Raw genomic sequence first — 528,088 nt, 5'->3', positions numbered from 1 at the left:
ATAGCGACAAAGAACTTTTCAATTATTTGTAATCTTTATGTTTTTTTATCCAATTGACCACTTAGGGGAGAGGATGTGGTGTCAGTTCCAGAGCTGCAGACTTTGCAACTGGGGAACCAGGTTGGAGTTTTTGCTTCAGCTCAACATTCTGTGATTCTGGTCAAATCACTTAATCTCCCCATGTCTACAACCAAAATGAATTTGATCTTGTGTGATGTAACCAATGCTCATGTAAAGCACTTCAATACCTGACAAGTCTGCACTATATAAAACTGCAAATACACAAAAAAATAAGTGTTTTGCACACGTCTGTCATTGGGCTACATGTGGGTGATATTTGTGCTGCATTTGGGCTCTTTTGTCTCAGGTGGCCATCTTGGGAGATTTATTTGTTATGAAGTTTCCTAATTTCCTCATTTACTGCAGTCTCCTCAGTAGGAAATACTTTCAGTTTTTTACTTTGGTTCCATCAAGAAGGCATTCAGATGTGTCACACATTTGCCATAAATTCTGAATGTTAGCACTCTAGTTGCTCATTAGATCACTGTAGTAAAGCTACTGCTCACCACGGAAGTCTGCTGCTGGTATTAAAAGTGCATGTTTCAGTCTGCATATCAGAATTTTTTAATGAAATAGAAGAGGATTTGAGAAGTCACTGAAAATGTGCCCTAATTTTTCTTTCTTCAGCACTAATTATAATTTCTATGTCAAAATGAACCCCCTCATTGTGTTCCTTTTTAAATTAAATGTTTTAAGTGTTACCAGTTTATTCCAATCAAGATGGCTTCAGGTGTGCCATACTTTTGTCATAAGTAAGACAGTAAGCACTCTAGTTGTTCGTTAGAACACTCTGGGAAATTCTGTCATTGGGTTATACTTGGGCTACATCTGGGTGATATTTGGGCTACATTTGGGCTCTTTTGTTTCTGGTGGCCATCTTGGGAGATTTATTTGTTATGAGGTTTCCTAATTTCCTCATTTACTACAGTCTCCTCAGTAGGAAATACTTTCAGTGTTTTACTTTGATTCCATCCAGAAGGCATTCAGATGTGTCACACATTTGCCATAAATTCAGAATGTTAGCACTCTAGTTGCTTATTAGATCACTGTAGTAAAGCTACTGCTCACCAGGGAAGTCTGCTGCTGGTATTGAAAGTGCATGTGCAGTGCATTGCGGGCGCGCGAGTTATAGTTAGCTGAACTAACTATAACGGAGGAATTTCAATGGTTTTGTATGAGTGAAAAGTCCAGCTAACTATAATGCCCCTGAAACCTATGTTTTTTTCAGTGAATTACTAAGGAATTAGGCTAATTCCTAACTATAACGTGCCTGAAACCTATGTTTTTTTCTGTTTTTTCCATGCATATATTATATATATATATATATGCATGGTACATATATTTGGTACTATGTGGTCCATGATATTTGGTAGCATCAAGATCCCTTACTGGATATTCCGGGAGCACATCAACTTTAGTTGGTACCCAGAAGAGTGCTTAATTTATTTTGGTATTTTTGAGATTGTTGATAAATCCTGGGCATCTACTGTTACTTTGTACGCATCCATTGTATCTTTGATGATAGTACAATCTATTCAAGAAGGTATATGTAAATTATGCACGAGGCATTAACTGAGAAATAGCTCCACATAGAGCGCGTAAAGTAAGGGTTGTAGTGCACTCCTATGCTTAATTCCACATTGGTGCTGCTCTAGTCAGAGTCGGGCCCATTCATATGGATCATAGCTTTAGGGTGTCACTCACTTAGATGTACAAATGGGATCAATGGTAATAGATAGTAGTTTAAGTCTAGCATACACCTTTAAGAGTATCTGACTCAAGGAAGTCCCTGGGGGCAATCCAAAGATTGAAGGTAGCAGTGATGAGGAAAGAGGAAAACGGTGGGTGTGAGACCGCCTGCGAGCAGTCCTATGCACCCAATTGAATCCAGATGAAGGAAATCCCTTCTAAGTCCATCTGCCCTGGACTCCCTCAGGGGGACAGCATGGTCACTGGTGCTGAAGGATGTCCCCATGTACTCCAACCAGGGGTCATCTAGGAATGCCACCTGGATGGACCCAATGCTCCTGTTATGGATAAAGACGGTTTAAGGGTGGGCAAAGGAGCTGCACTACTTAACAGAGTCCCTAAGTTCATTAGTAAAAAAAACAGGTTTGAAGGTGACTGGCAAATGAGTGATTAATCTATTAATATCCGAATCCTCATGCTCCCGGTTAGGTTTAGTACTGCACCGTTGATGCTTCTAAGCGTTGTTAGTAAAAGATATGCTTACTGCTCAGTTTAAATGTACTCAATGCATCTTTTTCAGGAGAATAAAAGGCTGATAGGCTTTGCTGGGTTTCAGGCTCATGACCACCAGCAGATATAAACGGTGAGCACATACCTTTATTATATAAATGGTGAGTCATTAATGTTCCATCTTTTTAGTTGGCTAGGATGCTTTCGTGATGAGAGTCAAAAATGCACTCCCTCCAGCAACAAAATAGAGAGAGTAGATACTGGAACCACTACACAGACATGGATTAAGAGGGACTAATTGAATGTAGGTTGTCTCCCAGCTGGTCAAGTATAATTTGAATAAGTGAGTCTCGGTTAGCGCTGTTACACTGACTAAGAATAAGTGGCAGGAAGTCTTTTGATTTTTATTTTGGATGAAGCCCAACTTGTGTTCAGATATGTTGGATAGCTTTTCACCCAAATCAGAAGAGAAGATCTCTTCAGACCAACCGGAGACCAAAGTTCCTGAACCAAGAGAAAGATTTGCTTATGTCTTAACCTTCGGTAATTATGTCTGAATGATTGCGTTAGTAGGGACCTTCTAGTATATGTTGGATTATTTATTTGTTTTTTTATTTATGTGTTTTGTATAGAAGGAACTTGACTCCGTAGGGTATCAGAGCGCTTCACAGTTCATGACATGGTAATTTTTCCGGTACAAAGTTCTTTATAGCATTTAATAAATATTCCAGTCCAGTACAAAGTTGACATCTCTATTTCTTTTGATAACTGTTATAGTACGATCGCAGGCTGTAAGACCAGAGGGACCATGTCCCCAAGGGAAGCAAGAGCCCTGTAATGGACAAACAACATTAGCTCTAAAACTCTTGTGTCCTTGAGCGAGAGTATGTGGGTGAGCAATGTGTGGATGCTCTGTAATGTTTACGGTAGGAATGTACTCATTAAGAAGATCTTGGTTTCTTTCTTTAATCTTGCGTGGTTGGGTAGCCTTCTGATGTCTGGGGGTAGCGAATTCCATATTCTCGGTGTGCCACCTGAGAAAGCTCTGTTGTACGTTTTTTTGGGCGGAAAATTGGTGGTTTCAGCACTAGGTCTCTGGCGCTTCTTGATTGTCTGTTTCCCCCAGAAATCACCAGTTTCTGTGCTAGGTATCTTAGTAACTATTGTGTAGAGCTATGTGTGTTATGCACACCAGTTTGAGCTGAATTCTGGCTTCATAAGGTACCCAATTCAGTGCTTTCAGGTGAGGAGAGATGTGGTCGAATTTTTTAGAACCTGTTATGAGACTTGTTGCTGCGTTGAGGCAGGCTTTAAGGGGTGCTGTTGCAATTTTGGGGAGCCCAGAAAGTGTTGTGCATCCGTATTCAATCCTCGAGATTACTAATGCTTGAACTGCCATTTTGAGGTCCGCCATTTCGATGAAAGGTTTCAATTTCTTAATGTAGCTCAGGTGAAATCTTGCACTTTTAGCCAGTGTGTTAATGTGTGACTGCATGTTTAGGCTTTGGTCTAGCGTTATTCCTAGAGATTTGGTTGAATCTACAGTGATCGGGGTGCAATTGAGTGCGGTGATCAAATTGGTCCATTCCTTTATAATGGGCGGACTTTTTGTGGGTGAGATTAGGAGGAATTCTGGTTTTTTTGTATTTAGTTTAAGCTGATTGCTTGTAAAGCCATTGCATCGTTGCTCGTAGAGCCTTGTTCATTGTTCTGATCTCCTCTAAGGAGGTGATCTTAATGCAAATCTGAGTGTCATTGGTGTACATGTGGAAAAGGATGTTGGCACAGTGGAGTATGTCCATTAGTGGTTCCACGTATAGGTTGAATAGTGACGTGGAGAGGGTTGATCCTTGTGGAACCCCTATCTGGATGGGGGATGATGTTGACAGTTTCTTATTCACCAGAAATCTTTACATTTCATAAGTAACTTTCAGTAGGTGGTCAGTCAGTCAACACTTTTATTCAGCAACTGCTATCAAAATATTGTTATATCATTAATAAAACACAACAAAAAAAAAGATATAACACAGCAAATGTAAAACATTCGGTGTAATGAAATATATTCAGTTCATCCTAAGATTTCTAAAATGCCAATAAGTATCCATAAATTAAAAAAAAACCTCATGTACGCTAGCAGTACCACCACAGTTTAGATTTTGAATGTCCTAACTGCCATATTGGGTGCTGATCCTTAACACCCAACAAATATAGCTAATAAGTAAGGGGCCATATCTTTTTGTCATTGTCTTTACACTTAACTTTTAGTCAGTTTATTGCACAAAAAGTGGAGTTTTTGCCCTTGATATACAGTTAAGATCTGCCTATGGAGGGTCTCAGATTTAAACTATGGAAGTGTTATCATTATCTATAACCCCGTTGCTTCTTAGGTACACTGTGACGTGCGTGATCCACAGGGTGCCATGTACCAGTGATGACAAGTGTGGTTACACTACGTATATATATCAGTGTGGGATGGCACGATGTTAGTAGCATCATTAAAGGTCATCCACAGGGCCTCTATGGAGGCCCCTGTCACTCTTGTATTTCTGATGAGCTATTTTCTAAGAAGGAGGAGAGGAATTAAGCACCCTTGTCTTACTGGGACCAGCATGGGAGTGATCTGAGGCACAGTAAGTGCTAGGAGGCTGGTCATTTAGAGAGCAATGTATTCTGCAACTTCTTTAAGTCCTACCACTGGTTCCCTACTCAGGCAAGTTAAGGTTGTAATGGAGCTGGTGCATGGAACAATGATTCCTGCTCGATGTGAAAATTACTGCTCACGCTAAGTAGTAATTCTGGCTTACTAGGCAGTCCATAAGATAATAAACTGAGCAACTGGTTCACTGATTAGCATTATTGGCTCATTATTATCTGCTAGATACCAAGGAGCTGTGCGGCCACAACATTCTCCATCTAAACATATTGAGCAACGCCTTGCCACACGCACAAGAACCCCAAGCAGATTGAACAGTGCCGCTGCCATTCCAGGAGCACCCCTTTGCAACCGTTCCTTGGAAGACTGAAGAGCACCATCATACCAGTGCCTTGGCAGACTGAGTAGAGCTGTAGTGCTACTGAGAGCTATTAAGTAACGCTCTGTGGATTAGTGCCCTATCAACCTTAGACACTCTCTATTGTTACTGGGTGCACCCTAGTACATTGATCAGGGACTTTAATTTGTTGGTAGAAACTTCTAATAAGTAAACAACATCCTAAAGGTTTGGTAGACCATGCAACTCAAACAGGGACCCGTTTCCAAGGTCCATCTAAGGGTCCTGGGCCTCCTCTGACCTGGCGCCTCAGTCACCACCCTGAACGTAACCAGCTGCTCTAGGCTAGTAGTGACATTCTGAGGTTCTCCCAAACCCACTCTGATACAGAACTCACTGTTTAGGAGCAGAGGGTGGTGGTTTCTGACTCCTGTACTGGGAAATTATTATGATAGGCTAGGTCCTCACCAGAGGCCACATCACTGGGAGATGGAACAGCACTGACCCCCGAGGGCCGGTTGCTTGCTCTGACCTGACACACACATACATGCCAACATTTCAACTTTAATAAGCGTGAGAAATATGCGTGGGAATGCAGCATGGCGAGCGAGCGTAGCGAGCGAGCCCGAACATCTTTAGAGGGGTTCGGGAGGGTTCCCCCGCAAAAAAATTGGAAAAAGAGTGGGTAAATGGTGCATTTTCAAGCAAATTTGAGAAGCAAGAAGGTTAATAAAGCAATTGTGAAAGTGCAGTTATTACATTAATAAAGGGATATCCCTTCCTAACAGCGATTGGCACGTCTTTGTACGATTGTTTTGCAACCGCAATTGCGATAGCAAAACACTCGCAGTTTACCACCTACTTCAAGGAGGTGGTAAGCCACTCGCAAACAGGAAGGGGTCCCCAGGAGTTTTCAACAGCTGACTTATTGAATTGTTTTATGTACTGTAATTTTTACTTACAAACCAAAAAACGTTAAAAACTTTATATTTACGTGTGCTGGGGATTTGAAATTATATGGGGTCCCCAGGAGAGCCTTCCCCTTTGTGACTGGCGTGAATATTTTTTTACAAGCAGGCAGTGGTCCTACAGAACACTGTCTACTCTTAAAAAATGAAAAAAAACGGTCATTTTTCTTTTTTAAATGCTTCCAGGTTTCCTTTATGGAAAACGGGCTGCATTTAAAACAAGCATTGAAAATGCAATAGGTCTTGCCTTTGATTAAGTTAAAGCCATTTGCTTTGCTAATGGTATTGTATAGCAAAGCAAATGGCTTTAACTTAATGAAAGGCGAGACCTATTGCATTTTTAATGATTGCACTTTCCACATTACCCTTGTAAAATAGACATGATCATGCTAGGTACCACATTTCCCCATCCCCCATTAGAGCAGTAAGTCACAATGCCAGTTTTCACATTGCCAAAAGCACATTAAATATTGACAAATTACTGTGCTAAACTACACATTTGCCATAAAGCAAAACTATCCATTCCAATCTTCACATTGCCTCACTAAAGCACATATTACTGCCCTAGTTTCCTCATTTCCCCCAATGCCTCTAATTTCACACAAACTAATGCAACTGATTCCATACAGCACCAGTAAACAATAATATACCTACCAAGTAGAATTATCACCTGACCCCCTACCCCAACTGTACCAACAATATTGAGTCCAGGCATTAATAATGACATCATGGCATACAAATCCAGGGTCATATACACACACACAGTTACATCAACACACAAAGGCACATACTTAATGCAGGATATCAGACAGGCATATGCTAAGCACACAGCTGCACAGTGAATGAATGAATGAATGAAGGAAAATTTCTAAAGCACATGGTAACCCGGGGGCATCCCAGCGCTGTGGCGCCAATTATGCCCCCGGGTAACAGTGGCACACACCCATGCAGATGCACAGATGCCCATCAATGAGTATCCCTTGTCCCCACTCTTTGGCGATATCTGCTCTACCGCGTCTTCATGCTATAGAGAACAGATGATAAACGGAATGCTGAGCCAATCAAACATTCACCCCCAGTCACAAATCTGGGTTTTGTAGGATCGTTTTTGACCTAAATTTGCTGTAAACCAAATGAGGTCATTACACATAATTTACACCAGACTTGCCATTTTGCTATGCTTTTTCTCTCTCTAGTAATTTTGCATCTGCATGTGGTGACATACTCCAGCTGACTTTGCATAAAGGGTTTTTTGCACCTAAATGTGATTTATTTAAAAGTGAGGCTGCTCCCACATTTGCTACAACAACACTGCTTACTTTCGATTAATGTATGTTCGCATGTATACATGGTTTGGGCTCTTAACATTTTTCAGCAATCATAGTGATTTTTGCACCTTGATTTGATATTCTGCCAATCAAATTGGGGGGGGGGGAGACTTACTGATGCAGCCTTTTATAGTAATGCAACATCTTCCCCTCTTCTCTCTGTCCCGAGTGATACTCCATGGCTGCTTATTGTGGCTGCACCCTATAGAATCTGCTCTTAAGACAAACAGTAATCACATTTTGTGTATGATCTCAGTTTGGACAACAGGTTTTAAAACAAAAAGAGCTTCAGATGAGACTCTGACTCCGGTATGCATGTTCAAACACAGAGTCCTGCTTGTAACCTAGAAACATCGGCATCGGGTTTCTAGATGCATGAATCGGGAGGCGGGAGACTAGCCTTCAAATCGGTAGTCTCCCGCCTGAATCGGGAGGGTTGGCATGTCTGCACACAGAAGGTCAGATTATATGAGCCTTTGATATCGCAACTGCCTACGGTGCTGTTTGGTTCCTAGAGGTGTGGTGTGCAGATTTTCTACTAGACTGTATTGTGTGGTAATGATGGCACAGACAGTAAAAGAGACACTGATATCAGGCACTGGAGCACTTCTGCACTTTGGACCTTCTTTCATGGTGCACATCTTCGAATCCATGAGTACCTGCGGCGGCCCTTGAGTTCCCTGTAACTGCCACTGGGGCCCACGAATGCCAGCAAGGGGGCTTACCGACCCCTCTGTGGGCAACCAGGGACAATGCCAATTACCTCTGAGATGCAGAGTGCAGCACACATGCAGTGAGGAAACAGTTAAAACATTTCTCTTCGTCGTATCTACCTCAGGGAGGGGCAGGATTTTGGAGCGAATCCCCGTCTACTATTCATTGTAGATTGAGATTCGCGTCAATACCCATGGGGGGTTGTAAGGGAACACCCACTCACAACCCATGGAACACCCGCTTGACGCAAAGTAATGCAAGGCTGTGCATTGAACTGCACTGTGTTCCTTTGGGTTACAAACTAAAGCATATTGTGATTTGTGTTGGTTTGTGAATGCCAGCTGAAGGCTTTGCGTTGGGTTGCATTAAAAAGGTCACGCAAACCTGACGCAAACTCTTTGTAAATCTGGGCCTTCGTTTTCTAATGGACCTGTAAATGGTTTTGCTGCTGCTGCAGAAGACTAATACTCCGAATTAAAGTAGAGACTTTGAAGAAGTTTATTTACTTCTCCTACTAAACTATGCATACGTAAACATGAGACATGGAGGTGTTGGTGTGGGGTCTTCGCCGTTATATCTTTTATTGTCATGTTTTTTCGGTGCAGTACTTACTTCAAGCTTGTTCCCACGATGCCATTAATTTCTTTGACAGTTGGTATTCTAAACAGAGTATATGTCTTTTCTACACCGCCAAGACGAGCTTGAAGAGAACACATGCCGCCGCCTCTTGACAGGTTTATTTGAAAGGAGGGAAAACAACTCCGGGCTCGTCTGCCCCTTCCCCAGCTCGGTAGTAGCTGGGGGAGAGCTGTGTGCTCTCATGGGCGAGCTGTCCTGCGTGCACCATTCAACGTATTCGGTTCTTTTTGTATAAAACGTGTTTGTCAGCAGCACTGCTACCGTAAAGAGATAAAACTTAGCGCGCCCAAAACTCTGTAGCCCCCAAAATCTGTGTCTCTCCTTCGTTCAAGCCTCATCGCCGTTTTTACCGAATGCAGTTTTATTTCCTGAATATATGCAGCGTGGAACACTAAAAGGTGCCCGCCTTTCTTTGTACTATGCCTAAACGCTGTAGCGCCGCGAGTCTCTGGTGGCTAATATGGCACTTTACTGATGTTATAATTAGTGAAATATTAATGCAGAGTGTATTATACAAGATGGCTGCGGAAAATATAGGCATTGCCGATTATCGAATGACCAGGGGCATAGCTTTGTCCATGGGAATCATGAGGTGTGAGCAGGGACGTCTTGTGGATTTTGGGGGCGGTGGGCCAAATATATTTTGGGGTCCCTTTTCGGGACAGCTTTGAATTCATGATCCAATATTAGCTCTTTCATGCCCTCTTTGGCCAGGTCACTGGCCGTGCACAGGCACACTTGTCCAAATTCTAAATGTGGGTGTGAATCTAAGATTTACCAAAAAGCACTAAAGTGTACCCAACAAAAAAGATGTCACAAACATGTTCTTGAATCACCATTACATCTAGTCAACCCCTGAAAAGCATTTGGAAAGCAGCACAGCTCAAGAAGTTGTTCTATTACATGTATGAAGTGGAGACACACATCACCATCATAATGTCATCTCCAATATGTGTATACTAAGCTGAAAACAACATACGAACACTAAAACTTTTTTGATCATAGTATATATATAATCTTTATTGCTTGATTAATTCAAATCATTGCAATCACAACATCTTCACAGCTCAAAAAAATACACAGTTACATTGCAAGCAAAACATCTCATCACATAATATAAAAAAAACTGTCCCATATATACAATTTAAAAACTTATCAATAAACTCAGATCTAACCACCTTACATCCTTAATTACAGGATAATATTGCACAATTTACATTTTAGTGACGGGATGCTCAGCATACTATTTCCTTTTACATAACGGATAAATATTCTAACAAATAACCATTCATTTCTACTATGAAACATTACACGTTATATTTCAAAGTGCTAATGATAAAGTGCAGAAGTGACTACAGCGGAGAAGTTTCTATTGTACATTTCTTGCACAAAATTACCTTTCAAAGTGCTAATGTGCAGTAATTGCAACGACCATCATACCAAAACAATAAAAGTGCATCAATTTACTGTGATGGTAACCCAGCTATTGTTACTTTTCAGATTAGCACCCTCGCAACAAAAGTTATTAGGTGATAACATTTATAAGCCGATTAAAACTATTAGTCACCAAAGCCATAAAAATAATGGAGATCTGCCTTATTGTATCAGACATTTTTCAACTGCCAATAACATGTTTACCAATTGACATAATAATGGAACCGATTCACCAGACAGTGACATGATTAAGGCTTGTCGAGCAGATCTCCCCCACTCATCAAAAAGTATGGTCTCAAAGCTGAAAGTTTTTTGATCACAGAAGTCAAGATAGTTTTTCATAAAGCTATAGGTCAAAAATAGTTGTTTTCCATCATCGTTTTATCGACGTCTTCCAGTATCTAGTTTTGTGCCTCCACAGCTTGTGTCAGTAGTATTGTTTAAGACAGCCACATTTCCAATGCATTTCAGGATCTACTCCGCAGCATTCCAGACTGCTTTAACATTCACATGGACATAGCTCATTTTATGAGAGTTCTGAAACCTGTCACTTTTATGAACATTTGTGATCAGTTCCTGCACCAGCTCCTGTAACTTCTTGAGCTCTCTTCCCAAAGCATCAATCAGGCACCTGCTTTGCAGAATACTTCGGCATGTTCTTTTTGATTTCAATAATTTAATAAATCTATTTGTGTGGCATAAGTCTGTGGATGCTGGGAAAACATGTCAGATTTCAGAAAATAGCTGTTGTACCCTAGTTACCAACAAGATTCCATATCAAAGTAGCAAAGTTGTATCCACATAACCAGCGACTCTCTCTCTGTTTCTTTTTACTAAATGTCTTACCCTTATGCCTTCCCTTGTGGCTGGATACTTTGCTTTCACCCTGGTAGAATCTAGAGACCACGTGTAGTAAGGACTCCCTTAATACGTACATACATTGTTAAGTTAGCATAACCACGTTAGAGGTTAGAAAGCCATCTTGCTGCTTTTGCACACGACACTGCGTTCACATGTTATTGCTTAAACAAACTGCTGACTCGAGTTTTGCCTCACACGAGAGCAATCTGTTGTTACCATCCCGAGCTCTGCGCAGCGACCTTGGTCTGCACACGATGTGACAAACAGTCTGAGTTGTTAGACAATGCATGTTTTCCACTCTAGGTTGATCGACCCACTATTTAGTCATAACACACGAGCAGCTGCAAATACCTGAAAGTTGGTGCTTTTAATATCACAGACATCATGTTTATTATTCAGACCGAAGACGAGCCTTCCTGCGAGAAGACTCCTGATGCTCCTGTGATGTGATTTCACTAAGCTGATCTTTGAGGTATGGGGTCCCCTATTCAAGCCTAAGAGACCTTCTGTTAGTCTAATAATAATATTAGCTTCTTAGTAAAGGGAAGGTGGTAGTATCCACTGTCATTATAACATGATCACCCCTTTTATATTCTATGGAATTGTAACGATGTTGATGGTTTTGATTTTAATCATTTGTCTGCTTGTATTAGCCAAAGTACTGCATCTTAGGACACGTGGTCTATAAAAATAAACTCTTTTTATTTTCACCGTGTCTCTGTTGATTATTGTTGTGGACTGATGTGAGAATAATATACGAACAGGTATTTCCGATTCCCACCATTACTGAGAGTATACTGAGTCGCTTGTTCTGGGTTGTCTTTTCATTGGGACCGCCGAGCTAAATCTCGGATAACGAATGGGACACTTATGCTAGCCGGATACTGGGTTCTGGGTTCTGAGGTGAGTTTCTGGTACACCACAATTCGCTGAGGTCCTGGGGTTCTACGCATAGTTCTGTGTATAAGCAGAATCCCTGCAACATGGCGCACCTAACGTTTGGTCTATGAGTTGAAACGCCTTAGTAGTGCTCGTATTTGTCCACAACACCCTCATTCTTGTTTCCGGATAACAAGTCTGACGGATTTAAACCTACCTAGGTCTATTGATATAGGTTCCTTCAAGCTTGATCATTAAAAAGGTTATTGAGGGGGGGGGCGTGGCCTGCAGCCAAGCAAGATGGCCGCAGCCTAGTTGGGCTCCGGGGGAACGATCGACTCCCCCTCTCATCCGTAACTTATCCGGGCAGCGATCCGATCCCTAAGGTCCAGAACCGTGCAGCGGACACACAGCGTTGCACCCCGGTCCAACTCCGGGGTCCCTCGGACGCCTACGACGGAATCGGCGGGACCCGCACCTCTGCGGCCTGCCTCAGCGTGTGCGACCGGGGCCTCGAGTGACGGGGCGGCCCTGGGCGAGGGGTGCCCGAACAGATCTGCACTGCGGCGGTAGCGGAGGCTGGACGCCTACGGCAAATACTGGCGACGGCGACACCTGAGGTGGCCGAGGCAGGAGTGAGGCGAGCGCTGGACGACCCCCATCGGCCCGTGACGAGGGGACTGCGGGAGGCGCCGGGATCCACTGTCCATCCGGTGGGCCTGACCCGCGCTAAAGCGAGCTGCTGCCGGCCCCCGGGCCTGCGCTGCACCGGAGACTACGATCCGGACCTGTACCGGGCCCCGCCGAGACGTGAGGCCGCCCCTGCTGATCCGTGCCGACCCCCCCCCTCTCGGGGACGACCTGAGACGGGGACCGCTCCCTAGGCTGCCTGGAGGATTCGGGCCAGGCCTGGGGGGCCCCTGGTGCATCGCTCCCCCGTTGATCTGCGGGAGTGACATTTGGGAGGTATCATTAACGCCATGAGCGGGAAAGGAACCAAGGGGCACCACCAAGGCAAGCTTGCTAAGTTCGCCTACACCAAGGACTCCGAGGTGTCGGACCGCGGCGGCCCCACCGGGAAGATGGCGACGACCACCGACACGTTGAAGGTGACGCTGGAGGACATTATGATGGCCTTAACGCAGGTACAATCCACAGTGGGGTCAATCTCTACGGACGTATCCCTGCTCCGCGCAGACTTCCAGAAGATGTCCGCCAGGGTAGCGGAGGTGGAGCAGGCAACGGAGACTTTGGCGAAGGACTCCAAAGGCCTCTTACAGAGAGTGTCGCAAATGGAGTCAGAGAACAAACGCATGGCGGCCCGGCTGGACGACCAAGAAGGGCGCTCTCGCCGCAACAACGTGCGCATTATTGGGATTCCCGAAAGTGAGGGGCACCCGGCCATGGACCTTTATGTGGAAGAACTAATTAAATCCAAGTTGCAACCCCGGGGCCTCTCGACATTCTTCTCAGTGGAGCGCGCACATAGGGTACCGGGAGGGCGTCCGAAGGTTGGGGCGCCTCCGAGGCCTGTCCTGGCCCGCCTGTTTAATTTTAGAGACAGGGATGCCATTCTACAGGCGGCACGGGTGGCACCGCCGATTCGGCTTCAAAACTCCACAGTGTCCTTCTTTCCGGACTATACGGCTGCGGTGGCGGCGCAGCGGCGGAGCTTTGTGGAGGTCAAGAAGAAACTACGGGCTCGAGAACTTCCATATGCAATGCTCTTCCCGGCGCGTCTCCGGGTGGCGGCGGAGGGCAAGACTTTCTTCTTCGACACACCGGAGGAGGCTCATGACTGGTTGGAGGGGTGGCGCCGAGCTGGTGGCGCAGGGCGCTCGAGCCGAGGGACAAGGCGTCCCGGGAGTGAGGTCGATCCTACTGGACATGAACAGCGCCTTGAAGAGGTTGAGGGGGGACCCACGGGTTGATGCGGCGGCTCGCATCCTGCCCGAACTGTAGTTCAAGACTACCCGCTGGGAACTGATGTTGATGTGGTGTCCGCATACTGGCTGGTTTGGGACATGAACGATGAGACCTGGGGACGGGGGAGGTCCTGGTCCCCCTCGGACTCCACGTTCCCTAAAAAGCGCAAGTACTGTTTGGGGTTGGGGTGGCGGGCAGTTCTGAGTCCGTGTGGCAGGGAGGCAGGGAGGGGGGTGGGGGGACGGGGTATGTTCTTTGGTTTTGTTTCTTTGTTTTGGTTAGGTAGGACACGGCCTTTTGACTTACATCATACACATGTTCTGCACACAACCTGGGTCACACTATGCTCTATCCGACTATTGCTTTATCTCCTCTCCCACCCGCCGTGAAGTCGGATTTGATTACTCCAATAGCCTCTGACACTGATTTGACCCCGGTGCAGCCCCTCTCTTTACTGACCTGGAATGTACGGGGTTTAGGAGACAAATTCAAACGAGGCCTGGTCCTGCATAGTATTAAACGGTGCGCCCCGGCGCTGGTCTTGCTTCAGGAGACCCATCTCACCGGCACGGCTACTAAAGCGCTGGACAGATGGGGATATAAGATGGTGGTCCACTCTGAGTTTACCTCTGGGTCCCGGGGGGTTGGCATCTGGCTGCGCAAACAGTCCCAACTAATCGTGCTTGCTGTACAAACGGACGGAGCCGGGCGGTTTGCCGCGGCTCACATACAATGGGAAGGGCATCTTTATAATGTAGTGTCGGTCTATATCCCTCCTGGGTTGCATGCCACGGCGTTCCCGGCACTTAGTGAATTTCTCCTTACCCTACCGGAGGGAGAGGTGCTGCTTGGGGGTGACTTTAATGCGGTGATGAATGATCACATTGACCGGTCTCCGCCTCGGGCGCAGGGCAGCGGCGCAACGCGACTTGCAGGCTTCGTGGTGGCGCTAGGGTTCACAGATCTTTGGCGCTGGCACCACCCAGAGACACGCTCCTATACATTCCACTCCGGGGTGCACAACAGTCTAACCCGCATTGATCACTTTCTGGGCTCCCCCGGATGCCTCCATAACGTTGAAAGTATTGACATTAGACCCAGAGGCATCTCCGACCATTCCCCGATCCTTCTGCACTACCACAGTTCCCACCTGATGCGCCGCCGCGTTTATCCGATACGCCCCAGCTATCTGCGCCTCCCGAAGATTAGTAAATCCATCACACAGGGGTCGAAACTCTACTTCCACGAGAACGCCGCTTCGGTCGACTCTCCCACAATTCTTTGGGAGGCGTACAAAACGGTGCTGCGGGGCCAGGCGATGGCTGCCATCACAGGATATAAGCGCATGCAGACGTCTGAGTTGCAGACGCTGGAGCTTGAGCTCCGGTCTGCGGAGGCTCGTCAGGCCGAAACCCCCTCCCGTGAAACCTCCCATGACCTGCGAGTGGCTCAGGTAAAACACAGGGAGCACCTGGCAGACCGTGTCAAACAGCGACTTGAGGCCTCGCGGCATACGGTCTACGATGTCGGCGATAAAACCGGCAGGATACTGGCGTGGTTGGACAGGCGCGACAGCGGAGCCCGATGGATCGCGCAGCTGGCCACGGCCGAGGGGTCGACAACGTCAGACCCACGAGAAATAGTGCGCACCCTGGCGGGGCATTTTCGTGGTGTGTATTCCTCCAACTCCTCCATGTCGGTGGAGGTGGCGCTGACATACATTAGTGACCTACAGATGCCTAAGCTCTCCCCTGAAGCTAGGGAGTCCCTGGAGGCCGATCTTACGGTCGAGGAGCTACAGGTGGCTATTGCGGCATTACAACCTGGCAAGGCACTGGGTCCTAATGGCATCCCGATTGAGCTGTATCAACGGCTGCCCGAGATGCTGACCCCACACTTGCTGAATATGTACAAACACGGCCTGGAGATGGGGGAGCTTCCCGCGGACCAGCGAACGGCCACCATCGTGGTACTGCCAAAGCCGGGTAAGCCGGCGGACCAATGCGCCTCCTATCGCCCCATCTCACTGCTTAATGCAGAGGCCAAGATCCTTGCGAAACTGCTGGCCCTCCGACTCACGCCACACTTGACTGACATAGTGCACCCGGACCAGTTGGGCTTTATGCCCGGGAGGAGTACCTCCCACAATCTGAGGCGCTTACATAGCGTGCTGGCCCGAGTGGACCGAATTCAGGAACCCGCTGTTATTCTCTCCCTTGATGCCCGTATGGCATTCGATATGGTGGAGTGGCCCTTTCTCTTCGCAGTATTGTCTCATCTGGGGTTTGGGCCGAAATTCTGTGCCTGGATCCGACTCCTATACACCAAGCCGCTGGCCCATGTCGCGGCCAACGGGCACATGTCGGAGGATTTCCCCCTGGGGCGAGGTACGCGACAGGGCTGCCCGCTCTCGCCGCTGCTTTTCGCCCTAGTACTCGAGCCCCTCGCGACATGGATACGGTGGGAGCCTATGATGAGAGGCCTTCGATGGTCGGTGAACTGGGAAGACCGCGTCTCCCTATACGTGGATGACATACTGCTTTACTTGTCATCTCCGAGGCGATCCATCCTTACATTACTTAATATTTGCGAGGTGTTTGGCCGGGCATCCGGCTATACGATCAACTGGTCGAAGTCGGTCCTCATGGTGCTGAGGGGCCCCCCCCCTCGACTGTCGGAGGGCTGTCAGATACAGGTGGCGAAGGGGTCATTCAAATACCTGGGGATACACGTTGCCTTGGATCAGCTGGAATTTTTCAGGCACAACTTAAGCCCTCAACTGGACCGCCTCAGGCAGGATGTGCGGCACTGGGGAACGTTGCCCTTGACCCTGGTGGGGAGGGCGGCGCTCTTTAAAATGATGGCCCTGCCGAGGTTTCTCTATGTGTTGGAAAATACTCCTTATCCGGTGCCGCCGGCCTATTTCCGAGCGGTTGCAGCGCAAGTCTCTAATTTACTCTGGGGCAACAAACCAGCACGCATTGCACAAGCGAAACTGGTCTGTGGGTGGTACGATGGGGGAATTGCTCTCCCAGATATCCAGCTGTATTATTGGGCGGCGCAGCTTAAGGTGATTAACCAGTGGCTCCATGCGCCGCAGTCGGATCCAGCGTTTAAGGCAGATAGGGATATACTGGGCGAAAGGGGTATGCTAACCCCATTGTACGATGCCCGGCTGGCCCCGCAGCTGATTGGCCCTCTGCGTCAGACTGTGTCTATCTGGCATGTGGCACAGGCCAGGCTGGGGTGGCGCGGAGTCCTAACGCAGCTTACGCCTCTCTGGGACACGAAGCGACTGGGACGGCTCAGGGACAGCAAGGGTTTTGCCGCTTGGGACGCTATCGGGATCTCGGTGATAGGCGACGTGTGGCACAAAGGGGAGGTTGTTCAATTCGCTCGCTTGCAACAACAGTATGAGCTGGCTCCCTCAGAATGGTTCCGATACCTACAGATGAAACACGCCTTGACGGCACAGTTAACCCCAGGTGTGCAGGTTCCAGAGGCATCTCCGCTGGAAGACAGGCTGCTGACCGAATACATGCCTAAGCGGGCCACATCTTTCACATACCGCAAACTGATCAACAATTTGCCGGACCCTATGGGGGTCTTGCGGGAGAAATGGGCCGACGAGGTCGGCGATTTTGATGACCCAGATTGGCGGGAGGCGCTGGCGTCACCGCGCGAGGCGGGTATACCCTCACGGCTGCGTCTTGTGCAACTTCGTATTCTACATCGCTCATATTTCACCAGAAGCCTATTGCACAGACTGGGCAGAGCACCACATCCCTTCTGCCTGCGGGGTTGCGGGGAGGAGGGAACCTTCTATCACCTGCTCTGGGACTGTCCGGTTCTCCAACTCTTCTGGAGGAGAGTGCTGCGAACGATGTCGCAGGTGTGCGGGGTGTCACTGCTGCCAGAACCCAGACGCTGTCTGTTGAATGTGTGGGAGCCCACGGATCTTAATCGCCAGGCGCAGGGCTGGGTGACGCTAGGGAACATGATGGCTAAACGGATCATAGCCCAAAAATGGGGAGCGGTGGAGACACCGCTGCTGTCGATGTGGAAAAAGGACATGGATGGGGCTATGTTTGCTGAGCGTTTCGTATTTATCAGGCGGGGTTGTCCTCGAAAGTGGGTCAGAGTGTGGGGAGCATGGAACAAATATAGGGGCAACATATGTGATCCGCCACCTCTTTCTGATGAGGAGTCTTCTGACTCAGATGACTAGAGAAACTGAAGGGGAGAAGGGGAGGGTGGATGATAATGATGGCCTCAGGATGCCCGATCTAGGTCTACTTGGAGAAATGATGATTATGTATGGTGTTTTGTCTATTGCAATGTGTATACGATCTGATTTCGTGTCCTTTTGTTGTAGTTTTTGTGAAAACAATAAAACTTCTTTAAAAAAAAAAAAAAAAAAAAAGGTTATTGAACCCTTGTGCTACTGATAGCTTCGAGTGTGTGTTGTCCTAATGTCGGTGGATATTGCGGCGCATAGCCGTGCAGCTCTGAAACGTCATTTGACGCAGTATGGGGTGCCGGACACTGGTATGAACGTCATCTTTGTGGTGGGAGCCGATGCGGCTCATCCCTATGAGTTGTTCTACTCTTGGGTGACGATTCCGGCGGTAAGTGAGGATGATAATACCTTTCATTCTTACACTGCCGCTGCCGTGCCAGCGAACTATACGCCGTATAGGACACAAGAAATACCAATATCTGCTTGGCAGCATCTTATTTGGTTTAATGGCGCCCTTCCCCATGTGGTTATACCGCCAAGAATGGGCCCTTTATCGATTGCAGAGGCCACTTGGCCGGTACTAGCCGGATTTACGCCTCATCCCCGTTACCTCACGGTGACGGTGGCTGAGTTGCGTGTACTGCACACTGCCCTAATTACGGTATATAGGGCGTTAGTGCAGTACGTGTCGCGCAATGTGCAGGCGGGGGCACCTGCTGTTGCGGGGCAGACTACTGATCACCACGCGGTGGTCATTAGTCCTGTTATGGTTAATTCTGTTATGGGCAAGCGCCCCCAAACTAGGTATGATTTCCCCTTTTGGCTTGCTGAAAAATTTGACCAAATAGAAGCGGTATACCCGAATACATCTCCTGTGGAGAAACACAGGATCCTCACCATTAGTTTGCCTAAAGACTTGGTCCCCCACATAGATGATTGTGTAAATTGGGGCAAGGTCTTTGCAGCGACGTACGCGCAGTGCTTTGGCACTCCGTCTATGTTGCAGCTGCCCTCCGTTATCAAACGAGTTCAAGAGAACCATGGTGCGGAGTCTGCGATAGAATTAGGGATGCGGCTCCTCGGTCAATTTGACCTGGTGGCTACCATGATAATGGGAAACCTTAAGGGTGATGCTTTGCATTTCCAGGTTCGTAATGAACTGAAGCGAGTTGCTGAAGAGGACAAACCGCAGGAATTTGCGAAAATAATCGCAGAAGCATACCGGGATTTGGGTCGTAGCTCTTTAGGACCTCAATATCCCATGCGTCGTGAAGCGAGACCCCACGTCGCGGCAATCCTTGAACAATTGGAATGTCAGGGTGTTATTGAAACATGTGTGTCCCCTATGAATAACCCTTTATTCACTGTAACGAAGCCTGACGGCTCGTACCGTTTAGTTTTGGATTACCGGCACCTAAACTCCCATTGCCGGACCTGCGCGGTACAAAATACACATAGCTCGGCTTTGGTCGACAGTCTCGTGCGTAAAAGGTTTAAAACGACACTTGACATTTCCAATGGCTTTTTTAGCCACAACCTGTCCACACTGAGTAGCCAGTGGACGGCGTTTACTTCGGGCGGCAAACAAAAACAGTTTACAAGATTAGCCATGGGTTACAAAAATAGCCCTGGCGTCTTTTCTGCTTGCGTGGTTTCTCTCTTAGAAAGAATAGACCCCGACGCATACTCTTATGTTGACGATATCTATCTTACGGATGATGAGCTGATGCCACATCTGTCTCGAGTCGACAATATTATCGTGAGTTTTGCTGACTATGGCTACAAATTCAATTTTGCGAAGTCTCACATCGCAGAATATACGGTGTTGTTTTTGGGCTACGAGCTCAACAATGAAGGTAAGGGGTTAGCCCCCCACTTTCTGGAGAAGTGTGCACGCTTAAGTGCTCCTACGACACTGAAGAAATTACAATCTCTGCTGGGCTTTCTGAATTTCTGCCGTACATACATTCCTGATTATGCCCAGCGTATCAAGCCGCTTTACGCCTTGGTACAACCTTCGTTTTCGAAGTCTAGCTGGCAGCTAGAACACTCTGCAATTTTACAGTCTTTACAGGCTGACCTTCTTGCTTCACAATACTTGCTGACACGTGATAACCGCACTAACCTGGTAATACGAATAGTGCCAGGCGCCGTGGGGTTCACGTATTTGACGTTTAATGAGGGCGATACAGTCCCCATTGCGTACAAATCCCACTTGTACACCTCTGCTGAATTACGTTTTTCCACGGTCGAAAAGGTTCTGACTGCTGTGCAGATGGCGATCCTCAAGGAACGCGCACTGTCGCATGGGAAACAGATTCTGGTTGTAACACCATATCCTGCCTTAGAGGCAGTGACTAAGGCAAGTGTACCAAATTTTAAAGCTTTGCATCCACGGTGGATACAATGGGCCACAACACTGACGTCGCCAGATGTCACTTACATCTTTGATGCATCATTACAGACTCAAGAGTACTTGCAGTATGAATTCGTTCATCCGGCACCTCTGTCTTTGCGCCCGCTCGAAGAATACCATTGTGTCATATACACCGACGGGTCTGCGCAGCCCGCGATTGGATCAAAGCACGCTTATTCAGCGGCTTGCGCAATTGTCGAAGGTACATTCGTAAATGGTGAATTCCAATCTGATGCAGTGCATACGCAGTCATTGGGTGATTGTACTGCGCAATTAGCGGAGCTTCGGGCTCTAGTGCTTGCACTGGAGTTTGCTGATCCCCGAGTCACTACTCTTATAGTGAGTGACTCCTTCTACTGTGTCCAGTCCTACAATGACAATTTACACTTCTGGTCTCAGAATGATTATCGAGACACGAAAGGTAGCACAATTAAGCATAAAACGCTTTGGGTTCGAGTGGCAGACTTTAAAGAACGTCTCCCTCTCGTGAGTGTTATTCACACTCTTGGTCACCAACGACTTGGTGTCCATGCTGTCGGCAACAGCTTAGCTGACGAGGCAGCGAAAACAGCAGTGGCTACATACTTAGTGGCAGCAGTTACAAGATCCAAAAGTAAGATTGATGATGACATCTTGGCAGCTATTGCTGCTACAGAGAAGGGAGGTGATTACCCGAAGGGTTTTCCCTCTCGTTATATTTATCATTTAAGTCCTGATAACGTCCCATTAGTGAGGATTAACGACGTTGGTGACAGAATTATTCCCAACGCGGACTGCAGACCAGCACTGATCCTAGCTGCGCACGAGGGGTTGGCGTCAGCCCACGCCGGTGTGTCAGCTACAATATCTCTGCTACAACAACGTTACTGGTGGTTTGGTTTATATAAACAAGCGCGCGCATATGTTCTTGATTGTGACATTTGCCAACACATTAAACCTTCTACTGTTGCGCGCCCACCACAGACACAGCTGTACATCTCTAATAAGCCATTTGGTTGTGTTTATTTAGATCACTGCGGTCCTTTTTCTTCTGATACCGCGTACAAGTATATCTTGGTTGCAGTGGATTCGTGCACACGTTTTCTTTGGGTATGGCCACAAAGGAGTGCTGACTCGCGGACTGTCATCAGGGATTTGCGTGTCTTTGTGGGAACTTTTGCGTGTGGTACCTTCCATTCTGATCAGGGCCCTGCGTTCGCCTCAAAGGCTTACAAGGAGGCTATGAGAAATTTGGGGGTCCTAGTCAAATTTTCGTCCCCCTACCAACCTGAGGGTAATAGTGTGGTGGAGCGAATGAACCGTGACTTAAAGCAATCATTGACAGCACGTGTTTTAGGCACAGGCCGGAACTGGCTAACCCATTTGTATAACGTCCAACGTGCACTTAATAATCTCCCTAGAAGGTCTCTGGGTGGGCGGACCCCGTACATGATGCTCTTCGGAATCAGAATGTTTGTTCCAGACCTTGATGGTCTAGACATGGCGGCGTCGACCGCACCCTTTGACGTAGATGATCACTGTGCTGTTTTGCAGACTCTACAAGAAGCCAGAGACTCTCTTTCGAAAGAACATTTGCCCTCCACATCTGAAGCTGAGGTTCAGATTCCGGTAGTCGGCTGGCTACCCCGAGTTGGAGATCTGGTCCGTGAGAAGGTGGAGAACAAGAAGGAGTTCGGCCCCTCTTATCGTGCACCAGTTCCAGTGCTTGGAGTGCAGGGTACAAGAACAGTCATTTTACCTCCACTTCCTGGTCGCAAAGAAAACAGGTACATCTCTATTGACAATGTCAAACTTCAGCGAGTGGCCGATACTTCTTAGTATGACTCCGGCAGTTTCATGCCAGACAATGCAAAGAAATTCAATGTTGGTTCCTGCTTCTAACACCTTGTCTGATGTTGCCATCGAGATGCATTCAGTTACTGATCCCTTGCTGATACCACCGGCTGGTGGTTTGCCCGAAGAAACTGAGTATGCTTATCCTACACGTGGACCCTCGCCTGTTTTACAATCTACAGCACTTGGCCAGTCCCGTTTCTCCTTTGACACTAACTCTTTGCCCTCACCACCCCCATCGAACATTGCTGTTTTTGTAAGCTGGTTTAAGAGACATTTTTTGATAGCCCCTTGGACATACGTCTGGTTGCTGCTTTTCAGTATTTTTTTGTTTATGTCCATTGGATTTGTTATAGTTTTTTTCCGTTTGGTGGATGGCCACTATCTCAAAGAGAGATCGACAATTAGACTTATCGATGGAACTTTGGCCCCCCACTCCTCGTCCCACATCATGAAAAGGGACCAGACTTTTGTGAATATTACTGCCTGGCCCGTCATGGATGGAATCGCATGGGATGCAGTTAAATTTCAAATTCATGGGCCTACAGAGGTCATTAATGTGCCTAATGTATTTCGTGTTTCTATGGGTGATGTAGTTAAACAGAACATACGTTCTGATGATTGGGATGTACACGCCATTGAGGCACTGTTTTCAGATTTGAAATATTATGCCGCTTTTGATGCTGAGGATTTGTATGAAAATGCGGCTAATTATGCAGAACAGTATTGTTTTCAACATTATGGCAATCACTTCCTGCATAAAGCGAATACATTTAGAAATTTTGTAAATTTTACCCAATGGGAACACTGTCCCACCCCCTCGTTTGGCAGTTCACATACATTAGTTGATAAGTTTACTTATTTTACTGATTTCAGTGTTTCAGCCCCGGCATCCTTTTATTTTAAAGTTAAGCCTGAGTCTGCCTCCAAGGTTAGACTGACACACACCAAATTGCTTTATTCTAAGTCCTTTATGGATGAGTTGTCAATCAAAGGTTATGATCTATGGAAGGCTACTATTGATCTTAAGTCGGTTTGGGGTTCCAAACCGTGGCAGGTTCAGGGAACTGAAGCTTTACACCGTGCCTGTCTAGTACCAAATCATATGTTGTTTTTAAATTCAACCATCTTCCAAACCACCTGTTTCGGATTGGCCACTTCTAAAAAACTAAATTCGCCTTCTGTGCCGGATCTGGGCGCTTACCCAAATTGGAATAACCACACAGATCTGTCCCTTCCTGCTTTGCAGTTATTAGTTTCTAATTCATCTTTCAATATTTCGAAATTTAGTAATGAGGGATGGCTAATTTGGCAAAGCAGTTCTGATACCTGTCAACGTCGTTTTCTAGGACTGAAACCGGGGTATACTCAGGAACGCGTAGACCCACGGTTTGAGTCGTCACATACAGTAACTACATACTCTGTAGGGAAATTATGTCAGTCCTGGCTGCGACATTCCACCTTGGCATCTGTCAAAGTTCATTTATCAAAATTACATGACAAAATAGATTTGAATGATTTTGTTAAAGGTCCTGTGGGTGGCAGATCCAAGAGATGGGCGTATGCTATTTACAACGAAGTATGGAAACTGTCGCAAATTGAGGCAGCTTCAAGATTGAGAGCTATTGATCAGGCTAATATGGAAAAAGTATTAGCAGTTATTGATAACAGCATTAGCACTCTTTCTTCTCGCATTTATACATTAGATAATATTGTTTCTTCAATTGTGGATATTGTGCAGGATGATATGTCTGTATTGTATCATGGTCAAAACCAGTTGCGTTCTGTTATGCAGTTTGCATGGACATTACAAACATTGAAGGCAGGGACGGTCCCTTGGGACTATCTGAATACAACATCGTTATTTCTTCCCTTTAACCTTACTGACAAACAGCAGTTCATGTCCATGAAGGATGCTTCATATTCCTTGCTACATATTGAAAAATGGAGCCGTTACCTTTCTCTGTAGCGGAAGTAGATTCAGCAGTGTGGCTCTTACACGGATTGATAACTCTCCCGTTCGCACTTTTTAAGTTTACCTCTTGTATGAAACACTATGCTCTGGGTAGATATGAACAGCTGGGTACCGCTTTCATACACGAAGTCTGGTCCCTCCCCTTTACGTATAGATGTACAAGGGACGGTACTGAGGTTTATCTGAAGGGTGAAGAATGTACAACGTCACCTGATCATTCTGTATGTAGGCACATTCAGTTGCACGGAACTTGCAATGTACACGCCCCGAATTTGGCCTGCGTCCTCAAAGGTATCCCGGTACCAGTGATTACGCCATCTTTCACGCTGCTTGCAAACGGTAGTTATTTAATTTTAAACAATGAAGCTTGCTGCGGGATGTTAGTGGGGATCCCATATATAGTAACTGTATCGCAGAGGGTTGTCTGCTGCAATAACGTTCTGTTTCCTCCCCCGCATGGGAGGCTGGATGCTTCCATCTGGCCTTCGATTCCAACCTTGAAAGCAGAGTTCAACAAGATGAGCAGAATAAGAGCGCTATTGTCCCAAAAGGAGGTGCCATTGACTTCCTCCCGGGAAACATTTGTCCTTCACGTAGCAAATACGCGCACTGAGGTACAGGCGCTTTTGAATACTGACCTTCCCCTGCATTTTGGAGCTTTGATCCAAACAATTTTCAATGCCTCGTCCAGGACTGGCCTGGCTCATTTTTTTAAACTTGTGGGCTCGGGCCTCGTGACCTCTTTCCAAACTATTTTTGGTGTGATTCCGGCATTTTTTCATTCTATTTTCTCGAGCGTCTTTGGAGGTGTCCCTTTAATTCTGGCGCTAGTGGCAGGTGTGCTACTTTTACTTTTCATCTTGCGGAATGGCTGCTCTTTCTGTGCCACACGACAGCCTGTCCCGTCTGCAGCTTCTTCGTGACAGGATGCTTGACTACTATGGTGTCCTGCCGTTGGCGACTTTGAGCCTGGCATATGGATTATCCTTCCGGTATTCCTACTTCACCTGCGTGCAACCTATCTTCCACTGCCTAGATTGTCCCTTTGAATGGCCTATGGATTTGTGCTTAACCAACATGGTGTCTCCGGACCCGGATTATGATCGACTGATGAGGCCCTTAGTGTCTCACGAGTCCGCCTGTTCTGGTGTTCGGATTATGGCCTGCGGTGCGGCTCATGGTATCCTGGGTAATTGGGACATCGCGAGAGCGGCATATGACTTCTTGGATATGAGTTATTTGGAAGTACACTCTGGTTGCCCTCTGATGGTGCTAGAGGCTCCGCTAATGGAAGAACATGTATGTTCCTTTTCTTTCATTAACTGGTTGGCTGAAACCTTCAGTGGCCGTGCCAATCATTTTCTGCTGGAAGCAGTGGCCACATATGCTGCATATACTTTCATGGATTGAGTGAACTATCATCCACTGTGTTTTCCTCACGTGTCTTGAACTGTCCCTGTGCGTCTGCACTTCTGCCCGGTGAGGCATTTTTTCACCCCCCACGGCACGTTTGAGGTTTTTTGTTTTTTCTTTCCACTTTTGGTTTTTTCCTACTCGGACTTTGCCTGAACTGACCAGTGTTTTTTAAATTGGATACGCCTTGTTCTGCTCTGTCGCGCTTGAACTCTGCGTTCTCTCTTTTCTTGCATACTAAGTAGTGCTTCGATCAAGGGGGCATGTAGTAAGGACTCCCTTAATACGTACATACATTGTTAAGTTAGCATAACCACGTTAGAGGTTAGAAAGCCATCTTGCTGCTTTTGCACACGACACTGCGTTCACATGTTATTGCTTAAACAAACTGCTGACTCGAGTTTTGCCTCACACGAGAGCAATCTGTTGTTACCATCCCGAGCTCTGCGCAGCGACCTTGGTCTGCACACGATGTGACAAACAGTCTGAGTTGTTAGACAATGCATGTTTTCCACTCTAGGTTGATCGACCCACTATTTAGTCATAACACACGAGCAGCTGCAAATACCTGAAAGTTGGTGCTTTTAATATCACAGACATCATGTTTATTATTCAGACCGAAGACGAGCCTTCCTGCGAGAAGACTCCTGATGCTCCTGTGATGTGATTTCACTAAGCTGATCTTTGAGGTATGGGGTCCCCTATTCAAGCCTAAGAGACCTTCTGTTAGTCTAATAATAATATTAGCTTCTTAGTAAAGGGAAGGTGGTAGTATCCACTGTCATTATAACATGATCACCCCTTTTATATTCTATGGAATTGTAACGATGTTGATGGTTTTGATTTTAATCATTTGTCTGCTTGTATTAGCCAAAGTACTGCATCTTAGGACACGTGGTCTATAAAAATAAACTCTTTTTATTTTCACTGTGTCTCTGTTGATTATTGTTGTGGACTGATGTGAGAATAATATACGAACAGGTATTTCCGATTCCCACCATTACTGAGAGTATACTGAGTCGCTTGTTCTGGGTTGTCTTTTCATTGGGACCGCCGAGCTAAATCTCGGATAACGAATGGGACACTTATGCTAGCCGGATACTGGGTTCTGGGTTCTGAGGTGAGTTTCTGGTACACCACAATTCACTGAGGTCCTGGGGTTCTACGCATAGTTCTGTGTATAAGCAGAATCCCTGCAACACACGCAGCATGTCCGGCTTCTTCTCCTCTGTCTGCAGGGCCTTGTAGCGGCTCTCAACCTCAGCACTGGCCCTCCTGCAGGACTGTCTCTGAGTTACACAGTATGTGTGCGCATGCACACAACTAAGCACGCTCAGCAGCACTGCAAACCCAAGTGGGGTATTGTGTGCTCTTTTTTAATGTCCTGAAGAGGTTTGACCCACATCCTGCACCCCAAACCGAGATAAGATAGAGTCTATCCCTACTGCAGCAATGGAGTGCTCCCTACTGCTGCAATGCTGTTCCTGCCCGTTTTTAAGGAGGTGAGAGCGGGGCCTGGGGTCTATTGAGGAAATATTTGCAAGACGTCCCTGACTCTGTATGGTTACATAGAGGGTTGCCCATTTTATTTGTATCTATCTGCACTGCTGATCATAGGACCCATTTTGTCCCCTGATCACTGGAGCAGCTAGTGGGATGCCCCTCCCCTGGCCTCTTTGCTTGGATGGACATAGAAATTAAAAGGGACTGATTTCCACCCTCTGCTCTCTTTGGTGGCCATCTTGGAGTGGACATGCTAATTTTTCCCACACTCCTGGACTGATCAGTGAAAGTGATAAGGGCTGGTTCTACCCTCTACTAATGGTGGACATATTGGAGAGGCAGAGGCATGTTAGCATGATCCCACACACCTGGGCTGGACATAGATTGATATAAGGGATTACAAAGAGATAAGGGCTGGCTCCTCCCTCGTCTTCTTTGAGTGGCCATCTTGGAGTGGGCACCTTGGCTTAAGGAATTATCCGCGTAACACTATGCTTACCCCACGGTTTAAGAAATTACCATCGGACAATAGTCACATTCTCAAAATGGAGTTAAGCCCCGATCCCTCAGGATCCAACGTATTCACTATCAACTACCCACCAAACCTATCGAAAAACGCCGCCAAAAAACACAAGCATCACATACTCAGGGCTAGGCCCGAAACCTTAATCTCGGATGTCTACTTTTGTACAAATAAAGGTAGTAAAGTGAATGACCTTATTTTCTACACTAGGAAAAGAGCATGTTGGTGAAAAGTCCTCTACTCTATGCTCCGAATATCAGGTTCCAGGAAAACACCTCTTGGTCTCAAACTTACTACAGCGCCCTCATCCACGCTCAACACCAGTGCCACCATCACCCTCTATAATAAAGGGATCATCCTAATCCAAGTGTCCAATGTCAATCTAATTAAGATAGCCACTATATTTCCGTTACTCAAAAACGCTGTCTCAGCGAAAGCCATTGACACCCTCTCTCACCCTGCCATCACTCAGGTCATTATCAGTCCTCCCCCCACAACTCTGGGGAAGTCCTCACTCTCACTAAATCACTCATCACCTTTAGATGATCACAGAGCGGCTCTGCCCCCTGTTGATGTGCCCCAACTCCCTAAGCCCCCGACTCAGATGCTGAGAGACTGTTCGAGCTCACTCGACGCTCAGCCAGCCAGTCTGACCCTATCCATTCCTCACTCAGAGAGTTCCCCGTGTGACCTACTATCTTTGCCTTTAAAGATTGATACCTCTTCCCTCATCCCTCTGCCCACGCCCCATACTATGCAGGTGAATGGGCAAATGACCCCCACCGACCTTGATTACTCAAACTCACTATTTCCTATCTTGACTGTACCCGACCCTCAGCTCAAGGGTCATATCTTCCCCGCCAATGCCACAACCTTGATATCAAACGGCCAAAGATCTCCGCTAGTCCCAAATAATCAACTCCCACCCCAGGAACCACCCTCCGTCACCCTAGACCTCAAGGACCTACACTGAGGCCCCCCTTCTCCGCTAACCTTCCCAACACAATCTTTACCCCTCTCAAACTTGGTTGTACGCCTTGATGATTTATCTCTCCAGCTGCACCTTCTCACTACTGAACTACATGACCTGAAAGCCCTCTCAAAATAATTTTTCCCCACAATTAGCTCCCTCCTCACTGCAGCGAACCTGCCCAAAGCCTCCCCTAGTGCCTCTCCTAGCGCGAGTGAACGCATGGGCCAGTCTTTAGCCCCCTCCGTCTCGCAAACCATTCCCTTAGCTAAAGCACCCTTCCGCCCCAGAAGATTTGAGACCTACCTGGCGTCCCATGAAATCAATGACCTTCACAACTCTTACTCTACAAGGTCCCTCCTCAACTTGATCCCACCGAGACAAATTCAGACCATCCATTCCAAACCGTTTAGAGACACTCTTCACAACCTTAGAGTCATCAATAAAGACAACCTCATGAGAGTGAATGTCTCAAAACTCCCTCCCACACTAATCCATCAAGACTTAAATGTGTACTAGTCAATTGCAGGTCAGCCAGTAAACACGCCTCTGACATCTCAGACCTTATCCAACACTTGGACCTAGACATTATTATCCTCACTGCTGCTTGGCTAAACTCCGCCTACTGTCCTATCGTAGACCTCCTAGTACCTCCTACTCACGACATAATTAGGCTAGACAGAACTCTGAAGCTGAGGGGTGGCCTAGGCCTGTATTCATAGGAACACACTCTCGATTTCTCACTTGGAGTCCCCCTTGCCCTCCTCCTGTGAATACCTCTGTCTCAGTATCTCAAGCAATAACCTTCCGATTTGCAAACTGCACACCTTCTATCACCCCCCGGGAGACAACCTTCCCTTCACCGAGCAACTAATGGAAGCCATCTCTGGCTATACTGACTCAGCCATGCCCCAAATTTTCCTTGGTGACTTCACACTTCACTGGGCTAGCCCCAATGACCAGGCGGTATCCTGCCTTAAAGCATTTCTGAATGATCATGAGCTGATCCAGCACTGTGACAAACCAACTCACAATAAAGGAGAAACACTAGACCTAATTATCTCGAAAGGGCAGACCATCACTTTGGATACCATTACCCCTTGCAATTGTTCTGACCACCATTGCATCCTTTTCTATATTAACAGGGAGGTGTCGGTGAGGAAGGCTCAGCCAACGAAATCAAAGATCTGGAAAAGGGACCTCAGATCAGTAAACGCAATTGACCTAGCAGCCCACTGTAAATCTGCCCTCTCCTCCCAAGCTGACTTGGTCGAAGTTCAGTTACTCACTGACTCCTACAATTCGACCATCTCCAACATCATAGATGACATTGCACCATTCCAACAAAAAAACGCTTCAACAAAAATTTCCAAACCATGGTACAATGAAAATTTAAACACGGAACGCCGCAACCTTAGGGCAGCTGAACGCTCCTGGAAATCCAAACCCTCCTTGGAACAACAAAAACTCCTTAGAGATGTTTGGAATTTCTATAACAAAGAAATCAAGAGTGCCAAGGCAGACTATTTCAGACACCAACTTGAGCAAGCTGCAAACCGCCCTCAGAAACTTTTCGAACTGGTCAAACAGCAATCAGTGACAGGCCCAAACCACTCGGATTTCGGAGTCATCCCATCTTCTTGCGATGATCTTGCTGCTTTCTTCAATGAGAAGTCAAGACTCATCTCCATTGAACTCGCCTCTAAGAAGGCTCTACTGCCATCCCTTGACCTCTTAGATAAGTGCAAACCAATCAGTCTGATCTCTAAGAACAATGCTTTTTGGGGCACCTTTACCCCATTCAGTGAAAAAGACATCAATAAGATTCTTTAGAACAAAAATCCTTCTAACCACTTCAGTGACCCGTTGCCCCCTGCCATCTTCAAAGAAATTAAGAATGTACTCATCCCCACCTGGACAAGGATTGTAAACGCTTCTCTATCACAAGGCAAGATCCCAGACTGCCTAAAAGCAGCTCAGGTGTCACCTATTCTAAAAAAGCCGAATGCAGATAAAACTGACCTCAAAATTTCCGCCCTATCTCTAATATCCCTACACTAGCCAAACTACTGGAAAAATGTGTACAATCCCAAATTTGTGCTCACATAGAGAATTTCCAACTACTAGAGCAGCATCAATCCGGCTTTCTGAAGGGGCATAGTACCGAATCGGCTCTCACGCATGTTATGGATGACATTTTAAAAATGCTTGACCCAAATGACTCGTGCCTCCTAATCCTCCTTGACCTCTGCTCCGCATTCGACACGGTTAATCACGACAACCTCCTGTCCATTCTGAAGAACAGGATGGGTTTCTCAGGTATGGTGTCACAATGGTTCTCCTCTTTCCAACACCACAGATCACAAAGAATCAAGGCAAACCACTCCCTCTCCCAGCCTTCTCCACTACTCATGGGTGTCCCCCAAGGGTCCGCCCTATCTCCTATCCTCTTCAACCTTTTCTTGGAACCTCTGGCAAAATCACTAAATTCCTCGAACATTCTCTACCATATGTACGCGGACGACACACAACTTTATTTGAAAATCTCATTCCCAGATAACATCATCTCACTCAACACCACCCTTCAGGCCACACAAAATTGGTTAACTGAGAACCATTTACTGCTCAACACTCCCAAAACTGAATTCCTACTCATCTCTCCCCCAAACCACATCCCCATGCTAGAACTTTGGTTGAATCACCTCACTGCCTTCAGCTGCACCCCTCTTATCATTGACTCAGCCAAATCTCTCGGAATCACCCTGGACAAGCACCTGAATATGAAACATCTTATCAGCAATGTGTGTAAGGGAGCTAACCACTTAATGAGGATCTTGAGGAACATCAAACCATTCCTCCCTCAAAAGGATTTCAAGCAGGTGGTCCAAGCACTGGTCTTGCCGAGGCTAGACTACAGCAGTGCTACGCTCTGTGGCCTTCCCAAATACACACTGGCTTCAATAAGGGCATCACTGAATGCCGCGGCCAGGCTGGTCACAGGTACTAAACGAAATGAGCACATATCCCCAGTCCTAAAATCTCTCAAATGTTTACCCTACAAAGCTCAAATTCAGCTAAAGATTGTCGTTATGACGCACAAAGCCCTGCATTTCAAAACTCCCAGTTGCCTAGCACAAAAGATTGAATTATCCTGTGGTGGGAGAGCCTCAAGAAGTGCTAACACTTTCCTCCTGAAACCACTCATCTTTAGCAAAAAGAGAACTTGTCACCGAGCCTTCTCTGGTGCGGCCCCAAAGATATAGAACTCTCTTCCACCGGAAGTACGCAGAATCTCCTCAACGACCGCTTTCAAACTAGAAGCCAAAAGATTCCTAATGGACAAATTCCCTCCTTAATCTGGGCCAGGTCCACTGGCTCAAAATCATTGATCCTACAACCACTGTTCCATCATGTGATTCTGCTCCTCTTTACCGCATTGTGTTCTCCCCTCGTAACCCGCTATCATCTGTTTATTGTGTTACTCTCCTTTGTGTCATTAGTTTGTGATTTTTGCGATTATTCATGTTGTGTATTCTTACTTGATGTCGTTCTTGGGTTTTGATCTTCCTTCCACCCTTTTTGTAAAGCGCTCTGATATCCCTCAGGATCTTGTTCGCGCTATATAAAACTTTATAAATGGGGAGACAATCAAAGGCTGACTCACACTGTCAGACCCGACATGGCCTCCCAGAACCCAGCCTTCAGCATGCATGACAAGGGCCCTGGTGCAAGCCCAGCTGAATTAATGAACCACTCTGTGGCTTATTTATAAGCCCATTGCGCCGCTGGTGCCTCACTTTTTTTTGGCGCACTGTCGGCGGAGTGTGCCTGCTCCTATTTACAAGGCCACCCTGCGTGACTTTTCATGGCCTTGTAAATATGGGCCCCTTTCACGCATTACTCTGTGTAAAAGGGGCGTTCCGTGGGTGTTGCTGTGGGTGTTCCCAGCAACATCCTTGGAACCTGACACATTCCCAGATTTACAAAGTGTTGTAAACCCTGTGATGCAGCAGAACCCTACGGAGACATAGAAGTGGCGCAACCAGGAGAAATACTTTTATTTCTCCTCGTTTGTTGCTCTTTCTATGTGTGTTGCATTCTGTAGCACACATAGAAGGAGCAAAACGCCATTAATGATTGTTTTTTAACAGGAAGGTGTCCCTTTCTGTACAAACATAATCTTCCCTACAACACAGGCACCTTTGCACCACAGGTGTCTGCCTTGGCGCTCATGCTGCTGTTTGTACGTGGCCCAGGAGAGAAGTACAGGAATTCACCGTATCTTTTAGATACACCCATTCCTGCCCTTTTATTTTGACGCATGGCAGCGCAGCAAGAAAGGCTTGCTGTGCGTCAAAATATTGTAGATGAGGCCCCCAGTCTGGCAGCCTTCAAGTGAGACCTGGAGATGTGCGCTTTCATGGAAGCTATGAACCTGTGTCTAAATAGCACAAGATGCCCCCCCCCCTCTTTCCTCCTTAAGAAGGAACTGGACTCCACCGCCCCCAGGATCTCACTTAATCCACCTCTTAGTCTGTACTCGGGCAACTAAAACATGCGCAGCGCCGTGAAGGACATCAAGTCAATACAGCACGGCCAATTTCACATATAAATAGCAGACATTATAAGTACCCAGTGCTCCTCGTTAGAGCATGACTGGGTGAACCTCGAACATTAACCCACTCTGCTAGCACACGGCTGTAGGCGCGCGCTTTTGTCCTGGAAGCAGCGACACTGACACGATCCGGAAACAGGAGCGCTCTCTGCACTTGGCCTCGCTCCCGTCGTCACAAAGCTCCTCTCCTGGCACCACCCTCGCTTTGATCACGCACCCCCTTTGGGAGGGAGGGGGGCAAGCCAAACCAAGGCCAATTTTTTGTGTGTGTAAAAGGCCGCTTTATTGAAACAGGTGCATATCACAATTTATTAATACTGACAACTGCCTTACAAAACTAAAACCTCACTATACATGAGTTACCTGACCCATTGTTCCCCCCCCCCCTTACGATCCCCACATTAAATCCCCCACCCTGCCGAATACAAAAATAACATTACATAACAACCATTTTACACATTCTCACACAATACTGCATTTACAAATCCTGTCCTCTAATGACCCAAACCCCTACCTGCCTTTGTGCAACTGTAACTAACAAACATCTAGTCTAAACTTAGCCTACCTGCTTACCCTTTCCCTGCTCACAAACAACCAACACTTAACTAAAAACTTCAGCCAATCTTGGCCAACTTTCAACAACCCCGCTAGCACCTGTTCCAAGCGATGAATATACAATTTTAGCCAAAACCCCTATGTACCTGTTCCAATAACCGCCTATTGGGAAAAAACCCTAACCCAAAATAAAACATTTTAAAAACAACTAAAACGAGGGTGGGTGGGAGGGAAAATGCTAAAACCCTACAGCGCTCCCAGCCACCAGGTCACCAAACCTAAAATGGTGACTGGGAGAGCGCGAAATCAGCCCTTAAACCCTTGGGCTATCTTTCAAATTGGGCTACAATTGGGCTATACCCAATGTAGCCCAAAGACCCCACCAAATGGCCGCTATTCGGCTCGCCCCACCCCCTCCCAATCTGCCCTAGGGGCAGACCTCACCGGGTTCGGCTGCCCCCCAATCTCCCCCTCTCTAGTAGCTACGATGCTCTCGTTTGAGTAACGAAGACAGAGGCACGGGACATTTCGGTTCAAATTCTGCTACTGGAGATTTAGAAACCTGGTGTTAACCTGGAGAGACGTGCATACAACTGAGAACAAGTACTTTGAATTAGAATGGGCATGCCCACATTCATAGACGCCATGTTGGGTCCCATCAATAATCTATGGCACGAACTCAAGGGTTGGGCCAGGATCTTTCCTGCTGTTTTCTGCTGTACACGAGTGAGGCTCAGGTACTGAGGGGTTCCGTCTTCCAGGAAGACAAGTTATGAAGCGTGAGCAGTATTTTTAAAGGGGACCGAGGTAGGAAGTGAGAGGCACAGGTAAAGATTCAATTCGAAGTCAGCTATCCTTTCTGAGACCGTTTGCACCCAAGCATTATAACCTTCAAGACAGAATATTTAGGCTACTTGTTGGAAAAATGCATTTTTAAATCCACCAAGCAATTGCAACCCTTGTTTTCGATTTTAATTTTGACTCATTCATGATGTCAACTCCTCAGTTCTCGAAAATGTGCATTTAATTTACTTTAGTAAAAGGTTATTTTCCTATTTCCGTTTGGGATCATGTCTAGTTTATTTTTGATAGTACTCAACTAGTCAGGAGGTCTTCTCAGAGCATCTACAAGACAAAACATGACAACAAACCTCTTACACCCCTTATATATGAAAAGATGCTCTATATATTGTAAATTTGCATACACATATAATACACAGGGCTATGTTTTTACCTCACCTATGACTGTAAAGGAGGGCGTGATTAGTTTGTGACCGCCCTTGTTATGATGAAGTGACATTGATGGGCGTTGCCTCTGCAAATGTTTTACTCCATCTGTTTTTATTAGGATTCGGTCCCTTCTTGCATGGTTCTAGGGATAGCAAGCTTGTTTGTCCAGCACTAATGCCAAAATAAATAAATAACTTGTTTATTTATTGTTCTTGAGTTAGAGTGAGTTTTGTCGTTCCATTGTCTTTTCCATGGACCTTCATGCACGTGAGGAAGGGTATCCGGGAGGAGCATTATCAGTTCCTGGATGCCATGCAGTCCTGATACAGGCCCAACCACAGTACAAAAACAACACTCATCGCCTCCACAGATGACAACGGCATGGTCCTTGACAGAGGAGACACAGTAGCACCCATTCTCCTGAACCTCTCTGCAGCATTTGGGACGGTTTCACAACCCAGCATCATTAGGCACCTGAACGAGATAGGCATCCAAGAACCCGCTCTCCGCTGGAACAGCTCTTTCCTGACGGATAGAACACAAGCTGTCAGCCTGGCACCTTACTAATCGGAAGCCTGCAAACTTATCTGCAGAATGCCTCAAGGTTCATTGCTTAGCCCCACCCTCTTCAAGAAATAAATGATCTCTCTTTCCAATGTCTCCTGTGCACACAACATAACATCCTCTCCTATGCAGACAACACGCAACTCATACTTTCCGTCTCGGATAAGACCCCCAACACAAGAAGCAAATTCACCGCCTGCTTGACCGAAGTCGATAACTGGATGAAAGCCAACTGTCTCAAACTCAACACTGACAAGACAAAAGTAGTGCTCTTTGCCTGGGACTCCAAGTGGTGTTCGGCTGAACTTAGACTCACACCCAAAACCCACACCAGAAACCTTGGAAAAATTATTAGCAGCAAACAGGACATGACTGCACAAGTCAACACCACCACTGCATCCTGCTTCAACACCCTGAAAATGCTAAGGGAGATCTCCAAATGGCTCCCAAGCAACAAAAGCAAAACTGTCAATCACGTCCAAGTCACTGGCAAGTTGGACCATGGGGACGCACTCTATGCCAGGTTCAGCAAGCTACTCACTAGAAGACTACAACCCATCCAGAATTCGGCAGCCAGGCTCATCCTCAACCTTCCACACAGAACTCACATCACATCACTCCACACCACAGGAAACTTCATTGGCTCCCGATCACAAACTTGTTCAATTCAATTTCCTTGCAAGCACATTCAAGGCACTACACAACTCAGCCCCACTTAACCTGAACAGTCGCATCTTCTTCCTCCAACCAGTCAGAGACCTCCGCTCTGCAGGACTCCTACTCGCACACATCCCACGCACACACACAACTAGATCAGGAGGAAGAGCATCCTCTTACATCGCTCCTAAAGCTTGAAACGGCTTCCTACTCCACACAAGGCCCCTCCTCTCTTCTGGAATTCTGTGACAAGCTGAAGTCCCAACTTTTGAATTAACCAACTCACTATACACAGTGCTAAGCACACACACCTGGAAAGTGCCAGGATAGTGGGCTTTACAAATACACATGACTTCTCACCTCCCCGTGGAACTGCTTATATGACCTGGCCCCACCAATACCTTTGGTGAACCTGGCTCCTATGCCCACACTAGAATGGCCCATGACACTTTAATTGGGTGCACGTGTATAACAATTGTGTGGAAATGAAATCTGACAAAGGGGGACCTCACAGCGCTCAGCTGATTACTAGCTGGCGCGCTTTCTCCTGTATTCAAAAGCTGCCGCCATCAAAGCCGGCGTGCGCGCTGACCACGCCCCCTAGAGGCCACGCCCCCTCCTCTGACTACTTAACCCTCGATCCTAGCAGCTGTCAGTCAAACCCTTTCCCAGTCCTGAGGCGGAAGCCGGGAGCTGGCGGTACTTGTTCACATCAGCAAAGCATTTTTAAAACTGAATTTCACTGCGTGGTGTCACTTACTGTGTTTTTAAACGCAGAGGGCATCTCGCCTGATACTCTGCTCACAGCGCTCAGCTGATTACTAGCTGGCGCGCTTTCTCCTGTATTCAAAAGCTGCCGCCATCAAAGCCGGCGTGCGCGCTGACCACGCCCCCTAGAGGCCACACCCCCCTTTCTTCCGGGTTAAATGTGCATCTGGAGGAAGCGCAGCGGACGAGCGCAGCGGGAGCGCCGTTTGCGCGCCGAAGGCGCGCCTAAGGCAAGCCCGTCTGCGCCCGTCATCGCCAGGACATCGCCTCTCGCCAGACCCCCTGCACCAAATTCCCAGCTTAGAGTCTGCTATGACAGAGAACATCTTCTCGCACTAAATACCAACGCCAGATGCGACAAGCCGGGAGGATGTCTCGGCCAAACAGCACTTCTCTGTGAGTCCTGTAATTTTACCACTCCTAAGCCGTGCCTAGCTAGCTGCATAGCAACTACACCTAAGCTGTCTCCCCTTCGGATTCTTCAACTGAATGTTAGGTCTCTCGCAAAGCATCATGCGGAAGTCCATACTCTCATTACGGATGAAAACCCCGACATTCTGTTCATATGCGAAACCTGGCTTCATGACGACCAGACTAGCATTTTGAACCTTACGCTGCCCAATGGGTTCTCCGTAAAACTTTTTAACAGAGACTCTAGGGGTGGGGGAATAGCCGTTATATACCGAACCACGTATAACTGCTCCTTCACGAAAGAAGACATCTGGGGTTGCGAATGTGCTCGCTTCAAGATCTCCATTTGCCCTCAATTCACCCTCTCTGGTCTTCACATCTATCGGCCACCTGGCCCCTCTGCCAGATTTATTGATGAACTCCTCGAACTATCCCACACTCTGGCAGTCTCCTCTCCCAACTTCACCATACTGGGTGATCTTAATCTCCACTTGGACTCCGTCAATGAACCCACCATTAAAAACTTGCTGGCTGACCTTACGGCCCTGCAGCTAAACTCCCTGGTCCACTCCCCCACTCATATTGCCGGGCACATATTAGACCCTATCTTTACCAACATCTTGGAAGCCAGTGCTGAGCCCCCTGAACCCATGGGTTGGACCGACCACTCCCTCATCAAACTTACTATCACGGCAAAAAAAACGCACGCTAAAGCTGCGGCTAACCCCTGCCACAAACGACCATGGCACAAACTGTCCTCAGAAAATCTCATTCAAAACCTAGGAGAATTCCATCTCCCCGACAACAACAGAGATATTAACACAGCCTATGCTGCTTTTCATGACTGGATTGTGACAGGGCTTGACGCCGTTATTCCTGCAAAATGGACTAAAACCCGCAGCTCCCCCACCAACCCATGGTACAACGATACGCTTAAAACCTTACGGAAGGACTGCAAGAAAACCGAACGAGAATGGAGGAAAAACTACCTAGATAGCGACAAAGCCCTCTACCTGTCAAAATTGCGTATATATCACAAGACGATACGTACCACCCGAGCCTCCTTTTACGCAAAGGAAATTAAACAAAGCACCAACCCTACCAAAATGATCTTTAAATTGGTGCAAAGCCTCCAAAAAGTCTCCAACACTGGCTCATATATAACTTCCTCGAAACAGTGCGAAGACCTTGCCACTTTCTTCATTGAGAAAGTGAGGAAAATTTATACTTCTTTTCCTCAAGATGAGCCAGTGCCCATTAACACTTCCAACTCTGCAGTGGACACGTCGAAACTGTCAAGAATACCTGACATATCTCCCGACGACCTTGCAAAACTGTGCAGACAGGTTAAATCTGGCTCCCCCACAGACCCCATGAGACCATCCAAATTCCTGGACTCATTGGAATTTTTTCTTCCCTCGCTTTCTAGCTTACTCAATCTCTCTTTTTCCTCAGCTGTGGTTCCCACCCGCTGGAAATCCGCTTGGGTCTCTCCTATTATTAAAAAGCCCACATTAGACCCCACAAAACCTGAAAACTACAGACCCATCTCGCTGCTCCCCTGGACGTCTAAACTGGCCGAAGCTCATGTCAATAAAGTTCTATCCCATCATATGCTGTCCAACCACGTCCTTGATCCTTCCCAAAATGGCTTCAGGCCTGGACATAGCACCGAGTCGGCCCTGCTGACCACCACGGAACACATTCGGGATGCCCTGGACGCTGGTCAAAGTGCCGCGCTGATCCTGTTGGATCTCAGCGCGGCCTTTGACACGGTCTCACACAGCATATTGCTGACTCGACTTGAGGCCATAGGGATCAACGAACTCGCCCTTGAGTGGTTCCGGTCCTTCCTCAAAGACAGGTCCTTTCAAGTTTCAGCCCCACCTTACATCTCCCAACCCCATTCCATCGAACAGGGAGTCCCCCAAGGATCGGCGCTCAGCCCATCTCTTTTCAACCTATACGTTCAGCCTCTTGCAGCAGTGGCAAAAGAGTGGGACCTTACGCTTGTATCGTATGCTGACGACACACAGCTGGTCATCACACTCTCTGAAGGCCCTTCCACCTCGGCCACTAAATTCAAGGATGGGCTAGCGGCAGTTGCACAGTGGATGACAAACAACTGTTTGCAGCTGAACGCCGGGAAAACGGAGGTGCTTCTCCTTGGCAAAAACCCTAGCCATTGGAGTGACCATTGGTGGCCCTCTTTGCTTGGTCCCACCCCCGTGCCGAAAGACGTGGTGAAGAACCTAGGTGTTTGGCTCGACTCCTCTCTTAACTTCCAGTCCCACACAAAGAAAGTGGCAGCTACGTGTGTGGGCCTAATGAGAAGTCTTAGTCCGATACTCGGTTTCTTCGACTCTAGAACCCGCCAACTCATCATCCAGTCCATGATTCTCGCCCGGCTGGACTATGCCAATGTGCTATTCTTAGGGGCAAATAAAGCAGAATTAGCACGGATGCAGCGTATTCAGAACTCGGCCGCCAGAGCAGTGGTTGGCCTCCCACGCAGGTGCTCGGCCAGAGCTACCATCCGCAATCTGCACTGGCTGCCAATTGAATCCCGCATCCATTTTAAAACCCTCACCACGGCATTCAAAATTCTTAACTCGGACTGCCCTGAACTCCTACGCCCGCTCCTTGTTCCCTACACCCCTCAGCGTACTCTACGCTCTTTAGGACAACACCTTGTGATAGTCCCCCGCTCCAAGCTGTGTAGAATGGGTGGACGTTCCTTCAAGGTCTTGGGGGCAAGAGTGTGGAACTCCCTGCCTCTACACATCCGTACCCTAACCAACTTAACTGCCTTTCGGAAAGAATTAAAAACGCATCTCTTTTCCCTTATCTAGTCCTCTGTTGGTTATCTTCCTTCTCCCCTCAGGTATTGGTTGGGTTAGCGCCGGGACGCCCCGTTGCTGGGGCAGCTGTTTGCGCTTTAAAAAACTGGATAACATAACATAACATATAGGACCTGGAATACCATGGTGTGCTGACAGCAAGTGTATGTAGTTTGCTCTGCGTGACCATTATTTCTGTGTATGATGAGCAACAAGGACAGTGTGAACGGTTGTTACAGGACATGCGCGCCGGGTGCACATAACAAACAGCAGGACAGTACCGTGTAATTGTAAATTGCATTGATATAGCGCTTACTGCCCCTGACGAGGCGTCGAAGCGCTTAAGCAGCGTGTCTCCTGTAGAGGCGGTGGGGGGGCTCTGGTTCTGTGGCTGCCAGCCCCTTTCTGAAGATAGGTGAACCCCGCTGTGTCCGGTACACGGGGTGTGCTCGTTTCATCACTGTCTACTGAAGTTTTGAGGGAAGGAAAGTTGGTGATAGTTGTGTTTTCGTGCTGAGAGTTGTCCCCACCACCCTTCACCCCGCCAGGCAGACAGTAGACATCGGAGGGGCGGGAGCGCACGCCCCCGCCCCTCCTCAGAGTCGCCGAGCTCAGCTAGTAAGGGTCAGTCAGACCCTCCCCCGGCGCCCCCATGCGGTGATGTCAGGCAGGGAGGCGGAGAGTGTACCCCGAGGAGGGGCGGGGAACGCTGGGATGTAGCGCAGCGCACAGTGCTGAGCGGTGCCCGGGGGAGCAGGGCGCCCTGCAGCAGAGGTGCCAGGCATGGCTTTCTAGCAGCATCAGGACGGTCTGAGGCAGGCAGGCAACGCGCACAGGGTGCGATGCTGAAGTGGCTCTCAGTCGAGGGCACTCTCCCTTGCCCGTGACCCCGCTGCCTACTCAAGCTCTGACTCGTGGTGTCCTGCACTATTCCCAGCTCAGCCATGTTCCCGGCGCTGCTGCTGCTGCTGCTCTTCGGCATGCCCTCCTGCCGTGGATGCCAGCTACCCTCGGACTGGCGACCACTAAGCGAGGGCTGTAGGGCGGAGCTGGCCGAGATCATCGTGTACGCACGGGTGCTGGCGCTGCACCCCGAGCAGTATAGCGCCCACAACCAACTGCCATGGCAGCTGCCACCCTCCCGCGGGGGGCTGCTCTACTCCGCCGAGGTAGAGTTACTGTGCGACCAGGCCTGGGGCAGCATGCTGGAGGTACCCGCCGGCTCCCGGCTCAACCTCACCGGCCTCGGCTACTTCTCGTGCCACTCACACACCGTGCTGCAGGACGACGCCTACTTCTTCTTCCTCAGGTGAGCCGAGCGCGCGTCAGTCCAACACATGAGCTTTTCAGAGTGTGGGCTTCTGTTTGCAGGGCAGGGGGCAGTATAACGAGTATAGATGGCACTCTGCGTGCAGAAAGCTGCTTACCTTGCAACGTATGGGCAATGTGCGTGCAGGAGACTGCTTACCTTGCACAGTGTGGCACTGTGCGTGCAGAGCACTGTTTACCTTCCCCCGTGTAGCGCTGTGCGTGCAGGGGTTTGCTTACCCAATTACTCTGCACAGTGTGGCACCGTGTGTGCAGGCGACTGTGTACCTTACCTTAGAGAGTGTGGCACTGCACGTGCAGACGACTGCTTACCTTACAGAGTGTGGCACTGCACGTGCAGAGGCCTGCTTATCTTGCACAGTGTGGCACTGTGCGGGCAGGGGACTACTTACCTTACAGAGTGTGCAACTGCACCTGCGGAGAACTGCCTACCTTGCACGGCATGTCACTAGGGCTTAAAGGGCTTCAGCACCCCAACCCCTACTCCCAGTGTCCCACCACCCCTGTCTGGGACATCAAATTAATGAGGTGGCAACCCTAATCATAAAACTGGAAGTTTGTTGCAGGATCAGCACATTATTTATTTCCTCCACCCTTGATGCTGAGTTACTTCAGGTTTCTGGGAATGCACCCTGCATTCAGACAACTCACTCCTCATTCTTGCCCTTCATTTTCACGCTCATCCTGCACTCACAGCGATCACAATACACTCACACTTATCACCATGCACTCACCCCATTCACCCGCTCACTCTGCACTCACAGTGATCACTCTGCACTCACAGTGCACTTGTGCTCCTCACCCTGTACCTCAGCCTCCAGTCACACGATCACACTACTCAGCCTGCATTCATGTGACACTTCACCCACCTGTCCTCCTCACTGCTCAATCTGCAATCTCACTCAAACAAGTCCATCACTAACCATGCATTCATTCGCCCACTCTGCTCTTACATCCGCACCCAAAATCATATGGTCACCTCACTCACCCTGCAGTCACTCATCTTACCCTACTCTCACACTGTCGCATCGCTCACTGTGCACTCACATGGGCGCCCCTACCACCCACACAGCGCAGAGGGTTAATGTGTCTGCTACAAAGAACGTGTACAATGCAGATCACAGAACTGAGTTAGAGTAAATTATGAGTAGCGCTATAAAAAAAATGAAATGTTTGGCCAGAAAGGTTCTATAGAGAGATGATGTACATTGTTGGTGAGTGGTAGTGAGGGAATTCATGGAGAAGGAGGAAATGGGGGAGGGGGCGCCAAAAAAGACTGTTGCACCGTGTCCGACCAGTGCTAGGGCCTGCCCTGGCTGGGAGTGTTAGCACCCCCCACCCCGAAGTTCAGGCCTAGTTGCGTCCCTGGTGCAGAGGACTGCTTATCTTGCACAGTGTGGCACTGTGTGTGCAGAGGACTGCTTACATTGTAGAGTGTCGCGCTGTGCGTGCAGGGGACTGCTTACCTTGCAGAGGGTGGCACTGCACGTGTAGAGGACTGCTAACCTTGCAGGGTGGCACTGCACGTGTAGAGGATAGCTAACCTTGCAGAAGGTGGCACTGCACATGTAGAGGACTGCTAACCTTGCAGAGAGTGGCACTGCACGTGTAGAGGACTGCTAACCTTGCAGAGGGTGGCACCTCTGTGAGGCGGACTGTTGACTGTGCAGAATGTGGCAATGTGTCTGCGGGGAAGAGGGAGTATGGCACTGTTTTTGAGCTAGGCAGGGCGCTGCAAAGGTAGCATGGTGCGCGCGTGTAGAGGGACTTCATAGCTAACAGTGTGTGCAGAAACCTGCTTATGCAGAGTGGCGCTGTGGAAGGGGACAAGAGAGCCGGCAGGGTGTGGCACTGTGTGTGCTTAAATACGGGACTTCGCTACTAATGCTTTGAGGGGGAAGGTGACCAAAGTAGAGACAGGAGATCCCATTAGCAGGGGTTCTCTTGTGAAGAAAGGTGATTTCTGTGAAGCGTAGAGGTGATTAAGGGAGAGACGTACTTCCGGGGTGGGGGTGCGGGGCTGTCATGAGGTAGACGTAGGAGTGACCCATTGTAAAGCGCGCGTCCTCGCAGATAGCCACCCTGCGTCCATCAGGCAGACTCCAGAGGGATTGAGGAAAGCGAGGAGCCCTCCTACGTCCATGCCAAGTGTTGAGTCATTGTGACCACGATTATAACAGTGAAAACACACGCACAAACACGAGACTCAGACTTGTGGGCAAACACTGTGGGTGTAAATGTTGGACCTTCCTGTTTTTTATCCTCTCAAAGCTTGTCGGAGGTGGCCGTCAGGTTGGTGTATTGTAAAACAAATGTCCCTTAGTGAATTGAACGCAGAGACAGACGTTACCATCGTTTGGACCATTGGTGCACGTGGTGTGCAGGGCCACCCACCGGAGTAGCGTCTCCACTTCTTACTTCGTACATCTTTTACAAACAGGCAGTATCCAGCGACATGTTGCATACATGTTACCTGTGCTGCGCAGAAGCATTTCATGGTTACTGCCTTTCTACACTGACGCCGCAGATGTTTGCTTAGTCTGTCCCTCCATACATCTCAGTATTGCATGCTGGGGAGGCCTGGGTATAGTAGCGAAACTCGGCGAAGTGACCAAAAAACTCTGCAGAGTGCGTTAAGTCACGCCGATTGCGCAGATTTTTAGCGCCAGGTGTTTTCCCCGCACTGGAAAATCAACACGTCTGGCACCATGCGTCTGCGCTGCTTCTTTTCTGCCGCTCGAATAGAACATCTTCCTAAGTGTGAATGGAAGGTTTCTCAACGCGAGTGGTAGCAGCCATTTACGACCGCCTACATTGAGAAATCTCGCCAAGAGGTGGTCTGGAGTAAGATTTTCCATGCTCACGCTTGCCAACTTAGCATTGGCGAGCGTGAGTAAGGTGGAGTGGAGTTGTTCGGAACTCCACGCGCTACGTGGAGTGGGAAAAACTCTGAAAACTCTGCGAGCAGAGCGGAATTCCACACCTAGGACTAATGCTGGGTTGAAAGTAAGCGGAGTCTCTGCAGACTCTAATGTAGAGACAGTGTAGCTGATTTGGTTCCTTGGTGATCTGAGGTTGCGCCTGGGTTACAGAGATCGTTGGATCGGATATGTTGGTCCACACACCAGTCTCCGATGCACTCTAGTTCCACTTTGCTGCCGATTAGATTTGCCACCTGCGCTCTCAGACAGCAGTCAACAGCCCCAGGCAGCTGCCTTGCAGGCATGTTTTGGTTTTGAGTGAGCCTGTCATTTCTTGCAGACTGCAGTTTTCTTTGCAGATAGAGTTGCCTTATGGGTGCAGGGGGCTGCCAGACGCATGGGGCGGGTGGAAGAGGGAGGAGGGATTGGGTGTGGATAACTGTCACAGAGTGTGGCGTTGTGCGAAGAAGGGCATTGCTTATTTCGCTGTACCTATAGTGAGGTTGAAAGCATAGGAATGAGAAAATGCACATCGGGGGCACAATGGACCAAAAGGAGGTTGTTTGGATAAGGAAAGTAGGGCACCAGGTCAGAGGTCATAGTATGTATGTGTTGGGATTTATGGAGTGCAAACCTAGCAGTGAAATAATTGAGCTGTGTGCATAGGAGGGTGTGTCATGGCTCATGCTGGTGTGCAGGCGAGCCCTGCTTCGCCCATTATTCTGGATGAGCCGGCTGGGTCCCCTTCGATGGAAGACACGCTGCCCCTTGTCAGCTCCTCGCTCCAGTGCTCTTGGGTCAGCAGCCGGAAATGGTTCTTCTCCCACTTTGTTGGCAGGTTTTGATTCCACCTTTGACTATGTCAAGGTATTGTGTATTGCACCGGGCTGGCCAACTCAAAGTGCCTTCTCTAGCCAGGCAGGGTGCCATATACAACGTCACTGATTTGTGGATGAGCTATCTAAGCTTATGGCTATAGCTGCTGACTTTGGAGCTGGGGAACCGGGTTCAAGCCTCAGTGTCGGCTCAACATCCTGTGATTCTGGGCAAATCACTTAATCTCCCAGCGCCTACCAAAAAATGAATGTGTCCTTGTGTAACGTAACTGGTGCTCACGTAAAGTGCTCCAATACCTTTGGGTCGAGTTTGCGCTATATAAATCTGCAACAACAAAAAACACATCCTGAATGTGACACTGACTGTTAGACTTTTTTCTTTTTAAGTATTTTCCATGAGTTGTTCCTCTCTGACCTCCCGGTTTTGACTCCGTTGGTGCTGGCTTACTGTTTCTGCGCACTTTTCTCACTGCTGATCAGTGGTAAAGTGCAAGTGCTCCTGTGGTGAAATGTGCTATGGATTGGTGTTTACATGATTGGCCTGTTTGATTTATGTGTCAGTCCCTAGTAAAGTGCACTGAGTGTGCCAGGGCCTGTAAATCAAATGCCATTGGTGGGCTGCAGCACAGGATTGTGCCACCCACACGAACGGCCCATAAAATGTAACTCAGACCCGCCATTGTGGAGTCTGTGCGCAGTTTGTAACTGCCATGTCGACTTCGCCAGTGCACACACGTGCCAGTCCCTCACCTTCCCTTTTCTTACATGTCAGCCACCTCTAAGGTAGGCCCAATGTACCCCTGTGGGCCGGGTGCAGTGTATGTGAAAGGTAGGACATGCCCTGGTGTGTGTGGCATGTCCTGATAGTGAACTACGGCCAATTTAGTTTTTTTGCTATTGCAAGGCTACCTATTCCCCATAGGACAGAATGGGGAGTTTGTTTATAACATCTTATAAACATATCTGGCCCGGGGAATTAGGTAGGAAAATAACTCAGAATCTAAAGATGCATCTTTTAGTGAAGATGATCTTTACATTCTGTGTTTGAAAGTACCACTTTTAGAAAGTAGGTATTTTCTTGCTCAGTCATCCCTTGTGCCTCGGCTGGAATGTGGATTGCCTGTATGGGTTTTAGATGACAGAACTCTGGGGAGCAGGAGTGACTCCAGATAGTCTAGGTGGGTCAGGAAAGGGCTAAATAGACCTGGGCTGCAATTGGGGAAGCGGGAGGAGATTTCCTTGCACCTCAAAGGGCCTGGTCTACTTCGGACCATGCCGTCTCCACCTCCTGCCAGGAAGTCACACCAGAGAAGGCAGAACTGGTTCTGGCTGGGCACAGACACTCTCTGTCTAAGAGATCAAAGGATTTTGGGATACAAATATTAGGGCCCAGACCCCTGACTTTTAGAACTCTTTTGGACCAAGAAGACTACCAAGAAGAAGAGCTGGAGAAGCTGTGAGGAGGAACTACCGCTTTGCTGTGTTGTCCAGCAGTGGCTGCTTCTGTCTTGGGTAGTGGAAGGACTGGACTGAACTTTCTGCAATCTTCTTTTGTGGGCTTGAGGCAGAGCTTGCCCCCTGTTCAAGAAGTCTCAGGAACAGCAAAGACTTCAAGCTCTTCTGCCCTCAGCACGGGGAACTGCGTGTTTTGTGCTGCAAAAGAAGAAAAAGCAACCCAAAGCCGTCTAAGGTGCTGCTGCAGACTCTGTGTCCCGAAGGCACCGCCGCAATGCCGCACAGCAACCCTGGTCTCACCGCCGCCGCCTGCTGACTCCGCCACTGAGCTGCTGCTCGCACCACGACCTGTGGGCACCACACTCCGTTCCACCTCTCTTCACAACGACGCCTTATTATCCCCGACGATGCCGCTCCACGCCGAAATCTATGCCACTGCTTGCACCATGGTTTGAGGGCATCGCTTGTAAAGTGACACTTCAGCAACGATGACGCTGCTGCTTGCACCCTGACCTGCCAGCACCACGATGAGCACCACATTCACTTCGCACTGCGACCCTGGTCTCACTGACGACACCATCTGATGCTGCCACCAAGCCGCTGCTCGCACCGCGACCTGAGGGCACCGCATGCCGCACCGCTGCACTTCGCACTGCAGCACCTGATACTTGCCGACGCCAGCGCTACTGACTTTAACAGAGAGGAGTTCGATCTGCAACACGTGTGACTTCAAGGGCACCGACGACTCCTGCGCCGACATCCGGAAATGACGCCTGCAGACGCCGTGCTTTCGGAAGCTCAACAAGAGGTCGCCGATGCCCTGCATTTCTAAATGGTACTGTTTCCGGTTCTTCCCGATGATCCAGCGCAAAAGCCGGGGAAAGAAAGAAAAAGCAAATTTTTACAACGTATCCTCTCTGCGTCGCAGACCCGTTGTCACACTAACTCATTCACACACGCATTCATTGTTGGGGCCCATAACACCAACACTCGCATGTTTTCTTTCACAGATCTGCACACAGGAGGGGGGACGATGCGCTGGACATGTGGGTTGGGGTACCTTTTCACCTATAGGGAAAGAAAAGTTATCTTACATAATATACATTAACATTCGCCACCTATAGATTCCTAATCCCAAACATCAAGGCACTCCACCTACTTGGTCTATTGACCAATAAGTTGAATTTGTTGATGGTGATTTAGAACCAGCTAAAACACATTTAAGACTCAGAATCCTTATTCTCTTTAACGAAAAACCACAAACTCATAATTTCTGTTAATCAATATTTATTTATCTAAAATTTCTTTGTAATTAATATTAGCATTTGTCTCATCAAAAGTTTAGAATTTCTGGATCAATTTATTTAAATCACAGAACATCATATTTACCTATTCTGGCTATCTGGGTTTTCTCTAATTCATGGCTCTGCATAACCAAATTTAGCCGGATTAGTCGGATATACCTTCTGAATCTTTTCTACATTAGTTTTATTCTCACTATGTCCTTCTATTGTTTCTAGTGTAACCTTAAATGAAACCATTAAAGCCAACGCACTCCACAGAAGCATTAGTAATCCTGTACAACAACACATTTTGAACCATCTTCTAAGGAACACACATTTAGATTTTCTACTTTCTGTGTTTGCCATTTCGAAAAATGATCAGTGTCTTTTGACTTAGCCTCTTCTACTTCACAACTAGTTTTGTCTAACCCAAGGCTCTAAGCACCTAATTGGTTCTTTTCAGTTTATGTCTTTTCCGGTAATTTATTGTTTCTCCATTTTGAACACCTTTTATCTTTTCAGTTTGGCATTTGATCGTCTTTCACTTTTCTTTCGTAATCTTGTTGCAGAATTTCCTGAACATCCGTCTCTTCTCCGATGTCGGACAAGATAACTCTCAGGATTTCCGATTCTTCATCTTCCTCAATCACTCCTGGTACAGTCACCTTTAGATCCCCCTTGGCTGTCTGCCTCTTCTTTTATTTCAGGAAGTGCCACATATGACCATTCCGGCGACTTATACTTCTGGTTAGGTTTTCTTGTTCTCTTATTTTCTTCTGCTGTTTTTTGTTCCACGTCTTTCAATTTCTCTTGGCTAGACACTCCATTCACCTGTTCAGCCCTAGATGAATTTACTCGTGTCAATCTTAATCTCTTTATCTTGTTTGGCCAAATTTCATCTCTTGCTGGCCTTTTCAAATTACTTCCTTTTTCATTTTTCTCAGTTCTCCATGCTCTCTTTCTCAAGACTCGACCTTCTGGTACTTCTTCATCACTGTCCTCTGATTCAGTTCCAGCTTGACTTTTACTTTCAGTAGTTCTTCTTTCCACCACTTCTTTTTTATTACCTACTTCTGTCCCTCCTCGTGGTTCTTCCACACAATCTTCCTGCTGACTAACCGTCCCTTCCTCTACCTGGATGTGTGAGTTCCCAACAACTCCTCGGGGGTCTTCCGCAAAAATGTTTCCCTCACTCTCTGTATCTGGTACCTTACCATGTAATTTTATTACTTCAGGTGGAATTTCTCTTGAACTTTCATTCGGGACTGTCTTAGCAAGAATTTCTTTTACAGTCTCTTCACTGCTTTTACTCTCACTCTTTTGTGCTTGAACAGGTTCGGTGTCTGATTCTGAGCTGGTGTCAGAAATCTGTAACTTTCTTCTTAAAGGAAGATTCTCTGGTGCAATAAGCTGGACTTGGTTCTAATTTCCCCCTTTCAGGAGTTTGTCTTGTTCTTATTTCTTCAGTATCTGATTCAGAACTTGTATCTGATTCTTCAAAGTATTCTCCTTCCTTGTTATCAAGTGGGTTTGGAATTCGCAAGGTGTGACTAGCATGAATCCAGTTTTTCACTCCTGCACATTTTACCGCTGTTGTCGTGGTCAAGATCACCTGACGTGGTTTTCCCCAACGTGGGACCAAACAGTTTCGTCTTCTGTGCACTTTTATTCTCACCCGGTCCCCTGGGCTTAAATCATGAGCTGGCTTCTTTTCAAGAGTGGTGGCATCCGATCCAACCTGATGGAACACAGAATGAACGGAATCAGTCAACCCCTTGCAATAATCCAACACCAAGTCATCAGTAATAGGCAATAGCTTGTTGACTGGTATGAAAACATGTCGCATTGCTCTTCCCATGACAATTTCATGGGGATGCAGACCTGTATTCCTATCTGGAATAGATCTAATAGTCATGAGTACCAGAGGCAAGACATCAGGCCATTTCAAACCTGTGGCTAAACACATCTTTCCCAGTCTGTTTTTAATGGTGCCATTTACTTGTTCCACCACACCAGAAGCCTCTGGGCGATAGGCACAATGTAGTTTCTGTTGTACATTTAATGCTTCACAAATTAACTTCATGATTTCATTATGAAAATGTTTTCCTCTATCTGACTCAATCGTGACTGGAAAACCAAACCTAGGATTAAACTCTCTCAATAATAGGTTGGCTACTGTAATTACATCACTTCTTCTCGTTGGGTATGCTTCCACCCATCGAGAGAACAGATAAACCATCACTAAACATACCTCAATCTGTTACAGGGGGGCATTTCAATGAAGTCAATCTGCATTCTGGTGAAAGGCCCTCCTTCTCGACCTATCGTTCCCAGACTTACCACTGATTTTCTTCCAGGATTGAACTGCTGACATATAAGACATCTTTGACAAAGACCTTCAGCTACAAGTCTAAATTTTGCGTTATACCATGTCTGTTTAAAAAGTCTGATCATTGCATCCCTTCCTACATGTGCTTGTCCATGATACATCCGTGCCATGGCAGAAACCATGCTATCAGGCATAACTGGTCTTCCATCCCGATAAACCCACACATGATCTGTTTCCCGTGGTGCACATCCTGCTTTTACCCACTGTCTCATTTCCTCATCTCCTGCTTCTTCCTGCAACTGCCTTACTTCTTCCCATGTATTCACAGTGTTAGTAAACACGGAGCCTCTGCCCGGACAACTGGTTCATTGATGGTCCAGCGACATCGCGCAAGTGCACATGGTCCTGGCCCCCGGCTGAGCTCCATGCTGAGTTGTTCGCTACAATCAGGTGTGCAACCCGAGAGGAAACACCACTTGCACATATAAGCACCGTAGCATGTGCTTTGCACAGAGGGTACTGACAAACTCATAACTACCCCTGTAACACCCCACACATATAAGGTCCTGACGAAAGCCAGTAGAAGAAAAGGCCTGGCTGAAACTAGTTGACCGCACAGGACGTCAGAGGCCATAAGCCTACCGTGCACGTCCCACAGCCTTTGTTTTTATCGACTGCCTGGGGCCCACCATTAAAACAGTCTTTGGGACACCCAGGACAGTATTTTAAACCTCACTCAGAGCACACTCACAGCACCCTCACGAACCAAAAAACCCGCTCCGCAGTAATCTGGCGTCGAAGCACACCTGAGGTACACTCGGTACCTCGGGTGGGGCCCAATGATGAAGCATGCCACCAACTAGGTTGGTGGGTGAGGGCCTTCATAAAAAACTGAATGTTTTTTTTTCCACCCACAGACATACAAACAATTTAAACCAGAGCTAGTTCTCATTGATTACAAACAAGTAAACAACAAGGCACATTAATTCATTTCTCTTTCTCTTCCCCGATTAATTGAATTCTGATTTTGTGCGCAATATTGAGCCATATCGTTGGCAAACTGATTGCCAGCTGAAACATAGTCATTGGACTTTGTGTGAGCTGCACACTTCACAGCAGCTAACTGCTTAGGCAGCTGTATCGCCTCAAGCAATTTTCCAACCACTTCAGCATTCCTTATAGGAGTTCCACTCGATGTCAAAAACCCTCTTTGGGACCAAATTTGCCCAAAGTCATGCACTACACCGAAGCCATATTGACTATCGGTTATCACAGTCACTCTCACATTCTTTCCCAACTTACATGCTCTTGTTAAGGCAAATAGTTCAGCAACTTGGGCTGATTTTACTCCTTGTAGGCAAGATGCTTCTAATACAGCTGCTACTGTGCATACTTCATATGCTGCACTCAAAATTCCCTTATCCGTTCTCAAACATGATCCATCCACAAACATCACATAGTCACTTTCTGTCAAAGGTACATCTTTTATATCAGGTCGTGGTTTGGTACAGAAGTCAAGCACTTCCAAACAGTCATGATCCACATCATCTCTGACTTCCACATTCTCAGCATCAGGCAATAACGTTGAAGGATTCACATTCAGACATCTCACAAGGCTCAAATTTGTTGCACCTAGGATGACTTTCTCATATTTAGTCAGGCGACTGTGCGTCATGAACTGGGTGCGGCTCCTCGTTAAAAGGATTGCCACACCATGAGGTACAAACACTCTCACAGGATATCCCATCACAATTCCTTCACTCTGTTCCAAACTCTTGCAAGTGGCTGCTACAGCTTTCAAACAACCTGGCAATGCTACAGCTACAGGGTCTAATATAGCTGAGAAATATGCAATTGGTCTCCTCAGTTTTCCATGTTTCTGTATTAATACAGAATGTGCACATCCATTTCTTTCGCTGCAATAGAGTTCAAATTCTTTCTCATAATCAGGCATACCAAATGCTAGTGCTTCACACAGACTGTCTCTCGTTTGTTTAAAAGCTGTTAATTCTTCTTTATTTAATTCAATGGGGTCTTTTACATCACTTCTCGTCAAGCGTACCAAAGGTTTTGCAATCAGGGAAAAGTTACTTATCCACTGACGACAATATCCAACCATTCCAAGAAACATTCTCACTTCTCTTTGCGTCATTGGGGCTCTCATTCCTTTTATTATCTTGATTCTATCTGCAGTTACTTTTCTCAGTCCCTTTTCAATTTTGTGGCCTAAATATTGTACTTCTTTCTGACAGAATTGCAATTTCGATGGGGATACTTTAAGTCCTCCATCTGCCAAATGATTCAGCAATGCAATGGTATCCACTACACAAGCTTCTCGAGTTCATGATGCCACAAGCAGGTCGTCTATGTATTGGACCAGAACTGAACTTTCAGGCATTTCTAAATCTTCTAGAGACTTTTTCAATATCTGATTGAATATTGAGGGACTCTCTGTGTACCCCTGTGGGATTCGCCACCATGCCAAAATACGTTCGCCAATCCGGAACGCAAAAATCTGTTGACTGTCAGGATGCAATGGGATGGAAAAGAAAGCATGACACACATCAATTACTGTGTACCATTCTGAATCGTGAGGAATCTGATACAAAATCACAGATGGATTTGGTACAATGGGACAACATGACACAACAATTTTATTTATTTTTCTCAGGTCTTGCACTATTCTAAATGTTCCATTAGGCTTTTTCAGGCCCATAATTGGTGAATTACATGGACTGCCCATTATTTCTCTCAGAATACCTTGCTTAATCATTTTGTCTATTATAGGAGTAACTCCTGCAATTATCTCAGGTGTCAATTTGTACTGTAGAATATTTGGGTAACTTACTCCTTCTTTTACAGCAACTTTTACGGGATCTACATTTTTCATTAATCCCACATCTTCTCCTGTGAAATCCCATACCTCCGCTTTTACTGTCTTTTTCAACTCCTGAGGCAGCTCTTCAGGGTTAAATACAGCAAATGCCTTAGTAATCTCAGGTTCCATATTAGCCACAGTCATTTTATACAGTACATCTTCATCTGGAGTCTCAAATGCTATACCATCGGGAGTACAAAATATGGTGCAATTAATTTTGCACAGAAAATCTCTCCCTAGCAAATTTACAGGGCTTGAATCGCACACAACAAACCGGTGAATTTCAGAAAATTTCCCTATGTTAACTTTAACTGGATCAGTGAGATACGTTTTTATCTGTCTGTTGGATACTCCAACTACTTGGATTGTTTCGTCCGAGAGAGGAAGATTTTTAACGTCAGCTGACCTAACAATTGAACGAGTAGCACCAGTGTCTACTAGGAAAGTAATGTTTTCGTCATTTACCTTTCCATCCACAAATGGGCCTGTCTGGTCTACTTCTAGAGTTACGCCAAGTACGCACTCCTCTTCCTCCCCTCGGCACCGTCAATAGCCTTCTTCTGACTCACTCGCGTTGTAGCCAATACTGCGAAACAGCACTAGCGCGCAGTAGCTTAGTTACCTGTTCTTCGTTGTAGAATCCTGTCTCATTGCTGTATTTCTGATGATTTACGCTCTGTGGAAAAGGCGGTTTTGGCGCCTGATTCTGTTGGGGAACAACCTGCTGCTGTTGCTGTGGTTGACAACTCACCTCTTTCTGCACCTGTGAATTCAATGATGCATTATCACCATTAGCACTCGGGCAAAATTTACACTCGGATTTCCAATGCCCTATTCGTCCGCAATTATGACATTGCCATTTCTTTTTAGCTTCATCTATATTAAATTGTCCTTTCCCTTTTCCAATATTAAATTTTGGTTTCATACCCGTACCATTTCCATGTTCAATCAATTGAGCTTCCTGTCTTTCTGCCACTTTTATTTGAGCCCACATGGCTTTTTCTTTTAATTTACGCTGCTTTGCTTCAATTTCATCACTAAAATATTTTGCATGTCTTAGTACTTCATCTATCTTTTTATTTTGCCAATCTACTGTATGCTGTTTAATCATTTCACTTACTGCAGGTCGCAACCCGTACACAAATCGATATATAAAATGACTCAAATCCTTTTCACTCAAGTTTTCATCACCACTATACTGTTTAAAGGCAAGGATCAACCTTTCATTGTAAGCGTGTACTGATTCTTTCGCTTCTTGATGAGTTCTATCAATTTTTACCCAATCTGTTTCTTTAGGAGGTACTTTATTTTTCAGAGAGGTAATTACTTGTTCATATTTTCTCATTACTTCCGGATCAGGGGCACCTGTTTTTGGATCTCTAGGGTATTCTTGTGTAGGCCAGCTAATCATTACCTTACATTCTGTCCATAAATCTGCTGGTACTATTATGTCAAAAAGGCTATTCAAATCAATCCATAGAACTTTTGATAATTTTACGAACCGGTCTACCTGCCTATACCACTCGGCTGGCTTTTCGCGTAGTCGGGGAAAATCATTGGTAAATGACAAAATATCTTGTCTAGTCCAGGGGACATGTACCATAGCCTCCACCTGGAATCTCTCTCATGGGACATTCAGTTACTACTTTTTCTTCTTCTCTTACTGGGTAAGCTGCAAACGTTTTATCCGTTGCATCGTCTCGTTTTCGAAACCATCTACTTTTCCATTTGTCTACATCGTCCCATTTTCTCAGTAATATGATTAAATCTTTAATCTGAATCATTCGTCCTGTCGTGTTTAAATTTTCAATGTCTTTTTCAGAAAAATCTACCCTATATGGTTTTTGTAATGACTTTACCTTTTCAAAGTCAATACCCATTTCATTTGCCACTTCTTCTAGTCTTTCATGTAGATTTCTGGCTCTCCATGTTAAGCTTTTGCATAGAAACATTAATTCTTCATCCTGATAGTTCTTTAATTTTTCTGTAGGAATAGTCCCTACTATGAATTCCTCCAATACTATTTTTAATTTGGACACATCAAAAGGTCTAGGCTCAGCATCTTTTTGTTGTAAACTTCTTAGCCATTCACTTAATTCTTCAGAAATAGGACCTACAGGAATCATTTCATTTCATGACTGTTCTAATCCTTTTGGTGATCCTGCTACTGACTCTGTCGTCATTATTGCTTTACTAAACTCCGATTTACTGTCAAATTTTTAGGAGTACTTCGTTCGGAAATTCCTACCGTTTGTCCCCACAAATTTTCTCTTGTATCTCTTCTTTGTATTTCATTTTCTCTGTTTCCATTATAAGGAATCGTCAGACAATGCTCACTATCCTTTTGTTTATCAAAAATCGGCATTACAGGTCCTATTGTTACAGGAACAGTTACAGCTTCCATATTTTTAGTTAATTCTCTAATTTTTTCAGTTAATTCTAAAGTAGTTCTGGCTATTTCAGCTGAATTTTCATTAGCCATTTTACTAGTTTGAGTATTTTCTGTTTCTCTGAAAAGATTATTTCTTCCTACCTCATGTGGGACTGTTTAAAATGTTATATTCTGTGGCGATTCTTTTACTGGGGCACTCGGTGTCAATGTGGAATTTGGTTGATACGGGGTGGATTTTTATAAAACATGTCCTCAAGCACATCATCCTCCGATTCATGCACACCATACTTATAACTTTCTGATCCTGTATTATTTCTCTTTTCTGTACATTTTCTACTAGTGGTTTCTTCAACATTTCTCATAGGAAACAACCCATCAGTCATATTTGCACTTCGCCATCTCTTCATTCTATCATCATGATTCTCTTGTCCATATGATCTACCAAACATAAATCTATACCTTCCGCCACTTTGTTGCCGTTCTCTCTCATACATCTCATCTTCCCATTCTGTCAATGCTTCAAACTGTGTAGGTCTAGGTCTCGGTTCTAATTTCATCATTCTTTCTCTCAAGTTTCTCAAAACTGCTAAATTAAATGAACCATGTTCTGGAAATGCCAAAACTCCATCATCTTCTGTATACTTTGCCCAATTGTCTAACCAAATACATGTATGATAACCATATTTCGTAATCATAAAAGATGCAGGTGATTTCGCTGGAGGAAGCAACTGTCCCTCTCTAGTCACAATCGGTTTGTCCCTTATAAATAAGTTCTTGATTTTACCGAACCAGGACTTTTTCTCCTTCTCTGGTGGATCGTAATACATCATTTTCTCTTTTCTGTATCGCTAGTTTTCGTCTACGACTATTTTGTTTGTTCTATCCAATCGTAGCGCGACTCACACTAACGCACCAATCCTGAGCGTCTATGTCACTTTTGCAATTCTCCAATCACAGCGCGACTCTCACTAACGCACGAATCCGGAGAGTCTACGTCACCCTGTAATTCTCCACTCCTAGCGCAGCGCACACTAACGCACCAATCCGGAGTGTCTACGTCTCTTACTGACTGTCCAATCCCAGTGCGGTCTTTCTGACGTCAGCTTTTCTCACTACTCCTGCTGACCCCTCCTTTACAAAATTTATCGGCAAACTTTTTGCATTCACTTTTTACTAAAATTCTGTTAGTAACGACATAAAAATACCACCATTGTCTGTTTCGCTAACAAAAGGATAGTCCTGACCTTTTTCACAAGAATTCCGTCTTTCCCAGCGCTTACCTCTGCCCTACTACGGAATCGTTACATCTGTTGATAAAGTAGCACTTCCCTCTACTTCACCCTTCTAGCAAGCATTAGCTAACCGTTTCTCTAGAAATAAAACACCTGTTGGAGACCCAATGCTCCTGAGAATTAAAACCAGAGTTTCAGAATTAACCTGAATGCTATTTCATTTACACACATTCATACGGAAAATGTAGTTCATTTACACAGAATCCTGTTTTTCCCAAGAGCAGCTCTTACCTCTGACCTACTACAGAATTATTTCATTTGTTAATAAAGTAGCACATCCCTCTACTTTACCCTTCTTTCAAGCTTAGAGTACACCTATTACCTTTCCAGTGATAAGCGTAATCAGAGTGCCTTTTGGACTCCTGGTACTTAAGACCAAAATTTCACAGATGACCTTCGCTATCATACACTGCTCTCATACAGAAAATGTCCCTAATGGCAACACACGACGATGTTACCAAATCGAACCCAGGCAATGCATCCTGCAACTTCAATCGTCACACATTTTCCCCGTGTGCCTACAGGGCAACAACAACTCCGTCTTTCCCGAGAGCAGCGCTTACCTCTGCCCTACTACGGAATCGTTACAAACTTCCGACTTCCTACATCCCAGAAGTCGTCAAACAACATGGAACGCAAAGCGACTCAACATAGAGTGTTAATATATAAACGAATACTTATCCAACATCCACAATCAATAATCAATAATTGATAAGCAATCTATAAGCAATAATCACCAAACCAATGCAATAAAACCATCATTCTGCTACCAGGAAAACTGATCCAGCGCAAAAGCCGGGGAAAGAAAGAAAAAGCAAATTTTTACAACTTATCCTCCTTGCGTCGCAGACCCGTCGTCACACTAACTCATTCACACACGCATTCATTGGTGGGGCCCATAACACCAACACTCGCATGTTCTCTTTCACAGGTCTGCACACAGGAGGGGGGACGATGCGCTGGACATGTGGGTTGGGGTACCTTATAACCTATAGGAAAAGAAAGCTATCTTACATAATATACATTATCATTCACGACCTGTAGATTCCTAATCCCAAACATCAAGGCACTCCACCCACTTGGTCGACGGACCAATTAGTTGGATTGGTTGATGGTGATTTAGAACCAGCTAAAACACATTTAAGACTCAGAATCCTTATTCTCTTTAACGAAAAACCACAAACTCATAATTTCTGTTAATCAATATTTGTTCATTTAAAATTTCATTGTAATTAATATTAGCATTTGTCTCATCAAAAGTTTAGAATTTCTGGATGAATTTATTTAAATCACAGAACATCATATTTACCTATTCTGGCTATCTGGGTTTTCTCTAATTCATTGGCTCTGCATAACCGAATGTAGTCGTTAAATTGTCCAAATAAGCAAGCCAAAGCTCAAAGTCCGAAAGTCCTTTGCGCAGCACGTTACAGTCCCAAAGATCGCCAAAGGAACAGAAGTCATGCCAGCATCCGTCATCGCCTGTGGGGTCAAAGAAGGTGTGCAGTCATAATAACCGCCGAATGTCATCGAAAAGGTCTCTGGGATCCCCCCTCCCTATTCTACTACTCTTTTTATAATAAATTTTGGGATCACATGAAACATTTTTGGGCGGAGAATGATTTTGATTGGCTAGTGGCAAACGTCCGATTTCTAGTCAGTCCGGGTTCACATGGATTTTGCCTTTTTCGTTTTCCGGAGATGATATAATCCTGATGTTGCAAAGTTTCGATTTTTACTTGTATGACTCTATTGTTCCTTTATACCAGTTTCTAGTGTCCGGGGTCTTGGCAGTTCACCAATGTCCTATCCTTGACAGGGTGTGTAAAGGTTGTTAGGAAGTTCATGGAGCCATCCGAGACAGTGGCCACTTCTGATCTCGGTTTCTGCCGCCATTTTGCGATAGGCCCAAATGTTACCCTTCAGCAAAACAAACACAAAAGAATAATTAATACAAAGAAATTATGCTTCTAATGTTATACCCTTACTAATCCCTTTATGTATTAGTATTTTCCTAGCATATAGCGACATTTGAAGCAATATATTCACCTTTACGGTCCTCCACGAAGATGCAAACGTCACAAAAGCAACATATATCATGCAATATCTAATTACCACATATACTACTATTAATACGCGTACGTATTTTAGTTATTAGAGTTATTTTGCCATGCAAATAGCAAGTTCCCACGTGTAATTTGTGTATGCAAATGGTTAGACTAATATATCACAGCACACAATTAGTAAATTATAATAAGTCGGTTTGTGTATGCAAATGGTTAGACTAATATATCACACCACACAATTAGTAAATTATAATAAGTATGAGTATAAGTATAAAAAGTAGGTTATTCCTACCTCCTCCATCACCGACACCGTAGCTGGCCCGCGACCCCGCGGTCAGCCAGATCTGTTTGGATTTGTTTGCTTACGACACCGTGATAGCCCCGGATGGAGCTATCGACATCAAGGAACTGTTTTTCAAGCATATTTTGATAACTGAAGATTTTTAAGTACTGTATTGTGGATTTTATCGTTTTTGGTCTTGTCATAAGTATATAAAAATATTGGATATTTTTCTAAACTGATGTGGTGTCCTTTTGTAATGCTTACACTGTATTACTGTTGGTTATGTGCAAATGCTTTACACACTGCCTCTAACATAAGTCTGACTGCTCGTGCCAAGCTACCAAGGGGGTGAGCAGGGGTTATTTTAGGAGTGTAACTCCCTTATCCTGACTAGAGTGGTGGTTTCTGCCCGACTTTGGCACATGCCCTATCCGACCAGAAATCCAATTTCTAACACTGACCCACGCAGATGCAAAGAGGAAGTGAGTATCCCAGCTGAAGGTAAAGCGAGTCATGGGGGCAAAGATAGGATGGAAAGGAAGAGAACATCTGAAGAGCAAACTTTAGATTTGTTGTCATGGCTCAAAGAGAGAGTTATTATAGCATCTGAGGCAGAAAATATTCAGGGATTGAGTACAGGAAAGTGACATATATGACTATTCCACCTTTTGAGTACCAGTCGAGGGATAGACATAGACTCCATGGAATACAACCCCTAGATTCACAGTAAAGAGGGGAAGTGGTCATTGGGGATTATTTTATTTTATTTTATGTTAATTATTTATTCATTTCATTGAGCAGAGCTCTTAAAAAACAATATCTACCTTTTAGTACTTATTAACTGTTTTTGAGAGCTCATATAAAAGTCTCCAAGATAAACATCACAACACAATATTTAATTTGGCCCATTAGGTCCATTGCAGACGATCGTGTAAGTAAATTACAAGAACAAGCATTGGCAAAGTCAATAGGGCTTGCCTTTTGGCACCTATTGTCTTTGCCAATGCTTTAGTCATGCTCTTTAGCATCCCTGATGCTGTGCAGCATAGCTTTTAAAAAATAAATAAAAAACCTACTGGACCAGCTGCGTTGTTTTTACTTTGTTTTTGTAGGCGCACACCAGGCATATGCGTACCTACAAAATGATGTAAGCGCTTTTTTTACTTTTTGTTTGCAGATCTGGTAAGCAAAAAGAGGAAAAAATAGCACGGGTAGGGACATGCAGAATCACTGGGGAAGCAACAGGAGGATGGCAGGGGCTTTTTAGGCATTAGCAAAGTGGGCTCTGGCCCAGGGGCTCCACCTATCAAGGGCCCCTGTCGTTAACCCTTCGGGACAGTCCCACACTGTCTAGAGTAATAAAATAATCAGTTTGTTTACTTTCATATTTTTGACCCAGCTCAAGCCCTCTGGCTTTCCTGGCCCCTGCCTGACAGAGAAAGTTAAGGAAAATACCAATTTGATGCTGACTTGATTCAATAAGTATTCAAACCTTTAAAAAGTGCAGTGGGCCCAGCCCAGCTGCACAGGCCTTTGCCTTTATTCAGCATGTGCCACTTACTTTGCAGTAAAGACTGGCATGGATTGGTCCCTCTGTGACTGCATCAGCCTTGTGGAGCTGCTGCAGTGAGATCAGAGCCTGCTGCCTTCCGAGTCCAAAAACCTGTCGCTCACAGCACAGGCAGTGCAGCAACCAAAAGCACCAATCTGCACTATATACCAGAATGGGTCTGACAGACTAGCTACAGTGTAACAACACGGATTGTAGGTAGAAGGATTGGTCTAACCACTAGTCTTTCTGCTTTTCTGCTGAAGGCCACATGTTTGCTCCATGAGTAGGCCCAGATGTAGGCTGACCAAGGAAAAGCATTCTCATTATTCCAAATAAAGTCACTGAGAGCGTGAAGGAGCTGAAAATGGATAAACATTCAGAGTTGTTCTGAGCAAGGGGTCCTAAATTATGTTGAGCACAGAGTCCTCAAAATCTTCAAGATGTCCCTGGACTGCAGAAGGCTGAAGGGACACAGGGACGTGGGGGGGAGGAGGGGGTAGTAACACAGAAGATGTTGGTAGGGGGAAGAAAACGAGGCGAGAGGAATGTGGAGTGGGGAGTAACTGAATAAGAGAGAGCACAGCGTGGAATTGGGGCAGAGAAGCACGCAGACGAAAAAAACATGAGGAATAAGCACACATGGGCATGACAGAGGAGGGCAAGGAAAAAGCACACAGGCTGCGAAACAGCATTATGAGCGGGCGAGGCAGAGGCAAAGAAGTGCAAGAGGGAGACAGCTGGAAAACACACACACTCTTGTACCGTACTTTAAAAAAAAAAGAAACAAGCATTGGCATAGCCAATAGGTCTCGCCTTTGGGACCTTATAAGTGTTTAGCCATGCAACAGTTAAAGTTGTTGCACCAAGGATATTGTGCTGGATAACTAAACACTTATAAGGTCCCAAAGGCGAGACCTATTGGCTATGCCAATGCTTGTTTTTTCTTTCTCTGAGTAAAAGTGGGCCCTTTATATCGCCCGGGGAAAAAAAGGCTATGGCACCTCTGGCCACCTATTGTGTTGTTTTTTTTGTAGTTCTGTTGCAACAGAACACATTTCTTCTGTTGTACTTGGCCATTTCAAACCCCTGACACCCCCAAATAAATGCATTCTTGACTTCAAAGTTGGGTCTGGAGTCCATGTGTTGTGTTTCCTATGTCTTTATTGGCTTTTCTTGTCTTCCTCGTTTGACTAAAAGTTTTTAGGGGCATATTATCAAGCACGGCGTTAAAATTATCGCCGCTTTAGCGGCAGGAAACTGCCGCTAAAGTGGCGATAATGGGCTTGATAATATGCCGCAGAGAATTCCAATAGAAGCCCATGTTGACACCAGAACATGGGCTTCTATGGGAATTCTCAAGGGCATATTATCAAGCCCATTATCGCCGCTTTAGCTGCAGTTTTCTACCGCTATAGCGGCAATAATTATAACGCCGTTTCTTGATAATATGCCCCCAAGTCTGTTATGTGTTTTTTGAAAGAAACATAGAAAGAGTCTAAAGCAAGAAAGTATAGAAGCTGTTCCTCATGGGAATAGTCTAACTCAAACTTTGGTCATCCCTCCACCCTTACGCATACTGTTTTTTAGTTGGGAAATTTGTGATTCACACTCCCCGAATCTCACTGACTAAGCTGCGCCCCTGCTTGCATCCACTATGAAAGACCTTGGAGGCTAGTTAACAACGACCAGTTTTGTTTCTTCCTGACGTATCCTGTTCAGTGGATGAAATGCTTTCTGGGACAATTATCAACAGGCTTTTTTGAAATGCCAAAACATTATCGAAGATGAGTGGCGGCTAGTTTGGAGTTAACTAGGCAATTATGAAGAATGATGTTGCTGAATGTCTGCTTCCGAGTGTTTACGTTAGGCTGTAGTGAACGGTGGAGCTCAGTTAAAAGTCCTAACTTGCACATTTGTAGATTGGTAGCTTACTGTGAACGAGGTTATGATTACCCATAAAACCCACCAGAGTACACAGCCCAGATTATTGCGCATAATTTCAATTACTCCGTAAAATACTGACGTGATGCTAACTGGCTGTTGCAGATGGAGGATTTCAAACTTCCAAGAGCTTTACATTGACTGCCATTGAGTTGATAATCCCCTCTATTCACACACCTGGAGACGATTGAGTTTGATTTCCTCTAAATAAGTATTGATTATTGTTTACTTTATTATACATTTCTACATTTCAGTATTGCAAAAAGAACTATTGATGGACAGAATGCAGAACAATGTCATACATTCACCTCAGTACACAGATCTGGGCCTAAATTCATCGTTATTTTGCTCACCATGCCAATCCAGTTTGGACCCAGCCATATGAAAATCAGTCTTGACCCTGCGCCCAATGGGAGCAATCCAGCCCGAACTGCCAGGCCAGGTCCTCCCTGGACTGGAAACAAGCATCCTAGGACCGGTTTCGGGGTTTCACCCCTCTTCAGCCAGGATAGCTTGATTCCAGTGGCATGGAGAGCACGGGACTGATGTCTGACAACATTCCGTCCATCATCTTGTGTTTTTTGCTGTTCGCCCTATGTGGGAAGGGTATGCCCAGACGTGGGTCCCTTGCTCACTACACCACTGGAGTCAAGCTATCCTGGCTGAAGAGGGGTGAAACCCCAAAACCGGTCCTAGGATGCTTGATTCCGGTCCAGAGAAGACATGGCTTGGCAGTTAGGGCTGGACTGTTCCCATGAGGCACAGGATCCAGACTGATTTGCATATGGCCATGTCTGAACTGGGGTGGCGTGGTGAGCAAAATAACGATGGATTAAACCCATATCTGTGACTGGGGGTGAATGTTTTGCCAATGTGCAACATTCCGTCAATCATCTTGTGTGTTTTGCTGTTTGCCCTATGTGGGAAGGGTATGCCCAGACGTGGGTCCCTTGCTCACTACGTCACTGGAGTCAAGCTATCCTGGCTGAAGAGGGGTGAAACCCCGTAACCGGTCCTAGGATGCTTGATTCCGGTCCAGGGAAGACATGGCTTGGCAGTTCAGGCTGGACTGTTCCCATGAGGCACAGGGTCAAGACTGATTTGCATATGGCCATGTCTGAACTGGGGTGGCGTGGTGAGCAAAATAACGATGGATTAACCCCAGATCTGTGACTGGGGGTGAATGTTTTGCCAATGTGCAACATTCCGTCCATCATCTTGTGTGTTTTGCTGTTTGCCCTATGTGGGAAGGGTATGCCCAGGCGTGGGTCCCTTGCTCACTGCGCCACTGGAGTCAAGCTATCCTGGATGAAGAGGGGTGAAACCCCGAAACCGGTCCTAGGATGCTTGATTCCGGTCCAGGGAAGACATGGCTTGGCAGTTCGGGCTGGACTGTTCCCATGAGGCACAGGGTCAAGACTGGTTTCCATATGGCCATGACTGAACTGGGGTGGCGTGGTGAGCAAAATAACGATGGATTAAACCCAGATCTGTGACTGGGGGTGAATGTTTTGCCAATGTGCAACATTTCGTCCATCATCTTGTGTGTTTTACATTTCAGTATTACCACAAATGGCTTCTTCACACTACTCAGACTTGTTTGCTACTGCTTTTCTCAAGTTGAAATTATGAGTACACTAAGCAGGTTTTTAGGTTTTCTCAGAAGTGGATTCTTTGTGTCCCGTGGAAGGGGCTTCACAACAGTGGAGCATTAGCCAAAAAGGTTTTTCTCCGCTACTGACTGCTCCGCGCATCTTAATATTGGAAATGGACTCTCATAGGAAACAGGTAACATAAACCTCTAGATTTTGCAAGCACAATCTCTACCTTCTAAGATTGGGCAGAGGGTTTTGATACTTTCACCTTGCTGATCAAGCTTGGATATGAAGGAACAGTATGAGGAGCAGACACTGACCTAAGCTCCTAAGACTGTAGTAACCCCGGTTTGAGGGCTTGCACACTGCAAAATCCCAAGCAGATACAGGAAATTCAGCTCATACACTCTAGGTTTAAACTCAGCTGTAATTATTTGCATCTGTACCCTTTTGTTTTACAGATCACTAGATGGTAATAGCCCACTGTAAAAAGTAGAAAAGAAAGTGCGCTGTGCCCTTAGAGATTAGGGAGTTCTTTAAGCATGTTGTAGTCACCTTTTAAGTGGCCAGTATGGTAATGCTCTTGCAAAAGTGACGTTGAAAATAGAGTAGATTTAAAGGACAATAAATGGAAAACAAGATGAGACGAAATGATTCAGTTAAAATGTTTTCGTATAGGGAGAGTAACTTTTATTTCCAGTTAAAGTAAATGTATGCTTAGGCGTCAAATACTGGAATGGGATTACTTGTAATTGCCCTCTAAGTACTGCTTAACTCTCCATCCAGGCCCTGAGTCCTTGGCATGATACTTCCGAGAAAAACGCAGCTTGTGTCGGCATTTGTCAAATGCCATTCAGCAGATTTCCTTTTTAGTACGTTGCAATTAATATTTATTTTATAGATGGAAAGAAAAATTCTTCTTAACTATAAAAGGCCCGATATCATTATTCCTGCTTATGCTTACGCAGCTCTCCTGGGGATGGAGAAGGAGTACATGCACCTTCCAGTGCTCCCCGTGCTGAAGAACCTAGACCGTAGGGGCCTGGCGGCGCAGGGTACGCCTTAATCTCCTGAGTTCACCTGCTTTGTCGAACAGAGACACGGGACACTCCGTTAGGCGTAGAAGATAGGGTTTATTAGCTGCAGCTAAGTACAGTTGTCCCAGAAGTGCACTCGGTATGTTCTTAGGAGAGTACCAATTTACTTCGTGGCGCACAATCTTTTATGGTTATTGACAAGTGTGAACTTGTGTAAACTGCGCACTGTTCACCTAGTGTTGAAACTAACACCACACTTTGATCCAAATCATACTACTCAAACATTGTTTCCAAGTAAATTGTATAACATTTACTTTACAATAATGCTTGTGTTGTCATTTTTTAACAACCAAATAAAGTTTACCAAATTGAATAATACAAGAAAACATATACATCAATTTTACATATATTCCATTTTAGTATACAAGTATGTTGGTCAATCACATAATTGCATTTATAATTCACATGCCCAATGCATTTCGGAACACTAAGGTTCCTTCTTCAGGGGCCAATCTGCAAAGAGATAAATGTATGCATGAATATTCCTTTTAGTGGTAACTGCATGGGTGGCTCTAAAGATGTTTAATGTATGTGGCAATGCATACCTGAATAGTCAGAAATTAAAGTGCCTTTGTATGACGTTCTGAAATAAACGAAAATAAGAAATTTGATGTGCTGAATTACTATCAACAGAATGAATGTTGAGAAACAGCGTGGAGGGTTTAAAAGTAATAAGTTTACCTGTGTGAGTAAGCTGGACCATGATCTCAAAGGTATCTAACATTTTGTGTGATACTGGTGCCAAAAAAGTACTTTTAAGTTTAAATTGCTTGGTGGTGTCCATAAGCTGAGTTGATTCCTGCCTAACCACATTGGTGAAAAAATGTCGTAACCGTAATGTGCGCATAAATTTTAAGATGGTTATGTTAATTTCAATTCTATTGGTAGTACTGACCAATACTACCAATAGACTCAGCTTATGGACACCACCAAGCAATTTAAACCTAAAAGTACTTTTTTGGCACCAGTATCACACAAAATGTTAGATACCTTTGAGATCATGGTCCAGAAGGATATACAGACCTTAAATCTCACTCCAGACAAACACCAAAATTTAACTAAACAAGAACGGCATACCATCAGAACAATAGCACAGAATCCAGATATCATCATTCAACCAGCAGATAAGGGAGGAGCAATAGTCATCATGGATACTACATTTTACAATCAGCAAGTTAACCGTCATGTACTGGACCCTGAAACATACTTACCTTTGACCATTGATCCAATCATGGAACTACAAACTTTACTCAATGATATGTTACAAAAGGCCACTGATTATGGTTGGATTGAAGAACCTACCAAACAATTCCTCATAACATCTAATCCATGTCGGCCTCATTTGTACATGATTCCTAAGATCCACAAAGATCTGCATAACCCACCGTTCAGACCAATAGTATCTGGTTGCGGTTCATTGTTTGACCCCATTGGCAGGTCTTTAGACCATTACCTCCAAAAATTTGTACAGAAGTGGCAATCATACGTGAAAGACACTACTGACTTTCTCCACAAGCTTGAAAACATCCAATCAGAAGTACAATCGTCATGGTTTCTATGTACCATTGATGTGGTGGCATTATACACATCCATACCTCACATGGCAGGCATTGAAGCAGTTGAGTGGGCCATACTACAGTGCAATGACATTGATGTTGATAAAGTTTTCGTCTTACAACTACTGCATTTCTGCTTACACCACAGTTATTTCAAGGGGCATGACACATATTACGCCCAACTTTCCGGAACCTCCATGGGTTTTTCAGGAGCACCATCGTACGCCAATATCTTTATGGCACACTTTGAACAACAGCACATTTTCAACAATTCAACATGGTGATCAAACATTAAACTATACTGTCGTTTTATAGACGACATATTCCTAATTTGGATGGATTCAAAAGATAACTTTGAACGCATGATTAAAACCATCAACACGTATGATCCCAGAATTCAAGTAACCTACAAGATTCATGCACATACTATTGAATATCTTGACGTCACTATTCACAAGTCACCAGAAGGCAACACACTTGAAACATCTATTTTTTCAAAACCAACTGACCGCAACAATGCATTGGAACACTCCAGTTTCCAACCAAGGAGTCTCATAAGAAACCTTCCATACTCGCAATTCATCAGGATAAAACGTATTTGTTTTAATCCACAAACAGCTCAGGACAAAATAGACGAATATAAACACAAGTATCAACAAAGAGGTTAACCGGATAGCACATTACAAGAATGTGTACAAAGAGCATCCATGAAAAACCGCAGGGAACTTCTTCAAGTTACTCCAATGCCCAAGAAGAACAACATAGTGTTTGTATCTAAATATACCACGAGTTCACCTGCAATCAAGAGAATAATCAATAATCGGTGGGAACTTTTGTCCAACGAACCAGATTTCAACCACATCTTTCAGGAACCTCCACTACATGCATATACCAGAGGTAGAAACTTACGAGAATTATTATCTTCTCCTCGAATACAAGTCACCCCTACAGTCCCGAAAGGAACCTTGAAATGTTTAAATTGCTCTCACTGCAATAATGTTATACTGGGACATGAATTGACACACCCAACCACCGGGAAAAAGATATTACTACGACACACCAGTGACTGCAAGACAAGTAATGTGGTATACAGCATTAAATGTCCATGTGGCAGGATGTACATTGGTAAAGCAGAGCGTAAAATCAGAATTCGTCTTACAGAACATAAAAGTCGAATTAGGACCAGAAATTTAAACTCCTCCCTTGCGGTCCACTGGTCAGAAGCTAACCATTCAATTTCTCAACTGAGATTTCAGATTATAGAACATGTACACACAACACCGGGAGTTAATAATCACCTCAAACTCCTTCAAAGAGAAACGTACTGGATAAAATACCTGGAAACAATGCTTCCCAGAGGGTTGAATGACAGATTGGACATGGCATGCTATTTATAACACCCATTAGGTACTTCCACAATTTGAATACAGTGCACTTTCAATATTAATTGATAACACAACAGTAGTTTGTGATTAACTGTCTCCGCCCAATGGTTTCCGTGGCTCATTCACACATGTATTATGCCTTATTAGTAGCATCGACGAGGTATCTCATTTTGATTATTTTACACAGAACATCACCTTTTTCTCTTTATACATACACATTATTAATTATTTTCTCTCATCTTTTCTGATGTGTCTACCCGTTCACTTATATCATCAATCATAACCTATTGTGCATTTGGTACACTTCTGATATAAGATTTATGTCTTTTGGCACCCCGAGCGGAATAGCACACAGGCTTGAACTTCTTTGTTCATCACCTAACAACGTATCATGCTTTCTCTTTACTTTTTACTCTTTATGTGTTACCTGGCTTATCTCATCCATTTGTCACAGTGATCTATACATTAGGCAACACTTTAGCATAGATCTCTTGTTTTTAAGTTCATCGAGTGGTTCAAACTTCAGAGGCTCCTCCACTTCCGTTTATTATTCGAGAGCATATCCAGCCAGGTTCCATCCTCGCATTGACATTATATGATTGGACATTTCACGCGGACCTTCGTATCTTTAGCCATATTTTAGCATGGGTTCTTTACACACTTTGGAATTATCAGGTTAGTGTTTTCATGTTGATTCACCATTATTATATCACTTACATAATCCCTTATTCACTTTGCCCCCACTTCAATATGGCGCACCATATCATGGGCTTTCCTACCGTTTGGTTATAGTCCGCTTTCTATACCTACTCACAGCTGAGTTTGGCTTTAAACTTCCATTTCGCGGTTGGCTGTTACACACGTATTTGGCAGAAACTTGATTCCGTGGAATTGACCCAGATTATCGGTAAGCTTTTTATCAGTACCTCCCCATTGATTTACACTATTTTCAGCCAGTTCGCGCTTTGTGTGCTTACGGTGCGATGTTTTTCGATTTTCAGGACATATCGGATCCTCACCTCGTTGAGGTAAGATCGTCCTTTATTCATTTCTTTCACCATTATTCATCTCTATAACTCATGTGAACGCTATATCAAGGTCTTACCCACCCCATTTCCATTTGTATCGTTCAGGTGACTTTTAGTGCCATTTCAGCTTACTCACACGGGTAAGCTTATTACTTTTAAACCCTCCACGCTGTTTCTCAACATTCATTCTGTTGATAGTAATTCAGCAAATCAAATTTCTTATTTTCGTTTATTTCAGAACGTCATACAAAGGCACTTTAATTTCTGACTATTCAGGTATGCATTGCCACATACATTAAACATCTTTAGAGCCACCCATGCAGTTACCACTAAAAGGAATATTTATGCATACATTTATCTCTTTGCAGATTGGCCCCTGAAGAAGGAACCTTAGTGTTCCGAAATGCATTGGGCATGTGAATTATAAATGCAATTATGTGATTGACCAACATACTTGTATACTAAAATGGAATATATGTAAAATTGATGTATATGTTTTCTTGTATTATTCAATTTGGTAAACTTTATTTGGTTGTTAAAAAATGACAACACAAGCATTATTGTAAAGTAAATGTTATACAATTTACTTGGAAACAATGTTTGAGTAGTATGATTTGGATCAAAGTGTGGTGTTAGTTTCAACACTAGGTGAACAGTGCGCAGTTTACACAAGTTCACACTTGTCAATAACCATACACATTCATAGCGTAAGAGGACAACTTATGCTCAACTGCAGCACCATTGGAAAAATTTTGCAACAATCTCTCAAAAACCACTAACCAGGAGTGCTTCCCTGATCTTATAACAGTGCACAATCTTTCTATAACATACATATTCACAAAGAACACTCCCAATGCATACAGGGTGAAAACAAGATATTAAGTAACTCAAATAAGCCTCTCTCCCAACTGTGTTTGTCACCCTTCCCCACAAGTTAATCAGTGGTAGTGTTTATAAGTCGACTTGCAGGTGGCAGGACACATTTGTATGGCCCAGAGGACAGTTGTGAAATGAGAGAATACGAGTAAAGAATAGCGAAGGCCAGAGGATAAGATAAAGTCAGGAAAGAATGGTGCGAACCAACAGATAGTTGAAACAGGGATCAGTCAGACCAGACGAGGATTAGTGAAGTCGGCCGGACCCTGACACCAGCTATAAACAGAGGCAGGAGGTTATTTGACACGTTGCAGTAGGATGAGGGAAAACAACACTTCGTTCACCGTGCCGCCTGAGTGAGGGCAACACAAAATGGCAGAAAGACACAAAATGGTGGCTAAATATGAACGAGATCGGAAACTGAATTACCTCAGACCCTCCTTTTGCCATTACTCAGGCAAGACACACAGACTCATTTTAATCTGAGTCGACGTCAATGGCCATGAGGTCATCAAGCTGTTGCTGCAACATCATTTTAATGCTCTCCGTCTTCCGTGGCACAGGCCTTGGGACACACATAGTGGCAGAAAGACTACAGATGGCGGGGCCACACTGAATACAGAGACAACAGGAAAAAATGATGGCCAAAACCACTCCAAGGAATGTTAATACCTTCTATCCCCATTTGGACAGTAATCCCCAAAACCATTCCAACAAAGAACAATCTCCTTCGTCCTGATGAATCGACTCGGAGATCACATGTAATTTGGAGATGGCTTGGTATACCGTAGGGGCGTCGTCAGGTATATAAATGCAACAGCTAGATCCGATCAATTTACAAACTCCACCACGATCTGCAAGAATAACATCCAAAGCAATCCGGTTCTGCAATGTCATGAGACGATCCGCCTGAAGTTCAGCTGTGAGATTACTCAAAGCTCCCACAGTGACATCTATGGTAGTCTCAACAACACGAACCAATTGTCTCATGTTTCTACTGTTGGCCATTGGGCCCCAAAAAGGAAGACATCCTTTAAGGAAATCACCTCCCTCTTGTCCTGCCGTGTCTTTAGAATCAATAATCCCTCTGCCATATCTGTTTCTGTGATGTCCCGAAGGAGCAGTGTATGTAGGGGAAGAAGAAAGGCTATATAGCATGTTCCTGAAAAATCCATCGGTAGCCACGTGTAGGCTCTATCGTGGCAGACAAAATACGTGCCCTGGGATGGCAGTAACGGTGGTGAATTCTGAGATGTGTGAATGTATGTATGGGAACAAACACTCTTTCCTTGTCCAGTGTCAGTAGTCTGGCCATTTATTTGTAAACAAAAGTTACCTCGATGAGGCCCAGTCCAAACTGGTGGAGATTTTCCCTGTTTAATCCTATCTGTAAGGCTAGTGGCGTAACGAGTCACGTTCCAAGCATCATATGCCCGTTTCTCATCAACAGGAATCTTACTATTCTCCACAATTCTAGCCATAGCCACTATTCCTTTTATCAGAGAACTATGACTAAAATCTTGTCCACTACCATATGAACCAGCTGGACGTCTAAGTCGTTTCTGATATGCATTTGAAAACATTACAAAATAGGCCCATGCGGAACCTTCATAAGAAAATGGAAGGGCTAAATATGGCATCCCTTTTTCGGTGGTATGAGGCATAAGTCCACACACCCAACAGTCGGTTGTGTTGACTACCAATTGGTGTTGGTGCAATAACTGGACAAATGAATTGTTAAAATATTCTGTTCTCCTGATTAGTTCATGTTGGGGAAGCGTATATAATTGGTGTGGGGAGATAGTAGAATGAAAAGGCAAAGAAATAGAAGTAGGAACAGATTTGTGCTGCATAACATGGACAATCCAACCTATACAAGCCAATATGATACTAGAAAACATAAGAACACACAATGTTATGCCACATTGACTGTACACTAATTTACAATATTTCTTTTTCATCTCTTCCTTCTTATTATTCTTTCCCAATTTGACATCCATCCTCTACAATTGTTGCTCACGGCAATCTTCCTTACTCACTTGGCTGTGATTATTAGCCGTCCTATGACACTGCAAGTCCTGGGGGCCTAGCCACTATACAGGTCACGAACCAAGACTCCTACCGTGACCCTGCAACCTGGACAGATGATACATGTCACGAAAGAGATGAAAATTTCAGGTGTCTTTGACCAGTCTAGGCCTTAAATTATATCGAGTTCTGTTCAGTACAGTTTGGTCCTGAAATAGTGTCTGTGGATCTGTAGTGTTCAATCGGAGATGTGGCGGTACTGCTTCTTGTAAAACGTCGTCATCTTCTTTTTCAGACCGAGCTCCATCTAGGTGTGCACTACTGAAAGGCACAAACCGAGGGACCCTTTCGCCTTCAAAATCACCGACACCCTTACGGACCCACTGGTCAAAAGGCAAGGGCAAGGGCACCTTTTTGCAGTGCACGCCATGGATCCAGCTCTTTTTCCCTTCGACCTTCACTGCTGTACGTGTTACTAGAAGAACCTGTCGAGGCGCCCTCCAACGAGGTTCCAAATTCCTTGTCCTCTGAAAATGTTTCACACAGACCCAGTCTCCCGGTTGGATAGAATGACCAGGGTCTGTGGAGGCCTCTGGTAAAGCGTCTCGAACCTGTTGGTGGAGAACACGTAATTTAGTGGTGAGGTCATGCAAGTAATCAATCAACATTGGATACTGTATGTCAGAATACGTTTTAGGGTGAGGGACTCCCCAAACATTAGCCGGGCGCCCAAAAACAACCTTGTATGGGCTGAGTCCCAAACGAGAATGTACAGCTGTTCTAGTGGATAAAAGAGCCAAAGGTAAAGCATCGGGCCAGGCAAGTCCCGTGCTAGCCTGTACCTTTGCAAGCTTAAGTTTGAGAGTGCCGTTATAGCACTCTACCAAACCCGCTGATTGGGGATGGTTCGCCGCATGGAATTTTTGGACGATACCAAGACCGGCACACACCTTCTTCATAATTTGGCCCACAAATTCACTTCCATTGTCACTCCTGACAATGTGCGGCAAACCAAACCTAGGGAAGAACTCTTTCAGAAGAACTTTGACAGTGGACAAAGCAGTGTTGTCTTTCAGGGGGTAGGCCTCTATCCATCTGGAGAAGGCACACACCACCACCAAAACATATTTGAGATTGTTGCATCGTTCCATGTGAATATAATCAATTTGCAACACCTCAAAAGGATATGTTGTGGGAGCAAAATGACCTGCTGGAGTTGGGGTTCCCTTTCCTGGATTATGCATCAAGCAAACGATACAATGCTTCACTAAATTATCTGCACATTTTGGAATCCCTTCGTTCAGCCACACTGGAGCCAGAAGCTTACATATTTCTTTCGCACTGATGTGGGCTGGGCCATGTGCCATAGCAACTACAGGCAGTACATAGGCATCTGGTAACAGCCAACGCTGATGTTCTGACAATTCTATCCAACATCCCATTGCGTCTAACATTCCTGTACTCTCTTTCCACTTACTCAACTCTTTCTCTGTAGCCTCTCCTTAAATCGATCTCACACTTTCTATTGTATCCTCACACATTCCTTTTTCCTTGACCCAATTTGCAGGGCCCGCAACATACATGCGACTCATAGCATCTCTGGCTGTTTCTTTCGCTACCTAATCCGCAAAAGCATTCCCACGACCAACATCATCAGTAATCCTCTTGTGCGCACTACACTTTATGATTGCTATCTGGGTAGGCAAAGCAAGTGACTCAAGAAGATCAGTTACCAACTGACCATGCTGTATTTTAGTACCGTGGGAGGTAAAGAATCCTCTTTCCTTCCACAAACGACCAAAGCTATGTGCCACACCAAACGCATACTGGCTGTCCGTATATACATTCACTCTCTTCCCCTTAGATAACACACATGCTCTGGTCAAAGCTATCAGTTCAGCCGCCTCAGCTGAATTATGTCTGATGCGTGCTGTCCCCACAATTGTAGGCAAGGTGGTAAGAGCGTAAGCTGAAGTTGTTTCACCATTAGGGAGTTTAAAACAAGAACCATCCACCCATAGGATCCCATCCGGGTCCATTAGTGGTGTATCTTTCAAATCAATCCTACCTTTTGTCTCCTTCTCAGTACGGAGAAAACAATCATGTTGTTCCTGAATACCTTTCTCTTCTGGAAGAGGTAACAATGTGGCTGGATTTAAAGTGTTACATCGTTTGATGTGCACGTGACTAGCCAAGAGTGTCAGTTCATACCCAGACAAGCGAGCGCTTGTAAGATGCTGCGTTTTTGTCCTATTTAGCAAGGTATCCACTGCATGTGGTACAATGACAATAAGAGTGTTATCAATCACCACTTCAGCAGATTGACGAATAGAAATTGCTGCTGCTGCTGTAGCTTTAAGACAACTAGGCAATGCCTTGGCTACTGGATCTAATGTAGCCGAAAAGTAGGCACATGGCCGCTGCTTGTCTCCAAATCGTTGTGTTAAGACTGACAACGCACAACCCTCTCTTTCATGGACATAGAGCGTGAAGGGCTTACTGTAATCCGGAGTACCCAACACAGGAGCAGAGCACAGAGCAGCACCTAAATCAGAAAAACTCTTCTGACATTCATCAGTCCAAGGAAGGGGTTGGGGTGTGTCTTTCAAAGTGAGTGCCAACAAAGGTTTAGCCAACAAAGAAAAATTTGGAATCCACTGTCTACAATAAGAGGTAATGCCCAGAAAGGCACGCACTTCTCTTTGTGTGGATGGCACAGACATTTGTGCAATTGCTTGAATACGTTCTGGGGTCAGTCGCCTTCTCTCCTTCGACAAGAGATGACCTAGATAGGTAACCTCTTGGCGGGCATATTGTAATTTAGAAGGTGAAACCTTATGGTGAAGGTCAGACAAGTGACGCAATAGTGCAATAGTCACGTTTTTGCAAATATCCTCTGAATCAGCAGCAATCAATAAATCATCCACATACTGAATAAGGGTAGCACCTGGCGGCAAAGGAAAAGCATCAAGCTGACATTTCAGAGCTTGGCTATAGATGGAGGGACTTTCACAATAGCCTTGGGGTGCGCGCTTGAACCGGAAACTTCGGCCTCCTAAAGAGAAGCCAAAATTATATCCCTACTCTCTTCAGCAATGGGGATGCTGAAGAAAGCATTTTTCAGATTGATAACAGAAAACCAAGCTGCCGAGGCAGGTATCATAATTAACAGGGCAGTGATATCTGGATCAACAGGAAACTGTGGTACAACAATTTTATTAACCTCCCGGAGATCAATAACAAAGCGATAAACAGGAGGCTGAGAAGGATCAGTGCGTTTAAGAACCGGAAGAACAGGACTATTGCATACATTTCCCCTCGTCTCCTCGACCACATCCTTCTGAACCAAATCATAAATAATAGCAAAAAGTGCTCTTTCACCATCATTGGGAATTTTGTATTGAGGGATGCGTGGCAATTTAGCATTGGGCTTGAGGGTAACAACATAGGGTGGGATCTCAAGACAACCAACATCATTTGGACCCGTAGCCCAAAGTGTTGCAGGGAGAGAGAGCAATTCAGGTGGAAATTGATCTTCAGACAAATACATTGGAGAAGTCAGTTTCTGACCCAAAACGAGATGTACACCAGAAGGAGAACAATATATCGTTGCATGCAGTCTTTTCAATAAATCCAAACCCGACAGATTTTCGCTGCAACCAGTCGTCAAAAGAAGCGGAGCTTCCAAATCATAAGAACCAATTGAAATAGGCTGAGGACAAGAGACCGGGCTATAAACTGGGGCGCCAGAAAATCCTACGGATACGTTTGTTAAGCCAGACAAAGGTGCCCCAGGGAGTTTGGAGTGAATAATAGAACTTCTCATCGCACCAGTATCTAAAAGAAATGGCTCTGAAACACCCATTGTAGTGACATTAACATAAGGCCCATTCTGATCTACTGGAATCGATACAACTCCCTCACTTTGTCTATGGCTGTCCTAGTTAGCGTGAAGACCGTCATTTTCACCTTCAACATAGTAATCATCATTGTAATACTGTGTAGACTGAGTATTTTGTTGATCAAGTAGTTCATAGAATGTGGAGGTGAAGGGGTACGCTGTGTCTGGGGCGACATACCTCGACCTCTACCCCTGGGCGCTAACTGGGAACCACCACGACCTCGTGGAGTAGATAGTCCTCCATTAAGCTGTAATAAAACCGGGCAGCTATTCTTAAAATGACCTTCTTCCCTACAATAGGCGCATTGGTTGGGACCTAACAAAGGCCGCGGAATATAGGGCTCAGGCTTTTGAAACACCACCTGAAACTGGGGAGGCTGTTGAAACTGGCGCTGAGCAGAGCGAGGAGGATAAGCTTGTTGCAGAAGAACCATCGTTTTTAATTCCTTAGTCTTTTTCTCTTGCTTGTCTTTTTCCTCTTTGTCCCTTTTTTGTAATATTGAGCAGTAGTCAATATCTGAGCCGAAGAAGAAACAGCCCATGAACTTTCAGAGTCTTTTAACTTATGTGACAACTCGGGGAGAAAATTGAATACGAATTTATCTACAAATAATCGCTGTCCACCCTCCGTAGTCATATCCTGACCACTGTGATCAATAAACGTCTCCTCAAAACGAGTGAAGAAATTGGAGACACTCTCATCTTTCTTCTGTTTACACGCGGCTAATTTATCCCAATTAACTCGTAAGGCGGACATCATTGTTTTCATTAAAGTAACAATCCTACCAGGGAGTTCTGTGATCAAAACATCAGGCTTAGCACCACCCACTTGTGCTCTATCCGAGGCAGTTATAGCATCCCATGTACCACCCAATTCTTGAACGTGATCCTCTCTACGAATCCGAGCCCATAACGCTTGTGGGACTACATTTCCCATCAGCATGTCAATATCCGCTAAGTTCATAATACAGGCATCAACAGTCTGAGACAATTCTTTATAGTAAGCAGCAGGGTTTTTACGGGATCCGGTAAAGATTGTTTGAGGGCCAAAACATCAGATCTCTTCCAGGGCACATGTACCCATATACGCTGGAAGTGAGCGGGAATAGCTGGATTATTACCTGCTTGTGCAACCTCTTCCCTCCATATCGGAGGAACCTCTCTCATTGGGTAATGTTTCAATGTCTGCCGAACAGCAGGATCAGAATCAAGAAAAGTTTGTGAAGAAAATAATGACCTAAAAGTAACAAGTGTCCTTACGGCGTCCTCAACCTTAGAACCCACAATGAGTCCTTTATCGAAATTAGCCTGAACATCCAACAAACCCTGGGGAAGTAAACCCAAATCCATATCCTCCCATTCTTTAGCGAGAGTGTCACACATAACATTAAATACATATCTCTGCATGGGCGCCTCCCACTGATGAAAGGTGGTCATGATATCTTTCACACTATACTGGGGACCCTTCTCGATCCATTTACGAGCGAGAGAGTCCAATACCACCCGTTCGTCGGAACCTGGAAGTTGACTACGAGACTGTCTTCGAGAAAAAGCCGGAGACATGATCAGAGTCTCAAAGAAAGGGGACAAGAAACCAGATATTCGTTTGCGCACAGTAGGAGAATTAGACATGAGGACAGGGGACAAGGTATTAGGCGATACAGGAGAGGAACTGGCAGTTCTAAGGGGAGCCGAAGGCAAAGAAGATTGAGGTTCAGGAGATGGAGACAAAGGAATCGGTGGCACGAGAGGTGGGAGTGGCAATACCGGAAGAGGCAAATGTGGAAGAACCGGAACAGGTGGGGGGACAACAGGTAGCTGAACAGGTTGTAACAACGGGGGTGCATTAGAACCTTGTACATAGGGTGGAGGCAATCTCAATAGGTGAGACATCAAAGGGTCTTCCTCCAGATCCTTACTTTTATCAGAAGGGGAATTAGGCAACACCGGATAGCATCTATCTATTGCCATACGATGCAGTCTCTCTGAAATTTCCGTTGCATTATCAATCCCATTATCTTTAAACTGCTGGGCAGCCTGTATAATCGTCATATTTTGTGCTTTCTTATCTCATTTTGCCTGCTTAATTTCTTTCTGTTTGGCTTCCTTACGCCAGAGGCGAAAAGAGTCAAACATTGCCGGCCGGGCTTGTCTTTTGAACAATATCGCTTCCAAATTGTCTAATATGTCAGGCTCAAAACTACCATTTTGTGGCCACTGTAGAACGCCATCGTTCTTCGTGTATCGGATCCATGCCTTATTAAAGGCGATGGGGCCGACACCATGTTTTGAATAGAGCTCATAGGTGGGAGTTCCAACCGGAGGAATCGGAAAAGAGTCCTCCAGCCGGGAATCCCTATTACAACCAAAGCAACAGAACTTCCTAAACGTATTCAGACCAGGCATCGTTATTTCACTGGACTGTTCACAAACATCAAGGGGTTAAATCAAATACTATAGCACAAACGTACTCACCCCTCGGCTTCGGCTTTTGCAATAGCCGAATCAAAGACCCAAATCAAAACAAAATAGTGGGAGCTACCCACCAATACTTAACTAAGTGTCTTCTTACGCCAACAGAGGCCCGTTTAATGTCTCGCGATACCAAACATCATCAAAGGGACCAAAGCAGGGCGGCAGTCAGGGCAGCAGTCATCAGCAGCCGTCAGAAAGGAGAAACCGCGCTGCAAAAGACCTTCGGACCACTTCGACATACAGGGGTCACTTGACGTGGTTCGCGATTCCTCCAGAATTTTCCTGCGGGGCTCCTCACGATCCTCGGGCAAGAACTGCTACCTCTGAAGCTGCCCTACGTTGGGCGCCAATTGAAGAACCTAGACCTTAGGGGCCTGGCGGCGCAGGGTACGCCTTAATCTCCTGAGTTCACCTGCTTTGTCGAATAGAGACACGGGACACTCCGTTAGGCGTAGAAGATAGGGTTTATTAGCTGCAGCTAAGTACAGTTGTCCCAGAAGTACACTCGGTATGTTCTTAGGAGACTGCCACTTTACTTCATGGCGCACAATCTTTTATAACATACATATTCACAAAGAACACTCCCAATGCATACAGGGTCAACCAATGAGAAGAATGTGAAAACAAGATATTAAGTAACTCAAATAAGCCTCTCTCCCAACTGTGTTTGTCACCCTTCCCCACAAGTTAATCAGTGGAAGTGTTTATAAGTCGACTTGCAGGTGGCAGGACACATTTGTATGGCCCAGAGGACAGTTGTGAAATGAGAGAATACGAGTAAAGAATAGCGAAGGCCAGAGGATAAGATAAAGTCAGGAAAGAATGGTGCGAACCAACAGATAGTTGAAACAGGGATCAGTCAGATCAGTCAGACCAGACGAGGATTAGTGAAGTCGGCCGGACCCTGACACCAGCTATAAACAGAGGCAGGAGGTTATTTGACACGTTGCAGTAGGATGAGGGAAAACAACACTTCGTTCACCGTGCCGCCTGTTGGAGGGAGGACCACCGAGGAGTCGGGGGGACCACTCCGGGGCACCTTCCTACCGCAAGGTTATAGCCGAGCGCCGCTGAGAAGCCTCCTGGGAGAGGTCCTTCTCTTGGGGTCGTACTAGGCCCAGTAACACCACCACACAGGACGCCGTATCAGATGCTTATCTCGGTACTTTATCAATGGTAGCACATTCAATATATTTACAGTGGGATCGAGGGATCCAGAAAGAGTCTCAATGTCTTTGTAGGGGCAGGGTAGCGGGACAGTCTTAGTACCAGCCTGGTACGGGGAGGCTCTGCGCCAGACCTTGCGTGCTTGTCTCCAAGCAGCTCGGACGTGGAGAGCCGAGACGGTGTCTGCAGGGCTCGGGTGGTAGTTCCGCTTGGTTCGAGCCGCGACACGGTCAGCAGGGCTCCGGTGGTAGGTCCGCTTTGGTCGAGCCGCGACGAGGTCAGCTGGGCTCTGATGGTAAGTTCAACAAGGTCGGGCCGCGACAGCATCCGCAGGGCCCCAAGGGTTCGTGAAGGTCTTTAAGCACGGTGGAGCCGCGACGTAGTCAGCAGGGCTCAGAGCGTGGTTCCAGGATGAGTCTTTCTCCGTAGGGTCAGCCGCGATCCGATCAGCAGGGCTCTTGACTCCGGGATACAACTGCTGTCTTGTTGCCCCAGATGTAGGTATGGAGCCCTTTGATGTCCGGACCCTTGCATCCGGGGGGGCGGAGAGGCCGTGTTGGGAGCGGCCAGACGCCCAGCAGGAGAGGCGCCAGGCCCCAGAGAGCTGTGGGGCGAGCGCACCTAGGTGTGGGAGGACGGTTGGGGGTCCCATCGATACTGCCCTCCGCCGGGAGTGGGGAAGTGTTCACGTGGTATCCCCCTGGCCAGGGTGGGCGCCTCGATGTCGGGCCTTGCTGGGACCGAGGCCGGGTGGAGCGGGGTCACGTAGGCGGTTGCGTAGAGTCACGTACAATCCAAAATGGAGGAGCCCCGAGGTGCAGGGGACCTCGTGCGGCTTAGCGAGGGGGAACAGGACCACACCACGAGGCTGGCTCCAACACGCGTCCCCCCCAGCTGAAGGCAGGGAGAGTCACCCATCTCCTTGGGGGTTCTCCTCGCCGAGGCGGAAGAATCTGGACAGGCCGTCGGCATTGGCGTGGTCGTTGCCGGGCCGGTGCTCCACGGTGAAGTCCATCCCTTGCAGCGAGATGGACCATCGCAACAACTTGGGGTTCTCGCCCCGCATTTGCATTAGCCACCGCAGGGGCCGGTGGTCAGTTTGGACTCTGAAGTGGGTGCCGAAAAGGTAGGGCCGGAGCTTCTTGAGAGCCCATACCACAGCGAAGGCCTCCCGCTCAATGGTGCTCCACCTCTGTTCTCGTGGCAGCAGTCGGCGGCTGATGAAGGCCACAGGTCGGTCGAGGCCCTCGGCGTCCATCTGGGAGAGGACCGCCCCAACCCCGTACTCCGAGGCATCGGTCTGAACCACAAATTCCTTGCTGTAGTCAGGGGCCTGTAGCACAGGGGCAGCGCACATGGCCGCCTTGAGGGCTTCAAAAGCGGTCTGACAGCGGGGCGTCCAGTGCACCGCCTTGGGCTGCTTCTTGGAAGTGAGCTCCGTGAGGGGCCCCACAATACTGCCATAATCCTTGATAAATCGCCGGTAGTAGCCCGTGAGGCCTAAGAAGGCCTGGACAGCTGTTTGGGTTGCGGGGGGGCTCCCACGCCCGGATGGCATCGACCTTCAACTGGAGGGGTGCCACCTGGCCACTCCCCACCTGATGGCCCAGATAGGTCACCGATCCTTGACCGATCTGGCACTTGCTGGCCTTAATCGTGAGCCCGGCCCTTTGGAGAGCGGCCAGGACTTCTCCGAGGTGTCCTAGGTGCGTGGCCCAGTGGTTGCTGAAGACTGCAATGTCGTCTAGGTAAGCCGCGCTGAAAGCTTCTAGCCCGGCCAGGACCTTGTTCACCAGCCTCTGGAAGGTCGCTGGGGCGTTCTTCATACCGAAGGGCATCACCCGAAAGTGGTAGTGCCCATCGGGGGTGGAAAAAGCGGATCGTTCCTGGGCGCCGGGGGTGAGCTTGATCTGCCAGTACCCAGCGGTGAGATCAAAGGTGCTTAGGTAGCGGGCGGCCCCTAAGCGATCGATCAGCTCGTCTGCCCGTGGCAGGGGGTGGGCATCGGTCTTGGTGACTGCGTTCAGGCCCCTGTAGTCTACACAAAATCTGAGTTCCGCGGTGGTGCCGGGGGCGGCGGCCTTCGGCACCAAGACCACAGGGCTGGCCCACGGGCTGTCGGATGGCTCGATGACTCCGAGGGCGAGCATCTTGGAGACCTCGGTCTGTATGCAGGCTCGGACTCGGTCGGGCACTCTGTAGGCGTGGTGTCGCACAGGGGGGCTGTCCCCGGTGTCCACGTCGTGGACGCACCAGGGGGTCACCCCGGGCGTGAGAGAAAAGAGGGCAGCGAACGGTCGCAGCAGCTTCCGGCAGTCATGGCGCTGTTCTGGGGTCAGGGTGGCGGAGAGGTGGACGCCCTCCAAGGAGCCGTCTTGGCTTGATGACCCCAGGAGGTCGGGTAGGGGCTCGGAGTCGCTTTCGCCCCCATTGTCGGTAGCCAGCAGCAGGCTTAGTTCGGTTCGTGCAAAGTGGGGCTTGAGCCGGTTGGCGTGTAGGACCCGGAGGGGGTTCCTTGGGGACTCCATGTCGACCAGGTAGGTGACGGGGCTCTTCCTCTCAACCACCTTGAAGGGCCCAGTCCACTTGTCCTGCAAGGCGCAGGGGTCCACGGGCGACATGACCCAGACTTGCTAGCCCGGCTCGAACTCGATGGTCGAGGCGTTTTCGTCATACCAGCGTTTCATGTCTTCTTGGCTGGCTTCGAGGTTGGCTTCTGCCAGGGCCCGGAACTTCCGAGTCTGGTTCCGCAGGGCCAGGAGGTACCGGTAGACGTCGGGGGGGGCATCTTGGACGTTCGCCTCCCAGCCCTCCTTGACCAGGCTGAGGGGCCCTCGGACGGGGTGCCCATACAACAGTTCGAAGGGGCTGAAGCCCAGCGATTTCTGTGGTACCTCTCGATATGCGAACAGGAGGCAGGGCAGCAGGACGTCCCATCTCCTCCTCAGGGGCTCTTCCAGGCCCTTGATCATCCCCTTCAAGGTTCTGTTGAACCGCTCGACCAGTCCGTTCCCCTGGGGGTGGTAAGGGGTGGTGAATTTGTAGGTGACCCCACATTGTTGCCAGAGGGACCTCATGTACTTCGAAATAAAGTTCGTACTCCTGTCGCTCACCACCTCTCGGGGGAACCCCACCCTGGAGAAGATGCCCATCAGGGCCCGGCCCACCACTGGAGCTGTCACAGTGCGGAGTGGGATGGCCTCGGGGTATCGGGTGGCGTGGTCGACCAGTACCAGGATGTAGCGGTGTCACAGGGCGGTTCGGGGGTCGAGGGGCCCCACAATGTCGATCCCTACTCGTTCGAACGGGGTGTGGATGGCTGGAAATGGTTGGAGGGGGGCCTTGATTCGACCCCCAGTCTTCCCGCTAGCCTGGCAGGTCTGGCAAGACCGGCAGTGGTGGTCCACGTCTCTCCGCATTCGGGGCCAATAGAAATGGGTCACTAGGCGGCTGTAGGTTTTGTCTCGCCCGAGGTGTCCGGCGAGGGGCACGTCATGCGCCAGGTTCAGGAGGAACTCTCGGAATCGGAGGGGGACCACCAACACCCGGCCGGCTCCCAGCTCGGCGACTTTCTGCTCGCTATATAATAAGTCATTGCCCCAATAGATCCAGTGGGTCCCCGTGGGGTCCCCCGAGGCCTGGGCGGCCGCCTGCTGTCGGGCCCCCTCAAGGGACGGGCAGGCCTTCTGCTCTTGCTGGAATTGTTCACGGGTGGGGCCCCCGTCGTGGCGCCACTGGGCCATCTCGGGGATCTCGCTGAGGGAGGCGGCCTCGTCGGGGGAAAGTTCGGATGGCCCGGCCTCATCGTCAGGCTCCTCCGTGCCGGAGGAGGTTGGCGGTTCTTGACCCGTTGGTTCGTCGGGGGCCGCTGCAGCGGCGGGTTGGGCGGTTATGGACCGGGTGGTGGCGCAGGCCCACTCGGGCAGTCCTAGCATCCCCAGATGCTCTCGGCGCTCCACCTGGGCCCAGGGGGAGCTCTCTAGGTCGTTCCCCAGGAGGCAGTCCACTGGGGCGTCGTCGCGGACAGTTACTTTTAGGGTGCCGGACACTCCTCCCCACTCGAAGGGGATCCTGGCCATCCGGCACATGCTTTTGGTGTTGTCCGCGGTCCGGACAGGGCATAGGATCTGTTCGGGGGTCACCAGGTGGCAGCGGACAGCGGTCACACTGGCCCCAGTGTCCCGGAGGGCTTCGGCCCGTTGTCCATTGATGGTGACCCACTGCTGGTACTTCTGGGTGTTGCTCGGGATGGCAGCTCGGGGCACCATTTCTCGGGAGCCCAGGCATACGAGTGACATGGCAGCCGGTTCCCACTCGGGGGACCCGTCGTCGCGGTTTTCCTCCTCTTCCTCTCCTTCCCCCAGGGCTGCGGCGGCTATTTGTCGGGGAGGGGGCCCAGTGGTTCCATTTCGTCGGTTCACGGGGCAGGCCGGGTGGCTCGCATAGTGGCCTGTCTGTTGGCAGCCGAAGCAGGTCACTGTTGGTCGGGGTCCAGGCCTGGCGCTGGGGGTCCCCCTACGGACCAGGGTCGGGGACTTGTGGTTGGCGGCTTGGCCTCGTGGTGGGCTTCTGGGTGGCCCGGCTGGGAATTCTCGACTGCGGTGGGACCCCCCTCCTCCGCCCTGCTGGCGAGGAGGTCCCGTGGTACTCCGTTGGTAGTCCCCCACGGGGTTCTGGGGGACCCGGGTGTTGACCCATCGGTCGGCTTCGGCGGCGAGCTTCCGGGGCTCGGTCAGCTTACTGTCCAGGAGGTGTTGCCTTAGTTCGACAAAGCAGTTGTTGGCGAGGTGCTCCCAGACAATGAGGTCGAACAGTTCGTTGTACGAGGTGACCTTGCTCCCTTTTATCCACCCTTCAAAGGCCCTGCTGAAGAAGTCCACGTATTCGACCCATGTGGTACCGGGGAGCTTCTTGCAGTGCCGGTACATCTCGGCTGATAGTCCGTAGCGGGTGAGCAGGGCTTCTTTCATGTGGTCGTATGATGTCATCACCGCGTCGGGGAGTTGCAGCAGGGTATCCCGGCCCTCGCTGAGGAACCTCCCCCATAGGCCGGCACCCCAATCCTTCCGGGGTACCCGATGGGAGGTCATGGCTACCTCGTAGGCTCGGAACCATTGCTGGATGTCGTCATTTTTGTAGTATTCCTTGACGACATCCTTGGGGATATGAACCTTTGGCTCGGTCAGTGGCAGAGCGTCCCGGGCTCCGGGGGTGCTGGTCTCCCCCGTTTTGGATTTCAGTTCGAGTTCCTTGAGGCCCCTCTCGTGCTCGAGGGTTAGCCGTTTCTCTTCTAGTTCTCGATGCCGTTTCTTTTCTTCGATTTCCTCCTGCAGCCGTAGTTGCTCCAAAGCTAATTTTTTCTCCGGTCAGCAGGGCTCCGGTGGTAGGTCCGCTTTGGTCGAGCCGCGACGAGGTCAGCTGGGCTCTGATGGTAAGTTCAACAAGGTCGGGCCGCAACAGCGTCAGCAGGGCCCCAAGGGTTCGTGAAGGTCTTTAAGCACGGTGGAGCCGCGACGTAGTCAGCAGGGCTCAGAGCGTGGTTCCAGGATGAGTCTTTCTCCGTAGGGTCAGCCGCGATCCGATCAGCAGGGCTCTTGACTCCGGGATACAACTGCTGTCTTGTTGCCGGGTCGCCCCAGATATAGGTCTGGAGCCCTTTGATGTCCGGACCCTTGCGTCCGGGGGGGCGGAGAGGCCGGGTTGGGAGCGGCCAGACGCCCAGCAGGAGAGGCGCCAGGCCCCAGAGAGCTGTGGGGCGAGCGCACCTAGGTGTGGGAGGACGGTTGGGGGTCCCATCGATACTGCCCTCTGCCGGGAGTGGGGAAGTGTTCACGTGGTATCCCCCTGGCCAGGGTTGGCGCCTCTATGTCGGGCCTTGCTGGGACCGAGGCCGGGTGGAGCAGGGTCACGTAGGCGGTTGCGTAGAGTCACGTACAATCCAAAATGGAGGAGCCCCGAGGTGCAGGGGACCTCGTGCGGCTTAGCGAGGGGGAACAGGAGGCCGGCTCCAACACCGCCTGAGTGAGGGCAACACAAAATGGCAGAAAGACACAAAATGGTTCCTAAATATGAACGAGATCGGAAACTGAATTACCTCAGAGCGACTTCTGCAATAACAATAAATAAGTAGATCGTAACAGCAACATTGATAAAATGTACTATCACTAAATGTAAGCAAGAGCTTCGAATTCAAAAGTCATACCGTGAATACAACAGCGCATTGTTCAGCCCCGTGCTTGTTTTAGTAAAACAAAATATGTTAAAAAGACTGCAAAGCATAACACTACACAATTGAATGGGCCTCGGGTATGGGGTTCTTATCACTAGGAAATCATTTGCACTATGTGGCACCCTCTCCCTGTTTTAGGAACTCCTCTAGGGGACTTCTTCTCAAGCGTAGGTGTAGATTAGGCACAGAAGCAATTTGTTTATTAGGTCTCTACTCATGTGGAATAAGTCATAGTTCAGTACAACAGCTCGCGCCCAAAATGGAATTGTGTAATTTAAAGTCCGTGTTCCTGCTGCCAATTTTCCGTAACACTGTCAAACAAACAATTAAACAGCTTTTTAAAATGAATGGTATTATTTTAAGTCTGCGCCTTGTATGTTTACTTTCAAACAAATTTCGAGTCTACGGGGACCGAAGTGTAATACCAAGCCTACTGCATAAACACATGCTTAGCAGGAGAAATCCGTTTTTCTTTTACAACTGCCAAAAGCGAGAACACTGGATCTCCTCTCAGATTCTGCGATAAGGGTCAAAGTCGTTGGACTTAGTTCTTCGACAGCATTCGACCTGAGGAGACGTGGCAGTTGAGGAACCTGGAGGGGAGTGAAAGAAAAGACGCGCTTCTGGCTTTTTCAGCGCGCGCCTCGTGCTAAAAGTAACAAGCCCGGCAGACAGTGGTGCGCGCGTGTGCGCCCGTGTGGCTGGTCTGAGTGGTGCGCTCCGGGAAAAGTGAAAGCAGGCTGGCGAGTGGTGTGCGATGTGCGCGCACCATGACGAGAGAGGCAAGCCAGATGGCGCCGCTGCTCGTCATTGTGCGCGTAACCGCACGCTCTATCCCGGTTGCACTTTTGAAATCTCACTCACTAAATGTCTCGCCAGAGCAGCACATGCGTTTGGCTCAGGCGAGACCTAAAAAGTAGTGTGTGGAAAGGAAGCAGTGGAAAGACACGCTATTGTATAAGCAGCAAGCAAATAAGAGACAATGGAGCCATCCAATGGTAAGCAATGGCCAGGTTCTAGGCCCACTGAAAGCTAACAATATGCCTTGCAAAAGACATTGCATGCACTCTCTAGTAGACCAGACGTAATAAAGGGAGCAAATAAATAGAATTTTTTTTAAATAACCCACAATCAAACATCAAATGGGTCCAGGAGAAAGTAAAGTCTAAAAAGCATACATTTTGCTTCATTTACTTTCTAGTAGACATTAAGCTCCGCCCTGTCAACCTATATTGATGCCCACTCTCAAATGAAACATTGCATCTCTCATGACTAAATCCGGAAATGTGTTACATAGAGAAAAGCAGCAGAGAGTCCAAAAAATCTCTTCTCATAGACTGACAATTTTGAATTGCAGCAGGTTGATCCAGACTAAGTCCGAGGAAGAGGTCCCCAAAGGATGTGTTCTCCATTCAGGGAGGGTCTTCTTCATACTTATCCATTCCTTACAGTTACTATCTATAGAATGCAGGAAACCTATTGCCTAAAGTTTTCATGGTCTAATTCATTCAAATTTACATTTGGGGGTTATGATCTTCAATGAGGATAAGGCTAGGGTCAGACAGGTGCACTTTTACCACCCTGTAGTTTATTGCTGACAAACACTCGACCTACATCACCTTCCAGGATTCTGCTTAATGCTGTACTCCCCAGCAAGCTAGCCTACTGCAGCAGACTTCACTAGGAGTGGCTGGCACAGATTGGGGGTTGCGGGGGGGGGGGGGGCACGGAGCAGGGGTGGGGTGGTAAGGGGGTGTAAAAAAAGACAACAAACCTTACCCCTTGGCCGCACCTCTCCTCTGTCGTCCCGCCGTCGTCTCTCCTGGCCAGTGTTCCAGGAACAGGAATCACCCAGGCTGAGGCTCCCCTGAGCCAATATCAATGCTGCAATGCAGCGTTGTGATTGGTCTGAGCACCGTGTATCGGCACTCAGCCAGGGAATGGGAGTCTGGGCATGTTCTCCACCCAGGCTGTAATGCTGCCTGTGTGGAGAGCATGCAAAGTGCGAATTACTGTTTGGCCAGCCTAAGACGGCCGGCCAAATATTAATGCGCACTTAAGGAGTGGAAACCACTCCTCCCCTGCTCTGTCAGCAGGGCAGCCCCGCCCCGCCGGCAAAGCTGCCGCAGCACGTAAACAATAAAATGATAATAACCTTGAGTTATTATCATTTTATTTTTCCTTTATTTCAGTGCTGCAAAGCAGTCGGGCGCCATTGGGCTTCTCCATGGCATCTCCCTTTACACTTTTGGCTTCAGTCCAATCCCAAACCCAATGTTCCCACACCCCTCCTAAATGCTCCCGAGCCTCCTCAAGATTCAGGGTTTTCCTCTCTTGTTATCAACTTCTAGAACACCCCTGCTTTTTGCTAAGAGCCTTAATCACCTGAGTACCTTTAATCCAGCCTGGATTTTCGGTAAATTAACTGGAGTAGAAGTCTAGCACCATGAAATGTCCAGATTTGAGGATGTGCCTACAATGGAAGTGCTGTAAACGGCTGTTACCAATCCTGAACTACACATGCTGTAACACACTTCCCTTCCATGCAGTTTATTCAAGCCCAAAGTAAAATATTGCTCTGCGCTTCTTCGCTCTCTGTCCTTCGCCGCTGTACTCCGCCTCAAACCTCCTATGGTCTGGTCTCTGGTCTCCAGGGGCTGTTATTCTGTTTCACTGATGTTAGATTTATGCACATATTTGACCTGGCCCCAGCGTTTTCTCACACCTGGAACTAAAGCCATTTGTCATTTCAGTCAAGTGTGAACTGTGCCTCAGGAGAGAGGATTGTTCAAGACTAGTAGGGAACCTTATCTTATTCTGATTGCATAGATAGCAACATGAGACATACAGAGATGCAACCGATCATCCAAGATAGAAATCTAGTGACGCGGGAGGTGTACAGTATATCGCTGGCGCTAATACTGACCCTGTGCCTTCTTATTTCAGGCTGGATGAGAATTACAACATTCTCCCTCATGGCGTAAACTTCCAGGATGCGATATTTGCGGACACTCAAGAGAACAGGCGCATGTTTTCCAGCCTCTTCCAGTTTTCCAATTGCTCGCAGGATCAGCAAGCCGCCATCTTCTCCAGTGACTGGGAGGTTCAGGAGGACCACCGGGTAAGAACGTTGTCTCTTGGCTGCGAGTGTGCAGCGGGATCTTCCTGGTTTCACTGATTTGTATAATCCTCACTGACCTTCAGCTCTGCATCCAGGAGTGGGTGCCAAATGGCTTTGTGTTGGGTCAGAAGAGCACCATCAGAGCTTTTTCGGTATTGACTATATTCTCAGGGCCCTATTTACAAGCCCCTTGCGCCGTGGTGCGTCCCTCTTTATATGGGATACAGTGACGTACAGACGGCTCAAGGGGCTTGTAAATAAGCCCCTTAGATTGCAAGAAAAGAACACGTTAACTACATTGTTTCAGCACAACGTCGCACTTTAAACATCCAGGTCCCTATTCCCAAAGTCTCTTCCGTGTGTTTGCATGGCTTATTCCTGACGTAGGTGTAACTCGCTCCCGAATTTCCAAGATAATCACAGACTCACTCGTGGACATAGGTAAGCTTTGTCTATAAACATCCTCAGGTTGTACAAAGGAACCTTAATGTGGAGGACACTCGAGGATTCCAAATGTAACCATAAAAGCTAGAGTGCATTACGACACTAGAACTCTGTGATTACAGACATGGCAGTCACAGCTGCTGACCTTGGGAGCTCGGCTTCCATTGATTACAATTCTTTTTGGCGCTCTGGCGAGCATTTCAACTACAGCCTATAGGAAGAATATGCAAGGAGGCTTACATCTTTTGATGCACCCTATAAGGCACATGTGTTTTGTATTTCGCTTCTTAAGCCCCATTGGCGTATCCTGGACACCGACCCACCTTCAGGGACCAGCCTCATACTAGGATAGTAAATGTGAATAATGTTGAGTTTGAAAATGAATTGTTGTATGTGATAAACAGTGGTGACCCAGCCTCTGTACTGAGCCCAGCAGAGCATCTGGCCTCCCCAGGCAGCTGTGCTGGCGAGCTCCTCTATTTAAACGCACTGCCACCAAATCTGCAGCAGAGGAGCACAAGGAGACAGGAAGAGGAATGGGCGGGCAGCAGGGAACTATGGGAAATGAAGGCAGATGACGTCCACCTAGCTGATCATATCTCCTAGAGTGAGGTATGTGCAATGTGATTGTCCAGGCCCATCTTTGTTGATTCCGATGTATGTTTGCTTCTGTTATGCCCTGAATGTGAGCCCTGGTAGCACAAAAGGAATACACTCCCATCTTCTTCATTTGGCACTAGATTCATTCAGTGCTAGATCGTTTTTTTGTTGTTGGAAGATTTGCTTCCATTTAAACAAATGTATTAAAGTTGTCTGAAAAATTCTACATCAATTTGTTCGTGGTGACTTTCAAGTGACAGTGTATGGGCACTTACATATTACCACATGGTTCCTATCTCGAATCTGCTTCTTCTTTATGCAACCTTTACAACGCTTTATGTCTGGCCAGTACAGCAGAAAAAACGAAACAAGAAGTAATTGAAAGAAACTTTTTTGGGAGTGTTTTTCTGCCTCTTTGCGCGGATATGCAGCATCTTTCACGTTCACATAGGATGAGAAAACAGCTGCCGTACTTCGCCATTTTGTTGTGCTAGCATTTTAGTAGGTGTGTTGAACTTTATGCAGAGTAAGCTACTCCTCCCACCAGACCTGCATCGAAGCAGGCATGTTTAATTTCAGTTTACAAAAATGGGCACGTGGTATCAGGTATAGGTGTCTAGGCGCCACTAAAAGATTCACACACTCAGTTTTCTGTCATCTACTTATTATGACGGTGCTGAAAGGTGTGGAGCACCACAAACTCCACAAAAGAAGGCATCAGCTAGCATATATTCATTTTGTTCCCCAGCACACGTAAAATTCAAGTCTTTAAGGTTTTTGCATTTGTTAAACAAATCACCACAAGCAACATATATCAATGAATCGTAAATCACGTCTTCTTCTTTCTTTTTATTCAAAAGGCCTTCATAATAGCTCCCAACAGCCAACACGTGTTTCGTCGCGTAAGGAGTGTAGTCCCACGACTTTCTCAAGGCTGTACAAGTGAAAAACACATATAAAAGGCCAATGTATGGAAACAAGATTCCAAATAAAATGAATTACCATCGTATATATTTAAACACCAAAGTCGAAAAGCTGTGTATTCAAGATAAAAAGGTGGAGAGAAATCTCCATATATAGAATATAGAAAGCATTTCATTTCAATAGACTCACGATGTTATGAGTAAAGTGAAAATACCATTGTTAACACTGATTTATCACGACTATAACCCAAATATAGATGGAGAGAGAAGGAGATTAAGCCCATATAGACCAGAGTCTCAGACATTAGTGTACAGCATATCGGTGAATGTTCTAAATTTCGTGCCACACCTGAGTGTCCTTCTAGTTTTAACATGCAAACCCGTGACATCTACAGTGTTGTGTTTAAAAACCATATCTAATAAACACTAACCAAGCGCACCTATTCAAGTAAAAAGCAATTTATCTAAATTATCCGTATTGTCAAAACCTGGAAATAAAGGAAAAACGCGGAAAAGGGTATAGACAAAAAACGCGTGTCAGAATGATTTACATGGAATCTGATTACGTCAGTAGCTATAATTGTAGCTAAAAGGAGACACCTACTTGAAATGTGGTGCTAATTCCAGACCACACAGGGTATCTATTTCGATGGTGTCCGTACAAAAATCCTAATTCTTGTAATCTTGACCCATGTCCCTCTCACAGTGTGCTGTAAAAATCATACATAAACCTCCGTGAATATCCGTGATACGTGCAAAGATGACGTAAATGCGAGTAATTACCCCGAAAGTTTGTATAGATATACAGAGCTAATATCAACTTTTCTATGAGCGTGTTGAATACCAAAAATTAAACCGAAAAAAGCAGAGTACTACTAACAATTCACAATGGCGGCTAACAAGCTACTCACACGTATATATCACACCATAAGTTAGTCAGCCATGACTTCGATCCTTAAATGTTATCACTACAGTTTAAATCCCAATAACGTTAACTCAAACGTCGTTCCCACTATCTTACCTATGAAAATATTCGTTACGGTATGGACATCGCCACATAAACGTGCAGGAAAGCCGAGTGCAGCAGCCTGTATCCTGTTCAAAAACCCCGGCTATCTATCAAACGGAAGAACCAATCATAGCGACGTCGGGCGTCTCGCGTCATCCAGTAATAGTGACATGGAAATAAGACTTGGTGTTCACTCTTATCCTTGCTACTTTCGTATTAGAGAAACGCATCGTCTACTTCTGCACGTCTCTGTTTAATGCATACGTATTTTGTCGATTAGCAATATTTCGGGGTGCCACAAAATACCTGTTTCTCATCAATTCAAATTCTATTGGTGATAGTGAACCTTTTTTTTTGGTGTCACATTCCAATGTGAGTTATGATTTTTCGCGTCCTGCTGATAAACCGCCTCAGTGGCTAAAAAGTGTTTCTAAGCTAGTCACTTCGCAAGTGTTACGTCTATTTAAAATAGTGCCTTCTAATCTCTCCATCAATTGAGGTCATTACATTAATTTATTTTAAATCATCATTTGGTCATTTATTTTAAATGCCAAAATCCTATGGTTTATACCAGTGTATAAAAGGAAGGTCATGCATTCAATACATAAAGATCTATGGCATCTTATTTATACTTTTCATGTTCTTGTTTCTTTCCATTAAATACTATAGGCAAATATAGTTTATACATTTGAGTATGGTGAGCTATGTGACATCAAGACATGCTTGTGATCAGATGATATACAGCTCATTAAAATGTACATGCATAATGGCGTAGTTTCTGCGTCATTCATTCAAGTATTAACACAAACATTCTATCTACCTAAGAAATAGTGTAATTCCTGGACGAAATTTAAGCCACACTCTGTGCTCCTCAATTTCAAAATCCAAAGAGCTTCTTTTCTACGTAATGTCAGTTCCCTATTGCCACCCCTAGGGTGTCTGGGTATATGTTCTATTCCATAAAATTCAAAACGTTTGTTAGTTATCTGTTCTGAACATGTAGATATATGAGCCGCTAGAGGGTATCTCATATCTCATGTCCCCATGTCTCACTGCCCGTATGTGTTTAATTTCAGTGCAGAATAATAATTACTCCTCCCACCAGACCTGCATTGCAGCAGGCATGCTGAATTTTAGCGCAGAGTAAGTTACTCCTCCCACCAAACCTGCATTGCAGCAGGCGTGTTAAACTTTAGCGCAGAGTAAGTTACTCCTCCCAACAGACCTGCATTGCAGCAGGGGTGTTGAACTTTAGCGCAGCGTAAGATACTCCTCCCACCAGACCTGCATTGCAGCAGGCGTGTTGAACTTTAGCGCAGAGTAAGCTGCTCCTCCCACCAGACCTGCATTGCAGCAGGCATGTTGAACTTTAGCGCAGAGTAAGTTGCTCCTCCGACCAGACCTGCATTGCAGCAGGCATGTTGAACTTTAGCACAGCGTAAGTTACTTCTCCCACCAAACCTGCATTGCAGCAGGCGTATTGAACTTTAGCGCAGTGTAAGTTGCTCCTCCCACCAGACCTGCATTGCAGCAGGCATGTTGAACTTTAGCGCACAGTAAGTTACTCCTCCCAACAGACCTGCATCGCAGCAGGCATGTTGAACTTTAGCGCAGAGTAAGTTACTCCTCCCAACAGACCTGCATCGCAGCAGGCATGTTGAACTTTAGCGCACAGTAAGTTACTCCTCCCACCAGACCTGCATTGCAGCAGGCATGTTGAACTTTAGCGCAGAGTAAGTTACTCCTCCCAACAGACCTGCATTGCAGCAGGCATGTTGAACTTTAGCGCAGAGTATGTTACTCCTCTCAACAGACCTGCATTGTAGAAGGCATGTTGAACTTTAGCACAGAGTAAGTTACTCCTCCCACCAGACCTGCATCGCAGCAGGCATGTTGAACTTTAGCGCAGAGTAAGTTACTCTTCCCAACAGACCTGCATTGCAGCAGGCATGTTGAACTTTAGCGCAGAATAAGTTACTCCTCCCAACAGACCTGCATCGCAGCAGGCATGTTGAACTTTAGCGCATAGGATCGAGACTGCCCATGTCTTCATAAGACTTCGTCCGAACAAAATTAAAACATACACGTGACAGAATTCCAAGTTCAACATTATAGTTTTATTCAAATTTAAGATCATTACTGAAGGCAAAAAGTATTTAGTCAATATTTAATTAACTCAGATATAATGTCAAAGTCATAATCTGTGGGAGGACTAACATAAGGTCAGCCTCTGCACTAAGTCATAGCCAGAATAAAATATATAGCAAATAAATAGACTGACATAGAGCCTGCTCCCAAAGAGGTAAGCCAGAACACTGAATATAAATCAAATAACAGACTAGCGTAGACATTACACAGTTAGGAAGCCAAAATAAATGACACAAGTCTCGAAAACAGAATCTTTTATAGGGTTTTAGATAGAGATGCCACACACATTTAGTTACTTCAAATGGTCTGACTTGGTTGTGCTAGCAATTTATCAAGACATTGACCTATGAACATTCAAATGCGTAAGATACATTCAATCAGATACATGTAGAACAGTGTTTCCCATACAGTGGTGTGTCGCAAGTCAATTATTGGTGAGTCGGGAAAGTCCAAGCAATTAATGCTCTATTACTTACCGATAATCTTCATCACTCCGGGTCCCGTTGTCCTCGTCCCATTCATTTACATATTGGAGATGACCATCTCCGCAACAGAAAAAATACAGAAGAATGCTGTTACACTAACCCCTCCCCTCCCACAGGGAGTATATATACACCGGCCTAACCCAGCATTCTCCCTGAACCACCAAGCCCCCAACAGGAAGGCTGGCCGTCCGGGAGGGAGGACGGGGCATATGAATGGGACAAGGACAACGGGACCCAGAGTAATGAAGATTACTGGTAAGTAATAGAGCATTACCCCCAGGTCCCTTATGTCCTCATCCCATTCATTTACATATTGGAGAATACCAAAGCAGAAAAGCCGGCCTTCCCAAAAAAAAAAAGAAGCTAACCCAGGAAACCACACCAAGGCAGCCACCGAAGGAAAGCCAAAAAGAAAGAATCGCCGAAAACCCCCAGGCAGAGCACCCAGACAAGAGGGAGCCCTATCAAAGCAGGAGCGCACCCAACAAAACAACTGGAGGCCAGCCAGACGAGGAGGCTGACAACCATAGAGGCCAAACCAGCCCACAGCATGCCCCACAGCAAACATGGGAAGTGGAGAGAACGGACACCACAACCCACTGAAGCAGCCAAGAACAAAAACAGCGAGGAGGCCACCCAAAGAAGAAGACCAAAGGACAATATGCCACCAAGCCAAAACCGGGCAACTGGAACCAGACCAAGGCACAAACAACCCACCCCAGCCAAAAACAGGCAGCGGAAAGGGAACCCCAAGAAAAAGGCCACAGAAGCCCACCAAGGGCAGGACCAAACCAGAAGAGGAGGGAAGCAAATGGCCAGGCCCAAGCAACACCTCCCTCCTCCCCCCCGAAGCAACCATCACGACCCGGCACCAGAGAGCCCAGAGGACAACCCCCCGAAACCCCACAGAAGAGCACCAGGCCCTAGGAAAAAAAGAGACCAGCACCAACCACGACAGCCGACCAGCACCCAGCCGGAAGGCGAAAGAGCCCACGGACACGCCAAGACGGAAAGCCAAGGCACCGGGGAAAGAAGGAAGAAAGGGGAACAGGAGGGAGCGTCGACCCAAAGAACATAACCCCAGCAGAACACCCCAACAGCAAAGCCTGGGAGACAGGAGCATGAAGCCACAGCCCGGACAAGCACACACCGACCACCCGAGAAGAGGCGCAACAGGCCCCAAACTGAACAGGTAGCCGATCAAACGATCCAGAGAACCCAAGACCAGAACAAGGGAACCACAAGGGAGCTAACTGCAGCAGCAGCGGACAAACCCAACCAAAGACCACCGAAAGAACAAGCCAGGCAGAGAGGAACCCAAACAGACGAGGTAGAAGACAGGACCAACAACACACAGGCCAGCAAAGACCTGAGCCCAACAACCGGACTCCCCAGGGGCCCGGAAGGAACCGGAGAGGTCCACACACCACAGCCGGGAAACACCAACTCCGAGGGGAAGGACTCCCAAAACCAGCCCGGCCACAGAGGCAACAGAAGCCAGGATGGAAAAAGAACAGGCAAACCAAACCCCAAGGCCCAGCACGCATCAGGGGAAGGCAGTATCAGGGGAGAAACCCTATGGCAGAAACCGCAACAAAACACAAGCAGGCGAGAAGCCAGAGCCAAAGCCAAGCAAACAGCTCGACCAGAAGGACCCGAAGGTCCAAAACACACCTGTGGAAAGCCAAAGAGGGGAGGACCCCAACAGAGCACAGGCAAGCAAAGGCCGGGTGGGCGCCGAGAGCCCCTGCAAGGAAAACAGCAGAGCGAGCAGGACCACAACCAACAAGTCAACCGCACAAAGACCCGGAACAGCAAGGGCCGAGAACACGGAAAACACCAGGCCCCAGCACCCCACAGGGGAGCCAAAACCCGAAGAATTCACAGAAGAGAAGAACCGCCAGCAGCCACAAGGACAACACTAGAAGGCAGAGAGCAAGCAGCCCCGGAGAGTGCACCACAGGTGAAGCCGGAAAGGACAGCCACCCAAAGGAAGCCCCCAGCACCTGCAACACCCAGGCGGACACCACAACCAGGCATGAACCAGGGCCAACCTGGCCGAACCACAGGGAACAGAGGAGAGGAGGCTCAGGCAAGGAAGCAATGCAAAATGCCACCAGACCCCCTCAAAACAAGCCACAGACCGCCAGCGGACCAGGGGACCAGCAACCAGGCACACCACCCGACCGACACAACCAGAGGCAGCAGGCAATCAGGAAAAACAGAAGTGGGAGACAGCCCAAAACAGGCCCAGCTGGAACACCCCACACATGCAAGGACCAGAACCCGACCCTAGAGGAACCAACACAAGCGAGCAGCCGGGCAACCCCGAGCAGACAGCACCAGCAGATCCAGGAGGACCCGACACCAGGACGCAACCAGGCACCCAATTGCCAACAGGGAGGAAAGGCCAGAGACCAAGCAGAGGCAGCCGCAAGCCCGCAACCAGGAGCAACCGGAAAACGGCCCCCGGAACAACAGGCCCACGGGGAAAAAATGAGCCCAACCCCAGCTAAAGAAACAGGATCAGGCAGGGACAAGAACACGCCCCCCACGCCAGAGAACCAAAGCGGAGAAGAACACCACAGGCCACCGCAGGCCAGCGGAAGCACAGCCGAGGCCAACAGCACCTGGGAAACCAGCCAGGCACCAAGCATGGCCCACTCAGCCTCAAAGACACAACCACCACAGGAAGTGCACAGAGCGGGAAGGCCACCCAAAGGGAGCAGGGGCTGAACACCAGAACCAGCCGCGAAACAGGAGGACACAGGCAACAGACAGAGTATCCAGCAGACAGGGAGCCGCAGCAGGAGCTGCTACAGACTGAGTAGCACCACTGACAGAACCAGGAGCCAGGAAAAGCCAGACCAGAGGCGAAGGGCGCGAGCAGGACCCACCGAAGGAAACCAAAGGCAAAAGGCATGCACAGGAGACAGAACCGCAAGCGCAACTCCCGAGAATCCAGCGGAGAGCAGCAGCCGGGGAACACAAGGACCAAGCCAAGGAAACCACAGAAGCTAGGAACAGTGCAAGGAAAGTGCCAGAGCCCAGAGCAAAAAAGACAGCTGAACCCAGCACGGAAGCGGCAAGCCGCTGAACATAGCACCACCCAGCCAGGCCACACGAAGCAGCCCAAAGGCAGGGACAAGCCTCCCACGCCACACCAAGCCAGAACCAACACAAGGAAGGAAGAGAAAGGCTCTGTGCACCCAGGAGGCCCCATGGTAAAACCCAGCCACCCAGGCTGTACAGGACCCAAACCAGGAGCACACACAGGGGGCAGCAGGGGAAGCACGCAGCAACAGAAGCCGCGGAGTGAAACCACACAGGACACAGGACCAGGCGCCAGGGCTCGAGCGAAGCACAAGAAAACAGCCCATCGCAGGAACAGCGAGGCAAAGAAGGAACAGCCAGGAACCCCAAGAACCAGACCGGCCAAGCCAAGGCACGCCCAGCAAGCACAGTGGAACAACCCGACAGGGAGCGCTAGCCGGCAACAAACCAGCACCAAAACAACAGGGCAGCGGTACCCGAAGACCAGGACAGGTACCAAGGCGCGACACCAAAACGCAGCGCAGGACACATACTGGAAAAACGAGACCATAAGGCAGAATGGACACCACCATTCCCAACAGACCCACACAGAGAGGGTTGCTGCAAAGAGACACAGAAGCAAAGGGGACAAAGGCGGAAGAAACACACAGCAGCGTACCAGAGCAGAAAGCACACAACCCAGGGAACACCAGAAGCCCAGGAAGCGGCAGCGACCCGGAGGGGCGAACAACGCCCCCCCGCACCAAGACCATCCAAAGTGCAACAGCAGACTACATGCTGCACAGATGGACACATACACATAGAAACATATATGACAGCAGCAGTTGGCACGAGGGGAAACGAGGCAATCCGGATCCACATTCCACCCCCGGCAGACAGCCAACACAGCAGGGAAACACAAGAGAGTGGAACCCAGACCAATGAAAAAAATAGTATATGACCACAACCACCAGGCCACAGTGACTCTGCAAGGCAGGAAGAGGACACCAAAAGTAGAAGGACCCCTGCAATCTGAAAAAAAACATCAGGCAAGAAATGGCCACGAATTCAAGCATGGCACACACAGTATTGGTAGACCCCCATGTGTATAACAAAGGAATCGGTAAAGCGCAAGCTTGGCACTGAACAACAGATGGATTTCCGTCACCCAACGCAAGGGCACACATGTGAACAACCTCAGAAGGATGAAAGGCTGAGAGGACCCACCAGGAGTCAAACCTCCGATCATGAGGAACAAACACAGGACCATGACACAAAACCAGCAGTCCACTCCGCCATCAGCCCCAGTGTCTGAGGGAGAAATGAAAGACAAAATGGGAACATGACCCAGGCTCCCCGTGGGCCGCCGTAAGTAAGTGGTAAAATAAACCGCTATGCGGTACTCACCACGGGAGTCGTCAACCACCAACACTCAAGACTGACCCCCAACCACCAGCCCAGACGCCATCCAACAGCGAGCACCGAGGCATCAGAGGAAAAACCAGGAGCAGCTGGCACCCCCAGGCGTCCATGCAGCGTCCAGGGAGGAAAGCCGTATCCAACAGCAGCAACCGGCACCCAGGAACACCAGGAGCCTCACCAAGACCGTCCCGAGGTGCCCCAAACAGCAACAGCAGTGCGTCTTTCCGACCGGCCCTGCCACAGGAAGACGCGGCCTTCAACCCGGAACAGCCCGGGAGGAGCGGCGCCCCAGCCACAAAGGACCGGCCGTCCACAAAGCAGCTCCCGGCCAGCCCGGCAGGCCAGGAGTCCGCGGAACAGGACGTCGAGAAGCCCAGCAGCTCTACGAGACAATGAGGAAGACTTCAGGGGCGCAGAGGACAGCCCAGCTGCCCGACGAGACGTCCCAGAAGCCAACAGCAGGTAAGAGCAAACTTCACATCCCTTTCTGTCCGAAGACAGAAAAAAAGAACAGGGAGAATGCTGGGTTAGGCCGGTATATATACTCCCTGTGGGAGGGGAGGGGTTAGTGTAACAGCATTCTTCTGTCTTTTTTCTGTTGCGGAGATGGTCATCTCCAATATGTAAATGAATAGGACGAGGACATAAGGGACCTGGGGGTAATAAAGATGCCTTAAAATTTTCTATTTTTCTTGTCAATTTGCTACGCTTCAAAGACAGAGGTAAAATGTCAGGCTGTCTTCTAACAAATTGTTGCTTATTTCTTTTTATAAGGAAGTTGGTGTCTAAAAACTTCTCTCACTTTGCAGTCATAGAAAGCCAAGTAAAGTGAATTAATTGATAGTCTTGCTAGGGTATAGGGCGTTTAGAACTAAAGGCTGTATATTGTCATTTTTTGTAACACACAACAACATGTAAATACCTGTAAAATAACTGTACAGATTCTGGAGCTGAGAAAGCAAAAATTAAGCACATTTTTTCTAATTCTATGATAAATATTCACTGAAACCTGATTTCCACGCATTATCATTTGTGTGTCATATAGTTTCTTCAATAAAATGGTATGTCAGTGCAAATTTAGTGGCATTTCAATGGAAAATGTGCTATCTGTAAATGACAGTGCGTTACCATACCATGCTTTGGATACATAAAAGAATTGCCTCCCTCGTATCCTTTAAAGCTTTAGGTGGGTTACAAAATGTTGTTGTTTTAAAAAGTGGGCTGTGGTCCTAAAAGGTTTGGGAAGAATTGATCTAGAAACATCTACTTTAATGCATATTAAAGTTTGAGGTGTCCATAGAATATGAAGGAAATTATATGACATTTATATAATATAGAAATGCAATAGACAGTTCAACAGATAAATGAACTCTGGGAAAGATTTGAGCAAAGGGTCTTGAAAGTTACAAAGACAGGAACACCTTGAGCATGGTTTCATCAAGAGGTACACACATTAAAACAGTTTATTAATACAGAGACCATGCAATAAGCTTTTATTTCACCGATTTTCTGATGTGGAAAATCACACAGAATACATCCACATGGACAAGGCTCTCTCACATAAAAATAAAAGAACACATTCCTTTCTGCGAACAAGAAAATGTGCAAATGTAAGCTGGCTTTGGCCTAGCTGTACTTATTTTAGCCTAATTGAATTAGAGAATACTTTTCTAATTAATAAAAACACTTCAACAGCTGCCTACCAATAGAGCAGCAGGTGGTGGCAATGTTAGGAGGTGAGGTCAGGTGCGAGATGGAGGCTCATAGTCTATACCGAGAGCGGGGATCCCAAAGCATGGCGGAGGAGCAAGAATAGGCCTAGAGAGGAAGAGAACATAGACTGCTGACTTGGGAGATGGAAAACCAGGGTTCGAAACTCGGGGTCGACTCCACATCCTGTGATTCTGGGCAATTCACTTAATCTCCCTGTGCCTACCAAAAAAAAAAAATTTGAATGTGTCCTTGTGTAACGTAACTGGTGCTCATGTAAAGCGCTCCAATACCTTCGGGTCGAGTTCACACTATATAAATCTGCAAAAAAAACTAATCAACTATAATGCTAGCTTATGACAGCTATGGAAGAATAGAACCCACCCAGTCAAAGCACAGTGAGACAGAAATGCTTCATTGGAAGGACAAACACAAGATTAGGGTGGAAAGCTTTCAAATGAGGAAGCAAGACAGACAAGAAGGCCATGGAATGATGAGCACGGGGTTGCACAAAGCCCACTCTTAAGTCTTTAGTGGATACAATAGGTCTGTTTGCCAACAGAGCTGTCTGTAGGCGAGCCCTGACATGTACTAGTTGTTCCTATAATCAATCGGACAATGGACGTCGACCTCACATTTGTCAATGTTCTACTAATGATTCTTAAGATACAACACTCTCAATTGTTAGCTGGAGTTTAAACTGGACAGAAACTCTGACTCTTGTGTAGAGGGACCAGGCGCGCAACACCCATTGGACTCAAAGGGCTTCAGCCCCCTCCCCCCCCCCCATCGCGTGTGGCAGCCCGGGATGAGACAGCTTCCCGGGCACCCACACAGCCGCACCCGAGCACTTCACAGGTCTTTAAAAGACCATTTGCATGTTAATGAGGCCTCGCTGTTGTTTCACACCTTCTAAGAGCCCCTGCAGCTCCACTCTGCCTATTGCTTAAAGATTCAGCCCCCCCCCCCCGAAATTTTTTCTTAGCCCCCCTCAGAAATCTGGCTCTAGTTGCACCTCTGACAGGGACTAACCCTGATAGGAAGAGAGCTGGGAGCAGTGAGAGTTCAGGAGCAGGGTCTTGGTCTGCCCTTGGGATTTGGGATTAGAGAGGAATAAGTAGTACCTGGTTAAGGCGTCTGGTGGAGAAAGGTGCGGAAGGATGCTCCGGCAGTCTTCAGTAGCTGGGAATAGTGTTTGAATGGAGGTTGGTACTCAGTTCAATGATGGGCCACGAGGAGGCGAACACGTTTTCCCAAAAATCATTTTAATAGCACCTTTTATTATTTGCTAAAGTGCTGAATATCTTATTTCTTTTATTTAAAGACTTTTATATAGCGCAAACTTGACCCGAAGGTATCAGAGCACATTACAGTGTTAATATAGCAGCAGTTATATGAGCTACATATGGAGTAAATCAAAATACATAGTAACAGTATATAAGATAAGTATATCATAGACAGTAGTATATGGGGACATTAGCGCAAACCAGACCCAGAGGTTTCAGAGTGCTTTACAAAGTTACCATAGCAGCAATTACGTGAGATACATATGGAGTAATTAAAACTACATAGCAGTATATAGGAGCGGTATATGCTAGTCAGTAGGATGTGTGAACTATATGGTTCTGAGCTGGTTATGGTAGGGTGTTGTGAAGGTGGAGAGAGTAGAGACAGTTTTTCCGCGTGACAGTGATGCTCAGATGTAATTGGAGGGTGTGGGGTAAGGGCAACAGGTCAGTCAGATGTTTTAGGTGGGAGGGTACAGGCATTGATTGAGAAGAAGTTGTTTACATTTCTTCTTGACGTGAAGGAGTGATTGGCTGCCTCGCAGATCCAGTCTTTGTGCTTCTGAGCCAGGTAACACTTCTCTGCAACATTTTGACGTTTGATGTGCATGAGAGTGCTCGAAAATGTACCAGCCGTTTTTGCTCCTTCGAGAGATGCTTGTCACCCGGATTCGTCATGGACAGTACTTGTCTAGCGCTTCCCGCGGGGGTAGGGGAGGGGGTTGAGCTAATAATCTGCCTGTGGCTATCCTCACTATGCCTTCTCTCCTCAGTGACAACAGCAGCGTGTGGTAAAGTCAGCAAGTGGGACGACCTCTCACAGTCGTTAAGTAGCACTCTGTTTCCTCGCACCGTGTCTCTGTCTTTGATCTCACATAAGTACGGCTAATTGTTCCTGCAGACGGGCCTGCGTCTCACCCCTAAGCCTCCTTTAAAGCAGCTGCCACGTCACTGAGAGTACACTTGAATGCTTCCCGCCGAGACCTGGGAATCTCTGGTCTTCGCATTTAAACACCAGTAAATAGTTCCCCCTGCTTTTCTTGCTGAGAATCTCTTTGTACATTTCGGGCCTGTGTTTTGTTACTCGAGATTCAAAGTATTTGAGGTCAATGTGAGAAACAGATGCATGATGCGATGTGAGATCTTTTTTCTGCACTGCAGAATTTATTCAAAGAGGTTCAAATTTCAATTCATAACGTTATCCCATTCCTAGATTTGAATATTAAAGGCACCTAGATCCTTGACATCGGGGAGCATTGTTTTTACTACACATTTAGTAATGAGTTTAAAAAACGTCATTTTTTTCTCGCTGGCTATGTACACACATGCCAACTTAGTGTCTTGTTTAAAGTTCTATCTATGTGGTAAGTGAATGCTTTGGAAGCATTGCATTGTACTGAATGTGAATTCATCTCTGTCTTCGTACCCCGGGGAATGTTTTGCTGGCGGGCACCAAGGCTTTACAGGGCGCAGGTGTGTGACAGGACAGAATGACTATGTCACAAGTGGGAGGGAGGGACTGGGCAGCAGGACTTTACTTTGTGATGGGGTCAGGTGGCAGGCAGTGGGACTTCAGTTTACTTTGAGGACTTTTATTTGTGAGGGACTCTAAGCATCAGGACTTTGTCAGGTGTAAGGGGTAGATATTGTGACTTTGCTGGGACAGGAATGGAGCGGATTACCAGGCACGAGACGTTGCTGTTTGGGGTAGTGACAACTGTTGTATCAAACGCCAAAATATCGTGAAGTTAAGTGTCTATAGCCAAGTATAGATTTACCATTTTTAACTCCACATTACACACCTTGAAGACATATATCTTCAAAGGTACATATTCTGGCTATGATATTTGTGTATCCCAATATTTAACATTCGATATTTGAACTGTATACCATGCTGTGTTCAGTGTGCCGCTGCATGTGGGTTCATGACTGCTACAGGTCCCTGACCTGAGGTCCTGCTGGCATAGCAGTTTGCACGTTTCGGCCAGTGCTTTAAATGGGGAAAAATAAGTGCAGGTACTCATTAAAATGAACTAGAGGTGTTGTGAGGGGGCGGGGCTAAAGGCCAGACATGATGATACTTAACGACTTCTATATTAGTTGCAGCACATACCAAAACACATGAGAAATGTGTTTATATGAACAAAGCAAGTCAACTTATTACTCAAAATGAAAGAGAAATGCGATAATGTGTTAACATTTCCTTTTTTTTTTGCAATAGTTGCACCTTTTTAATGTCATACTGTTAATTGCTGTTTGGCACAATACTATATATTTTTGAGCCTGGAAGAAACTGAAAATACCCCCACTTCGAACAAAAGATCTTATTGCGCCAAGCAAATTAAGCAATCATGACCCTCCCCAGAAAAAATCTCTTGTCTCTTCCATCGATCTATCCATTCATCCTTTCATCCTACCATTTACCTGCTGATGTCCACCATTTAACCTTTACATTCTATCCTCTATTCAGTCTTTCATCAATCATTCAGTTTTTCACCATTCCGTCTATCCACCCTTCATATCCAAACCTATCCATCCATCTCCAAACCTATCCATCCATTACCAAACCTATCCATTCATCACCAAACCTATCCATTCATCCTTTAACTCATCCATCTCTTTATCACCTTTTCCCTCATCCATCAATTTATTCGCTCATCCATCCATCAACCCTTTCACTCTTTTATTCCATCCACCTTTTCATTCCATCCACCCTTTCACTCAATCCCTCCTTTCACTCATCCATCATCCGCCCTTTTAGCCAATCATCCACCCTCTTTCACCCATGCATGCTTTCACTCATCCATCCATCTATTCATCCATCCATCCATCCAGACATCCACCCTTGCTCACTCATCATCCACTCACCCACCCACCAACCCTTTTATTCGTTATTTATGAATCTTTGTCGCCGAGCAGACATGTACACACAAAGTGCCACCCATTTTCTTTAAAATACCTCCTGAGAGTGTCTTGATTCTCTCTCTTTCTCTCACTTTTTTCTTACAAAAACAGGAATACAAATGCAAGCAAACACACAAACATAGCAGACACACAAGGGCAGAGATGACATGAGCACCAGTTACATTACAGAAAGTCACGTTATTTTTTGTTTTAGGCCTAGGACAATTAAGTCATTTGCTCAGAATCACAGGATGTTGAGCTGAAGCTGGGACTCAAACCTATTTTCATAGTTCCTTGTTAGGCAGCTCTGACCGGCCCTAACATTACATCCTCTCCATTTTCCTATCTTGGAAAGATGCCTCACAGCCTATGCAAACATAAACCCCCCACCAAGGCCTGAAAGACACTGGAGCGAAGGTGCTAACAACAGGCACACAGCAAGGCCAATTCACTAACTCTCCTCCTTTCCCAGCAAACTATAGCTTCAGGGCGCTAGCCTGGACCGGGAGCAGGGAAGAAAAGCAGAGAGACCCTTAGGCACCATCCCATCGCCCAAATGTCCGCCTTCCAAATCTGATGCTGGGTAGCGTGTAATACCCTCCCCCCCCCCCTCCGCAGACTCGTACTGAGAGCTGCATTCATCTCGGTGTCATGCTGTAATTAGATTTGTGGGGTAGGGGATAGGCTCACAGTCCCACACCTACAGTGTAATTGACTGGGCAGGGTCTGATTGGACCCTTAACTTTTATTCACAGAGGGCCGCAGGGCATTCGCAACCCTAAACAGCCCTTAAGTGATGCAAATGAGCAGCTGCTGGATTGCTCAGCAGCGGCTCAATTCAGAGGCATACACTGCCCCTCCCTCCATTCTGCCTTCTCTTTTTCGGCAGCAGCCGAGCAGAGCACTTTCTGCAGTGCCATCGAGCCTGCACTGCCTGACTTTCCCCTGAGTACTGGTACTGTCCTTAGCGAAGGAAAAGTTCCGGTACTCAAAGGGAGAAAAATAAAAAGTGGCGGTACTCCGTACCGGTGAGTACCGGCCCATTTAAAGCACTGGTTTCGGCCGTAGACACCGCATGCTCTGTCTCAAAGAGACATGCTGTATCTAGTTTGTGGGCTTCAGCCCTCCCCTAGCATTCCTATTTGCTGTCTCAGTCATCGCTCCATACTTCGTTCTCCCCATGTGTCCAAGGCATGCATGCATCATACCTCTTCCAGAGTTTAGCCCTCCCCGAGAACAGTAATCAACTACTTCTAAACATATGCAGTGGCCATTTTAGGGCATTGTTTCTGCACTACTTTTTAAAAATTCTTTTAAGAGTGCTTTTCACAAGCGCCAATTGCGGCTGATCTGGGGACAGCCTGGTTCACTAGCGTTGCGCCAAGTTGTGCACATAAGGTATCAAGTTATTACGGTTACCCTTATTGCAGGTTGCTAAGTTGTTATCAGTTAACTCTTTGATTATCTCCATAACCAGTTGCCACTCTGGGACACATGTAATGTGAGCTTTAGTGGCTCGCAACACAAAATATTTTCATTCACATTCAAAACAGACATTGGCCCCTTCACAGCGCTTGGTTTCCACAAAAGAACTGCACACCCAGTAGACCTTTCTCCCACCCACACATAGATATTTCAGCTTTGCTCTATCTGCCCCAGACTCTCTCAAATTCAAGAGTGTATTTGTATGGTCCATTTGTAGCAGTATATTCTTTTCCAAATGGAAATGATTACTCCTGAAGCAAACAAGCATTGGCATAGTCAATCAGCAATGGGAGTGCCTAATTGCAGAGACGTTCCGAGAGATGTTCGAAAAAAGTCCCTGCCCTGACAGCGACAGAGCTACACCAAAACTGGGTTTGGGCTTAGATCAGTAAGGACAAGCCACCAATCAGATAAGAAACAACAGGAATGCCAATACTGATATTTATCTTTATATGCACTACTAATTGCAAGGTAGCATATTGAATGAAAACAACATGAACCTATTGACCACTTTTTCCGTCAATTTAATCAATCAATTCGTGATTCTTTTTTTATATATACACCATAAAGTTTTTGATTTTTGGTTTTTTTCAAGACTCCAAACATATATACAAAAAAATGTATGACTGCAAAACATGTAAAAATTACATCCGTACCATAATACAATCATTCTTATCATTCCTTTCATACCTACACTCGTTCACTAACCACACCAAACTGTACAGTCTCAGACACACATACTCTCATCAATCAAAAACAACATTTAGACCATTCTAAAAAATTCTTTTTTCATAAAGACCATAGAATGTATACTAAACAAAGTCGTCACTGTGTATAATATTATAAAAACAATTTCAAATTCTTATGGCCAAAGACAAGGTCTACGCATTTCGAACCCCTTTCAGTATCGGGGCTCTCATCAGGACCTGTAGACTGAAAAACAAACAAAAACTATTTTTAGTATACCTAGATACCTCTACTCTCTCTTTGCCACATACAGTCAGTAGTCTTTATTTATTTACCTCAGTCGCATGGAAGGTAGATCAGCCGATCTAGAACCCTGTAGTTATTTGAGTCTGTAAAGACACAACCAAAAAGCACGGGGAGCAAATCAGCCTCATCAAATGCTAAATCCTACTAAGGTCTCTCATTCACTCATATGTCCTTCATTGCTTACTTTATGGATGTCTTCTGAGGGATGGAACATGTCTTTTATATATTTCAGTCGCTATTCTGAAAAAGATTCCGTTTCTGAGATGGAAAATGCAGTCTTGCTTCCAACTTGTGTCTTAAGTATGAAAAGAGAATGCAAAAAGGAAAGTTTGGACTCGTTTCTATGTTCTAATCGGTTATACAGTATTGTATGAGCCAACTGGAAGGGACAAGTACCTTAATGCTGTGGATTTTGCTCCTCTTACTTTAGGCTGTTATCAAACTCGCATATGCTGTTTCAACACTTCGTTGTCAACTGAAAAAAATGCAGATACGTGCCTCGTTTTAATTCAAATGCTCTCCGGTCGAAAGTGGGACTGAACATATTTTGGAATGCAGGTTTTAACATACCTCAATTTTCTCGACATTTCATGTTCTTCCCGGAAGTCTCAAACGTCGCGGTGAATGCGTCACATTACGTACGTTTTTAAACGGTGCGTAATTGCCTCATATTTGGTCTCATGGGAATTGTAGTTCTTTGTGTGCCGTAACGACGAGTGCAACAAAAACCGCAAAATTTGAGTTTTTCAAAATCGTATCTAAAACTGAATTCTCACGTTCTTGTGGGGGGTTTAATTGTGAACGGTTAAGTGTAAATTCACCTCATGTGCCATTTATTGAAAAGATCCAAAAAACTTTATTGTTCCGTTTAGATTGTGAACAATGTCGTTTTCCATATCAAAGGTGGCAATCTAATAGCGAAAGGAGAGTGCAGATTCTATTCACATGGGATGTAGAATTCATCTCAGATTGTACAGTTCTGAGAGCTCATTCAATCCATTAGTGGCTGTGTTAAATTTAACTATTAACATAGCCTCTCTCCTTGATAGCTTGGTCTCAAGATCTCCTCCTCTTGGATCCTGTTCAACTTTTGATGTTACAGTCCACTTTAGATCTTTTATTAGATGATTGTGAATTCGCCAATGATTAACCAATGGTGCAGTTTGGACATTTTTATTAATACGCGATTTATGTTGTGAAATCCTTATTCTTGCTTCTTGGCTCGTTTTACCAATGTACAATTGGTCGCAGGGGCAGCGAATCCCATAAATAACATTTTTACTTTTGCAGTTAGAAAAGGATTCATGTTTCCAAAAGATGGAATTATGGACGAACAATGATCCTTCTTCGGTGGACTCGCAGCAAATGCAAGTTCCGCATTTATGGTGACCTTGTATCGGTGGAAGACCTACATAGTCTCGTACGGTATTTTGTTTGATTGCTGGCATCGCTGCTCTTACAACTTGGTTTGCAATGCTGCAGTCTTTCTTAAAAGCAAAAAGTGGATTCGGTTTTAATGAATAGTCCAGGTTTTTTATCAAGTGCCAATTTTGAAGGATTACTTTCTTCAAGGAGTTTGAATTCGGGCAGAATGTCGAGACACAAACTATCCTTTCCAGGGGAGATTTTTCTTTCTTTTCAAGTAGAGCGTCTCGTGGAGTCCACCAGGCTCTTTTCATGGCTCTTTTTAGCAATTTTTTGGGGTACCCTCTTTTCTTCAAGTTGTCAAGCAGTTTCGTTGCATGTAACAGATATTCGTCTTTATAGAAGCAGTTACGTCTCACTCTTAGAAACTGCCCATAGGGCAAGTTCTCCTTTAGATTTCTATGATGGTTACTTGTGAAATGTAACGCTTTATTGCGATCCGTTGGTTTTTTGAAGAGAGTGGTGACCAGTCTATTGTCAGTTGGATATATCTCTACATCCAAGAAAGATATCTTTATCTTGGAGTGGTTCAGACTGAATTTTATGTCTTCTGTCCGGTTGTTTAGCCAGTGATGGAAATTATTTAGATTTTCTTCAGTGCTGGTCCAAATCACAAATATGTCATCTATATAACGAGTCCATTTTCCAACATATTGGTAGAATGGATTCTCGTTATAGATGAATTTCTCCTCGTATTTTGCCATAAAGAGTAGTGCTAACTCAGGAGCGAAGGGACAACCCATTGCAACTCCTTTGATTTGGTAGTAGAAGTCTCCATTAAAATTGAAGTAGTTTTTCTTTAGGGCAAAGCTCGCCAATTCCATGATGAACTCAGTGGGAACTCTTACAGGTCTGAGTCTACTTTCCAAATATGAATTGATAACTGCCAAGCCTTCATCCTGAGGAATTTGTGTATATAATGATACTACATCTAATGTGACTAGATGTTGTATGTCTTGTTCAAAACTTAGTGAATCCAATTTATTGATAAAGTCAGTCGTATCTCGAAGAAACGATGGAACCTCCTCGACGAATGGTTTTAGAAAATGGTTGACAAACTTTGAGATTGGTTCCAACAATGACTCGCATCCAGAGACAATGGGTCTCCCGGGTGGCGCTGTTTCATTTTTATGTGTCTTTGGAAGAACATAAAATAGGGCTGTCCTCGGGTTTTTATTCTGTAAGAACTCATATTCTTTTTCATTCAAAAATCCTTGTTGGAATCCGTTTTCAAGTATAGGAAATAGTATGTTTTGTAGCTCTTAAGTTGGGTCTTTGTTAATCTTTCTATAACAATTGCTGTCATCCAACTGTCTCGTAACTTCGCAAGTGTATTCTTTTGTATCCCAAACAACTATCGCACCGCCTTTGTCGGCTTGTTTGATTATAATGGAATTATCTTTTTTGAAGATTTGTTAGTGCTTCCATTTGAGATCTCGAGGTGTTAAATTTGACCCATCTTTTTTTCTTTTCCATTTCTGTTATTGCTGATAGAATTGTTTTTTCAAAGATTGCAACTTCTTTCGGGATTTTGTAGGTTGGAGGGCAAAATGAAGATTTGTTCTTTAGACCTGTATTTCCAGTCGTTTCTGTATAGGGATTTTCTGCAAAGAAAGTTTTTAACCTAATTTTTCTGCAGAATTCAATAGCTTGCATTTTGAGTCTCACAAAGTCTGTATTTTTAGTGGGGACAAATGATAGCCCTTTTTCCAATATACTTAGCTCATCTTTAGTCAAGGTTTTTTTTTAAAGATTATAAACTAACGATGTCTCTAGTTTTTGTAGTTCTATCGACGAGTGGACATCTCCCATGGTTGGGTGTTGAATCTGACCCTCCCTCGTTGTTTCTGTTTGCCTCTCCCTAAAAAAGGGGTTTGTTGTTGTTGTTGTTGGAAATTCCCTCTTCTATTAGTATTTCTATAGCCTTCGTTTGTTTCTCCCTCACTGCCACTTGAGGATGATGATGTTTCTGAGAAGGTGATGACATTTTTTGAAGATCTCCCTTGATATTCAGGGAGGTATCTGCGTGAATCAACTCGTAGGTAAAAATCTGGCTGTAAATATGGACACACTTTTTCCAAGGCAAAATTTCTTTTATCCTTTTCAAATTTGTTCCCTTTTTGGTTTACCGTGTAGTCTTTGAACTCTGCTATTTCTTTTTCGACTTTATCTAATAGTGCTTTGGAATCTGTAATGATCTGGTTTGTTTTTATTTCCGATTCTAATATTTCGATTTCCTCAAGTTGTTGTTTTGAAATTCGTTGTGCTGTTTCTACTGTTAGAACCATTAGATCTCTACTGCACTTTGTCTCAATTAGACTATATCCTTTCTTATATAACGGGTCCTCTGTGAAGATTACTGGGATGTTTTTGACTTGTAATCCTCCTGGGATGGTGCCTGCCTTTAAATGTTGGATCAAAAAATGACCATGAAGATCCGTTCTTATTTGTTTTTTCTTTAGTCTTACAAGTTTGTCAGACTCATTTTGGTTTTTTGCTGACGCACTTAATGTTGCTGATGCAAAAAGAGGGGGGGCATCTAGTAGTTTTTTTTATATGTTCTTCGCTATATGCAAAAGTGTCTCTTTCTGTCATACTTCCAGTCACACCTAAAAATAATAAATCGCTCTACAAATACAACTTAAAAGTAAACTAGATTCAACTATTTTATTTCACCTGTGACCTAAACACAATAGCAACCAACAACCTCGCAGAGAATTCTCTGCTAAATAGAGCTACACCAAAACTGGGTTTGGGCTTAGATCAGTAAGGACAAGCCACCAATCAGATAACAAACAACAGGAATGCCAATACTGATATTTATCTTTATATGCACTACTAATTGCAAGGTAGCATATTGAATGAAAACAACATGAACCTATTGACCACTTTTTCCGTCAATTTAATCAATCAATTCGTGATTCTTTTTTTATATATACACCATACATTTTTTGATTTTTGGTTTTTTTCAAGACTCCAAACATATATACAAAAAAATGTATGACTGCAAAACATGTAAAAATTACATTCTCATCCGTACCATAATACAATCATTCTTATCATTCCTTTCATACCTACACTCGTTCACTAATCACACCAAACTGTACAGTCTCAGACACACATACTCTCATCAATCAAAAACAACATTTAGACCATTCTAAAAAATTCTTTTTTCATAAAGACCATAGAATGTATACTAAACAAAGTCATCACTGTGTATAATATTATAAAAACAATTTCAAATTCTTATGGCCAAAGACAAGGTCTACGCGTTTCGAACCCCTTCCAGTATCGGGGCTCTCATCAGGACCTGTAGACTGAAAAACAAACAAAAACTATTTTTAGTATACCTAGATACCTCTACTCTCTCTTTGCCACATACAGTCAGTAGTCTCCATTTATTTACCTCAGTCGCATGGAAGGTAGATCAGCCGATCTAGAACCCAGTAGTTATCTGAGTCTGTAAAGACACAACCAAAAAGCAAGGGGAGAAAATCAGCCTCATCAAATGCTAAATCCTACTAAGGTCTCTCATTCACTCAGATGTCCTTCACTGCTTACTTTATGGATGTCTTCTGAGGGATGGAACATGTCTTTTATATATTTCAGTCGCTATTCTGAAAAAGATTCCGTTTCTGAGATGGAAAATGCAGTCTTGCTTCCAACTTGTGTCTTAAGTATGAAAAGAGAATGCAAAAAGGAAAGTTTGGACTCGTTTCTATGTTCTAATCGGTTATACAGTATTGTATGAGCCAACTGGAAAGGACAAGTACCTTAATGCTGTGGATTTCGCTCCTCTTACTTTAGGCTGTTATCAAACTCGCATATGCTGTTTCAACACTTCGTTCTCAACTGAAAAAAATGCAGATACGTGCCTCGTTTTAATTCAAATGCTCTCCGGTCGAAAGTGGGACTGAACATATTTTGGAATGCAGGTTTTAACATACCTCAATTTTCTCGACATTTCATGTTCTTCCCGGAAGTCTCAAACGTCGCAGTGAATGCGTCACATTACGTACGGTTTTTAAACGGTGCGTCATTGCCTCATATTTGGCCTCATGGGAATTGTAGTTCTTTGTGTCCCGTAACGACGAGTGCAAAAAAAACCGCAAAATTGGAGTTCGTATCTAAAACTGAATTCTCACGTTCTTGTGGGGGGTTTAATCGTGAACGGTTAAGTGTAAATTCACCTCATGTGCCATTTATTGAAAAGATCTAAAAAACTTTATTGTTCCGTTTAGATTGTGAACAATCTGGGTTCTAGATCGGCTGATCTACCTTCCATGCGACTGAGGTAAATAAATGGAGACTACTGACTGTATGTGGCAAAGAGAGAGTAGAGGTATCTAGGTATACTAAAAATAGTTTTTGATTGTTTTTCAGTATACAGGTCCTGATGAGAGCCCCGATACTGGAAGGGGTTCGAAACGCGTAGACCTTGTCTTTGGCCATAAGAATTTGAAATTGTTTTTTATAATATTATACACAGTGACGACTTTGTTTAGTATACATTCTATGGTCTTTACGAAAAAAGAATTTTTTAGAATGGTCTAAATGTTGTTTTTGATTGATGAGAGTATGTGTGTCTGAGACTGTACAGTTTGGTGTGATTAGTGAACGAGTGTAGGTATGAAAGGAATGATAAGAATGATTGTATTATGGTACGGATGAGAATGTAATTTTTACATGTTTTGCAGTCATACATTTTTTTGTATATATGTTTGGAGTCTTGAAAAAAACCAAAAATCAAAAAATGTATGGTGTATATAAAAAAAGAATCACGAATTGATTGATTAAATTGACGGAAAAAGTAGTCAATAGGTTCATGTTGTTTTCATTCAATATGCTACCTTGCAATTAGTAGTGCATATAAAGATAAATATCAGTATTGGCATTCCTGTTGTTTCTGACAGCGACAGAAGCATATTGTGGTGAAAATGACCAAGCACTAGTTATATTGCATAAACTGCCAAAATACACTATATGAATGCACAGCGCTTATTAAGCATGAAGTAGGTTTACACAAATCAATCATGATTTCAGATATTCAGGCGGAGGGGCAGCAACATATTTGCCTTTTGCGCTCGCTGCCTGGAATCACGCTGTATATTTTGGCAGTTTATGCAATATCACTCATGCCTGAAAATTTTCACCAAAATATGCTTCTGTCACTCTCAGGGCAGGGGTTTTCACCTAACATCTCTAAGAACGTCTCTACAATTAGGTAATCCCATTGCCAAGACCGATTGGTTGTGCCAATGCTTGTTAACTTGGGTGATGGATTCCTGGACGTTCAAACCTTCCTGGAGGCACTTTATCACAGGCATACTCCTTCAGCAACAACGTGTCTCTTTCTCTAGCACATCCAAACCCAAGGAGGGCTGGTTTTAGGGGGCAACTGTTTTCAACATAGTTATCTGATAGCAACAAACACCTGTACCCAGTGATAATGCCCCATGCCTGCGTAGGCTATAGTTTCTCAAGCTTGTACATGTTTAGATTCTTGTGGATCTTCTCATATTACTTGTTATACAAGCCATCCTCTACTTTATTTTTAAACTAATCAGATTTGGAGGGCTGGTTGTAATCTATTGCATTTCCTGAGGGTATGTAACAGAAATCAACAATACATGTGCTGGGAATATAAAGAAATCAGGAAAATCAGGTACACTGATTCTAAAGTTGTGTGCTCTGCACAACTGGACAGAAAATTTCAGATAAATTCACCAGTAATGTATACATTGATAACTGACCTTCTACTTTTCTATGATTAAACACACTCCTTTGCACGATTATCCGTGTTCTTTGCAAATCCTTGTCACGCTATTTAGCCACTATGCCTAGATGGACTAATCAGGGATGTGCTAAACCTATGCCATAATTCTGAGTGCTGCCTCTTTCAATATGACTATTTTAGGTCATCATATAAAATAAGCTCACGTTCCCGCTCTAGTTGGTCGATCTTTAAAAAATGCACTTTGCCACCATCCCGGGCTGTGTGTGTGAACTACATTCATGCAGTGGGTGTTCGTGTATATGAAATCTCCCAGATCACCCTTTCATCACTTTCCAGTCACTCTCAACTCTTTCCGGGACCTCATTGAAATCTGCTCTATTGCAGCGTGTTGTGGCATGCACACTTAAGTTTGTGTTGCCTTTCAGCTCCCATCGGGTGCTGCTTGTGCATTAAAACCTCCAGCGTGTGCCACCTTTCCCCACATTGCACACCCGCATATACTACTTAGGAAATACTGAACGGATTTCAAAAGGCCGCTCAGCATTTCTCTGAGTCTTTTATATGTAACAGTATGGCTCACTTTACTCAACTCCTGATGTGTCCTGTTCATCACTCATGCTTATTCATTATTACGGCTGGTTTTCTTATAAAGCTCTTTTGTGTCATTGGTTTGACACTTATCATGTGAAACGATGCTGCTCTGAGTCCAAAGTATCAGTGGCTTCATGATAGTTGACTTGTTTGCTTGTCTTCTCTGGATCTTACAGTCTCTTCCTGCCTACACCGTCATTGGTAGGGCATCAAATTAAAGTCCTGTCAAAAGCATGTTTACAGATTTTAGAGGTTGCTTCCAATGGCATTTGTTAATAAAATGGATTAGAGTACAGTGGTTGTGAATGCACTGCTGTCGTTTGAGGGATGTTTACCTCTTCATATGAATTACCTTGAAGGTGGTACATATTTCATAGCGAAGACACTTTGGCTTTGCATTGATTCATTTTATTGCAGTGGCTTCATTGTTCCCTTTGTATTTGAGATGCATGTCTAATGTATACATTGTCTGGAACATTGCCTGTGAGACCCACGTTATTATTTGTCATACGGGTGTTTGGACAAAATATAGAGTCCAAAATATTGTGTGGATATTGTGAATGTACGTTTCTATGGGCATACAGAGTTTCTATGGGTAAACACATACATGTACCTTGACTATATATATATATATATGTATGTATATATATATATATATCTTCAAGGTATATAGATGCGGAGTTAAGAACAGTTAATCTATACTTACCTATTTGCGCTTACCCTCTCAATATTTTGATCACTGATATGTTTGACACGATATTCTGTATTACACTCCTCAGGTGTTAAGCACATTGAAGTCACTTCGGGAAGAATGCAATCATGAATAATTAAACCATGAGTTTATTTTTGTGCAGTTTATTCTATTAACCTTGCTTTGGTATTGAGCCTTTACGGGTGCCCTGGCATATTTGAGTCACCTCCTGGGATTATTTGAATTGTTTTTGCAGTATGCTGTAAGCTCATGTTCTTCTTGTTTAATCATGAATGGGGGCAGCTATACTGAAAATGCCACATAGTACAGATGGTTTATGTGAACATTTCATTTATTACTGGCAGACTAAAAGTAACAAAATAGCTGAGCACATGGAAACATAAAAACTACGAGTGTTGATCGTATTCGTGACTGCATATGGTACATGCCATGGCTTATGCTGTTCTTATTTGCTAATGGCCTAAGACGCACAATGCAGGTTAGTGCATCACACTGTTGAACCACTGAAGGGACTCATTGTTAATGTAAAGTTCAAATGGTGATTGGCTGCCTTGTGGATTTGCCAAGGATTTCTCCGAAGGATTTGTTGACACAAAGATACGTATAAGTGTATACATATATATATACAAAAGGTTGCCCTCAGAAGGAAATGCACTCACAGGTGGGTCTTGATTCTTTAATGGAGAAGCAGCGAGCACAAAATACGTACAACAGGAAATCTTAAATTGCGGCCTAACATATTTTGGGTTTCCATGCCCTTGATCACAGGCCCAGCAGAAATGCATTCACATGTTCAGATTTAAAAGGATGTCACGCCCCCAATGGGCCTTCTGAGCATCATGGTATTTGTAGTGCTGCATATGTATTTTTAGGTCTCGCCTGACCCAGCGCATGCGCTGGTCTGACGAGACTTATTGAGAGGGCTCCAAAAAGTGCTACCAGGCCAGCCTAGAGCTACAGTGCAAGTGTGCGGGAGCGCACGTCGCGCTTTACCGCGATTACTTTCACTTTCGCGGCCGCTTTTATGTGTGACCGTGATCGCAATCACTTTCGCGGCCACATGCCTGTTTTGCCTAGCCAATAGGTCTCGCTTTTGGGACCTTATAAGTATTTAGTTATGCAACTGTTGCATGGCTAAACACTTATAAGGTCCCAAAGGCGAGACCTATTAGCTATGCCAATGCTTGTTAACAGTGGGTCTCGATGTTGCTCCCAAATTAACGCCTAATTCTACCACAGTGGGTCCGCATCCATATCGCCAGTCTGCTCCCTGCCATTCCTGCAGCCTTCATAAAGAAACCACCAGTCCAAAGTGACACCCATTCGGTGTTATCACAGATCCGCACTTCCATGGTGGGCATGTCCACGGCCCGACCAGCCGTAACAAATCCAAACAAAAGGTTGCCCTCAGAAGGAAATGAACTCACAGGTGAGTCCTGATTCTTTAATGAAGGAGCAGCGATTGATTCTTTAATGAAGGAGCAGCGAGCATAACATATGAGAGGAAATTTTAAATTGCATTCAGTTCGCACTGTTACAGAGATATTGGAGAAAATAACTTTATAGTTTTGACTCTGATCTGTGGTGTGTGGGCTAGTTTGTGGTGCATACCACAATTTATTTCGTTTTAACACGTCTCATGACACAAAAGGGAGATATCAGAGCTGGAATTTAGGATACTGAGTAGTATCTCCCTGTGAGGAAACAGGGATTACAAGTTTCCCCCAGAATGGGATATAACACATGGACCAAGGAATACCGGGTTTAATTCTGCGTGTTTTTCCCCCTTCCAGGTGAAACAATTGGCCTAAATCTGGACAAATTTACTAGCTCCTTGGAGCATGTGATAAATGTTGTGGGGTCTTTTTCCAGGCCTTGCAGCGATGAGGGGGGCGCGTGGTCGAAGGTCCAAGTTTATTTTACTTCAGATGGTGGAAGCCCTGCTGAAGTATAATGGGGGCGTAGGCTTGGCATAGCAGCTGCCAGCAGCCCCCACCTGTCCTCATAAAGCTTTAGGACCAGGGTTTCTGAGCCTGGAATTATCATGCCTGGAGTTAGGGACTTTTTTTTTTTGTTTCTCAAAAGCAAACTCACCCAAAACGAGTATGTTCTTTAAAAACAAAAATCTTTGCTGTGCAGGAGGAGCCTTGAACATGACGGACGCCTGCCCAGCAAAGGCTGCTTCACTGCCTCAGCAGAGCTGCACTGGTGGCGGCTCTTCTGAAGGCAGAGAGATGTCCACCAGAGTGGCAGAGATCTCTAAGCACCAGATCAGCGGAGTATCTCTATCCCCGCCCGGAGGAGATGGGCACTCCCTGTCGGTCTCTAAACAGGCTCTCTGGCCGCAGGTCTTTATGTTCTTCAGGATCTAGTGTGTGGTATGGAGGCAACTAAGAGGAGAGATCTTGTGAGACTGGTGAGATTCCGCTTAAAGCGCTGGTTTGGGAATCAACATGGCAGGCCAGTGGTCACGGACGGGTGCAGAAGGGCTAATTTAGGCACCCATATAAGCAGCTAGCCGTGTGCCAGTGCCGGAGCGCCTTTGCTGCGATCACCATTAAGTAAGTCAGTGGGGTGAGGCAGTGTTTGGAAATGCTACTGTCACTGATTAAGACCAGGCGGAAGTCAGGCCAAAGTGGCAAAGAACCCAAACTGCCAATGGCAGTAATTAAAAAACACAATACAAAAAAAAATAAGCGAGTCCATGCACACTCGAATGAGTAAATATAAAGACAGAAAGTCTCATTAGACCTGAGAAATAATTCAAATAAGAACGGGATGAATGAGGTCCAAGCACCTGTCACTTTAGCAAAGCATAAGAGGGAATAAAGAAAGTTCAAAGTATGGGCTAGGAAAAACATAATACTTGTATATAATCTGGGGTATTTCAATCATCTGTGAGCTAGGAACAAACCAGCCCCAATTTAATAAGGGAGCGGTGTAAGGCTTTCCTTGGAAGTGCTACTTTCTCTGCCTACAACCAGGCGGAAGTCAGGCCTAAGTGGCAAAGGAAATCCAGCTGCCAAATAAAATAATTAAAATAATAACACAACCATACAACAAGGGAGGTCGGACACTCTCGAATGAGAGGACACAATGAAAAAGAAAGTAAAATCAGAATTGAGAAATATTTAAAATAAGAATGTGAGGCTTGAGGTCCAAACACCCCTCATTCTAGCAAATCAAATGAGGAAATAGAAAAGACCCAGCAATGGGATGCCAAAAGGATATCGCGTGTATACAATATGCTGTAATATGGTGCAGGCCAGGAAGGCGAAGCCTGACACTGAAGAGGCCGGCGAGGAACATCTCCCGAGGGGGGCCTCACAGAGCCAAAGAAATGCCTGAGAAAAGAGCTTGGCACCAGGAAGGAGGGAACAGGCAAATGTCTGGTGGTGTACGAACTTTCCAATCAGCTTGGGGTCTTGGCGAGGGCCAAAGGGGATAAGAAAGAGACAAGGTCAAGGAAGCAATATTCTTGACCACCTGACGCTGGCCCACCCACCCACACCAAAGAGCGGGCGCCGCAGCCGTAAAGTTGGGGAAAGGGCAAATGGAAACAGCTCAAAAAATAGACAAGACGGCACACTAGCCTCAGCGGATGAGCAGAACAGTATCCTTGGGATGCCTTTCTGCAGGGGCACTGAGGGAGCAGGCGAGGGGCCAGCATGGGGTCAGCAGCAGGCGGTCACGGCACTGGTGGCCCGGATCAGGCCTGCTGGCCACCCACACATATTGGCGGTAGCAAGGGTAGCCTGGAGGCCACAAGCGCTGGGCACCGAAGGAGGGAGGCCGTCGCACAGGGGGCTGGAAGGAGTGTAAAGAGCAATGCATCAGAGAGTGATAAGTTTATAGATGTGATGCAGTGCGGAAATCATGGAACATACGGATGGGATGACCATGGACATGTGATGTTTATGTTTCATGCTCTTAAAATAAACTGCGGCCGTTATGCACCAGCTGACCTAATATGGGGGGTACAGCTAAGGTGCACGAAGGAGGCCCCGGGCAGAGGGGGGTCACTCGCACGTCTGGGACAGGTTATCTCATTTCCACTCACACCACCATGAAAGCTCCATGTATATCTCTGTACGTCCGTGCCTATACATGACTGCCGGACGCTTGAATCGCTGTGTGTTGTTGTCATGTGTAGTTATCAAATGTTCACTTTTTCCCCTTACAATGCTTGTATTGTATGTTGAACTTCTAAAACTGTTTAATAAAGAAATGAATGAGAAAAACAGAGACCGATTGGCTTTGCTTGTGCTCATTTTCAATGGAAGACGTTCATGTTCTTTCAGAGCCCATTGCTGCGTGAGCTTTCCTCTATACTTTCACCAACTCTTTATGAATCCGACCCCTCGCTGCCGATGCCTATGACCCGTTTCTCCATAGCACAACGCTTGTGCCGTGGTTTCATCTACATCTCTCTGTTCTTTCAGCGTGTCTCGAGCCGTGATGGACGGAGCTGTCCCGCTGCTTGAATAATGCCCTTGTAGTGCAGCTCCCGAGTAGGAGGCGAATACAGCGGAAGCCCCCGTCCATGCTGATTAATCTTCAGATGTAGATAGTGCTAGTTCGGGCAATGCACAAAAGGTCATTTCATCCATCTTTTGTGAAAGCTTTTCCATGGTTGTTTACAGTATGCGCTGCCTGCATAAACGCCCATCTCAATACTGTACACGTTTTGCCAGTCATCACTTAGGAACCAGGCAGGCATCCCTTCGTTGTAGATGGAAGATGCATGCAGATCTCTGGGTGCCCAGATGACAACAACTTGTGGATGTGGTGGTGAGGGCGTTCTTTGGTGGCTGGTCCAGAAAACTGATGCTTTGTGGACTTGGTTATGACAGTGCCTGTGAGAAGCCTGTCAGTCTTTATTGCTGGTTGGTGGAGGTGTACATGTAGCTGTGCCCAGCAGTGAATGAAGTCGAGATTCTCCATCAAGGGGCAGTCAGTGACCTCCTCTAAGAAAACAGCAAAGGTGCATGACGCGCATATGATTTAATTAGCATTTACTCCAAAGGGATCACACTTGATCCTTTCTATCAGCACGCGGTGTCTTAGATCACACAGTGCAGCTGCTGCCACTAGCTCTCAGTGTAATCAGCCATTGAACAATGCATCACACACAACGCATATGCATTTTGTCTAAAGGTGACAGAAGATATTGAGGATAAAGGACTCCTCATTATTGCAAAGAGTGAAAGTTGCCGTGGGAGGTTTAGATGGAGCATCAGTACCCTACATCGCGCAGTTATAGTACAGTTATCTACGATATTTTGTACACCTTTGTAAATATTTGTCTGTATTAATAGTCCACTATCTCATACCTGAATGAGTTAAACTAAAGCACATTTGAAGCATTTTGAGTTTATTTTTTTCTTGTGCTGAACTTGCCCAGCTTTTTCTCAGAAGTATGTATTGCTCAGTCTGCTGTCTCAAAACACCCTTTCAAAACTAATACATGCTTTATGAGTTTTTAAAAAGTTCTGAAAACATTTGTCTTTGATTAAGGAGCAACGGAAATCTCTTCAATTTCTGAGGGCTGTCATCTTTTATGGCTATCGCTTACTCTTTATTTGCTGAGGGCACATCTGCTTGTGTAGCCAACACTGTGACTTATTATCCACAACCATTTTCATAATGGTAGCCTGATACGAAGATGAAAGGAGTGTCAGGTGGAGATTAAGCGCTACTTAAAGATATGTGCTATCTGGAGCACTCCAAGAAAAACACCGCACTCCCTTCCAAGTGTCTGGGAGATCGCATCGGGCCTACCTTTATATTACTTTAGCCGTTGAAAAATTTAAGACAATTTTAATAACCGTGGTGTACAAACTCTATTTTAGAGGTCTGGCAGCAGCGCTGTTTAGACTGTCACTGTTACTGCGAATTGTCGTAGATGGAAACATACCTGACTCTACCTCAACATAGATTACAATACCTCTTCATCCCTCCTTCATGTCCCGATCCTTACATAGTGAGGGTTGTCTCCTTTATTTGCAAAGTATTATATAGCGCTGCCTAGACCCGGCGGTATCAGAACATGAGGATCAGCGAATGACAAGTTCCAAACTTACATCAGTTACAGGAGCCAAGTATAACATAGGAGAAAAACAGTGAATACACAATAACATGGGTTATTAGCGCATAGCATAGTCAAGACACACGTCAACTGGGGCATTGAAGGTAGGGGGGATGGTAAAAAGGGGTAAGGAATACATAATCGGGTCAGGCAGACTGGCAAGAGGGAAAGTACTTAGAAAACAGTCACAGTAAAAGACACACATACCGGTTGGCGACCAACAATCATAAACATCCTGTGAATCGGTGATAGTATAAGATGGGAGGGGCGTAGGAGACCAAAGGGGAAGGGGAACGACTTGAGGAAAAAAACAGACAGGCGAACAAGGAGCAGTCCAGCAACAATAAGGATAGGTCGAAACCGCCAAGATGGAGGACCCAGAACATGGGAACCGACAGCATCAACCCAAAATGATATTGAGTGATACTTAATTTCCAGTTGAGCTCCTTTTCAGTCATGGAGTTGAGGCTCATATGTATGGAGAGGAGGAGGCCGCTGCCTTAAAATGTGTCTCCTTTCTTGTGATAAGCAGTTTATAAAATTCTATCATTGCTTTCTGATGAATCGAAAACTAATTGAACCGCGCTGCCTTCAGCTGCTGTTTGATGTCCATCTCCAGGTGGAACAAGGGAGGGTCAAAAGACCATGTGATCAGCAGACTCACTCCTTAATTCAAGCAGCTTATCTGATATTGCAGTCATCACTTCTAAAAGACACTGTAGATGCTGATGTGGAAACTACCAGTAGCCTCGAGTTGGCGCTCCTCCACACATTATCCAGGGCACTAAGACCTGGCATCCATGGCGTGGTTTCTCCTGGCTTTTTGCCTCAACCTCCTGTATTTTTGACACTGTGCTGAATTTCGTTGTCGTGCGGACACGTCCCGCTACTTCGAGTGTCTATATGTCCAATTTATATCGCAATGTCACTATACTGCAGCACCAAAATTCCCATCAAAATTAGAGAAGGTTAGGAAAAAATGTGAGCAAGAATATAGAAGAAAATATTTTCAAAAAAAATGTGAGAATGGAAAGAAAGCACCTCACGGTCGCACCACCAAGAAGGGCTGGCTAGTTGGTACTCGCTAGCACGCCCACTTATCATCATCGGTTGCTTTCTCACCATAAAACGGAAATGTGTTACAAAGTAATTTTTCTCAAAAGTGAAGAAGAAAACAGTGAAAGAGACTAGAATATGCACTGTAAGTGCAAATGTCACACACTTGTCGTGCTGGTCCCCATGAGAAAATAAAAGAAATTACAGTTCTCAACATTAAAAACAAGATCCTACCCACTGGTCAGTTTTAGCTTTATTCAGTGCCGTGAGCCTCCTCAGTTAAAAAATGGTTCAACTCAGACCATTATTAAGTCCAAAGCTACAGGGAGTTCTAACCTGCCAGGAGCGCCTGTAACTGTGTGTGAGGCCTTTTTTATTTGCTGTTGGGAGCTGGAAGCGTGACGCAACGAGGGAAAAGCGTGTCGCCGCCGCAGCTGCCGCATCACCGGAGAAGTGTGCCGCTGACACAGAGCGTGCGGTCGCATCACCGGAGAAGCATGCCACAGGGCCGTCGCATCACTGACGAAGCGTGTCGCCGCTGTTCTCCGCCACATCACCGGAAAAGCGTGTCGCAGGGCCTGTCGCAGTGCTGAGGAAGTGTGCCGCTGCCGCTGCATCACCTGAAAAGGATGTCACAGGGCCTGTCACGGCTCAGGAAACCACCGATTGCGCCGCACGGCTGTTGGACGTGCACGCATTGCCTCCACGTTATCGCATCAAAGATGCCAGTTTATCGCATCGCACCGGATCGTCGCAACGCATCGAGGCGCCATCTTGTCGCATCGTAACCGGAGCGCAGGAAGAATCGATGCATCGCCTTCTCTGCGACCCTTTGGTTTGTTTTGCGTTATGCATGCCAGGTACTTTGAGAGCAAAGTGTCGCATTTACCATCTACAAGTTTATTTTTAAAGACATTCTACCAAGTAACTGTATGTGGATTTTTGTCGTTTTTGTCGTTTTGGTCTTGTTCAGTTTAGATAAAGATACTTAATTTTTCTAACCTGGTGTGGTGTCCATTTATAGTGTTTTCACTTTGTTACTGTGAGTGTTGGTACAAATACTTTACACATTGCCTTTGGGATAAGCCTGTCTGCTCGTGCCAAGCTACCAAGGGGGTGAGCAGGGGCTATCTAAAGTGTGTATCCCCCTTACCCTGACTAGAAGCAAGGGTCCCTATTTGGTCAAAGGTACCTAACTCTGCCAACTAGAGACCCCCAGTTCTAACATTGGTGGTCAGCTGTGTGGAGTTGAACTTGTATTTGTACTTGACCCACAGTGATTGGTGTACATCACTAGATTAGTGCAGACCACTACACAACCACATACTGTGTTTTGTGTATTTTGGTTCTATTTTTGATCTGATCCTTGAGTCATCCAAGCATCATGTCTCAAAATGGTAAAGCAGCAAGTGAGAAGGCAGAATTGGAGTTTCACATTGAGGATTTGTATTCCTACAAAGTAGATCAACTCAAACAATTTTGCAAAGATTTTGGATGTCCCATGAGGAGCAGCTCTAAGAAGGATGAGCTGCAGAAGGCCTTAAACGCCTGGTGGGGAGCCAAAGGTGCTGTGGAGACAGAGGATGCCAACGTGGATTAGAATGCACCAAGGGATGGGTTCAGGTCACAGAATCTGCCTGTGACAAGAGCAGCCTCCAGGGCTGGCAGCGTCCATTCCACGGGAAGTCTCTCCGAGAGAGACGGGAGGAAAACCAGAGGATCAGAGAGCATGAGCTCGAAGTTTTGAAACTTAAGAACCAAAAGGCAGCAATGGTAGAAAAGCGATTGCTTTTGGAGAGCGAAAAGAGGGCAGAGGAGAGCAAGAGTGCTCTCGCCCTAGAGGAAAAGAAATTGCTTTTGGCTCATGAGTTGAGCATGAGGGAACTGGACATCAAGACCAAGCAACTGGAGTCCAGTTCAAATGGTGGCAGCCCACAGCCAGTGCATAGGGGTAAGGTGTATACACCCACGGATTTAGTACAGAATTTCCAGAATGGAGAATATATCTATGCATGGTTTGAGTTATAGCAGCTTGCACTAAGAATGAATGAAGTCCCTGAGAAGCACTGGGGGGAGGGCCTATGGAAACACTTTGAGGCTTCGGGGAGGGATGTCTTACCACCCTTAGAGAAGGCGGGTACCTGGACCTACACCAATATGAAGGAGGCCTTATGCCTCAAGTACGGGCTCACCTCAGAACAGTTCAGAGTAAAGTTCAGGAATTTCAAGAAGCATGATTCAGACACTTGAGTTGAATGTGTGAGGTTCTACACACGTGCACTAGAAGGTTGGATAAAGGGCAGCAAAGAAACTGATTATGAGGGGTTGTGCCATCAAATTTGTTGGGAGCACTTGAGAAGTCTATGTGTTCCAGAGCTGCACTAGCTTCTTTTCGAAAGTAAGTTAACTGATCCCAGTGAACTTGCTAAGGAGGCGGACCGCTAGACCAGCACCAGGGTCCACAAGGGGATTGTGGGTTCCACAGCCAAAGGTGGGCAGGGTCCCCAGCTGAAGAGTGGTGGGGACAAAGGCAACCAAAAGGAGTTCTCTAAAGGGCCCTAAAACGTTCAGAGGGAGAGGAGTCCCAGCTACCCCCAGCCTAAGATGTCCCAGCCCCCTAAGGACGGGTGGAACATGCAGGGTCCCCTCAGGTGTTACTCGTGTGGTGAGAAGGGCCACATTGCCCCTAAGTCCCCTAAGAAATCCCAAGCACCCACTGGTGCTTAGTCACCGGGTTTAGTGAGTGCAGCGTTGGGGGAGGAATTAGTTTCCAGTGAAGGGGAGGAGCAAGCAGTGATAACCCTTGTCTCTTTAGGAGACAGAGAGATGGTCCAGGAGACCTACCTGCCTGAGAACACTAAGAAATACAGGCAGTGGGTGACCATCAATGGGAGGAGGGTGGAGGCTCTGAGAGACACAGGAGCCAGTGTGACATCTGTTAGGTGTCAGTGGGTGTCTGAGGAGCAGGTCATTCCTAATGCACTTCACCCTTTAGTTGCAGCGGACAACTCCATGTGCCTCTGCAAAGTGGTGCTAGTTCCCTTTGAGTTAGGGGGTCTCAGGTTCCTTGAAGGTCGTTGTTAGTCCATCCATACCTGTAGACTGTCTGCTGGGAAATGACCTGGAGAGTCCCCCATGGAGGGAGGTGGAACGCCAGGCTCATTTGGAGATGTTGGGTCTGCCTGAGTGGGTCAGTGTGACCACTCGGTCAATGGCAGCCAGTAGGGGTAATCAAGCAGACCTGGAGTCTGAAACAGTGGCCTGCCAGGAAGAGGAAGGGCAGGGGGCGTGAGAAACCAGCCCCCGAAGTTCCCACGGTCTAGGAGGAGGCAGAACCTGAGGGGGATGCCCTGGAACCTACAGGGTAAAAAGGTCGCCGAATTAGGAGACCTGCCTGAGCTGACCCATTGGCAGCAGGAAGGGGGTCCCTCCAGGGAGGAGTTCTGCAAGGCGCAGATGATATGCCCTTCTCTCATTGGTATGTGTCAACAGGCTTCAAACCAGGCAGCAGGTGGCGAGTCCGGAACACATCTCATTTACTGGGAAGATGGATTACTATGTAGTGAGCCTTAGGTCGCTGAGCCCGGTGCAGCCCGTGTGCTGGTGGTACCCGAGCGCTTCAGGACCTTCCCACTGGGTCTGGCTCACAGGACATTTGGGGTACGACAAGACCTACCAGAGGCTTGTCACCCACTTTTACTGGCCCCAAATGAGGAAGCATGTCGGTACACATTGTAGGACTTGCCAGACTTGCAAGGCAAGTGGCAAGAGTGGAGAGAAGTGTAAGGCTCCCCTCCAACCCTTTCCTGTGGTGAGCACCCCTTTTGAGCGGGTGGGCATCGACATTGTGGGGCCACTGGAACCCAAGACAGCCTTTGGCAATAAGTTTATCTTGGTCTTGGTGGACCATGCTCCCAGGTACCCGTAAGCTGTCCATCTCAGGACAATTACAGCCCCCGTGGTGGGCCGTGCATTGATGGGGATCTTTTCCCGTGTGGGGTTCATCAGAGAGGTGGTCTCCGACCGGAGTACCAACTTCATCTCGAAGTACATGAAATCTTTGTGGAAGTAGCGTGGGGTAACTTACAAGTTCACCACTCCTTACCATCCTCAAGGGAATGGGTTGGTTGAGAGAATCAACCAAACCCTGAAAGGCATGATCATGGACCTTGCAGAACCCATGAGACGGAAGTGGGACATCTTTTTGCCATGCCTGTTGTTTGCCTACAGGGAGGTACCCCAGAAGTCCTTAGCGTTCAGTCCCTTTGAACTCCTGTACGGTCACCCTCTGAGTCTGGTGAAGGAGGGATGGGAAAAGTCCCCTGGTAAGACCCCCCAGGTTGTGTTCAGCTATGTGCTGCCCTTCAGAAACCAGACTCAACGCTTCAGGAAACTCGCTCAGGCGAACCTGGAAGCTAGCCAGGAAGAAATGAAAAGATAGTACAACCAGAATGCCACTCTAGTTGAATTTCAACCTGGGCAGAAGGTGTGGGTGATGGCACCAGTGGAGCCCTGTACGCTCCAAGACAAGTGGACTGGTCCATATGAGGTAGTGGAGCGCAAGAGTGACGTAACCTATCTGGTTGGCTTGCAGTCTCCCAGGAACCCTTTGAGGGTCCTACATGTGAACCGCCTCAAACCACGCTTTGAGAGGTCTGATGTGACAATGCTCCTTGCTATAGATGATGGTATGGAGGAGGAGAGTGACCCTCTTCCTGACCTCCTGTCAGCAAAGGAGCAGGATGGGTCAGTGGATGGGGTGAACCTCTCACCTACCCTGACCCCAGAACAGCAGAGAGACTGTCGCCATGTGTTGGGTCACTTCACCTCCCTGTTCTCCCTGACGCCAGGAGTCACCGATTGGTGCGTCCATGATGTGGACACTGGGGATAGTCTACGTGAAATTTTACAGAGTAGCTGACAAGATCAGAGCCAGCATCGAGGAAGAAGTTTCCAAGATGTTGTTGCTAGGGGTAATTGAGCCCTCCAGCAGCCCCTGGGCTAGCCCAGTGGTCTTAGTACCAAAAGCTGCTGTACCCGGTGCCACTCCAGAACTCCGGTTTTGTGTGGACCACCGTGGCTCAATGCAGTCACCAAGACTGATGCACACCCCATCCCCAGAGCTGATGAGCTCGTGGATCGGTTAGACGCTGCCCAGTTCCTCAGTACGTTTGATTTAACATCTGGGTACTGGCAGATTGCCTTAACTGAGGGGGCCAAAGAGAGGTCAGCGTTTTCAACACCTGAGGGGCACTTCCAGTTCCGTGTTATGCCCTATGGGTTGAAAAACGCCCCTGCCACCTTCCAGAGACTGGTCAACCGGGTACTGTCCGGGCTGGAGGAATTCAGCGCTGCTTACCTGGATAACATTGCTGTGTTCAGCTCCAGTTGGGAGGAACATTTGCAACACCTCTATGAAGTGTTGAAGGCTCTGCAAAGGGCCGGCCTCACTATCAAGGCAAGTAAGTGCCAGATAGGGCAGGGATCTGTGGTGTACTTGGGACACCAAGTAGGGAGCGGCCAGGTGGCGCCCCTACAAGCCAAGTTTGATACCATTCTGGCTTGGGAGTCCCCCAAGACCCAGACAGAGGTGAGAGCCTTCATAGGTCACACCGGGTATTACAGACGGTTTGTCAAGGGGTATGGCACCATTGTTGCCCCCTTGACAGAGCTGACATCAAGGAAAAAGCCCAGGAAGGTGATCTGGACAGATACCTGCCAGACCGCGTTTGATGCCCTGAAAGCTGCCATGTGCACAGCGCCCGTGCTCAAGGCACCTGATTTCTCTAAAGAGTTTGTGGTTCAGACAGATGCTTCAGAGCATGGTGTGGAAGCAGTACTCTCACAATTGAATGACGATGGCTTGGACCAACCCGTAGCTTTCATTAGTAGGAGGCTACTTCCCAGGGAACAGAGATGGAGTGCAATTGAAAGGGAAGCTTTTGCTGTGGTCTAGGCGATGAGAAAGCTAAGGCACTACTTGTTTGAGACTCTCTTCCAGGTTCAGACAGAACACAGGCCCCTCAGATGGTTAATGCAGATGAGGGGTGAGAACCCAAAACTGCTGAGGTGGTCCATCTCCCTACAGGGAATGGACTTTATGGTGGAACACTGCCCTGGTACAGAACACGCCAATGCTGATGGTCTGTCCAGGTTCTTCCGCCTTAGTGATGAGAATTCCCAAGGGGATGGGTAGTTCTCCCCACTTTTCAGCTGGAGGGGACACATGTTAGACCTGGCATCCTTGGCGTGGTTTCCCCTGACTTTTTGCCTCTACCCCCTGTATTTTTGACACTGTGCTGGATTTCGTTTTTGATGGTTTAGATGCTTTGGGCACTTTGCCACTGCTGTCAGTGCCAAAGTGCAAGTGCTCCCTGTGTAAATTGTTATTGTGATTGGTTATCCATAATTGGCATATTTGTTTTACTAGTAGGTCCCTAGTAAAATGCACTGAGCGTGCCAGGGCTGGTAATTCAAATGCTACTAGTGGGCTTGCAACACTGATTGTGCCTCCCACATGAGTAGCCCTAAAAGAGGACTCAGGCCTTCCACCGCAGTGCCTGTGCGCAGTTTGCTAACTGCCATGTCGACCTGGCCAGTGTACCCACTTGCCAGGCCTTACCCTTCCCTTTTCTTACACCTAGGACACCCCTATGGTAGGCCCAAGGTACCCCCCCTGGGTGCAGTATATGTGAAAGGTAGGACATGTTCTAGTGTTTGTAACATGTCCTGATAGTGAAATACTGCCAATTTCGTTTTTCACTATTGAAAGGCTATCTTGCCCGTAGGACAGAATGGGGAATGCTGTGTGACATATTACCAGCATATCTTCCCATAGGAGTGAGATGGAAAATTGGAGTCTGGTATCCCTGAACTCAGAATTTAATGACACATCTTTTAGGAAGGATGGTGTTTAAATTCTGTGTTTGAAAATAGCACTTTTAGATAGTGGCTATTTTCTTGTTCAACCTTTCTGTGTGCCTCTGCCTGTTTGTGGATTGACTGTCTGGTTTGAGAGTGACAGGGGCTGGGGTGGCTCCAGGAGTCTGGGTGAGTCAGCACTAGGCTTAATAGGCCGATCTTCATTTGGAGTGGTGGGAGGAGTAGCACCTGGGCCTGAATAGGGCTGTGCCAGCCTTCCGCAATGCTGGCTCGACCTCCTGCGGTTTGTCTGAAGAACCTGGCCCACACTGACAAAGAAAGAAGTTGTGCACTGGCAGAGTGCAACAGAACTGGTTTGGACTCGGTCCCTGGACCCCTCACACATAGAGAACAAAGACTTTTGGGGTATAAATACTAGAGCTGAAACCCCTGAAAGTTAGACTACTTCGTGATCAAGAGGAACCTGTTGCCAAAGAGGACAGCTGAAGAGACTGAAGAGAGGTACTGCCCTTGCTGTGTGTCTAGGGTTGGCCTGCGGTTTTCTGTTTCTGCTGAGGAGAGGACCAAGGGACTTTGCTGTATGCTGTGTCCCCCTGCTTGAAGAAGGACTTTGCTGTGTGCTGTGTCCATCTGAACAAAAGTCTCCAAGGGCCTGAGAAGAGCTGGCCTCCAATATTTGAAGTTCAAGGAACAAAAGGACTTCACCCCAGCTTCCCTGAACTTCCTTGCTGGGAGTTCTAACCTCCCAGGAGGGCCTGTAACTGTGTGTGAGGCCTTTTTTTTTTGCCGTTGGGAGCTGGAAGAGCGACGCAACGAGGGAAAAGCGTGTCACCACAGCAGCTGCCGCTGTCGCTGCCGCATCACCGGAGAAGCGTGCCGCTGCCACAGAGGGTGCAGTCGCATCACTGGAGAAGCGTGTCGCAGGGCCGTCGCATCGCTGACAAGGCGTGTCACCGCTATTCGTCTCTGCATCACCGGAGAAGCGTGTCTCAGGGCCTGTAGCGGCTCAGGAAACCACCGATTTCACTGCACGGCTGTCGGGCATGCACACATCTCCTCCACGTTGTCGCATCGCATCAAAGACGCCATTTTATCGCATCGCACCGGATCGTCGCAAAGCATCGAGGCGCCAACTTGTCGCATCGTAATTGGAGCACAGGAAGAACTGACGCATCGCCTTCTTTGCAACCCTTTTGTTTGTTTTGCGTTACGCATCCCAGGAACTTTGAGAGTAAAGTGTCGCATTTACCATCTACAAGTTTGTTTTTGCAATAACCTTTTTAAAGACATTTTACCAAGTAACTTTATGTTGGATTTTTGTCGTTTTGGTCTTGTTTAGTTTAGATAAAGATATTTTATTTTTCTAAACTGGTGTGGTGTCCATTTGTGGTGTTTTCACTGTGTTACTGTGAGCGTTGGTACAAATAGTTTACACATTGCCTTTGGGATAAGCCTGTCTGCTCGTGCCAAGCTACCAAGAGGGTGAGCCGGGGGTTATCTAAAATGTGTATCCCCCTTACCTTGTCTAGAAGCAAGGGTCCCTATTTGGTCAAAGGTACCTACCTCGGCCATCTAGAGACCCCCAGTTCTAAAAGGGACCAACACTTATTTTCCACATCACATTTTACCGTGCAAGAGAGGGGGAAATACACAATTGGGAGAGATGGAAGAAAGACTGTAAAACCATCACATAGGGAGGAAACGGGAACCTGGAAGAGAGAGAGAAAGGTGCAGTGAGTGTCTGGAAGTGGATTAAGGAAGCATGAAGTGTATTTGCACCAGCCGCGGGCTTCTGAACAGAGCTTGGGCACTGGCACTCATTATTTTATAAATTAAACATGGGGTGCATCGACTCTGAAGTCCCACAGCACTGTGGCTAACTCTTTCCTTCCACCTGTTGAGCCCCTTCAATGAGCCACCAGCCTCATGAGCCTACTCCAGTGACTGGATTTCAGAGCCGGCTATAGCACTTGGGAAAACTTACTTTCTTCTTCTTAATCTGCAACTGCCTATGAAAAGACAAAGCTAAGATTTTTAGCAGTGTCTGGGAACTACAAACGTCACTGTCATGTATAAATAATGTATTATATAAATGTTGATCAAGTGCGTACGAGTCAATATGGCATTACAACATTGGCTGTTCAATATCTTCAGTCAAGATCTCGCCTGGAACATCTGTTATTTCTTATAAAATGTCTTTTGAGCAATTCTGTTCCTTCAATGAATAATAATATTTATCAACTGTGTGTGCTTTTTAGAGCCCAGTACAGGCAGATACGCTATCAGTCCTGCTAATTGTTACTGTACATTAATAGTCTTTCCCTGAGGGATGCGTTTTCAAAGCAGTGGCCTTGGTGTGTGGGCAGAGGACAAACTCAAGCTTTTTAAGAGCTGAGGCTATCAGTTAAAGATGCCCCTCGTTATGGGTATTTTGATATTGACCTCTACCAGAGAGATGCAAGACGTCAGTGAAGTAAACAGCGTCCTGGACATTTTGTATCTATTGGCTGCAACATACCATTTTAAAGAACAAAGGTGGCTCATAAGAAGTAGGTCATTGGTGGTTCCATGAATCTGGTAGTAAGAGGGTGATAGGTGGAACAGCCTAATCAAACACAAATAGCATTACTGGCCTAGAGATGTAGTCTAAATATCAGCAGATAGACCAGCTTCTCATTGCCTGTTCTTGCAATGGCTCTTCCATGACCTGAAGGTCATTTCAAGGTTTTATTGATTGCTTGGTGGGAAACAGCCATCTCAGCTATGGGGAAGAGTGTTCATTTACTTAGATCTCCCACGGAGGGAAAAAGGATTGCACACTGCCTTTGGAGGGTTTGGTTTGCTTAGATCTGCTGCATTGCGGAGCACAGGGTGTGGGTTGGAAATGTAGATACTTATGTAATTTACATGATAAGGGTGGAGCAAGGTCATAGATTCCTTTGAAGACAAGAGTAACAGACTTGAACGGGGTCTGGGTTGTGTGCCTGGTGCCAACCTGCCTGGGTGGCATTTCACAGGTTGCACCATTTCCACATGGAGAAGTTAATGACTTTGGTATGAGAGGAGAGGTAGTATTGCAGTGCCCAAGCTTGTTTAGCACTAGCTAGTTAGGCACATTATTATCCAATTGGGATGAGAGATGATAGCGTCCTCTGCTTATGCTGGGAAGGTGGTAAAGGGGTACTGTTGGAGTGAAAGTCATTATCATTGTAATTTGTGGATCAAAGTGCACAGCAGCGTTCCTAGTTTAGGTCGAGAGTGAGGATATACAAGGAAGATTGTGAAAGTTTGCAGTGGTTGAGGCTAAGTACACGATCTGAATTGTGGAAGCATATAACCTGGGGACCCGTAAGATCAGCGAGTGCAGAAGGCTGTGAGACAATCTGATCTTTGTTTGCAAGAGAGAGGCGGTTGTAGGAATCATGAGTAAGAGAAGAAGCTTTGGGTTATAAGACTATCTGAATAAGAGACAAATTTACAAGTGATATGGTGGAGAGTGAGACGAGAAGGGAACCAAGAAATGGGCATACTGGAAAGACCTGCATAGTATATTACTGAAACGAAAAGTGACAGAGAAAGAGAGGCCAGAGAGAGAAGAGGATCTCAGGGTGCACAAAACCTTGAGTCTTACTATCTACTGAACCAAAGCCACAGGGGTGCTTTCAGCGTTGAAGTAATATGTTCATATCTTCTGAGTTTAGGGACTGCCATGCTGCCTTAGTCTGCAGTCTCTGAAGTTTATATTTTGTAGACTGGCATATGCAGCGTTCCAATACTCCTGCTTCCTCGTCATTTCCGCTTGGTAACTGATATTAAACAGTAAGAGTACCTTCTTTAGCATGTCCAGTTCTTACCGTACATCCATGACCAATTGACTGGTCTGAGGTGCGAAGGAGAGTCCCCGTCAAACAGGAGGCTCAGGCTCCTGTCCTCCCGCCCTCGCTTGATGACTTCAGATAGTCATCTTGACCAATTGGACGGGAAGCTTGTTGTGATGCTGCTGCTCATCCTAAACACCTCATCATTTTGAGGCATGGACCCCTGCCTCACTCAGTGATGGATGTGCTTCATGCATTAATGGATGATGCCATTCAGGTTTTCACAACAAACCCCCACCTAGAGGTGAATCTAGGTGTTATCTTTCTCAATCATTTGCTTTACTCAGGATCTGTAATTGCGCTTTGTTATAGGAAGCTGTGTGAGATATACACACATGAAATAGGAGAGTTGTCAACGTGTGGAGCAGTGTGTCCCTGCTTGTAAGCTAGCTGCAAATGAAGGTGATACCAAGAGTAGGATTTGAGAGATCATTGCAAGAATATAATTGGCACTGGGGTTATCAATTATTCAGAAATACAATTTTTTTGTTTTACTCTGGAGCACTGATGAGAAGAGTTTGTGGCACCTCGCGGAATGTCATGGCAGCTGTATTAGACATTGATGCCAGGGGCAACAATAGTAACATCTTGCATCTATTGACCTGTGATGACATCATATGGTGACCCTTTGTCCCTTAGGCCCTCAACTGCCTGCTATTTGCTGCTGAGGGGTCCAAGGAAGGGAAAGGAATAGTATCTCAGCGTATTTTTCCTCACCTGCTCTACCTAACATAGCTAATGTAAAATTATTCGAATTGTTGCATTTTCACTAATATTCTACTGTATGGGAAATTCTTAATTTCCTATAGAACCTAGCTTCACCATTCCAAGCCCAAGGAGACTCTCAAACTCCAGTCGCATTAACTACCTGGCACTTCTGAAGCATCTCGCCGAGTGCTTAGAAACCATTTTGATTTATGGTGATCAGGATACAATCTTCATTACTTGCTCTCTTACAAAGAAGTACTGACTTGTCCCCACAGTAGGAGAGTGTTCTACATAGACCCAGAAGGGACAGGCCCATCACTGATTTTCACGATTAGCACCAACTGAGTAAATTATTTTTATTAACGCTTTTTATTTACTGTCTTTCCATGGAAATGTACATTATCTGGACATCTGGAAAGGTTTCTTTGTATCAGGTACTCCTAGAGCAACTGCTGGTATGGTAATTTTTGCCATGAACATATACTTATCTCATAGTTTTTGAAGCAGAAAAAGAGTAATGCAGCCTTTCAGAGATTGTAACTTTATTATGTTAACTTATAATTTTAGTTGCAAGCTTCCTCGGGCAACGGCCTATGTGCCTTGAAAACAACCTAACCAAAATGTGACTTAGCTGAAAAAAAGGCATTTCCTCTTGCAAAATTACATTTTGTGTTCTTTATGCTTTTTTTTTTTTAAAGAAAAGCTGTATGTCTCAACTGGCTCGTACATTCTCCTTATGTTCTCTTTGTCCAATAATATTTCGTAGGTTGCAATAGAGTACATTGACAGCGAAGTGCACCTTCTCTGTGTTGTGCGCACGTTGAGTTATTGGTTGACTTTGCATTAGGGTGCACGTTTTTATATTGCATCCAAGTGCCTTCGTCTCATATTTGGGGGACATGAGTTAGGATCTGTGAGCTACGGCTGAGTAGGGGATAGATTTTGAGAAGAGAAGGAGACATCAGTTTGTCCACTTGGAGAGCGGCTTATGATATGAACAACAAGGCAGCTGCGTTTTTAACTTTTATGAATAAAAATACATTATGGGTGACCAAAAGGCCTGATGACATAACTTGAGCTTGGTGCTTAAAGCATCCACTGCACTTAGCTTTACTATGCTTCCCTACGCTCCCACCCCAGTGTGGAAAATTGGTAAGAGCCAATGCGCCAAACCTCACCACCCCCGGAGTAAAATTTGGTGGGAGGACTAAATTCACCGCTCCCACATTTCCTTGAAATAGAAATAGGACTAGCACTATGGCATGGGATGCAGTCCTAAGTTGCTGTCCCCTTTAATCTTGCCCTGTGTGTGACTGGACCCGTTTCTTTCTGCTAGGCCAGAAGGGAGCTATGTTAGTGAATACACTGGCCACCACAGCTCCTCTTGCGGTGTACTTACCTGAAAGAGGTTCCTCACCTGCAGGGCTGAGCGCCCGATGTGAATCATTGATTCGCTACTTCTTCCACTGTCTCATGTGCCTCTGCGCGTCATACCTGAAGGGAAGACATTCACCTTCGGGGCACATACTGGGGATATTTGGGAGGAGGCCGGGAAAATCTTACATATATCTATGTTCCTCGACCAATGGGGTTGCAGTTGTAGTTAATACCCATGAGGGAGGACTCTGGTGAAAAAATAAATCTAGGCCTGAAGTGCGCTTGGCACGGACAGCTGTATCCGGGTCTTTGCTGCTTGTATGTGGGTACATTGCCACCAGTATTTAAGGGGTAGGGTGATGGCCTGGTTCCTCCACATTGTATGTGGCCTGTGACTGCTCCTTGAGAGCAGTGAGGAAGCGGACTTCCAGGGCCAGTGAAGGAGGAGTGGGCGAGAACATTCCTGTGTCATTGCATGTGGAGCAGATCATTAGCGTGTGCTCCTTGCATAAGGCGGGGACTGAGGTGCTGGTAGTGACTCTGCGTGTGAAGCAGCCTTAGAGTGTTGAATCCACAGATCCGGCCCAGGGGGGCTGATGTACATATGCGAGGTTCTGTGAGGCGGGACACTCGCCTGGTGTATGCAAGTTGCTTCTGTTCTGGCACTTGTTTTCATGGTAGGCTTCCTGTGGATGAGCTGGCAAGGGGAAGGACCAGTGCTTAATTTGAGCCGGTGGTTGCAGGTGAGTCCCACTGGCAGTGACTGTTGGGGACTGGCAATATTTTCCTCACTTTTCTTGGACTTTGATCCAGAACAATAGCGACAAAAACATCTAAGGGGGTGGGGGGGGGGGAGGAGGAAGAGAAGAAGAAAAAGCGGTGAGAAAGAGAGAAAGAGGGATGAGAAAGAACCTGCAATTGTGAGATAAAGTGAAGAACTGACTTGTAGTGGATTATAGAGGGCTGAGGTGGAATCAAAGCTCCGTATCACTGGTATTCAGCATCCTGACCTTCTGTGGCGCCAGCCACGGTCTTCTAAGGAAAACGTCTTCTTTTACAAATTAAGCACTGGGAAGGACGTCCACCTGGGAGGTGTCTGGTTCCTGTGGCAGGCAAACATGCTGCAGTGTATGCCAGCCTCCGTTGACTGCCACAGGCCCAGGCGCAGAAAGAGGCGCTGGCTGCTGTGCAACCAAACGTCTCCACTAGCTTGCCACTAACATGCCCTCTAGTCATGCGCACCACAGCTGCGCATGCATGGCTGCTGCCGCAACAATTACACCACGTGCCAGGCTAAGCTTCACTGTGTACCGCGCCATTTCAGGACATTGGCCTCGTCAGTCTACAAGAATCTCTCACCTCGTGTAGAATGCTTTCAGTATATTGTAGTTAGCTTTTTATTGTTCGTAAAAGAGACTCCAAATAAGACTTGTAAAGTGAAGTCTTAAGACTGAGCACATCATGAACTCACTGGAACATTCTGAAAACAAAGTTTGCGCATGGACGCCATAAAGGCTGGCGGGCTGGGGCAGTGCCTAATTTGTAAAAAAATAAAATAAGTGCCAGGGCTCTAGTCAGGAGGCCTCTGCAGCGTGCACCACCCATTGACACTGCCATCGTTGCTAATGACACTACCAACACAACTACTACTAACCAGCACACTACATGTCTGCTTAGCTTATTTTTAAAATATCCCGTTTTCGGATTTCTGTCTGTGTTACTTTTTGCCTTCCCCCCTGTTTTTAAAAGCGCTCCTGGCCCCTACCTTACACCGTAATTCAGGAATCACCACCGCTGTTTGGCGGGTCCGGGTTACCGGGAGGTTGTGGGTTTCTGTGGGTTTCAGCGCCATCTTGCTTTGGGAGGAAGCGCGAGCGCCATCTTTGAGCGTCCAGGTCACCTGGGACGCCGAGACGACGCTATTTAGGGCGAGCTGAGCGGAAGGTGAGCCTGCTTAGTGCCCTTGAGGGCGAGAATATCACTGGTGCCCCGCTGCTGTTCGCGCTGGTCGCGCGCCTTCTCTGCTTAGCTTATTTTTTAAAATATCCAGTTTTTGGATTTCTGTCTGTGTTACTTTTTGCCTTCCCCCCTGTTTTTAAAAGCGCTCTTGGCCCCTACCTTGCACCGTAATTCAGGAATCACCACCGCTGTTTGGCGGGTCCGGGTTACCGGGAGGTTGTGGGTTTCTGTGGGTTTCAGCGCCATCTTGCTTTGGGAGGAAGCGCGAGCGCCATCTTTGAGCGTCCAGGTCACCTGGGACGCCGAGACGACGCTATTTAGGGCGAGCTGAGCGGAAGGTGAGCCTGCTTAGTGCCCTTGAGGGCGAGAATATCACTGGTGCCCCGCTGCTGTCCGCGCTGGTCGCGCGCCTTCTCTGCTTAGCTTATTTTTAAAATATCCCGTTTTCGGATGTCTGTCTGTGTTACTTTTTGCCTTCCCCCCTGTTTTTAAAAGCGCTCCTGGCCCCTACCTTGCACCGTAATTCAGGAATCACCACCGCTGTTTGGCGGGTCCGGGTTACCGGGAGGTTGTGGGTTTCTGTGGGTTTCAGCACCATCTTGCTTTGGGAGGAAGCGCGAGCGCCATCTTTGAGCGTCCAGGTCACCTGGGACGCCGAGACGACGCTATTTAATGCTCGCTGGTCTCGCGCAGCGGTAACGCGCAGCGGAGCGCCTTCCCTGCGCCTGAGTCGTGCCAGAGTCCTGCCCGTCTGCGCTCGTCCGCGTCTCGGAGGCGGACGAGGTCGGACTCTGGTCCTCGGCTCCTGTTGTCTGCCGGGTTAGAGGTTGGCTACCCGCAGCTCTAGGATGATTACGTATAGCGCTGCTTCCTTGTTTGCTTTGCGCCCCCCTCGCTCGGCCTGTCTGTCTCTTTTCCCCGGCGGTCGCCGTCTAGGCAAGGGTTGCCCCGTGTGTAACTGGCTCCCCACATTATCATCTACTCATGGTCCATCTACCCCTCCTCAGTACTGTCATTGCGCGTTGCTTAACACTAGGTCCCTTCCTCGTCATACCTCGGATATATGGGATCTTCTCGCGCACTCCAAGATCTCTTGCTTATTTCTAACTGAGACTTGGCTGGGAGTGGGCTCGGAACCCGACATTGCCTGTGCTGTCCCGCCTAACTACTCCATCTTACGGAGGGATAGAACTGAGGGAAGAGGCGGTGGGGTGGCTCTGATAGTGGACAAGGTCTTTGATTGCTCCTCCTTTGCGGTGGACAACATCGCCGGATGTGAAGCCTTAGGTTTTACACTCCATCTATCGGCGTCCCAGACCTGTACCGGAATTCTCCTCTATAGATCCCCTGGACCCATCGGGTCCTTTTTCGAGGACCTACAGTCGGCCTTATTAGTACCTTGCATGCGTTCTGCGCACTGCTTGTTATTAGGCGACTTAAATTTGCACATGGACTGTCTAACCGATGCTGAAGCTACCAAACTCCGTGATATCACGGCGATGTTAGGGCTAGCCCCTTTTATCCACAGCCCCACTCACATGAAAGGCCACACATTAGATGTGATCTTTTCCTCCAAGCCTATTGAGGTGTCCCCTCCACTCCCGGTCCTCTGGTCAGATCATTATCTGATAAACTTTGCCTTAGTGTTTGTATCTAAGCTTAGCCAAAGGGCTCTGAAGGAAGGGTCCCGGCAATCTAGAGCCTTCCACCTAGTGACAGCAGAGATGCTCTCCGATGCTCTATGCCAATACCCGTGTCAACTGACAGGGGTTCTGGAAGCCGACCTAATCCTGGTCCAGAACTGGATGCAGGCAAGATTCGAGGAGCTGGCCCCATTGAAGCCTGCTAGAACAGCACCTCATCTTAATTCTGCTCCTTGGTTCTCTTCCACTTTACGTACAATGCGACAAGACTGCAAAAAGTTGGAAAGGCGGTGGCGGCGCAAGTACGATCTTGTGGAGCTAACGAAATACCGCGACGCGATAAAGTCTTACTATAAACAGATTGCCGCAGCCAAAAAGAACTATCTTGAGCAGAGAATTGACAAAGCCGATAATACGAGCCGGGAACTCTTTAGGATTGTGAAGGAGTTTGTCAACCCTGTAGTAGGGACCCCGGTCCATTCACACACGGAAGAATGGATCAAACAGCTCGCCGACTTTTTTGTGACTAAAATCTTAAAGATTCAGGACACTTTTCCATCTGTGGATTCCCGAACGGCTGACGCTGTGTTAGGGGATAAGTCGACCTATTTAGCTCCCTCACAGGCTGAATCTGGGCCTTTACTATCTGTCTTTCCCCAGCTGTCCTGTGAGACATCGCTTGAGCTGTTATCCCGGCTGCAATCTGGCTCGCCTCTGGATGCTTGTCCGGCGAAATGCTTGGGCAAGGTGGCCTCAGCGTTGAACAGCTTGCTGAACCCCCTGCTTAATCTATCATTGAGTTCAGGGGTGGTTCCACGACAATGGAAACACGCACTCATTCTGCCGCTGATTAAGAAGCCTCTGCTCGACCCCCTGCAATGCGCTAACTATAGACCAATCTCCCTCCTCCCTGCTCTGGCGAAGGTGTTGGAGAAACATGTTCAGCATACTCTGACCACCTTTATTGAGAACAACAAACTGCTGCATGACTCCCAGTCCGGCTTTCGTGCGAATTACAGCACGGAGACGGCTCTGGTAGAGGTTACCGACGCCATCAGGGAGTCGCTCGATCATGGGGGAAAGGCTATGCTAGTCATGTTGGACCTATCGGCGGCGTTCGACACCGTCCCACACGCAGGTCTCCTCTCAAGACTCAGGGAGATTGGTCTGCGAGGGACGGTGCTGGACTGGTTTCAATCCTTTCTTGCCGACCGCCGACAGGTGATCTGGGCTCCGCCGTTCTCGGCCGAAATGCTTTCGCTGGAGGTGGGGGTGCCTCAAGGTTCCATCCTGAGCCCCACCATCTTCAACATATACATGGCCCCTCTAGCGGAGGTAGCGGAGGCGTTTGGGGCCCGGGTCATCTCATACGCTGATGACACCCAGCTCTTGTTCACTTGCAGGAAGGGAGAGGCCTTCAACGGCGGCAGAATCAAGGACTGTCTGAGCGCAGTCTTTGCGTGGTTTCAGCGGCACAGCCTGAAATGCAACTCAGACAAATCTGAGCTGCTCTTTTTCGGCTGTGCCCCTGATCCGGGCTGGAAGACATGGTGGCCCCAGGACATGTTCCCTCCAGAGAAACCATCTTCTCAGGTAAAAAATCTCGGAGTGGTGTTTGACGATGATTTATCCTTCCGTCCACACATCCTGGGATTAGCAGGGAAATGTTTCAGCATCCTCAAGATGCTTAGGAAATTTCTTCCTCTGCTCTCACTGCAGTATCGTAGGAATGTAGTCCAGGCGCTTGTGGGCTCCCGCCTGGACTATGCAAATGCACTCTTTGCAGGCCTACCTAAGTATCTGTTATCCAGACTGCAGATTGTCCAGAATTCGGCGGCCAGAGCCATCTATGGGCTGCCCAGGAGAGCTAGCGCCTCTGCGCTCCTGGCTAGGCTGCACTGGCTGCCAATTTCGGGGAGAATCAGATTTAAGCTCCTCACTCTGGCATTTAAAGCCCTCCATGCGATTGGCCCTAACTATCTGAGGAAGCGTATTGCTTTCTATGTGCCGCGGAGGTTGCTGAGGTCGGCGGACCTGGCTAAAATGGAGGTGCCTGTGGTCAAACGTGTTCGGATGGGAGGTCGTTCCTTCCAATACGTGACAGCCTGCTTGTGGAATGAGCTCCCACTTTCCCTTCGGAAAGCGAACAACCTCCTGGCTTTCAGGAAGGAGTTGAAGACTCTGCTCTTTACCAAGTAATCCGCTGTGACTGTAGTAGGTTTGCCTTTGGTTTCCTGTTTCTCTGGGCCTCTTTGCTAAAGCGCCGGGACACCCTTTTGGGGTAGCCGTGCGCTCAAAAAGTTCGGCTTAACATAACATAACATAACATAACATAACATAACATAACATAACAATTCAGCTTATTCCAGGCCCACAAGGCTGTAAAAATAGATTGGGAGACAGGTATTAGTTGTTTTTAATGCATACTGAATTAATAAACAATTGCTGTTCTGCTCATCTCTTAGTTATACAAACAGCGCCACCATGTGGCAGCTGTCATAAGTGTCAGTGTCGACAATTAAGTGCCGGTGCTGGACAATTAATTGCTGCTGGTGAGCACCAGAAACCACCGGCTCAAATTAAGCACTGGGGTGGGGTGTGGACGTTTTTAGACGTCACTGGGCATTCACTTTCAGAGTCTGTTAAAGCAATGAGGGTGAATTAGATTAGCCGTCCGTTTATAATGTAAAATCCAAGATTAAAGTGGGAGGACAAGTAGGACTTTTAAAGGAAGGATTTTCATAAAGGGTGGAAATGGCAAAAGCTTTTCTGAACATATCCACTGTATAAATGGTGAATGTGGTTGCTAAGATGTGTCAATTGGTCTTGTATTCTTTTGAGTCGTTTTAGGGATTTTCTGAAGTCCACGCCCAGTTGAGCTGTACAAATGAATAACACACTGTTTTTTTTTTTTTTTTTTTTTTTTTTTTTTAAAAAAGTTTTTATTGAGCAACAATTCGGTCACAAGTATGGGCCTACAACCACCCGGGCCGGCCGCTAGGTACATTAGGAAATATACAATATCAAAGTTGCAATCCGTTCCCAGGGCACTGCCCCGCAGTGGCTCAAGATAGTTCTCGAAGAACAGCAAGCGTCAGTCCAACAGTAACAGAAACAAAAGAAAAACAATAAAAACAAAAGGCGAGTTACGAGGGATACCAGTGCGGTGCAGGCTCCCCCCGGGAAACTCCAGTCAGAACATTTGAGCAATCCGCTAAAGAGAGGAGTACCGGGAGGCCGGGGACGGAGGGGGGGGGGGAAAGGGGGGTCAAGGAAGATGAACGTCCCTATGGAGTTGTTACAAAAAGCGCCAGGAACCGTCGAGGGTCAGGGGGACATGGCAATATCAGTGTCTACCAGGGGGGGCGTACAGATGCCTCCGCGGTACGCATTCCACTGGCCCCAAATTCTACCCCATGCCCCCGGCTTGCCACGGGCCACATACACTGTCTTCTCCCGAAACATACACCAGTCCATATTCTCCTTCCATACTGACACGGTGGGCGGCCGTTGAGCGCCCCAAAGTTGCGCTATATCCCTCTTGGCAATCATGTTCCCTAGGGCCGCCCACCGAGTCTGAGCCGCGTTGTAGTCATTGGGCTCCCACACATTCAGGACACAGCGACGCACCTCCGGCAGCAGCACAACCCCGGTGACCTGTCCCATAACCGTGTGGACCCGGCGCCAATAGTCCGCCACCTCGCGACACTCCCAAAGGATATGAAGAAAGGTGGCGCTGAGCCCGCAGCCTCGTTTACAGAGCCCGTCGTCAGAAAATCCCATCGCGACCAAGCGCGGACCCGTAACATACACCCGATGGAGAATCTTGAGCTGTACCAACCGGAGACGAGCCGGAATGGCAACCTCCTTGGGGGACGACAGTGCAGACTGCCAGTCTTCGTCATCCAATTCGACCCCATCCCCAGTCCAAGCCTCCCGAAGGCGCACCAGGAGATCCGCCCGGTGATTAATCAATTTTTTATAAATTAAAGAAATAGTACTATCAGGGACATGTCCGTCAAGTACGCGGTCCTCGAGGGGCGAAGAAACAGGGACCGTGGTCCCCCCCCCGAAGACCGAGAGCAGGGCGTGTCGAACCTGGGCGTAGCGGAAGAACTCCCTGTCGGTCAGCTCGTATTCGGCCTGGAGCACCGCGAAAGTCTTGACCGCGCCCTTGTGCCACAGGTCTCCCACTTTGCTGATACCAATCGTGTCCCACTGGTCAAACCCCTTGGTGGTCCACAAGCTGCCCAGGCGGTCGGAGGCAAACAAGGGAGTAGCACATGTCATTCGCTCACTCCAGCCCGTGGCCGCAGTGGCAGCCCTCCAGGTCCGCACAGCAATCTTAGTAGGACCCGTAAGGGTCCGGTCAGCCAGGCGGGAATAAAGTGCCCTGTTGTAGTTCCCGCCGGGAAGCAGGAACTTGTCCATCTCATACGCCGGATTCAAGCCGGGCGCATACGTGGCGTGGTTAATGGCAGATAGCTGCGAGGCCCAATAGTACCTGCGAATGTCAGGAAGCGCGATGCCCCCGTCATACCAGGGGAGAGTGAGCTTGGCAAGAGCAATACGCGCCCGGCCGTTCCACACCAGTCTCCTCTGCAGACTCTCCACCTCCCGAAAGTAGGCCACTGGGATAACGTCAAAGGAGTTCTGGAGTACATAGAGGAACCTGGGAAGGGACATCATTTTAAACAGCGCGGCCCGACCCAGCGGGGACAGGGGCAGCCTGCACCACCGGGCCGTGTCCTCCCGCAGCCGCCGAAGTGGACGCAGAAGATTCTGCTCGTAGCGAGCCACCGGGTCCAGCGAAACGTGTATCCCCAGGTACTTAAAGCCGCTCAGAGATATTTGAATCGGGAGCCGAGGCGGCAGGAGAGGAGGACCACCAGCGATGGGATAAACGCAGGATTTAGACCAATTGATCGTGAGACCCGAATTGTTCCCAAAGGAGGTCAGAACGTCAAAGAGGACGTTGAGTGACTGCCGCGGTGAGGTGAGGTACAGGAGAATGTCGTCCGCATACAACGAGACCCGATCTTCAAAGCCCGGGCCCCACCGGATCCCTCTAAGCGAGGGCTCCCAACGGAGCCAGGCAGCGAGTGGCTCCAGGGCGAGAGCAAAAAGCAACGGGGACAACGGGCACCCCTGCCTCGTGCCCCTGCCGAGGGCAAAGGGCCGAGAGACCCGCCCATTCACCACCACTTGAGCCATGGGTCCCGTGTAAAGGAGCCTCACCCAGCCAATAAATCCCTCCCCAAAGCCGAATTTATCCAAGACGGCCCAGAGGAATGGCCACTCAATAGTGTCAAATGCCATCGTGGCATCCAAAGAGACCAGCACGGCCGGCTCGGTGAGGAGCTCCGCCCTGGCGAGGACCCCGTGCAGACGCCGCAAGTTAAGAGCGGTGTTGCGGTGCGGGATGAAGCCGCATTGGTCCGGATGAATAAGGTCGCACACGACACTCAACAATCGATTGGCCAGGACTTTCGCCAGGATTTTAGGCTCTGCATTGAGCAGTGAAATAGGCCGGTAAGAGGTACAGCGGTCACGCGGCTTGCCCTCCTTGGGGAGAACGACTATAGTGGCCAGGCGCTGGTCGGCCGGAAGGGAACCCGCCGCAAGAGAGTCGCGGAACATGCGGCCGAGGAAGGGCGCAAGCTTATCAGGACGCAATTTGTATAGTTCAATGGGCAGACCGTTAGGACCCATAGCCTTGCCCGAGCGAAGGGAACGAATCGCGGTCGCTATTTCATCCGACGATAAGGGGGCGTCCAGCCGCTCCCGGTCCTCAACGGACAGGCCGGGCAGAGCAATATCTCTCAGTAGGAGGCGAGAGTCATCTTCGTCCCTGTCAGTCACCGGGGAGTACACCGCCCGGAGGTGGTCAGCGAAGCATTCCACAATCTCATCCGGTTCAGTCACACACCCACCATCCGCAGCACGCAACTCGGGGACCACACGATTCACTCTCTCCTTTTTGTCCAGCCACGCAATCAACTTTCCCGCCTTGTCCCCCGCGTCATACAATCGGCCCTGCTGCTCCCTATACATACATTGGGCCGCGTCAGTGACCAGGGACCGATATTCGAACTGTTTCAGGCTAAGGGCATGTAGCCCGTCCGGAGTAATATTCGCCTCCAAGGCCGACTCCAGCCCCGAGACGTCAGTCTCCAGCTTCACCACCGCCTCGCTCCTAACCTTCTTGGCCACCACTATCTGGGCGAGGGCGTGTCCGCGTATAACAGTTTTAAAGGCTTCCCAAAGGGACAACGCAGACGACACCGACCCCTCGTTTTCACTGAAGTATTGGTCCATGGCCTTAACCAGGCTGTCACGAGTCACAGGGTCCCGCAGGTACCAGGGGTTAATGGGAGCTATCCGCCCTGCGGACCGCGGCCCGGTGTCAAAGAGAAGCCACAGCGGAGAATGGTCGGAGATACCACGCGCCAGGTGTCTGACCTCTCGAATCCGACCAGTCTGCGCCGCTGGCATAAGGAAGTAGTCTAACCTGGAGAGACTCCCATGCGCCCCCGAATGAAAGGTGAACTGGCACTGGGTCGGATGCAGTAGTCTCCAACTATCCACCAAGCCGAAGGTCTCCAACATCCCACCCAGCCATGACTGGGCAGCGGGGAGGGTCCTCGGTGGGTGACGATCCAGTTCACCCGAAACCACAGAATTAAAGTCCCCGCCCATGAGCAGGAGGCCATCCGGGAGGTCAAGCAGCATTCGACCCAAATCAGCAAAGGTGGAGTTCTGGAGGCCCGGGGGGACGTAGACTGAAACCAGGGTAAGGGGCTGCCCCTCCCACCTCCCAATCAGACACACATAGCGCCCTCTGTCATCCGAGACTATCCTCGTGATCTCCACCGGAAGGGAGGTTCGCAGGAGAATGCCCACCCCCCTGGAGCCAGTTGTGAAACCAGAATGGGCCACGAGGCGGTATCCCCCTCTGTGCATCGCATGGCAGACATTGCCGACCAAATGTGTCTCCTGGAGAAACACCACATCAGGAGTCAAACGGCGCAAATATTGCAGTACAACACCCCGCTTAATACGGTCCCCCAACCCATTGACGTTCCACGACATAAGCCTCAACCCGTCTCCCCCCATCCCCTCCAATAGAGCAAGAAGCCCCCAGCCCGCAGCACCGCTCCCAAATATGGATAAAAATCAATTCCTCGCCCTGTAAACAAAAAACACACAACTAAACAACCCCTCTTCCCCCCCAACCCCACCCCAAGTCCACCGCCCCCCACCCTGCACCCCTGCGGGCCAAAGACCCCCCCCAACTTGCAGTGTGCCTGTCGCCCCGCTAACCCCATTCTACAAAAAGACCCCGGAGGAGGAAAGGGACCCGAACCCGCCCGCACCCCTCACGGGTCCTGGTAAAACACAGTATGCAAAAGAAGTAAGACCCAACTGTACAGTGCAAAAACGCAAAAGCAAGGACCAAAGGTCAGTCTAAGGGGACCCGTCACCTGCGGTGCCCCCAGAGGGCCCGGGCCGGCCACCCCCGCCCGGCAGCGAGTCCAGCCAGTCACTTGCGGCCACAGGAGTGTCAAAAAAGACTGTCCGCTCTCCATGCTCCACTCGAAGTTTCGCCGGGTAGAGCATCGAATACTTCAGGCCTAGCTCGCGGAGACGGCGCTTCACCCCCTGGAATCCCATCCGCTGTTTCTGGACCAGTTGCGTGAAGTCCGGGTAAAAGTTGACGATCGAGTTCTCGTAGCGGACCGGGCCACGGGTCCGTGAAGCCTGCAGAATAGCATCGCGGTCCCTGTAGTGGAACAGTTTAGCCACGATAGGCCTCGGGGGGGCCCCCGGCCGCGGCCGGCCGCCAGGAACCCGATGGGCCCGCTCCACAGCGAAGAATTTACTTAGGCCAACCGGGGACAGCTGCTGCAGGATAAGTTCCTCGACCACGAGGTCCACCGGGCGGCTGTCGGAGGACTCCGGTACCCCAATGATACGGATATTGTTGCGTCGGGCCCGTCCCTCGAAGTCCTCAAGCCGCCGGGCCATGTGGTCGTTGACCACTCTAATGTCCCCAAGCGCGGCCCGCAGATCCGACACCTCCGCACCCAAGGTGGAGGTCCGTGTATCAAGGGCCTGGACCTTCTCGTTGGTTTTAGAGAGGTCGGCCCGAATCAGGGTGACGTCGATCGCGACAGTGTCGATCTTACGGGCCAGGGCCTCATATTGCGTCGCGATAGTTTCCCTGATGCCCTCGATGGCGCCCATAATGTCCTGTAGGGAAGGTTCCGCAGCGACGGCCGTGCCTCCCCCCGCAGCATCCGGGGAGAGGCCAGCAGCGCCAGGGGACCCCCTGCCCTGGGTATAGCGGTCCATGTTGTTGCTCTGGACCGCTCCCCCGCGTAGTGAGGCCTTGGTCTTGCGCCCCTCCGGTCCCCCTTTGCCCGCCATATGAGCGCCGTCACTCAATGGGACCTCCGATCAAGGGGTGCACGGGTGCCAGAGAAAGGATCACAAACTGTCGGTGTAGGGGTCGGAGGCGTCAGACCCGTCCGTAGCAAATGGAAGCAAACCTCGGGCAGAGGCCCAAGAGGCACCCCGCCACCTTGAGCACGCACGCCAGCTGATCTCCTGAAGGCCAAAATCGAAACCGAAAGTGCTGAATCGGTGACTGGCACCGCGCTGAGGCCGCTGTTGTTCAATTGCAGCCCGGCCCCACGGGTCACCTCCACCCCGGCCTCCTCCGTCGGGTGGGTCCCAAAAGTTCCGGCGACGCTAACTCAGGATTCCCAGGTCCGATTAGAATTTTGGAAAGAGATATATAGTCAGCTGGTCTTCTTCTCTCCGATTCCATACACCAACTCAGGATAGTCTCAGGATTTATTCCGAGGAGCAGAAAGGGTCCGGGGAGCCCTGTGCTCACGCGACCATCTTGGATGCGCGCTAGGCTCCTCCAACACACTGTTTTTAATACCACTGCGAATCACCCCTCTGTAGTCCATGGTTCACATTGCAGATCATCTGACCCCTTTGCAAAAAGCAGATAGTTCTGCTTTCCATGTGGGGATTCAGTCTGGTATTACGGAAGTGGCCCTAGGCCCCTCGTTGAACACTGAACTTGTTCTGTGTTGAAGTGGGAATGCGTTCAAAAGAGGGCGTTACATGTCGATGTGCCCCCGTACACGTATGGAAACCCCCTTTACCTTTGACCATGCTGTCCTTACAGCAGCACGTGCACCAACAAACATCCCCTAGAAAATGTGCAGGATCTCCATTATCCAGGCACTGGCCTTCGTCTTAGCGCACCTCCGCAGGAGACCCTTTGGGAGTGCATCGGGGATCTCAGGCATGACATTGGGGTGTGGAGGGGACTGGTGATTGCAGGGGCGTCCATGGGCACTCTTTTTGGGGACCAAAACTTATTTGTAATCACCAGACATTAACCGAGAATGAGAGAGAGAAATACAGCAAAGGGGGAAAGGAGGAGGAATACAAATACGGAAAAACTGAGAAAAAGTGGGAGAGCAGGGATGGTAAAGAACCTGGAAGAGTGAGCCAAAGGTGCAGGGGGTGCATGCTCCTGGATGGAAGAGGGATGGCAATAAATCAAGAGGAGACAGCCTTGCTATTTGGAAACCCCGACATTCAGTACCGCCAGCGGTAGGCTTCTGAGACGAATTTGGATCCGGCACATATTCTTTACCAATTAATCAGTGGAAGGGACTCGCCCCTTGTGGGTGGGCAGTGGCCACTCTTCTTAAAGGATGAGCTAGTATGGTGACCCCTCCTCTTTTTGGTGTGTCCTGTCAGCTGTCATGCATGCAGAGTCTGGTGGCCCATGAGCAGAAACAGCAGTTATTTAGGTCCCGCCTGCAAGACTTATTGTGTTGAAGAAGGGGTTTGAGGCCTACCCATTGCTTACCATTCATAGGCTTCACTGTCACTCTCATTTGCTGCCTTCTAATTCGTCAGTGTGAGCTGGCTTCACTTCCTCTTCTTTAGGATGGGCATGGACTAATTACGCATTGCTTCACCTGGATTAGGATACTTCCACTGTTCGCGCTTTGATTGAGGAATTATTATTATTTTTTTTTTCTCTTTTCCCGCCCTTCATTGTTGCTTCTTCCCCTCCCACCCCATCCTTGTGGCTTATTCCGAATACACTGCCCATCTCCAGCTCGGTCTGTGTTTCTTCTTCCCTTACAACCAACGTCCGTGTTGCTTCTTCACCTCTCACACCCCGTCTTTGTTGCTTATTCACTTTCCACCTCCTCCGGGCTAATTCCCTCAGTTGCCTAATCCCCTATTTCCCTCCCATCCAATCGTTATCACTCTTGCTTATTCCCTCCCCAACCGCATAAGGAAAAAGAAGCCCTATGACCGGCCTGGTGAGCGCGTAGTAGTGTAGCCGGTGTGCTTATCTGTCGGTGGCATGTGCCTTTTCAAAGTTGTAGAAATTCACTTACGGCTTCAAAGTAACTAGAATGCATAAGAATAATCCAGATCAACGCACCTCTTTAAGCATGCTTGGGATTTGTTTGCACTTTGCAGTGTTCCTCCCCTCCACCTAGTTATCTTTCAATTTTTCTTTAACAATAACAATTGCTCGGTAATTGCCCTAGTACTGACTAGTAGCTTTTCTTATTGCTCTGTGAGGCAGTCTGCATTCTACAGGACCTGTAGAAGCAGAAGCATGTCATGAAAGTCTTGTCATTGTAGGAAGTCACTCACTGCAGCAATTACCCGGTATTGTATCTGACTGTCCAAGTTTCTACTACTTATAACTTGTCTGTGCAGATGCTCAAACATTTGCCCAAATCTTTCTAAAACAGACGCCATACATACCTATTTAAAGTTACCCGCTTCGACCTCCCCCTTTTTCCATCAATACCTCACACCCGCCATTACCTTAAACCTGTCAATGTCGACGCTTCAAGAAAGTACATTTACTGCTGATGGGTCCACACGGCTTCACTAGTGATGGCCAGTGCTGTACAGATACAGGCTATCCGAATAGTACAGTTCCCTCTTCAGAAGAACACGCATCACCTTTCTTAGCCACAAGGGGGTGTAAAAAGGGACATGCCGTGGAGAGTATCCAGGCGAGCAAGAGTGATTTAAGGGGATCCGGAGTGTGCCAGGACCCACTGACTGTGCAGATCAAGCGCTGGCAGGTAGCATCATCCACTCCCAGAGAATCAATGGATTGTAAACAGTAGTACAGAATAGTAATTGAGTGATCCAGTAGATCCATCAGCAGGGACAGTTTGAGAATTATGGAGAAAAGCCAACGAAGTGAAATGTAAATGTAAATGTCAAGGTACTTATAGAGCGCACTGTCACCAGACGGCCACCTTGCGGTGTCACCTTTGCGGTTTCCTGGCGCTGATACTCATACCGCTGTGGAACCCCTCCTGGCTTTCCCTGTGAGGCGTCCACTCCTGGGCACCCCCAGGGTGAAGCCAGGCATCCTTAGCGCTGTTGGGGCCGGTGGGGAGGCTAAGCAAGCTATTGCCCAGAGTTGCAGCGTGGGGCCCGTGATTAGAATAGGCACCGAGGTGAGAATAGACAGGTCTGAGGAAATTGAGCCCGAGCCCCGTCGAGGCAGGAATCAAACCCTGGTCCCTGGCCAGAACTCTGCTTCAGGGTCTGCTGCTCTAACCATTGAGCCACACTCCTCCAAGTGGGAAAAGTACAGCAGAAAACAGAAAGAGCAGAATGGAAATAGGGAGCTGCTCCAAAGAAGAGGAAACAGAGCAGTGTGATGAACGTGTATTGGCAATTCAATGTATGGACTCATTGGAAGTTTATGTATAGACATAGTAAAAAATATCAATTGCCATAAAGTAATCTAAACCAGTAAATAAGACAGATAAAATTTCACTGTGTTAAAACGTCAATTGATTGAATATAAAAGTTATGTCTAAACATTTAACTGCGACCTATTTCTGAATGACAATAATCTTAAATTGAAAACTTTCATCAGATTACTGATTTGTCTGTCTTGTGGTCTGAAGCAGTATGTTATTGCTTTTTGAATAATCTGACTCTTTGTTGCATTAAATGCTGCCTTCAGGTATTCTTTCTCAGTGGCGGCCGCTATGTTTTGGAAAGAGACCTTTTCTTTTCAAAACGATATGTATCAAATCTACATTAGTTTTTCAAAGGCAGTTTTAGAGCATGTATAAGGTTTAGCTCACAGTAATGAATACAGTAACTGTAAAACTTAAAAGAGTGCAACAAGCAAGATATATTTTACCAAGGGTTTTTTTTAAAAAAAAAAAAAGGTAAATAGTAGTTTGCAGAAAACTGAGCAGACCACGGATGCCGTTTGTTGTTAGTACTAAGCTTCTGCATTAACTGCATTGAAACCTAAGAAATGGGCCATTACTCATGGAACGGACCAATATGCCCATCGTGTTAATTAATCAGTGAGGGATCTCCCACGCCCCGCAAGACCCCGCGGGTGTGCGACAAGGACATCACACCTAATTAGGTTACCCCACACAGTCCTGAGCAAGACCCGCAGGCCGAGGACCTAAATTACCCTCGGAGCCCAAGTCGGGTCGAAACGTTGACGCCCACATAATTAGCCTGGATCACAAGCCCTAAATCCATCGTGCCACACAAGGATATACTTTGTGTATTTGAAAATGAACAAAAATTAACCTTGATTGTCTCAATGTGGCCAGGCTAGAGATGACTGAGAATTGTTTTTCAGTCTAACATAAAATTGTTCTTAAATATCCCCTGTCAGACCTTTTGGAATTCTTTTTCCACTGCTTTTACACCAGAGCACTTTCTCTTTTCCGCACGTTCCATTGGAGCAACCTTCTTCCTCTTTCTTCCTTGGATGATACAGTAATCAATCTACTGTTTACCTTAAAAAAAAAATTGGTTTGGAATAAACCCTTGGTAAAATATATCTTGCTTGTTGCACTCTTTTAAGTTTGACAGTTACTGTATTCATTACTGTGAGCTAAACCTTATACATGCTCTAAAACTGCCTTTGAAAAACTAATGTAGATTTGATACATATCGTTTTGAAAAGAAAAGGTCTAGGACCATTGTTTTTTGTACCACAGTATGCAACACGAGCTTACACCACACGGTTCTCACTGTTCTGTCCCTCTTGTGTAAGATCCTTTATTTATTCATTTATTTATTTGTTCGTGGGTTTGCATAGGATGGGCTAGGTCAGTACAGACAAGCAGAGAACTTTACAGACTTTAATACAAATATTCTTTAGAAGCCTTTCCTCTAAATAAATAATACAATTATCAGTGAAGCTGGATCACATAAGTGTTTGGAACGGGCTTTGTAAAAGTAGCTGTTTTGAGGTAGATGTAACATATGTTTGTGTGCCATTCTGGTTCTGAACTGATAGATGGTGTGTTCACTATTTCATCTCACCAGCTACCACCAAGTACCTCATTACCAGTGGTTAGTGCTTAGATACATAGGATCAGGAGCTATTAACTATGTACTTACTTTGGAGCAGCTAGTTAAAAAGTCAATATAACAGGCAAGAAAGATACTGCCTCAAACATAGGTTTGTTCCTCTTGTTTCTTTTTCAAAGTGAGTGGTTGAAACAAATTATCGCATGCTTGGAATGGCACAAGTCGAGCAGGTAAGGTGCCCTAAACCTCTCCCTCCTACCTCCACAATCCCCCGCCATAATCCACAAAATGAGAGCGTTCTCACAGGGTACCACCCCAAGATCGCTCTACTGCTTATGACCACAAACTTTGCAGATTCGCAAAAGTGAGGCGAGCATCCCTTTTTATAACTACTCCTCTTTGAGATTTGAAATGGGTCAGGAAAAAAAGTTTGCGAGTAAAAAGAGTTTTCAACTTGCAAAATATTGTTAGTAAATTGCAACTCCTGTTTCTCTGGTTACAAAATCTGTTATTTTGTGAACCACAGATTTTGCAATCACAAAACCAGTTCATTCGTCATGCCCCTAAAGACTCGGAAGATCACTTAGATTTTGTCACAGGGGTTGGTTCATCGCTGGAAATCAGTGCTGGTCCCCACCCTGACGAACTTGCAGTTCTCCCACTGTTTAGAGCAGCAGAGGTATGAGGTTTACATCTTTAATCACTGCTGGCTCCACCGACGTAAATCTAAAGGTTTCGTGGCTATCAGTTTAAAGGGAAAATGCACAATAGCCATGGCATGAAGGAATACAGTTCCATGTGTGTTGGGGACCATTGTGTTTTTTTCTATTCAGTTCCAGGCGGAAGCATCAAACAGGACACCCAGTTGTCAAGGTTCAGTGCCTTCAGTGGAGCTTCCACATAGAGGGAGAGTGTGCATGATTCTCTGTCTGTGTTTGGCGTGATATGAGGGGCTGATTGTAATGATCTTATTATCCACATACATCTGATAATTGCTTTCCCCATTATTACATGTCCCATTATTACATGTCCTTCCTTGCCTTCGGATTGTAATATTTGCAATTAACAACAGTTAATGCCCTTGGTAGAGGTGCTAACTGATGTTAACACCATCAGCAAATGGCTATAACGCGTACATAATATCAGCAGACTAAAATAACCAGGCTTAGCTCTGCTGTAGAGCTTCAAGCATACAGCGATATGATGCTTTGAAAGTTTTAAAGATAATATCACATAAAAAAAAAATACCATAACAAATGTACTAATCTATAATCAAGAGATTAGGAAGATCATTGGCTACATGCTGGGCGAGCAAACCCAGAGATTAAGTTATTAGCATTTGTATACTACTTTTTACTATTAGTATGACTTTCTTGCACGTCTACATCTGGGCACCCCTGTATGATTCTGAGATTTCCTTCCATGGGTTCTGTGTGGTGTTTTTGGTTGTATTTGGCTGTGAGTGCTTAGTAGATGCCTGCTAAGTGCAGAGTTTAATATTTTAATTATGCTATAATATTAATGACTTCTAAGTACTGGTTTTACCTGATGGTACGCACAATCCAATAGTAGGCAGAGAGGTAGTGCGCTCTTAAGAAAGTTTTAACTATACCTCATTCACTTATTGGACTATCTAGAGACTCTGTTCAGGAGCAGACTTCAATACAGTCAGTGTCTCTTAGAGATCATGGCGTCAGTCATGTTCGAATGTTAGGGTGTCAGTCTGAGTCTCCGATAATGGACGCTTACTACTCCAAATGAGGGTCACTTGAGAACCATTCACATTCCTATGTCCCTTTCAAAAAACAGTTAAATAAGTTAATTCTCAGTACTTACATTGGACACTCAAAGTTTTAGCCAAAAGAGCTGATTTTTTTTAAACCTTTGTTGATGTAACCTGACTAAAATGTGCTTGTTCCAGAAATCGTCAATGGACAAACAATATTCCACTGTTTGTTCTGAGAAAACCTACCTCACCAGTGGCGGCTGGTAGGGGATGGTGATGGGGGAGCAGGGGATGGTGTGGGGGGGGGGGCGGAAATAAGAAATAAGGAGACTTACCTGTTGGACGCCGTCGCCATCCTCAGCTGCCTCTCCTCACAGGAACAGGAAGCACCCATACTTTCCTAACCAATCACAATGCTGCTGAAGGCACTATTGTGATTGGTCTGAGCGCCATGGTTCGGCGCTCAGAGAGAGAAAGGGAGTCTGGGCATGTTCTCCACTCAGGCTGTGATGTAGCCTGGGTGGAGAACATGCAAAGTGTGCATGGCTGTTTGACCAGCACGAGACGGCCGGCCAATCAGCCAAGTGCACTTTAGGTGCAGCAGCAGCCACTCCTTCTCCCCGGCGTCATGGGACCCCAGCCCCACCCCGCTCTAAGCTGATGGCAACTGGAATACAACAAATTAAATGAAAATAACTTTTTTCCATTACACTGCTTTAAAGCATTGGGTCGATGCTCCTCCACCTTAGTGGAGGACCCGCCACTGCAAGAACTGCCAAATATATGTGTAACCACTTGTGTGTACAGGAACAAAATACAACAGTGTGATTGTTGCTGTGATTTTGAGCTGTTTTGTCTCAGAGAATACTTTCTAACCAACTTGTTGTGACCACAGTAGTTCCCACAGTATTGCGTAGATTCAAACAGCAGCTGGTCACGAATATGAAAATAAATGAAAAATTAAGGGCACATGTCGCAGCGCGGAGATCGCCCGCCATATTTAGAGATCACCGACTGGCTGTACATTCATGCAGCCACACAGCAAACATTTTTGTTTTTTTTAAAACAAACTCCAATAGTATGCTTTCGACAAGCAAGAAATTAATGGTTCTAGCACCCAGGGAGTTTTTAGTGTGTGGGTAATTTTTAGGTCTCGCCTGCGAATGCAGCACATGCGCTGCTTCGCCTCGGCGAGATCTATTATTGTTGCTTCTGTGTCCGGGTCCTGTTGAAGCGGGGTTGGTGTCCGCCCTGTAGGCAATAGGCCCCGCCCACCCTGCACAGACTTGCTTGCGCTTTTCAGGATGCAATCTCGGCGTTCTGTACTTGCACGCGCTTTTCAGTGCTCGCGCTTTTCAGGAAACATTCTCGGCGTTCATTTTTTAATTACAGTGTACGTGTATCACTGATTAATGTGTCAGAATTATAATTGTCCATGCTCCATTGTTATGTGAGAACACGGAGTGCCACACACATGTTTTACTTTAGTCTTTGCTCAGTGGCGCTGTTTAGTCCTGTTGCACCCGTGCTGGTCTTTTTCTGGCCACACGGCCCGGAGACGCTGAGGGGGCCACGCCAGCTGGGAGAGTTTCCTTATTCCTCCCGGAAGCGGGTCGGCTTGTGGAATGTTCTCTTCACCGCTGCCGCCATGTCCGCGCCTACACTACTGCCACCAGGCTAATGTTGGTCGCTGTTAAACCAGGTTCAAGCCAGTGTCCTCGCTGCCTATCGCTTCTCAGGTGGAGCTCCAGTCCTTTTGGGTTGGCAGTGGGACCACAATCCCAGCAACGCAATGAGGGTAGCAGTGATGACTCGCTCTACAACAACAATCTATCCAACGACAATCGCGATAACACTGCTCAGCCTCTGCTTTCCTCCCTCTTTAGCCTCATGCCAACCATGCCCCTTGCCACCTGATTGGGCACTTTGAACCACAACACTAATGGCTTTGGGGGATTTTCTGGGCTTCTGACTGACCACCCTTTGCCCTAGGGTTGTCTTAGTTACGGTCCCCTCTAGGGTCTAGCTTCGCCTTCCGGGGCCTGCTATTCTTTTTTCTAGGATATACAATAAAATGGAGAGGATCATCATATTAACGAGTGTGTAGGACCAGCCTTCAATGTGTTAGTACCTCTGTTTGTTTGCTATTTTCTGCTTCGCATCCACAAATTAACATGTGTTCCTGTTTTTGCCGATGCAGAACAGAATCTGCATAAAGCATCTGCGCTGCATTCGATGGCAACACCTACTGGTGTTGCCAATGCTTGTATGCTAAAGCGCCCGCTGGGTGCTGCGATGTACTGTTTCTGATGGGGGTAGGTGAGCGTGACAGCAGGCTTCTGACGATAATAAGCAGCCTCTAGCTCTAAGTGCCATAGGGAAATAAAGCACTTATGGGCCTCGTACTTAGAATAGGGCACACAGTACAGACATACCTAGCCGTGACTGTGCTGCTGTGTTACTCTGTCGACCTTGGGCTCCCCTTGCAGCAGCACCATACCTGGTTTTCTCGACTATCACGGTAGGCATCGGCCGGTAGTACAGACAACCCAAGATTTAAAAAAAAGAAAATAAATCTAATTACATTAGTTTACTGCTAACAAGGCAAGATTATGTAAAGATCTATGCTCACCATATTGATGCCCACACTCAAATTTTGCTCCATCTCTCCCACTTAAGGCATGCACAATGCGCACGCTTCCCAGGTACTCTTTTACCATGAAGGGGACCAACAGGGAGTTGGAGGTGTGCATCAGGGCAGGTGGGAACAGGAGAAGAGGACAAAAGTTGCAGGGTGGGTGGCTCTCGGGTAGCTGCTCCATGGCTAAATGACAAACATGTATTGACCATACTTTGGTGATAAGTGTACTGATTGGTCCAGAATCAATATTATACATGCAAGGCACAGAGGACAGAGCTGTTGACTCGGGAGCTGGGGTTCCGGGTTCGAGTTTCGGCGTCTCTGTGTAATGTATGTGTGATGCAAAGTGCCCAGACACCCTACACTGGTATGGGTGGCGCTAGATAACTAATTAAATGCGTCAAAGAGAGTGTGGTTATGGAGGCTTGAGGGGCACTGTTAAAGGGTGGTGGTGAGGGAATCTGTGGTGGAGGTGGTCTTCAGGGGCGCCTACAAACATTGTCGCACCGGGCGTCACCAGCACTAAATAGATAAAACAAACAAGCATTTGCAATGCGATAGGTCTCGCAGTTGGGAGAGTTTGAGCTATTGGCATTGTAAATGGCAATGCCTTTTATTTACGTGTTGGTTTTTAAAACATAAATAAAAGGCATTGTCATTTGCAATGTCAATAGCTTAAACTCTCACAAATGCGAGACCTATTGCATTGCAAATTCTTGTTATTTTATTCTGTTTGGGACTGTCAGGCTTTTCCTGTCGGTCCTGAACAAGAAAAAAGTACACCAGAATGTCTAAAGTACTTAGATCGACAGCCTAATGAATGTGGATTTTCAGTCTAAGGCGTCTACAAACAAGCGGTGAAAACATGTTTGTTCGCTTTACTCTGAAGAGGGAGGGTGAACCAATAGTTTGTTGAATAGGGTAATTTACATTATTGTGACAGAGTACCCTGTCCACCAATCTCTAAATACACTCTAATTTTTTAGAGTCAAGTAATGCGTAGTGCCAATTGTAAGATTTACTTTTAGGACTTTTCGTTCTAAGCTTTGCTTTCTTTTGTTTGTATGTCAGAATATCACTGGGTGCAGATTTTCTATTATTAACTCCAATAAGGCAAAATGTTTGTAATCAATATTTGGGACTAGATATTCATATATGATAATGTTCTGATTTTGCTATTCTGGTGCCATACCTTTTCTATTTCATGTTTAAGCTTCACTGGCTTCTCTTAAAATAATTGACTTTCGATAACAGTGACTCTGAAGAAGCAATAATATGAGTTGCTAAGGTACAACTCACATCAGTGATACCTTTTAGGCAACAGATTTACATTCATATATGTTAAAAAAAACATAACAATTCACTGAAAAAGCACTACCATTTAAAAACAAACAAAAAACACTGAAATGTGTCAGATATACATAACAGACATAAGTGTATATATGCCACTGCCATAGATTTCAGATGTCATCAGTGATTTAATATGTGAGGTCATAGTGGTGCAAATTGTTATTGGAACCCAGTGCTGCCATGTGTTACATGGGACCACATGGGGGGGGGGGCACACTGGCTCCTGCAGGAGTCCTGCATGGCAGCGGGGCAGCAACAAAGCCAATTTTATTTTATTTACCTTGGCCCGTTTTGGGGGTGAGGGTGTGGGCGGGTTGGGTATTTAAGTGGTCTCAAACTGCCCCTCAAGATCTAGGGGGTCAGGGTATCACTACCCTGACCTCTTATGTTCTTTATTTTAGGTTTTTTTCAGGACCAGAGGACCGAGTCCCATAATGGCAGCTTCAACATGTTTCTTCATGTTGTGGCAGCCAATCACATTGCTTGGTATTGTGGAACTATCACAGGCACACTCTTGCGGGAGTCCTGCAGCAACATATATCCATTTCTTTAGACCTTAACTTGAAAGGGAAAATTGGCTAAGAAAAAGCCGTGGATTCCGACAATGTATAAAATACAAGGCATGCCAGTATGGAGTTAAAAAGACTGAATACACTACACCATTGCAGAAGTTTCCAAAAAATATCAGAGGACCTTATAGTTGCTCGCCCAAATATGTAGAATATATTCTAATGTGTTCTTGCAGGTTGAATTATGTAGAGAGCACGATTCTCCATGTGCATAAGCACATGCCACAGCATGTTAGAGCTATAAAAAAATAAGAATTATCAAGGTGTCTGCCATTTCACAGAAAAACATAATAGCAGTGATAAAGAACTTGTGTACTTTGTGAGTGAATCAGTTCCTAGGAGTTACAGAGGTGATAATACAGAAAAGGTGTTAAGAAAACTAGTCATCCTATATCATAGAGCTGAACAGGATGACCCCTGGAGGTTTCAATATGGAGGAAGAGCTACACAGCACTTACTAATTAATGCATCTCTCTTTCAATGCAGGGTGGCCTTTTTACTCCGGTTAGAGTTTCTTATGCAGCTGTTATGAGATCAAGCCTACTTGGGCATGACAGTGTGATGGGATTTATGTATTTAATGTGATATGTTTACTGTGATTAGATAAGCACTATGGCATTGGGCTATGCTAGCACTATATCCAGATCATAAATTAAGTAAGGAACATAACTCGTAATGCTTCAACGGCAAAATTTGTCATTTTACTTGTGTTCCTATAGCTAAGGTATATAAACAGGTTATTAGGAGCACCAAAAGAAGGTAAAATATTACTGACTTAGCAATTTTGAAATTTCATGATTACTAGGAAGAAATGCCTAATGAAATTGAATTGTAATATATTTAATAATGTAATAGTTTTTATCAATTTGAATATTTTTGCACTGAGCTTGATGTTACAACGAGAAGTATTTTAACTATGTTGTTCGATGAGTGGAGCACATGAGCACTTTAAAGAAACATCCAATATGGCGCCCCAGTATTTGATCAAGGCTGGCTATACGGTTAAAACGTGCCATAGCAGACTGTGAATAGATCGAACACAGAGAGCTACTTTGGTGTATTGGCACTTGTTTTACCAAGTGCATCGAGATGTGGATTATGTGAGCAGAGGAAGAGCTGACTCTGATAAGCAAACCCCTTCCTCAATCTTGTGCACAGTGGCAACTGGGCCAAGTGAAAAGCATATCTATCTATCTATCTATCTATCTATCTATCTATCTATCTATCTATCTATCTATCTATCTATCTATCTATTCACTGAAAAAAACAAATGTTAAAGTGCCGTTATAATTTTTTCCTCAGTTTTATATACCACGAACTAGACCCGAAGCTATCAGAGCACTTTACATGAGCACCAATTGCGTTACAGATTGTCACATGATTTTTATTTGTTAGGCACTGAGATATTAAGTGATTTGCCCAGAATCACAGGATGTTGAGCGTCCCTGCCGAGACTCAAACCCAGTTCCCCAGCTTCCAGGTGAACCGTCCTAGCCATTAGGCCACATCCTCTCCCCATAGTTAGATGAAAATGTCAGTTTAAAATAAATGTTTTAAACAAAAACAACCACTGAAATTCAACAGTAATAGTTATTTCGACTAACTATAACTCACACACTCGCCATGCACAGTGTTGTGGTCAATGATGTGAGTTCAATTGTCATCAGTAATTTTATCAGTGATGTCACAAACATCTGAGTAATAATATCTGAGGTCATCCCAGGGGGTGATTTTTAAATATATTACATGGGTTTGCCTTACGCATCCTTAAAAGAAGATTCCGTTCTGATTAACCTGCAAGATACATCAGAGACACCAAATATAGCTTAGCAATTCTGTACTACCCATTTGTCAGCCTTGCTTTGCTCAAATATGTAACAGATTACAAACTAGCTAAACGCTTTTATCCAAGCGGCATTTCTGTGGAAACCTGGGGAAGGCAGACAGGCCATGAAACTTAGAGGTTCTCTCTGGTATCCAAAAGCTGAATAGGTTAAAGTAGGGAACAACGTATTCCGACAAACCAAAAGCCTGAAAATAAGAACTTGCTATGTATGATTCAGTGGCTGGAGTCCCCCCAGTCATCAACAAACACCAACCTTGAGAATGTGTGCGCGGTGGTGACAGCTTCTTTACTTATTTATAACACCATGCGGGAAGTCAGACATCAACAGAAAACTACTCAATCCAACCCCCCAAATCCTGATCCACAATGTAATTTATTCTGAGTTTGATTTACAAGGATAGTAAGAAGAACATATTGAAATACAGTGAACAATGTGAAGCAAAATTATTTCTTGCAAAAAAAGCAATGCTGTTTCTAAGAAATACTCAGTGAAGTCAATTGATGCAATTACGTATCTCAAGGTGTTCAAAATAAAATGTGATGGCTTAAGACAAGGCAGGCTTTTGTACCACTTTCTTGGACATGTGGTGGATCCCAGATTTTAATTTGGTGACTATCTAATAGAGAAACAGAGGGAAAGGCTGATCAGTGCCAACACATATTTAATAAATTCATTTGTGATTACTGCACATATTACATTTTGTTCATATTTAGAGTATGTTAGCTATCTGCAGTGGAGCGCTATTAACCACCAGCAGAAGGTCGGTGGTATTTATGGGGAAATATTGTACAAAAGCATGTGGTATGGGTGTAACTGTGTTTTATGCCTCATTGTTGTCATGTAACTCAAAATTGGGAGGTAAAAGCTCTGTGGTAGTGGTGTAATTTATGCTGTCCTCTACAATTAAGCCTCTAAATAGCTGTGTTTTAATATAGTCTAGAAATATGCATCGTGGAAAAATATCTAATACCAACGTTTTTTCTGCCTTGATGATTGCTCAAACTCTGAAGAGGGGCTGAGGTAGGTTGAGGCACATGAGATCTGAGGAGAAATGTAGCCTAGACTGCATACCACTATTTTTTCTCTATTCCGGAAACAACATTTGGAAGAATGGGAAAGCATCTTACCAAAAGTGAGGTGCATAGACTGCACAAAGCCCTGTGAGTGAGAGGAGCTGTGCACATGTGCACAAGCTGAAGGTGGTACATTTGTATTGGGATATTATGAATGGTTGTTGCAAGATCCCTATGTATCTGCTCAGCAAGCATTCGCTATGCATTGTCGGAGGAAGAGACGTTCCATATTTAACCTCATGGCAATCTGGTTTACGTACTAGACTGTAGCCTCCTAGCAAGAGAGTTACACCAGACCAAACCTAGCCGTAAGCCAGAACAGATTGATGGCAAACCTGTAACTAGAAGAGACCTATCTTCAGCGTCTGGATGCTCTTAACCATCCCGTTGGCTGCTCTTATCCATAGTCGGCCATACCTGCTCCAGCCCTTCACCGAGGTCAGGCAACAAAACCGGCTCAGGACTGGGAAACGGCCACTACAACGCGGCCGTTTCCACGCCGAACAATAACCATGCATGCATCACAACGCATGCGTGGTTACAACGAATAGCCTTTACCACGTATACCTTTACTACGAGATACGTAGTAAAGGCATGTGTGTTAAAGGTAAAAAAAGAAGGGGGGGCTTGGGGGGTCACCCCCCCAAAAAACGAAAAAAACGGGTTAAAAAAAAGGGGGCTTGGGGGGTCTCCCCCCCACAAAAGAAAGAAACGCACCTGAATTCCGTTATTTTTAGAAATTGAAGAAAAAAGATGAGGAGGCAATCGGCATCGTAAGAGGAAACGGAAAGACACTTCCGCTTCCTCTTTACGACGTGAAACGTAAATAGAAAGTGCTTGGAGTGAAGACAACGTAGAGAGGTAAGGGGGAATGAGGGGGTGGTGTCGCACAGGGGTAAATTTTAAGGGTTACATTTAAAGGTTAATTAGTAGTGAAGGAAGATATCCTTTAAAATGAAAATGCCATTAACATGCATAGTTTAACAACGAAAATCGTAGTAAAAATGTGCGTGTTAAAGGCATTTTTGTGGTAAAGGATATGCGTGGAGAAAGCATTCGCGTTGTAACGCATGCGTGGTAAAGGCATGCGTTACAACGGAATGCATAGTAACGTCATACAACCCTCAGGACTGTTTCTAGTATCCTTGTCCTTCGAAGTTGCAGCTGTGAGTCCCTGGGTGTCATACAGCCAAGTGTATATAAACAGTTGCTTTTATCTATACCCTTTTGTACATAGTTTAATGAGCAGTATATGCACGCCACTCCCACTTATTCTTCAATTGTTTGCAAGTTTCAGTTGGCTGTTTTTAGCACATCTGCCCTGTTATTATTCTTTTTCTCCAGAAGCAAGTGACCGCATGGTGTTTGGTTACCCTTGTAAAAATCTTTTGATTTCCCTACCTCCGGGTTATGTTATGTTAATTTGGATTTGTTGAGCACTTAATACCAAAAAGGTCTCTAAGCGCTATAAGAAGAGTAGCGTTGAGTCCAGGCAGTACAGTGACGATTAGGCCCAGGCTTCTGTGAACAAGATGGTTTTTAATTGTTTTCTGAAGGGAAGAAGGTGGTTTTCTGCACGGAGTTGGCTAGGTAGCTTGTTCCAAAGAGTGGGGAGGAGGGAGGAGAAGGCCCTCCCTCCTTTGGAGACATAGTTGAAGCTAGGGCAATATAGGAGACTCCCTGTGGAGGACCTAAGTAAGCGCCCTGGCATGTATTTTGTGAGTCTTTGTTTGATGTATGTGGGGGCTTGGCCATAAATGGCTTTATGGGCGATACACAGGTCCTTAAATTTAGCCCATTGTTTTACGGGCAGCCAATGAAGGCGTTGAAGAAGAGCCGAGGCTCGCGTGTGTCTCGGTAGTTTAAAAATGAGCCTGGCAACGTCATTCATAGCTATCTGGAGTTTTCTCACTAAGGAGTCAGGAAGTCCAATATACAGGGAGTTGGCATAGTCAAGACGAGCCAAGATGATGGCAGACACAATAGGTCTCATGGTGGAGAATGAGAGAATGGGAGAGAGCCTCCTGAGTAGCCGGAGAAGGCCCACACAGGTGCCAAATACCGTGGAGACTTGATTGGCCAGGGTGAGTTTGTCATCCACTTTGATTCCCAGGCTTTTAACCACCGGGATCGGGACTGGGGCATCGCCCAACTCCTGGGGCCAGTACAGGGAGTTCCAGGGGTTGGGGTCATCCGACATGGCAAGGACTTCGGTTTTGTCAGGGTTGATTTTAAGTGAGTTGGCCGTCATCCAGTTGACCGTAAAACGTAGGATCTCTTTTGCCCGGGATTGTGCTTGAGGGGAGTTCTCAATATGGAGGATGATCTGGGTGTCATCTGCGTAATTGAAGATCTGACACTCCATAGCCGACAGGGCCTTGATTAGTGGACTGAGGTAGATATTAAAGAGAAGGGGTGAGAGTGCAGACCCTTGCGGTACTCCACAGGAAATAGAGCCTTTCTCCGATACCCAGTCGCCCATCTGAATTCTTTGGGCGCGGTCTGTCAGGAAAGAGGTGACCCATTGTAAGACAGATCCCTCAATTCCTATAGATCGTAGTCTTTCCAGGAGAGTGGCGTGGTTGACCGTGTCGAACGCTGCCGACAGGTCGAGGAGCACCAGCACACAGGGCTTCTTATTGTCGGCAGTCAGTCTGATATCGTCAAGTACTGATAGCATCACCAATTCAGTGCTATGGTGAGCACGGAAGCCGGCTTGCCTGTCCCCCAAGAGGTGATGATCCTCAAGGAACCTGGAGAGATTTTGCAGGACATGCTGTTCTAGTATTTTTGCAAGGAAGGGAAGTTGGGAGATAGGGCGGTAGTTTTTCATGTTAGAAATATCCGTGCCGGGTTTTTTAAGAAGGGGGATGATTCTGGCTTCCTTGAAGCAGCATGGAACCTCCCCCATCCGCAGGGAGGAATTTAAGAGTGCGAGGATGTCCTGCTCAATTTCTGGAAGTGCTAGATTAAAGGTTCTTGGAGGGCAGGGGTCGGCTGGGGAGCCTGATTTTATCTTTTTGGCCAGGCATCGGAGGGTTTCCATGTCGAGGGGTTGGAAAGAGGAGAGGGTGTCCGCACTAGTGCTCTGCGAGGCATCCTCTGCATTAGGTGATGGTATACAAGGGGAGTTGTCAATCTCCGTCAGTATATCCTGGATTTTATTGGAGAAATATGCGAGGAAATTATTGCATTGTTCCTGGCTGGATGGGGTGGACTGTGATTGTTTCAGGATTTTAAACGTTTCTTTTTTGTTTATTGGATGCAGACAATATCCTATTTTCATAAAAGTCCGCCTTTCTACACAGCAGCGCTTTTTTATATGAGGCAAGTTTTTCTTTAAAATCTGCCAGGGCCTGAGGTTTATAGTTTTTTCGCCATTGTCATTCGTAATGGCGTAAAACGCGTTTGGAAGTCCTGAGTTCTTCCGTAAACCACGGGGCGCCTCTGCCTTTATTGCAGATTTTTATTTTATTTTCAGGGGCAACTGTATTGATGGCTGCACAAAGTCGGTCGGTAAAGGCAATGGCCCCTATTTTAATGTCAGCTGACACCAGCTTCTTAGGAGGGCGATCGCGAAGAGCGCTTAGCAGTGTCGGGCCATCTATTTTTGACCAAATGCGCACGCGTTTCCAGTCCACAGGGGGCGGAGTTATGTGTTTGGAAAGAGGAAGTGTCAAATTGATACAGAAGTGGTCCGACCAAGGACAAGGGGTGACCTCTTTAAGTGTTATGAAGGGGGTGGTGGACCAGACCAGGTCTAAAGTATGACCCCGCACATGGGTGGGGGTTGTAATTAATTGGGAGAAACCAAGATTGGTGAAAGTCTCTTCTAGTTGGCGGGCCTGAGCCTCCCTGGGTTGTTGATCCCAGTGAAAGTTAAAATCTCCCATTACTAGGAGATGTTGAAAATGTGAACGGAGATTGGAGATACATTCAGTTAGGAGGTCGGTAAAGTTATGGGAGCATTTGGGGGGGCGATAAAGCATGGTGATCGTGATACTTGAGGAGTGATGGCAGACCTTAATGGTCAGCATATCAGCCCCAACCAGGGATTCACCCGATACTTTCTCTATCCTCAGGTACTTTTTGAATAGGAACGCTACCCCTCCTCCTCTTTTTCCGGCCGGTCGGTTGTGCCAGACGGCGTCATAGCCATCTGGAACCGCAGCCAGTATAGTGGGTCCGGACTCTTCGTCCAACCAAGTTTCAGACAGGGCAAGGATATCTGGGGCCTCATTTTGTAGAAGCGCGAAGATTTCAATGGCGTGCTTCTGAAGGGAGCGCGTATTCAGGACCATTAATTTCAATGAATCAGACGTGAGAGGGGGAGTACGACCCTGAATGGAGTTGGAGTGAGCAGTCCTATCCTTTATGGGCACGAGGAGACCTTCTCTCATGAGTGCACTAGTAGTCTCAATTTTTAAGGGGCAGTGGTACAGATTAAGAGATCTTAGTTCTGAACTGGTGTAAGATAGTGGTCGGACAGGGATTTGGCCCCTGGGCCCGTCAGGGCTCGGACGGGCGCAGACAGGCTTGCCTTAGGCGCGCCTTTGGCGCGCCAGCGGCGCGCCCGCTTAAGCGTGCAGTATATGTGCCCCTGTGACCCCTGGCTCCTCCCCGCCAATCAGCCCTGCTGTGCAGCAGCTGACACCCTCACGGTCACTAGACCACGTGAGCGCGTGCGGGGAAGGAGATCAGGACCGGCCAGGTGAGGCGAATGTGGCTCAAGTATGCACAGTAAATCACACTCAAATGTTTAAAAAAATGGAATAAAAGGCTTTTAAAATAGTTAAAATGTTAAGAACAGAGCTTACGGCGTTCAGCATGCACTACCAGAGCTAGCGCGTCTTCTTTTGACAGCGCGTCCGCTCCAGCGTGCAGTATATGTGCCCCCGTGACCCCTGGCTCCTCCCCGCCAATCAGCCCTGCTGTGCAGCAGCTGACACCCTCATGGTCACTAGACCACGTGAGCGCATGCGGGGGAGGAGATCAGGACCGGCCAGGTGAGGCAAATGTGGCTCAAGTATGCACAGTAAATCACACTCAAATGTTAAAAAAAATGGAATAAAAGGATTTTAAAACGGTTAAAATGTTAAGAACAGAGCTTACGGCGTTCAGCATGCACTACCAGAGCTAGCGCGTCTTCTTTTGACAGCGCGTCCGCTCCAGCGTGCAGTATATGTGCCCCCGTGACCCCCGGCTCCTCCCCGCCAATCAGCCCTGCTGTGCAGCAGCTGACACCCTCACGGTCACTAGACCACGTGAGTGCGTGCGGGGGAGGAGATCAGGACCGGCCAGGTGAGGCGAATGTGGCTCAAGTATGCACAGTAAATCACACTCAAATGTTAAATAAAATGGAATAAAAGGCTTTTAAAACGGTTAAAATGTTAAGAGCAGAGCTTACGGCATTCAGCATGGACTACCAGAGCTAGCAAGCTAGAAATTATTGTGGCTAGCGTGCCACAATAATTTCCCACAACGGTGAAAAATTACCAGTCAGTAAATTTCTATTTAGGTGATTTAAGGACAACACCCTGCTAAAGTCCAAAGAGACACTGTAGAAGCCCCTCCTTTAAAGCCAACTACGTATAGTGCGTCGACACCTACTAAAAGACATAAAATTCATGTGGGATACGATTTGTTTGAAAAAAAGACATTTAAGAAGTTTAGAAGAGCATTGCACTCGCAGCATAAGTACTTAAAAATTTTCAAAAAGCGTGGATTAAATATTCCAGATGATAGAAAGTTTTAGTTTCAAATATATTCTATCATGTGCTCTGGGAAATCTCTTTCAAAGATGTCGATTTACTGGCCAACTTAGTTCAACATTAACAATTGAACTTCTAATGAAAACAAAAAGCAAGACCTTAAAATCTGGTCTTGCTTCATAAAACAAACAGATTCAAATATCTTTATGTTTTCTTTCTTTCACTAGTTGTGGCACAATCCTTTCTTGCACTCTGCTGTGCCATTGTAGGTTTTCAAAGGTAAAATACATGTAATAAATCTCTGTTTTGTGTTAAAACTCATACCAAGTTCTGCATTGTCTTGTCAGGTCAGGTCACTATTCTTTGATGTTGGAGGCGGAGGGTGCTGTTATTTCTATGGCCCTGCCTTTACCGGCTGGTGTTACACCACCAGATCTACTGGCCTTGCCGCACTTTCCAGCTCCTCTCCTGGTATCGGCTTCTGCACCCAGCAGCCATCTTGGATTGGGCTCGACAGCCAGGAGAAAGTGGGTCCTCCCACTCTGTGGCATCTGAGATGGCAGGCCCTGACACAGTTTGCCTTGTCCCCATGGCGGCCATGTTAGATTGGGCTCAGCTGCCACATTCACCCTGCTAGCCAGCTGGCCGCCCGATGCAGCCTCAGATGTCTGTGTCGCTATTGCCACTTCAACTATTGTCCCCCTGGGACAAAATAAATGTTGATACCTCGCACTCCATTTCATCTCCGAACTCCCTCACATTCTCACTCTGTTGCACTGTGGATCAAGAAACAATCTGAGATGAACGATTAATACTTCTGGGAGAAGAGAAGACTCAAGCAGGGAAAACTAAACACTGGAACTCACTGTTGTCAGTGAGGGGTCAAGAGTAGCTGTTCTTTACCACTGATGAAAGTGCCCTTCCTCTTTTATCTGTACTCTTCGTACTCTGCATTGATAGAAACCACTTACGAGTATCATACCAAGTTCGGGAGCCTACTGCTGGGTCACTGTCCCGCTGCAGCTCCATCATGGAAAGATAACCCAAAATCATACAGCATTACATTTCCACGAAACCCCTCCAAAAATGCTGCTAAAAACTTCAAACACAATATCCTAAAAGAACACCCAGAGACACTAATAACAGACATCTTCTACAGCCCTACACATGGAGGCCTTAAAACGGACTTCATCTCCTACACTAAGAAACCTGCCAAATGGAGAGAGAACTTACTACTACAACTCCACGTAACTAATACTACCAATGTCCCTTATGGACCTAAACTCTCTATATCCCCATCCCAGAACATTAGAGGAGAACTGCCAATAACCATTTACAGAAATGGGAATATCCTCCTACAAGCCTCTGAACAAAACCTATCCATTTTTGATTGCCACTTACCCGTTCGCTGCGCCTCCATGCCATCCACGCCTATCACCACCCCTCCACCCACTCCCAGAGAACCCACCAAGGCACCCCCTCCTCTTTAAGCAGAACCTTCTACTCCCATTCCCCCACACATTGTCTTCACTGCCACCCCCCCACAACCTCTTCTATGCCCAGACACCTTGAAGCTTTGGCTTTGCTACCAGAATTACTTTCCCCGTCCCAGGGCACACACCACTGCCCAGCTTGATTTATCTGTAAAAACAACAATTGATGGACAGAATGCAGAACAATGTCATACATTCACCCCAGTACAGGGATCTGGGCCTAAATCCATCGTTTTTTTGCTCACCATGCCGTTCCAGTTTGAACCCAGCCATATGCAAATCAGTCTTGACCCTGTGCCCCATGGGAACAGTCCAGGCCGAACTGCCAAGCCAGGTCCTCCCTGGACTGGAAACAAGCATCCTAGGACCGGTTTCTTCACTGCCACCCCCCCCACAACCTCTTCTATGCCCAGACACCTTGAAGCTTTGGCTTTGCTACCAGAATTACTTTCCCCGTCCCAGGGCACACACCACTGCCCAGCTTGATTTATCTATCACACCGAATCCCCTCAGTCCTCCAACCAAAGCAGGCTGGATACTACCTTAACCTCCACCCCTGACGAGCTCCATCATACTCCACTCCCTACCACAGACCCAACCGTCTCTCAAATGATCCCTATAACAGCCTATCTAGAACTTAAAATCAATGCCATTCTGGATGAAATTGTGTCACTGTGTGAGGATACAAAGATTAAATTCACCCTGCCCCAACCTCACACGCCTCAATGACGGGCACTGATCCTGCCACAAACATACATTCTGACCCTGCCCATCCTGCACCCCTAGGCAAACTATCCCATTCACTCATCGCCACCTCAAAACTAGATGCACCAATACTGGAATGTTGCAGCAGAAAGCTGACATGCTGAGCAGCACATATGACAATGCTCCTAGCCAACCTTGCCACCGCAAGATCCTAGCCATCCTTGGCATGAATAGGACCCTGAACACCACATGCCCTCCCAGGCTGCCTGCCCAACTAACTACCAGCCAATCCAATCAGCCTGGTCAGAGATCATTACCCACGCTTTACTGCATGCTACTAAATTGTCGGTCAGTAGCCAGGTCAGTAGCCAAGCATGCCACTGAAATAGCTGAAACCATCCTACATCACAAAATTGCCATTTGCTTTCTAACTGCAACCTGGCTGAACAACCACTCATCTCCTTTTATCAATCTCTTCACTCCACCAGGCTTCCCAATCATTTTTTGTGCCTCATGGGAACAGTCCAGCCCGAACTGCCAAGCCAGGTCCTCCCTGGACCGGAAACAAGCATCCTAGGACCGGTTTCGGGGTTTCAGCCCTCTTCAGCCAGGATAGCTTGATTCCAATGGCACAGTGAGCCAGTTTAGACCTCGCTATATATGACATTGTTCTGCATTCTGGGCCAGGTCCTCCCTGGACTGGAAACAAGCATCCTAGGATGCTTGTTTCCAGTCCAGGGAGGACCTGGCCTGGCAGTTCGGGCTGGACTGTTCCCATTGGGCAAACGGTCAAGACTGATTTGCATATGGCTGGGTCCAAACTGGAATGGCATGGTGAGCAAAAAAACAATGGATTTAGGCCCAGATCGCTGTACTGGGGTGAATGTATGACATTGTTCTGCATTCTGTCCATCAATAATTCTTTTTGCATTTGTCACCCCGAGTGGGACGGGTATGCTCAGACGTGAGTCCCGTGCTCTCCATGCCACTGGAATCAAGCTATCATGGCTGAAGAGGGGTGAAACCCCGAAACCGGTCCCAGGATGCTTGTTTCCAGTCCAGGGAGGACCTGGCCTGGCAGTACGGGCTGGACTGTTCCCATTGGGCATAGGGTCAAGACTGATTTGCATATGGCTGGGTACAAACTGGAATGGCATGGTGAGCAAAAAAACTATGGATTTAGGCCCAGATCGCTGTACTGGGGTGAATGTATGACATTGTTCTGCATTCTGTCCATCAATAGTTCTTTTTGCATTCTACACATTGAAGCACCTTGAAAATATCAAACCCTCCATTCCAATTAAAGACCTGAAGACTGTGGTGCAATCTTTAGTCCTCTCCAAGCTGGACTATGGTAACGTAATGATCACGGATGCTCTAAAAACACACGTCATCCCTTTGAAAGCTACAATCCACTCAGCAGCCAGCCTATGTCTGTGGCAAGATGGGCAAGATGTATTCTCAAAACTGCCTGCATAATCCACAAAACTCTCTACACGGAAAAACCAGTCTGCCTCACAAACAAACTATCAAAAGCCAGCCCATAGAGCCCTCTTAGAAGCTCCAACAGTCTACTCTTGATTCCACACAAATTTAAGAAAGAAAAATCTCACACCCGCTCCTTTTCCGGGAACGCTCCCAAAATTTCGAACTTACTGCCTCAGGATCTGTGTGGCAACCAATCACTCCTTCACTTCAGAAAGAAACTTAAGCTTCTTCTCAATACATACCTATACTCTACCACCTAAACCATCTGACTGACCTGTTGCCCTTACCACACACCCTCCAAATAAATCCGAGCATCAGTACCTCGGGGAAAAACTGCGTCTCTACTCTCTTCACCTTCACAACACCCTAACATAACTACCCCAGAACTATATTGTCCACACATCCTACTGTCTAGGGTATACCTCTCTTATATATTGCTGATATGTATTTTTATTTACTACATATGTATCTCGTGTAATTGCTGCCATGGTAACTCTGATAAAGCACTCTGATACCCCTGAGTCTGGTTCACACTATCATCCCTATATACTACTGTATATCGTATACTTCTTTTATATACTGTTACTGTGTATTTTTATTTACTCCATATGTAACTCATGTAACTGCTTCTATGCTAACTCTGAAAAATAATCTAATACCTTCGGGTCAAGTTCACGCTATACGAAACTCGATAAATAAAATAAATAAGGTACATCTTCATTCAGAGCTGCTGCCCAAATTCCCTCTTGGCCAGACCCCCATGAGGGCTGCACATGGGTTGTAGACTAGCACCAGCTCTGCTTTTCCATCTTATCAATTGTCTTGTGTCCATAATCAGTTGATTGGCCTGTCATTCTATTTCAGAATGTATAATAAGTTAGTCAAATTCAGATTTTTATGGAGAACTTACTGTTGGTAATCGAAAAAAATCCTGGATTTGGATATTTTATGGAAGATAAAAGAAGGACAAGTGTGCCTGGAAAATGTTAATGAACTGACTATCAACATACAGGTATTCAGTGAGGAATGAAGTCCCGGGTAGATAGTCTGACCAGGGCAGAGATTAAGACACTGATTTCACTGTGACCATGGAGGAGAAAGCCTGGTGCTGAATGATTAGTGCCCCTTGCAGTTGAACTCAAATAGATGTGGTGTTTCGGCAGACCAATATTTTGAAAGTGCAAAAACCTTAAATAATTGTGGAATTTATTATGGAAAGTGAAATACTAAAGGATTAGTTCATTCAGGCTCTCGCTATTTCGACAAAACTTCATTATTTGCCGCCTGATTGGCCTTCTTAGTATGAGCCATTGGCAGGTTATTATGACCCTCAATTCATATTAGCCCTGAAAAGGAAATGTAGCTTTTGTGCGGAGTGTTGAGTGAATTTCAGCAGATTTGTTGAATGAGCACATAACCTGGCATCATATAAATCAATAGACTTGAATCATTGGTGTCAGGGCTGGTGCAAGTATTTTTGCTGACCTAAGTGAAGGTATCAGTTGATGCGACCCATCTCGGTCTAGAGAAGAAGACACACAGCACCACTCTCCACATTCTCATAGCGTAGGATACTGAACTGTAGAGAACAAGGTGTTGTACTTACATATGCTTGTGTAACGTTCTGTATAGAATCTCTATGTGTTGTCATAGTAGTTATGTGTGGGGGGTTCTATAATGGTCAGTTAATGCCTCTCATGTTGTGAGAGGAGTGGTGGCTCGTTGTTCCCACAAATAAACTCTTAAGACTTACCTGACGTGTCCTGTGGTGGCATCCTTCATCTGGGGGCACAACACTATTTTTGGCGACGAGAATGGGATGAGCCGCAAATTTTGTTGCCATGTAGTTATCTCCTGTGGCATTGCACCCATCGCCTACAAACTTCCTTAATGGTCCAGTTTTACTAGTAAGAGATTCCTTGCTAGGGACTGGACTCACTGCTTTCTGAATTCTATTCAAACATTCACACCTTGCCGTTCTAGTGCAAAGGGGCATTTGCTTCTAAATGCCGCATTAAGAGTTATCATGCACCCAGATACAGGGGCCACATGACCTGACAAGACATGAGCGAACTGTAAAAACACTGAGGGGCTTATTTACAAGCCCCCTGCGCACCCCTTTACGTCACTTTTCCCATGTTAAAAATTACTCAAAAGTGGCGCAAGGGGCTTGTAAATCTTCCCCCGAATGCCGACCCAGAGATAATGCTCAATTGTTAACTGATGTTGGATTTTACACTGGGTGGAAAAGTTTAGGAAATTGGTAGTGACAATGTATCTTGACTCACGTTTGGAAGTATAGAGGGGCATATTTACAAGACCCATTCGCCACAGGAACGTCACTTTGTTTGACGTTCCTGTGGTGATACGAACTTTTGCCTTTTTGATAAGGCAGTGTTAAACCACTTAATGTGGCTTAACGTTGCCTTGTAACTAAGGCACACTTTCACGCTATACTTAGTGTGAAAGGGGAGGACAATGGGTGTTGTGGTGAACGTTCCGCCACAACACCCATTGATTTTGACACTGCCCCATATTTACAAGGATGGCATACATATAGGGCACCCCCAAATTTTAGACCAAAAAAAAACCTGGTTATAACATGGCTCAATGAGGAGAAATGCTTTATTGCTCCACATTGTTGCTGTTTCTATGTGTGCTGCACAATCTATGTGTGCTGCATTGTGCAGCACACCTAGAAACAGAAAAATGCCATGCATGATTGTTTATGTGCAGGAAGGTGTCCCTTCCTACACATAAACAATCATTTTAAAATGACAAGTTGTGTAACTTCTATGTGTGCTGCACAAAGCAGCACACATAGAAGGTACAACTCACCATTTAAGATTGTTTATGTGTAGGAAGGAACACCTTCCTGCACATAAACAATCATTCCCACAACGCAGGCACCCTTGCACAATGGCGCTAGCAGCTGTCACTATCGCCAGCGCAGGGGGAAATGCAGGGCTGCATTATATTTTTGTAAATGCTGTTGAACCTTGCGTTTCAAAAATGACGGAGTGCGGTGTTAAGCCAAGAAGGCTAACGCCGCGCTCCTTCACTTTTCTTGTAAATACACCCCATAGTTTCTGTATAGGCTTTCAATTGCTTTTGTTATTGTGCGACCAATGCTACACTCATGAACGTAAGAGAAGAACTCCCCCCCAGCAGGTTTAAGGGCCGGCATGTAAAGTAGGTCTAACAAATATAAATGTGTATTACATTTGTTGTAGTTGCAATACGTTTACCAACAGGTAGCTAAACAACAAAGAGTGCTCAAGACATGATACAAGCAGAGGAACGAGTGACTGCCATTGAAAGTTCCTTTAGTTGTCTCATGGGCCTTCACATTGCCACGTGTGGCCCGCAAGGATTCCTTCTGTTTAAGTGCCTTTTCAGTGTCTTTTCTAAACCCTTGATGATTATCAGTAGAAACCACCAGCCATAATCTCAATAATATGCTGATGATGCTCAAGTCTTCATAAGTTTAGAGGGGGCTAATTTAAAGACACAATATCCACAAGAGGTACAAATCTGAATAAACCACTCTTACGGTGAAATGGGGGTAAAACACAGATCCTTTGGTTGGAACTAGATATTGGTTAAATAATATCACCCTGAAGAAATCGGTTTCCAATCTGCTTGGTCAGACAATTGTACTCATATACAAAGGTTCTAACTGACTAGCCATATCCGAGTTCATGAGTAAGTCCAGATGTGGTACAGACTTTAGGTTTTCTTATAGCTAATCTGAAAAAAATATACAATATATCCCAGTGGCAATGAAAGTCGCCCTCCTTGGAGCTATAATACACATAGAACTCGATTATGGAATGCGGTATATTTAGGAATTGCCAAAAACTGGTTAGCCCTACTTCGAAATGTACAAGCCATGAGGGGTATGACTTGCAGGAGGACCAAAGAAAATGGGCACATCTTAGGGGCCAGACAAGCCACAACTGACACCAGGTGCAGACAATAATTAAATTCCTCTACATACTCCAAAAATATATCTCATGGGTAGAGAGAGCATCGAAATACCTTAAAACCATAAGTTCCACTAAGGGCAATCTGCTCAGCAGGAAAAAAAACTTTATATTTCCTATGGGTTAGAAACTCATCTCAGTTGGTGGATGTCGACTGATGTATTTAGGAGTTTGATTGTGAATTAATATTTCCGAAAACTATGACAAGAATTTGACTGGAAATCGTTTAAATAAAATGAAAGACCATACTTTTCTGCTCAACCTCTTCTATGCCACACGGAATAAAGATGGACGGATAGAGACAATTTATTCTGTGACATGCTTAATAAATGTTCGTATGATTATAATTAACACTCAGAGCAGAATGCTGTGAGCTGGATAGCCAACGAGAATGCTTCCTTTATGAGTAATAACTTCCACTAAAGGACCACTCATGAAGCATTCTGTGGCTACCAGCTTCCTGTCCCACTCCTGTGCCCTGGCCCAGTGTCCCTAGTCTCTTCACCAACCCCCTCTACCCCGCAAATTACATTTGCGTATTTGTCAAAGAGTGCGGTAAGTGGAGCACTCCCTTTGTCTGTAGAAAAATTGCTCCTCTCTGCTGCATCAGTACAGCTTCGGCTCTTTTCAAACGTCATTCTTGCTACAGCCCTTTCCCGCCTCCACCCCTTGCTTTATTGGGGAAAATGTAAGTCCTAACAACCAGTGGCGGCTGGTGAAGTCTGAAAGAAGTGGGGCGGGATTTTAAAGAGTGAGTGAGTTCAGAAAGGGAGCGTGGCTGTTCCAATATGAGCTCAAAGGGAGGGAGGGGGATTCTTCCGTGAGAAACTTGTTTTTAGAAATTGGGTAAGATAGTACATTTCACATTTTCAATAAAATGACCAAAACCAGTAGTTTTCATGGGCATTCTTAAAAACACTCAAAATATCTGCGAACATTCCTGGTTTGAGAAGAAAGCCTGACCTCCCTACGGTTGTGAGCACCAGGCAAGAGAGTTTGGGATGGAATCTCCTTTACAAAAAGTTTGGAAAATGAGCTATTTTACCTCCATGCTATTGCATGTCATGCTGACACTTTGAGGATAATAGTGGCTGGTCAGTCAGGCTAGGCCAGTTAGACATCAAGAGTGGACCCATTCTATGGTTGTCTTTTACTACCCAAATAGAGTAGGAGGCTCATTTACCTTGCATGTCCTAGGGCTCTTTGCTCCATTACAACTCCACCGACCATGACTGGAACAATGAGTTGCCGTTTGCAAACCAAAACGTAAAGATATGCTCTATCACACCTGCCAGGCCAAAGGGATGCTGTCGATCACACGTGCCAGGCCGAAGGGATGGGTTCTATTTGAGAGTTTACAGCTAGTACAGCTAGTACTAAGGTATTTTATGTAGTAAAAAATTATCAGGAACCACTCCACCCAATAAACATTGCTCTTGAGAGCTAAATTATATTCCTTTGTGTTAAACTGAGCCGTCAGCCAATCATTTTATGGCTGAGTCTGCGCTCAATATTGAAAAAGACCCATGGAGCTCTTGGTCTTTGTAGCTGCCAATGCTTCTTCCGAGGAGTTCAGATGTGGCAAGGTTAAAGGTGAGGAGATCCTTTAGAACTGACTTTTCCCTCCCAAAGCACAGGAGCTTTTAGTGAACTTTTTTATCTGTTCTTCTGCAGTATACCAGTCATCTTTCCAGCAGTTGAGATTGTTTATGAATGTGCTTGGATGGTGTGTAGACTTGCAGGCCCATTGGGTTAGAAGGCCTCCTCCCACCCCGTCATGTGCTGTAGTACGAGCTGCCGCTTCGAGGACACAAAGGGTTTGTTTTTTTGTGTGCACTGGGCTATAGGTACTTCGCAGGCCATGCAAATGACTTTAAAAAGTGTAGGACGCGGTGGTATTTGTTTATAGTAACTGTAACATGAATGTACCAGTCCTAATGGTTTGTCCCAGGATATGTTTAAGATGTGGTGAATATTCACAAATGAAAAGAGAGCGAAATGAGACTGGAGAAGGCTGCTGTGTGTGCCAGGGTGAGCTGGGCCCCCCTTTATCGTGAGGGAACCCTGGCTCTTCTACGCTCTATGCCACCAAGGCGGGGCCATATTTATACCACTACCACATACTGTCCTGTGCAGTGCTCCGGCCGCACATTCCTTCAAATGAAGCCATCTTTTCAAAGTGTCCCTCACGACCCTCTTTACCAGGGTGCACCAACAAGCCTCTTGTGTCTGGCTCAGGGGCCACAGGCCACACTTTTCAGGAAGTGCTGTCAGTCTTGACTGTTCCCAGGATTCTTATCTCTCTGTCTCTAGATTATGTGTTTTTCACATGGCCTCGATGCACTAGTGGTTAAAACAACACCAATGTCACGCCTTCAGCTATTTCTGTCTCTTAAACATGTTCCTCTGCTCTACATGTCTTCTTTTTCCTTTTCCTCTTCTCACTCCTTCTCTCACTTTCTCCACTTCTTTCCTCTGTTCTCTTGTTTTCCTTGGCACTAGGCTTCCCCTCTTCTTCACTGCCATTCTCTGTCGCTCTCTTTTTCGCTGCTTGTTTATATTGCTTTCTCTCTTTCTTCCTCACTTTTTTCTTCTTAACTTCTGTCTCACTTTCCCTCACTATATCCACCTCTCTTTCCTCCTTTCTCTCCATCACCCTATCGCTAGGCCACTCCAATGTTCCCATTAACTCGTATTCTAATTTCATTTCTCACTCACTCTACCTTGTGCAAAAGACTACGTTTCCAGCAAGTGTTTTTCTTTTTTGGACCCATTTCACAAGGAAGCAAATAAACGAAAGGAGGAAAGAGAAGGTAATACCTGTTTCTTGAAGTCTCTACTATATGAGGAGGAGCGAGACAGAGAGGGAAGAGGGGGAACAAAGAGGGGGAAGGCAGCTGCCAGCAGCGGGAGAACTGGACTCAAGAGTGACTTACGACGACAGAGCACATCTCACAATCGATTGAACATCTAAACATTAAAAAACGAAAGCAGCTCGCGCAGGGTGGGGGGCCGAGGGAGAAGAGAAAAGAATAAAATTAAAATTAAAACAAAAAACTTACCTGACCCGACCGCCTCTGCTCCTGGTCCGCGTTGGCGCCTCTGCCCCCTTCAAACCGGAACAGACACCACGTCAGCACTGGAGTACCCCTCAGCCAATCCTGGCGCTGCTGCAGCGCCAGGATTGGCTGAGGGCACAGCTTACGCTACGCCCGCCGCCTGCCCATTAGGAGACCGAGGGGCTCCTAATGGGCATGCGCAAGGCAGTAAAAACACAAGTACGCATGACTGGGCACGGGCTAAAAATTAGCTCTCCATGCCCACTCATGCGCACTTGTGTTGCAGTGCTGCCTTTCCCTGGCTTCAGTGGCTTGTCTGACAATGCATGTCAGTCAACATGACGCCGGACCGCACACGGTCCGACGTCATGCTGACTGACATGCATTGTCAGTTCTCCCCACCATCGGCGTTTCTGAACTTAAGTAAACAAAGTTCAGAGACGCCGAGGGCGCTGCGGGTGGGGGCGGGGGGGCAACGCCCCAACGCCCCCAATGGACGCACCGCCACTGCTAACAACCACAGAAAAGTAGACCTTTTTAGACTGCTCTGTGGTATTCAAGTTTACATTCCCCCTCTGTGAAAAAGTGGGTGGAGTTGGCACAGGGTTACATTGAGAGTGATGCCTCCTGAGAGACAGCAAAGCTGTGTGTCTGTAGTTGGTAATAATAGTAATAGTAGTAGTAGCAATAATAATAATAATAACAACAATAATATTACTAATACTAATAATAATAATAATAATAATAATAATAATAATAATAATTATAAGGATCTGGGGTCAGTCAGCTTATCCATCTCGCTCTGGGAGGCCTATAAGACTGTTGTTCGAGGGGTGGTCCTGTGACAAATTTCTGGGCAATGCAAGGAAAAGGCGGTCGCCGTGACGCGTATCGAGAGCGAGGTCCTAGAATTGGAACGCGCGGTTAGATCGCAAGACTCTGAAGAATTGCGTCAACAGTTTCACATTAAAACCAAGGTCTTGGACCTAGGATGCGGCTAAGGCGCAGTACCGGGCTACACTTAGCAGGATTTACGATGTAGGCGACAAAGCAGGCAAATTGTTGGCCTGGCTAGATCGCAGAGATGGGGCACTGCGCGTAGTGGCTGAAATTGCCACCGATTCGCATTCCCGAATCACAGCTCCGCAAGACACAGTAGATGCATTTGGTAGATACTACCACTCCCTGTACTCTTCCAGCACGACCTATTCAGAGGAAGAGGCTTCTTCCCTCTTACGTGATATAAGAATGCCGGTGGTTACTGAGGAGGAGTGTCTCGACTCAGACCGGCACATTACAGCGAACGAAGTAGAGAGGGCCATCCACGATCTGCGGGGGGGAGGAGCGTTGGGCCCTAACGGGATCACCATAGAATTTTTTAAGCTTACGGCGGGCGTGACCACCCCTTTTATCACTGCCATGTTTAAAGAAAGTAAAGAGTTAGGAATTCTTCCTGAAGATCACAGACTAGCCAACATCATTGTTATCCACAAAGCGGGTAAACCCGCCGATCAGTGTTCCTTATATAGACCCATCTCGCTCATTAATTGCGAAGCTAAGATCCTTGCAAAAGTTCTTGCCACTCGCTTGCTATCTGTTCTTCCCAATTTGATTCACCCGGATCAATCGGGGTTCATGCCGGCAAGAAATACGTCTCTTAATCTCCGTAGACTGTACGCAGTGCTTTGTAGAGCAGATACGATCTGAGAAGATACAGTTGTGGCATCCCTGGACGCTGCTTTGGCCTTTGACACCATAGAATGGCCATATATGTTTGCGGTGCTACGCAAGCTAGGATTTGGTCCAGAATTTATTAACTGGGTGCGTCTATTGTATTGTCAACCGTTGGCGCAAGTGGTTGTAAACAATCGAAAATCCCCTTTCTTCTCTCTCGGTCGGGGCACCAGGCAAGGTTGTCCCCTGTCACCGCTCCTTTTTGCCTTGGCCTTGGAACCTCTCGCAACGTGGATCCGCCAGGACCCCGTCTTTCGGGGCTTAGCTGGGCATATGGATTGTATGCAGATGATATCCTGCTCTATCTCGCCTCCCCAGCGAAGTCCCTTAATGTGGTGATGGGTATTTTTCATAGCTGCGGCAGGTTCGCAGGCTATAGGATCAACTGGTCCAAATCGGTCCTTTCTGTTCTTAGTGGGCAGAGACCTCGACTTCCCCGGGTTGCCAGCTGACGGAGGCTGTTGATGGCTTCAAATATCTGGGGATCTGGGTATCTAAAGACCTGACGCGATTTTATGACACTAACCTCCGGCCACCACTAGAGCTCCTCAAATCTGACGTCCAACACTGGAAATCGCTCCCCTTGACCCTTCTTGGACGGTTAGCCCTATTCAAGATGATGTCCCTCCCCCGTCTTCTGTATGTGTTGCAAAACACACCCATTCCGGTCATGGCATCATACTTCAAAGAATTGGAGGGCGCAGTGCGAGACCTGCTGTGGGAGGGTAAACCATCCTGCATAGTCACACACAAGCTCACACTGGGATGGTTCGATGGCGGCATCGGACTCCCAGACATAAAAAGATACTACTGGGCCTCGCAGCTTGCTGCCTTTAACCAATGCACCTACAGGCGACATGATGACCCGGAATTTCGGATTGATCGCTGGCTCCTCTCCGGGGTGGGTTTGCGGGTGCACTGTATACAAAATCTCAGAAGAACATCTTGACCGGCCCGACCAAATATGCTGTGCACGTATGGAAAGAAGCCACTAAAAGCCTGGGTTGGGAGGGTAAGCTTACTAAGGCCACGCCGTTTTGTCAATGTGATCAGCTGGGTCGGCAGTCGCGCTCCTTAGGGTTCTACAAATGGGATACCATCGGTATCTCCAGAATTGGGGACCTCTGGAGATCCGGGAACGTCATATCGTTTTCTCAATTAGGTCAAGAGTATGAAATGGCCAGTTCCAAACAGTTCCGGAATCTTCATATTAGGCGCGCACTACTATCGGCTCTCCCTAAGGGTACGGCCCTCCCGGATTCCTCCCCTCTGGAAGACAGGATTTTAGATGGAGATCTGCCAGAAAAGGCCATATCCCTCCTATACAAGAAGCTTATTAATAACATGACCGATCCCCTAACGGGGCTAAGAGTTAAATGGAACCACAACGTTGCTGGCTTAGAAGATGAGGAGTGGCGAGCCGCGGTGGCTTCCCCCATGAGGTTGCCATCTCCTCCAGACTCCGGCTGGCTCAGCTAAAAATCCTCCTCAGGATGTACCTGTCTGGACCCTCATTGGTTCATATGGGATATGCCCAAAACAGTGGGTGTACACGGCGGTGCAGCCATGAGGCCACCTTCATCTATACACTTTGGGAATGCGACACAATTTAGAGATTCTGGGAGGGGGTGGTATCAATGATGGAGGATGTGATGGGGCGGCAGATACAGTGCAACATCAAACTGATTTTGCTGAACATATGGGACCCCACTGATCTTACAGCCAGAGAGAGAGGACATGGGTCACATTGGGCTTCATGGTAGCAAAGCGGAATATCGCACAATTGTGGAGTGCTCCTACCTCACCAAACATTGCCGACTGGGCCAAGGACATGGACTGGTGTATGGTGACTGAGATACCTATTTATGTCTCCAGGGGCTGCCCGATCAAGTGGTCGCAAATTTGGGGGCCTTGGAACACTTTCCGGGGGGAGATATGTGAACCACCTAGGGGTTGGGGGGAGGACGCTATTAATGTTGTATAACGTGATTTTCCTGAGATTGACTATGTTGCAAAGAGGAGAAATGGTTTTGTTGTGCTCTCACACTGTGTGCCAATGATTACATGTGAAATGTTGTGTCTCTGATATTTAACATGCCACTTTTTCAATAAAAAAGAGTTAAAAAATAATAATAATAAGCATATTAATAAGAATATAATGATCATGAGTTGGCACATAAAGGATAATTTATTGGTTGAACTGAAATATTCATTGGGATGCTGCTTGGACTTCCTGAATGCCTACATCACTTAAGGTTCTTGAAATGTCAGTGGTTTTGAATGGCCATTGATTTAAATATTTTAACGAGTTTTCAGTGCAGGTCACTTAATTAGATTTGTTTTTGCATTCCACACTTGATTTAGCATAGTCTTATCTATAGTTTTAACAGCTTGTAGTAGTTCTTATGCCTTATAGTGAATTTTTTTGCATTGTTCATTTTACGAAATCCCATAACATGTTGTCAATCAACAGAATACAAAACACAACTTTAGTGAAGTTAAATAAATATGTGGTAACCAAATTTAATCTTCCAATATATGTTTTTTCTGGTTCTCCATTCTGTTAGTTCTTAAGATGCTCATATAATATCCAAGTAGGTTTTTGTAAATATTTCAGTAGGAACGTTAGGCCTGATTTAGAAAATGGCAGACGGGTTACTCCAAGGTAAAATTGACAGTGAATTTTTCCGCCTTATTACAAGTACCTCAGGATCTAATGCACTTGTAATAAGATGGATAGGATATACAGGTGTACAAATGCTAAATCAGGCTATTTATGTGGATATCCCATATGTTACCTTTGGATCCCCTGGAATTTTCAACACATTTTCATTATAGTGTTTATTTCTATTTTCTGTTTCCTCCCTAACTTTAAGCAGTTTAATTCTGTCCACATTAAATATCATTCTTAGAATGTTGTCATAGATGCTGGTCACCCATGAATTTTTTTGTCTTACTGTTTAACTGTTTAAAGGTCTGCCTGTGTTGTGTATGTTAGAGAAAAGGGCCAATCAGGAGCTAGCAAGTGAACACTAAAGCGATAGTAAATCATAGGATGATCCTGATTGGCTGTGGCCATTTTACTTTACTGCAGCACACTAGAACATGGAGCTTCTCCCTCTGATAGCAACCTAACCACTAATGCCACAATCTAAGATAGGAAGCCTCCCAAACTTACACTCTACTTCAGAGTTGTGTTGTGGTTTGAACCCTTTGTTTATCCACACTCTTCATGTAAAAGTAAATGTGAAGTGCTTTCTATTTGCCAGAAATTCGCATTATGATTGAGCCTTATTGAGCTTTGGGCTACTGCTTCGGGCTCCTGTTCCCCTTACAATATATTAACTTTACGCTATGGTAGAAAAGTAAAAAAGAGAGCATTCTCCACAAGAAGGCAAAATGATTTGAAGAATGATGTGTCTGAAATATCTCCTAAGATGTTTTGCAGATGACAAATGGTGTATTGGATTCTTCAATTACAACAAGAGGGGGGACCGAGAGCGGTTAAGGCTTAGCATACATGCTCCAAACTGATACTAGTAATCTGATTGGTATGCAGTTCATGTGGGAGTGAGAAAAGAGGGATAGAGTGTCAAGGAGATCTAACAGGTCAGGTTGTTCGTGGAACCATGAGGATGGTTCATTTTTGGAACTGGAATGCAGCACACATAAAAAGAGAAAGTAATGAGGAAAAATAAAGATATTTTTCCTTGTTACACCTCCCCTGAGAAGGTGTATCTTTTGGGCGTTTCTCAGGTCTACCACTTTTGGTAAATCTGGAAATGCATCATAAACCATGAACGTTGCATGGGAACACTAACGCATTGCCCATGGAATACCTTCCCAAGGCAGAGTAACACAATGCACTGATTTGTGCTGCGTTGCATTACTGCAGATTTATGAAGCCACTCAGGGCCACACAAAGTGGCCTTTCATGACTTAATCTAATTTTTTTGTTGTGTTACGTATGCCACAGCTCACGCGGTGCAAGTGCGATGCAACTTGTTTTATAAATATGGCCCTCAGTGTAATCCACACATTTTGACTTTGCACGTGGCATCTCCCTCCATTGTGTGAGTGGTAGGGTTGTGGTTTGAAATTGTAAATAAACGTGTAAGTTCAAGTGAGTTGGTTTTGAAACTATATACAGAATGAGCACAAACTTGTAGGATGCTAGTATTAAATCATGAATGTTGAATCTCACAAACCTTACACTGTTAAATGACTTGTGAAGTAGAGGTCTGCCCAGAAAGTTGTAATATTAGAAACCTCTGAGGGTTTCCTGCACTCTGCTAAAGGAGACTTGACTATTGGGCAGTGCTACAGTATTAAGTCGGATAACTGTCCTTAGGGGAAGGATTAGAGGCAATAGGATATATGCGGTGGAGGAAATACCATGGTTTAGGAAGGCTTAGAAGTACTAGGAAATAGGCAATGGCAGGGTAGTAGGGAATAGGCAGGTATAGAGTTTAGGGAATGGGAAGTGGTTTGAGTGGGTATGGGAGGGGTTATAGGTTGGCATAGCCAGCAGTAGAGGACTATGTTAAAGAAATAAAAAGTAGTGGAAGGAGTAGGTGGGAAAAGGAAGAAGAGTGGAGGAGAGAAAAAGAAAGGGTTTCCAACCCCAAGGTGATCCTGGAAAAAAACAACAGGAATTGTTTTGGCATGAATGTCTTTTGCCTGGATGGATAGAACATTCTGGGAATGCTATTCATTTGAAAACATCTAGGAAACAGGTTCCTGGAGATACATTCTCCAGAAAAGGGTTCGTTAGGTCTGTTTTTTTTTCTCAGAATCACACACAAAGGGGCAGATGTACATGCGCCAAGAAACGTGCACACGCAATGCCATCGTTGCGCCACCACGGATGCGCCGCATTTACAATGCGGCGCGCCATGGCGCAAGGATAGGCAGATGCATGTCTCATCTGCTGGCGTAAGGTTGGCGCAGTGCTGGAGTTGTGTCGCGGGCGCGACACAACTCCAGCACTGTGCCAACACGGCCTATCATCCACATGGTGCGTCACCCCTTACGCCTGCTTCAAGCAGGCGCAAGGTTTTGACGCAGCGTGGTCGGAAGAGATCTTGTAGATTTCACTCAGGCACTTTTCCGAGGCGTTCCTGCGCCAGGTAAGTGCTACTCAGAAATAAAAATCTGTCACACAGACATTATCCAGTGATTTGAACAAAAAGAAACCTCCACTAATTAATTGGTCTAGGCGTAATTCAAACTACAAGTAATTGGAGTAATTGAGGTAATTCTGCATTACTCTTTGACACGTATTACCTATACTTACTTGATTACGCTCCTCGCGTATTTAGGAGTCATTTTGGGGAAACAAATCTTACTGTGAGAGCACATTTAGGTAACACGAGCAGCTGTGTGTGCTACTGTTTATGTTCTGTTGCATTTAGTGCCATTTTCTTAGCACAAAATGTATCCCTGCATCCTCTTTGGATGTCAGGGTGCATTTTGTGCTAAGAAACTAGAGCAAAATGCCTGGAGTAAGTTGGGGAAAATCCTACCCCAAGTGCACATTGCCCCTTGTGCTCGCTTTTCATGTTCTGTTGCATTTAGCACTATTTCTTAGAGTGAAATTAATCCTGGTGTCCATTTTGGATGAGAGGGGCCATTTTCATCTGCTAAATACAGAATAACTCTTCTTGCAGGTAATTCTGCATGAATATGCTACACAGTGTTAAGTGAGTTACCCCCACCCCTACTAATTAAGTAACATGCACATTTTACATTTCTCAAAAGATGGGGGTCTTAAGAGTGGAGGACATAGCCAATCTATTTGGTTGGATAAGGAGTGGCAACATCCCTTATGAGGTCATGGACAGTATTGGACTTGAAAGTAGGTCTGGGCAGAAAAATAAAATAAAACCATTTGCGAATCAGATAGCTAAACAAAAGTGTCTCACATTTGCAAATCGGGGCCTTTTTGAACTTATAAAAACACATTGTATACGTGTTTTGAAAGGAATGCGAAAATGCATGCATTTGTGCTTGTTGCAGACAATGTTTGTGGTAATATCAGGCACAAAGCTCTGCAAGATGAGCCAGGGCCATAGTCAGGAGTCTGGCAGAGCTCTCAGTGCCAGGGAGGGAGATTGCCACATACCCAAGTCTAACAGCTGCATTCGTAGCCCCTTCTGCTTCTTCTTTTCTGGGACATTCCAGACATAGATAAGGGTGGTCTGTGGAAAGCTGTAAAACGTCTTGATGTTAATAAAATCTGCATGTTACTGGAGAGGCTTGCCTCCAGCGTTTGTTCTATTTTAGAAGCCAAGCTAAAAGCTATAAAAAGTGTATTCGTGAAGGCAGGGTGTGACTCAGAGGAGATGAGTCTTCCGGCAATTCATATGTAGATTTCCATGTGCCCCAGGAACTCGAAGGTAATATTTTAAAGAAACACAAAAGAGGAAGTGGGGATGAGGTGCTGCAAAATATTTATTCGGGGTGTCACTTCTTACTTTGTTCGGAGCAATCCCGCACTTGGTGCTGAGAGTGCAATTTAATCGGTTTTTGCAACTATTATAGGAATATAGATTTCCCACGTGAGGCTGCCACAGGCCACTCACATTTACACGCTGCGCCATATTCCTTATGCGGCTACATTTCCTGTCAGAGTCTGCCATAAAGATGACCTTACCCATGTCAACTGGAAGTTGCATATACATGCTGACACACAACAAAATTAAGATGAATTGTCATCAAACAGACCAGAAATAAAAATGTCTTAGACCTTATGGAGCCAGGCGTGTATCTAGAAGTGCATTTTAGAGGGGGTTTACATTGGGCCACAGATAAAGGCGGTGAGGCCACCTACAAATGCTAATTTGCTTAAAATGTTTAAGTCTTACTTTGTATGTGTGTATGTATATATATATATATATATATATATATATATATATATAATCTACTGGCGGTCGCGGTCGCGAAGCGCACCGTGCGCGCAGGGTGTGCGCACAGTGAAAAACCAGAAAAAAAAATAAAAAATAAATATATAACTTAGCATTTAAAAAACCGTACAAATTCACTGAAAAAACCATAGGTTTCACACACGTTATAGTTAGGAATTATCATTTACAAAACCTTGCAAATTCACTTAAAAAACCATAGGTTTCACACATGTTATAGTTAGCTGTACATTTCACTCGTAAAAAAACCAATGAAATTCCACGTTATAGTTAGATCAGGTAACTATAACTTGCGCGACCGCAATCCACAATGTGTAATTTCAGATGTCATCATTGATGTCATGAGTGATGTCACTGACCATGTCATGAGTGATGTAATATGTGACGTCATCAGCAGTTTATTGTGGGCGCGCAAGTTATAGTTACCTGATCTAACTATAACGTGGAATTTCATTGGTTTTTTACGAGTGAAATGTACAGCTAACTATAACATGTGTGAAACCTATGGTTTTTTAAGTGAATATATATATATATATATTATCTACTGGCGGTCGCCAGTAGATAGTTATAGTCAGGACCGTGTTTCCATAGGAAATCTCAAAATTCTATTTTGAATAACTTTGGCGCCGGTTGACGAATCCTCGCGAAATTTTCAAAACTAATGGGGCGCTCCGTTCAGCTCCTACCCTGAAAGTCTCGGGGTGATTCGTCAAGCGGGGGCCGAGAAAAAAGGGGGTCCCAAAACGCGTTTTCCCCATGCATTTTTCCATAGGACCTTTAGACGCAGCTACAGCCCGAACGGCTGAACAGAATTACTTGAAATTTGGCAGAGAGGTAGCCATAAGGTCAAGGAAGTGCCTTTTGCAGGTCTGGTGTAAATCTGTTCAGTATTTCCTGAGAAAATAGCATTTAAAAGCATATCAACATCTATACTCGCGCAGGGTGCGCGCACCGTGCGCGCACCGTGCGAGCACCGTGCGAGCACCCTAACGTGCACGAGCGTAATTCTGATTGGTGGTTACATGTTAGTCAACGTTCGAATCGGTCGAAATCAGGAAGTGTCGGCCGCCATTTTGTTTGTTTTCAGTGCGAGAGTGAAAAAGGAAGGTGGCGAACGTGAAAAGGGGGCAGGGTAGAGAGTTCCTGACGCGCGCACGGTGAAAAAACCCCAAAAAATAACATTTTTTTTTTTTTAAATCGCGGGGGTGCGCGCACGGTGAAAACCCGAAAAAATAATAATAATTTTTAATACGTAGTTTATTGTAAAATAAATATATAAAAAAAAATAATACATAAATAAATTAGCATTTCCCGATTCACCGCCAGCCAGCCCCGCGCGGCGCCCTCCCAAGGTCAGGATCCCGGCGAAGCCACAGTGGTCCACAGTGCGACGCCCTAGACACCCATCGTCGCCGGAGGGCAGCAGGGCCTCCCGGGACAAGCAAGACATTATCGAACATATCAAATCCCTGGAGGGCTCCTTCTTTGCCGCTGGGCTCACAGGCCTCTGCCCCTAAGTGACCGACGTCACTGCGGAACATCTCACCTGACTGCAACTAAACAACTGAGACAGCTGAGACGCCTGGAGGTATGGCCGGCTGTGGGCTGCATCTCTCCCCCATTGCTCGACGCCTTGGACACCTCACTCGGAGGCGCACCACCGTCTCCTCTACGGGGCGCTGTCTCCCAGGCTTGGGCGGCGGCCCGGGATGGACCCTCGACACCATAACTCTGCGGTTCAACGATGGCGCACCCCCCCCTCCTATTTCTGGGAGAGTGACATCTCCGAGACAGCCTGTGCCGCGGTGCCTGGCTACTCTCTTGACTGGAATAGGCTCTTCCGGCCCTGTTGGCCGACTACAGGTTTACATGGTTGTATTTGTTCTTATTTGTTTCCCTCAGTACCCTTTTCCACTCATTCCCTTTGGCGGGGGGGTCGTGTTTACGGGTGGGATGCTCAGGCGGGAGGTGCCCTACTGGGGATTTTACGACAATGACTACCACCTCTCCCTGGAAGATTCTCTCTCTCAATGTGAAAGGGCTCAACTCTCCCAACAAACGACGCCTAATCTGGCGCTACCTGCTCCTGCAGAACCCCGACATCATCCTCCTCCAGGAGACACATCTCCTCAAGTCTGACGTGGGCCGGATGGCGCACCCGCGCTTCCCCCTTCAGTTCTGGTCCTCGGCTCTCTCGAAGACGGCGGGGGTGGCAATCCTGTGCAGGGCAGGGATATCACGGGGGGATGCCAAGGTACATAGGGATGCGGAGGGGCGGTTTCTGCGGGTGGAGATCAGGCGGGGCTCCCGCGCTCTGACATTGTGTAATTTGTATGTCCCCAACCAGGGTCAGGATCTCTTCCTGCGTCGGATCATCAGGGAACACCTTGAGCCGGTGACCACAGACCTCATAGTCGGGGGGGACTTCAACTGGGTGTGGGACGCAGAGCTTGACCGATGTGGGGGCGCTTTTCACGGGGTGGGGGCCATGTCTGCGGCGGTGAAACGCTCCCTAACCGCCCTAACCTTAGTGGATGTCTGGAGGTACCACTCCCCGGGGTTACGCGACTATACCTTTTACTCCCATGTTCACCGCACTTACTCCCGCATTGACCTCCTCCTCGTATCGCACTCACTGCTCAAGGACTCCGTCTCGGTGTCCCACTCCACCATCTCGGTCTCGGACCACGCCCATGTAGAGCTGCTTCTACGGGAGGGTCCTCCCCACCCGCTGCGGCCGCGCCGCTGGCGTTTCCCGGACCACGTCCTCCGGGACCCAGTGGATAGAGAGGAGATACAGACAGCCATTCTGGCATATTTTGAGGACAACGACCTGCCGGGGACCCCTCTCCCCCTTCTTTGGGACGCCTTCAAGGCCACTATACGGGGCACTCTCACAGCCTTGGCGGCCGCTCGGGCGCGTGAGGCCCAGCTTTATGAGACGAAACTCACGAGGGAATTGCAGGTGCTCGAGCAGATGGACAAGGAGCGCCCGCTGGCGACGCACAAGCGCCGTTTGGCCGTTCTTCGTGGGAAGCTCCGCGCACACAGGGTCAACAAGGCTGAGCGCGCTCTGCTTGCACTCAAGCAACGCTATTATGCGGGGGGCGACAAGGTGGGCGCTGTTCTGGCGCGACGTTTGCGGACACGGGCAGCCACGGCGCATGTCGCGAAACTACAGAAGGCGGACGGGTCCTGGGCCATTGCGGAATCGGCGAAGCTCCAAACGTTCCACGACTACTATGCAGCCCTCTATACTGGCGACTCCCCTGCGGCGGAGCTGGTTGCGGAGGCCTTAGACACTTGCCACTGGGACCCGTTGAGTGCGTATCAATCCGGGCTCCTAGAGGACTCTATCACCCCGGCAGAGCTGGTTGACGCCCTACGCGACCTCCCGCTTGGCAAAGCGCCCGGCCCGGACGGGCTCCCGGTGTCGTTCTTCCGCGCCTTTTTACCGCAATTACAACCGTATCTTTTGCGCCTCTTTAATTCCTTCGAGGCGTCGGTAGGGCCCTCAGCAGATATGGCAATGGCCGACATAACTCTCATCCCGAAACCCGGGAAGGACCACACGCTGTGCTCCTCCTACCGGCCTATTGCCTTGCTGAATACTGATTTGAAACTCTACACCAAAATCCTAGCTAAACGACTTAGCCCTCACCTACCTAATCTCATCGAACCCGACCAGGTGGGGTTTATCCATCAACGCCAGGGCGCAGATAATGTACGGCGTATTGCGCATATTGTTGGGAAGGCCCAAACTGAAGATCCCGGCCTGCCTGTTGTCGCTCGACGCGGAAAAAGCATTCGACCGGGTTGACTGGACTTTTCTTCGAGCAGTGCTGCGAAAAATAGGCCTGGGTCCTAAGATGGTGGCGCGCATTATGGCCCCGTATATTTCGCCGGTTGCCAGGGTGCGGGTGAACGGACAGCTCACGCAACCCTTTCCCATCTGCAGAGGCACTCGACAGGGCTGTCCCCTATCGCCCCTGTTGTTCGCCCTGGTGGTGGAGCCCCTGGCCATTATGATTCGGCGGTCCCCTGATATCTGTGGTATATCCCTTCGCGGAGTGCAGCACAAGATTGCTCTCTTCGCGGATGATCTCCTTCTCACCCTCTCCGAGCCCCTGCGCTCACTGCCGGAGGTACACTCGCTGCTCCGCACCTACGAACGCGCCTCTGGGCTCAAAATTAACCATGCCAAGTCCTGGGCCCTTAATATCTCGATCCCGGCCGAGGAGCTCCCAGCGATCCGAGCTTCGGCTCCGTATCAGTGGGCGGACGCGTCAGTGCGATACCTGGGTCTTAACTTAACCCCAGACCTGGCCACTTGGACGCAGGCCAACTGGCAGGAGTACAAAAACTCTGTCCTCGCTGATCTGCGGGCATGGAGGGCCTTGCCGCTTTCCTGGTTGGGCCGCCTCAACACAGTGAAGATGTCGATATTGCCGAAGGTCCTCTATCTGTTTCAAACACTGCCAACTCCGATTCCGGAGCATCAAATACAGGGGCTCCAACGCGAACTCAACGCGTTTGTGTGGGGGGGGAAAAAGCCGCGGTTCTCGAATAAAATCCTGAGTCTCCCCCGGGACAGGGGTGGTCTGGCCTGCCCCAACCTCCTCGAATATTACTGGGCGTCGCACCTTCGCTGTATCCTGGAGTGGGGGGCTTGGGAGAGTGAGAAGGTGTGGTTCCATATGGACAGGGCAGTCACCTGTCGCCCGCTTTGGGACCAAGCCTGGCTCCCCCGGGCGGCCCGACATCGCAGCGCTTACATGGCCGTCCCTACCAAAACGGTCCTGGAGATCTGGGATAAAGTGGCGGTGAGTAGGGGCTTGACCACCTTTCCATCCCCGCACACCCCGATCGCGCGAAACCCGCAATTTCCGCCGGCATGTCGGACGCCTCACTTCGCGAACTGGACGGAGTCGGGCTGTAGGACGATACGAGACCTGTTCCTCGGTGACTCTCTCAAAACTTTTGCACAGTGCAAGCAGGAGTTTGGGCTTCTGGACGGTGACAACTACCAATACCTACAACTGCGGCACTGGATACAGGGCTCGTCCCTGATGCCGGCGGCCACGCGACCCTACACGCAGTTCGAACAGCTAGCGCGGGACTTCGGCAACTACAAGTGGCTAATATCTCGCATATACAAGGTGCTGCAGCACTCGCACCGGCTTGACCCCCATCCGTATCAGACGAGATGGCATTCCTCTACTGGCTCGGGCGTCACTCCTGCCCAATGGGCCCGGCTTTGGGGCGACATCCCTAAAATCCTGCGTAGCATTCCCCAACAAGAATCGGCCTACAAAGTAATGACCCAATGGTACTACACCCCCGCCAGACTCCACAAAATGTTCCCTAACTCTTCTCCCCTGTGCTGGCGCTGTACTCAGGCGCAGGGAGACTTCATTCATATTTGGTGGACATGCCCACTTCTGAAAATCTGTTGGAAAGAGGTCCTCAGCCATGTAAAAAAGGTACTCGGGTTCCCCCTTCCGGAGGATCCGCTGGTGGTCCTTCTGGGAATTAGACCAACAACCCTGAGAGCCATGACGGGTCGGGATCGGCACCTTAGCCTCCACATGCTGGGCGCTGCAAAACAAACAATAGCCCTTTACTGGAAGAAGCCAGAGTCGCCCTCCGTTAACGTGTGGTTTACTCGTCTATGGCATGTGGTGGCGATGGAGTCTCTCACGGCGCGTCTGCAGCTCCGAGACGCCAAATATAAAAAGCTCTGGAAGCCTTTGGTAGACTACCTGGGGCGGCTAGAACATGCTCGCTTGCAGCCGCCACGACTTAGAGCCCTGAAGCTCTTTGACGACGTGCTGGACCCCACGGACCCGGGAGGGTACTGGAATCCCGCAGAGGGTGTATAACCCAATCCACTAGCGAAAGCCGGCCTGGAAGGACGGGAGGAGAACTTGCTATTAGCGGACCACATCCTGAAAGGCCCCCATCTGAGGATGATAATTGAGCGCACATCCCTTCCCCCTCGCCATGACTGTTGCCCTTTGCGATGGTCCACACCCCCTCACTTTTTCCCTTGTTCTATCCCCCTGGTTGTTTGGTCGCTGCATTGGCAATCTTTGATGCTGGGATTGGGGCGACATCCTCGCCCTGGCATGGCGGCGGGATATCGGGGTGGAGGGTTTAACCCCTAGTTACGCTTGCAATAGGAGACAAGCCAGCAGTCGACTTGCATACTGCCCTGTACATCATTGATGAAAGTTCCTGGACTTGTACAGCGTCTCTTCTAGGCGATATTCGCTATAATATGCTGTGACTCTTACATTGCACGAATGGGGCGCCCTTGCAGTCTTACCCTAACGCTGCCTGCCCGGCTGGCCCGTGACAGTTGTGACATTTTGTTAGCCATGGTCTCCAGCCTCTAGGAGCTGCCTCTGCAGGGTTGCTGGGCGGGAGGTTTACTGAGGGCTTGGCGTCACTAAGGCAAGAGCCTCTGAGAGTGAATATCTCTGTGGGGGCCGGCTCCTGGGCTATTGATAATGTTACTTGTGTTAATGCATATGCCTTTGCTCCTGCTAATGATTTGTCACCTGCTGCCGGCCATTGTGGTTGTAGGCGAACAAGCTGTGTATGGACTTTTGCACGACCGTTAAAATCAATAAAAGATGGTTCAAAAAACAAAAAAAAAAATTAGCATTTAAAAAACCGTACAAATTCACTGAAAAAACCATAGGTTTCACACACGTTATAGTTAGGAATTAGCATTTAAAAAACCTTGCAAATTCACTTAAAAAACCATAGGTTTCACACATGTTATAGTTAGGTGGATATTTCACTCGTAAAAAACCAATGAAATTCCCCCGTTATAGTTAGTTCAGATAACTATACTCGCGCGACCGCCACTCTATCACAAGGAAGATGTCATCAGTGATGTCATGAGTGATGCCACTGACCATGTCATGAGTGATGTAATATGTGACGTCATGAGCAGTGGATTGCGGGCGCGCGAGTTATAGTTATCTGAACTAACTATAACGGGGGAATTTCATTGGTTTTTTACGAGTGAAATATCCACCTAACTATAACATGTGTGAAACCTATGGTTTTTTAAGTGAATTTTATATATATATATATATATTTGTATAGTTATAGATAAGTACACAAATACATACAATGTTGGGGTTAAACATTTTAAGCAAAGAAGCCTGCTTTGCAATGAAGGGTGGTTGGACAAATTAATGTGTGTGGCAAGTTGTAGGGTCTGTTTTTTTCAGTGTAGCTTCCTGATACATTCAGTAGCTATGGTGGTGGAGCACAAGGGGGGCCAAGACAAATAGAGGTAGGGCAAGGGCCCCACCAGGTCCTCTTCTAGAGACGCCACTGCTTAGAGCCCTATAACTTAACGGAACAGGTAAACACACTATACAACAACTCTGTAGGTTTTTCTACACAGGGACAGCTGTAAGGCTAGTACTACAACTAAATATTTATATCAAATACTGTGTTTAAAATGCCCCATCTAAAGTAAAGCCAAACAAAACAGAAGAAAACATGGATGACAATGCTCACTTATATTTTTAGGGCCAGGTGTACAACAGAATTTTGCATGCGCAAATGGGTTTATAGACCCATTTACACATGCATAAAACCTGTGGGCCATGTACTAATCCTATTTTGCGAGTGGCTAATAATTTGCGACTCGCAAAATAGTGTTTAGCGACCCCACAAGCAATTGCGGTCGCAAAACACTTGCAGTTTACCCCCTTCTTCAAGAGGGTGGTAAAGCAATTGCAAACAGGAAATGGTCCCCAGGGAACCCCTTCCCCTTTGGGAATGCATGCGCAACATGTTTTTAAGGACAGGCAGTGGTCCCAGGGACCACTACCTGCCCTTGAAAAATGAAACAAAAAAGTTTTTTTTATTTTTTTTTATGCATCCCCTTTTCCTTTAAGGAAAACAGGCTGCATTTAACAAAAAAAACTGCTTTATTTAAAAGCAGTCCCAGACATGGAGGTCTGCTGACCCCAGCAGGCCACCATCCCTGGGAGGGCCAGCCATTCCCAATTGGGTCACAAATTGCGACAGCCTCATTAATATGCATGAGGCATGCAATTTGCTACCCCATTGGGAACAGCAAACAGTGTCTCAGACACGGTTGTACATTGGTAATTGCGACTTGCAATTTGGCGCAATTTGCGAGACGCAATTGCCAATGGTCGTACATCTGGCCCTTAGTATGTTACATTAATAACAGGTAGTCTTTGCGGTGGTTATTTGTGACTTCTTCATACTTTTGAACATTGTTCTTTTTACAGTTGTGTGAACCGATTTCAGAAAGCCTCCCACCCCCAGTACAGCCGTCATCCCACCAGTTTCAGCAGCACATAAATCAAGCACAGTCCCAGGTCGCTGACAGGCCTGGATTTGATAAGAGCAGACGGTGTAACACTTTGCTGCTTGCCTCTGTCAGCACTCGATCACGTCTTCTCCTTCCTGACACTCTATGGTCTACCATGTTTAATCTAGGGGCGTGCATTCTTACAACGCCTCTCTCTTCCAAAAAAAGGTCAGGAATTTGAACAATGCGAAGGATCCCAGTGCATTTCACTTTAGTGTAAATCTGATGTGCCAGGTGAACCCAACTGTCATCACCCCACAAGACCAGCGTCCTGCTCTCTGCAGCAACTTGAATTGTTGGTGTAGTAAAAGAATTCCCCATGCTAGAGTGGGCTCAGATCTGAAGTAAAATGTCTTATTTATTTATTTTTTATTTGTGAGCTTTATATAGCGCGAACTTAACCCAAAGGTATCAGAGCGCTTAACAGAGTAAGCACAAACAATAATAAGAAATATGCTAAATAAGTTCACAGGAAGGAAGAAGTCTGTTCCTGGTCATAATTTTTATATATGTACTTGATTATCCTTGTTTTTAGGAATACAGGTTTCCCCATTTTTTCGGTTTTATTCATTGGCATTGAAAATGGATGTTAGTGTACGCATTCTCAATGGCCCTAGTGACATCACAATGGGGAGAGGAGTTGGCTTAACGGCACGGGCGGGCGACCTTGAATCTGGGGAACTGGGTTCGAGTCTCGGCAATGACGCAGAATATCTTGTGATTCTGGGCAAATCATTTAATCTCCCCGTGCCTAACAAAAATAAATGTGTCCTCATGTACCGCAACTGGTGCTATGTAAAGCGCTCTGATACCCGTTACCCTCGGGTCAAGTTTGTGCTATATAAAACTCCGTAAAATAAAATAAATTAATAATGTATGGAAAGATTTTGCCAGATGAGCCCACTAATTTCTAAGCACTGTCAGTTAGTACTTTATCTGTACATCTAGTTCCAAATGTTAATTTATCCTGTATGGAGCCTGACTGCTTAACAGTTATATGACTATGGGAGCTCTGTGACATTGGGTCTTAGGAGAACATGGCCTGACATCATTGTCTTGATAAGGTTGTGGATCAGGGGTGTCCAAAGTAGGGCCAGGAGATCCAGCTCTATGCCAGATTTGGTGGTCAGCAGGTCAGAAGTTTGAATCCCAGTAAGGAGAGCTCAACCTTACATTTTCCCAAAGGTTGGTAAATTGAGTGCCAAAGATTGGGTAATAGTAACCTCTGTTTTTGGAGTGCTTAGAAATGGCAGAAGTGAGATATGAAAGCCTACAAAAAAAAATAAGTGATTATCATTATTTGTAGTATCCTCAAAATCTGTCTTTAATCAAGGAATCCTGGTCCCACATTGGACACCGCTGGTGCTACAAAGGTGTGGGCGTGTGTGCACCAATTAATTATAAAGTAAATTAAGTACTATGCTGTGTGTGGTAAAATCTTCTGTTGCCTGAGAACTTAGGCATGTTCCAATTCATGAATTCATAAAAATGAAAGGACACTTTTTTACACGTGTATCGATATCTAAATAATCCCCATTTGAATTCGATACAGTTTGCTTAGCATGCTTGCCTCCTGTGCTTATTTTGAGCTGGTGGTTGCATGTGGGGCCCCCAGCACATTTATTAGGGGACCAGCACTTATGTTTCCTCACCAGACTTTGATCCAGAACAAGAGAGAGAAAAACACATAAGGGGGAATAAGGAGGAAGCCAAAGACAGAAAAACAGTGACAAAAAGTGAGTAAAGGGGCGTGGGATATTTGGTAGTGGAGAAAAGAACCATGAGATGAAGTCAAGACTAAGTACCCTTGGTATTCGGCACCCTGACATTCTTCAGGGCCAGACGCGGGCGTGTGAGCAAACCTGTGGGCCCTGCCATTTATTATTTCACAAGTTAAGCACTGCTCGCCTCGAGTGCTGCAGCTCAAGCGCAGCCACTGTACTGGTGTTTGACAATGTGAAAACGGCTTCATATTGATACAGGTGGGGCAATTCCTTTGCCATGCTCGCTGGGGAAGAGGAGTGCCATCCCATATATGCTCTGGAGGACTCCAGGTCACACTGGTGATAACTGGGGGCAGGTGACTTTGAAATGCATCATGCACATCATGCTACCATGGCCAGTAGTCATTTTTATTGTTTCGACAGCGCTTTTGCGCTGTTGGCATAAGCCCTTTTGGTGAACTCTCACTTTGGGAAGTGGACCACTGTAGGGTTCATGGCGGGCTCACCGCCATGAAAACCATGGCGGAAAGGAAACTTGTAATATGCTTGGCAAAGCCGCAGCTGCATCGGCAATCAAATTGCGGCCTCAAGACCACTGCAACACCGCCAGACATATCTGATCCCAGGCAGTTGCGGCGGTCCCATGGCGGTCAGACCTCCCAACTTATAATAGAGCGGTTGGACTGCTGGTGCCCGCTCCGCCACTGTGGCTATGGCGGTCCATCGGACTGCCATAGTCATCATTAGGCCTTTAGTCTTTGCAGTGAATGTATTCGACATGCTACCTGAAACATTGGAGTGGCCACCACATCTTCTTACCCATTGACCTCTTCTTAATGGCTGACACTTGATCTAACCTTAAAAAGATCCTGTATGGTCAAAATAACTTCTGTGTACACTAATCAAAAATGTTATCCTCCAATGATAACCCGGCTTGCCCTACAGAGGGCTAGCGTAAGTGACCTTTCGGTATTGGTGTATTCCGCCTCTTAGCGCAATGTGTGATCTTAAATAGAACCTTTTCCCTGTTTGCATGAGGGCCTTGGCACCCTACGTCACTGCCTTACTGTGACTGAAGTAGAAGAAGGAGAGTAGCAGGGCCCAGGAGTTATGAGTCTAGCCCCAGTCTTATTAAGTTAAACTAGAAAGAAAACAGAAACCAACATTGCATTTCGGTTCTCCTAGTCCCCTGGCAACCCTGGGCATCTCTTAAACAAGTGGTCCCAATCTGGTCACACGTGAATTCTGTGCATTTCGACCTCGGCCTTTGCGCCTTGTCTTTCTAATTGTGCATTCCTTCAGAATATGGAAGGGGTGGCACCCCCTTATTTAAAGAGGAGACGAGGACAGAACAATTATTTAAAAAAAGGATTGTTTCAAAGCGCTAAGTGTTGTGCATAATCTTTATTTACTCCAGACATCCCACTTACAACTCTTAAAACTGTAAGGTTTTCATTACATTTGCACAAAGTGCTGTATAACAAAGGTTACGGTTTCTGCCATCAACTAACCTGATGGCGGGAGAGTCTGACTGTAAAGGAAATCAGTGCCAGAGAAGAAACAATGCACCGAAGCGCATACACACCCGGAGCCTGTGATCTCACGTCGGAGAGTCTGCAGCCACAAGCGGTCACGTTAAGACACATTCCACCCCGAACGCCATACATCAGCATCCGCAACAAACATGCCTGAAACGTGTCTGACAGCCTCCATCGCCCGCCAGTTGCCGGGGGGCTTACACAAACTATTGTCTGGCTTTCCAGCGCACTCTTAATAACGCAAGTTCAACAGCATTTAAAACAAATATTGTTCATTTTTGTTGGACAACAAATAAATAACTGCAAGTCAATGAATGCACCAACATGTAAGAAAGCTAAAAACTTCAGCAAATGTTTTAGTAAAAAAAAAGTTCAGTCAAAAACAAGATCGTTATTTCTTCTGTCATTTTACTATCTACAGTTGTAGGAAACAGGAAGTCTAACATGCTCGCCCTAGAAGTGTAGGAGGGACGCACAGAGAATGCCTTTAACAGGATGCGGTTTCTCCAGTGAGCTAAATTCCATAAAACAACAGTAAAAAGAAAAATGCGTGGTATTCCCGAAGAAGGACAAATCCATTTCTGAACAGATCCTTAAAACGCCTCTCCCTGTAGTAGCTACCGGGCTGTCAAGGGCCATTTCATTCCGAATTACTTCCTGCCAGAGATAGCAAATGACAGGGGGCCAAAGAAAACAACCTAAGCTCATGCAGGAAATGTCAGCTGATCTAAACAAACTGCCCCTGTGTAAGGCACTTGACCTGCCCCTGCACTGCCCCTCCCCAGGGCGCTGCCGCCACTGCACTGCGACTGCAGGGTCGTGCATGGGCAGAGATGTAAAGCTCTCTTAATGCCAGAACAAGAGGGAGGAAAAACAGACTGTAGGGGAGGGGCGATTCACAAAAGGATTTAGCAGTACAGGAAGTGATACTCTCTTATGAACTACACAATGCCTTTGTGAATTGGCACCTGATATGTTATAAAAGAGTTCAGACACATCGTACACCTTTGAGAGTATTATATCAAAAACGTATTTGAAAAACCATCTCACTTTTTAAATCACTGATTGAGTGCCTCTGATAGAGAGACGAAGTGACATTGCTGGGAAAATAGATTTCACTTCAGCAGCTCAAATGTGGGAGATAATAGGGTGGGGGAGGCATAGGTCGTGAGGCTTAAACTTCTGCGCCAATAACTGGAAGACCTAGAAGGAAGGAAACAAGCTTTTATAGAATATACTAAGACAGTGAGTAGCAGCAGGTCGGGAAATGGGGATCTGTTTCAAAAGCCAATGCATTTCTGTTCAGTGTAGACAATCAGAATGGTGCTAAAAGAAAAATGCAAAAACGTATTCGCTGTAATGACTTTAAAGTCATTTTTGGGAATTTGAGCGATCATCACCACAGGTAGCTTAATTGCGGCCATTAACAATCGGCATGGCTCGCAGGTTGGGAGCGGGCGCCAGGGGTCGCAAGGGGTGGGGGGGTCATAATTATTTAGAAAGCAGGCAGCCAGGCTCCCCCCCTTAGCCCCTTCGTTGCTAGGCCTTTCCCCCACTCCCGTGCTAAGCCTTTTTTTATTTGGGGTTGTTCGCGCTTAGGCCCCTGTACCTTTTTGACCACATAAGGTATCCACAGCAAATTTACAACATCATGGGGATTCTAAAGGTACCTGGGGTTTGTGGACTCCCCTGGGGGGACCCAGAAATCAGCCAAAATACAGCGACATTTTGTTTTTTTTTGTGAAAAATGGGAAAAAAGTGCTGCGAATGAAAGCGTCTGGGTTTTTCCCTGCAAGTGGTATCAAAAAAGGGTTTGTGGGGCAATCACAATTTTCCCAGCTTTTAGGGAATGACAGCCTTTACTCATAAAATCAAAATGTTTTACACAGTTTTGGCATTTTCCTGGGACATAGCCTATTTTTGCTTTTTTTGTGTGCTGTCAACCTCCTTCCAGTTAATGGTAGAAATGGGTATGAAAGCAATAATGGATCCTGGACAGCTATACATTTTAGGAAAGTAGACAAAATTCTGAATTCAGCAAGGGGTCATTTGTATAGATCCTTCAAGGTTTCTTTATAGAAACTAACAGTTAAATATAGGAAAAATTGAAAATTAGTTGAACAAAACAGCCTTTTGTGTCAACGTTCTCACCTGTAACTTCTTCTAATTATGACAGCTCTTTGAAAGCAATATACTGTTACATCCGGGGGACCTTACTGGTTGTGGGGATATATAGGACTTGGAGGTTCACCAAGAACCCGACGAACCCAGAGCCAAAAACTGAGCAGCGACTTGCAATGTTTTTTTATTATGTGCCGGGTATATAGCAATTGTTCGGTGAAAATGTATACATGTAAAAATCTGTATGAAAGACGCCTATGTATTTCTGAAATGGGAACAAAATATAGAGTTTAGAAACAGTAGATATTTGCACATTTCCGAAATTGGGAATACTCATACTAGCATGAGAATTATCAGTCATTTTTCAAAATGACTTCTTTTTTACACATTGTCTTTCATTTGGAAGGCAGAAATGCATCGAAAGTCAATAGGTAATAACAGTTGCTTTACAAATCTAAATTACCCTAAGTATCCCAATAAAAATGGTACCTCACTTGTGTGGGTAGGCATAGTGCCCACGACAGGAAACGGTTCAAAACGCAACGTAAACACACCACATTTTCACAATGAAAAATTACCCTTTTTTTTGCAAAGTGCCTAGCTGTAGTTTTTGAACCCTAGCTCTGCCAGGGAAACCTAGCAAATCTATAGATTTTTGTAAACTAGACACCAAGGGGAATCCAGGATGGGGTGACTTGACTGGCTCCCACCAGGTTCTGTTACCCAGAATCCCTTGTAAACCTAAATAATTGTAAAAAAAAACCACAGTTTCCTCACATTTCTGTGATGGAAAGTTCTGGAATCTGCGTGGATTCACAAATTTCCACCGACCCGCGTTCCCCAAAGTCTTCTAAGAAAAACGGTACCTCATTTGTGTGGGTAGACCTAGTGCCCACGACAGGAATCGGCAATGTGGACACAACACAATTTCGCAGTGAAACAAGCATTGGCATAGCCAATAGGTCTCGCTTTTGGGACCTTCTAAGTATTTAGTTATGCGGCACAATATCCTTGGTGCAACCACATCAACTGTTGCGTGGCTAAACACTTATAAAGGTCCGAAAGGCAAGACCTATTGGCTATGCCAATGCTTGATGTGGTTGTGTGTGTGGTTGTGTGTGGTTGTGTGTGTGTGTGTGTGTGTGTGTGGTTGTGTGTGTGTGGTTGTGTGTGTGTGTGGTTGTGTGTGTGGTTGTGTGTGTGTGGTTGTGTGTCAGTGTGTGGTTGTGTGTGTGTGTGGTTCTGTGTGTGTGGTTGTGTGTGAGTGTGTGGTTGTGTGTGTGAGTGTGTGGTTGTGTGTGTGTGTGTGGTTGTGTGTGTGTGGTTGTGTGTGTGTGGTTGTGTGTGTGGGTGTGGTTGTGGGTGTGGGTGCGGTTCTGGGTGCGGTTCTGGGTGCGGGTGCGGTTTTGTGTGTGGATGTGTGGTTGTGTGTGTGGTTGTGTGTGTGTGGTTGTGTATTGTGTGTGTGGTTGTGTGTGGTTGTGTGTGCGTTTGTGTGTTTGCAGTTGTGTGTGGTTGTGTGTATGGTTGTGATTGTGTGTGTGGTTGTGGTTGTGTGTGGGTGCAGTTGTGGGTGTGGGTGTCGTTGTGGGGGTGTGTGTGTATGTGTGGTTGTGTGTGGTTGTGTGTGGTTGTGTGTGGTTGTGGTTGTGTGTATGGTTGTGTGTGTGTGTGTGGTTGTGTGTGTGTGGTTGTGTGTGTGTGGTTGTGTGTGTGGTTGTGTGATTGTGGTTGTGTGTGTGGTTGTGTGTGTGGTTGTGGTTGTGTGTGTGTGTGGTTATGTGTGGTTGTGTGTGTGGTTGTGTGTGGTTGTGTGTGTGGTTGTGTGGGTGTGGTTGTGGGTGTGAATGTGTGGGTTTTGTAGTGTGTGTGGTTGTGTGTGTGGTAGTGTGTGGTTGTGTGTGTGTGGTTGTGTGTGTGTGGTTGTGGTTGTGTGTGTGGTTGTGTGTGGGGTTGTGTGTGGTTGTGTGTGGTTGTTTGTGTGTGGTTGTGGTTGTGTGGGTGTGGTTGTGGGTGTGAATGTGTGGGTTTTGTATTGTGTGTGGTTGTGTGTGTGGTTGTGTGTGGTTGTGTGTGTGGTTGTGTGTGTGTGGTTCTGGTTGTGTGTGTAGTTGTGTGTGTGGTTGTGTGTGGTTGCAGTGAAACAAGCATTGGCATTGCCAATAGGTCTCGCTTTTGGGACCTTCTAAGTAGTTAGTTATGCAGCACAATATCCTTGGTGCAACCACATCAACTGTTGCATGGCTAAACACTTATAAAGGTCCCAAAGGCAAGACCTATTGGCTATGCCAATGCTTGGTGTGGTTGTGTGTGTGGTTGTGTGTGGTTGTGTGTGTGTGTGTGTGTGTGGTTGTGTGTGTGTGTGGTTGTGTGTGTGGTTGTGTGTGTGTGTGGTTGTGTGTGTGTGTGGTTGTGTGTGAGTGTGTGGTTGTGTGTGTGTGAGTGTGTGGTTGTGTGTTTGTGTGTGGTTGTGTGTGTGTGGTTGTGTGTGTGTGGTTGTGTGTGTGGGTGTGGTTGTGGGTGTGGGTGCAGTTGTGGGTGCGGTTCTGGGTGCGGGTGCGGTTGTGTGTGTGGATGTGTGATTGTGTGTGTGGTTGTGTGTGTGTGGTTGTTTGTGTTGTGTGTGTGGTTGTGTGTGCATTTGTGTGTTTGCAGTTGTGTGTGGTTGTGTGTATGGTTGTGGTTGTGTGTGTGTGTGTGGTTGTGTGTGTGGTTGTGGTTGTGTGTGGTTGTGGTTGTGTGTGGGTGCGGTTGTGGGTGTGGGTGTCGTTGTGGGTGTGTGTGTATGTGTGGTTGTGTGTGGTTGTGTGTGTGGTTGTGGTTGTGCGTATGGTTGTGTGTGTGTGTGGTTGTGTGTGTGGTTGTGTGTGTGTGGTTGTGTGTGTGGTTGTGTGATTGTGGTTGTGTGTGTGGTTGTGTGTGTGGTTGTGGTTGTGTGTGTGTGTGGTTATGTGTGGTTGTGTGTGTAGTTGTGTGTGTGGTTGTGGTTGTGTGGGTGTGGTTGTGGGTGTGAATGTGTGGGTTTTGTAGTGTGTGTGGTTGTGTGTGTGGTTGTGTGTGGTTGTGTGTGTGTGGTTGTGTGTGTGGTTGTGTGTGGTTGTGTGTGTGTTTGGGTGTGGTTGTGTGTGGTTGTTTGTGTGTGATTGTGGTTGTGTGGGTGTGGTTGTGGGTGTGAATGTGTGGGTTTTGTAGTGTGTGTGGTTGTGTGTGTGGTTGTGAGTGTGGTTCTGGTTGTGTGTGTGGTTGTGTGTGTGGTTGTGTGGTTCTGTGTGTGTGGTTGTGTGTGAGTGTGTGGTTGTGTGTGTGTGAGTGTGTGGTTGTGTGTGTGTGTGTGGTTGTGTGTGTGTGTGGTTGTGTGTGTGTGGTTGTGTGTGTGGGTGTGGTTGTGGGTGTGGGTGCGGTTCTGGGTGCGGTTCTGGGTGCGGGTGCGGTTTTGTGTGTGGATGTGTGGTTGTGTGTGTGGTTGTGTGTGTGTGGTTGTGTGTTGTGTGTGTGGTTGTGTGTGGTTGTGTGTGCGTTTGTGTGTTTGCAGTTGTGTGTGGTTGTGTGTATGGTTGTGGTTGTGTGTGTGGTTGTGGTTGTGTGTGGGTGCAGTTGTGGGTGTGGGTGTCGTTGTGGGTGTGTGTGTGTATGTGTGGTTGTGTGTGGTTGTGTGTGGTGTGTGGTTGTGGTTGTGTGTATGGTTGTGTGTGTGTGGTTGTGTGTGTGTGGTTGTGTGTGTGTGGTTGAGTGTGTGGTTGTGTGATTGTGGTTGTGTGTGTGGTTGTGTGTGTGTGGTTGTTTGTGTTGTGTGTGTGGTTGTGTGTGCATTTGTGTGTTTGCAGTTGTGTGTGGTTGTGTGTATGGTTGTGGTTGTGTGTGTGTGTGGTTGTGTGTGTGGTTGTGGTTGTGTGTGGTTGTGGTTGTGTGTGGGTGCGGTTGTGGGTGTGGGTGTCGTTGTGGGTGTGTGTGTGTATGTGTGGTTGTGTGTGGTTGTGTGTGTGGTTGTGGTTGTGCGTATGGTTGTGTGTGTGTGTGGTTGTGTGTGTGGTTGTGTGTGTGTGGTTGTGTGTGTGGTTGTGTGATTGTGGTTGTGTGTGTGGTTGTGTGTGTGGTTGTGGTTGTGTGTGTGTGTGGTTATGTGTGGTTGTGTGTGTAGTTGTGTGTGTGGTTGTGGTTGTGTGGGTGTGGTTGTGGGTGTGAATGTGTGGGTTTTGTAGTGTGTGTGGTTGTGTGTGTGGTTGTGTGTGGTTGTGTGTGTGTGGTTGTGTGTGTGGTTGTGTGTGGTTGTGTGTGTGTTTGGGTGTGGTTGTGTGTGGTTGTTTGTGTGTGATTGTGGTTGTGTGGGTGTGGTTGTGGGTGTGAATGTGTGGGTTTTGTAGTGTGTGTGGTTGTGTGTGTGGTTGTGAGTGTGGTTCTGGTTGTGTGTGTGGTTGTGTGTGTGGTTGTGTGTGTGGTTGTGTGGTTCTGTGTGTGTGGTTGTGTGTGAGTGTGTGGTTGTGTGTGTGTGAGTGTGTGGTTGTGTGTGTGTGTGTGGTTGTGTGTGTGTGTGGTTGTGTGTGTGTGGTTGTGTGTGTGGGTGTGGTTGTGGGTGTGGGTGCGGTTCTGGGTGCGGGTGCGGTTTTGTGTGTGGATGTGTGGTTGTGTGTGTGGTTGTGTGTGTGTGGTTGTGTGTTGTGTGTGTGGTTGTGTGTGGTTGTGTGTGCGTTTGTGTGTTTGCAGTTGTGTGTGGTTGTGTGTATGGTTGTGGTTGTGTGTGTGGTTGTGGTTGTGTGTGGGTGCAGTTGTGGGTGTGGGTGTCGTTGTGGGGGTGTGTGTGTATGTGTGGTTGTGTGTGGTTGTGTGTGGTGTGTGGTTGTGGTTGTGTGTATGGTTGTGTGTGTGTGGTTGTGTGTGTGTGGTTGTGTGTGTGTGGTTGAGTGTGTGGTTGTGTGATTGTGGTTGTGTGTGTGGTTGTGTGTGTGGTTGTGGTTGTGTGTGTGTGTGGTTATGTGTGGTTGTGTGTGGTTGTGTGTGTGGTTGTGTGTGTGGTTGTGGTTGTGTGGGTGTGGTTGTGGGTGTGAATGTGTGGGTTTTGTAGTGTGTGTGGTTGTGTGTGTGGTAGTGTGTGGTTGTGTGTGTGTGGTTGTGTGTGTGTGGTTGTGGTTGTGTGTGTGGTTGTGTGTGGTTGTGTGTGTGGTTGTGTGTGGTTGTGTGTGGTTGTTTGTGTGTGGTTGTGGTTGTGTGGGTGTGGTTGTGGGTGTGAATGTGTGGGTTTTGTAGTGTGTGTGGTTGTGTGTGTGGTTGTGTGTGGTTGTGTGTGTGGTTGTGTGTGTGTGGTTCTGGTTGTGTGTGTGATTGTGTGTGTGGTTGTGTGTGGTTGCAGTGAAACAAGCATTGGCATTGCCAATAGGTCTCGCTTTTGGGACCTTCTAAGTAGTTAGTTATGCAGCACAATATCCTTGGTACAACCACATCAACTGTTGCATGGCTAAACACTTATAAAGGTCCCAAAGGCAAGACCTATTGGCTATGCCAATGCTTGGTGTGGTGTTGTGTGTGGTTGTGTGTGTGTGTGTGTGTGTGGTTGTGTGTGTGTGTGGTTGTGTGTGTGGTTGTGTGTGTGTGGTTGTGTGTGTGTGTGGTTGTGTGTGAGTGTGTGGTTGTGTGTGTGTGAGTGTGTGGTTGTGTGTTTGTGTGTGGTTGTGTGTGTGTGGTTGTGTGTGTGTGGTTGTGTGTGTGGGTGTGGTTGTGGGTGTGGGTGCAGTTGTGGGTGCGGTTCTGGGTGCGGGTGCGGTTGTGTGTGTGGATGTGTGGTTGTGTGTGTGGTTGTGTGTGTGTGGTTGTTTGTGTTGTGTGTGTGGTTGTGTGTGCATTTGTGTGTTTGCAGTTGTGTGTGGTTGTGTGTATGGTTGTGGTTGTGTGTGTGTGTGTGTGGTTGTGTGTGTGGTTGTGGTTGTGTGTGTGGTTGTGGTTGTGTGTGGGTGCGGTTGTGGGTGTGGGTGTCATTGTGGGTGTGGGTGTGTATGTGTGGTTGTGTGTGGTTGTGTGTGTGGTTGTGGTTGTGCGTATGGTTGTGTGTGTGTGTGGTTGTGTGTGTGGTTGTGTGTGTGTGGTTGTGTGTGTGGTTGTGTGATTGTGGTTGTGTGTGTGGTTGTGTGTGTGGTTGTGGTTGTGTGTGTGTGTGGTTATGTGTGGTTGTGTGTGGTTGTGTGTGTGGTTGTGGTTGTGTGGGTGTGGTTGTGGGTGTGAATGTGTGGGTTTTGTAGTGTGTGTGGTTGTGTGTGTGGTTGTGTGTGCTTGTGTGTGTGGTTGTGTGTGGTTGTGTGTGGTTGTGTGTGTGGTTGGATGTGGTTGTGTGTGGTTGTTTGTGTGTGATTGTGGTTGTGTGGGTGTGGTTGTGGGTGTGAATGTGTGGGTTTTGTAGTGTGTGTGGTTGTGTGTGTGGTTGTGTGTGGTTGTGTGTGTGGTTGTGAGTGTGGTTCTGGTTGTGTGTGTGGTTGTGTGTGTGGTTGGGTGTGGTTGTGTGTGGCTGTGTGTGTGGTTGTGTGTGTTTGGTTGTGTGTGTGGTTGTGGTTGTGTGTGGTTGTGTGTGTGCAGTTGGGTGATGTTGTATGTGTGTGTGTGGTTGTGTGTATGGTTGTGGTTGTGTGTGGGTGTGTGTGTGGTTGTGTGTGTGCTTGTCTGTGTGTGGTTGTGTGTGGTTGGGTGTGTGGTTGTGGGTGTGGTTGTGTGTGGTTGTGGTTGTGTGGGTGTGGTTGTGGGTGTGAATGTGTGGGTTTTGTAGTGTGTGTGGTTGTGTGTGTGGTTGTGTGTGGTTGTGTGTGTGTGGTTGTGTGTGGTTGTGTGTGTGGTTGTGGTTGTTTGTGTGGTTCTGTGTGTGGTTGTGTGTGGTTGTGTGTGGCTGTGTGTGTGGTTGTGTGTGTTTGGTTGTGTGTGTGGTTGTGGTTGTGTGTGTGGTTGTATGTGTGAGTGGTTGTGTGTGTGGTTGTGTGTGGTTGTGTGTGTGGTTGTGTGTGTGGTTGTGTGTGTGTGGTTGTGTGTGTGTGTGTTTGTGGGTGTGGTTGTGGTTGTGTGGTTGTGGGTGTGGTTGTGGGTGTGGTTGTGGGTGTGGTTGTGGTTGTGTGTATGGTTGTGGTTGTGTGTGTGGGGTTGTGGCTGTGTGTGTGGTTGTGTGTGTTTGGTTGTGTGTGTGGTTGTGGTTGTGTGTGGTTGTGTGTGTGTGGTTGTATGTATGAGTGGTTGTGTGTGTGGTTGTGTGTGGTTGTGTGTGTGGTTGTGGTTGTGTGTGTGGTTGTGTGTGTGTGGTTGTGTGTGTGTGTGTTTGTGGGTGTGGTTGTGGTTGTGTGGTTGTGGGTGTGGTTGTGGGTGTGGTTGTGGGTGTGGTTGTGTGTATGGTTGTGTGTGTGGGGTTGTGGTTGTGTGTGTGGTTGTGTGTGGTTGTGTGTGTGTGTGGTTGTGTGTGTGGTTGTGTGTTTGTGTGTGTGTGTTTGTGGTTGTGTGCGTGGTTGTGTGTATGTGTGGTTGTGTGTGTGTGTGGTTGTGTGTTTGGTTGTGTGGTTGTGCATGTGGTTGTGGTTGTGTGTGTGGTTGTGTGTGTAACAGTAATGCTAAAAGCATCTCAAAATAAAGGAACACAAATACCGAGTTTGTGGAAAACGAAAGCACGTTGTAAGTCAAACGGGTTCTGTTACCCAGAATCCCTTGTAAACCTAAAAACCGTCAAAAAAAACACATTTTCCTCACATTTCTGTGGTGGAAAGATCTGGAATCTGCGTGGATTCACAAATTTCCACCCACCGCGTTCCCCAAAGTCTTCCAAGAAAAACGGTACCTCACTTGTTTGGGTAGGCCTAGTGCCCACCACAGGAAACGGCAATGTGGACACAATACAATTTCATAGTGAAACAAGCATTGGCATAGCCAATAGGTCTCGCTTTTGGGACCTTCTAAGTATTTAGTTATGCCGCACAATATCCTTGGTGCAACCACATCAACTGTTGCGTGGCTAAACACTTATAAGGTCCCAAAGGCAAGACCTATTGGCTATGCCAATGCTTGGTGTAGTTGGTTGTGTGGTTGTGTGTGGTTGTTTGTGTGTGTGTGTGTGGTTGTGTATGTGTGTGGTTGTGTGTGTGTGTGGTTGTGTGTGGTGTGTGTGTGTGGTTGTGTGTGGTTGTGTGTGTGTGTGGTTGTGTGTGTGTGGTTTTGTGTGTGTGAGTGTGTGGTTGTGTGTGTGTGAGTGTGGTTGTGTGTGTGGGTGTGGTTGTGGGTGCGGTTGTGAGTGCGGTTCTGGGTGCGGGTGCGGTTGTGTGTGTGGATGTGTGGTTGTGTGTGGTTGTGTGTGTGTGTGGTTGTGTGTGTGTGTGGTTGTGTGTGGTGTGTGTGTGTGTTGTGTGTGTTGTGTGTGCGGTTGTGTGTGTGGTTGTGTGTGTGGTTGTGGTTGTGTGTGTGGTTGTGTGTGTGTGGTTGTGGATGTGTGTGTGGTTGTATGTTTGTGTGGTTGTGGTTGTGTGTGGTGTGTGTGTGGTTATGTGTGTGGTTGTGTGTGTGGTTGTGTGTGTACGGTTGGGTGAGGTTGTGTGTGTGGTTGTGTGTGTGGTTGTGTGTGTGGTTGTGTGTGTGCTTGTGTGTGGTTGTGTGTGTGGTTGTGTGTGGTTGTGTGTGGTGTGGTTGTGTGGTTGTGGGTGTGGTTGTGTGTGGTTGTGGTTTTGTGGGTGTGGTTGTGGGTGTGAATGTGTGGGTTTTGTAGTGTGTGTGGTTGTGTGTGTGTGTGGTTGTGTGTGTGTGTGTGTGTGTGTTGTGTGTGGTTGTGTGTGTGGTTGTGTGTCGTTGTGTGTGATTGTGTGTGTTTGGTTGTGTGTGTGGTTTTGGTTGTGTGTGGTTGTGTGAGTGGTTGTGTGTGTGTGGTTGTATGTGTGTGTGGTTGTGTGTGTGGTTGTGTGTGTGGTTGTGGTTGTGTGTGTGGTTGTGTGTGGTTGTGTGTGTGTTTGTGTGTGTGTGTTTGTGTGTGTGGTTGTGTGTGTGGTTGTGGGTGTGGTTGTGTGTGGTTGTGTGTGTGTGGTTGTGTGTGTGGTTGTGGGTGTGGTTGTGTGTGGGTGGTTGTGGTTGTGTGTGTGGGGTTGTGGTTGTGTGTGTGGGTGTGTGTGGTTGTGTGTGGTTGTGTGTGCGGTTGTGTGTTTGTGTGTGTGTGGTTGTGGGTGTGGTTGTTTGTGTGTGTGTGGTTGTGTGTATGTGTGGTTGTGTGTGTGGTTGTGTGGTTGTGTGTGTGGTTGTGTGGCTGTGCATGTGGTTGTGTGTGTGGTTGTGGTTGTGTGTGTAACAGTAATACTAAAAGCATCTCAAAATAAAGGAACACAAACATCGAGTTTGTGGAAAGAGAAAGCACATTGTAAGTCAAACGGGCGCGGCAAAGCATTAACACAACAACAAAACAAACAAGATCACTTAGAGAATACTGAGTGCTGATAATGGATACACACAGCCCATCATCTTAAGAGTTCGATTGAATCCAATGTGCACTCAAACCTGCCCCCTCCTTGTGAGTTGCACCCCATATTTCATGAGTTGTAACTGCTGCACCCACCATAGCGCTTTGAGATCTACAGCGCTACATAGGTCTAATCGATTAACCAGTCGCCAACATGCTGTGCTTTTAAAGAGAATGTGCCAAAAGTTTCCAGCTTCCTCATCATGTCCTCATGAAAGCGCCAACGAAAGGACTCCCTGAATGGTGCAACGGACATGAAGCTGCAGCTGCGATCAGAAATAAACACTGGGAACGTTGCGCAGCAAAGCATTAACACGACAACATGTTCTTTGATGTTTGATGTTATTTGAACAAGAACATCAAAGGGGCGCCGTGAAAGTGATCACGGGCGAAAGTGAAAGTGATCGCGGGCGCTTAATGAGCATGACGAGGTTTGCCAGCCTCTGCTCCTAAGCGCACGTCCGCGCACCTGCACTGTAGCTCTAGGCTGGCCATGGTAGCATTTTTTGAGCCCTCACAAAAAGTCTCGCCAGAGCAGCGCATGCGCTGGGTCAGGCGAGACCTAAAAATGACCCTTTTTTGGCAATGTACCTAGCTGTAGTTTTTTAACCCTAGCTCTGCCGGCACTGAGGGAAACCTAGCAAACCTATACATTTTTGAAAACTAGACACCAAGGGGAATCCAGAATGGGGTGACTTGACCAGGTTTGTGTCAGCCCAGTGATTCCATAGCTTTCCCACACATATATGTGTGGAAAAAGTGATTTTTTCAGCTAAATTTGTGGTTTGCAGGGGATTCTGGGTAAGGAAACGTTGGAGGATCCACGCAAGCCATACCTCCCTGGAATCCCCCGGGTGTCTAGTTTTAAGAAATGCATGGGTTTGGTAGGTTTCCCTAGATGGCCGCTGAGCCCGGGGCCAAAAACTCATGGTACCCCCCTTTCAAAACCAGGTCCTTTCAAAATAGGTAATTTTTATGTCTCCACAATCTGTTTTTGGCCCTTCTATTCCGCAGGTTGTTGGCCAACCCTCACAAGTGAGGTTCCATTTCTATTGGGATACTTGGAGAAATGCTGTGTGGTAGGAAATGTGTTGTTTCTTTCTGAAGCGTCAACATTTTGGCACAATAATGCAAGGTTGCAGGACATTGTGGGTAACATAACTTGTTGGGATCCACAAGAGAAATATCACCATGTACTCCCATGGGTGTTTAGTTTACGACAATATCTACAATTGTTAGGTTTTTCTTAGATGTAATGTACACCTTGGCAGAGAGACAAAAAACACAAATATTACTGCACAGCCATTTAATCCTCAAGCACACACACATAATGGTTGGAGTTGGTACGAGTATATAAAAGTTTATTAACACGAGATTTCACAAAAATGAAATGCACTGTCAATAACTGAAAGGACAAAAAACTGAACCAGTGACTCGCAGCTCGTGAACTGTAAAGCCACGTCAAGGCCCCAACCGCTTTACAGGCCATTCACACACCTTTCATACGTTATACACACAAGACCATTCACACCACCAGGCACGTAACCAACACATTACAACATTCACAAAAAGTGACAAGGTACACTCTGCTTGAGAAAGACAAAAACGACAAATATTACTGCACAGCCATCTAATCCTCAAGCACACACACATACTGGTTGGATTTGGCACGAGGGTGAGTGATGTTTCAGTATATACAATTGTATTAACAAGTGATTTCACAAAAATGAAATGCACTGTTAATAAATGCAAGGATGAGAAACTGAACCATTGACTCACAGCTCGTGAGCTGTAAAGCCACGACAAGGCACCAACCTCTTTTCAGGCCATTCATACACCTTTTATACGTGTGACACATACAAAATATTCACACCGCCAGCCGCGGGCCCATCACATTACAACACTCACACCAGCAGACAGCGCCGTTCAAGGGCCCATCACTTTCACATGCCCACATTCCTGACACAGCAACCACACAAGCTGATGGATTGCGTGGAGTGGCGCTCGGCTAGCAATGTGTGTAGTGACCAGCAGCAAGTCACTACTCACACACCGCCAGCCGAGTGCCAGTCCACGCACACTGCCAGCCAAGCACCAGTCCATGCACACCACCAGCCAAGCGCCAGTCTACGCACACCGCCAGCCAAGTGTCAATCCACGCACACCACCAGCCAAACGCCAGTCCACGCACACCGCCAGCCAAGTGTCAATCCACGCACACTGCCAGCCAAGTGCCAGTCCATGCATACTGCCAGCCAAGCGCCAGTCCACGCACACCGCCAGCTAAGCACCAGACCACGCAAACCGACAGCCAAGCGCCAGTCCATGCACACCGCCAGCCAAGCACCAGTCCACACACACCGCCAGCCAAGCACCAGTCCACGCACACCACCAGCCAAGCGCCAGTCCACGCACACCACCAGCCAAGCACCAGCCTACACACACCGCCATCACATTTAGGATTTTTTTATACAAAAAAGAAAACACAAACAAATTGCAAATAGATATAAATCTACTAACACAAAATCTGAAACTAAATACATTGCACTAATGCCAACCTTGAAACAGAACAAAATGTTTTAAACAATACAGACCAGGCAGTTCACTTTACCACTCATAGATGCTCCCAAAAATTATTTTGGTTGTGGTACGTTCTAAAACAAGCAGGCACACAGTCCAGGGTTAGAAGGACACTCTGGGAAGTACATACGAGTCTCCTTCTGCATACATCTTCGCCAACAGACTCTACATCTCCTAGTGGGAAAGTCTTTTGAGGGTGTGGGAGGAATGTGATCAGGAAAGTGGCGATCTTTCAATCTAGCCACATACTCCACCACTCCACCTCTAGGAACACTTACCTATTCCACTACAACAAGGCTGCCTATTACAGACTCCTGAAACTTAGCAAAAGTCATCTTTGACTGAGGACAAGAATCCTTGAACACAACAAAAGCATTAAAGGTTGCCAAGTGGAAAAGATGGATAGACAACTTCGTATACCAAATGTATTCCTTACGAAGACCAGTGTAAGGTTCCAACCTCTGATCTACTCTATCAACACCACCCATGTGCCTATTATAGTCTAAAATGCACACAGGTTTGCACGCTTCAGCAACCTGACCCTAAACAGTCACAGGTGAAGTGCTTTCATCATGGATGATAGTCAGCATGTAGACATCTCTCCTGTCTAAAAACTTCACAGCTAGAAGTTCCTCGCAACGCAGTTCGTTTGGGAAACCTTTACGGTTAGAGCAGATTGTGCCACAAGTCACAGTATCCACTTTGGCCAATTTCCTGAACAACCGCACACCAGTGTAGAAGTTATCTACATATAAATGGTGGCCTTTGTTAAAAAGTCCTCTACCAAGTTCCCACACAATTTTCTCAGTCACTCCAAAAGTGGACGGACAACCAGGGGGGTTAATCTTGGATTCCTTACCGGTATACACCCAGGAAATTAGAGATATATCCAGTCCTACTGTCACACAGCATATATAGCTTAATTCCATATCGTTCCCTCTTATTAGGAATGTATTGCCCAAAAACCAAGCGGCCCTTGAACAACACCAAAGACTCATCCACTGCTATTTCTTTCCCTAGAGCATAGATCTAAGAAAATCGATCAACAAAGTGATCAAGGACAGGTCGAATCTTAAAAAGACGGTCACAATCAGGGTGATCTCGTGGCAACGCTAAACCATTATCAACAAAATGCAGCATCCGAAGCAGAAGCAAATACCTATCTCGACTCATGACTGCCGGAAATATAGCCATTGCCATCAAGGGAATAGTAGACCAATATGAAGACATTGATGGCTTCCTTAGCAAGCCCATCAAAAAAGTTAAACCTAAGAACCTCTACATCTCTTCCAGATTTGTGGGAGCCCACCGGATAGCTCTAGAGCGGGGCCTAAGGCTGGCACTGTTGTCCCTCAAAAATTGTTTGGCATACAAATTAGTCTGCTCAACAATCTTTGCCAATAACACATCGTCCATAAACAACTGAAAAAAATGTATTGGCAAAGAAAATTCTGTATTTACTCTGCACCCTGGAACACCAGTAAAGTCTGGCAATGCCGGCTGCACCGTTTCTGGGGCAACCCAGAGGTCATCACTTCCAACGGGTAGCCTTGCAGCCCCAGGCTGCAGCCCAGATGCCTCTTGCCGCACAATTGGCACATCAATGTCCTCCTCTAGCACAGGCCCTTCATCCGCACTAAGAGTAGCTTCATCCGCACTGAGAGTAGCTTCATCATCCGATGATTCCATGTGGAGAGAAAACTCACTGCCTGAATCTTCCCCTCCCTCCTCTGCCTCAGATGCAGAGTCAGTCTCTGAACCATGGTCAGAGGAAGACTCAGAAAGCATACCAAAAACCTGCTGAGCAGTAATCCTGCGGCTAGCCATTATCTTTACTAAGAAAGGAGCCTGCACAAACAAGTTCAACAACAACCAACACTGTGCAAAATAAGTCAGTAAAACAAATGTGTGCCTTTATCACAAAGTTCAATATAGTCAAAAACTATACGATTCACTTGCAAGAGACAGCTACACTCACCAGCACCTAGTCTGCAGAGACACAGCAAAAACCAATGATATCCCACTAGAAAGAAAAAAACAAAACTAATTACTCACAAGACAACAAAATACACATCGAGCACAAATGCAAAAAGTTTTTGACAATCAAAAAACAGAAGCCAAACATACTGCTGTTATTACACCATTTTCAAAAAACACATTCACGCAGGGAAATGAAACACATTTACATTGTACAAAAAAAAGTCTCTTACCAAACACATGCAACTACACGAACAGCAGAACCACCAGTAACAAAACCGCAACCTGGAACAGTCTAAAGATCAAACGCCTTTCACTAGAACAAAAAGGGAGAAATAAAGTATTACAATTGCAATTCACAAGAAATAAAACAATTAACATTAAAACACGCTATGTTACTACCCAAATGGTCAATCTGCCAGATGGGCCTTCAAATAGGGCTGAGAAAAGTGGGGGGCGATCTTGCCCAAGGGATCGGGTGAGGTTGTCTGCCAGGCCGATCTGTCCCCCAGGATGGGCAGAAAACAGCAGACAGAAATGTGCTCCCCTTGCAAAAGAAATAACTCCCTGGTGCCTAGTAGGGATTTCTGCCCACCCCTCCCGCCTAGGGTAGAAAGGCCAAAAAAGGGGCAGAAAAAACATTAACCAAATTTTACCATCTTACATACAAAACAAAATCCCGAATGCCTATTGGGGTTTTGGCCACAAAAACGTGCCGATCCGCCACCAGTGGGGGCAGAAAAAAAGATAACCAGTCCCCTGGAAACGACCCTTGCCCAAGGGGTCGCTTCCGTTAAAATTTTAAAGAACTCCCTGGTGTCTAGTGGTGTTTTCTGCCCGCCAAAAAAAGGGCTGATCTGCCCCCAGGGGGGGCAGAACACACATTAAAAAAAGATTAGCCCCCTAGAAGCGACCCTTGCCCAAGGGGTCGCTTCCATTTAAATTTTAAATACCTTCCTGGTGTCTAGTGGGGTTTTCTGGGCAGAAAGGGCAAAAAAGGGCCAATCTGCCCCATAGGGGGACAGAATAAACATTTTAAAAAAATTGGCCCCCTGGAAGCGACCCTTGCCCAAGCGGTCGCTTCCTTTTTAATTTTATTGAAATTCCTGTCTCTAGTGGGGTTTTCTGGGCAGAAAGGGCAAAAAAATAGCCGATCTGCCCCCAGGGGGGCGTAATACACATTAAAATTAAATTAGCCCCCTGGAAGCGACCCTTGCCCAAGGGGTCGCTTACATTTAAATTTTAAATGCAGTCAAATGCATCCCTGGTGTCTAGTGGGATTTAAGGGCCACAAAAACCGGCCGATCTGCCCCCGGGGGGGCAGAAATCCCATTAAAAACAATTGGCTACCTGGAAGCGACCCTTGCCCAATGGGTCGCTTCCTTTTTAATTTGAATAAAGTCCCTGGCTCTAGTGGGCTTTTCTGCCCCCCCCGGGGCCAGAAACGACACAAAATTTGGGCGATCTGTCCCCAGGGGGGGTGGGGGGGGCAGAAAAGTCTTAAAATAAATTATCCTCCTAAGGAAGCGATCCTTGCCCAAGGGGTCACTTCCTTTTATCAAAAAACACATCCCTGGTGTCTAGTTGGGGCATTCCTGCTGCACGATCGCGACGCTGTGTGCGATCGTGCAGCAGGAATGCCCTGCATTGAGACATCAGGGGAGAGGAAAAACTCTTTCTCTCCCCCGATGCCTCAAGGCATCGCTAAATGCCCTCCCTGCCCCACCGGAGCAGAGGAAACTCACCTCACTCCTCGGACGCCTGGAAGCATAATGGCTTCCAGGCGTCCCAGCGCTTCCTGATGACGTTGGCGCGCGCTGTGCGCACTGACGTCACAGGATCGCCGAGAGGGGGGTCGGGGGTGGCAGCGGAAACTCTTCCACTGCCATCACTGCCTGGGGGTGCATATGGGCTACCCATGGGGGAGCACCAGCGCTTCTCTCGTGGGTGGGTGCCATGACGGCCTGGAGCCGTCATGAGCACACACCCACTGTGTCTCATGACGGCTCCACGCCGTTATGAGCACCGAAGGGGTTAGGCCAATCACAGCGCTGTATGCAGCGTTGTGATTGGCCTGGACAGCGCTCAGCCAGGTGCTAGAGGGGTGAGCATTTTCTCCATGCAGATTGCAATGCAGCCAGCATGGAGAAGGGCAAAGTGCGCATGACTAGTTTGGGTGGCCCGAGAGGGCCGACCAAACAGTCTTTATGTACTCAGGAGTGGGCAAACCACTTCTCCCCTGCCCTGCTCGGAGAGCAGAGCCACCCTGACCACCTGCCTGCCCGCAATGCAAACATAAAATGGTAATAACTAAAAGTTAGTACCACTTTATGTTTTGGCTTCTTGCACTCCGAGAAAGCAGTGGGGCGACGCTCCTCCGCCATAGCGGAGGAGACACCCCTGCTTGTGAATTGAAACAGACACTCCACTAGAAGCCTTACTTGAGTAATTGATTGCTCAGGGCATCCAAGTGTTGATCCTAATGGTATGGGCAGACATTGTTATGACGAGCAAAGCAGACACTATTGGTGGGTTTCCTTTGCTTACACAAATGGCACAGCAGTGACTAATTTACTCTCTGACTGAAATTCCCCACAAGAAACTGACTAGTGATGGGTATTGATGGGCGGTCCTGGACACATCAGGAAGCTTTCATGGTAGCTGACAAATATTGACCAGGATACTCCTGACTACCTCCTTGCAATTTATAAGACGAAAAGCAAGCATGTAAGAATATTATCAAAAACAGTTAGAGATGTACCAGACTTAGATGTTTGGATGTGATGATTATTCAACTGAATAAGAAAAACGACAGACATTTTGGGGCTCATTGCTTAGGGCTTCACAACAAAAATGATGGCTAGAGGACCATTCTGGCTCCTTCCCATGTGTCGCTGTAACGTGCCAACGCTTCCATGCATTAGCACATTATACCCAAACCTATTGGCTTTGATAATGCTTGTTTCGATTGCAATGCTTGCAGAAAATGCTGCCATATTCTCCCTCTAACCTCACGTGACTTTTTCATGTGTCACCTTCTGCGGCAGTGAATATTTCCACGGAAAAATATAATTGAAATGCCTTCAAATATTGTTGTACAAATGCCATTAATATTTTGTGAGCTGCCTTCACTTTCATAGTTTGTACGTAAGTGACTATGGGCTATACAACCGTGCTTGTTTTCTTCTCAGCATCACGGTAATCATATACGACATAATATGAACGCAACAAAAGGAGTGCTCAAATTGGGCTGGTGGTTTCCGATGGGGGCCACTGGCACTTATTTTTGGGGACCGGCACTTATTTTCTGAATCGGGAAAAACACACAGATCGGGAAGATGGAGGCAGAGAAAGACAGCAAAACTGTCACAAAGTGAGAAAGCAGGGACCTACAAGAGTGAGATAAAGGGGCAGGGAGTGCCTGATAGTGGATTATTTGCACTGGCCGTGGGCTTGTGAGCAGAGCCTCAGGCACGAGCACTCTTTTTAGGTCTCGCCTGAGCCAGCTCATGCGCTGCACTGGCGAGACATTTAGTGTGTGGGCTTTAAATAGCCAACCACAGCTTTTTTGCTGGCATCGAGCCTACGGTTACGCGCACAATGACGAGCAGAGGCGCCATCTGGCTTTCCTCTCTTGTCATGGTGCGCGCACTTCGCACACCACTCGCCAACCTGCTTTCACTTTTGCCGTTGCACGTGCGCGCACCACTCACGTCCTTTTCTTTTCTTTTAGCGCGCGCATGCACACAAGTCCTGCTTGTTCTTTTAAGTTACTCTGCTTCATTGCGGTATGCATTTTACACGCGCACACTTTATTTTATTTTGTTGCATTTACGACCTTTCTTACAGTCTAAAATGGCGATATACACATTTTACTTTTCACTCGGGTTAGTCCCATTTATATTACCACACGATTCCACTAGTTTAAGCACATCATGATGATCTTGCGGCGGAGTTGCGGTATGTATTGTTTGTCTTCATTTGTGTAGATTGGGGGTTGTGTGTATGTTGTGCTTTCAGCAAAGATCAGGGCAGGTAACCAGCAATAACTTTCCTATTTCTTATGCTGATACGCCAGCCACACAGTTTTGTTGGGGTTAAGATCCGATCTGAGTGCTCTCTTCCTCCCTGCCAATATTGTCTGTTCGCTTGAGGTGCACATTGTAAATAAGTCACCATTACTGGGTCACCCCCCACATCACCTCTCAGCTTAGTTATTTTTAATTTGGGCCCTCCCAGGCAAGTGAGCCAGCCAGCGTCTATTTCGTCTCAAACCATTGACATTTCTTTGGATTTGTCTTTCGATTTTTTTTATATATGGGTTTGAACTGCAATTTGGAAAAATACGAACTGTAGTACATACAAAAGTGACACAAAGGTTGTCATTTAATGTATTTACGTTTTTGCTTTGTGAAAGAAACTGGGTTAACTGACTTGCATAAGTTAGGTCGTGCTTTTGAACAAAAAATACCTACTAACGGGTATGTCGTGATTTCTTTCTAAAAAACGCGGCAGCAAAATGTAATACATTGTCTAAATTATAAAAAAAATTGTTATTTAAAACAGCTAAAAAATGTGCATGTATTCTGCATGTTTCTCAAAAAGATTATTATTGTTTATTTATAATTTGATCGGTCTTGTTGTGGAAAGATGAGGAGGTCAATTTTCTTTACAGCTGCTTGTGCACAAAAGATGTGGCCTCTGGGCATACAAATGTGCAGCCGTAAAATCCCCAAGCTCGAAGAGTCCTCTTCTACTCCTGTCCTTACACTACACCTACCTGCCCCTTCACCATCTCCCCGCTCGCTCTCTTCACTCTACCTCTCTTTCCTTCCCACTCTCTCCTTCCCCTTTCGTCTTGAGAACCCATAAAATGCTGCAGGTTACTTTATCTAGGTGACTGCAATGCAATTTTCTTTCCTTATTACAGGGGTGTGCATGTGATATTGTCATAGTGGTGACTGATGCATATGGTGGTTACATGGCAATGTGACTTGTTTCTGATGATATTTCTAGCAGTATTTTTTATGTGTAATGCTGTGTTGCCGTGACTTGTGTATGTAATGATGTACGTCTTGGTCACGTGCATTTTAAAGTGTGCGTTTATTTGTATGTAATGGAGTATATGGATCGTAATTGTGACATGTATCTGGTGATGTTTGTGGCAATAGTGTGTGCATGTGATAACGTACATGGACGGAAGTAAGAGTTAGCATAGCTTTTCTGCTCAGCACTTACTATTCTAAGAATACAAGCATTTAAGGTCATACAGTACTTTATTTGTTAACAAGAATTTCTCATTTCAGGACTCATTAGTAGTTGTACATTTGTGTCTTCAGTTCCTTGAAATCTAGGCCTCTACTAACCACATACTTCCAATTACCCAATATTTGTGGACAGGCCTTACGCATAATGCAGCACATTTCATAATAGTATTACAACATTATTTAGTAAGGTCAAAAACTAAAATTAAGGATGCTATATTAAATTTGGTAACACTTAAAAAGCACCTTTAAATACAGGTAAGGACATCACCTTAATCATTTCTTATAAGGCCCCAAAGGCGAGACCGATTGGCTAATCCAATGCTTGTTTTATTTACTATTTAAGCATTGTCTTTACTCCAGCATTGCCTTTACTCCATCAAACAAGCATGTCTTAAAATGTCTTGCATATTTTAGAGACCAATCAAGCACAATATGCTTCCTTTTATGGTTTACAGTCGCCTGTAACAAAAAGAACAGAATGTAAATGCAGATTTGTCCCAAACGCCTGTTTAATTACAGTTAGAAATGCTAACAGCGCCATCCGACCTTTAGTACTGCCAAGTGGGAGTGTGCATCTTGGCTCTGGGTTCTACCTCATGCGCAGTGCTGAGCTGTGCACACACAAAGTCAAGCCATGGCCTCAGAAATGTCACTTATATTAAGTAAAATGTATGTTTACAAGGTTTGTGACAGGTACCAATGCAAATTTGTCTCAAGTGGTAGAGCACATTCACTTTTAATATTGCATATAACAGTTGTTCTTAACCTGAGATTCTCAGACCCCTACGAGTCTGCGAAACCTTATCAGGGGGTCCGCAACTGTTTTGAAAAATAAGTAATATTAGAAATTAAAGAAGTACAGATACATAGAAAAGCAAAATCTAAGTTTTAAAATGTTCTCTTTATGTGAAGGAATTTGAAATTGGAAACTAAGAATTAAGTTGTAATCTTTATCTTGGTGTGTGGGAACAATACAAGTGAAGCAAATGGAGTCTAGTATGGACAATTGGTGACCTCAATTAAAGCAACACAGCTATGCACTAAAAAAAGAGAGCATGCATTAGAAACTAAAAAGACAAAGGTTTTTTCTAGAGTCTAGCACATTGCTTCATCTTTATAAATAAAACTACATTTTGTACATTTCCTACCTCCCCATTAAAATTTCGATTTTGCATATTTTTTGTTTGTGAATTAAATATTCCATCATTTGTTTATTTGTTTGGCATACACTTGTTTATGTATTTTTGTGTAGAGTATTGAAGTTCATTTCGAAGAAATTGCTTAGGTAGAGGGCCGCAGCTTCCTGTAGTGATTGACTGGGGGTCCGCCGAACTCAAAGGTTGAGAACCACTGGCATATACTATAGAAGGGCATATAACTATGACAGCTTTCCTCCCACTGGTTCACTCCATTACAAAATGCACACTCATCCTACCGTTTTCTTTAGTGGCTGTTAGGTGTATGTGAGAAAATGTTTCAAAATAGAAAACTACTAATACAATGAAGGTACCTTGCAATTTGTCTCTCTGGCACTTGATGGCTGCTTCACCACTGGCCAGATGGGGTGAAGAGGTTTGTTGAGTGAACCCGTAATTTTGATCTGTTTAGGAGTATTCTTGGGTTAACATCCAGGTTAGACCACAGAACACCTTCGGCTCTTATTGTTGGAGCACGTAAAAAAATTGAATGACACAAACAACATCAACAAAGGAAAGAAAGGAGGTATTTTGACTCTACCCGGATCTCTAATCTTCGAGAATGGACGCATTGCTCAAGTAGATGGCTCCTAACTTGAAGGATAGTATCCGGTTTCTGACTGTCATGATCCTTCACCTCCCTTCTTGTTAACATTGCCAAGTTCTCTTGAAGAATGATCTTTTTCAGAGGAGTGTAGCTACAAAAAGAGTGAGGTGCAGATACGGCTCCGAAAGGTACTGTGAGGGAAGCTCCCGGATTCTGGATTAGTGGTAGATTGAAATAATCCAGCGAAGCCTTATTGGTGCCCAGAAGCGTTTGTCAGTTTCATGAGTATGCAGCATGAATTCCTCAATGGGAATAAACCTTAGGAGCTGCAGGTATTGGTACCCCTCATGTGGACAATTGATCCTTCTGCTGGACAAGTCCTAAATAATAAGATTGGGACTGAAGTACCAAACCCAAGTCGTAAACCAATCAGTGTTTGTAGCACTCTGTGTAGTTTGCAACTTCGTCTTAATTTCGTTATGCAACTGGTGTACTAATTAGTCACATCGTAAAATGCATAGTTGCAGGGGGTCACAAAACATCTTGCCTTATTATTATTTATGAGACAGGAGACATTTTGCAACCCCATGTAAAGACAGCATGTGAGGGACAGTGGACCGCCATCCATGCATACACAATCTTTGCTTGTGACCATTTTTTGAAGCAGGCCCTGTTCTTTACAGGGACAGGACTGTTTTTACAAATGTCACATGCACGGAATGACATTGGGTGACTTATTCAGTGCTCCCACTCGAAACGTCAACAACATGTCGTGATTTGACTGCTGCCTTTCTGGATCTAAGATCTACTCGGTGGAACTTTACTATTGAAACTCCACCTTACTCACTTTCATAATCCTAGGCAGCAATTTCTGAAAATAATTGTACTTTAGTTGTTTGTCTATTTAATGTTCTCTTTGCACACAACACACGAGCACTGGGTCTTCACTATGGACCAGTATTGATGAGTACCTCACCAATTGTGCTTTCTGCTGTTTAACACTTGTACGGCAGTGTCACCACTAGACTCTGCTATAAATTATTTATCATATGAAGTTTCTGCTCATTGCTGTTTCATTTTTAGGAAACACGTGTTTGGAGAGGGTGCAGTCCCACTCTCTTGCCATTAATCATTTGTGCACCAGACAATATATTTTGTTGGTAATTTTTTATGAAATTTACATACAGTTTATAGATGAAAAGGAGTGCGACTCATAGCACATCAAATTCAAAATAACATTGTAACAAAAACAAATCCCACCCCCAGTGATCGACCAATGCATTACTGTGGTTGGTTGTGGACACATTCAGGTAGACCTTGTATACATAAACTAGTACATGTCATGCGCAGACAAATTCAACCCTCCAATGAGGTGGTACTGGCTTCTTGATCTTTATTCCGCAGTTAGTACAGTAGTGGCTCTCAAATGTCTTTCGGTCTCGATGTTGCTTGTAGCTCCTCAGCATAGAGTGTAAGATTATCCCTACAATATACCAGGTCCCTAATCCAGTGATCCGGTCTAGGTGCAAGTGAGTCCTCCCATGTCATTGCCACCCTCCTCTTTGCCATCAGCAGTGCAGCTCTGATAAATCTGCCAGTGGCACCCTTCAGATGTGGTGTGAAAGATAGCAGGCAGGTCTGTGGGGTGTGTGGTAATGTGACCTTGGTCATTGCTTTGATTCTGACCAGTACCTCTGTCCAGAACTCAGCCACCCAGCCACACTCCCAGGCCAGGTGCCAGAAATCTACACTGGGCATCCCACATAGCTTACATGCATCGCTGTCACGGAGGCCGCATCTAAACAGCTTAGATGACGTGTGATATGCCTGATGTAAATATTTGAAATGAATTATTCGCAAATTACCATTTGAGGTGCACTCCCTAGTGAGTTTACAGCAACTTTCCCATTCCTTTTGTGTAAGCTGAGGAGTGAGCTTGGCGTTCCATCTGTCCAGACTTGTATGGTCTCGTTACTTTCTTGTCTCTGGCTACCCTGTATAATTGTGTTATGAGCTTTCACCATGCTGGGCTGATTAGGAGTAGTTGGAGCGTTTGCAGTGTCTGTGGCTCCTACGGAAATGTGGGGTAGTTTGCCCAGATTGCCTTCTTGAGTCTGTGGAAAATGAATTTGAAAAGCAGGGTGCTGTTATGAACATACCCCATCTCCTCATCCGTGAGGAAGCTGCCATTAGGGAAGAGGTCATGCATTGTATCTATCCCTGCCCATGCTACTGTATGCATTGTGCCTGTTTCCTACATTACTGATAGCGCTGCATGGTGTGCTAGCGGGAGCGATGGGGCGAACAATGGGAATGTCGCAGACAGACGGCCTACAGCTTGCCATGCTGCTACCGTAGTGACTATTGTGTTGATTTCTTGTCTAGGGGTGCGTCTGCGTGTGTGCGATAGTATACACCGGAGTGGAACTGGGTGAGCATCTCTGTCCTCCACCGCAACGTGCGGTATGAACTCGTGGTGACTGCACCAGTAATACGCATAGTGCGCTTGCGCGCACAAGTAGTACAAGTACATATCAGGCACGCCGAACCCACCCTTGTCATAGTCCAGTGTTAAGACGTCCAGGCTCACCCGGGCTTGCTTCCCTCTCCATATGAGTCACACCAGCAGCGAACGTACCGTTTGGAAAAAACGTTGCATTTTGTGATGCAGCGCGCGCTACGAAATTCGTTTTATTTATTTAATTGTTTACTTACCTGCAATTATCCATATTCCGGTTTTTAGAACCCCCCACCCTGCCCCTCCCCCGCCCCGCCTTACCGCCCCACGGAACTCCCTCCACGGGCCGCGGCTGTTACACCCTAAGGGCCCGATTACGATACAGTAAGCAATCCTTACCGCATCGTAATCTCCTGTTTGTAATAATTTAAACCGACCCATTTTGAGGGATTACGATGGCAGTTTCCCACTGCCTTTCTGTGCCAGTCTTTCCGACACAGAAAGGCATTGGGAAACTATCTTTGAGGGCCCCCAGCAGGGCCCCCTTGGGTGCACGGCTGCTGAATGGTGGCCTAGGGGGCAGTGCCCCCCGTTGACCCCTGAAACTGTTGGCAGGCACCTTGAAGTGCCTGCCACCGGGTGCAGGGATAAACTGCACCTCTGCTCTTTGCTATGAGAGCATGCATTCCGTTCTGAAAGTATAGGACCCTGTTTGGTCGCATCCTAATAGTTGGGCTGGAACCAAATTCAGGAGGTCACTCAGTTCCATTTCCAGAGCGATGTCGACGGACTCCGGTCTGTCCGACATCGCAATCGGGCCCTAAGTATTTTCATTAGAGGCAACCAGAGACTGATAGGTATGCTCTCGGTAGAAATGACCCATTTGGGAATTTCATTATTATAGATTTGGTTTCTCAATGACAAAACGGTATGAAATGAAAGCAATCTGCGGTCTCCCAATTAAATCATATTAAATACACTAAATATACTATGATTTGTTTACCTCCTAACATGTAGCAGCAATCAAAAGTTGCTTGTTTTCATAGATTTTTCTTTTGTGTTGGCTATTACTGCCACATTATTCGCATCTTTGACAAAAATCTACAGAACATGCCTTGCTTGCTGGCAAATGAGCTACCACACACCTACTAAAAGCCACAATTCTCTGATCTGTTATTTTACGTAACAGTAGGAAAAAGGAACAAGCATTTACAATGCAATGGTCTCGGCATTGGTAAAGTTAGAGCTATTGGCATTGCTCATGACATTATTTTTGTTTATGTTTTTGTTTTTAAAACATTTAAAGAAACGGCATTGTTATTTACAATGTCAATAGCTTAATCACTCTCAAATGCGAGACCTATTGCATTTACACCCACACACAGAGCCACCTACACACACACTGATTAAGCTATTGACATTGTAAATAACAATGCCGTTTCTTTACATGTTTTAAAAACAAAAACATAAACAAAAATGTCATGAGCAATGCCAATAGCTCTAACTTTAACAATGCCGAGAACGTTGCATTGTAAATGCTTGTTATTGTTGATTTCAGTGAAATTACCATTTTTGTTAGCTCTCTGGGTCGCTAATGGGGGGGGGGGCACTTTTCTTTTGGTTCCCTAATGGGGGGGGGCTTTTCTTTTGGTTCCCTGGACTATTTTTTGTCCCAGTCTGAACCTGACAGATGTTTGGATGGAGGAGAAAGGGGAGCTGTTCCAGGGAGGTTCAACCTCACGTGCTTGGTGACCTCAGAGCTGTGGAGGAGAATTTTAATTTTCTGGCTACTCCTTAGACCTAAAACCTATATACATCACACACTAGTTCAGAGACTCTGCTCACCAACACCCAACCGCAGAGAAAATCCAACAAACACCAATCTACACTCACTCAGAAGGGGCAGGGCTGGTCTCAATACATCCTCGTGTAACGAGCCTCAGCAGTAGTTTTTCGAAGTTCTATATTCACTTCTTACTTTGGTGGTGTAAAAATGCAATATAAAGGAGAGAAGTCCTCTCTGGGCGAAAGTAAAGGAGGGAAGTGAGACTTACGCAGAGGTTGGGGTAATGAGAATAAGACCGAAGGAGGACAGGCCCGGGAGAGTGGAATAGAAGGTGAAACATGGGAAATAAAGTAGGAGAGAAAAAAGTGGGCCTTAGAAATTAGGACATACAATAGCACGAGTGAGAAGATGGGAGCTGCTGTGACAAGGGGATAGAAAAAGAGAGGGTTACAGGCGGACAGAAAGGGAAAGGAGAATGCCTATGGAAGGGAGACAGCGTGGCGCTGCAAACAGCGTGAAGAGGAGAGCGATAGAAGCAAGGGCGGCGTACAGCAGGATAGGGGAGGGTCAGAGGGGATCACGAAAAGGGAGAGAGGCGCTCGAGAGGCAAACACAAGCAGAAGGGGAGGGCTGAGAGGAGGGGCAGAGCGGTCCAGGAGGGGGCGTGTAACCAACCCGGAGGAAGCGAAAATGGCAGCAAAATTACAACAAGCGTTCTCAATTGTTTGAAGAGAAGTAAATTGCTATTGCATGAATGCAGGACGAATAGTAACAAATCACTTTTTTTTTTTAACGAAATCTATAAAAGTAGCAGATCAGCATTTTAGTTTCAGGCAGTAGTGCACCTGTGAATATGTACCTCCTTTAATCGAGCGCCTTGTGTTGTACGAGTGGGAAGCCTCGCCACCATCTTGGGAACAGCCAATATGTCGACTTGGATGTGGGGAGGTGCATTCGAACTCTCTTCAGTTGCTAAAGGATAAATATTTTTTTTATTTTCTCTATGGGCTCTTGGTAGAATGATCCATTGTCAAGTGTAATGGTAACCATGTCTCTAAGTCTAGTGGATATTGGTAGATTTCAGTGGCCACAATGGCCAGTGACTGTGACGACGCGTGCCTTTAGCATCTTGTAAACCCCACCGGGCAGCCTGTGTACAGTCGGACACGCACGTGCCCGGTGAGTAGCAGATCAGCATTTTAGTTTCAGGCAGTAGTGCACCTGTGAATATGTACCTCCTTTAATCGAGCGCCTTGTGTTGTACGAGTGGGAAGCCTCGCCACCATCTTGGGTACAGCCAATATGTCGACTTGGATGTGGGGAGGTGCGTTCGAACTCTCTTCAGTTGCTAAAAGATATATATTTTTTTTATTTTCTCTATGGGCTCTTGGTAGAATGATCCATTGTCAAGTGTAATGGTAACCATGTCTCTAAGTCTAGTGGATATTGGTAGATTTCAGTGGGCACAATGGCCAGTGACTGTGACGACGCGCGCCTTTAGCATCTTGTAAACCCCACCGGGCAGCCTGTGTACAGTCGGACACGCACATGCCCGGTGAGCTTCCGGAGAAGCCCAGCACGGGTACCCCTGAGCTGAGAGGCAGGGCATCGAAGCACCTCATCGTCACGCCTCCCTCCATCCCTCTGAGCAATAAAGCGCTGTTATTGCATTCTGGAGGAAACCCGACTCTTCCCGGGGAAGGCGTCGGCGACGTGCAGGCGGGGCACGGATCGATAGGTGATCTGAAGTGACAAGCCGCGTCTGATATCACATTGCAGTGAATCTTTCGGCTGCTGTTGAACTACAAATTGCAGGTTTTTAAATAGGCCTGTGGCGCGGCGGAGCTTCGGAGGCAGAGAGTGGGATGAAATCGATGCTGCAGGAGAGGGCGAGATGATACCGCCAATTATTTAGCCCTAAAACCCGATGATTGCTTTTTGTCTGGCAGATTCCTCATCGGCGCACCAGGCTGTCCTTCCTTCACGCAAGTAAAGAGGAACAAGCCGAGGGCACCGGAAGACACCACCGCCTTTCTCCAAGGCAGAGCAGAAATGCCTCGGAGAAACGCAACGTCCTTTTCGGATTCGGGGGCGTGTTTTGCTGTTGTCTCCTCCTTGAGACTTCTTGCAAAAAACACGCCCCCCGATCCGAAATAGACGGGGCCTAATCGGAATGACTGACCTCTTCTCCAATGGCTGGCCAGCATTCAAGAGGCCAGCCAATGGAGAACAGGGGAGAAGAGGGGCGGGTTCAAGCCCCTCTTCTCCAAGTCATTAAATCTCGGAGCGAGACTGCGCAAGCGCAGCCTTCGCAGCCGAGACCTAAAAAGGTGTCCGAAGTTCTTTCATTTCAATAGGCATGGTCTGCCCATGCACCGGAGGGTCACTTCAATTTCAGCCGGGAATTAGCAACACACAGTGCATGTGGAAAGAAACAAATAGGGGATACCAGTTGCGATTTCAACTACCCTTTCTATTGCAAGTGCTTGCTCTTCACCGGTTGTTGAGCTACACAATTGTTGACTCCCGTGGGAGATCCTCTACAATGGACATGGCACAGCGAGCAAACCAAATTATGGATTATGCAGGGGCTTTTGAGTACCTATTGGAGGGTGGATGGGCCCATGCGTCAGGGGGAATCCCTTCAATAGACCACATTTAAGTTTCAACTAAGCCCTTGCAGTACCAAGATGACAACCTCCACCCACGAGATGGAGCCACCATGCAGGAAAATGTATCGTCAGTCAAAGATAGGGGAGTTGAGGAAACCAGCGTGCTCTTGAGTTATCGGCCGCAAGTGCATTCGATATTGCAGGCTATACGGAGGTCTGATTCCAGAAACAAAAGACTGCGATCTGTCAGGATACACCTTCTTCAGTGACACCTTCTGGCTCAAATAAACACGTGGGTAGCCTGGTACTCAAGCTCAAAATCAGTCACTCACAAAGGAAGACTGAAAGCTGAACTTCAGCCACTGAATTTTACACACTATAATGCATTGCGCTATTGTTTGTGCACCCATAAACTCTCCCTCAGGCTAACCATTTTGATGACTGCGTTTAATCTTCACTGCTCTATATTCTGACCATCAGCATGACGTCCAACATTCAGTGCGAGAACTTTGGGGACTCTTGGTTGCAGTATGTTTTGGCTTAAACATCGTCAAGAAAACAAAAATGTTGCACCACAAAACCATTTAAAAAAAACTCTTGGTATAGGGGAACCAGCGTATACAATTATGACTAACAAATTGCCAGGTAAGCTTTGTCTGTTTCATCCATGAACTGATCAGCCTATCTGGGGTGCTCTGCGTTTTTGGTGCTGTATAAGCAGAGAATAGTGTTCTACCAGAGGTAAGGCAAGTTTGTCTTTGTCCTGCAATATATGGGTCAACCATTTCATGAAGTAAGACTTGTGTTGAAATCTGCGGTTTCATTAGGGGTACGACTAATGTCCTCACTGTACAACCTTTCTACACTCACTTTAATACAACATGCCCCCGGTGTTAGTAAACCCTACTTGCTACATAAAAGCAATGATTGCCAGTTGTCATCCTCCAGTTGCTGATTACTATATTCGGGGTTTAAATGGGTAGTAACGAGGTGAAAGTTTTACCTTGAAAATTACCATCTGTGAAGATTACAAAAAACAAGAAGAGGCCTTATCTACAGATCGGGTGGGCGGTAGATCATGTAGCACGAACGGTGCGAAACTCCACTAGAGGTTAGAAGCTAACATTGTGCGCTCATAATACCATTCTGCTGCCAGCTGCAGGTTCTCTGGCAAAATAACTAGAAAGGCATCTACACTCACCACGGCAGCCTTGAAACATCGAGGAATAGCTAAAACGTCGATATTCCTGCCTATCCAGAGAATCGCGGGGACTGATCGCCCAGCGCGCACAATGCATCCTTGTTGGCTGAAGTTCATCAGTGACGTGGAGACGGGGACATGACCACGAAGGAGGAAAGGGAAACTGGAGCCCAATGGATAACTGAAAAGTAAAACGGCAGGCGATGTGCGCAAACATCGGAGCAATAAAGTCCACGATAAGAAAGGTAAACACGATTAGGAGGGATTTCGGCTGACACTGGCACGATAAGGTGTCCTGACAGCTACTGTAGGCCAGAGGCCAAATCATGTAAACAGATGATCCGCTGCATCCGTTCGCTGGGGACACACCAAACGGGTGGTCCCCGCTTATGTTAGTCTTGCCAGGAACATCCAAGGAGTCAAACCACTCGATGATTTAACCTGAAGTGTTCCTACTCCAATCAGAGGATGCTGCTATAAAATGTCAGTCTCTCGACACCGAGGGTCGGGCGGGCATTTCATGGTAACCACACTTTAAAGAGCCAATAGATGGGGGCTGCATTAACCACTAGTATTTGTTTACAGCACGTTCGGCATCAGTATCGGCGCTGCCCCAGATTTACATACAGCGGATACTATTATTTATCAAGAAGGGGAGGGGGGGGGGTACTTCCCAGTCTAAGAGGTAGCGCCTCATCGAGGTGTCTGGATTCGCAAATACACAGATTTAATCACCGCGCGTTCACTCCACGACCCCCTTTGTAAAGCCACCACCCCGCTGTCACTTTGTAAAGATGTTAATTCATTGATCGCTCTGCGCCCAGCATTGGATGCGGCCACAGTAACACCATTCAACAACAAAGACCACCCAAATGCCAATTCGCCCCCACCTGCTGAATCCCCTTTACCTCCTGCACGCGAAACGGATTATTTCGCGCACAAAAGTGTAAAACTGAACCAGAAAGCTCTTGCGATCCGAAGGATGGCAGCTAAAACCCGATGATTGCTTTTTGTCTGGCAGATTCCTCATCGGCGCACCAGGCTGTCCTTCCTTCACGCAAGTAAAGAGGAACAAGCCGAGGGCACCGGAAGACACCACCGCCTTTCTCCGAGGCAGAGCAGATGCCTCGGAGAAAGGCAGCCTCCTTTTCGGATTCGGGGGCGTGTTTTGCTGTTGTCTCCTCCTTGAGACTTTTCGCAAAAAACACGCCCCCCGATCCGAAAAGGACGGGGCATGATTGGAGTGACGGGACCTCTTCTCCAATGGCTGGCCAGCATTTACGAGGCCAGCCAATGGAGAACAGGGCAGAAGAGGGGCGGGTTCAAGCCCCTCTTCTCCCAAGTCATTAAATCTCCGGACTTCCGGTCTGCCGACCGGATGGTCCCGAGACCTAAAAAGTGCTGTCATATATCCCAGTAAAGTGGTGGTCAAGCAGGCCTCTGGCCATTGGTCTACATCTGTACTCTCATCAGGCTCCCTTTTTAAAGATTTCAGAAAAGTTGAAGGAATGGCAGTTGTTACCACACATTGCATTAGAATGTGGTACATTACAATGCAGTCATCACAACGTGATTACCTTTACAATGCATACTTTTACAACGTCATAGATCCACATTGCAGCTTGGTTATTAAGGAATATGTTTAAAACACACACACACACACACACACACACACACACAAACAAACTAAAGGTGACCTTATAACATGGTAAAAATGTTAGTTTAAACATGATAATTTAAACTCAAAAAACACTGAAAATCACCAGTTACAGTATTTCAAGTATTCATAACTTGCGCCCGCCATGCAGTGTTGGCATCAATGATATCACTTCAGTTGTCATCAGGAATGTTATCAATGATGCTATAGAACATGCCATGAGTGATGTAATATGTGAGTCATAAGCACAGGGGGAGGGCTCGAGTAGATGAGACACACTGCATAGAGACATCTCCTCACTCCTTGGAACATACTAGGGCTCTCGTTAGGTTTGGCCTGGAGAAGGATGCAATGCGAATCCAAAGGGGTCACATTTTTCAGGCGGCATATGTGTTTTGAGATTTTCCCAATAATGTGGAGTAACGTGGATCTTGATGCTTACCACAACAACATTTCCAAGTTCTGGTAATTACTAGGCATTTTTTCCGCTGTTGCGGTGTGTTTCGCCTGCAGAAATTTAAAAGGGGATGCATACTTTACTGAACCCATTAATTACGGGGTGTGATAAAGTCTGCATCTCTTGTAACTCTGATCCATGTGCAAACAGGGCTTTGTGGAGCGATCAGAGTCATTTGGGGCACTCATAATGAGGGCCCAGGTCTTCCAGTACACATTCCTACCTCACTCTCATAGTGCGTTCCAAACACCCCCATCTTAAATTGCCCCTCCCCTGGTAGGACAGCAGCAAGGCCACATGTAGCAAATCACAGAGGGACCAGCTCCAAGAACAACTCCCATCATTGCGTTTATTGCCTCAACACTGCCATCACCTACCAACAAGAGTCACTCAACAGCAAAAGGAGCTCGCAAGGCAGCTTAGGTAGCTATTTGCAATATATTAATAATTAATAGATGATTATAGAAGCATGTTGTGTTAGAAATAATAACGAGATTGAGGTGCCAGAATCTAACTAACCATTTCATAACAGTAATTGGAAATGTTCCTGCTTCCGGACGGTATTCTAAATGCAGCTATTTCCGTCTCTGTTGTTGGATTTCATTATTGCAGTTTCTTGTTTTTAGGATCAGCAGGGTGAAATGCGTGAGCGGGCCACTGTTTCACGTGGAGAGTACAGACAAAGACTAGGTGGGGAAATATGCAATGTTAACAATCACCCGCTGGCCTAAAATGATCTCTCTGTGCCGGATCTGACCAAAATAATATATGAAAACAGTGGCAGCCGCATGGGGCATAGTGGGTGGAGGGTCCACATCTGTAGCACTTCAAAGTTGGGAAGTTGCCACCTCTTAAATTCAGAACAAAATATGTATTGGTCAGTGTTATGGGGTTTAATGTTTAATTATCGTCAAATACATAAGCTGATATTTTGTGGGAAATTATAAATAACATAGCCTCGAGATAGACATCAATGCTGCACTTCAGTATTACATATCTGCCAGGAGAAGAAAGGTCATTTGAATATATATAAGTAGATCACAATAATCTAGACCATATTTTAGACTTTAACCTATGCTTGTCTTTGTGTTGTCCTGCCATTCTTGGAAAGTTGACTGAGGATTGGCAAATTATTTAAAGACTGTTCTGAAAATCTGGACAAAATTCACACTTTCTTATGATTTTCAGGATGGCAATCAAGTCTTGAGGACTGAAAAACATATGTGTGAGAACATTTTGCAGGAAACACCCAGCAATGGTGGAGCCTAAAAACATATTTAGGTATGAAGACCGGAGTATTGTAGTTTTCACATTTCTCACTGAAGGTGTTTTTCTATTGATTCTAGCTAGCCATATCAGGAAGGATAAAAGGACACAAACCCCTCAACTATTACTGCGAAAGATGGTTTTCATGCAGCATGGAGCTGAATCTAGTTTAAAGGCTGCAAGACTAAGTCTGTTTCCATTGTGCCCCTTACAATGGTATACTAATTACTGACACAATGCTGCAATGACTCACTAGAACTACATTGAAGACATTGAAGTGGTGCATATAATGGGTAGTATAGAACTTCTGCTCTAACATTTCAATGTTTGTCTTTCTGTTTCTCCCTTATTAATTTATGATATTCTACCCCCAATGGTTGGAATGTTCTAGTAGCATTATAATCTATCTACCTCGGGCTCATACGATTATTAAAGGCCCTCACCTCATTAAAGTCCCTTTTTAACAATCCTTATTGCCCTCAGCAGCGGACTATAAGCTTAATGGTGTCGCTCTCTGTATACAGATAATCCCAGTGAAATTGGGAATCTTGTCTGCTGGGCAATGTACTGTTTTTCCAGATATAAGCTGTTCTAGCTTTTTTAGAATGCCCCCGCCTCTATAAATTATCCCTCAACTGATCCGTCAATGGTCGGCCAAGACTAGAGTCTTTTTCCTAAACAAATATGGTAACATTAGAGAGTTTTAACTTTGGCCTTGCCATTCTCATGCTGACAACTGAGCAGAGCTGGGCTGGTATTATTTGACAAATGTCTTCTCAATGCCCTTTTTTTAAAGGCAAATGAACTTCAACAGTGAATTGTGTTTTACACATGGATCAAACATACCACTAATGGTAAAATATAATACAATGCAGTTCAAGTGTATGAATGTTAACCTGATGGATTTATCAGGATGCATCAACTGCAGTTTGAACCAAATTAAATTTGTGAAGAAACACATAAAAACATAAAGAACATGTGGTGGGGAAATAAAAAAAGGACTTAAGCACTTACATAACGAAAAACAATAATATTGTTGTAGATAGCTTTTTTCTTTCTATTATGCGAGGTTAGGGTTCACACATTTACAAATAACCCCCATGGCTAAGAGTTTCTGAATCTGGGCTGTCTGACACAACACCATGAATCTGGATGAACCTAAGTTGTCATAAGAAAGAGTGAAAGATACCTGTCGGCTTTCCTTTCCTCCGATCTTTAGTAATTCTTATCTTCCTATTTCAACACAAAAAAAAGTACAATATAGGTCATAATTTAAGCATTTAAGTCACTTGGATTGGTAAATTTAAAATGAAAAGTGTTTTCAGCATGAAAGGGCTAATTAAACAAAAAAAGCAACACAGATGTTGGGGTATAAGTAACAAAGGAGCAGGTGAAGGTAGAATGGGGAGATGCAGTGCCACAACGCTGATGGCTTTTGCACCATTCAGCTCTTTGGTGCAAACTCAGATACAAGCTGCACTCGAGCAGATGGACCTTTTGTTCTCGGCTAAGGAGCAACATTAATAATTCATCAATATATCAATGACAGGTAAGCACATTAGGCCAAACAATGATGACAGAGAGTAGTGATTTGTAAACCATAAAGGCTTATTAGCAGATTAGCAAAGTTATAAATCCAGTTGATTAAAATTAGACATAAATCAAAGATCATCATATAAATCGTCAATATAATTCAAAGCGATTCAAAATAGCAAATGTAAAGATAAACTATTTATAGTTGTGATAAGCAAATTGAGCAGATTCTGTTTTCCATAAAGGGAAGATTTGCTAATACTCTAAGCCAGGAATACGAACGAATAGGGTGAAAGGAGCAGAGGGTGTCAGCAAGTAAAGCCTTTAAAAGGCAGAATCGAATGACGATTTAGTCAGGTAAATGAGAAAGGACTCTGGATCCAACTCTTTCAGCAAGGGTCTCAAGAGGCATTTGAATTCAACTTGCTCAGCAATGCACAATTAAAACATGCAATTCTTCACAGTAAAGGACAACTCACTATGGTTCCCATAAAGAGGACCAATCAGAATCTAACAATTCGTGATAAAACGTTCGCAGTCTTCTTCCCAGGCATCGCACAATGGAAGATTTCAGCTGCGCTGCATTCAAGAGATATCTTGTAACTGGAAGATATACCCAGGCATAGGTGTTAAAATTCACTCTCAATGGAGCACACACCAATAACTAATTCTCAAAGAAACCGAAACATTCGCAACATTTTATTAATTCTTGCTGCTGTAGCTTGGCTCCTGTATCGAGAGAGCGGCAGAACATAGCAGCCAAAATACATTTATAAATTAGCATGAGTCATTTAAGCTGAGGCCTATATTAACTATTGCTAACTTAACATGAACATATTAACTATGGTCAAGCTTAACGTGAAAATCAAACTCAATATATGGCTACATATGAGGTGCAGATAAATATATATGTTAAATAAAATGAAACAAAATGGTGACAGAGCGTCACCAGCAGCTCACAGAGAGAAGGGGGTGAAGGACAACTGGGAGAAGAAACCACAGGTGAAAGAGAGAGCAACATGGCGCACAGAGTGGGAGGGGTAAACACACAGACGTGAAAGAGATACGCAGGATGAGAGAGAAGCACATGGATGAAAGAAAGCATCGTGGAATGGGTGAGGGGAGAGAAACATGGAGTCCTTACGCAAAAAGAAACAAAAAAGAGCAGTGTGGGGTAGAGTAAACCACACTGATTATAGATAATAAGCAATACAAAGTGGGGGAGGGATTAGAGGAGCACTTGTGGGAGACAACTAAAAAACAAATGCACTCTTGTGGAGTGCTTAAGCAAAAAGAAAATAGTAGTTCCTTAGACATGAGCAGTGGAAGAACAGAAGTAAAAGGCTCGATCGAAAAATAGTTATTAAATTCAAATAAGGTATCTTCTTGCCATGGCTATTCTAAAGACGTCTGAATACATTCAATCAATCAATCAATCAATCAAAGCATTTGTATAGCGCGCTACTCACCCGGAGGGTCTCAAGGCACTTGGGGGGGGGGGGGGGTCCGCTACTGCTCGAACAGCCAGGTCTTGAGGAGAGGTGGTCTTGGGTCAGGCGGAGGTGGATGGGGAGGGAGTTCCACGTATTGGCTGCCAGGTAGGAGAAGGATCTTCCTCCCATTGTGGCTCTTCGGATGCGGGGAACGGCGGCGAGGGCGTGGCTGGTCGATCGTAGCTGGCGGGTGGGAGTGTAGAAGGTCAGGCGGTCGTTGAGGTATCTGGGGCCTTGGTTGTGGAGAGCTTTGTGTGCGTGGGTGAGGAGTCGGAACGTGATTCTCTTGCTGATGGGGAGCCAGTGCAGGTCTCTTAGGTGTTCGGAGATGTGGCTGTGTCGGGGGATGTCCAGGATGAGTCGTGCTGAGGCGTTCTGAATGCGCTGGAGTCTTTTCTGAAGTTTGGCTGTGGTTCCGGCGTAGAGGGAGTTGCCGTAGTCCAGTCGGCTGGTGACGAGCGCCTGGGTGACCGTCTTCCTGGTTTCGGTGGGGATCCACCGGAAGATCTTCCGTAGCATGCGTAGGATGTTGAAGCATGACAAGGAGACGGCGTTGACTTGTCTGGTCATCGAGAGTTCCAAAAAGTCTCACACTATCATGGAAAGTTGTGTGAAGATTTCTTTAAATACAGCTTAATATATTTTCCTGTCTACCTTGCAAAATCTTCTGAAGACAACTGTTTGGTTTGTGCAATTTTATAGTTTAAACGTGTTCCCAGTACTCGGTGACTACACATGTGACGCCTTCCAAATTCAACTTGTCCACGGTGAAGAGGTCTGTTAAAATAAGATATCTTCCCAGGATTTGCTCGTGGTTTGCATTAGTTAGACAATGAGTGAGTCTAGAAAAAATGAATTGCATGGTGCGCTGATGCGCCTCCACATCAAAACCCATCCTCTCCGCAGGATCTACAAGTGGAGCCCCACTGAAACAAGAAGGACAGTCACCCAAGCCCTCGTCAGCAGCAGACTGGACTATGGAAACGCCCTCTACGCAGGAGCCTCGGCCAAACTCCTGAAACGGCTCCAACGCATCCAGAACGCCTCTGCACGCCTGATCCTCGACATCCCTCGCCGCAGCCACATCATACCCCACCTGAGAGACCTGCACTGGCTCCCCATCAACAAGAGGATAACCTTCAAGCTCCTCACCCGCGCACACAAAGCACTCCACAACACCGGACCAGCGTACCTCAACAGTCGACTCAGCTTCTTCACCCCCACCCGCGAGCTCTGCTCCACCGACAACGCCCTCGCCACTGTCCCCCGCATCCAAAGAGCGACCTCCGGCAGCAGATCCTTCTCCCACCTCGCCGCCAGGACCTGGAACACCCTCCCCATCCACCTACGGCAAACCCAGGACCTGCTGACCTTCAGAAGACTCCTCAAGACCTGGCTCTTGGAACAGTAGCGGCACTTCCCCCCTCCCTAGCGCCTTGAGACCCTCACGGGTATGTAATGCGCTTTACAAATGCTATGATTGATTGATTTCAGTCCTGCACCCAAGGGCACACATCTTGGTGCTGGCACACACTCTGCCTTGGAACCTATATCGGGCCACTTCCGTCTCTTGTGTGTCTGTGTGTGTGTTTTGCATTTCCTCTCTCGACAGTGATGTAAAGCAGACTAGCACTTAGAGGCAGAAATGAAAAGGCATTGAACTCGACTTGGAAATATTTCCTTTTTACAGATTGTTCTATCAATTAGGACCATGTTGTGATATCTGTTAAAATGAAAATGTCTATGTAAGTGTTTGAAGAGCGCAAGCTGGACAATGTTTACAATTTTTTTATTTTTTAGACGAATTTAAAGAAGAACCACCATGTGGAAGAGGAAATACTTCCTATGAAGAGTTAAGTACTGGCTATCAGGCTAAGCCAATTAATCTACATGCAGACCAATTAAACATGAAGAGTCTGTAAGGGGGGACAGTGGCATAGCTATGGTGGGGCGAGGGGGCAGTTTGCCCCGGACGGCACTCTTTTTGGGGGAGGCGGAGGTGAGCAACTGCAGCAACACATGGAACGACTGTTACTGGCCATTGGACCTAAAACCCCCACCTCCTCCTTCCAACCACGCCAGAAACCTTAGAATCATCATTGACAGCAAGCTCACCTTGAAATCACAGATCAACACCATCTCCTCTGCCTGCTTCCTCACTGTGCGCATGCTGCGTGAAATCTTCAAGTGGCTACCCCTGCACATGAGACGCACCGTGACACAGGCTCTCATCACTAGCTGACTGGACTATGGCAACAACCTATACATAGGAATCACCGCACAACTCCTACAGAGACTTCAGACCATACAGAAAGCCACAGCCAGACTCATCCTCGGCACTGTGACGGGAGAACGTTATGCCGAAACACTGGGAAAAGTAAGTGTAGCAATGGCAATGCAAAGGAAAGCAAACTTACTATAAATATAGGGGCAGATTTACAAGCCCCTTGCGTGACTTTTGCGCTGCAGTTGCATCACTTTTTTGACACAACAGTGGTGCAAAAAATGCAGCCTATTTACAACGTGACGCATCTAGGGAGATGCGTCACGTTGTAAAGACCTGTGTCACATTATACCTGCGTCAGGTATAATGTATGCAGGGAGGGCGTTCCGCCTTGTAAAAGTGACTCAGTGAAATCTACAATATTTCACTGCGCCACTTTTAGGACACTACTGCGTCAAAACTTTACGCCTGCTTCAAGCAGGCGTAAGTAGTGATGTAGTGTAGTGGGAATAGGCCTCAACTCGCATTTCTGGAGTTGTGCCGTGCTTGCGACACGACTTCAGCAATGTGTAACTTTTCCGCCAACAGATGCGTCAGAATTTCTGATGCATCTGTCAATCCTTGCGCCATTGTGCGCCGTATTGTAAATACGGCGCATCTATGGTGGCGCAAGGGTTTCTAAGGGTGGCGCAGAGAAAGTGACGCATCTGTACAGATGCGTCACTTTCTTGTAAATCTGCCCCATAGTGTTTAAGATCCATTCCTAGTATGTTTGCCAGGGATAAATATAATAGTAGACAATGCCGCTCCCCCAGTTATACTACTTTCACACTGTAATGCACGTTTATGGAATACATTTTGTGCTCTGTTCTTGCTTTGAGTTCCAAATCAGCTTGTTTCCCTGTGTGTTCCCTTTATGCAGCTTTCAGTTCATTTAAATGACCTGTACACCTGCACAGGCCTTCACACCTTTCCCAAATGTACATGTAATACCCATATACTTAAGCTGTTTGACTGCTACCAGTCCTGAACTGGAACACATTGTTGCAAAAATATATAAAAACTTCAGGCAATGCCCCGGCTTTGACCTTCCCCACACAGGACAGTGATGAAAGCTAGACCATGGCCTGAGAGGTGCGTCATTTGTGGCACAAAATAGTAACTATAGAAATACCACTAGCAAGAATGCAAAATACACTGGTGCACTATCAGAGTAACATCGAGCTCTACACCTTTCACTGTCAACAAATGAACATACCACTGACAGCTTTTAGCACTAACAGACTCAAATACTGAGACACACAAGATCTGTTGACAACTGCGATCAATGTAGAGGAAAAGTGGACTTTGTTTAAGATGCATTATGTAACTGTCTGTTTGTGTCCTGGCAAGGTACCAGTACTCGCTGGGAAAGTTCATCTGGTAGAAAGCTACTCACTGCCAGAGGACACTGCAAGATTCTGCTGAAAGTGTTCTTCAAACTGAAATCTAATATCTACCTTAGAATTTGAAGTTCAGAAATGTCTAAACCAGTTGCAAATGTTGAAGTGAAAATGACACAAGAGAAGTTTGAATACATTTATATGTATTAGGATATGTCTGAATATCCTCCTTTGTGCATCTTATCACTGGGGCGATTCAACATGTTCATGCTGATACTTGGAGGAAAAGCATCAAGGCACATATAAGTGTGCAAAACATTAGAGATGTTTTTGCATCTGGTGAAATTGTTGGCTGCAGAAAAGTTGGAGTCACATGCTCAAACACGTTTTCCTTTTAAAGGTTTAGCTGTACGTAGATTATCAGAAACGTGCAGTGCGTCCTCGGCGTGGTATTTAGCTCATGTGAAATGCTCCAAGATATGTATGAAGGAGGTGCATCCGAATGCATTGTATCAGAATAAAAGTCAAGGAGTTGACCAACTCAGCCATTTCTGAATTGATCACAACGTTGTATTCACAGTTTCCTTTACATTTGGGCATCACCACAACAATTTGTCACTTCACGGCTTGCTTTAACCTAGATTAATATATATATATATATAAATATAAATATATATATCTCCTTTTTGCTGTAGGTCATTCATTGCTGCCAATAAAAATAGAAGCTGCATACCAAAAGTATACATAAATTACTCCAAATGTGCTGATTAGTAGGAGCTGTTTGCAATTATGTCAATGACGGGTGACCCACGAATAATAGGATTTGATCCTCACATCCTGTCAAAAATTCAAACATCAGCTTGTAAGGTCGGGTTCCCAGCTTTAAATCGTTTACAGAGTGGTGTGGGAAAGCTCATTTGCAGACTTCACAATGCGGCTATCCGGGAAGAGACCTCATGGACTTGGAGGCTAAAGATGTATTTTCATGTTCACTGCAAGCACAGTTTGGCACTCTCTGGTGGTTTCTCAGAGGCCTGTTAGTCAGGGATCCTGGCAGGATCCTTATGTGGCAGGGGCCAGAGGAGGATTGCTGGTGTGTGTGTACTGGGGGTTCCAGGGAGCTGTCACAAGCTGTGGTGTTGTCCCCAAGCCATACATTCTTATTGATATTGGGAGGTTGAAAATCTGAGCGGATCTGGCAGGATACAAAAGTGCGCACACAGATGACAATAATAGGACCCTTACCGGTAGCCTCCCAAAACAAACACTTCACATTTTCTGTGGCATTTCTCTCCAAATTGTCTTACCTTTGTGCCTATGCATGAGTGTGAAAACTGAAATATTTTTCTTGCTACAGAAAGCAATTGGCTTTATCAATACCCTTAAGCTAGTGTGCACACACTGCAGTATCACTTTTTATTGGGAGAGCCATCAATCCTCTACCGATCCAGGCCCCCAGAAAATGGGCCTGGCTGGCTTTCCCAAAGCAGTTCTACAGCAAGACTGAAATGAGAATGTCAAGGTTAGATCATGGTATCTTCATTTTACTGTCGGCAATTAAACAAATATGTTGTTAGGTGCAGGGTAAGGTGGGGAGACAAGCCCTACCTAGAGAGGCTCGAGGGAAATGAATCCCAGCTGCATCCTTCTTGTGACAGTCCCACAGCAGCTGCACATAAATCCCATGCATGCATACATCCAAGCACTGAATCTAGGGCACAGTGCTCGAGAGTATTTTTAAGGAAGATACAGGCTCAGAGAGTAAAGAAAACAAATGGTGTGGAAGGATCACTTGTAAGTTGGAAATTGCCGAAATAAACTGCAGCCTCAATTCTTCCATAATAAAGATTAACCAGTGTGGTCTGAGTTTGTGAGATCCAGGGGGGCGACCAAGGAGGGGGGGGGGGGGCTTGCATATGCCCCTTGAGCTGGCCACCCTTCCTGAAGGGAAGGGGATATGGCTAGAACAAGAGCCTTGGTAGAAGCAACCCCCCCAGGGAGCAGAGCCCGGACTGGTTATAGAGTGAGCTAAAGAATGCATGGAATATGCATGAGTTCCCTAGCAGGACTCGTGGACTAGCCAAGTCATGAATTTAAAGGGTAACTTGGGCCTCTTTGGGGCGATGAGGATATTTAACCCCTGGATGCCGGGCAGAGCAACCTCTTTCTCCAGGGATCACCAAGACAGCTGCAGAATCAAAGTTTCATAGGGAAGCTCCAGCGGTTAGGATCTCTTATCTACAAATATCCTTGATTATACCCTGATATCCACCCCTATGCGCTACAACATCGATACATGAGCTACATTGCAATACACCAGGTGAGACAAATTATACTCACGTGAAAGATTATGCCTAGTGCATGGATGCTCTGTCGAAGGATTCTTAGTGGCTCCTACTTTCTTCTATTGATTACTGAGGTCGCGATCTGCAGGGGCTCCCTGTGGATTGACTCGGTCTGCTGCCCGGCCTTCGCACTGCCTGCCCCCCTCTCCCGTCCGTAAGCTGTGTGGCGCTGCATCCCTGTTGACTGCCGGAGCTACCTGGGATTCCTGCGAAATACTTTGACCTCTGGCCTACCCATTTCTCCTTTCTGCTGGAAGTTTGTCTGGATGCTCAAGCATGCTAATGTCACCTGGGTGTATTATTGCACCCACCTGCACTTTCTGGTTTCCCACAACCACTGTGATGTCATGAGTGTGCTCATTCTGCCCAGGATTCCCGATGCTGATATGCTTGGCAGTCCCAGTGACTATCACCTCACATTCACTTTCATAGCGGCAAAGCATGTTGAATTCCTAGTGACTTATACCTGCATGCACTTGCCCATGCTTCTAGAACGGCTGAGGAGCGCGGAAGTACTTTTGGTGCCCTACTCCTGTAGGGAGTGGTGGGGTCAGCCGCTCCTTCTGTGTTTACCTTTCTCTCTGTTGGGTCCCAGATGGGGTCTCACAGGGCTATGGTGAACCCTCCCTCCTTTTCCCTTACATGTGAGATTGTCCCTAAAATGGCGGTCCGATCCTGGCTGAGATAAAGATAGGAAGTGTCCCTCACAGTTTCAATAAAAGTAAAGAAGGACTTCTAAAATCATCAATTCCTTCAATTGCTATGAACATAGGACTTGTTCTTACACAAGCATACTAACACAAAAGAAGGACTACTAACTCTTCACCAAGGTACCTCCTCTAGAGCCTAAAAGGTGCAACCATATTTTAATGTATTAGGGTGGCTACACACTGAGTGTGATTTTTTCTGTTCTGCTTAGTCCATTTCGCTTCTGCAATCATTATTAGATAATGCTTGCCCTCTCCCTTATTTTAATAACTTGGGATGCTTACTAGCTTAATGTCAATTACTGCGTGATCCAATGTCCACACTATTGTTTGAAATTGTTACGCTGTTTACACTTCTCTTGCCCAGTGCCCTTATTGCTGTACATCGTTTTAGTTCTAAACCACTTAACACCTCATGCCTTTAACTGCCTAGCACCGCTGCCTGGAATAACTTCTAGACTACACTGGAAATCCAACTGTTACTCAGTTGAAGGGCATGAAGGAGTACCTACACAGCACATTGGATACAATTAAATCAGGACAACTTTTCTCCCCCAATCACAATTCTGCTCGATCTAGGTGCTTCTCCATTGCCTGCCTTGTTCCTACCTCATTTGAAGATTTCAGGGCTTGAGTTACTTGCTCCTCATTCACTGCTCCTCCTCTATATACACTCCATCAGTTGCCACTTTACCCCCTTCAACTACACTCCTTCAGAAAAGATTGCTCATTTGCCCCGGTCACTGATTTTTAACCTGATGCGCTTTTCAAGAGGTCATTTTTAACCCTTAAAGTGGGTAACTGTCACTTCAATGGAATTATTTCCCAGTGATATTATGGTATCACAGGTAGGCCATATTACGCTCAAGATTAAGGATCCACCTAAACTCCTAAAAACACAGCAAAAAACTTCAAACATAAACTTCTCAAAAGGTACCCTGAAACACTCAGCTCTGATGTTTACTTTTGTGCCAATAAAGGTACAGTGGCTATTGATTAATTTGTCTTCACCAACAAAAGAGCAAAATGGAGGAAAGCCATTGACACAATGCTCAAGATTAACACATCTAGGAAAACACCTCATGGCCTACGAATCTCCATATTACCCTCAACGATCTTCATGGCTGAAGTGACCATCTCTCTCTACAAACGTTCTCATTCAATCGCCTTACTGTTCTCCAAAGATGTTTGATGAATTATTCATGAGGATCGAAAGGTAGTCAAAACCAATCTGCAGAACCTTATCCATTACACCTCAAAGCGGTAGAAAATCTTAAATCTCCACTTGACACTCCAAACAACATAACCCATCCCAACTCGAATGACCGAACTATTCCTAGCATGGGACTAAGTGCATCGAAAACTCTTCTAACTGGATGTGGAAAACTCAACCCCATCTCAATCCTATCTCTAGACCCCAGAGAGTTACAGACAACTATCTAATGAAGACATTCAATCTCTCTTGCTCTCTTTTACCACTATTAATGATGTTCCATTACCCACACCATTCACTATGCAAATTATCCCATCCAACCATCTTAGATAACCTAGCCTCAACAACAGAACCTTGAATGAGCAGAACCTATTACAAGTCCCCATAATACACCCTGAAGTTTCAGAAACCAAATTTCATCTCAGATCTATGCTTCTCAATTGAAGCTCGGCGGTTAAACACATGCTGATATCCGGATCTCATTCTCAAACAAGACCTCAGCCTCATAATACTAACCAAACCCTTGCTGACTGAGACCTCATCATCTGTGCTGGACATTCTAGTCCCACCTAACTATGACATCTTCAGGTTTGATAGAACTTAAAGAGTTGGGAGCTGGGGGGCTTAGCATGCATTTACTGCTCCATGCTCATCCTGAAACATTCACAAACAATTCCAATGACCTCCTGTGAATACCTAGGTATCAAAGTATGGAACAATGATTTACCACAGTCTGGTAAGAACCTACCTTTCATTGAACAAATAATAGAGATCATTTCCGCTAACTCAGATCAGCACACCAAACATATTTTCCTTGGGTACTTCAACATACATTGGAATGATTGGAATTGGTGTTCAGTAAGGGATTCTAATGATCCCTTACAGAACACCTTCAAGGCATTCCTCATGTACATCAACCTTACCCAGTCATGTAATGGGCCTATTCACAATAGAGGCTCCACCATTGATCTAATCATCTTGAAATTCAATACTATGTAACTGGAATCCATAACCCCTGTGACTAGTCAGACCGTTACATAATCACCTTCCTCATCCTGGAGAAGGTGACGACAAAGAAAGGACAACCACTTAAACTGAAGTGTCCAGAGACTTGATGAATATGAGTGTCTCTGACCTAACCTCTACTAGCTATAACTTCCTACAGTTACCCACAAACATGACAAATGTGAATGATCTTACAGAACATTACATACAATCCATGACATACATACTTGATGCAATTGCCCTGAAGCAGTTAAAAAGAATACAGATCTGACACACCAAACCCTGGTTCAGCAGTAGCCTTAATGAAGAAAGAGCAAATTAATGCTTGCAGAGAGAACATAGAGAACCTCTCCCTCCATTGCACACCTTAAGCACTTGAGGTCAACAAGAAGAGTTTACAACAAACACATCTGATGTTCCAAAGCAGAATAATTCAGGAAGCAATTAGACAAGGCCAAAAACAGACCCAAAAATCATCAATCAACAAGTAACAAGCAAAACTAACTAACACCCGGTAGACACTGGTTCCTTGCCAGCCGGTGAGGAATCCTGCGCCTATTTCATTGAAAAGACAAAGAGGATTGAATCAGACCTACTTTGCACCTCACAGCTTCTATTAACCCAGGTCCAACCTACTTTTGTCTATACTACTAAAATCAATGCTAACTGGAGGGACTTCAAAATCCCGGATGAAGACGCTTTACTCACACTATTAACTACAATAAAACCATCCAACCACTTTAATGAGCCCCTGCCAAGCTCATCAAACAATTCAATCCTTCCATACTCTCTCTTTGGACTAAGATTGTCAATGCATCTCTCTCGCAGGGCATATTTCCCAATAGTTCAAAGATGGGACAGGTCCCCCTATTCCAAAAAAGCCTAATGCAGACCTGTTTGACCTCAACAACTACTGCCATATCACCAACATTTCGATTCTAGCAAAGCTTTCAGAGAAGGAAGTACACATGCAACTTTGCAAACGCATAGACAATTTTCTACTCCTTGATCATCAGCAATCTGGCTTCAAAAAGGGTCATAGCACTGAAACCGCTATAACACACATTGTTGATGATGCCCTGAGAATGTTAGACCAAAACGAGCCCTGTCTACTTATATTACTTGACCTCTCTTCAGCTTTAGATACGGTCAGACATGATAGTATGATTGACCTGCTTGAGAATAGGATAGGGCTATCTGGTCCCACCCTAAAATGGTTTGCTTCTTTCCTTCATAATAGTATACAATGAATCAAGGTCAATCAAATCCTATTTAACAATACTCCAGTCATGATTGGAGTCCCCCAAGGATCCTCTCTCTCTCCCACCTTATTCAATTAGTTCCCGGAACCTCTTACTGATCCTTTGAATCTATCTAACATTAATTATCACATGTACGCTGATGACACACAACTATATTTGAAAATGTCCTCCCTTGATGACATCAAACTGCTCAACTACACCCTACAGAAACCCCAACAATGGCTGTTTCCCAATCACCTCATGATCAACATCCTCAAAATTTAATTCCTCCTGATTAGACCTCACAATCACTCTTCCCCTATAAAAGAACTGCTCAAGCAACTGACTGCTTTCAAGTATGTACCACCCTTGATAGATTCCACTAGATCACTAGGGATAATGCTGGACAAACACCTGAATATGCAAGATCATATAAGTGCTACTACTAGGGGAGCTAACTACTATCTAAATAAACTAAAGAAAATCAAAGCTTTTTTGCCCCCTGGTGACTTTCACTTAGCAGACCAATCCCTGGATATCTCCCGTCTGGATTATGGGAGCGCTACTCTTGCTGGTTAACCCAAAGCACAGCTGGCTCCACTAACAACTCCATTAAACTCCACTGCCAGGCTCATCACTGGATCGAGAAGATTTAACCACATCAGACCTGACCGCAATTATCTAAAATGACTCCAGAAGCAAGAATCCAGTTGAACATAGCTTGCATGACACACAAGGCCCTCCACTATAACACACCTGTCCCCCTGACCAAAAGACTTTAACTTTCCGGAGGTTGTCGCTCCTCAAGAAGCTCAAACACCCTACTGCTGAAGCTACAGAAGTTCAAAAAGAAGATGTACAACTGCTCTTTCTCTGGTCTAGCCCCAAGAATATGGAACTCAGTACAGCCTGAATTAGGACAAGCCCCTCCTCTTCCATCTTCAAAAAGGAAGACAAAATTATTTTGATCAATAGCTGCCTTAACTAATCATCCAGCTTCATCTTTTACTTGTAGACTTCTGGAGAACATGATCCTCCAAATGTTTTGATACACTGTATCTGTATTTATTTGTGGTGTTTGCGCACTGCTTTGTTCCTCCGGCATCTTGTCTTTTATGTATGATCTGACTTCTTCATGAACAGTGCACTGACACCATGTAGGGTCATGTTCACAGTATCTAAAACTCTGCAAATAAATCAATCAATAAGAGGCTTAACAGAATGGTCTGGTTTTACTTATTGCTTACAACTAGTGTCCAGCTTGCTTTCCAGTGCTCCCAAATTTGAGACATAAGGAAACTGAGGCGCAGGAAGATTAACAGGGTCAATTAAATCTGTAAATGGTAAAACTGATACAGATAACAGATGCATCCATTTTAGGTCTGCTCCCATTACATGAGGGCAAATGGCACTTGCTCCAATGTTTGGTGAAAGAGTTACCTCTATCTTCTGCAAAAACCATATGCTTACGTTAGTCCCTATTACTTACCAGTAAGTTCAATGACAGTTCTAAAAAATTGCTGGCTTTACCAGTGCTATTCTTGTTTGCACTCTTTGAACCTAATGATTCTAATTGACCTTGTTAGTGATTTGGGTAAGGTAACACAATTTTAGTTAAGTCCAAAGGCCGGAATTAGAATCCATGTCTCCCAGTTCCAGAGCCATTCTTATGACAAAAATGACAAATGACGTAATTGGAGCTAAGAGATAGGTTGGCTATAGGAATGGAAGTATGACTGATGAATGATCACGATGCAACATTTGTTTCTTACAGTTGCAAATTAGAGAAAGAGAGAGATCTTTCCTCTTTTGGGGTGTGATGTTGACAGGAATTTTGGCTGCCAGGATTTTTGGAACAGAATGTGGTTTAGAATTAGGGCTCCCAGTTTTATGGTATTTTTTTTTTTTGCATTTCCATCTGTTTTTATCCATATTTACTTCTGGGCCATCTTATTGGTATTCATCCATATTTATGTTGTGTTTTGCGAATATATGAAGTCTTAAAATTTTATTTTACACAATTATTTAACTGATAAACAGCACTCATACTTTGATGCCTGTCGCGTTTTAGCAAATTAAGCAGCCAAATGTAGCAAAACACTACACCTACAGGTAAATATCAGCGTTATAATACAAATATATGTTAACATATGCCTGTATTTAGGGAAATCTCAACCTGTTTTAACTTTCTATGCTGTCTATCTGCTCAGCTGTTGTCCTGGAAATTATGAAAAACAGCATGTAGAGTCGCCTAAAAGAAGCACAATTTTCAATAATTTTCTGCTTTTAAAAATCAATAAAGATATGAAACACATTGTTTTGTTTTCTGTCTGTATTTATTTGTAAAAATCATTAAAAACGAAAAACTGGGAGTCTTATTTATAATGTGCCTTTTCTATTGATACTGGTGCATATTTATGAGAAAGTCGCGCAGCAAGTCACTTTGCTGTGCTGCATGACAGAGAAAGGGCAGGAATGCTCCGTATTCAAAAGAATACTGTACATTCCTGCCTTTGCCCCTGCATTGGCAATGTTTTTCTCCTGCCTAGCGCCAACGCAGGGACCCTTGTACTAAGGTGAGGAGGATTGGTTTTTGTGCAGGAAGGGGCACCTTCCTGCACAAAAACCATCCTGAGAGGCATATTCCTCTTTCTATGAGTGCTGTAGAGTGCAGCACACATGGAAAGAAGAAGCAACAAGGAGAAATAAAGATATTTCTCTTTGTTATGCCATAGGAAATGTATGGGAACAGCCACGAAACGCCCATGGAACACCTTCCCAGGGCAGAGTAACGCAACACAGGGATTTGTGCTGCGCTGCGTTACACCAGATCTTTGAAGCCACTCAGGGTCACACAAGGTGGCCTTGCATGGCTTCATAAATCGCATTTTGAACTTGCGCCGCTTTTGCAACATGTTGTGTGAAGCAGCCGGCATGCGTTGTGTTCATCTGACTTTTTCAAGGCTGCAAAAAATATGTATACATCAGTATACAACAATCAATTACAAGAAACAGAAAGTAGAGCTGTTGGGTGTCGGCTGCTTCTGCTTGTACATACCAAGATATTGGAAATTAAAAAGAATAAAACCACCAATGAGAAAGTAAGAACTCTATGGACTTTGCAGCTCTGATTACTTCAGTTTACTTCTTCTGATTTATTTTAACTATACAGATTTTTGTGTGTGTACTTTGGTACTTATTCTTGGTCCAGTTTCCACCAAGGGCGTTACCCTGGGCAGACAAACACCCCAGGTGGCCGGGTGTTCAGTACCATGATAGCACTTCCATTTTGTACTGGTAACTGTTGAATATGATACTGCATCCCTAACTGATGTTTATATATGTGCAACTATTGTTGGCATAGCCTTCAGCTGTTTTTGTCTTTAAGATTACATAGGGAGATGGGGAGTAGGGCAGGATGCCAGGGATTGTGACTGGATCCTCAGTAAAGGGTAAAGGGGGGTGGCAGAAGATCATGTCTTTCTAGGACTGGCTAATCAGTTTTAGCTGTTCGGCATGACCTATCACCGTTACACACCCCAACTATATATAACACACACATCACAGAACATATATAAAACACACACAATGTATATAATATACACATACTAGAAACAGAGAGAAAGGGGCTTTGGTTCATCCCTCTTAAGCCTGCATTTCACAGACTGTTTTGTTATATGTTTTCCATGGGTGAGAAAGCCAAAAAGTCGTTCACCTTAAGGAGCATGCTGCTGTGTATGGCAGCTGGGTCTCCCAGCGTCTTTCTCAGGCTAGTGACATGTGTTTTTTTTTTTTTTGTGAATCTACATCGGTTTAAGAAACATTACAGAGGATTCAAGTCATCCAAGCACTACAGTAATACTGAAGGAGTCATGGAACATCATTACATGGAAGGAAAATGTCATGGGATAACTGTATCATCATTTCAATACAACAAGGAGGCGCACATATTTCTCCCCGGTACGTATTCCACGGGCCCCAGACATGGGACAACTTTTTGGGGCAGACCCTGGCCTAGTATACCGTCTTCTCCCGGTACATACACCAGTCGAGATCTTTTTCCCAAGCTTCTATTGTGGGTGGTTGCGTTGCGCCCCATAACTGTGCAATGATTCGTTTCGCAAGCATGAGCCCTAGTGTGACCCACTGTGTCTGATGAGTGTTCAGGTCAGTTGGTTCCCAAATGTTTAACAAACATCTTCTCACCTCCGGGAGGAGATTAACAGAGAGCACCGAATTGATGATATCACGTACCCTACTCCAGAAAGAGCTTATGGAAGCACACTCCCAGATTATGTGCATAAAGGTTCCCAAGTGCTCACAACTCCTCCTGCACTCTCCACTGTCTGCCCTCCCCATGTGTATAAGACGGGGGCCTGTAATATACGCCCAATGAAGGATTTTGAGTTGCACTAATCTAAGTCATGCAGGGATGGCGACTACTCCGAGGGGAAGACACTGCCTCTTGCCAGTCCTCGTCGTCCAACTCAATCCCATCTCTTGACCATTTCTCCCTCAATGGTTGTAAGGGGTCCTTCATGTTGTTTATTAGCTTTTTATATGTAAGGGAGATAGCTTTTTCTGGTAGGTGACCGTCCAATATTCTGTCCTCCAGCGGGGAGGAGTCAGGAGGATCAGAGCCCCGTGGTATGTGAGAATGAAGTGCGTGAAGCACCTGAGCATATCTGAAATATTCAGTCCCTGCCAATGCATACTCTCTGCAGCTCGTCAAATGGCCTGACTTCACCCTTCCCCCAAACATCTTTTAAACGTGAAATACCGATGAGGCCCCACCTATCAAATCCTTTTGATCTCCATAGATTGCCAAGTCTCTCAGAGTCCAGCAGTGGGGTTCCTAATGTCAACCTGTTACCCCACCCAAGTGCGTTGGTGGCGTCATGTCAAATCTGGATGAAGTGTTTCGTGGGGCCTGTTAGATATACCGTTTCGATTTTGCATATAGTGGCTTACTATAGATCCCTCCAGGGAGAAGCCATCTATCCATGGCATAGCCGGGATCCTCAGGGCGACCATAGGTGCCATGGTTGATGGGTGCCAGGTGAGCTTCCCAATAATATTTTTTGATATCAGGAAGTCTGATGCCCCCATCGTACCAGTTCAGTGTCAGCTTGTTGAGTGCTAGGCGCGGCCTCCCTTCCCACAACAGTGCTCTCTGAAGGCCCTCTACTTCCTTGAAGTATCGTGTAGGGACTTGGTCTAGGGAGTTCTGTAGGGCATATAGGGATCTGAGCAGTGACATCATTTTAAATAGGGCGGCTATACCCAACAGAGAGAGGGGGAGTAATTTCCATCTGGCGATATCCTTCCTGAGCCTTTGCAAGGGTGGGAGAAGATTATGAGTATAGTGGAGCGAGGGGTCAAGGGAAACAAAGATCCCCAAATACTTGAAGCCAACAATGGTGACCTGTATTGGACAGTTCCCTGGGGGGATGGGTGGGTCCCCAGTAAGGACATACAGAAGGGATTTGCCCCAGTTGACGGTAAAGCCAGTGAATCTGCCAAAGATTGCCAGGATGTCTAGAACCACTATCAGGGATCTCCTAAGTAGAGCAATATGTCGTCCGCATGGAGTAAGATGCGATCTTCCCAATCAGGGGACCACCTCAGCCCTCGTATCATTGGGTCTCTGCGGTTCCAGGCTGCAAGTGGTTCCAGGGCAAGGGCATAGAGAAGTGTCGAGATTGGGCATCCCTGACGAGTCACCCGGCTGAGTTGAAATGGGGCGGAAAGTTTATTGTTAACCACAACATGCGCCAGAGGTTCGCTATATGAAAGACAGACCCACTGGATGTAATTTGGCCCGAACCCCAGCTTAGTCAATACTGCCCAGAGATAGGGCCATTCTATGGTATCAAACACCATAGTGGTGTCTAGGGATACGATCACCGCTGGCTCTCGGATTGTAGGCACCCTACCCACTACGCCATGCACAAATTCAGGGCCGTGCTGCTGTACGGCATAATGCCCGATTGATCCGGGTGGACTAGGGTATCAACCACTTTTACCAGGCGAGTAGCCAAAAGTTTGGCCAGGATTTTGTGCTCGGCGTTTAGGAGGAAAATAGGCCTGTATAAGGCGCAGTCAGTCCTAGGTTTACCTTCTTTATGTATTGTGACTATAGTGGCGATCCTCTGCTCTATGGGCAACGTCCCACTCTCCCTGGATTCCTTGAACATGGATTTCAGATATGGTGCCAGTTTATCCGGGCAAAGTTTGTATAGCTCAATGGGGAGTCCGTTGGGCCCGAGGGCCTTCCCAGATTTTAGGGATCGAATTGCTTGCGCTATCTCAGCTGTTGTCAGCTCACTATCAATGTAAGCGCGGCCCTCCAGTGTGAGTTGGGGTAGCCTGATGTCACGCAATAAGTCTTGAGATTCCTCTTCGGTGTGTGAGGAGACATGTGATAATGATTGGTGAAGCTATCCACTATTTTTTGCTGCTCTGTAATCGAGGTGCCTCCGTCGCCCCTAAGTTCCGGCACCAACCTACTCGCCCGTTCATTTTTGTCAAGCCACACTATTAGTTTCCCTGCCTTGTCCCCCAGGTCGTTAATTCTACCCAATCGCTCCCTGCTCAGTGTCTTGGCTCTATCCGTCACTATGCTGTTTTAGGTTTAGCCGATGGAGCTTCTCTGGCGTCACTCCTGATTCTTAAATTGCCCTCCAACCTATGAATTTCGGCCTCGATGTCCATAACTTCTTTATGTTTCTCTTTCTTTGTTCCAGCGATCAAGGACAGAGCCTGACCACGGATTACAGTTTTAAAGGCTTCCCATAATGACTGGGACGAGGACACGGACCCCTCATTTTCAATAAAATAGTTATTTATGGATTTAAGGAGGTATTTATGGATTTTCTGGTCTCGCAAATACCATTGGTTGATGGGGGCTAGCCTCTCCACTGTGTTCTGATTGAGGACTACATGTATCCATAGTGGTGAGTGATCAGATATGCCCCTGGCCAGGTGTCCTATTTTGTGTATAAAGGAAACTTGCGCTGAGGGGATGAGGCAGTAATCCAAACGGGAAAGACTTTGGTGGACCCCCGAATGGAAGGTGTACTGAGCTTGGTCTGGATGATATGTTCTCCACCATCCACCAACCCCATAGCATCTAGGAAGTCAGGCAGCCAGCATGAGGAGGGACCCACCTCCCGTGGGGGTTAACGACCCAGCAAGCCTGAAACCACTGCGTTAATATCACCCCCTAGGATTAACAGGCCATCTGCAATGGTGCCAGTGACATGTTTCAATTTGCTCAGTTGCTCGATTGATTTCTGGCATCATTGCTGTGAATAATAATAGAAACACATCTTATGTCCAGGTATACGGGGAGGGAATATACATTTCCTCTGAAGTGGCGGCATCATGACAATAAGTGGTTTAAAGTGAATGTGAAAGCAGACACCCTAGAATGGACGCATCCCATTGAAGCTTTATAGAAACCCAACAGTGGAACGCTTTGATGACTAAAAAATTGACTTTAATTTAATTTGTAATGTTGCACAGTTAGTTGTCACATGTAGAAATGCAGTTTATTAGCACCCGAGGCTGGTGCACAGCTATTTACATATTTATATTTCAGCCAGTAAACAGGAAACGTAAAAAAAGAACAACTATCACTGCTGGAGCTGGTGTGAATGGCGTATTCAGGTACAGTGCCATTGCAGATCGGCCTCCTGCTAAATTCTAGTTATACTTTTTTTCTCGACACCTCATAGTAGTCCGTTTTTATTTTCTAATACCGTGGTCCGTGCCACTTCAGTGCAGTAATTATAAGCAAGGTCTCTGGAATTAAGCGGCAGGGTAGGATCAATTATGTGGAAAGGTTGACTAAATTTTGCAGCAGGAAAAGGCAAATTATGCAATTTAATGCAGTACATTATGTGACAGTTGCCTCACAGTTTTGTACTTTTTACACGTTAACACTGTCTGGACAAAGGTTTTCCCTCATTAATCCCAGTTTAACATCTAAATACAGTAATAAACAACAGAAAGGTGACCCGCCAAGCTTTCACTGCGTGGCAGCACGTGTCACACGGATGTTAGTAGCTTTTGAACGTCTGAGCTAGAAACAATTTGTTTTTGTTAAAATCTGTCGATTATGAGCCAATGATGGCTTATGTGGCAGATGCAGCAAGTTCATAATTATGCAGAACATGTTTCAGTTGCAGAATCACATTACTCCAGTGGTCCTGCCTGTTATGAAGCATGCCACGGTAGAGTGGGCGTGGTCTTCTCATCCAGAAACATCTGTTTCTATTGGTAACTTGAAAAGACGTTAGGGGTAGGGAAGTACTTAACATTTGTACCTTTTCTTCAAAAAAAATAATTACATGCACCGCAGCAAGTATTTCTGTAGTGACCTTTTCTTGTGCACAAACTCACATTTACACAATCACCCTCGTGCCCTATGAAGTTCATGGCATTTGAAGTATAATTGCTTTTCTGATCCATGAGCGCCGGGTTTGTCTACACAGACGTTCACCTTCATTGCTTTACTTCCGGCTTCCATTCTCGGCACATAACCGGACGCCTGGGACGCGACAGGCAGGAGGTTCTAGAGGAAATCACGTGCATTGGGGGCTGATCCACAAAGATATTTATGTGAAGTAGTACTGCAGGTCTATTACTTTACATACTCACAGATGCCTTCGTAAATTGGCCCCAAAATGTCCAGCTACCGAGTATAACTAATCTGTACTAAATGCATATGAATATTCCTCGAATATTCACATATATTCTCATTATAAATATGTAGAGGCTAGCTCACAGAGGTATTTAAGAGTATGTGACGTGGCAGTAGTACTCATGCTCATGAATGGCTTTGTAAATTGGCCTCTTGGTGTTTCTACACCAGCTCCAAGAGCCCTGCAGCTGGATACAGCTGGAGCCATTCACCTTCGCACGTGGCGAAGAAGACTGTTGTGCACACGTCACGACCTGGCCGATAGATATAACGATTATTAGTCTCAGCTTTAAAGAGCTTTCAGGATGCAGTCTCCTACCCCAGTGGTGTTACTCACACACACACTGAAGACTCAAACCACCCTACGACCAATCCCCAGTGCCGGTGTTTTTTAAAATCTTCAACTAGATTTTGGTTTATCTTATCCTGACATGTTTTGTCCCTCACACCCTAAGAGCATGCACTTTAGTGCTGTAAGTAGCCCCTATTCTTATGAAGAGATTATGTAGAGAAATTGTAGTAGGGTCGCTCGATCCAGGGTGTTCAGGGCCTTGAATCTGTCTGCTTATAGGGCCATCCAAATATGTTCTCGCTTATTTTGCTGTGATGTCTGCTATGGATGGGCTTAAGGTGAAGGTGAGAGTGCTGTAGTGACACTGAGAGATGGAGGGTGATTCATGTTTGGATTACATCAGGTAATTCTCCTCATATCCTGCCTTCCTCCTCGCTCCATTCATGGAAGGTGAGGTATGTTGCTTCATAGACAGACCTCTTGTAGCCACTGGCTTCATACCCACAAACCCTTTTTTCTCGGTCTTTGGTCAACTTGCCTGGGGTGCCTCCACCCGTACAACTGCCAAGAACAGCCGACAGACACTTCCTTTAAGGCTTGCAGGCTTTTCCTCAGATGTTCTGGGAGCACCGGAGTTGCCGTAGCGGGCAGGGGGCGTTTTCCCTGGAGGCTGGAAGGGTCGGGGACAGTTTTGTTACGGGGGCTGGTTTTGCAGCAGTGCAGCAATATCGACCCCCCAGGAACACACGCAGCAGTGCCTCACACTTGTAACTCCTTGGGGTTCCCAGCCTGGCCCTGGTGGTAGCGGCGAAGCAAAGCCAGTCATGGTGACTGAAGAAAGACGATCTCTTCGGTATGATGAGAACGGCCTATGAGGTCAATGAGGTGATATGTCTCTCTTTCTCATGAGTGGAGTGAGGAAGAATGAGACATGGCGGTAACAAGTGGTCCGATGTGATGCTGGTGAATGTTCGTATGTTGACTGTACTATTCTGCTTCACCTGTGAAGCTTTCACATACTTACAGTAAACCTATGACCCGCTTTCAATGTATAGATAGAAGTAATTGCAGCGTGTTGAATATGAATCCTCCTGCCTTCATTTGAGTTGTGTTACCAAAATTAGGATTTTAAAGGGGCTGATCTTCTGAGATTAATTCGGAAACTGTAGGGCGTCACCGAGAAATGTTTGAACTCCTGAATCTTCAACAGTTGAAATTCACAATAAAACATGGAAACAATTTATCGTTCACTTTGGTATTTCCTGGATGATAAAAAGTCTCAAGCTCGCACTCAGTGATGTTTTAATGATGTGCCAAGCTTCTAGAATACTCTTCCAAAATGCAATTCCGTCACTAGTGACCTTGATGATTTAGGAGCAAAATAGACATCTGCTTTGGGTTCTTGATTATATTAGGAATGTATATTATGTTGCAGTTTTCATTTTTTACTTGGGATGTTGGCCCTTATCTACAAACATTCCATTTTAGGAATCGTAAATTGCGACAAAAAATTATTTGCGATTTCTTAAATTAAATGTACAAATACGGATTTGCTAGAAGTGGTCGCAATTTGCGACTCCCTATGAATTGGTAGTTTTAGAACCAAACTTTTAATACATAGGTGCTCCAACTTCCAATAAATCCGTTGGTATTTTGTGAATCGACCTACGTATTAAAAGGTTGGTTCTAAAACTACCAATTCGTAGTGAGTCGCAAATTGACCTACCTCATTAAAATGCATGAGGTGGGTCGAAAATTGCGACCCACTTCGATTGGCCACATTGACAGGCATGGTGGGGGCAGCAGACCATAGTATCTGTGATCATATTTAAATAAAGCAATTCTTTTTCAATGCTGTGTTTAAATATATATATTTTGCACAAACCTTTTGAAATTAACAAGCAATGGTCTCATGGACCCCCGCAAGCTCATACAAATCATTTTTGTGAACATTCACAAAGGAGAAGTTACAACCTCCATTGAGGAGGTTGTATAATAATAATGTTTTGTGACCAAATTTCGTTCACAAAACATTCATACATAGCTTAATGATTCGGTATCTGTGAGGGATAACACACCCCTTCTAAATACTGAATCTGTATTTATTCCCAAACTCAATTAGCAATTCGGTAAGATTTGGCAACATGTTACTGAAACACTATTTGGGTTTGGTGAATAAAAAAAATAGGTTCAGCGGTCAGAAAGGCTTTGATTTTACACATCGGACTCTTACCGACCGTACAATTGCTTGATACATGAGTGCCGTTATGTGCTATTTTAATTAACTTTGTTTAAATTGTGACGTATCAAGTAGTCGAACCTGTTATTTACAGCTAGTCCTTAATTTCTTTTTTTTAAATAAGTGACGGTCCCAAAAAGACTCCCGACCACTGCCACTGCCGACTTACACCACTGGTGCCAGCCCACTGCCACTGGTGCCAGCCCAATGCTAATGGTGCCAGCCCACTGCTAATGCGTGGCCTTGGCCAGCGCTTCCAGTGCTTGCTGATTGCTGCTGGCTGGCAGTTTGCGTAGTGTGCCTCTAGCGCACAGTGGTGATTGGTTAAGCAAGTGAGCCAGACTGTCTGAAGGGGAGTTCAGGATGTTCTCCCTTGAGAAAATGTTGGAAACATCAGGTCAAATGGAATATTTTAAAGCGATTTTCATGTAAATTTTCTAAAAAGTCATTGGATCTGAAAGGACATGCATGTAACATTCCAATCTTTTCGTGGTTTCCCAACTGAGCCTGGCCCCCACCTGAATATTGGCAGTAATAAAATGCCGCACTGCCTCTCCCAGGACCTTTATGAGTAACGAGCACCAGTCTGATGCCCATCATGAGGACATTGTCAAGATTTGCATGCATGACGGACAGAAACCAATAAAGTACCAGCTGCCTGCTCATGAAGCCTTGTTCCTGGCACTAGATGTGGGTATGATTTCTCAGATGTTAGTCTCAAGGGGGTTCATGCTCATGGTTGCCTCTTACAGGAGATCTTGCACAGGAGGTTCTGCATATGTATGTATGTATGTGCAGAATGTCCTTCCCATGGAAGCCAGTATTGGTAGGTTTTGTAGATGGGTGAACCTCACAGAACCCGTAGTCAAGCGTACCGCACAGGGGTGACATTTACTGGATGTCCAGCACAGGGTGACCCTGTAGGTGGCAATCACAAGTGGTCCTGCCATTGAGTGCCCCCACACTGCCCTTACATTCTCTACTGAGCAGGAGCTTCTATTTTGTGTCCATAAATATAGAGGGCGCAGAAATATACATAACGGGGCAGATTTATGTTTCCTGGCGCATCCCTGCAAATCAGCAAGGATGCGCCAGGAATGATGCGTCACGCAAGTTTACCCTTGCGCCACACATGATGCGCTGCATTTACAATGCGGCGCATCATGGCGCAGGAATAAACAGATGCGTGACGCATCTGATGGCGTAAGGTTGGCGCATTGCTTCAGTTGCGTCGCAAGCGCGACGCAACTCCAGCACTGTTCCAACCTACCCTATCCCTAACATGGTGCGTCAAGCCTTACGCCTGCTTCAAGCAGACGCAGGGTTTTGGCGCATCAGCGTTGGGAAAGTGACTCAGTCAAATCTTATAGATTTGACTGAGTCACTTTTCAGGGGCGTTCCTGCGACGGAACGCCCCCCCCTCTGTCGACACGCCCACGTGAAACTTGACACAGGTTTTACGTGGCACAGGGCTTTACATCGTGACGCATCTCCATAAATGCGTCACGATGTAAATATGGCGCAACGTGGCGCAGGGTTTACACCGCCGCTGCGTCACAAAAGTGACGCAACGGCGGCGTAAAAGTGGCGCATCTCCAATATAGATCTGCCCCAACGTTCCTTGCAAAATCCGAGGAATACCATGAGAGGATCAGGACAGAGAGGAGAGGAGAGCAGGAGAAATGACTACAGCAGACCCAAAGATGGCTCGGGGAGGCGGGTGAAGGGAACCAGGGAGACTAACAGGAGAGGGGCATAACGTTTTATAAAGCACTGAAGATGCAGTAAATTGGAGAAAGAGATTGACGGATGGATGCAAAGCACAGGAAGGGTCTGTCAACAAGAGGGCAGTAACAGACATGAGGACAGACAGAGTAATGTTATTCTGGGACCAAACAATTGGGAGGCAAAGAGAACTTGGCAGCTAGTCACCCATAAAGTACCCCTCTCTTGACCCTCCTCTCTCTGCTCTTTGCACCACCCCGCCCCGGCAGCCCACCCCCACAAAGGACCCCAGCTCCATTGAGGCTGTCTCTGAAACACTCATAGTCATATAAGATCTCAATGACAAGGCAGTCGGAGAAGAGCGGGTCACTGAGCAGTAGAAGAGCTCATCAAACTGCAAGTCAGCGTGCAGCTATTCCACTCAAAGGGTGTGTGGTGCAAGAGACTATGGGTGGGCCATTGGCCAGGCCCTGCTGCTCTCTCCAAGTGATGCAGGGACACCACCAGAAGTATTGGAGTGAGTGGATGCATCCTGGAGTAATGGATGCAGCTTCTCCCTTGGTTCATGCTGGTAGTCCTGTTCAAAGAGGAGCACATTCCACCTCTGATCCCCACCCAAAAGAAGACATTTTGCTTTATTTTTACTTTAACTTTGAGACCAGGCCATGAGAACAGTTCTGTCAACTCTTAGACTGTCAAATGCGGCTATTGCCTTCATTTCCCATATTGTGTCCCTGGCTGCTAATTCCTGCTTTTAGCTCTATTTCTTTTGGGTGATGAGCACTGCTAAGCTTCCTTTAACGCCAGTCAACACTTCATCAGGCAGGCAAAACACAAACTACACACATACAGTCACATTTATGTAAGGGCGTCTGAAATCTTACTAAAATCATACCTGATGCTGCAACTATGGGTTTTTCCAGGTTTACCGAATTGATAAAAGGGGTCTGCTTCAAACCTCCTATACATGACAGTGGTGAATATTATCTACCACCAGATCAAATTATTTTAAAACAATTTTTATTATTTTCTATTACCATAGTACAGTACAGCAATTGTCGATTATTCAACCGTTGTTCAGCATATAACAAAGTCCGAAGCAGTTCAGCCCCCCACCTCCCGGCAATCCCCCCACACAGGCGCCCATCCCCAACAATCCCACCCCAAATGTTTACCATAAAGGCCTGCACCTCAGTCCGCATCAAGGGTCTCATCTTCAAGCGTTGGTGGTGGCTCGCATATATCTCCCCGATAAGTGTTCCATGCCCCCCATATTTTAGACCATTTTTGGGGACAACCCCTCCCTATGTACACTGAGCGTTCGGCTATCATAGCCCTATCCATGTCACGCCCCCATACAGACAGCAGCGGCACCTCTCCCACCCCCCACTTCTGCGCTATGTTCCGCTTAGCTAGCACGATGCCTACTGTGGCCCAACACTGAGCCTGCCTGCCCAGGTCGTTGGGCTCCCATACATTTAGCAGGCAGCGCCTGGGTTCCGGTGCAAGCGACACACCCCCCGCCTGGGACAGCGTACGCATCACTCGCCTCCAGTATTCTTGGATTTTTGGACACTCCCAGATGGTGTGGTAGAAGGTGCCTTCCTCCCCGCAGCCGCGCAGGCAGAATGGATGGGGTGCTCTTCCTATTTTGTGGAGTGTGTACCTGGTGTAGTAGGACCTATGCAGAATCCGGAGCTGTACCAACCGAAGCCTGGAAGGTATCCCTGCCTCCCGGGGGGACGCCAGCGCCTCCCTCCAGTCCGGGTCATCAAAGTCCCCGACATCAGTGGACCACCTCTCTCGCAGGGTGCCCATAGGGTCCGGGAGATTATTTATTAGCTTACGGTACGTGAATGATGTTGCCCGCTGGGGCATATAATCTGTGAGCAGCCTATCCTCCAGTGGTGACGCTTCCGGAACTGAGGCTCCAGGCCCCAAAACGGCGAGCAGCGCGTGTTTAATTTGTGTGTACCGGAACCGTTCCGTGGGCGCCAGCTCGTATTGTTGTTGTAGGCGCGCGAAGGTGATCACTGCACCCTTGTGCCACATGTCGCCCACTGTGGAGATCCCGATGTCATCCCATTTGTCGAAGCCCCTGCTATGCCGAAGTCTCCCGAGCCGTTTCGCATCCCACAAGGGGGTGAGCTGGGTCAAAACTCCTCTCCATCCCAGCCGGGCCTGGGCCGCGTGCCACACGGCCACTGTTTGTCGCAAGGGGCCAATGAGTTCTGGGCCGAGCCTCCCATCGTACAGGGGCGACAACATACCTCTCGTGCCCAATATGGCTCTATCCGCTTTAAATGCCGGATCCGAGTGCGGGGCATGGAGCCAATAATTGATGACCTTGAGTTGCGTCGCCCAGTAGTAAAGTTGGATGTCGGGCAGTGCTATCCCCCCATCGTACCAGCCGCGGGTAAGTTTGGACTGTGCAATACGCGCCGGTCGGTTGTGCCACAGAAGACTAGACACCTGCGCCGCGATTGAGCGGAAGTACGCCGGGGGCACTGGATATGGTGTGTTTTCGAGCACGTATATGAAGCGCGGCAGGGACATCATCTTAAAGAGCGCCGCCCTCCCCAGTAGGGTCAGTGGCAGCGCCCCCCAGTGACGGACGTCCCGACGAAGACGGTCCAACGGGGGCTGAAGATTCTTCTGATAGAATACCACTGGGTCCGCAGTGATGTGGACACCCAAATACTTGAACGACCCCTCCGCCACCCTGAGGGGGCAGTCCGCCGGTAGTTGCGGCGGAGGGCCACACAGCACGTACAGGACGGATTTAGACCAATTTATCGTGTACCCCGACGCCTTGCCGAAGACCCTGCATATATTGAGTAGCGTGAGGATGGAGCGCCGTGGGGAGGCCAGGTACAATAGGACGTCATCTGCATAGAGAGAAACCCTGTCCTCCCATCCATCTGACCATCGGAGTCCCCTTATCGAGGGTTCCCATCGTATCCACGCCGCCAGCGGCTCCAACACAAGGGCAAACAATAAGGGCGACAGGGGGCAACCTTGGCGCGTGCCACGCGACAGGGGGAAATCGCCGGACATATGCCCGTTGGCCGCAACATGAGCCAATGGCTTAGTGTACAGGAGACGAATCCAGGCGCAGAATTTGGGCCCGAATCCCAGATGGCGAAGGACCGCGAACAGGAAGGGCCACTCGACCATGTCGAACGCCATTTGCGCGTCCAACGACAGAAGCACCGCCGGTTCGCTCACCCGACCCGTCCGGGCCAACACACCATGCAGACGTCGCAGGTTGTGGGACGTACTTCTGCCGGGCATAAAGCCAGACTGGTCCGGATGTATAATGTCGGCAAGGTGCGGCGTCAGTCTAGCCGCCAGCAGCTTGGCCAGAATCTTGGCCTCTGCGTTGAGGAGCGAGATGGGGCGGTAGGAGGTGCACTCCTCCGCCGGCTTGCCAGGCTTCGGGAGGACCACAATAGTTGCCGTGCGCTGATCCGGAGGGAGTTCGCCACGCTGCAGACTATCGGTAAACATAGCGAGCAGGTGAAGAGCTAGCGTCCCTATCAACCTCTTGTACAGCTCAACCGGGATGCCGTTGGGACCCACCGCCTTGCCCGACTGAAGCGCTCCCACCGCAGCCTGTATTTCGTCCACCGTCAGATCGGCCTCCAAGGCCGTCATCGCGGCAGGGGCTAACCTGGGCATGTCCAGATCTCGAACATACGACATCGCCTCCTCCTCTGACATGGAAGAAGCGGAGGAGTAGACCGCGGAGAAGTGGCCCGCCAGGGTGTTCACTATATCGCGCGGGTCAGTTGCCCTCTGACCCTACCACCAGATCAAATTAAGTCTTGGCTATTACGTGTGGCTGAGTCCATACTCTAAAAATATTTAACTAATAACAGCATTTTAAATGCTGTTATCTTCTAGTACTATGGTCCTGATGTACCATTATCATGTTTCTTGGCAGATTCAAATTGTTTAGCATCATCTATGATCCTACCCAAAAATGTTTTTGCTCTGCACTAATGTATCACAGGGCAAAATTACATTTCATAAGGATTCAGTGACTCCCTGGCCTATTGATTTAAATATGGTAGGTATTCTGTTTCTAAAACCTGCTGAATGACTGTCATTGCCAGGCTGAAGGCCTACAATGAACAGTGGACCTTCATCACTGCATTTACTTTTACTAAATGCCAACATTGCAATTTAAAAATAAAACAGCATAATGTACATCCGGGGAGGGGTGGCACGCAGTGGCCCTGGCCCACTGTCTGCTTCCCCCAAAGCTGCATGGCTGAATTCAGAAAGTGGAAGTGGTCGTCTTCCACTTTGTGTATGGATTTCACAGCCTTTGAGGGTTTGGCATCCAGTGGATCACCAGCGAATGATGCATCTCTTTCTAAAGGCATAAGGGGACAAGTTCCTTTTTAATCCCCTCTTCCTTGAAAATTGCACGGAGTCACTCAAGGTTCCTTGCAAGTCACAAATAAATTTGCGACTAATAAGACACCTTTAGTACATCCAATTTATATAACAGTTTCAAGGCTTGCAACTTTGAGCACCTCGGGCTTTGGGACAGCAAAACATTTTGCACTTAGGGTCGTTATTATTTATTCTGCTTTTAGTTTCTCTTATGCTCTTTGAAGCACATGAATATTTCTTTCGCATATTTAGCAATACCCATAGATTTTTTTGGGTTGTACTAATGTTGTTCATGCTGTCTGAGAAGATCCTTTTGGAACCACCTGAAGCTGAGGTATACAAATTTGCACCAGTGTGCCTTTCTGCAAAGTCATGATATGGATACTTCTAGTTGTTTTTATAATAATGCTAAACAGCAATGTGTTAGTTCTCTCCAGCCAGACAGTGCAACTATCTGTCTGCTGATTGCTTACCATTGCTTCGCTTTATTGTCACTCTAATTTACTTGCATGTTATTCAGTGGCATTCCTTCCTCTTCCTGAGTCTGTGTGTCCTCTGGAGCATAGCCTGTTTACGATCCTTTTCATTGACTGTCTTGTATCTGTCCACTGTTCACATCAAGGGAACGACTTTGTCCTTTTTAGGTCTAGCCTGAGCTAGCGCATGTGCTAGCTCAAGCGAGACCTTTAGTAAGGGCTCCAGAAAATGCTTCCACTGTGGCCTACAACTTGCGTTCAAGTGCGCGGGCGCGCGCTTCCGTCATGGATCGATAATTGCATATCGCGTGGGTACGCTTCCAGCCCGCGATCGCGATCACTTTCACTTTGACGGCCGCGTCACGTGCACACACCTCCCAGTGCTTGTTGTTTTAGGGAGCCGTCGAACTGCAGGTGTGCTATTCCTTTGATGTACTTGGGATCGTTATGATAACGTGGCTAACCCGAGGTGTGCTCTAGTCTCTTCGTAGATTCGTACACCTCTCCTCCACAGGTGCGTGTACTCGTGACTGACACGGTAAATGTGAGCGTTCGGCTTGTCTTATCTGTGCTTTTGTGGATACTTTACTTATGAGACTACTTTTTATGTATAATAAAATACTTAAGTCTTCGGTGTTTTCACACACACAGCGTTGCACAGCACTCTGAAACCCTCCTGGATGAAGTCCCCACTATCTAAATTATTAAAAATATAAACCTGTGTGTGTGCCTGGGGCAGCTGTCGGAAAACGGGCATATACGTACTGTGCAGGTACTTCTGCATATGTGTCGTTATGTAGGTGAAAGCATCCAATCCAGTCTCGTTGGCAATTGTGTGTGCGTAACTTTGTTTACCTTTGTTGCGTTGTGTAGTATATGCAGTGCTTGAAATGGAAAAATAGAAGTGCAGGTACTATGTATCAGAGTACCTGCTTGGTTCTGAGAAGTGCCGGTACTCTCCAATTAAATGTATAGCATTTCTCTTGAGAAGTGCCGGTACTCACCCTCTCAAAATAAAAAAGTGCCGGTACTCCGTACCGGACAGTACCGGCCCATTTAAAGCACTGAGTATATGCCTTTTCATAAGACTTTGTTGGTTTGAGCAGACACAGTTTATACTCACGTTTGATCAATTCAACAGGTATGCATGGGAATGCTTATTAAAAACCTGAACAACTAGTAATTAACACCCCCTGGCTGCATTCCATTATTTTGTGCTAGTTTTTGTCCCCCCACGCTGGCTCACCACTTTTCCCTGATACCATCTGCTACTGCACACACTCCCCTCCTTCCCACTTTCTCTCATTTCCTGAAATGTTGTGCATGTGGCGCTGGATCTTTGTATTGTGGGTTGTCCTTGGAGTATTTGAAGTCCCGCCCTCTACCCGGCACATGTTGCGCTCACTTGAATTTTGTGCCCTACACACACACCTCTTTTAGACGCGTGTCATCCGAGAGTAAGACCCTTTTATTTGGTCCTAGCATTAAAAGGAAATCCTCTGTACTGAAGGCCTTAGTTAAGCGTCAGAAGGCTGTTTATTTTGGCAGATTTTTTTCTGGAATGAATCTTTAGATGAGTGTTCAGTTGTTTTAACAGAAGTCTGAATTGAATGCTTGGTTGCTCTATCATGTGTGCCTGTGAAACGCAGCTTTGTCCTCCCTTTTTAGGCCTTGCCTGGCGTAGGCTGTACGCATGCGCAGTCTCGCTGGCGAGATTTAATGAAATGTGGTATTTTCTGTAAGGGGCATTAAGCCCCGCCCCGCCCCTCTTTTCCATTGACTGGCGTCACCGTTTATGCTAAACGGTGGCCAGCCATTGGAAAAGAGGTGTCGGTGACATATTTGCTCGGCTTTCTGTGCCGTCCCATTTGGACGGCCTTGCCTGCTTTGCGTTCATCGCAAAAGGTTTCTTATCTTTATGGGGCCAAACACATGGCCCCATAAAGACAAGAAACCTTTTGGCAGAAGCCAAGCAAATACGTCATGGGGAGCGCTTGTGCGATGTGAGCATGCGCAGAGCCTTTCAGTCCTAGCGTCACCTCTTGTTTTAAAAATCTCCATAGCCGCCTCTCTGCGCGCTGATTCACTGCTCATATTTTGAGTGAACTTCTGTGTTGTACTCGCTGCTTGGCAACTGCCCCCTCGTCCTATCGCTGGTCAGTTACACTCGTTCTGCACACGCGCGCATACGGCTAACGGTCTGCGAGCCTCACCGCTCTGCGATCACCGGTCTCAGAGGGCTCGGCCAGCGATGGTGCTTCCACATTCAATAATCACCGGTCTCAGAGGGTTCGGCCAGCGATGGTGCTTCCACATTCAATAACTGCTCCACTGCACCCTACAGCGGATCACTCGCGGACGGGTGCTTTATGCGTGGTGGTGCCCCAACGATAAAAGACTGCTCCAAACTCCTTCATCAATTGTAAGGAAGAGAACAGCACTGGCAGGGGCAGTTTGCCGGTGTTTATTCACAGTGCAACAAACACGTTTCAGATAACTTCTTCGTCAGCCTTGACACGGCACACAGCGAGACGTCATTTTAAATCCCATTTCATTATTGACAACAACATTGAGAAAGGACCAATTACATTTTACCACATTGCGGGCGCCATGTTGATGGTGTGTATGTGTTGCATTACCTCTGATGTTATTAGTTTACACATCATGTCTTAAACACATCTGCCTCTCATAGCATGACATATTTATACATTTCATGTTTAATTAAATTTGTCATGCCTTATTTAGCCGTCTATCGGCAAGTGCGACTGTTATTACCCACGCTAAAATTATATTACAAGATCATGGCTTCATAATGATGTATGCCATACGGGCATGTATATAGCAGAATAATTGCAAGGAACAACACACAATTTTCAAATAATGGCAGGCATTCAAAATTACTCGTTTGCAAATGCTCAGAGAAATTTATTTTCTTATCTAGCCATGAATCGGCACGAGCCCGCCCAAGTTGAACAGTCCATCACAGTTTTGCCCCTCCTGCTCGCTTGTTGCGCTGTGAATAAACACCGGCAAACTGGGATTTAAGCAGAAAGAAGGATCTCTGTCATTATCACCGAAGATCCGGTGTTCAGGTTCCTGTGTATGTCGTCTTGTGACTTTTGTTGTTTATGCAGTCCCTGCCGGCGTCTAACTGCGAATCCATGTGACCGTGACAACATTTGCTCACAAATATTCCACAGAGCCTTTCTATGGCACAAGCAAGGTTTTATTCTCACACCTAGTCATGTTTCTACAGCAACATGAACAGTACAGCCACCTGAAATGTGTGTAATCAGTGCATTTTAGACCAAAACAACACATTTAAAAAGTAAAGGAGCATTGCCAAGACCAATAGGTCTCACCTTTGTGAACTATTGGCTTTGCGAATGGTTGTTAGCCATGCTGCAAAGCACTTGTGACGCTGTGCCTTTGACGCAGCTGTCTGCTTATTTGTGTAGGTGTGTTACCTATCCAGTTGGATCAGTAACTAAAATGAAAAGAAAACGCACAAAAGCATTTGTTTTCTAAAGCATGTGGGCAGGGCAGAGTGGAAGCAACACGGGGTAGGGTGTGGGGAACGGCAAAGCAACACAAGGGAGAGAATGCGCAAGCAACAAAGGATGAAGATTCAAAAGCAACACAGAAGGGTAGGAGCAAAAGCAACACCCTCCCGCCTGTGGGGGGAAGCAATGGGAATAAGCAAACAGGCAAATGCAAGAGGGAGGAGGGCAGGGAGAACACGGTGGCAATAAGACCAACGCGGAATGCATGGATAGAGACGTACATGAGGGAGACGGCTCAAAAACACACGCACTCTAATGGAGCTCTGCACACAAAAGAAACAAGCATTTGCAATGCTATAGGTCTCACATTTAAGCGAGTTTGAGCTATTGGCATTGCAAATGACAATGCCTTTTATTTATGTTTTAAAAACCAAAACATAAATAAAAGGCATTGTCATTTACAATGCCAATAGCTCAAACTCGTGTAAATGCGAGACCTATTGCATTGCAAATGCTTGTTACAAGATGTAATTATGCACTGGGCGATAGCAGGGGCGGCCTTAGGCATGTGCAAGCTGTGCACCTGCACAGGGCCACCAAACCCCAGGGGCCACCACGAGGAATCGGATACAATACATATTCGTGGCGGCCCCTGGCAGGGATTTGGCGCATGAACGACTGAGGCGTGCTAAATCTAATGTGATGCACGCTGAATGGTTGTTCTTATACCCTTTTCCTTTCTAACCCAGTCTCGTCTTTGTGTGGGGTCGGCCTTGTTTCGGGCTCTTCTGGTAGGTCTTGTGCTTGTTTAGAACTTTTTTTCCAGGAGAATCGAGCTTGTTTTAATAGTCCAGATCTGGCACCTCCGGAGGCTCGCATGCGCGCGCATGCGCAGTGCCCGCGAGTCCTGCAGCGAAGGGGTTACAGAAGCACCATGCATCACTGGCGGCAGGAGGGGTGGCAGCACCCGTGCCCGGCGTGCAGCGAGCAGCACCGAGACCGGCCGAGGCCATGAACCGGCGCGCCTAGAGACCCTGGGCAAGAAAGGCCCCCTTGCAGAGGATAGCATGCCAGTTTGCAACCTTTGGTGCCAGCTGCGAGGTGAGCAGCCCGAGGGTCAGGGCATGGGGAGGGGGAGTGAGGAGGTCAGCGTGTGCCACTGCAGAGTGAACCCGAGGGAAGGTGAGCCAATGGACGAGGGTGTGGGGAGCCCTGGGGAGGAGGGCAGATCAGGCATAGGAATGTATCCCAGCCCATGGGGGTGAGGAGCCGGGGGCGTGGGGAAGGTTGGGTGAGGATGTTATTGTAGATGGTGTGTGCTTTGGGTCTGGGTGGAGGTAAGCCATGTGAGGTGGCGAGCTGGAGGTATTCTGGTGGTCATGGGAAGGGAGGGCATGATGAATCGTGAGAGAGAGCCTCTCTCTCACGATTCATCTCTGAGAGGGCGCGGGTCGGAGAGGTGGTCACCGTGCGCCAGGGGTAGGGAGTGGTACAGATCGGCGCTGTATTTTGAGGGAAATGTGAGTCAGGAGTGCAGGGGTGGTGTTTACTTGTGGCTGAGGGGTGGCATGGTGACTTTTGGAGGTGTAACTTGGGAGGCACGGTCGTATTGGGGGGAAGAGGAGAGCAGGGTACGAGGTGTTAGACGTAATGTTAAGGATTCATTAAAATGATTACAATTACTTATCAACAATCATGAAAACAGAGTATGAAGCTGATACTTGTGATCTAATGAGTGGATCTGCCTGCACAAATCTTTTAAAACATCGAGTGTTCGAATGTACTTGGCATTTGGTTATGTCTGTTTATATGGTGTTGAGGCAGACTTGAAATGCAAGCACCTATGGATGGACGCCTGGAATAGGATGGCAGTGCCTACCCATGTTAACTCAATCTAATGCCCTTTTGCAGAGACCTTGGTAGGAGACTGGCTTCTTGATCATTTCTTTAATTACATTCCAGTGCTTGTCATGTGACTAGCAGAGAAAACTAGTTTAACTAGTCCTCAGTTTGCAATTGGTGAAGCAGCCTTCTTTGTCCATACTAGGGGCATAGTTACCATTGGTTCAGCAAGTACAGTGGTACTGAGACCCAAAACCCTCAGGGGCCCATTGAACCCTGATAATTGCTATATTTTACTTCCTGAGCAGCAGCCAAAGGGGCCATTTTCCTTGCTTATACCACGGCCTATGGGGTCGTTGGTACGCTGTGCTAGTGATTCGTACGTCTGCTTGAAAGTTGTCTCCTGACTGGATGTTCCTTGCACATTCATTTTGCTTCAGTGAACCTCTAGTGCCTTTTCATAGCCTTAGGACTCACTGTAATTAATCCTTGTTTAATAGGTGCTCTGTAAAGCGAGCAGAACTGGTTGCTGGAATATGGCACTATACAAGAAACCTTAATTAAATATATTGTATTTTGTCTTTTGACAATGTGGTAAAGTGGACGAGTCTTTGGTTACCTGTAGGCTGTCTTCAGGATCAGTTAGTGACGTACTGAGACAGGTCTCTGTGTGCCATGATTTCAAGGTAGCTTACTCTCTTCCTGCTAAGGTCACTTCCCAAATAGATCATGAACTATTCTCCAGGCTCTACTGTTCTCAGTGGACTGAGAAAACAGACCTTGTATGCCAAGTCACATGATCTACCCTATAGTTTTATAACACTCTTCAAATAAACCTTTCATATGTGGCTAGTCCTCATAATGTGTCATACATGTAGTGGGAAGGGTAATTACTATCAATCAGTCAGGGTTTGTAAAGCTCAGCTGCTTCACACATAAGGGTCTCGAGGCGGTGTGGGATTCATGCTGCTGGATCATGCTGCTTGTTGGTTAAACAGCGAGGTCTTGTGGTCCTTCCTGAACTGCTGGAGCGATGGGGAGGCTCTGAGGTGCAGGGGGAGGGTTTTCAGGTCTTCACTGCCAGGTGGGAGAAGTAGCGGCCTCCACTGTTTTATCAGCGGCTGCATTGGGTGGCTGCTAGGGAGATGGTTCTGGAACATATTTTCCTGGTAGGTTGGTGGAAATTCACTCGTTCATTAAGGTATGCTGGTCCTTCATTGTGTAGTCCAGGGAAGACATGGCTTGGCAGTTCGGGCTGGACTGTTCCCATGAGGCACAGGGTCAAGGCTGATTTGCATATGGCCATGTCTGAACTGGGGTGGTGTGGTGAGCAAAAAAACGATGGATTTAGGCCCAGATCTCTGTACTGGGGTGAATGTATGACATCGTTCTGCATTCTGTCCATCAACTGTTGTTTTTGCAAGAAAATAAAAATGACACATCAAAATCTTTCAGCAGCCGCCACTGCTGATTGTCTTCTTTTTTACCCTACCCACTGCTAGCCTCGCCCGCTGCATTGCAAGCAAAATGAAGAGAATTCGAGTACACAAATCTGGTTATTCGAAACGAATGAGAAAGGTGGCTCAGCAGGCTTTCGTAGTGTCACAGGAAGGAGCAATCCTGAACTTTATAACCCAAGGGAAACCTAAAGATGGAGAATCCTCTGGCCAGAGTACTGCTGATGCACTAGGTAAAACAGGCGCTGACGACCATAAAGAACAAAAAAATGATGATATCCATGAGCAGAATGATACTCATGAGCAGACCAATGAAAATAAACAAGGTGACTCTGAAATTGATACAAACATGCAGCAATTACCAACTCAGGATGAGGATTATTACAAAAGACCCTCAGACAGAGAAACTGAAACATCATTCATCGGTCCATCAACATCTTGCATTCTGAAGGAGGTTCAGAGTTTACAGACGGATGATGCTGGTATTGAAGAGGAAGCCAAAGAGCAAGACCATGTTACAGACCCGTGTTCTGAATATGATTTATGTGATTGGAGGGATCCTACTTTGTGGCCGAACTCTCTTACGGACGCGCAACGTGTTTTTCTTGTTGAAAGGGGTCCATCCAGAGACCCAGATTCTAAAACAAAGTATCCAAGTGATGAGCACTCAAAAAGTAAACGTCGTTTTTCTGTTACCATGTTACTGGTCATCTAACGCCTTTTCTGGACGTTTTATTAAAACACCTTCCTGAGCTCCGCCCCGCCCGGACTCCCTCTTCCGGGGCCCCCTACCTGCGCTCCCTGCACAGGGCCACCATGAGCCTAGAGCCGCCCCTGGCGATAGCTCCGGAAAGTATTTAACATTTTGCATGAAATCGATTGATCCAAGCAAAAATGAAGGCTCTCTTTTGAACTTTTCTCAGGTTGGGTGCGGTGGCTCTTTTTCTCGTTGGCAGAATGGGTAGTGTTTTCTTGCTAAGTGTTTTGGGTCCTCGTCCCCTTCAATACCGATCGCCCCTGGTGCTGCTTATGTTGATGGGCTGAGTTTTCACCGTGCTTGGACTGCTTGTAGCACTCAATGACCCTATAACATAAACCCCAGTCTGCGGTCATTAATGGAGTCGGCTGTCCATGATGGTGGGTTCATACCATGTTACACGTGGGTGGATGCAGTGAAGGATGGTGCCTCCCTTGTAAGGCAGAAATGTCCCAGTATATTGCTTCTTCACTCAATCACTGGTGTGTTTGAATGCACCAGTTAGGTCAGCAAAGATTGTTAATTTACTAAGATATACCAGTCATTTCAAAGCCAGTTGAGTTGTGCTGTCATGCACAATAATCATTGTTTCGTGTAGTTCATTCGTTTGGTGGTTTGTGCTCCATATATCTTGTAGACACATTTTACATTTCTGTTTCCTATAGTTACCATGTTTCAACAACTGGTTCAGTGCCGTTATTTGATGTTTCTCAACACCTTGTTTGGGAAAATACTCCAGGGTTGAGCACTAGATATTTTGATGGCTCAGTTCTTAAATGAGTAAATACGCAATTAGTACTACTATACGGCTCTCCCATGTGTGTAGAAATTGTGTTCCCCAGAAGTACGCTTGGAAACCTGCAGCATTTGCATGTTTTTCCCACGCATACCTGGAAAGTATTATTTTGCTTGCATACAGCGTGTGGCAGGGGGTCAGCCCATTTTACCCTCTGGCTCCTTTTACTTTGAATGGACTCCACAAAGACTGCATCTTGTTCACTTTCGTCTAAAATAAGTTACTTTCTCAGTTGCAAAATTCAAACAGTGCTGACAATATTGTTTTTCCCCGCAGAGACAGCTGGGGCGGTTTGCTAGGTGAGTCCTATAAATGGATTTACTACCTCACTACAAATAGACATTCAGCAGCATAAGACCTGTTGGGAGAAAACACCATATGCCGCTTAATCCTTCTTGTAAATAGACCTTACAAACATAAAGTAAAACAGCTACACTTCATTAATTACTAGTATGAGGAGGAGGAAGAATCGATGGGCATGTTGAATATGCATACAATGCCACTATAGACCTAGACCGCTCAGTGATCCAAATGCTGCATGTTTTACCTCCAAACTGCAAGTTTGGGGAGATTTAAGGAAATTGATTTATATGTGTTGTGCCATACCATAAAGAGGGGAGTGCTCCCTGAGACTGAAGGTTCAGGTGGTACTGCAATTGGGCAGCAGCTGAGCTCCCCCATGTCATGTCGGACAGATGTGATATTGCAGCCTTCCTCCAGGAAGGGAATGGGGCTGGAGCACCAGAGAGGTCACTAAGCCCTCTGGGAAATGTAGGCAAGGATGATCTGGCAGCTTGTGAAGCCTGGCCAAAGTAGAGTTCTGCTGATCCATAGCAGTGTAGCAGTTCGGGTAACGGGCAAGAAGTAAAAATGGATGACTGATGTTAGATTATTGGGGGGGTAGGAGCAGCAAGCTGACCATGGAGGGCAAGCACACATGGGCAGGGGCAGCAAGCGTAACATTGAAGGCAGGCTAGCATAGGCAGTGGAAGCACAATGGACAATTTAGGGCAGGAGGAAGAGGTCAGGAGCACACACATGGAGGGCAGGTGGGAGGGGTTAGGGGCAGGAACATCAAGCTGACCACAGAGGGCAGGTCAGCATGGTCAAGGGCAGCACAATAGACCACAAAGGGCAGCCGGGAGGGGTCCGGGGCACACAGATGCATAACGGAGGGGATCAGAGGCAGCAACCTGGTTCTTCAGGGCAGGCCAAACTAATCTGGGACAGCATGAGGACAGGAGGGAGACTGCAGAGGCATAAAGATGAAGAATGGATAGAGGGGGACATGACGCCGGGTGAAAGGCTCCAGCACAATCCGAGCATAAGTAACTCATGCTGGAAAGAAATCCATCTCAAAAGGTCTTAAAGGCTTGAACGTGGTTCTTTCCCACACTGCAGATACTTAGGGGTCAGCTCTCCCCTATGGCTTGACATCGCCATCTCCAGGCAGCTTTCTTGCCAGCCTGCAATTCCTTCCGTCATATGCATAAGACTGTTCTAGACTTCCGTATACGGCGGGGTCGGCAAAGGATTTCCACGTAAATACTACTGTTGAGACTTCAACATCTTTCTTCAATCAAAGGCGAATATTGTGGCTATTCCTATGGAAGCACTTGACCACACTGGAGCCCTGGTGCAGGCATCTCTAGGGCCTTTGTATCTGCATGGTGCAGCTGCCATGACCTCAGTCCTCCAGGGCAGCTCAACAACAGTGGCATGCAGTACTTCACAGTAGCTCTACATAAATAAACAGGAACTCACTTCTACCTAACGCCAAGTGAAATGCAGCTTTCATATGTTTAATGCCTTTTTCACTACAACTCATCTTTCAGTGTTGCATTATTTTCTATAATTTTTCGATGGAGATGTGGTTTCAGTATATATATATATCATTAATCTGTGTATAATGTATATGTGAACATTATATAGCGAGACATAGCAAGCCAGCTGATTTCAGACATTGCTCAAGAAAACCTTAAGAAATCCATGAGCCATCCGGGTTAATTCATCAGCAGTTAGTAGAATTAGCCATGCGGCGATTTACAGGAAACCATGATCCCAAAACACAAAACTGTGTACATTCCGCACAGACCTCATAAATCTGTCTCCTGCCAAGCGTAATGCTACGATGACAGCTTTGGTAGCGCATGTCTCCCAAGGCGGTACTTCTGCTGATGGTACGTCACCCAAAGACACTCAGATATCCCCTTCGAAATAGTACCTAAATGTAAAAGAATGAGCGGCCGTTCCCAAAGCTCCGCGCAGAAGCCCGCGGCCAGTTTAAGTTAATGTTGGGCACCGAATACAGAGACTGATTACAGTGGCGGCTCCCCCGCTAAGGCGAAGAAGCGTCGCCCCACTGCTCAAAAGGAAAAATACAATGATAATAACGTAACATTATTACCTTTTTATTCTTCCTATTGCAGTCAGTGGCAAGCGCGGCTGGCCAAAGCAGGGGGAGGAGTGCTTTGCACCCCCTAGGTGCGCCCTTTGCATGTTCCCCACCAGGCTACATTACACAGCCTGGTGAGGAACATGCACAGGCTTCCTGTCCCCATCTGAATGCTGGACCATGGCGCTCAGATCTATCACAACACTGCATCACATCGTTGTGATTGGCTCAGGGGAGCCTGTGTGCCTGGGTGTCTTCTGCTGCCGGCCGGGACTGTAGACAGGAAGAAGGGAGAGGACGAGGACAGGGATGAAGGAAAGGCAGCAGTCGGCCATTTCAGGTAAGTCATTTTTTTTCATTCCCTCTCCCGTTGCCCCTCTGCCTCCGTCTGGTAGCATTATAGGAAAACAATGGTTCTGTCGGGTATGGGTAAAGCAATTGCTTTGTTGAAAAAATGAATCAAGGAGAAAAGGAGAATCAATCAAGTTGACCACACAATCTCAAAGTACAAATCAAGATCAGGCTTGTTTTGAAAGATGTAATGTCATTCTTTATATATAAATTGCATCATTTATATGAAAAAACACAAATGACATTTGTAATGCAGGATTACCAAGGTAGTAAACCGTAGAGTGAGTCAGTGAATTTGTGACAAGGTGACATAAGTGACCGAATTGTGCATAATATATACAGTGAACAAATGCAGGAAAGACTTTTTATATACACAATATACAAGAGGAGGGCCAGTATCGAGGAAAAACAATGACACTGTTTCATGGATAAATCAAAACATGTATGAAAAACAGGTCTCGCACTGGTCCTAACAATTATCGTCGACGTTTCAACCCAATATAAGCGACTTTGAATCGTCATGCAGGGTCTTCATCAGGACATTTAAAATAAACGATGGCAACCTGCAAGAGCAAGTAAAGTACGTGTCAATATTGTGTTGTGATTATTTAATTGTGTGATCCCGAAAGATAAGGGCCATCACTCACCTAGCCAGTGGTCTAGGATGGCCTGGCAGACAAATGTTCACGCGTAGAAATACAGAGCGCCTCATCAAATGTGATCTCTGTAAGTCAAAGTAAAAACGCGTGTTGCCGTCAGTAACCAACAAAGAGTCTGCGCCTATTAAGCTGTGAGGCAACGAATAAGGGTTAATAGACTACAAGAAATGGCCTCTATGTAGACCGGTTCAGGAAATTAAGCGATTCAATCATCAGTTTAAAGAAAATAACTTCAGTGCTTAAAGAGACGCTCACCTTTAGACGGCGGTGGTATTTTAAATGAGGCCGACTCTGGTGAATAAATCGCGTCGGAACCGATCCGAGTTGTACTTCCTATTATTATCTGGAAGGATAAACATTCAATGAGGACTGTTCACGACCGGGTAGGGCCGGGGGCACTGGATAAGGGGATAATTGCTTACTTGGGAAGAAAAGGAGCAAAGCGGTTACGACTCACGCTGCAGCACCTCCTGTCTCAGTCGGAGGAAGCCGCAACTGACAGGCAGGCTGCTACATGAAGGTGAGCGGGGCAGTCCTGTCTGACGTCGACATAGTGACGTGTCAGGAGGGTTGCCTAGCAACCACGGTCGCATCAGGGAATTAAGGCAGCTTGGGTGATGCGCGCGCTATGCTGACGTGGGCTGACAAACAAAATCTCAATCAGCAAGGTTGGCATGATTACTAAGCGAATGATCAGATCGCGTACTATAGAGATGGTTATGTGGAATTGTGCAGTATTACGGGCTACTCTCTCGCTGTGTGAAATTGAGCGGGGCAGTACTTGTTGACGTCAGCAGAGTGACGTGTCAGGAGGGTTGCTTAGCAACCACGGTCGCATCTGGGAACCGATGCAGCTGGGCCAGAGCGCGCGCTAGACTGACATGGACCGACAAACCATATGTCAATCAGCAGGCTTAGCATGATTACTGAATGACCAGATCGTGTGCTATCGTGAAGTATTGCGGGCTCAAGTGGGAGGTGATGAAGCAATTGGAAGTGAAGCGGTATGCCGAGGGGGTTCAGCAACTCTGATCACTAATAATTGTACGTGGCCAAAGCAAAAAATGTGTACAGAGGTATCTATTCATCGAGGTACAATTGGTACAAGATGACAATGAAAAAACGGAAAACACATAAGTCATCGTTTACAACACATGTGCCCAATGGAACAGCTATTAGGAACAACAAGCACGAAGACATAAATCGAGCACAATTTGAGGTCTATCTCAGAGTCCCATGTGAGAGTGCCAGTAAATGACAAAGTAGGTCGAACAATGAAAATATGAACAACTCATATATACACACTGCAGATGAGCCTAAAGTTATGCGATATAGGGTGCATGGAGAAGTGTCATAGTTGCCCCATCTCCCTGGATGTTTCCTCGAGGCTGTTAAGCCCTTGCTGCACAGTATTGAGGAAATGAATCCATCTACACTCTTTTCTCTTCAGATTCACAGCTATTGATCCCCCTCTTGGCGTAAGACTGACCTTCTCTAGCACCCACCATTTCAATTCTTCAGGTAGATGGCTTAGTGCCAGAAAATGATCCACCATGGGGGCCCCTTGCGTTCTGCATCTGATACGGCTCATGTGTTGTAGTATCCTCACTTTTATTTTTTGTGTTGTTTGTCCCACGTATAAGAGATCACAAGGACATCTTATCACATATATTAGATTGGAGCTGTTGCAATTCGTGAAAGTTGATGAGTTATATGTTCTGTCGTTATGGGAGAAGGAAGAGCCCTCTATTGACAACGGACAGGCTTTGCATTGGCCACACTTGTAATGGCCCACGATGGAAGGTAGTCCCAACTGTTCTCTGAGACCACGTGTTTTCGGTGGTTCAAGGTATGCCTTAACAATACTGTCTTTTACATTCTTGGCCCGTTTGAACGCGAAGATAGGTTCCTCGATGGTAGGGAGTTCACTGGCAACAAGATTCCAGTACTTCTTGATGATTTTCTTCATCCCATTGCTCTTCGTGTTAAAGGATGTGACACATACAATGTTTTCACTCTTCGATCTCTTTTCTTTGACCTGTAAGAGTTCATCTCTCGGACAATACCATGCGCGTTTACGTGCGCGTTTCAAGAGACCCAATGGATACCCACGTTCCTTTAGTCGAGCGGTAAGGATCTCAGTTTCTTTAAAGAAATCCGCTCTGCGTGTACAGTTCCTCCTCAGTCTAAGGTATTGGCCATAGGGAAGGTTATCTCTTAGGCTGCGTGGATGGTGAGAGTCATACTTCAGGAGGGTGTTCCGTTCCGTTGGTTTACGAAAGAGGTCACAAATTAGTTGTCCATCATCCACTTCAAAGGTAAGATCCAGGAAATCGATGGTATTGTTATCATTTGACATGGTGAACTGGATATCATTGGATCTAGCATTCAGCCAGCTATAAAACTGATTGAGTTCGTCCTTAGTACCAGACCAGATCATTATAACGTCGTCTATATAACGTTTCCAGACGGTAATGTGGTCAATGAACGGATTCTGGTGGTTGTATAGATGTTCCTCCTCATATGCATCCATGAAGATATTGGCCAGGCTCGGCGCATAGGTAGCCCCCATCGCCACGCCTTTACATTGATAATAAAACTGCTTCATGAAAATAAAATAATTGTGTCTCATGGCAATTTCCAGCAGGCCCAGCAGAAATTCGGTGGAACAACCGAAGAGGAGGGAACAGCCGGCGCACCAATTCACGTGTCCGATTCTTCCAGCCGGAAGCCCATGGGGAGATCTCGACCCGCAGACAAACATACCGTTGGTGAATGCGCATTCTGATGATATAATCGCCACTTGTGTATTAAGCCTTTGAAGTGGATGATGGACAACTAATTTGTGACCTCTTTCGTAAACCAACGGAACGGAACACCCTCCTGAAGTATGACTCTCACCATCCACGCAGCCTAAGAGATAACCTTCCCTATGGCCAATACCTTAGACTGAGGAGGAACTGTACACGCAGAGCGGATTTCTTTAAAGAAACTGAGATCCTTACCGCTCGACTAAAGGAACGTGGGTATCCATTGGGTCTCTTGAAACGCGCACGTAAACGCGCATGGTATTGTCCGAGAGATGAACTCTTACAGGTCAAAGAAAAGAGATCGAAGAGTGAAAACATTGTATGTGTCACATCCTTTAACACGAAGAGCAATGGGATGAAGAAAATCATCAAGAAGTACTGGAATCTTGTTGCCAGTGAACTCCCTACCATCGAGGAACCTATCTTCGCGTTCAAACGGGCCAAGAATGTAAAAGACAGTATTGTTAAGGCATACCTTGAACCACCGAAAACACGTGGTCTCAGAGAACAGTTGGGACTACCTTCCATCGTGGGCCATTATAAGTGTGGCCAATGCAAAGCCTGTCCGTTGTCAATAGAGGGCTCTTCCTTCTCCCATAACGACAGAACATATAACTCATCAACTTTCACGAATTGCAACAGCTCCAATCTAATATATGTGATAAGATGTCCTTGTGATCTCTTATACGTGGGACAAACAACACAAAAAATAAAAGTGAGGATACTACAACACATGAGCCGTATCAGATGCAGAACGCAAGGGGCCCCCATGGTGGATCATTTTCTGGCACTAAGCCATCTACCTGAAGAATTGAAATGGTGGGTGCTAGAGAAGGTCAGTCTTACGCCAAGAGGGGGATCAATAGCTGTGAATCTGAAGAGAAAAGAGTGTAGATGGATTCATTTCCTCAATACTGTGCAGCAAGGGCTTAACAGCCTCGAGGAAACATCCAGGGAGATGGGGCAACTATGACACTTCTCCATGCACCCTATATCGCATAACTTTAGGCTCATCTGCAGTGTGTATATATGAGTTGTTCATATTTTCATTGTTCGACCTACTTTGTCATTTACTGGCACTCTCACATGGGACTCTGAGATAGACCTCAAATTGTGCTCGATTTATGTCTTCGTGCTTGTTGTTCCTAATAGCTGTTCCATTGGGCACATGTGTTGTAAACGATGACTTATGTGTTTTCCGTTTTTTCATTGTCATCTTGTACCAATTGTACCTCGATGAATACATACCTCTGTACACATTTTTTGCTTTGGCCACGTACAATTATTAGTGATCAGAGTTGCTGAACCCCCTCGGCATACCGCTTCACTTCCAATTGCTTCATCACCTCCCACTTGAGCCCGCAATACTGCACGATAGCACACGATCTGGTCATTCAGTAATCATGCTAAGCCTGCTGATTGACATATGGTTTGTCGGTCCATGTCAGTCTAGCGCGCGCTCTGGCCCAGCTGCATCGGTTCCCAGATGCGACCGTGGTTGCTAAGCAACCCTCCTGACACGTCACTCTGCTGACGTCAACAAGTACTGCCCCGCTCAATTTCACACAGCGAGAGAGTAGCCCGTAATACTGCACAATTCCACATAACCATCTCTATAGTACGCGATCTGATCATTCGCTTAGTAATCATGCCAACCTTGCTGATTGAGATTTTGTTTGTCAGCCCACGTCAGCATAGCGCGCGCATCGCCCAAGCTGCCTTAATTCCCTGATGCGACCGTGGTTGCTAGGCAACCCTCCTGACACGTCACTATGTCGACGTCAGACAGGACTGCCCCGCTCACCTTCATGTAGCAGCCTGCCTGTCAGTTGCGGCTTCCTCCGACTGAGACAGGAGGTGCTGCAGCGTGAGTCGTAACCGCTTTGCTCCTTTTCTTCCCAAGTAAGCAATTATCCCCTTATCCAGTGCCCCCGGCCCTACCCGGTCGTGAACAGTCCTCATTGAATGTTTATCCTTCCAGATAATAATAGGAAGTACAACTCGGATCGGTTCCGACGCGATTTATTCACCAGAGTCGGCCTCATTTAAAATACCACCGCCGTCTAAAGGTGAGCGTCTCTTTAAGCACTGAAGTTATTTTCTTTAAACTGATGATTGAATCGCTTAATTTCCTGAACCGGTCTACATAGAGGCCATTTCTTGTAGTCTATTAACCCTTATTCGTTGCCTCACAGCTTAATAGGCGCAGACTCTTTGTTGGTTACTGACGGCAACACGCGTTTTTACTTTGACTTACAGAGATCACATTTGATGAGGCGCTCTGTATTTCTACGCGTGAACGTTTGTCTGCCAGGCCATCCTAGACCACTGGCTAGGTGAGTGATGGCCCTTATCTTTCGGGATCACACAATTAAATAATCACAACACAATATTGACACGTACTTTACTTGCTCTTGCAGGTTGCCATCGTTTATTTTAAATGTCCTGATGAAGACCCTGCATGACGATTCAAAGTCGCTTATATTGGGTTGAAACGTCGACGATAATTGTTAGGACCAGTGCGAGACCTGTTTTTCATACATGTTTTGATTTATCCATGAAACAGTGTCATTGTTTTTCCTCGATACTGGCCCTCCTCTTGTATATTGTGTATATAAAAAGTCTTTCCTGCATTTGTTCACTGTATATATTATGCACAATTCGGTCACTTATGTCACCTTGTCACAAATTCACTGACTCACTCTACGGTTTACTACCTTGGTAATCCTGCATTACAAATGTCATTTGTGTTTTTTCATATAAATGATGCAATTTATATATAAAGAATGACATTACATCTTTCAAAACAAGCCTGATCTTGATTTGTACTTTGAGATTGTGTGGTCAACTTGATTGATTCTCCTTTTCTCCTTGATTCATTTTTTCAACAAAGCAATTGCTTTACCCATACCCGACAGAACCATTGTTTTCCTATAATAATCCTACCCAGGTTCTGAGGGACACAGGGTCACCCCATTGTTTATATATTATCCGTCTGGTAGCAGCCGCTACTGAGACTGAATAGTCTTTATTTCACCCCATGCCTCTTTAATCCACCACCAGACACTCCCAGTTCCTTTATTTCACCCTCGCCTGTCCCTGCGTTCTCCCTTTGTAGCCGTTTTTAAGTCTTCCCCTTCCTCGTCTTTCCATTTTGTTTTCATTTCTCTCTCTTCCTCTTGGTATATGTCTGACGCACAAAAATAAGGGCCATCTCCCAAAAATAAGTACCTGTTGCCCCCACCGGCTCAAATTAAGAAGTGGAAATACTCTGTTACCTTCCTGGTGACAGGAAACAAAATCTATATACATTGAAGTAACGAATATAAATCTCTGTATTCTGTTCTGGTTAGAGCTTCCCACTGCGCACACCACCAGCATCACATCACCTTACCCTTAACACTAACATTTCAATATATCTGAAATGATGGGGCGAGCAAACATTTTCCTTGTGGACTTGCAACTGATGGGTAAGACTACATAAATGAGAACCTCAAAGACAACAGAGTTTTTTATTTTTTTTATTTCTGCAGTAGCACTGTTACACAAAACAGTACACGAGGGTGAAGTGTACAGAGCACCCCGCTGCCATGAAGCACCTCTCGCTGCCTTCATTCTTAACGAGTGAATAAATGACAGGTTTGTAAAGCGCAGAGCTACACTGGAGCCGAGTCCAGGTCCAAGTGCAAGTAAGACGAACATGGAGTTGAGCACAGCGACTAAGGAGGGGGCAAGAGATGTTTCGCAACTCACCGGTGATCTCTGTTGTGGTTTCGCTGGCCTAGCTGGGTGCGCTGTAAATAACGGACACTGCACACATTGCCATAGTGTCGGCGCAACTGCCCATGCCGGGCGCGCCCCCTTTATTTAACTACAGGCGTACGCCACCGTCGTGGCGTACGCATAACGTCCTCGCCACCCGCGCTCTAGCGTCAGACGCTAGAGCACTAACTGCAACATCCCTCTCCAACTTGGATGACAAAATTAACTATAGTCCCCGACAGTCACTCACTTACTTGGCAAGCAAAGTCTCTGAGGCGGCTGCTCGGCGGGGGGTTCCCCCTCAGTCCATACCTTGCGGTGGCTCGGGTGTTGGGACTGGATGGGTGATCACCTTCCGCCTCGCCGCCTTCGGGGGCAGGGCGACCCTGCTCTTGTGCTGACTCGTGTCTGACGGGGGTCGGCAGGGGTTCCAGGCCGGGGATCGGGGCGTGTTCGTCCTCATCATTCGCCCCTCCGTGGTGGTGTTCGGTGGCCTCCGGAATCCGCTTGAACCACGAGATTTTCCGTGTGGCTGATTCCGTCCCCCTCTTTGCGGTCACCATTGTGCCCCGTCTATGTTCCACTGTCCAGCTACCGGGCTCATACCGCGGCTTGAACTTCCCTCCGGGTCTTCTGGTCCTCATGAGGACATTGTCTCCTGGCCTGATGTCGCGTTCCCGACTGCCTCTTGACCGGCTCACTTGTTGGTTCCGGTGCGCTCGTCGTTGGAAAGCCCGCTCTGCTTCAAAAGGTGGAGGGGCCCACCCCGGGGCTGTAGGTAGACCGTCGCGTCGCGTCCCCTTCAGCATGAGAGTCCAGGGCGCTTGTTTGGTGGAGCAGTGTGGTGTGCTCCGATATTCCCCTAGGAATCGTTGGATCTCCCGTTCCGGGTCTTGGTGTTCAACCCCAGCTATTCGTATGACTTTATTCAGTGTCCGCATGAAGCGTTCGACCTCGCCATTGGCCTGCGGCCACTGAGGGGTGATCCGCCAGTGTCGTATGCCCTGGATTCTGAGGAACTGCCGGAACTCGTGGCCTTGGAATGGTGGGCCATTATCGCTCTTCAGTTCAGAGGGGCGCCCAAACATATTGAATGGCTTCTCCAGGGCGGGCCCTACAAAGGTGAATGCTGTAGATGGTAACGCCTCCACCAGGGGGTACTTGGAGAAGTTGTCGATAATGACCAGTGTCACTCTCCCGTCCGGGAGACTTCCGAAGTCTATGCTGACCTTGTCCCACGGGTGAGTTCCTGGTTCCTCCGTCACGATGGGAGCCGGAGGTTCGGGGCCGCTCGTCACCTGGCAGGCCTGGCAGCTCTTCACCACGTCCTCTACCAGGCTGTCCATCCCTGGGAACCATATCTTCGCCCTCATCCGGGCCTTCATTTTTTCTGTTCCCTGATGACCCTTGTGGGCGATGAGTGTGGCCTGGCGGCGCAGTGCTGTTGGCATGACGATCCTGGACCCTCTCAGGATGATCCCATCTCGGGTCGCACTGAGCTCGTTCCGTATCCGCCAGACTTGTTGCAAGTCTCTCCTCTCGTCATCTGTCCACGAGTTGGCGGATTGTATGAAGTCGGCCCACGATCCTTTTTGGAGGGCTTCTCGGGTCCTGGCCATCACAGTGTCGTGCTCCGCTGCTTGTAGGATCTCCTGGATCGTCAACACCTGTGGGCATGTCAGGGCGGCCAGGAGGTCAAGGTGTGCCTCGGCGTCATCCTCATCTTCCTTTCCGGTAGGGGCATGCTCACTCTTCTCGGGGTGCCTTGACAGGAAGTCCGCCGGATTATTGGCGCCGGGCCGATATGTTACGTCCATCTGATATTGCTGCAGCCCGATGGCCCACCTCTCGATCCTCGGCGGGGGGTGAGGAGCGGTCCCTTTGAAAAGGGGTACTAGCGGCTGGTGGTCCGTCAAGACTGTGAACGGGTGCCCGCAGACGTACAGGTGGAAGTGCCGACAGCCCCATCGTATAGCCAGTGCTTCTCGTTCAATTTGAGAGTACCTCTGTTCCGTAGCTGTGAGTACCTTGCTGGCGTATGCCAGGGTCGCCCATCTCCCGGGTTCTTGCTCCTGGGTGAGAACCGCTCCCAGCCCCACCGGGCTGGCGTCGACGAGGAGCTCGGTCTTCTGTGTTGGGTCGAAGTAGACTAGTGTGGCCTGGTCAAGGAGTGCAGTTTTGATGGCCTGAAACGCGTCCTCTTCCCAGTGACCCCACTGCCATAGGGTGTCGTTCTTTGTGAGGCGCCTGACCAGCTCAGCAATCGTAGCCAGGTTCGGGATGAATCGCCCACAGTAGGTAGCCATCCCAAGGAAACTGCATACTTCAGAGGCGGAAGCTGACGCTGGAGCATCTTTGATGGCCTGGGATTTTCTCGGGTCCACCTGGATGCCTTGGTTGGTGAATGTGTATCCAAAGAATTCGATTTGTTGCTGGAAGAACTGGCACTTGTCTCGGTGCAGTGTGACCCCGTACTCCTTGAGCCAGGTCAGTGTGGCTCGGACCCGCCGATAGTGTTCATCCACCGTTGTGGAGTGGATTAGTATATCGTCACTGACGTTCAACACTCCAGGCAGCCCTTGCAATATGTCTCGGACGGCGTTCTGGAAGATTTCCGCCGACGACGAGATTCCAAAGTTGAGGCGTCGGTATCTTCGCAGCCCCAGATGTGTGCTGAACGTGGTGATATATCTACTTTCCTCGGCTAGTGTCAGCTGGTGGTAGCCCGCATTTAAGTCTAGCTTGGAGAACCACCGGGCCCCATTGAGGTCAGCAATTATATCATCCATAGTGGGCGTGATATGTCTCTCTCTCTTGATGGCCTTGTTGGGCAGCCTCATGTCAATGCACACGCGGATTTTGCCTGGTTGGCGGGGCTTCTCCGCTATCACCATTGGGGATACCCACGGGGTGGGTCCAGTTACTGCTTCTATGACCCCTTGTTCTTCCAGTTTTCTCAGTTCCTCTTCCACCAGTGGGCGGAGGTGGAACGGAATTCGTCTGTGCTTCAGCGCTGTGGGTGCAACCGAGCGATCGATGTGGAGTTTGACTGGTGGCCGTTTGATGTTCCCGAGGCCGGTGAACAACTCCGGGAATTGGTCCAGCAAGTTAGTCGTTTGGGTGTCTTGTACCTTGCGGAGGAAGGCTAGCAGCCCTAAGTCTTCGGCGGCATGTCCGCTCAGGAGCGTGTCCACCTCCTGATTAATGATGTGAATGTCGATCGTTATCTCCGTATCTTCTGTCCTCACCGGGACTGTCATTTTTCCTGCGAGGGGCAGGGGCACATCGCTTCCGTAGGCGTAAATTTGGGCCTTCGACCGCCTGAGTTCTGGTTTTGGCCGGAGGCGGTTATATTGTTGCACTCCCATAACAGTGACTGATGCACCAGTGTCTATCACAGCGTTTACTCTGGACCCTGCGACCATGATGTCACACCGGGGCTGTGGTCTCCTTGCGCTTTTGAGGGCCCTGGTGAACGAGATTAGGTATGTCTCCCCTTCATCATCGGATCCGGAATCGTCATCTCGCAGGGCTTGCGCCTGTCTGTGGCTTGTATCGGTGTGGGAGGACAGGGATAGCTGTGACAGCTATCTCACCATGTTTCTTGCGGGCCTCTTCCCCCGTTGGTCTCTCCTTGTGGACCTTTTCCGGCAGACAGACGCGAAGTGATTCACCGTGCCACAGTTGGTGCACGTCTTCCCTCTCGCCGGGCACGACCTGCCTGGGTGTTCATCATACCCGCAGTACCCACACTGGGCCGGGGTCGCCTTCCTGGCGGTGAGTCGGAGCGCCTTCTCGTGCGCCTGCACTGCGTCTGTCCGTTCCGTCTTGATCGTCGCTCCGGGCCCTGTGCCTCGTGTGAATGCTTGTTCCATCTCTTCCGCACGAGCGTCGGATAGGTCATGGGACTGTGCGAGCACTAGGATGTCCGCCATCGGGATGTTTGGTTGGCGAAGAATGAGGCTCCTCAGCTTCTTGCTCCGGATGCCACAGATCAACTTGCTCTGATCTCTTCCTTGGCCCTGTCTCCGACCAGGTGCGTGTCCGCCAGCACTCTCAGGCGTGCGTGGAATGCGTCCACTGACTCCCCTTCTCTCTGCCTTGCTTGACGCAGCTTAAAGTGTTCAAAATCAGGGTTCATCTGGGGGTTGAAGTGCGTGTTGAGGGCCGCCACTGCCGCGTCGTAGTCGTCCGCCCTCCCTGTGTTGGGGAGGTGTTTGAAAAGGAGGTATACCTCTTCCCCTGCGTAGTGAAGTAACAACGACCGCTTCACTGCCCCATCCGTCTCTCTCGTGCCGATGAAATAATTGTTGAGCCGGCCAATCCACGTCTGCCAGCGTGGGGCGGCAGTGGCAGGGTCAGCGGTCTCACTGAAGGGCGGCAGAACACCAGACGGCGGGTGGAGGGGCACAGCAGGCGTCGGACGCTCATTGTCCCCCATGACTCAGGGAGAGCGACTTGTCTGGTGGGCGCTGGCACGGGGATCCGCGTGGTAAGGTGCACAGTTGGGCACGTGGCAGCAGGTGTGGGCCAGTGGAGGGCAGCACAGCCGAAAGCCTGACTCAGGGGCGCAGGACAGAGGGTGGTTTCAGCAACCGGCAGGAGCACTTGAAAGAGAGCGGGAATGTTCATCCGCCGATAAGAGCCAGCAGTGTTGGGTGCACACGTGCGCTCACCTCCAAGCAGCAAGGTCGTGAGGTTCGTGGGGCTCCAGCTCCGGTAATATCGGAGCGAGTTCACGACAGTCTGGAGAGGCGGCACCACGTGCGCACGCGCGGGGCTGCCGCGGGCCGAAGTGCGGGACACAGCGTTGCACGCGGAGGTGCGTATCAGCCTTCGTCGCCAATTTTGTGGTTTCGCTGGCCTAGCTGGGCGCGCTGTAAATAACGGACACTGCACACATTGCCATAGTGTCGGCGCAACTGCTCATGCCGGGCGCGCCCCCTTTATTTAACTACAGGCGTACGCCACCGTCATGGCGTACGCATAACGTCCTCGCCACCTGCGCTCTAGCGTCAGACGCTAGAGCGCTAACTGCAACAATCTCCATTACCCCGATGAAGGCCCTCCTCGTCCCAGTCCTTAGCAAGTGAGGCAAGATTGCCTCACACGTGTAAGGACTGGGGCGAGGAGGACACATGAGGGGTTATGTGTTTTCAAACGTTTACAAACGGAGAGAAGGCTCTTAATACCTTGGGGTGAAAAGGGAGCGTATTCCAGGCTTGGCCAAAGACTACTGCAAAAGCAGGGACAAAAGGGGGGCAGTCTCGGAGCGAACGGGTTTGTTTAAAGCAAATACATTCTGCAGGTGCTTCTGGTCATTGCCATGAGCTGCTTTGTGGCAGAGGCAGAGGGGCTTGAAGAGACCTCGCTTCCTGGTGGGTGACCAGTCATTAGACTGAAGGCGGGAAGAGTTGTGGCCACGGACGGCCTGGATGCCGCAGTCTGAAGTCATCGAAGTCTGGAGATCAGAGGCCTTAGAAGTCCCAGATAAAGAGCAGAGATGATTATTGCCTGGACTATGGATGGGGGAATCTGGGGAGATCCAAGCAGAGCAGCAGGAGGAAGCAGACGGCATGAGGTCATTAACTAGTGGGGCACAGGACAGCTGACGGTCGAGCAGAATGTCACGGTTGTGAGCGGAGGAGGTGGAACCCGTGGGGAGCCCAGATCTGAGGGCTGCAGGCGGAGTTCTGGAGCGAGGACTTGCCAAAGAGGAGCCCTTTCATTTACCAGAATGAAGGCCCTGGGAACTGGAGGTCATCCAGGATGGAACAGCAAGCACTCACCTGCTGTTGGAAAGCACCGGCAGCATGCCTTTAAAAAACATTCGTGCTGCTGAACTTATGCTTTTTACCAACTCCTCACAGACTGCCCTGCCCCTACAGATGGCTCTTGAGAGGCTGAGTTCAGTTTCGAGCAGAAATCAGCTTTACATTCCTGAAGCCCTGCATACATTTGGAAATCTATGATTGGAGGGTGACAGACTGAAGAGCAGGCGCCTTTGGTACAAACAGAGGAGCGCCCCATGAGTGCCTTTTTTGTTCCAGGCTTAAATTTGCACTTAGAAGCTTCAGCCACAAAGCACTGAGGAAAACTGAAAATTCCTATCATAGCTGATGTTTATTTTTACGATGAATTTGAAAATGTAATTGTTGGGAATATTTAGTGAGTGGCAGGTTGTATTCTTGGTATGTTTCTCTGGCAGTGGGTGCTGTGGTGTCAATCACTCCACAACCGTTCTGCCAGCAGCTACAGTGTGCATTCCTTCCCCATGCTAAGACACGACTCTCCTGCTGCTTTCAGAGCAGTTGTCTTTGAAGTAACTGAAAGAGGAGTCAGTGGTTGAGAAAACTATCACCTACATGAATTACCCTAAAATTATTTCAAATTCCACCCCCTTCTTAAAACAGCCTGCTTACTTCGCTCCTGTGAAAAGTACGTACAAGATCAGCAAACACACGAGGCCCACACCATACTGCTTTCCACAAGGACTGTTTTCGCCGCAAACTGCATAACGACGGGAAATCACTGCCCTATGTGACAACATCGTCTCTGTAACCTTTCCCAGAGTTGGATTGGCGCCACCTTGTGGGCGGATAGTGATACATTGGTAGCCAAAGTTGGCAGTGACTGATACAGTCACTGTATTGCTGTTTCCAATCCCTGTGATGTAACAAACCTGACTACGACCTTTACTTTTAAGTAAGCTTTTACCTTGTGCTAGTATTAGGGGGTGAATACTTGCGCTTTTTATGAGTCACAATGACTGTTTAGTATTGTATAGCAACATTTATATAGCGCTTACTACCCTTTGCAGGGCGCTGGAGCGCTTGCCTACATGGATAGCACACTACACCATGCATGGTGTGTGGTTGGAAGGACGTTGTCTTGTTTTCATCCTATGTGGGAAGTGTGTCCATGCTGTGCGTGATGACCCCCGAGCTGCTGTAATTATGTTTATTTATTTTTTGGGGTCCTCGTCACTTCTATAGGTCAGTGACCGCTATAGCCAAAGGCCATGGGCAGAACAGACCTACCTCTACATCAAAGATGCTAGGCTTCTACAATTTTGTGTGCAGCACATACCTTCTTATTCAACACAAAAGGTCTGAGTCCCGCCACTGGTGTAATCGTTGGGCCGGTGACTCTAGTTGTTTATAGCAAGCTAGACATTTGTTCCCAAAACCAAACCTTTTTTAGGCTTCGCCTGCACAGCCCTTTCGCTTTGCTTGAGAAATCTTTTGTTTTTAATATAAAATTAAAAGAGACTTACATCCCACCTCCTCTCATTCCTGGCTTCTCATTGGTTCCTGTGGTGCCACTTACCTTTCCTCTATTTCTATTGGCTGTAGCATATTTTCCTGCATCTACCAATGCTTGTTCTTCGTCGACTTCTCTTATCAGTTTCCCGCTCCCGAAATACTGTTAATATCCGCTTTGGTGGAACTATATTTTCATAAAGTTTTGTCTTTTACTCTAGCAGCATATTTATATAACAATTTATCACTGGAGAGATAAAGTGTTTTTCATAGAATCACAGGATGTTACGCGGCGCTGCCGAGACTCGAACCACAATCCCCAGCTCTCAATGCAGCAGCTCTGGCCGCTCCGCCACATCTTCTCCACTCCTGTGTTTTCTGTCAGGGAGCTCTTTCCTCCTTCTGAACGATGACTGATGAAAACAGCTCTTTCATTAATTGCATAGGCGAAACCAAGGCATTATCAATGCTTGTCCACTTTCGGATCGCAAGATTAAAGCTACGAATTCTTCTCATTTCTCTTATCCACTCCTGCTTCAAGAGAGGGTTCACGTCCATGCACTTTTTACAGATAATAGGTCTTGTTGCCAAAATCAGATAAAAGATAAAGGGCCATATGTAGGAAGCCTAATACCGGTCGGTAACGGCCGATTTTCGGTAAATATCCCGTTACCGACCGGTATTTAGGCTTTTGCTATGTAGGGGGCACATTTCAGGATTCTGTAATTTACCGAATCGGTAAAATTACCGAATCGGTAATTTTACCGATTCGGTAAATACCGAATCCTGAAATGATATGTAGGTGACACTCAAATGAGTGATGTGTAGGGAAAATAATTCGGTATTTAGCACCAAATATAGGTTGATGCTAAATAACGAATACATTGCAAAAAGCAATATTTTGCTGGACTAAGAGTGCCATGTGGCAGACATACATGCCCTTAGGGCATGTATGTGCGCCACATGTGCACACATGCAGGAATCAGGGGTGCAACAGGGTGTCACTGTGACACCCTGCCACCCTTGATTGTGCTCCCCCCATTACCGATTCGGTATTTACCGATTCGGTAATGGTAACTGGCTTCCCATTGATTCCTATGGGCCTCCTGGCCCATAGGAATCAATGGGAAGGCATGCATCATTACCGAATCGGTAAATACCGATTCTAAATTACCGACCCTTTCCGAATCGGTAAATATTACCGATAGATTACCTACATATCATTTACCGATTCATAAATACCGAATCAGTAAAATTTGGTATTTATGAATCGGTAAATGTTAGGCTACCTACATATGGCCCTAAGTGGCGCTCCCTTCGAGGCAAGAGTTTATAGTCATTCAGTTGCATCCCAAATAGTATTTGAGAACGGGCTTACCTTGAAATCCAGTCTGAGTACCTCTGAGATTACCTCACATACATCCTCCCAAAATTGCTTCAGGGCAGTACACTGCGCAAATGTGCACATCATTTGCATAAGGGCAGCACACTTTTTGCACACTGCTCCTCGAGCCTCTCCCATTTTTAGATCTCATGCGGGTCTAGTATGCCCTGAGTAAAATGAACAAATGATTCCTCTTGAGCGAGGCAGGTTTAACAATAGCATATAACATTTTAAAGGATACTTGCCAAATCTCATCCAACTGCTGGTTCCGCAAGTATTCTTCCCAAATTGTGTGGTCTTGTCGAGTCTTTAGTCTCACAAAGGAAATCATACCGCCTGGAAACTTCTTTTTTTACCAAGCCAACACCAAGAATGCTTCCCCAGATTTCAGGATCTAGAGTCTTTTTATCCTGTTCTATCATTCTAGTCCAAGAAGAAATTTAAATACATTTTGAACTTGGAATGCTTGAAGTTGGTCTTTAAACAAAATTAGAGCATTGGAATGTTGGGAGCTCCATTGAAAACAGTGGAGTGATCAGGGCTTCAAATGGCCAGTAGCAACCTGGAGCATCAACATTCCAATGTTGTGGTTTACAGCTGTTGCTGTGAACAAAGGCCTCACAGAGCCCGAGGCCTTTGTTTTATTTGTTAGAACATTCTGCCCTCTAGTGGCAAAATGCTCTAATAGCCTTATAGCCCTCTGTAGTTGGGCTATACAGGCAATAAAGTCCACTCCCTTGTTAAAGGCCTTCTAATTCAGCCTTTAACGCTGGAGTGGGCTTTTACTGGCCGGTATAGCTTGCTATAAAGCGATAATAGTCCCATGATCTCAAACCCTCCTCTCCCAGTAAATCCCCTCAGACTGTTAGTCCAGATTCTGTAAACAGGTTACTCAAGCCATCCTTCAAGAGTTCTGGTGTACATGGGGAATCCCAAAGGAGAGCAGAATAGGATCAGTATGAGATCGCCAATCTAGACCTTATAAAATACCATACGTCTGTCCTAGTTCTAAGAGTCTTTAATGTAACGTTTTTAAAAACTTTGGAGAGCCAAATTTATAAAGCAAACCACTGCCCCAATTATGGATTTTAACATCATCTGCCACAACTGCCCCCTAGGAGACTGATCGCGAGAGCCTAGGAACATTCTGAATGATTCAAATTGTGCAGTCAACAATAAAATTGAACGTCTAGCAATTGTAGGCCACCCTTCCTCAGGTTTGCCCTTCATTTTTTCCATGATATTCTAGCACCTTTCAAAGCACAGACAACGCGATTTAGCATATTCTGGTGCTGATAGAGTGCATGTTTCTCAAACTAGAGAGGAGTGCAACTAAAAAGAAAGGTGAGTTTAGGGAGAATACATATTTTAATCAGATTAATCCATCCACAGATTGATTGCGGAATGTTCTTCCACTTTGCTAATAGGTTCTTTATTTCTCCTGAAATGCTGTCTAGGTTAACCTTGGGAACCATATCCATGCTTTGATCTATTTCGATATCTAGGTACCTCACTGCCTTTTTCAAAAAGTGACTGCTGTAGTCCAAATTCCATGTCATGATTTCAGTCTTGCCTTGATTCAATTGATAACCTGACAGGATTCCAGACTCAGAGGCAAGTTTTTCAGACCTCCACACTATTCCCTCAGGATGATCTGTGAAAAATATTATGTTGTCAGCATATAAGGATAATTTCTTCTTATAACCCTGAACTTCAAACAAGGGGATCGTATCCAATGTCCTCACTTTATAAGCGAGAGGTTCAATATATGGGTCAAAAAGTGCTAGAGATAGGGGACACCCCTGTTGTGCATCCTTGGTGAACCAAACATTCTCAGAGTACTGTTTACCAGAATTATTGCATCTGCATTAGGATAGAGGCTTTTCATTGCAGTAATAAAAAGGTCTGGTACCCTAAATGTACATAGACAAGACTATAAATATTGCCAATTGACCTGGTCAAATGCTTTGACAACATCAAATGTAGCCATTGCCAGTGGGGCCAAGGTTGTTGTTGCCAAATCTATGACCCGATCAATTGTTGGACTAAGTCTGTTTGCTGTCTTCCAGGGATAAATCCTTGTTGATCTTCAGAAATTAGTTTTGCAGCTACTCCTGAGAGTTTTTTCACTAAGATCACAGCAAGTATCTTATAGCTTACATTAAGTAGAGAGTTGGGCCGGTGTAACTCACACCGCTCAGGATTCTTTTTCGACTTTAAGATTACTACAATTGTACCTTCGATACAGGTGGTGATGTACCCTTCTGTAAGATGCCATTAAACAGTGACCGTCATATCACATAATTCATCAGTGAAACACTTATAGAGCTCTCTCAGAATGTCATTTGGGCCTGCTGCCTTCACATTTTTCATTTTAACCAAAACTGAACATATTTCTTCATGTGTAATCTCCGGCATCAAGATTTTCTGATCATCCTCACCAAGGAAGAGTAAATTAAGAGTGCTGACCAGTCTTTTAGACTCTGTCTCAACTATTTCTTTCCTGATAGAGGTGCTGGTAAAAGTTCTTGATTGTGTTTGCTCTTTGCCCTGTCTGCCAATATATGCAGTCCATGTGGTTACAAGTTGTATGGGTCTTTTCCTTCCATGCCAGCAATTGTCTGCCCTTTCTCCATATTCACAATGCTGCTGAGTTATTGCATCCCACTTATCCCTGAGCTTTCTTTCCATATCTGTTCTACACTTTACAACCCTCAAATTCTAAGTTAAGCCTTTCATAATCCTTCTCATTTCTCAGGTCTGCCAATGACCTCTCCAGCTTACACATATCCTCTCTTAATTCCCTTTCCTTATTTCTCTCTGATCTTGTAAATAATATCGACCATTTGGGACTAATACTTCTTATATATGCCTTATAACCATCCCACACAATATTCTCAGTAGACCTCTCCCTATTAAACTTCATAAACTCCTGAATCGTAGCTCCACCACTAAGCCCCGTTGCGATAACAGTTGCCTTTCCAAAGACCACCTGGTACCCAAACTGTTATCTCTCACTTCAAATTGCAACCATACCAAAGCATAAGCAGAAAGGGAGGAAGGCTCACATTCAGTCTGTAGATAATAAAATCCTTTCTTATATACAAACCATACAGTACTCATAGGACATTCGAATCAGGAAACAGAAAGGATGAAGATAAGATGGGAATGCAACACGCCATCTAGTGGCACAAAATTGGAATATCGATCAAGCCCTGATGAATTCCCACTGCGACGAAACGCGTTGGCTGGGCCGAATGGATTGCTTCTGTCAAATTGGCATTTTTTTTATAGAATTGAATTCAAAGCAACTCGCAAGACTCCTGAATAACATTTATTTGTCACATCATGACTACTTGATCTATTGCTATAGAACAGTTTAATCATCTGTTGATTTTGTAACAGATAATCCTGTATAGAATTGAAAGCTCCTTTTTTTGTTATTTCTTAACTTTGTGTTGGGGTGGCATCTTGGCAATGGGGTAACAAAACTAGAGCGTGGGAGGAAACAGTATTTGTATTAATTACACATCACTGTGCCGTTTGGAGCCCACATTGCCAGTGTGCTGTTTACCAGTCTATATCTATGGCCATATTTAGTATTGAAAAACGAGTACACCCTCTGTTGCCCCATCCTCATTCTCCAGGGATCACTTAAACCAAGGTCCTTCAGGACCTTCATCATCGTAGGAGAATTCACATGTGGCTAGTGAGTAGTTCTAGCTAATGCATTATTCATTAGGATATTGAAATCCTCTCCCCATATTAATGGGGTACTATATTCCAACCATCTAGTCAGTAGCCGCCTCAGGGGCGCTGGGTCATCAACATTAGGCCCGTAATAGTCAACAGTTGTAGAGGTCATCATGTTATGTGACACAGTGCTTAGGTGTGTGGTGGATGAAGAAGTGTGACAGAAGGCTCACAGTTTATGCTTTTCAGTAAACTGGCAGCTCAGAGCAGCTCTGCAGGTCCGTTATAAAATGTCTTATTTTTCTTATTCTTCTGAGCTGGCAACTGCACTGGGTTGTTAATTCTGAGATATCTTGTTTAAAGTTTATAGTCCTAAGCAGGCATGTTTGGAGGGAGACATGGATCAGAGACTTGCTTGGATGGAGTTTATTCCTAACATCCCATATCTGATTGCCATTGTGAGATGTCAAAAGAGGTCATAGTTTAAGGGTATTTGGAACCGCAGTTTGTGGACTAAATTAAAGTCCTTTATTGGCCAGCGGCACTTGGCTGATCTCTTCAGTTGCTCCATGCCTGTTCAGTTGGTGATGGTTAGTGTATTGCTGTGGACTATTACAGTACTGGGTAATGGACATGACCTATAGCAGTTTTATCTTATGCAAGTGTAAGAGTTTCAAGCAGTATAATGACATGATTATGCAGTCTATGAACTACAATCGACTGCCCAACTGCTGAGTGTTATGGAATTAGTATTAGTATGAGATATATTTTGTATTGTAATTGCATTTATATAGCACTTACTAATCCTGAAGAGGAATTGTACCAGTTTACAAAGGGGGGCATGCGGATCTGGGCCCCAGGGTTAGTAGGTTATTTTTTGTTAGTGTTGGTTATTTGGATTAATCTTGCACTCTTAAAAAAACCATGCCACGCATTTACTATAGTTTCTATGAGGTAGATAAAATTAAAAGGAGTTAGGTATGATCTTTAGTGAGGGAGGGAAATATGTGAATTCATGCATTGATTGGCGGTATTAATAGAGGAGTTATAGGAGATTAGGTATTGTCAGGTTGCAGGAGTACAAGTTTTAAAAGAGAAGTTGTGAGCTTTGAGATGAGGTGTGGGCAATATGTAGACCTACGATAATAGGGATTAAGGCAAACAGGATTGTGGCTTAGAGTAGGGTGTGCTCAGAGAGAAGAGGCATGCAGAGGATGGAATAGAAGGAGAGAGTATTTCGAGAGAAAAAAGGATAGGCGGGAATTGGACGTTTTTAGTCAAAGTCAGTTTTCATGCAGGGCTTTTATGCATATTGTGGAGGCTTCTTGTGGCTGCATGCAAACCTGTTGAAAGAATTATTTGCATGTGTTGCTGCTACAAAGTTGGTGTCATTGTTGGCCACAAAGGCACCAGTGTGCAAGAACACACACACACACACACACACACACACGCAAACATAACACACACAGACGACCATCACCATGGGTAAATAGAATTAAAATAAGCATGGTTTCACTTTCCCATAAAATCCGATGGAAGGAAAACACAAAACCGAAATGTTGTACTTTAAATATTTGTGCTATTGATGCATCTCCACTTTCTCTTTGATAGTCAGGGTGGGATGAAGGAAAACAGAGTCTGTTTTAGTTTTTTTTTCCCTCAGTTCAGGGTCAATTATGGTGCTCCACCTCCCCTCTCCATGCAAGGTCTTGTGTCCCTCCCTGTCTCCTCCATGCAGTGTGCTCCGTATATGCTCTGCTGAGAACTCACTTGGGTTGTTAAGGTCACATGCAGCCCTTACTTCAATGATTTATGCAGTACATTTGAAAGAACATTTTTATTGTAACAGGGAGATCTCAGACATGCGGTGCTGTAAATGGAATAGCACGAACTATAAGGACAAACAGAGACCAAATTACAGAAACCTGTGTGTAATGATGGGCGAGGGGCCTGCGGCTAGGGCACAACTGTTGGGTGCATTGGTATTTTGGAACTGGAACAGACATATCAAACACTCTTTCACCAACAAATGCATCTAGGTACTAAAACCATGAACCCACATCTCTGTCGCTCTCTCCTCCTGGCACTCTCTCAGTTGCTTTCTGTTGTGCTCCCCAGCTCAAGTCACTCTATCTTTCTCCACTCGTCCTCTATGGCCGTCCTCAAAGCTCTTGCCCCTCAGTCGCACTGTGTTCCCTTGGTCTTCTTATCTCGCTGCAACCAACCTTCTATTTTTCTCTGTATATTGTTCCTTTCCCTTCACACCCTCCCTTTGTCATTCTTTCTCTTTCCCTACTGCTTCTCTCTCCCATTTCTCTGTCCCTTTTTCCCCACTGGATCCCTCTCCCTACTTCTTTCTGTACTGTTTCTTTTCTCTACCTCTATCCCCACTATTCAGCCGCCCCATCTCCTCCACTTCTATCGCTCCCCTCTCTTTTCCTCCTTCTCGCCTTATCTCGGTATGGTGAGAAGGAGCCCGGGACAGTTTCTGTAAATGTGTGCTCCAGTTGAAGACTAAATGTGAAATTAAAGCACCAAGGGTTGAAATGGAGGAAGTAGTGGTGCCCGGCAGGTACAGGTTCACAGGGGAATTGACTGTCAGGAGAGGTGAGTAGTTGGAGGAGTCTAAGGACAAAAAAAACAGCACTAGAGACGCTCACTGGTAAACCTTGTGGAGTACAAAAGGAGCAGAATCCTGACTACATCCTCAATATATCCAAAAATACAGGACAATTACCCCAAAGCATAAAAGATGAAAACAATATATTGCACAACCACTTTCACCCAACTCTTATAAACAACCATCATATTTAGCAAGGAGGTTAACAGGAACCATCGCCATAAAATGGTCTAGAAATTAACACATTTGATTTTCAAATCACTACACACTGCGGCTTCACTCTATATTTATGACATACAAAAAGAAATAATGGCGTACATGCTTCCCTTCCAGGGCAGGTGTGTTGAACAGCAGCAAGGAGGCAGGTGAGCCACCGAAAGCTCGAGCCAGGCACTGGCTCAGCTCAAGGTCCTTTGGGAACAGTGTTGCCAGATTTTTAGACCCGTCCCAAGCCCAAAGCCGCTCAAATATAAGCCCAAAATAAGCCCAACCAGACCAGTTTCAGCCCAAAAACCAGCCCAAACTCGCAAATCTCAAATTATGCAGAAATAGTCATCAGAAACCACTTATTTGAGATTATTATATAGCAATAGCTAGATCCAAAGTTATCAGAACACTTTACAACAGCAAATGTTCACATAAAAGATAACAAGTCTATACAGAACATCTGATTCAGAGTGCTTTACTTATCATAGAGCACTCATTCCTACTCTTACTATAAATGAACTTACTTCAATTTGTGCTTGCTTCTACATGCTGCGGCCAGGCCCCACGAGTCGACGGCCACAGCAGCACAGGGCTGCACCAGCAGGCCAGGTCTGACAGTCTGAGACCCGAGAGAAAAGTGACACAGTGCATAGCTGCCAAAGTTTCAGATTGCTTATGTGTGATATTTTCATAATTTCAGTGTAATTATGAGTGACATTCAACGACTATGAGTGACACTTTCTCGCAAGCAAAAATCATGCAACGAAGATGAGGGAAACATATATAACAAATTACAGCCATTTCAGCAACGAGAAACTCTACGAAGATCTTAAAACTATTGCAAAGCACCAGAAATGGAAGGGCACTATTCAACATGAGCACAGACTGCATAGTTGCCACGTTTTAAGAGTGCTTATGTGTGACATTTTCAAGGTTTCAGAGTACTCATGAATGACATTCAACTGTTAAATGTATGACACTAAGAGTGACACTTTGCGAGAAAAATCAAGAAATTAAGTTCATATAAACAGATCAACATAAGAAATGACACTCATTTAAGCAAGAACAAGCTATGAAAAGAAAATGAAACTGAGGCAAATCACCTGATCCTACTGACTCCTAACGCTTCTAAGCATTGTAACAAACCCTGGAAGTCCCTGACCACACCTAAACTGCTCTAATATTCACTGAAAGTCCCTCACCCCACCCAACCTCCAGCTTGACAGGTACTCACTGAGGCTGGAGAACAGGACAGCTGGTCGGTCTCTTCGTTCTGCACATAGCTGCCCGTAAACTGCGAGGAATCAGGCCCTACGCGCCGCCGATTCTGATGAAGAGAGCGGCGAGCGCGCGTCACTTTTTTTAATAAAGCGCGCGGGGGATGAGCATCCATTATTATTTCCAGGGCTGCCATTAGTAGCGCTTTCGCGCGCTAACTAGATTGACGGCACGCTTACCCAAAGAGACTGTGTCCAACAAGTTTGGCAATGGCAAGTTGGCAATAGCAGCAGGTGCACTTGCACACACAGACAGACACACACTGGTGCCTTCAGCAGAACGTCTATTGAAAGTATCATGCTCCGCCTCCTCCTCCAATGATGTCTCAGCCACGCAGCGCGCTTTGCGTTCATTGGCTGCTGCCAATGCCACTGCTCACCACTGGTTGGCTTAATTGCTTTAGTGTCGGCGCCGCCCCAGCGAAAAAATTGTGCACAGCTGTTGGAAATAAGCCCAAAAAGTAGCCCCCCGCCAGCTATGTGTTTTTCCTGCACAATTGGGAAAAATGTTGCCCAATTGTGCGGGAAATAGCCCAATCTGGCAACACTGTTTGGAAACCTCGCGCTAATGATGTTTATTTCGGGTGGGTGTGGGGGTGGCTTAAGCAGAAAGCCCTACCCTCCCAGAATTTTTGGGCGCATGGGAGGGTCCGAGGGCGAGGGGCACAGTGATTGGTCAAGGGGGTGCATGGGCGGGGTTTACTCAGGTTTTGAATGTCAGTTGCTAGGAATAGGTGCCATCTTCAGTAGGTACAACCAGGTTGGCAGGGTCAGCACTAGCCTTTTCCAGTAGCTTTTTGCAGTGTTTCATAAGGTGCTCAGTGCTGCAATGTAGGTTACAGATGGTGTGAAGCAGGCGCTGCTTGTGCTGTAGCAGGCAGGCATTGAAGAAGGCGAGCTTAGCCGGTCCAGAGGTCTGCGGCAGCCGTCATGTCTTGTGCTTCACCCTCCCGTAAAGTACCAAAAGGTGGGCTGATGGGCCCATGTTCAGTAACGCGTGGGACGGGAGGCACAGGTATGAAATCTGTCCGCGTCATGCCCAACTTGGTATGCGCTGCGGGGGCCACAGTGACACAGTCGGGGATGAGGTGAGAGGAAAAGGCATCGTTATTCGTGAGAAGGGGCAGCAGGGGACGTGCGTCACGAGGCGGAGCACGGCCTTGATCTTGGCCCTTACCTTTTGTTTTTCGGGCCGGTTGGGAGGGGGGGCATGGTAGGAAAAAAGCAGGAGGCCCGAATAACTTTTCCCTATTCTCTTTGTAAACAGCCTAAATCCCTTCTCATTTTCAGTGTTTATATTCCTCCCCGTCTGCCAAAATAACAGCATTTTGATTCCAATTTTCGAGTTGGTGGACTCTATTCCAAGTGAATGTAATAATTGCAATATTCTCTTGCTGGGGGATTTTAACACATAAAACTCAGGTGCATTATTAAATCGAACCAGGGATAAAGATCTAGAAGAAGCCTGGAATATTCCTGAGGCTTTTCCCCCCTACAAATCAAAGCAGATATGCATGGGTGAATCCTGCTAGAATCACTCTCCAGAATAAATACAGTAGTAATGAATGGGAGGGTTGACTCGGATATTCCAGCATCTTCCACTAGAAGCAAATCTGATGCTTCCACCAGTGATCACAAAATCGCTACTTATGATTTATAATCATCATTTCTTGCAGTGCAAGTTCTTCTCCATTCAGGGAACGATCATGCCACTCTTCATAGGACCTTGGATTTAAAGCTACAAGAAATGGCAAAATGGTCCTTGAATCCTGGCAACAGTGTAGCAGCTGTGGTTACGAGGCAGGGAAAGCTCTATTGGGATTCCAGAAGGATTAACTATCTAAATGCAACTATTATTTCCCAATGGATCCCGCAAGTGGCAAATCCAACTAACCACTATGACCCTCAGTAGCAAATGAGTAGCAAAATGATAAAATTTCGATACAAAGGAGAATTTTATCCAAATGAATCCCATTATTAAGAAACTTTCTGTAGATATGAATTATCTCATTCATCTCCAATTTGCGACCTACTCCCTTAGCAGAAAGTAAGAAATCCAAATGTTTTGGAAAAAAGGAAAATAACTTGCCTTTCCATAAAACGGAGAATAGCTGACAAACATTGGATTGATTCACAGCAGGCGGCTACAACGAAGAATTTAGGACTTTTTTGGTCTTTGATTGCTGCACAAGGTGGCACCAAAACAACCCCATCTACAGTTTCTATCCCAAGTTCAGTCTGAACCGATTACATCTGACATCTTTATTGGGAAAATGTACTTACTGAAAGTAATCAACCTGTTTTTCAGACTGTAATAAAGACCTCATTAAACGTCTTTCCTCCGACGAAAGATATGGTGATTGCACAATTGAAAAAAGCAAGAGTTTCTTCAGCTATGGGTCCTGACGAAATTCCGGTAATAGTTATAAAAAGGGACCCTGAGGCATGGGGGGAATTCTTAGCTCCTCTTTTTAAGTACTGCTCTTTAACTCTTCAAGTTCCAAATTCACAGAAAGAAAGTACCATAATTCCCCTTCATAAGAAAGGCTCACAATCCCTACCTGGTAACGTCCATCAGATTGCTCTACTTGATGCAACAGGGACATATTTGCTGGTTACATCTTAGAACAACTGCAGGATTGGGTTTTTGCCACAGGGATTATAGTGCAGGAACAAGCAGGATTTTGTCTAAAACATTCTGTTACAGGCAATATTGCAGATGTTTGAACTTTAATCGATAAGTTTGTAATTGGAAAGTCACAAATTCTGTATTCTGCATTTATAGACTTCTCTGCAGCCTTCGATAAAGTAGACAGGCGGCAGGCCTACTATCTGGAACAAAACACTACTGGGACTGGAAGTTCCATAGAACCTGCTGAGAGTGATAATAGCACTCCACTCCTCGACATGGTGTAGAGTGCTGATGGAGGGGAACAAAGGGCTCACTCCTAAAATCTGTACTAGGAATGGATTAAAACAGGGATGTCTCCTGGCTCCTTTTTTCTTCTCCTTCTACTTACACGACCTACCAGCCCTGTTCTCGGACATAAGAAACTTTTCCACATGCTGCACCGCCTTCGACCTTCACATACTGATGTATGCTGACAACGTTGTATTAGTTGATTTAACCCCAATTGGTTTGCAATGAAATTTGAGTACCTTGTACAACGCAGAATTTTTTAAATATTAATATATCTAAAATTAAAGTTTTATCATGTCATCCCTATTCCTGGAAGGTCGGTGGAAACAATGTTGAATTAGTAATAACATTCACATACCCTGGAAGGGTGTTTGCCCAAAATTTGGATAGCAAACTCCATCTTTCTCATTAGGTAGTAAGGCTGTAGTACAGGTTGATGTTTTAAATACATTCTATACAGCCTCCGGCACGAGAAATGTAATTTTTATTGGAAATTTTTAAAATCACATTTTCTCCCATGCTCATGCAAACATATCCCTATCATGGCCGTACTGGCCGTACTGGGCATCGGGCATTTCCCCAGCAGGATGGTAGAGTGGAGGGTGGGGAGGGTCTAAAAGCACTGCAAAGTTCTTGATATATTCAGCAGTTTTCGGGCAACAATAAAAGTGTCAAGTTAACTCTGGTGATTAATGTACCTGCTGATAGAGAGATGGGAGTTTTGTCTAGTGGTAGTTTTGACTAATCTAAGGTAGAACAGAGGTTAAATATGCCTGCTACAAAGAACATGTACCATACATATCAAATAACAATATTTTATGTGCATAGCTTAGTGGGCTACTGCTTTTGTCACAGAGATTCTTTTGTTACTGTGCAGTTCATAATTTACAATCGTAATCCAGCTCAGTGAGCTATGCACTGAAATCAAAGAGCTGCATGCAAGTTAGAAAGTTATGCTTTTCCCCAGTCTTTCATTATCCTGATGTTGCTAAAAGGTTTGTTTGGGTAGAAAATCATTCTTATTATTAAAGACAACCTTGACTACTGTGTTATGTTCTGAATCCTGAGTTTGTGCTTCTCCAGACCAAAACCTCTTAAAAAGTGCCTACTAGTGTAGATGGCATGTGAATCCTACACCTTTTGTCCCCTTTGCCTTATGTAACATTTTCTATACACTAATTTACACATGTATGATTCATTGTCTTTGTATGTGATGTAAAGTGCACCAACACCCTACACTGATATGAGAGGTGCTATCGAACAAATAAAACACATGTGAGAGAGGGTCTATAGAGAGATGAGAGGGACTGTTGGAGGGTGATAGTGTGAGAATGATTGAAGAGCCCCAACAAAGAGTTTTGTATCGTGGTGAACAGTAAGGTAATAATTTATTATGCTTGAAAAGCTAAAACCATTGAATATACAAAGAATGTAGAATGCACCATTTTGTCCCAAATTTTCTTGGGGGGGACTAACCTTTCCCCCAAACCCTCCCTTTGTAGTGGTCAGGATCGCTTACTGCGCTCCCTTGTACGGGAACTGGTCTGCCAAAATTTGCCAGGGCTGCTTTGGGTCACCAGTTCAGCCCTGATCCCTATTGAAAAATGGTTCGCTCTACACTTGTATGAAGGGAAGTCTCTGCCAAAAATTACCCGTTGGCCAAGCAATTCCAGTATAGGCTTTACGTCTAGAAATAGCATTAATTAGTTCTGTTGTGTTTGCCATGGCTAGTATTATATGTTGGACTCACAGTTTGTTATATGCTTCAGAAGGTACACTCAAAGATTTGTTCAAACAAAAGTATTTTGTAAATTCTAGTTCGAATTTTACATTTACTAGAAATCTTAGGTTTGTCCTTTAAACATTAAACTGTAAGTTAAAATATCTTTATACTTGGTCTCCTGGGCAACTTATGCATTTCTTTATTTCTGTAAAAATGCTATCCAAAGATTTAGTTTTATGGAGAATAGTAGCCCCTGTAAATCATGATTGTTATTTTCCTCCTTACCAAATACTACAGAGTTTATGCTCCCTCATCAGTATCTTTCATTTACACTTGATCATGGAGTTAGACAGGATATTTTAGCACTCAGGTTAGGCATTTTAACTTTGAATGCTTATAAAAGGCACTGATCCTCATCGAAAGATGAGACCGTCTCTGTGACCTATGTAAAGATGGGATCAAAGTCTTAATTCATGTTTAATTTATTTGTTGGTTGATTGCACAACCTCACATTCGTTATATTTTGCCTTTCTATTTTAAATTTAATATGCAAAAAAAGGACTAGGGTAGTAGTGGCCTAAAACTAGGCAAAGTATTGCACTTCGTATTAACGTTTGAATCCAAAGGCTATTTTACCATGGGAAACACTCAATGCTTAATGTATACACAGAAACATACAAAGGTGCTAATACAGTTCCGGCAGCCTACTACCCAAGGTTGCCCTTGCACATTAATCACGCTAATCGGTAAAATATGAGTGTATATAGGAACTGCAACAAGCATTCTTCAAGAAAGTCACTTTATCCAGAACAATATTGGATACTTGTTCATATGACAATGTGCTTAATATAATTTTTATACTTGTGACGTATTGTTAGAACACGGTTGGTATATATGAGTCCAGTCAATGGTCTGTCGTCACAAAGAACACAATCTCGTTTCCATTTAAAGTTGGTTTATTTTGAAGAAACAATGCCTCCAGAGAAAACTCAGCCAACATGTGTTTTGTCAATCTAGACTTTTTCAAGGCTGAAAAAAATAGGTAAATACATGTTATCGGTGCATAGCACAGATCATGTTCAACAGAAATACACTTAGATATTGTCAGATGTCAAAAAATCTTAGTACATTTAATATAACTAATTGAGATGTTTTGAATGATGTAACTATTTTTCCACCTGAATAATTTGCTTGTCATAATGTTTTTAAATTTTGTAACTCATTTTTGAAACTTTTTTGACTGTATAGAAGTTTTTATTAAGAAATGTATTATGTTTCAAATGTTCTATATTATACTAATTGTTTTATATTTTAAATGTGCTATATTATACTAATTGTTGATCTCAGTTGAAGTCTCTATCAATAAAAATGAAAATACGAAAAAAATGAAGCTTATTTTATTTTTTAACTTCATTCTGGTTTCTTCTCTACAGCTTATGTGCTCATCCATGCAAAAGGCGCTGTTCGAAGAAGAAGACAGGGTGAAGAAACTGCAGCAAAAGCTGGCCGCACTGGAAAAACGTCATAAGCAACTGAGAGACCGGGTCAAAAAGGTCAAGAGGTCCTTGCGCCAGGCGCGGAAGAGCAACAGGCTCATGGACCAGATGAACAAAAAGCTGAGCGAGAAGCTGGCATCCACGGCCAGCCAAATACCCAACCTGAACTCTTTACATCAAGGGAACTCCCGCTCTAAATACACCAAAGTGTAATTCGGCTGACCGCTGAGGACGGCGGGGCAGCGACTGAACTGATCTTGTAATCCCTGCATGGCTGACACAGGGATGGGGCAGAGGGTGCTGGGCATCCCCTCCTGTCAATGTGGAGATACAGGTGGACTTAATGACCTGGAATTAAAAATGGGAGTATTTAGGAGAAACGCCACCATGGCTTGGTAATCAGCTTACGATATTGTGTTTACCATTCACTGAATTTCATGCGGTAGTACTATCACGAATGCGCACAACAGTTTTACCATAAAAGCACACAAACACATAGAAAGGGCATTACAATACGTTTGCAGTTTATCGGGATCTTTCTATCAATATATATAAATGTATATTTTAAATGCTTATATAAAATATTTTTATTACACATTGTTTAGTCACGTTTTAAAATATGGCGTACATCATGTTACTCTTCCTTCCTCTCTTGTCCTTTTTTACCCAAAAAGTTTGAAAGTTCCAATAAATGTTTGCACCATTTCGTTGGAGATCATAAAAACATCTGATGGCATGTATTTTTTAAATAGTTTTCTTCAAGGTTCAAATAAAAAAAATTCTGGTCTAGTCCAAATGGCTCATATAACCAGAAGTACCCCGTCCCATTTCTGATTGTACCAGTCTACAGCCATCATGTATAAAATGAATAAAAATGTGCTAGTTTGCTCAGAACTATGGGTATTAACTCTTCGCTCTACTCCTTACTCTTAAGTTACTTCATAGTGAAATATTCTGCCACCTGGGTGGAGCAAATACCCCATCCCTAAACAAGCATTGTCAAAGCCAGATGGTTTTTGCCTATGCAAGATCTATTACTTTGTCAATGTTTTTAGATATGTTGCTCAGCATCGCGGACTGCTATTCAACATGGCTTGAAATATAGGAAAAAAGCGCTGTTACAAGGCTAGCATTGCCCGCCTCATACATATATTAGGTTTTGTCAGTTCCAGCCATGTTGCACAGCAATGTGGGCTGCTGTGCACGATGTCTAAAAAACATTGACAAGGCCTTTTGTGTTATACGCAACAGAAAAAACTTGAATCTGGTTTTGGAAGAATTTAGTGCGCTCTGGCAAGTTGAGTTTGCTCATACTTACATAGCTATTCGAATTGCATCGATGTGGCATGTCTTGGTTTGTAGCGTGACTGTGTGACGTTTGCAAGTCATTATGGTGCTGCTTTGTAACAGCCAGGAAAGTGGTGTAAAGCTGAGACCTTAGGTCCTGTGTATTTAATTGTACTTGGGCATGTCGTTTTTGTAATGCAAATATTAAATCCACAAGAGCCTAATTGCAGTATAAAGCGAAGTGACTGAATTAACTGCTCACCTGACTTTCCATTGTCTTCGCAGAGCCCATTCCACGTGTACAGACATCAAGTCCAATACATTTAGTGCATTCAGAGCCATAACTGCAATGCTTTTTGAGTAGGGTGGATTGTGACAATGAGTATTTCTATATATTGTGGTCGGTCTGTAGCTGCTACTGGTTGAGGAATTATTTGAACACGTCTATTGGCACTAAATACTGTGACGTGGGTAACGAGGGAAGGGAGAAAGGGCAGCAAGGGGAGGGGGCAGCAAGAATACAGGGCCAATGAGAAGAGGGGAGACTGACTACAAACACATGCACTTGAATGGAGTGCTAGGAAGAAAGTAAAAAAAGTACCGTGGGTTGCGCATGACTTTTGGAAGAATACCAGACACAGTCAGGAATGTGTACTTGGTCCATGCTCCACTGAATGGACAAACACTTGATGAAGTAGATGGTGCAGCAGGTGCTGCTGAATCAGAATCAAGACAACTAGAGCGGCATGGAAGCCAATCAATGGTAAGTAATGGGTGGGCTCTAATCCATCTTATTTATTTGTGTTCTTCACAATAGATTTCGCAAGCATAGTGCAAACACCGTGAAAGTGAAACATAAAGAGGAGTGAAATGCAGCTTTGAATCGTCTAGCGCCATCTTACAAGTGTCTCTTTAAATTGTGACCCCTGCACAAACACCGTGTTTGCAAAGCGATTGTGACTATAAGTGATTTGATGTTTCTCACACCTGCTAATTACCATATGCAATAAAAGTCTCACCCTATTAACTTTCAGCAAACCTGCAAGAATTTAACAGGGAAAAAGGGATGGCGATTACCAGGACATACAGGTTTTGGTGCATATTCAGCCCAATCTGCATGCAATTCCTCATTACTGAGCTACAAAACTGAATAGATGCGATTTATCACAGGTAATAAATTCCAGAATGTGGGTATCAGATTTTATCAGGTGCATTGTGGTACCTCTTCGGGGCACTCATCTTTAGGGCCCAAGGGTCTTCAGGGCAGTTGATTAATAACTTACAACAAAGGCAAAACTGTGAACAATTGAGACCCCCTGGTATGGGGGCGCATCTAGCGAACTCCACACTGCAGGCTGAGAAAAGGTGCTTAAAAAAGTCCAAGGGGCTGACTGAGGGACCATTGATCCTGCCTTAAGGTGCCAGCAGTGGCAGCTGTCTGCACCCCCTAGAGTAGGGGATGGTGTTGACCGTGGATCCCTGCTCCACATGGCTACTGAACTGGAGAGATAGAGCTGCAGCAGGGGAGGGGAGGGGTGCACCACAATTAGTGATGCAGAGAGTGCCCTGCGTAGGACTCCGGAAGGCTGATAGAGCTAGCCAGCCAGCCATCCAGAAATCGTTCAGCAGTAAAATTGCATCCTGGTGGCCTGGTGTGAGCCTGCGAGGGTCATGGCTGAGAGTTGCGGGTAGGTAGCCATGGTGCGTGAAGAACTATCAAGTTCCAAGGACATTGGAAACAAATGGGGGAGTTCGTACAGCAAACTCCCCCCCCCATAGCTATGCAGCAGGGAGGTTTAGAAGGACATCTTGGCTCCGATGTGTGTGTCCCCATGGGCTGCCATATGGGCAGGCCCAGTGTAAAGTGAGAAGTAGATTTAAAGGTCAGCATTGATTGGGGTAATTTGAGAGGCCACTGAGTTTGCTCAAGAGGGCGGTGGCGGGACTTGGATAATCAGTACTTTCCGAGCTCCTGTTGCTTTTGCAAGCTTGAGTAGGTGATGATGAGGCCCATTGTCTGACTGGTTTCTCCTAGAGAATTCAGGGTGTGCTGGAAAACCACTCAGCACACTGTAGGTACATGGACGGACAAAGATCCTTGATGAATGTGTTTACGGGTCTTTCCTTCTGGCTTCTGATCATTTTATAAAGTACCCTCCTAAGTTGGGCAAGGTAGGAATTCCTCGAGTCACCTGCATGTAGAGGTGGTACATTAATTAGAAGTGTGCTATTATCTCCACCTTTATTAGCCCTGATGAATGTCGTAGACTGTATTTAAGGCTAGTTTATGGGCAGAAACATGTTGGCAGGAAAATAGATGTGAGGGTCATAAGGCCCAGAAACATCTGCCTCTCATCTTTTAACCATACCTAGGGTACCTAATAAAAAGGGATACCCTATAGGGTTACCCTATAACGCAGTCAGGATAGGCCCAGTTAGAAACACCACCATTTACATGCTCATAAGTTGTTTTCTCTTTTAGACACTGTGACTTTTGACATACATTTGAGTGTGTGACCATGCATGATAAAATTCTCTGCATTGCTCACATTTCCACTTCATAGGCACCCCATCACGACACCTTAAACATTTAGTACACGGGATAAAGTTAATTGCGCAAATGTTATTTATGTTATTGTCCAGTAGGCGACAACACTATCCTACTAGAATAAAAAACAGTCTGACATGGGTTGCGACGTAGCCACATGGGTGCTGTTTATTATATACTTAACCACTTCCTTGTTGAGGAAGAGGAGCACTCAGCTGACACTGCAAGATCACTACATGCCGGAGTTCCAGCTCAGCTGATTCCTGCTTACCAACACAAGGGATGTCCAGCTCTACACCAAGACAGAGAATCCGATGACACTTACCCACAGGTAATGGGGAGTTAGACCACCTGGGCAGGGATTTGGCAGATCACCCACCCTAGGCAAGACTAGGTTAGGGAGTACACTATACACAGCACTTACATGCCTCCATATTCTCACTGTCTTAGCACAATGGTGAAAACATTAATCGTTTTCACTCTTCTTGTAATGTAATTACTCTAATCTATTTCATTCAATTGATTATCACAGCACAAATATTTTAGACAAGAATCACAATGCTTCAATAAATATTGAAATGCCTTGCTTAGCACTTTTTGTGTATTTGGGTATGCTTGAGAAGTCAAGCGAAAGAGTTCTGGATCAATTACCACAATTTCCTTGGGGGATCAGGGTTGTCATGTTCTGAGGATACACACACATTTGTTCTCATGAGGTTTGGAGTGCAGATGGTGCACTGTGGCTAGCAGTAATACAGGACAACATATCTTTAGGGTGTGCCCGAAATTAGTCTGGCACAGTCTTGACTTTTATGTTGTCCAACAAATGCACAGTTTTACCTAAGAGGTAAAAGCCGTATCACAACCCAAAGTTATTTTTATCTGGATCTCTGTATTTATCCAGGACCTTTTTTATCAAGTCCTCCCTCATACTTATGAGGTTCACTCCGCCCTGGTAGTATCATCTTACCAGGGTGGCATGAGAAAGCATATGGTGAAGCTTACCCGTTATGTTGGTGAGGCTTTCTCATCCAGAAAAACTGGATCTGGTTTTCCAACCTAGGTATATTCAATATGTAATACAATGATCTTCCACATTCTCTTTTGACACACCATACTCATTGTGGTGATATGTGCTGTAAAACTGCCACTGACCTCCTGAGGGGTGTGACTTGACTGAGTTGATGGGTACTAAGAATGGAACGAAGGAGGGCCTTTGGTGACCTGTACCTCTAATATGTCAGAGGTACGGGTCACCCAATAGCTTACAGAGACGGAATAGTATTCTGCCCTGGAACTGAAAACGGACACAACGTTGATGGAAGTCACACTCCTTAGAGCCGAGAAAATATCTGAAGGAGTGAGGGTGGCTAAACTATCCATAAAAGACAATACAAGGGCCATAAAAAGCCAACAGGCTTCATTGAAACAGCTCCAGATCGACATGAAAATTAAAACAACCCAGATGGAGAATGCCAATGGCCATGCATGACAAAAGAACGTCAGATGATCCAGACCCAGCATCGATCACTTTCTAGAGGGCTGGATTCTCAATGTGCTTAAACCTAAAGAGCATCATACTTTTCGTTTGAAAGAATGTATTGAGTACTGGTGACACTGCCCTCCTTGTAGCTCCCTCTCCAAGGCTATTATTGCCCATATTCTGAATTTTAGGGACAGAGATGCCTTCTCCCACAAGGTCAGAAAAAGGAGTGCAGTGATGGATGAGAAGTCTCAATAATCCCAGTCTTGATTGATTGCTGTGCAGAAGCAGAGACAGAGCTTTTATTGCTGTAAAGAAAGCCCTTACGGACAAAGAACTGAAATACAGGGTGCTGTTTTGAGCATGCTTGAGGGTCTTAGCCAAGGGGAAGACGTAGCACTTCAAAAAGCCAGAGAAGGCTTGGGACTGGTTGAAAGGCTGTCAAACTGTTCCACCAAGGAGGGAGACCCCTGCCAAAGAAAAGGCAGGACTGAGAAGATGCCCCTCTCCAGGGTGGTACTGGCACCCAGGGACCCAGGCCAAAAGAGCTTGGTCAGACCACAGAGGGAGGTGGTGGCTTCTGCACTTAATGTTAAAGAAAAAAGACAGCCTTCTGGGTACGGCTGAGTGGGATTTCAGGATGCAGTGAATAATTTGCTGGTGGTATGGCTGTCCATGGGGATAAGATGGAGGGTTGGTCCACTACATGGTTCGTGTGGGTTGCTATAGGTATGAAAAAATTTGAAACCTTCGAGGATATTGCCACAAATTTTGCATTGGGGGCATGGGCAGTTTTGAAATCATGGGCAGTTGTGAAATCACTGTAGGACGGATTGTTTGACAGTAGTTAGGGAACTTCAGGCTGACTACACAGGCACAGTACATTGTGACATGAGCACCACCTCTGTAGCAGAAGATATCCAGCTTAGTATGCTCTAACTTCTAAGTACAATGGATGTAGGTTACTATCTTGGAAGTAGTGGTGCCTGAATATGGTGCTCATCTGGGAAATTAACCTGATGGGTAATAGATACTATTAAAGGGGTCTATGTGGGCTCCTCCTGCCTCCCAGAATCCAAGGCACTATGGTAGGCAGGCTGAATAAGTGCTGCTGTAGTTTCCCATTGTTATTCTGGTGGTTGGAGGGGTTAAATGACAATCATTCAATCAATCATGATTTATAAATCGCTGCTAATCACCTGCGAGGGTATCCAGGTGTTGAGGGCCTTGCTGCTTTAGGTGGGATCAGTTGAACAGTTGAGTCCTTTCTGGAATTCTAGAAAAGAGGATGAGTTCTGGAGGTGGGGGGGAGGTTGCTCCAGAATTTAGCAGCGAGGTAAGAGAAGGAGCATCTTCCACTGTTGCTTTGGCAGATGCAGGGGTAGTGTGCAAGGCAGAGGGAACCAGAGTGCAGATGCCTGAAGGTTGGTGGAAGTTCAGGCAGTGGTTGATGTATGCTGGTCCTTGGTTGTGTAGGGCTTTGTAGGTGTGGATCAGCATATTGAATTGACATCTCTTCTGAATGGGGAGCCAGTGGAGTTTCTTGAGGTGAGGGGTGATGTTGGTTTGTTTTGGGAGGTTGAGGATGAGTCTGGCAGCTGAGTTCTGTATGGTCTGCAGTCTCTTCAAGAGGATAGTGGTAATTCCTGTTTACAGTGTGGTGCCGTAGTTCAGATGACTGGTGACCAGGGTTTGAGTGATGGTTAGTCGGATGTTGACAGGGAGCAATATGAAGATTTTCCAGAGCAGGTGAAGAGTGAGAAAGTAGGCTAATGAGACTGGCTTTTCAAGGCAAGTTTGCTGTCCAGTATTATGCCGAGGTTGCAGGCAGTCTGTCAGAGTGGGTGAGGATCCTAGATCCACGAGTCGTTCCACGGGGAATTGTTGTTCCCGAAGATTAGCACTTCAGTTTTGTCTTTGTTGAGTTTCATGCAGTTGTTCTTCATCCACTTGGCGACGCTCATCATACACCTGCGGACGCTGGCCCTCGTCCTGTAGGGGACTTCTGAGAGCGAGAAGATGAGCTGGGTGTCATCTGCGTAGGATATGATGCTTAGTCCATGGGTTCTGATAATGTTGGTCAAGTGGGGTTATGTAGGTGTTGGAGCTGAGGGACAAGCCTTGAGGCATGCCGCAGATTATTTTTTAGATTCCGTTTCTCCCCAGTCAAGGAGGGTTCTGATGTCGTCGGTGGCAGTGATCAGGGTGATTTCGGTGCTGTGGTTGTTGTTGTATCTAGATTCAGAGGTGTCCAAAAGATTGTAGTTCGCAGGTGTTCTGTGAGTTGGTGGTTTATGGCTGTTTCGAAGACTTTGGTGGGAAAGAGGAACAGAAAGAAGGGATTGTAGTTCTTGAGTTCGCTGGGGTTGACAGATGCTATCTTCAGAAGGGGCTTGACTTCTGTGTGTTTCCATTCTTCAGGGAAGGTGGACGTGGTGATGGATGCATTGAAAATGGCTGTGGGCTCACTGTGGATCTTCTTGCTGCCGAGATTGAAAATGTGGTGGGGACAAGGATACGTGGGTGCTCTTGAGTGCATGGAGTTCATGATAGTTGTGGTGTTCTGTGTGGTGAGCTGGTCTCAGAAGGTGAGTAGGTGGTTGGGGCTCGCATCTATGGGAGCGGGGAGGCTGTAGAGGTCAAAAGGGGGTGGGTTGAGGGTTTGTACTTTTTGTTGATGGTGGAGATGTTATTGGGGAAGAAGTTTGCCAGTGTGTCACTATGTTCCTGAGAAGGGGTGATGATATTTTCAGTGGCTGATGGGCTGGAGAACTCACTAGCAATGTTGAAGAGTTCTTTGCTGTGGTTAGAACTGACTTCAATGCGTTCAGCCCGGACGCTCCTTTTCGTATCTTTCAGGAGTTAGTGGAATTGGTTGAGAGCTCTGTCTGCAGAATCCTTGCTGTTGCGCCATTTTTTTTCTAGTTGCTTGCAGTTGAGTTTCCTACTTCTGGGAAGGAGGTGTTGAGGGTGTCGGTCCGCTGGCTCTCTGAGACTTTGTTCCAGCTGGGGTGGGAGGTGATGAGTGGCTTGGTGACAGTGCCAGGGAGTCCTAAGATGATACATTGGATGATGGCGTGGTCATTGACATGACTGTACTTGACTTTGTCACTGGCTGTGAAGATGTGGTCAAGCGTGTGCCCTTCATTGTGGCTGGGGTTGGTGACTAGTTCGATGAGGCCAATGTTGTTCATGCTTTCATGGAGGTTGGCATTGTTGGTGTCATTGAGGTGGAAATTGAGGTCTCCGAGAAAGATGACATTTTTGGATTTAATGGCGAACGGGGTGATGAAGTCAGGAACAGCATTGCCGAAACTGGGCCGCGATCCTGGAGATCTGTAGGAGAGGGTGCCTCTGATGGTGGCTGTGCTGTTAGATTGGAGTTGGAAATTGAGGTGTTCCATGATCGAGGGGGTGTCATCTACAGTGGTGGTGCACTGGATGGTTTCTTAGTGGATGATGGCGATTCCGCCTCCGTGTTTGTTGATATGGTCCTGGTATGCTATCTTGTAGCCGTAGTGTGTTACTGAGGTGAAGCGGGGTTGAGCCAAGTCTCCGTGAGGAAGATGATGATGGGGGGAGGGAGGTTATAGTGTCCCAGACCTCGAAGGTGTGCTTGCAGATTGAGCAGGAGGCAGTGGAGAGCTTCACCAGCAGTTGTTGCTGCATATTTTTGGGTCGAGGTTGGGGCTCGGCAGCAGTCTATCTGCAAGGAGCGGGAGGCAGGGTTCCTGGCACTGGGTGTGGTTCAGGCATGGACGGGCTCTGAATGGCGCGAACAAGCTTGCCGTTGATGTGCGAGCTGCACGCCTGCTGCACACAGTCATGCTGCTGCCTCCATTAAGTAGGTCCTGGAAGGAGGGAGGGGTGGGGGTGGGTGGTGAGTGGATCTGGTGAGAAGCGGAAAGCAGGCTGGTAGAGCGGCAAAAAACGGGCGGGAAAAGCGAGTGGTGAGAGCGAAACTGGAGCAAATACAAGAGGAAATACAACAGGATTGCAAAAAAACCACACAATTTACAATAGGCCTAGGGCTAAACAATTAAGGAGAACTAAAACAATTACCGTAAGGATTAAACCAGACAAATAAGTAGAGACTAAACAATTGCAGTAGAGACTAGTAAAGCGTTTACAGAAACCGGAGCAACTACAGGAGGAGATATAATAGGAAGAAATACAATACAAGATAAGCATGCAATTGACAACAGGACTAAACTAAACGATTTAGACTAATATGTGCCGAGCACTAGGTCTCCCAATAAACATGTGCTTTGGAACTACACCAGATCAATGGGGTTGGGGGCATTTGAAGAGAATCTTGCAGCACTGAGTGTCTATGCAAGGCTCCCTGTCTAGGATCGACTTTGTTCTTGATATGGATGGGAGTGGGTTTAAAGGTTCTGATATACTGGCTAGGGGTGTCTAGAATCACTTCTTTATAGTGAGGTAGTCCTGAAGGGCGAAGGGGTGGAAATTGGATGCATGGAAATTAGGAGGCTGGGACAAATTTTGTAGAAATTAATTACTTTCTATATATACAGGAGCAGTTGATTTCCAAGTGATTTCCAAGTGGTGTTGTGTAAACTGTACCAAACAGCACTTCAAGGACAGGTCGTCTCAGCGGTGATAACTGTAAAAGGGCCTGATATCAGAAGATCAAAGAGCATAGAGGTCAACATGTTTCTGCCGGTTTTAGGTTCTGGCATTCGTCAGGACAAACAGGATCCCTATGCTGCTTTTCCAATCCAAACCCCTCTAGTAATCCCACTATACTGGGAATTACTCCACCTATAAGTCTGGAGCTTTTGGTAACTCCCCTCATCCAATGGTTTGGATTAGAAAAGCAGCATAGGGATCCTGTTTGTCCAGACGACTGCCGGAAAAGAACCCAAAACCGGCAGAAACATGCTGACCTCTATGCAGAACGGAGGGGTGGTGTCAGGATTGCTAAACCTAACTATGGAAAAAGACTAATTATCAGCACTTTGGTGTTGAAATCTAGGAGTAAGACCAAGAGATTGTGAGGGCGGCACAAATCATTGTCGAGCATTATTCCTAAAATGGCCGCCAAGAGTCGACCGCTGGGGCAGCAGGTTAGCGCTCTAGCTTCCAAGTGAGATCATCAAGATTCAGGTGTTGCGCCCGTTCTGTGGCGCACTTCACCTGATATCGTCGGAGAATAGGACGTCTGGCAGTGAAGCGTCGCAAAGTTAGTTTAGGGAAAAAACTTTGTCGTGCTTCATTATTCACTTCTGTGGTGGAGTACGAGTTCATAGAACAACAGTGAAGCAGTAAGAATTTTCCATCTTTTTTGAGCTCAGCGCATGCGCGTTAACTGAGGAGAAAACTCGTATTTAATGCAAGCACATTAGAGTGGAAACTGAACTGAGCATGTGCGGGTAGAAAACGCTGCTTATCCCTGAAGAGAAAGTTAGAGTCAGCACTAGTTCAGAGAAATATACAGCAGCTCATTTCCTGTGAGAGAAAAGACGGGCATAATTTCAACTTAACCTGAAAAACGACTCCATATTAATTTAGTTCCTGCAAGTTGTTTTAGAGGGAAGCAACTCTCAAATTGTATATAGTGATTCAGACAGAAGTATAATCTAATAAAGCAGAAAAAGAGAGCAAGGATTTAATCAAATATACTTACCAGAAACCAGACTTAGTTCACGACAGCTGTAGCAAGGAATAGGTGAGGAGTCTGTAGAAGAATAAAAATAAGTAGAGTTAGCAGGGAAGAGTTTTGAGAAAGAAATTATAATCAAATGATTTTTAGTTACAGCACAAAGAAGCCACAAAAACCACAATAGAAGAGAGCAAAGGTCACACCAAGACGGGGTAGGTGAGCAAGGGAGTGGATTCCTTTAGATGTTTAGGAGGAATAGAAATGTTAATGAATGTCGTTTCCTTACAGTAAAATCACACTCTCGTGCTAGCCAGAAGAAGGCAAGAAGAATTCGAAGTCTGAAGCTGAAGAAAGAATCAGACTGTCTCTTCTCTGTCCCATCCCCTTTCCCCCCTGAAGTTTCGTAGGCGTTCATGCTAATATTGACGTGGTGCTGAGGAATCTTAGGGGGGGGCGTTGGGAACTTGCAACATGTTGCTCCTGTGCATTTGAAAAAGTGTGTGGTCTGACAGAGTGAAGTGCCCATGTTAAATTAGCACCTGAGCAGAATGGCGGAAGGTTTCGATTTGAAGAAACTAGGAGAAATCTTAGAAGGAATACAAAGGGAATTAATCACAGTCAGGGAAGAGAATAGGGAGCTTAAAAAAGAAGCTACAGAGTTGACCTTAAAAGTGAATAGTTTAGTATCCAATCCCAGTTTAAAATATTCAGCCTCTTCTGAAGGGAATCTGAGTGATGCATCTATTTCTCAACCTAAGATTACTACACAGGTTATCCATTCACTCTCCCTGGTAATTCCTTTGGCACCACCTGAGCATTTTAATGGAGACCCACAGAAGGCTCAAGTGCTCCTGACACAATGTACTTTGCATTTTATGTGTCGCCAAGCTGTATTCCCTGATGCGCAATCTCGAGTGGCATTCATACTGTCATATTTAAGTGGAGACGCTGCGTCTTGGTCTATGCCTTTGGTGACCAGAAATGATCCTATCCTATATAATTTAGATGAATTCAAAAAAGAATTCCTTCGGATATTTGACAGAAGAAGAGTCTCACAAGCAACAGACAATGAGTTATTGGAAATTAAACAGGGCAGTCGAGACTTGATTGCCTATTTGGCCCTGTTTAATAAGTTGGTGGTAGAAACGGAACGGCCGGAAAACAAACGAGCGGCAGTGTTCTATCGTGGCTTAAAAGATTAATTAAAGGATGCTTTGGCACAAGTGCCTAATAGACCCACGGAGATTTCAGCATTGATTGATCTAGTTTTAGAAATTGACTTTCGTCAAAATGAAAGGAGAGGAGAGAGAAAGAGAGATTATCGTCCCAGTGTGCCTAGGTTTGATCGAGCTAGGATAGAAGGCAGCAAAGAATCAGACTCAACTCGTGCGGGAGAACCCATGCAAATAGGAACAATTCGTGGACCTCTCACTAAAGAAGAAAAAGATAGACGAAGAGCAAACAAGCAATGTCTCTATTGTGGAGGCAGTGGACATTTTGTTCGGAATTGTCCCAAGAAACCTAAGCAAACATCGTCGGAAAACGCCTCGCACCACCAGTAAATGGAGTTGGACTGGTGGTTGCTGATTCTAAGACAACTCCAGAAGCTCATACTTTGGCAATCTGCTTCTCCACATTTGGTGCGGATGATGACTTTAAGATTCAGAGAGAAAACATTGAAACAGGTAACCGTTATGATCGATTCCGGAGCTACGGGCATCTTTTGTGATTTAAAGTTTGCTGATAAGATTGGTCTGAGGGCAATCAAGAAGGAAAAAAGCGAAGCAGTCCGAGCCGTCGATGGAACCAATCTCTCATCGGGACCCATTGTGAGTCACACAGAACCAGTAGAATTGGAATTCGACGATGGACACCTGGAAACATTGCAATTCAAATTAATAGATGATCCGCAATTTCAATTGATACTAGGGCAACCATGGCTCACAGAACACAATCCTACAATCAATTGGGAAGCTCGATGAATAACTTTGGATTTTGAGTACTGTAAGGAGAATTGCCATAGAGAATGTAAGAGGAATCATGTGAACACACCAGCGTTTCATTTAAGCGAAAAGGAGACTACGATTTGCGTAATAGATACTACAGAACTACCTGAGCAGTACACAGAATTTCAAGACGTCTTTAATGAGGTGGAGGTTGAAAGGCTTCCTCCGCATAGAGAATATGATTGTAAAATAGATTTAGAACCAGGATCCAATCTCCCATGCAGCAGAATATATGCTCTGACAGAGCGGGAAGATGAACATCTGAAGGAATATCTAAAAAAATATCTAGAAAATGGATTCATTAGACCGTCCCAATCCCCTATCTCATCAACACTTTTTTTTATTCCGAAGAAGAATGGAGAGTTGAGAACTTGCATAGATTATAGGGCAATTAATCGGATAACTATTAAGAATCGGTATCCTTTGCCCTTAATATCTGTGCTATTAGATCAGGTGAAGGAAGCAAAAGTCTACACCAAACTGGATTTGAGAGGAGCGTACCATCTAGTTAGAATTCGAGAAGGGGATGAATGGAAAACGGCCTTTAGAACCAAACATGGGCTCTTCGAATATCAAGTAATGCCATATGGTTTATGTAATGCCCCGGCCGCCTTTCAACATTTTATCAACGACGTGTTGAAGGAGTTTATTGATCAGAATGCAATAGTGTATATTGACGACATTTTGATTTATTCCGACACAGTAGAAGAACATGAAGAACATGTTAAGAAGGTGTTGCAGAAATTGCGAGAAAATAATCTGTTCGTTAAGTTGGAGAAATGTGCATTTAATGTCACTACAGTAGAGTTTTTGGGGTTTGTGCTCGCACCCAGCGGAATAACCATGGATGAAAACAAGATCAAAGCAGTGGTTGAATGGGAATCTCCTACGTCTGTGAAGGAAATTCAAAGTTTCATAGGATTCGCTAATTTCTATAGGAGATTCATTCAAGACTTTTCCAACAAGCTGATTCCATTAACTAGATTACTAAAGAAGGGCGTTGGATTCGAATGGACGAAAGAAGCAGAAGAGGCATTCATTCAATTAAAAAAGATTTCACTACAGCACCAATATTACTTCATCCAGATCCATCAGAGCCCTTCTTTGTGGAAACTGACTCTTCCAACTTGGCGTTGGGAGGTGTGTTGTCTCAAAGACATAAGACTACAGGGCAACTGCACCCAGTGGCATTCCGTTCCAGAAAATTGACAGCAGCAGAAGTCAACTATACAATAACTGAAAAGGAGTTATTGGCCATCAAAGATGCATTTAAAGAATGGAGACACTATTTGATGGGTGCTAGACATGTGGTCACCGTTTATACAGATCATAGGAATTTAAAATTCTTGAAGTCAGCCAGAACATTAACGCCTAGACAATTACGTTGGTCCTTGTATTTCGCTGACTATGACTTCGTCATTACTTATCGACCTGGGTCACAAAATGGTAAAGCAGATGCCTTGTCCAGATTGGGTACAGATGGAACTTTAGAAGAGGTCAAGAGTCAGACGATCATACCAGCAGAAAAGGTGATTGGAGCTGTGTTGCAAGAGTCACTGGAAGAAAGAAATCAGAATTCCTTGACCTTGGAGGAAATAAAAAATTGGGTGAAAGAAGATTCAAAACGAGAAATTCGAGGAGGGTTACCGTACCACAATGGAGCTCTCTATTTGCCTACACCAGAAATGCAACAAAAATCTTTAAAGGAGAGTCACGATAGCATTTTGGCTGGCCATAAAGGCATTTCAAAGACGGAAGAGTTGGTGAGACGACGTTTTTGGTGGCCAGGCATGATTAAAGATGTGCGTCAATATGTAGCCACGTGTGAGATCTGCGCTACTTTACAAAGATAGCCCATTTTGTACCTTTAAAAGGTGTGCCCACAGCTAAAACTCTGGCAAGTACGTTTAGTCAAAGTATAGTTCGAGCACATGGAATTCCCAAGATCATAATATCAGACAGGGGTACTCAATTCTTGTCCCATTTTTGGAAGGCCTTTACTAAAAGACTGAACATAGAAACTAGATATACAACAAGTTATCATCCCGAGACAGATGGCCAAACAGAGCGAACAAATCAAGAATTAGAACAGTACCTTAGATTGTGCTTATTAGACCAAGAGGGTGATTGGCCAGATTACCTGTGGGCAGCGGAGTTTGCGCATAACAATGCGAATCACGTTTCCACTGGTTTTTCCCCCTTTTATTTAAACACAGGAAGGCATCCTCATTATTCACTAAGTCTTCAGGAAGTGTATGTTCCTGCAGTAACTAATCTTGTAGAACACATGACACAAGTGCATAGTTTAGCCACAGAAAATTTAAACAAAGCTAAAGAAAGTTACAAACATTACGCAGACAAGAAGCGAAGAAAAGAACCAGAATTACACATAGGAGATGAGGTTTGGTTGAACACAAAGAATCTTAGACTTAAAGGAGTTAGGAAATTTCAGCAGAGATTTGTAGGCCCCTACTTGATAGAGAAAAAGTTAAGTACATTAAACTATCAGTTGAGGTTACCAAGGGGGTTACGTGTTCATCCAGTATTTCATGTATCCTTACTAAAGAAGGTGTCAAAAAATGTACGAGGTAGTAAGCCCCCAAAATCTGTCCAAACTGAGGAAGGAGAAGAGTTTGAAGTAAAACAGGTTTTGGATTCAAGGTTACGGACGGGACAATTGTACTATTTATTGGATTGGAAGGGTTATGGACCTGAGGAAAGATCTTGGGAGTTGTCTACAGAAGTTCATGCCCCTCGATTGATTGATCAGGGAGTTTCATAGAAGATTTCCAAACAAACCAAAGCAGAAGGGAAGTACTTTGAGGGAGGGTACTGTCAGGATTGCTAAACCTAACTATGGAAAAAGACTAATTATCAGCACTTTGGTGTTGAAATCTAGGAGTAAGACCAAAAGATTGCGAAGGCGGCACAAATCATTGTCGAGCATTATTGCTAAAATGGCCGCCAAGAGTCGACCGCTGGGGCAGCAGGTTAGCGCTCTAGCTTCCAAGGGAGATCATCAAGATTCAGGTGTGGCACACTTCACCTGATATCGTCGGCGAGTAGGACGTCTGGCAGTGAAGCGTCGCGAAGTTAGTTTAGGGAAAAAACTTTGTCGCGCTTCATTATTCGCTTCTGTGGTGGAGTACGAGTTCATAGTACAACAGTGAAGCAGTAAGAATTTTCCATGTTCTTTTTAGCTCAGAGCATGCGCGTTAACTGAGGAGAAAACTCGTATTTAATGCAAGCGCATTAGAGTGAAAACTGAACTGAGCATGTGCGGGTAGAAAATGCTGCTTATCCCTGAAGAGAAAGTTAGAGTCAGCACTAGTTCAGAGAAATATACAGCAGCTCATTTCCGGTGAGAGAAAAGACGGGCATAATTTCAACTTAACCTGAAAAACGACTCCATATTAATTTAGTTCCTGCAAGTTGTTTTAGAGGGAAGCAACTCTCAAATTGTATATAGTGATTCAGACAGAAGTATAACCTAATAAAGCAGAAAAAGAGAGCAAGGATTTAATCAAATATACTTACCAGAAACCAGACTTAGTTCACGACAGCTGTAGCAAGGAATAGGTGAGGAGTCTGTAGAAGAATACAAATAAGTAGAGTTAGCAGGGAAGAGTTTTGAGAAAGAAATTATAATCAAATGATTTTTAGTTACAGCACAAAGAAGCCACAAAAACCACAATAGAAGAGAGCAAAGGTCACACCAAGACGGGGTAGGTGAGCAAGGGAGTGGATTCATTTAGATGTTTAGGAGGAATAGAAATGTTAATGACTGTCGTTTCCTTACAGTAAAATCACACTCTCGTGCTAGCCAGAAGAAGGCAAGAAGAATTCGAAGTCTGAAGCTGAAGAAAGAATCAGACGCGGTGCGACTGTCTCTTCTCTGTCCCATCCCCTTTTCCCCCTGAAGTTACGTAGGCGTTCATGCTAATATTGATGTGGCGCTGAGGAATCTTAGGGGGGGCGTTGGGAACTTGCGACATTCTGCTCCTGGGCATTTGAAAAAGCGCGTGGTCTGACAGGTGGTGAGTTCCTAATTTACTCACACCACCACCATCCGAGGGTATCTCTGTACCCTTTTTTATCTGACTAGGGAATCGAGGAATACAATTATTATTAAGATATCTCATAGTCAGTTTTAATCCATTATATGTCTGCACTCTTTTAGGATCCTCGTCTTTTCCTTTTTTCTTATTGTTTGTATTGTCTACCCCTCCCTATTGCTCCGTCTCTAGCGTTGGGTTGCGCAGAGGCATTAGTAGCAGCCCTATGATGAAGCATGCCACAACTTGTTGTGGGTTAGGGCAGTTTTCACAAAGTTTTGGTGCTCCTTCCTAAACTACATATTATAAATGTAAATAGGACGACTAATATTCGCTTTACCTCCTTTTGTGCTTTCTATCATGTTTGAGGAGGATGAGGTAGGGCTGTGTCCTTCTCCCCCCTTTTCTCTGTGTGTACTACCCAAACAGATACACAAGAACTACACAGTAAAGCTTTTCAATATTTATTGTCACATTGTGATTCTTGAGTAAAACAGTTGTGCTGAAAAGATCAATTAAAGGAAACAGAATAATGTGAATAGCATTACCAGAATGCTGAAAAAGATAAATAGTTCATCCATTTTGCTTATTACAGAGACCATGACAAATTAAAAATTCCCACAACTCGAAACTGCCAGATTGTTTATGTGTTCCAAGAAGTAGATGAAATGTTGCTGTTCCCAGCAACTTCAGACGATGTTCCAAGAGGCACCCAACACAACAGGTCTGTGAACAGATATGTCCTAGTCCATCCCCTTCAGCAATTGCTAGGGGAGGAACAGCTAGTGCTGAATCTGCATAGGGCGAGCCAGGATCCAAATCACCAGGAGCCAAGGCATCCCAGGAATGCTCGTAATATGCATTTAGGAGCAATGGCAAACGCAAAGGAAAATAGTATAATAAGTAACAAGTACAAGTACAATAGTATAACAAGTAATATAAGTGAGCCATTAAGGGACCCACCAGTAGGTCGATGCCTTATGATTGAAACAATTGCGTTCCCAAGCACATGTTCAGGGCACACTCGGAAGTGCACAGCAGCACAGTCCCAACAACTAGGAACAGGACAAGCGGCATCCCTCCAAAAATACTTCCAAGCACGGAGTGTATGTGGGATGAATAACTCCGAAGACCCTCTGGAAGGTGCTAGCCAACCCCGAGGCCGTTTTATTTTTTTTCAAGTTTGCTACCCCACAGTATTAGACATGTTAAAAATGCAGTGCACAAGTACCCCAAAGTGGTGTGGGAAGTTAGTGCAGAGTAGCAACTGTATCTCAGAAGAGGACTGTGCAACTTGAAGATCACACATCTCCCTTGCAGATGTTAAGGCCACATCCTTCTGGAACAATAAGGCTTTTGGTCTGCTCAAAGCATCAAAGTGCACATTTGTAAGCTCTATCGAAGGCTAGAGCGTCACATCTCTAACTGTGCTGGCAAGTGGAAACAGTACTTGTGTACAACAGGTCACTACCGCAGAGACCGTTACCAGATAGGTAATTCCTGGTCTCATCCCACAGCAGCCTTGATCATTTAACATCAAGTAATTCCCATTAGAGAGTTATCTGAAAGTGAGACGTATTACAGCGGCCGGAGAATTTTTCAAATAACATGACAAGTTTGCCTTAGATGATTTACATGCACCATGAAGCGAAATTTCCCTGCAAACTAAGGAATGTCCCAAGGTACTCTCGCAATCAGTCTAACTAAGAAAACCCTCAGTTACCCTATTCCTACATCGGAATTTGAAAGGTATGATCCAATACTAGTGTACATATCCTTCTTTTAGCACCTCATATCTGTCCACTTGATAATGTTGAAAGCAGTATTAGAAGTGAAATGTCTAAAGTGGCAGAGGAATAAACTTGTGGATTATCTAATCCGCCGAAGGCATTTCTGCAACAGTCAGCCACGGCCCGTGGAGGGAGTTCCGTGGGGCGGTAAGGCGGGGCTGGGGAGGGGCAGGGTGGGGGGTTCTAAAAACCGGAATATGGATAATTACAGGTAAGTAAACAATTAAATAAATAAAAAGAATTTCGTAGCGTGCGCTGCATCGCATTTTGCGATGCAGCGCGCGCTACGAAATTCGTTTTATTTATTTAATTGTTTACTTACCTGCAATTATCCATATTCCGGTTTTTAGAACCCCCCACCCTGCCCCTCCCCCGCCCCGCCTTACCGCCCCACGGAACTCCCTCTACGGGCCGCGGCTGGCAACAGTGAATCGTAGTTTTTCAATCTTCTCTATATGTAGCACGGTGTATGTTGAGTCCTTTTTTGCCAAGATGGTCTGTTTTTAAGTAAGACTATATAGTTAAAAACAAGCTAGTGGCATTAAGGTATTTTCATAGAATGCAACCAGCACAAAGCGTCTGTAGGGTCCAACTCAGTAAAAAGATAGCCCTGAGTGGCGACTTGCAATGTTGTAAAGAAGACATGTCACTCTGTATGATGTAGATTACACACAGCACAATTTTACCCAGAGACTAAACGCGGTGGATAGAGTGGTCATACCATTATATACTACTGCAAGAGCCCTTTCTAAATTTACCCTGTCAATTTTGTGCAGTCTCTCAGCAGCTTCCTGCTGTGAAATCTTCCTTACCTCACTTTATCGTGCATACAGAAAGTGCTTTTGACGTGGTCATCGAGGACCTAGTAAAAAGTCCTGTGGTCCCATGTAATCAGAAAGAAGGGACATGTTATGTTTCACCAATCAAGGCACAACGTCCCAACACTGTAAGTTGTTACCACCCCCGAGTGTTGTGTCTGCACGTAACGTGGGTCTGGCCTATTAATCCTAAACCCTTCAGTGTTGTCAAGATAATGTGTCTGACATCCATTAGTATCTAACGGCCACACTAGCCATCCCTCTTGATTGGTACATGAAGAATTGTATATTCTGTTGCAAAGCATGGTGTCTAATGTTTCCTCTGTGTAATTTGTGAATTGTTGCCTAGTTCGCAAATCATGCAAATGTGGGACTGTTTGGTGCCTGTAAATCTTTTATCTTGGCCAGGTCAAGACAGGATGTTTGCTGCATAGTTTTGTTCAGGTAAATAATTTGTTGTGGTATTAGGCATGTTCTAAAGAAAGCCTCATTCCCCTGAACGTAACACTCTTTTGTTCCCCATATGAATCGACATTGTCCTTCCAAAAGTCAAACCCTTGTATAGACAGCTGGGAAATGAAAGATGCAGAATAAATCAGTTTAGTGCCAGTGAGCATTGTTTTCTTAGCCCATGAGGGTGAGAGTTTATACTAATAAAACTCCGGTTCAGCTGGATTGTGACCAGAAAATTATGCAAACTTCTCTTCAAATGTGTTATGCCTCGTGGATAGGTTTAGAATGTTAGCTTGCGTGGCAAGGGCTCATGTAGAATGTTCATTGTGTTGCTGGGTGATGGGGTCAGGAGATTCTATGTATTTTCAAATAGTGCGGAGACGTTTCTATGAAGGTGGATGTCTTCTGTATTACCTGTTGCCTCTGCTGTGTAGATTCGAGTAATAAACCGTTTCAAGGATCCCCGGCTCCTAAGCTTATTACTACAATTTGATTGGCGACGATCTCCTGTCTACACGGCTTCACGAATTCCACGCAAGAATTCCTCGTCAAGCCACGATCGCTCAATTCAAACAGCGGTCGTTTCTACGAATTCCGGACCTCAGACTAGCGAGTCTTTACTCAAAACTTCAGCTTATCGAAGGTACACCCTTACGCAGACTACAGCTTCAAGGTAAGGGTGTTTAAAAATTTCTAAGCTGACTGCCAACATTGTCGAAGCACTTGAACTTACCCCAATTTACTCCTGCTGCTGTGACCTGCCGCGGTGTGTTGTCCCGAGGTGCGACATAGTTTCCGGGCGTTTTGGGGCATAATTGGTGTCTTCAGGCTTGGTGCGCATGCGCGATGATAGTGCTGGGCTTGTTTTCCTCTGCGCATGTGTGAACCGGCAACGCATCGCAGCTACAGTGACGTCTGGCTCCTTCTGCTGCTCAAGTTGCTAAGCAACAGTAATTACACGAGCGATTTGGTTGATACACGCCTTATTCACGCCTTAGTGGTCTCCTTTTGTTTTGCATGGTGCAAAACGACTATCTGCCTTCGCTTCAGTGGATTACCTCTGTGATCCACACACACACACGTACTCTTGCTTCTTTTTTTTACCTCTCGTCTATATTCAAAGTCAGCAGATTCAAAGTCAAAGTCAGCAGATTCTTCCTGTGATCTGCACACAGACATTCTTTTTGGCAATTATTTTTTCTTCGAAGCAGATTTTTCCTGTGATCTGCACACAAATCCATATTTGGTGTTAATATCGACAATTACATTTTTAAATTTATTTCTTTTATTTTTGTTTTTTTTCTGATTCACCTTATTGCCTATATTGCTGAGGTATTTGTTTTTTTTTGGCTAAAACAAAAATAATAATAATTTTATTCATAGGTGTTTGTCACAAGTGGGTTCAAATTCGCTGCTCTTTGCTACCAATATGCAATCCGTCAGTCCACCTCCTGCCTTTTTGGAATCCGCTGGTGATCCACCAGTTAGGTGGGAACTGTGGTTTGATACCTTCCAAACCTATTTAGGTGCTATTGTAGCATCCAGATTCAGTGATGAACGTAAGAGATTTTTACTTCTTCATTCTCTTGGTTTTGAAGGTAGGTCCATATTCAAACATCTTCCTGAAGTCACTCATGTTCCAGGAGAAGATATAGATGTGTTTCAAGATGCAGTGACTAAACTTAGGACAAGGTTTCACAAACAACCTAGCTTGATGGTTCTTCGACATAAGTTCTTCAAGAGGCAACAGAAAGACGGAGAAGATGTTGACAAGTATGTTTCTGCATTAAGGAAGCTTGCCTCAGAATGTCAGTTTGAGACATTTTTAGAGCAACTTATCAGGGATCAATTTGTCTGTCACTGCAGTGACAAGCAAATACGGCTAAAACTTCTTTCTCTCTCAAATCCAGATTTAGATGAAACTATAAAAATCGCCAAAAGTATTGAAACGTCTCAAATATCCTTAAAAGAATTGGAAGATAAACTTCCGGACCCAGTGAATTCTATTTCGTCAGGTTCAAAATTTAAGCGCAATGATGCTAAACAAGATGTCAGAGATAATGAGACTAAGAAAATTAGTTCAAAGAAAAATATTTATCTCTCACAAGACCCCAAACACATGTGCAACAGATGTGGGAACAAACAACATCAGAAGGGAACTAGATGCCCAGGAACAAATGTTGTGTGTAGCTATTGCAGAAAAACAGGACATTTTGCCAAAGTTTGCTTTAAAAAGAAATTTAATGAGCAAAAAAGGTCTGTTGCATGTGTGCTAGAGTCAGACTGTGAATCAGATTCCGAAATAGTTGGTGTGGTTCTAAATAGTCCAGATCACGTTTTAAAAATTTCTGATGAAACAGACTGCGTAGACACTATTGTTGAAATTTTGGTGGGGGACAAAGTATTACATTTACTGGTAGATTCTGGAGCTAGAATAACGATGATAACCAAGGAACTTTTTGAGGAAACTTGGGGAGGTAGGAGTTTGTCACCCCCCGATCGCTCGCCAGTATCCTACGAGGGTCGTAAGATAGAACTGTTGGGTTATTTTGAGGATGATCTTGAATTCGATGATAGGGTGATCAAGGGTAAGATATATGTGGCTGTTAAAGGATTGAATATTTTAGGATGGTATCACCAGGGCTTCTTTGGGATGATCCTCAAACCAGGCTGTCAGGTACAAGTTTTAACTGTTTCAGATGCTGGTTTTGATAGTAGTGTCAAATGGGAGCAACTCTTTCCCACTGTCTTTTCAAAGGGATTAGGAACTATTCGAGGGTTCAAACACCGAATTATTGTGAAAGAAGGGTCGTTCCCGGTGAAGCACAAATTAAGGGGTGTCCCTTTCAGTGTTAGGGAGGACCTTGAAATAGAGATAAAGCGCTTGTGCCAAGAGGGTATTATTGAAGCAACTGAGTCTTCTTTGTGGCTTTCTCCTCTGGTTGTAGCACGGAAGAGGTGCGGTAAGTTGCGCGTTTGTGTGGACCTCAGGTCGCTGAATAAGGAGATCTGGGTGGACTCGCAACCTCTGCCGAAAATTGATGACCTATTTGCGTGCATCAGGGGTTCGAGATATTTTTCAAAGTTAGATTTGGCGAGTGCGTACCACCAGATTGAATTGGAAGAGGAGTCTCGCCATTTTACATCGTTTATCTCACCTCTGGGCACTTTCCGTTATAAACGTATGCCGTTTGGTTTGGCCTCGGCCGCGTCAGTTTTCCAACGAGTGATGCAGAGTATGTTGGGTGAGATCAAAGGTGTACTTGTATTCCAAGACGATGTCCTTGTTCATTCCAAAGACATTAGTTCACACAATGTTTTGCTGAAAAGGGTTTTAGAAACATTCAGAGAGTATGGTGTGGTTGTAAAGCCTGAAAAATGTAAATTTCTATGTGATGAAGTCGAGTACTTAGGGCACCACATTTCTGGCGAAGGGATTCGACCTAGACAAGGTTTGTTAGATGCCATCATCAAGGCTCCCATTCCGAAGGATAAAACAGGGATTAAATCACTGTTAGGTTTGTTGGAATATTATTCTAAATTCATTCCAAATTATGCCTCTGTAGTTAGACCAATCAGTTTTCTATTGAGAAAGGGTGTTTCGTTCAATTGGTCGGGTCAGTGCAACGCAGCTTTGGAAGCTGTGAAGGTTCTACTTAAGAGTAGTGAGGTGCTTAAGCCATATGATCCTACCCTTACCACTTGTATCACGGTGGATGCAAGTCAGGTGGGTTTGGGGTGTGTGGTTACGCAAGATACTCGACGAGGTGAAAATACCATTGCGTTTGCATCCAGAGTCTTAAGGGATGCAGAAACACAATACTCGGTGATCGAGAAAGAGTTGTTGTCTTGCCTTTGGGCTGTGAGTAAGTTTCGCTCATATGTCTGGGGGAGTTGTTTCATTTTGAGGACTGATCATAAACCATTGGTGAACATTCTAAGTGCAGGGACTAGCAAATGTTGTTCACCGAGGATTGTAAGGATGGTCTCAAGACTTATGCAATACCAGTTCGATGTAGTCCATATTTCTGGTGGTAAAAATACGAGAGCAGATTTTTTATCTAGATTTCCTGTAGGTTCAGACCAAAAGGTCTGTTCAGACGACAACCATGAGGATGAAGATGATTCAGACGATTGCTTTATTGCTGCGGTTGATATTTCTCAGTTTAGTGTTGGAGACGAGGGAAGTTGGTTGGAAGCCATTGGTCAAGATGAGGTTCTTCAACAAGTGAGTCATTATGTGATGAATGGTTGGCCGAGAGAGAGTACTTTGGCGCATTATCTACAACCTTACTGGAAAGTACAGTCAGAAATTTCCATTGAGGGTGGGGTGTTGGTTCGTGGAGAAAGGCTTATCCCTCCTCTTGTTGTGAGGAAAAGTATTATTCTCAGAGCTCATGAGGGTCATCTTGGTTCAACTCTTACTAAACGAAGGGTTCGTGATGGTTTCTGGTGGCCATCTATGGATGCTGATGTCACAGAGATTGTTGATGTGTGCTCCATATGTAGTAAAGCTGATAAAGGCTTGAAAGTAAAAACCCCACCGCTGTTGCCAGTAGACTGCCCGCCAGTTCCGTGGAGTAAGTTGGGTCTAGACATCATGGGTCCTATAGAAGGTTTGCAGAATGGTGGCCGTTTTGTTCTAGTATTAATTGATTATGTTTCAAAATGGCCTGAGGTGAGGGTTGTTAAGGACAGCTCTTCCTCTACAGTGATGACGTTTTTAAGAGAAGTGTTCATTCGAGAGGGGTTTCCTGAGACATTGGTCACAGACAATGGTACCCAATTTGTCAGTGCAGAATTCGAGTCATTTCTGAGTTCTTGCAATATCAAGCATACAAAAAGTTCACTGTATCACCCACAGTCTAATGGTCAAGTGGAGCGTATGAACAGGGTGGTGGGTGACTGTGTTAGATGGGCAAAAGGTTCAAGGGTTAATGTACAAGGTTCCATTGATAGTATGCTTTGGTTTTATAGGACTACTCCTCATTCCACCACTAAGATTTCTCCTTTTGAGCTATTAAGGGGACGTAAGGCTAATACATGTTTCAGACCAGGTCGGATGAATAAATGGATCAAATCGTTACATGACATGAATAGTCTTATGGAAATAGTGAAGAGGAATGTTCAAAGTGCTCAAGCTAAGCAAAAGCAGTGGTATGATAACAAAAATTCCACTAAGTTGGTTGAAGTGCATGTAGGGGATCTCGTTAGGATCAAATCCTCCATACATGTCAAAAAAGGGGAAAGTAGGTTTGGACTACCCATCCGTGTCACAGAAATAGGTAGGAATGCAGTTAAAGTTGAAGGGGGAAGTTGGTGGAATGTAGGTAAGATTGTTAAAGTTAGGGAAACTGGTGGGACAGGAAAGGGGGGTAGCTACTGTGAGCCCTCCTCTTCTGAAATTGTGGAGACTGGCTGCAGAACTAGTGATGTTCGTGCTACTGTGAGAAGGAGGAGTAGTAGGACGAGCAGAATTCCCATACGTTTTCGTGACTGAATTACTGTCATAGTATTAAAATTTTGTTATTTTTGTTTGGTTGTTTTTTTTATTGTTTGTTGTGTTTATGTTTTTTTTAAAAAAAAAATGAGAAAGGGGGATATGTTATGCCTCGTGGATAGGTTTAGAATGTTAGCTTGCGTGGCAAGGGCTCATGTAGAATGTTCATTGTGTTGCTGGGTGATGGGGTCAGGAGATTCTATGTATTTTCAAATAGTGCGGAGACGTTTCTATGAAGGTGGATGTCTTCTGTATTACCTGTTGCCTCTGCTGTGTAGATTCGAGTAATAAACCGCTTCAAGGATCCCCGGCTCCTAAGTTTATTACTACAAAATGCTTTTGAGCTACCCAGTGGTGGTATAGGGCAGTGTTCCCATTGTCTGTAATTATACTCCTCACCTGGACTAGTTGATTTATGCAGGAATGACGACCATACTTCAGTGTGAGCTGTCCCCAGCTGTGGCAAAGATTCTTCATCATTGATCAAAGCTTCCATCAAGGCATCCTGTAGGGTATAGAGAGAAGACGGGTAACTATCCCGGAGCCCTCTTGGCCTTCTGTGTAGAACCAATCACTAATGTGGTTTGATGAGATCTACTGACTCAAATCTCTTGTTTTTGCAGTCAGCAAGGGGTGGTAAAAGTACAGTGTACCCTCAACAGCCAGGACAGATACAGGTGCTCTGTAGGATGGCCCGAATTCCTTCTTGTTCACATTATTCTCCTGGACTAGATCACTGATCTTTGGGATCCAACCAGGAGTTGCTAGGGCATCCATCACTTCTCCAGTGAGGTATCATTTCTTCTGGACATTGCTCTGAGCTTAGATGCTATAAAACATCCAAATGCTCATTGAAGTCAAATGGTGTTTCAGTCGCCACTGTACTTAGACTGTCGCGGTCTAGAAAGCACATCTTAACTCCAAACAGGATCTCATAGGGAGTCCGACCACCCAGGGATTTTCTAGGCAGATTATTTAGGGCTCTCTGGACCCCATACATGTGATGGACCCAACTGCGACCTGAACCTAATCCCCTAGCTGTTAAAGACTGTTTTAAGTCCCAGTTCTTCCTCTCCATCACAGCACTTTCCTTGGTGTGGTGGGGGGAGGAGTACCGCACAGTCACATCCAATTTTCCCATGGTGTCTATGTAAGCCCTGGAGGCAAACACTAGACCCTGGACCGAATGGAATGTGACTGCTGCGTATGTCCAGATAAAGATTTGCAAATGTTTTATAACAGTTCGGGCCTCCACCGATCACTGTGGCCAAACCCATAGGAATCGAAAGCAGGAATCCACTGCTACTAACATGTATTTGTAAGACAAACTGATTGTAAAGGGTGCAGTCCAAGTAAACACAAGTGAGAGGCTTGTCTGAGATCAAAAGAGGTGTTTGTAATGGGAGCGCAACAGTGGAGATCTGTTGGCAGATGTTGCATTTAAGGACAAAATCTTTCTCTGTCTGTATAGACCTGGCCACCAGTAGCATATAATAATGAAATTGTAGCTGCCACCCCAGTGTAAGCAGATGCTAGGCCCTCATGTGCTTTTCGGACTAACCCTAACTTGCGATCTGAGTTTGGAATTAGTCTATACTCTACTCAGGGAATCTAAGCAAATGGAATATTTTGCACACTTAACTGGTAAGAGTATTCCGTCGGAAAGCCTTGCGGCATGTGGGTATCGTTACGTGCAGTGTTGACAACCACCATGATGTTGTGATCTATCCTTCTACTTGAACCAGTAATTGCAGCGACTCAGCAGTTTGCATTGGTGCTGTTATGGTGTTATCAGCCATGGAATTCCCTACAATGTGTATTCCTGCACACTGATGAGTCAGTGTGTGTCTTACATGAGGCTGCGCCAAACATGCTTTGAGTTTAGCCACCTGTCTTGTGCTTTATCGTGTACCCTTTCGAATCTCTGAATCCATTCTGGCTCCAGGGCTCCAGGGTGTAAGTACTCATTGTAGGACTGGATACAATAACACAAATCTCACACTATAAGTTTAGGGAATCCGAAATCCGTATTCTCAAGTGCGAGATTAGTGCTCAAAGTTTAGCCAGCTGCGCTGTGCAGTCGTCTAGGCGTGTAGGTTTTGTGAGGGTGATATTCTCCATCCTTCATTCTACCTTTCACAGCGGTGCACACTGTAGAATATTGGTGCTTTGGCCTTACAGCAGGCTGTGCAGAACTGTCAGTATAGATGATATAATCATACTGTTCTAGAGGAATGACTTCATCCCGATATTAATTTTCATATTGCAGATATGCTTGTGTTTTTCTAAAGAATTAAATTTGTAATCTACATCTGTTGATGTAAGAGAGTTGGCCTACTGTGTTCATTGTGGATGTAAAGCTTTCGCATTTGGAATGCTGGCCTTTGTGACAGCCTTTAAGGCTTGGACTGGGGTCACAACAATAATGCCTCTCCCTGGCCCACGATCTTTCTCTTACTACAGCCATCTCTACTGCCATCAGAATCTTTTATGTCAGCGAAAAATGCATCTCTGCATTGGTGTATATTTTTGTCCAATAGGTACTATGTCTCCTTCATTGAATGTGACATAGGTGTACCCTGATGCACCCACAATTATACAGATCACCAGGTTCGTGGTGTTTACACATGTGTGCAAGTGTTTTGAGGCTAGCATGTCAGTGTGTACTGAACATAAAATTTGTGTGTGTTCAGATGTCCAATGTGTACTAGAAAAGCATGGCCGAATCAAGTTGTAGAGCAGTTTTACCTGCTCTGTGTAGTCATCAATGTAGGTTCTGCCAAAATTCAGGAAACCCAATATTGAATGGAGTTTCTTTAGTGTGTTTGCTTGTTGTAGACATGCACAATTCTCGTGGAAATTTGTCGCTAGGCTTCTGCCTTCACTTGAAAGCTCGTATCCTAAGAATAGGACATTGAGGTGGGCTAGTTTTGATTTTTTTAAATAGAATCTGTGGATCATGTCAGCAAATCCCAAAACTATGTGATCTACTCTAGCCAAGGGAGTTGGCAGGCCATCATCCTTTAGGTATAGGTCATCAACATAGGACAATACCCGGTCATCATATTCTTGCAAAGGTTCTGTAACCCGGGCTGAAAACAACCCTGGGCTGTTCTTATACCCCTGGGGTAACAGCCAGAACTGCTTCTGAGACCCGGATACACTGAATGCAGTGAAATACGTGCTTTGAGGTGCTATGTTTTGGCAGAAAAATTGAGTAGAAATGTCTAAAGTGGTTTTGTATTTCTTTCGTTCTATGTTATGTCATTAGTGCATGCTGTGAATGTTTTGTTCAGCAAATTCGTGTGTAGTGGTGTTCAAATGTATGTAATCTAATACTAGACAATATGCATGGTCTTGCTTCATTACTAGAAACAAAGGTTTTGTTCACGGGGGAGGAGCACATTTTTTTTTACACATTTGGATTCAAGTTGTGTGAAAATATCTGTAACTTGGTATTTAGCCTTATTTTTTAAAGGGATATTGTCTTTGTAGTTGTGGGAATGACCTCACTGGTATGATGCGATAAAGGGAGCGGTCATCCCACCCCTCATGGTTGCGGCATAACATAGGGCCTAGCACTAAGGCCCACTCCTTGGCGTATGAATGTTTAACTGCATCCACGGCAAGGTCAGAAAAAGCATGTAAAATTTCCATTTCTCCCTCGGGCTAGTCCATGACAAATTATGATGACCAATCTGTTTCAGCCAAGTCAATGTAATAGCCGAATGACAAGTTCTTCCAAAAGAGAACATTAATGTATCATGGTATGTCCCCCTCCATTTGAAGTTGTATTTCGTATAATCTATACATGACACTTACTGTATGGTGTTTCCACTTGGATATAGTCACTCAATGCAACTACCGCCAAACAATCCATCAGGCTCCAGGGAACTATCATGACTTCTGCTGCACTGCCAGCTTGGTCAGAGGCAACTCCCCACTTAAAAAGGAGTTTCCTCAATATTCGTGGCATGCTTGATTTTAAGGCCAGCCACCGTCTTCTTTTGGAATTGAGGCTTTGACTTTTTGAATTGAGGCTTTGGGTCTATCTTCTTTTTTTATTATAAAGTCAGAAGAGCGTTGTGGATCCTTCTTCAGTTTCACGTACTCCTCTGATCTGCGCTCTGATTGTTCACCTTCCTCTGGGCGCTTTTCGGATGACACCTAAAAGGAACGTGATGAGTGTGTATCAGAATCCTGATACCTGTCAGCCATTTTAATATTATCATGGTTAAGCAGATTATAGCACTTTTTAGTGGACTCCTGCTAAGGGGATCCGCCCTGTAGCTTAGTCTTTTCTTCATTTTTACCTATTATCCAAAATCTTCTTAGAAGATTCGGGTGCTTGCTTCAAATTATCATTTTCAGAATTACTCTTAGGGCGTGATTTAGATCTTGGCGAGACTACCATCGTCCCACCATAGCCCCAAGTACTCCAGTAAGGTGACGGAATACCGTCCACTGTATCAAGATGCATGCAGGCTGAATCTGTGTCAACAGAGTGTTTATAGCCGCGTACGCTGCTCACTGCTACCGACACGACAGACTCCACTGCTGGCGAATAGTACTCAATTGCATAAGGGCCGGGCCTATTTAGATATCACAGTTGCGCTGGTGATCTAGCAGTGGATTGCTGACAGTGTGAGTCTGTTGCAGGATGCATTCAACATGGGACTATTCCTGTGGCTGTCAGCTGGTTTCTAGCATTACACACCTGATGTGTTTTGGCTAATTGTTTGCACCTGCATACCACACTATAAAATACACTCATTTTAGACCATGATCCTTTGCCATTCCACAGCAGCATAACATTGTCCCATGGTGATTTCTCACTTAAGTCAGATTTTTTTGCTTTCCCTGTTACTTGTTAATTTTTGTTACTTTTGTTACTTATTAAATTTTGGGTTATTACGATCATTTAAGTCTATCATTTCATTATGGCAAAGAGAAACCCGAGTTTTACTGAGGGAGAATTTTCAGTCATGGTGGGTGAAATCTTAAGAGTGGAGCCACAATTGATTGGAGCCCAAACCCAAAATATATCCCTATCTCAGAAAAGGCAAATGGGGGCCAGAATAGTTGACAGAGTGAATGCTGTAGCAAACAACCTGCACACACGGAGGAAATCAAGAAGAAGTACAACAACCTGCAGGGAAGAGTGTGTTTCCTGGCCTCCAAGTGTCACCTTGAGGCTTAGAGGACTGGTGGTGGTTCTCCCAGGGCCCCCTTACAACTCTTTTCCTGAGAGAAAAATGTCTTTTAGATCCTACATCCTGAAGGCTTGACACGAATCCCTGGTGTAGTAGAGAGTCTTAAGTTATATTTTTACATGTGTCACTAAACCTAAATGTCATGTTTGCTTTGAAGTTAGCTGTTGCAAATGTGTTCAGCATAATTATTTTTTACATAGAAACCTAAATATATCAGTAATATCTTGTTTGGCTTGTTTGTTTGAATGTATTGAGTTGTACTTAAAGATAACAGGTTTTAATAGCCATCACATTTCACACGATGCTATGGTACTTGTAAGTGTTGGTGCTCCAAATAACACATTTCTGTTTCACGTGGTAAATGTCTGTTCTCTCCTTGCAGCCAATCTTCACAAGGTATGTTCAAGTTACAAATGTGCAAGAGTTTTGAATGTTTCATTGAAGCTACCATGATGCCTTGTTTCAGATTTGTGAAAATAACATTGTCATTTAATTTTGCTCATTCTTCCTTTTCTATCATATGTTCACATTTGGTAACATGTCATTTATTGATCAATCTCTATTGAATGTTCTCTTTTGGAAATTGTTTGTGTTGAATTATGTATGTTGCCCTTTTCTTGTTATGTAATTGAATTGATGTCATTAGTTTTCACAAATCAAACGTTGTTGACCTACAAACTTTAAAACATGTAAATTTGTATGCTGACTATAAGTGGCATATGTGAAAACTTAACTCTGCACTGTTCATATGATGACTAATGGTAAACGTCCCACTAAGTTGTGGAAATGATTATTTGTTTAGCTCGGTAGGCCTTGGAATGGTTAATTTTACATTTCTCCTCTTTACTGTGTTATGTTGAATGGTTAGTACATTTCATGCATATTTACTAATTCGTTTTTTTCATTTCAAGACATCTTCTTACCTGTTTATTTGACGTTTTAGCTTACCTTCTAGGTAGCTACATTTGTTTGCATAAAAATCATTAGATGTTTAATCCATACTTTCACCAAATATATTTTCTTTTTACATTCATAATAAGTCCAACACATTGCCAAACATCTGTCACTCAGGATACCTCCACTCCAGTCCAGGATCAAGCCTCCAGGGAGGACTCCACTCCTGAAAGTCTGGATAAAGAGTAGCGGTCAGGTCTTGAGCAGGCAGCTCCAATGAATCTGACTCGGCCCACATCTTCACCTCACACCCCAGCTGTTACAACACCTCAGCTTACGTATACCTCCACTTCCTGTGTCCAAAGCAACATCACACTGCTCTTGTGCCCCCAAGTCCTGGTTGCTGTTGAGACAACACCACCACCTCCAGTTCAGCCAGGAACCAGTGGGATGGGGGCACACTAGGTCAGGGGCATATGGTAGTGGGGGTATGGGTCGTGGGAGGTATTCTGTGGGCCAGCATAGTGAGGCCACTGAGATCACTGTCACCCTGGCCACAATCAACCAAATATTTGGATCCCTCCATCAGTCCCAGGACATGATGATCCAGGTCCTTTATGAGATCCGGGACATGTTATGTTATGTTATAAGATTTTGTAAAGAGTTTGAATACCAATGGGGTGTCTTAGCACAAGCTGAGTGACAAATCAGAGTGATGGCTACAGCGCAGAAATTGAATTAGTAAGAATTAAAAATCCAGGTTTTAAGCACCTTCCTGAAGGTCAAAAGATCAGGCAAGGATTTAATGGAAAGAGGAAAAGTATTCCAGGCGTTGGAAGCCCCCAGGAGGAAACCATTTCACTTGTTTAAATCAATGAACCAGTAAAAGTTTGGGTGAGGTGGAACGAAGAGACCTAGATGGAAGGTAGAAGCTAAAAGAAGACCTCAGATCATGCATAGCTTTGTAGACTATGCAATGTAATTTGAAAATGATTCTAGCTCTGACAGGATTCCAATGAAACTGCTGGATAGCTTGGGAGACAGAATTGTACTTAGGAAGTTTGCAGAGGACCCTGGGGGCTGCATTCTGCATGGTTTTTAACTTATTGAGAACGTGTTGGTTTGCATAAGTAAAGATCATTGAGGTACTTGAGTTTAGACAAAACCAAGGATGTAATCACCGTTTTCTGCAGGCGAGGAGGAATAAAGGGTAGAATCATTTTAATAGTGAAGCTGCTGCAGAGGGGGCACAATGTACAGATGGAGAATCACTACTCCAATGTGGGCTCCCTGATCTGGGTGCAGCTGTACATTTACAGCCATATGTACAGTGCTTTCCCAAAATCTGATTAAATGGCTACATTTTAGATTCAGAAGATATCGCAAATGTGTTTTGATTACAGAATGCTATTGCATTCATGTTAAAAGTAACAGATTTGTATGATGCCTAACACCTTCACAAGTGTGCGTGTAAGTCAGTCTGCTTCTTGAAAATATTTGTGAGATGCATACACTTTTAGGCACAACACAGACAGGAAAGTGTACACATTGGTGACAGAGTAACACATACCCAAAACCATTTTTCAATGTCCTTTGTTATGTCCAGACTAATCAATGATGGTGAAAAATTGAATACTTAAGAGACTTTTGCAGGTGGAATGTTCGGGCTGGACTGTTCCCATGAGGCACAGGGTCAAGACTGATTTGCATATGGCCATGTCTAAACTGGGGTGGCGTAGTGGGCAAAAGAACGATGGATTTAACCCAGATCTCTTGACTGGGGGAGAATGTATGCATTGTCAGCATTCCGTCCATCATTTGTTTGTTGTAACGCTTTTCGCCCTAAGTGGGATGGGTATTCCCAGACGTGGGACCCATGCTCACTACGCCACTGGAGTCAAGCTATCCTGGCTGATGACGGCTGATAGCCAGAAACCGGTCCTAGGATGCTTGATTCCGGTCCAGGGAAGACATGGCTTGGCAGTTCGGGCTGGACTGTTCCCATGAGGCACAGGGTCAAGACTGATTTGCATATGGCCATGTCTAAACTGGGGTGGCGTAGTGGGCAAAAGAACGATGGATTTAACCCAGATCTCTTGACTGGGGGAGAATGTATGCATTGTCAGCATTCCGTCCATCATTTGTTTGTTGTAACGCTTTTCGCCCTAAGTGGGATGGGTATTCCCAGACGTGGGACCCATGCTCACTACGCCACTGGAGTCAAGCTATCCTGGCTGATGACGGCTGATAGCCAGAAACCGGTCCTAGGATGCTTGATTCCGGTCCAGGGAAGACATGGCTTGGCAGTTCGGGCTGGACTGTTCCCATGAGGCACAGGGTCAAGACTGATTTGCATATGGCCATGTCTAAACTGGGGTGGCGTAGTGGGCAAAAGAACGATGGATTTAACCCAGATCTCTTGACTGGGGGAGAATGTATGCATTGTCAGCATTCCGTCCATCATTTGTTTGTTGTAACGCTTTTCGCCCTAAGTGGGATGGGTATTCCCAGACGTGGGACCCATGCTCACTACGCCACTGGAGTCAAGCTATCCTGGCTGATGACGGCTGATAGCCAGAAACCGGTCCTAGGATGCTTGATTCCGGTCCAGGGAAGACATGGCTTGGCAGTTCGGGCTGGACTGTTCCCATGAGGCACAGGGTCAAGACTGATTTGCATATGGCCATGTCTAAACTGGGGTGGCGTAGTGGGCAAAAGAACGATGGATTTAACCCAGATCTCTTGACTGGGGGAGAATGTATGCATTGTCAGCATTCCGTCCATCATTTGTTTGTTGTAACGCTTTTCGCCCTAAGTGGGATGGGTATTCCCAGACGTGGGACCCATGCTCACTACGCCACTGGAGTCAAGCTATCCTGGCTGATGACGGCTGATAGCCAGAAACCGGTCCTAGGATGCTTGATTCCGGTCCAGGGAAGACATGGCTTGGCAGTTCGGGCTGGACTGTTCCCATGAGGCACAGGGTCAAGACTGATTTGCATATGGCCATGTCTAAACTGGGGTGGCGTAGTGGGCAAAAGAACGATGGATTTAACCCAGATCTCTTGACTGGGGGAGAATGTATGCATTGTCAGCATTCCGTCCATCATTTGTTTGTTGGAATGTTCCATCACATACATGTAGGATTACCCCATCTGGAAAACTCAAAATCAGTCCCAAATCATGACTCATTTGGCAAATGTAGAAATGCACCAAGTTGTCACATGTTGCATATTTTGGTTAACATTTGAATCTTTGAAGTAAAAATTATATACAAATCAGTGTATGTAATATTTACTGTGACGTTGTACCAATTTTCGCCTAAAGTAAAAGCCAGCACATTTTATAAAACAATTTGACAATGGTAAAAAAAACTTCAAATAACTAGAGACATTTAGTAGTCAAATGTGGAAATGTGTTTGCTCTGTACTGAAGCGGATTAGAAATGTATCAAGGTCAATGTCTTTACTTGAGCTGTAGAAGCCATTTGTCAATCCACCACAATTTATTTTCTTAATGTCTTTAACAGCTTAGGTATCGACACAGTGCATGACATCGATAAGATACTTCAGTACAGAATCCATGTAATATTCTTTTAAGTTTGAAGTACACTTTAGTTACTTGATGTAAGTGTTACCATTGGGAAATGTCCAAACAAAAGAAACATGCTTTCCGTTTATACACATATTGGTACCACATTGCAGCATTTGTTGACATGCATATATTCATATTTTAGTTTTTGTGAATGAAAATGATACAGAATGCTGAGCCTTGTAAACACACTGTACAAAGGTATTTTTGGTTTATATCCTTTTTTGTAACATAAGTTCACTATTCTAAACAACAAAGCCAAATCAGAGGTGTTAAAAAGTTCCTGGAGAGATTTAAAAATGTATAAGGGACATGATATAGGAGCATTCATAGGGAATAACAAAACTGGGACCAAATGGTTTCTGAAAATGTTGCCTATATGCATGAGCTTATGACAATGTATTGCCAAGGTTTGAGAGCCTTGAGGCAGGTGAAATATGAAAACATGGAAAATGTTTGTTTTGTGATCAATGTTCATGATCATTTACACAGAGACAATAAAACTATTGTATATGTCATTACAGTGTCCTCAGCAGCAGGCAGAAGAGACCATGGCCACATGGGTGGGGAAGGAGCAGGCCACTGTGGGTAGGGTGCTGAGACCACCAACACTGAGGGACCCAATGGCACGGAGGGTAAGGGAGGTGCAATGAAGGCCTCCAGCTAAACATCATCATCTTCGGAGCCCTCCACAAGCAAGCATTCCCTAGTGGTGGCAGATCATACCTGAACTATAACAACTGTATCCTTGTCCACCACCCAGATATACATCTCCATCCTTCCTCTTACTCCCCCAGTTGGCCAAACGCAACCCCCCCCCACCAAGGGGTGGTGTTTCCTTAGCTGCAGGCACCTCACCTCCTGCCCCTGTCCCCCCTGCTGAGCTGAGTGACAAAGCTATTGACCTCTTATAGAACATCTCTGTAAGCCAGACTGCACTCCTGAATGCCATCCAGGGGCTTAGTTGCCACATGCACCAAATTGTAGGTTACCTGGAAGGCATTCACAGTGCTATGCCCGGCCTACAAAGGCCTTTTCAAGGTTTAGCCTCCTCACTGACCGCAGCCTCCCAACCATCTCAACCTTGGGCTCCACGTCCCACCCCTTCCGCATCCCAAATCTCTATTCCTAGCCCTGTCCCAAACACACTCACTTTGCATGCACCCACTCCAAAACACACAACCAAAACACATCAATACAAATGCACCACAAAACACAGACACACACAAACAACATACAGACACCACGCCCACCACACACACATGCACCACCAGTATACCCACAGATACCCCCACCACCATACACACATGCACCACCACCAGCATACCCACAGACATCCCAAACCACCACACACATGCACCACCACCAGCACACCCAAATGCCCCACCACACACACATATACAGTACCATCAGCACACCCACAAACACCCTACCACACCATGGTACCATGGCACCATGACAAGCACACACACATGCACCACCATGTCCAGCATACCCACAGACACCACACCCACATGTACCATCACATCCAAATCCACATGCACCACAACTGCACCTAGCATCTCAACAGCACACCCATCCACACACACACACATTAGAAATCACAACCAGAAAACACAAAAACCCACACTTACCCAAACACCATACACCTAGGAAGTAACACACACCCAAGCATACTCCACATACACCAGACACACAGGTACCTGTAACCGCAACAGACACATGCACATCACCCACTGCCACTCTAGCTACCTCCCAAACCCAACTCATTGCCCAACATCCTACTTGTTTTCCCTCATGGAGATACACTTTTTGCACTTGCCTTGACCCCTTCCCACCCCCAACCTCCCCGCCCAAACGCCACGCCATGCCTTCCAAAACCCAACTCACCCCTCCCATACCCTTGACCACCCCTCTCAAAGCCAATACCACATCTTCCAAATCTAAACCTACCACTCCCAAACCAAAACCACTCTCCCCAAATTCAAGACCACCCCTCCCAAACCTAAACCACTCCTTCCCAAGTAAGATCACTGAGGTGCCTGATTTGTGCTCACTAGATGCCCCTCCCTGAGGAGGATCCCCTTGGCAGGGATTTAGGAGACAATCTTTGTTCCATAGAGTGCCATTTATTTATATTTTTTCTTTGAAAGACATATCTCATTGGTTTAATGAACCACTAATTTGATTTCACCAAGTTTGTCCTGACATTAATTCTCCTTGGCAATTGTTTGATTCCTAGCAATGTTTCTGACTAAAATTTGAAGTATGTGCTTGTATTAATGATGTGGAAGGAAATACAACATATTTTTTTATGCCAACTTTGTTAAGTGCATACACTGGTTAAAATAGTATGCGATGGTTATTTGTATTTAGTTGCAGACATTCATCATGATTATGGACACTTACAGCAACAAGAAGATATTTGAAATTAGTTTTTTGAAGTGTTACTTCAAATGTGTTTATTTTACCTTGATTACTGATTAGAATAAACACATATGCATTACAGCTTAAAAAATAATGAGACTATTGAATTTAGATACAAGACAGAACTTGCACTAGACAAGGGTAAATGTTACATGGATGAATATGCTGAATGATTCAAATTTGGGACGGTAATTGATTTAACTGGCAACTAATAATAAGGTAAAGGTTACACCTTGTTTAGTGTAATTTCTACATCATATTACATTACACTTATCCCAATGATGGGTAATGCATATCTTTTTAATTTGTCAGTTTTCGAAATTTATTTAAACACCCCTGTATGGTGACTTTTTGATTTTTTGATTGATATTCTTTTTTGTGTAACTGTCAATTTTTTTGAAGGCATCTTGCATGAAATTTAGAAATACACTATAATCATACCGGTGTATTTCTTTCAATTTCTTAAACAACAACATTACACACATATGCATTGCACATTGGCATGCTATTGCTTCTAAGAGAGATTTAAAAATGCACTAGTCCAGTGCAAATGTTAACTGACAAGTTAAAAGGTAACAGGTAAAATTGGAGCTTACCATCAATTCCGTCCATAACGGTGTTCATTTTGTTTGTCCTCAAGCAGCAGCAGCAGAGGGCTAGAAATAATGGGTTCATGGCAGAAAAGGAAGTGTGAAAGTGAGAAAAGGTCAGTTCTTGCCTTATATCCCTTCCAAACTGTCAACTCAGGTGTGGAGGGTTTTACAATCACGTCAGTGTGAAATCACATCATGATTGGCCCGCCATACAAACTGGCTGTCCTCCCTCCACCATCCACTTTTGCCAATGGCGCCGTCGACGCGGGTGAATATACCTGATGGAGTTGGCGGCACTCCAATGGTCTTTCGAGAGTCAAACCGCCAGCATCTAAATAGAGTGGATGGACCACCTAGTAGATGGCTGGGAATCCAACAGCAGGACCATTACCACCAAAATAACAGGCCCTTAATTTGTGATTTACCCGGTATGGCTCCCAAATTATCTTTTCCTACTGTTGCATAGGTTTCCTCAATAATGTATGGTAATTCATGCTCCTGTTCTCCTGGAGCCAAATAAGGGAGCCACTCGCCTATAGCTAATGCTGATGCTTCCCTTTAATGTCACTTAACATTATGGCAGATTATGCAGCAAGGTTGCCTATCGATTTCATCCACAAATGCACGGCAGGGGCTGCTCTGTACTCATTTTGGATCTGTTTAAGCACCTCTGGCAAAACAGCTAATGAGGGCGTACCATGTGTTCTGGTATAAACGGCAACAAAGGCTGTAGACTGTGGAGCAGTCTTTCACCAGGGAAGCCATCCTCATTGGCAAGCATATTGTGAGAATTAAAAAATTTTCCTGAGGCCCGTATTGTAAAACACTGCTTCAAGCTGGCTTGTTTTTAGTGCAATCTAGAATGGAATTTCCACCCCTGTGATGGAAATTTTAACCATGACTGCGTTAATAGTGACTGGACTAATTTTAGCATACCCAGTTGTGGATGTGCAGCTTGAGCACCCCTTGCAGGATTCATTGTCATGGTTCACATGACAAATTGTGTTAAACATCTATATGTGTAAACCAGATCTGTATATAGCATACATAGGTCTGGAGCTGTCAGATTTTCTATATCTGGATAAGGTGTGTAACCGGCTAAGAGTGGCCATGTTGCTCCATCATTGCTAAGGGGACCTAGTCTAACATTGTTGTGTGTATGTGGTGTGATGCCTTCAAACCAATTTTTATGTTCTTGGTAAGTTAGTGGTATTTACAGACCTTCATAAGCTGTGTAGTGGTTAGAAATGGCAGCCTCAGTATATGTTTCAAACTGTCGTATTTGTGCGTCTGCTGCTGGGACCCATGAGTAGAATGCCTCTGTCCTAAATGCTTTGTGGGCCTCAGCCACAAAGGTAACATTGCCACCCGTCTGGGGTAGTCCATGTTGTAACAGCATTTGTGTAACTGCATGTTTGCAGTTCATTGGAATGCAAGTTGGTGCGTCTTCAGCCATATGAATATGTGGAAGCAGAGAGGATACCTCTAAGGGGTGAGTCTTTGAAGAGTTCATGCTTAAACAACCTACAGCCAATGCATAGGATTTACCTACCCAAAGAGGAGGATTTTTCACTAAAACCACAGATGTCTCCTGTTACGAGGTGATTATGGGTCTGTGGGTATACAAAAGAAAACTACTCAGGCAATCCATTAAATAAGAACTTAAGCTAGAAAGCGGCACAATGTCATACGGCTGATACTTTTCCAAGTAAAACTGTGTGTTTGCTGGACAACATTAACATCAGAACTGTGTGAGACTGACTCCACACACACCATCCAGATATGTTTGCCTTAGTCCTGCTAGCTCACAGTGCACCTGACAAGGTAACTAATGTATTGTACAACCTCCGAAGATGACAATACTGACTCCACAAGGAAATCGTGGCAACAGATCTAGAACCATTTCATTGAGTTACTTATGCATACCCAAAGAGATACACACGAAATACACAATAAAGTGTTTCAATCTTTATTGAAGCATTGTGATTCTTGAGTAAAATACTTGCACTGGAATGATCAATAGAAGGACACAGAACAAAGGGATTAGCTTTACCAGAATGGTAAAAAAGATAAACAGTTCAACCATTTTGCTTATTACAGAGAATATATGCTTGCATACAAGTACTTTAATATATTGTACTTCTACCTAGTGCTGCCTAACCTTTCATATCCAGGGTGAGTGAATCCGCCAAATCCCATTAGGGTGCTCTATCTTCTGTTACCTGTGGGTAAGTGTCATCAGGCTTCCCTTCTTGATAGAGAACTGGGCAGCATCCCTGCATGAGGTAAACAGGAATCTGCTGGGCTGGAATTCCGGCATGGATCGACCTCTCAGTGCCAGCGAAATGCTTCTCTGATTAAACAAAGGATTGATGTTGTATATACAAAAACATCATCCATATTACCATGTCGAAACCCCAATCAGACCGCTATTGTTTATTCTATTGTGATAGCTCGATTACTGAATAGCCGCTCGCTGCAACTCTGACCACGGTGATTGTCGAAACTCCGGTGTTCAAACCCGGCCAAACCGGACCTTGCCGGACCTGGGGAGCCTTTCCTGTGGGATTTACCTGGCGGTGGGACTGCGAGGACCAGCCTGCACAGCGCTTCCATCACCGCAGCAGCTGGGGCCTCTTCCCGCCCACTCCTCCTCCTGCTCTCTCCTCCATTTAAAAGGCGCCCCGCGCATACGCGCTAGCGGAACGCGCGCGGGACGTAGCACGGGGCGAAGACCGGGCAAAGAGCAGGCCGTTTGAGGCCGTTCGAGAACGGGAGAGACAGGGCCTGGGCCACCCCTCCTGGTCTAAAATTTCTCATCTAATCGTGGAGCTGAGCTACGGACCATGACTACAAGAGAAACAAGGAGCAAATCCACGCTGGCTGCGGGGACGGCAAAAGGTACTCTGGACACGTATTTTGCTAAGGCTGGGTCGCTGCTTATTGATGAAATAACCACCCTAGAAAGGCGCATATCCCAAGAAATCGACTGGGTTAGGAGATCTTCCCTGGGACCCCTTGTACATGCTACCACCCCAGAACGAACGCCTGACTGCATACCAACAGATGCTGGGGGGATAACTGGCATGCCTGACCTTCCTGATTTAAGTAGTTCGATTACACCTACTACTGATTGCGACATCTCTGCCCCCTTAGAGATTAGCATACTACCTTTCCCCCCACCCAGGCCCCCCCACCTCTAATTATTGCCAAAGTGAGCATCCCTGTTAAGGACGCAACTACTGATAGGACTCATTCGATTGTGCAGCCAACACAGGGGGAGAGGGAGGGAGCAATCCCGAAAAGAAAGAGAAGGGCGCAAACCATAGGGGGTCGAAAGCCCAAGATCCCAAAGCACAATCCGATGCGGGAGGACAACCAACAAGGCACAGTCAGTAAGGGGTTAGACCCACCTTAAAAAAAAAAGGGCTCCGCCCTCTTATACCCCGCTCAGACATCCCCTACCTTCAATGCCATATCGGGCCAGGAGATCCTCACTCTCTTGGATATTAGTTCTCTCCTGAGGAAAATGCTCAATCCCATAGAAGACCGCCTTGCAAAGATGGAAACATGCTTAGTGAACCTCCAAAAGGGAATTGCACAACTAGTGGATGCCCCAAAAATAGCCAGCCAATGTACGAAGCTTCCACTAGTACCTCTAGATAAGGAAGGGTGTCCCCCATCAAAGATTGCACAAACATACCATCCCACACTACCCACTTCAGAAACCTTAAATCTACAGGTTCCTTTCTGCCCAGCAAACGCTAGTTCTCAAGAGATGTTAGCTGCGCCCGTAATAGGGGTACATGGTAATGGTACAAAATACAGGCCAGTCAATTTACCACCGGAGGCCAACCCGTACACAGTTATTTTAGCCGGTATTCCTGAATTAAAACCATCTACTAGAGAACCTATGGAGGCCCTAAAAACCAAGGTAATCCACTGGCTTTCCACTAACAGGCCCCTCCCCGAAGGTATTCATAGCGAGGTTCTCATGGTGAGGAGAGTCCCGTGGTTAGGTAACACTAGAAAAACTATTCATGGAGTCTGTGTCCTGATTAATTTTAGGGACCCTCTCACTGTCTCACATATATGTAATTGGCCTCACCACGCCCAGGGGACTTCTATCCAATCCCTTCCCCTTTCATTCTTCTATCCTTCCACTAGAAACGAGCAGGAAGAGGAAGGGTGGGACTCAGTATGTAAGAGAGGAGGTAGATGGGGCCCAAGGGAAAGAAGGGATCACCTTATTCCCAGATTGGCGCGCTATGACCATCTTTCCACCTATAACAGGTTTAGTAACCTAGATATGGTGGATTGACCGAGTATGACGGGGGGTGGAGAGGACCTGATCCAAAGTAGGACCCTAACATCCAACATACGACTAACAATCCCCATGGAGAAGGACTACTCTGAGCTTAGCCAAATAAATAGTGAGGGACGTGCAGGGACCTCCAGCCCTCCACTTAATACACCCGAGGTGATGGCTGCCCAAACAGGTAGCTCTGACCCTAACCCACCACGGGGGTCACACTCTGGTATGGTTGCGCCTCCCAATTTACAAACAGAGAGAACTAACCCCTCCTCGCTCAAGATTCTATCATGGAATGTGGCGGGCCTGGGTAATAAATTGAACAACCCGGCCTGGAGCTCCTTTATCGGGGATAAAGATATATGCCTGTTCCAAGAGACCTGGGTGAGGGAAGACGTCACCTGTATGGGCTTCGCTGTATTCTCCACACATGCAGTATGGGGGGGTAGAGGGCGCCCCTCGGGAGGCCTTGCAATCTGGGTGGCTAGTGACCTGGGATGCAGGGCCGCTGTCCTCCCATTGAGCACGGAGGACATTTTAGTTGTATTGCTGGAATGGCCAAACTCTCAAAGCCTCTTGCTGATAAATGTTTACTCCAGGCCAGTCAACATCACACAGGAGTCGCGTACCATCGAGGAACTTGCGCACGCCCTTAATGAAATTCCGGGGGGTATCCCTTTTCTAATAGGCGGCGACCTGAATTGTCATTTTGAGCCCCTTTCAGGTACACTGGATGGTTTGGCCCGGGAGGAGGACCTGATGTGGTCTATACCTCCTTCGCAGACACCGGCTCCAAGAACATGGACCCCTCTGGCTCTACAAATCACATCCCTAACCTTGAAATATGGTCTCAGGGCTTGCAATGGAAGGCTAAATTCAGACATCCCTCCAAGATGCACCTTCAACAGAGTGGGCAGGGAGTCAAGACTTGATTACATCCTGGTTCCATTGGCCTCGTGGTTACTCATCAGAGACTTCCGGGTGACAGCTAGGGAAGATAGCGACCACAACGCTTTAGAACTGGAATACGATCACCTTGGTCTTGAGGTCAGGGGGAAACAGAGGGAGGCTTCTGAGGTGGGGCTAGTCCTTGAGAACAATAGACGTAGAGTAAAGTGGGAGAAAATAGCTTCCAATTCAGGGAAGATATCCAAGCTTAACGCTCGGGTAATTCCTATACTCGAAAAGGTCCAGGCATTAAAGGTGCAAGGCATCACCCAGGGTGTACACAAACAACTGGGGCAGTTACACGAAGACCTCACCAAATCGGTGTCTGAAATCCTTACCATCACATCAAAAAGGGTAAATGGATGCGCTGCCGGCCCCCTCTGGTATAACAGTGCATGCCGCAAGGCAAAAACCGATCTCGTGACCTCGATTAAGGTGGGAAAGGGAAGCGTGGAAATTAGGGCCAGGAGTACGGCATATAAGACCCTGATTTCCAATGCTAAAAGTGAATGGGAGTACCAAAGATGGGAAAAACGTACTACCTCCCTGGCATGTGGGGATTCGCACAAATTCTGGCGTTGCGTGAACACAGGTTCTGATGAATTGTCCTCTGCCATAGAGCCTAACATCTCAGCAAAGGCATGGGAAGATCATTTCCAGTCCCTTTATAAGTTACCTGAGGGGGATATGACAAACTCCACCCAATTGGTTAGCATTACCTGGAAAGGGGTGCCGTTTACACTTCAGGAGGTCCGCGCGGCTATTGCCGGACTGGCATCAGGAAAGGCACCAGGCTTGGATGGCTTGCCGGGTGACTTATTTAAACAAGAACCGGACGTCTGGGCACCTTATCTTATGATTCTATTTAACGCCATCTTGGGGGGCATGGAGATGCCTGATACTTGGCTGGGCGCAGAGATTGTCCCAATATTCAAAAAGGGCTCGCCTCTGCTCCCAGCCAATTATAGACCTATCAGTCTCATCGATGTGCCCCAAAAGATCTTTGGTAGACTCATGCTAAATCGCCTCCAAGATTGGATTGAAGAACGTGAGATTATGAGCCCATATCAAGCAGGGTTCAGAAGAGGTATCTCCACCATTGACAAAATCTTCCGTCTGAACCTTCTATATTGGAAGACTGTCTTGATCGAGGGCGGCAGCCTATACACGGTGTTCGTGGACTTGCGAGCCGCCTTCGACTTAGTGCCCAGGGATAAATTGTGGGCTGTCTTAGCGGACCTTGAGGTTCCCGCTGACATCCTACTAATTTTGAAAAGACTACACCAGGGAAATTTTGCCAGGGTGAGGTGTGGAAGAGGTGGCACTCTTTCGGATGCCTTTCCCGTTGACAGAGGGGTTAGACAGGGTTGTGTGCTCGCACCGACCCTTTTCTGCCTCTTTGTCAACAGGGTCATTAACCATCTCAATGAGCTGAGCAGCATCGACGCCCCTAGGCTGGATGGCAGCAGGGTTCCTGCTATCATGTTTGCAGACGATACCCTGCTGCTTTCCAAATCCCCCATGGGCTTACAACGGGTGTTGGACGGATTTGCGAATTTTTGTGTGAGACGTGGATTGGAGATTAATGCTTCTAAAACCAAGTATATGATCTTCAACCCGTCCTCCTCAACACGCGCGAATCCCTCTATAGGGTCCTCCAGATTAGAGAGGGGTTACACGTTCGACTACCTGGGGGTAACAATCAACCAGTCCATGACGTGTGATTCACACAGAACCAAGGCAAATCTGAAACTGACTCAGCTGATGGGTGGCATTGCTAGGATGACAAAAGGACTAACCTATAAGCCATTTGGCCCCCGCCTCCAAATTTACAAAATCCAGGCAAGAGGGGCAGTGACCTACGAGGCGAAATTTGGGGGCATACCGCCGTCCAGAAGCTGCAGGTCACGGAGAACAACTTCTTAAGGCAATTGGCAGCTTTACCGATTAGTACCCCTCTCCTCCCACTGAGACTAGACCTGGGCCTAAGACCCATTTCAGAGGAGTTGGGTCTCAAACCCATAACTTTTTGGTGCAAAATATGGAGCTCGCCGGAACTATCTAACTATAGAGCCGAGCTCCTAGAGATTTTGCGTCTTCACAAAGCTGCACAAATCCCATGGCTAAGATATATCAAGCAAACATGCGAGTCACTAGGAAGACCGGATTTGTGGTCCGATCCAGGAAATGCATGCTGCAGGATCTCACGCAAATCCATCTCCAAGGCTTATTATGAGCAAAATTTACGCGTTTTAATCAAGAGCGCACGGGAGGGGTCCCTAACCGAACACTTCCTGGGGTTTAAAGACTCATATCAACTAGAGCTCGCATTTGATGATATAGGCCCTTCGTTAACAAGGAAGCTATACATGCAATGGCGTTATAGTACTCTTCCCCTTAGGGCGCACACAGTCCACTGGACACAACCCCAGCTCACAGTGCAATGCCCAGCTTGCCCGCATCCGCGAGAGACTGATCTACATATTATATTCTTTTACTCAGCTTACCAAAGAGCGAGGAATTATTGGCTTGTCCCACTCCTCAAAAATCTTGGCTTTAGGCAGCACTTGCCAGCATTCAGAATATTAAAAACAGATTTATCTGCCCCAATTGTGTTTGCTGTTGCAAAATTTTTAACAACAATGTGGATCAGCCGTAATCGATGTATCAAGTTAATCCAGTTGAATGAATATTCTTGATGATTCTAGCACAATTGTCTTATGATTTTAATCGAACTATGTCTGTTTTTTTTGTGGAGTCTAACTTTTAATTGTATACTTGTTGCACTCTTTTATGGTCCTAGTGACCGAAATAAAGATGAAATGAAAAAATGAATAGCCAAAACAAATAACAACAGTTTGTGTGATGAACTTATCCCTTGTACAGAATGTTCAAGGCATTTGATAGTGTGCCTGCGAAGTGTAAATGTAAGCAAAGCCCAGTTCAGGAAATATTATCCTGTATTTGCGCACAAATGAATGTGTGTCAAATGTTATCACGTTTAAGGACAGAAGCCAGCTGAACAATGTGAGCACGAAAAATGGTGTTTCTATCCGGGACGAATGTAACCACGTGAGATGAACATTGTGCTGAGCAAGGATTGCCCCTAGCCCACCTGGGCTTGTGTCAATCGTTATCTCGATATGTAACTTGGATGTCAAAATAGGCCCTTTCAGTTACATTCTCAATTGCATGTTTTATGTCTCTGAAACGTCTGTCGCACTCTGGAGTCCAATGAAAAGGTACATTTTGATTGTCAAGTCTCTTAACGGGCACACATGGTAGCACATTTTCAAAGGTATCTTGCGCAATAACTGGCTATGCCTAGGAAGGATCACTGCATGGTAACATCTTGAGGAGGGAGGGGGGCAAGTGGATAACAGGGCTTGCACCTTATTTGGTTCTGGAGTCATTCTCCCATCAGAGAATATATGCCCAAAAAACTTGAATATGGTCTTGTGAAACTCGCACTTTGCAGCATTCAGAGTGAGATCTGCATCAGTGAGTAACCAGTATGTCACTGTCTATGGTTGAAAGCAAGTGTGACAGTTTGAATTACTCGGCGTATGACATCCTGAAATATCTCAGCAGCTGAAGATACTCCAAAGCACAATCTCCTGTATCTGAACAACCCAATATGATTCAAAAAGGTAGTAATGCACCTTCAGTTCTCCTCTAGTTCAAGTTGATAGTATCCTTTATTCAGGTCAAGACGGAAAAAAACTTTGGCTTTGTTCAGTTGCATGATCATGTCCGCTATGTGAGGACCAGGGTGTCTCTCTATCTCTCAATGGCTTTGTTCGCCAGGGGCATGTCAACACAAATGCACACAGACCCGCTACTGTCCTTTTTGGGCCCTATGACTATGGGCAAAACTCATGGTGTGGGTCCTGTGGAGCGTTCAATGATATCATGTTTCAAGAGCACTTTCAGCTCTTTCTCCAAAGCTCTTGTAGATGAAAAGCAGCTCTGAGATGTCGCTAAGCAACAGGGTGAATGGCTTTGCTGATATGAAGCTGTACTTTCGTTTTCTAAAGCTTTCCCAGGCTGTGGAACACAGGTGGGAATCAGTTTGTGATCTTAGATTGAGCTCAGAGGTTGTAGTTGAGGAATATCAACCCCATGTCAGCAGTAGTGGCAAAGTTGAGCAAACAAGCACTTGATGAAGTCCCTTGTAGAACATGAATGATGGCTTGCACCAATGTGGTTTTGATTCGCATTGTCACTGTACACAACTCTTGACTTTGCAGTGGCTCAGACGCTGCCCTTAAATAGACATTTGTGCCTGATGGGGTAAGGCAAAGGCACAGGGGATATGCTGTTCCATGGGCATATGTTAAACGACACAACACTGTCTATGATGAAAGTTATTGGATGATCATTCACTTTCAATGTGATTTTGGCAGTGTCCAAAAGAAGTCAGTTATTTTGCTTAGCATGTTTTCTTTGTATTGTGATCTTATTTAAATGCAGCTAATCCAACATGTGCACGTTGCTTGTTGATTGGTACCATTAGGGCATACTCATCTTCTTAATCGGTACTCGATATTGATGTCGAAGAGCCTTGGTACGATGAACTTAACAACAATTGATTTTGCCTGATTTCCACTTGTGTTAGCTATTATTGCCTTTTGCTTTTGTAGGCGGGCAGGAGTGCTTCTGCTGCGTCCTCTTTCTATCGTGAAGTACTTGATTTTTCTTTGGCTTGACACACAGTTATGAAATGATTTTCTTTCCCACAACATTTACAGACCTGTCCAATGGCTGGGCATTCACCTTCATGGGGAAATGAACATCCACATTGAAAGCATAGTTTGGACTTCTTTAAAGAGGTCGATTTACATGCCTCACGTTTCTGCATGTGCTTGCTTTTCAGAGTCAAGGCAGATTTCTAATGAGCTGTTCCTGCTCCCATGTCAGCAGCTTGTCGGTCTGTTCATTCTTCTGCTCTTGTACCAATCAACATTTTCTCCAAGCTGTGGGTTTCTCTCAACATGTGTCTTCTAAAGGAGTCTGAAAGAGAGCCATTGATGCTTCTGGGATGTATGGATTCTTCATAGTTGAAGTGACAGACTTTGCAAGGTTTAATGACTGCATCAAGTCTTTCGACAAACTCATCCTTTGTTTCACCAACCTGTTGCCGTGCTTGGCTTAAGATATACTTTTCTTAGTCGATGTTCCGCATTGGACTGAACTTGGCTTATAATGCGTCTTTTACCTTTTAGTATGATTGTGCTTCAGTTTGTGAAATCTTCTTTCACGCTTCTTTCCCCCCGTCACCTGCAAGGTTTTTCAAGTATTTGATGATCTTTTTTTCATCTTCTTCTAGTACAGCTATGAATTCATCGAGTGTTTCGATCCACACAGCCCTCCTGGCACCAATATTCTGCTTCTTAACAGTGTCGAAAGGCGGTGAAGGCTTCAGGATCACAGTTGTGTTGTATTTAGCAGTCTCTTTTTCAGCCATTGAGAGCATGTGCTGTTAAGACATTTTGTGTAACACCAAGCTGGACTGGCAACTCCTGCACGCAACACTACCGTTCCTTGAGTCTGGGTCTCCACGTCCAATAAGAGGTAGTAAAGTGCTTCACTTGTCCTTTACAGTGAGTGGGTTTCTGATTTTCTTACCTGGCTGTCCCTTTTGTTGTCTTTGCTTAGTCTGAATATTGCTCTGTGTTCAGGACACAGTGCAGCGCCTTTGCCATCGACCTCACCAGCGATTTCTTGGCGGTTGTTTTGAATATGCTCCTCTGCAGGGGCTTTGACTCTTTCTGCAGCTGTGTACAGGCTGGAGCAGAGCTTTGACTCCACATGAGATGGTCGCAGACTGCTTTGCATCGATTTCGGGCACATGTGGCGAGCGCATGCTGTATTGTTACAAACTCTCAGGGAGTGCAGTATTGTTTTCTTCTTGGCACATATTTCCTACTCGTTGTCGGATGTCGCCCTTCCCCAGCAATGGAGAATGCAGATGAAGTACACCACACAGGATCTGTGATTAAACACTTCTTTATTCCTCCGCATACACTCACACACTGCACATTGCATCATACTTTTCAGATAACCACAACCTGTCTTCTCCCAACATATTACGCAGTTATTGTCTAGAGTCTGCTACAGAACCACCCTCCTCACCTCAAGGTCTGGATCTCCTCCCTCCAGCCACAGTGTGGGTAAGCTATTTTCACTCTTCATCTTGTTCCATACCAAACCAGACACATCTAAATGGTTCCCACTTAGCTTTTATAATTAATCCTATTAGCCAAACTTGAGGGCAAACATCAGAAGACCTCTGCACCAGAATGTTCAGTGTTTGCATTCATTACCTATATATTTTGAGAAATATTTATGACTTTTGTGTCGCAGGGCAGCAAATCACCTTGCTACGCTGCCCTGGGTCACAGGAAAAGGTCAGGAATGCACCGTATTTATCCAATACGGCACATTCCTGTCCTTTTCCCTTCCGCAGGTGCTGTTTTGGCAGCCCAGCGCCAACGCAGGTACACTTGTACCATGGTACAAGGATGCCTATGTTGTAGGCAGGGTTGTTTTTGTGCAGGAAGGGGCACCCACCTCACCTACTCCAGGCAGAGTAGGGCAACATAGCAATTTGCACTGCAGTGCGCTACTCCAGGTTTATGAGACCACTCAGAGCCATGCAATGTGGCTTTGCGTGACTTCATGAATCTGACTTCAAAGTTTGTGTCACGCATGTACCACACTGCGTGGTGCAAACCTCCCAGAAATATGCCCTATAATTCTTACATTGCTATGATCTTGATGTTACTGCTTCGTTTGAGCAAAGCCTAAAGCTCTCCATATTTTCAACATATGCATCTACCTATTACTTTTCGCTTCTAACTCTTGAGCTCATCAGATGACCACCCTGGAGTGGTGGTCTAGCAGTAGCCCAGCAGCGGAGAGACGGATTGCCTAATTCCAGTGCCTGTCAAAAATACCTCATTTAGCACTTCTTCACAAGCAAATAATGTCGTTTCTATCCACAGTCTTGCATTATCAAATGGCATTCTATCTAAATAAAATCCTCCATATCCCTAAAATGTGGCATGAAAAACTGACCTTTGACCTTCTTCTTGTTTCCCCACCTTTTTCCTTCAAACTGCTCACTCCTTCCCTTCCATCCTCTGCATGCTTCCTCTCCCTGAACACACTCTGTCACAATAATGTTTGCCTTAATCTCTATTCCTGTTTTTCTGCAAACGGCCTACAACTCATGTACAAAATCACAAACTCTCCTCCTCTGAAAGTCATATCCATGCAACCTAATATTACCTAACCTCCTCTGGCTCATTTATTAATCCGACCAACCATGTGTCACTTACCTCCCACGTCCCCCGCCACTATTGATCACAAATAACTCCTAATAGTTTAATCTAACAAAAAGAAACGGGAATTATTGAAATAGAATTGTTTGCTTGAGTGCACAAGACTAATCCCAATAACCACCTATAGCCAACTAACACTGGACTAACCACAAGCCTTTCGTTCTGGAGATGCTTGCTGCCCAGCCTAAACTCTTCATCGCCTCATCAGAGGTAGTACGTGCTATATAAATGCAATTACAATATAATGCAATTGAACTGAAGTAACGTAATCTCAAACTGACCAATTAAACTTTGGAATTATTTCTGGTATTCACAGTGTGGCAAAAAACATTTGGGGTCTTTAGTTTTAGTATCCCTCAATAGAGTCTCACATTTGTTTTTCTCAGGTCCAAATATATTCTTTTTAATTTTGCTTTATAATGAATTCTGCAAAAAGCAACCTTTGCTTTATTTCTAGGTTTCATAGTCCGAGAACTACGAAATAATCTATTAGCTGCAAATCAAGCTCTCTCACACCACCTTGGCTCTTTACCATCAGAGTAAGAAATGGGCTTTAATAGTAAAGGAGGCTAAAAGTAATGGAGGATATCTTTTAGCCAGATTGGCCATGAACAAACTAGGCAAAGCAAGGTTCCACATCAACCTATGGCCTTTGCTCTTAGCTAAACGTTCAGAAGTAGCAGTAGGAGGTGACCTTGCTGACATTAAAGGTACTAGGAGTGTGAAGGAGTTGTGATCCCAAATATCCAGTTCCTCCCTGATCAAAAAAGTTGGAGTAGGCTTTTTGAAATAATATATAACCAACTACTGTGCGACAGCCCCGACCAGAGAAAGTAGGGACAACTTTGTCTGCACTTGCTTCTGTCTCAAGAGCATTCACCAGATCCCTCTCAGTGACATATATTGAATAGACACAGCTCTAGAGTGTGATCTAGGCCCAAAATAAATATTAAAGATAAGATTGTCAAACCAAAAAGTGCTAGTACATAGCTTGCCATTAAAACCCCCAAACAGTAAATTAGTAGCTGAGAAATATTTCTTGTCAGTTGGTTGCAAACTATCAATCATAGTAAATACATAATTACAGTTACAACCATCCACCTGAATAAGTACATCATCATAAAAGCTAGCCAGAGTGAAATTAAACTGAAAACAACTAGAAACATTACAAAGCAATGGTAATTTAAACGAGTTTGATAAACTTCCTTTGACTCTGCCTGAATTAGATGCTGGGTTTAGAGTAGAAAAGTCAAAAGTCAAATTGCATGATAAAATCTAACCAATCGGCGGAACAAATTGAAGCGTTAATGCCAGCAATATTCCATTTTAACAATCACAAGTTACCATGTGTTCTAAAGGAAGACAACTTGGAGGAATTGGTACTCTTTGATATGAAAACAATATTGCCCATATTAATATCCATAGAGTTCACCACCTTGATAGCAGATCCAGAGCGTGACAGGGAAGACCTAGTGGAGATAGGGCGTCAATCAAGCTGATCAAGCGTCTTTGAACCCTGGAATGTATTTGACGACAGTAGATTACAGTCTTGTTGCTGCAAAATGCACCCTTGACCAGAAATACCATGTGGATGTCTGTACAAAGCAGCGTGACTATAGAAGAACCCCAGAGGCAGTACTTTAATCACACTTTGGCCGCCAGCCCAGGTCGTCTGATGGAACAGCAAGTTCCTGGTGTGGAGCTCCTTCCTGAAAATAATTACAAAGCAGTGACCTGGAAAGGGCTTGGGCGAGGTGCCAATCCATGCCACTCGCTTTGCACATAATATCTGGTCACTGTTCACATTAGAATTACAATGAGTGGATAGGCAGTGAACGGCTTTGTACTTTAGCAGTTGAGTGTCCTCTGAAGTCATTCAGCACAAAACTGCCGCGTTGGCTAAGATAACCACAATAGGACAGACGGCAGGTGGTAAATTAAGGTGATTAGAAATATTCCCCCATTGGGCCTCATTTACATTGATTTGGCGTAGTTGGGCTGCACCGCAAGTTTTTTTGCTGCTCTACCCTACGCCAAATCAAAAGGTCAGGAATGCACTGTATTTACAAGATACGGTGAAATCGAGTCCTTTCAGCAAGCTTTGGCAAACAATACGATGCCTAGCGCCAATGCAGGCACCATTGCACCATGGTGAAAGGGTATCTGCTTTGTTAACAGGATTGTTTTTGTTCAGAAAGGGATAACTTCCTGCACAAAAACAATCCATTGCGGCGTGCACACATAGAAAGAGGAAAAAACGAGGAAAAGCAAACATATTTCTCCTTGTTACGCCTGCCCTGGGGAGTTGTACAGTTTGGATGTATTCCCAGGTATACAGAGCCTTGTAAATTTTGGGAATGCATCAACCACCATGGGTGTTGTGTGGGAACATTTATGGAACGCCTCCCTGATGCAGTGTAAGAGAATGCAGTGACTTACACTGCATTGCACTGCACCATATCTACAAGGTCATGTGTGGCCTCGTAAATATCTGTCTGCACTCTGGACACATTGTTAGACCTAACATTCCAGCCCATCTGTCCGTTGTTATCTTCAGAGAGACAAGTTGTACCTTGTGCCTCAGTTGATGGTACAGCAGATGGGTACTTGATACAATTGGTTTGACTGGTTGCTGTTAAAATGGGATAAGATCTTGGCTCTAACTGTAGGTTCGCACGTGCTGCTAAATTACAGTCATAGGATGGAATTAGAGAAGGTGAGTTGGCATACGGCACAGTTGAGATTAAGTCATCACACAAGTTCTCCGGTGCTAATCCAATAATATTTGCTGGAAACCATTGTTAAATCCCAGGACCTAATATTTTATCCAAGTTTTCCTCAAAACATTTAAGTTGCTCCACAAGGGGTGATAACAGTTTTCACAACAACTCGCCCAAGCTTGAAAAAGAGCCCCTCATGATGGATAAATGTGGTGAGTTCTCAGCAGCAATGACTGCGGTCTTGTTGACACCCTTATTGCACTCACTAGCTTTATTAACAGATCTTCTCTTACATTTAGGAGTTGGACCTGGCCAAGCAGGTGGACTAACAGAAGCATATACAGAGTCCTGGGAATTAGCACATGAGAGTGCTCCTAGTGCTTGGGCACTCGCATCTGAAACCAAGAGCATTAACATTCCATTGTACTGTGTTGTGTGTGCTTAATTGAAAGATGGCACTCTGTCAGTTCAATCTCCTTTGAGAAGAGCCCCACAGCCGTCTCCAAGAAGCAGTCAATTGTGGAGAACTTTAACCAGAACTGGAATTAGTAACAGATTTACCACTCATTTTTTGCTTAACCATCACTTTAAAGAGGGGATGGCCCAGCCTCCTCTTGCAGTTACAGATGGGCCCTGTCGTTGCCTGGTCTTTGTTCTTGCACGTCCTGTGCTGCGAAGAGGTGAAGCACAATTTAAGTCCTCAGGGTCAGGCTCCTCCTCCTTCTAGTCACAAGAGGAGGTGTGACCTTTGTAGTCTCCCCAATCCCACACCAGTACCAGCAGTATAAGAATAGCACCCCCCACTGCGCTATTAGTGACCAGGGTCACGCTCCTCCTCCTTCTGGTGGGCTTTGTAGACCTGTAGCAACTCAAGACATCATATATATATCCTGTGAGGAGCGGCATCTGAGGAAAGCCAAAGTGAGGCCGAAATGCATTATGCCCGTGCAGTCCATTAAAGAGCTTCCATCCTGTCCTTTCGCGTGGCCTCTGCTTCTTCAAGTTGGAGGAGTTGCTTTGGATATTTTGCACGTTAACCAGAGACACGCTAACCGAGGCCCGCTCCGCAAGTTGGCCTGGGCATCACTGGTGTGCTGCGTCTGCAGCTTTTTTGTTTTCCGAGGGATCGGATGGCCCAGGCCCGCCCTACAGTTCGAGCTAAACAAGGGCAGCTGCGGCGCAGGTTGTGACTTCACATCGGATGGGGTGCATTGTCATCCCTACCCCTGCCCGGTGGACGCTCGATTCTGGGGGCTGGAGCGTTGAGGGGACTCGAGGGGAGTTCTATGACATTGCACTGACCAGGACTCTGACATCAGACCATGTCCTGCACATTGCTGAAAATGCACATGGACCTTAACAACAAAACACCACGTCGCACTTACCTGGAGTGATGCATTCTGGGACTGGTGGTTCCGCTGAACAGCCAGTTAGTGCACGGTCACATGGATGGGGGTGGAACAAGCTTTCCATCAATGGGAAGAGGGCAGGACATTTAAAAACGGAGAGGGGAAGGAGAATCCTGTGAGGAGCGGCATCTGAGGAAGGCCAAAGTCAGGCCGAAATGCATTATGCCCGTGCAGTCCATTAAAGAGCTTCCATCCTGTCCCTTCGCGTGGCCTCTGCTTCTTCAAGTTGGAGGAGTTGCTTTGGCTATATATATATGTATATATATATATATATATATATATATATATATATATATATATATATATATGTATATATATATATATATATATATAAATATATATATATATATATGTCAGTCCTTCGTTGTTGTTTATTCCATGCATTCCTCCAATGAAATCACCCGTGAAGCAATTTAAACTTGTGTAACTTTGACGGCATTTGAAATGAGCACTGAAGAAGGCAGTGTGCCGAAATGCATTTGCTCTAATTAAAACAACCAATGTCCCGTGAGTGCTGTGTGCCTGTTTTTGGAGCTGGAGTATTGTTCGTGATTCACCCTCACGTTTGCAGGAGAAGGCACCCGTCTTGAGTTTTGGCAGATTGGGTGAAACCTGGAGCTTTATATATATATATATATATATATATATATATATATATATATATATATATATCCTGCTCCTGCTTGCACCAACAGATTAAGAAGCACTCGAACACGGACATGGAGCTCCAAGCTTAAGCCCTTTATTTGTGGTACGGAAGACACCAGCCTGCTCCCTTTCACAGCCATCTCCCACTTCTGCAGACGCGTTTCGAATTTATCTTTCTTCTTCAAAGGCTTGTGGGAAAGGAAAACAAGCTTAGTCCAGTCTCTCCCAGTTAAATACACAAAGATAGCGCGCCCTCTATGGACCGCTCTGCATGAGTCAACGCTGAGTGTTCTGGGAGATGTGGTCCTGAACAATTGCTTGTGAATATTCTGTTGGTGCGTGCGAGGCCCGTAGATGAGCCCCGGCAGGTGGGCGCTTCCTAAATCCAAATGTTCATGCCCCACATAGAGAGGCCGTTGGATATCAACCTCAGTGGCTCCCACTTTAGACGGGATGGTGCATTCTCTACGGCATGGCCGCCGCAAAAATATCCTGCTCCTGCTTGCACCAATAGATTAAGAAGCACTCGAACACGAACATGGAGCTCCAAGCTTAAGCCCTTTATTTGTGGTACGGAAGACACCAGCCTGCTCCCTTTCACAGCCATCTCCCACTTCTGCCGACGCGTTTCGAAATTATCTTTCTTCTTCAAAGGCTTGTGGGAAAGGAAAACAAGCTTAGTCCAGTCTCTCCCAGTTAAATACACAAAGATAGCGCGCCCTCTATGGACCGCTCTGCATGAGTCAACGCTGAGTGTTCTGGGAGATGTGGTCCTGAACAATTGCTTGTGAATATTCTGTTGGTGCGTGCGAGGCCCGTAGATGAACCCTGGCAGGTGGGCGCTTCCTAAATCCAAATGTTCATGCCCCACATAGAGAGGCCGTTGGATATCAACCTCAGTGGCTCCCACTTTAGACGGGATGGTGCATTCTCTACGGCATGGCCGCCGCAAAAATATCCTGCTCCTGCTTGCTCCAATAGATTAAGAAGCACTCGAACACGAACATGGAACTCCAAGCTTAAGCCCTTTATTTGCGGTACGGAAGACACCAGCCTGCTCCCTTTCACAGCCATCTCCCACTTCTGCCGACGCGTTTAGAAATTATCTTTCTTCTTCAAAGGCTTGTGGGAAAGGAAAACAAGCTTAGTCCAGTCTCTCCCAGTTAAATACACAAAGATAGCGCGCCCTCTATGGACCGCTCTGCATGAGTCAACGCTGAGTGTTCTGGGAGATGTGGTCCTGAACAATTGCTTGTGAATATTCTGTTGGTGCGTGCGAGGCCCGTAGATGAGCCCCGGCAGGTGGGCGCTTCCTAAATCCAAATGTTCATGCCCCACATAGAGAGGCCGTTGGATATCAACCTCAGTGGCTCCCACTTTAGACGGGATGGTGCATTCTCTACGGCATGGCCGCCGCAAAAATATCCTGCTCCTGCTTGCACCAATAGATTAAGAAGCACTCGAACACGAACATGGAGCTCCAAGCTTAAGCCCTTTATTTGTGGTACGGAAGACACCAGCCTGCTCGCTTTCACAGCCATCTCCCACTTCTGCCGATGCGTTTCGAAATTATCTTTCTTCTTCAAAGGCTTGTGGGAAAGGAAAACAAGCTTAGTCCAGTCTCTCCCAGTTAAATGCACAAAGATAGCGCGCCCTCTATGGACCGCTCTGCATGAGTCAACGCTGAGTGTTCTGGGAGATGTGGTCCTGAACAATTGCTTGTGAATATTCTGTTGGTGCGTGCGAGGCCCGTAGATGAGCCCCGGCAGGTGGGCGCTTCCTAAATCCAAATGTTCATGCCCCACAGAGCGGTCCATAGAGGGCGCGCTATCTTTGTGTATTTAACTGGGAGAGACTGGACTAAGCTTGTTTTCCTTTCCCACAAGCCTTTGAAGAAGAAAGATAATTTCGAAACGCATCGGCAGAAGTGGGAGATGGCTGTGAAAGGGAGCAGGCTGGTGTCTTCCGTACCACAAATAAAGGGCTTAAGCTTGGAGCTCCATGTTCGTATTCGAGTGCTTCTTAATCTATTGGTGCAAGCAGGAGCAGGATATATATATATATATATATATATATGTATATATATATATATATATATATATATATATATTATCTACTGGCGTTCGCCAGTAGATAGTTATAGTTAGGACCGTGTTTCCATAGGAAATCCGCAACATTCTCTTTGGAATAACTTTGGCGCCGGTTGACGAATCCTTGCGAAATTTTCAAAATAGGTGGGGCGCTCCGCTCCGCTTCTACCCTGAAAGTCTCGGGGGCATTCGCCAAGCGGGGGCTGAGAAAAAAGGGGGGTCCCAAAACACGTTTTCCCTATGCAATTTTCCATAGGGACCTTTAGTCCAAGGTACAGCCCGAATGGCTGAACAGAATTACTTGAAATTTGGCAGAGAGGTAGTCCTCAGCTCAGGGATGTGCCTTTTGCAGGTCTGGTGTCAATCTGTTCAGTAGTTCCTGAGAAGATCAAAAGTAAAATCATATATATATGTGGGCGGAGCCTAACCACACACCTCATCCTGAGATCTGATTGGCTGTCAGCACTTCATCCAAGAAGTGTTGGCAGCCATCTTGGGACCAATATACATGATAGCACCTCATTAAAAAGCATTGCAGTTAATAGAAGGTTTTAAGACTTTAGTTACATTATAAATTATTTGTTGATAGTACCATACTCATTTTAGTAATTGTGGAATGCTAAGGTGATTTCACCATGTGAAAAAGCCTTCTGCTGGGATATCATGATTGAGAGAAAAATATTTTCTCATGCTTTTCCCACAGAGGTTTGGAAGGTGATCTATAAGCTAAACTGAGAGCTTATTTTCTGTAAATTCACATTATCTTTCTCAGTCATGTGAGAACGAAGTCTGACATTCTCAGTAAAACATGTACATCCAACAAGGGCAGAAACTGTCAGTTGATTCCTTTGTGTTCTACTGCAGCTTCCCAGAGTGTTCCAAAGAACAACTAGAGCGCTAACAGTCCTATTTATGATAAACGTATGGCACACCTGAAGCCATCTTGCTTGGATTAAAGTGGTAACTCTTAAAACATTTAATTTAAAAAGGAACAAAATGAGGGGGTTCATTTTTCCATAAAAAGTATGATTAGTGCTGCAGAAAGAAAAATTAGGGCACATTTTGAGTGACTTCTCAAATCCTCTTCTATTTCATTAAAAAAGTCTGATATGCAGACTGAAACATGCACTTTCAATACCAGCAGCAGTTCCCCCTGGTGAGCAGTAGCTTTACTACAGTGATCTAATGAGCAAAAAGAGTGCTAACATTCTGAATTTATGGCAAATGTGTGACACATCTGAATGCCTTCTTGATGGAATCAAAGTAAAAAACTGAAAGTATTTCCTACTGAGGAGACTGCAGTAAATGAGGAAATGAGGAAACTTCATAACAAATAAGTCTCCCAAGATGGCCACCAGAGACAAAAGAGCCCAAATGTAGCCCAAAATCACCCAGATGTAGCCCAAATATAGCCCAATGACAGAAGTGTGCAAAACACTTATTATTTTGTGTTTTTGCAGTGTTATATAGTGCAGACTTGTCAGGTATTGGAGTGCTTTACATGAGCATTGGTTACATCACACAAGAACAAATTCATTTTGGTTGTAGACATGGGGAGACTAAGTGATTTGACCAGAATCACAGAATGTCGAGCTGAAGCAGAAACTCCAACCTGGTTCCCCAGTTGCAAAGTCTGAAGTTCTGGAAGTAACACCACATCCTCTCCCCTAAGTGCAACATTTAATCAAGTGGTCAACTGGATATAAAAACATAAAGATAACAAATAATTTAAAAGTGCTTTGTCGCTATTTGAAAACTCAGAAAATATGTCCTTATTTTAGTCGTTTAGAGCACTAACCATAATTTTGATGCCAATAAGACCCTCTCATATATGTAATTTCTAAAGGAAATGCTCTAGGTATTACAGTTTTGATTACATCAAGATGACGTCAGGCGTTCCACACTTTTGTAATAAATATAGAATGTTAGCAATCTAGTTGTTCATTAGGATACTGTTGAGAGGCAGAGGCCAGGGGCACGGACTCTGAAAATTGAAGGCAGGTAGGAGGGTGCAAAGGCAACAATTTAACCACACTGAGCAGGCAGGAAGGGCCGTGGCAGCACAACAGACTATGGAGGGCAGTGGAAAGGGGGGCAGGGGCAACAAACCAACAATACAGGACTTGCAAGAGAGGCTGTGGCAATGTAATAGACCATTGTGGGCAGAAGGAAGAGGCAATGGTAGTACAACCATACATGCCAACAGACCCGATTCAGCCAGGAAACGTCCAATGTTTTTAAGCTCAAATGGGCTTTATTTGATCTGTCTCCTGTCTACAATCTCCTCTTTTTCAATGTAACTCAAAGGGGAAAATCAATACCACAGTTTTTTTTCAAAATCTCCCTCTTACCAAGTTCAAAATGTTCGCAAGTATGGTACATTGGATCATGGAAGGAAATGGTGTAGGGACATGGACTTGGATAACAGAGGACAGGAGGGACATGGAGAGGTGCACCAAACTGACCCTGCAGGGCAGGCATCAGGGTTTGCAGCAGCACAATACACCACACAGGGCATGCGGGACGGGAGTGCAGCACAACAATCCATAGAAAGCAAGAGGGAGGGGACAGGACCATGCACATGGACAACAGAGAACAGAGGGGCAAGAGGCAATGGTAGCTAGCTGACCATAATGGACAGACAGGAGAGAAAGCTGCAGCATAACAGACCATAAAGGGCAGGAGGGACAGATCAGGGGCATTACAATGGAACAGACAAGCCAGGAGGGAGGGAGTAGGGGTCTGCACATGTAAACAGAGGGCTGGGGGCAAGGGGGCAGGGCAGGAGCAGCAAGATAGCCATGGGGGTCAGGCAGGATGGGCACTAGAAGCAAGACACACCATGAAGAGCAACAGTGAGACTGTGATGGCATACACACAGACCATGGAGGGAAGGTGGGAGGGGGTCAGGGGCAGCTAACCGACCACACAGGGAAGGTGGGAGGGGCCATGGCAGCACAGAAGACCATGCATGGCAAGTGGGAGGGTTAGTGGCAGCACAATGGCTATGATGGGCAAGAAGGAGGGTGCAGGGGCATGCACAAAGGACGATGGAGGATAGAAGGGAGGGTCAGGACCTGTGCACAGACAAGAAAGTTCAGGGGAAGGGGCCTCACAACAGACCGCACGGGGCAGGCAGGAGGAGCAGTTGCAGCACAACAGACCAGGGAGGGCAGAAGGGTGTGGCAGTACAATGGACCATGTAGGACAGGAGGAAGAGGATAGGGGCATGGCATGTGGACAGGCAGGGTGAAGGTGGCAGGGACAGGTTACAGTCATCTGACAATGCTAGGCAGGTGGGAGGGGAGTGGCAGCTCAACAGAACACTCAGAGTAGATAGGAGTGGCAGGTCCATGGAACATGGTGGGCAAAAATGATGGAGCAGGGGCATGCACAAAGACATCGGAGGGCAGGGGGAAGGAGAATAGGGGCAGCAAGCTAAGCACAGAGTTTAAGCAGGAGGTCAATGATGGGGCATAGAATTGGGCAATGGAGGGCAGGAGGAGTGGACTGGTACATCATACTAAATTGAGGGCAGTGGCAGCACATCAGACCATGCATGGCAGGAGGGAGGAGGCTAGTCCATGGATTCACACAACAGAGGATAGGGAGGAAGGGGATGGGGCAGCAAGCTAACTGTTCAGAGAAGGCGGGTATTAGGAACTTTATTGTTCTTAAAACGTGTGTCTGTGCGAACTACTTAAAATATGAACAAGTATGCAGCATAATCTCACTTTTATTCAGGAAGAAGAGGACGTTTGTGACTGTGACTCCGGGCTCACTTGGCAGAAACACCCTCTGACCCTCCACCCCCTATCGCAAAATGTAATGCCCGTGAAAAGGGTAGGTGAACACAGTGTTATATAGAACATAGTCCTGAGAGCACGATTGAAAATGAAAACTAGATATAGTGTATGATATAAACTATGCACCAAAAAGTGTGATATAAGATGAACCGGGCGTGAAATATAATATGCAATACATTGTGCGCAATGACAGATTCATTGGAGAGAGCGAGATAGCACAGGCACGATCGCGTGCTATGCGATATGCGCCTTGGAGTGTAATATGCACAGGGCAGTGTTGTGTAACCTAGCTAGTCTCTAAAGTTGCAATATAAAGTATGTGCTAGGGAGTGTAACGTTGCATATGCACTGTGACAAAGATATGGATCCCAGATTGTAATATGTATGGCATAGCACTGTGCGTTATAACATAGGCATCGAGGAAGGCACGTTAGATGGGGCAATATAACCCGTGCGAAGACAAGTGTGGCATGACATATTCACGGGGTGGTGTTACAGTGCACATGGGCTAGAGAGTGTCATAGCATATGCACTAGCTAGTGGAATACAACACAGAGGTGTGTGGCACTCAGCAGGCAATGGTGGGTGTAACACAGCATTGGGCTCTGCCAGGAGCGCGCTGTGACTCTCAAGTGATGTTCTTCCCCTTTCCAGAGAGTAAAATAAAAAGTATTACACATCCGGCAGTGGATGTGTGTTTTATTAACCGTGAGGGGGGTTTCTTGCATAGTTTTGGTCGAATTTTTGTTGAATCCCCTTTAAATGGCTTGGTGTGCATGTGTATTAAATGTGCCCGTCAATAGCTACCCATGTTTGTATAAATAAACGACAAGGGTGTCTACCGGGACTAGGCACGGTGGGGCATCAGACATGTCAGAGCTTCACTAGTGGTGTAAATACATTCCACGTGGATTCATTGTATGCATAGTCGCCTTTTAATGAATATCACGCAAATCGTCATGGTGATAGGTACGTACGGTTTGTCCAGCATGTCCTAGGTGTGTCTATAAATATATATATTTTAAAAATAATAAAAAACAGTGGCCGGCCCTGGGGATTGGGGTCAAAAAAATATAATTAGGAGACAGGCCCTGGGGGATGGGGTCATCAGGGCCAATAAATTAGAATAAGAAGGGGAACCACACAGCCCCCCTTCTTAAAAAATTAAAATAAATAAAAGACTGGCATCGTGCTGGAGGCCACGCCCCCTCCTTGCAGCACTCTGCAAACGCGCCCCCTGGCGAGTTGTAAGTTGGGGAATTAATTCCTCTTCAATACTGAGGGTCCCTGAGGGCCAACTAGCCCAACAGGCATCTCCAGTATGCGCCAGGGAGCTGTGCTGCAGACAGATGTTCTGAGGCCAAGCCCCTTTCTACACCTCTCTGCAACGCAGCTCTGTGGCGCTTACTGGAGGTACCTAGTGGTCTAGTTTGACCCTAGGGACCCTTAGGATTCAAGGGGACTTAATCTCTCAATTTAGAACAGCCACAGGGCGTGTTTACACAGTGGTGAAGGGAGGGGACGGGGCCTGAGGTGACGTGTGCAAACACGCACTATGACACGTTTTAAATTGGGGATATAATTTCCCTTCAATACTGAGGGCCCTTGGGGGCTAACAAGCCCACCAAGTGCTTCCAGTAAGCGCCACTGAGCTGTATTGCAGAGAGGTGGTCCAGGCCGTGCCACTTTTTACACCTCTCTGCAACGCAGCTCTGTGGCACTTACTGGAGGTACCTAGTGGGCTAGTTGGACCCTAGGGACCCGCAGGATTCAAATGATTTAATCTCCCAACTAAAAACGGACACAGAGCGTGTTTACACAGTGGTGAAGGGAGGGGACGGGGCCTGAGTGAACGTGTGCAAAAACGCCCTGTGGCCTGTTTTAAGAGGTAGTTTTAATCCCCCTGCCCTATTATATACTAGGGGCTTACAGAGGAGGTCATGCTAATCACAGGGGGACCCCAACGCATAGTGTTCCCTAGTGTATGTAAGTGTTTTCACTGTATTCTAAGTGTCTTTTAACATAGCACTGGCTCTAGGACTGGTTAGTCAGACTCAGTTACCACCAGTATCCGTCTGAAAAAGTTGAGGGTACAGGATGATTTTGCAACAAGGCTTCTTTCTGCTCTTCTTTTTGTTCTTTCTGCACGTTATCCTTCTTCCTGCACTTTTCTTCCTCTTTGAGGACTTCTGTTGCTTCTTTCTGCACTTCTTTTTTTTCTTTCTGTGCCTTTTTTCTTCTTTCTTCACATGTCCTATCTCTGCAGGCATAGTTAGAAATTAGCATTTAAAAAGCTTTGAAATTCACAGAAAAAACCATAGGTTTCAGGCACGTTATAGTTAGGAATTAACATTTAAAAAACCTCAGTAAGTCACTGAAAAAACCATAGGTTTCAGGGGTGTTATAGTTAGCTGGACTTTTCACTTGTACAAAACCATTGAAATTCCCCCGTTATAGTTAGTTCAGCTAACTATAACTCGCGCGCCCGCGAATCACTGCTGATGACGTCACATATTACATCACTCATGACATGGTCAGTGACATCACTCATGACATCACTGATGACATCTCAAATGACATCACTGATGACATCATCCTTGTGATAGAGTGGCAGACCTCCTCTCACCCTAATATAACCTTTGATACACACATTCAAAAATAGAGACTAAAATTTTCAAAACAATGGACATACCAATACCAGTTACAACAACCTCTTCAGTAATTCTAAGATCCACATGCACATCCACTCATTCACCAACATCCCTATACAGTCACTCATACATGTACTCACTCATCATATGTACTCATACACCTATACATCCTGTTACACAATGCCACTCATCCATAGAGTTACTCACACACATAGTCACTCATGCTAATAAAGAATCAAACATACATTTACTTGCATATACAGTTATACACACACCACCACACTTACTTCTACGGAAACTTACACATACTTAGTCTTTTAAACAATCACTTATAGAAACACATACTTATTCATACAGGAACTCTTTCAATCTTTCACTCTCACATATACTCACTTATATACACCAATAGTCACATATACTAGTTTAAAACATATGTAGTTACTCATAAAGACACTATTGAGACAGTCATTCACTCACTAACACACCCATACACACACTCATCCATCCATACAGTCCTGCACACATGCTGTCTTCAACACAGACAAACAGTGAGTCACTCATTCATGCACCTATGCACTACGTAATACCCCCCACCGAACCATGCAGACACTCAGACTGATACTCAAAAAACCAACTAATAACCTATATAGACACCCATGTAGCTACTCACCAACCCATGCAGCCACTTATACACAAAGTGAGAGACTGATACAGATATTTACATATTTAAACATTACTCACTAAGCCATGTATTCACTATGATACACTTAATCAGTCAGTTACACAATCAATTTTTCAAAAACAAATCATCCATTTAGACACTTATATACCCATTTATTCTTCCATCGACCTTGAGATATACATATATAAAACATATTTAATTTTCAGAAAAACACACATTCACTGGATGATGTCATCAGTGATGTCATCAGTGATGTCATTTGAGATGTCATCAGTGATGTCATGAGTGATGTCACTGACCATGTTATGAGTGATGTAATATGTGACGTCATCAGCAGTGGATTGCGGTCGTGCGAGTTATAGTTAGCTGAACTAACTATAACGGGGGAATTTCAATGGTTTTTTACGAGTGAAATGTCCAGCTAACTATAACATGTGTGAAACCTATGGCTTTTTCAGTGAATTTGCAAGGTTTTTTAAATGCTAATTCCTAACTATAACGTGTGTGAAACCTATGGTTTTTTTAGTGAATATATATATATATATATATATATTATATATATATTAGAAAGGTAGCGCTTGGTTAGGAAAGCGAACTTTTTTTTACATGGTGAAAATCTGTTCAGTAGTTGCTGAGAAATTCAAAAAATAAAAGTCCAAGCAAGGCTACATCCCAAACTGCTGAACGGAATTACACCAAATTTAGCAAAAAGGTAGTGCTTGATTCAGAAAGCGACTTTTTCTGAGAAATTCAAAAAATAAAAGTGTCGATATCTGGGGCAGCGGTGGGTTCGCGCACCCTCCCGGCCGTGCGCTTCGCTGTGATTGGGTGCCACGACCACAAACTTCACTGTGATTGGCTGCCAACACTCCAAACCAGGAAGTTTTGGCAGCCATCTTGTGACTCGGTAGAACAGTTACAAGAAAATGGTCGAAAAAAGATTAAAAGAGAAGAAAAGGGGGCAGGGTAGAAACATCCTGACCCACTAGTCCTGCTCACAGGGGTCACACAAGGACCCCCAGGCCTAAAAATATTTTTTTTGTTTAAAAAAACGTCAGAATGAGCGCTGGGTGCGCGAATCCAGACAAAAAAATGAAGCGGGGGCTCCCCCACTTCATTTAAATGAGCCCCCGAGGTGGGCCAGGTTCCTGGGGCAATCCTATAATTATATTGCGGGGGCCTGAGGGGCCTCTGCAGCCCCGGGGACCACTACCTCCCATGTAAATTAGGTGCAAGAGGGCACACGGCCCTCCCACAGCCCTGGGGATCGCCACATCCCTGGGGCTTGTTTTGTAATTGTTCGGGGGCCTCCGAAGGCACCCCAAGTCCCAGGGATTGCCACCCTCCGGGGCTTTAATTAAATAAGCAGGGTGGGCCTAACGGGCCCCCCGAAGCCCCGGGGACCACCTCCTCCCCGAGGGTTTGAAAATAGAGGGAGGGGAGCCGTGCGGTCCCCCTCCTTTAGCGCTTGATGGCCCTGGGGACAGCCACCCCCCAGGGCCGCCTCCTACAATGTCCCGGGGTGTGCGCCCCCGGGACATTGCCATTTGCTATGACAGGGCGGGAGCATGGCTTCCACCCTGTGATACCAAACCGTGGTTTGCTTCGTTGAAGCGAGAGGAGGAAAACCTCGTCTTGCTTCAATAAAGGAAGGATAATTGCTTTTGGGCAAGGGAAGCTGCATGTTAGCAGCTCCTTTTGCCCAAAAGCAATGCCGGCTTCTGCAGGAGTTGGGGAGCCGGCGGGACCGTGGGGACATTGGGGCTCCCCCCACGGTCCCCAACAGTGAGGCCAGGCCCTGGGGGATGGGGTCCCCGGGGCCAGAAGTGGCCAGGAGGGGGGCCACGCGGCCCCCTTCCCCTTTAAAAATTAAATAATTAAAATTAATGAAATAAAAAATAAATTAAAAAAAAGTTTGGAGTCACGACCCCCCTCGTCCACCCCCCACAAACAAATGTGATAGCAACCTTCTGAAATCTGGGACGTAACAAATCGGCTGATGTCGCATAATTATAAAAGTCAAGATGCATGTGGTGAGGTTGGACAAATGAGAATCATAGTCATCTATGGATTTACATATAAAACATTTTAATTATACAAAACAACAAAATAAAAGTAGGTACAGCCTTGGCGTGTTATCGCTTGACAATCTGTGAATCACAGCCTGCAAGACAAAAAGTAAGATAAGAGTGTGTGTTATGCGCCCATCAAAAGAGAGAGAGAAAGAGTGAGAGAGAGAAAGAAAGAGTGAGAGAGAGGAAGAGAGACCAAAAGAGAGAAAGAGTGAGAGAGAGGAAGAGAGAGAGAAAGAGAGAAAGAGTGTGAGAGAGAGAAAGGAAGAGATGGAGAGGGAGAGTGAGAGTGAGTGCCGACACTCCAGACAAAACCGTCACAGCTCACCTTTCCGCCACCGGTTTGTCTCCAATCACGTGCCGGGACATACTGCAGCCCTCAAGCTCACTCATCTGAAACATAGTATAGAATCAGTAATGGCAGAGTACATACGACTGCACACGCCTTTATTGCTGTACCGCCCCTGTGCACCCAGACTGCTGCACACTATTCACTCCCACCGGCGAGAGTGTCTGCCCGCCCCTGCGCACCCAGGCTGCTGCACACTAACTATCCACTCCCGCCGCCGAGAAGTGTCTGCCCGCCCCTGCGCACCGAGGCCTCACTGCTCACCTTTCCGCCACCGGTGTGTCTCCAACCACGTGCCGGGACATAGTACAGCCCTCAAGCTCACTCATCTGAAACATACTATAGAATCAGTAATGGCAGAGTACATACAACTGCACATGCCTTCATCGCTGTCCCGCCCCTGCGCACCCAGGCTGCTGAACACCATCCACTCCCACTGCCCAGAGGTGTCTGCCCGTCCCTGCGCACCCAGGCCTCACTGCTCACCTTTTGCCACCTGCGTGTAGAAAAGAGGGCCCACCACGTGCCGCTGTAAGCCCCAAGCCCGGGGTCCTTGGACAGAGCACCCTCCACATCATGCAGCCCCGCTCTGTAGGCCACCAGGTGTCACATTTAGTGCTGCGTCTTGATTTTACCATGGCAGAGGGCATACCAGTGTGCCCGTCATCATCGCAGGTTGCACACCCGCTCAGTTTTTGCAGTGCCACTAACTCTGTGACCAGCGAGCCCACACCACGTGGCGGTAGGCCCCTGCGGTTCGATGGCTCAGGCCTACACTGCGGTCCAGCAGGGCACACAAAACCTGACCTGTCCGGACCGCCGGGACGGGGCAGCATCGCAGGCTGCACACCCGCTCAGCAATTACGGTGCCCCTACCTCAGTGCACCGAAAGTCACCGTCCCGTGGCGGTGTGCCTGTGCCGGCCGCAGTGCATCTGGTGCCAGCAAGTCTGAAATGGAAATGGCGTAGAGCACGTGTGGCCGGTCTTTTTTATTGACAGGGTCACGTGTCTTGTAACGCCTGTGCGTGATGGGTGTGGTGTGGGTGTAAACCAGCCGGGAGGAAGTGGCTGTGGCGTACTGACAACTAGACCTGTGACCAGCAGATCACTGCAATGAAAACCTGAGCCATGTAGCATTGTCGTCCCTCCCTGTAAGACTTAGGGAAGTAGGCTGGCCTGGCATATGCCAGTCCTGCGTGAGGCTGTGAGGAATGACCCCAGAGCTATGGGTGTGGTTCTGTCCTGGGCTGTATGAGGAATCAACTGATGCGGGTGTCTCTGTTGTAGTGCTGCTGCCACCCGGGCCGCAAGCGCCAATGTGTCACCTTGTGACCCAAGTCCCACTACATGGCCAACATGGAAGGTAGGGGGAATCACTGACCCTACATTCATCCATACTTCCACACATGAAAGATCATGGACATGACACATCTGTGTGGATATAAATGTTTATTGCATATTCAGTGGAGTGTTGCAGCTGTAGCAATACAGGGCCATGCAAAGTCCAAATTTCAGTTTTTGGCACATGGAGGGCAGCCAATTAGAGCCAAGCTCATGCTCCGGGGTTAGGCTGCGCCATCATATGTACTTATCCAATCACTCCACAAATTCCCAAGCACTTATAAATTCACTATATACTTTCCTTGCAGTACTCTAATGATCCAGTCTATTCACATGTACTTATACAATGACCAAGACAAAGTTACATAACTAAAGTTTTCCCCACTGCCAGAGGTAACATGGTTGCGTGCGCTGTCCACAGCACAATGTAAAGTGGTAGGGTCCAGAGGCATCATGCATACATAATGAACACACGGACACAGTTAGATAGATTGTGGAACTGAGTACGGGCACGCTCGCCCCCTTTTTATTACCAGGGTCACATGTCCAGTGACGCCTGTGCTGGATGCGTGTGGGGTGAGTGTAAGTCAGCCTTCAAGGAATGGTTGGTGCTGGCAACAAGTACAACAGTAATCATCGAATCACACATAGAGATTCTATCATAAAGGATTCATGACTTGTGCTGCACTAAGGTAACACACAAAAGATGCTATCGTAAAGGGTCCTTGACTTGTGGTGCACTGAGGAAGGGGCAGCAGATCTGAAACCATACACAAAAGATTATATCATAAATGGTCTATGAGTTGTGATGCACTGAGGTAGGAGCATCAGAAGCATTCAGCGTATGCGCAGGCGGCAATAATGTGTGGTGCGGGCGGGCTGCACTGGGAGCAATGTGTCTTGCCTACTGGACTGCGTCATCTGCAATCGCGACTCGATCTGAATTGTGAGCCCTGCTGCCCACAGCGGAGATGGAAGGCAGTAGTCAGCGGAGACATTGAGGAATGCTTTTTGTCACTTCCTCTTGACAAAATCCGAGGACAAAGAGTACAGTAACACTCTGCAATTAATGAATCAAAACTGAATTTGAACTGTGAGCTCGGGTGTCCGCAGTGTAGACTGCCAGTCAGTGTTCCTTTGGACTTGCAAGATGAATTTGGTCATTGTACTAAAGTTATATCTGATATAAAACCAGTTCTTGAAGCAAGGATACTAAAAGGATATTGTTTGGATACACTTGAAAGACATTGACTTTTATTTTGGTGCACCTTCTCTTTTGCACATGGATTGCGTTATAGTTAGTTGCCTACTGGACTGTGAAATTAATGAATCAAGATTGAATTTTAATGGTGAGCCCTGCTGACTGCAGTGTAGGCCGGAGGCAGCAGTCAGGAAGGGCCCACAGCCACGTGGCGTTGACTTGAACTGCACAGTTAGTGTTACCTGAAGCACTCAGCGTGAGCGCAGCCTGCCATGATGCGTGGTCCGGGCGGGCCGCACTGGTAGCAATGTCTTTTGTCTAATGAATTCTGCCTCAATAAAGCTACGTGGCGATGACTTGTGATGCACTGAGCTATTGGCACGTGAAGCAGTGAGCGTGTGCGCAGCCTGCGATGATGCGTGCTCTGGGCGGGCTGCACTGGATGCATGTGAGGTTGGACAAATGAGAATCAGTCATCTATGGATTTACATATAAAACATTTTATTTAAACAAAAACAACAAAATAAAAGTAGGTACAGCCATTGCGTGTAATCCCTCGATAATCTGTGAATCACAGCCTGCAAAACAAAAAGCAAGATAAGATTGTGCGTCATGCGCCCATCAAAGGAGAGAGAGAGAGAGAGAGAGAAAGAGGGAAAGAGTGAGAGAGAGAGGAAGAGAGAGATAAAGAGTGAGAGAGGAAGAGAGAGAGAGAGAGTGAGAGAGAGAGAGGAAGAGAGAGAAAAAAGAGAAAGTGTGAGAGAGAGAGAAAGGAAGACATGGAGAGGGAGAGTGAGTGCCGACACTGCGGACAAAATCCTCACAATTCACCTTTCTGCTACCGGTGTGTCTCTAACCACATTCCAGGACATACTCTAGCCCTCAAGCACACTCATCTGAAACACAGAATAGAATCAGTAATGGCAGAATACATACAATTGCACATGTCTTCATTGCTGTGCCGCCCCTGCGCACCCAAGTTGCTGCATCCCATCCACTCCCGCTGCCCAGAGGTGTCTGCTTGCCCCTGAGCACCCAGGCTCCTGCACACCATGCACTCCCAACGGCCAGAGGTATCTGACCGACACTGTGCACCCAGGCTGCTGCACAACATCCACTCCCACCGCCCAGAGGTGTCTGTCCGCTGCTGCACAAACAAGCGTCTCTGCTCACCTTCCGCCACTGGCGTGTGTCCAAGAGGGCCCATGACGTGAAGGTCGCACATTTGATCCTGGGTCTTGATATCGCAATGGCAGAGAACATATCAATGCAGGAGTGTGTGGCGTACACGCGGTCCAGCCGAGCTCACAATTCAAATCGGGTCGTGATTGCCAGGATGGCGTATCGAGGCCACGCGTCATCGCAGGCTGCACACCCGCTCAGCTCTGGTGGCACTAACTCAGTGGAATTCAAGTCATCGCCACATGGCGGGAGGCCCGTGTCTGGGAGGGGGGGAGGGGTCGACAATCTGTGAATCACAGCCTGCAAGACAAAAAGCAAGATAAGATTGTGCGTCATGCGCCCATCAAAGGAGAGAGACAGCGAAAGAGTGAGAGAGGAAGACAGAGAGAAAGAGAGAAAGATAGAAAGTGTGAGAGAGAGAGGAAGAGAGAGAAAAAGATAGAAAGAGTAAGAGAGAGAGGAAGAGAGAGAGAAAGAGAGAGAGAAACAGTGTGAGAGAGAGGAAGAGAGAGGAAGAGAGAGAGAAAGAGAGAAAGAGTGACAGAGAAAGGAAGAAAGAGAGAAAGAGTGTGAGAGAAAGAAAGGAAGAGATGGAGAGGGAGAGTGAGTGCCGAAACATTTTGTATAAATGAGTCATAAGAAAGATGGGGAATAGTGATAGCGAAAGGGGGGGTACATTGTGTCACAATGCAACACAACCACCAAACAACAGATATGTTTTTAATAGATGCAATCCAAGAGCAATAACACATTTGTTGATAAATCAATTAAATTCCTTGCCCAAAATACATGAAGATTCAGTACGATACAGTAAGCAACAAGAATATCCATCAATCAAGGGCTAAGAAACTCTAGTAACACATATTGCACTCATAAATATTTCGGACAATACATAAAACACAGATTCTTAAGCATGTCAAACTGGCTCTGCTCACAGATAGCATGTCACCCTGAAAGTATTGGAGTTGCCACATCTCTGTTGAGCTGCTGCTGGGGTATTTTCCATCATGATACATCATGCAGAACAGTAATAGGCAGTGAGCTTCCAACACAGCCAGGGCATTGTGGTCAAGCTTTCGACTACTCTGCATATTGGTTGGTCACCAAGATGTTTCGTAATATTGTGATATTCCCATAGCCTTTGGAACACCTTGGAATACCCTGAACATGGAGGCCTTGATGGGGGAGGCCCTTCAGGTAATATAAATCTTCTTTCTCACACAGGCTTCTGTGTCAGCTCTAGTAGTCTATCCTCTAAACCATTGCTATTCTCAAGCTCTTCTTTTCCACTGATGTGTGCCTGTACACCAGTAGGATAACTTGGGGGCTAGTGATGTCAATAATTAACAATGCTAACGTATGCCAGACACCTCCTCTTGGGATGAATATGTTCCCCAAACATTAATATGGCCTGATTGCTGAGGCCTAGGCCTGTCCATAATGATTCTGGGATCCAGAACCTGTTCTGTGACCTGGAAGGGTGCACCAAGAGCACCTTCTAGCTTAACTTGAGGCTATTGTACATATCCTGGGTTGTTGTCATAAAGTGGTGGTGGCACCACACCATTTTGTTTAATTTTACTACTGAGCAAATCTTTTACTCTGGTTCAGATAAAGTATGGTGCACACCGGCTTCACTAGTGGAGTTTATATGTGCCACCAAGACACTTGTGAAGTGTGGATTGTAGCAGGACTTTGTGTTGTTATGAGTGTCTGTTTGCTGAGACTACCAGGATCCATTTTTGATTGTCCCTGTATTTATATGGCACATGACAGAGGTTGGAGCACAATGTCCCCAGCCAGTTTTCATGTCCTGCCTGCATTCCTGCAGCTGCAAGGAGGAGCCATAGACACTGAAGTGTGTAAAGATAAAGACGGCTGTTTTTAGAAATTGTATGAGGACATTTTAGCAAGGGATTGCTGATGAATTCTTCCTGAGCACTGCCATTTGGTTAATGGCAGTAGTTTTGGGATACATCAATAGGGATGGAAGTTTCTTGGAAAGTCCTGCCCCCTTTCTTCTCCCTCAGTGCCACTTCAGGAAGGTTTATGACAACCAGGTGAAGAGGTTTTACCCTTCATTGTGTTTGTTACAGAAACTCCTGCTTGAAGCCAGCATTGTCACTATCTGCTGAGAGTGCCATCAGCTTTCACAAAAACTGTATCTGCACTGCAACCAGAAAATTAAATTTGAAAAGTAACCGCCCCAAACTAGTCCCTGGGTTTTGGACAGTGGATCCACAAACCATGTTTAGAACATTAGTATAAATGTGGTAACAGCGGTTCTAGTTTAACACAAAGGGCCACATTTACGAGGCCACTAGCGCACGTTTGCACAACAGGAGCATCACTTTTTTGAAGCTCTGGTGCCAAAATGTGCTGCAATATATTTACAAGGCCACACAAAGCCACTATGTGTGACTTTGCATGGCCTTGTAAATATGTGCCCCTTTCGCTAAGAACACTCCGTGAAAGGGGCGTTCCAAGGGTGTTGCAGTGGGTGTTCCCACGCAACACCCAAGGAATCTGAACCATTCCCAGATTTCCGAGGAATCTAAACCTGGGAATGCGTCAGATTCTAACTTCTCCCCAGGGTGGCATTATGGAGGTGCAACGGGTAGAAATATACTTATTTCACCTCATTATTTCCTCTTTCAATTTCTGCTGCATTGTGCAGCACACATAGAAACAGGAAAACACCTCTTGTGATTGCTTTTTGCAGGAAGGTGTCCCTTCCTACCCAAACACAATCACTCCTACAATGCAGACGCCCTTGTACCACGGCGCAAGGGGGCCTGAATTGGTGCACGGCAGCCCATTGTGCATCAGCGCAGGTGAAAAGGACAGGAATGCGCTGTATCTGATAGACACGGTGCATTCCTGCCCTTTTCTTTTGACGCAGTGCAGCGCACCAGGACACACATGATCTACGAGGGTGCTGTGCCCTAGACCAAGTTAAGCACAAGACAATATTCTAGGCGTCTCCACTGTCTAGAGTTAGGCTCAGCATACACGGGATCCCTCAATGTGCCAGAAAGTGTTTCACAAAATGGCTGACGATAAGTTGACACTGCATGAGTGAACTGCAGAGGAATTGTTTCTTCTCGTGGTTACTTGGATACCTTTTCCAATTCTAAAACGGTTCTTTTGCAGAAATAAAACAAAAAGCATTGAACAAACCGTGGAAACATAATCGTGGGTGATGTGTGCAGCAGGACATAAGACTCTTTGTGAGCAAAAGAAAACATCAATGTTGTGACTAAAACATGGGATCTATTTCCAGATGTTTGACTCGGTAATTATATTGTTAATCCGAGTCATGAGGCGATGGGGCCATTGCGTGTGCCCTTTGCAGTGAACCATGAAATCTAGACATGCACCTGACACGCCTGGCATTCCCCCATGCCAGTCTTCAGCACCTTCAATCTGCTTGACTTCGTTTGGCTGACCAGACTGAGGGCGGGGAGGTGTGCCCGCTGTCTAGCACAGGAGTTGCCCCATCCTCCAGTACAAACTTCTGTGCGCAGACAAACTCCGAAGGTTCCCAAGCTTTCAACGTGTGCTGTGCACTGCAGATCACGTTCAACGTGCTGTCTTTATACATTAAGACATTTCCCTTGTTTGTGCCTCAGGAAGTCTGGTCTGGCTATCTTAGTAGATTGGTTTTGTATCCCAATCTATGGGTGGTTGTGCCCATCTGCCCCAGTAATGCCCCATTGACACAAAGCACCAAAAAGGGTGAAAAGCATTTTTTTGTTCTTTGTAAAGGTCCCCTTTCCAGAGACAATCTTCGTTTGCATTGGATAGTAAATAGCATGTGTTGCTTTGTGTAGAGCTGCGTTAGCGCCAGTGCAAGCTTTATTAAACTAGAGACCTTAGTGTATATGAAATATAAGAAAGCACATACATTTCCTTGGTTTTTGCATGAGTTTTGCCCAACTCTTCTTCCCAGCTGTCTATAAAATTATGACTTAATGAAAAACTGGGCTCATAAAATTCAGCTACGACCAATCTTCCAATAGATTCCACATTTATCTTGTTCGAAAACTTCGAATACATGGTATAGATACTTCCCAAACGCCTATATGAAATCAACTGGCTTGGCCTGTTTCATAGGAAAAGGTAAGGTGGGGCTCGGAGGCCTATCACGGAACTCTCTGGGTGATAACTTTAATTGAATCAAAACAGACATAGAAGCAACCAATATGATATAATGGTTTTATTTGTGTTAGGAAGCCAATTTCATGCAGCATATTTGACTTAACTGGTTATAGGAATCTGAATAGGAAAAATGAAAAACAGATATTCCATTGAAGGGTGTGTGTTTGTCTCCTTCAGTAAAGGGAGACTAATAAACCTTCTTTTGTTCTTTGTTTGGTAACTCTGATATAGAATTTCCAGACTGCCCACCTACTGAAATGGATACATTGCCTTGAAAATGACAAACACCTTTCCCAGTCCGGTTTGTTATAGGCTGCTATATTTTTGTCACTTAATGTATGGCCTTCTTGAAGTAAACCAAGATGGAATACAAAAATATATTAAATATATTAAACAGCAATACCTGTTGGAAACTGGGTGAGTGGTTGAGGGGGGTGAACCCATTCTCAAGCAGCAACCACAACTCCTCTCAGGGTGAAAGATAAGCAAACCCCAAGTTAACTTGTGCTTAACCCTCTGGTAGATTGGTATAAAAGCAGTCAGGCTTAACTTAGAGGCAATGTATAAAATATTTATGCAGCACACAAACAGTAATAAAGTCAAAACACAGCACAAGAAAATCTCACATCAATTTAGAAAAACAGAGTAAAATGTAATAAATTATTTGAGACCGAAACGACAAACATCCAATCAGTAGAACTGGAGATATGCAATTTTGAAGTTTTAAGTAAAAATAGTGCCTAAAAGCACAAAGCGCTAACTGTGGGTATGTGTTTGCACTGACCGGGACAATGTCACAAGTTCAGGTTGAGAGGGATGGATAGAGGGCTGGATACAGGGACCACGTTTGGCCTGTGTAACAAAGCACCTTAAATTCTGGTTGCAGAGTGTTGTGAGGTCCCGCATTGAGGATGCGTCGTGCAGAGGTGGTTCCAAGGAAGCTGCGGGGCAGTGATGTGAAGTCCTATATCGACATCCAGAATGCCTTTGATGAGAGACTAATGATGTGAAGTCCGGCGTTGAAGATTTGTTGCGCAGCAGCGGTTATGAAGAAGCTGCAAGGCTACGATGCAAAATTCAGCATCATTATCAAGGATGCTGTCTACAAGAGGCTTTCGATACGGAGGTCTGTGTTGAGGATGCATCACGCAGCAACGGTTCCAAGATGACTGTGGGATGCCATGCAAGATCTTGCGTTCAGCGCGTGTCACTTAGCGGTGGTTCCAAAGTGGAGGTGCAAGGAGTTATGTCGCGCTGCGTTGGTTCTGCCCACAGCACCAACACTGGACTGCAGAGCACCTTCAGGCCCACTCAAAGGGTCGAGGACTAGGGTGGCACCACTTGGAGTGTAGGACTTACAGCAGGCAGGTTCCAGGTGCTCAATACAAGGTGGTTGTAGCCTTTGCTGGCCTCCTGAGACTCTGATCAGGAGGCCAGCCAACTAGCTCTTGGAGTCACTGGTGGTCCGGGGTTCAAGATGCAGGTCCAGTCCTTTTCACTCAGGCAGCAGCAGTCCTTCTTGCAGGGATGCATGACAGTGTTTCCGAGTCTTCCACAGGTCCAGAGGTGTACTGAAGAGTTATGTCTGAGGGTCCACTATTTATACCTGGTGCCCACTTTGAAGTAGGAGAAGGTTCTGGAGGTTCCCACCCCCAGAGGTGCTGGGATTTTACTGCTTCCTTCATGGCTCCAGCTTCTATGAGACACAAAAGACTGGAGTCAAACCTTTGTGAGTGTGCTTAGTCAGAGGCTTTGTGACGCGCGAATGTGGTAGGTGACAGCTCCTCTCCAAATCAAGTCAGAGATGGTCCATTTTGACAACATCTATTCCCCCTTTGATTCACTGTCTGGGAGCAATCAAAAAGACCAAGTGCCTGCTACACCTATTCATGTGACCTAGGATACAGGCTGCAGGCACCAAATGGGTAGGACTAGAAAATGCCAACTTACTAAAAGTGGCATTTTAAGAATTGTGACTTAAAATCCGACCTTACCATTCAAGAGGGTTTTAAATTACAATTCTGTAGATGCCAAACTCGACATTCTTACATATCCCAATTGAAAGTTAGCACTTATTCAATGTAATAAGGCAATGCAATGTTGTACTATGGGTGAGGTAGGCCTTGCAGTAGTGAAAAACAAATGTAAGAGTTTTTCACTACCAGGACATGTAGAAGTTAAAAGCATATGTCGAGCATTTTGACTACACTGTATCCTGCCCTATGGGCTGTTGAGGGCCTACCCTTGGGGTGATATATGTATTAAAAAGGAAGCTTTAGGCCTGCAAAGGCTTGAAATGGCAGTTTAAAACTAAGCACACAGGCTGCAATGGCAGGTCTATTACATGTTTAAAAGGCTACTCAGTTGGTGGCACAATCAGTGCTGCAGGCCCACTAGTAACATTTAATTTATAGATCATGGGTACATGTAGAACCAATTTACTAGGGACTTACAAGTACATTAAAAGTGCCAATTGGGTATCAGCCAATTTCACCATGTTTATGGGAGAGAGGACAAGCACTTTTGCACTCATTAGTAGAGGTAAAGTGTTAAGATTCCTAAAAGCCAACAAAAATGGGTTCAGCAAACAGGAGGGTGAAGGCAAAATGTTTTGGAATTACCCTACTGAAAGGGCCAAGTCCAACAATATCGTGGACGGTACTGTGTTCTTTCTGCCTAGTTTTTCCCACTAAGACATTGTATGTTACTGGATTCTTTCTGCTCACATTTTGAAAACCAAAACTATAGGCTTCCTTTCTGGTTAAGTTCATAACGATTATCTGTGAGTCCTGACCGGTAACGCAGAACAAAACCTTAAAAAACAGGGATGAACAAATCTCTCTTCACTTTCAGTACTTGCCATTGAAAGAGGCAGTCAATATTTCATACTCTGTATATAGATGCTGGCAGAAAGAAGCTTACACACCTTGCCTCATCTTTCGATCTACAAACAATATGGCAAGTGCAACATTTCATCCTGCCTTTGCATTAGTTATGTTTGTATTCTTATGTTTGATGGAGATTGTATGTTTTTTGTACTGCGAGTCTGGCCCAAGCGCATGTGACCGCTATATACAACAGAACCAGACTATGTTATTTATTTCACATTTTTGGGGCACAAGGAAATTAAACAGTTTTCCAGAATCACACTATGTTAACCTTATGCTGAGATTCTAAGCAGGCTCCTCATGCTACAAAATAAATGACCAGCTTGAGACACTAGGCCACAACGTCAGTATGGAAGGTGGACATTTACCAGACCATTCATGGTCTTTTTTATAAAAACTAAGATGGTCCAGATTTCCTTTTGTTTGCATCTTTTTGTTGAAGGAGCAGTTCCGACTCTACTCACAGGCGGCTCAGGTGTGAAGCGAGTGTGCCCTTAGAGAGAGGAGCCAGTTTGTTGTTTCGAAGTATACAATTATGCGTGTGCACATTCTGTGCACATCTGGGACTGAAGTACTATCTGCCTTTTCTAATTATTTATTGCATTTGAACCTGCTTAACATTGTGCATATTTGATCTTTTATTCCACTGTGTGCCGCATAGTCTTGATGTTGGATTTCTACTTAAATCTGAAACAAAGTCAGGACTGGGCTTGCAGTAGACTGAGATGAAAGTAAAGTAGGTGCTCTGAGCAGAGTTGAGTTGACTTTACAAGTTTTAGTAGTGGCAAACGGTTGCAGTCAAGTGATCTGCAGCAGCATGCTCCGTGGTCACTTAAGGTCGATTAAAGTCCAGCTGGCTACATCCGTGAGACCTGAAGCTCAGTGTCACAAAGAACAAAAGGCAGCAAACCAGCCATTGACAGCATTCACAAATCAACTTACACTCTTTTGGAAGGAGATCAACAAACCTACCACGCTCAGTCTGAAGGTCAACCACAAAGCATTTGGTACTTCCAGTAAGTGCCAAGAAGGTACAACCGCTGTTTAAACAATTTGGCGCTGAAGCGAATCTCGTCTGTCAATAATAGATGGAAAAATATAAGTGTTAAGGCCTACTTACATTGATAGAAGATGAAGCAGAGTGTGTGTGTGTATATATATATATATATATATATATATATATATATATATATATATATATGATACCAGCCTGACAGCGTCCAGACAAACAGGCACCGACTCCGTGAGTAATTTCAGCAAAGAAAAGGTTTTATTCCAACGTTAAGGCACAGATGCGTTTTGGCGGACACAACCGCCTTGTTCACTGCATATATATATTCACTGAAAAAACCATAGGTTTCAGGGATGTTATAGTTAGTTGGACATTTGACTCATATAAAACCAGAGAAATTCGCCCGTTATAGTTAGTTGAGCTAACTATAACTCGAGCGCCCGCAATGCACTGGTGATGATGTCACATATTATATCACTCATGACATGGTCAGTGACATCACTGATGACATCACTGATGACATCTCAAATGACATCACTGATGACATCATCAGGTGAATGTGTGTTTCTGTAAAGTTTAAATATTTTTCATATATATATATGCCAAGGTGTATTGAAGAAAGAGTGAATTTACAAGTCCCTGAATGGATTATTTAGTAGGTGCGTGACTGACTGTATAAGTGAGTGATTGAACATGTGTTACTGAATGTATGGGTTAGTGACTAAACTGTGTGAAAGTCTGTATTAGTGTCTCAGTTGGTGTATAAGCGGCTGCATGAGTTGGTGAGTAGTTACATGAGTGTCTATATGAGTTATTGATTTGTTGTCTGAGTATCTGTATGGGTGCCTGAGTGTCTGTATGGGTGGGTGCGGGGGTGTGTGACTCTGTGCATTCATGTCTGAGTGGATGATTCACTGGTTGTATGGATTGAAAAGTGCATCTGGGAAGGGCTGTATGGATGGGTTAGTGTGTGTATGGGTGTGTTGGTGAGTAAATGAATGTCTCACTGGTACACGTGTGAGGAACTACATATGTTTAAGGCAGTATATGTGAGTGTTGGCGTATATAAATGACTATACGTGAGAGTAAGTTATTTGAAGAGTGGGTGTATAAAAGAGTGTCTGCTTGTATCAGTGATTGTATAAGACAGTAAGTATGTGTTAGTATCTGCATAAATAAGTGATGTGGTGTGTGTATAAATAACACAGTTGGTGTGTATAACTGTATACATGAGTAAATGCCTATGTGATTGATTCTTGACATGACTGACTAGCTGTGTGAGTAACTCTATGGATGAGTGTCAAACTGTGACTGTATGTATAGGTGTATGAGTGCATATTATAGTACTGTATTGATGAGTAACTGCATGTATAAGCGAGTGGATATGAGTGTAGACCTAGGAAATAGTGGGTGGTATGTAGTATCTAGCATTGTTGTGTGTATGGTTTCAAAAATAGTAGTCTGTATTTTAGAGTGCGTGTATCAAAGTTTATATTAGGCCATCAGTATGTGCATCAGATTATCACGTGGATGATGTCATCAGTGATGTCATCAGTGATGCCATTTGAGATGTCATCAGTGATGTCATGAGTGATGTTATTGACCATGTCATGAGTTATGTAATATGTGACGTCATCACCAGTGCATTGCAGGCGCGTGAGTTATAGTTAGCTCAACTAACTATAACGGGCAAATTTCTCTGGTTTTATATGAGTCAAATATCCAACTAACTATAAAGTCCCTGAAACCTATGGTTTTATCAGTGAATTTCTAAGGTTTTTTAAATGCTAATTCCTAACTATAATGTCTGTAAAACCTATGGTTTTTTCAGTGAATTTCGAAGGTTTTTTAAATGTTAATTTCAAATTTTAATGTTTATAAAACCTATATTTTTTCTATTTTTTTGTTGTAATATTTTGCAACTCTATTATACTTCTTTTTTTAACTTTCAAAATTAAGTAATGTTTTATATCTTCCCCCCAAAATATGTGTATCTTTTTATTTTTTTGGGAGAAAACTGCACTCCCATACCGGTAGTGTATTAATCTGCATCACCACGCGAATCCTATCTGCCATATTGCTAAACTCGTAAAGGATGCGCATTTCGTATCCGACGGATTCGTGGCACTGCCTCCCGCGTAACATCATATACGTATGAGTTAGCACCAGCTGCTACATAGGTATCCGACAGGTACGCAGTACCAAGACACGCGTTACGTCAGGTACCTGTGAGGTCGCACCCACTGCGCGTTGCGTATGCGACGAGTGCATGCTGACAGGCCCTGTGTTACGTCCTAGACGTATGGTGTCGCGCTGGATACGCCATTCTCTCGTTTTTTTTACGTCTCAAAACTATATCTAAATAACTTTAAACTGTATATGAGAGCAAGAGAGAATCTAAAATATTTTAAACATTTATATATATCTAACTGTAATAAACTTATATTATGATAAATATATTTTCTCAAAATCTTGTCGGGTGCGGCCTCCTTTCGCCCTCGATCCGCGATTGCCATGTCACCTTAAAAAAAAGCATTTGATTAGTTCATAACATTTCCCATTGTAACAGTTGGAGGACCCCACCCATTTTAGCCATTCTCTCTACAGCGTTTGATGAGACACACCCCTTCTGCTTAGAGAGCTTTTTTGAAAAGTTTTTTTGCTGTGTACACATATCTTCTACTATACACAACATGCAACGATCATTTCGATCAATATTCATCAGATCCATGTGTGATAGCCATGCATCTCAAAGGTTGCATCAAAAATCAAATGTGTGTTACACGATGCCCCTGGTGTGTGTGTGTGCACATTATTGTGCTGCCTTTCGGCCTGGGTATTGCTGGCCCGGAGGGGTATCATCAGCCACGGGCAGAGTGCACATCTTAGATCACTTGCGACAAACAGTAAACAGTAATGTATACATTTGTATTGCTGTATTCTCTGTTGTTAGGCTTTACCAGTATAGTAGTGTGTCATATCTGAGAGTTTCAGATTCACGTTTGGCATGCATTGCTTAACTATAATGAACGTTATCACTATTTATGACGTAGCCTCACTGCTGATCCTCCCTCCATCCGAGCACATTCACATGTGTGCGCTTCGCGATAGCAACACTTTCAATAATAGCGCACACCATTCACATGAGTGTCTGTGCATATCCACAACCTTGACAACGACATGTGATTTGGCCATTCAATGTTTTTGAACAGCATCTCATTAGCGATAGTTGCCGCCCTCCCGGTACATGCTACATTAATGTAAATTGTGCATTCTGCGATGTCAAAACTGCAACAAAAATACACATAGGTACACTTCCTGGCAGGCAGGAACTGAACAACTTTTATTCACACCCCTATGCTCGCCTGGCGTACGCAAGCCCAGCCCACTTTGCTTACGTATAAATAGGATAACGACGACGCCACATGTCCCAGTTCTTCTACACTGCTTCAGGTGATATGGCCACACCCCCCTCGCATATCACAATGGGCAATAAAAAAAGGGATCCATGAGGCGCACACCATCGTCGCAATCAACACTGCACCTGAATTGTGAACACTGCTGCCCGTCATGTTTGGACACACAACAATGACAGCAGGTGAGCAGTGGGGCCTGGGTGCACAGGGGCTGCAATTGAGCGCGATGCTGCGGGAGGCGTGGGGTGCATCAGCCTCGGTGCGCAGGTACAAACAAGCGATATTGCCCTCCTTAATAATGTGTTCTCTGACCTCATTCAGTCACATGTCTGTCTCATTTTAAGGACCTGCTGGACCGTACTGTAGGCCTGAGCCAGCGGGCAGCGCAGCCCTACAGACATGTGTTGAGAGCAGTGCTGCGGGAGGGGTGGGGTGAATCAGCCTCTGTGCAAAGGTGCGAACAACCGATGTTACCTTGTGTACCAATGTGATCTCTGACCTCATTCAGTTACATCTCTGTCTCATTTTAAGGACCTGTTGAACCGTACTGCAGGCCTGAGCCAGCGGGCAGCGCTGCCCTACAGACATGTGGCGTTGGCTTTTGGGGCACTGTAGTGAGCTGATTACTAAGTGTACATGCACACAGGCTTGCGCCACTGCATTACACACGCACATTATACTTCTAGCATGTTCTCTGTTCCTTTGTATGTGAACGTTGGCATAACATATTATTATTTAACCTTGTGTATTCTCGTGCACTCCAACTTTGAACCACGATTACCACTAAGCCTCGGCGCGCAGGAGCTGCAATTGAGCACAGTGCGGGGGAAGGGGCTGGGGTGCAGCAGCCTGGGTGCACAGGTGCAGGCAAGCGATGTTGCCATAGATAATAATGTAATCTCTGGCCTCATTCATATCTCTGTTTCATTTTAAGGACTTGCTGGACCGCACTCTTTCTCGCGGACCCCAGCGTCCCAGACACACGGGTGACGGGAGGTGAACAGTGAGGGCTGGGTGCTGTAGGCCGGCACTCTGTCTCCTCCTCCCTCTGTTCTTTTCACTCTCCCTCCCCTTCTCCCTTCCAACCACTCGCTCTCTGTCCCATTCTCACTTTCCTCTGTTCATTCTCACTACCTTTCTTTTTCTCTTATACATGGCACACATACTTATGTTTTTTTTTGTCTTGCAGGTTTTGTACTCTGCTTCCGGAGGAGTCCCACCCACTTCTTTCATGTTTTACTGTTCTAATAAAGTTACATTTCCATTTATTTGTGTTGTGTTAATAAAAGTTATTTTTTTTTTACCAATAAATAACTGAGTGTACGGCTCTTCTTTTTCTGACAACACTTGTCTGTAGTTTATTGTGAAAATTGGCGGTTGATAGTGGGTTATAAGGGAAATTTTGTTTAATTTTCTGGTGCACCTACCAAATATAAACCAACACACTATTACACAAATGAAGCCTGGGTAATTGTACAACCGCAAGAGTTCTATGAGTGTATCACTTTATAACACCATGAGTGCTGCCCGTGTGATTTCAGAACCAATATGGCACTGCCTAGGACCACCGAGGCTTCAAAGACTGGCGAGGCCCACCATCCATATTTAAAGAAAGCCCCGGAGGTTGCCGATCCCCGGTCTTGAGTTGGCCTCGAAGCCCCCTGTTAGAATGGGGAACCCCTGGTTGGCACAGGTAGGTATTTGTGACAAGCAGTGGTCCCTTCTTCTAGTCAGGGCAAGAGAATTACTCCCTCAGAACAACCCCTGCTCACCCTATAGGTAGTGTGGCGCGAGCAGTCAGGGCTAAACCTCAGGGCGTTACGTCAGTTAAGCATTTATGAGCACACACAGTAAATCACCAGATCCCCCACAAATGGACGCCAGGCGTAAGTTGTATCAAAAATACGTATACTTTATGTAAAAGGTTCTTTGTTATGCGGACTTAATACAAGACCATAAATAACGTTCGTGAATTGGGGGCCACAAGGTGATAATTCGGCACGGTTCTCTTTGGTTGGTAAGTTCTTTGTTACGGGCGCTCTGTAGCGCTCTCTTGGATCTGTCCAGCCACGTTGAAACGCCGTGCGCCCAGGGTACAGTGATACGGGGAAATGAGAACGTTGCGGACCCCGAGTCCGATAGAGTGTTCACTGTACCTTGGTTCGTGCGGCGGGTTGGACGCGTCTTCAGTGGGGGTGCAGCTTCGGCCCTTGGAGGGACTCCGGATCTGGAATCAGTGGGCGGCTTTCGGTGACAGGCGCGGCCCAGGGCCTTCAACACGGACGGTGCGGGAGGTCACCTCTGGGGGCGGCGCGGTCTGAATCTTGCGGGGAGGCGAAGCGGGGCGGCCGGATACGTTACGACGTACGGGCGGCCGCCCGGGGCTTTGAACTTGCGGTCTGAGCAGAAATCCGGCGGGAGGGCGAGAGGGCACCAAGCCCACTCCAGCAGCAGGCGGGTGACAGGGAAGCGGGGCGGCCAGACCCGAGGGGTCCAGAGCGACTCAGGTAGAGCGGGGCTCTCGGCGAGTGGAGGCGGCCAGGCTTCTGGGAGTCACGGCCCTTGGAGGGGGGGCAGGTGCGCAGAGCACTCCGGCGGGAGAAAGCACACGGCTGGATTCACACACGAGCGGAGGCACGGTGAACCCACTGGTCCTGGGGTTCAGTTCAGGGGGCAAGCTCAATCAAGCCCTTGGAGATTGCTGTGAGCACAAGATTTTGGGTCGAACAAATAAAGCAAGTCGTATGCAGGTTTCTTCTCTCCTTTGGCAGCGAGGCAACCACTGCAGGCAAGTCCTCCAGACGTTAGGAACAGCGTTTCCTCCTTCAGCTTCAGGTTCCTCCTCCTCAGGCAGAGCGTTCTTCTTGGTCACGAGCAGGATCTGATTTCTTAGGAGCAGGGCTCCTTCTTTTAAAGCGCAAATACTTTGTTCTTTGTCACCAGGGGGCCTGGGCCTGGCTCAGTCCAGTTTTGGAGCACTTTGTTGTGGTGACTCTGCTCTTTCTTTTCAGCAGCAGGGCAGAGACATCAGCCGCTCCACAGGGGGCGGAGCCGGCTTTGTGGTGGCAGAGCACAGGTCTATTCAAGAGTCAAGGTGTACTCCTCCCACCCATCCTGGTGTAATCTTTCTACCCACCACCTGGCAGCCAACCTGTCTCCTGGAATTCCCCAGCCCTGCTCCTCTTGTTACTAGGCAGAACACACACACAGCGCAGAGGCGGACTGGATGGCCAGATCAGTAAATACTAACCTTCTAAAAGTAGTATTTACAAACACAGGATATTAAAATAAACTTTACTAAAAGAAGTATTTTATTATTCTGAGTTCAGGTATACTAAACATGACTTTCTACCATGCTCTATGAGTCCACTGGGATCACAGCGTGTAGCAATCCCAGCAGCCCATTCTGGCCTATGGAGAGCAGGTAGCCTTCACTAGTGAAAAATGAAAAGGGCTGTAATTCACTAGTAAGACATGCCACACACATCAGGGCATGTCCTACCTTATGCCTACAATGCACCCTGCCCTTGAGCCTACCAGAGGGGTGACTAACATGCAGTTAAGGGAAGGTTTAGGGACTGGCAAATGGGTGCACTTGCGCAGCCAGCGCGACAGTACCTGACTGCGCGCAGGTTCTGCAGTGGCAGATCCTAGACACATTTTACTAGGCCGCTTCTGTGGGTGGCACAACCAGTGCTGCAGCCCACTAGCGGCATTTGTATTTACAAGCCCTGGCACTCCTGGTGCGCTTTACTAGGGTCAGACAGTAAACCAAATAAACCAGTCATGGAAGTCAATTCACATAATACATTTTACCATAGGGAGCACTTGCCCTGTGGCACTGGATGGCAGTGTCACAGGACCCAGAGCAGCTAACACCAGCACAAAAATACATTGAGGCACAAACAAAAATGGAAGGGAGACCCACGCCAACGGTGCCAGGTCTAACACGTGTCCACTCCAGCTGAAATTTGGGGAGAACTACCCTACCCCAGTGAGTTCTTCATCACTAAGGCGGAAAAATCTGGAAAGAACATCAGCGTTGGCGTGGTCTGTACCGGGGCGATGTTCCACCGTGAAATCCATCCCCTGTAGGGAAATGGACCACCTCAACAAATTAGGATTCTCACCCCTCATCTGCATCAACCATCTGAGGGGCCGGTGGTCTGTTTGAACCCGGAAGTGAGACCCAAACAAGTAGGGTCTTAGCTTCTTCAATGCCCAGACCACCACAAATGCTTCTCGCTCAATCGCACTCCACTTTTGTTCCCTGGGAAGTAACCTTCTACTAATAAAGGCTACGGGTTGGTCAAAGCCCTCCTCAGTGATCTGTGAGAGAACAGCCCCTACACCATGCTCTGATGCATCTGTCTGCACTAGGAACTCTTTGGAGAAGTCAGGAGCCAAGAGCACGGGCGCCGTGCACATGGCAGTTTTCAGGGTGTCAAAGGCCTTCTGACAGGTGTCAGTCCATATCACTTTTCTGGGCTGCTTTTTCGAAGTCAGCTCCGTCAAGGGGGCAACGATGCTGCCATACCCCTTGACAAACCTCCTGTAGTACCCTGTGAGTCCTAAAAAGGCCCTCACCTCCGTCTGGGTCTTTGGGGGCTCCCAAGCCAGGATGGTTTCTATCTTGGGTTTTAGGGGCGCCACCTGGCCGCTCCCTACTTGGTGTCCCAAGTACACCACGGAACCCTGCCCGATCTGACACTTGCTTGCCTTGATCGTGACGCCTGCCTTTCGCAGTGCCATCAACAATTCCCAGAGATGTCGCAGGTGTTCTTCCTATGTGCCACTGAACACTGCGTTGTCATCCAGGTATGCTGCGCTGAACTCGGACAGCCCAGCTAACACCTGGTTGACCAACCTCCGGAAGGTGGCAGGGGCATTCTTCATCCCAAATGGCATAACCCGGAACTGGAAATGCCCATCTGGTGTGGAGAATGCGGACCTCTCTTTGGCCCCATCAGTCAAGGCGATCTGCCAGTACCCAGACGTTAGAACAAACGTGCTGAGGTACCGTGCAGCCCCTAACCGATCGATGAGCTCATCAGCTCTGGGGATGGGGTGCGCGTCAGTCTTCGTGACCGAATTGAGTCCTCTGTAGTCCACACAGAACCGGAGTTCGGGTGTGGCACCCGGCGAGGCAGCCTTTGGGACCAAGACCACTGGGCTGGCCCAAGGACTGCTGGAGGACTCAACCACCCCAAGAGCAAGCATCTTTGAGACCTCCTCTTTGATGCAGGCTCTGACCCTGTCAGTTACCCGGTGAGCCTTGTGCTTCACAGGTAAGCTGTCTCCTGTATCCACATCATGGACGCACCAATCTGTGATACCAGGAACCAGGGAGAACAGGTCAGGAAACTGCCCCAGCAGGTGACGGCAGTCATCCTGTTGCTCAGGCGTCAGGGTGGGTGAGAGGTTAACTCCATCCACTGACCCGTCTCGCTCCGAGGCCACCAGAAGGTCAGGAAGAGGCTCAGACTCCTCCTCCGTCCCATCATCTGTGGCTAAGAGCATGCCCACTTCGGACCTCTCCAAGTGGGGCTTCAGTCGATTGACATGGAGGACCATCAAGGGGTTCTTCGGAGACTGCAAGTCCACCAAGTAGGTGACAGAACTCTTGCGCTCCACAATCTCAAAGGGTCCTGTCCACTTGTCTTGGAGTGCACAAGGCTCCACAGGGGCCAGGACCCACACTTTTTGACCAGGTTGAAGCTCAACCAGAGTGGCATTCTGGTCGTACCACCGCTTCATTTCCTCCTGGCTGGCTTCCAGGTTTGCCTCAACAAGTTGCCTGAAACGCCTAGTCTGGTTCCGGAAAGCCAGCATGTAACTGTATACATTCTGGGGAGGTTTCCTGGAAGATTGCTCCCAGCCTTCCTTGACCAGACTAAGAGGTCCTCGTACTGGGTGGCCATACAAAAGCTCAAAGGGACTGAACCCCAGAGACTTTTGTGGCACCTCATGGTACGCGAAGAACAGGCATGGTAAGAGGACGTCCCACTTACGCCTCATGGGTTCCTCGAGACCCATAATCATGCCCTTTAGGGTTCGGTTGAAGCGCTCAATCAACCCGTTTCCTTGGGGATGGTAAGGGGTGGTGAACTTGTACGTCACGCCACACTCTTGCCAAAGGGATTTCATATACTTCGATATGAAATTGGTCCCCCTGTCAGACACCACCTCTAGAGGGAATCCTACTCGTGAGAAAATTCCCATCAGTGCTCGTCCCACCACGGGGGCCGTCACTATCCTCAGAGGGATGGATTCAGGGTACCGGGTGGCATGGTCCACCAAGACCAGGATGAACCTGTTGCCCATGGCTGTCTTGGGGTCCAGTGGCCCCACAATGTCAATCCCCACTCGCTGGAATGGGGTACTGACCACAGGGAAAGGTTGGAGTGGAGCCTTCAGCTTCCTTCCACTCTTACCACTTGCCTGGCAAGTCTGGCATGTCCTGCGGTGAGTGTCAGAACTCCTGCGCATTTGAGGCCAATAAAAGTGGGTGACAAGCCTTTCAAAGGTCTTGTCCTGCCCCAAATGCCCTGCTAACGAAACGTCGTGAGCCAGCCCCAGTAGGAAGGCTCTGAACTTCTGGGGTACCACCAGAGCACGGGCTGACCCAGGTTCAGCAACCTTAGGCTCTGAGTACAGGAGGTCGTTCTCCCAGTAGATCAAGTGAGTACCGGACTGATCACCATTGGCCTGGGCTGCAGCCTGCTGCCGCATACCCACTAGAGAGGGGCACTCTTTCTGCTCCCTGCAGAATTCCTCCCTGGTGGGGCCTCCTTCTTGCTGCCAATGGGTCAGCTCAGGCAGGTCCCCCAGTTTGGCTATCTGTTCCCCGGTAGGCTCCAGGGCATCCCCCTCAGGGTCTGCTTCCTCCTGGGCCGTGGGAACGTCAGGAGCCGGATTCCCGTGCCTCCTGTGCCCTCTCCCTAAGGCCGGTTCCTGGGCCTCTCCCTCAGGCTCCAGGGTGCCTTCAACACCCCTACTGGCTGCCATCGACCGGGTGGTCACGCACGCCCAATCAGGTAAACCCACCATCCTCAGGTGAGTTGTCTTCTCCACCTTTTCCCAAGGGGAGCTCTCCAAATTGTTACCTAGGAGACAATCAACAGGCATGGCCTCTCTCACAGCCACTTGCAGAGTACCAGAGACCCCCCCCCACTAAAAGGGAACCTGAGCCATTGGACACTGACTCTCTGTGTTGTCGGCGTTGACAACACGGCAGAATGCGTGTGGGACAACCTGCTCTTGAGACACCAGGTGTTGCTTGACAGCAGTCACACTGGCTCCTGTATCTCTAAGAGCCCCCACCCTTCGGCCATTTATGGTCACCCACTGCCCACACTTTTGAGTATTGGGGGGCAGTTGGGCCTCAGCGACCATCTCACTGTCTCCTAATGAGACTAGGGTCAACTGTACGGGATCCCCCGCCCCTTGGACATCTATCTCCCTCCCAAAGGCTACACTATTCACCTGCTTGGGGGGTGGAGCACCAGAGGGTGCCGGTTTACCATACATGGGGCACTTGGGATCCATGGAAATGTGTCCCAGGTTGTTACACTTGTAACATCTGAGGGGCCCTCTTTGAACAGGGTTACCTGTCGGGGCCCCGGTCTGCTTTGGGGGTGGGGGTGGCTGAGAACCTTTCCCTTGGTTCCCTTGGGAATTACTTTGGGGCCCTCTGTAGAACTCCCTCTGTTTATTCTTGTCCCCCCCACTCTTCTGCTGGGGACCCTGAACACCTTTGGCGGGGCCTCCCACGGGACCCTTGTGGACCCTGGTGCTGATCCAGCGGTCCGCCTCCTCAGCAAGCTTCCTAGGGTTAGTCAGCTTGCTATCGATCAGGTGCTGGCGTAGCTCAGGAAAACAATTATCCGACAAGTGCTCCCATGCAATTCAATCAAACAGCCCTTGGTAATCATTTACTTTGCTACCCTTCACCCAACCATCTAGCGCTCTGGAAAAAAAAGTCACATACTCTACATAAGTGGTACCAGGTTTCTTGGTGCAATCCCTAAACCTCTGCCTGTACAATTCAGGAGTTAACCCATACCTTGCCATCAGAGCTTCCTTCATGTGTGGATAGGATGTTTTGACATCAGAGGGGAGATCCAGCAGTGTGTCCCGCCCCTCACTCAGGAACCTTCCCCACAACCCTGCTCCCCAATCTTTCTCGGGGATCCGGTGGGAGGACATGGCTACTTCATAGGCCCTGAACCACTGCCCAATATCATCCTGTTTATAATACTCTCTTACTACATCTTTAGGAATATGCACCCTTGACTCTGTCAAATTGTTGCCACCAGAGGGAGAGTGGTTTAAACTCTTGGCCTTGATATCCAACTCCCTCATTTTTACCTCATGCTCCATGGCCAATCTTTGTCTTTCCATCTCCATTTGAAGTTTTGCCATCTCCACCTCATGTGCGCGTGCAGCACTCCTGTCGGCCATCTCCGCTGGCGACAGGCCTCTGCCAGGCTCAGAAACACCTTCTGGGGGTATCACCTCTCTTGCATTCTCTGGGAACTTTGATTTGTGCGAGGCCCTCAGTGCCTTTATGTACTGATCCTTGGTGGTCAATCCACTTTGTTTAATTCTGTACTTGGAGAGGTATCCTTTCAAGACTTCATTAGTGCACTTTCTCAGTGCCTCTTGTTCCCAATCTATGTCATCAATCCCAGAGAGTATGGAGGACGCTCCGCCTCCACTGACTGAGCTAGGCATGGTTTCTTCAAGTGGAGATTCTTCAGCAAAACAAAATTCAACCTGTGGCTGCGTTATAGGTCTGCTCTCGCGACGTGGCGATGAATAATTCACTGTATGTAAATCATAAATGCAAATCCGAACTCCCACCGCTGCCACCAATGTTAGAATGGGGAACCCCTGGTTGGCACAGGTAGGTACTTGTGACAAGCAGTGGTCCCTTCTTCTAGTTAGGGCAAGAGAATTACTCCCTCAGAACAACCCCTGCTCACCCTATAGGTAGTGTGGCGCGAGCAGTCAGGGCTAAACCTCAGGGCGTTACGTCAGTTAAGCATTTATGAGCACACACAGTAAATCACCAGATCCCCCACAAATGGACGCCAGGCGTAAGTTGTATCAAAAATACGTATACTTTATGTAAAAGGTTCTTTGTTATGCAGACTTAATACAAGACCATAAATAACGTTCGTGAAATGGGGGCCGCAAGGTGATAATTCGGCATGGTTCTCTTTGGTTGGTAAGTTCTTTGTTACGGGCGGTCTGTAGCGCTCTCTTGGATCTGTCCAGCCACGGTGAAACGCCGTGCGCCCAGGGTACAGTGATACGGGGAAATCAGAACGTTGCGGACCTCGAGTCCGATAGAGTGTTCACTGTACCTTGGTTCGTGCGGCGGGTTGGACGCGTCTTCAGTGGGGGTGCAGCTTCGGCACCTGGAGGGACTCCGGATCTGGAATCAGCGGGTGGCTTTCGGACGACAGGCGCGGCCCAGGGCCTTCAACAAGGACAGTGCGGGAGGTCACCTCTGGGGGCGGCGCGGTCTGAATCTTGCGGGGAGGGGAAGCGGGGCGGCCGGATACGTTACGACGTACGGGGGCCGTCCGGGGCTTTGAACTCGCGGTCCGAGCAGAAATCCGGCGGGAGGGCGAGAGGGCACCAAGCCCACTACAGCAGTAGGCGGGTGACAGGGAAGTGGGGCGGCCAGACCCGAGGGGTCAAGAGCAACTCAGGTAGAGCGGGGCTCTCAGCGAGTGGAGGCGGACAGGCTTCTGGGTGTCACGGCCCTTGGAGGGGGGGCAGGTGCGCAGAGCACTCCGGCGGGAGAAAGCACACGGCTCGATTCACAGACGAGCGGAGGCACGGTGAACCCACTGGTCCTGGGGTTCAGTTCAGGGGGCAAGCTCAATCAAGCCCTTGGAGATTGCTGTGAGCACAAGTTTTTGGATCGAACAAATAAAGCAAGTCGTATGCAGGTTTCTTCTCTCCTTTGGCAGCAAGGCAACCACTGCAGGCAAGTCCTCCAGACTTTAGAAACAGCATTTCCTCCTTCAGCTTCAGGTTCCTCCTCCTCAGGCAGAGCATTCTTCTTGGTCACGAGCAGGATCTGATTTCTTAGGAGCAGGGCTCCTTCTTTTAAAGTGCAAATCCTTTGTTCTTTGTCGCCAGGGGGCCTGGGCCTGGCTCAGTCCAGTTTTGGAGCACTTTGTTGTGGTGACTCTGCTCTTTCTTTTCAGCAGCAGGGCAGAGACATCAGCCGCTCCACAGGGGGCGGAGCCGGCTTTGTGGTGGCAGAGCACAGGTCTATTCAAGAGTCAAGGTGTACTCCTCCCACCCATCCTGGTGTAATCTTTCTACCCACCACCTGGCAGCCAACCTGTCTCCTGGAATTCCCCAGCCCTGCTCCTCTTGTTACTAGGCAGAACACACACACAGCGCAGAGGCGGACTGGATGGCCAGATCAGTAAATACTAACCTTCTAAAAGTAGTATTTACAAACACAGGATATTAAAATAAACTTTACTAAAAGAAGTATTTTATTATTCTGAGTTCAGGCATACTAAACATGACTTTCTACCATGCTCTATGAGTCCACTGGGATCACAGCGTGTAGCAATCCCAGCAGCCCATTCTGGCCTATGGAGAGCAGGTAACCTTCACTAGTGAAAAACGAAAAGGGCTGTAATTCACTAGTAAGACATGCCACACACATCAGGGCATGTCCTACCTTATTCCTACAGTGCACCCTGCCCTTGGCCCTACCAGAGGGGTGACTAACATGCAGTTAAGGGAAGGTTTAGGGACTGGCAAGTGGGTGCACTTGTGCAGCCAGCACGACAGTACCTGACTGCGCGCAGGTTCTGCAGTGGCAGATCCTAGACACATTTTACTAGGCCGCTTCTGTGGGTGGCACAACCAGTGCTGCAGCCCACTAGCGGCATTTGTATTTACAAGTCCTGGCACTCCTGGTGCGCTTTACTAGGGGCTGACAGTAAACCAAATAAACCAATCGTGGAAGTCAATTCACATAATACATTTTACCATAGGGAGCACTTGCCCTGTGGCACTGGATGGCAGTGTCACAGGTCCCTGAGCAGCTAACACCAGCACAAAAATACATTGTGGCACAAACAAAAATGGAAGGGTGACTCACGCCAACGGTGCCAGGTCTAACACCCCCCGAACAATTCATAAACAATACCCGGGGAGGTGTTGATCCCCTAGTCTGCGAACGTCTCTGTGCCCTCCCGCGCCTAATTTACATGTAAGATTAAGATCCCCAGTGCTGCAGAGAACCCGCAATATAATATTAGGATTGGCCCCGGAACATTACCCACCAGTGTGCTCATTGAAATGAACGGGTGAGACACTGCTTCATTTTTTTTCCTCCTCTCGCTTCAACGAGGCAAACAAGAATTTACTATCACAGGGTTCAAGCAATGCTCCCGCCCTGTAATAGCAAACATAAATGTCCCGCGCTTGCACACCCCGGGACATTGTATGACCTACGCCTGGGAGGTGGCGCTCCATGGGACCTTGATGCTTTGTTTAATCCATAACTACAGAATTAGTATAAACGCATACTAACACTACTTGCACCCGTGTGGTACAGCAACCAGAGTAAAGTGAAGAGGCAGAGGAAGCACAAAATCAAAAAAATATAAATCCTACCACAGGTAGGATCACATAGTTCGATCAGCCGACGACCCTGGGATGAGTAGAAACAGATTCACCAAATAAACGGGTCTTCAGCACAACGCAAGCAAGCGCAAAATCTTAGTGAGTGCTGCCTTCTTTTCACCTTCTCCCGCTCGTCGCCAAATTTATGTAGTGGGAAAGACAGCAGTGGATCCAATAAGTAGATTTATTGCAGGAAAAGATGACAGCTTGAACAGCCATCAACAGGACCAGACGCCAAGGCATCCGTCTTCTCCAGCAACGTGTACAAACTCCCCAAGATTCCCCTCATGACAGCCCTACATTCTAACATTACATGCTTACATTATAGTATCATACTAACATTGTACTATGACTTACATTAAAATAGTATTAAAAAAGGGAGTGACCCCACTAACCAAGAGACAGGGTACCACTGGTAAGTATAAAGGCAAAAATTCTCTTGGACCTATATATTTAAAAATAAATATTCACACATACCCAATCAAACATACTCATATTCTTATAAACAAACCACAAAAACGTCCCAATCAGGACAAAGATTTAAACCCAAAAATACAACCACATAGTACACAATGATAAAAACTGCAAAATATACTGCAAATTAGATTTATTAAAAATAATCTAAAACATTTTGACTTACAAAGTTAAAAAGAATTACCAATAAATATATACTAAAGGAAAAATTTAAAAATCATCATGAGAGAAACAAACTTATATGTGAAACACTTAAATTCATCAAAAAGGGTTAGTTCCAGCAGGAATCAAATGTATCACCACCATCAGTCTATTTATTCATTTTTGTTTTTAGACATGAGGCTGCTCCTGGATATAACCCAATACAAACGTAGGCGTTGAAGCGTTTCAGTGGTAGAAGATCATTGCAGTACCACCTTCATCAGGACTTAAAGAATACTTGTCTCTCTCGCAACAAATATTTATGAATTATTTGTTATACCTAATTAAAACAAACAAGAAAAAACACATGCTTAATTTCCAGTTTCTTCCCTATAATCAAATTATCTAAATATTTAATGCATTTATCTCAATTTTTATCATCTTTGTAACTGTAATGTAATGCACAGTAGAGTAATATCATTGAAACAAACAGAAAGATGACAATTTTTAAAATAAACTCAAAAAGAGTCATTTGCCATTAATTACAGCAATCTTGCAGTCTATTATCAATATGCAAATATAGCCGTTAGTAGGGTTTGGTAAAAATATAAGACCAATGAAGTCCAATACATGCGCAAGGAAAAATATTAACAAAGGACAAAACTTCATATACCATACTCATACTCATAGATCATACACACATTCAAACTAGTAGGTGTCTAAAATGGATATGTTAATCCATCCAATACCTACCACTATCGTGTGGGAAATGGGATACTAATTATATCACCGATCCTATCATTGATAATTTTAAGATTGCACAGGATCAAATTCAATCCAATTATGTTTATAGAATCTCGATCGATTCAAGTGTGCCGGTCATTCTAGTTGTGCATGAAAGTTTTGGGGTGATATGTCAAGTGGGGACATAGAAAAAGGGGGGTAAAAAAAGTGCATTTCTCATGTTAATTTCCATAGGAATTTTAGACACACTGGACAGAATTACACCAAATTTGGCAGAAACGTAGCTCTTGGTTCAGAAAGAGCCCTTTTTGTTATTTGGTGTAAATCTGCTCAGCAGTTTCGGAGTTATTAAAATGAAACAAAATTTGTAAATATAGGGATCCTCCCTATTTCGTGCAGAGATTTGATTGGCTGCCAACACTTTATCCAGGAAGTGTTGGTGACCATCTTGGGACTCGGCCTCAGCCAAGTCCCCAAATAAAAACGTAAAAATAAAGAAAAGGGGGCAGGGTAGGAATACCCTGAGCCCCTAGTGCTTGTGTTGAGGTCCCCTAGGTATACCGCTAGGGCCCAAAAACATTTTTGTAAAAAAAGTGCCATGAAATCACGATGGAGTCACAAATCTATGTTAAATATAAAAACAAAAACAAGCGCAGTCTCCCGCGCTTGTTTACAGTATAGCCCCTGGGTGGGCCAAATCCTGGGGGCATTTCATGAATGAAAGAGGGGTCCTAGGACTCGGAGATCACTACCTCCCAGGGGCTTTATGTAAAAATGGAATGGGGGCCACACGGAAGCCCCTCCATTGGGTTCATTGAGCCCCGGGGACTAACACCTCCCCGGGTTTTTTTTTTTTTTTAAATGGATGGGAGTCGTGCAGACCCCACCTCGTGGACCAACAAAAACATTTCAATGGGGGCCGCGCAAACCCCCGGGCCCAGGGAACCACCACCTGCTCGTGGCTAATGTAATAAATAAAAGTGGGAGAGGGGCCATATACGGCCCAAGAACCACCCCTCCCCGGGCCAGACATGCCAATTAAAGGAGTGGGGCTGCGCAGCCCTCTTCCTGAAGCTAATAATGGCCAATGGGGTCCACCACCTCCCTGGTATCTCCTGAGGTATCTCCTGTCACCAGATCTCCCGAGGCTTCTCCGGGAGCAACGTGATTTTTATTAAGAGCTCTTGACTCTTGTCTCTAGACTTTTACTTGCCGCCTACCTGCACTGCCTCAAAGCGCCTCGGATCCGGCGCCCTGATCCTCCCTGGCTGCCCTCTCTCCTGCACGCGACCAGACCGCCTCCGCTGATCGCCCCCTCCTCGCCTGACGCTCGGAGAGGGACGGGCGGCTCCTCCATCTTGGGCGGGTCTGGCCTCGGCGCTGCAGCTCTTTGGCCCCTCCCCCCCTGGCTGACACTTAAGGCGCACACCTGCTCTTACTACCTGACCTGTCGCCAGATCTCCCGAGGCTTCTCCGGGAGCAACGTGATTTTTATTAAGAGCTCTTGACTCTTGTCTCTAGACTTTTACTTGCCACCTACCTGCACTGCCTCAAAGCGCCTCGGATCCGGCGCCCTGATCCTCCCTGGCTGCCCTCTCTCCTGCACGCGACCAGACCGCCTCCGCTGATCGCCCCCTCCTCGCCTGACGCTCGGAGAGGGACGGGCGGCTCCTCCATCTTGGGCGGGTCTGGCCTCGGCGCTGCAGCTCTTTGGCTCCTCCACCCCCTGCCACGCCCCTTTGACCCTCCTTTCCCATGTGTCGTCCCTATATAACGGCTCCTGTCTTCCGGCAGCGCAGCGGACGAGCGCAGCGGGCGCGACGAAGGCGCGCCGAAGTTGCGCCTAAGTTAAGCCCGCCTGCGCCCGTCCGCGACGGGCCGGGACCAGGGGCCACACACCCTGCTCCTCACTTGGTCTATTCCTCCGCTCAGCTTACAGCACTATCTGCCTCTCCTTCTCCCCCCTTTTTTCCCTTACATCATTTACACTCACTTGGTATTCTTTCCTCCCCTTTGCCTCACTCGTTACCACCCTCTGTCAACTTTCCTTTTTGTCCCACTACACTATCTCCGGTTTCTCGTCCCCCCCTGTTCCCACTGTAGCATCTGCCTATTTACTTAATACCCGGTCTGCAGTCAAACACCAGACAGCACTCTTTAATCTTTTGACTACTGACTCTCCTGACTTTTTATTTCTGACTGAAAGTTGGTTCACTGCCGACTCTCTCCCTGATCTTTTAGCCATCCTCCCCGACACCTACTATGCCCTCCGAGCTGATCGCTCGGATGGTAGGGCCGGTGGAGGGGTGGCGATGATCGTCCGGTCGACACTTAAATTTCAACTCCTCTCTCACTCCCTCATATCCAACGTGGACTACCTTGTGGCCCGCTCCCTTAATCTCCCCTCTCCTCTCACTGTTGTTCTTGTTTACCGTCCCCCCCAATCGATGCCTTCCTTTGTAGCCTCTATTCAGGATCTTCTAGCCACCTTGGTGGTTAACAACTCCTCCGTTCTATTTCTCGGAGATTTCAACTTCTGGCCGGGAGATTCAAAGGAAGATCTCCCTTCCAAAGACTTCTCAGCCACTCTCCACTGCTTGAATCTCACTTCCCATGTCACAGCCTCTACCCATGTACAAGGTCATATCCTTGACCAAATCTGGTCTTCTCGTCCCCTTGCTTCACCTCCCTCTATTTCTCCTTGTGTTTGGTCGGATCACCATAATATTTCTTTTTCTATTCACTTGGGTGTGGTTGATAAGCCCTCTCTTTCCAAAAATCTCCTTGCCCGTAACTGGAATCAGACCGACCTTGATTCTCTTTGACTTTCCTTGGTTTCCTCAGCTCCTGATCTTACTAACCTCCCCCTTGAGTCCCAGGCCAACGCCATCAGTACATGGCTTTCCTCCTCGTGCGATCGAGTGGCCCCGCTAAAAAAGATCAAGGCGGTTCGCCCTTACGATGCGCACAAATGGTTTTCTCCAGAGCTTAAAGCTTTAAAACTCGAGCTCAGGCGGTCGGAACGTCTCTGGAGACGGCAGTACTCTCCCCCTTTGCGCGCTAAATATAAATCACTCCTCACTGATTACAAACATGCTATCCTTGCGGCCAAAACCTCCTATTTCACTGAGAGAGTAGCTCTCTCTGCAAACAAATCCCGTGAAATCTTTTTTCTGGTTCAGAATCTTGCCACCTCTGATCGTTCTTCCCTCGGTTTGGTCCCTTCTCAGTCCCTCTGTTTGTCACTCAATGACTTTTTTATAGACAAGATTGTGAAGATTAAAGCTAACATTCCGACTGTACCCCAACCCACCCCTATGTGCTTTGCTACCTCCCCGCTTTCTTCCCTCGCCACTTTCCCTCCTATTTCTCTTGAGCTATTCTACAATTACCTGCTCAAGGTTAAATCTGGTTCCCCGGCAAACTGTGCCCCGGCGCGCATCCTTAAAACTCTTTTTACTGACTCTCCTGTCCCCCCGCTCACTCTACTTAATTCTTCTTTGGCCTCTGGTTCTGTTCCTTTATCATTTAAATCCGCCGTTGTTCTCCCCATTCTAAAAAAACCTGGTCTGGATCCCTCCCTCCCTGCTCATTTCCGACCCATCTCCCTTCTCCCCTATTTAGCTAAAATCCTCGAGACCCATGTCACCTCTTGCCTCTCCTCGTATATCGAGGATAACGGCCTTCTCGCGTCCCATCAGGCGGGCTTTCGCTCAGGTCACTCAACGGAGGCAGTGGTTCTCGCGGTTCTGGATGAACTCAAGGGGAAGGCTGATTCCAACCTCCCCCAAGCCCTGGTCCTTCTCGATCTGTCCGCTGCGTTTGACACGGTTGACCATTCCATTCTTCTCGCCCGTGTCAGCGCAGCGGGCATTCGGGGTGCGGCCCTCTCCTGGCTGGCATCCTTCCTCCGGGATAGGTACCAGGCGGTTCATCTTTCCGGCTTCTCTGCCCCCCCCCCCCCCCCCCCGTCCGGTCACCTGTGGTGTTCCCCAGGGTTCTTCTCTTTCCCCTCTTCTCTTTAATCTTTACATCTGTCCCCTTGTCACCTCTCTTCTTGAGCTGGGGGTCTCTGTGTATAACTACACAGATGACCTCCAGCTCGTCTTTGATCTTTCCTCTTCTCCTGACTCTCTTCCTAAGTTCAGTTCCACCTTAATCTTCATTTCCGAGTGGATGAGCGCTAACCATCTTAAGCTCAACCCCGATAAGACGGAACTTGTTCTCACAGGTGGTTCATCTAACCCCTGGTCCCCAGCACACTGGCCCCTTTCTTTCGGTCCCCCTCCTACGCCCTCTCCCTCTGTTCGCACCCTCGGCATCAAAGTTAGTTCTGACTTAACAATGCATAGTCAGATTAGCTCTGTTGTGTCTTCCTGCTTTCTTTCCCTTCGTCTCATCCGGAAAATCTCACGCTTTTTCACCACTGATGCACTTAAAACTATAGTCCTGGCTTTAGTCATCTCTCGCCTCGACTATGGGAATGGCCGGTACGTGGGCATTCCTGCCTACGAGTCTCGACGTTTACAGGCCATTCAAAATCAAGCTGCCCGCCTTATTTTCTCCCTTCCCAAATTCTCTCACATTACTCCTGTTCTTAAATCTCTTCACTGGCTCCCTATTCGTTTCAGATCTCTTTTCAAACTAGCCTGCTTCGCTTTTCGAGCTCACTCCCGCTCTGCCCCTCCCTACATCACTTCCCTTATTTCATCCCACGTCACTAGTCGAACCCTCCGTTCTTCTTCTCTTTCTCTTCTGCACATCCCCCGTTTTCGCAAACTCAGAACTGGTGGCACTCGCCTCTCCGTTTTGGCCCCCCAGTTCTGGAACAGCCTTCCACTTCATATTCGCTCCATCCCCATTTATACCCACTTTCGAAAAGCCCTTAAAACTTTTCTTTTTACTCAGGCTTTTTCCCCATAAGTCCCTCGGATCCCTTCCGTGAGCTCTGACCAGGTCCCCAGCGCCAGGAAGCCGCTTGGCCGCAGTGCGCTTTATTAAATATTTTTTCATTCATTCATTCTGAGGTGCCCACCCTTGGCAGATAACTGTTTGCTTTCACTTGGCAGGAGCTGTGACAGCTCCCACCAAGCAAGAGCAAACGCTAACTCCGCTTCCAACAAACAGGAGCTTTCAAAGTGCTCCCGCTTGCTGAGGGTGGAGTTTTCGTCTGTTTCCCTGCCCTTTCAAGCAGGCATGGAAACAGAAAAAAGTTTTTTGTTGTTGTTTTTTTTGTCATCAGGTTTTACATTCTGTTACATATTGTACATACATTTCACATTAGTGCTAGTACTCACACACTCAATGAACAGAGATCATCATCATACTACATTATCAGTCCAACTGTGCACTTCCTATGGTACCTGGGTGCTCTGGCAGATAAATCGTAAGTGGGCCCCATCTGTCTTTTGGTCGTGATGAGACTGGCAACTCTTCTGCATAAGTCCCCAGGGTATCCCTGCAATATACCATGTCAATTAGCCATTGTCTGTGTAGGGCCAATGAGTGGCTACTCTCCTTTTGGCCAACAGTAGTGCCACCCCTATCAATTTACACTGTTGGGCCGTTATTGTCTTTAGCATCCCCAGCAAACACACTTGTATGGAACATTCCACAGAGCACTTCATCATAACGCATAAATCATTTGTCATTTTACCCCAGACTTCCGCACTGGGCCACAGTTCCATGAAAGATGAGGAAAGTCCTCATCTAATCCCCTGCATCTGTTACAACACGCATCTGCCCTCAACCCATATTTGTGTAGCCTAGCAGGTGTGAAGTACGTTTGTTGTAGGTACTTAAAGTGTATAATTCGTAAGTTACCATTGGGTGTCCGTGTCCCTGTCAAGGCACAGCAGAATTTCCATTCCTCTTGTGTTAAGGGCACCTCTTAGACTTGGTTCCATGTCCCATGTGCCTTTCTTTTGCGCTGTGCATCTTCTGCATGTATGGCCTTGTATAGTGTTGTGACCATATGTCTTCTCGTGGGGCTAGTGATCAGTATCTGCAGGGCAGTCATCGTGGGGGGCTCTTCTGGGAAAGACGGACATAGTGTTTTTATCACTGCATGGAGATGATAATATGCAAATGTAAATAGAGGTGTATCATTATTTATATGAGTCATGTCTGTCACTTCTAAGAATTGCCTTACCGGGTATATGTCGCCCATCGTCACGAAACCCACCCGCTTGAGTAAGGCAAGGCTCCCTTCTTCTTGAGTCACTGATATAGCTGGATGATGTTTCAACGGCATTGCCAGGCCATATAAGGGGAGTCTACTTGCTCTTGCTCCCATGGCAAGCAATGCAGCTGTTGCGCAATGGATTGTGTCTATCTGAGTGCGTGGCATGTCCTTACGTTGAAGCAGCAGTATGCTTGTCAGCGGTACGGGGTGTGCGTCTTCCATTTCCACTGCCAAGTGTGGTGTGTATTCTGGGGGCGAAACCAGTAGTGTGTTTATTGAGCTTGGGCGCATAGATAGTATAAATAAAGGACAGACGTGGCAAAAAGCCACCCTGCGCATATGGTAACATCAGTGTGTCCCATTCTTTTCTGGGTTGTTTACCCATCCATGCTAATTTAATCATGTTTGTGCGCAGCATTTTAAAGAAACAGGCTGGCAGCACAATGGGCATGCTGTTAAATAGGTATGAAAACTTAGGTAGCACCACCATCTTCATGACGACTTTTCTACCAGCCAATGACACCAGCATTCTAACCCATATCTCTATCTGATCTTCCAATTTCGCTATTGCTGTGCCATCATTTTCCCTCACTACAATCGCAGAGTATCCGTGTGTCCATATCCCTAGGTACTTCACCGGTTCAGTGCTCCACTCCAAAGTTTACTCTAAGTAATGAGGGCTGGTGGAGGGGGTCAGTAGAATTATGGTGGATTTTCCCCAATTAATACTAAGGTCATAATATCTTTCAAATCAGATATATTGTCTTAGGATGGGCAGTATGCGGGTTTTGGGGTGCAGTATATATATGACCATGTCATCTGCATATAGTGAGATGCCTATGGGGCACTGCCTGAACCACAGTGCAGCCTCGACATGTTTTTGTCTGATCGTACACGCAAGCTGCTCCAGGGCAATTGCAAATAGGATTGGGGAGAGGGGCCACTCCTGCCTTGTCCCTCATGTATAAGTATCTGCTCCAAAGTGTGACCGTTTATTCGGACTCTCGCATTTGGCTCTGTGTATAAGAGCCTCACCCATTTTATGAAGATATCCGACATACACATACGCCCTAAGATAGTGAACACGTACTGCCACTCTATTGAGTCAAAGGCTTTGGCAGGGTCCAGTAGTATCGGCGCTGCCTCCAACTCGAGGTTCAGTTGATGGTGAAGCGTGAATATCATTCGAAAATTATGCATGGTGGAGTGTGTTGGGATGAAACCTGACTGGTCTGGCAATTTTAAAGTTTGCAGTAGAGGCTGAAGCCATGTGGCCAAAATCTTCGCTCAAATCTTGGCGGCAGTGTTTATGAGCGAGAGTGGGTAGTACGAGTCACAGTGCTATACTATACTCCCTGCTCACACCGCTGGATTGGTGTCACTGGCTAAGCCCGTGCAGGGAGAGGGGGGTTACACGAGCGCTCAATTCAATAGGGGTGTGGACAATCGAGAACTTGTTCGAGGGGGGCACGGCAAAGAGCTGGGAGGAGTTGGAGACTGGCGATTCAGTAGTAACCCCCCTTACTAAATTTCTGTTCCACAGAACACAGAATGCACTGTAACATTTCCTGGGTGGTGACTTATTGGAACCACCGGAGCTGTCCTCCTTATCCTATGTTATCAAAACTGAAACGTCGATCCGGATAGTGTCCAAGATTTATAGGCTGTCCATGGCTTACTGGGAAAACCACCATACTTAAGCTCGACTGGCTTGGCAGAGGGATCTGGGCAGGGATATAGACAATGCTATGTGGACATATTGCTGCGACAGCACGAAGCGCATTTCTTTAAATAGTAGACACAGACTGATTCACTTTAAATATTTAAATAGGGTATACTACACCCTGGAGAGATTGAGTAGATACGGCCTAGGGGAAGGGGCTGATTGCAAATGCTGCAGCGAACAGATGGCAGATTTCCTACACTTGGCCTGGCTTTGCCCTGGGATCGCTAAATTTTGGGACTTAGTCTTTAAGGAACTGGGGCAGGTGGTGGATCTGGCCCTCTCCCCGGAGCCGGCATTGGCGCTATTGGGCTACTCCAAAGGTTGATATGGGGTTGCTGCTAGCTAAGCGAAGGGTAGCGATGTGCTGGTGCAAGGCCCGACCCCTACGATAGCACAGTGGTCGAGTGACATGCTGTATTGTAGCACGCAAACGGAGAACTTCAGTGACCTCCTCCATCCACGCAGTAGGCCTAAGAATTTTTGGGCGTTGTACAAAACGTACATAGCCACCAGAGAAAGGGAGACTACATCCACAGAAACTGAAAACCCAGAGTTGAGTGAGAATATTCTTGCTGACTAGCGACGCAGGGTTTGTGTGTTTCTCACAAAATATCAGAAGTGTTCCATGCTGATGCAAAGCGGGTTCTATTTGTTAGGCTACTCCAGGATGTTATTGCAAGGGAGTGCAGAGTCGGGAAGTTTGAAATGAGGCGGTGGGAGGTGTGATCTGATAACGGAATGCCACTAGATATGACCTTCCTGATAACATACAGAAATGTACTGTGCGATATGTGATTGATATGTGTCATTGTAATTGCCATACCAAAGGAATTAGTCTCATGTTTGTACCAAACAAAAACTAATAAAGTGTTTAAAAAAAAAAAAAGTTAAAGGGATTTTATAGTTAGGTGAAAATGTCCGTTAAAACATACAATTTTAAGCAAACAAAACCACTGAAATTCACCAGTTATAGTTATTTCAAGTAACTATACCTTGTGCCCTAAGGTCACTATAACTCTTCTCCCGGCAGGCACCATCTTGTCATTAATTATGTCATTTAAGATGTTGCAGTGATGTTCTAAATGTTGTCATAGAACATGTCATGAGTAATGTATTATGTGAGGTAATTAGCAGTGCATGGCGAGGGCACAAGATATAATTACTTCAGGGCATGAGTTATGGTTACTTGAGATAATTATAACTGGTTTTGTTCGCTTAAAACTTGGGGCCCGATACACAGAACTAACTTAAGACAAAATCCTAAACTTACTACCATTTTGGTATTCACAGAAGGCACTTACTCATTTCCGTATTCACAGAAGTTAGGAGTCCTAACTTTAGGACTCCTAAATGCCTTCTGTGAATACCGAAAGTCTTAAAGTTAGGATTTTTCTCCGTTTAGGAGTAGTAGAGTTAGGATTCCTAACTTTAGGACTCCTAAATGCCATGTGTGAATATCGAAAGTCTTAAAATTAGGATTTTTCTCAGTTTAGGAGTAGTAAAGTTAGGACTCCTAACTTTAGGACTCCTAAATGCCTTCTGTGAATACCGAAAGTCTTAAAGTTAGGATTTTTCTCAGTTTAGGAGTATTAAAGTTAGGACTCCCAACTTTAGGACTCCTAAACTGAGAAAAATCCTCATTTTAAGACTTTTGGTATTCACAGAAGGCATTTAGGAGTCCTAAAGTTAGGAGTCCTAACTTTACTACTCCTAAACTGAGAAACATCCTAACTTTAAGACTTTCGGTATTCACAGAAGGCATTTAGGAGTCCTAAAGTTAGGACTCCTAACTTCTGTGAATACCGAAATGAGTAAGTGCATTCTGTGAATACCAAAATGGTAGTAAGTTTAGGATTTTGTCTTAAGTTAGTTCTGTGAATCGGGCCCAATATGTTTAAACAGACGTTTTTACCTACCTATTACGCCCCTTTAACTTTTGTTTTCATCAGTTAATTTCTACTATTTTTGTAAATGTAAAGGAACGTATTATTACAATTCCTCAGTATGATGCCACTTTAACCTTTGTTTTTTTCAGTGAATTTCTACATGTTTTTTAAATGTAAAGTAAGATGTTAATCACACTGTGTGGTGTGGGAGTGGGCTCAGGCTGGCTACGTGATGTTACAATATAAAAAGTGTACATAAGGCAGCCTTACTGGCTTTGTCAAAAGGTCAGAACATCAAAATAAATAAAGTGACTATTTTGGCTGTATCAAGGGGTCAACGTATCAACATATATTTTGATGGTGGCAGGCCCGGTTGGGTAGCTATGCTCTATATAAAAACAACTGAATTGAATCGAAAATATAAAGCAGACTTCTAGTCTTTGTCAAAAAATCACCCATTATTCTAATCAAATGTATATTTAATAAAATCACACATTGCAATGTTTAATAAAAGCGAATGTCATTAAAAATGTTTCAATAAAGCCTTATAAAAAATCAACATGTCCTTGAGTCTTTCTTTTAACATGTACCATGTGCCAATTCTACCACAAACAGTGAGAAAGACATTCCAAAAGAACCAATAAATTATGTTTAACAGCAAGTGGATTCTAGCACCTTAGACGCATCTGGGCTGGTCACTGATGATTTAAAAAAAGTTTAGACTTATTCTGATGACAATGAGTCAGTCCAGTATCGTAAAGCGCTGAAAATCAGGGGTTGTAACATGGTCTGGTGTGCTGGTACAGTGGAGCTAAGCGCCTTCTCTTTTGTGTCTGAGGCATCTAAAGTTCATATTCATAAATCGGAATTTGAGCCTTAATGCATGAACATTAGACAAAACAAGTCATAAACAGTGAGTAGCCAGTGAGTTGAGATTGCTTCTCCTTCTTTCGGATTTGTTCTGCCTAAAGATCTTGCATTAACAAATTCCAGGTTATATCTATGGGTGCCACAATTGCAAAAAAAAAAACAGGTGCTCTGCAGAGCAACGCAGCTTATGATATGGCCCCATGAGCTATTTTACCTATTGTGCCCCAACTGCTTTCTGCAAAACAGGTCACATTGGTGTACATATAGCGTCAGAATTTCTAAAATGGTGTCCCCTAACTAGAATAGGGGCATACCCAAAGCTAATGAGGGGAACTCCTTGCCTCTGCACTTGTGCCACAGATAAAGAGGCAAAGAAACCGTCAAGAGGCACACTGACTGGGTACCACAAAGAGGTAGCAGGCAACCCTACAAAGCAGCCGCAGTCCAACCGTACGGGCAGAGGGGCCATGCCCCCATCTTTTTACCCGACAAGAAGAATGACTGTCAAGCAGAACAAAGGTGAGCCTGACAGACACTCTTCTTGTTCAGATCAGGCAGTCAGTAGTTGGACATGTGCTGAATGCACAGGTGCTGACTGCCTGAGCTGAATTTTGCCAGGCTGAAGATTTCACAGTGCAGTGGGCATGACCTCAACAGCCTGGCAAATGTGCCATCCAGGCCCTCCCCCTCATGACGATGGAGATTGTCACAGATCTGGGCACTCCAGTTTTAAGTCCTGAAGTGCCCAGGGCTGAGTGTCAATCAGGAACACTGCATCACAGAATGGGGTGGGGGCAGCAGTCTCACTGACGCCATCTCACTCTGTGATGAGTGAGGGAAGGCAGCAATCCCAACCCTCCTGGGACCTCCGAGGCTTCCCTCCTGGAGAGCTGCAGTGAAGGTACATTTTATGTTTTTTTATGTTTGGGGCATGTATGTATATATGAATGAATGTATGTATGTATGAATGTATGTATGTATGTATGTATGTATGTGTATTTGTGAGTATTGTGAATGAGTGTGTTTGTGCGTGAGTGTGAATGCATGGTTGTGAGTGTGTATGTGAGCATGTGTGGCCCCCCCACTGCCCTCCCTTCTAAAATTACAGACTGCCACTGCTACAAAGGAGGAATGGGGTTCCATGGACCCCTCTCCAGAGAAATCACCCTGTATGCCGGTGCAGACACACACTGCAACCAGCTGCAGGGGGATCTCTGTTCCCCTATTGTAAAGCACACTGCATGCCTCCTGCACTGTAAAAGATGAAGAAGCTGCTTCAAACACCTGCTCCGCCGTTCACTAATACGCTTCTTCTGGGGCAGCTGTGACTTTGTGGCTGTCTGGAGCCTCCACAGTATCTGTAATAGGGTGCACGGTTTCTGTTTGCGCTTGAGTTACCTCGTTAAAGATGCTCTGCTTGACACAGAGAGACAGTTTCCCTTTACACAATGTGGCCCCTAGGTTTGTGACCAAGGTAATAGTTCCTGGTGAGCAGGACCTCATAAACCCAGTGCCAATATTATCTGAGCTGCGCAATGATTAGCCTTATAAAATGCAGAGAGAAACGTTGTGTTTGTCTCCATCAGAAAACAAGCATTGGCAATGCCAGAAGGTCTGGACTTGGCCACCAGCATTTTGTCTGTGGCAGTGCTTGTTTTGTTTTGTCATGGTTTTGCAAAACTATATTGCTGGGGAAAAAACATTTGCTCAAAATACAAATATTTTTTGCGCTTCAAAATGCTCACATTGCCATAGTGGTCCCTGGCACTTAAGGGATGCACTTTCTGTGTGAATGTGCTCCTTGTGAAAGGGCGGAATGCTGTCACTCATAGCGAAGTTAGCCAGGGGCTGATCCACTGCTGCTTTTGTGGGTGGAAGTCAACCATGTTTGGCACAATAGCTAGCAACAATTGAAGAAATGGGCTGGCTGAAAGCTCCTTCAAGTAAGCAGTGGCGCATGGGATTGGGGGGTGGGGAGGGAGTTAGGGGAGTTATATCACTGTGATGCTTTTTGTAGCACGCTTAGAACTATATTGGTCGGGACATTGTTAATAGAGGATGCTGCATGCACAAAAAGTTCATAGATCCTGATGTAATGATTGCATTCTTTAATTTCAGTAAAGAAATTTATTTTTTTTAAATTAAAAAAGGAAGCAGTGGGGACTGGCAGAGAACGGGGGCAGGAGGAACAAAATATATATATTTTTTAAAACACTTACCTCCTCACGGCCGCCTCTGTCTCTCCTCCATCACGGCCGTCTCCGTCTCTCCTCCCTTACTGACAAGTCCCGGAAGCACACAGGCTCCCCTAATCCAATCACAACGCTGCAATGCAGCGTTGTGATTGGTCTGAACACCGTGGTTCGGCGCTTAGACAGGGACATGCAGCCTGAGCATGTTCTCCACCTAGGATGTGTATTACAGCCTATTCAATTGGAAGTCTAACAAATGCATATTACAGATGGAAGTGTTGCAATCCTTAGCAGCATATGTTCCATTTATTCATATGAAACTAAGTAAACCCCACCCAAAGAACAGAAGATGCAATGGAACATGTAAGAAGTCGCTGGGCTTAGAGATAGCAATTAGACTGTATTACATGGTTCATACAATTATAGATGATTTCATGGGCAAACACACTGAATATATTGATAAACTCCCCCAAACTTTGATGACCATCTAAAAACATCAAATATTGCACCATCTGCTAATGCGGAATTGTCAGAAAGTTCCGGCCGTGTGTCAGTAGTAGCCAGATCCAGCATTGATCATTGAAACATTCATTTGAATGATGGCATAGAGAAAAATTATCTTCATACTAGTGCCTACTCCTTTTCTGCTGTTTCTCTAAAAATTCATAAAGGACCGATCATTCTAAATAAAGCAGACAATACACCTGAATATTTTCACGCCTTGCATTCCTAAGCACTCCATGACTTACATGACCATAATATAGACTTTTCAAAATATGGTCAAGGCAATAGTAGATTTTCTATTTCTTACTCCGTTGTAACAGTATTGTTGAGTTGGTATTAATATTACAATATATCTGCAGGTTGATATTTTACCTATCATGGTGTGTTGCAACACCTTCCCCTTCTCTATCTTATTCAGATGTTACATAAAAATATCTTGTATCAACTAGCCAAACACAGGCCAGCATGAAAAATAACATTGACTAGAACATGTATACAACTACTTTTACTGATAATAGCAATTATTTTTGTCACGGGGCAGGAGGGGAAAGCTACACAATTCTGATGATACTATTAGGCTGTTTTCATACCCTGCCCATGTCTCTCAGCAGATCATGTCAAGTTAAATTGTGGAAATATTATCTAATATTTGCATACACTCTTAGAATAAAAACATCCAAGGCACTAGTCACAAAGGTATTTGCTTATACACCTGCCAGGAATTCACAAATGGATTCCCAGTAGATGCAAAAACAATTTACTACAATGAATTTCTACATTACTCAGAGTCCTACTCCCTTGCTTCAATTCATCACAGTATGAGGCAGGACTGCCTCTGTAGACACCTCTCCAACCTTTTGTATAAAAGCTCCTCCCTGCCCATGGTCCTCCTGTACATTAACCAAGCAAATATTTCAGTGGGACTGGCCAGGATTGGGAGGGTGGGAGGGACCTATGAATTGCAATGAGGGAGTAGGACTTAGAGTAATGCCATTACCAGGTAAGTAATTGAAGCATTACCCCAGGGTCCCTCCCTCGCTTAAATTCATCACAGTATGAGAATTTACCAGCAGTAAACAGCCAGAAAATTGAGGATTATGCTTTAAACCCAATACAGAATCTTTGAGTGAAAGAAACATAACAGAAATGTAAGTGTTGTTTTCTATTACTTCATAGAAGCCAACACCCTAGACCCAAACACATAATTTAGTGAGACATTATGATCAATTTTGTAGTGATTCACAAAAGTCAGCTGTGTAGCCCAAGTTGCCACCCTGCATATATTTTACTTATAGAAGCTTCTTGCAACTCAATTGTAGATGTCACCACGCTTTGTGCTCATCTGCCCTGAGTAGCCTCTGGGGGTAGCTGTCACACTGCTCTGTAAGCCATTGAAATGAAGGTTGTTATCCAGCGACTTAGAGAAGCAGTGTAGAGTTTACCTCCCCTCTCCTCACAGGCTGAAAATTGACAAAAAAAGATTCAGACATTCTTAGAGTAGCCATTCTACTCAAATAAATGAAGAGGGCTCTTCTAACATCTAAACAATTAAGTCTCTTCTCACCTGAAGATGGATCCAGAAAGAATGCTGGCAAAATTAACTTCTGTTGCCGATAACAAGAGGAGTTTACTTTTGGAGTAAAAGAAGGCAATAAGATCAAAACCACTCTGTCCTGAAACATCTTACAATAGATGGGTTTATGTGACAGGCCAACCAATTCCCTGACCTTTTGGCAGATGTAATGTGCACTAGAAAGAAGTTTTTTAAAGTCAGTAACTTGAAAGCCACCTATTCTTGATGTTCAAAAGAACAGGGAGACAATGCTCCTGGCACTAACTCAAAATCCCATGACAGAAACTGCTTCTGAGATGGAGGAGGCATATTGGCCAAGCCCTTAAAGAGGCAAGGATCTAGATCCTCTGTATCACTAAGATTGCCCCAAGAACCTTGAAACGCAGAAATAGCAGCCCATTGTACTCTTAAGTTTGCTAACTTCCATCCAAGGAAAGCGCCATCCTTAAGCAATTGCAAAATCTGACCTAGATCTCCTGCAATGGGATCCAGCTCCCCAATACTGCTCCATCTGCTAAAGCCTCTCCAGTGCATAGCATAGGACCTATGATTAGAACCTCTACAAGAATCTTGCAAAGTCAAATCAACCTCCCCTTACTCCTTAACCTCATCCTTCAAAATTCCATGCCGTCAAGATTAGTTCCTTCAGGAAGCAAAGAGTTAACACTGGAAACAGAAGTGGAGAGAGTTCTATTGGACTCAGCCACTCCTTAGAGTCCCTCAGACTTTTCAGTGTAGGATAGCAATTGAAGCGGGCCATGCTGGAGATAACAAAATAACCACGGCTCTCTCCCTCCGCCACCTCACCAGAAAGGGACGGATCAAGGAAAAAGGAGGAAGAGTGTAAAAAAGACCCGGAGGAGATCTGCATGACAGAACATCCACTGTCCATGCTCTCTCCTCTCTACACCTGGAACAAAACCCATGAACATTTGTGTTGATCTCTAAGACAAACAGATCCAGGATAAACATCTCCCATTTGTCCATAAGTTGAGTGAAAATGGAAGGGCGAAGAGAAAAATAGTTTGAGGAAGAATCTCTCAACTCAACACATCTGCTAAAAAATTGTCTCTCCCCTGCATGTGAGCAGCCATCAGAGAGAGTACAGACTTCTGAGCCCACAATGTCCTAAGGAATGAGATTTTGTTCCCCTTTGTCTGTTGATGAATGCCTTGGCTGTGATGTTGTCCATCTTCACCAGTATGTTTGTTCCAAAGTAAAGGATTGAAAGTTCTCAATGATCTTCTTTTTGCTTCCAGCTCCCTTAAATTCGATGATCTCTAACCCTAAATCAGAGACCATGAGCTTTGGATCTGAAAGGGTCCCATCCATGCTCCTCATCCTGAGCGGCCTGCATCCATGGTGATAATGATGTGTGTAGGGGGAGAAAAAGACATACCCTTGAAAAGATTTTTGCTAATTAATCACCAAGCCAGCTCCAAACTCATTGTGGGAGACAATGGAATCCGTTTGCTGAGATCCAATGGAAAGGCAGTTGTTATTTAGGATGAACCTTTTCAATTGGCGCGCACAAAACCTTGCCCAGGACACCAAAAACACTGTGGCTTCCAAGTCTTCCTGTATCTAAGATGCCAGTCTCTGTGCTCTGCCAATTGCAGAATGTGAGACTGTATCTTCTGCATCCTCATCTCTGGCAATGATACCATGCCCAAGGCATTTAGAATATTTGCCTAATAAAACAAATGTCTTGAGAAGGAGATATGTTTGACTTATCCCAATTCACTAAAAAGCCATGCTCCTGAATAACTTTGAGTACTCTTCCCATATGAAGCGCCCCAGATCATCTGATGCTGCCTGCACAAGCCAATCTTCAAGGTACTGATGAACAAACCCCCATTAGTGATGTAGAATGGCGACTAGAGGAATCAACACTTTTGTGAATACCCTTAGTGAGGATTTTAAAACAAAGGGTAGAACCCTGAATTGAAACTGTTGTTCCTCTATGGCAAATCATAGAAACTCTTGATGAGACTTCTGGATAGGAATGCAAAGATATGCATCTTGGAGATCAACAGAATTAAAAAACCGTCATTATTTACTAGAGGGAGAATGGATTGCAAGAAGCCCATGTGAAAGTCAATCGTTTTTATCCATGCATTTAGCCATTTCAAGTCTAGATCTGGTCTGAAAGCACCTGAAGTCTTTTGAACTAGAAAAATAATTGAATATGCTCCTTCGCCTTCCTCTTCTACAGGAATAGGAATCATTGCCGCCTTGTCCAATAATAACTGTATCCCCTCCAGCAGGGCTGTCCTATTTCACAGGATTGTGAGGAACATGAGTCACAATCAACCCTGTTTCAAGAGGGAGTTCCAGAAATTCCATTGCATAACCAATGAAGGTTGACATCCAGGACCCACTCGTCCCTCACACTTTGTTCCCACACCTAAAGAAAGGGCTGAACTCTGGCTCCAAATGGAAGATCGTCAGTCAGGATCACTTCTTGTCCTTTGACCCTGCTGTTTAGAGAATTCACCCTAGGAATAGGATTTTTTTGTTTGGTATTTTCTCCTCTTATCTGACCAAGATGTGTACTCTCTTTTTGGAGAAGCTCTGCTGGAGAAACCCTAGGGCTTCTCATGGGTAGCCGATAATTTATCTTGGCAATCATGCTATCTAACTGTGCACCAACCAGCATCTTGGCATCAAAGGGAATCTTCAGAAGGGCAAACTTTTCTGTTGTATCCGTTTTCCGTTCTATCATCCACACATCCCTGTTGCTATGGTCGTTGTTTTTATAATATCAGCCAAAATATCCACCAACAATTTAGACTGCAACTCCAAGACCGCCAATAAATCAGAACAGTTCGTACCCTTTTGTATGGCTCTGATCATGGACTGAGAGACATAGGCTGAGTACATGACTGCCTTTAAAGCTAACTTCTCAGCAGAGAAGGCTTTCTGCCAGGAGGCAGCATCTACTTTCTTACCTGTCACATCTGCTGGAGCACAATCCTCAGGATTCAAACATGTTCTGCCTATTAATGTTGCTAGGATTGCATAAACGTTAATAGGATAAGGTAAAGTTTCCTTTGATCGCTCGATCATATAAAGTTGTCGAAGGAATCTCAGAATGGACTTTTTATCCAAGTCCTCCTATTCTGACAAACCCAAGTCTTATAGGGCCCGATTCACAGAACTAACTTAAGACAAAATTCTAAACTTACTACCATTTTAGTATTCACAGAAGGCACTTACTCATTTTGGTATTCACAGAAGGCACTTACTCATTTCGGTATTCACAGAAGTTAGGACTCCTAACTTCAGGACTCCTAAATGCCTTCTATGAATACCGCAAGTCTTAAAGTTAGGATTTTTCTCAGTTTAGTAGTAGTATAGTTAGGACTCCTAACTTTAGGACTCCTAAATGCCTTATGTGAATACCGAAAGTCTTAAAATTAGGGTTTTTCTCAATTTAGGAGTAGTAAAGTTAGGACTCCTAACTTTAGGACTCCTAAATGCCTTCTGTGAATACCGAAAGCCTTAAAATTAGGATTTTTCTCAGTTTAGTAGTTGTATAGTTAGGACTCCTAACTTTAGGACTCCTAAATGCCTTCTGTGAATACCGAAAGTCTTAAAATTAGGATTTTTCTCAGTTTAGTAGTAGTAAAGTACTCCTAACTTTAGGACTCCTAAATGCCTTCTGTGAATACCGAAAGCCTTAAAATTAGGATTTTTCTCAGTTTAGGAGTAGTAAAGTTAGGAGTCCTAACTTTAGGACTCCTAAACTGAGAAAAATCCGAATTTTAAGACTTTTGGTATTCACAGAAGGCATTTAGGAGTCCTAAAGTTAGGACTACTAACTTCTGTGAATACCAAAATGAGTAAGTGCCTTCTGTGAATACCAAAATGAGTAAGTACCTTCTGTGAATTCGAAAATGGTAGTAAGTTTAGGATTTTGTCTTAAGTTAGTTCTGTGAATCGGGCCCTAAATCTTTAATCTGGCCAAGAAAAGGCATTACAAGAGAGTGAGGTTGAACATATTGAAGGAATAAACCCTCACTGTCTCTTTCAGGCTGACAAGGAGGAAAATGCAAATTCTCTCTCAAATGCACCATAATTTCCATAATCTCCTCTCTTCTCCCAATTCCTGCCTAGAAAAACCTGATTCCTCGGCGGGCTACCGCTGACAGGGCCTGGTTTTGTGCGACTCGGAGTATGCACTGCCAGTAGCCTGCTCCTGCAGGTGAGTGCTCAGCATTTATCACGCTTTTTCTGCCTGCCATAGCACCTTCTCTGTGTTCCTTCCTGACAGGTGAGGAACAATGTATATTTGCATTTCTTATATGCGATCCTGCAGCAACACACTTGCAGGTCCCATACATTCCAATAGACCAGATTCAGGCCTCAATACACGTCAATGGGAGAAAGACATTCTCCGGATTATTATTTTTAAATCTCCCACTTTACTCCCACTGTGGGTTTGCACTTCCCTTTCACCCGGAAGCACCACCCCAGCCACACACGAGGTGACAGGACCCTATCCAGGCCTCTCCTGGTCCTGGGAGATGCTCAAACCTAATCACAAACTTTCTCCCTGCAGCTGTTCTCGGCATTGCGCTGCATCGCGACCATGATCCGGGACTCTTCAAGCGCCAAGCATTTCCTTAAATCACAAAGATGGTGCTGACAAGCAGGTAAGTAATGTCTTCGCGAGAAACAATAACAGGAGGATCATGGGGAAGGAGGGGCTTTTAAGCAAAAGTCTGACAGCGATGTCTACCGACTATGGATGCAATCCTGTCTCAAACGAGGATGAATTTAAGCAAGGGAGGGGTAATGGGATTAGGTATTAACAATCTGGATTTGTAATTAATCAAAAAGATTGTTAGTAATTTAATAAATAAACGGAAGTAATTAAATAAATAAACTTATTGTAAAACTATTAGTTGAAGAGAAGCAATCTGAAGTAGGGTTTGTTTTGAAGACCTTTGTGGGGGGAAATAATGATGATAAATCTTTGGTAAAGGATCCTAAAATGCCAGCAAAGAAAACGCTTTTTGTATGTAACTTACTGCTTGGTACAGTGAAAACGCATAGGGCCTGATTTAGAGCGTGTGGGTTAGATTATGTACCATCACCATGCCTGAGTACTTTACTCACACCATTGTGAGGCTACTCCAGGCACCAGATGTAGAGATGTCTGCCGGCCCAGCAGGCATCTCTTGCATTTCCAGGAACCACCATTACGGTAGTTCCTGTAAATGCATTGAAAGTTCGATGGATAGGTCCATAAACATGTATTCTGGGCCCAGGGAAATGGTGTTTCTCCTTAAGTTCACATTGTATGGATGTGGGAAAAATCCCGCAATGGGTTCGTTTTTTTTGGCGCACAAATGAACAGCAAAAGCCACCTCCCACTTTAAAAGCTTTGTAGTCCTTTGTCAGTCAAAGGACATTTTATTGTATTGTTAATTAAAACCTTGACAGTCTAAAACATTTAAAAAAAGATGTTATGCACAGGACAGTAAAAAATGAGATCATTTTACCACCATCTGACATAAAGGGATGTATGATATCAAAAGATATGACACGCAAATTAAAATCTACTATAGTTAACTTAAAGGCAGTGTGATTGTTTGAAATCAATTACAGGTAAGCCAAAGTTCAAAGTGAGTAGAAATGGATAGATCATTGTTGCCCTATGTTGTTGCATCTAGAATCAGAGGACCCTGTCTGTCAACAGGTGGCGCTGACACATATTTCAGGAGATGGCAGTCACCAGCGTTGCTTTTGTGAGGAGAATTCTTGATAAGAGGCATTGTAGCTGATGGCATATCCGGGGAGAATGTGTGTTGTAGAAGAGGAGGAGTCTCAATTGCATTACATTTAGGCAATTCTTCACTCTGTCCTCCTGGGGTGTGGATTGTGGCGCTCTCCTAGAATGTAATAATTCAGATACGGCAGTTAGGCAACCACACTTCTTCCATCATTATTGAGACGTGTTTGCGCCAATCGTCCAAATATTAACCATAATATTAAAAAATGAATGCAGCTTTTCTAACCCCAGACATTTTGAATCATTAATATGCAAATTGCTGTACATGATTAAGTGTGTGTTTATTCGGTTATCAGTGGGGGATGGACAAAGGGAAGCCCAGACAATGCGTCATTTGTAAAATAATACGTTTCGGGGCTCAAAGATTTGCTCAGAAGCCCGCAACAGTACTATTGAAGTTCGGGGTGCTGAAAATCAAGGCTGCGTCGTCTTGATTCTACCTCATGCCTCTCTAATTCACCACCTGCTTCTTTATCTCAAACTTGCAGGTTCTTTTTCAGACCTGTTTTCTCTCTTTGTCACTGTTTTCCATTTTTCTCTTCCTACTTCTTTAACCTTTTCTGTGTTTCTCTCTCTTGCTCTGGGTTAAAGTCTGTTGAGGAAAAATAAGTTCCTGTCTCCAAAACTGAGAGCCATTAGGCCCCAGTCAATGGCTCAAGTTACACACTGGGCCCAGGTCTCTCTAGTTCACCCAATTACATATCAATGTGGGTGGTACATGGAAGGAATGCTCTTGGCTGGCCTGTGTCTCAGCTTTGGTATGCAAAGACATCAGGATTTATGCATGTAATTACCTTTATGTCAGAAATTGAGTTGTTGGTTGAGTGGGATGTGAACCCTGCTCAAGCAACAGCCACAATACCTATCAGGGTGAACCCCAATAGTCACTAGATTTTCATGAACCATTTGGTACCGTGGCACAAGGCAGTCAGGCTTAACTTAGAGGCAATGTGCCAAGTATTTAGGCAGCACACAAACAATAATAAAGTGAAAATACAACACCAATTTAGAAACATAGAGCAAATTCTAATACTAATAAATTATTTTACACCACTACATCCTTTCAGTAGAACCAGAGTAATACATTTTAAAGTGTAAGTTAACAACTAGTGCCTAAAATATCAAAGCGCCAATTGCGGACAAAGGTCAAAGTTTGAAAATTTGGCTGACCCTGATGGAGCATGAGTCTGATACAAAAAGTCGATCGGGCCCGTTCTGTGCTTACCTTTTGACTTAGAAGAAATTTCAGCAAAAAGTCTCTTGAGGAAGAGGCATCGTTGCCGGGGTTTTTCACAATCAGACTTACTCTTTTTTTGGAAGTTGAAAATCTCCAGTGGGACGTGACTGTAGGCTGTAGCTGATGAGGGCTCCACAAGGCCAGATACCCCTTTTGTGAAGGACTGCTGGACAGGATTTGGTGCTGTGGAGAAGAATGTAGCGGGAGCTGCCGCAAACTCATGCCACCGCCGATGCACAACGGGCAGACAGATGAGCAGGTTGGTCCTGGTCTCCTCTCAGTTCTCAAATCAGTTTTTAGCCATACATTTTCTAAGTTCCAAGTTTCAGATGTTGGCTATCTGGGCACCCTTAGCACCACTCACAAAGGTCCTGGACTGGGAAGACACCAGTTGTAGGGTTATGACTTACAAACTCTTGGCTCAAGAGTGGGTTCAAGATGGATGGAGTCTTTCCTGTCCCTGTGGCTCTGATCAGAAGGCCAGGCAACTAGCCCTTGAAGCCACACTGGTAGTCCTGGGTTCAAGAAGTAGAACAGGGCTCAAGCAGCAGGACAGGCCTCTGAGGGTTCAAGGCAGGCTTCAGGCAGCAGAACAGTCTTTCCAGGTGCAGCAAAGGCAGTCTTCTAAAGTACACAGCAGGCCGCAGCAGCAGGCAGCCCTCCAAGAGTCCTTCTGCTTTTCCAGAACAAGAAAACTGAAGAGTGGGCCTAAGGTCCCTATTGTTATACCTGGTACCTTCTTTGAAGTTGCAGAAGTTTCTAAGGAATTCCCTTAGAAGTGCTTTTGAAGTTTCTGCCTCTCCTGGCTTCAGGCTGGCTGCATGAACAATGAAGTGATGACAAGTCCTTTGTTTAAAGGCACGGCACAGCCTATTGATTTGCTCAGCTCCCCCACCCCACCTCCATCCTGCCAGTGATAGCCCATGCAGGCACACCAAATCCCACTATTGTGTAACTGTCTGGTAGAAAGAAACAAAGTTCAACTGCCAATTTCACCCAGTCATGTGACCCAGGAACAGGATGAATGCACCAAATAGTAAGGGCAGGAAAATGCCAACTTTGTAAAACTGTCATTTTCAAAATTGTAACTTAAAACCCAACTTTACCATTAAAGATGTTTTTAGATTACAATTTCTCAGACAGCAAACAAGAAATATTCACCTGTTTTCAATGTAATGTTAGCACTCATTAAATGTAATAAGGCAACCCAATGTTATCCTATGGGAGAGGTAGGCCTCACAGCAGGGAAAAATTAATTTAGGGGTTTTTCGCTCCCAGAACATGTAAACCATAAAAGTACATGTCCAACCTTTTAATAACAATGCAGCCTGTTCTATAGGCTACTTCAGGCCACCTTAGGGATGATGTATTTGTAATAAAAGGGGAGTTTAAGGCTTGGCAAAGGGTTTATTTTGCCAAGTCGAATGGCAGAGCTGGGGCATGTTTGAATGGGCTACTTAAGTGGGTTGCATAATAATTGCTGCAGGCCAACTAGTAGCCTTTAATTTACCGTCCCAAGGTATACGGTATATCACTTTACTAGTGACTGCTAAGTAAATTAAATATACCAGTCAGGTATGAGCCAATTTGACCATGTTTTAGGGAATGAGCACAAGCACTTTAGACTGGTTAGCAGTGGTATAGTGAACTGAGTCCTAAGGCCAACAAAAACAAACATGGGTGAATGCAAAAAGGTTGGTGGAAGACCACCCTAAGGCTGACAGGTCTAAGGTCTAATAATATAGGTGTTTGGCAGCTGGTGATTCCTGTAAACTCTAGGCCAAGCAGATGCGTAGGTTCGTACACAGCCAAATCAAGTATTTGAATGATTCTTTGGTTCTTAGGCAAGTGGTATCCATTTATTGTATGTCTGTACCTCAGTGTTGTACAGCATTTACATATACATTGAGCATTGAGATACCTTGTTGGCAGTCCAGATAGTGGCCACTCCCCTGCTCCACCTTGACATCTAGATGCAGCAGCTGTGGTTTGCTGTGATTCCTAGAGACAGTTCTGTCAATATCCTTTATAGAACTTGGCACCAGTGCTTAATTTGAACCAGTGGTTTCCGGTTGCACGGCACCAGCACTTCATTGTCAACACTAGCACTTCTGACAGTCTGCCACATGGTGGCACTGTTTGACAAAGTTAGAGATAAGCACAACTACAGTTGTTTTGTTTAATTCAATGTGCATTAAAAATAACTGATACCTGTAGCCCAAGCCATTCTAATGGATTGGGTGGCCTGGACTAGTCTGAATTGTCACACTTGTAGGAGTGTGATGGTTATTAGTTGTGTGATACTGTCATTGGCAACGCTGGCAGGGGCAATTGGTAGTGCAAGCTGCAGTGGCCTCCTGACGAGGGATCTGGTACTTATTTTATTACAAATTGAGCACTGCTTGGCACTGAACACTAGATACCAAAGCTCAGATTACCAAAAGGGTCGCACAACGCAGTGCAGCAACCACAATTAAGATATGGCACTATTCTGTTCTTTCCCTAGCTCTGACACACAATCAAGCCATCTCGCACCATGCACACAGTTTTGCATCATACTGCAAAGGTGTCTGTGTCATGTCTAGCATAAATCTGAGGCAACTTTCCAGTGGGGAATTAAAAACATTTTAAGCAGGTTTGCGTCACTTTTGCGACCCAGACCCAGTACAAAATATTTGAACCCTTCTTTACTAAGCGGTGTGCAGAGCAATTTAGCACCGTCTTTTCAGGCTAAGGAAATAGAGGCTATGTTTTGCATTGTGTGTGTACCCACATCAAACTTAAGTAAATGTGAGCCAATGTATCAAATGAGGGTTGGTGCAAACATCATTTGCACATTTGCTTCTAACAGGAACTATCTTCATCCTTGTTTTCAGAGGCCTCCTACTTTTCGGCGTGGTGGAAAGATGTTTTGGAAATAAGCCTCACCTAGTGTACAGATTCAATTGGAGTCGGCCACAGTGTATCAAAGTGGTGTAACACCCTCGGTTGTGCACAATTCGAATGAAGAGGAAAACATGCCTGGGGCAAAGGTTTTATTTACTTTAACTTGATCGCTGATGGAATCCTTAGCACCTATTTTTTGTAGCACACAGTACACAAGGTAATGATGGCTGTGCAATAAGCCGTACACAAATTTAGGGAAATCGATGTACAAACTCATAACACAAAATTAGGGTTGGTGCTCCCCTGGCATAGACACCCTGCCAGCTAGGGTGCAGTAGCCAGGACCTGAGAAACCCCCACTTCTGTAAACAAATGAGCAAAGAAATACTGTAGCAGGGCGTGCTATTTCTTTGTGCATACTAACAGCATGTTGCTTTGAGTTAATGTATGGGTTCCAGACGCAAAAAGCCTGAAGAAGATTCCCATTGGGGCGCGTGAATCTCGTCCCCTCATCTCGTTCTCCCTGCACACCTGATGCCTCATCCTCTCCTCCTTCTGTATTCAGCAATGGTGCGGATCAGCTGGTGTACCAATAACAGGACACGGTTCTGTTTATGGCCCAGAGCACTGGGCATCTCTCCGAGCTCATCAACTGTATCTCGGAATGAAACGCGTTAAAAGTTAGAACATTTGACGGCATCAGACCGTGACAGGCGCAGCTGCAGCATGTTTACGCCGCTTGCTCCAAAACGACGTTTGGCTTCACTGACGCTGCGCGCGCTGCTCTCGTGCGCCTCTGTATTTTTTCATTCCTCAAGCCTCGTAAAATTGGCGTGAACGGCCCTCGAAAGGGCCCAAAAAGTAGAATCCTCTCTTGTCTAGCCTGCCAAAAAAAGGTTTTGATTGCTGCCAGGTTTTGATTAATGTAGCTCTAGTCTGTTTTGCCTTTCAGTTGTCTGCAAACTGTGGCTTTTACTTCCCCAGGTGCCTTTCACGGGACAGATTCTCCGAGAATACATGTATTGGCTTCTAAAAACGGAAAGGGATTAAAAAGTAGCATGGAAAATTGGTACAGCAAATACAATTATAAATAAAAAACGTACAAATCGTTTAAACACATTGCAAACCAGTATTTCATTATAGTGGTTTAGCCCTTTTCTAGATATAATTGCAACCAATCGAAAAAGGATCACATGGATATCCGAAAATGTAATTCTTTATTTTCATATTTTGTCGGGCTCCGACGTGTGTAAATGCACGTGTGTCCGATTCTAGCACAAATGTGATTATGAATGCATGCCAGGACGGAGGAAGGGTTATAAATTAGAGACTATTCAGTTTGCGGTTACGGATGCACATGACTTTAAATGAATACCTAATGACCAGTGGAACCGGGGATAAAGACATCTTCTTATTCTAAAACCACCAGGCTGGTCAATTAGTTGTGTAGCTATTGCTCACAGATACTAACCGGTGCATAAAGCTACTCGTTTGAGTGGCACAGTGTCGGTGCCATGGACACAAAAGCAAGCAGGGTAAAAGGATCTATGTGCCCCCTGGCTCGGTAATTTAAGATAGCCATACATATTGTGTAGTGGGCTCTGGTACAACTGCACCTGCTGCACTGATCCCTTGGTAATTTGAATTTAAAATAAAGCATACTGCAAAAAGTCTTGGTCATGGATGTGAAATGCTTTAAAAAATGAAACCATTCCCCATACTTCGATTTTGTCCACGGCCTATTTATTGTCTTTACATTTTTTTAATTGCTGTCAGCAGAATGTCTCCCCAGCACTCCTGGACCAGCAAGCACACCCTTTATAAACTGTGGGACTCTCACTCATACTACTCAAAAGTAATCAAATCATCTCTTACTGTGTTTGCACATGCAACCTAGGAGGATCGAAGACATACAGACAGTGGCCATTCCATCGCCAAAGTGGCCATCACTTCTCTTCCTGAGATGACATTTTTTAGTGCCACCTTGTACCAGTGGGCAGTCTCAAAGATTCCGGGTCTGGACGGCTGTGTGAGGAGTCACCCATCAGCTTCATTATCTGAGGGTTGGATGGGCGTGCCATCTGAAGCACGGTCTTTAGGCCTTTGCCACAAGGATGCTGCTACTGTAATTGCAGCTTGCTTGTCTTGCTGCACCTGAGTTGGGGACTGTGGCACCATCAGGCCAGTTCGAGCCCTTCATCTTCAGTCCTGTTCGTTCCTTCTGCATCGGTGCTGTCGCCGAGGCGGAGGCAGAGCAGGTTCGGACCGCTTGCCCCTTTCTTTCAATGTTGCATGCTGTTCAGCATAGTCCTGTACAGCTTTCGGTTCCATGGAAACAGGTTTGGCTTGTTCGTCATTATGTTTAAAATAAACATACAGTGGGGACTCAAACAGTAATTCAGCAGCCCATTGACCAAGCGGCCCCAGTATCTGTGACTGGTCATCCTATTGTTGGTCGAAATGATCTTCCAAGCAGCAATAGTGAACAATGAAAGGAAGTAAAAAAGAGATGAGTACAAAAGAGTGTAAAGAGCATGGGCGGAATCAACCCTGCGGTGCGGCAAAATGAAAGAATCTACACGGGTGGAGGAGATTGACCAAGCCATAAATGTACGTAAGCCAAGAAAAAGTATGAGCCCAGAAATTAGTATGAGTAATAGCCAAAGTAGCATCTTGAGAACCAGAAATAGGATTGCGCTTTAGCCAGAATATTCCTCAAGAGGCAAATGAGACGCTTTAAATAGAGGAAATATCTTAAAACTTTGTGCTACTTTGCCCGGCCTGGAGTTGACAAGCTCCAAGGATATTGTCTCAGTTGGCTTTAAGCCCCCGGTAAAGGGGGGAGGTAAATGAGTTTACAGAAGTTACTTTCATCAATCACGCCCCGGTCAAGGCTCTGAAGGTGAATGAAGTTTGCCTCAAACAAAGGAGAATAAAAATTATAAATTCAGATGAGGCAAAATATTCGGCAACGTTCATGTCCTAGGAGTCTACCACCAATGAAACAATGGAAACAATGGGGAGTACACCAGAAGGATCATACAGAGCACAGAATGCACAGGAATCAGTGTTAAAGGGAGCCAAAGCCGCAACTAGGCCCCCTGTAATATCGGAAGGGCAGCTGATAATAAGCATGGCTGCTAGGAGCCCAAAGTGCCCGGTCCTAGCATTCAGATCAAAACTCAGCAGGCAACACTGGGAATATGCTTGTGGAACATAAGAGGCCTAATCAATTCCGAAACAAAGAAGGAGGCAATAGTGCAAAGAATAGGAGCTGGCATTATTGCAGATCAAAAAACATGGGCCCCCGACCTAGTTCCCTAGCATGACTTTACAGTAGATGAAGCAGCCACAATTAAATCACAAGCAGGCGTCCTTTCTCACAGGACACACTTAGAAAGTCTGCCTCCTTCTCTTCACATCATGAGCCAAGCACAACATCTGCGGCATTCCCCAAGGCTTATCCTTCTGCCCAACACTCTTCAATGTCTACATGACACCACTCGCAGACATCATCAGATCGCACAACATCAACATAATTTCCTACACCAATGACACACAGCTCGTCCTATCATTCACAGCTGACCCCACCTCAACGAAGTCTGACTTCCATAACTGCATGAAGAAAGTCCCAGCATGGATGAAGGACAACTGCTAAATCTCAACATGGACAAGATAGAAGTTCTTATCTTTGGCAAACACACTGTCCCCCTCTGGAACGACTCCTGGTGGCCATCGGAACTCTGACCCACCCCCTTGTTTAAAGACTACATCTGCAACCTGGGCATCATCCTAGACAGCGAACTCTCCATGAAATGTCAGGACAACGCTGTCTCAACAGCATGCTTCCACATGCGTCGCATACTCCACAAAATCTTCAAGTGGCTCCTCATCACCACCAAGAAGATGGTAATGCATGCCTTCATCACCAGCAGACTGGACTATGGCAATGCACTCTATGTAGGCACCACCATTGAACACATGCAAAGACTCCAGACGATCCAGAATGCAGCTGCCGATCTGATCCTCAACCTACCCAAGAGAGCCCATATCACCCAGCACCTGAAAGACCTCCACTAGCTCACGGTCCAGAAGAGCTGCCATTTCAAGCTTCTAACTCACACCTACAAACCCCTCCACGACCTAGAACCCACCTACTTGAACCACCTTCGGCACTTCCACTGTCCCCTCAGGCACCTCCACTCTGCATACCTTACCCTCACGCAGATCCCTCGTATACGCCACTGCCCCTGCCAGAGGACGCTTGTTCTCCTTTCTCGTTGCCAAAACCTGGAAAACCCTCCACCTTCGCCCCTTGCCTTCATTGACAGACTTCAGGAAGGGGTTTAAGACCTGGCTCTTTGAATGAGATCTTCAGCAAGCACCTGGATACCCTCTCTGGTGACAAGCCGCTCTTTACAAATAATGATCGATTGATGATTGATTGATTGCGGCCCAGCTGCCATGCACCTTTCTCTTCAGTGATCGGACATGCTCCTTAGAAATGAATTGCACTTGTTTTAACAGTAGCTTGGATATCTGACAGCTGGGAGGCTGCTTGCCCAGATGTCTTATGCCTCAAGTCAGCCAATGAGGTATTCAAATATCAATGCCATCTGGAGTTTATTACCCTCCATGCAGTATGTTTTAGGGTGTCAGTTTGTACTTGCTTAACTTTTAGGCAGTGGGCTAAAAATGATGCATTCAATATCAGATGCTGCGAAACAGGCAGAATTCTAAACAAATTTGAGCATGTGTTGTACATTCTGGTAGAGCAAAGATTCTTCTGTAGCAGGTGATTAGCGCCTTATTCAACCAAGTTTGTCGGTTTATCTCTAAATGACAATGCCCCATATATGATCATAGCTAATAACTTACTAGCGATCACCCTTAGAAGGAGGATGTCACGTTAGCGTTAATGTAGGGATAGATTGATGCTTTAAATTCATCAGCCCTCGATGCAGTGAAATTAGGACTTATACTTTTTGATCCACTGCATCCTATTTCTTGAGTTAATTGTCTTGTGCATGCTGCACCAACCCAACTTTATCCGCATATTTGGCTTTATGTTGTTTACAATGTAGTTCTACACCCTCATTTTGAGGTGCCTTTATGTCCAGTTAGTTTTGGTTTGTAATAAATAAACTAAACTTACTTAGTGGTCTGTGGTTACTATGTGTCTAGAGAAATTGCTTTTGAACAGGTTCACATTGTCAATGATTTCTCTCCCGTCAATGCTTTCATGCTGAGAAAAAGAACCATCAACTTGTGACTCAAGAACAGATCTAAAACGTCCGGGCGCGGCCCTTTGATGATCAATGAGTGTGTGGTGGGAGACTGTGTCGACGGCGATGGGGAGGTCAATCAGGATCAGGGCAGCTGATTCTCCTCTGTCAGGTAGGGTGCGTATGCCATCTGTTGCGAAAATCAGAGCTGTCTTGGTGCTATGGTTGGTTTTGAATCCTTATTGGGAGGGGTCTAGTAGGTTGTTTCTCTCTAGGTGTTCGGTGAGTTTGAGGTTGATGGGCTTCTCCAGGACTTTGTCTGGAAACGGGAGCCGGGAGATGGGATGGTAGTTCTGGAGATTGATAGGGTCTCTGCGTGTTTTCAGGCATCGAAAAGGTGGCCGCAGTTAGAGAGGCATTGATGATGGTGGTGAGTTGGAAGCTGATCTTGTGTCTTCCGAGGCAGAAGAGTTGGTGGGGGCAGGGGTTTGTGGGTGCTCCTGAGTGGATGGAGTTCATAAGGGTGGTCGTGTTCAGTGCACTGAGTTTTCATGTGGTGAGTGGGTGGTTGACAGTGGTGGTTGATTGGAGGCTGAGGAGGTTGGAGGGTTGGGGACAAGTTCTTATAGATGGGTGCCCTTTTGTTGTGGAAGTGGTCATCGAGGCGTCGCAGAGTTCCTATGATGAGGGGATCAAGATATTGGTGGCTGACAGGCAGGTGAACTCTCTGACGATGGTGAAGAGCTCCTTGGTTTGGTTTGTGATGCTGTCGATCTCGTGGGTCAGAGCCTCCCTCTTTGCCGCTTTGATCTGTGAATGGTAGTTTTTGAGGGCTACTGTGAAGGTGGCTCTGTCGGCGTGGTTCTTTCAAGTTGTTTGCACCTGCGTTTTGATGTGCTAAGTTCTGTGATGTAATGGCTGGCTTGATTGGAGGGTCTGTGTATTTTGGCTGGTTTGATGGGAGCAACTTTATCGTTGAAGTTCTGTACTGCGTGGTCCAAGTTGGTGGTGTCCATGGGCTGTGTGGGCGCTGTGTCGGTTGGGAGCGGAGCGGGTATGTCTGGCGATGATCAAGTGTATGATGAAGTGGTCAGATCAGATGAGTTCTGTGGTGCAGTTGTAACTGATTCTGTTGCAATGGAGTCCAGCATTTGTCCTGCTGTGTGCGTGGGGTGGGTAACTAGCTGTTTGAGGCCAATGTTGTCCAGTCTTTCCAGGTCATCAGTAAAGTTGGTGTCAGTGGAGTCGTCTAGTTGGAAGTTGAGGTCTCCCAGTAAGATATAGTGTTCCGACTCGATGGCGAGCGGGGTGATTAATTCAGAGGGTGTGATGCTGAGTCCAGTCTGTGGTCCTAGAGGTCTGTACACAAGAGAGCATTTGATGGTGGCGTTATCATCGGTCTACAAAACAGGGAGCGACCCCACTGACCAAGAGACAGGGTACCACAGGTAAATATGAAAAGAAAACTCTCTTGGACATGCATGGAAATCCACCTTTAGTCAAGTATGCAGTACTATATCACACATACATGCATACACATCTACATCAATCAAAACTGGAACCTAAATCTGAACCCAAAAAACAACCGCATATCACAAAAAGATAAGAAACTCTGATATACACAACACAATCAGGGTTTATTAAAATAAATAATTACACTAGAAATCACAATAAAGCAATGACAATGATAAAATGCATATATTCAAACATTAAAAAACATTGTGAGAGACAAAACAGTGTGCAAAATATTAAATTCATCAAAAAATGGTTATTCCCAACAGGAATCAATTCATAAAACACCATCAGTCTATTAATTCATCATCATATTAGACATGAGGTAGTTCCTGGATAGTTCCTGGATATAACCAAATCTGAAAAGACAGGCGTCAACGCGTGTAACGAAAATGGTGCTCATGTAAAGCGCTCTGATACCCGATGTCTTGTGTCTAGTTTGTGCTATATAAAACTCTAATAAAAAATAAAAAATAATCAGACTGAAAAACGGTCATGGATATAGTGAAATTCACCAACGGTACCCGCACCACGATGAAACTTGAATAATATGAGCAAACTATTTCCAAGACACAAACAGAGAGCAAACAAGCATTTTCAATGCAAATTGGTCTTGCATTTTTGAGAGTTAGAGGTATTGGCGTTGATAGAGTGCCACGTTATTTCGAAATTTGTAGGGGTGCATCATATTCACTGTTAGTCCGCACCCACATATTAATCGAACTCTCCATGAAATGTCAGGACAACGCCGTCTCAACAGCATGCTTCCACATGCGTCGCATACTCCACAAAATCTTCGAGTGGCTCCTCATCACCACCAAGAAGATGGTAGCTTAAGTGATTGTGGTGTAGAAAACACCCAGAGTAATTGTCGACCATTGATTGGGGAGTTGTGAGACGTCATTGGCTACCCGGACCGAGAAAGGGGGTGCGAATGTGTGAGTGCATGAGTAACCGACGCTGGTCGTAGGTTGCTGTATGTGGAACATCGAGCGCTTGAAACCTATCAGCTGAGGTGATTGTCCGGACTGACGGACGGTTACCAGATTGAGGTGACAATTACAGAAGACTGTGGACGGACAGTCAGAGAAGTAACTTGTTTGGGACAAACGGTTATTTGAGCGTATGAAAGGGACGTGTGAGTGAGTACGAGACGCGAATTGTGAAGGAGGGGAACTGCTGCGAGCGGAGGAAGTGTGATGTCAGAAGGTGTCACGCTGTGATAGGTCGGTTGGTGTGAGTCGCGCTGCCATTGGTTGATTGACATCAGAAAGTGACCGAAAACATTGTGCGCGATCAAAAATTTTGTTCATCATGAAATGTTTTAAGATTTTCCGAGAATTGTGTAGAGGTGACAAACATGTGGTTACTCGAGGGGGAGAATAAGCCCCTCCTGAGGATACTCCGGCGCATTATATGGCAAGGAATGTGGTATTGCATACTATAATCTGGCTTGAAAATTGGCATAAAATGACTCATGTCGAGGGAGAACTGGCTTTCCCACGATATGGTACTTTCAGGTTGGAGGTGTTGTATCAGTTGAAATCTGTAATGTCTTCGTTGCGACCTCTGCCGAGACCAACTCAGTTTGAGGCATTGCATGCATGGATCAGAGCAGCGTATGACAGGAAAAGAGATCGAAGTCAGGAAAGGGTGAAGAAGTCAATTAAGGCATTCCAGGATACGAGGTGGGATGCGTTAGAGAAGAGGTGGAGAGTAGAAACTATAGAGGGAGACAGATTGTACCCACTACTGGAGAAAACAGACAGTGCTAAGACAAAGAGTGTAGATGACGATGACAGTGATACAGATGACAGCCTAGTAGAGAGGTTACTGTCTGAGAGACCACCTCCATTCAATCCAGATTCCTATGAAGGGAAGTCGGATCAAGCAGAAGGGACTAGTGGATTACAGACTCAGTCAGAAGTGAGAGTAGTAGGGAAAATCTCGACAGGAACGGAGGACATGAAAAATCAGTCTGTAGCAAGCACAGAGGTTGGGAGAGGTGTGAGGTTACCGGATGCTTTAAAGCAGGGGTCTCCAACCTTTTCTGTAGTGAGAGCTACTTCTGCTCAAGGAAAGCCTTCCCGAGCTACTAGCAACTTTTATACCAGTAAAATTGTGACTACACTATGACCACCCAAAGCAAGATTTTCAGTAGTTACCACCCAAGTACATCAAGTGCGGTTACCAGCAGAAATGCTGGGAAAAAGTTCTTCAATATTAAATGCCTCCCCTTGACTTATGAAGTTACATTCAAATCTTGACCTGCCCAGTGGCACAAAGGACATATGCACAGCAGTACGTCTCCCCAGCTCAGCTTGAATTATCATTCACCAGTTTCTGAAAATGTAAATTTTTCTATCTAATACTACTTTCCACTGTGGGCAAACAAACTACATTTTCCAGAAGAAACCCCATTTTTGAAAACTAAAACTGCCTTTAAAATATCAGTTTTCAATTTTTGAGAAATGCAGTCTCAAAACATCAGCTTGTCATTATCATCATGTACTCCCATGTACAAATGCCTCATATGGACAGACTACTTTGAATTCCCTGGTACTACAGTCATATGCCATAGAGGCTCACCATTGGTATAGGAAACAATGGTCCTAGACTTCTTTAACGCTATAATTCAGTTATGAAAAACATTCATTAGTCAAACGGCATCCGGTACATATAGAATTACTATTGTATCATTAATGTACCACCATTTTCTTTACAATGCAAACAAGTATATCCTCAAAAGACACAAAGGCACAAAATATCGCTCCAATAGTGACTGTTTATTATTTAGTTACTTTTATAACAGATCACCGTATTCAGTGCTCCAAATAGAGAAAGAGGTTGCTCCAAGGGGAGTGTGAAAAAGGAAAGTGCTCGTTAGGTAGAACAGATATAAAGGAGGGGAATCCAAAAGGCAAATTCAATAACCAATCAATTACACATTCTGGTATCCTTAGTAAAACTGGTCGTGGTTCATGGTCGTGGTTCATAGTGGCACCAGTTTTACAGATAGGCCTGTCCCTTATGGATTTACAAATATTAATTTGCAGTATTTGGGTCACAGAATTGAGAAGGGCAAGAGAAAGGTGTCACCAGATCGCATTGAGGCCATTATGAACATGCCTGTGCCTACCACCCAGAGAGAAGTTAGAATGTTCTTGGGAATGGTTGGCTACTGTCGCCAATGAATTCCCATCTTCTCCTTTGAAGCGAAGCCTTTACAACGGCTGACGCACAAAGATGTGAGTGATCCGGTACCATGGGACAATGACTGTTTGATGTCATTTTTAAGGCTGAGAGAAGCCATGTGTCTCGCTCCAGCTTTGGAAATGCCTGATTACAACAAGGCTTTCACTTTGTTCTGTTGCGAGAGAGAAGGTTGTGCATTTTCAGTTCTGACTCGGAGTCATAGAGGTGTCAGTAGATCAGTTGCCTACTTTTCAGCTACTTTAGATCCAGTAGCTTCTGTGTTGCCCGAATGTCTCAAATCTGTTGCTGCAACAGGTGTCAGCATTGAAAGGTGTGAGAGTATTGTTATGGGACATCCACTTACAGTTTGTTTATGTGCCACACTCTGTTGAACTGTTGATGACGAGGACCAAAACACAGCACCTTACGAACAACAGATTAACACGCTATGAGCAAGTTATACTTGCTGCAGAAAATGTGACTTTGAAGAGGTGTCCTGTTTTGAATCCCGCAACATTGATGCCTATCCCAAATGCAGATGGTGAAGATTGTGAGGATCACGATTGTCTTGATGTGACTGAACTATGCACCAAACCGAGACCAGACATTGTTGATGAACCGCTCCCTGACCCTGATGAAATTTTCTTTGTGGACGGTTCAGGTTTAAGAGACGATGTTGGTCGATTAAGAGCAGCATTTGCTGTATGTACCATTACAGGAGTGGTTGAAGCTGCTTGTTTAGAGGGAGTACACTCCGCACAGGTAGCTGAAATCATTGCTTTGACCCGTGCCTGTTTGGCTGCTGATCAGATCCAGCTAACCATTTACACTGACAGTCAGTACGGGTTTGGTGTGGTTCACGACTTCGGACAGTTATGGTCACGGAGAGGATTCATGACATCTTCAGGTTCGCCCATTAGAAATGGGGAATATGTGAGACAATTGTTGGAAGCATGACAATGTTCCAAGGAAATTGCGGTTGTCAAATGTTCTGCTCACAGTAAAGGGAGTGATTTTGTTTCGCTGGGAAATAACTATGCAGACGAGGTTGCCCGGTTTTGTGCAGAACAAGGATGCATATTTACAGGAGGGTACACTGGAGAAAGCCAAGAAAGAACCGAGCTCAGCATGATGTTAGCCATGGCCGATCCATGGGAGGAACTAAAACAATTGCAGGATGAGGTTACTGATCAAGAACGAGATGGCTGGATAAGATCAGGATGTGAGAAGGGAGACGTGGATGTGTGGGTTTCGAGTGATGGTCGAGCTGTGCTACCGGAAAGTCAGTTGAACCCAATGGCAAGATTGCTACATGGTGCAGTACATCTTGGCAGAGATGCAATGATGTGAGTGTTCAGACAGACCTAGTACAATCCGAAGTTTTGTGCAGTTGCTGAAGCTGTATGTCAAAGGTGTGTCACGTGTCAGCAAATGAATGCAGGAAAGACAACTGCTGGAACCTTGAGTCATATTGGGAGGTCAGGAGTGCCTTTCAATAGAATGCAGTTAGATTTTATTGAGGTGCCGAAGTGTAATGGGCTGAGGTACATCCTAGTTGTGGTGTGTGTCTTTTCAAGGTGGGTGGAGGCTTACCCAACAAGTAGGTGTGACACACACACTGTAGCTAAGCTGTTGTTGAGGGAACTTATCCCTAGGTTCGGGTTTCCCACCTCTTTGGAGTCAGACAGAGGGACGCACTTCAACAGTGAGATCATGAAATTGCTCTGTGCTGCCTTGAATGTGGATCAGAGGTTACATTGCAGTTACCGACCAGAGGCTTCTGGGATTGTGGAGCAAGTTAATGGGACTTTGAAAGCACGGATGTCAAAAGTGTGTTCATCGGCATCCCTGAAATGGCCCGATGAACTGCCTTTGTTCCTCATGAGCCTTCACAGTGTTCCCGATAGGAGAACGGGATTGTCACCTCACGAGATCCTGATGGGGAGGGCAATGCGATTACCAGCGATACCTGCTACTGCTCTGATTAGCATCACTGATGACTTAATTCTCGACTACTGTAAGGGACTGGCTGACGTAGTCCGTTCTGTGTCCCAGCAGGTACAAGCAGCAACTGTTCCAGCCGCAAGTGACCTGTGCCGCGACCTGTGCCCGGGAGATTGGGTGCTTATTCGCAAACACGTGGGGAAGAGTTGCCTGGATGTTCGATGGCGTGGCCCGTACCAGGTAATACTGGTCACGAACACAGCAGTGAAGTGTGGGGTTTGCTGAACTGGGTGCATGCCTCCCATACCCGCAAAATCCCAGCACCCTTGGAAGAAACAGCCCCTCTCGCAAATGAAAATCCAGCTGAGGTGGCAGGGCCATCTGAGAGGGCAAGTCAAGCTGTGAGGGTTGCTGACGCAGTTGGTTGTGCACTGGATCGAGCTGAAAGGGGTTCTGTCAATCAAAGCCCCGAATTTGACTCGGACGGAGAAAGTATTGCTGCGAGTGGAGTAGAGTCAAATTCAGCCGAAGAAGGAAGTAGTGCACAGGGTACCCAAAGGTAGAGCAGAAGTGCCACAGAAGCAGAAGAGGTTTGGCCTGTGAGTCAGAGGTGGCTGAACCTGAGGTTGGCACCTGAAAGAGATCTTGCCCCAGTTTCTGAAACTTCTGAATCTGAACAGAGTGACGAAGAGCAAGCTAGAGGTAGTCTGAGAAGATCCAGGAGAACAAGAGTGCCGTGTCAAAGGAACGCCTCACCAGAGTGGACATATGCTGTGACTGATGCCAGGAGTGGTGAGCTCGGGGAGGCTGAAGTCATTGACGCTGGTCAGCGATTTCCCGAACCTGAAAGTGGATGTGCTGCTGTTGGTTCTCGGAGTGGAGATCAAAGGAATACTGTCTCTCACTATTCCGAATCCACCACTTCTGAGCAGAATCCGTGAACTAATTCTGGAGATGCTGGTTTTTCCAACCTTTGGTTATGTACCACCGCACCAGGAATTAGTGTTGCTTCGTCTTGAACTTTTGCAGCGCGTTTTAGAGATTTTGGGAGCTGATCTTATTTTGGACTGAGGATGAACTTTGTTGGATATAAAAGTCTATAAAGAAGATAACCTAGGCCCGAGTGGAAGAAGAAGAAATGTACGGGCTTTCTGTCAAGACGACTAAAGAGGGCTAGGAAAGTCTTTTTGTGGACTGTATAATTAAGGAATTGAAAGTTGCAAGGGGATTTCCAGCTCTTGAAGTATCGTTCAAACTGGTTAGCAAGTGACACCCAGAGGAGAAATAGACTCTTAATTGTTGTTGCTGTAACTAAGAACTTTGAGAACTTTGCAAAATCATGGATGGTGGAAATACTCACCAGAGGTCTAAATTAGTGATAGGTGCACTTATAGGGTTGGTGTTAGTCTCTATAATCATAATAGTTGTAGCCTCATATACCGTTTCACATGAGCAGGAAGAGAAGGTACAGGGAACACCAACGCCTACCACTTCTAGCCAAAAGGAGGTCACTATAGGAGCTAAAAGAGCTTTACTAATCGAAGAGAGTCGTAGGTTTCATGTAGATTTGTCTAGAAGTGATTTAAAGCTTAATGCATATGCGAAGTTGCTATATGAATATGTGGATGCGATGGCTGCAAAAGACTGTTATGTGTGCATGCAATTACCTTCCTCCGTGGATGAGGGTATCAGATACCATCATCTTCCACTGACGTATGGAATTTCTTGTAGTTTGTTGCTTAGTATCTTTTCTGAAAGAGGTCAGTTTGAGTATTTCTTTTCCAATTACGATGCAGTACTTCCTGAAGTTCCAGCTTACAAGCATTTAAATAAATACGATTATTACAAGTTAGAGGACAGACTCCGGAAGTATTTCATACCGTCTTTGGAACTAGATACGGCTTATGCTCATTAGTATAATTTGACCTGTTTGTTGTTAGATACGGAGAAAAAGTTTATAGGTCAAGTAGAAGATAGATATGGAAAACTAACTGAAACACGAAATACAGGGGGTAGTCCAGTAGATCGGACTGATGAGGAAAGATTACACAGATCTATGGGGATTTATGGTCCCATAGCCTTGGACCAGGAGCAGAAAGGGAAGTTGTGTGTGAGACGTTATCAGACATATTATGAAAAGGTTTTGGTAGGACAAAGTATGTGTGATCATATCTTCACTATGGAAGATTCTGCTAAGAACTTTTTGCAAGGCTCGGTGCAAGTGATTCCCACTGTTTATTATGTGTGTGGAAGGAATGCTTTTGTGAGGTTGCCTGCGAATTGGTATAGTACATGCTATTTGGGAATTATTTTTCCGAAAATCTACCATGCAGAAGATTTGTAGCTTTTGGAAACTGGACAGCATTCTAGAGCAAAAAGAGCTGCGGGTGCAGGGATGGTGATTGGAGATATCTTTGGAGCAATTATACCGAGTTTGGGTGTGGTCTTGAATGATGTGAAGATGAGAAGGCTGGCGACTGAGGTTGATGAGCTGTCGATGAATACAGCAAGGTCGTTGATACTGGTGGATGGAGAGATGTTATCGATAAGGACGATGATTTTGCAGAACCGCCTTGCTTTAGATGTATTATTAGCAAAAGAGGGCGGAGTCTGTAAATTATTGAAAGTTCAGGAATGTTGTACGTATATTCCAGACAGCAGCAAGGATCTGGAGAGATATATAGATAACACTAACATGATCCATCAAGAGATTGAGGCTTTGACCGAAGAGGGGGTGTGGGAAAAGATTGGTAAGGGATTTGGTCGTGTGGGAAGTTGGTTTGAGAATTTGGGGAAGGGGTTCCTTGGGTTTATGCTAAAACCCCTTATCATTGTTGTGGTTTGTGTGGTTTGCTTGTGGGGATTCATCAGAGCTTATAAGTGGTACAGAGGAAACAGAATTGAAAGAGCTCTCAGAGCGAGTGAAATGCGAATGGCCAGACTGCAGGACAGTCATTATCAGAATATTAAGAATATGGAGAGATTCCGACGGGAGAGGATGGCGATAAGTACTGTTTAGGTCAGTTCTTTCTCCAAGGGAATTATGTGATGGTGTGATGACATTTGTCATCAAAGGGGGGAACTGATAGAGCGACACTTTATATCGAAATTTGTAGGGGTGCATCATATTCACTGTTAGTCCGCACCCACATATTAATTGAAGTAGTATTAAGAAGGTGACTTAGAAATTTATCACTAGAGTTGTTTAACATAAGTGTGATTAGAAATTTAACCATGTTTTTCATGAAGAGTAATGTCGTAGATCACTGCAAATGTATTTTAGTCAATACATGGTGTTTGGTTTTCATGTAATGCAATGTATTAGGTTAAACGTGCACCATATTAAAGTTTGCACGCGTAGTCTGCTTACTCACGCATAAGGTGTAATGAAAGTAATGCAACAGTGTGATTTTAGGGGTGTTTAACAGTGTAAAGGCCTGATCGCATATACATTTAAAGAGAAAGGCCTCTTCATTTCTTATGTTAGTTAAATGTTGTAGGCCGAAAATTATTTCCCTTGGTAAAGGCTTTGGGTCTCGGGAGGATGGAAAATCTTAGAGAAGTGAAAAGTTTTTCGTTCCCATGTTTCTGTTGCAGGTACAAGGACATTTAGCTCGTTAGAGAGACAAGGTCTTTGTTTTAGGAGTTAGGATGGTACGAGAAGCCAATATGGGAGTACATTGGAATTTACGGATGATACTTTCAGCAGAGATGGTGCCTGGGATGTAAAAATGTAAATTGCACTACTCACCTGCAAGGGTCTCAAGGCACTTGTACAAATACCGCTGTGGAACCCATCCTGGCTTTCCCGGTGAGGCGTCCACTCCTGGGCACCCCCAAGGTGGAGGCCAGGCATCCTTAGTGTTGTGAAGATTAAGCAAGCTATGGCCCAGAGTTGCAGAGTGGGACTCCTTGACTGGAATAGGCACCGAGGCGAGAATTATCAGGTCCGTGGAATTTTTGAGCACAAGACCTGCTGAGTCGGGGAATTGAACCCTGCTCCCGGGCTGGACCTCTGCATCAGGGTCTGCCACTCTAATCATTGAGCCACACTTCTCCACAAGGATCCAAGGTCAAGTTAACCGTTGTTGGATGGAATACAAGTTTCACTGGAAAAGTACTGGAAGAAGACCTGGCTGAAGAGGTGTGCCGAAGGGCGTGTTCTAAGTTTTGGGATTTTGTATTAGGGACAGTGCCCCGAGGGTGGAGCAGTTGAGGTTTAGATGGGGAATTAGAAGGAGAATCTTAGAACGAGCTTTGACTAAGTGAGTGCATTTCTAAGGAAGTCTTCACTTCTGACACCTTTTTTACTCTCTTGCCTGGGAGGGAAAATGCTAAGTAGGGATGTCACCTTAGAGATAGAGTAGGGATAGATTAACTGTTTTTCTTTTAGGCTAATGACTTCTAATGTAGAGACTGGACTAATTATAGCATTTCTGATGCTATTAGAATTGATTATTCTTCTTATTCCGAGTCGAATGAGACTCCTTCGTAGACTCTCTTTTGTATTAGTGCCCCTTTATTTTCTTCACCTTGTCCTGAGGTGCTTGTATGTGCAGTTATTCTTGGTTGTAATAAAATCTTAGAAAATTTAGCTTTGGAGTCAGTGGTCCTTTGGAACTGAGATTTGATTCTGTTGATTATGTACTAAGAATTGAATTTCCTCCCCTCTACACTATTTAGCAGATAAAAAGATCCTGGCGACCAGAGAGGATTCATGGAGATTGTAAGGTAGGCACGAATCCGGCTGCATCAGCGTTGTAAATGAGAATGTCTTTTACCTACCAAATAAATGAAAGAGGGAAGAATATGGAAACAGAAAGGATGGTAGAGAAAGGAGGAAAATGAAACGGAGATGGAACGAATATGTGGAAAGAGAACAACTGGAGTGAAAATAAAATAAAGGTGAAAATGGAAATGGCACAATAAAGACAGAGGCGGCAGACCCGGAAGCAGAGGTCGGCCTGGGACCAGGGTTCGATTCCTGACGCGGCAGGGTCTTGGGCCAAGGTCAGCGGACTCGATAATTCTCGCCTCGGTGCCTTCTCTAACCATGGATCCCACTCAGCAACTCTGGGCAACAGCTTGCTTAATCTCCACTTACAGCCCCATCAGCGCCGGGGATGCTTGTCTTCACCTTGGAGATGCCCAGTAGGGACCATCTCACAGGGAAAGCCAGGATGGGTTCCCCAGCGGTAAACAGCGCCGGGACGCCCCGTTGCTGGGGCAGCTGTGCGCTTTACAAGTATACAACATTTACATTTACATTTATAATGGTCTCTCAAACCATGTAGGCACCTTTTAATTTCTCTAGGGACCTTTGTCTCACTAAAAAAGGTAAAACTATCAATATGAGCTTGTAATTGTTATGTACAAACAAGACAAAAAGAATCCAAAAGTATTTTTTAATTTGTAATTAACCAAAGTATTACTGATGTTTATAACCTTAAACTAATAATATAATTTGTGTCCTACAAGTCGCATTATGATTTACATGCAAAAGGCATCATTATCTGTGAATGATTTTAAATCAGAAGTAAGGTTTCTTGTTAAAACATTCTCTAAAACCCTGGACTGTGTGAACTTTGTTTAAGATATTTATATAATGGGTCACTCCCAGCTGAGAAGCTTTGAATGAGAAGGGCATCCACTTATGATGGAAAGCCAAATTGTCATGGTTTAGTGGGATGAGCTCTAAAAAGAAAGGCTATTTTATAAAATGTATAGTGCTGGCTCTGAACAACATTGCATCTGTTACGAAAATGATTTGAAGTTATTGACTACGATTCACCAAAATGCTTCAGATAGTGGAAAAGCCATCACATGTCCTTTGACCCTCCCCCAATGACATCACAGGAAGTGACGTCACATAACCTTTGACCTTAGAGACATCAAAATAAGAGATGTTGTGATCTTTGAACCTGTTGGTGTGGCAGGAAAGTATATCACTAAAGTTTAAAAAAATGCACAATAACTGATAATCGAAATCAGAAAATTAGCTAAAACGCATTTTAGATATCATCCATATACAGACTGTCATGAAAGGCAAGTGGCGCAACCACAAAAAGTGAGGACCACAGTCATCATGCGCCAGGGGAAAAGACATCACAGGTCAACTACAGTCATCATATTCCGAAACATAGCTTCAAAATCCTAAATACTGCCTCAAAATCAAAGACAGAATAGCCACATGCCAAGACAAATCTAAAATATGTCCAGGCCTCCCCAGGCTAAATGATGACTCAGAACAACTTTATCATTAAACAGAAGTTAGCCTTGAATAGAACACGTTTAGGGTCACCTTATCACAGCCAGTCTGCTCCCAGGCTCCACACACCCAGTCCCAGGTTAAAATGGCCCAACAAAATATGCATATACTCATCTCGTACACAATTCTGAATTATTTCCCTTTTTCCTGTCATCGCTGCCTGTGTACACAGAAAACCTAAATGCCAATTCCGGGAGGAGAATGTATAGTTCATTAATTGATTTGTGTGGTATATATTTAGCCTGTCAATGGTAATAATTCATACAGCTTTATTTTATATACATCAGGAATAGCCATCATAGCTCCATGAGGCCTTGATGTATGCCAGATCTTCAGATTAATCACTGACTGAGTAAATACGATGCCTTTAGGTTCATTTTAATTAAATGTGTTTTATTTGGCTTCCATAAAAATCTACGGTATGGTTCCAGAGTTCCTGAACTTTTGTTGGACGCTGTACACTAATTATTTTAGTCATATACTTAACACGTGCCACAAACTGAATTGCCTAATGGTTCATTTTCAGTTGGGGTGCACCTAGTCACATCTCGCTTGTGTGAACTATGTGCACACTGAACTTTCATGTGTGCACACGGACACCCTTCGCTTATGAACACCTGGCCTGCTGGTACCTACGTTCACAAAGTAACTTTTCATCGCTGTACATGTACTGCCCCCATTTTAAGTGACCGGCTGTAGGTCATTCTCTCACCTTTGTGCTCCTAGACACATCTCATATTCTTGACAGCAAGACCACAATTCCCTGAAACATGAGCGATGTAATTGAAATGCAAGTTGCTTGCCATCCTAACGTCATGCCCGAGTCAAAGAAGAACAGCAGGAGGATTGTGCAGATAAAAACCAGGAATAAGCCAGGATATGCCAGATAAAAGGGACAGGTGGGTGTTTTCAGCAATACCAAATAGCAGGTCGTTATGAGACGAAATTGCCCCCCTGATCAACATGTGTATGCTTTCTTTGCCCTGTGAAACTGGCACAAGGAGAATAGCTGTCCTCGACCATAAGCTGGTGAATACACTCAAAGCCAGTTTAAAAGGTTTTTGTGAAGTGTATGTCGAGCCTCAGCGGCATCCTGTCACAGCATAACATTACATGAACCATTTTATCAGGACTAAATGGTGGAGAACAAATGCCCTTTGTGTTGCTTGCTGAAACAGGAAAGACTTCTAAACACAGGGTATTCCATGCTTTAAGAGACAGAAAGGGCCTATTCTATCTTGTGCTGCTTACAAAAATGAACACGTTTATACTCCCTTGTGCAGATCAAGGAGGACACGTTGTTAGATACATATGACGTGTGTCCTTTTAACAAATAAATTGACACGGTATAACTAGCTGCACAGAATACATATAGAGTAAGGGCAGAGATCACTATTCGATGTAGTATAAAGATATGATGTCTAGGTGAAACTCCCGAACCCAGATAATTATCCAACGAGATGAGAAATGGGTCCTTATTCCGCCCACAAACCGGACTTGGTACAGACCCCTCAATAGACCACTACATGCCGAATATCCGTTTAGAGGTGTGATCTGCAACACATTGATAAAACAGTAGCGTTACTATGTTTATAGGAATTAAATGTCCTAATGGATTCCTTTTTCTCCGGGTACAACGTTGGCTGTGTCTAGTGGATTAATACGTTCACGGTAGTGGCTGGCCTGTGTTCAACCTTATGGTCACAGGTTCAAATCCCGGCGGGTACATTAATCCTTCTGAGGTCGATAAAATGAGTACCGTTGGGTAGCAAACATCTGTTATTCAGCATTAAGGTTGGGTGAACATGTGCTTTACAAATACACCTTATGCTATGCAACTTTAGTAGGCACCGTTTACATAGCAGGTCTGGCTCCTTCTGCTCCTCCAATACATTTCTGAACAAGTCTGAATTGTAAAACTTTTAATTATCAAACTGACAATAATATCTGACATAAAATGAAATCTGACTCCCACACAAGCTGGTCTTTATGAACTCAAAGCATACCGTACAATAGCGCCCTTACATTTCGTCTGGTATTGAAAACAATGGTATAACGAGGGTAGCAGAAGTTGCGAAACCAGTTCACCGGGAACATGCAGTCGTGTAGGATAAGGCGTTACTTTTTAGGAAAGGCATCTTTTGGAGCAAAAGGCCAACCCGATACGCATTCATTAGTTAGATATACAATCTAAACGGTTATGTATATAAAACATTAAGGTAAGCTGTTTTACGTCGCACCGGTGGGTATGCAAGGTTTATCTTTACCGCACTATGCTTTTTAGGGCTCGCGCAGCGAGAGCCCTTTTGTAGGGGGTTTCAAAATGTACCTAGAAATTGCACATGCTCGTGCATGTGCTTTTTCTTTTGTGTTATGGGATTGGCTTGTGCGTGCGTGTAATTCACAAACAGAGCACGCAATAGGCCATTGCTCCGCCCATGGTCTATCGGTGTCTATTACGAGCACCGGCCGTCATGTGGTTTCAATTATCGTGCCCAGACACGGACGCGATAATTGAAGCCACATGTCTCGCCGTGGCGCGCACGCGCGCACCACTCCCGGGCTTCTTCTTTTTTGGATCCATTTCACAGGGAAGCAAGTGAATGAAAGAACCGCTGACGTCTTGTTAAACTTCCTGGGTTCCAGGTAAAAGCTCGAAATGAACAGTTAACTCTGTTTCCATCTATAAGAAGTGAATAATTTTCCAAAAGCACCATTGCGCCGCCAGCTTACATTTCAATAAAACAGGGCAGATCAGCAGAGCGGGACGCATGGATAGGTCGAGTGGTTTCTTCACATTTACAGGGTCTGGTCAGGCGCAAGTAGTACTTGGAACCAAAAGATCACTTTATCACGAGGACATGTACAGGCATCGGTTTGCCTCAGTCTCCGCCGAATCGTATGTAAAATGTACAGCCATACAATGAGAACGGGCACAAAACTAACAGTGTGGTGGGCGAGGCATAACATGCAGTGCGTCTCCTGCAACCTGCCACTGCACACTGGGAAGTGCACATACAATGACAGCCTCGACTGTGACCCGGGTAGGAATTTAATGCTTTGGATATCATATACCTGTGCAGTAAAACACGATTAACAGGTGTACACGGGTCACAGTAGTAAGAGTATTCATGAATCCAGTACTTCCGTTCCTACTTGCTGTTAAGGGCAGGTCTTTATAAGTGCACACTAACGACTGGCCTCGGGCCCTGCCAGTATTTGAACTCGTCTCCATCACGTATTTCTGTGGCGAGGCACCTGCAAGACATGGCTCTTAGCCAGGCGGATGCAGCCCTACCCTACCTACACAGGTCAGACAAAATAACTTTTAATGGGGCATATTTACAACAAGGCGATGAAAAATTATCGCCGCTTTAGCGGCCGTTTTCGGCCGAAAAGCGGCGATAATTTTATCGCTATATTAGCAAGCCCACGCTAACGCGTGAAACCTTGCTTTAGCGTGGGGATTTCTAACGCCCAGCTTTGCATCTCTAATGAGATGCAAAGTGGGCGTTCCTGACCTGACATGATAGGAGAAATGTCGCTAAGGGACATTTCTCCTATCATCAAGCCCCACGCTATGAAGCATAGCGTCAGGAAAAGTAGCGATAACACCTGTTATCGCTACTTTCCTAACACCTGCTTCTGGACTGACTAAGCCATGATATCCTATGGAAGGTGGATATCATGGCTAAGTTTGTGAGTCCCTATCAACTAGCTAACGTGAGATTATCGCTGGGTTTCCAGCGATAATCTCACGTTAGCCAGTTAGCTCTAGGATTTTTATCGCTGATGAGATAAGCGTTGCTAATAGCACGCTATCTCAGCGATAAAAATCGGCGCTAGCCGGCGATAATTATCCGAGCGCTAAGTGCGCTCAACGATAATTATCGCCGGTTGTTGTTGATATGCCCCAATGTCCTTAGAGACAGACAACCTGTGAAGGGACGGCGCCAAGATCTTTGCGCTTTTTTTCCTGCCGCCCTTGGCAGGATGCATCAAGAGACTCATTTTATTGGGCATGCGAGAACCTTTGGTGAAGATTAATAGATGCCGCTGTAGTACTTGCGATGTCTCGGGTCTTAATATAGACCCAAAAAAGGAGTGGGGGTTTAGGGTGAAAGAGCTACATTTTTATTAACGCTCAAACTTTCGTTCTCTTCATATTTACAGGATGTTGCAAATGAAAAGAGGAGCATTGTATGGGCAACAAAGGCTATGTCAGCTGTAAAGCTTTTCGTTGTTTTTTGCAGTATTGCGAGTATCTTTAATTGTGTCCTTGTTAATTCTAAATGTTATCCAATAAAAGAGGACTCTCTAAAGCAGAAATTAGAGTTTTTACCCAGGATGGATGCAGCAAAGCTTAGAAAAGTGATAAGCAGTTAGTACAATGTATGAGGGCTTTATTTTAGTCTCCCGTTGTTCACAATTTACTACGTTTAGTCATCTGTTTTTGCATTACTTTAAATGTTAGCTTAAATTACCCATGATGCTGTAAAATATGCACATTTTACAAGTGCACAACCATTCCATTCAATAAAACAACAATTTACATTAGTTTTATTTATATAAGGGTCATCAAATGACGAGCAGACCTTGTTCAAATTTTAGCTTAGTGTATTTTGCACCAATTCGAAAACCTTTAACAGGAAACCTTTCTTATTTTGGAAGCTATTATCAGAATCACGAGTCTGCTGGGTGAAACAGGAACACATGCGTATATGTAAGAAACAGATGAAGTAACCCCCACCCTCCTATTAAGCTTTAATATAAGGTTTTCAATACAGAAAGGAGCCTCAATCAGAAAGCATGCGAATGCACATTCTCAGACACTGAATGTTGAGTTTGTATAATTCAGAGCAAAAAAGGAGAAAAACAGCATACACTCAAAGCAGTGTCCTTATCACTTTGCAGCAAAAGACTGTCACCTCTCAAAGACTTTCAGCAATCACAGACATATTTCACCTCTTTTCTGTCTCATCCGTGAGATGAAGTTTACAAGCAAATTAATGTGGTTACTGTGGAATACAAACAATTCAGGCTGATTTAAACAAACAATTGATTAATTTATATGCCTTTCCCACTTAAAGCACACTAAACATAAAAACAACAAGCATTTGCAATACAATAGGTCTCGCATTTACTAGAGTTTGAGCTATTGGCATTGTAGATGACAATGCCTTTGATTAATGTGTTGGTTTTTTAAACAAATAAATAAAAGGCATTGTCATTTACAATGCCAATAGCATAAACTCTCGCAAATGCGAGACCTTTTAAATTGTAAATGCTTGTTTTTGTTGGACTTGTATATAGCGCAAACTCAACCATAAAGTATCAGAGCGCTTTACATGAGCATAAATTGCATTACGGATGGACACATTCATTTTGTTAGGTAAAGGGGATATTAAGTCATTTGCCCAGAATCACAGGCTGCTTGAGCTGACGCGGAGCCTCGAACCTGGTTGGTTCTCCAACTTCAAACTCGGCCGCTCTAGCCACATCCTCTCCTTGACCTACAGTGTAATTTTACCATTGCTAGCGACAATTATTAAGCTCAGAGCCTACAGTAGTCCTCTCTGTGCTACCCCCTAAGAGTGAAGCAGGGATGACAGGGAAGCAGAGGACACAGAGAAGGAGAGACAGGGCAGCAGAGGAGAGACAGAGAAGCAGAGGCGAGACAGGGAAGCAGAGGAGACGGAGAGGCAGAGGACACAGAAACTGAGGAGGCAGGAAAGCAGAAGAGAGACAGGAAAGCAGAGGAGAAACATGGAAGCACATGCGAGACAGGGAAGCAGAGGAGACAGAAGCAGAGGAGAGACAGGGCAGCAGAAGAGAGACAGGGAAGCAGAGGAGAAAGAGAAGCAGAGGAGAGACAGGGAATGAGAGGAGAGACGGAAGTAGAGGAGAGACAGGGAAGTAGAGGAGAGACGGAAGCAGAGGAGACAAAAGCAGAGGAGACAGGGAAGCAGAGGGGACACAGGAAACAGAGGAGACAGAGAAGCAGAAGAGACAGGGAAGCAGGGATGACATGGAAGCAGATGAGAAAGAGAAGGAGAAACAGGCAGCAGAGGAGAGACAGAGAAGCAGAGGAGAGACAGGGAAGCAGAGGAGACAGAGAAGCTGAGGAGGCAGGAAAGCAGAGGAGAGACAGGAAAGCAGAGGAGAAACATGGAAGCACATGAGAGACAGGGAAGCAGAGGAGACAGAGAAGCAGAAGAGAGATAGGAAAGCAGAGGAGAGACAGGGAAGCAGAGGACAGACAGGGACATAGAGGAGAGACAGGGAAGCAGAGGAAACAGAGACGCAGAGGAGACAGGGAAGCAGAGAAAACAGGGAAGCAGAGGAGACACAGGAAACAGAGGAGACAGGGAAGCAGAAGAGACAGGGAAGCAGGGATGACAGGGAAGCAGAGGAGACAGAGAAGGAGAGACATGGCAGCAGAGGAGAGAAAGAGAAGCAGAGGAGAGACAGGGAAGCAGAGGAGACAGGGAAGCAGAGGAGACAGAGAAGCAGAGGAGACAGAGAAGCAGAGGACACAGAGAAGCGGAGGAGGCAGGAAAGCAGAGGAGAGACAGGAAAGCAGAGGAGAAACATGGAAGCCCATGAGAGACAGGGAAGGAGAGGAGACAGGAGCAGAGGAGAGAGAGGGAAGCAGAGGAGAGACAGGGAAGCAGAGGAGACAGGGAAGCAGAGGAGAGACAGGGAATGAGAGGAGAGACGGAAGTAGAGGAGAGACAGGGAACTAGAGGAGAGACGGAAGCAGAGGAGACAGAGAAGCAGAGGAGACAGGGAAGCAGAGGAGACAGGGAAGCAGAGGAGACACAGGAAACAGAGGAGACATAGAAGCAGAAGAGACAGGGAAGCAGGGATGACATGGAAGCAAATTAGACAGAAAAGGAGAAACAGGGCAGCAGAGGAGAGACAGAGAAGCAGAGGAGAGACAGGGAAGCAGAGGAGACAGAGAAGCAGAGGAGACAGAGAAGCTGAGGAGGCAGGAAAGCAGAGGAGAGACAGAAAAGCAGAGGAGGAACATGGAAGCACATGAGAGACAGGGAAGCAGAGGAGACAGCGAAGCAGGGAAGAGACAGGGAAGCAGAGGGGAGAGAGGGAAGCAGAGGAGAGACAGGGACGTAGAGGAGAGATAGGGAAGCAGAGGAAACAGAGAGGCAGAGGAGACAGGGAAGCAGAGGAAACGGGGAAGCAGAGGAGACACAGGAAACAGAGGAGACAGGGAAGCAGAAGAGACAGGGAAGCAGGGATGACAGGGAAGCAGAGGAGACAGAGAAGGAGAGACATGGCAGCAGAGGAGAGACAGAGAAGCAGAGGAGATAGGGAAGCAGAGGAGACAGAGAAGCAGAGGAGACAAGAAGCTGAGGACACAGAGAAGCTGAGGAAGCAGGAAAGCACAGGAGAGACAGGAAAGCAGAGGAGAATCATGGAAGCACATGAGAGACAGGGAAGCAGAGGAGACAGAGAAGCAGACGAGAGACATGGAAACAGAGGAGAGACATGGAAGCAGAGGAGAGACAGGGAAGCAGAGGAGACAGAGAAGCAGAGGAGAGACGGGGAAGTAGAGGAGAGACAGGGAAGCAGAAGAGACACAGGGAAGCAGGGCAGACAGAAGTCCTGTAACTGCGGCACACAGGCGGCAAGAAACTGGGTAAAATTAGGAAAGTAAAAGGGGTAAGTGGAAGGCAGGGAAATTGGCAGAGTTTTGAGACTGTGAGTTGCAGCACAAGGGGCAACGGTGTTACGTCTTCCAGATTGTGAACCGAGCCGTGAATTGGAGATAAAATTCCGGAATCCTTCAGGGGCCCGAACAGAGCTAAATACTTTCCATACAAAGGGGAAACAGAAAGGAAGACACTCAGTGAGGCAGATGGCAAACATGCCAAGCAAACACCAGCATCTAACCGAGAGAGGAACACATCTAAACTGTTCATTCCTGAAGGTTACTGCTTCCTTGCCCTTGGTAACCACTGCAGGGTTCACAAACCTAAGGTGCATACACACACACTTCTGGACACAACTTAAAATAAATATGCACAAACACATAGAAGAGTTATCAAAGCAGCCAGAGATGCCTGGTAGCCACATTACGTACAGCGGCGCATCCATCGCAGGGACGAGCACAGACAGCAGCGAGCTGCACAGGAGCAAGGGGGGGGACCGGTGGGTGAGACAGAAAGAGCGAGAGGGAAATAATGAGAAAAGTACGGGTGTGGGGGGAGAGAGATGAGTGAGATGGGTGGATATTAAGAGAGTGCCGCTATACACAGGTATACGGGGAGAAAAAACTAGCAGGTGGGGGGGAAGGAAGGTGAAAGATGGTGAGGTCTAGGGAGAGGAAGAGAGAGGGTGAAAGATGACGCAGAAATAAAGGGACAGAGGTTGAAGGGGGGAGGAGAACAAAAAAGGGGTAATGCAAGAAATACGTACCGCAAATATATATTAATCACAATCAAAAAGGTTACGTGCGTGTGTTTTTTCATGGCGATGTCACTCCTATGAAATATTTTTCACAATTACCAGAAGTTCAACCAGTCCCATCAAATACTAATTTCAACAAAAAGGCTCTGAGTTATTTCTTATCATCTAATTATCTATATGATAATGTATACAAACATGTTGGTCAGCTTCGTTGCTGCCTTTCGTTTAACCAACATTCTCTCCAGGAAATGAGAGTGTCTGCTCAGTGCCCAATATATTACATAAGCCGGTGAAAACCACTTACGTAAACAAACAAATGTGCTCTAAAAACAGCAGAACACTGCTTCACTGAAACCTGCCTTCTGAACAAGAACACAGGACACGTATCATGGTGTAACAAAGTCATTTTGGGGATCATGGTGAAACAAAGTCATTTTGGGCATCTGGTGGAATGGATGTGTACTGTGTACAGTGACGTAGTGCTAGTGACGGCTGCGAAAGTGAAAGTGATCGCGATCAAGCGTGGCGAGCGATGTGCTTAATGAGCATGACGAGGAAAGCCATATGGCGCCTCTGCTCGTAAGTGCGCGCCCGCGCACATGCACGCAAGCTGTAGGCCGGCCATGGTAGCATTTTTTGAAGCCCTTACTAAAAGTCTCGCCAGACCAGCGCATGCGCTGGGTCAGGCGAGACCTAAAAAGAGGAGCACTCCATTCTTACCATAGTCAGTGCCCGTAGCACTGTTATCATGGTCCGATGTTTGCCGAGTAGCGAAAGTACGAAACAGAGCTACATTTTTGACCTTCATTTAAAGTTCCCGCCAGTTGCATTAAATTACCCACAGCTGGGTACACGGAAAGAAAACTGTACAGCAGAGGGTAACCAGTACGCATCTCCTGTCCCAGCAGACGACATCACCATGTTGGAAGAAGATCGGGCGGCCATGGGGCGAGCAAACACTTGATCGCTCTGTCTGTAGAAATAACATTAGAGGCTGAAAGAGAAGGAAATACGTTTGAGCATTATGGCAGGAGCAATTATTGCAAAAAAGACCCTTAGCTCCACTAACAACCATTAGATGTATCCAGTGCTTTAAATGGATAGAAATAAGTGCAGGTACTCACCAAATTGAGATGTGGACTAGGGAGCGGGGCTTGGGGGCGGGGCTATGGAGGCAGAGCTATTTGCAGTGCTAAGGGACTCAGCCAGGGGCACACATTTAATGTGATTGAGATTGAATTGGTGTGCAGATGTGTGTAATGATACTAAAGCATTTCTGGTATATTTTGAGTATTCTATTTCCCTTATATATACAAAAGGGTACATTTGATGTCAGTGAATGTAATGCCACGTGGTGTAAGGTGTCCCATTATTATATTGTAGCGGAGTAGAATCTAGAACTGTGAGCAGCTCAGCCATCCCCCCCAAGCCTAAGGAGAGCAGCGTGCTGCCACTACAGCTTTCAGTCAGCATTGTGCATTATAGCAGCACTCCAGTTTGACAGCTGAGAAGGCGCTATAATTTGTGACTTTGCATTTCAGTGCGGTGAGGAGGATCACCGCACTGAAATGCGATAGTCTAATGGCTGATGTGTGGTACTTGGCAGGACTGCGTGTGCTTTACAAATGCTTACATTCGCCTCTGCCCACATTACTAAACCTTGATTCCCACCAGCTCTGCACAGCATTACTATCACTACCTTTCTCCTGTCGGGATTTTAAACTAAAACACATGTCACGGTGAGTGGAGTAAAACATTATCGTTAGAGTGGGCATGTTGAATTAAGGGTTAACATCTTAGAAAGAGGTCATGAAAAGAGGGGATTGAGGAAGGTTTGTAGAACCGCAGCTATGTGGGGGTTGAATAGAATGGGTACCAACGAAGACGTAGGGACGTTATGTTGAAATACGAATAACATGAAGAAATGGGCAATGTTATAATTCATGTCGATGTGCATGTTAATTTGAATCAGCCAACTGTTTGTAGTTAAAATTCGTTAATTCAGTCTTTTGAGGGAAGTTAGCAGAACATTCACTTATACTGATGGTGGTTTTCGATTTTTTGCTTTGTAGATACCCCTGACGAAGGGAATAGATATTCCCGAAACGCATTGGGTGTTGCCAATAAAATTGCGACATGTGGAAACGTACACTCCTTCCTTGTTTGTGTCACCCTTTGCAGTATAACAGACGTATGAGTAAAATAAATTGATGAGAAATTGGAAGAAGCGGTTAAAATACATGAAATAAATAAGAGTATAAAGAAGAAGAATTGATTTATTGGACTCATAACAGTCCAGAATTTGGCTGTGCAGCCAGAAGGATTCCCAGAATGTGGTTCCTCTGTGTTTAGTTTACATTGTATGCGCAATGGGACAGGGCGCGGAACGTGCTCGCACGCCTTCACAAGCTTAAACCATTAAACAAGGCGAACATTATGATGACTTTAGAGAACACAAGGTGTGCATCACACAACTTTCGACTGTTTTTCATAATGAAATTAATGACAAAATGTAATGAAAGTCAGTTTTAGGCACTTCTGATTGGTTGGTTAAGATCGTCCGTTTCGGTTTCCCAAAGTCTATGATGTCACACTGTCAGACATGATCCATCCGATTTATCAAAATTGTCCATTGTTAAAGCTCTTGGCAAAAGTCCAGTCACGACCTTGTTCGGGTACAGGCTGTGTAGGTCATCTTGAGGCCACTTGTTCAGGAGCCTGGAGCATGCGCATTTGGTCTGAAACCTCGTGGAATGGTAGCTGTCTCGTCGTGTACGTTGGTCGGCCATTTTGTCACAGGCCAAATCGGTCAACTTAAGCGAAACAAACACAAAAAGTAATTAAAACATGGAAATAACAAATAAAATGTTTAACCCTCACTAATTCCCCTATGTGTGTGTAATTATCTAGCAGAATGGCGACATTTAAAACGTTTATATTCACCCAATGATGTCATCTGGTGCAACTTACAATTACGTCACAAAATCAACATATATCATGCAATATTCTCTTTTCCTAGTATTAGTATGCGTTCACATATTAGTTAACAAATTATTTTAGCCATGCAAAATGCAAATCTCACGTGTAATTCATACATTAGTAGTGTTGGTTAGGTACCACTCAAAACACATTAAAATTATTACAATTAATAGATTATTCTAATTAGTATGAACATGCAGAAATGGGGGAGGTATACAAAATTTTGTACTACCCGCTCCATCAATCCCCCCTTTGGTGATTATATCACCACACCATAAAAATTTTGTATTTCTTTTATGGAGTTCCAAAGTGATTTCTTATTTTTATTCATAATTCAGTTTCCCCTGTCTCTTCTCTTTTCGCTGACTTATACATACTCTCCTTAACTTCCTCTAATTCTATTTCTTCAAATTCTTTCTCTTGTTTCTTGCTTCTTCTTCCTAAATTTTCTCCTTTTATCTTTTTTTGACTTGTATTCCCTCTACGACAGATACACCCTAATCTTATTTTTAATACTATGAAAATCACACAGGTTAATGGAAATAAGATTTTACCCATAAAGGTACTACCTAAGTTTACTAAGAAATTTTTAATAGCAGATATTTTCTTCAACCTCCAGTGGTGCAATTTCGTCATGCAGTTCAGTTATATTTTTAATATACATTTTTAAATCTTTACTTTCGTCTGGAATGTAAGTACAACAATGTTGAACTTTCAGCTTTCCACAGACTCCACCCTCTTTTGCCAATATTATATCAAGGTCAAGTCGATTTTGCATTACCATGGCACGCATGGCAACCATTTCAGTGTTCACCAATAAAAATCCTGCAGCGGTGCTTGTTAACAAGCGATCCACTACTGTTGAAAGTCTTCTAATTTTGTTTGCATTCAGAGATATTCCCACTGCTGGTAGCAGTGGGAATATGCTCCAAAGATGTCACCCACAATTTCTGTCCAAGATTCTCTCTTACTACGTGCTAAATAACTACCTAAACTTTGTACACCATCTTCTCCTCTAGCCATATGAAAAATCTTCGGGAAAACCAGGCCTACATAACATGTGCCATACCAATGGTCTGGCAAACGATATTATGCCTTGCTCCCGCAAATGAAATATAATCCAGGAAAAACTGGATCTCTTCCACCTTTAAATCCCCATCCACCCATGATTCAGTATGTATCATGGCACTCACTATTACCTTACAAAATAATTATCATATTCAATTTGATTCCTTCTAATACACAATTTCCCTTTCTGAGGCCAATCTAAAGCCATAGTTGGACTATCTTCACCTTTCAAGTGTTTTTCCATTTCTACATCCCAGACTGTCTTCTCCACCAGATGCATTTCTTTGCATTTTCAGCCTCCTTTCTTCAGCCATATCTAAAAATGTCTTTTCCTCTTTCTTTAAACTGCAAGTCAAATTGTTTTTAATTATATATTCTAATGTTAGATCTTTAGTTTCTAAGAAAAATTCACCTATTACCTTTGCAGGTTTTACCTTGTTTAGCTTGTTAATTGATGGTACTTGTGAAAATATTTTATCTACATTTGAGAAATAATACTCTAATTTCCCTGTTTGATAAAATAAACTAGCTATTACACTACATGTTATTCCATAAGTTACTGGAAGGTGGTGATAAGTCACTCCCTCCGATACAGTGGCAGGTAACTGCATACAAACGTAGCAGTCCTTTACGTCCAATGTTTTTACATATTCATACAATAATTTCGAAAACACATTATTAAAAAATCGGTTATAGACCTGTCTTTGTGTAAATAGTTTTTATCTATTCTAGTCGGAATTACCTTTTGAATCTTTTCTATATTAGTTTTGTTTTCACTATATTCTTCTATTGTACCTATAGTAACCTTAAATGAGATCAAGAGAGCAAATATGCTCCACAGAAGCATTAGTAATTCTGTACAACAACACATTTTACACCATCTTTGCAAAAATATACATCTATCTTTTCTACTATTTGTGTTTGCCATTTTTGTTAAAATGTACAGTGTCTTTTGACTTAGCCTCTTCTACTTCACAACTAGTTTGTCTAACGCAAGGCTCTAAGCACCTAGTTGGTTCTACCAGTTTTTGTCTTTTTCCGTATTTTGTTATCTTTCCATTAGCAGCTTTCTGGTCTCATTCAGTTTGGCATCTCATCATCTTTCGCCTTTCCCTCGTGATCTGAATACAGAATGTCCTGAACATCCGCTTCTTCTCCAATATCGGACAAGATAACTCTCAGGATTTCTGATTCTTCATCCTCCTCAACCACTTCTGGTACAATCACCTCTGGATTTCCTTGGCTATCCGCCTCTTCTTTCACTTCAGGCAGGGCCACATACGTCCATTCTGGTGACTTATACTTCTGGTTGGGTTTTCTTGTTCTTTTGCTTTCTTTGATTACAATGGTTTCTTCGTCTTTTAATTTCTCCTGACTTGTCACTTCATTCATCTGTTCAGCCCTTGGTGAATTTACTCATGTCAGTCGATATCTCAGTCTTTTTACTTTATTCGGCCAAACATCGTCTTTTACTGTTCTTTTCAATTTTCTTCCTTTATCATTCCTTTCAGTTCTCCAAGCTCTCTTTCTTAGAACTCGACCTTCAGGTTCTTCATCTTCGCTTTCTTCTGACTCTGTTTCAACTCGCTTTTTACTCTCAACAGTTTCTTTTTCCACCACTTCTTTTGTTTTTCCTACTTCTGTCCCTCCTCGTATCTCCGACACGCAATCTTCCTGCTGACTACTTGTCCCTACTTCTAACTGAATGTTGGAGTTCCCTACACCTCCTCGGGGTTCTTCCGCAGTAATCTTTCCTTCTCTCTTTGTATCTAGTACCTGTCCATCTAAATGTGTTATTTCAGGTGGAATCCCTCTCAATCTTTCATCTGGAACTTCTCTTTCAGTAATTTCCTTTATTGTCTCTTAACTGTCTTTTTCTTTGTCTTTATCTTGTCTTTTCTTAGAACATTGAGTTCCTTGTTCAGTCTCTGTGTCTGAGCTGGTATCAGGAATCTGTAACCTTCTTCTCAAGGAAATGCTTCTGGGGACAAATGTTAGACTTGGTATTGATTCCCCCCTTTCAGGGTTTTCTTTTGTTTTTGGCTCTCCGTCATCTGATTCAGTACTGGATTCTGATTCGTCAAAATACTCCTTTTCTGTGCTATCCACTGGATTTGGAATTCTCAATGTATGACTTGCATGAATCCAGTTTTTCAGTCCAGCACACTTCACAGCTGTTGTTGTGGTCAAGATGACTTGTCGTGGTTTTCCCCACCTCGGAACCAAACAGTTTCTTCTTCTGTGTACTTTTATTCTTACCCAGTATCCTGTGCTCAGATCATGGGCTTGCTTCTTTTCAAGGGTGGTGCCATCCGCTCCAACCTGATGAAACACAGAATGAACTGCGTCAGACAGGCTTTTACAGTAATCCAACACCATGTCATCAGATATAGGCAACAACTTGTTGACTGGTATGAACACATGTCGCATCGCCCGTCCATGATAATTTCATGGGGGCTCAATCCTGTGGTTCTGTCTGGAATTGATCTAATAGTCATGAGTACCAGAGGCAAGACATCAGGCCATTTCATACCAGTGGCTAAACACATTTTCCCTATACTGTTTTTGATGGTACCATTCATCTGTTCCACCACACCAGAAGCCTCTCGGCGATAGGCACAATGTAGTTTTTGCTGTACATTCAATGCTTCACAAATCAATTTTATGATCGCATTATGGAAATGTCCTCCTTGGTCTGATTCAATTGTTACTGGGAATCCAAATCTAGGGATAAATTTCCTCAAAAGTAATTTTGCCACTGTCATTCCATCATTTCTTCTTGTTGGGAATGCTTCTACCGATCTAGAAAACAGACAGACCATAACTAGAACATACCTCAACCTGTTACAGGGAGGCATCTCAATGAAATCCACTTGCATTCTGGTAAAAGGCCCTCCTTCTCGACCTATTGTTCCTAGACTCACTACTGTCTTTCTTCCAGGATTGTATTGCTGACATATTAGGCACCTCTGACAAAGACTTTCTGCTACAAGTCTGAATTTTGCATTTTACCAGGTCTGCTTAAATGACCTGATCATAGCATCTCTCCCTATGTGTCCCTGACCATGATACATCCATGCCATTGCAGAGATCATGCTATGAGGCATAACTGGTCTTCCATCCCGATAGACCCACACATGATCCTTCTCTCTTGGTGCACATCCTGCTTTTACCCACTGCTTCATCTCCTCATCTCCTGCTTCTTCCTGTAATTGTCTCACTTCTTCCCAGGTACCCACAATGTTAGTAAACATCAAAGAATAAGAAATCACCTCTTTCTCCTTGGCCCTGTTAATGGAATTCTGATTTCGTGCACAGTATTGTGCCATGTCATTGGCATATTTATTGCCAGTGGCGATGTAATCACCACTTTGACTGTGGGCAGCACACTTCACAACAGCCAATTGCCTAGGCAGCTGTATCGCCTCAAGCAATTTTCCAACCACTTCAGCATTCTTAATAGGAGTTCCACTTGATGTCAAAAACCCTCTCTGCAGCCATATTTGACCGAAGTCATGTACGACTCCAAAGCCATACTGGCTGTCAGTTATCACAGTCACTCTCACACTTTTCCCAATCTGGCATGCTCTAGTCAAAGCAACAAGTTCAGCTACTTGGGCTGATTTTACTCCTTTCAAGTAGGACGCTTCCATTACTGTTGCAACTGTGCATACCGCATATGCTGCACTCAACACTCCATCATTTGTTCTCAAACAAGACCCATCCACAAACATAACAAAATCACTTTCTGATAAAGGTTCATCTTTTATGACAGGTCGTGGTTTTGTACAGAAATCTAGTACGTCGAGACAGTCGTGATCTGCTTCATCTCTGACTTCTACATTCTCAGCATCAGGCAGCAATGTTGAAGGATTCACATTCAAGCATCTCACTAGGCTTATGTTCGTTGCACCTAATATGACTTCCTCATACTTCGTCAGCCGACTATGTGTCATATACTGAGTGCGACTCTTTGTCAAAAGGATTGCCACATCATGAGGTACAAACACTTTCACAGGATATCCCATTACAATTCCTTCACTCTGTTCCAAACTCAGGCAGGTAGCAGCCACTGCTTTCAAACACCCAGGTAGGGCTACTGCTACTGGGTCCAGCATTAATGAGAAATATGCAATTGGTCTCCTCAGTTTTCCATGCTTCTTTATTAGAACAGAGAGTGAACATCCATTCCTCTCACTGCAGTACAACTCAAACTCTTTCTCATAATCAGGCATACCTAATGCAGGTGCTTCACACAACCCATCTCTCAATCGTTTGAAAGCTGCCAATTCTTCTTTGTTCAAATCAATAGGATCTCTCACATCACTTCTTGTCAATCGTAGCAAAGGTTTTGCAATCAATGAAAAAGTGCTGCTCCACTGATGACAGTATCCAACCATTCCAAGAAACATTCTCACCTCTCTTTGGGTCATGGTTGCTCTCATTCCTTTTATGATCCTGATTCTGTCTATTGTTATCTTTCTCAGTCCCTTTTCGATGTTGTGGCCTAAATATTGTACTTCTTTCTTGCAAAATTGTAATTTTGATGGTGACACTTTAAGTTCTCCATCTACCAGATGATTCAGCAATGCTATTGTGTCTATCTCACAAGCTTCATGGGTTTTCGACGTCACAAGAAGGTCGTCGATATATTGAACTAACACTGAATTTTCTGGCATTTCTAGACTTTCCAGAGACTTCTTCAATAGCTGATTAAATATTGAGGGGCTTTCTGTATACCCCTGTGGAATTCGGCACCAAGACAAACTACGCTCGCCGAAACGAAATGCAAAAATCTACTGACTGTCATGGTGCAATGGGATAGAGAAGAAAGCATGGCATAAATCAATCACAGTATACCATTCTGCATCATGGGGAATCTGATACAAAATCACAGATGGATTTAGTACAATAGGACAGCAAGACACAACAATTTTGTTTATTTTTCTCAGATCTTGTACTATCCTGAACTTCCCATTAGGCTTTTTCAGTCCCATAATTGGTGAATTACATGGACTACTCATTATTTCTCTCAGAATGCCTTGTTTTATCATTTTTTCAATCACAGGAGTAACTCCTTCAATGTATATTGAGGGACATTTGGATAGCTTACTCCTTCCTTCACTGTTATTTTTACTGGGTCTACATTTCTCATTAATCCCACATCTTCTCCTGTGAAATCCCAAACTTTTGCTTTTACAGACTGTTTCAATTCTTTAGGTAATTCATCAGGGTTAAATACAACATAGGTTTCAGTAACCTTATTTTCCCTGTTTGCCATTGTCATTTTATACAACACATCTTCATCCGGGGTCTCAAAGGCTAGCCCATCAGGTGTACAGAATATAGTGCAATTCATCTTACACAACAAATCCCTACCTAATAAATTCACAGGACTGGTATCGCACACAACAAAGCGGCGCATTTCGGAAACATTTCCCTATGCTAACTTTCACTTGCTCTGTAAGATAAGTTTTAATCTGTCTGTTGGATACACCAACTACTTGGATCGTTTCGTCCGAGAGAGGAAGGTTCTTAACATCAGCTGACCTGACAGTTGATCGAGTAGCACCAGTATCAACTAGGAAAGTTATACTTTCATTATTTATCTTCCCATCTACAAATGGGCCTGTCTGGTCTACTTCTAGAGTTGCGCCCTTTTTCCTCTCTTCTGCACCATCAATAACCCTCTTCTGAATCACTCATCGCGTTGTAGCCAATGCTGCGAAACAGCGCTAGCGCGCGGCAGCTTATTTACCAGTTCTTCTTTGTAGAATCCTGTTTCGTTACTATATTTCTGGGAGTTTTTGCTCTGTGGAAAAGGCGGTTTTGGCACCTGATTCTGTTGGGTTACAACCTGCTGCTGTCGCTGCGGTTGACCACTCACCTCATTCTGCACCTGTGGATTCAATGATGTATTTTCATTGTTAGTACAAGGGGGAAATTTACACTCGGATATCCAGTGCCCTATTCTACCGCAATTATGACATGGGAATTTCTTTTTAGCTTCTTCTATATTAAAATTTCCCTTACCTTTCCCAGGAATTAACTTTTGTCTCGGGTCTGTATTATTCACTTGTTCCGCTAATTGAGCCTCCTGTCTCTCTGCTACCATTACTTGTGCCAACATAGCTTTTTCTTTTAATTTTTGCTGTTTTGCTTCAATCTCATCACTGAAATATTTTGCATGCCTCAATACTTCGTCTATTTTCTTATTTTGCCAGTCTACAGTATGTTGTTTTATTATTTCACTAATCTCTGGATGTAGACCATATACAAATCTGTATACAAAATGACTTAAATCCTTTTCACTCAAATTCTCATCACCACTAAACTGTTTGAAGGCCAAGATCAGCCTTTCGTAATGTGCATGTACTGACTCTTTGCTTTCCTGATGTGTTCTGTCAATTTTCACCCAATCTGTCTCTTTAGGAGGTACTTTGTTTTTCAGAAAGGCAATAACCTTTTCATATTTCTTAATTTCCTCTGGGTCTGGGGCTCCCGTCTTTGGATCCCTAGGGTTTTCTTGTGTCGGCCAATTTATCATTAATTTGCACTCTGTCCATAAATCTGCTGGTACTATTATGTCAAATAGACTATTCACATCACTCCATAGTACTTTGGACAACTTTACAAATCTGTCTACTTGCCTATACCACTCGACAGGCTTTTCGCGTAGTCGAGGGAAATCATTTGTAAAAGACAAAATATCCTGTCTTGTCCATGGACCATGTACATATCCTCCTCCTGGAATTTCTCTCATGGGGCATTCTGTTACTACCTTTTCTTTTTCTCTTACAGGGAATGCTGCAAACGTTTTGTCTGGGGCATCATCTCGTTTTCGGTACCACCTGCTTCTCCATTTATCCACATCTCCCCATTTTCTCAGCAAGATAATTATTTCCTTAATCTGACTTATCCGCCCTGTGGTGTTCAAATTTTCAATATCTTTTTCAGTGAAATCAATTCAATATGGTTTTTGTAAGGCCTTTACCTCTTCAATATCTATACCCATTTCATTTGCTACTTCTTCTAGTCTTTCGTGCAGATTTTTCGCTCTCCATGTTACACTTTTGCACAAAAATAGTAATTCCTCATCTTGATAAATTTTTTATTTTTCTGTGGGGATAGTTCCTACTATTAACTCTTCCAGTACCATTCGTAGTTTGGCCACATCTATTGATTGGGATTCTTTGTCTTTTCTCTGCAAGCTTCTCAACCATTCACTTAATTCTTCCGTAGATGGACCTACTGGTTTTTCTCCATTACCTCGTTCTGAATCCTTCTACGTTTCTAATATTGATTCCACTGTCATTGCATGTCTTTCTGCTAAATTTTGGCCTATAAAAGGGTTACTCGAAATATTTGGTTCGATCATACTCATTGTCTGTCTCCATGGATTTTCATTCTGGTTCTGCTTTGGCTTCTCAGCCTGTTTATTGTTATTATAAGGAACTGTCAATCAGTGTTCGCTATCTTTCTGTTTATCAAAAATAGGCATCACAGGACCTATAGTCATTGGAACGGTTACAGCTTCTAAATTTTTCGTTAATTCTCTTATCTTTTCAGTCAATTCTAAAGTTGTTTTTGCTAATTCTGCAGAATTTTCACCACTCATTTTATCCTCTGATTTTCTCTCTGTCTCTCTAATGGCATTATTTTTCCCTAATTCTTGGGGAACTGGTTCAGTCTTAATGATTCGCAAAGTTTCTCTCATTGGGGCACTTGGTGTTAACATTTCTGATTCCGGTTGATACGGAGGTGGATTTTTATAAAACATGTCATCAAGAACATCATCCTCCGACTCATTCACTCCATACCCTCTTGGATCAACATTATGTCTTTTTCTGTGCATTTTCTACCTCCAATTTCTTCATCAGTTCTTACTGGAAATAGACCTTCAGTCATACTCGCATTCCGCCACCTTCTCATTCTCTCATCATGAGTGTCATGCCCATATCTACCAAACATATACTTATATCTTCCGCCACACCTCTGTCTCTCTCTGTCATGCATTTCATCTTCCCATTCGGTCAATGCTTCAAACTGTGTCGGTCTTGGTCTCGGTTCTAGATTCATCATTCTTTCTCTCAAATCTCTCAAAACTGCTAAATTAAACGAACCATGCTCTGGAAATGCCAAGACTCCGTCATCCTTAGTGTATTTTACCCAATTGTCTAGCCAAATACAAGTATGATATCCATATTTCGCAACCATAAAGGATGCAGGAGTTTTCGGTGGAGGAAGTAACTGTCCCTCCCTAGTCACAATCGGTTTGTCCTTTTTGAGCCACTTCTTAATTTTCCCAAACCAAGACTTTTTCTCCTTTTCTGGTGGATCGTAATACATCTTTTCTGTCTTCTGTGTATCGCTAGTCTCTCCTTACAACTGTACCGCTATTCTGACCTATCCTAGCGCGTCTCACACTAACGCACCAATCCAGAGCGTCCACGTCACCTTTACAATTCTCCACTCCTAGCGAGGCGTATCCTAACGCACCAATCAGGAGCGTCTACGTTTCTAGCTGACTGGCCAATCCCAGCGTGGTCTTTCGGACGTCAGCAGCCGCTGCCGCAGCTCCAGCTCCTGTTTACCCCTCCTTTACAAAATTCACTCGGTAAGCTTTTATGTTTTTCAAATCTACAAATCTGTAGTAACAAAATGAAAACATCACCATTGTCCGCTTCGCTAACCAAAGAATAGCAAAAGACCTTTTTCACAAGAATTCCGTCTTTCCCGAAAGCAGCACTTACCTCTGCCCTACTACGGAATCGTTACTTCCATTGATAAAGTAGCACATCCCTCTACCTTACCCTTCTAACAAGCATTAGCTAACCGTTTCTCCAGGATTAAGACACCTTGTTGGAGACCCAATGCTCCTGAGAAATAAAACCAGAGTTTCACAATTAACCGGAATGCTATTTCATTCACACACTTTCATACAGAAAAGGTAGTACATTCACACAGAATTCTGTCTTTCCTGAGAGCAGCGAACAGTCTGCCCTACTACAGAATTATGACATTCGTTAACAAAGTAGCACTTCCCTCTACTTTATCCTTCTAGCAAGCTTTGGGAACACCTACTACCTTTCCAGTGATAAGCGTTATCAGAGTACCTTCTGGCCCCCTGGTACCTAAGACCAAAATTTCACAGGTAACCTTCGCTATCATGCACACTTCCCTCATACTGAAAATGTCTCTAATGGCAACACACGACGATGCTACCGAATCGAACCCAGACAATGCGTTGTGCAACTTCAATCGTTACACGTTTTCCCCGTGTACCTACGGGCAACAACAATTTCGTCTTTCCCGAGAACAGCGCTTACCTCTGCTCTACTACGGAACTGTTACAAACTTCCGACTTCCTACATCCCGGAACCGTGCTGACAACATAAAACTTGACGCGACTCAACATAGAGTGTTAATACATAAACCAATACCAATCAATATTCAATATCAATAAGCTATGTACAAGCAATAATCACTAAACCAAAACAGTAAAAACCATAACTCTGCTACCAGAAAAACTGATGCAGCGTGGAATTTCAAATCCTCACTTCGTCACAGACCAAATATCACACTAACACATTCACTTAATACATTCATTGGTGGGGCCCATAACACCAACACTCACACTTCTTTTGTCTGCTCTTACGGGAGAGATAAGTGTTCCAAACGCTGACGTGGAAAGAATACCTTATAACCTAAAGGAAATTTATTTACATAAATACACACTAAATATCCTTAATCCAGCACATCTTAATCCTGAACCTCGAGATATTCCTTCCACTTAGCCGATGGATCAAATTAGCTGATTTGGAAAAGGTGATTTTAATCCTCCTTCATTTATATCCAAATCTTAATCTATTTCTTCTCAATAAACAACCCAACACATTTACTTGTTAATCAATAATATTGTTTATCTAATTAATGCAAGTTTTAATAAACCGTTAATCAAATCACAGAACACCATATTTACCTAATCTCGCTATTAGTGGTCCTCTAAGTCAATCAAGTCGTCATGCAGCACGCTACAGTCCCAAAGATTGGGTCTGGACCATAAGCGTGTACACATAAATCAATGCCCATCGAGTCTTCAGTTCATCAGGAAAATGGGCAGCAATTTAGTCTGTCAAAGATTCAGGGAAACAGCTGTCCTGCAGTGTCACCATCCTCTCCGTCAGCATAACGTCAGGAAACAGGAAAGATCCGCTACTACCAACTCACTAGTCTACCATCGTTTATAATGAAATTAATGACAAAATGTAACGAAAGTCAGTTTTAGGCACTTCTGATTGGTTGGTTAAGATCGTCCGTTTCGGTTTCCCAAAGTCTATGATTTCACACTGTCAAACATGATCCATCCGGTTTATCAAAATTGTCCATTGTTAATGCTCTTGGCAAAAGTCCAGTCACGACCTTGTTCGGGTACAGGCTGTGTAGGTCATCTTGAGGCCACTTGTTCAGGAGCCTGGAGCATGCACATTTGATCTGAAACCTTGTGGAATGGTAGCTGTCTCGTCGTGTACGTTGGTCGGCCATTTTGTCACAGGCCCAATTGGTCAACTTAAGCGAAACAAACACAAAAAGTAATTAAAACATGGAAATAACGAATAAAATATTTAACCCTCACTAATTCCCCTATGTGTGTGTAATTATCTAGCATAATGGCGACATTTAAAGTGTTTATATTCACCCAATGATGTCATCTGGTGCAACTTACAATTACGTCAAAAAAGCAGCATATATCATGCAATATTCTATTTTCCTAGTATTAGTATGCGTTCACATATTAGTTTACAAATTATTTTAGCCATGCAAAATGCAAATCCCACGTGTAATTCATACATTAGTAAGGTTGGTTAGGTACCAATCAAAACACAATAAAATTATTACAATTAATAGATTATTCTAATTAGTATGAACATGCAGAAATGGGAGAGGTATACAAAATTTTGTACTACCCGCTCCATCATCACCGCCATGTAAACTCCACCTAAGACGGCCGAAGATGTAACCAAACTTGCACATAAATGTCAGTGTAACATACCACACAGTTATAATCACCATGTCGGGTATGTGTCTACCTGATAGAGCATGTTATTGAACCATAACACCAATGCTTAAACCACAAATGTTATCATGAACGTATAAATGAATCCTTATGAGAAAAGAAATACAAAAGAAATAACAAGCATTGGCATAGCCAATAGGTCTCGCCATGCAACAGTTGATGTTGTTGCGCCAAGGATATTGTGCTGCATAACTAAATACTTATAAGGTCCCAAAAGCGAGACCTATTACTATGGCAATGCTCTGAGCATAATTTGTTGAAACAAAAGTAATCTATAAAATATATCTTTAGAGATATCTTTTTCTCTAACCACCCTCCACTGTGTGCCTGAGCTGCGAGGATATTGGGGGTTACATCTCAGGAAGAACTGCGCTGGATTGGGTGGCGGCCTCATGGCACTAGGGGAGGTCTGAGTTTTACAATAAGGCCTGAATTCTCTTGTCTGACCCCAAGATGGCTACCACAGTGTCCCCTACCACACTGTGCTACTACTCTGAAAAAAAAAAAGGACATCGACCAGTCCTTGAACCCATCCGGCTCACCCAGCAGGATAATGAAACTATGAACTTACCTCTGTCCGCGGAGACCTAGCGTTTTGGCCGATGCCCGGTGGAGCTACTTGATAGCTAAAGAGGAGATGGGTGGTGGATTCCCACCTTGGCCGTCACCTACCCAGCCGGACTTTTGACAGACTTTCCTTCGTCTCTCCATCCCACTCTCCCCTCTACCCCTTTACCCTACCCCCTCTCTGCCCCATTTATCTCGTCCCCCATGCTGTCTAGCTGTTTTCCTGCTGAGACCTAGCTACTTGGCCGATGCCCGGTGGAGCTACTCGATAGCTTTAGAGGCGACGGGCTGTGGACTTCACCCTCGGCCGTCACCTACCCAGGCGGACCTTGGGCAGACTCTCCTTCGTCTCTACATCTTATTTCTCTCCTACCCCTTTTTTCTACCCCCTTTCCCTTCTAAGCTCCATTTATCTCGTCTTCTACGCTCTTGAGATGCTTCTCTAGTAAATGATGTAACTGGTAACTGTTGTAATTTTGCAACTTTGTGGAACCTTATGTAAAGCGCTCTGATGCCTCCGGGTCTAGCCAGTGCTATATAAAACTCAAATAAATAAATAAAAAATATAGAAGAGAAGCGTTTTTTTCACATACAGCACCATATTGTGGAACAATTATAACATTTCGTTATTTTGGTCTCGGTGCAGATTAAGAGGGGCACAACGGGCGTAGAAAAAAGGCAGCGTGATGAAGGTATCGTGGCAGGGAAATTTGCAGAGACAGACAAATGTAAACAAGCAAAAGCAAGGCGGGAAAGAATAACCTAACCCATGATGAATGCAATGTGAGAGCCCCAGGAGCCACGGAAAATACACTAGACTGGAGCATTATGGTGTGTTAACCTTGCTTCTTTGTGCCCTTGTAGCTGAGATAAAGGTGATCATGTGCCCTCCATTATCAAGTGGTAACTGGACATGTGGTAGAGGTGGTACCATTGTGCACGGATGTCATTGAGGGAGGTAAAACGAGGAAACATCGATGGCGAGAGGCAGTAAGTAATGACATCACAGACCCCTCCGCTGAAGGAAGGGCCACCGAAATGGAACACCATACTCACACGCTACTGGTAAAGCACCATTGTGCATCAGTGGTCCTGTGTACTTAATGTCCAGCACGCACAATATAATGTATTATCTGCTGCATAATTTGTCAAAATATTTGTTTTGAGAATAAAAAGGCAAGTAAAAAAATTTTGCACATCGAGTTTAGTCATTCTTTGTAATTTGCTCAATCTTAGCATACACACAGATTCACACAACAGCATTCAAACTTAAAAAGAATGTAAAAATACCATGCGGTTCTTAAGAGATTCTTTAACGGAATTATAAGCCACATAATTGGTCTTTATTAGCGGCGCAATTTAGTCAACGTGTCCACGGTATTCGGTACTCCAATTTTGTAAAATTGGCATGGAAAAGCCTCATAACTACGGCGATTGTGGCTATAATGAACACGAGCAGCAAGACAAAGGTATCAACACTCCGTACTTTGTGAAAACTAGGAGACCATTGACGGGCCCCGGGGGAAGCAGAGTCGCAGACTAGTCTTCCCCCGGGGTCATTCGCGCGAGGGTAGGACCAGGTAGGGTCAAGGGGTGGAGTTAGGGGGTGGGTATATGAGCGCAGGGGAGGAAGGCGACTTCCTCTTCCTGCGCTCGGCACCATCGGGAGGGTTTAGAAAAGGGGAGTGTGTGTAGAGTAGTGTAGGGCTAGGCCTGGGAAGAGTTTTTCGTGGTGTCAGCGGTTTCTGGGTGCGGCGGACATCGCGGTTATGGAGCGTGACGGAGGCGACGGTGCGGCGACCTCTGAGGAGGTGAGGCGGGCGTTGTTGGTTCTGGGGCGGGCCGGGAGGGAGGATCTTCTGCGGCCCGGGGTGCTGGGAGAGGCGTGGGTGGGCTATGAGAGGGTTCCGCGGGCGGCCTCGGGGGGGGTGGCGGCGGCGGTACTGGCGTGTCAGGAGGAGCCGCCGCTGCCGCCACCTCTGTGTCTCTCGGGTCTGCGGGGGAGGGGGCGGGGTGCGGGCCGAGCTAGCCAGGCGCGCGGAGGACGGCGCAGGAGCCTGCCTCCGCGGCTTCGTTTCCCTCAATTGTCGTTCCGGGCCCACGAGGCGGACGGGGGCGTGGCGTCGACGTTTGCCGCGGAGGTGCGGCCCCCGTTGATTGCGGCTGCGGCCGGGCGGGCCGGCGATGTGGAGGGTGGGGCGGGTGGGGGAGTGGGGGGGCCAGGGGACGAGCTCGTGGCGGCTGGGGGGGGCGAGGTGGCGGAGGTTGTGGTGGGGGTGGGGGCTGGGGGGCTGGGGCCCGCGGGCGAGGCGGTGGACGTTCTGGCTGGTGTAGAGGGAGTGGGGGGGGCTTTGGAAGCTGAGGGGCCCCTGGATTTGTCTCGGGGGGGGGTCTCGGGCCTCGACCCCTGGTGTATCGGCTGGCGGCGCGGGGCGGCCGGGAGGGGGGGTCCCCGAGGTTCCGTCCCCGGAGGGGTCGTGCCATCGGTGGGGCTTGGTCAGCCTGCTTCGGGGTTTTTGGAGGGGGGGTCTTTGGGTACTCGCCCCCCCCCACGGCTGCCGGGTTGGTGCGCGTGGACTTGGGAGGACAGGCTGCGGGAACAGCGCCTTTGGGCGCAAGCTGAGGAGGCACGGCGGGCAGAGCAGGAGAGGTGGGTGGGGGCGGTGTGGGAGGCCGAGGCGGAGGGGCCCCCGTCGCCCACGTCGGAGGAGGAGCGGCGGGCGGAGCAGGAGGAGCGGGGGAGGGCGGAGAGGGTGAGGGGGCGGGTGGGGGGGCTGTCAGGGGTCCGCGGACGCAGGCAGGGACGGCCAGGACGGCTTTGAGGCCCGATGGTGCCGGGGCCCGCCCAGGTTTGAGCGACCTGGGGGGCGGGGGGGGATCCAAGCCGGCGGCTGTCGGCAGAGTTAAGGGGAGTACGGTGGGGCGCAAGACGGCCCCTTACCGCCGTCAAGAAGCAGTAGGGCGGTCCGCGGCGGCCATCCCTCCAGCGCGGGAACGGGCAGTGGCAGCGGGGGGGAAGGGGTCACGCATGTCTGGTGAACTGAATGGCAAGGGTGTGAAGAGAGCGGCGAGAGAGGTGTTGTGGGTGCCTGGCGGTGTGGAGGCAGATGTGGAGTTGGATTATGAGGCAGAAAGTGATGAGCTGGAGGACGGGGAGGTGCGGGATGACTGTGACGAGACGGGCGCTGGCAAGGACAACAGAGAGGTTGGTGTGTTACAGGTCCCCCGGAGATCGGCGGACAAGGAGACGGTAGAGACGCGGCGGGCGACCCCCTCCGGAGGACGGCTCAGCGAGCGACAGCCGACTTTGACAGGTGAGCGGGTTTGGTGGTCGGTGTGGGACGGGGGTCCCAATGGGGGAAGAAAGAAGGCTTGTAGGTCGGTTGGGGTGGGAGACGGCTCTGTGCGGGAGGTGGTGGAGGCTCCCAAGGGTGGGCTCCCGAGTGAGGACAAAGCGGTTGGGGGCAAGGCGGTGGCGTCGGCGGGGGTGCAGACAGAGAAGGATGGGGGTAAGGAGGAGGCGTCGGGGAGTAAGCTCCCCAAAAAACTGCCCTACATGGGCCTGGCTATGCCGTTGGGGTCGCACTTGTCCGACAAAATAAAGGGGAAGATCTGGAAGCATGAGTACGTGGACCTATTTAAATTACTGCATAGGGAGGTGCAGGCCAAAGAGGGCTCCAAGGAGGAAGAGTGGGAGCTGACTAGGCGGCCGCGGGTGCCGGTGAATATGGAGAATTGGACCTCTGCCTTTCTCATTTACGCGAGTATCTATTGCGAGAAACATCCCGATAGGGCAATCGCATTGCTGAAATACATGGATATCATCAGGAAGGCTCAGATGCAGTTTGGGGGTTTCGCGTGGTTGAGTTACGATGAGGAGTTCAGGGCGCGGGTCAGTGCGAACCCCGAGAAGCATTGGGGTGAGGTGGACCAGGAATTGTGGATGCAATGGATGGCGTCTACGCATTCATCCGCATCAACTCACACGGCGAGTGGTTTGCCGGTCTCGTATCGGTCTTTTCAGTCGCGTCCCGCCCATACTGGGGCGGGGGGGACCACAGCACCCACAGGTGGGGCCGGACAGTCTAGCAAGCCCGGCACTTACAATACCGGGGCCTGTTGGAGTTACAATAGGGGGTATTGTTCCAGGTACCCGTGCAAGTTCAAGCACGAGTGCTCTAAGTGCGGGGGGAAGCACCCCCTTACGCAATGCCTTACACTCACCACTCCTTCCGAACAATGGCGGAATGCCAAGGGGAAGGGGCAGACTGGACAGAAGGGCCCCTACACCGGTTAGGGTGGAGGAGATGGCCCCGTGGCTCTCCCTCTACCCGGACAGGGAGGCCGCCTTAAAGATTCAGTGGGGCTTTACGGATGGTTTTCGGGTCGGGTATCAAGGTCCCAGATCACGGAGATGGGCCGACAACCTCAAGTCAGCGAAGGAATTGCCGGGGGTGGTGGCGGCTAAACTCTTGAAGGAGGTGGAGGAAGGGAGGATTGCGGGCCCCTTTTATGACTGGCCGATGGAGGATTTGATCGTTTCTCCACTGGGGGTGGTGCCCAAAAAGGAGGAGGGTGAGTTTCGGATGATTCATCACCTATCGTGGCCAGAGGGGCAGTCAGTGAACGACTTCATCGCGGAGGAGGATTCCCGGGTGCTGTATGCGTCGGTGGACGATGCGATCCGCCTTGTGCGGGTGTGTGGGCCGGGGGCGGAATTGGCAAAATGTGACGTGAAGTCGGCTTTCCGCTTGCTGCCTATACACCCGGCGGATTTTGCGCTCCTCGGGATGCAGTTCGGGGGGGCCATCTTCGTGGACAAAGTCTTGCCCATGGGGTGTGCGATTTCTTGCGCCTTGTTCGAGATGTTTAGCACCTTCCTGCAGTGGGCCTTCACGCAGCGAACTGGGCACCGGGATGTCACGCACTATCTGGATGATTTCCTCTTTCTGGGGAAGGCAGGTTCGGGGGACTGTGGCAGGGCTCTGTCAGGGTTCCAGGAGTTGGCGGAGGGATTTGGGGTTCCGTTGGCGCCCGAAAAGACGAGTGGGCCGGCTTGCGTTTTGACATTCTTGGGCATTGAGCTGGATTCCATACAATGGACAGCGAGGCTCCCGGCCGCGAAGGTAGAGGAAATTCAGGAGTGCCTCCAGTGGGCGATTGGTGAGAAACGGATTGCGCTGCGGGCGGTCCAGAGGCTGCTGGGGTTCTTGAACTTTGCGTGCCGGGTAGTCAGGGCGGGGCGGACGTTCTGCCGACGGCTCGGCATGGCCATGTCGGGGGCAGTGCTTCCACACCACAGGGTCAGGATCTCCATGGGAGTGAGGGCGGATCTGCGGACGTGGTTGCTGTTCTTGATGGATTTCAATGGGGTCTCATTGGACTTTGTGGAGGAAAACACGGTTTGGCAAATCCAAATTTACTCGGATGCAGCTGGGGCGGATGGCTTTGGCATTTTCTGGGACGGGAGGTGGTGTGCAGAGACCTGGCCGGAACACTGGAGGAAGCAGGGGAGGAGCATTGCCTTTTTGGAATTCTTTCCTTTGTTGGTGGCACTGGAAGTGTGGGGTTCTGAGTTTCAAAACAGGGCGGTGTTGTTCCATGTGGACAACATGACGGTGGTCGAGTTGGTCAACCGGCAGAGGGCAAGGGACCTGAGGGTGTTGCGCTTGTTGAGGAGTTTCATGCTGAAGTGTTTGCGGCTGAATGTGACTTTTCGAGCCAAACATGTGCCAGGGGCGAATAATGACATTGCGGATGCTTTGTCTCGTTCGCAGTGGCAGCGATTCCGGCGACTGGCACCTGGAGCGGATCTGTGCAAGACGGGGCTGCCGGATGGCATTTGGGCCCTAGGGGAGTGAGGGTGGTTGACCTAGTGGAAAATTCTGTTGCTGTTACCACCAGGCGGACCTACAGACGGGCGTGGGCAGAGTTTGTCGCCTTTATGGGTTGGAGCGGGGTTTCTGAGGCTGGGGGACAGGTGGGGGTGGAGCGTGGAGTGTTACAGTTTGTGCTGCACTGTATGGATAAGGGGTTGTCGGCGGCAACCATTTCAGGAAAGCTGGCAGGGGTGTCCTTTTATTGCTGTCTGTTTTTTGGTTTTGACCCTACGAAAGGTGTGATTGTTAGTAGGGTGTTGCGGGGTTGGGGTAGGGAGCGGGTTGGGGGCTCTGTGCCGCGGGAGGCCATAACGTTTGAGGTGTTGGTTCGGTTGGTTGCGGCGTTGCCGCTCTGTTGCTATGATGAGTTTGAGGTTCGGGTTTTTCACTTGTGCATGGTCTGGATGTTTTTTGGGGCATTCCGGGTGTCTGAGTTGCTGGGCACGCGGGCTGGGGAGGGGCGGAGGTATGAGGACGTCAGATTGGATGCGGGGCGCCTGGGGATTTGGCTCGGTCGGTCGAAGACAGACCGGTTGGGCCGGGGTAAGTGGGTTTGGCTGAATGAGAATCAGGGAGGGGGGGTGTGCCCGGTGGCTGAGTGGCAGGCTTTTGTGAGGGTGCGGCAGCTTGGGGTAGGGGAAATATTTTGTCACATGTCTGGGGCACGAGTGACGGCTGGCCAGTTGTTGGCGGTTTTTGCGCATGGCGTTGGTGCGTGTGGGTTTGGAGCCGGCGGGTTTTGGAACTCACTCCTTCCGGATTGGGGCGGCGACAGCGGCTGCTCGGCTGGGGTGGTCCTGGGATAGGATCCGACAGATTGGGAGGTGGAGGTCAAGGTGTTGTGAGCGTTACGTGCGAAAGTGACAGGGCGGGGTGCTGGGTGTGGGGGGTTGGATGGAGCGGGGTTTGGCATTCTTGGTGCGTCTCTAACCTCTGTTTCTCTCTTAGGTTGCGTGGGAGGCCCTGGGGCCAAGACGGTCACATGGATCGTGGGGCATTCTTTTGTGCACTGGGCGTCGAAATATGCGGAGCAACAGGTGTACGGCCGTAACCTGGGACTCAGAGGACAACTTCACGAAGTGCACTGGTGGGGTAAAGGGGGAATGCGATGGGGGGCACTACTGCCCTGGCTCGCGAAGATGGTCCCACAGAAGGGTTGCCCAGATCTGTTGATTATACACTTGGGGGAAAATGACTTGGTTCGGCTGTCGGGTTTGGCGCTCTTACAGCTGATGCAGAGAGACTTGGAAGTACTTAAGCACAGACTGGCGGGGGCTTGCATTGCATGGACAGAGTTTGTTCCGAGGAGGATCTGGAGGGGAGCTGTTAAGCATGGGGCAATTGAGAAAGCGCGTCGAAAATTGAACAGAGCAATGCGCGTTTTTTGTGGGGAGAAGGACATCAAGGTGATCAGTCACCCGGGACTACGACTGGAGGAACCACTGCTATTTAGGGATGACGGGGTGCATCTGTCTCGATTGGGGAACGCCTATTATATGATGGAAATGAGGGATGTGGTCAGCAAGCTCTGGAATGAGGCAATCTGGTGTCGCAGGGAAGTGTGAGGGGTCCGGGCCTAGGGGGTGGGGCAGGTACCCGCCCTACAGGGGGCTACCTGGTTGGCGGTACTTTGGAGGGGTGGGGGGAGTCATTAGCGGGCACACCCATCCCTCGGGGGGGGAAGAGTGAACGAGGTGGGGGTATTGGAGGCGTGAGTGAAATGGCCGAGGAGAGCCGGGAGGATGCAAGGAGGTTTGTGGAATGGTGAGGAACGGAAGGGGAATGGAGTGGTACAAAAGGGGAGTGTGGAGTGGGTGAAAGGAGTGAAGGATGGTAGAGTGTTGGGGGAAAGTTTATTCATATAATGTTTTGGTATTGTTAATGTTGTGCAACCTGGTCCTAATAAATGGCCTTTTACGCTAAAGACACGGTGTGGTCTGTTTATTGCGCGATGACGGGCCCCGGGGGAAGCAGAGTCGCAGACTAGTCTTCCCCCGGGGTCATTCGCGCGAGGGTAGGACCAGGTAGGGTCAAGGGGTGGAGTTAGGGGGTGGGTATATGAGCGCAGGGGAGGAAGGCGACTTCCTCTTCCTGCGCTCGGCACCATCGGGAGGGTTTAGAAAAGGCCACCCACCCGCCCTGCAGTTGAGGGTTGGGTTTACAGGGTTGGCTACAGCGTGCCAGTTTAGGACAGGCTGCGGGGTGGCGGTACTTTGGAGGGGTGGGGGAGTCATTAGCGGGCACACCCATCCCTCGGGGGGGGGAAGAGTGAACGAGGTGGGGGTATTGGAGGCGTGAGTGAAATGGCCGAGGAGAGCCGGGAGGATGCAAGGAGGTTTGTGGAATGGTGAGGAACGGAAGGGGCATGGAGTGGTACAAAAGGGGAGTGTGGAGTGGGTGAAAGGAGTGAAGGATGGTAGAGTGTTGGGGGAAAGTTTATTCATATAATGTTTTGGTATTGTTAATGTTGTGCAGCCTGGTCCTAATAAATGGCCTTTTACGCTAAAGACACGGTGTGGTCTGTTTATTGCGCGAATTGCCGGTTTCGAGCCTTTGGAAACAGAAAACCCGCTAGGGAACAATATTTCTGTTGAAGCTTGCAAGACTGGCTGAGAAAATACCCGAGGTGCAAAAACCTTCAGAGGCTGAAAAAATAGGAGACGTCCGTAGAAAGACTTCAATTCAAATATTATCTATACCCTTGATGCTTAAACACCACTTTAATGTTCTCTTTTTGAGATAAACTATTTTTTCGCTTTGCTTTTGAGTTTCTCCGACCATTTAATGTGGCAACGTTCATGTAGCCCATCCATGTCATTGTGTGGGCTGGGATAGCTTTGCGCGTCATGTGAAATTTATTCTTACTTCCCGTTTCCGGTAGTTTAGCAGGGTATCGCATGTGCGAGGTTTTGCTGAGTGTGTAAGTTGCTTATTTTTCACTAGGAGGTGTCTGTTGGTCGGTGTAGTAGTAAAATGTTTTTCCAAAACGTTTAAATAACATTTTCGTTTTGCAGCTGGTTGCATTGTCAGGCAGGCCCGCGCAGGGGGCCCTCCTAAGAGGGCGTCCAGTCTTAGTGCCACAGGATGGCACTATCGCCAGCATTGTAGTCGTCGGGGGACCCAGGGGGTCCCCTTGGTGCAGCGTCACGTCCGGCAGGAGGGGGGGGCGGGGGAAAGGTACCACCGTCCGAGCGACCTCTTTTGTTGTCCATCTGTCCCCCTCCTGCTGGCCTGCCCGGACGCATTTTTCCCTCCCCACCGCTTTCCCGGCGTACGGGCAGGGGGGGGGGGTGTTTCACCTAAAAACTTGTTTTTGTGTTGCAGGCGGAGTTACAGGGCGATCCAAAGGCTGTAAGGTACAGATGGGTACCCTCTACGGGAGCACAGTAAGGGTGCTAAAGCCAATTATCCCCAGGGAGGTCCTCGCGGGGGATCCTGGAGGAGTGACGGCGCCCCGTTAGTCCTACGGGCGGTTGTGCACCTGAGCAACCGGGGGTTGCCTGCAACGCTCCGCCCCCTCATAGCTGGGAGGGGCGTGAGTAAGGGGCGGACTGGCGGTCTGCCGGAGGGAGGGGATAACCCCTCCCCCAAATGGACAAACACCGGTTGGTCGCGGCCACCGGGTTTTTATGGCTCATCAGGTGGGCAGGCGGCGAGGGGCCGCCTGCCCTGGGATCGCCCGTAAGATAACCACCATGTTGACATATTGTTATGTTAATAAACCTGCAGAAAATTTCTCCACCAATATGTGTGTGTCTGAGTTATTACATGTTTTGCTGTGGGAGGGCTGGGGATTGTGCCGATATTGGCACTATGCTCCATCTCTAGCTTAAACTATTTTAAGATTCTGGGGTCGAAACGTGCTTGTCACTCAGTCTATTAGTGGCAACGTGGCCTCTCTTACTGCATATTGGGCTTTCGCATGCAGTACGTCTAAACTGTACAAGGGACATTGAAGACGCTGTTGCAAAACTACCGGAAATGCGTTTTGGATTCCTCCCTCATTGGCAGTTTGAATATGCAGTGATGCACGACTCTTCTGAAATAGCTCCCATTGAGCAGAGGCCCACTGTAATTTGTTTTTTATTTCTCCTGTAATTTTCCGCCCAGTGGCAGTGACACTGTTGTGTATACTACATGCTGTAAAGGCCCGATGTTGGAATATGTTGGCGCGTTTTATATTCACGGCCTTTCCCTGTTAACATTTTACGTCCCGAAAACACAAGCAGTTTTAGTAACCTATGCACAAATCAACACGGCACAAAAGTGAAGGGACCGGGAGACAGGCAAGGCAATGAGAATTATCAGTAAACGCGCGGCCACAAAAGTGAACGCGACCCCCATCTGTTTCCAATTAACGCAACAGCGAGAGAAGCAAATATAAACAAACGCGTGCACGTTAATTCGAAACAGGCGGCGCCGCTGCTCGCTCCCACAAGGTGGATGCCGTACATGCACGAGTGCTCATTGGAAACAGTGCAGTACATGCACGAGTTTTTGAAAAAGTACAGACCATTTCCAAGAGGTCATCTCCTAAGCAACGCTTGCGCGCTGCGCTAGGCTTGACATAACCAAAGGCATTAACTAAGAAATAGCCTTAGCCTATAAATTGTTCATAATGTAATCATATTAGCAAGAGAGAAAGGTCATATTCCACTACTAGAATGCCATTATGTACAAACGTACAGGAAGGAGCGGGAAAGCAGATGCCTTCGCTGTAAAGAATCTACTTCTGTATTATATTACATATGAGGACATATCTGCAAGAGCAACTATGGCCTTGTCCTGTCTAGTTCAATTGCTAGATAGTACAAGTGAACAGAGAAGCTATCTTAAGTATATGTACTGTGCACTGGTCCTCATGAGTTCCCCAGCTACATGATGGCTTCGCTGAAGCCCATGGTGTTTGGTATCAAACACCTTGTCTTAATAAATCTGTTCTGATGCCAGTAGTGTATTTATTAAAACATGCATCAGAGTGCACCATAGAGGGGCACCCTGAACATCTACCAGCCTCTTAGTTCGCTGGCTGACTGGTATCATCCATCCTGCCACCACAGACATGTTTGTGACCCCCTGCAAGTTGTAGCCTGTGCTCTCTGAGGCCAGAAACAATGCCTGCTCCGGAGGAAGGTGTTCACCCCTTTTACAGCAGGATGGCTAGTGAATCTGCATACCAAGGCCAGAGGCTTCAACCGCCTTAGATACATGACCCCAGCTTCCCCCAGACCTGGGAGATGCCCTCTGCTGCCCTGAGGCCCATTTGGCACAAGAACAGGCAGGAAATTGGCGATGCTAGGAGGCATGTTGCACCACCAGGCCAGTTACACCCCTTAACGCAGGCTGCCTGATATGCCCTATGAAAGAAGGGTTCCAACATATTGATTTAGGTGGAATTAGGAATTCTGGGAGAGGGTTATGCCTGGGGAAGTGGTCATATAGGGTGTGTAGTGACCCCGCGGGTAAGTAGCCCTTTGGCTACTACCCTTCACATCCCCTAATGCCTATAAATTGAGTATTTAGGTAGCCTCCTGTCACCAGGAACTTTGATTCGTCTGACAGAAGAAAGAAGAGGACAAACAAGAACCGAACAAGCAAGAACTGCAGACTGCTGGTGGACTTTGGCACCAAACCCTGCCTGCCTACCTGTTCCTGTCCCAACGGTTGCAACACCCCAACTTGTCCTGTAGCTGTGCAGCCTCCAAAAGTCTTGGCGGCCTCCAGGACTTCAACAAGAATGTATGACGTTACAGCGCATACATTTACAATGCATGCCTTTACAATGCAGTTTCTACATCGCAACATCCTTTACAACGCATACATTTACATCGCATGCCATTACAACAAATTTTTTAAAACTACATTTACAACACATTCCATTACATCGCATTATACCTTTACAATGCATACCATTACAACGCATACCATTACATTGCATTTAAGGTAAGTGTTGGATAGTGTACGTGTAAAAATTACTATTCTAACTCCAGTGGGTGCAACAGTAGGGTAAGTGTTGGATAGTGTAGGGGTACAAATTACTATTCTAACTCCAGGGGGTGCAACAGTAGGGTAAGTGTTGGATAGTGTAGGGGTACTATGCGTTGTAATGGTATGCGTTGTAATGACATGCGATGTAATGCCTGCGTTGTAGTGACATGCGTTGTAGTGTCATGCGTTGTAGTGACATGCAATGTAATGGCTGCATTCTAGTGACATGCGTTGTAAAGGATGTTGCGATGTAATGACTGCTTTGTAAATGTAGTGCGATGTAATGACTGCGTTGTAAAGGTTGTTCCCCCTTCAACAAGCCATCAGCATCTCCCTTGAAGTGGAGGAGTCACTTCCCTGTAAACTGCAAGCACCGGCCACAACATCTGGCTCATTGTTCTGCACTTCAGCGGGCCTACCGACCCAGCAGCCACCCAGGAAGAGGTCAACATGCTCCAAGAGGTCAAAAATGTCTCTCCACCAAATTAGAAGATACCAGGACCAACCGAGTCGCCCTGCATCAATACCTTGGGTACTGGGCTTCTTGGAGCAACCAAAGCTTGTTTGAGTCCAATCTGGACGCCAACACCACAGAGGCTGAACAGATAATGAGGGACATCAGCACTGCAGAGACCAACACCAAGAGTGTCCCAGCTGTCCTGATTTGTCGTCCTTTGCAGGTTAAACCAAGAACCATGGGTGCTTTTGGCACACAGGTACCAGTCGACCAAAACCCTCCGCACCTGAGTCCACCAGCCCAGGTCCACAACAACCGAGGGTACTCTCCTGCTCCAAGGCCTTCCCACGAACCGAGCCCCCCATTAGTAGCTTGGGGTATGTCCCCAAGTTCCCCTATGCAGCCTGTTTCTAGGCGGCCTCCGTCCTTGCATGCCAGGCTACCAACCCATCCAGCAGCTTTGCACCTCGACACTCCAGGATAGGTACACTCAAACTGCTGGTGGTGCTTTGGAGCTTGTCCCCTAGCAGCTTAAGTCCAACAGGGGACCCCTGAGAACTGTATGCAAATAACCATATGCAGTATAGGCCTTTTTCTCCATAGGTAGGCATTCCCGCGTAAAAAAGCATGTAAGTGACATTTTTACTTACCTGGCAAAATTGTTATTATGAAAAGTACTCACCTATTTACGAAGTTCTTGGTGTGAAAATAAATATACAAATACTTGTTATTTTTCTAGATTGGTCTTGAGTTTCTTCTTGACCGTGTGTCTTATTTACTGAATCTGTGTGTACCAAAACCCTCTGATAAGCCTAAATTGCTCACCCACACTACCAAAAAAGAGACAATTTGGGATTATTAATTTAAGTCCTGTAAACCAATAAGGGTCGTCAGGACTTTCTACATAGTATACATCATTTTGGTATGCTACTTAAAAAGCGAGATACCTACAAATTTTAAATAAGAAACCTTTTAATTTTATGGACTCATAGGCTAATTAGTTTTATACTGATGCTTTGAGAATTATTGTTTCATTGTAATGATTTTAATTAATCGCACAATAAGAACCAATTCTGAATTCCCCCCCACAGTTGTCTTGACTCTCACTCACTTCGGTGGAGCAGCAGACCATAGCCTCCCCAGCTCCAGCTGTGCAGTTACTCTTTTTTCAAGTCAGTGCTTTGGGCAAGGAGTAGAGAACCCTAGGTTTCGCACCTACTCCCTTAGTCATTGTCAAAGGGCATCAACCTCTATGCCGCCATGGCATAGGTAAACACAGTGTGTGGGGAAGAAGTGGGGCACACAGTGCTACACCCCCACTCCTCCAGTACCACTACTGCTGTTGGGGTGTTAGAACATTAATTTCAGCTTAAATATTAATAGCAGATTCAAGTGTTTCACCTGTCTGGTTGTTATACATGGATACCCCTGACACCTGTTCTAACACAACCATTAGTAATTAAATACCTGATTGACTTTGTCTCTGACTCTAAAGACTTTCTGTGAATGCGAGGATCCTCACTTAACGCTATGGTTGTAACAACTTCATTTGTTTAGCTATCTTCCAGACCTCATGCCACCAATTCTTTAAAATATACATAGAGTGGTCCATGGATCCATTCATCTTTTACCTCATGCTATTTGCTGTTTGGTGTATCTTTCTCCTTCCTATGGAGTACATGCATTGTGATGCATGAGGGAGCTTTTTACTACTTCAAAGTAACCTGAACATCACACATTCAGTTGTTTATGTAATATACGAATCTATAAACAAAGCAATCATTAGTTGGTATTTTTGTCAGTGCAGCAGCCTTTGTTTGGATATGCACAGGGGCTGCTCTTTTGGTGTCTTTGGGCACACACTGGTGCTTACTGTTTGTCCTCTGAACATGAATTGTTACTCACCAGTATCAACAGGAGACAGACACTGATCACAGTGAACATGCAATGAATAAAATCTGAACTTGTATGGGACCAGATGAAGGATGCAAGATTCTATTGGGCCTGTACGTAAGAATGAGCTTTTGAATGAAAGTAGCGACTTTCACCTACAATACTCTTTGAACAGTGGCAAACGTTTTAAAACTATGTGTTCTTTAATTGGACATGGTTAAAGTGTTTTCAACACTGGATGAGCATGACCTACATATAGGAGCACCCATAACCAGACTAGATATCTGATTTAGAGTAATTTGTATACATCACAGCAAGTACCCTGGTAAGCCATGATGGAGAGCATTGACAAATACCAGCATTGAACCTATGATAGCTATATTAACACCTCATATTTTGCAATTCTTTATGAAAAAAAGGATCTATTCACATTTCTCATATTGTATGTGTAAGTAGATGCTACGGCACAGATCTGAGTGGATAATGATAGGTTGAGGTCAACCATAACACCTAAATTCTGAGCTGATCTACCCAGACACCCAGTGACTCCATCTCTGTGTCTCACTAAAAATCCAACGAGAGATCACTAGGACCATTCACCATCATGCAGTAAGAGGGTTGAACATTGGGGAACTCCACATACAAAAGACAGATTGGTGACAACAAAAAGAAGAAAGTGTACAGATTCAGTCCTGTCCAGTCAAGAATGAATGCAAACATGCCATTGTAGATGCTGTAATTCCTGCAGCACCTAGTGAAACCATAAGCATAGTATGGTTAACAATTTCATATATCGCTGATGTGAGTAAAACGGTTTATTACATGGTGTGGTTGTGAGACCTCACAGAGTAATACAATCGCTACCTGTACTTGGTCTAGTCAGATTTGTTTTAAAAACCTTAGCTCAGCCATGGGTACCTGAGGCTCTGAGCAGTCAGGCTTTCTCAAAGGAATAAGCATTTAGAAGTACCAAAACAATGAAATAAGAGAGAAACAAGACTCAATAAAGATCTGACATGAATTTATAAAAATAGGCTAAATTTGTATCTTTAATTTTACACTTCAATGATAAAAATCCACTGGAGGGTTCCAGAGAAATGAATATTTAAAGGAACAATTAATCACTGCTTTTTCATTCAAAGCAATAAATCATTGTAATGGACCGTGCTCGCAGTCAAGCTTTGCTTACTCTGGAAAACTTTTATGATGTAAACTATTACTCTGTTCCGCTTTGGGTGACTAACAGCAACAGTGAGAGAGTCACAGAAGCCAAAGAGGCTTGGTTGAACAGTTAAGTTGTATTCAAAGCAACTCTAGTCCAGTTTCAGGCTCTATGGAAAGACCACCATAGTCTTTAATGCAGTGTTCCTAATGCAAGAGATACAGAATGTCGAAGATGATGAAAGATGCTGAGGATCCTGATCCGGTGGTGGGGTTCTTCCTGGGGTTACTTCTTGGACCATGAGCAAGATGGAGCAACTTTGGCCACAGGGGTCAATGTCTGTTGAGGTCGGGTTAAAGACTAGCCAAAAAACAGTTGCCACTTGTCTACTGGTTTCCAGTTACAGTGAAATCGGCAGTTCCCTTTAACTGGCGATAACTTCCTTGCTGGATGACTAAACTGCACTCCAGGGTCCAGCAGACAACAGTGCAAACTTTTCAGGTCCATCAGGCTGCACGTTGGCGGTCAGCGGTGGTCAGGCATTATTGGCTAACCAACTCACTGAGGTAGGCTTCTTCGGCTTTTGTGGCCTTGTAGCTGTAACAGGAAGTCTGTCAACTTACTCTTGGGGTCACTACCTCTGTCTGAAGCTCGGGCACGACTCGAGCAAGGCACCATGACACAATCCTGTCTTTGCTAGCACAAGGAGCAGCAGGTGCAGCCCAATCTTGGTACAGCCTCTGTTTGCTTTGTTAATGGAAGAGTAGGGCAGTCCTTCTTCAGTCCTCTTTTCAGTACAGATGTGATCTGGGTCTGGGTGTCAGGAGTGCCACTTGTATGCCCAGTTTGCGCCCTTGGGGATGTGGTGACTATAGCCAATGGGCTACTATGTCCCATGCTGCCTAGTGATGACTTCCTGTGAAGTGTGGCATCTAGCTAACCCAGAATGCACTATTCTGCCCAACTCCAATATGGCAGAACCCCTTCCTCGGGTGAGGAGCCCCTTAGCCTACCTCAGAGGTATGGCTATCTGGGGTCTACATGCTCACAGCTTCCCTCTCTCTGATCTCAAAACCAAACTGTCTGAAAGAACGAAACAGCTGCCTCTCTCATGTGTGTCCACCATTTGCTCTTAAAAGGCGGCTTTCCCTTAGAAGTTTACCTTTTGGGCTCACACTTTGTTTGGCCTTTCTGCCAGGGAGAGGTCACATCTCTTCAAATGACAGGCCCTTCGTGTTCCTTCTTGAGAGTCATTCACACCTCATCCCAGTAGGGCAGAAGGCTGTTTTGTGGCCAGCAACTGTAAATGGTCACTGAAATACTTTGGCAACATAGTGGCTACTTACTGAAGTTTCCATACGTGCAAAAGTTACAATAAATTTGACTTGAGCAATGTTAGATTTGGGGGTCTCTAGTTGGCATAGGTAGGTACCTGTGACAAATAGGGACCCTTGCGTCTAGTCAGGGTAAGGGGCTACACTCCTAAAATAACCCCTGCTCACTCCCTTAGTAGCTTGGCACGAGCAAGCAGCCTTATCTCAGAGGCAGTGTGTAAAGCATTTGTGAACACATTCAGTAATACAGTGACAACACTACAAATGGACACCACACAGGTTGTATTATTAACACAAGACCAAACAACAAAAATCCACAATACTGTTCTCAAAAATAGTCTCTCAAATGTTATAAAATAGCTCAGTTCTCTCAAGTTGTAAATGCAACACTTTGCTCTCAATGTACCATAGCTGCGTAGCGCAAAGAAAACAAAAGGGTTGCAGGGAAGGTGATGCGTCCGGTCTTTACACGCAGGGGAGTGGATGCGTCGGTTCCTTACTGCTGCGCAGGGGAGTTGATGTTCGCTTCCTTACTGTGTGGGGAGTTGATGCGTCAGTTTCTTACTGCTCTCCGGTGCGATGTGACACGCTGGCACCTCGATGCGATACTCTTCTCGGTGCGATGTGAGAAAATGGCGTCTTGGTTGTGATGCAAGAACGTTGGTGTGATGCGTGCACACCCGACGGCCATGCGGCGACTCGATGATCTTTGGAGCCACGACTGGCCCTGCGATGCGCTTCTCCGGTGATGCGACGATGACCTCTGTGGCAGCATCCCGCTTCTCCGGCAATGCGCCGCGCTTCGGTGATGCAATGATGGCAGCGGCGGCTCGCTTCCTCGGCGATGCAATGACAGCGGCTGCGGCGACGACATGCTTCTCGTTGTTGGGTCGCGCTTCCAGTTCCCAGCGACACGCAGTCTCTCAGAAGGCCCAGCACAACAGCAGGCACTTCAATTCCCAGCAAGGGAATTCAGGGGGGAGCTGGTTGGTGAAGTCTTGTATCCCTGAGACTTCAGGCAGGAGACGAGCTCTAGTTCAAGCCCTTGGAGATTCTTCTTCAAATTGATAAAAAGCACACTCAGTCCTTTTCTCTTCTCTTTGGTAATGAAGCAACCACTGCAGGCCAACCCCCAAACACACAGCACAGGGGAAGTCTCCTCCTTCAGCTTCCTGGTTCTTCCCCTCAGCAAAGGTTTGTCTTGATTCCCAGAAGTGATCTAAAGTTCTTGGGTATGGGTCCCAATATTTATACTCCTTTTCTCTTTGTTCTCTGAAGGCAGAGAGGCCTTTGCCTAATCCTGGAGCACTTTGTTGACATGTCTCCTACTTTCCTTTCACAGTGCAGGGCAGGGACATCAGACACACCACAGGAGGTGGAGCCAGCATTGTGGAGGGAAATGCCCAGCCCTATTCAGGTCCCAGGTGCAACTCCTCCCACCCATCTAGATGCAGATCTATCTATTCAGCCTTGTGCTGACTCACCCTGTCTCCCGGAATCCCCCAGCCCTTGTCACTCAAACTCCAGACAAGGAACACACAGCCTAGCAGAGGCAGGTTTGGATGGTTAGACAAGAAAATGCCTACTTTCTAAAAGTGGTACAAAAGGGGGTGGTGATGGACGGAGCATCAGAACCAATCAAACACTCACACCCAGTCAACAGATCTGGGTTTGATCCATCACTGTTCTTTAGCCCACTCTGCCACCCCAGTTCAGACATGGCCATATGCAAATCAGTCTGACCCTGTGCCTCATGAGAACAGTCCAGCCCGAACTGCCAAGCCATGCCTTCCCTGGACCAGTGGGCTAAAGAACGGTGATGGATCAAACCCAGATCTGTTGACTGGGTGTGAGTGTTTGATTGGTTCTGATGCTCCGTCCATCACCACCCCCTTTTGTACCGCTTTGTTCTCCATAAGTTGGCAGGGTATGCTCAGACGTGAGTCCCTTGCTCACTTTGCCACTGGATTCAAGCAAGCCTGGCTGAAGACGGCAAAATGCCAGAAACCGGTCCCAGGAAGCTTTTTTCCGGTCCAGGGAAGGCATGGCTTGGCAGTTCGGGCTGGACTGTTCCCATGAGGCACAGGGTCAGACTGATTTGCATATGGCCATGTCTGAACTGGGGTGGCAGAGTGGGCTAAAGAACGGTGATGGATCAAACCCAGATCTGTTGACTGGGTGTGAGTGTTTGATTGGTTCTGATGCTCCGTCCATCACCACCCCCTTTTGTACCGCTACTTTCTAAAAGTGGCATTTTCAAACACAGAATGTTAAAACCAACTTCACTAAAAGAGGTATTTTATCATTCTGAGTTCAGGCATACTAAACTCAAATTTCTACCATGTTCCCTGAGTCAGTTAGGATTATAAAATGTAATAATCAAACAGCCCATTTGGGCCTATGGAGAACAGGTAGCCTTGCAATAGTGAAAAACGAAAATGACTGTTATTCACTATTAGGACATGCCACACGCACCAGGGCATGTCCTACCTTTTACCTACAATGCACCCTGCCCTTGGGCCTACCATAGGGGTGACTAATATGTATAAAACGGAAAGTTTAGGGACTGGCAAGTGGGTGCACTTGCCCAGTCAGCATGGCAGTACCAGACTGTGCACAGGCTCTGCAATGGCAGACCTAAGACACACTTTACAAGCTGCTCCGGTGGGTGGCACACTCAGTGCTGCAAGCCCACTAGCAGCATTGGTTACAAGCCCTGGGCACACGCAGTGCACTGTACTAGGGTCTGACAAGTAAACCAATCAAGCCAATCATGGAGTCACTATTCCATACATCAATTTACCATAGGGAGCACTTGCACTGTGGCACTGAACAGCAGTGGCACAGTGCCCAAAGCATCTATAACCTGCAAAAACACATGAGGCAACAGCAAAAAATGGAAGGGGGACCCATGCCAATGGTGCCAGGGCTAACAAGCAACAAGTCAGGTTTAATGTAACAATTCTTTAATACCTTGAAGTATCGTATTTAGTAGTCCTATTCAGTAGTCAGCACTGCTGAGTTGTCTAACCCTGTACTCCCCAATGTGGCTACTAACCTTTCTACAGACACTGTGGGGCTTTTGCTGCTAGGACAAGTTTAAACACAATTCCTTCCTTTTAATGTATAGTACCCTACCTTAGTGCTCTTTAGGCCTGCCTCAGGGTTGGCAGGGTTGGCAGTCGACCAGTGCAGGTGCACCCAGTAGTGAGCTGGAGGTGGATGCTGTGTTTAAAAATAACTTACGGCTTTAAATGTACCTACTTTTGTGACCTGCAGATTTCAGGCAACAATAAACATATCAAGATAACTCTGGTGAATAATGTTCCTGAAAGAGAAAGATCAGAGTTTTGTTTAGTGGCAGTTTTGAGTCTTCATAAAGTAGTGCATAGGGTTAATATGCCTTCTGCGAATAACGTGTACTAGACAGATCATAGAACTGTATTTTATGTAGATATCTCAGTGGGTTACTGCTTTTTTCACAGAGATCCTGTTGTACCTGCAGTTCATAAGTTACAATCTTAATATAGCACAGTGAGCTATGAACCGAATCAAGGAGCTGCATGCAAACTGCATTATTTGGTTTACAGCATTATGTTCTTTCCTCAGTCTTTCATTATCCTAATGTTGCTAAAAAGGTTTATTTGGGTGGAAATACATTGTTATTACTAAAGCCAATCCCAACCACTTTGGTAACTCTTTCATCCTGAGTTTGTGCTTTTCCGGACCAAACACTCTTAAAATATACTTCCTACTGGTATAGATTATGTGAGTCTTGTGTTACATTTCCTACAGACTGATTTACAAACGTATGCATCTTTGTCTCCGTATAATGTGTGTGTGCTGTAAAGTGCTCTGACACCCTACACTCGTATGAGTACCTCTATAAAACAAATGAATTGCATGTGAGAGAGAGGCTATAGAGATATGAGGGGCACCGTTAGAGGGTAGTAGTGAGAGAATCCGTGGAGAAGGAGGTCATGGGGGGACTATCAAAAAGATTACCGTACCAGGCGCCACCAGCGCTCAAGTCAGCCCTGGCCTGCCTTAGGTGTGACTTATGTATATTAAAAAGGAAGGACTGGCCTTTGCCATTACTTTAAATGACAAAGTCGAGTTAACAGTTTAAAACTGCTGTGCCAGCCAGCAACGGAGGCTGGGAGTCACACTTTGCTTTGTCACACTCATGGTGGCACAATATGTACTGCAGTTCATGAGAGATACTTTAACTTACAAACCACGGCTACCCTTGGTACCATATAGTAGGTGGAGGAAACTGGCTCTTTATATAGTATACAAAAAGAGGTATACTGTGCAAGGAGTCCAGGTATTCCCTTATCAGTGGACAGGGTCTTGCTCTAGCAATCCCATGGTGCTCTTCTAGGAGGTAGTGTGGTTGAGCAGCCTTAGGGTTATCAGAGAGGAGTGTTAGACATCTGCAATACATACACAGTCAATAAATGATGCACATGACTCAATAATCCACACCAATTTATAAAAAAGAACTCTTATTTTTATGTAACTTATGGCACCAATCAGGTATGTCCATTTCGAGTTATGAATTTTTACAGGTTTAAAAAATCAAGAGTGCAGTTTCTGAAGCATAATGTTATCCTATGGAGGAAAGACATACACTGCATACAGGTATTTCACAGCGACTTACGGGACCAATCTCCTGGACTTAGGGCAAGTATGGGTCAAGGTTCAAGGCAGCACCAACAGGTCACCTGGGGCAGCACTGAGGCGGCTGGGTTCAGAGGTGCTTTTCAGCATCGGGTGCCCAATGTCATCCTAAGGGGGTGAAAAACATGTACTGCATTTGGGCACTTCAGAGCGACTTACGGGACCAATCTCCTGGTTTTAAGGTAAGTATGGGGCAAGGTCCAAGGCAGCACCAACAGGTCACCTCGGGCACCACTAGGGCAGCCGGGTGCAGAGGTATTTTCAGCATCGGGTGCCCTATGTTACTCAATGGAGATCAGTCCAGTCGAAAAGAGGCTGCAGGCTTGGACTGGGAAACCAGTCAGGCTGAACCAACAAGGGGGCTCAGGTCTCATGATGCTCAGGGACATGGAGTCACCTTCGGTCCACCACCACTTGGACCAGGGGCAACTGGTGCAGCATCATTTTTTTTACAGCCAAGTCACTGTCGGTCAAGGGGCTGCACAAAGAGGCTGCAGGCGGCATTGAGGAGTCCCCTCCTGGCAAACCCAAGGTGGTATTATTCTCTGGAGAGCTGGAGGACCACGCTGGCCCAGTTGGCCCACTTCAACTTGGGTTAGGAGCAACTGGTGCAGTGGTGCTGACCTGTGTCGGGTTTATGTGGTCCAGAGTCCTCAAAGTTTGTTTTTTTTGGTAACTGCAGGGTGCAGGGAAGCATCTACACTGCTCCACAGGAATTCCTGAGTCTTGGCAGAAGCGCTAGTAATACTCCCAGGCTTTTGGAGGCACAGCAGCTTACAAGATGAATCGACTTTGGCGCAATCGTCAGGAACAGCGAACAGGCCGGTGCCAAGTCAGTTAGTTCTTCCACAGTTCTTGCTTTTCGTGGCTCCTCAGTCCTTCTTTTGGGTCAGCAGGATCTGATTTCCGCTAAATACTAGTTTTAAGGGTGCTAGGGGAGTGTAGGGTAGGAGCCAATGGGCTACTTACCCCTTGGGTCACTATGCCCCTTATATGACCAGTTTCTGTAGGAAGAGGGCATAAACCTGCCCCAGAGTTCCTAAGTTTGCCATCACGAAGATGACAGACTTATGATTTTCATATTCACTTCAGGTAGCCCACCTTAAGGGTGGAACTAGCCTGAAAGAGAACACGCCTCTCTGACTACTAATTTTTCTGCCTACCTACGTGCCAAATGGGGCCCTGGACAAGGGGGGCCCTGTGAGGGAAGTCAGATTCACATTCTAAAAGTGGTGGGCTCTTTAAAGCTTCCTGCTGTGGAATGGTAATTCGCAGGTTGTCCTGTGGGATGGGGTGTAAACACTCTCAGTCTGAGCAGGCTTTGTTCCTGAGAGCAGAGGACCTCACCACTAGGGGTCAGAAACTTGTCTGTGGTAGCAGGCTGGCTAGGACCAGTCAGTCAGCATACTAGTTAGCAGCTGCCAGATTTCCAGAGGGTACTCTAATGTGTCCTCTGAGTGCATGTATTAATTATCCATCACTGGAATCAAACATCTACCAAACATCTCTAGTTTCTGTGAAGCCATCATGTAGATAGGAAACTCGTTTTTCACCATTGCCCAGCACATGTAGTTAAATTGCTTCCCTGGTCATTTGTACTGGCATTAATTGAACTGGCCATCACAGGGACATATCTGCTCATTCAGATATGTCCACACGTAATATAATGCACCCTGCCTTAGGGCTGTTAGACCTGCTGTAGGGGTGACTTACAAATACTAAATGCAGTGTTAGGGGGCATGGCACACAGGTGTGTGACAAGTCCGATTTTTACTCTTTTAGAGCACCCTGTCATGCAGCCTGCAGTGGCAGTCTGTATGAGTTTGGTGCTGGATCCCTTAGAGTGGCACAAGATATGCTGCAGCTCTTAGAGACCCTCTTTAGTACCTATGCCCTAGGTACCAGAGGTGCCATTTACTACGGACTTACAGAGGTGCTAAAGGCCTGGTCACTTGGGGATCAGATGACCAGTTGTCTTTTTGGGGAAAGAACACTGGCACCGGGGACCTGTTTAGTAGGAACCCAGTGCACTTCAGTCAAAGTTGCATCAAATACCAGGCTACAAGTCGGGGGACTACTGCAACAAAACACAGTTTCCTACAGAAGGGATTAATAAGTTAGTTAACTTTTGCAAATTGTGAGTGAACCAATCAGTTGAAAACCAGCAGCATCAGTCCAAAAACTCTGGGGTGATCATGCAAAAAGAGGAATTTCTTCACAGCTGATAGGTGCAATCATATCAACAATTGGTAACTTTGCCATCAAAAGCCATCCTAAGATAATACAGGGCGGCAAACAGTACAGAATCCATACTTTGGGCTGGATGAAAAACAACTTGATTAACACTTAATTCTACAAGTGTATAACCCACAGTTTGACTCCTTGAGCCTAAACCAAAAAGGGCAAGATGGCGTCTGACTAAGCAGCGCTCGAGATCGCTCCCTATGCCTGAGAAATGAATCGGGAAAGAGGCGGTGTACGGGGGGTCATATGCCCCATGGAGTCGGCGTCTTTGAGCTGTGAATTTGTTTCTGCCGCTGAGGAGCTAACCCGGGGGTTGCTGGTGGCGACTACGGCGGTATTGGCGGCATTGGCGAAACTACGAGATTGGAAGACCGGGCTGAGAGACAGCCTGTGTCCAGGAGACGCCGCCAACTGCGGGTGCGTGGAAGGCTGGGCTAGCGAAAAACGCGGCAGCAAGAAGGAAAGGATTCCTGAAGGCTGCGGGATTACCAGCGGGAAGAGGAGAAATCGGCAGGGTAACTGGCGGAGGGTGCCATTGCGGGAAGAACCCACCGATAGGCAAATCAGACAAGGCGCTGTGTCCGTGTCTCCACTGGATTTTTATAAACCAAGATTTGTAGCAAACAGCACACACGGGATGGCGCCGAAAACAGTGCGAGGAGGAAGAGGAAAAAAACCCAAAATAGAGCAGACGAGCATTAAACACCAGGCTCCCCTGAAGGATTCTGAGAAAACGAAGATTAATGAGGACGCCCTGACTATCTCAGGTGAGAGCGGGGGGATAGAAACTAATATGGGGACTCGGAGCAATGCTAGGGGGAGAAAAGCTAAAGCGCCAGGCACAGAGACTACAATAAGTGTTACCAGTGTGGATAAGCTCACGAACCATGGGGTAAACACAGGCGCCACCAAATCTATTACGGGGTACTTCTCCCCCGTCAGTCAAGATATTAGGAATAAAGCCAAAGCAGTTGAAGCAGGCAGCCCAATGGGAGCAACAGACAAAATTACCAAAGTAATGCCGGGCCGGGAGAAGAAGAAAGAAAAAAATGTGGGTACCTGCAAGGAAAAAGGCAATATATATGAGAACCCAAGGAGGGTTTCGGAGGCGCAGGAGCAGGAAGCTAACTTTGAGCTGCAATGGGGGGAGACCATGGAGATCGAAGCTTCCTGGGCGCTTCAAATAGGTCAAGCAGGCCATGGCGAGAGTGGAATTGAGACGAGCCCAGCAACTCTTACAGACCAGCCAAAGGGGGAAAAAAGTTATGTAGGGGCAGAGGCAATGGGATCAATAATAGCCAGCTCGGAAACTGCACCCGATATCATGAGCCATGTCCCAGAGACAACCGATCCCCTAATGCAGGAGATTGCCTTATGCGGCGGACCCAGTGGTGCTGAGGATAACCCAGATGTAACGGATAATTTCTTCTCCGTTACCGATGGGTCTGAAGATACTCCCTCTGAGGCAGAAGGGAGCGAGGAAGAGATTTCTACGGATGCTAATTCTGTTCCCAGCTCAGCAAGTAGCTAGGGCTCTCTTAAGGAAAGAGATACAGCAATTAGAAAGAAGAGGCTGTCAAGGCGACAAAGAGCACAGTCACAGGAAAAAACACTAGGTGCACAAAGACGACGTAGTAGAGGCGACAGTATAACTAACTTAAGGTGGGACTACTCGGATACCCAGGGAAACTATCCAGAAACAGGGACGCAGAAGGCTCTCGGAGAATCAGAAAGGGAAATGCCTCCTCTGCAGCTGATTTTGAATTCTATAAAGGAATTACAAGATGCAACAAAAACTGAGGGGAGGAAAAATCGTCTTGCAACTATGAACCTAGAAAAGTCAGTAAAAAAAACAGCTAAAGCCTGCACAGAGACCAAAATGAGGGTATCTCATCTAGAAGAGCGCACCAGCAACTTGGAAGATCAACAACTAAAAGAGTCAATTAAGACAAAAGAACATGAGCGGCAGCTATCAGATATCCAATGGAAACTGGAAGATTTAGAGAACCGCCAAAGACGGAACAATCTTAGAATTCTGGGCATAGAAGAAGGAAAGGAAGGGGGGGACGTCCGAACTTTTGTAATACAGCTGTTGAAGGGAGCCTTCCCAGAACTAAGCCACTGGGATTGGGAGAGAGAAGTTCAGAGGGTGCACCGATTTCCATTAATGTTGAAAAAGAGAGAGAATCTGGGGCAGGCTTTGGAAAAAGCTCAGGGAGGCACACAGAGAGCACAAAAGCCCAGGGCTATATTGATATATTTTGGTAATTTCTTACTAAGGGAAGAAGTGTATGCTAAAGCTCGCCCCAATTCTAAGCGCTCGTTTGATGGTCAGTCCTTCTTCACTACTCCAGACTACTGTCATATAACAGTGGAAAGGAGATGGAGATTAAGAGAGCTGCTTGATCCCTGTCATCAGATGGGCTTGCAGGCATATCTCATGAACCCAGCGAAACTGAAGATTATATATAAAAATACTGTCAGAGTGTTCACCTCTGAAATACAGGCAAAAGTATATTTGGAAACATTGAAAAAAGATAGTACCACTGTATGAAAAAAAAATGGACTCTCAGAGACACTGTCAATAAGTAGATATATATTGTAGATATATATTGATATATATAGATATCAGATATAAGATACATGTTGTATATATAGGCACGGGTGTAGATCAGACTGTGGGGTGTAAGAATTGAAGTTGCGGACGATACTATGATATGAAATGATACACCGCCTTCAAAAAAAAAAAAGAGGGGGGGGGAAGGAGGTAATGCATAAGGAGGCTGAGGGTCAGACTCCATCACAGAGACCATAGGTCTGCTTGCCACAGTAGGGGGGGGTTGGGGGGGCCGCCTTTCAGAGGGTGGCTGGGGGTGGGGTCGGGGATGGGGCTGGGGTTGGGGGTGGTGGGGGGACCTGGGGGGGAAAAAAAGAGGAAAAATGTCATTATCACAAACAAAATACACAGGAGGGAAAAGAGAGAAATCAGCAGGATGATGGTGGGGGGGGAGGAAGGAGGGAAAAGGAGGGAAAAAGAGGAAAAAAGAGATAATAAATCTTCATGCGAGTAATTACAATTAATATATGCGGCTTGAATGATGCCAAAAAATGGAGAGAGCTGACAGAGTATCTAAAGTCAATAAATGCCGATATTGTATGTATACAAGAGACTCATATCGAGGCATCCTGAAAATATTTATTAGAACAGCTTGGCTATCAGCTTTTAATATATACAACACAAGGGTCCAGGACGCGGGGGGTTGCTGTGTTAGCGCGGGGTGGGATGGTGACAGTTAAAAAACAGAAAGCAGACTCTTATTTCCGATGGATCATAATGGAATGCAGGGTGCGAAGTTTCGACTTTACACTTTGCTCCATCTATGCCCCAGTAATCGATGATTCAGAGGTTTTGGATTATATTAATGAACAATTAACAAACTGGCCCTTGCCTATCATAGTCTGTGGAGATTTAAATATAAATGGTATACATGGACTGTGGAAAAATGACCCATCTAGGTTCACAGGCCGAAAGAAAAAAACTCACAGGGCACTAATGCAGATGATGCAGGATAATGGATTGACGGATATATGGGAACAACAAAAGAATGGGGGAATGGGGGAATGAGAGGGGGGAGCACTTATTATTCTGCACCACATAAATCCTTGGCCAGACTGGACTATTTTCTAGTATCATCTGTATTGTTGTCGATCTCTAAGGTTAAAAAATTACCGCGGGTGGTTTCAGATCACAGTCCTTTGATACTTGATATAGATATCCCAAACCAGCAAAAAGAGAGATCTAGTTGGACTTTCGAGAGAGCCTTACTTTATGATCCTAATTATATAAATTGGATGGACAGCTGGTTAAGGGAATATCTAAGTATAAATAGAGGATCTGCGCCCCCTAGAATTGTATGGGATGCCATGAAGGCTGGTATAAGGGGAGAGACAATCAGCTATACGTCTAAACGAAATAAACTAGAGAAGGAAGAAATGGAGGGTAGGCAAAGAAAAGTTGCCGCTATTGAAGAGGAATTTATAAAAGCAATTGAAGCTAAACAAGAGATTTCAGGAATCTCACAACGTCTCGCCATGGCAAAGGCAGCTGTGGGCGAGCTATTAGTAAACAAAGCGGCAGGAAAATACCTGGCATGGAAACAGGACCAATATGAAAATAGTGAGCAGATAGGGCGCACTTTAGCCATCAGGACTAGGCAGGTAGCCACAAAGGGGGACATTTTACAGATAAATTCTGCAACAGGAGTAATCGCCAGAACGCCGAAGGATATCTGCGCTATTTTTCAAGAGTTTTATCAAAATCTGTATAATCCTGAAAAAGACGCCGTAGGCGGCAAAATTGAGAGCTATTTGGAGAGGGCTCAAGTAGAGAAATTAATAAGTGCGGATAGAGTATCAACGGATTCCAACTTCTCGCTAGAAGAATTGAGAGGAGCAATTAAAGATCTACCAACTGGGAAAGCGGTGGGTCCTGACTCTATACCACTTGAATTGTATAAAAAAATTCTCTCTAGTATAAAAGTCGATCTTTATCGATTAGTGGTTGATACGCAACGAGGGGCGATCCCTCCCGAGTCCTGGCAAGAGGCGACTATGGTGGTATTTCTCAAAAAGAACAAAATTCCAACTGACCCCGGGTCATACAGGCCCATAAGCTTGATGAATAGCGATACCAAGATCTATTCTAAGATGTTAGCTAATCGCCTCAGCGTGTTTATTGGGAAGATTGTCTCCCCTCGCCAGCATGGGTTTATCCGAGGCAGGGGTACAGCGGATCATATTCGCAGAGTATGTGCACTGTTCGATGGGACAGCAGCCTCACGAGACCCTATGGCTCTAATTTTATTAGATGCAGAAAAAGCATTTGATAGGGTCTCGTGGGGCTTCCTCTGGGCGGCCTTAGGGAAAGTAAACATAGGGGATGTTTGTATTGGGGCGCTGAGGGCTCTATATTTGAACCCCACGATAAGATTGAGGATCATGGGGGAGCAGAGCGGGGTTATAAAAATTGGACGGGGAACCAGACAAGGGTGCCCATGCTCCCCATTACTCTTTGCACTACATATAGACGCATTTATAAGAAAGATAGAGCTAAACAGAAACATTTTACCCGTTGTCCTGAATGGACACGAAACAAACATTTTAGGGTATGCAGATGATTTGGCTGTAATATCTGTGGACCCGGCAACAGCCTTGCCAGAGATAGAAAGGGAGGCAGCAGTTTATGGGGCACTTTCAGGGTATAAATTAAACGAGAGCAAAACCCAAATAGTAATTAATAAAATGGTAAGGATGGTGGATAAAAGAATAACAGACTCAACCACTTATTTAGGAATAACAATAACTTCTGACCTCTCAAAGATAGTGGAAATGAACTTGAGACCGGTAATCAAAAAGGCTAAGGGGGACTTAGATAGACTAAGTAATCTGTATTTAACCACAATTGGCAGATGCAATTTAATAAAAATGATTTTCCTTCCAAAAATATTATATTTGTTTCGAACAATTCCGCTGAGATTTAATAACAACTGGCTCAGTGAAATAGAAGGATTTACAAATCATTTTATTTGGGCCACAGTTAAAACGCGGCGAGCATTGAAATTCCTGTCACTACCGAGAGAGCGTGGGGGTCTAGCGGCACCAGACTATAGGGCATATTATTGGGCAGCTGTCCTACAATATACCCGTGGGTTAGTGGGCGGAAATATGGAGGATCAATGAAGAGTAGGGGAGAGTGTTCCTGATATATATGAGTTATTGATCGAGGGTTCTAACAAATGGCTTCTTACATTTAATGAAGGCAGTTATTACAAGAAGGTCAAGTTCAAGACTCTGGGCGCAGCAATGGCAATATGGTCAGCTGTAAGGAAGAGAATGAAAATCGGGAGGATGAATTATTATACTCCGCTATTTAACAATCAGTCGTTATCAACAATATTCCATGATCCAGTTATGAAGCGCTGGGATATGCAGGGGATAAAAATAATAGGAGATTTGGTAGGCACAATGGGTCTTATAACATTCGACCAAGCACGGCAGTTATATAATCTAGATCGTAGAGATTTTTTTAAATATCTACAGATAAGATCGGCTCTGTCAAAGAAACAGGGAGGGGATATTAATTATAAAAGAGTAGAAATTATAGATATCCTTAGGGATAACAAAGGCTGCTCAATCTCCCAGGTTTATGGAGAATTGATCAGGTTTAAAGAGGATGACCGTGGGAAACTCATTGACAAATGGAATAACAAGCTGGACTTAGCTGGTAATGAGGTTGAAAAAGCGATTAAACTATCGAATTTAGTGCTTAGAGCCGCCACTTTACAAACCCAACAGTATAAGACTATCTATGAGCTATATTATACACCATACAGAATTTCTCAATGGGGGGGAACAACGGGAGTGGTCTGCCCTAGATGCCGGGCGGCACAGGCGGATACCATCCATATGTTCTCCGCTTGCCCTGCCCTGGATCTATTTAAGAATACAATAGAGCTATTTCTGGATCATGAACTTGGGATTAAATTAAATATAACTAATGAAGTTATGATATTGGGTGTAACCAGGGATGGTATAGAACAATCTCAAGAGGAGTTCATTTATATAGCAATGACTCTATGTCGATTATGTGTTGCAGCGATGTGGAAAGACCCCAACCCGCCAACATTCCAACAATGGAGGGCACGATTACTAGCGATATTTGTATTAGAAAAAGCTCTGTATGACAAAAAAGGATGGAAGACACAGCATATGGGGAAACGGATATGGACTCCTATTATTGATTGGAAAGATAGACTTGAAAATGACTGAAATAGCAAAGACTCTTCCCTTTTTTCTTTTCTCCTTCTCTACTATTCAGAGGCTTAATCATGTCTTAACTATGTCTATTTGTATATATTGCACTGTTATCCTTGCTGAATTTGTTGTAAAATTTGATGAATGGAATCTGTATAATGAAATACATGGATTGATTTTCTTATGTGATAATGAATAAAAAAAAATTAAAAAAAAAAAAAAAGAAAAAAAGCCATCCTAAGATAATACAGGGCGGCAAACAGTACAGAATCCATACTTTGGGCTGGATGAAAAACAACTTGATTAACACTTAATTCTACAAGTGTATAACCCACAGTTTGACTCCTTGAGCCTAAACCAAAAATTAAAGATGACATTTTCTCCTACAAGCCATCAGTGAGAATTCAAACACGGCTAAGTTCAAAGAAATATGGACATGGCAAAACTGATTCTAGAAATGAATTGGCCCAACAACTCAGTAAAGGGATTTGGGCCGATCAAGTTGCTGTTGGGGAAATATTGTAGCGATCATTTATAGCTCTGATAGATTGGTTAGACACAGTATAGAACAGAACTTCCAGCAACGTGGAGACATCTTCGGATGGCCAGGATGTAGATCTATTGCCATTCAGACAAACATCCTTCCATCTGCTTTCTCCTTCTTTCACAGGGTTGGCATCTGGAGTACTTGGTCTGCAGCACCATGAGCCACTCCTGGGGTATCCAGTGTTGCAAGTGCTAGTGCTGATCACTGCTGGTACTAATGTGTCGATAACTGTATAGCTCTGTATCTCTAAACTCTGTTGTAGGCAGGAGGCTCAGGAGCTGTGAAGAGGGTGACAGAGAGAGAGAGAGAGAGAGAGGGAGAGAGAGAGTGAGAGAGAGCGAGAGAGAGAGAGAGAGAGGGTAATGTGCGGAGGAACATGGACATGGTCGGTGATAAACTGTAAACTGTGTGGATTCTGACAACATCTCAGCCTATGTTTCCTACTTTTCCCACAGATTGTGGTGATACAATATTTTACAACTACCTCTTCCTGAACCAGCAACCCCCTTTAAACAAGAGAAGCACTTCTAGTATTTAGGAAATCTTCTGGAACTTGTGTGATTCTACATGTATGGTATAAGGTTGCAAAGACATATCTCTGTAATCAACCCAAATGGCTAACAGCACTGTCAATGCTATCACTCCTGTTATAAGATGAAGCCTGCTACACAACTATACTGCTACTTCACCAATATTTTTTGGACTCGAGGCACTGACCGAGAGTAACTTCTATGTCTGATCTGGCAAACATAAGTAGAAAAAGTAGAAATTATAGTAAAGCACCCTATCTAATCTTACTGGCATTGAAAGCAAGACCTACTCTAAGAGGTGGAGCTTAACGCTAAGAATATATCTTCTCTGTTACTATTTTTAAGCAAATTTGTGATTTGGTTGAAGAAGCTCAGCTTTTCTTGAGGGCAGCATGATATTTATACCTATGGATGTAGATGAAACCCAAATAAGTGTCCATTTTTGTTCCCTAGGCTGCTGCTCATTTACTTTGTTTGGCTGATGTGATTAGCTGGCTGCATATATTTGAATCTACAAGTCATGACCACCTTACGCAGAGACACTCACTGTGGTTCAAAACGCTCCTGCGGTCAAAAGAAAATTGCTACCTAGTTGGTTATCACTAGTCATCCTCCTGTTTTTCAGAGTTCTTACTGCCAGCGATGTCAGGGACTGGGAACAAAAACCGGCCCTGGCAAACTGCTCAGCTGGCCCCCCCGGGGGTGGGGGAAGTGCAGTTGAGCAGTTTGCGAGGGCCGATTTTGGCTGATTTTGTTACAGGAGGGCCGATTTTTCAGACCCCCGGCAACAGAAACGGCCCCCAGGGGGCCAAAACCCCTACCCTAGCGGCCTACCGGGGAAATGCCTGGTGCCCGCTATGGGCAGTCCGGCCCTGAGCAATATCAACAAAAAGCCTTCTGGTGGTACCCACAACTTAAGCAGTCACCTGTACCCTCTACATCTACTGAAACCACTATGAATTCTGCCGCAGATGGTATAAAATTGATTTTACAATCGACTTTGAACTTGATATAAAAACAATTTTGGCTGCAAATATGAAAGGTAACATGTTGAATGATCAAAACTGAAGTTTTATGCCAGATTAACCTGGCACCCAAGCTATGGAATTCACTACCTCGGAAAATTAGATTCATAGTTACAGAATCAACCTGGTTGTTCCACGAGTTCTGCTAATCTCCTCTCCTGCTGTCTGTACTGTATTTTATGCTTAGCGTTGGGAAGCCTTTGGGTAGCCATGCGCTCTACAAATCCCTATAACATAACATAACATTCACAGAAATCACAGAAAAAGGGATGTTTGGACCACCTATTTATACATAAAGTGTTAACCACTCCAGTTGATTGACAAAAAAAAGTGGAGAGAATTATAGCTAGATGTTGCCAAGAGGATCCAAATAGTTTTCCTAAATCTGGTGGACCCCCACATCGCTTGATTATCAAATGTTGCCATATTAGCACCAGGCAGCCATTAATTAATGGAACATAGGGACAGAAAATGTTGTACATGAAGGCAAGAATGTATAGTTGTTAAAAGAGTCTATCAGGGAGGAGCAGAGGAATGAAGAGATGTATTTGAGGATTGTAAATGAGGAGCTAGTGAATAATTCATTTAGAAATTAGATCTAATCCATCAAATACCGCCATCCGAGGGGCACGTTTCGCACCTAAGTGCATTCTGCCATGAATGTCACGTCACTGACAGAACACCATGTTCCCCATGACTCAAGTAGGTCATACTACCATTCACAAATGTGTCTCACCAAGGACTTGTGAGGCCCTCACCTAGTAGCAGAGGGTGACCACGATGAAGCTCATACCTGACTGTTGCTCTGACAATAAGGCTCTCCCTATCAGATCAGTTTGTTGATCAGAAGACCTCACATAAGGACAGAGGGTGTTCTGTTCGTCCCCGCGATAAGATGCTACAGCTCTGTTCATAAGGGATCAGGAGATTTAGGGTGCCAATGTGACCTCACCCGTGTGTTTGGGTCACAGCACAAGCTGACAAGCCAAGGTTCATGTCCCTGCACAACATACACACACTATATACACAAGCACCCACACACACATGCACACACACACATAAAGATACTAAAGATGTTTGCTCACCTGCGCAAAGGCATGCTTTCCACAGAGCATCACAGAATGGGAGTCTAATGATATCACTGGTTGGCCATAATCTTTGGACCGCCTGCTCAAGAGGTGAGAGCGCTGCCTCTCCGCAGGCCCCTTAGTTTCAACTCCTTCCATATCTGATAATCCTACTAATATGAGCGGCGCCGTTCTGCTTTGGCATCTTCTCAATTCCAATGTGATTTTGTTTGGGGAATTCCGTCCCTATGATGCACAATTATTAGATTCTGTCCCCCAGAATGAGGAATAACATGCACAGCATGCAAACATAGAACTAGAGGGTCCTCTTCCACATGCAGATCTCCAGTCTGCGGGCTCTTCTGCGCCAGTGTGACTCCTGCTGTAAGCGGGTGGTCTATGGTAGCCTGGCCTATAGTGGGCTGGCGGTGAGCAGGCAGAGGGGCTTTCATGCTCCCCCTTGCCATAGGAGTGTATCAGGTGGGGGGTATACTTAACTAGGCCCGAAGCCCCATGCCTGATTCTCATGCAATTTCACAGGGCAACTTTTCTAGATGGCAGAAACGGGTCCCTGACGGGGTAAATCTGGGTGCGGGAACACTGGGGCACAAATGATCAGGCAAAGAGAGTCTGGGCTTTATGACTCAATCACGCGAGGTGGCTGCCCTTTTGTTGGTCTCACACCCAGGCACGGGGCTCTCTTCAACGTGGGCTCGCTTTGGAAAAGGGCTGCTAATGCTAAAACAGTAGCTTGTTCAATCGGCGTCAGTAAGAATAGACGCCTGAGTGTGGATGCCTTTCTTTAGGCAGCGGGTAAGAGATACAAGGGGTCCTCTCAACAGGGTCAAGGGAGAGCCATGGATTACCCACCATAATGAAATATCCGAAGGCTCTGCCATAACTTCTTTAGCATGGCTGTCTCTCGCATAATATCAGTTGTCCCTCTAGAAATTATCACATGGCAACCACATTTAAAAATCAAAAGGAACTTCAGTGCTGTGGTTGTGCCAGAAGATATTTTTTAACATGTTTTAATACAGAATACTGTAAATAAATATATTTGATTGAGAAAAGAAAATTGGGAAAACGTGTTCACGATGGATTTCACGGGAACAATTGAAAACATATTCCAAAATACTACAGGCCTCACTGACAGCAGAAAGGCCCTCTTTTACGTGTGCATGTGTTTTTACAACTTCCATATGTAAGATGCGTATCAGAGTTAAACCATTTGAGAATCACAACTTGAGCAAGCCCAAAGGCACTGTGGCTTCCATGTTTTAAAGAATGAGTGTGGGAGAATCATCTTAATACCAGATGTACGCTCAGACATGTATCTGTTGCCACTTTCATTATAGTTGGGCCATAAAATTAAATTTAGGAGCTGTCATTGGTTTCAATCACTGAAGCAACCACCTGGAGGGACCTATTCTGGAATTGGATATTGTGGAGATCCACAGTCCAATGTCCAGTTCCCAGCCTTTTCAAGGAGGTATCTCTATCCGCAGTTTGTGTAATGCAGTTATATGAAAGACACTAGCCTTGTTGGTGAGTTGTCCAGCTGACCAGAGGATACCACATTCAGGGACGTAAAACACACAGGGAACAAGTGTGAATTTGGGGTGGAGCAAAGGAAAAAGAAAGGGAAGTAGGAAGTAAAGGGGCAGTATTAGGAAAGAGAAGACACATTGAATGTTGCAGAAAAGTGGATAAAGCATGGTCCACATAGTAGTTGGCCTGATGTCCTAACATTGAGCCATGATACCACAACTGGCAATGAAGAAACAGCCCACCCAACCACAGTACTATGCCGCTACTTGCTGAGTAGACATCATGAGTGGCCCTTGCATGAGACAGAAGGTGCCCCAGAGAACGCACTGAGTAGAATAAAAGAGGGCAATCTGCAAGCTCCTTATACAGAGTGTGCAGTACTACTAAGTGCAGACCCATACTAGAGGCCAACTTGACTTCATCGGGTGATGAATGTGAGCCCATGTGAGCATAACCGACAGACGTTAAAAGACCCTGGACTGGGCTCCCAAGAGACAGGTGCAACCAGTAGCCTACGCAACACTTTTCAAAGAAGTGTATCCGCCATCACGAAAAGAGACCCATGCGTCAGCATCCTCAATCTTTGAGCTCTTGTAGTCAGGGACCCTGCTAGTGGATACAAGAAAAACCCAAGACACAGAGAAGAAACTGGGGCAGCATAAAAACAGCATACACCTTGCTATGTTCTGTTATGTTGTTATGTTATGTGGTTATGTTATGAGGATTTATAATGTGCCAAACTCACCCCGAAGGGGTATTCTGGCGTGGTCAGGCAGAACAACTGCATGCAACACAAAGCAACAACACAATTGAAGGCACAGGTAGTCTGACACCAGATTACCCGCGGAGCATTAAATGAGCTCGATACCCACACTGATAACAGATAACATCATATGTTGTTGATAGAGTGGTAATCACATTTCTTTGTTGGGGTGCAATATAATCACGTATAGACTGCACCCGCATATAATCCTTTGTTGTATTAATGGAAAGTGTAAGAATTGGTTAAATGTATTAACATGAAAATATTATGTATTTTAGGCCATTGAAAGTAGCATTGGAAAACAACCTGGAAAATGGATGTAACTAGCAGGAAACCTTAACGTGAAGAAATCGTGCTGTGCAACTGACCACTGTTTATGTACTAAGCGTGCTTATTAATCATAACATTTCAGATGTAGGCAAATGCATCAATTAAAGTTGCCTTAATGGTATGTGAGTTTGTAAAACACATATGATGCTTTCTTATGTTAGCTGAATCTCATAGGCCTCAAATGCAGTTTCCTGAAAACTCTCGCTTTAGAATTAACAACTTGAATTTCATGTGCGGTTCCCTGAAAACTCTCGCTTTAGAATTAACAGTTTGAATTTCATGTGGTGTGAAATTTGTTCATTCTCACGTTTTGTGTTGCAGGTGAAAGAAGCGCTCTCATTAGATAGAATAATGTTTTTTTACTAGTCAGGCAAGGAGAGACGAGGTTACAATCATGAGGCTTGAGTCATAAAGGAAGGTCGTTGTGCTTCACAAAGGAGAAGGCCTGGGAACCAAGGACAAATTGTATCAAGAAAAGTATACCATTGCCCTGTGGAAAATCTCCTCCAAGACTCTACTCAGAGCAGATGGTGTAACTTGCACTGTACCCTGGCAGTGCTATCTACAGATAACTGTTGTTGAAGTTATGGATAGTGCCCCACTTCTTCTTGCCTACAGAGAGAGATCATCTTAGAATAAAGCTCTGTCTTGGTAGCTTTCTGCTACATGACCCATTGATCAGGGAGAGGCTTCTTAGGAAGATTCCACCTACTGACACCTTTTACTCCTTCATCTGAAAATACTTAAGTATGGATGTCATTTAGTGTTAGAGTAGGGAGAGAATTGATGCTTTTCATTCACCAACCCTCAAAGCAGGGAAACTTGGACTCATGCTTTCTGATTTTCTGTATGTTACTTCTTGAACTAATTGTATTGCTTATGTTGCATCGTCTAAACTGGATACGCAGATTTGGCTTTATGATAATTCCTATGTATTTCCACACTCTCGTATTGAGGTGTCTCTATTTTCAGTTATTTTTGACTTTGTAATAAATCAAACTAAGTTTACGTAGTTGTCCATGGTTACTATGTATCTTAGAGAATTATTGACTAATTGATTGCTCGCCTAACGAATTTTTTCCCCTTTACACTTTCATGCTGCAAAAAAGAACCATCGAATTGTGACTCTAGAACAGGTCTGGAACTTATGGGCCCGGTCCTTTAATTATAAAACAGGAAGCAGGGGTTTAGAGAGTCAACATGTCCATATATGTACAAAGTAGGTCTCATAGATCACCTTTCCAGGATTTAAAATATCAGAAAAGAGTAGTGAAATGGACACCTGAAATGCACAACCCATTTTAGAATGCCTTCGCTCTACCTGTTTGAAAGGCATTTAGATGTGTGTAGTCACTACCAAATTTTATCAGTACTTTATTCAGAATTTCTCAACTATCAACTTGACTAAGAAAATAACTTTATTTCAGTGGGGTGAAGAACACAAAGAATCATTCTCCTCAACTTTAGGATAGACTTTCCCTCTGCTATGATATTCTGACACCTACATGTCCAGTTACCATTCATAGTGAAAGCAAGTGTCTTATCACTTGCTGTGGGAATTCTTATCCCAACAGAATACCACAACTGATGCCTTATGTGCAGGATAATATTACTCTTGCAGTCTGTGAGCATAGACCTAAGTTATAATATAGATGACAAGCAATTGTTAGCCAGAAAAAAATCTTTTGCCCACTGATATAATTATTTAGAGTGTGGCAAGAGTAAGGTCAAAATGATCATATGGTTATATTGGCAGGCCACAGAAAGTGCCCATGCTCCATCAAGCACATTGATCTCTTTTGTTTTCTTGATTCCATTATTATCTCACATATCTTCTGAACCATCATGGGACAACTGATGCCCCAAACAGGGTAAGATGAGGAGTCATCCCAGCCTCCGAGAATAGTAGCTATTACCACAGTACCAGAGGACTATGCTGATTTTTTCCAGAAACTAGTGACACAAGCACAATAATCTATTGATAGTATATATTGGTTGTGGCATGAACCAAATAGACAGTGAAGTCTTTCTTGACTGAAGCAAAGCCTTGTATCTTCCATGAAAAGATTACATGACCAAGTTTTACAGTGGTGTCATGTCATGACTGTCTAGTGGCTGGTCATCCATTGGTGTTTGAGTAAATAATTGAACTAAAAATGCCATTGATCACAAAGTTTGTGGCCAGAATATCGTGATGTCAAATATATCATGGGATTTAATTGCAAATGCAAGAGTATAATTTATAGGCATTTAATTCAGCTTTTGTTTTTTAATTGCTGTGTATAATCTTGTTTGGTTTACTATAATTGTATAAAATATCATTTTATAATGAGTTTGGTAATTATTAGTGATTTTAGTGTTATAAGTTAGTATTATTGTAATACAATTTGCATTTAATTTGTTTTGGTATAGTTTGTAAGTTTTTATATCAAATGTATGTTTAATTTAATTAGAAATTGTTAATTTAGAATCAGTTTGGTGGGTTTGTACAGGTGGAAAGATTTTTTAAATATAAATAATTATTTTTAATTTATATTTATTTTATTCTGTAATTTAAATTTTAATTCATAATTAATTATCTAAAGAAATAATGAATCAATGGTATTTTGAATATTTATTTAGCATTTTGGTAAACAAAAGAGAACATGACACATTTCAGCATCATCATAAGTATCAAAGGAGACATGAATACAAGAGGATTCGGCACATACCACCTACCGAGATTGCACATGCTGGGTGAACAGGAGAAATCCAACAATGCACTGGGATACTCAACAATCCACCCCCCAGGTTGTTTGTACAAAAAAACAAACAGGCAGTATTCAATAATGTCAATGAAAAATACCCCACAACAAAGGTGGGTTGATTCATATTGAGGATAGGTCTAACAGGAAGATGGGTCACGGTGGGTCACTCTTTCAGTTTGAGGGGGAGAGAACCCATATATTGGAGGCCCTCAGCATTTTAGACATGGTGAGATGTATTCCCCCTATTCTGTTATTTTGTCGTATGTGTGTAGTGAAAGGACACTATGTTTCATCTAATTTAGCCACCCTGTCCCTGAGGACAGCGATAAGCTTTTCCATGGCATACAGATTTCACAATTATCTCCACCATAGGTTTAGTGTGGGCGTTTGAGGTTGTTTCTACATTTGTGCTATGCATAGACTTCTGGCTAGTAGTTCATGGGAAAGGAGTCGCTCCGTGGAGTCGACAACAAAAGAGTTCTCTCTGCGGGAGGGTCACCCGAGAGGATCAGCGATGGATTGCGGGGTAGAGTGCTACTGGTAACTCTGTGTATCATGAGGAGGACCTTGTCCCGGAATTTTATCACTCTCGAGCATGTCCACCATTTATGCAGAAATGCACCCCGCTCCCCACATTCCTTCTAGCAGGAGTCTGAGCTCCCAAACATGTTGTGTAACTGCACTGGTGTCAAATACCATTGTTTGAGGAGATTGTAGGGGTTTTCTTTATAGCTGAGGCAGATAGAGAACTTGGAGGCCCTTTGCCATATTGCTCCCCAGGTGTCATTGGTGATGTCTATAAGCAATTCCCTTTCCCACTGTTTTATATAGGCCTGTTTCTTTAGTGGAGTAACGTTAAGTATGTGGGGATTTAGCCACGATATGCCTTTGCGTATGACAGTCGAAAGGCATATTGATCATATAGGTGTCTCTTCTCTTTCCATGGCCAGGCGAGTGGGGTATCATCCAGCCCAGTAGAAAGCCTGGCCTAGCTGGTAAGCATCTCATCTATTCAGGCGGAATTTCTCCCTTATGTTCTCGTTAGTTCTCAGGTCGCTGTCATCATAGAAGTCCCTGAGTTTGGGGGTTCGCCCATGGGCCCAGCAGAAGGAATCTGAGTGAACTGCACCCAGCGGGAAGTTCCAGTTGGGCACAAGAGGAGTGAGTGGAAAAGGATCAGATGGGATTTATCATCTACCTCGAACCTCTCGCCATTGGGCTTATAGAGTGGAAGTCAGTGGGTGGGTTAGGGGATCCGGGGCACCCACTGACATGGAAAGCCGGAGAATGCCATCAAGAGGGGTCGGGGGAAAAGGCCTCTTTGACCTGCACCCGGGTTTATTGTCTGGATCGTGATTCAAATCAAATGAGGGCCGTAGGTGTGCCACTCGGATATAAGTGGAAATGTATGGGAACCTCAGGCCACCATCAGCAGTAGGACGGTATAGAGTCCCCGAGCTACTCGTGGTGACCCACCCCCCAAACAAAACTGAGCCATCTTGGGTGGGGGTTGCGGTTAGCGTTTCAGGCGCCGCTAGCCCGAGGATTCAAATTCCGGATGCCAGCGCTAGCGCATAGCACACGCTGTACTCCTGAGACAGAAGCCGGGAGGTAATTTTAATTCTCTCTTGTTATTTGACCTGCATTGTAATTTTTAACTGATTGATAGCCCATTTACGCTCTCAACTCTCACTCACATTACCTGTGCCTTGCTGCCACCGCCATTGTCCGGACCCGTTGCGCTACTGCAAACGGAGGACTTGGTTGCTAGCAGCAGGCTGCCATCTTGGGTGGGGGTTGCGGTTAGCTATTCAGGTGCCGCTAGCCCGAGGATTCAAATTCCGGATGCCAGCGCAAGCGCATAGCACACGCTGTACTCCTGAGGCAGAAGCCGGGAGGTAATTTTAATTCTCTCTTGTTATTTGACCTGCATTGTAATTTTTAACTGATTGATAGCCCATTTACGCTCTCAACTCTCACTCACATTACCTGTGCCTTGCTGCCACCGCCATTGTCCGGACCCGTTGCGCTACTGCAAACGGAGGACTTGGTTGCTAGCAGCAGGCTGCCATCTTTGGTGGGGGTTGCGGTTAGCGTTTCAGGCGCCGCTAGCCCGAGGATTCAAATTCCGGATGCCAGGGCAAGAGCTCAGCGGACGCGCGCGGCGGGCGCGCCGGCAGCGCACCGAAGGCGCGCTAAAGGCAAGCCCGTCCGTGCCCGTCCCCAAATATGGAATTCTCTTCCCTCGGAACTTAGACTTGAAACATCTTTTCCGCGTTTCAGAATCCTTCTAAAAACTCTCCTATTCACTCAGGCTTACCTATGACCTCTTGGTTCAGTACACTGCTGCTACAGCGCCATGAAACCTTCTTGGTGTACGTGCGCTTTATAAATAATTTTAACATAACATAACATAACATTGCATACCTGTGTTTGCCTCGCTTGAGGTATAGTAAGGGGGAGGGTCTGGAGGACGTAGAACATGCGAGGCATAAAGTTCATTTTAAGGCAGTTGCCCCATTAGTAGAGATTTTTGAAAAGGGAGGTATTACGTATGCAACCGCTGCAACAGCTGCGGTTGCATCTATGGCGGTGCACATATCCCCGAATATGGCACAGGAAATGGGAACAAAATCACAGAAAATATGTGAATTTTACACACATGCATGCCATTTATGGGGATATGCCTTGTGCACCATGTACCACATTGTTGGAGTGTGGCAGAATGTGTACAGTTCAGTCAATGGGCACACATACCACATAAGGACTTAACTTAAGGATTCTGGCACCCACAGGATCGTAGTCAACAGGGTGCAGCTGCTCAGGTGTAGGGGGGATCTGTAGGCAGGGATCTATGGCAGAGACTGCTGGAGAGAAGCGGATTTGGGTGAATATGCACTTCCAAATCCATAGTTTCTGATGACTCGATGCAGTGAGTTGGACCGCCACGATAGGGTCGTCGGAAACCCACATCGTAATCTGGATGACATTTGGAGATCCCTGTACTGCCCTACAGAGGCTGTTTTTCTCCGACCACCATCTCTGCGGTTGGAGTGAGACTGTCGGAGTCAGTGGACTTTTAGCAGTCGGTCAGAGAACAGGATGCATGCATTGTAAACATCCGTCAGTCTGACCGGCATCATAATCAGGCCCTTAGTATGTGACGGGAGTTCAACCCCAAGATACGTAATATCTGATGTGATCCATTGAAAACCCAACCCCTGGATGGGTTCACAGTGGCTACCCTTTAGATCAGCTTCCCCCATGTCCGAGGATTTAGAGAAACTAATCTTAAAGCTGGATGTCCATGCAAACAGATCAAGTTTCCTCATTAATGCTGGATAGGAAGACTCTGGATTGGTGATAAAGCATATGTCATCCGGGAATGGTGCCAGTTAATGCTCTCTGTCGCTGATTCTCATACCATGGATTGCAGGGTTACGCCGGATTTTCGCTACTAAAGGCTCCATGGATAGAGCAAAAATTGAGTGGGACAGGGGACACCCTTGACGGGTCCCTCTTTTGAGATTGATAGTGGGCGGCAAGGAAGCGTTGATCTTTATCTTGGCCGCTGGCTTCTTGAAGTTGGCTTGTATATAGGTTTTCATCTTTGGGCCCATGTGAGTTTTAGCCAAGACCTTCAACAGGTATGTCCACGTCACCCTGGCAAACACTTTCTCAGCATCCAGGGAGAGGAGTACCAGGGGTAAGCGGCTCTGCTCTGCTGCTTCCATAAGGGCGCAGCTAGGCGAGTATTATCATTGGCCTGTCTGTTGCATTTAAAACAGGATTACTGAGGTGCTATGATAGTTGGCCATGACATGTAACAAGAATGGATGTGAAAATTTCTACGTCACAATTCAAAAGTGCAATTGGTTAATATGAAGCGCAACATGTTGGGGCTTGTGAGGTTTCAGGAGTAATGTAAGATGGGATTCTAGCATCGTGCCAGCGACTGTGCCTGACTTTAAAAATAATTAAACACCCATGCCAGAGGTTCAGCTAGTAGGATGCGAAGGCTTTGTAAAAGATACCTGGGAACCTGTCTGTGTAGGGGGCCTTACGTGTTGAGAGATTGCAGATTGCTGCACTAACCTTGTATGAGCTAATGTCATCCTCTAACAGGCCTAGCTCTTCCTCTCTATCACGGAGTACATAGTCCCTGAGGTAGTCCTCTTGGTGCTGTTCGTCGAGATTTTGGCATCAATGGAGTGCTGAATAATAATTGTTGAAGACTGACAGTGTAGAAATCAAAAACCTTTTAAGGGGTTCACTGATGCACCTGGTCCTTAAACCAACAAAGAAGAGATTGGCACAGAAGCTGGAATAGTAAAACACAAGTTTATTAACCTCACATGAGGGAGACTGACCTCACATGAGGGAGACTGCGTCAATACGGTACCCTCAGGCCACTGTAATGAGACAGTCTAAGGAGTACAGAGAACATGGGTCTTATATATACATTTGTTGCATAGTCAGCATGAGACCAAGGGGAGGTACTGGCACATACAAGAATAGTTATTGACTAATATGGGTATACAAAAATTGCTTGCTCAACAAAGTGGGAGCACAGACATTTCTCCTTACATCAGTAAAAACAGCCTGACAGTTATACACTAAGAGCAGGTGCATTCTGGCAGCTACAGGTCTTTCTGAGCATGTGCAAGGATCTGGCTCCGTGCTGAAGGAGTTAACTACATCACATGACACAAGCAGAATACAAGGGCAGTCAACAGTGAAGAGGGAGAAAGCACATGGCGAGCACATGGCCAACTAAAATGGCTGCCACAAACAAAATGGCTTCAGCTGATGCTAACAGCCATGGCAGCTAGTTTTCCACAGATGGCCGTTTTAGCATTAGCTGAAGACATCCGCTACGATCTAGAAGGAATATAGGAAATATTTTGCACATTCATTCTCATAAATTAATATCTTGATCCATTGCTAGGTGGGTATTTACATTCTAAACATTGTTAAGCAGGCATATATAAGTTATAGACAGGAGCACAAAGGGAACAGAGCATTGGGTCATAATGAACACACAGATAGCAGGAGAAAATAATGGCTATTGTTACAAACAGAACTATCAATATTTTCCAACCCCAAGCAGAAAGCAAATCCCTAAACCATCCAGTCCAATTCTATGTTTCAGGGCTCCTATGTATTTTTAATAGACCTTTCCAATGTTCTTTTCATGAGGGCTAGAGTATCAATTAATATACTTCAAGAGGAGGGACCAAAGGGGTACATTACTAACAAAAAGTCCTTGAGGAATTGAAGCCGCTGTACAACCAGCCAGAGGGGAGTCTTCTCCCTGTGTCCGTCTGAGCCTCACAGGCAGGCTCCTATTGTTCATCCAACGGTGGAGCTGCACAACTTGCAACTCAAGAAAACATAACGGCCCAGTTTTAAGGGAAACGTTTCTTCTTTCAGGATAGGGCAATCACCCTCCGGGGCAAATGCCCTCAACGATCCTGTCCAGTGTCTCAGGCAGTGTACCAGTTTTCTTTACTTTAATCTAACAGGCACCATAGGCACAGCACCTGTACCCTGAACTCAAGTCCTTCCCTAACTCCTGTGTTGCTCCGCTGGCGCACTGCTCTTTTGTTGGGGCCACAGATTGTACCCAGTATACCCAGGTATCTCTTGATCAACAAACAGAGATGCAGACTTGCATTCACTTAGAGACCAGGACTCAAAGGCTTGATGCTGGAATATCTGAAGCAACCCTTGTTTCAAAGGGGGTCACCTCAAGCAAAAGACTCCTTGCTGTCCTTGTCGGTCTGTGGCTCTCTCAGCTGGGCATCAAAAACTGCATTCACAATTTCTCCATTCTGATTTGTGACCCCGTCTTTCGCCCAAGATAGTGGCGGGGGTACACACTTCACATTCTAGTGCTTCCGGCCTTCTACCTTCAATGAGGTCTTAGTTGCCAGCAATGCCTGTGCTGGTTCCCTTCACCTTGGCTTCAAGCTGGACTGGCGCTGACTCTTCAGGCTGAATCTGATGTACGGGCCCCTCTGGCAATGGTTGTAGGGCAGCAGATTAACAGATAAGCAGATATTGGTGAACAGAACAAAAAATATTTTGACAAGGCATACAATTAATCTATCAACAGAGAGGATAGTCTCAGAATACTCTCTTAGTCTTGGGGCGCCCCATACATTAGCAAGGCACCCAAGAACCACTTCTATCTGAGAGCAAAAAACACACCCTGGACCTATTAGCGAGTTTCGTTTGTATAAGCTTTATTCGAGACAATTCTCATAAAAGCACATAAAATCAACACAATTATACAATAATACATTATTACGGATTAAAAATTCATTAAACATAAAGTACGGCTCATACAACATTTGCATATAAAAACCATATTTACAAATAGTATTACATTAATCATTGTTGAGAGGAATACCTTGTTATCTGCTTCCCCCCAGGGACCGTCTTCTAATTGCCCATGCCCAACCCAGGTATTTAGCTACCCCTATGACTATCGAATCCTGAGTTGTTGTACGTAGGATTCTTAGAGCCACTGTGCTGTCTCGTGTCCCCAAGTTTTTGCATACCGGCGAGAGCCATTTTCTCCTCGGATTCACATAAGCGTGACATACGAAAAGAAAATGGCCTATGCTCTCCTCGGCATTTTCGCATGCTGGACATAAGTTATTGGTGGGTCTGTGCCAGCCAGATGTCAGTTTCTTGAGGGGGATAGATCCTGATCTTAGCTGAAATACAAGTTTCCTGTCCATTGGTACCGTGATGTTGTCCCAGTAATTTTCCAGGGCAGGAAAAATTTTTATCTCCAGGAAGCGACCAGTCATAGAGTCGGCCCTGGTGTCATTCAGCATCTTACCGCCAACCCAATCCCAGTATTGTTCTTTAAGGGCTTCTTTGCTAGGGAAGATCTCTCCCTCAGGGTTATTCCAAAGATTTGAAAACCCTAAGTTTACTAACATGGACTTCAGATGTTTTAGCCATTTTATCTTATGGAAGGTATCTTCCTTGATAATCCATTGAAAACCCTCCGCATATTGTCTTATTTCTGGAGTCGTCCAGAGACGTCTCCAGTAAAGGACTGGGCGCAATCGGGCTCTATCTACAATGGTGCGTCTACCTAACTCCAAAAACAGTGGGGTTAAGGGGGTACTCTGTGGGAGTCTTGTAATCCCTCGCATAAACTTGTTCTCTGAAGTCTGAAGAGCCGCTAAACCATCCCAGGCCCATAGCTCCGCGCCATATAATGTTGCACCCAAAACCTTCGCGTCATACACTATTAATGCGGGTTTTATGGGTTTTGTTTTGGATTTGCGGTGTTCCCCCCTTAAAGCACCAGAAAGCTGCTGGTGCTTTAAGACCACTTTATCTACATGATGCGTCCAGCCAATGCCCTCTGCGATCTGTACACCCAGGTACGTAAATTCTTTGACAATGTCTAACCTACTGCTGTTTAAGGTTACCTTGGGGTAGTTCCTGCGTCCGGGGGAAAAAGCCATTAGTTTTGTTTTTCCCACATTTACCTCTAGCCCATGCTCAGTGCAAAAAGCATCAAAAATGTTTAATGCACGTTGCAGCCCCATGGGGGTCTTAGACAAGATAAGAGTGTCGTCAGCGAACATCAGGATCGGAACCCTGGTGTCCGCTAACGATGGGGCATCAACACTAGCCTCCAGCATCCTCTCAACGATTCCGTTAATAAATAACGAGAAAAGTAAAGGGGCCATGGAACAGCCCTGTCGAACACCCCTTTCCACTGGGAAATCCTCTGTTGTCTCTCCACTTCCACCCCACTGGACTCTAGCGAGGTTGGATTCGTGCAGTCGCATAATTAATGTTAGCAGATCAGCAGGGATCCCCAACTTTTGCAAAACCAACCATAACTTAAACCGGGGGACTAGGTCGAACGCCGTCCGCAGGTCGACGAACGCGACGTACAGGCAGCCCCTTCCCAGTACAACGGTCTTCCACCTTAATATGGTAAAGCGGAAGACCTGATCGATGGTACTGGTTGCTCGCCTGAATCCCGCTTGGTATGGAGAAAGGGCGTTGTTGTCTTCAACCCAGTCCATAAGCTGGTTTGTTACCATTCTCCCAACTACTTTCTGTATGGTGGCTATTAAGCTTATGGGCCTATAGTTTGCAGGCAGTGAACGATCTCCCTTCTTGTGGATGGGGATAATGGTTGCGCCTTTCCAAAGGTCTGGGACCACTTCCCCCTTGGCTAGGGCATTCGCTACAAGGAGGGTATATCGCCCATCTGGTCATATCGTGTTTAAAAATATCAGGTGGAATGCCATCTGGACCTGGCGCCCTCCCACATTTCGCGGAACCAATGGCAATTTCCACTTCTCTAAGGGAGAACAAATCATCGGTTGCATAAACCGGTGTTATACTATCAGCTGCCACAGGATGGTTAACTTCCGCGTACTGAGGTCTGAAGTAATCAACCCAAGCTTCCTCTGCTACATTGTTGTCTGGCTTCGCAGGACCGGCTCCACTACCCCACTTGATGATTTTCCAGAATGCCCTGGAGTCTTTACTATCAGAGGCCTCTTTTAGTTCGGCCCAGTGGCCTTCATCCCAATTCTTTTTTGCACGATAGATGGCCATCTTGTACAGTTCCCTATTCTTTGTCACAGCGGCGCGGTCCCTATTCCTTATGGCTTGTCCCAGGGCTAATCGTGCTGATCTACAATGACTATCAAACCACCTTCCCACTTCTTTAGATTTCTTCCCTTTCCTTTTTTTAATGAAGAAGCATGGTCTCAGGAGGGAGAATAACTTATTGTGGATTTTGGTGATTCCACTATCCCCTGGAACCACTGGAACCGCTGTTTCCATCGCGGAAATTGCACAATCAACAGCATTATTGATGTAAGTCATAGTGGCCTCGTTTGCCAGTACCTTGGGCCATTTTAACCTGCGTTCATCATTACTCATAACAGGGGTTTCATCGTATATCACTAGAGGGTTACCCGCACCAGTATTCCACCACCTATGAGTCACACAAAGGGGGTTGTGGTCACTTTCAACCCGGGGCCTAACTGTCATGTCAACAACCCCTTTCCACAGTTGGAGACTGCACAAAATGTAATCGATTCGGCTCCTGTTGATGCCATTGTCAAAAGTGTAGCTGCCCTCCTTGTCCCCAGGAGTCCTCCCGTTCAGTGCTCTTAAGCCATGTTCCATACAAATTCCATTCAGTGATAAGATCTCTTTTGTCCATCTCCTTACAGGTTTTAGGCATAGAGGTGGTACTCCCCAGAGATTGTCCTCTTCGCTCTCCAAGAGGTCATTTGTACAGTCCAGAGGTTCAAAAGTCCTGTTGAGGTCCCCTACAATTATCGTTACACTTTCCTGGGACTTGGTCTCAATGGCAGTAGACAACAGCTCAATGGTGGGTAAATTGGTTACGTTACTACCTCTCACGTAGACATTGTACAAATCTATTAGTTGACCCTTTGCTACGGAGATTCTTAATAATTGCAAATCACAATTTCCCAGGTCCAACATTTTGATGTTGACCTGCAGGTCCTGTCTAACCCAAACAGTTAAGCCTCCCTTGGGCCGCCCTCTTCCCCCTTTTGACGCTGGTATACAATAGTTCAAATAACCAAGACAGAAAAGGGGATCACAAGCCCAGGTTTCTTGGAAGCAACAGATGTCATACCCACTTATAAAATCCACCCAGGATTGGGAATCCAATTTACTTGCCAGCCCAGCGACATTCCAAGATAAAAGCGTACCAATGCTAGCATCTAGCCCATCTCGGGTGTTAGTCAATGGAAATACTTGGGCTAACATAGGGCTTTCAGTAGAATTAGTCTGCCTTTCTTGGTCATCTGTCGGATCCACTGTCGTATTGGCTGGGTATGTTATCTTGACATTTGTATTTAGGGTTCCCAGTCTAAAACCACCTTCTTCGACCAAACCCCCCGTCTCGATGTAATTGACCAATGAGTTTGTAACAGTTGTATTACCATGAACATCACATTGCCCTTCTGGCTCGTTAGTGTTCCCTCCTAAACTGTCAGTACTGGTTTGTCAATATCCCCATCCCGGCTCCTGCCATCCTACATGAGGGTTGTAATATGTGTAAGTGGTATGATTATGACCTACAGGAGGAGGTGGTAAGGGATTGACTGGCCATGATACTGTAGGGGGAATAAGGGGTTCATTGAGTAAACTAGTCGTTACACTAGTCGGTCGGGGGTAAAAAAAGGTAAGGTCTACAATTCCGATACCTCCCTTATTTGTTCCCCATCCCTGCCTTGTTATCCATCCCGCCACCCTTGGGTCTTGGAAATTGACCACTATGCAATCCCCACCCAAGGTTTTCGATGTATATCCCATCCAATCTATTCTCCTTACCCCTATGATTAGCCCGTCGATGTCACCAGGCAGAGGACGGTTTTCCTTTAGCCAGTGCATGATCTTGTTTTTGAGCATCTGGAAAGTTTCTCTCTGTCCTGGGGGTAATGATGGGACGTTTATAAGAACTGCTACATAGGGAAAGGAGTCTGGGGTGAGATTAATTGGTGGTTTTCTGTAGGGTTGTTTTGCCACGGGCGGTGGGATAGATTTGGGAACTTGGGGGACATATTGGGGGACAGGCTTCAGCGCCTGTTGTTTGTTATTTATTTGGGACGGTACCGAAGTTTTACCTACCAACAAACCTATGTTAGCCCTATTCCCTCCCACCGGAATATTCTGAGCTTTCTGCGTGCTATTAGTTACGTTTGCGTTTGTTGGTACTATTCCCGCTTGGTGACGCACTGTAGCCTCAGCACTCGTTGCGATTGGTGGATTTTGTGTCGGGGGGATTGTGGGCTGTGTAGGGTGTATTATGGTCGACTGAGGTAAATCAGGGCCAACGTTTGCTCTCTCTGTTCTGTCTGATGATTTTGTAATGGCTTTAACTGTAGGTTTGCTCAGTTTGGGAGGTAAAGGAAAGCTATTTCGGGGATTTCTTCCCTTATCCTGAATAACAGGGTTGTTTAGGACCTGAGAGTTTGTGCTTACTTCCACCCTATTCGCTTTAATCAGTGATTTTGTAGAATAAAAATTGTCTAAGGTAGTCTGTTCAAAATGGTTTAGCCTATCTACAAGCTTTGCAATTCTATCCTCAATGGGGGTGAGTAGTGAATTAAACAATTTTTCCAGTTCAGGGAGAACAATTACAAGTGATTGCTCCTTATCTTTACATGGTACAGTGGAGTCGGTACAAGGATTGTCATCTCCGTCCTGGCTGTTCAAGGAGACAAGATTAGTGGGTGTAACACTTTCTGTGCTTTGAGTTTCGTTAGTAGCTACCTCTCCTGTGTTCACGAGTTTATGTAACTTCCTGAGTTTTTGAGGGGGTTTGACCACCCTTTTACATTTTCTTACAGATGCTGGTCGTTTCCGTTTGGACCCGATTTTGGGTTGGGCCAATGTAACCTGGGCGCCAGAATCTGTGAGCGGTGCTGGTAGGATTTTGCCGCCACAAGGATTATTTAGTTCTATCACAACATCCTTGTTTGGTTTTTGGGCCTGGACCTCAAAATGGTCGTTTACAACTGGCAGGTTCACTGATGACAGAGGGGTTACCAGGGTGGGGTAAGCTAGATTTGAAAACTTATCCGTTGAATTCTTAAGTATTTCGATTGACAGCCTACGCTCTGCGCGCTTCTCTGCCAAGGTCAACTCTTTGTCTATTACCAGTGAACGATTAAAGAAAAATTTATCTAAGGGGCCAATTGCCAGTGGACCAGACTCTACAGGAGGAGTTATTTGATGGCTATTTACAGAGTTTGTTGATGTAGACGTTGCCATGTTAAACACTAAACAAATCCAACTTTTCTAAGCCACTTACTGGAGGTGATACTATATGTCACTGGTAAGGGGGGTGGCCCAGCCCGGCCTCCTTCGGCCCCGGACGGCCACAGACGGTCCCGCCCTTGTCCCGGGCTTCTCCCGCGCGCTCTCCCGCGCTGCGGGAGTACTTGTGGCTTAATAAGGAGTATGAACACAATAGGTGGAAGGGGTAGGAGGGGTCGGGGAGAGCGGCCCAGGTGTAGCTGATCAGGGCTGGCGGGTGCTCCTGGGAAATGCAGTCCCAAGGAGCTCACGCACTCGCTCGCAGCCCCGTGCAAGTACTTCCCTCGGTGTCCCCTTCAAGGCGCTGCGGTCAACACTCCTCACGCAGCGGGACCCGCGGAGCGGGTTCCGCAAGAAGTAGGCTGGCAGCAGGCGATTCCAAACGGGCAGAAACAAAAGCAGCAAGGCGTCCCACTCGCCGTCTCAGCGAGAGCAGATGATAAGGGCTCGGTGGAAGGGTAGGAGGGGTCGGGGAGAGCGGCCCAGGTGTAGCTGATCAGGGCTGGCGGGTGCTCCTGGGAAATGCAGTCCCAAGGAGCTCACGCACTCGCTCGCAGCCCCGTGCAAGTACTTCCCTCGGTGTCCCCTTCAAGGCGCTGCGGTCAACACTCCTCACGCAGCGGGACCCGCGGAGCGGGTTCCGCAAGAAGTAGGCTGGCAGCAGGCGATTCCAAACGGGCAGAAACAAAAGCAGCAAGGCGTCCCCAACAAAAGCAGCAAGGCGTCCCCTATTAGCGAGTATAAAAGGAACTTTTTGGTGAACTGACAAGAGTAAAACGTTACACTATTTGAAGCAGCCAAGGAAGTAATTTACTAAATTCTGAGGGAAAAAAGAAAAACAACACGGATATATTCTAAATCCTTACATTTGTGTATTCCTATATTATTCATCTGAAGAACCTCAAGAAAAAGGAAGTTTTAGAACAAGCATTCCTTTGTGCTTCTTGTCTTAACAAGTTTGTGTTTCATAAGTTATAACCTTTCACTACTTGTGCAGGACTGCAGACACTTCTAAAATAATTTTTCTTACGTAAAAACACCTACATTGTACGCTTTTGACCATGCTCTCATGTTATAGGCGCAGTGGGAAAATCTAACAGACATGGTTAGTTAGGGTGAATTAAGGTGCACTGGGACAAGCCTTCCTTTACTGGCACCTCCGGATGGCTGAAACACATGATCCGAACACCACCAAGAGAGATCACGCTGGAGTGTCACCATTGGGGGAGGCTTGTCTGTGTTCTTTTATGGCCAGATGTTTCTGTTTGAGCACCTTCTTTTTCATTGATTGATCAATTAGCAACAGTTTGCCCATATCCTGGGGAGCCCTGGAGTCTGGAGGAGGAGGAGGAATCCCCAAAGCCTCTCGTCCATCGGCTCACGAGCGACCAAACTCTTGTCCTAAAAGCTGAAGTGGAGGGAAGGTGGAGAGCCCCACCGGTAGGAGATCTTATGAGTCTGGCGATGTTGGCTGACATTCTTGAACTCCTTACAGTAGGCCAGCATGTGAGTGGAACTATCTTGGTTTATGATGACGATGTCTCCCCAAAACGTTACTGGTTCCTGCTGTGTGGCCGCCTGCATCAAACGTTCATTCATGGGAAAGTAGTGAACTTTGGTGAGATTCTTCTGCTGCTGGAACACCGAGAACACTCTATGAGTGAGATCGAGGAGCAACAGTTGATTGTCTGCCAAGTGTTGAAGATAAGCAAAGGAGGCCTGGACATGTGCTTCAAGTTCCAACTGTGAGACAAAAGCGGCTAAACCCCTGATGCGAACGTTGTTTCACCTTGAGTGATTTTCTAAGTCTTCAAGCTCACCTTGAAGCATTTCATGGCTCCTTTCCAAAGTGTTGCTCAATCTACATTTTCCAATGTGTGTTCTGTGATTGTAGTTTCTACTATAGTCAGGTGGGAGTCTGTTTGGTGCATGAATTGGTCAAGGTCAGCGATAGCTCTAGTGAAGTCTTGGCGAATCGACGAGATGTCCTTGTGAAACTTAACCAACAACAGTTGGATATCCTCTTTTGTCGCTGGAGCCCATGCATCAGGGCTATCTTCCAGGTCCTGGGCCAGTGTTGAGGGATATTCTCCCTGTGGTCGGTGGGTGACTTTTGTGAAGCATGTCCCTGATGGAGGAGGGGGCACAAGGTCTTGGTTCTGTCCGCTGCCATTGTAGGGCTGAGCACGCGTGACCCCACTGGAGACACAGAGACTGTCCCCCTGCCAGTAAGCAAATCGGCCTGGGATTTCTCAAAGTACCACTGTGCCTATGGGTCACTACTCCATCTGTCTCTCTGAATTATTAGTGTGGGGGGGTGCCCCCATGGGTTCAGTTCGCTGTTGTAGGGTCCCCTACCCTGTGTGGAGAAAGCACTGGCTGACCTTAAGGAGGGTTCTGCCTTTCCCTAAACTTGCAGAAGCCAAATATCGACTTTGCAGCCTGTAGGCATAATCACTCTGCCTTCAAGTACTCACAGTGCTGGCAGGGGTAGGGGGATCAAACTGCTACCCTCGGTCCCACTGTATCATGCATTGCCAAGGCCCCCATCTAGTCTCAAAGGGAAAGAGGCTCCTGACCATCCACACTCCGGGCATTAACGTGTTACCCTCTAGGTTTTGCTTTTCTGATTAGGCCACTGGTGCAGTAGAGTTCAGACCAGAAGGGGTGAGTGAAGTGACACAGACATCTCAATCAAAATGGGGCCTCTGGCTCCCTTGGCTCGACACAGGTGAAAAGCCTCCTTTGGACCACCTTACATACAAGCCTCACCTCTTGTGCCCCGCTGGACAGTGCACAGTCTTTCACGCTGTGTGTCTCGCCAGCAAAGGAGCTCACAGCATGGAAGGGGCTCAGGAGGCCACTGCAATGCCTCAGTTATTCCCGTGGCTGCTTCACAGTAACGCTGTCCCCCATTGGGTAGCCCTCCCCCTCCGCTCCCATCCAAGCCTTGGCAGTTCTCCACAGTCCCAAGCACCACACACAACAACAGGCCTTCTAGCAGTATGGTCTCAAGATGGCTGCCACAATTGCGGTTAATGCTGCGGGGAGACAATTTTAATAATAAAAGCTTGTGGGCGCCGGGAAGCTCACCGAAGCTGCAGGTACCTTGCTGGCACTTAGGCCCCCTCCCCGGAGCAGTTTTACCTAGATTCGCAGGACAAAAGGGGGAGAAATGGAGGTTACCATGCAGAGCTCAGGGGAGACACTTCATGCCTGTTCTCCTCCCTGGCCACGCCCCCTACTATCCCTAATTTTGCTGAAGTTCAAATCGGAATAGTAAATTTGAGCCCTCCAATGTCCCATAATTTCATTACTGTTGCTTAGATTGGAGTAGGAATAATAATTCTGACTCCTGCAGAGTCTAACGCTTTCCCTTCAATTGTTTGGTTAGGATTGTTACTTTTTTTTAAATAATTTCTTAAAATATTTAAAAACAGATTTAAAAAAAATGAAATAATATGCAAATTATGTTGCAATATTTTTTTTAGATAATTTGCTATGTGTTTTGTTATGTATTTTTTTATTGTTATTATTAATAATGATTTTAATGCAATATATTTTTATTAATTGTTTAAATTAATTTTATATGTTTTTAAAGTATATGCTTTTACTTTTGTCATATTTTTTCTAATCTTAAATATTGTTTTATAGTATATTTGATGTACTCACCTGTTTTTGATGATATTCTGGTCTACAGTAATTCGTTTCAATAGTTTATTATTTTAAATGCTAATTTTGTAAACACAATATTTTGATTCACCATATATTTTTGTGATATTGCTGTATTGTGCTAATTTTCCTGTGTTATGTCTTTCAATCCAGCCAGGGTAGCGAATAGTTAGTTACATAGTCATCACTTTTGTTGGCCATGTTTCAGCCAAAAAGTAATTAGATATTGTAGGAAGGTAGGATCAGTATGTATGACTAGGATCCTGCTAATCAGGACCCCAGTCACTGTGCTTCCTCCCTGAATTGACAATAGCAAGTATTTCTGTACATCTACAATTTGCTACTGGTGTAACCATGTAAGTCCCTAATATATGGTACTAAGGGAGCCAGGGCATAGGTACACTAGGTGTCTCTCCTGGAATGCAGCATGTATTGTGCCAGCTATGAGAGACCACTCGAACTGTGACTACAGTCCTGCCATTCAACCTGTGTGAGTTGGTGCTTGCATCTCTCACAACAGATATAAGTTTCCTTATATCTGAGGCCACTACACTGCAAATCTATAAGTAACCCCGATGACAGACCTTTCAGTCCTGAAGGCAGGGTGCTTGGTTTTAAGTAGGCCTGGGTGTAGTTCGTGGTGTTTTGCTACGCGGAACTTTACGAAGTTACAAAAAACTCTGCGAAGTTCCATGAGTGGCGGAGTGCAGTGCGAACTGCAGTTTTTGCTGGTATTCCTGCAGCTCAGGTAGAAATTCTACCCGAGCGGCAGCTCGCGCACACGAACTTACCGTTTGCGATCATGAACGTACTGCTCGCGATCGCGAGCGGGTAAAAAAACTCCGCTGCACATCGCGAAGCGGAGTTTTCTGCACTCCGCGAGCTCCGCGGAGTGCAAAAAACTCTGTAAACTCCGCGAACGGAACGAAGTTCACCGCCCAGGTTAGTTGTAAGTGTGAGGGTGCCCCTACATGAGCAGGACATCCCTACAAACCCCAACGTCAATTCTCAAGGCTTTTGTAGGTGCAGTCAGCCATTTTGATACATGTAGTGGGCATCAGTCATTATGAGATATCTAACTATATAGTGGCTGCACCGAACTAGGTCATGTTTGGTATCAAAATTTTGGAATCATAAACCAACACTGATTCCAGTGTTGGAAGTATGATCCCATGCACTGGAGGGCTCCCTTGGGGTACCCACCCCGGCACTCCCGGTTACAGCCTTTCAGGGTCTGTCAGCAAGCTAGTGCTCCTGCCAACAACAGACACAATTCTGTCCTCCTACTGCTGTGCCAAACTTGAGCAGCGGAAGGTAGAATAAAATGTTTCCTGTCGCAGGGAGGTGTGTCCACCTCCCAGGCAGGACTTAGTGTATTGGGCTGGGGTGGGGATGCTTGCCAGCGCCACCAGGCTGTTTTGAAGGGCAAATTTGGTGCCCTCCTTGCATTCTTCAGTTTGAACTAATTCAGGGAGCCCTTGGCTCCCACTCTGGCGTGACACTGAACACAAAAGACATGGGAGTATCCTCTCCTCTGTCCAGCCCCTCCTCCGGAATAGACCCCTGAGTTGTCCTAACCCCCTTCCTAGGGTATTTTAGGGCTTACCTGTGGGTGTTCCTTATATTCGTTGTGGGACAAGACTCAAGCATGAAACTACGCCACTCTTCAACTGTCCTCTCCTCTGTCCAGCCCCTCCTCCGGAATAGACCCCTGAGTTGTCCTAACCCCCTTCCTAGGGTATTTTAGGGCTTACCTGTGGGTGTTCCTTATATTCGTTGTGGGACAAGACTCAAGCATGAAACTACGCCACTCTTCAACTGTCTGGATGCTTGGACTTCATCTGGAACCAAGACTGCATCAAGGAAGATTCCTGCTGCTCCTGGTCTTGCTGTTCTGCAATTCTTCTTCATTGTCTGTGTTTGTGCTTCTTCCAGGATCTTCAACAGACCTGTGGACATCAAGGACACCTGAAGTAATCTCCCTTGGTGTGCAGGAGTCACTTCCCTGCATCTGCAGGCACCGCAATGAAGCTGACCGGTCTGCTGCTCCTGACGTCTCACGGACTTCAAAAGGCTCAGAGACACGGGTGGTGGTTCGCCAGCTCCCTCAAGGCCTGACTTGTCCTCTCTGCAATTTTGAGGCCAGTATCCTTTGTCGAAACTGTTGGTGCCAAACCCCTGTGCACTGCATTGACTTGTCGTTGCCAAGGCCTGTTGACTCTGCACTCCAGAGATCTTCAGGCTACAAGAAGCTCCCACCTCCAGCATCTCTTTCTACCAAATAGAGTGTCCTCACCACATCCTCTGCACCAAGGGCCTTCCTACTTGGTGAGCTGCTCAAGGTCCTCTTGCGACTCCTATGCCTTCGGCCTGTGGGTCCTCCAGAGGGTCTTCTCCTGCTTTAGTGGGTCTCCCTGCTTGTTCTGGGCCTGCTCTGGCTCTCCTGTTTGTGTTGAGTCCCTTAGATCTTGCCGGTTCCAACGTTGCCCCTTCTTTGCTCTCACACCAGTTGCAGCTCTCAAGGCTTGTTAGTGCCCCTGCCGGACACTGACCCCTGGTTCTCGACTTCCAATGAGGGACTGCTCGTGCACATCTCCTGGTCTTCCTCAGCATCACCTGGTCCTCACAGCTGCAGCGATACGTTCACCATCAACACTTCTGAACCTTCCGACATCAGTGGGCATTGCTCTTCCTTGCCTCCTGGTCACCTCCGAGTAGCATAGATTAATTTCCCTCTGCTTATAGGTACCCCTCTTCAAGAACCCACCCTTAGATTCCACCGAATTCTTGCACCGTCTCCTCCAGCGGCAACTTTACTGAAGTCTTCCATTGTGGTCTACAGCGGATTCTGACGTCACTTGGTATCTATGCACACGGCTTCCCTGGTGTATTTATCCTGGTTCCTTGGGTATCCATGGGTGGGGTGACTCTCCAACCTTCTGCCTTCCACATGGGTTCTTCAGGGTCCACTGGGAAGGGTTCTTCATCTTAAAAACTGCAACTGCGACATCCCATTGACTTCTATTGGACACACTACTGTGTTTCCACTCTGCACACAGCCTCCGTTGGGTTCCTGGGTATTTACCTTGGGTGGTTCCTTGTGTCCCCAGCTCCTCGGAGTCTCCTGGCCTAAGTCTCGAGTTTCGGTCGCAGTTCGTATTCCGCTTTCTTAATCTATGGTTTGGTCTCCCCTTGGAGACCACTGTATTTTGTGCTACTTACCTTATTGGAATTGAAGTATTATTGCGCATTTGTGTTTATATCTCCGGGTAGGAGATATACCATTGTGTTAGTGAGTGTTGTGTAATATATAGACATATTTCTATATATACACTGTTGGTTCTTTTTTGTTTAACCTACACTACCAGCCTCATGCATCAACCCAAAATCCAGTCGGTAAAATACCGATTCGGTAATAGCTCCCGGTATTAAGTAAAAAATACCCAATCCCAATGCATCAACCCAAAAGCAGAAATCGCTATTTAAGGAATCCTTAAATAGCGATTCTTTAAATAGGAATTCCTTAAATACCGATTCCTTAAATAGCGATTGCATTTAAGGAATCCCAAAGTGAGATTCCTTAAATGCAATGCATCAAAGTTAAAAAATTAGCGATTTCGCTAATAGGGGGAGCAAATTACCATGAAGATGAACTGCATGGTAATTTGCAAAAACTTTGAAAAATGCACTTTTGTGCATTTTTCAAAGTTTCATGTTGCGCACACACATGCCCTTAGAGCATGTGTGTGTGCAACATATGTGCACATATCATTTTCAGGGGTGCAACAGGGTGTCCTTTTGACACCCTGGCACCCTTGAAAGTGCTCCCGCTATTAGCGATTCGGTAATACCGAATCGCTAATACAGACTGGCTTTACATTCATTCCTATGGGCCTCCAAGCCCATAGGAATGAATGGGTAGGTATTCCTTATTACCGATTCGGTATTACCGATTCGGTAATAAGGAATATTAAGGAATCGCTATTTGAATAGCGATTCCTACATGCATAGCCTTTTGCTATTCCTTATTAGCGATTCCTTATTTTTCGCTAATAAGGAATCGCAAATGGCATTGTTGATGCATAGGCCCCTATATGATTAGCCTGGTAAAACAATCTGCTTAACACTCCTTCAAGATAAGCCTGAAGGCTACTCTCCACAGCGACCACTTTGAGAGCTTTCAAAAGGTTATTTTTTTTTTTTTTTTTTTTGAAACCGTTTATTACAGGTCTTAAAAGTATACAAGTATGGGCCCACAACCTTCCGGCCGGCCGCTAGCAATGGTAGGAACATACGACATACATTTATGGAACACGTGGTATTACGGATGAACATTTCTCAGTAGATAACGATGTCAAAGGCCACATCATCCAGACCCCATTATGCGGTTTCATTTTAAATTAAGAACAACAAAAATTAAAACCACACCCACAAGGCAACCCACAATCGAAAATAGCAGCACGTGCTCCCCTAGAGGGGGGATCCCAACTATACACAAAAGTATAAAGAGGGGGAAGAGAACACAGCGAGGACTGGGGGAACCCAATGCCCGGCAGCGGGGGAATGAGTCGGCTAAGGGGACGGGGCTGGCGAGGCATCAGGCAGCAGCGGTGGTGCACAGATACCCCCTCGGTAGGCGTTCCAGGGGCCCCATACTTTCACCCATGTCCCAGGCTTACCCCTCGCCACATACACCACCTTTTCTCGAAACATGCACCAGTCCATGTGTTCTTTCCAGGCCGAGACCGTCGGGGGCCTCTGGGATCCCCACAGTTGAGCAATATCACGCTTGGCTATCATGTATCCCAGAGTCACCCACCACGTCTGCGGCGCCGAGTAATCAGTCGGTTCCCACACATTCAACAGGCATCTTCTCGCTTCAGGCAACAGCGCCACATGCGTAACCAGTCGCAGCACCTCATGCACACCACGCCAGAACCCTTCCACCTCCGGGCACTACCACAAAATATGCAGAAAGGTCCCCAAAGCACCACACCCACGCTTACACAACCCATCTCCAGCATAGCCCATACGCAGAAGCTTTGGCCCCGTCATGTAGAC

General features: G+C 45.9%; 2 protein-coding genes across 2 annotated transcripts; both read left to right on the top strand.

Annotated features, from left to right (window-relative positions):
* Positions 1-41,115: 41,115 nt before the first annotated feature.
* Positions 41,116-306,718, top strand: CCDC3 (coiled-coil domain containing 3). The gene is made up of 3 exons (XM_085652874.1): positions 41,116-41,820; positions 89,352-89,526; positions 305,753-306,718. The coding sequence occupies exons 1-3, from the start codon at positions 41,456-41,458 to the stop codon at positions 306,026-306,028; spliced, it is 816 nt and encodes a 271-aa protein (XP_085509000.1). The 5' UTR covers positions 41,116-41,455; the 3' UTR covers positions 306,029-306,718.
* A 164,572-nt stretch (positions 306,719-471,290) lies between these two features.
* On the top strand, positions 471,291-475,930 carry LOC146855222 (uncharacterized). The gene is made up of 2 exons (XM_085651096.1): positions 471,291-471,800; positions 475,314-475,930. The coding sequence occupies exons 1-2, from the start codon at positions 471,515-471,517 to the stop codon at positions 475,928-475,930; spliced, it is 903 nt and encodes a 300-aa protein (XP_085507222.1). The 5' UTR covers positions 471,291-471,514.
* Positions 475,931-528,088: the final 52,158 nt, after the last annotated feature.

Source organism: Triturus cristatus, chromosome 4_1, assembly GCF_964204655.1.
Source record: "Triturus cristatus chromosome 4_1, aTriCri1.1, whole genome shotgun sequence".
In the NCBI taxonomy this organism is placed as follows: Eukaryota; Metazoa; Chordata; class Amphibia; order Caudata; family Salamandridae; genus Triturus; species Triturus cristatus.
The sequence above is the reverse complement of the archived record's forward strand: the minus strand, read 5'-3'. Positions and strand labels throughout refer to the sequence as shown.

Bases quoted from the DNA above. Each gene is read 5' to 3' on its own strand.
- CCDC3 (XM_085652874.1), top strand. From the start codon at position 41,456: ATGTTCCCGGCGCTGCTGCTGCTGCTGCTCTTCGGCATGCCCTCCTGC. The intron at 41,821-89,351 runs GTGAGCCGAGCG...TTCTTATTTCAG, and splicing joins GCCTACTTCTTCTTCCTCAG to GCTGGATGAGAATTACAACA. The intron at 89,527-305,752 runs GTAAGAACGTTG...TCTTCTCTACAG, and splicing joins AGGTTCAGGAGGACCACCGG to CTTATGTGCTCATCCATGCA.
- LOC146855222 (XM_085651096.1), top strand. From the start codon at position 471,515: ATGTCTGGTGAACTGAATGGCAAGGGTGTGAAGAGAGCGGCGAGAGAG. The intron at 471,801-475,313 runs GTGAGCGGGTTT...TTTCTCTCTTAG, and splicing joins GCGACAGCCGACTTTGACAG to GTTGCGTGGGAGGCCCTGGG.